This window comes from Scyliorhinus canicula, chromosome 5 (assembly GCF_902713615.1).
Source record: "Scyliorhinus canicula chromosome 5, sScyCan1.1, whole genome shotgun sequence".
Classification (NCBI taxonomy): Eukaryota; Metazoa; Chordata; class Chondrichthyes; order Carcharhiniformes; family Scyliorhinidae; genus Scyliorhinus; species Scyliorhinus canicula.
The window spans coordinates 9,843,590-10,420,305 of NC_052150.1; the positions used below are offsets into that span (position 1 = coordinate 9,843,590).

Genomic DNA, 576,716 nt, shown 5'->3' on the forward strand with positions numbered 1-576,716 from the left:
AGCAGGCAGGCATAACAGTTTTGTGGGGTAGGGAAAAAGTGGCAATCAATTCCAGGTTCCTGCTGATATTCAGTGAGCATTCCAAGACGCCCATTACTTTCTGGTCATTGGCAGCATGAGTGCTACAGCAAATGCCGATTCTTGCACAGCCTGGCTAGCTCATTTGATACTTAATGGGGCTCTTATTCTCAGTCATTGCCTGGAGCCCCACATTGCACAATTAATTTTTTTTAAATTACTTACAAACAAGGAGTAGGCCATTCAGCTCCTTGAGCCTGCTTCGCCATTTAATAAGGTCATGGCTAATTGGATAGTAACCTCAAATCTGCATCCCCCCCCAAACAATAACCTATTAGCCCCTTGCTCACCAAGAGTGTATTCACCTTTGCCTTCAAAAATGCAAAGACTCCTCTCTGTCAAAATCCCTCTTATACATTTCAATCAAGTTGCCTCTTACTCTTCGAAACCTCAACGGGTACAAGTTAGCCTGTCCAAACTTTCCTCATAAGACAACCTATCCCTTCCAGGTATTGTTTGGTAAACCTTCTCTGAACAGCTCCCAATGCATTTAAAGAAGGTGACCAATACTGTACACAGTACTCCAGATGTGGTCTCAGTTGTCCTGTGCAACACACGCTCCCCATTTTTGCATTCAATTCCCCTTGCAATAAATTATAGCATTCTATTATCTTTCTTCAATATTTGCTGTATCTGTGTACTAGTCTTTTGTGATTCATGCACTAGGACACCCAGATCCCTCTGCACTTACTTTTTAATTCAAAACACTGAACAATTGTGATGAATAAAGGCCCTTGTCACAGGTACAAGGTTTATAAAGTGAACAGGGGCCACACGGGAGTGCCCAGCCATCAAAGAATACATCCATTTGCAGAAAATAGAAGCGTTATGTTAAGAAAACAAAGGTAGTTTTAAGGGATTTATATCTGCATCATTAAACATTAGAAATAAGGTATAATTTTAAGTGGGTTTAATTTAATGTTTCTGTGCCTGGAATGGTAAAACCTATAGTTAGAATGTGTGGAAGTTAGACAAAGGAGAACAAATGGAGACAAATGGGTCTTTTTCAGGATGGCAGCCAGTGACTAGTGGTGTTCCGCAGGGGTCAGTGTTGGGACCACAACTATTCACGATATACATTAACGATCTGGAAGAAGGAATTGAGGGCATTGTTGCTAAGTTTGCAGATGATACAAAGATATGTAGAGGGACAGGTAGTGTTGAGGAAGCGGGGAAGCTGCAGTTGGACTTGGACCTGCTGGGAGAGTGGGCAAAGAAGTGACAGAATATGGAAAAGTGTGGCAATTACACAATGGAAGGAGGAATGGAGGCATAGACTATTTGCTAAATGGGGAACGATTTCGGAATTCTGAAGCACAAAGTTTAGGAGTCCCAGTTCTGGATTCTCTTAAGGTTAACGTGCAGGTTCAGTTGGCAGGTAGGAAGGCAAATGCAATGTCAGCATTCATTTTGAGAGGGCTAGAATACAAGACCAGGGATGTACTGCTGGGGCTGTATAAGGCTCTGGTCAGGCGCCATTTGGAATATTGCGAGCAGTTTTGGGCCTCATATCTGAGGAAGGATGTACTGGCCTTGGAGGGGATTAAGAATGATCCCGGGAATTAAGGGCTTGTCGTATGAAGAGCTATCGAGGACTCTGGGTCGGTACTCGATGGTGTTTAGGATGATTGGGGGGGGGGGGGGGGGGGGAGATAGATGACTGAAACTTACAGAATACGGAGAGGCCTAGATAGAGTGGACATGCAGATGTTTCCACTAGTAAGAGAGACTAGCACCTGACTGAAGGAACAATCATTTAAAACGGAAATGAGGAATTTCTTCAGCCAGAGGGTGGCAAAACTGTAGAACTCTTTGCCGCAGATGGCTGTGGAGGCGAACTCACTGAGATAGATAGGTTCTTAATTAATAAGGGGAGAGGGCAGGAGAATGGGGATGAAAAACATATCAGCCATGATTGAATGGCAGAGCAGACTTGATGGGGCGAATGGCCTTCTGCTCTTAAAAAAATAAATTTAGAGTACCTTTTCCCCCCCAATTAAGGGGTAATTTAGCATGTTCAATCCACCTACCCTGCACATTTTTTGAGTTGTGGGTGTGAGACCCATGCAGGCACGGGGAGAATGTACAAACTCCACACGGACAGTGACCCGGGATCCTTGGCGTCGAGAGGCAGCAGTGCTAACCGCTGCAATACCCTCTAATTCTGCTCCTATATCTTATGGTATGAGTGTTGGTTAAGTTGCAACTGTGCTTCTATTGTGTATTTTGTTTTAAATTTAAAGTAGCCAATTATTTTTCTTTTCCAATTAAGGGGCAATTTAGCATGGCCAATCCACCTAACTTGCCCATCTTTGGGTTGTGCGCGTGAATCCCACGCAGACACGACGAGAATGTGCAAACTCCACACGGACAGTAACGCAGGGCCGGGATTCGAACCCGGGTCCTCAGTGCCGCAGTCCCAGTGCTAACCACTGCGCCACATGCCACCCCCTTCTATTGTGCTTAAGGGGATACGATGTGAAGAATAAATAAAAGACTGCTGGTGTTGCTTAGCAACTGGGGCTTTGTACGGTAGAGAAGCTTTTAAGCTTTAGCTGAATTTCTGGGTAGTTGGGAGTACCTCGAGGCGTGAACACATCTCAACTCTGCCAGAATACTGGACAGGATGGGAGCTGCAACGGGTGAGGCTTCCTAAAGTACAAGTTAGAGTACAGATAACCAGGGAATAAGGACAGAAAGAGCATTTAAGACAATTGGAGTTCAGAGAATTGAGAGCAAGGTAATGTTCAGAAGAATTCAAGGACAAGAAAACAAAGTGTTCTTTGTTATAGACAATTGAAGTATCTAGATTTAAATGGGACAGCAGACTTTAGAGTGGATGAAACGTTTGATGTATGTTAACATAGAGAGTTAAAGCAGTTTGCACAGCAGTAAAGACAAAGAACCCCTCATGGGGTTGGTGTAAAATCTTGGACTGAATTTGTTATTTAAAGTAGATCAGAAAGAAGCTTTGGTTAAAAGTGTCTTTTAGAAAACCTGGTCTGGATCTTGGAATGCAAACCGCTAAGGGAAAGCATAATTATGAGAGAATATTTTAAAGTGTGTTTTGGGAGTGGAGTTTGGAAACTCATGTGATCATGACCTTGGGGGGGGGGGGGGGGGGGGGGGGGGGAAAGAGTGAAAGGTGTATTGTATCATAATCCAACTTCTTCATATATTAATAATGATAATCTTTATTAGTGTCACAAGTAGTCTTACATTAACACCGTAATGAAGTTACTGTGAAAATTCCCTAGTCACCACATTCTGGCACCTGTTCAGGTAGAGGGAGAATTCAGAATGTCCAAATTACTCAACAGCACGTCTTTCGGCACTTGTTGGGAGGAAACCGGAGCAAACCCACACAGACACGGGGAGAAAGTGCAGATTTCACAGACAGTGAACCAAGCCGAGAATCGAACCCGGGTCCCTGGCGCTGTGAAGCATTAGTGCTAACCTCTTGAGTTTATGTTTTTTTCTTGTTAAAACATTCCATGTTGTTTTAAAAAAAAATAAAAGTTACAGGACGGGAACCTCCGTCGGTGGGATCATCTGTTTCGCCGGCAGCGCGCTCGTGCCCGCGGATTTCCCGACAGTGTGGGCTTGGCCACAATGGGAAACCTCATTGGCTGGCTGCCGAGACAGAAGATCCCGCTGCTGGCAGTGGCGTGCCGCACCTGAAAACGGGTCTGGTGGGACAGAGAATCCCGCCCAAGGTCTTTTGAGCCAGGGTGCCATTCTGGGATCTTCCCATCTAGTTATAACATCGACTGGGATCGTAACAGTTAAGAGAGAATACAAGGCAGGGTTTGCCTCCCAAATGTGTTTTTGATAACTTTGGCAAAAAGTCCTAATTAAAAGAACAATACCCCGAGGCATTTCTGGTGAGAATTTTAATAATGACAGACAAATGAAGAGAATATTTTGGGGATCAGTTAATCCTAACATGATCCCGTTTTAATTTATTCCCTAATAACAGGTTTCAGTTTGCACCTCGGACTTAATTGAGACTGTCTGCTTGGTGATAAAAAGTGAGTTATGAGACACTAGCTGCACTTAAAAACATCTCTCATTTGCTGTGACTGGCATTCCCTCTGCACAAGTGCAGGAAGTGTTCCCCTCCGAGTTAGGGCACAAATAAAGCAGCCCAAGGAATGGCGAGGGGGGTGACCATTCTGAAGATACAATCCGCTCCACATCTGTCAATAATGTAACAAAACGGTGTCAATTGCACCGAAATGAACGTCATCTATTTCATCCAGGACAGTAGAGGAAAGAAAAGTGAAAAGAGGAAGTTAAAGGGGCGCAACGGTTTCAGATCACAAAATCAGTGGAGAAAAATTATAAAAGAAAACCAATATCATATATTGCAGCATCAATTACCAGTGCATAAGATGGATTTGGAATACCATGGGGATTAATTGCCCAACACTTGAGATATTTCAAAGAGCAGAAATGTCTGGAACTGAAGCTCTCGTCATCAGAGCCCAGCTTAGATGGAATGGACATGTATTACGGAAGATGGATTTGCATCCCGAAGGTGGTCACGTGTGCACAACTAAAATTTGACAGTGCCCATTAGCTAGACCATGGCTATGGTACATTGATTCCTTGAAGTTAAACCTACACAGAGGGTGGGAGAGGGCTGGGTATAGAGGGAATACAGCACAAGGAAGTGCTGAGGGTTTTGGCCAAGGTTGGTATCATGACCGGTACAGGCTTGGAGGGCCGAAGGGCCTGTTCCTGTGTTGTATTGTTCTTTCAAATACAGCATGTCTGCCATAAACATGCACAAGAAATACCTGGGAAGCCATCTCAACGCTGGCAGCATTTCCTTCAAACAACAAACAATACAGGCAGCTAGGGACATAAAAGTCAGCGAGAAAGACCAGGCAATCCCAACAGAAATTGATGATTCATCCCTACCCACACCGTGGAAAGTTTTCCAGATCTGCCATCAGGCTGCACAGTCATATTCAAACTCAAAACAGATGCCTCCATTCACACAAGACACAGCTACCTTTGCTAAGAAAGGAAAAATGACCAATGTACTAGTATTCTTCACCATTGAATGTCACTAATTTACAATGTACAAACACAGCAATGCTATTAAGCTAATGCTTCTTATAGTCACTATTTACCTGATTTGTGGATTATTTTATGCAGCTCTCCAGTTACAATGCAAAGCAGCAGAGCCTGAAGATGGTGCAATGTTATTTTGGGTTCAGCATGAGCTACCCAGGAGCAGGTTGCAGCAACTGTTAACTGCAGATGAGCTGGCAAGGCCTGCACGTCAGATTTTGCTCTCAGTGTGTCCACCAAAAAGTTGATTCTGCCCGACATAGAAATCTGTAAAAGATAACTTGCTGATCAGGATCTGTTGACAAACCAACCCACTTACACGGTTACAGCTCAATGGTGATTCTTAATTAACGGGACGGTTTACTGGAGTTTTAATGCAGAGGAAGATTCTTGACTAACAAGGGTAGAGGAATCAGGCAGGATAGGGGCATTGAGGCCACAATCCGATCAGCCATAATCTTACAGAGTAGTGGAGCAGGCTCAAGGGGCTGAATTCGTACGAGATACTCAGCAGGTCTGGCAGCATCGGAGTAGAGAGAAACAGAGCTCACATTTGACCATCTCTCTCTCAGATGCTATCAGATGTGCTGAGCGTTTCCAGCACGTTCTGTCTTTATTTCTTGATATATTGGAATTGGGAAAGCTTTTGATTAAAATGGAATTTGGCACATTTCCAATATTGGATAGAATTTTCCGGCCGTTCCCAGCGGTGGGATCTTCCAGTCCCGACGATGGAAAACCCTCGTCTCGGGGGTTCTATAAAACAGGACCAGCCCCCCCCCCCCCCCCCCCCAGCCAATGGAGGGCAACTTCCATCGCGAGGAAACGTAGCGGGAGGCGTGGTAAATCCTGCTCATTAAGTCTGAGAAACAATCGGTCAGGCCGTTAACTAAACACCGCAAAAGCTGAAAGTTTAAATGAGGAATTTTGAAAGTTATAAACTATATGAGGGCGGCAGAGCAGCGACGCTGATTGGCTGTTGCGGGGAGTGATTTGTCTCAGGTGCAGTTAGTGACTGGAAGGAGCCTTCAGTGAGGATAGTCTGCGGGAACAAGTTGAGGCAAGTATCCTGCAGAGGGCAGCAGAGTGGCGATGCCGATTGGCTGTTGCGGGGAGTGAATTGTGGAAAGCTGCTGTCGGGTGAGTTTCTAGAACTAATATATTTCAGGCAGTGGCTAAACCCGAGACACTACACAGGTAGTGTCTCCCATCCTCCTCCTCTAACCAAAAAAAAACTGTGTGGTGAGTTGGTGAGGTAAGCTTTTCTTTCCTTTTCTTCTCGCCACCCTCCACCACCTTTTAAAACTGCGGGGAGTGTGAAAATCAGGTAAGCTTTTTTTTTGCTCTCTGTAATTGTCAAGTGGATAAATGAAAGGGATGGCATAGAGGGCAGTGCAATGATCCTCCTGCAGGATGTTCAAGGTGAGGGACACCGTCAGTGGCCCTGCTAAATTCACCTGCGGGAATTGCACCCATCTCCAGCTCCTCAGGGAACTGCATGAACTGAGAATCATTCGGGAGGCAGAGTCGGTTATAGATAGAAGCTACAGGGATGTAGTCACTCCTAAGAATTAAGGTAGCTGGGTGACGTATAAAAGGAGGGGTAAGAAGCAGTTAGTGCAGGAATCCCCTGCGGTTGTTCCACTCAATAACAGTACACCGTTTTGGATACTGTTGGGGTGACCTACCAGAGGTAAGCCACGATGACCAGATCTGTGGCACTGAGTCTGTCCCTGTGGCTCCGAAGGGAAGGGGGGAGAGCATTAGTTATTGGAGACCCTATAGTTAGAGGTACAGATAGGCGGTTCTGTGGCAACGATAGAGGCTCACAGTTGGTGTGTTGCCTCCCGGGTGCCAAGTTCCGTGACGTCTCTGATCGTGGTTTTCGGGATCCTTAAGGGGGAGGGGGGGGGGGGGGGGGGGGCAACCACAAGTCATGGTCCACATCGGTACCAACGACATAGGTAGGAAAAGGGACGGGGATGTAAAACAGGAATTCAGGGAGCTAGGGTGGAAGCTGAGAGCCAGGACAGACCATGTTGTCAACTCTGGTTTGCTGCCAGTGCCACGTGCTAGCGAGGTGAGGAACAGGGAGAGTACAGTTAAACACGTGGCTACAGGGATGATGTAGGAGGGAGGGTTTCAGTTACTTGGATAATTGGAGCACATTTTGGGGAAGGTGGGACCTGTACAAACAGGACGGGTTACACCAGAACCGAAGGGGCACCAATATCCTGGGAGAGAGGGGGAAACTGATTTGTAGTCCAGGAGATAGCATTGCTGGAGTTCAGGAAGTTGAGGGTAGTGCAGTACTGAGGAAGGTACCAAGGTCACAAGAGGGATGAAGGTGGTTTGAAGTGTGTCTACTTCAATGCAAGGAGCATCAGGAATAAGGTTGGTGAGCTTGAAGCATGGATTGGTACCTGGGACTATGATGATATGGTCATTACGGAGACATGGTTAGAACAGGGACAGGAATGGTTGTTGGAGGTTTCGGGGTTTAGATGTTTCAGTAAGATTAGGGAAGGTGGTAAAAAATGTGGAGGAATGGCATTGTTAATCAAGGATAGTATAATGGCTACAGAAAGGCAGTTTGAGAAGGATCTGTCTACTGAGGTAGTGTGGGCCCCTGTCCGTGTGGAGTTTGCACATTCTCCCCATGTCTGCGTGGGTCTCACCCCCACAATCCAAAAAGATGTGCAGGGTAGGTGGATTGGCCACGCTAAATTTTCCCTTAATTGGAAAAGAAATTGGGTACTCTAAATTTAAAAAAAAGACTTGATCTGGGGAACCTGACACTGTGAACAGAGCCCGAATAAAAGAGATTTCATATGCGGCCTTGACACATTGTAATGTTACCAAAAAATAAGTTCAAGAAACATCTTTGTGATGATTAAGACAGGGGTGGTTATGACTTAGGTGAAGAGATCTCCCCGCGCATAGAAGTCATGTATGTGACACCATGTAATAGTTTCCTTAAGTTCTTATATCTCACTTTATATTACGTGTGCACACTCACTTCGGGTAGTCTTTGTAATGAATATATTTCATTTGAGTCAAATCCTTTCAGCACCACTCGAACACTGGTTTTTCTCAGCGTTTGGTCATATCTATCGAATTCCTCCACACAATGCACTTTGCTGTGTTCTTGCTCTGCCAACATGCTGTTCAATAAATTCGATGTCAAGTCAGGACCAGGCTCACTGGTGTGTCGTAGCAGTCCATACATAACCTGCCGAATATGCAGTGAGCACCTATTACTGCTGGCTCTGCCCACATTCTCCACCTGGGTTTGCAAAAACGTCCTCTTTAAGATCAAGCAGTCACTAAGAAATGGGGCCAACTCTCCTTTAATCAGAGCAAGGCACACCCATTCGGGTGCTTTGCTGGCCAAGGCAGTGGGTATGTGAGGTCTCACATCTTTACTCTGAAAGAACTTTGCAAGATCCACTTCTGACTCCGTATATTCATCCATAAGGGAGTAGAGAACTTTACGGACCTCTTGGTGTTCATTTTGTTTCAGGTACGTCAGAATATTTTCTACAGCCTCCTTTGGGTCGCTAAATCTGGACAGCCAGTTGAGGAGCCCTTGAATCCTCATGTTTTTCCTTCCTGTAGCGGTCTTTGCATGGAAATGAACTCGGGCAAAAAAGGTCTCCAAGGAAGAAAGATTCACATAATCGTTGCCATTCAACACCGCAAAGAGAGGGAGGAGAGCTTTGTTTCGGAGGCTGAAATGGTTACAGAAATTCTCAATGGAGAAACACTGGGTCGGAATGTACGATCCGGAGAGGTCTTTAGGAGTAATGACGTTTTGCCATTTGAGGTAATTGAGGGGACAATAACCAGCCTTCAAATCGAAAACACAGAAGTCACTGTCTAATGTTAGGACAGGACAGGCCCACCGATTAGCAAGAGTTACAATGTCACGGTCTGCTTCTGAATGGCACTGGACAAAAGGCACTTGCAAATGTGTTAAAACTTGTTTAAAAACCTCTGGACTGAGCAGCGGCAGCAACATCCCACCACCGCCTCTCGATATAACTCGTGCCTTTTGGATTTTCTCCCTGGCACGCTGTTTGATAGTTTCAAACTTTTTATCGGTACAGTCACATCCACCATCAAATACCACATATGGTGTAATATTACAGAGAGACAGGGCTTCAAAGAACTTGCAGATGACATCAGTAAACAAATCATATTCACCTCCGTGCTTAAGATCAAGGCCAGAGTCAAAGTAAAGTCTATGAAACAAGTTATTGCCATCGATTACAATTTTTGTATTTTGTAGCTTGACGTTATTAAAAAATGTATGATTTTCTCCAATGTAAGTCATCAATCCGTGGATACCCATGTTAATGAGCAATTGGCTTCACCCTAGGTGACAAATACAATGAGTTGGGCTGGTTAGGTCATACAGCAACATTGTATGGACAATATAAGCTCATTCAGCAACTGAAGTAAAGTCCAAATTCACTACATCAATATATATTTGCTCAGCTTTTTAACATAATCGAAGGTTCTACCACAACAGAAGTCAGGAGAACGTTACAATTTTCCTTCCACTTCTCCCATGAAAGCAGCTGTTCCAATCCACCTCTGTTCTGTCAGGTGATGTAATACATAAGGATGCAGATTGTCCGATCATAATGGCCGTGGTAGCTCATTCATTGCAAAGGGTTACAGCAGGCATGGAATCACAAATTTTAGGTTAATCTCCAACGAGCCTCAGTCAGGACTCCTGTGCACATTTGAATGACTACTTAAGCATATTGAAAACCTAAACGGATCAACATTTGGCCTAAACTGGGTTTGGATGCACTGTCCCCTATTAAAAAAAAAGTACTTTCAGTTGCACACTGATATGGTAGAAGTAATAAAGCTTCCATCTACCTTATGGTATTTTGGTTAGGATACATTGGGTGGGATTTACCAGCGTGTTTTTCGGCGGAGGTGGCCGGCCAGCGGGATCTACCGTTTTCCTGTTGACGGCAACCCTCGTCGCCGGGAAGCCCGTGCATCGGTGTGGGACTCGAATTTTCCACTGGCACAAACAGCCGGTAAATCCCACCCATTATCCCCTGAACCACATTTTTGTTTTTTAAAAGGGTAAGAAATACCAACATTTTGTATCCAACTAGCATCTGTTGCACAGAAAAACATTCCAAGGCATCCCCAAAGGCGCAACAAACAAATGGACATCAATCAAAAGAGTGGAAGTTCAGAGAGGATACACGACGTGCGATTATAGTTTAAAGTACTCAATTGGCTCTCAGCAAAGGAGATACCGAAGGGCAGCATCAGAATCAAATGAGATGGCGTGCGGAGGAGGTAAAGCCAGGTTAAATACCACTTATTTCCCAGGTTACATGATGATTGTATTGCACATGACAGGGCTAAAATATGTTTGTGATTTACACGTTTTAAGGGAAATGGAGCTGGTTGCACATCTGGAGCATCGCGTCCACTTCTGGATACTGCACCTGAGAAAGGATTTATCAGTCGTGAAGGTAGTGCATAGTCCCCAGAATGGAACCAGGGTTAAATTACAAGGAAAGGTTACATAAACCAGGGCTGTAATATTTAATATAGAAATTGGTGTGGGTTATTGGATTGAGGTTTTTACAATTCTGGCCTGACTGGTGATTAGATTAATGTTACACACAAGATAATATATTAAATGTCGGGTGGGGGAGGGGGGGTTGTCCGAATCGCCCATGGCGAGGTGGGGGTAAGGGGAGTTGTCCGAATCCCCCATGGCTGCATGGGGTGAGGTGCCTGAATCCCCTTGGATGGGGTGGGGATGAGGTGAGTTGTCTGAATCCCACTGGGCTGCATGGGGTGAGGTGTCCGAATCCCCCTGGGTGGGGGCGAGGTGTCTGAATGCCCCCTGGGCAGGGGGGGGGGGGGGGGGGAAGTGTCTGTCCCCCTGGGGTGAGGGCAAGTGTCTGTCCCCCTGGGGTGAGGGCAAGTGTCTGTCCCCCTGGGGTGAGGGCAAGTGTCTGTCCCCCTGGGGTGAGGGCAAGTGTCTGTCCCCCTGGGGTGAGGGCAAGTGTCTGTCCCCCTGGGGTGAGGGCAAGTGTCTGTCCCCCTGCGGTGAGGGCAAGTGTCTGTCCCCCTGGGGTGAGGGGGTGTCTGTCCCCCCTGGGGTGAGGGGGGGTCTGTCCCCCCTGGGGTGAGGGGGGGGGGTCTGTCCCCCTGGGGTGAGGGGGGGGGGGTCTGTCCCCCTGGGGTGAGGGCAAGTGTCTGTCCCCCTGGGGTGAGGGGACGTGTCTGTCCCCCCTGGGGTGAGGGGACGTGTCTGTCTCCCTGGGGTGAGGGGACGTGTCTGTCCCCCCTGGAGTGAGGGAAAGTGTCTGTCCGAACCCCCCCCCCCACCCCCCGGGCGGGAACCCCGCTCGCTCTCCCTCACCGTCAGCGGGGCAGTAGCCGTTCCTTCACCCGCTCTCTGAGGCTGCTCCAAAATCGCATCTGGCTGAGGAGCGGGCGGGTTTCCCGCGGGCGGCCCTGCTCGAACGCCTGGGCCACCAACTCGGTCAGCTCCCGGAGCCGGGCCTCCACCTCCTCGGCCACCAGCCCGATGTCCTCCGGGCCGCGGGCCTCCTCCAGCTGCTCGTTGAGGCGGAGGACGGCGGCCAGGAAGGCGGGGTCGCCGGCGGGAAGCTGGCTGCCCGCCTCCTCCTCCTCGGGCTGGGCCTCGGCCGGTAGTTCCAGCCGCAGCAGGTAGAGGCCCCGGGACAGCGGGCGGAGCAGGGTGCCGTAAGCCTCGTTCACCAGCGCCGACTGTTCCTCGGAGAAGCGGCGCTCGGCCTCGGCGCTGCGGCTGAAGTTGTCGGGGTGCAGGTCGCGCTGGAGGCGGCGCTGGCTGCGGGACAGCCGCTCGGCCGACAGGCGGAAGCGGCGCGGGAGGCCCAGCAGCTGGAAGTAGTCGCGGCGCCGGTCGGGCGGCTGCAGGGCCCGGCAGGAGGAGCAGAAAAATCCCGGGGGCTCCAGCGGCGCCGCCCCGCACCGCCAGCAGCCTCCGGCCCCGGTACACAGCCCGCGGAGCCCGGCCCAGCGCACACTCCCGCCGGGCGGGAACCTCGCCGGGCGCGGCTGGACCAGCGGGAACCCCGCCCCGGGCGGCTGGACCAGCGGGATTCCCGCCCCGGGCCGCCGACCCAGCGGGATTCCCGCCCCCAGTCGGGCGGCGGTTGGACCCGCGCACGACGCCAGCCCGCGGAGCATCATTCAAACCAGCCAATCAGCGGTGCTCAGAAACGTCACTGATAGCCGACGTCAGTTCCGGGCTATTCCCCACCCGTTCCTGTCTGAGTTACTTTGCAAGGGGTGTTGGTGCTGGTGCTGTTGTGATTTATCTGCAAAGGTTTCCCACTGTCCAGTCAACCCCAGGCACTTTTGTTGTCTGGCCTCAATCAACTTGAACCAGTTCTCCCTCTGCAATTGGCTTTGTTTAAGATTGTTGTTTTGGCTGAGGTACATCACCCTCAAATTTTAACATTAATACTCCTCCAGCTTGCTGTTCATCGGGAAAGGCGGCATGAAGCTGAATAGAGCTGAAAACAGGAAAATAAACAAATGAAACAACAAAGAGTGACTACTGCACAATGATGATTTTGCTGTTTCCGCTGAAAAATCAAAGAGTTAACTCTGATTTTCTCTGTACAAATGCTGCCAGCCTACTCAGCATTCCCTTCAATTTCTACGATGGTGTTACTTTAATGTGGGGAATGAAATCTGCACCTTTCAGTGTCCAGCCTGCAAGAAAAACCAAGTTACTTGTCAGCCAGCAAATTTGGCACATGTTTCATAGAATTTACAGTACAGAAGGAGGCCATTCGGCCCATCGAGTCTGCACCATGTTGCTCTGTTCATCTGGTTCTAAATATGGCGGTCAATATGGTCGCCTTCCTTAATCCTAATTATGCTTGCTCTAGAGTCGCCAGGTATCTTTCGATACCGCCACAAGGTTCAAACCCGAATACTGATCAAAGAACATTTCTTTTTATTGGAACAAACAAAACACATACAAAAATGGATGCACTTTAATTCACTTAAAGGGGTTGTGGGGTTTGTTGAAGTCCGAAAATAAGGGATCTAAATGTGTATATCGGAGTGTGGGAGGCTTTCCTCCGCTATTTCCTGAGTCTCAATACCACGTTATGAACTTGTCATACCAGGTCGGTGTACTGGTTACTGTCTCGGGGTACAGTGTATGGCAGGGGTGTGTAACATTCATGGCCTGCGTGGTAGGGGTCAGGGGGGTAGCGTCCATGTGCAACTGGAGGGATCCCGCTAAGATCCAACTGTAGAGCATGATGGTTGTCTTCATCTTTCCTTCATTCTGTCTTCTTTTCTTCTGAGGTTCCTGAGTTCTATGGACACAAGCATCTGTTATCTCGTATGTCTGTCCTTTATTGCCAATTCCCCATTATAATTGGTCACCGTCTGTGACTCCCTCATTTTGTTTTTGTTTAAATCAAATCTTTGGAACAAGACATCCGAGAAAAAACTGACACAGTACGAGCCGTCTCGCAGCCTGCGCGATCTACCATCCCAGTGTTTGAGGATGTAAATAGCATCGGGAAGCAACCCTAAGGGTCGCCATAAACAAACATTAGAATTTTGAACTAAAAGTGCCAAAATGGGGTGCGTATGGGCCCCGGCGGATAAAAATGGGTGGAATCCCCGGGTAGGACGGTGATCAGTGCCATATGTGCTCTACCCAAACATAGCTGACCAGGGGGTCCTCAGGCAGGGTGGGAACCAGTGCCGTTACTCCACTGCCTGAGTGACCGGACAAGAAAGGGTAAGAGTGTGGTTGTAGTTATGGCATCTCCTGCCTCGAAGCAGAAGAGCACTTATGAACTGTTATGAACTGTTGTCTACGGACAAAATTGTTCCTTTACCTGCCAGCGGGCGTCAAAGGAGTGGTGGTGTGGGGCCATGAAAACATTTAGCGAACAAACAACATTCAACATTGACAGTAACAAACAGTCAATCAACAAACTAACATAACAAAATCCATCATTTTTACCATCATGTGGACACCTCATTGCTCTATAGTGAACAGAGTCGCAAAGGGGTTTGTTTGGTGGGAGTCAGACTCTAAGTCATCATCTTCTCCCGGTTGCCATACTCTTTTTTTTAATAAATTTAGATTACCCAATTATTTTTTCCAATTAAGGGGCAATTTAACGTGGCCAATACACCTACTCTGCTCATTTTTGGGTTGTGGGTCGAAACCCACGCAGACACGGGGAGAATGTGCAAACTCCACACGGACAGTGACCCAGAGCCGGGATCGAACCTGGGACCTCAGCGCCGTGAGGTGGTTGTGCTGACCACTAGGCCACCGTGCTGCCCCTGGTTGCCATACTCTTGACTGGAGTAATCGTGCTAAAGCGGCTTGGGGCGAATTGGGGTCCATCTCATCATTCCAGATGAGCCTGAATGAATTGTCTCGGTGCCAGTATTTCGTATCGTGATTGGAGCTGCTAGGGGTCAATCCATAATCGCCGGGCGGTGGGTCTGAATCAGGGGCTTTAATGTACGTTATCTCGAAGGGGTCGCTGGAATCTTGTTCGGAGTCGCTGGGAGTGGGGCCTGGTGCAGGGGTGTAATCGTAGTGTGGCGTGCTGGGGCTGTTGCTGTCTCTACCACTATCGCTGTCGGTTGGGGGCGGGGAGAGGCGGAGTCGTGCCTCTGGGGGTAGAGTCGAAATTGTGTCTGAGGATGGGCTGGACAGGTTGGGGGAGGGTAGGAAAAGGTCGTTCGTGGGCGGGGCGTACTCATCTGCTGCTGCGAGCGAGATGTGTGGGTGGTTCTGCGAGCCATAAGCCTTAAGCTGGTTTATGTGGAACCACGCAGACTTGCCATTGGGATATGTGATCTTGTATACAGAGGAGCTGACTTTGTCAGAGATGGAGTACGGTCCGGCAAATTTGGGGGAAAGGAATGAACTGGGGTTGTACAGGGCCAGCATGACCTGCTGCCCTACTACAAACTCCGTGGCGTGCACCGTCCTATCAAAGCAAACTTTGCTTTGCTTCTTGCTGACAGCTGTTGCAAGCTGGGCTGCCTTTACATTTTCAATAATCTGCTGTACAGTTTTTTCATGGGTGAGGGCGGTGACTGCGGGGCTGGCCAAATCCAGTCCTAATAAATACTCTGTCCCTTTCATGGGGCGTCCGGTCATGAGGATGTGGGGGGTATATCCTGTGGACGTGGATACCTGTTTCGAATTAGTGCAAAGTGGAGAACTGTGTCCCAGGTGCAATTGTGCTGTTGCACCATTTTTCTGAGGGTCGCTTTCAAAGTTCTGTTCATCCTTTCTACAATGCCGCTTGACTGGGGGTGGTATGCGATATGGAACTTTTGTTTTATACCGATAATCGTAAGGACGTTTTTCATTACACGTCCTGTAAAATGAGAGCCCTGATCGGACTCTATACCGCGGGGGAGTCCGCATCTTGTAAAGATGAGCTGAGTGAGGATTTTAGCTATCGTTTTGGCCGTGTTCGTTCTGGATGGAAACGCTTTCACCCATTTTGTGAAGGTGTCGATGACCACCAACACATTTTTGAAACCATTCCTGCAGGGGGTAGGGGTCCTATATAATCAATTTGTAAATTCGTCCAGGGGCCATTAACCGGGTGGGTGTGACTTAGCTGGCCTTTTCTTGCATATCTGTCTGGATTGTTCTGGGCACAGATCAAGCAATTCTCTATGTAGTGAGTCACATCAGTCTTTAAATCAGGCCACCAGCAGAGCGGTCTGAGGTGGGCGAGGGTGGGTTCAATGCCCTGGTGTCCATGGTTGTCATTATTTGTCATGGACAAATAATCTGATTCCTGTCCTGGCTGGGGCCTACATAAATGCCATCTTTTAAAATCACACCGTCATGTTTTAGCTCACTGAGCTAAATCGCTGGCTTTTAAAGCAGACCAAGCAGGCCAGCCTCCCCGGACAGGTGCCGGAATGTGGCGACTAGGGGCTTTTCACAGTAACTTCATTGAAGCCTACTCGTGACAATAAGCGATTTTCATTTTCATTTCATGTGTGGTTAACGAGTGTTTAAATTTATCATAATTCGCTGGGAAGTTGCCTTTTAAAACTTCCCTGAGCTTCTCATCTTCCTTTTGGGCCTTCGCTGGATCCTGAATGTTTGTCTGTGAGACCTGAACCGCGTGTACTGGAGCGCCCTCGGGGGAGGGGGGGGGGGGGGTTCCTAAAGTGACCGTATCTGGAACCTGCCTTTGCTAGGGCGTCTGCCTTAACATTACCGGGGGGGGGGGGGGGGGGGAGAGAATGATGATGGCTGCGGACTTTAATTATGCCATTTTTTCTATCTTTAGCTGTCTCTAGGATATGCCGGAGTAATGGGGCTGAGGGTAGGGCTTTTCCATCTGCGGAAACTAATCCTCTAGTTTCCCACAGAGGTAGGAATTCGATTAAACTATTACAGACATATAAACTGTCAGGATATATGTCTGCTGGGGTCGGAAACGAGTCGGGGTGGTCTACAATGTACGATATGGCTGCCAGTTCTGCTGCCTGCGAGCCTAAGTGTCCTGGCAATTTTAACGAAATCTCTTCTAACGCGCGTCCCTGCGCGTCCTCTACACAGATACCGCAACCTGTAATCCTTTTGCCGTTTAAAACTGTGGAGGAGCCATCCACATAGATTCTAAGGGGTGCGCTTGTGTCTGCGGGCTGTGGTCTCTGGGGTGAAGTACCTAGTTTCGGGGGACCTGACTTAGGTATAAACGGTCCTGTATTGTGCTTAGTGGAGATGATTTCGCATTTGTGTGGTAATGTAAGTTATCAGCGAGGAACGTGTGGGTCTTTGTCCTCTCAACTGTTATGTCCCGTCCCTGTAAGAGAAGGGTCCAATGGGCTGCGCGGATTTGGCTAACTGTGCCATCCTTAAGTCTACCATCTAGTAGGAGTTGTGTTGGGGTGTGTTCAGTGAGAATGGTGATGGGGTTGAGTCCTGTAATGTAGGCAAAGTATTGTACTGCCCAAAAAACTGCGAGCAGGTGCCTCTCACAGGCAGAAAATCCTTGCTCGACAGGGTCTAACATGCGTGAGGCGTATGCCACAGGGCCTAAACGATCATGTCGTTCTTGGAGGAGCACGGCCGAAAGGGTGCGGTCGGTGTGTGCTACTTCGATAGCATACGGGGAAAGTGGATCTGGGACCTGTAGTGCGGGGGCTGTGCTGAGGGCTCTTTTTAATGCATCCACGGCATCCGTGTGCTGTGGAAGCCATTCCCAAGGTGCTTGCTTCTTGAGAAGGTCGGACAGGGGCGCTACCTTTGTGGTGAAACCGTCGATGTGGCTTCTACAGTAGCCAACCAGTCCTAGAAATGACCAGAGGGCTGTGACATTATGGGGGAGGGGCAATTTCATGATGGAGTCAATTCTCTTTTGCTCGATCTCGCGTTTGCCATGCGTGATTACTGTACCCAAGTAAATCACTTTTTCCTGTAAAATCTGGGCCTTCTTGGGATTCACCTTACATCCAATTTGTTGCAGGAGTCCTAATAGTTCTTCAAGAAGCAAAATGTGCTCTTTCTTTGTGTCCGTCTGCAGAAGCAAGTCATCTACATATTAGACCAGACAGTCGGGACGGGTAAATTTCGCGAAACCATTTGCCAGTTGTCGGTAGAAAATGGAGGGGGAGTTGTGGAAACCTTGTGGAAGGCACGTCCACGTATATTGCTGTCCCTGGAATGTGAAAGAAAATTTGTATTGGCACGCTTTATCCAATGGAGTGGACCAAAGGCCGTTGCTAATGTCCAGAACTGAAAAAAACTTTGACTGTAGTCCCTGTTTGAGCATTGTCTCGGGACTCATGGCTACGGTGGGGGCTGCTGCTGGGGTTACTTTGTTTAGTGCCCGATAATCAATGGTCAGTCGCCATGATCCATCGGGTTTCCTGACAGGCCAAATTGAGGCACTGTTCGTGGAGGCTACTGATCGGAGTACGCCTTGACCAAGCAGACTCTGTATCACTTTTGAGATTTCTCCCTCTGCTTCTTGGGGAAAACCGTACTGCTTTTGGGGTCTGGGGTCGGGACCTGTAATATTCACCAAGCCAGCGATCTTGCCACAGTCGTGCTTGTGCTGTGCAAATGCTGCTTTGTGTCGCTGCAGGACTTCCCTAACCTGTTTGTCCTGACTAATGGCTCGAGGGTCGAACCAGAAGTCTCCTACTGCGCTGATCCTATTTTCATAATCTCCAACTGTGAGTGTGGCCTTTGCCATCTTCCACACACATCTATTTACTGGGTCGAATGATAGATTGTGGGAGCTCATAAAGTCAATTCCTAAAATGTGTTCGGCTGTCTGGGGTAGGTCGACCAGAACTGTGGGGTGTTTCGTTTTAATGCTCTCTATCTGTATTGCTACAGGGGCTGTGATGTGTCCCTGTTGTAAGTGCCCTGGAAAACCGCTGAGAGTAATGGTGTCCGTGGTGGGCCATGTGTCTCGCTGAAACATTGTGGAGGAATTTATCGTGGTACGGGACCCTCCTGTGTCCCAAAGAAATTCCACGGGGTGTCCCCTGACTGTGCCTGCCACTACCGGTCTACCGGATTTGGCCCAAAGGGTGTCACAGACCCAAGTTGGGGAGTCTGAACATCGTCAGTCGGTGCCGTTCATATCTGGGGTATCAGAATGGGTGCTTACACTGTGAATTGGCTTTGCCCTATTCCTGTTTAGGGTGCCTGTCTGCTGGTTTCTCTGCTGTTTCTGGGGTGTATTGCACTCTTGTGCGAAGTGTCCTAATTGGCCGCAATTATAACATTTCTGGGATTTGGTCTGCTGTGGGCCGTTCCTGCCCTCATTTACCCATGCGGGGTTCTGGTGGGTCCTAACTGGATGCATGTCTGCCTGCTCTTCCTCTGCTCTACCATACGCTGATTTTCCCTGCATGGACCGTTCCCAAGCGCGGGACAATCTTTTCAAAACCCATTTCCCGTTGTGGGCCTCGTCTGAGGGGTCGTAATTTGCGCAAGCTCTCTGTCCTGCCTGTGTCGCATGTGAGACTCGGATGCCATATTATCTGGGGACAAATGGGTGCGTGCTAACTCTCCGAACACTGCAGTAAAATGTATCCACAAGCGTCCAGCAAACGCTGTGGGGTGCTTTGTCTTCTTATGCCTACACTTGTTTAGGCCTTCTACGGGGGTCTCCTTTGTTATAGCCGATCGCGTCTAGGATCGCTGTGTGCATTTCCTGGAGGGTGCCTCCTCCTACATTTTGTGGGTCGGGTAGGGCTGCCACGACTGAAGGGTCGAGGCTCAAAACTGTGAGCTTCACTTGCTCCTTTTCATCCAGGCCGTACATGTTCGCCTGCTGTTTTACTCTTCCAAAGAACTGGTGGGGGTCCGATGTGTGTAGGAACGGTGTAATCTTCTCACATGCGTCCCTTAACTGAGTGACGGTTAATGGGGTCGTGTACAGGAAATCTGGGTCTCCGTCTGTTGTGGCCCTGCGCTGTGTGGTTACAGGGTTCATAGGAGTGTGTTCTGCCTGTGCAGTTGGGGGTTGGGGCGCCTTTCGTTTCTGGGGTTTTTCCTGTGTACATGTGCCATGTACATATCTATGGGCAGTCTCACTTAATTCCTGCCAGTCGGGCCATTTTCTTGGTCTAATTGGGGTCCAAATGTGCCCTGGAACCCATTTTGAACAGAAAGCAGGGATTGCAGTTCTGTAATTTGCTTCCGGCACTTTGCGTGGTCTACCGAGCTCTGCCTTTGTTCCATCGTGGAAGTGTGGAGTGCTCGTAGGGCTGCTTTTAAGTCAACACACTGTTTCAACCTGTTGTTCGGACATTGGGTCTGAAAACTACTCAAATGGGCGAGACAAGATTGGTGTGCCCGCTTGGCATCAGCCACCCGCTTGGCATCAGCCACCTCTTTGTCCCTTGCCACTAACTGATCTCTCAGTTCCCTGTTCGCTCTCAAATTCGCTCACATCTCCTTCACTATTCCTGTCTCTTTCTTCAATTTCTCTACGGAGCGTCCTAACGACCTCCTCTGTGCCTCACAATTGTGCCAAGCAGGACACGATTGCCATCGGCTTGCGAGCTTTCCCTCAGCTCTTCTTGTGAATCTCTGACAGGTTCTCCCACCAAGTATGCCGTATACTTCCGGGACCTGTTTCATCATTCGCACAGAATTCGCTCAAAAGGGGACAACCTATCCCTTTGAGGTACTTTCTGATTTCCACTTCCCACACGGGACACTATCCTACTCTACTGGTCACTGCGACCTCGAACTCCTGGGGGTTCATAAGGTATTCCATTGCCTTCATTGCAATTTTTCGCTCTATCTCTGGGGTCTACTGAATTTGGAACAGGGGGTGATAAAGTGGTGATGTAAACATGGGTACGGCTTACGCTAATTTCAGGCCTACAAAACTCCCAACAGTTTTACGCAACAAAATCTCTCAGGTTTACCTTATATCCCTGTTAGTACGCATGCAAATAACACACTTCCGAATCTTGATGGTTTGATCAGTATTGGTCTTACGCTTGTGGTTTTCTGTTTCCAATTGGATATCTAATTCAAAGTTTGGGTTCTCTCAGAGTGACTCGGCCACTTCTAGGTCGAGTCCCATCAGAAGTCGCCAGTAAATGTTGCTCTGTTTATCTTGTTCTAAATATGGCGGTCAATATGGTCGCCTTCCTTAATCCTAATCATGCTTGCTTTAGAGTCGCCAGGTATCTTTCGATACCGCCACAAGGTTCAAACTCGAATACTGATCAAAGAGCCAATACACCAGTTAGTTAGTTCAAAGTCAATACTATTTATTTACACACAGTAATATCTACTCATGCACAAAATACTACAAACTAAACTATCTCTAACACTAACGCCTATACTTAACTTCGGGTGCCCACTCAGTCAGAGGTACAATGGCCTTTGTTCAGATCTGAGGCTGTTGGGTGCGAAGAGGTAACAGGAGAACAACTAAGGTCGTCCGTCTGATGGCGAGTATTGACCTTGGACTTACTTGCTTCTGGTGCACGGGTCTCTTCGCTTCAAGGTTGGCCTTGCTTTGTTTGTGTCTTTCTGATGCCGAGGTGTCTGCCTTAGTATCAGTTACTTGAATGTTATTCCTTTGTTCCCGGAGATGGGCCATCAATATGCTAATTGACCTACAGTTTCAGTCTCGTCTGGGAGTTGCCTTCTCAATACGTATCCAGGCACTGTGCCTGCCTGCTTTCTTAGCACTTTCTATGTTTCCCGATAGTCTTTGCAAACATCCATTTTGTGTTCTGGAAGTGGCCATCCCACATGGCTACAACCGGCCCTTGAAAAGACCACCCTTCTCAAACCCACACCTCCACCCTATCCCAGTAATCCCACCTAACCTCTTTTCTTGACACTAATGGCAATTTAACAATCCACCTAACCTGCACATCTTTGGACTGTGGGAGGAATAATAATAATAATCTTTATTGTCACAAGTAGGCTTACATTAACACTGCAATGAAGTTACTGTGAAAAGCCCCTAGTCGCCGCACTTTGGTACCTGTTCCGGTGCACAGAGGGAGAATTCAGAATGTCCAAATTACCTAACAGCACGTCTTTCATGACTTGTGGGAGGAAACCGGAGCACCCGGAGGAAACCCCCGCAGACACGGGGAGAATGTGCAGACTCCGCACAGGCAGTGACCCAAACCGGGAATTGAACTTGGGACCCTGGCGCTGTGAATAAACAGTGCTAACCACTGTGCTACTGTGCCGCTGTAGAATGTTCCAGTTGGACCAGCAATTAAAATAAAGGAGCTGGGGGTTCGCATTTATCAACTCAAAAAGTAAAGTTTTAAAAATGCGGTTTAAAGAAAAAAGGACCTGCAGAAAGCCCCATCAATCTCTGGAGTCGGTTAAAGATATTAAAAAACATATTGTGAAACAGTATTGAGGAGACCAGTGTACAGACAGATGTAAGGTGAAGATTGTGGTGATGAAAGGTCGAGTTTGATATAATGGCAATAACTAATCTAACCATATGATGTTAAATGCAAACTGTGTCAAAGTTGCATTACTGATCTCAACGAATCGAGGTTCTAAATTCTCTCCGTCTACAGCGATCAAGAGTTTTAAACAAAAAGCAACAAGTCTTACCAAGCACACAGCCTTTTACACAATGAAAACCTCCCCTTATCCTTGGCAGTATCAGGTCCAGAAAGGCAAATGCTCAAGACAACAGTTCTGACTAAGAACAGCCCAACACTTTTCTATAGATTCAAATGTGGAGATTTTGAACAAGTTATCATTCATGAATACAACGTACAAGAAATATATATATCGATAATGTACATGAAAAATTAAAGGTTCAATTAAAAAAAGTCACTATATATATATAAATATATATTTACGTGTACATATTCATTCACACATACATATGTACATATATACATCCATATATACACACACATATATACATTTTAATAGACAGCCTGGTCAGGTGGGCAGAACAATGGCAAATGGAATTTAACTGAAAAGTGTAAGGTGATGCATTTTAGGGGGACTAACAAGGCAAGGGAATATAGAATGAATGGGAGGACAGTAGGACGCACAAAGGAGCAGGGGGACCTTGGGCGCATGTCCAAAGATCCCTGAAGGCAGCAGTACAGGTAGATAAGGGATAAGAAGGCATATGGAATATAAGAGCAGGAAGGTTTTGATGGAGGTGTACAAAATGCTCATTAGGCACAGCTAGAACTGTGTGCAGTTCTGGTCGCCACACCATAGGAAGGATGTGACCGTACTAGAAAGGATACAACGGAGATTCACCAGAATGCTTCCAGGGCTGGAGCATTTCAGCTATGATGGGCTGTTTGTTGTCCTTAGAGCAGAGAAGACCGGTGAGGGGGAACCTGAATGAAGTGTACAAAATTATGAGGCACATAGAAAGGATAGGAAGTAAACATTCCCCTTAGTTCAGGGGTCAACAACCAGGAGGTACAGATTTAAGGTAAGCAGCAGGAGGTTTTAGAGGGGATCTGAGGAAAAACATCTTCACCCAGAGGATAGTTGGAATCTGGAATTCACTGACTGAAAGATAATAACAGCATTTAAGAAGCATTTAGATGAGCGCTTGAAATGCCATAGCATACACGGCTACGGACCAAGTGCCAAAAAATGGAATTAGAATAGATAGGTGTTTGATGACCGACACAGACACTGGGCCGAAGGGCCTCTTTCTATGCTGTTAATATTCTACATGGAAAATGGAGGTTTAGTTAATAGTGGCTTTTAATGTCTTTCCATATTTAGGGGGGAAATTGTAGAGTTAGAATGTCTGGGCATAAATATGTTTGTCAGTATCCAGGATTAATTTGATCAAGATGAAACATGCCATCAGTGGAATTTCAAAGAGAAATTGCCAATGTTGGACAGCCTCTATTGACGGAATCCAGGCAGTAAAGAACGATTTGAAGCGGGTTCCGGTTCACACCGGATGTGTGGTCGCCATTGCAGTGACGTCAGCGTAAAAGTGGTCTATCTGTTTATATTGGGGGATCCCAGCATGCAATGAGCCGTTGCCGAGCAACCAGGACGCTCGACCCGCCCCGGGGATCCGCTACCTGGTAAACAAGGTGCAGCGAATAAATAAGCACATTGCATTAAATCTACCGCATATAATTTATCGCATAATACGGTTCCATAAAATTCATTGCATAGATGTAAAGATAGATAGACAGTTAAATTATTTGATTGTAATTGTTAATCTGAAGAGTGAGCCCAGTTCCTCACTGTATCCCTTTACCTGTTACCTGGGCAGGTGAGTGTGGCACGTGTTGTCTGACTTTGTGGCACAACCTTTTGCAGACTTTGCATGACCTTATTGGCAACAGAGCAACTTTCATTTAACTTCTTTAACTTCTCAAGGGTTGGCTTTGGGACCCTGTGACCTTCTTCCCGCCCGCCTGCCTCAACTAAACTTATGAAACAAAATATCTTTGCATCATGTATGAAGTTGCTAGAGTTCGCAATGCAGCTTAATCCCTTATGTGCTTAGAAATCAGAAATGGGGAATCCTGTTTGCATGGGTCTCACCCCCACAACCCAAAAAGATGTGCAGCATAGGCGGATTGGCCACTCTAAACTGTCCCTTCATTGGAAAAAAAGAATTGGTCACTTTAAATTTCTAAAAGGAAATGGGGAGTCGTCTATCGACACAGCTACTTTGTCTCTTTGCCACTGTTGCAATTGTGCGATTTATAACCAGTCTGTTTCTATAAATGTATTTCCCCCACCTCCTGCATTAATTTGGAACTATCACACATCTGTCAGCTCAGCCAAAATGGGGTGTTTGGTTTTGCTACACACCATTGATGTGGTTTTAGATACGTGGGATCTTAAACGGGATTGCAAACCCTACCTGTCCCATTGAGTTTTCACTGAGTTTGAAGTACAGCACTGCAGTTTAACACGGCTGCCCAGCTGACACCCAGTATAAGAATATCTTCGCACACACACAAGTTTGCAGCATTTCCAGGGGAGGGAGGAGGGAGGTGGGGGTGGGGAGGGAGTGGGGGGGGGGGGGGGGGGGGGGGGGGGACTAGTTGTATTTGGCTGTTAATTAAATATTTCTTTTTTTTTTAAATTTTCTTTTTTTTTTATAAATTTAGATTACCCAATTATTTTTTCCAATTAAGGGGCAATTTAGCGTGGCCAATCCACCTACTCTGCACATTTTTAGTATGTGGGGGCGAAACCCACGCAGACATGGGGAGAATGTGCAAACTCCACACGGACAGTGACCCAGAGCCGGGATCGAACCTGGGACCTCAGCGCCGTGAGGCGGTTGTGCTAACCACTAGGCCACCGTGCTGCCTTAATTAAATATTTCTTAATGTTCAAGTTCGAAGCGAATTATTGGTAGGAGATCAATGACGCCAGACCCTGATCAGGATAGACCAGGGCAACTGATGGTCCGAAACAAGTTTAATTGTTCCATTTTTTTCTTTATCAAGGAGACAGACAACTTGATTTGGAAAGTAAGGAGCCCAGAGGGCCTGCAAATGTAAATTATGGCCTATTTACATTCCACCAGCCAATTAGCTATGATAATGAAAGGTGAATTAATATCAAAGGCCAGTTAAGATACACCTGAGGATTCTTAATTAACTAATGGAAGAAGTTGCAGGACACCTGCCATAAATCTTCTAAAACCATGGAACCATTACAATAAAAGCAGAAAATGCCAATAGCGCTCAGAAGGTCTGGCATCATCTGTAAAGAAATAAACCTGATATGAACTCTGTCTCTCCAGCATTTTCCCTTTTTATTTCAGATCTCCAGCATTCGCAATATTTTGTTTATTAAAGGGGTTGTCTGGGGTCTAGAGAAAGGCAAATATCATTACAATTAAAATAATAATTATTATCATTATGAATGCAGAAAAGATTCACGAAAATGGGCCTAGGGACGAGCAAATTCAGTTAAGTAGATAGACTGGAGAATTTGGGACTAATTTCCTTGGAGGAGTTGGGACTGTTTTGCTTGGAGAAGAGAAGGTTGAAAGGAGGTTTGATAGAGATAAGAACAAAGAACAATACAGCACAGGAACCGGCCCTTCGGCCCTCTAAGCCTGCGCCGACAATGGTACCTGCCTAAACTAAAACCGTCTGAACTTCCGGGGTCCCTATCCTTCAAAATCATGATGGGTCTGGACAGATTAAATAGGGTGAAGCTTGTGAAAGGATTGAGAACCAGAGAGCACAGATTTAAGATAATTGGCAAAAAAAAAAGCAATAGTGGGCTGCATGGCGGTGCAGTGGTTAGCACTTCTGCCTATGGCGCTGAGGACCCGGATTCGATCGTGGCCCCGGGTCACTGTGTGGAATTTGCAAATTCTCCCCGTGTCTGTGTACACCCCAAAGATGTGCACTATAGGTGGATGGGCCATGTTGGATTGCCCCTTAATTGGAAAAGAAAATTTGCTACGCTAAATTTACAGGAAAAAAAAAGCAATAGTGACCTGAGGAATACTGTTTGTGTGCGGTGAGGGGGTTAGGATCTGGAATGCACTGCCTGAATAGGTAGTGGAAGCAGCTTGAATCTTGGCATTCAAGATGGAAATTTATTTGACATCTGAATTGGATGCCTGTGCAGGACCAAGGGGAGAAGGCACTAGATGAATTGCTCCGATGGAGAGCTGGCACCGGTACAATGGGCTCAATAGCTTCCTTCTGTGCTGTAATAATGTTGTGATTCTGTGATCCAGGAAACTAGAGAGCAGTGATTTTGATATCCATTCTGAGTAAAGATATGAAGATCTGACTATGGAGCTTCTGGCTAGGAATTAGATCAAAACAGTGAGTCAATAAAGGTTCCTGGAGGAACGCTATTGAAATTCTTAATTACTCGATTTCCTTGACGTTGTGACAAAGGAGATGGATAAGATAAGGCAGTGGGTGTGGTATACTCAGATTTCAACAAGGTGCTTGATAACAGTTCCAATGGAAAGGCTGGTACTGAAAAGTATGTCAAAATAATTGGAAGTATTTTTCATTGGATACAATGGGTCGATAGAGAAAAATTATTCCCACTGGTTGGGAATTAGGACTGGGGGGGGGGGGGGGGGGGGGGGGTGCGTAGGCTTAAAATCAGAATCAGACCTTTCAGTAGTGAGAACAGGGAACATTTCTTCATGCAAAAGATAGTGGAAATTTGGAATTCCCTTTTTCAAACTGCAATTGATGCCAGATCAATAGATAATTTTAAATCTGAGATTTAGAGATTCTTGTTATCCAAAGATATTAAAGGGATAATGGGCAATGGTGGAAATATACAGTTAGTTCACGGATCAGCCATGAATGCATTGAAGGATGGGCCAGGCTTAAGGGGCTAATTGGCCTCCTCATGTTGCAATGATATATAATTGGTTGGCCTTTAGAACTTAGAGGTATCGTACAAGGACAGGGTTTGTTGTCAGCCTGCAAGAATGTTACCAGCGAGGTCCCGTAGGGGTCTGTTTTTTTTGTTTATTATCATCAAAAAAGATTTGAAGGAGTAACATAAATGGAAATCGAAAAGCAACACAGAAAATAATAGAAATACTCAGCAGGTCGGGCAACATTAGTGCAGTGAGAAATAGAGTTAATGTTCCAATTCAGTGACCCATCATCAGAAGCAGTTATTATAAAATTGTCCAGCACAAATCATCCTGACACATCATTTTTTTACATTTAAAGTACCCAATTAATTTTTTCCAATTAAGGGGCAATTTACCGTGTTCAATTCACTGTGTGTTGCACATCTTTGTGTTGTGGGGGCGAAACCCACGCAAATACGGGAAGAATGTGCAAACTCAACACGGACAATGACCCAGAGCCGGGATCGAACCTGGGACCTCGGTGCCGTGAGACTGCAGTGCTAACCACTGAGCCACCGTGCTACCACCCTGACACATCTTAATAACTTGCTGGTGCGCACGCTTGCACTGCCGTGTCTCCACGGTTGTTTCCAAGTTGTTTATACTGTCATACATGTAGTGCTTAACCATCAGAAACTTCTGAACTGCAAATCAGCTCAGGAGGGGGAGGGGACTCCGCACAGACAGTGACCCAAGCTGGGAGGCTTATGCTGGTAGATCCTATGTCTGAGTGGACTTCCTCCGGGTACTCTGGTTTCCTCCCAAAAGTCCCGAAAGATGTGCGTGTTAGGTGAATTGGACATTCTGAATTCTCCCTCAGTGTACCCGAACAGGCGCCGGAATGTGGCGACTAGGGAATTTGCACAGTGTTAATGTAAGCCTACTTGTGACATTAATAAAGGTTATTATTAGATTAGAATAATGCTTAATGGTAGTTGCATTGAGCCTATATTAATAAAGAATAGCAATGAGTGTTTAGGGAGTAAATTGATGAATAAATATGTCAGAAATCTACTTCTCGCTTCACAAAAAAATGGTTGTCATTTGAAATGTAACAGCAAGTTGATTTTTCTCCCCAAAAATAATGTAGAATCCCTACAATGCACAATGGCGCAGTGGTTAGCACTGCCGCCTCACGGCGCCGAGTACCCGGATTCAATTCCAGCCTCAGATCGCTTTCCGCGTGGAGTTCACACATTCTCCCCATGCCTGCGTGGGTCTCACCCCCACGACCCAAAAGGATGTGCAGGGTAGGTGGATTGGCCACGCTAAATTGACCCTTAATTGGAAAGAAGAAGTGCGTACTCTACATTTATTTTAAAAAGTGAATCCCTACAATGCAGAAGGAGGCCATTCGACCCATCGAGTCCGCACCAAACCTCTGAAACCTATCCAATCCACCACCCTATCCCCGCTACACCATAACCTGCACATCTTTGGACAGTAAGGGGCAATTTAGCATAGCCAATCCACCTAACTTGTACATCTTTGGAGTGTGGGAGGAGATCGTGCGAACTCCACACAGACAGTCACCTGAAGCTGGAATTGAACCCAGGTCCATGGCGCTGTGAGGCAGCAGAGCTAACCATTGTGCCACCATGCCACCCGTACAACTTAGACATCTTGTGATTGACGAGGATGCTGCATTGAAAGTTGTTGAATATAATTTTGGTTTGACTTGTGAAATACTCGTACTCATCACTCGTGAACTGTTTAATCTTATTTAGTGATGGAATCATTGGCACTTTCAATTACTATTTCCTAAACTTTTCTGTCCCTGATTCTTAACTAAAAATGATAATAATTTTCTAGCATTAGATTTTGTATTGTTGCTCTAATAATTTAGCATTTATGTTGATTTTCAAGTCTGTTTGAAGAGTTCAATCCTTTTACTGTGCCAACTGAGTTTTCTTGGGATTTGTTTGTTCCGGCAGGTGTTTGGGTGGCTCTGTATGGGCGAACTGAAAAATAAAGCATAGTGGAAAAAAACTGGAAGATAGGCTCAGTGAGAGAGAGGGGGAACATGCCTAAATTCCAAGAAGCCAATAAAAATGTCACAAACACTTTAGCAGCGATCCGCACTGAGTCACTGATCGCAGGAAGATACCATGTGGAAGAGAAACTCGGGAGAGGAAGTTTCGGGTTGGTTTATCTCGTGCTGGACAGGAAATCTCGAAAAGGAGAAGAGTGGTAAGTTGAAGTCTTATACTTTCAAGAAGTCGTATGGTCACAGTATATGATAATTGGTCATAACGATAACTAAAAAAATTTACTAAGCAGTTATGTGTGTTAGTGTTTGTTCTGTTGGAGACCTCCTAAAATATGTCTTTTATTGTTGAACAATCAAAATGAAGCACATCACTAAGGTTGAGTGTTTGGTTGTGTTTCCATATCTCCGATTTTCCTTTCCTGTCAACTTGAAGTACATTGATTCTCTATTACGACCAAATGCTGAGAGGTAGCTGTTATATTCCTTGTCTTTTCCTCCAAGATAGCCAAATATGTAGTGTTGACAAAGAGTATACAAGTAAGACATTTTAATAAAACTAATTTATTTTACACTACTAAACTAAATGAAGTTCGCACACTCTACTGAGTTACAGATAATAAACTAATGATACTGAATCTGTTGTACAGCATTCAGTATTCTATCTAACTATTAAACTAAACTATGACTTGACCTCGTGCTATGTCTCTGCATTCACTTTTCACTCTGTTCTCATCATGTTTTCTTCAGCTTTGCCCAGAATTCTTAGAGATGCTGTTTTATATACAGTAAATTAGGAACCCCCTCTAGTGTTTGATTCAGATTTACACATAGGTTCAGATGTTATCTCTTTACTATACTGTCATTATACATATTATTGCAGTAGCTTTTCCTGGCTGGAGAGTTATTGCTTCACATTCGGGGGTCGGCCGTTTTGGACCGCGTTGTGGAGACAATTGTTTGCTCCGAGTTGTAAATCTTTGGGATTCTCTAACCCGGAGAGCTGCGGGTGCTCAAATCGATGAGCATATTCAAGACTGAGATTGATAGCTTTCTGGACACAAAGGGATACGTGGATTTGGTGGGAAAGTGACATTCAGGTTCAGGGTCAGCATTGAACAGGCACCGGAGTGTGGCGACGAGGGGATTTTCACAGCAACTACATCCATGTAAGCCTCCTTGTGACACTAATAAAGATTATTATTCTTATCTTACGGATGTTGGAGCAGGCTCGAGGGACCACATAGCTTCATCCTGCTCTTCATTCTTACATTCTGAGACAGAAGTATCAAACAATTTCCCCGCCTTGTCGTAGGCTTTCCTGGTTATTTTTTAATGACCTGGCTGTGCATTTTCTCCTGTATGACATGGCTTAAGTCTGCGTGACAGAGCAATGCAGCACATTGGAGCATCACTCGGGTTTTGCCTGTGTCCCCAGTTTGTGCTCTTGCTTTGCTGACTTTCTATCTGAATCAGAGGATGGTGGGCAATAGAGTCTGGGGCGGGATTCTCCCATCCCGTGGCAGAGTGTCCACGCCATCGTAAATGCCGTCGCGAACGGGCCACTGCCAGGAGTAATGGGGGCCAGCATGTCGTTGGAGTGGTTCACGCCGTTCTAGCTGCCGATCCCGGCGCGAACTGGGTGCCGCGGGATCTGCGCATGCGCAGTGGCGCCGGCACCAACGCGTGCATGCGCGATGGCCTCCTCCAACGCGCCGGCCCCGACGCAACATGGCGCAGAGGTACAGGGGCTGGCGTGGAAGAAAAGAGGCCGGTGGACAGAGAGGCCGGCCCGCCGATCGGTGGGCCCCAATCGTGGGTCAAGCCGCAGATCAAAAGATCATAACTTCTACTTTTTAAAATAAAATGTGAAGGGACAGAGTCACAGGGTCGGCCGCTAATTGGTTTTAACAACAAGAAAAAAAACACTTGTTTAACATGAAAAAGATGGACTATTATACAATGCCCCTTTACTCCCCCCCAGCTAAACAAATACAAATAGATTTAAAGATTAACATGGATTACAAAGTACATCTCAAGTTACAATGGCCTCATTCAAAGTCCCTCCTAGCACCCAAGATGACTGTGGTCAAATAGGGCAGCACGGTAGCATTGTGGTTAGCACAATTGCTTCACAGCTCCAGGGTTCCCAGGTTCGATTCCCGGCTTGGGTCACTGCTTGTGCGGAGTCTGCACATTCTCCCCGTGTGTGCGTGGGTTTCCTCTGGGTGCTCCGGTTTCCTCCCATAGTCCAAAGATGTGCAGGTTAGGTGGATTGGCCATGCTAAATTGCCCTTAAATTTCCCTTTGTGTTGGGTGGGGTTAAGGGGATAGAGTGGAGGTGTGGACCTTGGGTAGGGTGCTCTTTCCAAGAGCCAGTGCGGACTCGATGGGCCGAATGGTCTCCTTCTGCACTGTAAATTCTATGAAATTCTATGAAATACACAAATCCTGCTCTGAACTCAAGTTAGTGTCTGTGGATTTTTCCTCAGAATTCCCTCCCAGATAATGATCATATGAGTGTTTCAAAACTACACCCCCAAAAACTTGCTGTAAAATCTTCTCATAATAATAATGTTTCCCCTTAGCAGGTTGCATTCCACAATCCATACCAGGTTTTCCAAATGACACTTTTAAACCAAGCTTCCGCTCCACTTTTAATAGCAAATCCAGTTCAGCATATTACACCAACCCATTTGGGATTTCTTTATCTTGACTGCTGTGCAAACTGTTCAGAATTACTTTAACTCTTGATTCCTAGACTGTATTAAAATGGCACCAGAAATTTCAACTACCTCTGAAGTCTGCCATCCTACTTTAAACCTAGTTACTGCAATGGTCTCTTTAACTCATAACATTTTTTTACTCTTCCTTGAATTCTTCCAAACAATACCTTGGTCTCTGTTCTCTTAACGACACCTGTTTAATCATTCTTACTGTCCCAATTCCCTGGTTATCTGGACTGTAACCTATACTTTGGGAAGCCTGCCGCTTTGCAGTTCCCGTCCAGTCCAGTCTTTCTCCTGGCAGAGTTGAGGGATGTTCACTTCCTGAGATCCTATCTCCAACTGCTCTGGCTTTCTGTTAAAACCACGAATAAAGGAAAGCTCTTCCTATGGAAAGTGGCATCTTGTTGCTAAGCAACGACTTACCACGTCTATTTATTCTTCACAATAGAAACACAGTTTGAACTTAATGAACCCCATATGTATAAACATCTTTGACCAGCATGAATCTAACTATAGGTTTTACCCTTCCAGGCACAGAAACATGAAATTAAATCCACTTGAAGCCACCTTTGTTTTCCTAACATATCCCCCCATGTAACGCATTCCACCCTCCCACCCACCAAATCCATCAGGGATGCACAGGACAGTACAGTCCCCAGCGGGGAGAGAGTATTGTGCGGGGCAGCCCCTTGGCACTAAAGGAAAGTTAATAATTTAGTTCACTTTCCATCATAGAATCATAGAATTTACAGTGCAGAAGGAGGCCATTAGGCCCATCAAGTCTGCACCATTGCTTGGAAAGAACACCCTACTTAAGGGTAAGTTAGTACTTAAGCCCATGCCTCCACCCTATCCCAATAACCCCACCTAACCTTTTTGGACACTAAGGGCAATTTAGCAAGGACAATCCACCTAACCTGCACATCTTTGGACTGTGGGAAGAAACTGGAGCATCCGGAGGAAACCCACGCAGTCATGGGGAGAACGTGCAGACTTCGCACAGACAGTGACCCAAGCGGGAATCAAACCTGGGACCCTGGAGCTGTGAAGCAACTGTGCTAACCACTGTGCTACCGTGCTGCCCGATCACTTGATGATTCAAGTTCTCTGGTAAAATATTAGGCTTTCAGGCATTTCAAACATAAGCAAATAAACCAGTTAGTGGGAATAAATAATGTAGCAATATCGTTTATATTTAAATCCAGTTGATGGTGAGATGGGACTAGTTTTGTGCTGGCTAAACGTTGAGATAAGACTGACATTTCTTTTAAAAGGCAAAAGAAATATCAACAGAACCTCTTTGAGGATTTCTTTTCGGAATTCTCCCTTGCCATGTAGTGAGGAAATAGCCGCTGGTTTGTGCCAATTATAACTGTGCTAAGACATGGGTTCAGTTCCATAATATTAGATGTGTAGTTAACAAGCTTAGCTGTGCTACCATGGAAACATATCAAAGGAAGGTCAGAGGGTGACCAATTAGGGCTTGGGAAGGCAAAATCCTCATTGAAATGTTTTGTTAGAATTAGATTTGAGCTGTATATTTGCTACTCGCCTGCTATGCTAGTGCATTTTATCGGTCTTTAGTGTCAGACCTTTCCCTGCTTGTGCAAAGACATCTAATCGAAAAAAAAATTAATTAATCTCCAAAGTTACTTACAGAGAATCAAATTACAGTAACCTCAAATCTTAATGAGAAAGTCATTCCTGGGTAAACATTTCTATTCTAAAGTCAGGTTATTTGCATTTAAAAACGAAGTACTTGTGAGTGACAAAATGATTGGCTCAAACCTGACCTGTGCAGAGGAATAGATTGCAATTAGCTGAAGGTTTTTTCAAAATCATTCCTTATTTTCCTGTGAAACGCTTTCTAAAGCCCCAGTGAGGTTCAATTCTTAATGGCACCATAGAACATACAGTGCAGAAGGAGGCCATTCGGCCCATTGAATCTGCACCGACCCACTTAAGCCATCACTTCCATCCTATTCCCGTAACCCAATAACCCCTCCTGACCTTTTTTGGACACTAAGGGCAATTTAGCATGGCCAATCCACCTAACCTGCACATCTTTGGACTGTGGGAGGAAACCGGAGCACCCGGAGGAAACCCACGCAGACACTGGGAGATCGTGCAGACTCCACACAGACAGTGACCCAGCGGGGAATCGAACCTGGGATCCTGGCTCTGTGAAGTCACAGTGCTAACCACTGTGCTACCGTGCTGCCCTCCCAGTGAGAGTAATCTGCAGCAAGACATGTTTCAGCCAAATATGGTTTGTCCTCTGCACTGCTCATGTGTGAGTGTAGAAAGGTTTGATCAAATGTCATTGCACTGGCAGGCCGTGTTTGTGTGGAGACTTCACCGTCGTAACTGCTCGTTCGCACAGACAGAAGCAAAATGCTGCAGACGCTGGAAATCTGAAATAAAAACGGAGAATGTTGGAAGTACTCAGCAGGTCAGGCAGTATCTGTGAAAAGAGGAATCAGAGGTAATGGGATACTGCACCTATGTGACCCCATTTTTAGATGTAAATAATCCAACATTAGAATTGGATCCTCTTCCTCCCCAGCCGCATGGACCTCGGCATTACGCTGTCGCCAGCAGCAGGATTCCCTGTCCCCGCCTTTGGCCAATGGGATTCCCCATTGTGAAGCCTTTGCACCTCAGCCAGGTCGCCGAGCCAAAGCTCCGGTAAAGAGAAACCTCGGCTCCTGTGGGTGGCGAAGACCTGTCGCGTCCGGCCACCTCCAGCCCTTCTCCATGGATATCGAAGGCAGCACAAATGTAAAGACCAGTGGACGGAGTCTTCGATGATCCCAGGCCTCAAAGAGCGGACACAATGTGCTCCATCGAACTCTAAATGCCCAACCTCCAAATCGAGATTGTGGAAGTGTGGCGGCCAGTTCTCAAATCTGGCCAGGAATTCATCCCCAGTTCCTTTCGGGAGCCTGGCTGGGCGAACTTTCCTTCTCCGGCGCCATCTACACCCACCCCCACCCCAACCACCGAATCAATTAGGGTGTTCGACGGCCATGCTGCAGGATTTCCCCACCAAGGAAACTGCCCTATAGGTGGGTGGCCTTGAGTGTATCCTTTATGTTTTTCCTTTGTCGATCCGTAGAGTGTTGGCCAGTGGGATAAATTCCAAATCCAGTAAAGGAGGACTAAATGGATAAAAGATATGGAGAAAAGAAACTACAAGGGCAAACTAGCAAGAAATATAAAACTGACAATAATATATAAAAAGGAAGAAAGAGGTCAAAGTGAACTTAGGCTCCTTAGAAAATGAATCTGGGGAGATAGTCATAGAATCATAGAATTTATAATGCAGAATGAGGCCATTCAGCCCATCGAGCTCCACCGGCCCTTTGAAAGAGCACCCTATTTAAGCTTCCACCCTATCTCAGTGTACCCACCTAACCTTTTTGGACACAACGGGCAAATTTAGCATGGCCAATCCAGCTAATCTGCACATTTTTGGACTATGGGAGGAAACAGGAGCACCTAGAGGAAACCCACGCAGACACTGGGAGGAAGTTCAAACTCCACACACGCCCAAGGCCAGAATTGAACCCGGGTCCCTCGAGCTGTTGAGGCAGCAGTGCCAACCACTGAACCACTGTGTCAGTCATGGGGAACAAAGAAGTGGCACGGGAATTAAACAGATATTTTGCACCAGTTTTTACGGTGGAAGATACTTCAAACATCCTATTCATTCTAAAGAATGTGGGTGAGGAATTAAATTCCATCACCATCACTAGAGAAGTGTTGGTTTGTGATGCAGTGTTATGGGCCAGGGTTTAGAGAACCCCAAAGTGTATCACGGAGTTCACCTGACCCACAACTTTTAATAGATTTTGGTTATGGGGAGCACAAGGGCCCATTTTACAGGTGTGATGCAACAGAGATCTAAAGTATTTTTAAAACAAAACAATGTTTATTCTATGAATTCAATTAACACTTTATAAACACACAGTAAACATCTTATCAACTACAAACACTGATACTTTCCCAAATACAATATTCTATACGTAACCCTTAATAACTTTCCTAGCAACATCCATAAGCCCAAAACATGTTTTAACAAAGACAGCAGGTTTAAATTCACTACAGATACAGGTATTACTTTGAAATCATTAATGAGCTGAAGACACTCTTTAGCTTATAGAGAGAAAGATGAATACACACATCTGCTTGGTTCACATGCAGCTCTCCAACTGAAAGTGAAACTAAACACAGAGCTAAAACCAGCTTTCAGCACAAAACGAATGTAAAAAGCAGAGCAGAGCCCAGCTTCACCCACACACTGACATAACTGCAACTATTTGATAAACACCCATTTCTTCACCTGACAGCCGAACAAGGCCAGCAGCGCGGGTTCAGTTCCCGTACCAGCTGAGAATTCTGAATTCTCTCTCTGTGTACCCGAACAGGCGCCGGAATGTGGCGACGAGAGGCTTTTCACAGTAACTTCATTGCAGTGTTAATGTAAGCCTACTTGTGACAATACAGATTATTTATTTATTAATGTCAGACAAAAAGAAGTAGCTTCAGAGATAGTGGATGCATTGGTTGTAATTTTCCAAACAATCCTTGGATTTTGAAGAAATACCGGAGGATTGGAAAATTGCCAATGTGACACCCCCTATTCAAAAAGGGAGGGAGGCAAAAAGTGGGTAACTATAGGCCAATTAGCCCAACATCTATTATTTGAAAAACATTGGAAGCAATTAGAAAGGAAGCAATAGCAGCACATTTGGAAAATCATAATCTAATCAAGCAGAGTCATCATGGTTTTATGAAAGGGTAATCATGTCCGACTAATTCATCAGAGATTTTTGAGGAAGTCTCAACCAGACAATGGGCAGGATTCTCCGACCCCCCGCCGGGTCGGAGAATCGCAGCGGGGTGGCGTGAATCCCGTCCCCGCCGGCCACCAAATTCTCCGGCACTGGAGATTTGGCGGGGCGGGAATCGCGCCGCGCAGGTCGGCGGCCACTCGCAGCGGCCCCACCCGCCGATTCTCCGGCCTGCAGTGGGCCGATGTCTCACTGATTCTAATGCCAGTCTCGCCAGCGTAAATTGGACTAGGTCCCTTACCGGCGGGGCCTGGAGGCGTGGGTGGGCTCCGGGGTCCTGGGGAGGGCGTGGGGCGATCTGACTTGCCCCGCGATTGGGCCCACCAATCCGCAAGCGGGCCTGTGCCGTGGGGGCACTCTTTTCCTACGCGCCGGCTATGTAAGCCTCCACCATTGCCGATGCGTAGGTGACCCCACCCTGCATATGTGCAGGCATGTACGGACCCGTGCCGGCTGGCAGAGTCCCTTTGGCCCTGGCTGGCATGGCGCCAAAGGCCTTCCATGCCTGCCGGCCCGCCGGGACCCCCCACCCCGCTGGGTACTGGAGAATCCCGCCCAATAGAGGGGAACCAGTAGATGTGTTGTATTTGGAGTTCCAAAAGGCATTTGACAAGGTACCTCACAAAAGGTTACGTCATAAGTTAAGCGCCTATGGTGTTGGAAGTTGCATATTGGCATGGATAGAGAATGGGCTAATGGTGGGAAACAGCTACTGGGGATAAGGGGTTCTCTTTCACGTTGATGACATGTAGCCAGTGGGGTTCCACAGGAATTCCCGTTGAAACTACCCCTTGCTGCCCGGAAACCCATGGGCGGGGGTGCACTGCCGGCGGGACCTGAGAATCCGTGAATGACCAGAGAATTCCGGCCAATATTTCTTAATGATTTGGAAGAAGGACGCAAATGTACTATAGCCAAATTTGCAGACGGCACAAAAATAGGTGTTAGACAAGTTGTGAGAGAGATACAAACAGTTTGCAAAGAGATGTTGATAGATTAAATAAGTGGGCAGAAAGTTTGCAAATGGAATATAATGTGGGAAAACATGAAGTTCATTTTGGATGGGAGAACAAAAGAACGAAGTATTATTTAAATGGAGAAAAACTGCAGAAAGCTGCAACACAAAGGGACTTGGAGGGACATGTGCACGAGACACAGAAAGCTGGCACACAGGGGCAGCAGGTAATCAGGAAGGTTAATGGAATGTTGGCTCTTATTTCAAGGGGTTTGGAGTATAAGGAAGTCTTTCTGGACAAGGTACTGGTGAGACACATCTGGAGCACTGTGGTCTTGCTATTTAAGGAAATATATTATTTCATTAGAGACGGTTCAGAGAAGGTTCACTAGGGTGATCCCCGGTGTTATAACCTGCCTGATTACTATTGGCTGGGGACTATTGCCTACCCCACAATCCTTAGAGAGTATGAGCTCCCGCAATGAGGAGGGCAGAGAAATCATTAGCAGAGTCACCTGCATAAAGAGAGCTGGCCAGTGTGGAACCAGCTCGAGAGGAGAGCGTACTGGTGGAGTGCTGCTGTTGTATATATGTAATTGCAAATAAAGTTATTTCTTTCGATTCTACAAACTCGTGCTGGATTCTTTGTGGCCCTCACAAAACCCGGTATGGAGGGATTGTCTTGTGAGCGAAGGTCGAACAGGTCGGGACTCCGCTCATTGGAATTTAGAAGAATGAGAGATGATCTCTTTGAAACATCGAGGATTCTAAAGGGCCATGACAGGGTAAATGCTGAGAGGATGTTTCCACTCATGGGAGAGTCTGGGACCAGAGGGCAGAGTCTCAGAATAAAGGAGGGGGGGGGCAATTGAAGACTGAGATGAGGAGGAATTTCTTCTCAGAGGGTTGTGAGTCTTTGGAACCCCTCGCCACAGAGAGCTGTGGGGGCTGAGTCCGTGTGTATATTTAGGGCTGAGATAGACAGATTCTTGATCAGTGAGGGAATCAAGGGTTACAGGAAAAGGGCAAGAAAGTGAGCGTGAGGAATGTTGGATCAGCCGCAATCCTATTGAATGGCAGCGCAGGGTGGAGGGGCCGAACAGCCTCCTCCTGTTCCTGTTTCTTATGGTCTTACAGGACTGGGAGAAGATAACCTAGAATGGAGCAGCGGAGTGGGATCGACTGCATTGCTCTACAGAGAGCTGGCATGGACTCGATGGGCTGAATGGCCTCCTGATGTGTCATAATGACTTTATGGCTCTCTGACCAGTTTTGATATCGAATACAAGAATATCTACTGCCTGGGTTTGAGAAGTGTAAATTTAATTTCGGAGCTTCTTTGCAGCTGGTATAAAATAGAGACTGGTCCAGGCCTGGCCTGGCCCCGTTCATCACTGGTACAGGCCTGGCCTGGCCCCGTTCATCACTGGTCCAGGCCTGGCCTGGCCCCGTTCATCACTGGTCCAGGCCTGGCCCCGTTCATCACTGGTACAGGCCTGGCCTGGCCCCGTTCATCACTGGTCCAGGCCTGGCCTGGCCCCGTTCATCACTGGTCCAGGCCTGGCCCCGTTCATCACTGGTACAGGCCTGGCCTGGCCCCGTTCATCACTGGTACAGGTCTGGCCTGGCCCCGTTCATCACTGGTACAGGCCTGGCCTGGCCCCGTTCATCACTGGTAAAGGCCTGTCCTGGCCCCATTCATTTTTGGGCCAAGAATGGTACATAGCACAAAGAGAGAAGGAAAAAAAGAAATTCAAATGGTGACTGACCCGGAATGAAATGAAATGAAAATGAAAATGGCTTATTGTCACGAGTAGGCTTCAATTAAGTTACTGTGAAAAGCCCCTAGTCGCCACATTCCGGCGCCTGTCCGGGGAGGCTGGCATGGGAATCGAACCGTGCTGCTGGCCTGCTTGGTCTGCTTTAAAAGCCAGCGATTTAGCCGAGTGAGCTAAACCAGCCCCTGGGCTTCCAAGTGCAGCGGTTTTCCCACTCATGAGGAGAACTAAAGGCGAGGGCAGATACCTGCCCTGGACAAAGACAAAACAAAATGGAGGGGTGGACAGGCCGGGAGAGCAGGTTGCTGCCTGACTTCCATCGCGTGGCTTTGGAGAGATGGACTGTGGACTAAGGTTGGTCGTCCCCTCGGAAATGAGTGTCCTGCAGGACCTGCAAAAGTTACGGGGAAGGAGGGTGAAAAACGGCCTTTTAAAAAAAAAAACTGCTCATGGAAGACTCTCACATTTGTGTAAAGAATATTTTATTGAAGCTTGATGTACTTCCCAGTAGTTGAGCAGATGTGATGAGTCGGAAGTTCCCAATTCTTTGGGGACGTGGTGTGTTAATTCCTTTGCTAAAGCTGTGGTGTGGTTTCCACAAACATTGGAGATCAAGCTTGGTTTTAAGTAGGTGCCATCTGCCAAACGTGGCAGTGTTCTTGAAGTTAAATTCCGTTCACACCACCAGGGGATGTGGACTAATTTTCAGAAGGGATTTAACGTGGTGAAACTTGGGAGCAGGTTGACCAGTATTCCAATTGCGTGGGTTGTTACTCCATCCTCTTTCATAATTAAACGCTGGCCTGGTATTTACTTTGCAAATCATTTGAATATGTCAAGTACCTAGAGGAGTCCATAACATTTTCCGAGCAACCTTCTGATTCGGGAACTCTGTCTAATTTTCGGTTCTCCCGGAACAGAAGAAAGATGGTTTGATATTTTGATAGTGAGGTTGAAAGAATGCTCAAGTACACTTTATTTGCTGGTTTGTGTGTCCCGGTGCTGTGTCAGGAGTGCTGACCCTTCTCTGTTGAATTTGTTTTGAAATAAAGTCAAGCACGTTTTTTGTTACCTAATATTAACTGATGTACATTTTTGACAAAACAGCCGTGGCACCAATCTGTCGATCTGTTGATGTGCCATTTGTCAGTGCACTCTGTCGATTATTCTTTTGTCTATATATGTACAGTGTATGTTCCCTTGGCCGCAGGAAAATACTTTTCACTGTACTTCAGTACCTGACAATAAATATCAATCAATCCAATCCTTGCATGAGTTCATCAGCACAGTATTATTCTTTTGTGAGAACGAGGAAGAATCCAGCACGGGTTTGGAGAGTCGAGCAGAAAGTAACTTTATTTACAACAATATGTAGACCGTGCCAGGAGTTCGCTCTCTAGCCGGTACCACACTTGTCAGCTCTTTACAACTGTGCTGCTAATAATTGCCCCACCCACCCCCCTCTCAATGGGGGAGCTCATATTCCTTCAGTAACATGGGTAACCAATTGCCCCCAGCCAATAGGATCCGGGCAGGTAAAACATGTTCCCTTTGATACTAAAAGTACCTTGAAAGAGGAGTGTAATTGTTTTCTATAAACATTATGGCAATCTTGCGGATTGGATACTTGTCTAACTTGGTAGCCTGAGTAACTATTAATCTGTAGTCGCCACAGATGTGGACGGTCTTATCAGACTTTATCACGGGGACTATGGGTGCTGCCTACTCCGCAAGTCTGCTCAGTTATCATTGACTTCATTAATGCAAATTCTGGCAATTTTGAGTGCACAGCCACACTCACCAAGGACACATGACCCTCCAGTGGACCAACAGAATCGATGTGTATTCTCTTCCGTAGCTGAGTCGGCCAGCTACATGGATGTAATGGTTGTAATGGTGGAATGTTCTTTAGTTTTGTTCAAGATCGACATTTCCCAACTTCCTCTTCAATTTGAGCATCTACTCCTGGCCACCAAAAATAACTGTGCCAATTTCTTCATCCGTACCACAGCAGGATGCCCCTCATACAGTTGGTCTAAGTCTCTACTTTGAAAGTATGAAGGAATAATCACATGGATTCCACACAATAGAACTCCATTCTGTACCGTCAACTAGGTTTTCCTGTGATGTATGGCTTGAGGTCCAAAAAGGAACGCTGTCAGGCGTTCACAAGAACAATGCAGACCAAGTCCATCACCTTCCCGTTCTCCCCGTGTCTGCGTGGATTTCCTCCGGGTGCTCCAGATTCCTCCCACAAGTCCCGAAAGACGTGCTGTTAGGTGAACTGGACATTCTGAATTTTCCCTCTGTGTACCCAAACAGGCGCCAGAATGTGACGACGAGGGGATTTTCACAGTAACTTCATTGCAGTGTTAATGTAAGTCTCTTTGTGACAATAAAGATTATTATTAAGTGAGAAATACAAACTTTGACAAAATGTTCTTTATTTGACTTGTGTTGGCAATTATGATAAATGCATCGCCATCTGCATTCTTCTCTGACTTGCAATCCTGGATATTATAAGTGTGTAGCGACAGTATCAATGACCATCTTTGCAATCTACGAGCTGCCAAAGAAGGTCCAAAGATTGTAGTCAAGGGTCGATCATAAAATCATAGAATTTACAGTGCAGAAGGAGGCCATTCGGCCCATCGAGTCTGCACCAGCCCTTGGAAACAGCACCCTACACAAGCCCACACCTCCACTCTATCCCCATAACCCAGTAACCCCACCTGACCTCTTTGGACACAAAGGGGCAATTTAATGTGACCAATCCACCTAACCTGCACATCTTTGGACTGTGGGAGGAAACTGGAGCACCCGGAGGAGACCCACGCTGATACGAGGAGAACGTGCAGACTCCGCACAGACAGTGACCCAAGCCGGGAATCAAAGCTGGGACCCTGGAGTTGTGAAGCAACTGTGCTAACCACTGTGTTGCCGTGTTGCCCATCCGTGTCGATGGTCTATCAAAAGAGTAAAATGCCCTTAAAGGTAATGGTGGAAACTTCCTGCACCCAAAGCGATGCTCAAAACCTGTTTTCCCTCACTGAGTGTAATTCATTATTCGCGAGTAAGAGTGAGTGAAGCAAATGCTATCAGTCGTTCCTTTCCTGAATGCAAAATGTGCGAGACGTCTGCACCAATAAGACGAGGCAACGCAAGCTAATTGCAGATTATTTTTTATATTATAATGAAACAACAACTCTGTAAAGCTGCTTTCACTCGATTGTTTGCATTCTCATATTCGTCTGACCAGTGCCTTGCCAGTTTGACACATAGCACGGTGTAAAGACTTCAATCATGTTGCTAAATTTGACACAAGTTTACCATAATAATTGATTAATTCTGAAAACTACCTTCACTATGTCACACTTTGAGGGCGTGATGCTTCTAAGATTGCTGACATTTTCTTCAGTTCTTTGTGTAAACAGTCTTTGTTCGTGACATGACCAAGACAGTTTATGGATGACTTGAAAAAGGTCACACTTTTCCTTTTTAACTCTTGGGTTGTGGCTCTGTAACTGCTTCAGGGTATCTTCCAAATTCTTCAAGTCTTCCTGTTCACTCAAAAAGGTAATGGGTATGGCATCTAAATAACATTGAATTCCATTCATTCCACTTAGAATCTAATCATAGAATCATAAAATTTACAGTGCAGAAGGAGGCCATTCGGCCCATCGAGTTTGCACCGGCCCTTACAAAGAGCACCCTACTCAAGCCCACGTATCTACTCTATCCCCGTAACCCAGTAACCCCCACTTAACCTTTTTGGACACTAAGGGAAATTTAGCATGGTCAATCCACCTAACCCGCACATCTTTGGACTGTGGGAGGAAACCGGAGCAGCCGGAGGAAACCCACACAGACATGGGGAGAACGTGCAGACTCTGCACAGACGGTGACCCAGCCGCGATCGAACCTGGAACCCTGGAGTTGTGAAGCAACTGTCCAAACCACTATGCTACCGTAATCCATGGATCTTTAATCCAGCCCACTTTAATACAGAACAATTGGTGACGCCCACTGACTCGTAGCAACAGGCTTGATGACTGCTCTCCTTACTAATCAGTCTAGTGCCTCTTAAACTTTAGGCTTGATGGTGTAAGGTACGATTCCAGCTTTGAGACATCTGGCTGTGCTGCCTGACTTGATTTTTAGGTGTACTTCAACTCCAGCCATAGAGCCTAATGAATCTTCGAACACCTCATCTTATTCAGAAGTTGTCACAAGTTACTCTTTGAATTCATTAATTGATTGACTGCTTCTCAGTTAAGCCTAACCTTGTCCAACCAGGCTCTGCCAAATAGTGCAGGAAAGTTTCCACGGACAATGTGAAGAGGCATCTTCGCTGTATGCCCATTTGCTTCTACTTTCACCATAATGTATCCTTTCAATGGGACAACCTCTTCTGAGTACGTCCTTAGGATCACATTTGATAGTTTTATAGTTGCCTGAGCTTTTGATGATAAATTGTCTCTGGTATTAGTGATATTGCTGTGCCCACATCCACTTCCACTTTAATTTCATGACTTTGAAGTTTTGCTATGCCCAAAAATGTTGTTGATCTCCCTCCATTGACAAAACACCTAGCTTTAGCTCTTGCTGCAACTCAGTTTTGTTGTCTTCTGAATGATCAGAACTAGATTGTTTACTTGCATTGTACTTCTTGCACTTTCTTGGTGTAGAAGAGGTCTTCTGAGCCCAACACACTTGGACAATGTGGCCCTCTTGCCACAGTTCCTACATGGAGTGTCCAACCTGTGTGAATGTGGCATGGTAGCACCTCTGCAGTTTTGATCCTTGAGCTACCCATTTTGTGGATTTTCGCTCCAGACCCCATCTGCGAAGCTTCTCTCGTTGCCAGCTCCATAGATATGGCAACTTCCGCAGCATCTTTCAGAGTTAAATCACTTACAGCAAGCAGCTTCCTCTGAATCACTTCACTGCATAACCCACAAACCAGCCTGTCTCAAAGAGTATCATCAAATATTATACCGAATTTACGATATCTAGCTAATCTTCTTAAAGACGCCATGAACTGCAAAATGGTTTTACCTTCTTCCTGACTATGGCAATAGAATCGGAACCTTTCTATAATCAATAATGGGTCAGGAGAGAAATGTTCCTCGAATTCAATGAAGGACTTGTCTCCTGTTTTTACTGCGCAAACAAGAATCTGTAACAACATTTTATGGCCAACTGAGCTGAGAAATCTTGTGACCTTTGGGTCCTCTGGTATCTGATTAGCTTTTAAAAACAATTTGAATCTTTATTCATATGTGTTCTGACCCCTTACAGAGATGGATATTGTATTGCATCCGATTCCCCTCCTACGCCTCAGAGTATGAACTTCCCAGGTGGCTAGTGGGTAGAGTTCCCTCCCAACTGGAGGAGCTCCCCACAGGATATAAACCCTGACCTGGAAGCAGTTCGGGAAAGGTGATTCTGCAGGGAGTGGAGAGAAGTGATTGTTGTGACGAGTGTGGAATGAAGACAGTTGTACCCTGTCAGCCTGGCCTCTTGTGGAGTCTTTGCCTCCATCTGAAACAATATGAATTCCATGTTTCATAATCGTCTTCAAACGTGTCCATGGCACCTTTTTTACCCGCCTCTTTTGGATCCTGGCTCCTAGGGTCTACACGTCCTCTATCCTACTGCGTTGGAAAGTCTGGCACGAGCAATACCCTGAACAAGCAACTAGGAAATCTTTCCCTTTCATGCCTGATTATTTTGACTTTTCGCCAGAGCAGTGGCTCGTGCAGAGTCGCCAGTCTTCGGAATCTCTATTCCCCACATTCCGTGTAGCTTTGCGACATGCGCAGTCTCTGTAGCCAAGCAAGTCTTCCCTGACTGTCAGTCTTCTTACTCACAGTTACTGTCAAAAACTCAGTGGTAGTGCTTCACTCGATGTGTGTGTGTGTGTGTGTGTGTGTGTGTGTGCAAGATCGGTCCCATGAATCCTCCCTTGCTCCTGATGCCATGCCCCAATTAGTCGACGAGAATATTCTTTTCAACGATTTTTTTTAAACCTCCATCCTCATCGCCAGTTTTTTCTTCAGTTGTATTTCTTTGTTGCCACAAGGAGGAAAGATATGGAGGTGTCCCCACTCTGGATTCTGGTAAAGGAGGAGATTATTAAGGGTCTTGCTCATACCATCAAGATGTCGATCTGCAAAAAGCCCTGCTGACGTCACTACACATCCCATGGCTCATAACCAACAGCAATGTATTCCCGGATACATGAGATAAGTGGATAAAGTCTAAGCTTCGATTCTAACCTTCTCCGTCTGGCTACCTAAGTTGTAACATCCAGTGCATTTTGGGAAAAGGGGGAGGGGCTGGGCTGACACAACTGATAATCTAAATTAGCTGTTGGTGTAACTCTTAGTCGAGCTTGCAATGTGACTCACTTAGGTTCGCTAAAATTCCCATATATTCATATGTAGGGACCTTGCCTCTGCAGACAACAGATTAACTTTCTCTGCTCTCACAACTGTGTCAAACCTGAACTTTGACTATCAATTCCACTCAATTGTTGACGGATGGTGGAGGCGTTGGGGGTGTAGTCTAGTGGTGGGTGTACGTGGTCAAGGGGTAGTCATGAAACTGGGGGTAGTCAAGCGGGGGGGGGGGGGATCAGTCAGGTCCATGAGCAGGTTATTCTGTAATTTGTGAACTCCACCACCTGGGGGCGATGGTGTTGCACCGTTTGCAATTTCTGCATTCTTACTGGTGGTGTTGAATTTTACAAATATCACCAAAACATATTCAGGGCAAAACCCCAGTGAAGTGATGTGGTTCTGCATTTAGTCGAGATATTTCAAATATTGCTATGTAAAGATCGTACTCCACTTCCAAATTAAAGTCATTTCACATTGTGAATTTGCAGTGGCTGGGAGTGCGGTTTAAGGAGGCAAATTCATTTCATTTGGAGTCAGCAGTGAAATCCTGTCCAGCTCGCTGAACTTGGCTGGATTTCAACCCAGCTTCTGAATGGGGAAGTGGTGCGAAAGCACTTGGGTCACAGGGATGTACCATGTCCTCCCTTTTGTTTGTGCTGGTGATAGAGTCCTTGGCCATTGCCTCAAGGAGCTGGGTTAAAGTGGAGGAGGATAGTGAGGGGTGGAGGGAGTGGAGCATAAGGTGTGCCTGGATGCCGACGGCCTTTTGCTCCAACGCGGTTTCCAAGGTGGGGGATGTAACGGGGCTGCTGAAGCAACTTGGGGCTTTTTCGGGATACAAATTGAATTTGGAAAAGAGCGAGTGTTTTGTGGGGTGGTGGCGGGTTTGGGGGGATTACTGTTTGGTGTGGCGACTACTGACTTTAGATACCTGGGGGTGCAGGTGGCCCGAGATTGGGCCTGTCTCCATAAATTTGAATTCTACGAGGCTGGTGTGCAGGGTCAAGGTGGATATGTTGAGGTGGGACAGCCACCCCCTATCGTTGGCAGGCTGGGTACAGGCCGTAAAGGTGAATGTTTTGCCGTGGTTTTTATTCCAGTGTTTACTGGTCTTCTTGCCGACAGCAATCTTTATAGGGTCGGAACAGTTGATTTTGTTGTTTGTCTGGGCAGGTACGGTCGCGCGGGTTAGGAAGTCGGAGCTTCAGAGAGGGAGGCAATCCGGGGGTTTGGCTCAGCCGAATCTGATGTAGAACATAGAACATACAGTGCAGAAGGAGGCCATTCGGCCCATCGAGTCTGCACCGACCCACTTAAGACCTCACATCCACCCTATCCCCGTAACCCAATAATCCCTCCTAACCTTTTTGGTTACTAAGGGCAATTTAGCCTGGCATCTTTGGACTGTGGGAGGAAACCGGAGCACCCGGAGGAAACCCACGCTGACACGGGGAGAACGTGCAAACTCCGCACAGACAGTGACCCAGCGGGGAATCGAACCCCTGGGACCCTGGTGCTGTGAAGCCACCGTGCTATCCACTTGTGCTACCGTGCTGCCCCATGAACAAATCATGATGTATTATTATTGGACGGCGAATGCCGAGAAGGTGTGAGTTTGGGCTACGGAGCCAGAGGCGATGTGGGTGAGGATGGAGGTAGCCTCTTGTAAGGTATTGGGGATGTGCGCCACTCCCATTTTCCCCAGGGAAACAGCCAGGCAGCCCGGTGGTGATGGCCACGCTGAAGATATGGAGGCAATCTTGGCAACATTTTAAGTTAGGAGCGGGGTTGAGGTTGGTGCCTATCCCAGAGAACCATGTGTTAGAGCCGGCGAGATTGGATGGGAGGAGAGGGGCCTGGTTGAAATTGGAAGGGATGTTGGTGGTGATGGGGTGGGGGGGAATCCATCTCTGCGATTTATGGGAGGATTCGGGAGGAGGATGTGGCGTTATTGGAGGGGGTTAAGGCCAAGTGGGAGGAGGAGCTGAGGGTGGCACTGGAGAAGGGGTTAGGTGTGAGGAGTTGGGGAGGGTGAACCCCTCAACGTCGCGTGCCAGACTGGCGTTAATGCAGTTAAAGCCGGTGCACGGGGCGCACCTGACGAGGCCAAGGGTGAGCCGGTTGTTCGAGGGGATAGACGATAATTTCAAGCGCTGTGGGAAGGGCCTGACCAACCATGTATAGATGTCCTGGTCCTGCTCGAAGTTAGAGAAGTTTTGGGGTCCTTTCTTCAGCACCATGTTGGCGATCCTGCATTTGAACCTGGAGCCCAGTTCCCTGGGGGCCATGTATGATAATCTTTATTGCCACAAGAAGGCTTACATTAACACTGCAATGAAATTACTGTGAAAATCCCCTAGTTGCCACATTCTGGTGCCTGTTCGGGTACACAGAGGGAGAATTCAGAATGTCCAATTCACCTAACAGCACGTCTTTCAGGACTTGTGGGAGGAAACCGGAGCACCCGGAGGAAACCCACGCAGACGCAGGAGAACATGCAGACTCCGTACAGACAGTGACCCAAGCCGCGATTCGATCCTGGGACCCTGGCGCTGTGAAGCAACAGTGCTGACCACTGTGCTACCGTGCCGCGTACTGGGGTGTCGGCCCTGCTGGAAACTGCAGATGGGGGCGGCGTGGATATTTTAGCCTTTGTTTCGCTAACTGCTCACAGGCGGGTCCAGCTTGGGTGGAGATCAGACTCCCCACCCTGTGTGACCTGGGTGTCCTGATGGAGTTCCTGCATCTCAAAAAGGTGAAGCTTACCTTGGGGGGGCGGGGCGGCGATTGAGGGGTTTTATAAGAGATGGGGTCTGTTTATTCTTCACTTTAAAGAGTTGGTCACCATCAGCTGCTAAGGGGGAGGAGCTTAGCATGGGCGGGGGGGGGAGGGGGGTCGTCTGTAATTCTTTTCATTTGTGTTGTTTTGTTTTATGTATAAAACGTTAAAATTTTAAAAAACAAATAAAAATATTTTTTTAAAAAGCACTTGGGTCAGACAGATTTCCCCGACAGTAGAGGTGTTTGTGAAACTGAGCATTTGTGCAGATTTTCCTTGTAGCTTGTGTTACTTTGCCTGCTCCATGGTTGGTGTTTTTCATTGCACACATTTCCCCACTCTCCAGCCCTGTGTGACCCTGCTCTGTAACCTTCTGTTCCTTTCTGCCTCATGTGTTGACCGATCCTCTCCTTAAATGTATCCAAACTATTCATCTCCTCCGTGGTAATGAGTTCCACATTCTAACTGCTCTCTGAGTAAAGAAGTATCTTCTGAATCCTCTTCTGAATTAATGAGTGACTATCTTATATTTATGCCCTCTAGTTTTCGTTCCCTCACCATGAGAAAAATAAAGACTTGCATTTTTATCGAGCTTTTCACAGTCACTGGAGTCTCAAAGTGCTTTACTGCCAGTACAGTACTTTTTGAAGTGTACTCACTGTTGTAATATAGGAACACTGCAGCCAATTCATGCACAGCAAGCTCCCACAGCCAGAAATATAATAGTGACCAGACAAACCGGACTAGTGACTCAGAGACTCAAAGTAATATGATGAATGTAGGAATTGTGTATGTATGTGTATATATATATATATATTTATTGGATTATATGTATCTGGTGCAGTAATGGCTTAAAAGCCAGGGTTAGGGTGTGTATGCATCTTCGGCAGTAATATTTTTAAAAATCCTGCTTTAAAAGGCAGGCCGACACTGTGGCTGCAGAAGGAGCAATTAAGATGTCATAAACGTAACATCATCGTTCATTACAACCATTGTTTTCCTAAGTAGGGCTAATGGAATTTTGTTTGTGGAAAAAAGGTTCCCTGTGGGTTAGTAAATTGAGGGGTCGTGATTAGGCTTAGTAAGATGGTAATAACCCCAATAGTGAGATAGAAGTGATGTAATCAATGGGAGGAGCCAGGCTTGTTCCAGGCCTCTAGCAGGGAAGCAAAGTTAGTTTAGGTTTGGCTGTGGACAGAACAGCAGCTTCTGCAGGTTAAGCAGTAGTCTGGCACAGACAAGAATCTGCAGGCTGTTTCCTGACTGAAGCATCTCTGTCTCACTCTCACAAATCAGTCTTTTAAAGCAAACTCTATTCAAGTGTACAGCAGGTAACCCTGTGCTTGATGACTGTATTTACAAATGGGTTTTGCCTTGTGATGAGAGCTTGATTGAAGATAAACAAAGAACAAAGAAAAGTACAGCACAGGAACAGGCCCATCGGCCCTCCAAGCCTGTGCCGACCATGCTGCCCATCTAAACTAAAATCTTCTACACTTCCGGGGTCCGAACAGGCGACAGAATGTGGCGATTAGGGGATTTTCACAGTAACTTTGTTGCAGTGTTAACGTAAGCCTACTTGTGACACTAGTAAAGATTATTATTGCGCCTTGTAGCGATAGGACAGGCTTTGGGAGTCAGAATATGAATTACTTGCCACAGAATTCCCAGCTTCTGACCTGATCATCTTGTAGCCACAGTAGAACAAAGAACATAGAAAAGGAACTGGCCCTTCGGCCCTCCAAGTCTGCTCCGACCATGCTGCCCATCTAAAGTAAACTCTTCTGCACTTCCTGGGTCCGTATCCCTCTATTCCCACCCTATTCATGTATTTGTCAAGATGCCCCTTAATGTCACTATCGTCCCTGCTTCCACCACCTCCTCCGGCAGCGAATTCCAGGCACCCACTACCCTCTGTGTAAAAAATCTTGCCTTGTACATCTCCTCTAAACCTTGCCCCTCGCACCTTAAACCTATGCCCCTTAGTAATTGACCCCTCTACCCTGGGGAAAAGCCTCTGACTATCCACTCTGTCTATGCCCCTCATAATTTTGTAGACCTCCATCAGGTTGCCCCTCAACCTCCTTCGTTCCAGTGAGAACAAACCAAGTTTAATCAACCTCTCGTCATAGCTAATACCCTCCATACCAGGCAACATCCTGGTTAAACTCTTCTGCACCCTCTCTAAAGCCTCCACATCCTTCTGGTAGTGTGGTGACCAGAATTGAACCCTATACTCCAAGTGTGGCCTAACTAAGGTTCTATACAGCAGCAACATGACTTGCCAATTTTTATACTCAATGCCCCAGCCAATGAAGGCAAGCATGCCGTATGCCTTCTTGACTACTTTCTCCACCTGTGTTGCGCCTTTCAGTGACTTGTGGGCCAGAATCATAAAGAAGATATCAGTTAGATGTTAAAGTGTTCCCTTTTACTGTTGAGCTTTGTTTGACTGGTAATTGTAAGCTATATTTTTGTGCTGTTAAAGGTAGTTTAATACTGTGTTGATAATAATGTCTATTTAAATACACTACATCCCTATTTGTGCATGGAGTCACTCCAGGAACAAACTGTCCTTTCTTCACAGTCTTACAAATTTTAAAAAAAGTATTGGGGTTTCTGTCCAGCATCTGGCAAACATTGGGATTAGGTCCTAGATCGTAACAGTAATATTCTGGGGTCTGGAGTTTCGAATCCCACCATTGCAGATGGTGAAATTTGACTTCCAGAAATATCTGGAATTAAAAGTCTAATGATGACCATGAAACCATTGTCAATTGTTGCAAAAATCCATCTAGTTCACTAATGTCCTTAGGGAAGGAAATCTGCCATCCTTACTCGGTCTGGCCTACATGTGACTCCAAACCCACAGCAATATGGTTGACTCTTAAATGCCCCTCTGAAATTGGAAAGCCAGACAGTTGAAGGGCAATTCGGGATGAGCAATAAACGCTGGCCCAGACATCGATGACCACATCCCATGAATGAATATAAAAAAATGTTTTTGCTTTGTGACGTTGATTGAAGGATGAAGATTGGCTCGGAGACCCAGGTTAACTCTCAGGCTCTTCAAAATGATACAATGGGACCTTTTGCATCCGCTCAAGTAGGCAGGTGGGGCCTCAGCTTAGCATCTGATCCTAAAGTCAGCACCTCTGACAGTGAAGCACTCCTTCCAGTACTGCACGGACATCAGGAAACAGATTTATTGCTCCCGTCTTATCTTCCATCCCCTCCCGCCACGAATCCCGCTGAAGGTGGGAGGGAAAGCATCCATCCTGATTTACTCCATCAGGTACTCAGACAGAATCGTTACCATTCTTGACTTCTTATCTCGGAGAATGCGACCAATTTCTTCTCCTGTCCAGAATCCGTTCTTCAGTCGCATAGGATTCAACTGCATAAATTAATGTTGTGGATCTTTGTCAAAGGTGTTTGAAAAATCCAATCTTCATCCAGGGGCGTACTTGCCACCTCAGTCTGATCGCTGGGACATGTGGTACAGAGTACCTTTAACAATCCTTTCCAATCAACAACAAAGTCAGGATAACCTGTTCAGAATTTTCAGGGTCCTGACCTGAGATGTTTCATTATTCATTCAATGTTAGCCTCACTGTAGCCAATCGAATAATCCATGACTTTGGAAAGTTGTGAAGTACATAAGCAAGGGGCTCACTTAGGAAAGACTGAGGTTAGTGGATTTGGGTTTGGATTTGAGTTTATTGTCATGTGTACCAACGTACAGTGAAAATGTTCAGTCCAGGTTCCATACATGAAAAAACATAGGATACACAATGTAACTACATAGACACAGACATCGGGTGAAGCATACTGAGTGTTGCACTACTCAGTAGAGAGGATGTGTGGAGAGATCAGTTCAGTCCATAAAAGGATTATTCAGACATCTGGTAACAGCAGGAAGAAGCTGTTTTTGAACCTGTTCGTGCGTACTCACAGACTTTTGTATCTCCTGCCCAACGGAAGAGGTTGGAAGAGCGAATAACCCGAATGGGAGGGATCTTTGATTATGCTGCCCGCTTTCCCAAGGCAGAGGAAAGTGGAAACAGAATCAGTGGATGGGAGATGGGATCGCCTGATAGACTGGGCTGTGTTCACGACTCTATAGTTTCTTACGGTCTTGGGCCGAGCAGTTGCCATACCAGGCTGTGATGCAGCCAGATAGGATGCTTTCTATGGTGCACCTGTACAAACTGGAAAGAGTCAATGTGGACATGTCAAATTTCATAAGTTTCCTGAGGAAGTATCATATGTTTTGTGGTGTTCTTCGGCCAGGCATCTCCCCCCAGAAGACATAGGAGCGAAAGTAGGCCATTCGGCCCATTGAGTCTGCTCCGTCATTCAATGAGATCGTGACTGATCTGATATGATAACCCTCAATTTCACGTTCCCACCTTATCCCCATAACCCTCCATTCCCTCACTGATTAAAAATCTGTCTCTCTCAGCCTTAAACATACTTAACGACCCAGCCTCCACAACTCTCAGTGGTAAAGAATTCCACAGATTCACTACCCTCTGAGAGAAGAAATTTCTCCTCATTTCTACTGAAATGGACGACCTCTCTGGTCCTAGACTCTCCCACAAGGGGAAACAGCCTCTCAGCATCTCTGTCAAACCCCCTGGGAATCCGATATGTCTCAATAAGGCCACCTCTCATTCTTCTAAACTCCAACGAGTACAGGCCCAACTGACTCAACCTCTCCTCAGAAGAAAATCTCTCCACACCCGGGATCAACCTAGTGAACCTTCTCTGTACTACCTCCAATGCCAGTATTGTTTTCCTTAGATAAAGAGACCAAAACTATTCACAGTATTCCAATTGTGGTCTAACTAATGCCTTGTATGGTTTTAGCAGGACTTCCCTATTTATATACTCCATTCCTTTTGAAATAATGGCTAACATTATGGGCGCAATTCTCCCAAAGAGAGACAAAGTCCCGACGCCGGAGTGTGTCACTCCGGCGTCGGAGCCCGCTCCCAGCCCCCTATTCTCCCGCCCCCGGGGGGCTAGGAGCGGGGTTGCGTATTTTACGTGCGCTGGGCCTTGGCGCCGCATGAAAAGCGGCGCCGCGTAAATGACGAGACCGGCGTCGCGTAAACGACGTCACCCGTGCATGCGTGATTGCCATCCTCCCCGAGGCCGCCCCGCAAGAAGATGGCGGATGGAGCCAGCGGGGCGGCGGAGGAAAGGAGGTCCTCCTTCAGAGAGGCCGGCCCGCCGATCGGTAGGCCCCGATCGCGGGCCAGACCCCATCGGAGGCCACCCCCATGAAGGAACCCCCCCACAGGCCACCCCCCCCCCCGCCCCCCGGCGTTCCCGCACAGTTCCCACCGGCAGCGACCAGGTGTGGAAGGCGCCGGTGGGAACCTGTCGTGTCGTAGCGGATGCTCGGCCCATCCAGGCCGGAGAATCGCTGCAAACATCGAGGGGCGGTTCTCCGAGTGGCCCGGTGCGATTCTCGTGGTTCTGGTTTCGGGGGGGGGGGGGAGAATTGTGTGTGGGTGTCAGGGCGGCGTGGCGGGACTTGTGCGGCGCCCTGGCGATTCTCCCACCCGGCATGGGGGGGAGAATACCGCCCTCCATCTGTCTTCTCTATTACCCACTGAACATGCATGCTAGCTTTTTGTGAATTATGCACGAGGATCCCTAAATCCCCCCACACTGCAGATTTCTGCAGTCTCTCTCCATTTGAATAATATTCAGCTTCTTTATTCTTCCTACCAAAGTGCATAAATTCACATTTTCCTACATTAAATTCCATCTGCCAAATTTTTTGCCCAAGTAAAGCTTAACCTGTCGATATCCCTCTGTGGACTGTGTGTCATCCTCATCACTTGCCTTCCCACCTATTTTTGTGCCATTCACAAACGTGGCGATAGTGTATTCAATTCCCTTGTCCAAGTCATTGATATATATTGTGAATAATTGTGGCCCCAGCACTGATCCCCGTGGCAATCCACTAGTTACAGGTTGCCATCCTGAAAATGCCCCTCTAATCCCAACTCTCTCTGTCTTCCATCAATTAGCCAATCCTCTATCCCTGCTAATATACTACCCCCAACACCACGGGCTCTTATCTTATTAAGTAGCCTTTTGTGTGGTACCTTACCAAATGCTTTTTCCCCCCCGAGGTCAGCCTGTGTTCCACTCATGTAAAATACTGGGCATGCTGCAAATCTGGGGCTGGATTGCCCGGTCCCCCAGCCCTGTGATTCTCGGCAGCGCACCGTTCCCTGGCAGCGAGATGCACTACTCCCTCTGCTTGTCAATGGGATTTCCCATTGAAGCCACCACCCTCCCTGCTCCCTGGAAACCAGTGGGCGGGGATGTACTGCCGGCGGGAACAGAGAATCGTAACGGTCGGAGAATTCTGTTCCTGAAATAAAAACAGAAAATGGTGGAAATACTCAGTGCTGAGTCTGACAGACTGTAACGTGCCTCGTTGAAAAATGAGGTGCTGTACCTCGAGCTGACATTGAGCTTCAGTGAAAGTGCTGGAGGTTGGGGATAGAGGGTCTGAGGGGAAATGAGATGGACAATTATGTTTCACCTGCCTGGTTTTCCTTATTGTCGTGCATATGAAACTATACCAAGACAAACCCACAAATTTGAAAAGCACCAGATAAATGTGTAGTGTGTCGTTAAATGAAAAGTGACATTTCATTGATTACTGTTTATATTATCTTTATTATCTTGGAGATTTTCACAGACTAGTTTAAAAGCAGTTTTCAGTTTCCTTGCCTCCTTGTATTGTCAAACTAGGATTCTAGAAGGAGCTATCGTGTGGGAATATAATTATGAATATAACATTCCATTACCAGTGCATCCAGAGACCAGAGTGTGGAATTGGAATTGCCTAATATATACATAATGTAAAGGTCAACTCTTGGAATAATTCCACACCTCGTATTTAGTCATGGAATTTCTTCAGAGGGAAATAGAATTTGTGGATCGGAAGCTCAGAATATGGAATTGTAAAACGTTTGAATTAGCCTTGGTCAAGAATTGGACATTCCAATTTGGGAGTTAGTTCAAAGGGGAGATAATCACAGTTGACATCAATCGTCTCAGACTGGACTGTTCCAAGAGTAAAGCGGGGATTGTTTTAAATCTCCACACAATGCCAGAGCGTCTGGAAGTGTTGTTCGGGAATAAAAGGAACATGAAGGACAAGTTGTTGAGTTCTGGAGTCCAAATTTTGGCATTTAATGTTTCCCATCACTTGCCATTGCACAGAAGCTAGTTCATAAGGCTGACATGTAAAGGCTAAATTTGAAAAGGAATGCAGCTGTACAAATGAGGAATATAGAACAGGAATGTTGCAGTTGCAGATCAGGATTTCAGTTGCAATGTCATTAAAATTGGCCTTGGGGAGAATGTTCCACTGAGATTCCTGTGACTAATTGTTTATTGATTGACCTTTCTCATTAACACCTGTCACAATCTCTATATTGTTGCCTCTGATTCTAACCCTCATAACTGACTGATTGACTTCGCCATCTGTATCATTGTCCATCCCCACTCCTTCCTTAGTCCACCTGCTGCAAAACTCTGTGTCATGTTTTTATCCCCTCTCGGCTTGACAATCCTAATGCTCTCCTGCCCCACCTCCCAGCCTCCATAAACCCCAACTCGGCCAAAACTCTGCTCCGTGAGCCATGCCCCACCCCAAGTTCCCATCACCCCTGTTAGTCTGACCTACACAGACACCCAGTGACTATGTGTGTTACTTTCACCAGTCCTCCCAGCTCCTGCTTTCCCCTAATTATGGGCTCCGGTCACAGCCTCCATTCCCTTTCCCCGGCCGTTGCTGGCCCTGACTCCAGACATCCATGGCCAGGAATTACCTTCTTTCAACCTTCCATCTCTGCTCCTCACACGCCTCCTTTGAGGAAGCTATCCCAAAGAGTTGACTTTAACATTATTTATATTAGGCAATTCAAAGTCCACGCTGTGGGCTCTGGACACACAGGTAATGGAATGTCATTATATTCCCCACTATATTCCTACGCGAGTGCCACTTCTAAAATCCCACCTCTATGGGCAAGCTTTCAGTTCACCTTCCTTTGACACAACATTGATTTTTTTTTGATTTTCCCGCTCTGAACAACCTTAGGATATTTTCTCCATTGAACCAAGTTTTTATAGCCGGCAGTCCAGATAAAGTGAGAGTCCCCCAAAGTATTATGGACGAGGTGACCTGTTCCTTTAGCATTGACTAAGGTTTTAAGTAAGTGAAGACCGCCATGGAAAGGATTTGCGCAGAATTATGTAGAACTAGGGCAATGTCATAGCAGATTACAATGCCTCGACAACATTGTGCTTGGAGCTGGAAAATAATATGTGATATTAAGATGTCTAATCGTTGACGGAATGAGAGAAATTGTCCTTTCCCACAAAATTACAGGCACCATTCTTGATACCCTGCAAAACTGCCGCGGAAATGGTTACAATTTACGAGCCATCTTACGCCTTCGCTAATTCAGAATTTCTACATGACCAACAAAAATGTCTTTCATTCGAAAACTTTCCATGGAAGATTTAACCTCCCGCTCAGATGTCGCCGTGTGTTGGAAGGTAATAACAGAGGACCTGTATCGAGCCACTTAGTCGCAGAGGAAAGCTCCTGTGAAGCTGTTCTTAGGTGAGGTTCCTCTAGTTCCGATGCGCTTAGTACTTTATCTCTCCAGTGAAATTTCTGTTGTCCCAATAGCATTCTGGTGCCCGGACTAATGTAAATCTGACTGCAGATTGATAATGCAGGAAGCCACATGATAGTAGGGGTTTATGCTGCTTGAATATGGAGTAGGTACTAATAACTCCCCATGGTCAAGGAAACATGCAGGGGATAAGATATACAGTGGGTGGTGCTGTGTGTGTGGCAATGGCAGGGAACAGTCGTCTGGTCCCATCTTCAATCGTCATAATATCAGTAAAACCTTTCCCTGTTGTGGCTTAACAGGAACCATTCACATTATTTGAATAATCTAGTTGATATTGTTAAAGATATTAATATTTCATTGTAGCGAGTTCAGCGATAAGGATGCCACAGGCTGTTTGATCCTATAAATTTAACATCTTTGAATATTCCTGCATTGCCACAAATTCCCATTGAAGTCTTCATTATGGCAGATGGTAACTGTACTTAGAAACCCATAAGCGTCGGAAGTTATCAGGCTGGATGCAATTTTCAAACAATTAAAAAAAAGACAATGATCTCTCACTATTAAGAATAAAGAGGAAAGACCCATGCACACAAGTGTGAGTCAACCTTTAGTGGCTTCTGTTATATAAAAGGTAATTGAAGGAGTCGCAAGTGCAATGATGATTACAGCTTTGCAAGTGGTATAATCAATCTGTTGTATTGGGAAAGAGCAGGAGAGTGGAACTAATTGGACAGCTCTTTCGAGGGGCCGACACATAAGGAGTAGTAACATAGAAGATAGGAGCAGGGGTGGGCCATTCATCCCATCGAGCCTCTTGCACCAATGAATGTGATTATGGCTAATCCTGTATCTCAACCCCATACTCCCACTCTACATACCCCACCGACACCTTTAGTATCTCGAATCCTTCGCTGCTGTTTAATTCTCTTGAATGGCCAACTGAAATTCAACTGTTCTCCATCCACTTGTGGGTAATTTATAATTGAAATGTTCTTGGTCAACTTTACAACCAATACTTACATTTTTAATTCCTATAGCTGCTGCTGCAAATGTGTAACAAAACACAAACAAAGAGAACATTTGTTGTCAGAGTGACGTATTTTGAGAAACTTAATTTTTTTAATTTAGTGTATCCAATTAATTTTTTTTCCAATTAAGGGGCAATTTAGCGTGGCCAATCCACCTAGCCTGCACGTTTTTTTTTTGGGTTGTGGGGGGAGAAACCCACGCAGACACAGGGAGAATGTGCAAACTCCACACGGACAGTGACCCAGAGCCGGGATCGAACCTGGGACCTCGGTGCCGTGAGGCAGCAGTGCTAACCACTGCGCCACCATGCTGCCCATCATAGGAGAAAGTTAATGTAAGAATGTAGGTAGTCATTGAATTTAATCTAGTTCAAAGTTACATTCCTCGCATTTCAATCCCTCCGTGGGCTCCCTCCATCCTTATCTCTGTGACCTCCTCCAGCCCCAAAGATTAATTCAGTCCAGCCAGAAGTGCCGAACGGATGATCCATCTCCTCCTCAGGCCCCATCACAGATGTCAGTCTTCAGTCAAAGTGATTCACTCCCACGTGATATCCAAGAAGGGGCACTGGATATTGCAAAGGCTGTGGGCCCTGACAATATTCTGGCAAGTACTGGCGACTCCTGCTCCAGAACTTTCCGTCTGCCCTTGCAAAGCTGTTCCAGTGCAGCTACAGACACTGTCATGTGCCGTGTGGGGTAGGGGTAAGGAGCCAGAGGCTTTGTGGGTGAAGATGGAGGCAGGCTCTTGTAAGAGGTCGGGGTTCCAGACGCTGGCATCGGCGCCGCTCCGTTTGCCCCAGGGAAATATTCGGGGAGTTCGGTGGTGGTGGCCATGTTGAAAATATGGAGGCAATTTCGGCAGCACTTAAGGTTAGGGGCGGGGCCGATGTTGATGCCGATCCGAGGGAATCATGGGTTTGAGCCCGCGAGGCTGGGTGCCAGGTTTCGGGAATGGGAGGAGATGGGGCTGATGGAGATGAAAGGCGGATATGTACCCGCCACCTCCATAGAGGCCGAAGCAGTCTCTCTTTATATGTGCTCTGAGTACTGTCCATCACCTGTGTATCTTAACAATAGAATTAGCCTATACCCTGCAATCTTCCCCCAAGAACTCGGTGTTTCTCCAACTCTGCCCAGTTGTGCATCCCCCTTTCCCCTCCACCTTCGATTCAACAATGACACCTTCAGCTTCCTATGCTCTGAAAATCCTTATGTATCAACCTCCACCTTTTAACACTCCTTAAAAGTCACATCTCTGACCAAGGTCTTTGGTCAGCCTTGCTTCCCCTTTGGCTCAGCGTTGATTTTTATTTGATCATGCCTCGATGATGTGCTTTGGGGACCTTATTCTACATCAAAGACACAGTACAAAACACTGTTGTGGTTGGTCAAATTTACAATCTTTGCTATCTTTTATTGTGCTTGATGCTTGCAGTGGATAATTAACTAATTTTGTTTAGGTTGTGCTCTGCTGTTGATTGGCACAAGACCTAACTACTAAATTACTCTGGCTTGTTATTTAAGATAAAGCTATGCAGGTTACATGTGTACGATAGAAATCTGACCTTGCCTGAGCACATATAGAAAAAGTTGGTCCCACATCTCTAACTTATTCATGGAATATCGACAATTCTAGAAGCATACCCTACTCACATAGGATATATTCTAATTCCTCCACTGGGTAGCATACTGCACTTCATTTTATAATAACGGTGCTTAAGCAAATGTTAGGAATAATATCCGGGCCAATATTTGACAGGGATTGAATAAGTGACGTTTCACTTTTATTAAAGAATAGGCTAAGATTTTTTAAAGGTGGTTTTCTGTGACTGTTTCACCTCAAAACTGGGCATTCTGTGAGTCAGCAGCAGTTGTATGTATGTGTGTGTGTGTGTGTATATATTTATATATGTAACATGCACATTTGTCAACTTAATTTCTAGAATAGTTATTATTTGAAAGTGGTGATATTCTGTAATCTGTCGGGCGTATCATTATTCTGTCAGTCATGGTGACATTCAGATATTGTACCCATTTAAGGCAAATGCTCTGTGTAAATTGTACTCGGATGAACAATTTGTCCTCCCGCTTTTCATGAAATAGTTTCGATGAAAAGCAAACAGATTTTTATTAAAGCCCAAGAGAAATACATGTCTAATCATTTGGCAGGTTTAAGGGCTACCGATGCAACCCAGTCAATTTGTGTCCACTGCATGTTCTTAGGCTGCAGGATCTGCCTTCAGCTGACAGAACGCTCTGAGTCAACGCCCAGTCTTAACCAATCAAGCACAGTAAGCATCGATCAGTTACCAGACTCTCATAATCAAATATAGAACAATTGAACCATTGAACACTACAGGTAAATTTAATTGCATAATCTATGGGTTTTTTTTGCTCAGCTTCATATTTTGGAGATTATAAATTTCAGTTACTGAAGAAAAATGGTGGGCACATTTTTTTCTGATCAACATTTTGATTCATTTACCAACTGTGGTGTGAAATGTTTACATATTTAGGTAAGGATTTGGTGTTATGTTTTCAGAAGGTATTCTAAATGTTTACCTATGGATTTTGTAATGCTATAACTATATGTTAATAAGTAACGTTTTGGGATGGGAGGTACATGTCACATGCCATGTATGTTAAGTATAAAAAGTTAGGCTAAGGTTGTACAGTCATAAATTTAAAGTGGGAAAGCAGACTATTCGGCCCACCGTGACTGCGCAAAGCAGCAAGCAGTCAGACAGAACAAACTGACGATGAAGTTGGTGTCGATAACTAACTGCTGAGCTAAAGGCCGTGGTTGCAGGCTTAACCTGCCTGAAGTGAGTCGTGAACTTGCAACTTAAGCGTTTCCCAAGTTTGTACTGCCATAGAAGTACCACATACAGACCGGGTGCATCGCTTGTGCGGTGGTTTTAATAATTGCTGTGTACGTTTCTTTTTTTTATAAATTTAAAGTACCCAATTCCTTTTCCTTTTCAATTAAGGGGCAATTTAGCCTGGCCAATCCACCTACCCTGATCATCTTTGGGTTGTGGGGGTGAGACCCACGCAGACACGGGGAGAATGTGCAAACTCCACACGGACAGTGACCCGGAGCCGGGATCGAATCCGGGGCCTCAGTGCTGTGAGGCAGCAGTGCTAACCACTGCACCACGTGCCTCCCCCACATTGCTGTGTATGTTTGGAGAAACATAAATTTAGGGTCATTTGAAACCTCGGAAAGTGGTCATCCCTGCCCTATTGCAAATCACCCCGGGTCCAGATAAGGGTCCTGTGTTCAGGGTTACGAGTCACGGTCAACAACAGCACTCACAGATTTCTGGTGGAGAAGACAGAAAAGCTAGAACCTGGAGGGAGGACAGATGCCTACAGGCGGCGGATCCTTCGAGAAGGGGACTTGCGTTTCCTTGAAGGAATCATGAGGAGCAACTGGGGGCCACCTCCTTATTCTTTTCCCCGGTGATATTGCTCATTGAGATTGAAAATGAACAATTGAAGAGGAAGCATGAGTCTGCGGACCAACGAACAGAGAACCTGCCTGATGCACGATCAATAAGCACAGAAACGAAGGAGTAGTCCGAATCGAAGGCTTTAATCTACAAGAAGTATGCCCAGCAGCTTGAGTACAGAAAGAACGATGGCTGCTGAGAAACACGGGTTCTTATACTCCGCCTCGTGGGCGGAGCTACCTTCATCTTGACCAATGGGAAGACAACACTTGGGCCAATGGGCAGCGAGCCTTCTCCACCAATAGCAGCTCACACCCCCAGGTACCGTAGTACCTCTAGTCATACTACCACACTGTCCTGGGCAGCTCACCGCTACATCTCGTTATTGAGGGGTGGGGTACCCAGATTGCAACCGGGGAACCTCCTAATCTGCCATCAAATGCCCGACCACTGAGCCGTTCGTGTCAAAGTTGTTTCTAATTGAAATTATGTACAAGAAAAAAATCTTAATTGCCCTGCTTGATTAGTCACTGAGGGTAGCGTCCTTTCAGCGAATTGGTCTAGCTGTAGTAAACATGCTATTTATGCAGTCATTGGTTTGTTGAACCGGACAAAAGCCAAATAGTTCATCGATGGCTTTTCTGGATCAGAAATTAATTATTTCAGTTACTGAATGTTCTACTTAATTATAGCTTTATGTTTGGTACTTCGGTGTGAGTCACCAGTGGTTATTACTCACTGATGGTGATTTGGAGTTACCAATTAGGGAATTTGAGACACAGTTGTTTAAACATACATGTGATGGTGAAGGCAGCTCAATGCTGGAGATCCAAGGTTTTTTTTTACACTCCAGTACGATCAGCAGGTCAAGCAGAACATGAAGCAGAATAAGGGACCATTCCCAGAATGCTGTTTTAGCTATCGCCTGGGATAGATCTGACTCATTGATATGCAAATTGGCACCGGTAATGACCCTCACGAGACCCCCCGTGGACGACCCAATTGATCTCCCCATGGGGATTGTGGGATACGAGCTTCCCACCCAGGGGCGGAGGCCTCGCAGTTGGAGCTCGCTAATCTAATGGTTAAAAGCCGGCCTGCATTGGGACCGGTATGATCGGTAGTCCAGGTTGGGATCTATGTGCTGTAGCCGCGTTGTGACCTTTACATTTGCCTTAAGAATAAACCTATGTTTATATCACCTTCTCGGGTCTCTTGAAGATTTTACAGCCCCTCAGCAAAACCCATCAAAAACATCACTATCCAGATCTAATCAGTCGGGCAAAACTACACTCAGCCCTACTGTCTGTTTTCTCCCTCCTCCCCAAATATTTTACCAGGTTTGTGGTCCTTTCCAACTCTAACTCCATGTCCTTTCATCAACTCGAACCTCTGTGTTCCGTGTCAACCTCAGTAAGGCCCATGTACACCACATCTACTGATTTCCCCTTTATCTACCATTTATTTATCAATTTGCCCGATACCTCCTCGGAGATCTCTGAGCTTTGTTGTGTGTGGACATTCCATTTGAATTTAACACTGATGAGTTATAACTATTTTCCTTTTATCTAAATAGGTAATTATTTCATCCTTAGAGATTTTAAGAATGTCGGGTGTTAGCCTGATTGGCACTGTCTACCTTTTCACAAATTGGCACAATGTTGGCCACTGTCCAGTCTCACGGAGCAACAAAATATAATTTTTAGGGCTTCAGATCCTCCATTCTTGGGGTTGTATGAGAGAAAGAAAGATGTGCATTTCTATAGCACTTTTCACAACCGTAGGACATCCCAAAGCACTTCAAAACCAGCAGTGTTCTTTTGAAGTGTAGTCACTGTTGTAATGCAGGAGACGTGGCAACCAATTTGCTCACAGCAAGCTCCCTCAAACAACAATGTGTTAATGACCAGATAATCTGTTTTAGTGGCATTGGTGGAGGGTTAAACATTGGGCGGGACATCGGGGAGAATTCCTCTGCCCTTCTTCACAATCGGATATTTCATGCTCGTGTGAGATAGCGATTGGGGCCTCGGTTGAATATCTTAGTGGAACTGCAGAGCTGCACCAGCGTGTCAACCTAGATCTTTGCCTCTGGAGACGGATTTTAATCAATCACTTTTTAATGCAGAGATGCAAGAGGTACAAACTGAGCCAGAGCTGACTCTGGAGTCCTTATTTTCTCCTTTAGCTTTTAAAGCATTATTTTTAGTCCTCAATTTGAACTGGGGTGATTGGGGGAAGTCATTTGAACCCCCTGCCCTGCTTATTTAAGTAAGTGTGTGAGCTCTGCACAAATGGATCACTGATGTTGTGACAGTGGATGTGTCAATACACAGGATTGTAGAAAAGTTCACAAACAAGAGGTCCTGGCGGAATTCTCCTGAAAGGAAGACCACGGGCGGGATTCTCCGGTCTTGTTGCGCTCTTGTTCGAGTGAAATGAGGCCAATGAATATCGGGAGAGGCCAAAAACTGGAACCGTGCCAGGCGCCAAACAGTTTGCGATGCAACCGGGCCGCTCCCATCGTCAAAATCGGGATGTCGCGTAGCGTGGCGAGAAACCAATTATGAAAATGAAAATGGCTTATTGTCACGAGTAGGCTTCAATGAAGTTACTGTGAAAAGCCCCTAGTCGCCACATTCCGGCGCCTGTCCGGGGAGGCTGGTACGGGAATCGAACCGTGCTGCTGGCCTGCTTGGTCTGCTTTAAAAGCCAGCGATTTAGCCGAGTGAGCTAAACCAGCCCCTTATCACCACTTAAGTCCTATTTCCATACAATTAATGGGAGCCGCCCCATATCCAATGGTCTCCCATCATTCAGTTACCTCCCCAGCAAGTGATCACGCTGGTGCCGATTACTACTCATTTTCAAAAACGTGAACCTGACAGAAGGGCTTCAGTGGGGAGCCAAGGAGGTGAGGAGCCCTCTTTGCTCACAGGCAAAGAGCCCGGGGCATCGGGATTGCCGCCTCTATGCTCTGCGGGGAGTGAGGAACCTGCAGTTGGGGTTGGGGAATCCTCCGTAAGGGTGGGCCGCCGTAGGAGGGTTGGGGGAAGGCACTGCAGGGGGCAACTGTGTGCAGCACCACCATGCCAACCCCTGGATCTTGTGTACCCATTCCTGGAGCAACCCTTGTCGGTGCCCGTCTGACATACCGACCACCCATAACCCCTGCCAACTGCCGAGGCCTCTGTCCATGCGGCTGAAGGCTATCGCGAATAAGCAAGTGGCAATCGTGGTTAATGAGCACTTCACACATTCCAAGTGGATTCCCGTGGGTAAGTGGGCCATGCAGCACGTGGGACTCATTGCCCAGCATTCCAATCACACCTTGATGCCCGTCACTGTGCTTGAACACTGCGGGAGGCAGCACCACACACGCAGCAGCCAACATCCGAGCACCCAGGGGATGGTCCACGGCAGGAGGGTGGGTGGGTGTCACAGGGAGGGGGAGATGCCTGGAGAGATGGGTCAAGGGTTTGGAAAGCGGCCCGCATTGTGGACGAAAGTGAAAGAAGCATCATAGTGGTTGTGCACAAAGGCGTATTCTGTGTAATACAAGTCCCCACCCTCCAGACAGTATCGCTCCCTCTGGGCCTCCTCCGAGCGGCTATGGATCTGCTGGAGTGATGCTGACATCCCTATCTGAACGCCCAGGTACGCCCCTATCCATCAGCTCCAGGTAACCCAGTTCCAGAGGCTCAGCATCAGGCTGGGACCCAGCTGGGTCCTGGGATCCAGCAGACCTCCGACTGCTGTCTGGCCTGGGGGGGTTCCTTCCTCCACCTGATGTACATCAGCAGCAGTGCGGTGCTCACCGGGTTGTGCCCCTGAAGCCTGTCCACTAACCTGTCCCACCGAGGTGTGGGCACCTGCACTGGCGGAGGGTGGGGATGACAGCCGTGCCGCAGCTATTATGGTGGCATCCTCGGCGCTCTCCTCTGAGGTGGTATCTTGGGAGGCTGGAGAGGGGGCCCACCCCGGGATGGGCTGGTGCCATTGGCTGGAGGACCTGCGGGAGAATGGACATGTGATCAGTGGGAGGGATCAGTCTGTATGGCAATAACAACTCATGTTTGACGGGTGGAGCCTGTTGGCTCCTCACCTCTGCACCGTCCGCCAGCCTCCACGTGGGTGGTCGATCAGTCCTGAGCCACCCCAGCCACCTCCCGGGCCACGCTCCTCGAAGGAGGTGACTGGGATGGCCGAGGACAGATCCGCCAGTCTGGGACCTCCTGCCGATCATGGGAGAGCTTTTCCTGAGGAAACACAGAGGGAGGATCGTTAGTCACACGTGTGGTTCACAGTGGTGGAAAGGCGGGGGGTAAGGAGGGAAGGTTGGGTGGGGATTAAAGGGGGAGGAGAGGAGGGAGGGTTGGGCGCCGCATGGGGAGTTGGGGAGGGTGGATGCTTCCTTTGGGGGTGTGTGGAGAGCATTGGTGTGAATTCACCCATGCTGCCCGGTGTAGATCGATGACCTTTTATCGGCACTGAGGTCAGTCCTCCTGGTCGCACTCGTCCTCGGCAGCACAGGCTGGCCTGTGGCTCACCCGCCTGGACCCTCGGGGGGGAACAGGACATCCCTCGCGGCCTCCACTGCGTCTACCAGCCTCCCCAGGTCAGCATCCCCAAATCTTGGGGCCAGTCTGTTGGGCGCCATGGCTGCGAGCTGGCTGAGGTTGGCTGAGTAAGTGCTGCTCAACCTTGTTAGCGGGGGGCTGGCGAGCGAGGTCTTCATTTGTGGCGAGAAGCCTGTGAGGCCTCAATACATCGACCAATTAACGTTGAATAGCATTGCCGTCCTCGCTGAGCCGAGCCCCGGGAAGCTCGAGGCAATTCCTGCTCGCTACCACACTTAAAAATCTTTCCGAAGAACTGCGCCCTCGGTGTCGTTTTGGGCGGAGACCCACCCCCCCCCCCCCCCCCCCCCCCCCCGCCCCGTCTGCTTACCGGCAGAGACCCATCCCCACTCACAGGCATCAAGCCCACCACATCAGATGCAGACACCATGGGTCGACTTGCTCTACAGGAATTTTAAGATTCTATCTTATATTTATGCCCCAGTGTTCTGCACAGTTTTCTTCTCAATGTAATAATATTCTATGGGCTGGGTTCTCCATTTCTGAGACTAAGTGTTGACGCCGGGGCAGGATTCGTGGATTTTCATGACAGCAAAACTGCTGGCCCCGAGCCTGGACCAATTCCGCTACTATTGAGGGGCTAGCACCGGCGGCACGTGGAACACAATCGATTCCAATGAGAAACGGTGCGGGATTTGCCAGGTCCGTGATTGACATTCAGGAGACTAACAAGCCGCACACACATTACACTCCCCACACACACACTCATCCCAACCAACAAGTTGGCACTGGTTGTGCTGGAGCGTGCCCATAGAGCTGATGGGTCACCTTGCGGGGTTCCCTGGGGGATGGGGGGGGGGGGGACACCCATACGACCCGTGGCCCTATGTTCACAGTGGGCCGTCAGCGGCGTGCGCAGTTGCATCACTGGCTTGCCGGCTGCGGCAATGGTGTTACCTGCCCAGCCATCCTTGCCCCACAGCCCGCCCCCTGGCCAGCCCCCACTACTCCCCCTAAAAGCACAAGTGAACCTCGCCGTCGGGAACTCAGCCCATCGGAGGCGGAGAATGGCGGAGGCCCCGGAGAATACCGATCGGGCCTGCTAATGATATGCAAACGGTGTTTACTGTAAGTGCATTCCAGACCACATTGACGCCGCTGTCGAGGTGACGGAGAATTGCGATTTGCCATCAAATCAGTGCCGGTTGTGATTTTGGCGTCGGAACCTATTCTCCGCCCAATCGTGTTTTCCCAATTTTGGCGTCAGCCAACGGAGAATCCCGGCCAATATTTTTAGTATGTTTCTAATTTTACTGCCAACAGCAAGAGTTCAGTTTAATAAGAAATCAAAGTCCCAGCTAAACAAAGAATTTGCGTGAATTCAATTAACTCAGCTTGTTTTTACTTAATTGATAACCCTAACCCTAACCCTAACCCTAACAGACCATTTCTGATTCCTGGCTTTTGAATTTCATGATTGTTTTTCATTCCTTTTTGTTAATCACTCCGAGATTGAGAAGTCTTTTCCTGTTCTGCTTTTTTGCTGAGTGAAATCTCAGCCAATCAAATGCAAGTTTCAAGTAAATCACCAAAAATAGCAACACTTGTTGGTGAGGTCAGAGAGAATGGAATCTTAGCACCATAGAATCATAGAATTTACAGTGCAGAAGGAGGCCACTCGGCCTATCAAGTCTACACCGGCCCCTGGAAAGAGCACCCCACCCAAGCCCACACCCCCACCCCATAACCCAGTAACACCATCCAACCCCTTTGGACACTAAGGGCAATTTATCACGGCCATTCCACCCAACCTGCACATCTTTGTGCTGTGGGCGGAAACCGGAACACCCGGAGGAAACCCATGCAGACACTGGGAGAAAGTGCAAACTCCACCCAGACAGTGACCCAAACTGGGAATTGAACCTGGGACCCTGGAGCTATGAAGCACCTATGCTAACCACTGTGCTAACGTGCTCCCCTGCTCAGAAGATGCTCAGCAAGAACCATATGCAGGTCCCCTAATGCTGATGGGGAGGGACTTCTTGGATTTTGACCCAGCAACAGTGAAGGAACGGCGGTATATTTCCAAATCAGGGTGGTGTGTGACTTGGAGGGGAGCTTGCAGGTGGTGGTGTCTCCATGTGTCTGCTGCCCTTGTTCTTCTGGGTGCTGGAGGTTGTGTGCTTGGAAGATACTGTCAAAGATGCCTTGGTGAGTGAGTGCAATACACCTTGTAGATGGTGTGCCGGTGGTGAAAGGAATGACTGTCTTGGGTGGTAGATGGGTAACTGGTCAAACGGGCTTGTTTGTCCTGGATGGTATTGAGCTTCTTGAATCTTGTTGCATTTGCACTCCTCCAGGAAAACGGAGAATATTCCATCACACTTCCGACTTGTGCCAGACTTTGGAGTCACTTGCTGCAGAATTCCCAAACTCTGATCTGATGTTGTAGCCACTGTCTGTCTCTCTCTCTCTCTCTCTTTCTCCTGCTACTTGCCTTCCGAAATAAAATTAAGGAATTTGGGATCCAATCAGCAGTGGATCTTCGAATAGTTACCCCCAAAAAATGAAAATTTGTTCTCTAACTTGGCAAGTCTTATCATGTCATTTCTCATCTGGGAAATTGCACAGGTAAATGCATCTTAAAGATGGATGTTGTAATTGCATTGTTTAACTTCAATTGGGAAAGGAGAGATGAGGTTGACAGCAATTTAGCTCACTGGAATCGATATCAACAGAGGAGATAAGGATGGGAAGTCCTTTTATCAACGTAACACTTCTTGTGGCAAACTGATCCTGTGAGCTGAACATTTAATCCGCTCCTGCTTCAGTAAGGTCTAATTAGTGCACTCGTTCTGATCTTCATATAAGGTCGCATTCTGATGGTTGATAAGATATCTGTGACAATTATGATGTGACTAATAGCACCATGTTAACATCCCTTACAGCATCACCACGGCACTGACTCGCATATAGTACCAAGACTTCCAGTAAAAGTACAGTAGGTGGTGCTGATAGGACACTGTTTGCACATTACTCTCTGGTCTTTGTGGAATATGATGCTGCTTTTGTCTCCGAAATCACTGATATTCAGCAAAAATATTTGAGGGGTTGGAGGTGGGGTTGCGGTGGGGGGTGGGGGGGGGGGGGAAGAGTTAGAAATCCTTTTTCAGGAATCTTAAAAAACATCTGACCTTCTCCATTTTTAGTAACCATCATGTTTCAAAGCTAACATTCTCTTAATGTTGCTGGTCGCATGTTAATTACTGAGGATATTGGGCAAGCTTCAGTTTTCCTTAACAGGAATTTCACACCTGCCTGAAGCGTGTAATACATTCTTACAGGCTATTTTTACACTTTAGCATCATTACCTAGACGAGGAATGCTACTGATTTGTGGTTTGCGTCAGAAACCCACTCTCACTTCTTGCCCATCGAGCCTTGCTTTGAAGTGCCGCCCATGGCTCAGTGTGTCGTAACCTTGCTTCTTGAGTTTGAAGGTGATGGGTTCGAAAGCGAGGTAACGGTCCCACTCCAGAGATTCAAGCGCCGAAATCCAGCCAGTCGCCCCAGTGCAGGACTGAGGGAGTTCTGCACTGTAGGCAGTGCAATGATTTGAATGAGACATTAAACTGAGGCTCTGCTTGCCCCCCCCCCCCCCCCCCCCCCCCCCCAAGAGGCAGTGGAAGGTCTTGTTGCACCATTTTGAGGAAGACCAGAGGAATATTCCCCAGTGTCCCCGTCAATATATATCCACCAATCAACATCACCAAAGAACAGGTTACCTGGCCACGAACACATTCCTGTGTGCGGGAGGTTGCTGTGCGCAAATTGGCTGCTACTCTCCTTACATTGAAACAGTAGCTATACAGTCGTGAAACTTCAAAAGTACTTCATACTTTGTTATTGTCACAAGTAGGAGTACATTAACGCTACAATGAAGTTACTGTGACAATCCCCTCGTCGCCACATTCCGGCGCCTGTTCGGGTACACAGAGGGAGAATTCAGAAGGTCCAATTCACCTAACAGCACGTCTTTCGGGACTTGTGGGAGGAAACCGGAGCGCCCGGAGGAGACCCACCCAGACACGGGGAGAACGTGCAGTCTCCGCACCGACAGTGACCCAAGCCGGGAATCGGACCCGGGCCCCTGGCGCTGTGAAGCAACAGTGCTAACCACTGTGCTACCGTGCCGCCCACTTTTTTTTGCTCACAGTGTCCACCTGCCCACCACGACACCAGCTGCTCGAAGCAAGACAATAACAAGGCTGCCTTCGTTCCTATAGTTTGGCTACACTACTTTGAGTGTGTTTAAAAGTGGTAACACTTCTCAGCTACAAAAATAAAACTGGGAGAAACATCTCGAGCCAAGCTCTCAGAAAATTAATTAATCAATAATTAAATAGCAAGGCATCGTTAATCCGTTTATTCTGCCCATTCAGGCAGTCAATTAACTACGTTTCCTTCAAAGCAGAATATTAACAGCAAAGTGAAGTCAGCAAAACTGTGTAATCGGAATATGCTTTTTGGTTGCTTAGCTTTTTTAACACATGATGGATCCTGGATCACTGACAGTATAATCTAGTGATTTAATCCACTTGAGACTTAATTGCTCCATAACTGTGGAAGAGGGAACTAGTTTTAAATGGGTTCTAGTAGGCACAGCTGGGAGTAACAACAACATCCTGCATTTATATAGCTCCTTTAACGCAGTGAAATGTTCCCAGGTACTTTTACATGAGTGTTAACAAACCGAATTTGATACCCGATTACTTAAAGGGATAGATGCCCAAAATCTCGGACCAAAAAACGGAACTCGATACCGACATGCAGGGAAAAATCTGCAGAACTGCAGGGAAAGGGTGGGTCGGTGGGATTAAGCGGTTTGCTCTTACAGATAACAGGCAGGGTCTTAATGGGCCAAATGGCCTCCTCTGTGCTCTCACTGTTTTATGCTTCTCTGATTATTGGTCGGTGTTAACGAGTGATTTCAAGAAAGAACAACAGGTAGAGCAGAGGAGAATTTTCGGAAAGGAATTCCATAGTTTAGTTGAAGACACAGAGGCAGAATGATTAAGATCAGGGGTACACAGTGTGCAGATATCTCACAGGGTTGTAGGGCTGGACAAGGTTACAGTGAGAGGGCAAGTCCAGGCCATGTAGGGATTTGAAAACAAGAATGTTTTACAATTTACATCAATAATCTGGATGAAGGGACCAAAGGTATGGTTGCTAAATTTACCGATACCACAAAGACGGGCAGGAAAGTAAGTTGTGAAGAGGACATGGGGAGGCTGCAAAGTAACATCGATAGGTTCAGAGAGTGGGCACAGATCTGGCAAATGGAGTATAATGTGAGCAAATGTGAATTCATTTTCATTCATTTTTCATTTCATTTCATTTTCAAATTGTCCATTTTGGCAGGAAGAATGAACGGAGCAGATTATCTAAATGTTGAGAAATTGCAGAACTCTGTACTTCAGAGTGATCTGGGCGTCCTAGTGCATGAATCACAAAAGGCGAGTGCACAGGTACAGCAAATTATTAAGAAAGCTGATGGAATATTATTTTTTATTGTGAGGGAACTTATACTTCAGTTGTATAGGGCTCCTTATTTAAGGAAATATGTGAATGTGTTAGAAGCAGTTCGGATAAGGTTTATAGACAAATCCCTGGAATGGGCATGTTGTCTTATGAGGAAAGTTTGGAGAGGTTAGGCTTGTTACCACTGTAGTTCAGAAGAGTAAGGAGCGTCTTAATTGAAACCAGACTCCGAGGTTGGATGTGGAAAGGATTTTTCCTCTTGTGGGAGAATCTAGAAATAGCTGTCACAGATTAAAAGTAATGGAATCACTTATTTAAGACCGAGATGAGCAGAATTTATTTTCTCAGAAGCTTGTGAATCTCGGGAACTCTCTTCCTCAGAGGCAGTGGAAGCAGAGTCTTTGAATGTTTTTAAGGCAGAGCTGGATAGATTCTTGACAAACACGAAGGTGGCTGGAATGTGATCGTGAAGTTACAATCATATTAGCAATGATCTTATTGAATGGCAGAGCAGGCTCAAGGGGCAAAGTCGTCTACTCCTGCTCCTCATTTGTATGTTCATTTATATGAGAATTTTATAATGAAGCATCCTTTAACAAGAGCCAGTGAAGGATGGGGAGCACAGGAATGATGGATGAATAGGTCTTGGTGCTATTTAGGACACATGCAGCAGAGTTTTGGATGATAATATTTCTTGTGTCCATTTTAATGCTCAACATCTTATCTATCCCATGGGCATAGTGCCAGCAGTCAATCGTCATTGAATAAGCGTTTGCATTCTGCTGCATTTACGTTCCGGACTAGGAAGATCCTATTGTTTTTTTTTCCCAATTGAGGGGCAATTTAGCATGGAAAATCCACGTAACCTGCACATCTTTGGGTTGTGGGGGTGAAACCCTCGCAGACATGAGGAGAATGTGCAAACTCCATACGGACAGTGACCCAGAGCTGGGATTCGAACCCGGGTCCTCAGCGCCGCAGTCCCAGTGCAATCCACTGCGCCACACGCCAGCCTTAAGGTCCCATTGTTACTGTGCTTTCTGATCTCTACCTGCCCAGCTGATTGTCCACACTTGCAGCTCCTCAACATCAACACACACTTTCACTTACATTGTGCTGTGAGATAGATCCACAGACAATGCAGGAGGCACGGATGTGAGACAGCAAATTGTTGGCATAAAGTCGGAAGAGCGGTGAATCATTTGGGAGATCTGATGGTGTGATATTTTATACGGCCAAAGCTCAGTTGACTTTTGGCTGCTCTCAGGTTTTATCGCCTTACCTGTGAGGATGACTGCCGCTGAGGGGCTGGTAAATCCCAACCTGTCCTCTTTGTAAATTTCCAAGCTCCTCTCAGCTTCACCAGGATCCCTTTGTCCTGTCCCCACCAGGTGAATTTCCCAGTATCCCTTCACTCACTCTTCTGAGTATGGACTCCCAGAATCCAGGTGTCCTCTGCTGACTGTTTGCTCTTTAACATCTCCACAATTGCAGAATTGTTACAGCGCTGTAGGAGGCCATTCAGCCCATCATGTCTGCGTGGATTTCCAAATGGAGCAGCTCACTTAGTTCCACTCTCCCGCCTCCTCCCCAAAACCCTATACTTTTTTCCTTTTCAGATAACATGCCGTGTCTCTTCAACAATGAATCCGTCTGGACGCGGAGAAGGCCTTCGATAGGGTGGAGTGGGGATATCTTTGGGAGGTTCTGAAAAGGTTTGGGTTTGGAGAGGGATTTATTAGGTGGGTGAGGCTGCTGTATGAGGACCCAGTGGCGAGTGTGGTTACGAATGGGAGGAGGTCGGAGAATTTACAACTATACCAGGGGACGAGGCAGGGGTGTCCCCTGTCTCCCCTGCTGTTTGCACTGGCGATCAAACCCCTGGCCATGGCGCTGAGGGAGTCAAGGAACTGGAGGGGGATAGTGCAGGGTGGCCGGGGGGGGGGGGGGGGGGGGGGGGGGGAGCATCAATTGTCATTATATGCGGCTGATTTATTGTTGTGCGTGGCAGACCTGGTGAGGGGGATGCCGGAAGTGATGAAGATTCTTGGGGAGTTCGGGGACTTCTCCAGGTATAAGCTCAACATGGGGAAGAGTGAGCTGCTCGTGATGCATCCTGGGGACCAGGAGAGAGGGATTGGGAACTCCTGCTGAAACGGGCGGAGAGGAGTTTCAGATACCTGGGGGTCCAGATAGCTAGGAGCTGGGGGGGGGGGGGGCCTGCACAGGCTCAACTTTACGAAGCTGGTGGAGCAGATGGAGGAGGAGTTTAGGAGGTGGGATGTGTTGCCACTCTCCCTAGCGGGCAGGGTCCAGTCAGTCAAAATGACAGTGCTCCTGAGGTTTCTGTTCCTCTTCCAGTGCCTCCCTATTATGATTCCGAAGGCTTTTTTCAGGACGGTCAAGAGGAGTAGTATGGGATTTGTGTGGGCGCAGAAGGCCCCGAGGGTAGGGAGGGTATTCCTTGGGCGGGGTAGGGTTGTGGGGGGGTTGGCGTTGCCCAACCTATGTGGGTATTACTGGGCCACAAACGTGGCGATGATGCATAGGTGGGTGATGGAGGGGGAGGGAGCTGCCTGGAAGAGGATGGAGGCGGCGTCCTGTGTGGGCACGAGCCTAGAGGCGCTGGTGACGGCACCGTTGCCGCTCCCCCCAACAAGATATACTACGAGTCTGGTGGTGGCGGCCACCCACAAAATTTGGGGGCAGCGGAGGCGGCATGGGGGGGGAGGTGAAGGCTTCAATTTGGTCCCCGATACAGGGGAACAACCGGTTTATACCAGGGAGGACGGATGGAGGGTTTTTGAGCTGGCACAGGGCGGGTATCAGGCGGATGGGGGACCTCTTTCTTGACGGGAAGTTTGCGACCTTAGAGGAGTTGGAGGGAAGGTTGGGCCTCCCCCCAGGGAACACCTTTAGATACATGCAGATTAGGGCATTTGTTAGGCGGCAGGTGGCGGAGTTTCCACTGTTGCCGCCAAGGGGCGTTCAGGACAGCGTGCTCTCGGGGACGTGGGTCGGTGAGGGGAGGACCTCGGCAATCTACCAATTGATGCAGGAGGGGGAGGAGGCCTCGGTGGAGGAGCTGAAGGATAAGTGGGAGGAGGAGCTGGGAGAGGAGATTGATGAGGGGAACGTGGGCAGATGCCCTGGAGAGGGTGAATTCCTCCTCCTCCTGCGCGAGGCTTAGTTTGATTCAACTAAAGGTGCTGCATAGAGCGCACATGACTGGGACAAGGTTGAGCCGGTTCTTTGGGGGAGAAGACAGGTGTGTCAGGTGTTCGAGGAGCCCGGCAAACCACACCCACATGTTTTGGGTGGGCCCTGCACTGGAGGGCTTTTGGAGGGGCATCACGGAGACGTTGTCAAGGGTGGTTGGCTCCAGGGTTGAGCCGGGCTGGGGGCTCGCAGTATTTGGGGTTGCGGAGGAGCCGGGAGTGCAGGAGGCGAAAGAGGCCGGTATTCTGGCCTTTGCGTCCCTGGTAGCCCGCCGCAGGATTCTTTTACAGTGGAAGGATGCGAGGCCCCCGGGCGTGGAATACTGGATCAGCGCTATGGCTGGGTTCATCAAATTGGAGAGGGTCAAGTTTGCCCTAAGGGGGTCTGTGCAAGGGTTCTTCCGGCGGTGGCAGCCGTTTCTAGACTTCCTGGCGGAGCACGAGGGGGTGGTCAACTTCAGCAGCAACCCCGGGGGGGGGATGGGGGATGGGCGGGGGTGTTCTTTACTGGGTATGGGTATTTGTTTTCATGTTAATTACTTCTTTTTGTTAAGTTATTGCTTCTGTATTTGTGGCGGGGGGGGGGGGGGATTATTATTTTTTCTCTTTTCTTCCGTTTGTTGGTAAAAATTTGTTGAAAATTTGAATTAAAATTATTTTTAAAAAAAAAACAATGAATCAGTCATCACCAGCTTGGTGGTTAACGCAAATAATCTTTCCGATCTGCCTGGCACGGCATCATCTGTTTTCGGTCTTCTTTTCCGAATTGCTTTGTCTGACTGACTTTCAGTCGAGGTCTATGCGCATCATGAGGGAAACTGCCCCCTCCTTTATGTCCCGTGTTAAAACTTGCACCTTGCACTCAATAGAATTTGACCTGGGCCCCTCTCCCCATGACAGCTAAGTCACATGGCCTTGTTTCTTGGCAGATTTCACATGTGGACACACACATCTCTGGAAGCGACTCCATTTTACCTTGAATTAAAGGAGACACTTTAAAACATAACCATCTTATAAAGTCTAGCGATCATAACAGTTACCATTGACATAGGCTTGGGAATGTGTAATCGCCCCCTCCTCTTCTCATCACCAGGGGTTAGGCATTGGTGAGGCCATACTTGGATTACTTTGTGCAGTTCCAGTTTCCTTACCGAGGAAAACATACTTGCCCTAGAGGGAGTGCAATGAATATTGCTTTCTGGGATAAGGAAAACGTCCTCTGAGGCAACATTGAGAAGATTAGGTCATATTCCCTGGAGTTAAGAAGAATAATAAGTGATCTAATTGAAATGGAGAGAATTCTAAAGGGGCTTGAGAGGGTAGGTGTGGTTGCTGGATAAATGATTCCCCTGGTCAGGAACCTAGAACATGGTGTCACTGTCTCAGAATAGGGAGTTGGCCATTTAGGATTGAGGTGAGAAAACCTTTCTTCACTCCAAGGGTTTTGAATCTTTGGAATTCTCTACCCCAGAGACCTGTGGATGCCTAGACATTGGGTATATTCAACACAGAGGTTGATAGACTAGGCAATAAGGGAATTAAAGGATGTGCATAATGTGCAGGCTGGTGGAGTTGAGGTAGAAGATCAACTATGATCTTGATGGATAGCAGAACCAATTTGAAAAGCAAATGGCCGGCTCCATCTTCTATTTCTTAAAAGTGTTTTATGTATGGATACTGAATCTGGGATCGATGGGAATTCTTGAAGGTTCCAACAATGTGTCTTCATGGTGAGATAATTGATTAAAAGTAATATCAATCAACAGAGAGGATCATAGTAATTTTAATATGTCATGCATGACACTGTGTTACGGCTGATTAAAGAAAATTCTATCATTTAGTAATTGAAACCTACTGTTCACAATTTTTATTTTATAGTATAAAAGATTAATTAAGCAGTATAAATTGACTTGCGCTGTTGTGGGGAATTGACGTGTCATCGGCTTTTAATGATGTTTGCTCTATCCCTGAAATTTAACACGTTGGCCCAGATTTTTCTGCATTAATAACATGAGGCTGTCCACTGTTGCCTTTATTATTGGGTAGAATTGACCAAAACTTCTACCTTTTGCACATATAAGGTTGAATATAGAAATATGTAAGTTGTTGTCAGTGATACCATGAGACATACTGTTGCAGCCTTCAATGGTATCTTCACAAAGATCAAATTCATTTTATGAACATGGGCGAATTATCTACTATTCTTGAACTAAAGACAGAAGAAAAACCTAAATCTTGTTCATTCAGGAATAACTGGGTGTTGTCAGGTAGTAGGTCATAGTTGCTGCTGTACAACCTCTCTGGCCCGGAAAACCTAATTTGAATGCGAACAAAGCTGGGCAATTAGCTGCTCCCTGCTGTATTCTCCATGGCAACGCCTCCACCAATCAGAGTCCATGTGCCAACCAATCAGCATTCTCTTCTTATGCAGCATAAATTGATGTTCCCCGGTTACATTTGGAATATTCCTGCTCATTAGCCTGATAAGTGCAAGATGAAAAGCTTTGATAGAATGTGTCTTTTTTCATCAGTTTCAAAGGCACAATGTCTCACTCCCTCTTATGTCACAGACTGTAAAAATTATTTTAATTTTTATATTTTCTGTGTTTTGCATATTTATATCCACAGCACAGTCTTTTATTTGCATTGCACAATGATTTAAATGTACCCTATTTCCTGTTTTTACATCCTGCTTCATATCTGTGAAGAATCTTCAGTTTGATCGGTTCAAGGTGAGAGGAGTGGGTCTAGCCGAGTTGCTCTTGCAGAGAGTTGGCATAGACACGATAGGCCGAATGGTCACATTCTGTCCTTTAACCAATCTCTAATTCCAAAGCAGCTTCTTCTTTTGAATTTCTTGACCGGCTCACAGATGTCACAGATCCCCTGTGGCTGCTGATTAACCAAAACAGACAGTGAGAGACTGGGAACCTGTGCTCACAAGCCAGTGTTATGGGTCAGGGTTTAGAGAACCCCAAAGTGTATCATGAAGTTCACCTGACCCACAACTTTTAATAGATTGTGGTACGGGGAGCACACGGACCACTCTACAAGTGTGGTTCAGCAGAAATGGAAAAGTATTTTTTAAAGCAAAACAATGTTTATTCTATGAATTCAAGTTAACCTTTTTAAAACATACAGTGAACATCTTAACAACCATTAATTCAAATACAACCCCCAAAGAATACAACACTAATAATGCTTATGCTGCCCTTTTAACATCCAGAAAACTTACAAAAAACATAACCTTTAACAGAAGCACATCAGGTTAAAGTCACTACTGAGAACATTTATAATTCTGAATTCACCAAATGATCAAGAGATAGTATTTTCATGGCAGAGAGAACAGCAGTACACCTGCTCTGTCTGACTTCAGCTCCAACACTGAAAACGAAACCAAAAAGACACAGACACACCCAAGCTTTTCTCAACGTGAAACTAAAAAGCAGAGCCAGAGCTCAGCTCCACACTCTGACATCACTGCAGTAACTTGAACATTGAAACATTTCTTAAAGTTTGTCATGACAACAGCTAAAAGCCAGCTGGACAGGAGACTGGTGAAGGACATTATTTCACTGCGTACAACTGGACCTGGTACATAACTGGCCAACCCCTTCTTTGACAGCACCTCCCAAACCTGCAACCTCCACAGTCTTGAACAAGGGCAGCAGATGTGTCGGAACATCGCCACCTGCAAGTTTCACATCATCATTTTGATTTAGATATATCACCGTTCCTTAACTGTGGCTGGCATTAAATCTTGGAAATCACTGCCTAACAGCACAGTGGGTGTACCTACACTACATGGATTGCAATTGGAATGGGCAATAAATGCCAGTGACAGCACTTTGCAGGAAAGACTTAAAAAGCAGTGAAGAAAATCAAAAGTATAGGGCATGTCATAACGTGCATAGACTATTTTAACTAGATATGCTGCTGCTAGGGTGTCACCAATATCAGCCAATTCCCATGTTCCAAACAGGAATGAAAATGCAAATTGATTTTAATTAGGCAGAAGGGTTTGTGGGTTGGTATATTGCTGTACTGGAGGGAAAGGACAGGGATTTTCCACCTGTTTATGATCTCATCGGACCAAAGTCAGCTTTGAGTGGCAGCGCAGACTCAAAACAAATCCTCCAACCTCTCACTCCAGTGATCCAGATCATGGGCTGGATTCTCCGTCGCTCGTAGCGGAATTCCCGATGAGTTGGAGAATCCGGCATCGCGGGAGAAAACGCTGTTTCCCATGATCTGGGTCCCCGGCTGGCGGTGGCATCGAGGTTCGCGCCCGTCGCCAGTGGGAGGAATGACTCATCCCATTAACAGGCTGGACACCAGTTTCTTCACACCTCGGAGATTCTCAGTCCGGGACTTGCAAGGGTGTGGATTGGGCGGAGTATTTGCGAGCGTGGTTCTGGTGTGTTGGACCTTGTGGGCCAAGGGGTAAGGATTTAAGGGAGGTGCCCCCAAAGTCCATCGGAGGGCCCTATCATGATGCAAATCAAACCCACCATACCTCTTCACCCCACCAGAGGACCCCCCCCATAACCGAGGAGCCCACCCCCCTCCCCCCGACCCCCCATCCCTCGCTCCTCCTAATCACCGGTCTTAAGTGCTTTCAGTCGCTTTGTTTTCAGCAGAAAACCTTCTTTGGATATGGTCATGAGCTGTCAATCATAGCTAGATATCTGTAAACATTGCGGTCAGTTTCGTAGCAGGATACTTAGATCCATTGACAGCTGCTTCCACTGCCTCCCAGGCGGTATTGGTGACCCTGCTGCTGGCCCTCCGACCCCCACGGGGAAAGGGATGCCCACTCTCTCATCCACAGTGTCGGGAAGCCTGGCCAGCCGGCATCGGCAAAGCGAGGAGCAGGTCTGCGCGCTGCCGTGCTTGTGTGTTGACCGGGAGTGAGTGCAGAGGGGGTGTTTAAAAGCAGCTCTCCTTTGCTGGGGTTTCAAGTCTGGTGAATCAGACAGCGAGACGGCCAGTAATGGCGAAATAATTAGGACGAGACCTACAAAGATAATTCAGAAGATTTTTGAAAATAAATGTTTACCAAGGAAATCCAAACTGAAATGCAGTTTGAGAACTGGAGCCATTGATTGAAGAGATAATCATTCAAAGGTGAAAAAACATAATTATAACAAAATTGTGATTGTCAATGAAATAATCCCAGTTCTAAGACTTTTCGGCTGGGATTTATGGTATTAAAGACAGTATCAAAATACAAGAGCATGTATCCCAACATTGCAGAAGGAGGCCAATCAGCCCATTGGGTCTGCACCGACCCTCTGAAAGAGCACTCTTCCTAGGCCCACTCTCCCCTCCCTATCCCCGTAACCCCACCTAACCTGCACATCTTTGGGCTGTGGGAAGAAACCAGAGCATCGGGAGGAAACCCATGCAGACACGGGGAAAATGTGCAAACCCTGGGATCGAACCTGGGTCCCTGGTGCTGTGAGGCAGCAGCCTTAACCACTGTGCCACCGTGCCGCCCCTGGCTGCTAATGCTATCTGAAGGCAATAGTTGGACATGTAAATAGTATAGGACAAAAGTCTGATACCACTGGATTTAGTCTCATAAATTTCAGTCGCTGGTCATAAATATTTGAAGCTAGATTATTCTCTATCTACTTGGTGCAGTGTTTAATGTCATTGCTGTCATATCTGAATGCCCTTCTCTGAATTTCCATTATGGCACCAGAAAAATTCCACGGGCGGGATACTCTGTAGCCCAATGCCGAAATTGGGATCGATGATCGGGCGGGGAATGTCTTCCCATGCCGGATTCGGGGCAGGCTCTGGTTTGACGCCAATTCACAATGCTCCGCCACCTCCATATCGGCATCATCGGAACGTGAGCAGTCACAAGGCTGTTGGCGCATCATCGAGCGGCCCACCCGCGAAGCTCCGCCCCAGATGGGCCGAGTTCCTGACGGCGCGGGCCACGTGTGGTCCCAGCGGTCGAGAAACTGGTGTGCCGGCTGCGGACAGTGCCCAGCGCCGCCAGACTTGTCTAGGATCCGTGCCGTTGGCCGGGGGGCGCGGCCGGGGGGCTTATGCTAGGGCTGGGGGGAGTGGTGGTGTGGGGTGTCCAGAGGGTGGGCTGTGGGGTCGGAGTGGGTGGGTTAGGATTCCAGCACGGCAGGCGCCATGTTTTCCGGTGCAGCTTGTCAGCCCTGCGCATGCGCGGCCCGGGACCCGGCGATTCTCCGTCCGTTTCCCGCGCGATCCACGGGTGTTCCAAGCGGCGCCAGTGGTAGCCCCTCACCGGTACCCGAATCTGTGAGGGGTTTGCGTCGATTTTCCCATCATGAATCACCCGTGGATTCTCCGTTGGTACCGGCACTTAGCTTCAGGAATGGAGAATTCCGCCCGATATGTTGGTTGGGATTGATCATCTGTTTTAACTAGGACTGCACTCGCGATGCATTCCTTTATAATCCAGCCGTGGTTTTAAAACTTTAAGTGAAGTCATCAGTGACTTTGTCCAAATGACTGTTGCATCTCTACAAATGGGCATTCCGCAATGGAACCCAGTCATTCTGTATGTTCTTCACGCTTTACCTACCTTCCATTCTGCTTCATTCATGCCGAGGACATACATTCAGGATCCTTGGAAATGAGCCTGTGGGTATTATGTCTACTGCACTCAAAACCACGGGGTAGTTACCGTGCATAAGGAGGCCATTTGGTCCCTGTGCAATTCCTCCACCTTCTCCTCCGTAACCCTGCACAGTCTTCCTTCTCAGATCACCGTTTAATTTCCTTTTGAATGCTTCAATTGAAGCTGCCACCATCACGCACTCAGGCTGAACCTTCCAAACTCTGAACGCTCGCTGTGGAAAAAGGAGTCTCTCTTTATCACATTTGCTTCTTTTGCTAATTATGTTCAATGCCGTCCCAACCTCGATCCTGTCGGGAGTGGGGACAGTTTGTCTCCTCTCTGTCCAGACCCCTCATGGGTTTTGAACACTTCCATCAAGTCTCCTCTCAGTCTCCTCCTCCTCAAAGGAAAACAATGCTAACTCCTCCAATCTGTCTTCATAAAGTTCCTCATCCTGGGAACTATTCTCTTGAACATTTTCTACGCGCTCTCTTAATATCCTTCCTCTAGTGTGGCACCTCGAACTGGACGCGATTCTCCAGCCGAGGCCAACTAGTGAATGATACAAATTCAACATAACTTCCCTGCTCTTGTATTCTATGCCCCTCTTAATAAAGCCCAGGATGTTTTATTAACAGCTCTCTCAACCTGTCATCGTCAATGACTTATACACACAGGTCCCTCTGCTCCTGCACCCCCTTTAGAGTTGTGCCCTATATTTTACGTTGTCCCTCCATGGGTTCCTCCTACTAAAATTAATCATCTCACATTTCTCTGTATTGAACTTCATCTGCCACCTGTCTGCCCACTCCACAAACTTACCTCTGTCCCTTTGAAGCTCTGCACTATCATTCCCACGGTTCACAATTGTTCCAAGTTTTGCATCATCGGCAAAGTATGAAATTGTGCCCAGTATACCAAGGTCTAGATCATTAATATACATCAGGAAGAGCAAGGGCCCTAACACTGATCCACTATGTCATATGAGAGTACCTTTAAGAAATGGATGTTTAAGCAATGTACCTTTAAGAAATGGAACAGCTCATATTATTGAAGTGATGCCAGAGGGTGGGGGGAGCTGAGCTCACTTCCGCTTTTAGTTTCAGTTTGAGAGAGAGCAGCTGAAAAGTGCCTGGCTGGTTTGCTGTGAGCTGTTTGAATGGAGAAAGCTGAGTTTTGAGAAAAAGAGCTTGGGTGTGTCTGTGTTTGCAGTCAGCTGGATCTGCTGTGATCTCTGCCATGAAAGACTATCTCTGAATCATTTGGGTGATTTAAACTCATAATAGTAATGTCTTTAACCTGATGTGTTTCTGTTGTTAAAGGTGAAGTCTTTTGGAGGAACTTTTTGAGGGATTATTTAGTATTGTATTATTTTCGGGGTTATCTTTGAAGTAAGGGGTGTTAAGTGATCCAATGTTTATTTAAAAGGTTAAGTTGAATTCATGTAATAAACATTGTTTTGTGTTTAAAAACCCATGTGCCCATAATTGTAATACCACACCTGGAGACCAAGCCGTGTGCTTCAAAAGCAACGATCCATTAAAGGGAGAGGTTGGTTGAACTCCATGATACATTTTGGGGTTCTGAAAACACCTCCCCCATAACAACTACAAATCTTCCTCCAGCAAGAAAAACAGCCATTAATCGCTCCCCTCTATCTCCTATTGTTTAGCCAATTTCATATCTATATTGGTACTGTCCTTTTTACTCCATGGTCTATAACTTTGCTCACAAGTCTGTTATGCGGTAATATATCAAACACCTTTTGGAAGTTTATGTACACCGCATCAACAGCACTGCCCTCGTCAAAGTTCATCAAAGTTGCCCTCATGAAAGTTAGTTCATCGGATATTTTTGTGGAGTTCTGTAAACTGATTAATAACCTTTGCAGTTGTCAGCTTGTGACGACAAAGTTTGTTATGCAGCAAATTTAGATTTGGCCTTTTCATGGTCCAAAGTTGAGGTAGATCTTTGTAATGTCTGAGACTCGGCTGGTGGATATCACGATGAGATAACTCGAGGTCCTGACCTACTCTGATTAAGCATGGATTAAATACTCACAGATTACTAGGTGCTGGATGTCACTTTCCAATTATTACAGCAATGAGTATTTCAGGGTCAAGATAAGTGTGGCCAAGAGGAAGAATAGTGCTCCCGCTACTCTTCCCCAATAGCGTTTATTTACCTTGACGTCTAAGGGAACTAAATTGGACAGCTCTTCCAAAGAGCTGGCACTGGTTCAATGGGCCAAATGGCTCCCATCTGTACTGCTAGATTCTATCTCAACCTCGTGGCGTACATTTTTTCAGTATTGGAATTCCTAATTCCCACACAAGCTGCCGTAGTAGCCTCTCTGATTTGTTGTTTGTCTATTTTTGTTACTATATTATTGCCACGCTTCCAAGTTTTGAACTTGATAGTTTAATCAATATGATTTTGAAAAATGTAATTCACACCGAGATATAATCTTTGTCCTGCGAATGTGCTTCTTGAACAAAATACCATGATTATTATTAATACCACTAATTTAATGTTTAATTATGGCTTGCTTTGTGCTGTGGGTGGGGTACACATGGTCTGAAATGGCCTTTACACCAATTAAGCTGGACTCTGGCAGCCGTCATAGCGAGAGGATAGCGGACTTGATGGAAACTCATGTCCCAGAGACAGAGAGGCCCTGCCGTCCGCACCCAATCGGCTGGCGGTTAATTAATTAGTTTACTTAATTTCAATTCTTCTGTGCTGTGGAATAACAAAGTTGCATGAAAAGGAACATATTTATTACTTCTCAAGAATGGCGATGAAGAACAATTGACCAACGGAGGGCATGGACCTTTCCTGCGAGGCCTCCCAGGAAACAGTCAGTTGCCCGCTAAAAAGGAGGCAAGCAGCCAATGTGAATGCTTAACCTCCCGATCAGGGGTGATTTTTCAATACCTGCAGGGATCCCATGGCCCAAGTGAGGGCTGCGAGCAGGAAAGGTTGTCCCAAGGGGTCCAATGCTGCCTATGGAGGGGTCTTTGCTCTGATCTGATGGTTCTTCATGTTCCGCCTCTCTGAAACCTTAATTCAAAATTTCACCTCTGAGCGTGTTTCCAATTCGAGGTGCCCTTCCGATTCCCAATCTGGGGCAGCAGCGCCTGCCTCTCCCAGGAGGCCCGCCGAGGCTCCAGAACTGCTGGTCCTCCGATTGGGCTGGCAGCCTCGGAGCTTCCTCCGTCAAGATTGCAGGGTTGGTCTCCTTCCTGGCAAGCACGGAGCTGGGACCTCCACTCGCTCCTGACATTGGGGTCCCAAAGCACGGGGGGAAATTCAGTCCAAAGCATCACAGAGAGGCAGAGGGATATTTTTATTCTGTCTGTTGTGCATTATTTACATTCTATTTTATTGAAGAGCCGGTTACAACCGCAACAGGTGTTATTTGCTGAGCAAACCAGATCCCTGAGGGAAACCTATCTCACTGATCATAAACCTTCTTTTGGGATTTTGAAATCCAGTGGGAAGAACAACTGACCCCAAAAGCATAGAATTCCAGTAACACCTTTAGGATTTTAAAAACTAAAAGATTTATTCACAAGAGAAGAATACTTAAACACATTAGATTAAAGTTACACAGTTAAAACAGTCTGACTGAACAACCCCGGAAAAGACCCACTTGGTCAAAACACACAAGTAAACAACCTTCCTGGCAACAGCTCACTCATAGATTGGCTATAAAAATGCAGTGATTTTACCCAAAGCAAAGGAGTGTTGTTACTTTAAGAAATATATACCACATAACTCCTCAAACACTTCCACTCAGATGTGGGAATTCAAAAGAAGATTCTGAAACAAACTGCTTTCGGAAAATCAAAGATTTTTGTGACTGGAAACTTGATGGTTGGTTACAATTCACAACATTCACACCTCCTCGGCACAAAAAACCTGGGCTGGATTCTCTGTTTGGGAGACCGAGGCTGCACTGAGTCCCATTTCCTGCACTGATTGGCTCCTCTCGCCAGTGCAGGCAGAGATCAAAATAGACCACGATCTCTGAACCCCCCCCCCCTCACTCCCCCCCCCCCCCCCCGACCACAGCCTCTGAACCCCCCATCTTTCAAATGAGGGGTCCTTGACCCCCATCCCTCACCCCACAAGGGCAGGGCACCCCCAGGCCTGATCCCTGGTGTGGGCAAGGTGCCACCTGGGCACTACCGGTCTGGCACCATGGCAGTGCCCAAGCCAGCCTAACAGAGCCACCTGGGCACCCTGGCAGTGCCATGGTTGTACCCGGGTTCCACTGCCAGGCTGGCAGTGGCATGGTGCCCGAGTGGCATCGGAGGTTTCCTTCATCACTCAAAGCCAACAGGTTACATGGTGACCCTGAGTTGTACTGCTGTGCCCCCTCAACCCGTGACTCCCATCTCTACCCCTCACCCGGCCCCTTCCCGTTGATATGGTGTCACCCTGCACTCCCTCACTGGGTGGGTCATGTGTATTACCACCCGCAGGGTGGCAACTGGTTGTGTGGTGGAGAGGGTCAATGTGCGCTGCCAATCGCCTCCATGCTTTTGTGTGTGGGCAGGTCCTACAGATGGGGGTGAGCGAGGGAAGTGTGCGTCTGCTGGGACCTTAGCTGCAGTGTGGTGTGGGCCTGGGTGTGATTCACAAGTTGTGACAGGTCGCTGGTCAGGCTTCCTGGCAGAGGGCAGGATGGATGGGATCAGGGACCAGGTGAACATGCAGCGTTGGAGACATCTCGTGATCCTGAGGGGTGGGCTCGCTGATAGTGAGACTTCAACTCTGAGAGGGGCTGTGTCCCAAGTGCCTTTGTCCATGTGAGCTCTTCTATTCCCCTGCTTCCTGTACTCTGGGGCTGCGTTTCTAAGGAGTGCACTGAGGTGTGTAAACACCTGGTGGGCCGGTGATTGGGCTTGGGAGGTTTTTGAGAGATTTCCTATCTTCTTACCCGCCCCACAACAGCCATGACGACCAGGTCCCGCTTGTAAATACCAATTCACGATCGCCTGAGAGGGGAGGAGCGTCAGGGAGTGGTGGAGCATGTGGTGTCCAATCCGCTAATGACATTCAAATCCATGCAAATGATAGTTTTGCATGGGCCCGCTGATGGGGGGCTGGAACCTCACTAATGCTACCAGAGGGGGGCCGGAGCATTGCAATAGAATTTCCGTGGGAGCAAATTCTGAATTTTGCTACATCTGATATTGTCCGCCCTATCGTGATTCTCGCGGCTGATGACAGGAGGAGGACAATCCAGCCCAAGGTGGCCGACATGACATTTCACCAGCTCAGCTGAAGATCTTTCCTTAAATATCTTTTTTCCCTCTCATCAACAATCTTTCATGATTTCCTATTTTGTCCCTATTTTTAGGTCAATTAAATTTAAAATGCCTTCTCCTGTTCACTTATAAATGTTCCATATGTTAAAAAGTTCTTTGTCACTTCTAAACTCCCCTTTGAAATTGAACAGTTGAAAAGCCAAGCCCATACTTAGCTTCAAATGCAGTTTTTAATCCCACCTGTTCACTTGTAAACCCAACCGCATTATAACCTCTCATTCCAAATGCATGAACCTAACACCTTTAAATAATAATAATAATCTTTATTGTCACAATAGTCTTACATTAACACTGCAATGAAGTTACTGTGAAAAGCCCCTAGTCGCCACATTCCGGTGCCTGTTCGGGTACACAGAGGAAGAATTCAGATTTCTCAACTGGTACGGGAATTGAACCCGCGCTGCTGGCCTTGTTCTGCATCACAAACCAGTTGTCTAGCCCACTGAGCTAAACCAGCCTTATCTTTCAGTTCTCACAGACAAGCTGTCTCTAGTAACCGCCCCCAGTTTACATAATCATACATACACACACACACACACATAACTTCCTTTACAAAATACCACCATAATCCCCCAAATTATTTTTTAAAATACCATCCAGCATCACAGGACAAGACGGAGCAATGGTTGGGGAGGGAGAACTAAGTCAAGGTCCCTATTTCTAATTGGCATCTAATTTTTAGTACTTTCAGAAACATTTTTGTGTGTCAATAATCTTGAATTCTCCTTGAGTGACAGGCTGATGACTTGTTGATTACAAACCCATTGAGTGGCCAAAATTCATGTCCACAGGCACACACAAAGCGGTGACAATTGTCTGTCTATTTACTGTTCAAAGCTCCTGTAGGGAAGAACTGAGATCCTGCTACTATATTTTATCTGAAAAACCATGTTGTGTAAATAAATATTCCACACACAATAAATCTTCACAACGCTAGTGATGCTTATTGTATCACTTTAATTGGACTCATTCCCTCCAAACTGGTCAAAGACCAATAATTATCCAGAACAATGGGCACTTGAGGAACACCAACAGTCGCTGCTGGAAAGCTCATGATTCTGGGACTACACTGTAAATATCAGGTTAGGGGACCACACAGTGTGCCTTCTCCCAGTGCAACCCATTGACTTGAACGACAGAATGGTGTGCTTTTTTCCTGTTTCTTTTAAAGTTGACTTATCTGAAACAAATCTTCTTTCACAAAAATAGGGGTACGGTAGTATATTGGTTAAGTTGCTAGATTAGCACTCCAGAGAGCTGGACTAATGGACTAGCTACATGAGTTCAAATCCCACCCTGGCAACTGAGCAATTTACATGCAGTCCACAAATTCAGGGGTTTTCAAACTCGGGGTCACGACCCGCGGGTCGACTGCGGGCAAGTTTCAGGAGGGTCGCGGCACGATCGGTCGCGGAATTCCCGATCACGGGAGGAACGCCCAACTACCACGACCGGCTTTTATCAATGCCAGCCCGCGTCGGACGCTTGAGATTGCCGGCCATCCCACGCCTGCGTGCCGGATCAAGCAGTGCGCAGGTCTGGAGCCCAGTGGGGTGGATCGCCTCCTCCTTACATCAGCGCATTGTCCAGGGCCAGTTTATTTCAGCAAATGACGGAGTCCTCCCACCAGAGGCGACGGCAGAGAACAAATCACGCGCCCTGTACATGTTGTAGGCACGAGAGAGATTCCTCCATCTTGTAGCAGCCAGCAGTGCTGGTGTGAACTCCAGGGCCTCTGGTGAACCCATGAAGAAGAAGCTGAGAACAGGAACAAAGCAACGTAAACATGATTACTTGAGGTGTGGGTTTATTAATTGTGCCACTGCACATCAGGTTTCAAAGTTCATGTGTGTTATATGCAGGGGCACACTGACAAATAAAAGTTTCAAACCCGCAAAAGTTCAAAGACATCTGAAGACTAAACATGGCGAGTTCGAGGACAGCTTCTTTATTTTTTCCAATGAATGCAGGGAGATCTTAAATCATCAGCCGGAATGTATCAGAAATGTCACATTAATGGTAAGCACAAATGGTGGGTTGCAAAGGTCGGCTGCGTGGGTCACAAAGGTCGGCCAGTGTGGGTCGCAAAGGCCGGCCGGCATGGGTCGCAAAGGTCAGCCGGTGTGGGTCTCAAAGGTCAGCCGGTGTGGGTCGCAAAGGTCATCCGGCGTGGGTCGCAAAATCAACCGGCGTGGGTCGCAAAGGTCGGCTGGCTTGGGTCGCAAAGGTCGGCTGGCGTGGGTCGCAAAGGTGGGCGGGCGTGGGTCGCAAAGGTCGGCCGGCATGGGTCGCAAAGGTCGGCCGGCGTGGGTCCCAAAGGATCCTGGGTAAAAAAGTTTGAAAACACTGCACTAAATAAATCTGGAATTTTTATTTTTAAAAAGCTAGCATCATTTAATGGTTATCATCTAACTATTAGTTGTCATAAAAACCTATTTTGATCTAAAGGTAATCAGTAATGTAGTTGACTCTTAACCACCCTTTGAAATATAGTCGACAATTAGGGTTGGGCCAGTAATGCCCAAATCACCTTGATTCAAAGGAAAAACATATTTTTTTGAATAACTGCAAGGCATATTTTTATTGACTTTTTTTTTATGCATCCACTATATAGATGGCAACTGTACAATTTTACTCAATCTGTATTGGAGATGAAGATTTTCTGTTCTGGATACTTGGGGAGTCACTAACCACCATTGCTCAGTGTAGTTCTCTCAAATCTGTTGTGGGTACACGGTTATGTTACATGTTCCTGGTTTCAGCGAGTCAAGGATAGAACTAACCAGGTTTCTGGTCAGTGCTAGAGCTTTAAAGCCATTGACAGTGGGGAACTCACCGGCGCTGATGCCATTAGAGATCGGGATGAGGTGATACCGGGTGGCATGGTAGCACAGTGGTTCGCATAGTCGCTTCACAGCTCCAGCGTCTCAGGTTCAATTCCGGCTTGGGCCACTGTCTGTGCGGAGTCTGCACGTTCTCCCCGTGTCTGCGTGCGTTTCCTCCGACAGTCCAAAGGTGTGCCGGTTAGGTGGATTGGCCATGCTAAATTGGCCTTAGGTTAGGTGGGGTTTCTGGGTCACGGGGATGGGGTGGAGGTGTGGGCTTAAGTGGGGGTTCTTTCCAAGAGCCGGTGCAGACTCGATGGGCTGAATGGCCTCCTTCTGCACTATAAATTCTATGATTTTAATTTCTCTAGTTGGAGGTGGTTATTATGAGGCATGATTGTTACCTTCCTTTTATTAGCTCAAGAGCTGTCGGCCATTGTGGGATGTTTCACTATCCAGAGGAGTTGGAACGAAGCTGGACACAGTAAACCTGTGGCTGAATGATGATCATTGATTACCATACAACAGCTGGAGACGGCTGAGCCCAGAAGAATTTCCCTGGATTCCAGCAACGCTCCTGGGCTGCACTGGTTGTCTTTGAAAAATCAAAACTGCTTTCCTACGTGACGGTTACGATTACTTTCACGGGAGGGTTTTCCTCTGACCCATGTTGACTTTTGCTTTGTGAGACCTTGATGCTATTCTGATTGCCTCCTGGCTCGATGTGAGGGGCAGTGCAGTTTCAGCATCAAGGCAACATGAGGTGTGCAACGCAGTGCTTCCTCTTTTCTATTCCAATTCATTCAAGGTATATGGGCATCATTGGCAAGGCTAGTATCTATTGCCCGTTCTTCCATTGTCCTTGAGAAATAAATGAGCTATCTTCCTGACTACTGCAGTCTGCATGGTGCTTGTCACAATGTGGCATAGTGGTTTGGTCCAACTGAGTGGCTGCTATAAGTCATTTCAGAGGGAAAAAACACAACGCTGTAGGTCTGGGATCGCATGTAGGCCAGGCAGAGTAAGGACAGCAGATTTCCTGCCCTAGTTGGCACCAGTGCACCCAGATGGATTTCTATAACAATCTGCCAGTTTCCTGGCTATCTTGACCGAAGCTAGCTTTTTATTCTCGATATTTATTTAACAAAGAGAATTTAAATCCTCCCCAGCTGCCATTGTGGGATTCGGACACATTTAATTGAATCATTAGCCTTTTGGATTCCTAGCCCAGTAATTTAACCACAATGTTCCCATACCCCTGCAACATTGAACAAATCATTGGTGAGCAGATTATTGTTCAGTGCCTGTTATCCGATGGCTCCGTTTGCTGATGAGTTTGGGAAGGCTGATAGGCTGGTAATTGGCTGGATTGGACAGATGACATTTCCTCCTGGACAGCATATATCGAGGCAGTCTTCTGTGTTGTCCAGCAGATGGAAGTATTAGCTGCACCGAAACCTCTTGGCTGGGAGAATTGGAGAGGGGTGGCAGTTGGTGTCGAACTAGTTCTAATACACAAATTGTCAGTATTGCAGCCAGGATGTTTCTCTTTTGTTTACTGCAATGGGACTGAAGGAATATTGGGTATACCTACAGCTTAATGCCCCTTGGCCAGTTGGGTTGTCCTGTAGGTTAATGTCCCTTGGACAGTTAGGTATATCTATAGTTTAATGTCCCTTGGACAGTTGGGTATTCCTATAGTTTAATGACCCTTGGACAGTTGGGTATTCCTATAGTTTAATGTCCCTTGGACAGTTGTGTATACCTGTAGTTTGTCCCTTCGCCAGTTGGGTATAACCTGTAGTTTAATGTCCCTTGGACAGTTGGGTATACCTGTAGTTTAATGTCCCTTGGCCAGTTGGGTATAACCTGTAGTTTAATGTCCCTTGGCCAGTTGGGTATAACCTGTAGTTTAATGTCCCTTGGCCAGTTGGGTATACCTGTAGTTTGTCCCTTGGCCAGTTGGGTATATCTGTAGTTTAATGTCCCTTGGACATCAGTTGTGTAATTACTCATTTTCACATGTTAGCGGCTTATATTCAGAGACATGTGTTTGGAGCTGTGCTGTTTTTTATGAATGGCTAAAAGGGCATCTTTTGTTAACCTTCTAGATTTTTTAAAGGCACAAGAGTTAGATTAGGCCATTCTGTCCCTTGAGTCTGTTCCGTCATTCAACAAAATCCTGGCTGATCTCCTATCTCAAAGCCCTGCACAATCCCCATATCCCTTAACTTCCTTCGTGTTCAAGGCTCTGTCTCGAATATACTCAAGGACTGAGCATCCACAAATCTGTGGGGTGGGGAATTTCAAAGCTTCACAACCCTCCAAGTGAAGAATTGTTTCCTCATCTCAGTCCTCAATGGGTGACCCTTATACTTAGACATTCTATCCTAGGTCAGTTTGCGCACCATGAAACTAGACACTAATACTGATCTTAATAATAAGTTTAGATAGACCACAATCAATATAAGAACATAAGAACATAAGAACTAGGAGCAGGAGTAGGCCATCTGGCCCCTCGAGCCTGCTCCGCCATTCAATTAGATCATGGCTGATCTTTTGTGGACTCAGCTCCACTTTCCGGCCCGAACACCATAACCCTTAATCCCTTTATTCTTCAAAAAACTATCTATCTTTACCTTAAAAACATGTAATGAAGGAGCCTCAACTGCTTCACTGGGCAAGGAATTCCATAGATTCACAACCCTTTGGGTGAAGAAGTTCCTCCTAAACTCAGTCCTAAATCTACTTCCCCTTATTTTGAGTCTATGTCCCCTAGTTCTGCTGTCACCCGCCAGTGGAAACAACCTGCCCGCATCTATCCTATCTATTCCCTTCATAATTTTAAATGTTTCTATAAGATCCCCCCTCATTCTTCTAAATTCCAATGAGTACAGTCCCAGTCTACTCAACCTCTCCCCATAATCCAACCCCTTCAGCTCTGGGATTAACCTAGTGAATCTCCTCTGCACACCCTCCAGCGCCAGTACGTCCTTTCTCAAGTAAGGAGACCAAAACTGAACACAATACTCCAGGTGTGGCTGCACTAACACCTTATACAATTGCAACATAACCTCCCTAGTCTTAAACTCCATCCCTCTAGCAATGAAGGACAAAATTCCATTTGCCTTCTTAATCACCTGTTGCACTTGTAAACCAACCTTCTGTGACTCATGCACTAGCACACCCAAGTCTCTCTGAACAGCGGCATGCTTTAATATTTTATCGTTTAAATAATAATCCCGTTTGCTGTTATTCCTACCAAAATGGATAACCTCACATTTGTCAACATTGTATTCCATCTGCCAGACCCTAGCCCATTCACTTAACCTATCCAAATCCCTCTGCAGACTTCCAGTATCCTCTGCACTTTTTGCTTTACCACTCATCTTAGTGTCATCCGCAAACTTGGACACCTTGCCCTTGGTCCCCAACTCCAAATCATCTATGTAAATTGTGAACAATTGTGGGCCCAACACGGATCCCTGAGGGACACCACTAGCTACTGATTGCCAACCAGAGAAACACCCATTTATCCCAACTCTTTGCTTTCTATTAATTAACCAATCCTCTATCCATGCTACTACTTTACCCTTAATGCCATGCATCTTTATCTTATGCAGCAACCTTTTGTGTGGCACCTTGTCAAAGGCTTTCTGGAAATCCAGATATACCACATCCATCGGCTCCCCGTTATCTACTGCACTGGTAATGTACTCAAAAAATTCCACTAAATTAGTTAGGCATGACCTGCCCTTTACGAACCCATGCTGCGTCTGCCCAATGGGACAATTTCTATCCAGATGCCTCGCAATTTCTTCCTTGATGATAGATTCCAGCATCTTCCCTACTACCGAAGTTAAGCTCACTGGCCTATAATTTCCTGCTTTCTGCCTACCTCCTGTTTTAAACAGTGGCGTCACGTTTGCTAATTTCCAATCCACCGGGACCACCCCAGAGTCTAGTGAATTTCGGTAAATTATCACTAGTGCATCTGCAATTTCCCTAGCCATCTCTTTTAGCACTCTGGGATGCATTCCATCAGGGCCAGGAGACTTGTCTACCTTTAGCCCCATTAGCTTGCCCATCACTCCCCCCTTAGTGATAACAATCCTCTCAAGGTCCTCACCTGTCATAGCCTCATTTCTATCAGTCGCTGGCATGTTATTTGTGTCTTCCACTGTGAAGACCGACCCAAAAAACCTGTTCAGTTCCTCAGCCATTTCCTCATTTCCCATTATTAAAACTCCCTTCTCATCCTCTAAAGGACCAATATTTACCTTAGCCATTCTTTTTTGTCTTATATATTTGTAAAAACTTTTACTGTCTGTTTTTATATTCTGAGTAAGTTTACTCTCATACTCTATCTTACTCTTCTTTATAGCTTTTTTAGTAGCTTTCTGTTGCCCCCTAAAGATTTCCCAGTCCTCTAATCTCCCAGAAATCTTTGCCACTTTATATGCTTTTTCCTTCAATTTGATACTCTCCCTTATTTCCTTAGATATCCACGGTCGATTTTCCCTCTTTCTTCCGGCCTTCCTTTTTGTTGGTATAAGCCTTTTCTGAGCACTGTGAAAAATCGCTTGGAAGGTTCTCCACTGTTCCTCAACTGTTCCACCATAAAGTCTTAGCTCCCAGTCTACCTTAGCTAGTTCTTCTCTCATCCCCTTGTAATCTCCTTTGTTTAAACACAAAACACTAGTATTTGATTTTACTTTCTCACCCTCCATCTGTATTTTAAATTCCACCATATTGTGATCGCTCCTTCCAAGAGGATCCCTAACTATGAGATCATGAATCAATCCTGTCTCATTACACAGGACAAGATCTAGGACCGCTTGTTCCCTCGTAGGTTCCATTACATACTGTTCTAGGAAACTATCGCGGATACATTCTATAAACTCCTCCTCAAGGTTGCCTTGACCGACCTGGTTAAACCAATCGACATGTAGATTAAAATTCCCCATGATAACTGCTGTACCATTTCTACATGCATCAGTTATTTCTTTGTTTATTGCCTGCCCCACCATATCGTTACTATTTGGTGGCCGATAGACTACTCCTATCAGTGACTTTTTCGCCTTACTATTCCTGATTTCCACCCAAATGGATTCAACCTTATCCTCCATAGCACCAATGTCATCCCTTACTATTGCCCGGATGTCATCCTTAAACACCACCTCCCTTACCATCCACTCTGTCCTTCCGAATAGTTTGATACCCTCGGATATTTAACTCCCAGTCGTGACCATCCTTTAACCATGTTGGATAAACAACAACAACCCTTCCATGATAGTCCTCAATACCGGGACCCTGCAAAGCTGCATAGTTACCACCCTACTATACTCCCTATAAACACGTGACTGTGTGGCAAAATGTGGCTCCAACTCCATCGACAAATTTGCTAATGACAGGACTGTAGTGGATCGGTTCTGGAACAACGATGAGTCAGAATACAGGAGGGAGATAGAGAAGTCAGTGGCATGGAGTAACAGCAACAATCTCTCCCTCAATGTCAGCAAAACTAAGGAGCTGGTCATTGACTTCAGGAGGCGAAGTATCATGCAAAACCTGTCTGCATCAATTGGGGCCGAGGTGGAGATGATTGATAGCTTCAAATTCCTAGGTGTGCACATCACCAACAATTTATCCTGGTCCACATTGACTCTTACAAATTTTTACAGATGCACCATAGAAAGCGTCCTATCTGGCTGCATAACAGCCTGGTATGGCAACTGCTCGGCCCAAGACAGTAAGAAACTTCAGAGAGTCGTGAACACAGCCCAGTCCATCACACGGACCCGCCTCCCATCCATTGACTTTGTCTACACCTCCCGCTGCCTTGGGAATGGGGGCAGCATAATCAAAGACCCCTCCCACCCAGGTTATTCTCTCTTCCAACCTCTTCCATCGGGCAGGAGATACAAAAGTCTGAGAACACACACTAACAGATTCAAAAACAGCTTCTGCCCCATATTACCAGATGCCTGAATGACCCTCTTATGGACTGAACTGATCTCTTATGGTTTAGCACAAGGCTAAAGAGCTGGCTTTTAAAGTAGACCAAGGCAGGCCAACAGCATGGTTCAATTCCCTTACCAGCCTCCCCGAACAGGCGCCGGAATGTGGCGACTAGGGGCTTTTCACAGTAACTTCATTTGAAGCCTACTTGTGACAGTAAGCGATTTTCATTTCATTGTTTCATTTCTCTATTGAGTAGCACTACACACTGTACACTTCACCCGATGCCTGTGTCTATGTATTTACATTGTGTATTTATGTATGTTCTATGTTTTCTCATGTATGGAACTGTCTGTCCGTACTGTAAGCAGAACAATACTTTTCATTCTACCTTGGTACATGTGACAAAAAAACCCAAATCCAAATCAGATTTACAGAAAGTAACATTACAAATGTTTGCTTCCTACCTACTACCCCAGTGAACCAGCAGTCTCTCTTTATAAATGTTCTAGATGCTTAATTAAATAATATCCTTCACCCATGTATTTTGGCAATATAATTAACGCACAATGACCAATTTCTCAGCAAGCAGCTTAAGAATGTTTCACTTAGATTACGCCTTTGGTTTGTAGGCATCCGCTCTTTCGCAACCTGAAACCACTGCTCGTCTTGCAATATAAATGCGAAAACTCTTCCGATACCTGCCTGCCTTATCCAAAAGCAAATGAGCGGCGGGGACATTAAGTTCTGACAATGTGCACATCGGTGTGACAGTTTGACAGGAGTACCACATGTTGAATAGGGGCGGAAAAAAACCTGAGGAGTTTGTCTGTGCTTCACAGCGTTTTGACTGAAAAATCAGCCTCAGCATCGCTGATTAAAATTTGTAGCTGAAGTCTGTTTGGGCGAAGTCAGTCACACAGCTGAAAAATTAGTCAGGTGGCAACCCAACGTTGTTCAATCCCTGAGGAACGTGGCGTACATCGCTTGGCTTGACAGAGCTGTGCTATCATGATGCATTGAGAATGTATGGAGCTGATTGCCACCATTTCTATAATTGCATTTTCGCATTGCCTGTCTAACCACCTGGGACTTGCTTGACCCAGATTCTGAACTGTCGTCCTTAGAACTAATCGTGGAAACCGACAGCACAGAAGGAGGCCATTCAGCCATCATTGAAAGAGCTGCCCAAACCCACACCCTCTTTCCCCTTATCCCTGCAAATAAATCCTCATTGATATATGTCCACTTGCCTTTTATTTGTTTTAATGGAATCTGCTTCATTGTTTTTTCAGATACCGAGCCTGACAAAATAATTCCCCTCATTTCACCTCCAGCTATTTTGCTAACTAATTCACAAAGGTTTTAAATTTATCTGATCATTGTCCCCAGATTGCTGATCTGATTGCTGGGGATGTTCATTTCGTAAACTAATCTAATCATCGCCCCTTGACATTCAATGGCATTACCATCGCCAAATCCCCCATTATCAACATCCTGGGGTTTGTCATTGACCAGAAACTTTACTGGACAAGCCATATAAATACTGTGGCTACAAGAGTAAGTCAGAGTCTAGGAATCCTGCAGAGAGTAACTTGCCTCCTAACTTCCCAAAGCCGGTCCATCAACTCCACTTGCCTGGATGAATCCAGCTCCAACAACGCTCAAGCTCAACCCCATCCAGGACAAAGCAGCCCCGCTTGACTGGCACCCCATCCACAAACATTCGCTCGCTCCACCACCGAGGAAAGGTAACAGCAGTGTGCACCATCTCAAAGATGAACTGCAGGATGTCCTTCTGTGCTGTCGGTTTCCACGATTAGTTCTAAGGACGACAGCTCAGAATCTGGGTCAAGCAAGTCCCAGGTGGTTAGACAGGCAATGCGAAAATGCATTTATAGAAATGGTGGCAATCAGCTCCATACATTCTCAATGCATCATGATAGCACAGCTCTGTCAAGCCAAGCGGTGTACGCCACGTTCCTCAGAGATTGAACAACGTTGGGTTGCCACCTGACTAACCTTTCAGCTGTGTGACTGACTTTCCCCAAACAGACTTCAGCTACAAATTTTAATCAACGATGCTGGGGCTGATTTTTCACTTAAACGCTGTGGAGCAGAGACAAACTCCTCAGGTTTTACTCGCCCTGATTAAACATGCTGCTACTCCTGTCAAACTGTTACACCGATGTGCTTAGGCAGCACCTTCCAGTAAGTAAAATTGCCATAGTCCCTGATGACCATAGGCTGCTTTCCCCTTTGAGTAGGAGATTTAACCTGAGGTTGAGAAGGCGGGGCCTTCATGAATAACCTCAGCCGGGAATCGAACCCACGCTGTTAGCCTCACACCGCATCACGACCCAGCCGTCCAGCCAACAGAGCTAAACCGGAAACACCTCACAAACCCACAACCTACTATCTAGGACAAAGGCAGAAGAGACATGGGAACATCGCCACCTGGAAGTTCCCCTCCACCTCACTCACCATCCTGTCCTGGCCGTTCCTTCAGCGTCGGTGGGTCAAAATCTTAGAACTCCCTCTCTAACAGCACAGCCGGTGTACCTACACCACATGACCTGCAGCGGTTCATGAAGGCAGCTCACCACCACCTCAAGGGCAATTAGGGATGGGCAATAAACGCTGACGTAGCCAATGAAGCCCACATCCCATAAGTGAATTTAAAAATGAAAATCGATTGGAATTGTGATTTATATGTTTATTTGAGGTATGATCACAGAATTACTGTTAATGATGACAGTGATTTCTGATACTTTCCCCCCTGGAATGTCCACTGTGTTTCTTACTCTGACTGCGAGTAAACGGCTGTTGTTAGTCATGTGATTCATATGCTATTTCCTTTAGAGCACTGCAGCAGGATTCTCTGACCCCCCCCGCCGACTCGGAGAATCCCTGGGGGGGGCGGTGCAAATCCCGCCTCGCCACCCCGACACCGGCTGCCGTATTCTCCAGTGCCGGTTTTGGGGTGGGGGTGGGGTTCACGCCACGCCGGTCGGGGCCGTTGGCAGGGCCCCCCCCCCCGGCAATTCTCCGGGAGCCCAATGGGCCGAGCGGACGTCCGATTTTAGCCAGTCACAGCGGCGTGGGTTGGACATGGTCCCGCACACAGGGACCTGGCAGGCAACTTGGTTGGGGCAGTCGTCCGGGGGGGGGGGGGGGAACGCGGGGGGATCCAACCCCGGGGGGCCCCGCGGTGGCCTGGCCCGCGATCGGGGCCCACCGATCTGCGGGCGGGTCTGTGCCGTGGGGGCACTCCTTCCTTCCGCCCCGGCCCCTGTAGGGCTCCGCTATGGCCAGCACGGAGAAGAAACCCCCTGCGCATGCGCCAGAATACGCCGGCCGACCTGCGCATGCGCGGACCAACACCGGCGGTTCCGCGCATGCGCGAAATCATGCCAGCCCTTCACCGCATGCGCAAACTCACACAGTCCCTTCGGCGCCGGCTGGCACGGCACCAACCCGTCCGCCTAGCCCCCGGAAGTGCGGAGAATTTTGCACTTTCGGGGGCTGTTGACGCCGGAGTGATTTGCGCCGGTTTTCCCGCTGGTGTGGGGACCTAGTCCCCAGAAAGGAGAATCCCGCCCCTGATTCTCATTGTAAAAGTTATGTTGAAGTCAGCCCCATGACACAAACAAACTATTATCAGTGTGGTCAGGGGCAGCAAAGTCCTCAAAGGGAAGAGGTTTGTTTGGAGTTGCTGAGCATTGAGTTATCTGGAATGGAATTTGAATTTTGGTCTCTTTGCATCACTGGAGGCCTGGCCATGGACTCTCAAATAAAATGCAAAAGCTGTACTTATACAATGGTTAAATACCCTCCTAAATATTTAGCGATGGGCAGCACGGTGGCACAGTGGTTAGCACAGTTGCTTTAGAGCTCCAGGGTCCCAGGTTCGATTCCCGGCTGGATCTGTCTGTGCGGAGTCTGCACGTTCTCCCCGTGTCTGTATGGGTTTCCTCCGGGTGCTCTGGTTTCCTCCCACAGTCCAAAGATGTGCAGGTCAGATGGATTGACCATTCTAAATTGCTATTAGAGTCCAAAAAAAAGGTTAGGTGGGGTTACAGGATTACGGGGATAGGGTGGAGGTGTGGGTTGTAGTAATCCACGGGAGGCAGGAGTTCCGTCACCACACCAATATTTATTTACAATAACGATATTACAGGAGCAGCTCCAAACAGTGCTGCTAGCAGTCCAGTCAACTTAAGACTGGCTCACAAAGCCTACACAGGTGATTATATGGGCCCCCTCAATGAGCTATCATTGAGGGAGGTCATACTCCAATTGGCCAACCAATAAAGCCAATTGGAGTTCATTACACCCCTCCCCCCCCCAAGGTCCGAGGAATTCCTGCCAGCTGGCATTCCTCTGTGCTTCTTCCTGCTCCTCATGTCTGGGTCTGTCACCTCTGTGTCGTCCGCCAGGTCGTTCTCCGAAGTGGGCGGGGTGTACCTTACAGGTGCCCGTCTTTTCCTTGACGACCTCCTTGGAAGTTGTTCTTCCTCCTCCTCGGGGAGAGGTGTCGCGGCGGCCTCGTCGAGCGTGTCCATCTCCGACTCTGACGACTGGATGACGGGGTCTGGAGAAATTGCTCGTGGCTGGGATGTGGGTATCCTTTCTGTCTGGGCTATCCCAGCTTGAGACGGTCCTGCTTCGCCTGCCTCCAGGTGTGGTTCCGCTGCCCTTATTTGGACTAGGTGTTTCTTCAGCACCTTACCTCCTATCGAAACTTCATAGGATATGGGCCCTGTTTGGGACTCTGCAGTGGCTTTGACCCACGTTGGTCCAATCCCATCCTCGTCGCCACTGTAGTAATCCACGGGAGGCAAGAGTTCCGTCACCACACCAATATTTATTTACAATAACGATATTACAGGAGCAGCTACAAACAGTGCTGCTAGCAGTCCAGTCAACTTAAGGCTGGCTCACAAAGCCTACACAGGTGATTATATGGGCCCCCTCAATGAGCTATCATTGAGGGAGCTCATACTCCAATTGGCCAACCAATAAAGCCAATTGGAGTTCATTACAGGGTGCTGTTAAGTAGTGTACTCTTTCCAAGGGCCAGTGCAGACTTGATTGGGCCAAATGGCCTCCTTCTGCACTGAAATTCTATGATTCAATTAGAAAATAATGCAATCTCTCTCTCTTTTTTACCTCTCTTTCCTGTTAAGTTCCTCCTTCAACACTACCTCTTTGACCAAGCTTTAGCTTGCTCTTCCTTGGTGCCCCTTCTTTGGCTCAGTGTTAATGTTTGACCTATTGCCCATTCCTAATTGCCCTTGTTGAGTGACTGGTTAGGCCACTTCAGAGACTTGGTCAAGCACATGGCCAAGGATCTGGAGTCAGGTGCAGGTCAGACCCGGTAAGGACAGATTTCCTTCCCCAGAGGACATTAGTGAAAAAGATGTTTTTTGTTACAAGACAAGTAGATCATGATCACCATTACTGACTAGCTTTTTGTTCCAGTTTTGTTAATTAATTGAATTTAAATTCTCCCAGCTTTTAGGGCGGGATTTAAACCAATGGGCTGAATTTTACAGGCTGCCCGAGCAGGAAAGAAGGCAGGTGGAGGCCCCTTGTCCCAGTATGACCCCGGACGATCCAGCATGTCCGTGTCCATGGCTGAATTCTGCCTCCTTGCCCTATCTGCAGTACCGTCCTTGGCCACCGCCCAGGCTGGCGCTCCCGGTCTGCTCCTGGAGACAGATGGAAGTCCCACCTCATACTAATTAAAGGGTCGCCACTCGGAAATGTAAAGTGGATAGAGAAGGCTAAGTGGAGGTGAGCTGCTCTCTAACTCTTCTGCCCACATTTACTTTTGGTTGCAGGAAACACGATCCCAGGGTATAATCCAGCCCATGATTCCAGGCCTCTGGATTGTTAGCCCAATAACATCACAATGCTTTCACCCCCCTAGTAATATCAGCGGTAATGGTAACTAAAATAGAAGTTGGGCAGCATACTGGTGGATGGGTTTGGCAGGGAATTAGATACGACCCCGAGATTTCTTCTTTGATTTATTTATCACATTTTGCCTTCGACAGAGAACAGGGACATGGACATTTGGATGGGGTATCCAGTTTGCCCAGGATTCCTACCACGATTTCAAAGGAGTGTTGGGGGCGGCGGGGAGGTTGGGGGAGGGGAGTTGAGTTCTCGCTGGTTGCCTTGGCCAACATTATCAGCTGGTCATTATCCCGTAGCCTTGTGTGTGAGACCTTGCTGCGTGTCCATTGACTTTACACTGCAACTTCACTTCAACAGTACTTCACCGGCCGTGAATTGTTTTGAGACGCCCTGTGGCGGAGAAAGGCACTATATAAACGCAAGTCATTCTTTCCAAGGTCTTCAGCAGACGGAAAGAAATATTGGGCGAGATCTTCTAACTCGTTCGTGCCGGTGGCATCTTCCGCTCCCGCCAACAACGCACCCTCGCCGCTGGTTTCCCGGCAGCGAATGGGTGCATTCAACGGGAGACCCTGTTGACAATGCCGGGACCAGGAGATCCCGCTGCCAGCCAACGACAGGTCACCTGTTTCGTGATGGGTTCCTTGCTAAATCCCGCCCATGATGTTCAGGAAGAGAGGGGTTGCGGGGGGAGGGGGAGGGAGGGGGGGGAGGGGGTGGCAGTGTGCACTCAACCCATCATCTCATGGCCAGTGGGCAGCCCAGCACAGCCTAGATTCCTGGGATCTTCCCCGTTGCCGTGACTCTTGTATTCCTTCGATGAATAAACGGGTGGTGTGAAAGGGGAAGAGATAAAACATTGCCTCTCCTCAGTAACAAATTAGTAAACCGGCTTGCTGCTAGGCCACTCCGACTGGCAGATGGTGCATTTACATCGCTGTCGAACTTCATGATTTGTTGCACAGTAATTGACAGACCAAACATTTTATTTTTAAATATCACCAAACTAAACGCTTCTGGCACAGGGGAACTTGCTGTGTTTGACAGCAGAACATTTTAATGTTGCAGTTACGTCATGTTCTCATTTGATAACTCATTTTTGCTTTCAGTGCCCCAGTTAGATCATCTTTGCGCTGTTTGTACAACAGCGGGATGAAGGCTCGTGTCCTTCTCCTGCTTCAGATCCCCATCTGAGCCCCAATAAGTGGAAAGGAGGGCGAACATCCCTGAGTGTGTGTGTGTGTGTGTGTGGGGGGGGGGGGGGGGGGGGGGGGGGGGGGGTTAGTCAAGTATTTAAGGGGGAAGAACAATTACGCTTTCGGCAATCAAATGTCCGCATGGGCCAATATCATTAAACATTGGGTACAAAACTAAACCTGACCTCTGAACTACGGGTTGGAGGCTAATCTGATGAATACAAAGCGAAAGAGGTATTTCCCTGTAAAAGTTACGTCCTTCTTTTAAGTGATCAAAGTAGCTTATTGGGAAAATAGCATTAGCACAGCTAATCAGTGTTCAGACTTCTGCCTATTTGACTGGATGAATTCTGAGCACAACAAAAACATTTTGAATGCTAATAGGTGTGAAGCTCATGATGTGCGATGAACACCGATTGGTGTCTGTGTCTCTCCAAACGTGTCTCAGAGAGTTGGATGGTAACAACTACTTGCGCTTACATAGCACCTTTTTACACAAACCTCCCCCAGGTGCATCGCAGGAATTAGAAAACAAACTTTGGCGCTATGTTCTGGGGATCATTAAGTTGTATAAATGTAAGTTTGAAGCTACAAAGAGGCAGAGACAGATCGAGTGGGCAGATCAATGGCAAATGCAGTTCAATATGGGGAAATGAGAGGTAACCCATTCTGGATCCATTTTCTTAATGGGGAGAAACTAGGAACTGCGGGGAGCAAATGAATTTGAGTGTCCAGGTGCACAACTCACTAAATGTCCGGACATAAAATCTGCAATAATCAAAAAGGCTATTCGGACTTTGGTCTGTACTTCAAGGGGATTGGAATACTAGCCCAACGCCGGGCCGGAGAATCCCTGCAACCACGCCATGCAGTCCCGACATCGGCACGCGATTCTCTGCGCAGTGGAGAATCAGCGCCATTGGCGCCGGCACGTTTGGCGTGGCAGCGGTCGTGGGACGCTCTACGCGGCCCGGCTGATGATTCTCCAGCCCGGATGGGCCGAGCGGCCGTTCTAAAAAGGCAGAGTCCACACCTGGTCGCAGCCGGCGGGAAGTCTGCGTGTAGGGCCAGGGGGCGGCATTTGGGGGGGGCGGGGAGGGGGGCTCCGACTCCAGGGGGGCCTGGGGCCTCCGATGGGGCCCAGCCCATGATCAGGGCCCACCGATCGGCAGGCCGGCCTCTTGCTCCCCGGGCCTATTTTCTTACGCACCGGCCCCTGAACTCCCGCGCCATGTTGCATCGGGGCCGGCACGTTGAGGGAGGCCACTGCGCATGTCCTCGTTGATGCCGATGCCACTGCGCATGCGCAGATCCCGCGGCGCACAATTAGCGCCGGGATGGGAGGCTGGAACAGCGTGAACCGCTCCAGCGCCGTGCTGGCCCCCTGTAGGGGCCAGAATCGGTATTCCCGGTGGCCCGTTCACTTCACGACAGCGTTTCCGACGGCGTCGACACTGCCGCCGAATGAGAGAATCCCACCCTAAGACTGCGTTTTCTACCAAAGTAGTCCATGCGCAGTTGTACCGTTTTATTCCGTGATGTCGTTGCAAGCAATGGAGATCAGAGCACCGCTCATTCCCCAACCTCCATGTATCACAGCAAAACGTGTGTGAAAGTCTGTGATGGAATCACAGCTTTGCTCCAGAACAGCAAGGCTGCTCCTCGCACTTATCGTCATGGAACAGAAAAGCGGGCACACTGAGACCCCTAGCTAATTTCCCGATCCGTGCGGCCATGGTACACGAGACTGTGCACCATAAGCAGAGCCTTATAATCGGGGGGGAATCTTGATTACATCGCTTGCACAGATGGGTATCAGTGACTATCTGGCACCTATATCTTGCGTTGGCAGGAGACACAGTGGAATACTAAGGGGTTGAAGTTATGCTTTAGCGGTACAAAGAATCTAGAACAAGGGTCACAATCTTAAAATTAGAGTGAGGCCACTTGGACCAGACTTTCACACAAAGGATAGTACAAATGTTCTCTCTGCAAAACGCCGTGGACACTGGCCCAGAACAACCAGACTGTTGTTCGGGAAGGGTTTTGGAATATGGATTCAAATGCTATTATGATGGAGTTCAGGTACAGACTAACCACAACCTCCCATAACAACAGGATTCCTGCTCCAACTCCTCTCTCTGCCACAGTCCCACTCTCCAAGGTGCCCCCCAACTTAGTGCCACATTACCAGTGTCCAGAAGCTGTAGGATTCTCCTTTTCCAAGAGCTTTGAGACTGTAATAAGCCCCCAACCTATCCTATACTGCAAATCCCATCCCATTGTGGGCCCAAATTTACTCAGAGCGGAAAACGCGCAGTTCAGAGGTCAGGTTTCGTTTTTTCCCAATGTTCACCAATGTTGGCCCATGTGGATGACTGAAAGAGCGATTGTCCTTCCCCCTCAAATACTTGGCTAACCCCCCTCTCCCTCCCCCTCCCCCCACGACGCACACACTTCCTATCGACTTACCTTGGCTGGAATTCCAAAGCCCCTGTCTCGCCTGACCTTCCTCACTCAGGCGGGGTGAGACAGGAACAGCTCGAGCAGGTGAATGGAGTGCGGAGAGGGGGGGGCGTCACTCTTTTTAACTGGATACTGATATGACGGTTATTAATGATGATATTAGGCTGGCACGGTGGCACAGTGGTTAGCACTGCTGCATACAGCGCTGAGGACCCGGGTTCGAATCCCGGCCCAGGGTCACTGTCCGTCTGGGGTTTGCATGTTCTCCCCATGTCTGCGTGGGTTTCACCCCCACAACCCAAAGATGGGCAGGAGAGGTGGATTGGCCACACTAAATTGTCCCTTAATTTGAAAAGATTATTGGGTACTCAAAATTTTTTTTTTTTTAATTTATGACGATATTGCTTTTCAGAGGTACCAGGTATCAGATGATACCAGCACAAGGTCTTACCGGATATTGATCAAAGACCAAACAACCAGTTAGTTAGTTCAAGTTCAATGATAGTTTATTTACACACAAGAATTACTTCGACATGCAACATAAAACACTACAAGCTAAATTACACCTAACACTACACCAACCTGTACTTAACTTCAGGCACCCGGCTTTATGCAGAGGAACAAGGCCTTTGTTCGGATCTTGCGTGGCTGGGTCTGGAGAAGTGACTTTGTTTCTGCTGGGCTCATCTGTCTGGTAGAGATCGTTGGTCTTGAACTTGTCTTCTGGTCGTGATGCTGTACATGGTTTTAGGCGTAGGTCCCGGGGCCAAGAGAGACCGAGCCCCGGGGCCAAGTGAGACTGAACACATGGCAGTGTCTCTCTTTATCCTTTGGGGTTTCGCGCTCTTTTGGGCGGTCCTTAGCTTTGGACCCAATAATTCGGCAGGCCTCGATTACTGCCTTCGATTTTGGCCAATAAAGGGGCGGGTGCCTTGATGGCGGGGCGTGTCCTGTGCGGTCATTGGCCTTGGCTTCCTGAGCAAAGGGAGTGGCGTCGATGAGTCTGTTTCTGTATCTGTTACCCGAGTATGGGTCTTTTGTTCTGGGGAAATGGGCCATTAGGATGCAAAGTAGCTGGGGGTTTCAATAGCGTCTAGTTATCTGAGTTGCCAATATACATAAGCTCTGAGCGTCTGAGTAAGGATTGACCACATTTCCCATGGTCCTTTGCAGGTGGCCAGATTTCCTGGGATCCTTTATAAGTGGCCATCACAGTTGGCTACAGCATTCACTGCCGTAAAGCAGGTTCAGGCCAAGCCAGCAGGGGTTTGTCTGGGGGGGCCATGTGGGGTTTGGGGGTGTGTGGCCAGCGGGGGGGGGGGGGGGGGGGGGGGGGGGGGAGGGAGGGGGGGGGCGGGTGGCGGGTGTGATTGGAGATAGAGGAGGTGTATGGATTCCCTGGGGGGGGGGGGGTAGGAGGGTTGCTGGTTTGGAGGTTTCCCTGAGGATTTGGGATAGTGGGGGGTGCCAGTGGCTATGAGAGTAGGCCAAAGGTTGTGAATTCAGCAGTGAGTAACACACCTCCTGACTCCACAAAGTCTGTCCACCATCTCCAAGGCACAAACCATGAGTATGATGGAATACTTTTCCCTTGCAGCTCCACCAACACTCAACAACTCGACACCATCCAAAACAAAGCAGCTCCGCTTGTCTGGAATCCCACCCACCACCTTCAATACTCGCTCCCTCCACCAACGACACACAATGGGCAGCCATGTGCACCCTCTACACGATGCACTGCAGAAACTCACTCCTTCGGCAGCACCTTCCAAACCTATGGCCACTACCCTCCAGAAGGGCAAGGGCAGTAGATGCATCAGAACACTACCACCTCCAATTTCCCCTCCAGGTCACACACCATCCTGAATTGGAAACATGTCACCATACCCTTACTGTCCTGGAATTCCCTCCCTGACGGTACATGGAATGCAGCGGGTTCAAGGTGGCAGCTCATCATCACCTTGTCAGGGACAATGTCGAGATTGGCAATAACACTTTTGTGAAAGAGTTTTTAAAAAATCCATCACTGGGTAAGTCCCTTCACAGTGGAAAATAACCAGACTTGGGTAATATAGCCTTTCCAGGATGGGGTCGCAACCTGTATGTTTGATCGGATTGGTGGTAATGATAAAGTACTTGGGTCATTGCCCATTGATTTAACTCCGCAAGTGTGATCTATAATTTTGAGGAAAGTGAACTGATTACGTGCTGTGCTGGAACGGGTTCAAATCATTCAGTGCAAGAACTGCTGGACAGCAATAGAAATTAGACCGTTCAAAATTCTTTATCCACCTTCCAATTTAGAGCTTCACTTGTGGGTTGAAGGTCTAGAGGAACAATTCACGGCATAGATAGGTTTGATGAGAAAGAGACGACGTGAATGGATTGGAGCTGCTACTTCTGAAGTTGAATATGAAACAATCTTTAACCCTGCGAGTGCAAGGGCCGGAATCATCTGCCCCCCCCCCCCCCCCCCCCCCCCCCCCCCCATAGCGGGTCTGATGAGCGTTTAATCAGGCAGGTTCTGGGCCCCGTGACTTTCAAACCTCCACCCCAATAAAGTCTCTGGCGAGGAGGCCCATGAAGGATCAGTCTGCTGCCATGATGTTAACTGTGATGTGGAGATGCCGGCGGTGGACTGGGGTGGGCACAGTAAGAAGTCTTACAACACCAGGTTAAAGTCCAACAGGTTTATGTGGGATCACTAGCTTTCAGAGCACAGCTCCTTCATCAGGCCTTCCCTGAAAGAGATGGCGCAGAGACCTCAGCATCTCTGCAGACAAGATCCCCCTAGTCTCCATAGGGTTTGTTTTCTGCTTTGTAACTTGTTGGGATCTGCAATTTGCAAGAACACTCCATGAGCAAGGCAATGTTTGTAAGTTGCAAATTACCATCCAGCTCAGCAAGCCTGCCCTGACTAATGTCGACATAAATTGTCAACTTTGGTAATGGAGAAATAAAGTAACTCAACGCTGACGACAGAGTAACTTGATTGTGTTTCCCCGTTTTATATTTCTAAACTGCCATTATTCTCTTCCCTCTCTCCTTACCATGGACGATCAGGTTTCTTCCAGTCAAACCCCTGAAGAAACTAGTTTCCCATTCAAAGTTTGTCTTCTCGCGATTGACTACTTTGCAGTTGATCACATGTGTCTGAGCCCACTGATTCACATTCAAAGAGTCAAATGTATTTTTAGATTAAATGGGTGTTGTTGACAGTGAAAATCATTCGGCTGTTTTTGAGGGGTTCAAATGAAATCTTGTTGGCCGACGCAGCTGCATACTGCTGAGTGTGCATTTTCACTCCACTCGGGGAGTGCTGCACTGTCAGAGGGGCTGGCTTGCGGATGAGGTGTTAAACTGTTAAACGTCTGGGTGGAATTAACGCGATCCCCATGTTTGGATGAAGAACAGGTGCGTTCTCCACGGTGCCACGGTGACTTGCAAATGTGTGTGACTGATTCCGCCCACGAAAATCAACATTAAAGGCTTCTGCGGTGAGAACAGGGGCATTTCTCTGTTTCATTTCGAGCTGTTTTGAAGTGGCTTGTTTTAAAATGGGAGCGACCTTGCCTGACTTCAACCTCAGGATGGTTCTGAGGCAAATTGCCTTCAACAGGCCAGGTTGGTTGGTCAACCGATCCATAGGGGTTTTCCGTATGGAAATTAAATTATATATGGCCCTTTTTTAGTGAAAGGAAGACCACTTAAAATTGCCACTCTTCGGGTCCATTTAGATAGGTGCAGAAGGTATAAAGCTTTCTGTTGCTAAGTAGATAATTATGGCCCATTAATTGATAGCTGTAACTGTACAGTAAAGGGTTAACATAGAAGCCCACATGGTGATGATGTAACAATGATGTCAGATCACATGACCGAGAAATAAGATTGAGCTGGAAGGGGGAGAATCTCCAACCTCATGCAGAGGTTCAAATGTGTAAATACAAGCTGCAAACGTGATGAATGTAGGAATTTCAGATATATTGTAGTTTATGTATTTGGTGCTGTGAGGGGTTAAAGACCTGGGTTAATGTGTGACTGCCGCAGTCATGTTTTTAAAATTCTTGGTTTGAAAGGCAGCAGACACTTTGGAGACGGAGGTGCAATTAAAGCATCATAAAAGTAAGATCACAATTCATTCCATCCAGAGATAGGGGGTGCGATTTAAGGGGAAGAAATCCAGAGTGGGGTTGTCATCAGCGTCCACAGCACTAAAAATGACCCCGCTATCAAACAGGATTTTTTCTTTTTTGCCTCAGTCTGAAATGCCCAGCTGAGGCCGCATTTATCACACTTTATGCACTGAAGAGCCTGGGTGTTCGGGTGGCAGTGCCAAGGTGCCAGGTGTCCAGATGCCAGCAGGAGTCCCAGCCTCGAGCCCGACTACCAGGGGACCTCTGATGGCCTGGGAGAACCCCCCAGGTGACGCGACGCCTAAATGTGGACCAGTACTAAAAGGTGCCATGGAGAGCTATCCCAGGCATGGGGTTCGATCCCGGGTGTTGGCAGAATCGGGCACAGATATAGTTAAATGAGCCTAATGGTAAATATGTTACTCTGGATCTCACCCAGTGAGCGTTGCAAATCCTGCGAGGCCTCTTGCGAGATTTAATGGGCTTGTCACGTCTCCGGGTCGGACATGATTCCGTGGCCCACAGGGGGCCAGCACAGCGGCAAAGTAGTCTGTGCTACTCCAGCCGCCGTATGCAGCCCTGGACTGCTGGCCATGGGTCCACGCATGCGTACGGCGGCCGCTTCCGCGCCGGCCCCATGTGAATGGCTGACCCACAAAGCAGGCTGGTGTGGAAGAAGGTAGGACCCCCAGATCGCGCGTGTCCACCGATCGGTGGCCCCTGATCGCGGGCCTGGCTGCCATGGAGGCCCCCCCCGGAGACTGACCCCCCCCCCCACCCCGCCGAGTTCCCGCCAGGTTGAACCATACGTGCGCTACTGCCGCCGATTCTCCAGCCGCTGGAGGTTTGCATCCCGGCGTTGGACCCGATTGCGGGACCAACTCACGGAGCGCGATTTCGGCTCGGAGAATCCCGGCCATTGTGTTTCGTTTGAGATTGCAAAGTGACAAGACCAGCAGCTTTTCTCAAAGCAGCTTAGGTGAGCAGATTTTGCCTTGGAATAGATCAGCAGTTTCTGGAACGGCTGGCAGTTTAAACAGGAGTTTGAGACAGGCAGGATTCTGCAAGCTGGGTCCTGAAGGACTTTCCAAGCCATCTCTATTAAAGAAGTATGCCTGAGTCTGCTAACTGTATTTGAAAGTGGATTTGGACCTGAGATGGGTGTTGTTTGAGTGGAAGTAAAGATAGCAGTTAAGGGTTATTGTTTCATTGTATTGATTAGCATTGTTTAACTGGTAATTGAAAGCTATTTTCTTGTATGTTGTTAAAGTTATTTAAATCCTGTGTTGGTAATAAAGTTTGTTTTAATATACCATATGCCTATTTGTGCATGAAATCACCCCTGGAGCGAAGTATTGAGTGAGTGGGCAAATTAATGGCAGCTGCAACATAATTTGGATAAATGCAAGGTGATCCACTTTGGTGTAAAAGCGAGAAGGCAGATTATTATCTGAATGGCCATAAATTAGGAGAGGGGAATATGCTACGAGACCTGGGTGTCCTCGGACACCATTCGCTGAAGGTAAGCATGCAGGTACAGCAGGAGGTAAAGGAGGCTCATGGTATGCTGGCCTTCATTGAGAGAGGATTCAAACAAAGGAGCAGGGATGTTTGCTGCAATTATACAGGGCCTTGGCGAGGCCACACCTGGAGTTTTGTGCGCAGTTTTGGTCTCCTTACCTGAGGAAAGATGTTCTTGATCTAGAGGGAGTGCAGCGAAGGTTTACCAGACTGATTCCAGGAATAGCAGGTCTGAGGAGAGATTGAATCGGTTAGGATTGTATTCGCTGGAGTTCAGAAAACTGAGGAGGGATCTCATAGAAACCTGTACTTTGCGGAATTCATATCATAGTGGTAATACTGAAAGTCATGTTTATATTTGATCATTTTGTTTTATATGAAAGATATTTAATTCAAATTCTGCCAATTAGAGGACAAACAAACCAAGATAAAATTCCCAGTGGCTCAGATTGCAACATAGGTCAAAAGTTTAACTTCAGAAAAGGTTTATTTCATTTGTTGTGAGATGTGGGCGACATTAACAAGGCATTTGTTAATGTCCACCCCTAATTGACGCTGAGAAGTGTTGGTGAGCCCCCTTCCTGTACCTCTGCAGTCGGTGTGGGGTAGGTACCCACACCGTGATGTTTAGGGAGGAGTTCTGGAAGTTTGACCCACCGACAGTGAAGCATCGGCGATATATTTCCCAAGTCAGGATGATGGGCGGGACAATGACTGACTTGTCAGGTGGCGAGGTTGCCATGTGTCTGCTGCACTTGTCCTTCTGGAAGGTAGAGGTTGTGGGTTTGGATGGTGCTATCGCCGGGGCCTTGACGGTATGAATTGTGGTGCAGTAAAGCCTAAAGGACATTGTTTCTCCTGTATTATTAATGAAAACACCCTTTTTGGTCATGAATAGTGCATTAATATTGATTTAACTGTAACCACAATCAAGTATAGGAAACTGCCTCAGAGCTGAAGGTGTATATTATTGATTACATAGAGTTTATTCAAGTGACTGCGCAGTAAAAAGCCTATTTAACATTGAAGTGCAGAGAATAGACAAGGAAACTGGCTGTCTGACTCAGCCAAACTGTGTTAATATTAATTCTTCAGAGAATCAGTAGATATTTCTGTTCGCCTATCCCCCTGACCCCTTTCCTTCATCCATTTATCTAACATATTCTCAGAATGTTGATACGGTTTTGGCTTCAGTCGCTAACTCTGATAATCAATTCCACAGCCTCACAACTGCCTCTCCCTTATATACAAAGTCCTGGTCTCTGTCCTTTATTTAACTTTAAAGTACCCAATTCTTTTTCTTTCCTAATTAAGGGCAATTTAGGGTGACCAATCCACCTACCCTGCACATCTCTTTGGGTTGTGGGGGTGAGAAACATGCAGACACGGAGAGAGTGTGCAAACTCCACACAGACAGTGACCCAGGGCCGGGATCGAACCCGGGACCTCGGCGCTGTGAGACAGCAGTGCTAACCACTGCATCACCGTGCCGCCCCTGATTTCTGTCCTGGACGTCATGGCGGGATTCTCCGTTTCTGAGACTAAAGTGTTGATGCCAATGCAGAATCCGTGGACTTTTACGACAGAAAAATTGGCGCCGACCCTGGACCGATTTCTGCTACCATTGAGGGGTTAGCACCAGTGCACATGGAACACAATTAATTCCAATTAAAAACGGTGCGGGATTCACTGGGTCTGTGACTGACACTCGGGAGGTTGACAAGCTGCAGCCGCACGCACACATTACACTCCCCAAACACACTCATCACAGCCAACAAGGTGGCACTGGTTGTGCTGGAGTGCGGCCACACTGCTGATGGGTTGTCTGGAGCCAGAGGGCACCCAGGGGATGCGCTGGGGAACACCTATGCAACCCGTGGCACTAGCAGTGTGCGTAGCTGCATGGCTGCCTTGCCGGTTGTGGAAATGGTGTTCCATGCCCGTCCACCCCAACCCCACAGCCCACCTCCTGGCCAGCAGCACAACTGTAGGCAAACTAAGGCGGTGTTGGACACCTTCCACACCCCCTCGCTCTCCCACAGCCGCCACGCGGTTTCACGATTTTTAAAAGCATAAGTGAACCGCGCCATCGAGAATTCGGCCCATCGAAGGCAGAGATTCGCGGAGACCCCAGAGAATCCCGGGTCAGGCTCGCTAATGATTTAAAACAGTGTCTACTGTACGTGTGTTCCGGAATGCATTGACACCGTGATCAAGGAATTGCGATTTGGCGTCAAATCGACGCCTACCACGATTTCGGCGTCTGAACCGATTCTCCACCCAATCGCATTTCCCGATTTCGGCGTCGGCTAACAGGGAATCCCGCCCCTTGTGTTTAACCCTGTATCAGCATCTCCTTGTTCCAGATCCCTGCATTGCTGCCATCAACTTTGTCTTATACTCACTTAATTTAACAAAAAACCCTACCCTGTTAAATCACCCCATAGTCTTCTCTGTTTTGATGAAAACAGTCCCAGATTTTTAAGTAATAAAAGCAGGAAATGCTGAGAAGGGCTCAGCAAGTCAGGCAGCATCGCAGGACAGAGAAACGGAGTTAATCTTTCAAGTCCGTATGACTCCTCTTCAGGCAGTGTTGTGGTGGGAGAAAAATAGAGAAAGCTGGAAATACTTGGCAGATCGAGAAACATCCGTGGGGAGAGAGAAACAAGGTTAGCAAATCCCGGTCGACTATCGAATTTTTCCAACAATTGGTTTCTTGTTTCAGATTTCCAGCATGTGCAGTATTTTGCCTTAATATTGTCGTCAATCCTCTCTCCTGCCTGAATATCCTTCCAATAATTGGAGCTCAAAAATTCACAGCATTCTGTGGTCTGACATTTTAATAAATGTTAATTATGGAAGCTTAGAAAATAGGAGCAGAAGTCGGCCATTTGGCCCTTCAAGCCTGCTCCGCAATTTGTGACTGATCCGCTATCTCTATGCCGTTCCCTCACACTCTCCCAGGCCCCTTGACATCTTTTAGAGTCAACAAAATCTATTTCCTTCTTCACTATATTCAGGGACTCGGCCTCCACAGCCTCCTGTGGTAGAGAATGCCTCCGGTTCACCGCCCTCTGAGTGAAGGCATTTCTCACCTCAGTCCTATCCTGTCCTGTATCCTGAGACTGAGACTGCCACCCTCGTGTTCTAGAACCCCCTCCCCCACCTTGCCAGAGGAAACAACCTCCAGCCTGTCCGACCCTGTCAGCATTTGAAAAGGTTCAGTTAGATCCCCTCTCGTTCTTCTAATTTCCAGTGAATACAGGCCCAGTCGACCCCATCTCTCCCCATACGGCAATCCTGCCATCACAGAATTCAGTCTGATGGACCTTCACTGCACTCCCCCAATGGCAAATGTGTCCTTCCTTGGATAAAGAGACCAAATCTGCACACAATACTCTGGGTGTTGTGTCACCAAGGCCCTGCACAGCTGCAGTAAGACATCTTTGTTCCTGTATGTAAATCCTCTTACATATTGACCGTTACATTCTCTGCCATTTTCCATGCAAACTAGCATTCCGTTAGCGTCATTCATGGATTTATCCACTTGAGGTGCTTCTTTTAATGCCTTGTGCACCCAAATGCCCATTTGCTCCTTCCTATCTCCAGCTATCTCCCATTACAAAAAAAATTTTAAAATATCAATGTTACTCGACGTTGCAACAAGGGCCAGGCTTAAAAATGCACTGAGCTAATTCAACACTTTGACTGCACCGGGAAATCCCACAAGTCGGGAGGTGAGTGTAAAATCCCACCTATGGTTACTTTAAAAAAATATATATACTCCTTCACATTTAGTGGCATGGAATTTAATCTGCCAATAGATTGCCCATCCCACTACTATTTCACCAATACAGCTGCAAAGATTTATTTTGTCCTCCGCGTCATTTATTCTTCCTCCTTCTCCCATTTCACTTTGGGTCGTCACAATGCTGATTGGCCACCTTTCTCCGCCTCCTCCTGTCACTCATTCCTCTTCCAATCCCGCTGACGTTAAGTCTCTCGCACCACAGTCTTTCCATCTGATCGCCTTCCTCTTCCCCTCCTTCCTGACAGCCCCACCTCCATCGCTCGCCTCACCACGCTTCCTCCCCCTCTGCAACAGGTGAACAAACCATTTCAGTCTCTTCCTGGCTACTTTCTTTGATGCTCTCACAGTCGTCGCTGATCCCCTGATGGGCTAGTTCCTGATTTTGTCTTTTCTCACTTTGTCACACGTCCATCTCACCAGCCCACATCTCATTGGACCATAAAACCATAAGAAGTAGCCACTTGGCCCATTGGGTCTGCACCGCTATTCAATGACATCATGACTGATCGGATGATGATCCTCAACTCCACTTTCCCCCTTATCCCCGTAACCCTTGATTTGCCGGTTGATTAAACATCTGTTAGTATTTTTTAAAATTCGTTCAATGGAAGTGGTGTTCGCAGGCTGTGTCGGTATTTATTACCTACCCCTTAAGAGAGAGGTAAGAGTCAACGACATTGCTGTGGGTTTGGAGTCACATGTAGGCCAGACCGGGTAAGGACGGCAGATTTCCTTCCCTAAAGGACATTTATGAAAAATAATGGGTTTTTACGATAATCAACCATGGTTTTATGGTCACTATTAGATTTTTAATTCCAGACTTTTCTTGAATTCAAATTTCACCAGATTCGGTGGTGTGATTTGAACCCAGGTCCCCAGAACATTACCGTGGGTTTCTGGTTGACTAGTCCAGTGATAAAGCCACTAGGCCATCGCCTCCTCACCTCCCCGTATCCAGCCGTTGTTCCTTAAAATTATTTATTGTGCCTATTTTGACATTGACTGCAGGTTTGCATACCTCTCCCTCAAGCCCAACATCCAAACCACTGAAGTAAACAATAAACCGACCCAAACCCACTTTTTAAAAATAAATTTAGAGTACCCAATTCATTTTATCCAATTTGGGGGCAATTTAGCGCGGCCAATCCACCTACCCTGCACATCTTTAGGTTGTGGGGGCGAAACCCGTGCAGACACGGGGAGAATATGAAAACTCCACACGGACAGTGACCCAGAGCTGGGATCAAACCTGGGGCCTCAGCGCTGTGAGGCAGCAGTGCTAACCACTGCGCCACCGTGCTGCCCTCAAAACCCACTTTTAAACATTCTGCGAAACTCCCCTTAACTCCTGCTGTCTGATTCTCTCCTCATAACTAGTTCTTTAAATACAATTCGCTGACTTGCCCCTAATTCCAAATCTGTTAATCTTCCCCAATAGTCTTCTGGTTAGCAAATTGTCAAGGGTTTTATGAAAGTCCATATAGATTACATTCATAGCCTTTCCCCAGCCCTCCAACATGGCCTCCTCGGAGAACTCCACTATGATTTGCAGCATAACCTTCTTTTCTGAAAAGTTTTACCTTGCGTTAGATTTTGTTTCCCCCCCCCCCCCCCCCCCCCCCCCCCCCCCCCACCCCCGCCCTTTTATCAAATCCACCGGTTCTAAACTTCCTTCAATCTGCAGGCTGACCACAATCCATAGCAACAGCCTTTAAAAGTAGAACACTTTTTAACTTCCACAAGTGAGTCATGGATAGATCTTTCTCACTGAGGTTTTGCTTTTTAATGGAGCACGTTTTCTTTGAACATCTCAAAAGGTTACCCTCTGTTTATTTACTCCTGTACTTTTAGTCCAACTTAGGAAATATAACTGCTCGCAAGCCCCTGCTCTGAATACAATATGACCGATCCACTTGAATCAGAATCATTTTGGAACATTAAACCGCAACATCTTTGGATACAAAATGAATTGGAGACTTAAGAAATTGGTAGTAAGCATAATACAAGCAATTAAGTTAATAAGTGTGTCACAAGCTTTATAAATTTTTCAGCCCAGTGCGTACTGTTCATGTTAATTGGAGTGGCTTTATAAAAAACATTATATAAATTTGCAAATGAATAATGTGTAGTGCTCAGTGCATATGTTGGGATATTCCAGCATGCATTTGAACAACTGCATTGTAGCTGGCTTCTCAGATGCAGCATAAATGCACCCAGGTTCAGGTAGTGACTGACCTAGCATCAGAAGCAAGCAGAGTGAACCAGAGTGATTTAGCGTGGCCAATCCACCTACCTGCATATCTTTGGGTAGTGGGGATGAGATCCACGCAGACACAGGGAGAACATGCAAACTCCACTTAGACGGTGACTCAGGACCAGAATCGAACGAGTGCTGGGAGCCATGAGGCAACAGTGCTAACCACTGCGCCATCGTGCCGCCTACTCACTTCCTCTTTTTCTCCGCAGAACACACTTTACACTTTTGATGTGGTCAAGAACTGTCAATCATAGCTAGATGTTTATAAACATTGCAGTTAGTTACAGAGCAGGGTACTTGAGATTCATTCAAGCGTGAAGGGAAATGAAATTAAACAATTCTGACAGCTGGCTCAGTGGAAGCTGTCAATCACAGCCTAGCGCATGCAATTTCCAATTGACCTGAATGAAGCCCTGCAGATCAAAGATCTGACTGGGTTTAAATCCTAGAAATGTCAATTTTGCTTTCTGGGAAGGTACAGCTGTTGCTTCTCTCTGCCTCAGGCAGCAGGTGTAGGATACAGGTGAGTTTGAAAGCAGGGATATTTTCACTGTCTCTGTCTGGACTGCCCTCTGACTTCTAACAGGAGTGTTTTGTTATGCGGGGGGGGGGGGTCTCTGATGGGCAGTTCTGTTATGAGGGGGCTGTGGGGGGCTCTGTTATGGGGGGTCTCTTGTGGAGAGGCTTTGTTGGTGGTCTGGTGGAGCTGGTGTGGGCATGATTTGCATTGTGGGGGGAGAGGGGCCTCAATGGACTTTGGGGGCACCCACATTGAAGACTTACATTTAGTACACTTGACAAAATGTATTGCTGAAAGAAGGGACATGTCGAAGCTTTTCATCTTTCCCTTAGCAGGGCACCTCTCGAAAATGCCAGCGTTAGGAAAAACAATAATTTATACCATTTGAGAAGAGAACGTTGATTAAGGCAAGTGGACTCATTCGTAGAGGTATTGTCATTTGGAATCCAACAGTTGATGCTGACTGACAGATAACTGCCAAGCATTGTTTGAAATTTAAAGCAGGCAACCTGACCCTGATTGAGGAATGAATCAGTGAATGGCTGTAATTTATTGTGTTTAGTTGAAATAGGTGCAATGTGTGTATTTATTATTTTTGTCTGCATTAATATGTGTAGCTTTCAGTACATGCAATTGTGCCACCCTGCCGGCCTGACTGGCCATCTTAAATTGGTTGTCAGTGTAATTCGTAGCGCTCTGAGGATTGATTATTTAGCAAATATTGACCAATCACAGCCTCATATCAAAAATTAGAAACTGTGTTTTGAGTTTTGCAAGTATGGGCAGGTTGGCTAAGATCTTGTCCATTGTGAACAGGGGCTGAGATGTGCTGTTCGATGCAATCCGTCAGTCTTTGGAATGTACGGCCTACATACTGAGCATCACACTGGCACTGAAATTCATACACATTACTCAATTTGTGTGATAGGCAGAACATCGTTATGGATTGACGGCAGCATTCTTTTAGAGGAGAATACCATGCGTGTTGCTACTGCATAGTATCATAGAATCCCTACAGCGCAGAATAAATCCATTCGGCCCATTGGGCTTGCATGAAAGAGCAGCTTCCCTAGGCCCAATCCCCCGCCCTATCCTGATAAGCCCACCTAGGGACAATCTATCATGGTTAATTCCCCGAACGTGCACATCTTTGGAATGTGGGAGGAAACCGGAGCACCTGGAGGAAGCCCACGCAGACGGGGAGAATGTGCAGACTCCGCACAGCCAGTGACCCAGCCGGGAATCAAACCTGGGACTCTGGAGCTGTGAGGCAGCAATGCTAACTACATAGCAGCATGAAACAGCTACCTTCACCTGTTTCTCAAAGTTTTGAGACACCGTAACCTTCCAGGGTAATCTGAGGTAGATTGGAAACTTTTCAGGGCTGAGAATGATGGCCTTAGGCCTGTTGATGTGTTTGCGCAGAATGATCTGATCAGAGATGCCATTGTCCCGCAGGATGTCTTTGTTTCCATTTTCAGTATCAAGCTTGCACGGAGAGTTAATGGCACAGGCCTTATTTACAAGGTTGCCGATTAGATTAATCTTATAGCGTGTGGAACTGGAAGAATTGCAATGTGTATATTGAGCAGTGACGGTAGGGTCCGGTAGACCATGTTGGAGAACCCCCGGCAGATTATCAACTAGTGCATCGAAGAAGGAGAGTTCATTCGACTGGTTCATTTCAAAGGTGAATTTGAGCGCAGGGTGGAGTTTAGATTTCAAACAATGCTTGGTAGTTACCTGGTCACTCACCATCAACTGGTGCATTCTCCATGGCAATGCCTCTACCAATCAGAATCCACTTGCCAACCAATCAGCATTCACTTCTCATACAGTATAAATTGTTGTTTTCCCCTTATATTGGTATTTTTGCAAAGTGCCCTGATAAGTGTCAGATGAAAAGCTTCGACATCTAGAAGGACAAGAGCAGCAGATAGCTGGGAACCCCACTACCTGGAGGTTCCCCTCCAAGTCACTCATCACCAGAACTTGGAAATCTATCGGCTGTTCCTTCACTGTCGCTGCGGCAAAATCCTGCCACTCCCTCCCTAACAGCACTGTGGCTGTACCTACACCACAGGGACTGCAGCGGTTCAAGAAGGAAACTCAACCACACCTTCTGAAGGGCAACTGCGAATGGGCAATAAATGCTGGCCTAGCTAGCGACGCCCACATCCCGTAAATGAATTTTTAAAAAATCTTTCTTTTTCAGCAAGACTGAAATTCCTTACTACCAAATGACGTGATGTAAACGCCTGGCTGCCTCTGAATGATTTACCCACATTCACTTTCTATCAGTGCATTCCTTGGCAAAAATAATAATTCATATTATTTTGTTTTATTCCTGGTTTGTAGGAAAGTGTTAAAGGAGATATCTGTTGGAGACCTGGGACCCAGTGATACTGTCGAAGCCAATCTGGAGGCACAGCTATTGTCAAAGCTTGACCACCCAGCAATTGTCAAATTCTCAAACAGCTTTGTGGAGCAATGTAGTTTCTGCATCATTACCGAGTACTGTGAGGTGAGTAATTAATGAAACTGCAGAGTGAAATAAATTCTAATCTGGCCAATTATTTGCAGCTGACTTGATTTAGAAAAACAAATTTGTTGGCGCATTTGAAGTGGCCTATTCCATGTGCTCCCTTGTCTAGTTACCCATTGCAATCTTCAAATTAATATGCAATCTCGGCAACAAACTCCATTTCCTGACCATCATTTCCATCTCTGATCTTATGTGGACTGTGTATCGTTGCTGTGTATACTTTACATACATGATGTGGAGATGCCAGCGTTGGACTGGGGTGAGCACAGTAAGAAGTCACCTGAGGATTCACCTGAGGATTCACCTGAGGAAGGAGCTGCGCTCCGAAAGCTAGTGTTTGAAACAAACCTGTTGGACTTTAACCTGGTGTTGTAAGACTTCTTACTGTACTTTACATACATATAGAGTTACGGAAAGTGATGATAGAGGCTCCAATCTGTTCCTCAACATAGCTGACCAGGAATCTCTCCCACTTTTACCCCCAGGCATTGGAAAGATTTACGATTTGATTCCTGTTTGACCACGTTATGAATGCCCCTGCCTTGGCTATCATGTTCTAGAGAGGGACTTGAACCTTGAGTTTCTGACTCAGGCACACTGCGCCACAAGACCATTTTGTATCCTCCACCATTGGCGGCTCCACTTGCAGTTACCTTGACTCTAAGCTCTGGAATTCCCTCCCGAAACCTCTTCACTTTTCCTTTCTCTTTTAAGATCCTCCAATAAACTCACCTCTCCCATCAAGATTTTAGTCACTCAAAAAAGTTTCAAATTGCTTTGATTGGTTTTCTTATTGCTTTATTGTGTTAAAAATGTGCCATATAAATGTAAGCTGTTGTTAAAAGTTACAGACTTTGACCTGATCTTCAGATTCCTTCGAATGAGCACACCACATCTTTATCTAAGTCACCTTAGTGTACTAAATTAATTTTGGGCCATGACTTCCGCAGTGTCAATTCACAGCTGATTTCCAGACCGTACCCACTTACCTGCGCTAAAATGTCCAGGTGGCCCTGTACATAACTGCCTGTTAAAGGGCCGACCTATCATGTGCCTCGGCCACCACCCGCACAGAGTTTCCCAGGCTTTGGACATCTTGATCCATGGTCGATACCATCACCCCAAGGGCCTCCACCGCGGACGCCACCCGTTCAGTGTTGGCCTGGGTGGCACACATGGTCGGCACCACCTCTTGTGGTGGTTGGATTCCTCCAACTGCACCTGCAGGCGCCGGATGGTTGCTGTCACCATCTCATGTAGTCCCTGGCTCTGTGTCTGCATCTCCCGTATCGATGAGTCCGCCCTTTCCAGGACCTGAGACCCGTCTGGATGGTAGCTAGTCGCTGGGGTCGCCCTCTGGCCGTCCGCCACCTCGGAAGTTCCTACCTTCACCTGATGTACCACTGCACGTGTGTGGGTGCACCACAGCTCAGCAGGGGCTCACTCGGTTCCCCAATGTTGACCTCCGCCTTGGCGACTACCCGCTCTCCAGGCCAATGCCCACCACATCCCCGGAGGGGAGAGGCCTTGGATTGGTTAATTATTAGAAAGCAAAGAGTGGGGATTAATGGGTGTTTCTCTGGTTGGCAATCAGTAGCTAGTGGTGTCCCTCAGGGATCCGTGTTGGGCCCACAATTGTTCACAATTTACATAGATGATTTGGAGTTGGGGACCAAGGGCAATGCGTCCAAGTTTGCAGACGACACTAAGATGAGTGGCAAAGCGAAAAGTGCAGAGGATACTGGAAGTCTGCAGAGGGATTTGGATAGGTTAAGTGAATGGGCTAGGGTCTGGCAGATGGAATACAATGTTGACAAATGTGAGGTTATCCATTTTGATAGGAATAACAGCAAAAGGGATTATTATTTAAATGATAAAATATTAAAGCATGCTGCTGTGCAGAGAGACCTGGGTGTGCTAGTGCATGAGTCGCAAAAAGTTGGTTTACAGGCGCAACAGGTGATTAAGAAGGCAAATGGAATTTTGTCCTTCATTGCTAGAGGGGGAGTTTAAGACGAGGGAGGTTATGCTGCAATTGTATAAGGTGTTAGTGAGGCCACACCTGGAGTATTGTGTTCAGTTTTGGTCTCCTTACCTGAGAAAGGACGTACTGGCACTGGAGGGTGTGCAGAGGAGATTCACTAGGAGCTGAAGGGGTTGGATTACGAGGAGAGGTTGAGTAGACTGGGACTGTACTCGTTGGAATTTAGAAGGATGAGGGGGGATCTTATAGAAACATATAAAATTATGAAGGGAATAGATAGAATAGATGTGGGCAGGTTGTTTCCACTGGTGGGTGAAAGCAGAACTAGGGGCATAGTCTCAAAATAAGGGGAAGTAGATTTAGGACTGAGTTTAGGAGGAACTTCTTCACCCAAAGGGTTGTGAATCTATGGAATTCCTTGCCCAGTGAAGCAGTTGAGGCTCCTTCATTAAATGTTTTTAAGATACAGATAGATAGTTTTTTGAAGAATAAGGGGATTAAAGATTAAGTTCAGCCATGATCTCATTGAATGGCGGAGCAGGCTCGAGGGGCCAGATGGCCTACTCCTGCTCCTAGTTCTTATGTTCTTATGTCCAGCGGGCCCCCTGCAGGCTGCTCCCTTTCCCTCTGGTCGTGCGCCCCCTTCTCCTGGTGGAGGGGACAGAAATGTATGGTGTGAGAGGGTTGGACGTGGGCAGCACAGGGAATGGGCAGCTCAAGGCCTATGTGTGCAGGGCACCAGGCCATGCCAGGTGGTATGGGTGTTGGCATGTGGGGCAGGGTGGGGTGTGAGTAGACTACCGGCGGGTGGGCTTTGGTCACCCTCTGGGTGGGGGGGGGGGGGTGGTACAGGTGTGTGGAACGGGGGCTGATCTCCTCCTGGCCTCAACTCCACCATCCTGCCCGTTCTCCATAATCCTTCAACCCATTGTCAATTAAAAACCTGTTTTAACTCCTCAAATTTACTCACCGCTCCATCATCGACTGCACTGTGGGGTGGCGAATTCCACAGGTGCGCAAGCCTTTGGGAGAAGTAGTTTCTCCTCAACTTCGTTTTAAATTTACTACCTCTTATCCTAAGACTATGGCCTCTCGTTCTAGATGCCCCACAAGAGGAAGCACCCGCTCCACGTCTGCTTTATCCGTACCTTTTAGCACCTTGTATACCTCAATTTGATCCCCCCTCATTCTTCTAAACTCTAAAGTATAGGCCTAAACTGTTCAATCTCTCTTCACATGGCACACCCCTCATATCTGTGGAATCAATCTGGTGAACCTCCTCTGAACTGCCTCCAATGTCACCACAGCCTTCCTCAAATAAGGAGACCAAAAGTGGACACAATACTCCACGAGTGGTCTCACCAATGCCTTGTACAGTTGCAACAACACTTCCTGATCTTTATACTCTATTCCGTTGGCCAACATTCCGTTCGCTTTCTTTATTATCGGCTGTACCTGCGTGCTAGTTTTTCGCGATTCAGTCCCGGCGTCAGCACTTAGTCTCTGAAACGGAGAATCCGGTCATTTGTTTTCAAACCACCAAGCGTGTCCTGGTGGATTTGAGCGATCCCTCACCTCTAGTTGTACACGATTATAGCCAATAGGATCAACAGATGTTTGGACACTGAGTGAATCAAGAAACGTGGAGCAAAATGGAGTTGGTGGGGATGATCTTGTTGAATGCTGGAGCACGCTCGAGCAGCTGTATGGCCCAGCCCCTGTTCCCATTTCTTGTGATGTGGAGATGCCGGCGTTGGACTGGGGTGAGCACAGTTCTTGTGTGATATATTCTCAGATTAAATTTCATATTCACACAAGCGAATAATCATTTGCGCTCGGCGCCCAATAAAATCTATTACACACTGTCCTCCCACAGCTCAAAATTCAATTACCTTTATATCCTAATGAATGATTGTATTTCTGCACAGTGGGGAGATTTTTCATTCCATTGTTTTGCCTTTCACGCTGACCGCGTCGTTTTCAGTTACTGTATAAAGATAGGCAATTTTTACAGCAAATAAATGGAAAGATTGTAAATGGAGCCAGATCTGCCTTTTACCAGTGAGAATGATGCAAAGAGTCAGGTGAAGCTATTTCTCCACCCCCCCCCCCCCCAAAATAAACCCAGCATGGTTGATTTGTCAGGATTCATTTGCGACAAGGAAGTCTGCTGTGCCACTGTGGAATGGCCATGATAAAAACGTTCTGACTATGGCCTTATTTGTAGCATGTGTGTAGCGCTGATCAGAAACCGCAAGGTTTATTATCAATAAACTTCACTGAGTTGGCCATAATGAGGATCTGTGAAGTTTGAATTGGATGAGCTGAAACAGTTGTAGATTATTCCCTGTTGAGACAGAAATACATTTCCATCTTTCCTAGCGCTCAGGCAGATGCCATTTACACCTACGTTCTCAGTTATTAACCAGAGAGTCACAAAGGTTGATTTAATTCCTGCACAAGGACCTGAGTCACTCCCAGTTCATCGGCTGTTTTGGAAGTGGGCATTGTATCTTTTGTTCAGTAACCGTCCAACCCTGTAACTCCTGGGGCCAGCTGTTCCGGTTAAATACCCGTTGCAGTTTTCCGTCTCGTATGAAGATGGTTTGCGCCATGGTGGTCAACTGCGTTCAGGATCGCTTGCGGTGGCTCAGGTTCCGCACTCTGGCACGGTGGTATGTGCCCCAGTCGCTGTAGGGAAAGGCAGCGGGCTGGGAAGGTACACGTTTCGATGGCCTCTCTCTTCACTGAACCCTCTTCTCGGCCAGCTAAGCTTCTCATTTCTGCTCGCCTCTTCCAATGTGCTTCCAAATAGCCAGCCTTCAGAGGTCACGGCTGCCAGCGACTTTCCCCCAGTTGCCGGTGTCAATGTCCTCCACCTTCATATCTCGCTTGTCGCAGAGGTATGTATACCCAGAAGGGCACTACCCAAAGGCCAGTTCACTGTGCAGAAAGCAGTTTGATACATGGTCCTTATCCACCCAATGGACATGGCCGAGCCAGGGCAGATGTCCTTGGCCTAGCAATGAGTGTAAGCTAATGGTATTAGCATGCCCAAGGACATCTGACTTGGTGACATTCTCCTGCCAAGATATTAGGATTACCCACTCTCCCGCAGTGACTGGGGGACTATTGGACTTTCTGCCAATGTCTCGGAATGATTGGGAGTCTACCGGATTCGCCGTCAATCTCCCGCCGGTTATTAAAAGTAGTCCGGGAGATTTTGAAACGACGTTGCGAACAAACGATGCTCGGGAATGGTGCGAAGGCTCTGGGCCAGTCAACGTTCATTGAAAAGCGTCTCCCGATTACGTTCTCAGTGTGACGAGATAAAACGCAAAGTGACTCACTCACACGCGCCCGGCGCTCACACACGTTGCTGCGCTGCTCGTTTTCCCGCTGGCCCAGAGCCTCCACCTCAAGGAGAGGAGGTAAAACGAGGAGCTGGTGACACTACAAGGGCAACTGAACTTTCAGCAGTTTGGAAAATTCACCTGAGCCAGTGGAGAAAGCTTTGTACACACTGGGAGCCCCGAGACTCAAGGTAAGGGAACGTTGCTGCTGGGCTGGGAAAATTCCATTAACCCTCCAAAATCCTGGAAAATTAAAAAGCTTTCTTCCAGCTGAGGTAATTTGGTAAAAGGAATCCTGCTGCTTATATTCTAGCGTGAGGAAAGCAAGCCTAATAGCATTTTGGTAAATGTCTGGCTGATTTCTCTATCGGGTGTCCTGAAACGTTAAACTGGATTCACCGACTGGGAAACTTTGCAGCATTTGGCACGAGTTTCTGTTTTTGTTTTTAATTCGGAGGTGAAGGCTCCTCAGTCTCTGACCCCTGCGAACCCCACAGAGCAGAGCTGGGCGCTGAGCCATGGACGGTCCTGGAGAATCGCTGTGGGTTCTGGAACATTCCCCCCCCCCCCGCCTCCTGCTCACAACTCACAGCAAATCAGCCTCTTGGGGGTGGGGGGCTCGGACGTATTGCCAGTGATCCCAGGATGGAGTTGGGATGCAAATCAGTCCTATTGGGATTTTACTGGGTTGGGATGGAAGAGGGTCTGATTTTAGTGAGTGGGAGTTTGAGGAGGGGGGAAAACCCACTCTGCTGGTGCTGCAGGTTTATATCGATTCCCCAGGGACAGGGCATCTTCAGTGGTTTCAATGTGTGTCAATCCCCAGGGAATTGACGTCAATCTGCAGCATCGGCACAACAAACGTCTTCCTCTTGATCTGTTTGGGTGGAAATTGATCCTGATGGGATTTTATTTTCTGGGGGAGGAAAATATCGATCTTCACGGGATTTTAACCCAGGTGGAACTGGAAGCAATAACGTAAATACTGCAAATGCTGGAAATCCAAACTAAAAGCAGAAAAATCCTGGAAATGCTCAGCCGGTCAGGAAGCATCTGTGGAGGAAGAAAGAGTTAATGGGCGCGATTATCCGCTCCCCACACCGGGTGGGAGAATCGCAGAGGGCCGGGTGACTCACGACACGCCCCCCTGGCGCCCCCCGCGATTCTCCCACCCCACCGTTCGGAAGAATCGTCGGTCGCCGTTTTTCACGGCGACCGTCGATTCTCCGACCCGGATGGGCCGAGCGGCCTGCCGTTCGCAACCGGTTCACAACGGCGGCAACCACACCTGGTCGCTGCCGTCGTGAACCTGGCGGCAAAAGCTGGTTTGAAGCTTGTGGGGGGCGGAGAGGGGACTGAGCACAACGGCCGTGCTCGGGAGGGGACTGGCCCGCGATCGGTGCCCACCGATCGTCGGGCCGGCGTCTTAAAGGGACGCACTCTTTCCCCTCCGCCGCCCCGCAAGATCAAGCCGCCACGTCTTGCAGGGCAGCGGAGGGGAAGACGGCAACCGCGCATGCGCGGGTTTGAGCCGTCAGCCGTCGTGACGTCAGCCGCGCATGCGCGGTTTGGAGCCGGCCAACCTGCGCATGCGTGGCTGACATCACCTATGCGCGCCGGCCGCGTCATTCTCGGCGTGCCGAGAGTTACGGAATGCCGCTCCTAGCCCCGCGGGTGGGGGGTGAATAAGGTGAGAGGAGCGGCCTCCGAGGCCGTCGTGAAACTCGGCCGAGTTCCACGACGGCCTTCCCGATTTTTCGTGGGAGCGGAGAATTAGAATTAGGGAGAATTTAGGGCCTCACGGTAGCATGGTGGTTAGCATCAATGCTTCACAGCTCCAGGGTCCCAGGTTCGATTCCCGGCTGGGTCACTGTCTGTGTGGAGTCTGCACGTTCTCCCCGTGTGTGCGTGGGTTTCCTCCGGGTGCTCCGGTTTCCTCCCACAGTCCAAAGATGTGCGGGTTAGGTGGATTGGCCATGCTAAATTGCCCGTAGTGTAAGGTTAATGGGGGGATTGTTGGGTTACGGGTATACGGGTTACGTGGGTTTAAGTAGGGTGATCATTGCTCGGCACAACATCGAGGGCCGAAGGGCCTGTTCTGTGCTGTACTCTTCTATGTTCTATGTTCTATGTTAACTCCGCCCAATGTTTTGAGTCTGTGTGATTCCTCCGCAGAGCTTTCAGAATTGGAAGTATTTTACTTTAGTGAAGTTTCCACTTGAGGACAAGATGAACTTCAGGGCCGTACATTGAAATCGTGCATTATTGCTCATTCACACAAAACTGCAGTGAATGTGCAAAGCTGGATTCTCAAGGCTGCTCTGTATAAAAGGGATTGTGTTCCCACTCTGTACAAACAGGGATGTTCACAACAGGAAACTTTCTCCAGGGATTTGTTTTCTTCTCTCGCACCTCCTTAGAACCTGCTCGAGCCACACCGCCAGCTTTGACATTAGTTCTGTCGACATTTTGTTATATTGGGAACCCTGTAAAAAAAAATGCTGAAGGTATGTGAAGATGGAAACTGTTAATCCTCCCCCCCTATGTAGCATATGTTATCCAGGTCTCACCACTGCAGAGGACTGCACTGAGCACACAGTCTTGGTACACTTACAGTTCGGTATTCTCAGTCAGGATGCTGTTGTTCCACGCTCGCTGTTGTTCCACATTCTCTTACTCAGCTTGCACACAATGACTGCAGCTTTTGTGATGTGTGCGTTGATTTCAGCATCAGGTGACAGATTGCTGGTGATTGTGGAGACCAGATATGTGAAGCGATCAGCAACCTCCAGTGTCACATTGTCACTGCTGATCGATGGTGGTATGGCTGGACCATGTCTTCCTGATGCTGATGGTCACCCAAAGTCTTTACAGGTGTGAGGGAGTCTGTCCCTTTGGTTCTGAAGGTGTTCCTCAATGGAATGCTGGTGTGGCATCATCAACTTGGATCAGCTCTCTGAGAGTTGGCACATCTCTGTCTTGGATCCAGATAAGCAAGGGTTCCGTCAGTTCTGATATATAAGTAGACACCCTCTGGAGATGACCTGATGGCAATTGACAGCAGCAAAGAATACATCCCTGTTTGAGCCCAGACTAAATGGCCCTCTGAATAACGTACTTTCCCCATTTCTCATGGCTCTAGATTTATATTGTAAAACTTTCCACCTCTGGGACTCTGTTTATGGTTTATTTCAACACAGCTAATTGGAGGACATCCAGATTTCATGGAGAGAAACCATCTCCTTCCATGAATGAAACGGTATCTTGTATGTGAGAATGAATGCTTTGATAGTGCGGGAGAAAGGCTGTGATGTTCATGTGCAACTTACTGTGAAGAATTGTCTATTATTTGTCATTTTGTGGTGATATTTCAGTGAAGGAGAAATGGTGAAATGAAAGGATTTAGTAGCAACTTTATCAGCACTATTCTGTTTGATGTGTTGGAACCAATCCTCTTCCTGACCCCAGTGCAGAATGGAAGCAAATGATTAATTCAAACTTCTATAATTCACAAGAGAAGACGCAACTCTGGGGGGAAAAAATGAAATGTTTCTACTTTCGTTGTGTTTGAATGTTGAATTAAAAAAAACATATATTTTAAGGGCGCAGTCTTACTCCAGTGTGATTCCAATTAAGTCATAGCTACACTAACCTAGGAATTGTACATATAACCCCATCGCCTAACCCTCCCGTTCTCCACACACACAAATATAAATTAAGATAAGACTGTTTCTAGTCTGGTAATGCCGTCAAAATAGAATTGGGAGAAATACGTGAAGTGGGGTCAGTGGAGGTGACTGTAATATTTTGACGTGCGGTTTCCTATTTAATCCAGTAATATCTAAAGCTGCCCGAGTGAAACAAGTTCTGAATGTCACAAAAGGATTCCAGTCAGTAAAGTAGCTGATGGGGAAGCGCATTTTTGTGAGGGTTGAAGAAAAAATGTACAAAGGACTCTCAGCATCTGAACATAGGTTCTGGAGGAGGCCATTCGGCCCCTCGACCTCATTCTATCATTCAATGAGATCATGGCTGACTCCATGCAGCCCCCCCCCCTTTTTCCCATATCGCTTGATACCCTTGCTTAACAAAAATCTTATCAATTTCTGTTTTAAAATTAATAATCGATCCTGCGTCAATTGTTGTTCGAGGGTGAGCGTTCCAAACTTTTACCACCCTTTGTGCGGTGAAGAGTTTCCTAATTTCACTCCTGGGCTCTAACCTTTGGACAGCGTCTGTCAGTCCCAGTCTCCCCAGCCAGCAGAAATTGTTTCTTTTCATTGCCTCTCCTCTCTCTGTTCCACTTACTACCCCTCAACCTTCCGAATTGCAGGATCTACAATCTGAGTAACCTGTCCTTGTGACTTAGTGGGGAATTTGAAAGGGGGGGGGGGGGGGGGGTGAAGGTCGGGGGGGGGGGGGGGCGGGGAGGAGGAGGTTAATGATTTGATAGCTCAGCCATTCTGACAAAGGTTGGCACCTGAAGCGTTAACTTTCTCTCTCAGATGCTGTTGAATCTCTTTAGCGTTATCAATTTTTGTTTTTTCTTGACAGGACGAGAAGTGGGGTGGGTGTGGGGTGTGTGTGGGGGGTGGGGGGGGGGGGGTGAAGAGAGAAACATAAAGTGTGTGTTTTATTCCAATAGCTCCTTGATCAACCTGTTATAGTGACTCCTCCACTTGAGCATGTGGACTTGCAGTACGTTGATCGTTGGCTATCTCTGTCGTGTTAATAGCTGATCGTGGGAATGGACTCCAGTATTAGATATTATATGATATACACTCTACCATATATGGGGGTCACCTGACCTGGGGGTTAAAGGTCTGATAGAGCATGTTAGAGGCGGTTGGGATAAGGCTTCAGATGCATTGCAGACGTGTGTTCCTGTCAGGAAAAAGGTGTTATCAATCAAGTTAGTTCAACAGCGATGGTGTTGGTTGGAGTGCATCATAAGAACAAGAGAATCTCTCATACCACGGGCTGGGTTCTCCATCAGCGGTATCCCCCGTTTCACCGGCAGCGCAGTCACACCCATGGATTTCCTGTCGGCGTGGGGGTACCCACAATGGGAAACCCCTTGGGCCGGCTGCCAGGACGGAGGACCTCCCCTGCTGGCGGGGGCGCGCCGCACCGGAAAACGTTAAAATATTGAAAACTCCCTCCCACACCAACTCTTTAACGCCATTGTGAATTGGTGACATTCACTTACAGTTTTCAAATCTCTCATGTGATTATTTAAATGTTGATCAAGGCAAACATTTACTGCCCATCCTGGACTGCCCTTGAGAAGGTGGTGGTGGGTCGCTTTCTTGAAGCGCTGCAGTCCAGGCGGTGCAGGTACACCCACTGTGCTGTTAGAACATAGAACGATACAGCGCAGTACAGGCCCTTCGGCCCTCGATGTTGCACCGACATGGAAAAAATCTAAAGGCCATCTAACCTACACTATGCCCTTATCATCCATATGCTTATCCAATAAACTTTTAAATGCCCTCAATGTTGGCGTGTTCACTACTGTTGCAGGTAGGGCATTCCACGGCCTCACCACTCTTTGCGTAAAAAACCCACCTCTGACCTCTGTCCTATATCTATTACCCCTCAATTTAAGGCTATGTCCCCTCGTGCTAGCCACCTCCATCCGCGGGAGAAGGCTCTCGCTGTCCACCCTATCTAACCCTCTGATCATTTTGTATGCCTCTATTAAGTCACCTCTTAACCTTCTTCTCTCTAACGAAAACAACCTCAAGTCCATCAGCCTTTCCTCATAAGATTTTCCCTCCATACCAGGCAACATCCTGGTAAATCTCCTCTGCACCCGTTCCAAAGCTTCCACGTCCTTCCTATAATGAGGCGACCAGAACTGTACGCAATACTCCAAATGCGGCCGTACTAGAGTTTTGTACAACTGCAACATGACCTCATGGCTCCGGAACTCAATCCCTCTACCAATAAAGGCCAACACACCATAGGCCTTCTTCACAACCCTATCAACCTGGGTGGCAACTTTCAGGGATCTATGTACATGGACACCGAGATCCCTCTGCTCATCCACACTACCAAGAATTTTACCGTTAGCCAAATATTCCGCATTTCTGTTATTCTTTCCAAAGTGAATCACCTCACACTTCTCCACATTAAACTCCATTTGCCACCTCTCAGCCCAGCTCTGCAGCTTATCTATGTCCCTCTGTAACCTGCAACATCCTTCCGCACTGTCTACAACTCCACCGACTTTAGTGTCGTCTGCAAATTTACTCCCCCATCCTTCTGCGCCCTCCTCTATGTCATTTATAAAAATGACAAACAGCAACGGCCCCAGAACAGATCCTTGTGGTACGCCACTCGTAACTGAACTCCATTCTGAACATTTCCCATCAACTACCACTCTCTGTCTTCTTTCAACTAGCCAATTTCTGATCCACATCTCTAAATCACCCTCAATCCCCAGCCTCCGTATTTTCTGCAATAGACGACCGTGGGGAACCTTATCAAACGCTTTACTGAAATCCATATACACCACATCAACTGCTCTACCCTCGTCTACCTGTTCAGTCACCTTCTCAAAGAACTCGATAAGGTTTGTGAGGCATGACCTACCCTTCACAAAACCATGCTGACTGTCCCTAATCATATTATTCTTATCTAGATGATTATAAATCGTATCTTTTATAATCCTCTCCAAGACTTTACCCACCACAGACGTTAGGCTCACCAGCCTATAGTTACCGGGGTTATCTCTACTCCCCTTCTTGAACAAAGGGACCACATTTGCTATCCTCCAGTCCTCTGGCACTATTCCTGTAGCCAATGATGACCTAAAAATCAAAGCCAAAGGCTCAGCAATCTCTTCCCTGGCTTCCCAGAAAATCCTAGGATAAATCCCATCCGGCCCCGGGGACTTATCTATTTTCACCTTGTCCAGAATTGCCAACACTTCTTCCCTACGCACCTCAATGCCATCTATTCTAATAGCCTGGGTCTCAGCATACTCCTCCACAATATTATCTTTTTCTTGAGTGAATACTGACAAAAAGTATTCATTTAGTATCTCGCTTATCTCCTCAGCCTCCACACACAACTTCCCACCACTGTCCTTGACTGGCCCTACTCTTACCCTAGTCATTCTTTTATTCCTGACATACCTATAGAAAGCTTTTGGGTTTTCCTTGATCCTACCTGCCAAAGACTTCTCATGTCCCCTCCTTGCTCGTCTCAGCTCTCTCTTTAGATCCTTCCTCGCTTCCTTGTAAATATCAAGCGTCCCAACTGAAACTTCACGCCTCATCTTCACATAGGCCTCCTTCTTCCTCTTAACAAGAGATTCCACTTCTTTGGTAAACCACGGTTCCCTCGCTCGACCCCTTCCTCCCTGCCTGACTGGTACGTACTTATCAAGAACATGCAATAGCTGTTCCTTGAACAAGCTCCACATATCCAGTGTGCCCAACCCTTGCAGCCTACTTCTCCAACCAACACATCCTAAGTCATGCCTAATGGCATCATAATTGCCCTTCCCCCAGCTATAACTCTTGCCCTGCGGGGTATACTTATCCCTTTCCATCACTAAAGTAAAGGTCACCGAATTGTGGTCACTGTTTCCAAAGTGCTCACCTACCTCCAGATCTAACACCTGGCCTGGTTCATTACCCAAAACCAAATCCAATGTGGCCTCGCCTCTTGTTGGCCTGTCAACATATTGTGTCAGGAAACCCTCCTGCACACATTGTACAAAGAATGACCCATCTAATGTCCTCGAACTATATCTTTTCCAGTCAATATTTGGAAAGTTAAAGTCTCCCATAACAACTACCCTGTTACTTTCGCTCTTTTCCAGAATCATCTTTGCCATCCTTTCCTCTACATCCCTAGAACTATTAGGTGGCCTATAGAAAACTCCCAACAGGGTGACCTCTCCTTTCCTGTTTCTAACCTCAGCCCATACTACCTCAGAAGAAGAGTCCCCATCTAGCACCCTTTCCGCCACCGTAATACTGTCCTTGACTAGCAGCGCCACACCTCCCCCTCTTTTGCCCCCTTCTCTGAGCTTACTAAAACACCTAAACCCCGGAACCTGCAACAACCATTCCTGTCCCTGCTCTATCCATGTCTCTGAAATGGCCACAACATCGAAGTCCCATCGAAGTGTTAGGGAGGGAGCTCCAGGATTTTGACCCAGCGAAAGTGAAGGGACGGTTGATTTATTTCCAGGTGGAACGTGCAGAGTCAGGAATGCCCTGTTTGCTCTCTATCATTTTGAGGTTCCTCTCATAGAATAAGATCCCCTTATTTGGCCATTTTGGTGCAAATACTGCTCAATTGGGAAATGCCTCATTCCGGCAAGTGAAACACTAATAAGGAATACAGATTGCTGGCATTTGAACTGTTCAGCATCTGCTGCGACTCTTTGGCATAATATTGTCAATCATACAGCACTTTGAAATATATTTCTGCTGTGAATACGCTGGGTGGTTGCTATTTGTAACCCTTAGTCATGAAGACATGTGACAGTCCTTGCTATCGGTGCGCAGCGTGAATCTACAACTTGGAGGTCTAAAAATAGCCGTTCTATAATGAAGGTAATGTAATAGTTGTCCTTCTGTCTTGAACAATCCAAAGTAACGGCGAGTATCCGTGAGACTTAAGTCTGTGATATTGGATTTAATAATAGTAACCTTTATTGTCACAAGTAGGCAATGAAGTTACTGTGAAAAGCCCCTAGTCACCATTCTGGCACCTGTTTGGGTACACGGAGGGAGAATTCACAATGTCCAATTCACCCAACAAGCATGTCTTTTGGGACTTGTGGAAGGAAACTGGAGCACCCGGAGGAAACCCACGCAGACACGGGGAGAACGTTCAGACTCCGCACAGACAGTGACCCAAGCCGAGAATCGAACCTGGGACCCTGGCGCTGTGAAGCAACAGTGCTGACCACTGTGCTACCGTGCCAATTTGAAATCCTGGATGCGTAAGAATAAATCATCTGTGCTTAATGCGCTCGAGCGAAAGGGTTATTTTTTTAAAATTGTAATTACGTGAATCTTTGCAATTCCACCAGCAGAGCTAAATTGCCTTCTAATGTAATATTAATGAACAATATTCTGTGGCTACAAGGGGTAAAGTAATGTCTCCTATTTTTACATAATATTATATGCCTCTTCAGACTACAGGCCTTAAATTGGGCAGCGACTTACTTTAAGCAGAGAATACTCCAGAAACAAGTTTCTCCATCACAACACAAGAACACGCCTTCTGTTCCCGAGGATTGGTTACCATTCTAAGATTTAATGATGAGAAGGATGAATTAAGGGAATTAGCTAATAAATGGCAAATTGCGTTCAATCTGGATAAAGGCAAAAAATAAGAAATATTGGAGTAGATAATACAGCGGCAGATAGGGGGCTACACTGAAAGGCCTTCAAAAATGGACGCAGCAGCATGGTTAACTTAGTTGACAGGGCACTTACTCCCAGTTATTGGGTGGAATTCTGGGATAAATCCCATGGTACGGGGAAGGGGAGGGTGATGGGAAGGGTTTCTGCTGCAAAGCCTGATGGGAAATCACACAATATCTTCCAACTCCGCCCTCATTCATTATGCACCGGGGGTTTAGCACTACATTCCATGGCGGGGCAAGATGATGAAGCCAGTGCCACCATCATACCTGGGTGCCGTATTTAAAAGGCTCCCAACATCACTGAACCCTCTGCTGAAAAAAGAAGATGGAGCCCCTGAAAACGAAGATGGATCTCCAGGAACACTCTTGAGGCTGAAGGATGGACCTTCGCAAAGACACTAAAACTGGGAGCTCCACCTGAAAGATGGAACACTACTGCTGTAGTGTTCCAGGGCTGCTGACAGACACAGGCATATTTCAGGAAAGTCTCAATTTCTGCAAACCATGTTGTTCCAGACAAGATATGGCCGGTGTATTTTCCCACTGGTGTTGTGGAGAATTGGATGTAGGGGGAAGATTCCGGTCAGGTCTTCATCTGCATCGCATCAGCAGGATGCAAATTAGTTTCACACCGGCCTCCGGTGGGTTTCCCCCTCCGCCATGGCGGGATCCCGTGGGAAATTCAAGACCCGTAATACAGGTGCTTAATAGCACTGTTGATGACCCCTTCCATCACTTTACTGGTGAACAAGAGTAGACTGATGCGTCTGTAATTGCTGAGGGTGGATCTGCCCTGCTTTTTGTGCACAGGACGCACCCGAGCAATTTTCCACATGACCAGGTAGATGCCAGTTTTGTAGCTGTCCTGGAATAGCTTGGCTAGGGGCACGGCAGGTTCTGGGGTGCAAGTCTTCACAAGTCAGTACTATTGCTGGGATATTATCAGGGCCATAGCCTTTGCAGTACCCAATGCCTTCAGCCCTTGATGTCACGTGGAGTGAATTGTATTGGCTGAAGACTGACATCTGTGATGCTGGGGACCTCTGGAGGAGACCGAGATGGATCATTCATTCGGCACTTCTGGCTGAAGATTGTTGGTTGCGAATGCCTCAGCCTTGTCTTTTGGACAGATGTGCTGGGCTCCTCCACAGTTGAGGATGGGCAAATTGGTGGAGCCTCCTCCTCCCCTCCAGTGAGTTGTTTAATTGTCCACCGCCATTCATTACTGAATGTAGAAGACTATAGAGCTTAGATCTGGTTGTGACATTGCTTATCTGTCTATTACTTGCTGCTTATGCTATTAAGCACACAAGTAGTCCTGTGTTGTAGCTTCACCAGGTTGACATCTCATTTTTATGTATGCCTGGCGTTGCTCTTGGCTTGCTCTCGTGCCTTTTTCATTGAACCAGGGTTGATCCCCTTGTTTCTTGTAATGGTCGAGTTGGGGATATGTTGGGCCAGATTGCGGTTGAGTACAATTCTGCTGCTGTTGATGGCCCACAGCGCCTCATGGATGCCCAATCTTGAGCTCGAACATCTGTTCAAAGCCATTTAGCACAATGATGGTGCCACACAACATTATGGAGGATATCCTCAATGAGAAGACGGGACTTGTGGTGATATGAGTGAGAGCACTGCCATTGGTGCAGAGCATTGGTTTCCCATTGGCTCTGGCTGGTCATGTGCCTCACGTATGATTGGCTGGGACTAGTCATGTGACTGCTCACCAATTGGTCGAGAGGCTAGTAGACCCCTCCTCCGAGGCGGGGTATAAGTACCCAGGTTTCCCGGCGGTCGGCTTTTCTCTGTAGTCGACCACCGGGCTAACAACTAGCTGATTAAAGCCACAGTTTGGATCTTCATCGTGTCTCGCATCCAATTGATGGTACATCAGGACTTTGGCTCAACAAGGACTGTGCGGTGGATAACTCCTACTGATACTGTCATGGACAGGTGTATCTGCATATTAAATATATTCTTCCTTGTTAGACATGAAGGGCCAAATGGCCATCCTGTGCTGTACTGAGTCTATGACTGAGATGTAATTATTTTTGGTCTGGTACATTGTCCACATTGTCATTGGACTTGTTGTGATGAAGAATTTTATTTTAAAGAAGATCGTTATTTTTTCACCTTGACAATGATGAAGAACTGATAAGTTCCATTTTGTTTGAACTATCGTGCAACAAAGCTGCAGTGAAATTCTGTGTGGAAATTTGGAATATTCATTCTAGTTTAACATTTATATCTGGAATAGCGGCCAAGTCATTTATCATCCGGCAAATATGCCTCCAGCACCAAAATTGACATTACTATAGAAATATATTTAACAATATTCATGAATCTATCATCTTCAGTGTTTGAACTAAAAGTACCTAAGATCCAAAGTTGGGGATTTGTGCCCTGCGAGGTGATATATTAATGGAATATTATACCGCATTTTATAAAAAAAACAACTCTAAATCATATTTTGCAAGAAACCTTGAGTTGCTTTTTGGTAGAAGCTAACTTTGTTGTGAATCTGGTGTGATAACATTTAATTGCATCTCATGTGCCTTGGGCATAATATCAGAAGCAGAGTTACAACATGCGGAGTTCAATGAGAAAATAAGATTGAAAGTTAGCTTGGTTCCTCTTAATAATCCCGTCTACCAACAGAAGAAATGAGAGCGGGAACAGGCCAGGCAGTCCAAGTCGTGATATAAATACAGGTTTTTTAAAAATTAGTTTATTTTATTTGTTTATGAATGCGCAAACATTAAAATAAAGAAACAAGACTTGCATTTCTGTATCACCTCGGTGACTTCTCAAAGTGTTTTACAAGCTTTCTCTTTTATTCTTTCATGGGATGAGGATCCCTAATTGCCCTTGAACTGAATGGCTTACTCGGCCCTTTCGGAGGGTAATTGAGAATCACCCACGTTGCTGTGGATCTGGGGCCATACGTAGGCCAGACTGGGGAAGGATGGCTGATGTCTCCCTCCCCCCCCCCCGAAGGACGATGGTGAACCAGATGGGTTTTTACCATTACTGAGAGTTGGCTTTATATTCCGGATATATTCACTGAATTCAAATTCCACCAGTTGCCGTGACATTGCCACGATGTCACCATACAGTATAGTAACATACTGTCCAATAACTAGGTCATTATGAACGAGCTTTATGTAAGCCACACTCCGAGAAAAATACTCAAGCGGTTAGAAAATCCCCATTTGGAGTTTTCCGCTTCTGAGCAAATTTTAATTATACACCAGCTATCCCGTTCCGGGGGCAACCCTAGCCCGCCTGCCCCACCGACCACCCGTAACTCTCACTGACCGCGGAGGCCTCTGGCCGTGCGGCTGAAGGCTATTGCTCATTGGGAATTGTCAATTGCAGTTAAGTGAGCACCTCGCACAACCCAAGTGGATTCCCGTGGGTGGGCGGGCCATGTCGCATGTGGGAGTCATTGCCTAGCTTCCCAATCACACCTTGATGCCTGGACACTGCGGGGGGGGCAACACCACACCTGCAGCAGCCAACATCCGAACACCCAGGGGCTGGGACCCAGCACCGGGGTCATTTCAGCGACCGGAGGGTGGGGATGTGCCCTGCCGAGGCGACCAACCCCCACTCCAGCTAACATTACAGGTGGGTGTCTGGGGTACAGGGTGTGGGTTCCAAACGGCAGGAAACCCTGCGGCATCCTGGGGGGTGTGGTCAGGGCATGTCGACTGGCAGGGATGTGGTGGGGGGCAATGGGGGAATGGAAGGTCTCGGGTGGAAGACACCGCTGGTTGTCAGTGTCACACCCTCTCCCAATTCTTTACAGATATTACACGCAGTCGCCTGTTTTACGGTGTTCTGCTGTGTCCTCCACAACCTGGCACAGCAGCGGGGCGATGTGCTGGAGATGGAGGAGGAGGATGAGGAGGCACCGGACCAGGAGGGGCTGGAGAACGAGCCGGGGAGGACTCGCAGGACCAGCCGGTGGATGGAGGCGATTGACCAGCAAGCCCGGAGGGCCAGAGAGGCCCTCATCCTCACCCGTTTCACATATGACGTGGCCTCAACCGTCATCCCCTTCTCTCCCCCCCCCCCCCCCCCCCCCCACCCCTCTCCCCCAACCAGGGTCCACCTGGTACTGGGTCACCTCCCCCAGCAACTGGGACATGCTATTGAGATGTTCAGCCATGGCTGTCCCTGACTGAGCCGCACCTTGGACACCTCCCATCATGCTGCTGACATCATAGAATTTACAGTGCAGAAGGAGGCCATTCAGCCCATCGAGTCTGCACCGGCCCTTGCAAAGAGCACCCGACTTAAGCCCATGCCTCGACCCTATCCCCTTAACCCAGTAACCCCACCTAACCTTTTTGGACACTAAGGGCAATGTTTCATGGCCAAACCACCTAACCTGCACATCTTTGGACTGTGGGAGGAAACCGGAGCACCCGGAGGAAACCCACACAGACACGGGGGAGAACGTACAGACGCCGCACAGACAGTGACCCTGGAGCTGTGAAGCAACTGTGCTAACCACTGTGCTCCCCTACTGCCCAGAGGCTCTAATCTGCTCAAATAATCATCAAATTCCCTCTTGACCTCCTCGCTTGAACCTGACTCCGCCACACTCCCAGACAGTGCATTCCACACCCCAATCACTCGCTGTGTGAAAATTGTTTTCTCACATCACATTTCCTTCTTTTGCAAATCGTTTTAAACCTGTGCCCCCTCGTTCTTGACCTTCATTTACAATGACAACAGTTTTTCCCTATCTACTCTGTCCAGCCCCCCTCGTGATTTTGAACTTCTCTTTCAAATCTCTCCTCTTAGACTTCTTCTCTCCAAGGAGAACAGTCCCAACCTCTCCGATCTAGCCTCATAACTGAAGTTTCTCAGCCCAGGAATCATTCTTGTAAACCTCTTCTGCACTCCCTCCCGATCGTGGTACCCAGAACTGTACCCAATACTCCAGCTGAGATCTAACTAGTGTTTTGCTTCTGAGGTACATGATCAGCCTTCGTCCACATTGAACAGAACATAACCCAAATACCGTCCATGGGCGGCTTTCCCCGTGGGTGTTTATTTCCGCGTTTGGTTTCTCCCTCTACGTCACCGTTTGGTCACTGGACACTTAACTTTGTGTCTCTTTTCAAAGTTCAGCCGGGTAGGGGAGAATCCAGCCTCCGGTTGGTAAATTTAGGATTAGTGGGTATGTAGTCAAAACAATTAGGGCCCTTCAACCCCCACATATCTATTTTCCAATCCCCAATCACTAAATGCTCCCCATGACCATTCTGTAGCTGCCATTTTAAAAAAAACATTCCACTGAATTTACTTCTGACTTATCAGTGTCCAGAATGATGGCAACCTGAGATCTGAAAATGTGCTTAGTTCCCCCAATGTTTTGAAACTGGTGTGTTCACTGATTTTCTGCCTATCTTAAATGATTTATTTAAGACCAATGTAGTGGTGTCACTATTTCTAAGTCTACAACAGGTTTATTTACAGTGCTGTAAAATATCTCTTTGCTTATAAGATTTCTGCATACCGGCTCTCAGCCTATGAAATCCTCTGTCTGTTGTCAGTTACTTAGCTCTCTGGTGGCACGATACCCAGTGGGTTAGCACTGTTGCTTCATAGCTCCAGGGTTCCCAGGTTCGATTCCCGGCTTGGGTCACTGTCCGTGCGGAGTCTGCACTTTCTCCCCCGTGTCTGCGTGGGTTTCCTCCGGGTGCTCCGGTTTCCTTTCACACGTCCCAAGAGACGTGCAGGTTAGGTGAATTGGACATTCTGAATTCTCCCCCCCATGTACCCGAACAGGCACCGGAGTGTGGCGACGAGGGCGTTTTCACAGTAACTTCTTCACAGTGATAATGTAAGTCTACTTGTGACACTAATAAAAGATTATTATTAGCTTTGCCTGCAGGCTCAAGCAAGTAAGCACAAATGAAGTTAGGTCAGAGAACAAACTGACATAATCAAACACAGATCAATTAAACATTGAACACTATAGAAACCGGGGGGGGGGGGCTGAAAATTTGAAAATGACGCCAAGTAGCCAGTAGTTTTGGTGCTGGTTGCTAATGTCAGCAAGGTGTAAGTAAGTAACAAACCAGCTTGATAGGGCACTGTTATTTGTTTCAGATGAACATGGAGCTTGTAATCTAAAGAAATCTCCAAACAAATCACTTGACAAGGCAAATAGCCTTCAAAGCAATTGGATGGAATAAGCAGCAAAGATAATGCTGTAAATTGTGCCCCTTGACATTTGCAACAGTCATTAAGCAGAGAAAACATAATGCCAGCCAAAAACAAATCACTGAGACAGATGCTGCTCGACAGACTAGTCAGATGCATCTTAAAGCAACTCTAACCCACTCACCATCCCCACCCACGTTGGTAAGCTTGCCAGGCGAGAGTCTGGAATGAAAGTTACTGGTGCCAGATCACAAAATGAGCTGAAGGTCCCGAAGAACTGGCATTGTGATTTTCGTCTGTACTGAGCCGTTTACCAGGTTGCAGTCACAACCAAGGAACATACCACTTGTGGATTGCTGTAACTAAAACAGGTTAGATTATTATTATCCATCTGGTACACCATTATTCTCCACTTCAGGTGAAGAGGGTCCGCCCCTCGGAGGCGTACGGATAGTCTCTTCCGCAGGGTGGATCCTCAGTGGCTACGGTGGCTCGCTCCGGGGTCGATGTGCTGACTACAGGTAGTAAGGTCGAGGCCTCTTCTTGAGGCCCTGCGGTGATGGGTGGTTCCGACACTTTGTGGGGGGGGGGGGTGGGCTTCTAACAGCTGGTCAACCGGTTGTCGCCACATGATCTCCATCCCTAGTCTGGACTGTGTAGGATATGGGACATGTCTGGGCTAGTACCTTGGGCGGGTACCCACTTCACCACCGTGGCTCCGGGCCAGGACGTTCTCACCTTCTCAGAACGTGTGCCTTGAGGAGTTTGTTTCTCTTCTACACATCTGGGCTAAAACTCGTGAGTTTCCTCAGGTAGTAAGAGTCAAATGTGGTTCGTAGCTTTTTTAGCAGGATGTACACCGGTGAGTTCTGGGCAGCGACATGATGTGTTTTGGTACATGAGCAGGAAGCTATTGAAGTGTCAAAAGAGTGATCTCTCCCCCTGTGAAACCTTCAATAAGTGCTTCAATGTTTGCTCAAATCTTTGCGCAAGACCATTGGCCGAGGGACAATAAGGCGGCGACATAATGTGCCCAATGCCATTCTGTTCCATGTAGTCTGTGAATTCCTGCGCGAAGAACTGAGAGCCATTTTCGCTAACAATCGGTTCACGGCTTCCGAACCTCGCGACCATTTAATCTAGTTTCTCGATAGTCCAGTCAGCTGACGTGGACTTCATTACCGCCACCTCCAGCCACTTGGAATGGGCATCAACCACCACCAGCAGCATTTGAACCTCGAGGGGGCGGGCAAACTCAATGTGGACACGTTGCCACCATTCCCAGGGGTGTAACGACGACAGTGGCGGAGCGGTCCTGATTTTGACGCCTGCTTGGCACAAACTGGTTTTTTTCCTCAATCTTAGCTTCCAAACTCGCCACCAAATACAGCTCCCGATGAGCTTCTTCATCCTCAACACCCCTGGATGGGCCTAGTGCGATTGCTTCAGCACCTTGTATCTTAAGTTCAGAGGAATGAGCACCTGCATCGCACACAGTAAGCAGCCATTCTGAGTGAGAACTCCCACCGCCGTGACATATATATGGCTTCAATTGCGGATGGTCCCTATTGGTCCTGCTTTCCAGGACCAGGTCCATCACCTGGCTCGGAATGGGGTCATTTCAGGTATCAATCTTCAATTGTACTGTCATTACCGTCACACTTTCAGATTGGGAGAAGTAGAGAATCTTCGGCCCATGACTGAATTGCGCTTCACTTTATAATAATTTTATATAATCTTTATCAGTGTCACAAGTTGAGGGCAGGGACAGCCTGGGGAATGCATCTGCCTTTGCGTATCGCTCCGACTGCCTGTACCTGATATCGTTCGAGTGTGCAGAGAGGAGTAGGGCCCACCTCTGAAGCCTACTGTCCACCATGGAGGGCACTCCGGAGTATGGGCCAAAGATGGGTGTGAGTGGACGATGATCATTCAGCAGCGCGAAGTGGAGGCCATACAAGTCGTGATAACATTTCCCTCACACTGAAAATGACGTTGAGGGCCTCCTTCTCTAGTTGTGTGCATCTCGTGTCTGCACTGGTTAGAGAGCCTCTCCTCTCCATTGGCTAGGGTGTGCGACAGCACTGCATCAATTCCATGGGATGAGGCATCACTCACCAGTTGCAGGGGCAACTTGGGGGTCGAAGACATCCGACCTCTGAAGTGCCTGTTTGACTGAGCTGTGCTCGATCGCAGTCTGAGTCCCATTTCCAAGATTGACCTTTACAGAGAAGTTTGTGTAATGGCTTTAAAACGGTCGCCAAACTTGCAATAAGTTTGTCCTAATAATTCACGAGACCCAGGAAAGACTTTAATTGGGACAAATTAGTAGGCCGAAGCCTCCATGGTTGCCTCCATTTTCTATCGAGTTCTGGAAGAGGTTACACTTTTCCTTTTTTATTTGTAAGCTAGTGCTTGAAGACCTTTTAAGGTCCCCTCAAGGTTCTTCAGATGCTTTTCCTCAGTGGAGCCGGTGATCAAGATATCATCGAGGTAGCATTGTACCCCTTTGTGTTCACTTAGGATTTGGTCCATTGACCTCTGAAGTAATGCAGGAGATGACGCGAACCCAAAGGGGAGCCTTTCATAGTGAAACAAACCCCGATGAGTCATTATGGTCAGAAGGTGTTGGGATTCAGCAGCCGCTCCCATCTGCAGATAGGCCTGCGACAGATCCACCTTTTGGATTTTTTTGCCCACCGGCCAGGCCACTGAATAGATCTTCGGTCAAGGCCAATGGGTATTTATCTGCACATAGAACTGGATTAAAAGCAACTTTGGAAGTCACCGCAGATTTGGGTTGATCCGTCATGTTTTAAAACAGGCACAAAGAACAAAGAAAATTACAGCACAGGAACAGGCCCTTTGGCCCTCCCAGCCTGTGCCGATCCAGATACTCATCGAAACCTGTCCCCTATTTTCCAAGGTCTACTTCCCTCTATTCCCTGCCCATTCATATATCTGTCTAGATGCATCTTAAATGATGCTATCGTGCCCGCCTCTACCACCTCCGCTAACAAAGCGTTCCAGGCACCCACCACCCTCTGCGTAAAAAACTTTCCACGCACATCTCCCTTAAACTTTGCCCCTCTCACCTTGAAATCGTGACCCCTTGTAATTGACACCCCCAATCTTGGAAAAAGCTTGTTGCTATCCACCCTGTCCATACCTCTCATAATTTTGTAGACCTCAATCAGGTCCCCCCTCAATCTCCGTGTTTCCAACAAAAACAATCCTAATCTACTCAACCTTTCTTCATAGCTCGCACCCTTCATACCAGGCAACATCCTGGTGAACCTCATCTGCACCCTCTCCAAGGCATCCACATCCTTCTGGTAATGTGGCGACCAGAACTGCACGCAGTATTCCAAATGTGGCCTAACCAAAGTCCTATACAACTATAACATGACCAGCCGACTCTTGTACTCAATACCTCGTCCGATGAAGGCAAGCATGCTGTATGCCTTCTTGACCACTCTATCAACCTGCGTTGCCACCTTCAGGGTACAATGGACCTGAACTCCCAGATCTCTCTGTACATCAATTTTCCCCAGGACCCTTCCATTGACCATATAGTCCGCTCTTGAATTAGATCTTCCAAAATGCATCACCTCGCATTTGCCGGGATTGAACTCCATCTGCCATTTCTCTGCCCAACTCTCCAATCTATCTATATTTTGCTGTATTCTCTGACAGTCCTCCTCGCTCTCTGCAACTCCACCAACCTTAGTATCATCTGCAAACTTGCTAATCAGACCACCTATACCTTCCTCCAGGTCATTTATGTATATCACAAATAACAGTGCTCCGAGCACGGATCCCTGTGGAACACCACTAGTCACCCTTCTCCATTTTGAGATACTCCCTTCCACCACTACTCTCTGTCTCCTGTTGCCCAGCCAGTTCTTTATCCATCTAGCTAGTACACCCTGAGCCCCATACGACTTCACTTTTTCCATCAACCTGCCATGGGAAACTTTATCAAATGCTTTACTGAAGTCCATGTATATGACACCTACAGCCCTTCCCTCATCAATTAACTTTGTCACTTTCTCAAAGAATTCTATTAGGTTTGTAAGACATGACCTCTCCTGCACAAAACCATGCTGCCTGTCACTGATAAGTCTATTTCCTTCCAAATGTGAATAGATCCTGTCCCTCAGTATCTTCTCCAACAGTTTGCCTACCACTTACATCAAGCTCACAGGTCTATAATTCCCTGGATTATCCCTGCTATCCTTCTTAAACAAAGGAACAACATTAGCAATTCTCCAGTGCTCCGGGACCTCACCCATGCTCAAGGATGCTGCAAAGATATCTGTTAAGGCCCCAGCTATTTCTTCCCTCGCTTTCCTCAATAACCTGGGATAGATCCCATCCTGTCCTGGGGACTTGTCCACCTTAATGCCTTATACGACATCTACAGCCCTTCCCTCATCAATTAACTTTGTCACTTCCTCAAAGAATTCTATTAGGTTTGTAAGACATGAACTTCCCTGCACAAAACCATGTTGCCTATCACTGATAAGTCTGTTGCCCAATCACTTATCAGTGGTTCGTGCAGGCCAGTGTCTAACAGCCCCATCGGTTTCTACTCTTGGATGGAAAAGCACGCACCCTCAGACTTTTGGGTTGTCCGTCTGGTTTCAATTTGAGTTTAACCTGGACTCCTTTAATTTATCCAAGGTTGTCTTGGAAAACACTGTGGTACTTTGGTTGCCTTGCAGATTAATTTCAGAGTCGACCAATTTGTTCACAGCGGTTTCCAGTTCAATTTTAGTGCTGCTAGCCATGAACGTCCAGATAGGTAATTTCCTTTGACAATGTGGAGGGGCAGCTCCGTGGCCTGGTCCCGCAATTGTATTTTCACCATTACAAATCCCTTTAATAAGGGCACCGGCTGGTCTGTGTGTGTCCTGAGGGTGACGTTGGAGTGTCTGAGTGACAGATATCTCAGACTCTGGTCGTAAATTGTTTCAGGAATAAGTGAAACCGTTGCCCCATTTAAAAAAAATATGTATTTTTATTGAAATTTTTTTATCAAAACAATGCAAAATAATCAAACAGATATGCACAATAGAAGAGAAAAAGAATAAAAGAGAAAAAAAACATACACAAAATCTAATTAACTTTCGCACAAAAACTAACCTAAACCCCGTAACAGCTGACAATGACCACTTCCTTACAAAGGGAAAGAAATGGTAGCCCTATTAGGCAGAACATCTCCACCAATCCCCTGGCGGTGAACTTGACCTTCTTCAAAAGCAGAAATAACATGAGGTCACTCAGCCAATACCGAGGCACTGGGCGGAGTGGGAGATCTCCACCCAAACAAAATTTGTCTTTAGTTAAACCACACCCTCTCATAATTCTTAACCCCAGTGAATACAGACCCAACCTGACCAACCTTTCCTCATAGGACAACCCCTTCACCCCAGGAATCAGTTGAGTCGCACTTCAGATGTGGCCTCACCAATACCCTGTACAACTGCAGCTAGACATCCCAACATCTGTGTTCCATTCCCCTTGTAATAAACACCAACATTCCATCTGCCTTCCTGTCCCTGAACATTTAACATTTTATCATTAAAATGTTGCTCCTTCTATTCCGATCTTCATATCATCACCATGTTGTCTCTTTAACTGGAAGAATAAAATGCCTCCATTTTCATAACCTGGGGACCATAGACAGTGGAAAGTGGGGGAAGGAAGGGCAATGATTGACAGTGGATGGCCATGCCTTTGATCTAGCGCAAAAGAACTCCAGTGGAGAGCTGCTAGACCATCTTGTCTCAGGTAGACCCTTTTTGACATCGCCCTCGTGAAGCACCTGGGCATGTTTTACTTGGGTAATGGTGTAAGTTTGTGTTGTATTTCTTAATGCACTTTTGTCTCCAGGGTTGGGCAAAACTAGTCACAATTAGAGTTGCAAACATTCTAACTATTGGGGTAACCACAATCACCCCACGTTTCGTGATATTCTGTCTGTCTAAAAAGGCACACCTATTGTCAGAGAGCAACGAGACTGGATTTTACAGGCGTCCCCTTTCCCCATCCCCCCTTGGTTCTCAAATCAGGAGTCATTCATCGATCTTGATGGCTGTCCTTCAGCAATTTAATGTTGGAGGCAGCGTTAATTGCTGTAAGTTGAGACTTTGCCCCGCTGTCAGTTGGAAGTCCCACCTTAGAGACCCAGCAGAATTGTCATCCCAGCAGATGGACGATGTTGTGTTCTCTAACTTGGATGGCTTGGATGCGTAATTTTGAATGAAGAACACAAAGCTTTGTTAACAAACAAAACTTTAAATTTATTACACTACTAACTAAGATTCGCTCACATTCCTAAAGTGGCTTTCTCTATTAAACTATGCCATCATAGGGCAGCACGGTAGCACAAGTGGATAGCACAGTGGCTTCACAGCGCCAGGGTCCCAGTTTCGATTCCCCGCTGGGTCACTGCCTGTGCGGAATCTGCACGTCCTCCCCGTGTCTGCGCGGGTTTCCTCCGGGTGCTCCGGTTACCTCCCACAGTCCAAAGACGTGCAGGTTAGGTGGATTGGCCATGATAAATTGCCCTTAGTGTCCAAAAAGATTAGGAGGAGTTATTAGGTTACGGGGATAGGGTGGAAGTGAGGGCTTAAGTGGGTCAGTGCAGACTCGATGGGCCGAATGGCCTCCTTCTGCACTGTATGTTCTATGTTCTATCTCGAACTAGCAGACTTTCTCAAGTACAACTGCTCTCTCTCTCTCATACTCACTATCTTATCCAGCTCTCTCCTAACTTGTGACTCCCAGAATCTCCCAAGTCACATGATATATATGACTGTTCTGTGGTTCCCTCTAGTGGTAAGAAGCATTATCATTAACTTGGTAACTCTTTACATCCCAGTCAATGTACATACCATTACAGTCGACAGGCAGTCCCACAATGCTGAGGAGTCCAGGGATGTCTGGGGTGGGATCTCGGAGCGGCGGAGGTGAGGCGGGGGGGGGGGGGGGGGGGGGGGCGGGGGGGGGTGGAAGGTGCGGGTTCAGAAGGCTGGGCAGGGGGGGGTTCGTAAGGGGCAATGACCTTTTTGGGGGCATGCCTCAGATGTTAAATGTCAACTCTGTCTCTCTCACTACAAGTGCTGCCATATCTGTTGAGTAGTTCCTGCTTTTTCTCTTTTTTTATTTCAGCTTTCCAGTGTTCACAGTATTTTGGGTTTGGCTTTCTCAACCTGTTACTGCTAGGTTCACCAACCACAAATCTGATCAAAATAATGTCACCCAATATGTTTTTTGGCTGTGGGGTCCACAGAATAGCCAAACCCAACTTTTCTCATCCTGCACAGGACAACCTTTCCTGAGGCTGACCCCCAAGTTTTTTCATTCTGTTTTTATGGGCCAGGGCTTAGAAGCTCCAAAGTATACTATGGAGTCCACCTGACCTACAACCTTTATGTTGAATTTGGCTAGGATGAGCACAAGAACCTTCACTTCAGGTGTGATCCAACAGACTTCCTAGACACTTTATTCAAAACAAGCTTTATTCTAAGAACTTTGATTTATATATATATATATATATATATCAATTACAAACATAAAGATGCCCCACAGCTACAGTAATCTATGTATAACACTTAATGAATTCCCCCTTAACTGTTCTAATTCAAAAACAAAATCCCATTAACCAAAACCCCTTTTCAAGGGCGTGGCCCAGCACTCTGCATTCTCACTTGAATAAGACTGGCTTTCCCTAAGATTCTGACCCCATCTCACCAGCAGGTTTTAACCCTTCCGGAAAGCAAACGATATCTACAGCCACTATCAAGGTGATTTTTACTGGAACAAATATTTAAAATGAAAATAGAGAGAGACAGGCCAAAAGACTTCTTTTCTCTGTCTGAGTCCACAGCAGCCAAAACTGAAAGCGAAAGTAAAACAAACCTCACAGCCCAGAGCTCAGCTCCACCCACAAGATGACATCACTGAAGCCATGTGATAAGACAATGTTTTCCTGTATCCGATCACCGGCCCCAGGGGGTTCCCAGCTATCACTCCAATCACTCACTGTTTGCCTTGATGGTGATTGAGCATACGTTTGATGAAATGGTCACCGAGCCCAGTGCCGTTACGTTCTCTCGAGGAACTGGATGAAATAATGCTATCTTGTAAATCTTCTACACTAAGCTTGCAATGTTTCCTTGAGATAATCAAGACATACTCTTCCTTTCAGTGTCTTTGACTTGACTCGAGATTCCCATACACCTCTGACCAGTTCATAACCATGTTGATTGATGGCTCCTAAGAGGAATGATATTCCCTCTAATGAAGGTACAAAGTTTTGGATTGTGGAAGTCATAAAAGCACTGTAACACTTTTAACTCCATCATCCAAACTGGCATCCTCTAGTGACTTAAATGTCAATGTTGGGTTTCGATGTGAAATTTCCATTTTAACTGTGAATCCACTTACTATATTTAGCTGTCAGCTTTCCACGTTGACCTTTTACTCTGACGGGTATTAGTTGTCTCTGATATTACTTGAGAATATCTTAGAAATTTAGTAGGAGCCTACGCTTGCATGGGAACGAGAGTTTTGAACTTGGCTCACGATACCCCACAGCAACCTCACTACCCCTCAGCAGAACAGGTCCAGTCAGACGCATGGCGCCACAGGGAGGGAGCATCGGTTTCACTCTTGGGAAGTGCCAAAACGGTTTTTAGGCTGTCGGGGTTTTAACGCTCAATTGTCGTGTGTCCCCCCCCCCACCCCCCCCCCCCCCCCCCGCCAGTGACATAACGGGGTTCAAAACCATGCAATGACCAGAACACCGTCTGAATACATTTTAATATAATTAGTGGACCTCCCCGCTGTAACATCCCTCCGTGTAGGCAAGTCATTTCCTCCCCCCACCCCCCACCCCAACAGCGGCGTTACCAGGAGGTACTGCCAAGGGGTAGTGCCGGTGGTGGTTCATGAGGGATCTGCTGAGTATTCTGGATCCATGGGGGGAGGGGGGGGGAGGGATTCCGTGGTGGTAGTGGTGGGGGCAATTCCATGGGGGGGTTCTGTGGTGGTGGTGGGGTTCCTCCTTTCTATTGTTATCATCTTCACATTGGTGGGCCCTTTAAAAACGCCCCCCCCCCCCCACGATCTCTCAGGAGCTGAGGTTGCCAAATGAGCTCGCCACACCAGTGTGACGCGGTGCGATCCGTATCTTCCACTTTTTCTTGTCCGAGTGTTGACAGCTATGGCAGGAAAAGCTGGCGGGGCAGTGGGCGGGCCACACTCCGCTTTTCCCACCCGAGTCCACACTTAGACAAAGAAAATGAGAAAATACCACCCCATGAAATGACCATTTTCTGATGTTGAAAACCCAACTGGTTCGCTAATGTCCTTTAGAATAGGAAATCGGCCATCCTTACCTGGTCTGATCTACATCTGACTCCAGATAATTGCCCTCTGAAATGGCCGTGTATGCCACTCAGCCCAATGGCAGTTAAGGACGGGCAACAAATGCCCATTGATGCCCATGTGCTCACGAAAGAAGCATGCTGTTTAGGGAAGGAAATCTGCCATCCTTACCTGCTCCGGCCTACATCTGACTTCGATCCACATTAACGTGGTTGACTCTTTACTGCCCTCTCAAATGGCCAAATGAGTCACTCCGTTCAAAGGCAATTAGGGATGGGCAATGACTGCTGGCCTTCCGGCGAAACCCATACCCATGAAAGAATAAATTAGAAATAAATGTCTCTGCCACGTGCTTCAGAGATGGTCTCTTATAGTCGTGGCCTCCTGTGCCCACAGTTCCACCATCCAGCAAAGATTGCAGCTCAGAAGGAAGGTGGGTTAGAGGGCCGGTGGGGTGGTGGGGGGGAGGAAGACAAATTAGCACCAAGGGAAACCCTCATTGCCAAACATCTCTGAAATAAGAGATGGTGGCACGGTAGCACAGTGGTTAGCACGGTTGCTTCACAGATCCAGGGTCTCAGGTTCGATTCCCGGCTTGGGTCGCTGTCTGTGCGGAGTCTGCACGTTCTCCCCGTGTCTGCGTGGGTTTCCTCCGGGGGGCTCCGGTTTCCCCTCGCAGTCCAAAGGCGAGCCGGTTAGGTGGATCGGCCATGTTAAATTGCCCTTTGGTTAGGTGGGTTTACGGGGATGGGGTGGAGGTGTGGGTTTAAATAGGATGCTCTTTCCAAGAGCCAGTGCAGACTCAGTGGGCCGAATGGCCGCTTTCTGCACTCTAAATTCTATGACCTATGATCTATAAAAATATAGCAAAATAAGGGCCAAACACGTTACTTTGTGATTATTATTTTGAAATGTTTTTCACATAATGAATCCAACGTTTTCTCAAAAATTCACAGTGTAACGATAATGGATGGGATTCTCCCCCCTCATTTTCCGACGCAGCGAGCCCCTGCTGACAGCGGGACTCCTGGGTTCCCACAGCCGGCCAATGGAGTTTCACATTCTGGTCATCCCAAGTTGCCAGTGAAGTGGAGGATCTCGCCCACAGAAGATCCCGCAGAGTAGCTCTAATGACTCATGCCGATGAGCAATTCTCATTTAAAACCCACTTGGGTGTTTACAAGTTAAACATGCTCTAAATATTAAAATAGCAACGAAAAGCCACCTTGACATAATACGGCTAAAGATGGCACTCTTTCGACCTTCTGTTAAGTATTGTAAAATCATCCAATTGAAAAGCACCATCAAAGGACCTTTCATTCTGACCTCAAATGTTAGCCGGAATTCTCCACCCGTTGGGATTCATCAATCCCGCCAGCAGAACACCCCACCCGGGTTTCCCGGCGGCTTGGAGTGTCTTCAATGGGAAATCCCGTTGCCAAGCGGCGGGGAAGAGAGAACCCCTCTGCCGGCGAACAGCGCGCCGTCAATAAAGGCGTGGCTGGGGGGGGCGGGAATCCTGCCCATAATCTCCGTCTCTCTCTCTCTCTCTCTCTCTCTCTCTCCACAGACGCTGCCTAACCCGCTGAGTATTTCCAGCATTTTCTGTTTCTATTGCAGAGTTCCAGCAGTGTTTTCCTCTAGGCGAAGTATTCAGTCGATGTGCAAGCTTAACTTGAGGTTCTGCTTTTCTTTTTAACTGTTCTCAGGGTGGAGATTTGCAATGTAGAATTGAAGAGTATCGAAGAGCTGATTGGACGTTTGCGGAAGGCCAGGTCATTGAATGGTTTATTCAGTTACTGCTGGGAGCCCAGTACATGCACGAGAGGTATACATCCTACTGGCCTTCCTTCTGAAGCAACTTTGCAGTAATTAATACATCACGATGTTAATCACAAATAATAAATTTTTGTTTTGTGCAATGTTGTAGTGACAGCGTTATAACAAAGTGTACTTCATAACTATGTGCGCAGGATTAAGAACTGTTAATAGGTTCAATCTGCCTAAATTACCATTTCATATATCTTTTTATACTTATGGAAAATATCCAAGGCCTCCTGAAATCATGCTGGGGATTCTGAACACTTTATGCCTTTGCCTCTAGAGTTTTTAGCTGAAGCATGTGACTTATTTATGTTAAACAAATTAACTAAGGCACCACTAAAATAGCTGAGCAAAATCTCAGATAAATGTGTTATCTGCTCAAGTACTGGGGCCAAAGAGCGACATTATTCGGTATTCAGACCTCCTTCAATGCTGTGTTTGCTCTTCTACATATTCATAGAATTTATAGAATCCCTACAGTGCAGAAGGAGGCCATTTGGCCCATCGAGTCTGCACTGACCCTCCGAAAGAGCACCCTGCCTAGGCCCACTCCCCCACCCTATCCCTGTAACCCCATGCATTGAGCATGGCCAATCCACTTAATCTGCACATCTTTGGACTGTGGGAAGAATCTCAGAAGCCCGATGGTGGGGGGTGTCCAGAACCTGGGGTCACAGTTTGAGGATACGGGGTAAACCATTCCGGACAGAGATGGGGAGAAATTTCTTCAGTCAGAGAGTGGTTGGCTGTGGAATTCATTACCACAGGATGTAGTTGAGGCTGAAACATTGTATGTTTTCAAGAAGCAGTTAGATATAGCACGGGGCGGGGGGGGGGGGGGGGGGGGGGGGGGGGGGATCAAAGGATATGGGGGGAAAGCGGGATTAGGCTATTGAGTTGGATGATCAGACATGATCATAATGAATGGCGGAGCAGGATCGAAGGGCCGAATGGCCTCCTCCTATTTTCTATGAAAATAACGCAGACACGGGGAGAACGTGCAAACTCCACACAGACAGTCACCCAAGGCCGGAATCGAACTCGGGTCTCTGGTGTTGTGAGGCAGCAGTGCTAACCACTGTGCCACTGTGCCATCCTGGTCAAACCCTTACTCAGCCTTTAATCATATTGAGGTGAATGGAAAAGAATATAGCACCTTTCATGAACTTAGTTGCCCCAAAGCACTTTGTGACCAATTTTGTACCTTTGAAGTATAGTCATGGCTGTAATATAGGAAACATGGAAAGCAATTTGCGCACAGCAAAATGCCCACAGTAATGTGATAATGACCAGGTAATCTGTCCTGTTACTGATGATGGCTGAGGGATAAATATGGCCAGGCCCCAGGATATAAGCATTGCTGTCTTCAAAATAGTGGCACACGGTTGGTTCTCCCACCTGAGTAAATGGGGCCTCGGTTTCATATCTCATCTGAGAGGCAACACCTTCAAATGTGTGGCACACGCGTGGAGCAGCTCTCAACTGGGAGCAATACTCTCCTGGGAGTAACACACTCCTGGGAGCCGCACTCTCCTAGATGCAGCACTCTCCTGGGAGCAGCTCTGTCCTGGGAGCAGCTCTCTCCTGGGAGCAGCTCTCTCCTGGGAGCAGCACTGTCCTCGGAGCAGCTCTCTCCTGGGAGCAGCACTCTCCTGGGAGCAGCTCTCTCCTGGGAGCAGCACTGTCCTGGGAGCAGCTCTCTCCTGGGAGCAGCACTGTCCTGGGAGCAGCTCTCAACTGGGAGCAATGCTCTCCTGGGAGTAACAAACTCCTGGGACCAGCACTCTCCTGGGAGCAGCTCTCTCCTGGGAGCAGCTCTCTCCTGGGAGCAGCTCTCTCCTGGGAGCAGCTCTCTCCTGGGAGCAGCTCTCTTCTGGGAGCAGCTCTCTCCTGGGAGCAGCTCTCTCCTGGGAGCAGCTCTCTCCTGGGAGCAGCACTGTACTGGGAGCAGCTCTCTCCTGGGAGCAGCTCTCTCCTGGGAGCAGCACTGTCCTGGGAGCAGCTCTCTCCTGGGAGCAGCTCTCTCCTGGGAGCAGCTCTCTCCTGGGAGCAGCACTGTCCTGGGAGCAGCTCTCTCCTGGGAGCAGCTCTCTCCTGGGAGCAGCTCTCTCCTGGGAGCAGCTCTCAACTGGGAGCAATGATCTCCTGGGAGTAACAAACTCCTGGGAGCCGCACTCACCTAGATGCAGTACTCTCCTGGGAGCAGCTCTCTTCTGGGAGCAGCTCTCTCCTGGGAGCAGCTCTCTCCTGGGAGCAGCTCTCTCCTGGGAGAAGCTCTCTCCTGGGAACAGCACTGTCCTGGGAGCAGCTCTCTCCTGGGAGCAGCATGTCCTGGGAGCAGCTCTCTCCTGGGAGCAGCTCTCTCCTGGGAGCAGCACTGTCCTGGGAGCAGCTCTCTCCTGGGAGCAGCTCTCTCCTGGGAGCAGCTCTCTCCTGGGAGCAGCACTGTCCTGGGAGCAGCTCTCTCCTGGGAACAGCTCTCTCCTAGTTGCAGCACTCTCCCAGTTGCAGCACTCTCCCAGTTGCAGCACTCTCCCAGTTGCAGCACCCTCCTGGGAGCAGCTCTTCCTGGGAGCAGCAGTTTCCTGGGAGCAGCTCCCTGCTGGGAGCAGCATTTTCCTGGGAGTAGCTCTCTGCTGGGAGCAGCTCTCTGCTAGGAGCATCCCTCTCCTGGGAGCAGCTCTCTCCTGGGAGTAGCTCACTCCTGGGAGCAGCTCTGTCCTGGGAGCATCCCTCTCCTGGGAGCAGCACTGTACTGGGAGCAGCACTCTCCTCGGAGCAGCTCTCTCCTGGGAGCAGCTCTCTCCTGGGAGCAGCACTCTCCTGGGAGCAGCTCTCTCCTGGGAGCAGCTCTCTCCTGGGAGCAGCACTGTCCTGGGAGCAGCCCTCTCCTGGGAGCAGCTCTCTCCGGGAGCAGCTCTCTCCTGGGAGCAGCTCTCTCCTGGGAGCAGCACTCTCCTGGGAGTAGCTCACTCCTGGGAGCAGCCCTGTCCTGGGAGCAGCTCTCTCCTGGGAGCAGCTCTCTCCCGGGAGCAGCTCTCTCCTGGGAGCAGCCCTCTCCTGGGAGCAGCTCTCTCCTGGGAGCAGCTCTCTCCTGGGAGCAGCCCTCTCCTGGGAGCGGCTCTCTCCCGGGAGCAGCCCTCTCCTGGGAGCAGCACTCTCCCGGGAGCAGCTCTCTCCCGGGAGCCGCACTGTCCTGGGAGCAGCTCTCTCCTGGGAGCAGCTCTCTCCTGGGAGCCACACTGTCCTGGGAGCAGCTCTCTCCTGGGAACAGCACTCTCCTGGGAGCAGCTCTCTCCTGGGAACAGCACTCTCCTGGGAGCAGCTCTCTCCTGGGAACAGCACCCTCCTGGGAACAGCACCCTCCCGGGAGCAGCTCTCTCCCGGGAGCAGCTCTCTCCTGGGAGCAGCTCTCCCCTGGGAGCAGCTCTCTCCTGGTAGCAGCTCTCTCCTGGTAGCAGCACCTTCCTGGGAGCAGCTCTCTCCTGGGAGCAGCTCTCTCCTGGGAGCAGCTCTCTCCTGGGAGCAGCACTGTCCTGGGAGCAGCTCTCTCCTGGGAGCAGCATGTCCTGGGAGCAGCTCTCTCCTGGGAGCAGCTCTCTCCTGGTAGCAGCACTGTCCTGGGAGCAGCACTCTCCTGGGAGCAGCACTCTCCTGGTATCAGCTCTCTCCTGGGAGCAGCATGTCCTGGGAGCAGCTCTCTCCTGGGAGCAGCTCTCTCCTGGTAGCAGCACTGTCCTGGGAGCAGCTCTCTCCTGGGAGCAGCACTCTCCTGGTATCAGCTCTCTCCTGGGAGCAGCTCTCTCCTGGGAACAGCTCCCTCCTGGGAGCAGCTCTCTCCTGGGAGCAGCTCTCTCCTGGGAGCAGCACTCTCCTGGGAGCAGCTCTCTCCTGGGAGCCGCACTCTCCTGGGAGCAGCTCTCTCCTGGGAGCAGCTCTCTCCTGGGAGCCGAACTCTCCTTGGAACAACACTCTCCTGGTAGCAGCTCTCTCCTGGGAGCCGCACTCTCCTGGGACCAGCACTCTCCTGGTAGCAGCTCTCTCCTGGGAGCAGTGCACTCTTGGTAGTACCCTGAAGTGTCAGCCTTGACATTTGACGAAGTCTCTGGAGCAGGTCCTGAACCCACAACGCCCTGACTTGGCAGAAAGTGTGCCAATCATTGAACCATGTTTGACTCTGCTATCTACCTATCTGCCCATCTACCTACTACTTGTGTAGTTATCTGATTGCTTCTTACTGGTCTGAGGAGGAAAAGAGCAGGAGAAGGCCATTCAGCCTCTCTCGCCAATTCAAACATTGAATTGGGTCTAAAGAAAGAATTATGGGGTTAGGTAGAACACTTGAGTTTCTATTGACCCACTCAAGTTTCTACCTTTAAAAAGGTGTCTACGAAGGGAGAATGTCAGGGATGAGGAAGTGACTCGAAAATATTACAGGGTATATTGAAAAAAAAAGAACTTTTAACTCGTGTGTACTTAGTGCTTCTGAGAATCAAAATGCCAGAGCATTGAAGGAATGACACGTAGACAGTGTACATCTTGTAAGCATGAGTGGGGAGCGGAGACGAGAAGTATTTTATTTTTTGGGTTGCTGTCAAAATGTCTTTCTTTTTCGTTAAAGAAAGCTCTTAGCAATGACAGCTGAATTTGGCTCTGATTTAGGCAATTATTGAATCACATCCACTGGAGAGGTGGCGGACTGCTGTTCCAAACAAGCAGATGAAGACATTTAATTGGAAAAAAAAAAGCATTTGTTCATTACAGTTTATACAGTCATTGTTATAATCGTCAAATAATCTTGCCACACGCTTCAGCGGAAACATTTATTTATAGTTATTTTATTATTTGAACACATTTTTTTTAGTCCTTTTCAGCTACAGGGACCTGTTTTCTTTTATAAACCCGTGACACAACTGATGGTGTGATTTTCTTTACAGAAGAATACTTCACAGAGACCTGAAAAGCAGCAACATCTTCTTGAAAAATAACCTGGTAAAAATAGGTAAGAATTGCCCCCGAACTGCCCCCGTGTTGAGTGCGCCTTCCTCTTTCCTCGATATTATTGGGCGTACTACCCCGTCACTTGAGATATGACCGTGGCACATCTGCATTTCTGTAGCAGATATATTCACCTGACAGGCCAACCCAATAAGCACGAGTTAATTATCTGCCAAAATTATTGTGCCTCCTACTTGCTTTATCACAACTTGTTCCTCTTTAGGCTCCCAGCATTTTGCCACAGGACTATGCCTGGAGCCAAAAGTAGAACCTGCATTTTCTGCTCGGGAACGGCCACTCAATCTTCACAACTGAAGACGTGTTACTCCACGTTATCACATCTTGCATTGCGAATCTTTACCACTTATGTGACATGCATTACGGGGGCGATTCTCCGCTCCGTGGACCAAGTGCCCATGCCACTCCAGCGCCCCTACCGCATGCGCAGTTGGGGCAGCTCAATCCTGCGCATGCGCAGTTGGGGCAGCTCAATCCTGCGCATGCGCAGTTGGGGCAGCTCAACCCTGCGCATGCGCAGTTGGGGCAGCTCAATCCTGCGCATGCGCAGTTGGGGCAGCTCAACCCTGCGCATGCGCAGTTGGGGCAGCTCAATCCTGCGCATGCGCAGTTGGGTCGCGCCATCCTGCGCATGCACGGGGAACTTCTTACGTGCGCCAGCCCCAACGCAATTTGGCGTGGGTGTTCAGGGGCCGGCCCCGGTGTAATGTAGGCCCGGTGGTCGGTGGGCCCCGATCGCAGGCCTGACCCCTTCGAAAGCCCTCCCCGGTGAAGGAGCCCCCGCCCCCCACAGGCCGCCCCCTGTGACCTTCACTAACTTGACTCCCTTATTGATTGAAAATCTCATCTCATCTTCCGATTAGGCATGTTACAGCCTTCCGGACTGAACATTGAGCTCAACGACTTCTGACTGTGAACGCTCCCCTCCACCTTCAATCCCATTTTTATTTCTATCAACTTACTTTCATTTCTTCCATCGATCTGTTTTTCCCCTCACTCGCCTCTCCCCCCCCCCCCCCCCCCCCCCCCCCGCCCCACTCCACTTGCACCATCTGTTCGCTGTTCCAGGTCGTCCTTTTGCCACACTGCTTACCTCTGTTCCGCCATTAACACATTCTGATCTCCTAATGTACCACTATCCGCACCCTCCTTATCCACCATCACAGCCACCTACTCGCCTGTTGTCCTTTTGTCCACGACACCTGTGCCAATCTCTCCCTAGCCGCCACCAATTGCTGGCCCTCTATCTAGCCCTCTATCTAGCCCTCTATCTAGCCCTCTATCTAGCCCTCTATCTAGCCCTCTATCTAGCCCTCTATCTAGCCCTCTATCGAGCCCTCTATCCAGCCCTCTATCTAGCCCTCTATCTAGCCCTCTATCTAGCCCTCTATCTAGCCCTCTATCTAGCCCTCTATCTAGCCCTCTATCTAGCCCTCTATCTAGCCCTCTATCCAGCCCTCTATCTAGCCCTCTATCTAGCCCTCTATCTAGCCCTCTATCTAGCCCTCTATCTAGCCCTCTATCTAGCCCTCTATCTAGCCCTCTATCCAGCCCTCTATCTAGCCCTCTATCTAGCCCTCTATCTAGCCCTCTATCCAGCCCTCTATCCAGCCCTCTATCTAGCCCTCTATCTAGCCCTCTATCTAGCCCTCTATCTAGCCCTCTATCTAGCCCTCTATCTAGCCCTCTATCTAGCCCTCTATCTAGCCCTCTATCTAGCCCTCTATCTAGCCCTCTATCCAGCCCTCTATCTAGCCCTCTATCTAGCCCTCTATCTAGCCCTCTATCTAGCCCTCTATCTAGCCCTCTATCTAGCCCTCTATCTAGCCCTCTATCCAGCCCTCTATCTAGCCCTCTATCTAGCCCTCTATCCAGCCCTCAGCTGAGGAAGGAGCTGCGCTCTGAAAGCTAGTGATGCCTAATAAACCTGTTGGACTTTAACCTGGTGGTGTAAGACTGCTTACTGTGCCCACCCCAGTCCAACGCCGACATCTCTACATCATAGCCCTTACTGGTCCACACCCCCCTCCCCTGCCCACAGCAGTATAAATCGCATCCTAATTCCACTTCTCACCAGCTATGATCAAGAGTCATTCAGACTCCAAGATTTGCGATTTTTCACACAAGGCTTTCCCCTCCTTTCCCACGTGGGGCGCAATTCTCCCATCGGGAGACTAAGTCCCGACGCCGTAGTGAAAACCGGAGTGTTTCACTCCGGCGTCGGAGACTGCTCCCTGCCCCCTATTCCCCCACCCCCGGGGGGGGCCTTGGCGCCACGTAAAAGCGGCGCCGCGTAAATTACGCGGCCGGTGCTGCGTAAATGACGTCACCCGTGAATGCGCGGTCGCCTTCCTCCCCGCGGGCGCCCCGCAAGAAATGTCAGATTGATCTTGCGGGGCGGCGGAGGAAAGGAGGTCCTCCTCCAGACAGGCCGGCCCGCCGATCGGTGGGGACCGATCGCGAGCCAGACCCCTTTTCAGGCCTCCCCCCGGTGCAGAATCCCCCCCTCACCCCCACAGGCCGCCCCCCCCCCCCCCCCCCCCCCCCAGCGTTCCCACGCTGTTCCCGCCAGCAGCGACCAGGTGTGGACGGCGCGGCCGGGAACCTGTCGTGTTGGGCAGGCCGCTCGGCCCATCCGGGCCGCTCGGCCCATCCGGGCCGGAGAATCGCCGTTCGCCCGTTACAAACGGTGAGCGGCGATTCTCCCAGCGGCCAGCCATGAATCTTGCGGTGCCGGTTTGGGGGGGTGGGAGAATTGCGTGCGGGTGCCGGGGCGGCGTGGCGGGACTCACGCGGCGCCCCGGCGATTCTCCCACTCGGCGTGAGGGGGGGGGGGGGAGAATTCCGCCCACGGTGTTGGATTTGAGCTATATTGACGATAATTGAAGCACAGTTTCCCTGAGTGTTCTCGATGCCAGTGGAGCTCTACTCAAGTCTGAATATTAAATTTCTCCCTCCGCCTAACTAGCTCGGGTGTTGGCGTTCGTAGGCACAAACACGACAAGAGACCCGACCGGTTGGACGGTCTGTAAATAGGCCAGGAAATGGATGCTGCGCCTCGTCGGTTCTCCTTTAATTACAGCCATCCCAGAATTTATCCACCTGTTTCTCACCCAGATTTCGATTTGCTCAACAAATAACAATTTTTCTTTTTTTTTTGCAAATACAGGAGACTTTGGAGTCTCTCGTCTCCTGATGGGCTCGTGTGACCTAGCAACGACTTTCACTGGAACGCCTTACTATATGAGCCCAGAGGTCCTCAGTCACCAGGGTTACGATTCCAAGTCCGACATATGGTGAGTGGGTAGTTGGTACTTTCTGATGAAATTATTTCCGAGACTGGCAGGAGATGACAAAGTCACGTCTGCATCTCCTTTAATCTACTTTCATCCAGCTAATCATTTTGCCGAGGATTAATTTTGTCGGTGGAAGGATCACTCGTTTTGTTAACCTGTTCAAAGACTGCTCCTTGCTCAGAGTGACTCCAGCTGCAGTGTGGATGGGCAGCTGGTTTATTTTGTGGGATTGGGTGTAGGGATTGTGTAAGAACGCCGCGTCTCCTGACAACGCAAGATGGCTGCCAATGTGGCTATACAGAGCAGGAGCAGGCCATTCTGCCCCTCAAACCCTGCTCCCCCAGTTAACAAGACAATGGCTGATCTGGTAGCGACCTCAAATCTGCATCATGCCTACCCGCCCACGCGCAGAAAACCAACAATATCACTCCACAGCGCCCAACCAGCCAGGACCCCACATTGCACGCGCAGTGATGTCAGTGGACCCTCTTGGGGTCCTCCTCACAGACACAACGGGGGTGATCTTCAGCCCCCGTTCGCCATAGCGAAAATCCGGTGCGAATCGGAAGACGGGATCGTCTCCGGAGAGATTGCATTTCCCGTTTTCCCCCGCCCCTCGCCGGCGGCAACACAAAGTTCACGCCCTTTTTGCCGAGAAACCCATCGTGATGCATTTGAATAAATTTAAATATCATTACCCACCCCGCCCGCCACATGACCCTCCATCCTCACTGAATATTCAAACCCCGCCAATGCGACGTCATGGCGGCGAGGTTTACAACAGCTTTGTAAAAGCGAGTTTCAGTCGAGGGGATCCCTCTGGGGGTGCAGAGGTTACTATAGCCCGCGGGGGAAAGGGTCACAGTGTCAACCTGTGACAAGGGGCAGTGCCAGGGGCAACGCCAGGGGTGGGCCCTTCGTGGGAGCCACATTTAGGGGAGGGGGGGGTGGCTCCAGTTATGTATTGTTGGAAAGGGGGGGGGGTGATCGGGCAGTGAGGGGAGAACTTGCTGAGAGGATCTGGCCTGAAATAGTTCCCCCATCAGACATGGCCAAAGACATAATCCTCTTCAACAGGGAAGAGGGTGGTGCAATGGGAAAGGAGGGCAAAGCCTTGAGCGAAAGATCGCAAATCTGAAAGTACCTGAAAAGACTGGAACCAGGCCGTTGGAATTTCTCCATCAACTTCTTGAAACTGGCAAACCTCCCCTCCAGAAACAGAATTCCAAACCTCTCCAAACCCTTCCCCTCTCGTGACTTAAGTGTCGAGCTCAAACCCACTGGCAGTAAAGGGCGGGAATCAGTGAACCGTGGATAGTATAATTGATATGGATCTGATGCAGAAATTGTAGAAAAATTAAAGAACAAAATAAATTGGCTTTTACAATAAGATGGCCGTAAATATATTTCGACGATGGCCAAGAGAACATGGGTTTGTTGTATAAGTGTGATATCAAAGTTACAGTGTCTAAAAAGCACACATGTTATGCTAAACGTGTACTGAACCAAGTTGGAACAACATTTAAAGGACAGGCAGTCCTCGGACATATGACACAGTTGGTTCCTGAAAACTACATCTTAAGTAGAAACATCATAAGTTGGAACTGATTTTCCCATAGGAACAATGTTAGAAGCGGAGGATTGGTTGGTGAACAAAGGTCCGCTACTCGTTACTCATTTCTCCTTCCCCACTTGGTCTCAGGAGGTTATTGTTCGATATTTTGGTTGTGATAATTTCACACTCTCTAACCCGCCTTGCCGATGGGATTTGTACAGGGTGATAAGGGGCCTTTTTGGGCCTAGTCTCCGAATGGAGGGTGCCAGGGTGGTTGGCGCAGAGTTTCGGAACTTTCCCAGGATCGAACAAAGCCATCCTCAACCTGAATTGGAGACGTGATCCCAGAGCAACAGGGGACAGATCGCAGGCACCAGAATCCCCGTGCAATCAATGGGAAAACCATCAACGGGGCAAGGTCACATTATTACTGACAAATTGCAACCTCATTTCCCACAGGTTTTAGACGTCAAGCCTGATGAATTCCGACCTCTGCTGGAAGCCAACTTGGCTTTGTGGTGGTTTGATGCCGGCCAAGCCCCAGTTAGCTCCCTCCGGTGAAGTGAAGCGTTCGGGCGCGGGATGCCGAAATTATTTGCCGAAAACCGTTTCCTGGTGTTTAGTCTTTTGTTCTGTCGGACAGCACCCTGAAGACTGAAGGGTCCTGGGTGCCAAATGTTCAGAGGGAGGTTCCTTCACCTCCCTGGGCTAGTTTAGGGTTAACGAACCGAATATAAAAGATAGACATCGTAAAGTCGAAACCGACATTGTCAAGTTGAAACAGGATGTCAAGGTGGTAAGTGCCGTTTATTGTGACTTGAATGTCATAAAGCCGAGGACTGCCTGTATTGTTTAAAGACATGTTCTGGTTTCCGTAGTAGATTACACCAAGGATATTGATGCACTGAAGGTACAAAGGGGAGTGGACCTTGGTGACTTAACAGAATTTTAGATTATGGAAGAGTTTCATAGGTTAGTGACGATGTCTGAAATTTTACCGTCCTGCCTGCCACAGGACCAGAAATTTCCATCCGAAGTCAACAGACGTTTTGCCGGTTCCTATGAAAGGGGAGGCGGTGGGGTAGTGGTATTGTCACTGGACTAGTTAACCAGAGACCCAGAGTAATGATCTGCGGATCCAGGTTCAAATCCCGCCACTGCAGATGGTGAAATTTGAATTGAATAAAATTTGGAAATAAAAGTGTAATGATGATTGTGAAATGATTGTCGTAAAAATACATCTTGTTCACTAATGTCCTTTAGGGAAGGAAATCTGCCGTCCTTATTGCTGGGTCTGGTTTGGCACACGTGACTCCAGACCCACAGCAATGTCTTAACTGCCCCCTCAAGGGCAATTCGGGATGGGCAATAAATGCTGGCACAGCCTGCGACGCCCACATCCCATGAATGAATTTAAAGAAAATGCTGTCTCTACCAATTAGTAGCCCATTAAACCCCTTAAAGAGCTCGTCAAAGGGCCTGTGTATTCTGGATTAAAATTTTCACAATTTTCCCGATCAATCTTGCGCATGCTATTAACTTTCACAAAATCTATGGAGCCAACCTTTGTTGCCAGGTTTGCTGCCCCCAACCTTTTCTTCCATTGTCCAGGTTCACTTAGTTCCACCTCTATTTTCACTGGAGGAGCTGCCGGCTCTCAGGCAGTGGCAGACCCCAAAATGGAAGACCCCCCCCCACTTCCTTTAATTCCTATCCAGACCATCTCCAGGCTAATTAACAATTTGAAACTGGTCATGAAGACGTGGGGGAATGTAGAATCAGCCAACGCAGTTTAAAGATAAGGGGTCTTCCATTTTAGACAGAGATGAGGAGTAATTTCTTCTCTCAGAGCGTGGTTGGTATTTGGAATCTTTTCCCCTAGAGAACAAAGGAAGCGGGGCCATTGGCTGAGTTCGCCAGATTTGTGATCTGCGAGGGAGGTGAGGGTTATGTGGAGTTGAGTGCTCAGTCAGATCGGCAGAATTGTGGAGCGGGCTCGAGGGGCTGAATGGCCTACTCCTGCTCCTGTTTCTTATGTACTTAGACAATGAGGGACCAGAATTCATCTGGGTGTCAGTTTCCTGACTTTATTTGGAGAATCCTGCTCCGTGTTTCTGGAGTCCAGTCCTCTGGCTGAACAGTCCAGTAATATTACCACTGTCCCGACCAGCGCCCTACTTAAGCCCACAGCTCCACCCTATCCCGTAACTCAGTAATCCCACCTAACCATTTGGATACTAACGAGCAATTTATCGTGGCCAATCCACCAACCTGCATATCTTTGGATTGTGGGAGGAAACCGGAGCACCTGGAGGAAACCCACGCAGACACGGGGAGGAAGCGCAAACTCCACACAGGCAGTTACCCGAGGCCGGAATCGAACCCGGGTCCCTGGAGCTGTGAGGCAGCAGTGCTAACCACGCCGCCATCGTGCCGCACGTCTTATGACCTGTACAGAGGGAACACTCCACTATCAGTAACGCTGTCTTTCAGATGCTTGTTTGAGCTGTTCTCTCTTTCACACCTGCTTCAACATTTTCCTTTACTTAATATTAAAAGTCGTAAACAAAATAGTCAATATAGGACCCACACCAACTATCAACAACCCAGGAGAAAACTCATGCCCAGTTTTAAAAAACATTTCTGTTTATTTATTCTAAAAATATTAGAGGGGCAGCACGTTGGCACAGTGGTTAGCCCTGTTGCCTCATGGCACCGAGGACCCAGGTTCGAATCCCGGCCCTGGGTCATTGTCCATGTGGAGTTTGCACATTCTCCCCATGTCTGCGTGGGTCTCACCCCCACAACCCAAAGATGTGCAGGGTAGGTAGATTGGCCACGCTAAATTGCCCCTTAATCGTAAAAATTAAAATAAACAAATAAAAATATTAGGAGATGGAAAATAAAAGGACATGTTTGTTAATCCCTTCACTTACACAGAATGCTGTTGCAATAAATTAATAGAATGCTCACAGGATTCAGAATAATGCACTTACATTTAAATGTGATTTACATAATGGAGTAGAACATGTAGCTGTTGTAATGATAGTTCCTCAGGAATGTTAATCGACTGGTGAATGGGTTAAGAAAGCCAGAACCAATCGCTCTCATTACACAAATATTACTGATTGTTTAATTTGCCACTGAGCCCCATACAGCAGTTACTGTTGTCATTTATAGGAACCAATAAGTGGGAAAAATACACTTAACTTCATCCTCGCCAACCTGCCTGTCACAGATGCATCTGTCCATGACAGTATCTGTAGAAGTGACCACCGCACGGTCCTTGTGGAGGTACATTGAGGATACTCTCCATCGTGTTGTGTGGCGCTACCACCTTGCTAAATGGGATAGACTTCTAACAGATCTAGCAACTCAATGCTGGGCATCCATGAGGCGCTGTGGGACATCAACAGCGGCAGAATTGTATTCAACCACAATATGTAACCCCATGGCCTGGCATATTCCCCACTCTACCACTATGATCATGCTTGAGGATCAACCCTGGTTCAATGAAGCGTGTAGGATGGCATGCCAGCAGCACGTGAAGCTACAATACAGGGTTACTTGAGTGTCAAACAGCATAAGCAGCAAGTGATAGACAGAGCTAAGTGATCCCACAACCAACAAATCGGGTCTAAGCTCTGCAGCCCTGCCACATCCAGCCGTGAATGGTGGTGGACAATTAAACTCACTGGAGGTGGAGGCTCCACAAATATCCCCATCCGCAATAATGGAGGAGCCCAGCACATCTGTGCAAAAGACAAGACTGAGGCATTCACAACAATCTTCAGACAGAAGTGCCGAATGGATGATTCATCTCAGTCTCCTCAAGAAGTCCCCAACATCACAGATGTCAGTCTTCAGCCAATTTGCCTCACTCCACGTGATACCAAGAAATGGCAGAAGGCAGTGGATACTGCAATATTCTGGCAATAGTACTGAAGACACGAACAGCTCTATCAAGCAGCTCTTACTCAGCAATAATCTGCTCAGTTTGAGTTCCACCAGGGTCACTCAGCTCCTGACCTCATTACAGCCTTGGTCCAAACACGGACAAAAGAGCTGAATGTCAGAGGTGAGGAGAGAGTGACTGCCCTTGACATCAAGACACCATGGGCGAAATTCTCCCCTACCCGGCGGGGCGGGGGGTCCCGGCGTAGCGGAGTGGCGCCAACCACTCTGGCATCGGGCCTTCCCAAAGGTGCGGAATTCTCCGCACCTTTAGGGGCTATGCCCGTGCCGGAGTGGCTCCTGCTCCGCCGACTGGCGCCAACGGCCTTTGGCGCCACGCTGGCCGGCGTCAGGGCTGGCCGAAAGGCCTTCGCCGGTCGGCGTGAGTCCGCGCATGCGCTGGAGCGCTAGCAGCAGCTGACGTCACCACCGGCGCATGCACGGTGGAGGGGGTCTCTTCCGCCTCCACCATGGTGGAGGCCGTGGCGGCGGCAGAAGTAAAAGAGTGCGCTCACGGCACAGGCCCACCCGCCGATCGGTGGGCCCCGATCGCGGGCCAGGCCACCGTGGGGGCACACCCCGGGGCCCGATCGCCCTATGCCCCCTCAGGACCCTGGGGCCCACTCACGCAGCCTGCTCCCGCCGGCAAAGAGGTGGTTTAAACCACGTCGGCGGGAGAGGCTTGACAGCAGCGGGACTTCGGCCCATCGCGGGCCGGAGAATCGCCGCGGGGGGCCCGCCGATCGGCGCGGGGGGCCCGCCGATCGGCGCGGGGGGCCCGCCAACCGGCAGGGCGCGATTCCCGTTCCCACCGATTCCCAGGTGGCGGAGAATTCCGGCCACGGCGGGGGCAGGATTTACGCCGGCCTCCGGTGATTCCCTGAACCTGCGGGGGGGTCAGAGAATTCCGCCCCATTTGACCGATTAGCTAAACTGGAGCCAATGGGAATCGGGAGGAAATCTCTCCACTGGTTGGAGTCATACCTGGCACAAAGGAAGATGGCTGTGGTGGTTGGAGGTCAATCATCTCAGCTCCTGGACACCACTTCAGGAGTTCCTCAGGGTAGTGTCCTCAGCCCAATCATCTTCAGCTGCTTCATCAATTTCATCATAAGTGGAGATGTTCACTGATGACCGCACAATGTTCTGCATCATTTGCGACTCCTCAGAGTCCATGTCCAAATGCAGCAAGACCTGGACAATATCCAGATAAGTGGCAAGTAACATTTGAACCATATAAGGGCCAGGCCAGTAACCATCTCAAATAAGAGTGAATCAAACCATCACCCCTTGACATTCAAGGGCAATACCATCACTGAATCTCCTACAATCAACATCCTGGAGGGTTACCATTGATCAGAACCTGAACAGGATCAGTCATGTTAACACTGTGGTTACCAAAGCAGGTCAATAAAAATAATACCTCTCAAGTATTATTTCATGCTTTAATGAATCAGCAAATCGAGCATCCTGGCTCCCCTGCTGAGTTGTGAGGAGGATACAAAGAGTCCACAAAGGATTATAGACAGGCTAAGTGAATGCAAAAAACATTGGGCAAATGGAAGAATAGAAAAGCATAATATTATTTAAATGGAGAGACTGCAGAACACTGCGGTACAGAGGGACCTGGGTGTCCTTGCCCATGAATCACAAAATGTCAGCAATTAAGTATAAAGGAAAGTGAAATGTTGGCTGTTATTGCTAGGAAAGTGAAGGATAAATATAGGGAAGGTGTGTTACAACTGTACAGGGTGTTAGTCCGACCACCCTGGAGTGCTGTGCACAGTTTTGATCGCCATACTTGCTTGACAAGAGAGTCCAGGGTTATGGAGAATGGCAGGAAAATGGAGTCAAGACCACAGTCAGATGAGCCATGATCTTATTGAACGGTGGAGCAGGTTTGAGCAACCGAACGGCCTCCTCCTGCTTCTAATGTCACATAAAAACTGGAAGAGTTGTGTCCCAACTTTGTTCACTCAAAACAGGAATTGCTTCCAGCCTAAAAATCCAAGTAATATTTGCTGTCAGTGCCACATCGTATACAGCCAGAAACCGAGCAAGTGTTTACTTTGTGACCTGTGTGAATGCTTTTAAATTGTTCTGTTCAAATCAAATTGGTAAAAGATTTCAATATCTCTGGTTGATTTTTAATCGCTTTATCTGATATTTCTTTCTGAGTCAGGGAAAGCCAAATGTAATCAAGTCTCACCCCCCCCTGCCCCGCCACCCTGTTTTATTTATTTTTGAAATGCAGAATCTGCAACATTTACTGTTTGCTGCTCAGATTGTATGTATAGAACGGTGGATATATTTTCACGCGAGCCTCGTTTTTAAAAAAAAATGTGATTAAACTGCCACAGTGAATTTTCCAATATCCAAACAGCACTTTTTTTAAAAAACTGTGAAATATTGGATAATAATCTGAATGGATTGGGCAGCAGTACAGCTTCATAGAGCTGACTCTTCAAAAAGGAAAAACAAGCGTACAGCGCCTTTCACTGGACACTCCAAACTCCACAGCCAATGAAGTACTTTCAAAGTTTAGTTCTGTTGTAATGTTGGAAACACAGCAGCTAATTTGTGCACAGCAAGCTCCCACACAGCGATAATGACCAGTTAATCTGTTTTTGCAATATTGACTGAGGAATAGATATTGGCCAGGACTCTTCTGCCAACTAGTGCCTCGGAATATTTTATGGCCAACTGAGAGAGTCGGCTTGCTTTAACATCTCATCTGAGCGACATAAATCTGACCGTCCAGCTCTCCCTCAGTCCTGCATTGGGGTGGAGTGTCAGCCTGGATATTTGTGCTTAAATCCTGGGGCGAAACTTGATCTCACAACAATGGGCAAGATTCTCTGTTTGGGAGACTGACGACTGGATTCTCATCCCGGGAGGTCCGGAACGTATTCCCCGATAGGATGCAGAATCAGGCATTGGGCGCAATTGGGATCGGCGCCGAATGCCTTGCACCAACCCCATTGCTGGTGGTGTGAACAGGTTCCACCCCGCACTCCAGCAGGAGCATGGAAATAAATGAGAATGGGTCATAATAGACCCCTTTAATAGGGGGACTTCCTCTCAGGAATCCTCTGCCAAAAGGAATGCCTCCATAGACCCTCCCCCACACAGACCACCCCCAGAAAACGGACCCCTGTCTGTAAGTAGAGAACAGCCCAGACAGGAGCAGTGGGAAGCATTATAGCTGTAATACTTACCTTGCAGCTCCACGTATCTGTTCCTCAAAGACAGTAGCTGTGCCTGAATCTGATTACCAAAGATCCACCACCTACAGGTCATTCATGGCTTTCGAGTAGTGGTCTGTGACTGACGGCTTGTAAAAACTATTTGCAGCTTTGATCAATTCATATCCTTTCACGCCTCAGTGGCCTAAGTGGTGAAACTCCAATGTTTGTAAATATTGGCCACATCAAAGAGCTGTAAGTGCACTAAGTGCATTCCAGTCACTCAAGCCTATGATTTCACTGCACCTACTGAATTGTGTGTGGTTTGCATTCTCGTTAGGGGCGCTGTACGGAAAGCAAGTCAGGACATGCAAATGAGCTGAAGATAGTCTGACGCTGGGATCGGACCTGGAGGTGGTCTGACGTTGGGGCGAGAGATGGTCTGGGATCGGGGCTGAAGATCATAGAATTTAGAATTTACAGTTCAGAAGGAGGGCATTCGGCCCATCGAGTCTGCACCGGCCCTTGGAAAGAGCACCTCACTTAAGCCCACACTTCCAACCTATCCCCGTAACCCAGTAACCACACCTAACTTTTTTGGGCACTAAGGGCAATTTAGCATGTTCAATCCACCCAACCTGCACATCTTTGGACTGTGGGAGGAAACCGGAGCATCCGGAGGAAACCCACGCAGACACGGGGAGAACGTGCAGACTCCGCACAGACAGTGACCTAAGCCGGGAATCGAACCTGGGACCCTGCAGCTGTGAAGCAACAGTGCTAACCACTGTGCTGCCGTGCTGTCCTGACCTGGAGATTCTCTGACGTTAGGGCTGGAGATGGCCTGGTGCTGGGGCTGGAGATGGTCTGGTGCTGGGGCTGCATTTGGTTTTCTGGCTCTGATTCTGATTCTAGCGACTGGACCATTTTTGGTTTTGATTTTGTGACGGGATTTCCTTCTGGTTCCAGTCCTGTCTCTGGGCCCAGTTCTGTGTGTGGCTGCGCTCCTGCTTCTCGTTCTGAACTCAGTTGTAACTCTGGTTCCGAGCTGGGTCCTCACACACCTGCAGGGTCGGCAACTTCAAATGAGGCAGTTAGTGTTGCTACTGCTGTCTTTCCACCTATAACAGGACAGGTCACTCGGGTGCGGTCAATGTGTTATTGAAGTTCATTACGTTGCACATTCAGACGATGAAATTGCAAACTAGGTGGGAATTTGTGACAAGTTTTGTCCACCTGTGCACTTTTTGTGAGCTGTCAGCTTTTTCGAGGGCACATTGTAGGATTTGTTAAGCAGTGAGCGAGCAGATTTTGACAGATATCTAGGTGGCCTTGGATGAATCATGTTTTGCAAGGTATCTGCTTTCAGTATTGTTGGCAAACTTTCATTTCGGAAAGATCTAATATGGTTTCCCACTTGCTGCTAATAAAGATACCTTTGGGAAATCGAATGCAGCGTGAGTGAGCATTACACATCAGCTGATCGCAAAGCTGTCCGTTATCACATTGTGGGCTGATTCTAATTTAATTCTGCTTCACCTTGTGCAATGCAAGAACAGCACATTTCTCCTATATTTGCAGAAGCTCTATTCATCACTTGGTGCTGCCAGCAGAGAAACCGGCCATTCTGCCCAACAGCTCTGTGCTGGTGCTTATCCTCCACACAAATCTTTTCACCCCTTCTTCATCCAACCCCCTTTGACATATCCTTCTACTTTTTCCTTCCTCATGTTGTTATCCTGCTTTCCCTTAAATCTCTCTCTCTCTCTCTCTTCAGGTGCCACAGGCCTGAAGATGGTGTGGGCTACCATGGACCCCCATGTTAATCTTGCTCCAGAGGCGTGGGTTATCATTGTTGCTGGTGCGTTGATACATTTTGCGAGACTCTTGCGAAAGATGGCTCCTTGTCTACCTCGGTCTCTTTTACCATCGATCGTTCCCAACAGCATCGGACTTTCTAAATCACGATTGCCCAAAAGATTCCAATTTTCTCTTCCTGCTCTGAGTCAGTGGAGTTATTTTGGTGTCCGATTTTACCAACACCTGACGGACCTCCCCCGAAGCTCCGCCCCCGATGGGCCGAGTTCCCGATCGCGCGGTTGACGTGTGGTCTCAGGGGTCGGGAACCCGGCGTGGCGGCCGCAGACTGTGTCCAGCGCTGTCACAATCGGGTGGGAGCCGTGCTGCTGGCCAGAGGGCTTCGGCGAGGACTGGGGGGGAATGTGGGGGGGTGGCCCGGGGGCGTGCAGGGGGGGCACGATCTGACAAGTCAGGTCCGCGCACGGCCGGCGCCATGTTGTACGGTGGGACCGCTGCAGATCGCCGCCGTGCGCGTGCACGCGTGGCCACGTAGCCGACAATTCCCCGGCCGTTTTTGCCGTGGAGGCCGGGAGTTTTATGTGGGGCGGCTGCTAGCCCCTCGCTGGTCGGAGGGTCGGTGCTGGGGCGCTGCCGATTATTTTGGCGTAAGAGAACACGGATCCTCCGGACATAGCCTGGAAATCAGAGAATCCAGCCACGCATCTCTATAACCTCCAATCCTCTCTGCGTTCCTCACTGATCATCCAACAGACTCTTCCGTATGTCAGGTTTGGTGAGATGCAGCATTCTGGGATTCTCAGCTTTATTTTCATGGCTAACTTTGAGTTGATCAGAATCTCTTTCTTTTTCTGCAAATACGCTGTTGGCCATCCCAATCCTTCATCTCATTTCTCAGTTGCACCTTCCGCTGGATGTTAACATATTTCCGAGGTGACAAATTCCGCTGAAAATAAGGTCCTGTCGGTGTTTGAAATGGAAGGTCAAAGACCTGAGCCATTAACTCTGGGCGCGATTCTCCCAAACCGGGAGAAATTGTAAGGCTGGCGTCAAACCCGGGCGGGTTTGACCCCAGCCCCCCCCTTCCCGACCGGGAACCGATTCTGGTCCACGGTCGGGGCTAGCAGCCCGGCGCCGTAAGCTCCGGCATCACGGGCTTAACGAATTTCGTTAAGCCCGCTTGCCCGAGTTAGCGCCGGCTGACGCGTCATATGACGTCAGCCGCGCATGCGCGGATTGGAAGACTCCAACCCGCGCATGCGCGGATGACGTCATCGCGTAGTTGCGTGAAACCCGCGCATGCGCGGGCCGGGATGCCCCTCAGCCGTCCCGCGAATGGATACTGCAGGGCGGCGGAAGGAGAAATAGTGCGCGGGCATCGGGCAGACGAATGGCCAGACCAGGTGTGTTTGCCGTTCGTAAAAACAGCCGTAAAGGGCTGGGAACTCGGCCCATCGGCCAGCTGAGAATCGCTGCCGGCCGTAAAAAAACGGCGGCAGCAATTCGTGTCGGGAGTTGGGCGTGGGGGGGGGGGGGGGGGGGGGAGATTAGCGGGAGGGCGTCGGAACAGCGTGGCCGTAAAATTTTACGAGCCACGCTATTCTCCGCACCGTCGGGAGTGCGGAGAATCTCGCCCTTGGTTTCTCCTCCGGGTGCAGCCAGATCTTAAGTACATCGCTATTATTTGCCACAGTCACTCTGTGTGCTAACATTTTTCTCTTTCTAGCCCCAGGTAAATTTGGTGAAACTAATGTGTATTTCCAGGACATTATACTCCTGGAAAAACATTTTAAAAAGCAAATAAAGAATTGCATTTAAATAGCGCTTTTCACAACAACTAGAGGTCTCAAAGTGCTTTACAGCCAATAACGAATTTTTGGAAATGTTGCCACCGTCATAGCATAGTAAATCTGATAGTGTCGGGGTGTCTTACTGTCATAAGAGATCTGTCTGGAGGCAAAGGTCTTTCCTTCAAAATACTTTGAAGCACATAGCACAAATGGTTAGCACTGTTCCTTCACAGTGCCAGGGTCCCAGATTCGATTCCCTGCTGGGTCACTGTCTGTGCGGAGCCTGCACGTTCTCCCCGTGCCTGCATAGGTTTCCTCCGGGTGCTCCGGTTTCCTCCCGCAGTCCAAAGAACTGCAGGTCAGGTGGATTGGCCATGATAAATTGCCCTTAGTGACCAAAAAGCGGTTGGGAGCGGTTATTGGGTTACGGGGATAGGGTGGAAGTGAGGGCTTAAGTTGGTCGGTGCAGACTCGCTGGGCCGAATGGCCTCCTTCTGGACTGTATGTTCTACGATTGTCTATGATTGTCTACTTCCATCGACAAAACTGGTGACAAGGTTATAGAGCACCAGGACATAGCTGCAGCTCCATCCTCAGGTCTTTTTCACTCAACTCTCTGTGTGTGTTAGATCGTTATGACATAGCTCCTTATGCACACGCTCAATAACTATCATTGGAGTAGTTTTCGAGTTAACCTTTACTGTCGCCGCAGGCTTGGAGGGCCAAAGGACCTGCCCTTCTGCTGTACTTTTCTTTGTTCTTTGTGAAATGTGGCAGCTAATTTGCACGCAGCAAACTCCCACAGACAGCAAAGTGATAATGACCAGTCAATCTGGTTTTTTTTTGTGATGTTGCATCTGCCCAAATGGGGACTCAGGTTTAGCATTCTGTCTGGCGCACAGCGCCTCCAACAGTGCGGAGCTCCCTCAGTACGGGAGTCTTACTTTTGGCCGCGCTGCGTTTGCATCATAAAAAGATAAAAACAGATCTTGATGGATTCGCCTCTTTGGTTTTGCAAAACTCCTGTGTTCTATCCAGGATGTATAATTCAAGAATTTGTTGACAGTCTGCATCCTCTGACAGTTCTGAAGTGAATCGGTGGCAGCAAGGTAATGTGATCATTGCACAGGGAGGTGGTGACAGAGTGATAGGCAATGCGCTGGGGGCCGGGGTTCGAACCAACATCCCATGAATGAATAAACAAAAGCACAGAATAGGATTGAGGTAGGGAGCAGGTGAACAATTATTCATTGGGAAAACTCCCAAATTCCGTTTAAAATCCCTTATACTCAGTCCAAATGCAAATAGGCAGCATTTATTCAATATTTTAATTTTGGACTGTAATTACTCCCTTCTTGTTCAGATGTATCTGTACATTATGACAGATGTCTCTTATCTCTCCCAGGTCTTTGGCCTGCATTTTATATGAAATGTGCTGCTTGGATCATGCATTCACTGGACATAATTTCATGTCAGTGGTTCTGAAGATTGTGGATGGTGAGACTCCGTCATTGGCAGACAGGTATTCCAGCGAGCTTAATGCAGTCATGGCAAGGTAGGTGTGCTTTCAACTGTAAATAAGGCCCTGTCGGCTTGTCTCCGTGACTGCACGTTTCCATGATCTGACTCTTCGATGTGTTCCACTGTCTGCCTCACAGCATGTTGCAAAAGGACCCATCTCATCGCCCGACAGCTGCGGAAATACTCAAACTTCCATACGTTGATCAGCAGCTCCAGGTAAGCGTGCAAACATTCGCTCCGTTCTTTGAACTGCCTAATGCTTAACTTTTCAGCTTTCAAACATTTGTCCCACACGGAGCATTGGAGGCCGACAGTCCAGATGTGATTTCAGGGAAAGCTCGACTAACACATCAGGGGGAAGAGATTGAAGGACTCTGATGGTAGAGTTAGGTCAGGAAAGACTTTGAGGAGGTGCGAGGTGAATGTAACACTGGTGAGGCCTGGTTTTTCCAAATGGCCTGTTTCTGTACTGTACGTCCTTTGTGTTTTTATGAATACTTAACTGGTCCAGCCACATAGAACATAGAACATCGAACAGTACAGCACAGAACAGGCCCTTCGGCCCTCAATGTTGTGCCGAGCCATGATCACCCTACTCAAACCCACGTATCCACCTGTAACCCAACAACCCCCCCTTAACCTTACTTTTATTAGGTGGATACAATTATTAGAAGAGCAGTTCAGAGATTATGGATTCTGTGGTGAGTATCTCACCTCCTGACTTTTCCACCAACTACAAGTCAGGAGTGTGATGGAATACTCTCCATTTGCCTGGATGAGTGCAGCTCCAACAACACCCAGGAAGCTCCACACCTTCCCCGTTTGGCTGCTACCGTACCTGGCTCCTTAAACATTTCCACCACCCGTGCACAGTGGCTGTCGTGTTCGTCATCTACAAGAGGCAATGCAGCAACTCGCCAAGGCTCCTTCGACAGCATCTTCCACATTCGCCACCTCTACCACCTAGAAGGACAAAGGTGGTAGATACACGGGAACACCAACCACCTGGACGTTCCCCTCTCAGTCACCCGACATCCTGACTTGGAATTATTAACATTCCCTCGCTGTCGCTGGGTCAAAATCCTGGAATTCCCTCCCTAACAGCACTGCAGGTGGACCGACACCACATGGCTGCAGCGGTTCAAGGCAGCTCACCACCACCTTGGGAATGGGCAACAAATGCTGGCCGAGCCAGGGATGCCCATATCCTGTGAGAGGATAAAAATATGGGCACCCAGAATGAGACACCATCGCAATGTTAAATTGCATTATTTTAAAATGGACACATTACCAATTTGAACCCTGACATCACAAGACTGTGACCAGCTTTTCACTCTGCACTCCTCATGAGCTCCCCTCCAGCCCGCCTGCTCACAACAGTATTTGTTCCCCTAAGTGGCTCGTAGCTAGAACTCAGCCAGCAACCGGGTCTGACAGAACTGGTACCTTCCCCTTCCCCATTTCCGGGGAAGTAAACTCCGCACATCTGACATGTAGTCTATTTGAGGTGTTTTCTTTACTGTGCTGTGTTTCCTCTCTCTCTCTCTCTCTCTCTCTCTGCCTTCCTGCGCCAAAGCGGAATGCGAAATATTTTTTTCAAAAAACAGCGTTTTGGCAGGTTCCGCAGGCCGCTCGCTCATTAGAGAGAGCAGGGTAATTAACAGCCGCAGAAGTAAGTGATGAAAAACAGCTCTGGGCCTTTTTCGTATTGAGGCAGCGTTCCAGCTGGAGAGCCTTACGAGACTCTCTTTCATTTGCCGGCAGATAAAGGGGTCGGTAAGCCACAAGGATGAAACCAGAGTGGTTTCATCCGCACCTTCAAACAAATCTTTGAAATGCATTCAGGTTTTCATTGCTGACATGAGCTGGCATTGTCAGCCGGTGATACAAGGGTAATCAGAACTCGGGACTTAGTGACAGGAGGCAGGGAACAGAGAGATGAGCCTTCACAACCTGTGATTTGAATAGTAGAGATCCTGCTTTCCTTGCATTGTACGTGAGATAACGCACTCAGTGTAAACGAATGCCCATTGTCACAGGATTGGCACAATATATATAATGCAGTAAAAATAGCTTTCATCTTGAACATTCCATTACTTTGATAGCTACACCTTGTTGTCAGTAGTTTTTCTTTGGACAGTCCATCAGGGGCAATCAGAGATCCTGGTTATTTGCACAAGAGTTCTTCCAGCTGTATTTCCTAATGTTCCATCTTCAGTGTTCTCTAAGTTTCAGGCACACGCTCCTTGTCACTGTGCGAACGTGCAGAGCGCCAACACCGACATCTTTTATCACCGTGTTTCTCCTTGAATATTAATTACAGAACATCAAGTGCAAGTTCTCAAAGGTTTCCGTGCAGGACAGGTCAATAACCTCCCAGACAGAAGCTCTTCAAATCAGGAATGCTTTGTAAGTAAGACCTCGCTCTTCAAGCCTCATGGCTGTTCTTGATTCAGGGGCTAATCTTAATTGTTGTACACATACTAGGCTATATTACCTCAAGGGTCAATAACCTACACTTCCAGGTACTGACTGGACTACGGTGCATTTCGAGCATTATGCTTTCCTGTTTTAAATTAAATGTTGAGTCTGCTGTTTGTTGGTTGGACTTGTGGTAAAACAATCTTTTTTTTACTCGTCGCTGGCTGGGCCAGCGTTTATTGCCCAGTTACCCTTGAACTGAGTGGCTTTGCTAGACCATTTCAGAGTTATCCACATTTCTGTGGGCCTGGAGTCACATGTAGGCCAGACCGGGTAAGGACGGCAGATTTCCTTCCCTAAAGGACATGAGTGGGTTTTTACGACAATCGACACGGTCGCCATTAGACTTCTAATTCCAGATGTTTTATTTTATTGTGTTTAAATTCCACCATCTGGCATGGTGAGGTTTGAACCTGGGTCCCCATTAGCCTGGGCCTTTGGATTACTAGACCAGTGACAATGCTATGGCCCCACTGCCTCCCCATTCCCCTGGATTTCAGAGCCAGTTATCCGCCAGCACTTTTGTCTCGATGGAATGTGGTATAAGGGAACCTGAGACCAGGAGGAGGCCATTCAGCCCCTTTGCATCACTTGGTGAAATCATCTGCATCCTAACTCCCATCTGCCCCTGTGTATTCCTCAATACAGCAAAACAAAAACCAATCAACCTCAGATTAATTAAATTATTAACTGAGCTGCCACCTCCTGCTTTTTGTGTGAGTGAGTTGTACACTTCCTCCTTCATTTGTGAGAAGGAATGTTTCCTAACATCGCTCTTGGGGATCAGTTGGGGCTTAATAAAACGGAGGCACGCTACCTCAAAATAATATTTAATTGATCAACCCTCCTCCTGTGGGTGGATTGGTTGCCCCATTTCCCCCCCTCCTTTAAGTGGGCGGCATTTGGATTTTTATTTTGGCGGGGGTGGGGGTTTAAATTCCCACTTTTATCTCAATGATAAGACAGTGATTGAAGTAACTGGCTGAGATGGGTAAAATGAAGGGTTACCGAGAATTTGGCCAGAAATATGATTGAGAGGTTGCTAATGTATGCAACTTGACAATAGCTTCGTTGAGAGATTTAGCTGGTTTACTTCATGACAATGGTCATCTAAATGTAAATACAGAGAGGGTTCAAATAGTCACTCTAGGGGGGGTACATTCCTGCCAGGAATCTAATCAAAGTTCAAATCAACTGCACCTCACCGCAGTTTAGGAATCAGTCAAGATCCTGAACTGATCCTTGTTTGTGTGTATCGGAGACACAGGGCGCGATTCTCCATTCCCCACGCCGGGTGTGAGAATCGCGGGAGGGCCAGGCGAATCACGACATGCCGCCCTGGCACCCCCCGCGATTCTCCCACGCCCCTCCCCCCCGAAAGTGGCGTGTCGCGGAATCGCCACTCGCCGTTTTTCACGGCGACCAGCAATTCTCCGGCCCGGATGGGCCGAGCGGCCTGACGAACCCGACTGGTTCACGCCGGCGTCAACCACACCTGGTTGCTGCCGGCGTGAACATCGCGCGACAGGTAAGTGTGGGGCTTGGGGGGGCAGAGGGAGGATCGAGCACCACGGGCGTGCTCAGGAGGTGACTGGCCCTCGATCAGTGCCCACTGATCATCGGGCCGGCGTCTCTAAGAGACGCACTCTTTCCCCTCCGCCGCCCCGCAAGATCAAGCCGCCTTGCCTTGCGGGGCCAGTGGAGGGGAAGACGGCAACCGCGCATGCGCGGGTTGGAGCTGGCCCACCTGCGCATGCGCGGCTGACGTCACTTAGGCGCCGCCGTCGCGTCATTCTCGGCGCGACGCCTTGACGCAAGCGTCAAGGCCCGGCGGCCGAGTTTCTCACAACGCCGCTCCTAGCCCCCTGGGGGGGGGGGAGAATAGGGTGCAGGGAGTGGCCTCCGACACGCGGCATCGGAGAATCGCGCCCAGAACCTGTGAAATATAGAATAAAGATGCAGGAGGAGGCCATTCGGCCATTCGATCCTGCTCCGCCATTAATTATGATCATGGCTGATCATCAAGTTCAATACCCTGATCCTGCCTTCCATTTTAAACTCATGTCCTTAAATCTTGTGATTTACAGAAATGCCTACTCCCTGTTATAAGCAGCATTCTATATGACAATACAAGCTCTTTGTTCAATGCCGATGACTGTGATGGCAACACTCGGGCGAGTTGTTCTGAGCAAGGGGTTTAGACCCTGACCCTGATGATGGGGGTGGAGGGGGTACTGAAGGAAAGTGGGTTACAGGGCGACAGCGAGAAGCTCAATTAGCAGGTGGTCGGATTACTCCGTCCTATCACCAGCCACACAGGGAGGTGTGCTGACAGCTTCTGTTTCAGAATGGGACTCCGTTGTCAGGAGACTGCGTACGTGAGACTCAGACTATCGTGCCTCCTGCATGCCCAGGATTTTGAAGATGATGGGGTTTCCCTTCCCACCGGCAGAGGGGTCGGCGGCAAACACATCGGAGCAAACATCGGCCGCTCAACGTTCCAGCGAGCGATAATTGACGGGAAATGGGACTCGAGCCCCTCAGTCAGGTAGAAACCCTGCCTCGGAGAGCTGCGATCTGGTTCTTTTGCTCCATATCTGGAAGGCTGTAATTAATTCGATATCGCCTTTGTACTCGTTATCGAGGGTTTCCACTTTGTTTTTGAACATCTGCCTCAATATTTCTGACTTTGGGCATAAATCACATATGGTTTCTTTTGGTGCATTTTCTACATGATCGACACTAAGAGGCCATCATGGCCAGTCCACCTAACCTGCACATGTTTGGACTGTGGGAGGAAACCGGAGCACCCGGAGGAAACCCACGCAGACACGGGGAGAACGTGCAGACTCCACACAGACAATGACCCAAGGTCGGAATTGAACCGGTTCCCTGGCGGAAATGCGAACCACTGTGCCACCGTGTGTGGTGAATGAGTAATTCACACTAGTTACCAATACTATTGTAAGCACAGTAGCGTTATCCGACCACTAGGGGGAGTAGCTCTGGGAATGCTCAGGAGTTTGTACAGGGCTCCACCCTTGGCTCCGCCCAGGACTCCTCCCCCTAGACTGCTGTATAAATAACCGTGTCCAGAGCCAGCCTGAGTTCATCGAGAGTTCAACGGGTAACAGGCTGGCTCTGAAGTAAGTACATTAAATTGATGGAACCATCAATTTACGTCTATAATTACGATATTGAGTATCGACCCGAGAAGCTCAACGAGCCTCTAGATGCCCTATCCCGCGGGACATGCATCAGTGCGCAGATTGACCGACTGAAAGTCATCCACAATGACCTCTGCCACCCGGGGGTCACCCGGCTCGCCCACTACATCAGAGCCCGAAATCTGCCTTTCTCCAACGAGGAGGTAAAAGCGGTCACCAGGGACTGCCCAATCTGTGCGGAGTGCAAACCGCACTTCTATAGACCAGACAGGGCCCACCTGGTCAAGGCTTCTAGGCCCTTTGAACGCCTCGCGATTGATTTCAAAGGGCCACTCCCCTCAACTAACAAGAACGTTTACTTTCTAAACGTCGTAGATGAGTTCTCCCGTTTCCCATTTGCTATCCCGTGCCCCGACATGACCTCCCACACAGTCATTAGGGCCCTGCATAGTATCTTCACCCTGTTAGGTTTCCCCAGCTATGTGCACAGCGACCGGGGTTCGTCCTTCATGAGCGACGAGCTGCGTCAGTACCTGCTCGACAAGGGCATTGCCACGAGCAGGACTACCAGCTACAACCCCAGGGGGAACGGGCAGGTGGAGAGGGAGAACATGACGGTCTGGAAGACCGTCCTACTGACCCTCCGGTCTAGAAAGCTCCAAGTCTCCCAGTGGCAGGAAGTCCGGATCCAGTGCCCCCTCTACCCCCACAGAAGGACCCCTCACCCTACACCCCATGCTGCCGCCCCCTCGCGCTCCCGAGCCCACGAGGTCGCTCCACCAGTTTCGTGCACCCGCGCCGGCCAGCCCCCACGCCCCCAGTCCCCGGTCGAACCAGGAGAGTATGAAGCTCGGACACAACCCTCCCTGGAGTCCGCCATTGTACCCCAGCACACAACACCCATCCAGCCACCGCAAGAGGCTGCAACCCCGGTGCTCCGCAGATCACAGCGGACAGTTCGACCACCGGACAGACTTACGTTGTAGGCCACCACCCCCGCCGGACTTGATTTTTTTGCAGGGGGTGAATGTGGTGAATGAGTAATTCACACTGTAGTTACCAATACTATTGTAAGTGCAGTGGCGTTATCTGACCACTAGGGGGAGTAGCTCTGGGAATGCTCAGGAGTTTGTACAGGGCTCCACCCTTGGCTCCGCCCAGGACTCCTCCCCCTAGACTGCTGTATAAATAACCGTGTCCAGATCTAGCCTGAGGTCATCGAGAGTTCAACGGGTAACAGGCTGGCTCTGAAGTAAGTAGATTAAAACCACTGTTCATATCTGAAAGCACGTGTCTCGTGAATTGATGGTTCCATCACCGTGCCACCCATGGGGGGCTGTGTGGTTGGAGGAGATTACAGAGATAGGAAGTGGGGGAGGGATTTGAAAACAAAGATGACAATTTGTTTGATATTATTTGACTAGAACAATATTATTTAAAATTAAGTTGCACAGATTTATGTTTTATATTGCAGTTTGATAAAAAGTAGTATTTCTGTTTGTCTTTTAGATTCAAATAAATAATCCTATGGCAAGGGACACTGAGAGAGAATGCTGGGAATACTGAACTCAGCATTGTTGCAATTTAGGGATTGGAAGGACAGAAATGAGAGGGGGGCAGCGAGGTCATCTTGATGATTGTGAGTGAGGACATAGTGCATCGGTGAGAGGGCAATGGAAGAGGCAGTCGCTCAGGAGGGGGACGCACCAGGCCCAGTTCTGGTGGACAGAAAAGATGGGAGAATAGTTACAGCACAGATGGAGGCCATTTGGCCGGGCATGACAATGCTAACTCTCTGCGAGAGCAACTTAACTAGTCCTGCTTCCCTGTCCCTAAACAGAGATAGAAAAAGAGAGAAACCTTGAAGTGGGGGTGGGGGAAGAGGGAACGTCCTGTTGATGGATAAGAAGAGTGAGACAGTTCGAATAGGAGATAAAGGAGAGATTGAGAGAGAGAGAGGTGTAGGAGAGAGAGAGAGCGAGAAAGAGAGAGAGAGAGAGAGAATCCTGCCCTTATTGTGTGGATGGAGTAAGGGCAAAAGGAGAGATTTGGAATTGGGAGGATGTTGGGGGCCTGGGTGTGGGGGGAATTATCAGACTCATGTTTGAACAAGAAATGGACCCTTAAACTCCCATTTGTACACCCTGATCCTGAAAGGTCACATGTGTCAGCACTAACACTCTTCCCCTGTAGTCAGAAGGTCCTGGGTTCAGGTTCCACTGTGGGACTTCCTAAAGCCTGCCTGCCATCTACAAGGCACAAGTCAGCTGTGTGATGGAAGATTCTCCACTTGCCTGAATGAGTGCAGCTCCAACAACACTCTCAAGGTTCAACACCATCCAGGACAAAGCAGCTCCGCTGGATTGGCACCCCATCCACCACCTGCTCCACCACCGATGGTCAGTTACTGCAATGTGTGCAAATACAAGATGTGCTGCAGCCACGCGCCCAGCCTTCTTCAACAACACCTTCCAAACTTGGGGGGGTGTTCTCCCTCACTGAGAATAAGTGTTGTCGCCGAAGCAGAATTCGTGAACTTCAACAGCAAAACCGATGCTGCACCTGGATTGATTCAGCGACTATTGAGGGGCTAGCACCGGCGCCATGTGGAACAATCGATTCCAATGAGAAACGGTGCAGGATTCGCCGGGTCCCTCAGGAGGTTGATAAGCTGCAGCCGCACATACACATTACACTCCCCACACACACTCATCCCAGACAACAAGGTGGCACTGGCTGTGCTGGAGCGCGCCCATACGAATGGTGGGTCAGCTGGGGCTAGAGGGCACCTAGTGGGGTGGTCTGGGGGGACACCTATAAGACCCATGGCACTAAGTTCACAGTGGGCTGTTCGCGGTGTGCACAGCTGCCTTGCTGGCTGAAGCAAATGCCCGTCCACCACGCCCCCACAGCCCATCTCTTGGCCAATCCCCCACTACTCCCCCTGGTCTTGCCAGAAGCCCCCTGGCCAGCAGCACAACTGTCAGCAAACTATGGTGATGTTGGACACTGTCCGTACCCCCTCTCCCTCCCTCAGCAGCCACGCCAGTTTCACGATTTTTAAAAGCACAAGTGAACCGTGCCGTTGGGAACTCGGCCCATTGGAGGCGGAGAATCGTGGAGGCCCCGGAGAATACCGGGTCAGGCCCGCCAATGACATGCAAACCGTGTTTACTGTACGTGCGTTCCGGAACACATAGATGGCGCTGTTGAGGTGCTGGAGCAATGCGATTTGGCGTCAAATCGGCGCCTGATGCGATTTTGGTGTCGGCTAAAAGGGAATTCTGCCCATGACCTGCACCGTCCAGAAGGACAAGAGAGCAGGTGCATGGGATAGCACCACCTAGAAGGTGCCTTCTGGCCAATGTAAACACGATGGGCCAAAGGGTGTCTAACTGTACTGTAAGACTCTATAATTCGAAGTTCCATTCAAGCCACTCACCATGGAAATATGTTGCTGCATCAACTCCCTCCCTAACAGCACTGTGGATGTACCTACACTGCAGGGACTGCAGCCGTTCAAGAAGGCAGCTCACGCCACCTTCTCAAGGAGAATGGGTGATGGGCAATGGATGCTGGCCCAGCCAGCGACACAATCACTGAACAAATATAAAGTAACTTGTTGTATTGCATAATAAAAAATTCAACATAAGCTAAACCCAGGAGTAGGTGCAGGACACAAAAATACTTTGATAAGAACTTGCTTGTGCACAGAATATGGTCAAGACTGACACCCACATGGTCAGCTAACCTGTCAACAATCAGTGTCTGGCCTCGCAATGGGAGATAAAAAGATTACTAGAAGTAACAAAGAGAAATGTTGAACAAGGCTCGGTCTCTTTTCTCTGGAAAAGAAAGAGTAAGAGATGAATTACCGGCGACATTTAAAATTACGAACGTCGGTCAACAACAACTTATATTTATATAGCACTTATAAGCTAATGAGATGTCCCAAGGCGTTTCATGGGAGCATTGTGAAACAAAGTATAACACTGAGCCACATAGGGAGATATTAGGTCAGCTGACCAAAAACATGGTCAAAGTGGAAGGTTTTAAGGGGAAAGCACAATGGCGAGGGAGAGAGTGGCAGGGCGGGAATCCCGGAGTGTAGGGCCTCGGTGACTGAAGGCACAGGCTCCAGTGGTGGAGCGGTTAAAATTGGGATGCTAGAGAAGCCAGAATTAGAAGTGCACCGAGACCTTGGAGGGTAGTGGGTTGGAGGCGATTACAGGGTTGGGGAGGGTTTTGAGGTGGTGTTGGTGTGAGCGAGGGCATGGAGGGATTTGAAAGCAAGAATGACAACTTTAAAATTTGTGGGGGACCAGACCAATATTAGATAATAAATAAAGAAAATAGGTCGTAGAGCAGCGACTCCTTACCACAGGGAATGGTTAAAAATGTGGAACTCGCTGACACATGAAGTGACTGAGGAGAATAGCGTGCATGCATTTAAGCGTTCTATCATGGAGCTGGCAAAGCCAACATTATGTTGCCCATCCCTAATTGCCCTTGAACGGAGATGCTTGCTCGGCTATTTCAGAGGGCGGTGGAGTTAATATTGCTGTGGATCTGGAGTCGTGTGGACGCCAGACCAGGTCAGGACGTCAGATTTCTTGATTAGTGAACCAATTTACAAACAATCGATATTCACGGTCACTATGACGGAGACCAGTTTTCGATTCCAGACTTTTTGTTGTTGTTCATTGAATTCCACCAACTGCGGTGTAGGGATTTGAAACCCTATATCCAAGGAATAAGCTGGGGCCTGTGGATTACTAGCCCAGTGACATTACCACTGCACCACCATCTCCTCCCATTTAAGGGCTACATGAGGGAGAAAGGAACAAAAGGTCTTGCTGATGATGGGGTGGATGAGGAGGTTTGGGTGAAGGTTTAATAATAATAATCTTTATTGGCACAAGCAGGCTGACATTAACACTGCAATGAAGTTATTGTGAAAAGCCCCTAGTCGCCACATTCCTGGCACCTGTTCGGGTTGACAGAGGGAGAATTCAGAATGTCCAATTCACCTGCCACTCACGTCTTTCGGGGCTTGTGGGAGGAACCCGGAGCACCCGGAGAAAACCCACGCAGACACGGGGAGAACGTGCAGACTCCGCACAGACAGCGACCCAAGCCGGGAAACGAACTTGGGACCCTGATGCCGTGAAGCCACAGTGCTAGCCACTGTGCTCCCGTGCCCCCAGGCTTGTGTGGAGCATAACGAACTGGTGCGGACAAGATGCTCCCAATGATTTTAGATCAAGCACCATTGCCAGTTAATGCAGGTATCTCATGACGCTCGAGTAAGCATTCATATTAACCAATTATTAGGGAGCCTCACAAACGAATTGAGCATTTATCGGTACCCTGGAAGTTAAAGAGAGTCAAATGCGAGATGGAATTCTTGTTCTGTCAGCTTCGTCCTGCAAAAGCTATATACCCACAATCTCAAAATATAAATCATCACAAAATAATTTAAAACAATTGTGGTGAGAAGACGACTTGTCGACATTTAGGGAGTACAGATAATTATAAACTCGAATATGATTTATGTAAAAATTAACAATCTTGAAGGATTTAGAAGCAACCGTGGGTGTGAATTGGCTTGGCAATTAGAAGCAAAATTGACAACATGTTAATTGGAGGGAATGCATATTATAATCACAAGCTGTTGAATTGAATTTGCATAAATAATTACCACATAAATCACACAGTTGACTACAAATGGTTTGAAGTCATATTCCAAAAACATATACGTTGATGAACTGAGATTACCCGAGCATAAATTAATTTGTGTTTGTTCCTGCTTCCTTGCTCCAATTATTTCACTATTATCAGTCTGTGATTTATTTTGTTTTGACACTTCCCACGGTTTATGGGTGAAAACCTTTTGATTTATTTCTCTCAAGCACACACATGGCCCTAATGAAATACTGTTTATAGAGTCATAACGGCACAGAAGTACGCCATTTGACCCATTGAATGCATGCTGGTGCCCTGCAGAGTGATCTAACTTGTCCATTTGTCTGTAGGTCTGTAACGTCATTTCCCTCAAATACCCATCCACTTGCCTTTTGAAATCGCTCACTGTCTCTGCTTTCGCCACCCCCATGGGCAGCGGTTCCCAGGTCATTACCGCTCGCTGTAACAAAATGTTCTGCCTCACGTTCCCCCCTGGACCTCTTACTCAGAACATTAAATAGGTGCCTCTGTGTCTATGGGACTCTGGGTCTGTACTCGGAGTTTGGAAGGATGGGGGGTGATCTTATTGAAACGTACAGGATACCGGATAGAATGGACGCGGAGAGGATGTTCCCACTAGTGGGAAAAACCAGAACCAGAGGACACAACCTCAGACTGAAGGGTCGATCCTACAAAACAGAGATGAGGAGGAATTTCTTCAGCCAGAGGGTGGTGAATCTGTGGAACTCTTTGCCGCAGAAGGCTGTCAAGGCCAAATCGCTGAGTGTCTTTAAAACAGAGATAGATAGGTTCTTGATTAATAAGGGGATCAGGGGTTATGGGGAGAAGGCAGGAGAATGGGGATGAGAAAAATATCAGCCATGATTGAATGACTTAAGGCCTTATGGCACCCCATCAGGTAACATCTTTTCTTTGTTGACCTTGTCTAAACCTGTAATAATCTTGTGCACCTCTATACATACTTTTGATTTAATAGAATCATAGAATTTACAGTGCAGAAGGAGGCCATTCGGCCCATCGAGTCTGAACCAGCCCTTGGAAATAGCCCACACCTGTAACCCAGTAACCCCACCTATCCTTATTTGGTTTCATCACAATCAGAAATGTGTATCCTCATCCCTCCTCTCCAAGCTCTGGGCATTTATGGATATTTGGAAATTCACAGCCTCAGCATCAATCCTAACCAATCCCAACAATATCTGGGAACTTCTAATCAATTTCAAATAGATCATAAAATAGTTGTGAGCAATTCCATTGGGTGGCTCTCAAAGATTGTATAAACCAGGAGGACAAGGCTTTAGAGATTTCTCATTAATTCATTTTACCATCCGGTATCACAGAAAAACAATTAGGAATGGGACCATTCCCAGCTGGATAGCAGGGATTCTAAAGCCAACCTTACTAATGCACCGTTGGCCCGTTAAGATCATCTGTGTCCAGAGAGGCGAGAAATTGAACTTATAACAGTATTGAGTGTTGACATTGGATGAGGATTGTGGTAGAGCAGTCTCTTTAAAGGGGTGGGCTCCACGGGTCACGTGGCCTGCTTTGGAACACGCAAGCTCCGGCCAATAGGGAGTTTGCGCTGGGGCCTGGGAGCAGGACCCCGGGCAGTGTGGACCAGGGAGCTGAAGTGTTAGGCCTGCTGGATAGGGTTCTGTATCTAACTGCCTTTGGTTTTCATGGCTTTGTTAACTACTGGAAGTGTCCTGAATATGTCTTGAGCCACAACGTTGGCGACGGGGTAAAAGTTTTGACAGACATTGTGAATTGTTGGGGGGAAGGAAGGAACAACTGAGAAAATGGAGAAACTCCAGCAAGAGCCGGGAATCATTAAACCGTGAGTGAAAATTCTTATCATCGGTAGACTAGACCCATTTGACCAAGGGACTGAGGATTGGAGTCAGTACATCACACAGCTCCGATATGCTTTTACCAGGAACGAGATCAGAGGCGAGGACGAGCAGAAGGTGATACTTCTGACAGTTTGCGGGCCTCAAATATATCATTTGATTGGAAACCTCACATCCCCGAAGGCACCAAACTCGAAGACCTTTCACCGGATGGTGAAATTTATCAAAGAACATTTCAACCCAAGGCCCTCGATTATCCTCCAATGTTATAAGTTTAACTCTGCAGTGAGGGACCGTGAAGAGTTGGTTTCAACTTTCATAGGCAGGCTGCTCCAGCTCACTGAGCACTGTGAGTACGGGATCGCACTTTAGTGATGTGTTGTCCCACCAGCTGGTTTGTGGCATCCATAACTTTTTAATATCCAGATGAAGATCTTGGCTGAAACGACAATAATGTTGGAAAAAGCGATCGAGATAGCCCAGGTGACGGAGTGCGCCAAGAAAGGTGCCACTGAACTCCAAAATGTGGCTGAAGGGGAGTTTAAGCAAGTCTGGGGAGGTACAGCCGCAAGGTGCGCGGCAGGATCAACAGGCACAGCAGAGAACCAAACATGGTCCTTGGGACCGGACCAGAGTCAAAGGACCAGGAAAAAGATCAAGTGAACCCAAGTCAAGAGGGGACTGCTATCGTTGTGGGGGAGACCATCTCCAGGAGACCTGTTATGTTCCGGAGCTTTGTGTTTCCGATGGACCCTAAGAAACCCCATACTCTGAATGGTGAAAAGAATAATAGACTGAGTGGAGCTACGAGAAATCTGAGCAACTCAGAGGACCAGGGGTCGCCGGACCAATTGACTTTTTGATGGACTCTCTTTCCCCTGTTGTCTTTTACAACATTTGCAACTTCAGTAAATAATTTTTTGGGGGTAGTTGCAGTAAGGGACTTAACAGGGGAGGGATGTGGTAGCATGACCTCTTTACGTGTGCGGGCTCCATGGTCCATGTGACAGGCTTGGAGCCAGTCGCGTGGGAGCGGACAAACCCCGGCCAGTAGGGAGTTTGCGCAGGGCCCTGTGAGCAGGACCCCCGGCGGTGTGGACCCTGGAGCTGACGTGTTAAGACCTGTTCTGCACCTGTTACTTAACTACATTTGTCTTTGGGCAATAAACCCCTTTGTTAACTACTGGAAGCCTCTAGTGTCTGTCTAAAACCACCACATGGACAAAGATGAACTTGGCTGGATAGTTGTCAAGACTGATGACCTATCATATTTCACACATGAAGGATGTTCCCCCCACCCCCCCACCTCCCGCAACGAACAGCTCCTCAAACACGGTCACAAACATCCCACACCTTTCGGATCAAATTTTCTGCCTCCCTCCTAAACCAGATGAACTGCCAACTATAATAATTGTGAGAAAAGTGTCTCTCTGGTCGCAAGAATCAAGGTCAAGAGAAGAAACAATGTAAATGTTACGTTGGGCAAATAATGAAAACATCCATTCTAAACTGGACATGTACAACCTGGTAATTAATGTTGCACAAGGCCTTATAGATTCTGGTTGGCTGTTACAGTTCGCACAGGGAGTCCGCGTTTCTGTGGTGACATACATGTTTCCACACATGTTGTAGCCTGGAGCTATGGATAGTGATGGTCGAGGCTCCAATACTTTCCATCACTTAGCTGACCAGGAATCTCTCCCACCATAGGAGTGTAAAGGAAGGATTTACAAGTTGATACTCAAGTTTGTTTGGCCACAAAGACCTTCCTTGACCATCAAGTTTGTCAAGATTGGTGTTATGACGAGAGTTTGAGCAGTTTAGGCTGACTCCAATCCTCTCTCGAGTTTAGAAGAATGAGAGGAGATATTATTGAGGTATATAAGATGATAAAAGGTGTTGACAAAGTAGACGTGGAGCGGGTGCTTCCTCTTGTGGGGCAATCTAGAACGAGAGGTCATAGCCTCAGGGTAAGGGGTGGCAGATTTAAAACTGAAGTGGAGAAATTACTGCTCTCAAAGAGTGGTGAATCTGAGGGATTCCCGACCCCAGAGTGCAGAGGATGCTGGGACATTGAGTAAATTTAAGGAGGCGATGGACAGATTTTTAATTAGTAATGGGGTTGAAAGGTTTTGGATAAGGGACAGGAAGGCGGAGTTGAGGCCGCGATGAGATCAGTAATGATTGTATGGGATGGCGGAGGGGGCCCGGGGGGGCTGAATTGCTGACTCATGCTCCTAGTTCTTGTGTTCTAAATCCTGGGGTGGGATCAAACACAGAGCGCCTGGCTCAGAGATACCACCCACCGCACCACAAGACCTCCTTATATGGCAGTGATGGGCAACCTAGGCTAGTGAGTGGGCCACATGAGTGGCTGTCCCTCTTGTCAGTGGGCCGCAAGGTCCAAATTGGTAATGTGTGCTCACCACTATGCAATGAATAAGATTAAATACATTTAACACACCCCAAATATTTCATCATGAGTTAGATAAAATGCTACATCATTAATATATTAATGGAACTGTCATCAAATGGGAGAAATACGCCCACTGTACGTATATTACAATTTGCTGTGCTTATCAAAGTTAGTCCCAGCTACAACTAATTCCTCATTTCACAGGTATGTGCTTTAGGTATTTATTCATATTCATTTAGCTTTATTTTTTATTGATAATAAAAATAATAAGTAGCCTTAACTACTGTTGCTATAAAAACCAATAAGGTATTTCAAGATAAATGAGGAGAACAAATAAAACACTGACCTTAAATTGCTCCACTCTCAGCCTTGATCTTTCGCCCCCTTCATTTATCTCCAGGCTCCGCTCTCGTCTCGCTCTTTCCCGCATTCTTTTGTCCCCCTGGTTCTGCTCTCATTCTGGCTCTTCCTCGGGCCCTTTTACCCTCCCTACTCCGCTCTCACTCTCGCAAATTCTGCCCTCACTCTCTCAACAAAATGTCTCGTGGGCCACAGTCAGGACACTGATACACTGCATTCAGCCCACGGGCTGTAGGTTGTCCCCCCCACCCCGTTGTTGTACATGGGTAAGTGAGCTCAAAATGATGCTTTAACTCGGCTGTGCATACGCATTAACCGCTCCCAATCTGTCCTTTATCCCAGCAAAAACAAGAAGAAGGTGAGCTTAGAGATTTAGGGAAGACTCTTCTCCTCGGCCCTAAGTTCAGGATCAGAAAGTTGGAATGATCACCGTCGCAGTGTGGGGTGTGCTTTAATGCGTAATTGTTGTCATAATATACACATCAGTGCATCATGGTGCAGACACACACACACTGATTGGCACACAGCAAGACCAATCAACACACACAACACCGCAGCCAATCGCCAGTTAGAGCACACTCACTATAAAGACAGAGGGCATCAGTTTTCCTGCTCATTCGGGATGCAGCCTCTCAGAAGGACAGAGCTCACAGCTTACAGCACAGATCCTCACCATGTGCTGAGGAATAGACTGGTTAGGATCGGCATAGGTCTTTAGTTTAATCTAACATAGTGTCGAACCACAGTGAAAGTATGTTCAACAGTTTCTAGCTTAATAAAACAGTGTTGTACTATTTCAAGTGTTGGTAGCCTGTATGTGTTACTGCTGAGGTAAACGCAGTCTCCACAGATCCAGAGTATCCAACGCATCAATTGTCTGCTCTCCCCCTCATGCTTGTGGTTGGCATTGAATCTCGTGGCAGGGCAGGAAGACAGGAAGGCATCCCACCCATTGGCTAGCTGTCATATTTAAATGGTGCCAGGACTCTGGAAGAATGATGAACAGGCGGAGACAACAAGATCCAGCTTCCGGCCTCAGGTGGCACATCCCTGGAGAATCCCCTCGGGTCGGCACAGGAAAGGCCAGACTGCCCCTTCCCCGCGGATGGCCACAGGAGACCCGCTCAACTTCCCCGGTGACCTGGGAGGAGGTCGCCGGGGTGGTCACCATGCACGGTGATAGAGGAGGACTGCCCTGCCGCTGGGGCAAGTGCAGCTTCGGCTCTCCCAACTCACATCACCGCTCATTTTGTGTTTCTCTCATGGAACCTGGGCTTCACTGGCAAGGCCTACATTTCTCTTGCCCATCACGAAATGACCTTGCCAAGTTGGTAGCCTGCTGCCTTATTGAACCGCTGCCGTGTGGAGTTACTGAGGCAACTGCAGGGTTTTCACTCGGCTCCAGTGAAGGTGCAACCATGGGGTGGAGTGCAGGGCAACGTACAGGAGACGCTGCTGCCCTGTGACTGCTGCTCTTGCCGTCTCTGCTGGAGCTCACGGGGCTGACGGATGCTGTCTCAGGAGCCTTGGTGAGTTCCTGCATCTTGCAGATGGCACACATTGCTGCCGCTGTGCATGAGTGCCGAGGGAGTCAATGTTGACGGTGCTGGACGGGGTGTCAAACAAGCGCGGCTGCTTTGTTCTGACTGTTGTTGGCGACCCACTTGTCCAGGCAAGTGGAGAGTATTCCAGCACACTCCTCACCTGTGCCATGCACATTGTGGCCGCGTTTTCCGCAGTTACGAGGTCAGTTATTAGCCACAGAATTAGCAGCCTACGACCTGCTCTTCCACCATACCTGCTCACAATCCATCTGCCGGACTCTTTATCGGAGAAGGCGGCCCAATCGGAGAGCGAGAGGAACAGGACAGGAGGGGGCTGCCTGTTCTCAGACCCCTCGCACAATTCGGGCAACAGGCTGCTGAGCTGGGAGGGGCGACCGTGACCCTGCCTGTGCTGACGGTGAGGTCAGGGCCTCTCCACCAGTTAATGAGGACGCACCGTAATCCCGAGAACTTCAGAAATTCAAAGTGCTCGATGAGAGTAAAGTTTAAGCCAACCTGGGCAGTCACTCATTCTCTCCCCTCTCCATTCTAGGAGTCAACAGCAAGAGGGTGAGGCCATTCGGCCCACACTGTAAGTAAGCCCCAGCCTGCAGGACACCTCTCGACGAGGATGATGCCCAGAGTCACACACCTTGGTGGGGCATATGTCTAGTTTAAGCTCGGTCTCGCACTCTGGTGCTCACCACACAGATACATGTCCACAGCAGGAGGACACGGTGACAGCCAAGGACTCTGGCACTTGGGGGAATGTTGGAGAAGAGGCTCCTGCTGAGTCAGAGTCAGATAATGAGTCTCTGGAAGCAGCCATGGAAAAGATGGAGTATCACAGAGATGCATGGGATGCATCAAGTAGAGGTGCCAGAGACCCTCAACAGAGAGGCAAGAGAGGTGGAGGAGTGTGTCTGCGTGCTCTCTGATGTTGTGGCTCCCACATACAAGCATATCGAAGTCTCAAGATGGAGCCTGGCGGATTCCTGGGAGTCTTTGGGCCAGCAGAACACCCAGTTATCTGCCGGAGATGGATTCGGACCTGCACTCCATCGTTCCAGCCATGGGTAAGCTTTTGAAGCAGCTTTAAGAGAGGGGGGCTGGGCACCTCGACCTCCCTTCAGCTCCCCCTTCTCCTCAAGGAATCAAGGAAGGGCTCCTGGGCACGAAAAAGGAGGAGAAGCATCAGGCGGACACTCCGGGAGAATCCACCCATGACACGCCAAGAGTGCCCAGATGTTCCAATCCCCTCTGCCGGTTACTCCAGCAGCTCCAGCTGTTCAGCCTGACCCTGAGCAGGAAACCCAGGGGCTGCATCACAGACAAAAAGGGCATAATAATAATAATCTTTATTAGTGTCACAAGTAGGCTTACATTAACACTGCAATGAAGTTACTGTAAAAAACCCCGAGTCCGCCACACTGTTTAGTGAGAATTCAGAGAATTCACACTGAGGGAGAATTCAGAATGTCCAATTCACTTAACAAGCGCGTCTTTCGGGACTTGTGGGAGGAAACCGGAGCACCCGGAGGAAACCCACGCAGTCATGGGGAGAACGTGCAGACTCTGCACAGACAGTGACCCAAGCGGGAGTCCAAGTTTTGATTCCCGCTCGGGTTACTGTGCGGAATCTGCATGTTCTCTCCGTGCCTGTGTGGGTTAATAGTCGGCAGGCTGCCTCCAGCTCTTCTGCTTACATTGATACGTAGATACATAGAAGATAGGAGCAGGAGGAGGCCTTTTGACCCTTCGAGCCTCCTCCACTATTCATCACAATCATGGCTGATCATCCAACTCAATAGCCTAATCCTGCTTTATCCCCATAGCCTTTGAACCCATTCTCCCCAAGTGCTATATTCAGCCATCTCTTGAGTATATTCAAAGTTTTAGCATCAACTACTTCCTGTGGTAATGAATTCCACTGGCTCACCACTCTTTGTGTGAAGAAATGTCTCCTTATCTCTGTCCGAAATGGTTTACCCAGAATCCTCAGGCTGTGACCCCTGGATCTGGACACACCCATCATTGGTAACATCTTCCCTGCATCGACCCTGTCCAGCCCTGTTAGAATTTTATAAGTCTCTGTGAGATCTCCCTTCATTGTTCTGAACTCCAGCGAGAACAATCCCAACCTAGTCAATCTCTCCTCATATGACAGTCCTGCCATCCCTGGAATCAGTCTGGTAAGCCTTCGCTGCACTCCCTCGAGAGCAAGAACATCCTTCCTCAGAGAAGGAGACCAAAACTGCACACAATACTCCAGGTGTGGCCTCACCAAGGCACTGTACAATTGCAGCAACACATCCCTGCTTCTATACTTGAAACCTCTCGCAATGAAAGCCAACATACCATTCGTCTTCTTTACTGCCTGCTGCACCTGCATGCTTACCTTCAGCGAATGGTGCACATGGACACCAGGGTCCCGCTGCACACTCCCCTCTCCCAATTTACAACCATTCAGGTAGTAATCTGCCTCCCTGTTTTTGCTTCAAAAATGAATAACCTCACACTTATCCAAATTATACTGTATCTGCCATTGGTTTGCCCACTTGCCCAACCTGTTCAGATCTTGCTGTAGGATCCCTGCACCCTCGTCGCAATTCACCCTCCCACCTAATTTGGTATCATCTGCAAACTTTGAGATGTTACATTTTGTTCCCTCATCCAAATCATTAATATATATTGTGAATAGCTGGGGTCCCAGTACCGATCCTATGGTACCCCACTGGTTACTGCCTGCCAATTTGAAAAGGACCCATTAATCCCTACTCTTTGTTTCCTCTCTGCCAACCAGTTTTCTATCCACCTTAATACATTTCCCCCCAATCCCATGCGCTTTAATTTTGCATAATAATCTCTTATGCGGGACTTTGTCAAACGCCTTCTGAAAGTCCAAATATACCACATCGACTGGCTCCCCCTTGTCGACTGTACTGGTTGCCTCTTCAAAGAATTCCAACAGATTTGTCAAGCATGATTTTCCCTTCATAAATCCATGCTGACTCTGACTGATCCCGCCACTGCTTTCTAAATGTTCCACTATAAAGTCCTTGATAATGGATTCAAGCATTTTTCCCACTACCGATATTAGTCTTACTGGTCTATAATTCCCTGCTTTCTCTCTACCTCCCTTTTTGAATATTGGAGTGATGTGAGCTACCCTCCAATCTGCAGGGACAGTTCCGAAGTCTATGGAATCCTGGAAGATGACCACCAATGCATCCACTATTTCCAGAGCCACCTCCTTAAGCACTCTGGGATGCAGATTCTCAGACCCTGGGGAATTTATCCACCTTCAATCCCATCAGTTTTCCCAGCACCATTTCTCTACTAATGTTGATCTCCCTCAGTTCTTCCCTCTCACTAAACCTTTCATTCTCCAACATTTCTGGGATCTAATCTGTGTCCTCATTTGTGAAGACAGAACCAAAGTATGTATATAAATTGCTCAGCCGTTTCTTTGTCCCTAATTATGCATTTCCCTGTTTCTGTCTGTAGGGGGCCTACATTTCTCTTTACCAATCTCTTTCTCTTCACCTATCTGCAGAAACTCTTAGTGTCAGCCTTTATGTTCCCTGCAAGCTTCCTTCCGTACTGGACTTTCCCCTTCTTAATCAATCCCTTCGTCCTTCGTTGCTGAATTCTAAACTGCCCCCAATTCAGACCTATTATTTTTCTTGGCTAATCTGTATGCTTCTTCCTTCGATCGGATACTATTTCTAATTTATTTTGTAAGCCATGGATTGGCCCTCTTAGCCCCTTTGCTTTTGCGCTTTAGTTGTCCAGTTGTGCTGACCTTCAGCTCCACTCACTCCACAATTCTCCTACTTGGATTCGACTCTCCTGTTAATCCTGCTATAGCTACTCAGACTGACGAACCAGTCTGCTACAATCCAGGTGGTGGGTGTGATGTGTTTCAAATCAACCCTGTGTACTCACTGAGTGTCTCCACTGGAAAGAGGAAGATCATGTGTGCTGTGTCCTTTTATATGGGTTGGTGTAATGCCCTCCTGTGGTAGTGTCACCTCTGTGTGTGTCGTGAATGCCCATTGGTCGTGTCCTATCTTACTGGCCTATTGGTTGAATGTCTGTGTGTCCTGTCTCTGGTGCTCCCTCTAGTGTCTATCTAGTCTATGTGTATTTACATTGACCCTTTGTGTATTTACAGTGATGCATATCACCACATTGGCCATTCTAAATTGCTCCTTAATTGGAAAAAAAAGAAGGTTTTCACTCAGCCTGTGGTCTCCTATTGGGATGTTGGGTCAATGTAAATGATAAACTAATATTAACTGTCAACTTAAATGTGAGATAAGTTTAGGTGCCATTTTCTCTGAGGCATAGACTGAGTGTTAAACCTCAGGCAGTTCCTTGAAGAAGGAATTAATCCAACATGAAAAGTTGGATTGGCACACAATATCCCCACTTCGCTGAAAAATTACGCACAGATTTTAAGATTAACATGGATTACAAAATAGATCTTAAAATACAATGTTAACCTTTTCTGTTGTATAAATAGAGCCGGCCAGGGAAAAGATCAGTAGCGAAGAACTGGTGCTGTGTAAATATTAGTGTAAATAACGTTAAGTTTCGTTTGACTCCCAAACTCGTGTTGGACTCTTTGTGGCCCTCACAAAAGATCTGTAAAATGTCGTGGACGGATACATTATCACGGTCGGGACTGGAAAATCCCACTGTTAGTACCCCTATGATCCAGAGCCTACATCCTGTATGAGCAATGGGTTAATGTTATCAGGATCATGGGGCGACGTGGTGGCACAGCGGTTAGCACTGCTACCTCATGGCGCTGACGACCCGGGTTTGATCCCGATCCCAGGTCACTGTCCGTGTGGAGTTTGCACATTCTCCCTGTGTTTGTGTGGGTCTCACCCACCCCCACACCCCAAAGATGTGCAGGGTAAGTGGATTGGCCGCGCTAAATTGGCCCTTAATTGAAAAAAAAATGATTGGGTGCTCTAAATTTATTTTTAAAATGTTATCCGGATTATAGGAACAGGAGGAGCCCTTTCAGCCCGTTGAGCATGTTCTGCCATTCAATGAGATCCTGGCTGATTTGTGACCCAATTCCATATCCCTGCCCATGACCCATATTCCTTAATACGCCTGGTTTGATTGATTTGTTTGATTTGATTTATTGTCACATGTATCGAAGTACAGTGAAAAATATTTTTCTGCAGCCGGGGGGACGTACACAGTACGTACATAGTAGACAAAAAGAATAATCAACAGAGAACATTGACAAATGGCACATCAACAAACTGTGATTGGTTACAGTGCGGAACAAGGGGCCAAAGAAAGCAAATACATGAGCAAGAGCAGCATAGGGCATCGTGAATAGTGTTCTTACAGGAAACAGATCAGTCCGAGGGGGAGTCGTTGAGGAGTCTAGTAGCTGTGGGGAAGAAGCTGTTCCTATGTCTGGATGTGCGGGTCTTCAGACTTCTGTTGAACAGATATTCATCAGTCTCAGGTTGAAAATTAACATTTGACCTCTGCTGAAGAGTTCCAAATGTCGACAGCCGTCTGCTCATAGGTGTGTTTTCTAACTTTGCTCCTGACAAGTCTGGCCGGGCAAGATAGAACCAGTTAACATTTAAGATCAATAACCTTTCATCAGAACTGGAAAATGTTAGAAAGGTAACAGGTTTGAAGCAAGTGCAGGGGCAGGGGAAAGGGGCAGAGGAGGAAGGAACAAAAGGGAAGGTCCGTGACAGGGAGGAAGAGAGCAGAGATTAATGACAAACGGGCGATGTGCAAGGCAAAAGAAAACGGTGATGGAAATGGAAAGATACAAAGGATGAGTCTGGAGGAGGTGTAAATGGCAAACACAGAATCAATACCAACAATCTGAAAAAATGAGGCAGTGGTCATGATTTGACATTGTTTACCTGATGATAGGTCTGGAAGGCTGTAAAGTGCCTAACTGAAAGAAAATGTGTTGTCCTTTGAGCTTACATTGAGCTTCCTTGGTAAAGTGTAGGAGGCCATGAATGGACAGAGGGGTCAGAATGGGAGTGGGGCAGAGAATTAAAATGACAGGTGACCGCATGTTCAGTGTCGTGGAATAGATGGAGATGTTTCACAAAGTGAGCATCCGATCTGTGCTTGATTCCCCTAGTATAGAGGAGACGGCACTGTGAGCAGCGAATATATAGACAAGTGCAAGAAAACCCGCTGTTTCACTTGGTAAGGAGTGTTTAGGTCCTGGAGTGGTGGAATGGGAAGAGGTAAAAGGGCTGATGTTGCACCTCCTGCACTGGTGCAGGAAGGAGCCATGGGGAGAGGAGGGAGAGAGTGAGGGGTTGAAGCAGGTGTTGGTGAGGGAATGCGGTAAGGGGAAGGGAGGGGAGGATGTGTTTGGTGGGGGTATCATGTGGATTATAGATTTGTGATTGGGGGGATGGTGGGAAATGGAAGGGACACAGTTGAGGGCCCTCAATCGCCGTGAAGGGGATTCCAGAATTCAGGGGAAAAGGAAGACATGTCAGAAGAACTGGTACTTTTCCCAAGCGGCAGAAATAGTTTCACTCCATCTACCTTATCTGTCCTCTTAATAGCTTAAAAATTTTGACTGAATCACACTTAATCTTTCAATTCCTGACACTACAACCTTTGTTAATCCTAGCTCTCCTTGTACTTTAACCCTTGGAATCCAGCTGTAATTCTGCTAAATCTGTGGGAAATGCAAGTTGCAGTTCCCAGAACTAAACACAGTGGCGGGGATTCTCCTGCAATCGGCGGGGGCGGCCCGTACCAGCGGCAAGAACGGCGTGTACCACTCCGGCGTCGGGCCACCCGGAAGTTGTGGAATCCTCCGCACTTCCGGGGGGCTAGGCCGGCGCTGGAGGGGTTGGCGCCGCACCAACCGCCGCTGCGGGCCGGCGCAGGTTGGCGCATGCGCAGAACCGCCGGCCAGTTTACTGAGCCTGCGCAGGGTGTTTCTTCTCGGCGCATTCCATCACGGGGACTTACAGAGGCCGACGCGGAGGGAAAGAGTGCCCCCATGACACAGGCCCGCCTACAGATCGGTAGGGCTGATCATGGGCCAGGCCACCGTGGGGGCACCCCCCCCCCCCCCCCCCCCGGGGCCGGATCCCCCCGAGGACCCCGCTAGACGGCCAACAAACCAGATCCCGCCCGGATGGACCATGCCCATTTCATGCCGGCGGGACTGGCCAGAAACTCGCGGCCGCTCAGCCCATCGCGTCCCGGAGAATTGCCGGGGGGCGGGGGCGGGGCGCTACCGACGGACCCCAACCAGCGCGACGTGATACCCGCCCGAAAACTGGCGCTGGAGAATTCGGCAGCTGGCGTCAGAGTGGCGGGGTGGGATTCACGCCACCCACCGGCAATTCTCTGACCCGGCGGAGGGTCGGAGAATCCACCCAGTACTCCGGTGTGGTCTAACCAGGCATTTGTATAGTTGTAACATGACTTCTAGCCCCTCTAGTCTTTCAGATAGAAGGACTGGTATCCCATTAGCCTTTCTGACTATCATTTTATTTGTTTATGACATTTTGTTGATCTTTGTGCATGAATCCCAAAATCTCTTGAGACCCCCCCCCCCCCCCCCCCCCCCCCCCACCCCCCCCAATGTTTCCAGCATGACATCATTCAGAATGTGGCCTGTTCTACCCTTTCGGAGCCAAATTGGATGACCTCACATTTGCCCACGTTGAACCCTATTTGCCAGGGTTCTGCCCATTCATTTACTCTGTCCAAATCTCTTGGTAATTGTAAGTGCCAGTCAGAGTACCTGGCAATTATCCCTTCTCTCCGCCTCCTGCCGCTCGGCCAATTTTCTAACCATGTCAACCATTTGCCTCCAATCTCGTGAGCTCCAACTTTAGCCAGCGGTCTCGAATGGGAGACGTTATTGAATAACATTTGCCAACACTCTCCTGACCGCTATTTTTTTAAGTACCCAACTCATTTTTTCCGATTAAGGGGCAATTTAGCGTGGCCAATCCACCTAGCCTGCACGTCTTTGGGTTGTGGGGGTGAAACCCACGCAGACACGGGGAGGATGTGCAAACTCCACACAGACAGTGACCCAGAGCCAGGATCGAACCTGGGACCTTGGCGCCGTGAGGCTGCAGGGCTAACCTACTAGGCCACCGAGCTGTCCTCCCGACCACTATTTTAGTCACTTCAAAAAATTCAATTAGATTTGTCAGACATGACCTACCCTTTGCAAATCTCTGATCAGCTGGAAGGGTTTCAAGGTGTTTAGTCACCCAACACGTAATGATAGATTCTAGCAATTTCCTGACGGGATGTTCGGCTATGTGGTCTATAATTCCCTGGTTGGCCTCCCTCACCTTCCTTTAATAGATGACCTTTAATTACAAATTAAATTCACTGGAGATGGTACGAGATGGCTACATCCCTTTGCTGCCTCGATCACTGAAAAAATACCTTGCGGTCTGACCAAATGCCACGCTGGAAAAGGTAGATAAATTTATCTATTTGGGACAGATGACAAGAGAAGATGGTCGATGCGATGCTGAAATGAGAAGATGGATAAAGTCAGCCAAAAGTAACTTTTGGATAGATGAAGGACGTAGTAACAAAAAAACTCAAGATCGCAACAATGGAAAAAACATGCTTAAAATTCTACATTGTAACCGCTTTCCTGAATGCCTCAGAAACCTTGAGAATAAATACAGATCTGTGGAAGGAGATAGAGCCCTCTGAAAATGTGCATGCTCAGATGAATGTAGATCATAGAATTTACAGTACAGAAGGAGGCCATTTGGCCCATCGAGTCTGCACCGGCCCATGGAAAGGGCACCCTACCTAAGCCCACACCTCCACCCTATCCCCGTAACCCAGTAACCCCACCTAATCTTTTTGAACACGAAGGGCTATTTAGCATGGCCAATCCACCTAACCTGCACATCTTTGGACTGTGGGAGGAAACCGGAGCACCCGGAGGAAACCCACACAGACACAGGGAGAACGTGCAGACTCCATACAGACAGCGACCCAAGCCGGGAATCGAACCTGGGACCCTAGCGCTGTGAGCCAACGGTGCTAACCACTGTGCGAGCGTGCCGCCCATGCTAATGTGTGCTAAAAATGTCATATACCGGACCATAAGACAAATGAAGAGGTGCTTGAAATTGTAACAGCAAAACAGACTCTTAAAAAGTGACATTCAGAAAAGAGAGAGTGTCAGTATTTCGTCCATTTGATCAGAGCTCAGAAGCTGCAGAGATCTCTCTTAGAGGGCAAAGTGGAGGGCAGTAGAAAGAGGGGTCGACCGAGGTGTTGGCACATGATCCAAGTCACAAAGCGGTGGCAGATGAGCTACAGCCGATGTGTGAGGATGGAGCAGAGACAGACGAGCGTAACATCCCGTGAGCAGCAACAGGACAAAAACACATGGGCTAAAACTACTAGATGGATTTATTTACAGAAGCCAAGCGGTACAACAATTTATTCAGTAATAATGAAACTGAAAGTAATGCATGCGGTTGGTGATGAAGGTCTTCCAAAGCCTGACAATTGCTGAAGTTTTTCAATGGCACGGTCAAGTTTATGTTTTGATTATCTTGTGGGATGTAAAATTGCACAAAGACGGTGTGGATTTTAACAAATTCGTAGAGTTTAAAAGCTCTGACAAAACGAAGAAGTATTAGAGAATTTCCCACCATTATTCTGTTTAAGCCAGAGTTACCAGTGATCCACGATGCAAGGTACAATCATAGGAATGAGTGCCTCAATTGCTAAGGAATGTATTGGTCCGTAGCCTCCAAGCTTCTGAGTGCCATGACTGGGGTGGGGGGGGGGGGGGGGGGGGCGGAAGGGCAGCACGGTGGCGCAGTGGCTGGCACTGCAGTCTCATGGCGCCGAGATCCCAGGTTCAATCCCGGCTCTGGGTCACTGTCCGTGTGGAGTTTGCACATTCTCCCCGTGTTTGCGTGGGTTTCGCCCCCACAGCCCAAAGATGTGCAGGCGAGGTGGATTGAATACGCTAAATTGATTTACAGAAGCCAAGTGGTACAACAATTTATTCAGTAATAATGAAACTTAATTGGAAAAATGAATTGTGTACTCTAAATTTATTCAAATAAAACTGGGGAGGGGAGGGAGGGGAGGATCCCAAAGACATCGCAAGTTGGCAGAATTAAAAGCACTTCTAACTGCTAGGAAACTATAATATTGACTTGACATGAACCCCTCATGACTTGCTCAAGGGGCCCCTGACTACCGACTCCCATCTGATTTGAAAGGATGTTACCAGGACTTGATGGTCTGAGTTATAAGGAGAAGCTGGATGGGCTTGGACTTTTTCCCTAGAGCGCAGGAGGCTTAGGGGTGAACTTATAGAGGTCTATAAAATAATGAGGAGCATCGATAATGCAGAGAGCCCACTGCTTTTTCCAAAGGTAGAGGGGTCCAGAACTAGAGGGCATAGGTTTAAGGTGAGAGCGGAGAGATACAGAAGAGACCAGAGGGGGAATTCCTTCACACAGAGGGTGGTGAGCATCTGGAACAGGCTGCCAGAGGCAGTGGTAGAGGCGGGTACAATGTTGTCTTTTAAAAAGCAGTTAGATAGTTACATGGGAAGGGTGGGTACAGAGGGATATGGGCCAAATGCTGGCAAGTGGGACTAGCTTAGTGATAGAAACTGGACAGCATGGACCAGCTGGGTCGAAGGGCCTGTTTCCATGCTGTAAACATCTATGATTCTATCCCCCCACTGACCACCTGATCCCCCTATGTGCCCCCCCCCCCCCCGACCAGGTCCCAATTGACCTTTCAACTCCACCCCAATTGAACACCCAATCCCGCGAAAGCCCGCCCATGCCGGCCGACCCTCCGACCAGCCTGCTCCTATCCCCACCCACTGACCACCCAACACCCCCACCGACCAAAAGACCTCCTCTGATCAAGCCTCTCCCACTGACCACGCAACCCCCACCACTGACCATCTGACTGACCAACACCCCCCCCCACACCAATCCACTGACCCGACACTGACACCTTCATCTTGACCGACAGCACCTCTCTGACCAACCGACCCCGATTGTCACTCTGTGAAAGTTCAGCCCGTTGTGCAGGTTCAAAGCCTTTGCCCAGATGCAATTTCATTTTCATTGAGGCCAATTATCTTGACTAATGTTTAGATGCACCAACCTTCCCAGGTTCTCGAAACAAGGGAAAATCGAACCCTAGCTCTTCAGGTGGGAAATCCACGGGATGGGGTGAAATGCAGATTTTACGTCTGTTCCATTTATGCATTGACTTCTATTACGATCCTGGAGCAGGACCCAAACTTTACCGGGATACTGACTGAAACTCCAATACTTATTAATTTGTAAGACTGTGAGGATGCTTCGCTCCAGGAGTAACTCCACGTGCAAATAGGAATATGGGGCGGGATTTTCCCGTACCCGGTGGGGCGGGGCGTCCCGGCGGGATGGAGTTGCGTGAACCACTCCGTCTTCAGGCCGCCCCAAAGGTGCGGAATCTTCCGCACCTTCTGGGGCTAGGCCGGCGCCGGAGTGGTTTGCCGGTGGAAGGCCTTTGGTGCCGAGCCAGCCGGGGCCGAAGGGATTCTGCGGCCGGCGCGGGTCCGCGCATGTGCGGGAGCGTCAGCGGCTGCTGACGTCATCCCCGCGCATGCCCGCCCACGGATCGGTGGGCCCTGATCGTGGGCCAGGCCACCATGGGGTCACCCCCCGGGGCCATATCGCACTGTGCCGCCCCCCCCCCCCCCAGGACCTCGGAGCCCGCCCGTGCTGCCGTGTCCCGCCGGTAAGGGACGTAGTCCAATTTACACCGGCGGGACCTGCATGGAGCGAGCGGGACTTCGGCCCATCGCGGGTCGGAGAATCGCCGGAGGGGCTTCTACCAGCGGCCGCTGACCCGGTGCAGCACGATTCCCGCCCCCGCCAAATCTCCGGCGGGGGATCGGAGAATCCCGCCCATTGTATATTAAAATAAACTTTATTACTAACCCACTATTAAACTAAATTTAACATTGGAAAATAAATAGCGTACAATTACCAATTAAACAATGCTGGACAATAAACACTTTAACTCCTCGCTGATATCTTCTTTATCTCCAATCAAGCAAAACCCATCTAGAGTCAAACCCCACTTTTAAATATAGTTAGCAAACAGGGGCATGTTTGCCAGCTTCTGAATAAAGAATTCCTTTCAAAAGACTGCCTGGAGAGAGAGAGAGAGATCCTTCAGGAAACAACCTACAGATCCTTGCCTGTGTCAAACCATAGCATTTACCAGAAGCTGGTGTTCTGTTCACAGCCAATCTGAACCGGCTGACTCAAAACCTGACTGCCTCAGGGCCTGGCTCCTCCCATTAACCCACTAGTTACATTCTTATCCCATTCAAATCCCATAATCTGATTTGGCAAATCTGCATATTAAGGTGAGGAGCTGCTAGTCTCACTTTAATATCCACTCGCTGATCCGCCAGGGCATTGGGATAAAATCCATTCATCTTGGAGACCCCAAGCGAGCGCCGGTTAGTAATGGTCTCCACAAACAGGGACCAGGTGTACTGCCAGTCAGGGTGGGGGGGGGGGGGGGGCTCCCAAGGAGCCCTGGGTGGCTGGGCTCTGGGTAGGGTGGCACCCTAGTACTCCGATGCCACCCAGACACCCTGGAACTGCCAGCCTGGCACCCTGGCAGTGCCACCCAGGTACTGCCAAGGTTCCCATGTGTGCTGCCAGAGGCATTACCAGGATGGCAGTGCCAATGCGCCTGGGTGGCATTTTGCCACCTGCAGATTGGGCCTGGGGCGCCCTGCCCATATTAGGAGAGGGGCTGTGGGCTCGATGACCCCCTTATAGATGAGTTGGGGCATTGGAGGGGTCCGAGGGTTGTGTTAGGGAGTCGTGAGAGCTGGGTTCCATTTTTAAATGATGAGCAGGAAATGAGACTCGTCCCCACTGAGTCCTGTTAGATAGCGGGTTCTGTCTAGCTGCTGCCAGCCCCGGGAGTCACCCAGCGAAACGCATTCGACGCATGAATCTGGGAGCAATTTAACGGAAATAAAACAGAGTCTCTAATTATCTACTCTCCAGAAATCATCACAAAAATCCAGTCTTGTCCTTTTGCACATAAGCATGGCTTGAAATTAGGATGATCTCATTTTTATGATGCCGTCTCTAGCCACAGTGTTGGCCTGTCTTTTAAACCAGGATTTAAAAAGATTTACTGCAGATATATATAATACAATATACACCTGAAATTCTAATGTTTATCACTCTTCGTGCGAGTGTAAATTGGGAAGGTGTAAAGATCAGTGTTCTGGGTGGCTCGGTGGCACAGTGGTTAGCACTAATGCCTACAGCACTAAGGACCCGGGGTCAATCCCGGCCCCGGGTCACTGTCCGTGTGGAGTTTGCACTCGATGGAGAACCTCCTGCCTTCCTACCTTCGCCCTGAATAAATGCGGGCAGTAAGGCTAGTAACGTCCTTCCCTCCCCACTGTCTGTGTGGGGTTTGCACTTTCTACTCGTATCTGCGTGGGTCTCACCCCCACAACCCACAGACGTGCAAGGTAGGTAGATTGGCCGCGTTAAATTGCCCCAGTCCCATGGATTTTGCACACAGTGAGTGGAATTAAATGTCCTCTTTCGAATTTTCAGCTTGGGACGGGAGGTGGGGGGGACGGGAGGTTGGGGGGGGGGGGGGGGTTGACGGTTGTGTGGGGGCCTTTTAATTGGGTGGGAGGGTGGTCGATGGAAAACCTCCAGCCCTCCTGCCTTTGCCCTGAATAAATGCGGGCAGTAAGGCTAGTAACGTCCTTCCCTCCCCACTGCCAATTCAGGCGTGTAATTGGGCAATTAACATTGCCTTAAGAACCTCGTCCTTCAGAGTTGTGACGTGCGAGATTCCAGAAAAGCCAACCCTGATTTGGTTGCTTGAGGATTTCTGTGGTGGCGGAGCACATTGGTCAAAGGCACACAGTACCTGATATCGGAAAGGGGCGGACCGTTGAGAAGCCCCCCCCCATACCCGTGCTGTCAACCCCCCTTCCCCCTTCCCCCACAGCCCTCTGCTCCATGACCTCCATCCATTTCTCATTCACCTGTGGCCTGGCCCCCTTCTGGTGGGCGAATTACTGGCAGATACCACCTCCCACCCCCAGGTGGCACTGCCAAGCCATGCACAACTGCTGACCCCAATTGGCTGGCAGCTCCGGTGGGGGGGGGGGAATATAGGGGTGGGATTTCCACCCATGGTGCCCCTGATGCCAGGGAATGCCCTCTATCTTCCTCTCCAATGCCTCATTGGCACTTAATACTGAGGTCTTTCCCGAAGGAGGCAACGCGGGCCCCTGGGCAGCTTTCCAGCTGGCAGGCGAGACCCCTTCACCAGGATTAAAATCCGCCCTCTGTGTTTGGGCATCCCGCCCATTTTATTTCTCATCCTTTATTTGCAAACAGAAGACAGCTTCCACATAACTCCGACTATTTAAAAACGAATAAAATAGGACATACATGAAAATTGCTTATTGTCACGAGTAGGCTTCAATGAAGTTACTGTGAAAAGCCCCTAGTCGCCACATTCCGGCACCTGTTCGGGGAGGCTGGTACGGGACTTGTACTTTGTTAGCGGGAGCACACACAGCTGTAACCTTGCTTACAAGACCTGTACAGGGAACATAAAAGCAAAAGATAGTTTGCGAGTGATGTATTTTTTATTAGCAGTGTGAGTGAGAGAATTGCACAATGAACATATCCTCTGTCAATAACACCAGTTATAATAATAAAAAGAATAATCTTTATTAGTGTCACAAGTAGACTGACATTAACTCGATAATGAAGTTACTGTGAAAAGCCCCGAGTCGCCACACTCCGGCGCCTGTTCGGGTACACAGAGGGAGAATTCAGAATGTCCAATTCACCTAACAAGCACGTCTTTCAGGACTTGTGGGAGGGAACCGGAGCACCCGGAGGAAACCCACGCAGACACGGGGAGAAAGTGCAGACTCCGCACAGACAGTGACCCAAGCCGGGAATTGAAACTTGGACTCTGGCGCTGTGAAGCTACAGTGCTAACCACTGTGCTGCCGTGCTGGCACGCAACAACGTCATTACCACCGAATGGAACAAATACTCTTTCGTTGGCAGTTGTCATTAAGAGGGACCGGGAAAGTGCCGTTAGCTCCGTCAGATCGGAGTGCACGTCCTTTCCTCCCTAACTGAACGCTGAATTAAACTTTATTTTCATTTACATTCCCGGAACTGAAAGCTCCTCTGTGGGATCCTCCGCCACGCCGGCAGCCCACGGATTTCCCCCATGACGTGGCGGTGGCCACAATGGGAAAACCCATTGGCCGGCTGGGGGAATGGAGAATCCCAGGCCGGAAAACGGGACTGGCGGGAGAGAGAATCCCGCTTCCATCTCATCTGGGCCTGTGTTTCCCGACTAAAGAACCAACACTAATATGGAAATGCCCAAAGAGAAAGAATTAGCAGCTTGTTCATGCCTGACACGCACAAACACATGAATAATGAAATGCAGCAATATCTTTGTACATTGCAATCTATATTTCAGTACAACAGCTGTTCTGAGCTCTTGCCTTTCCTGAGTTCTTCTGAACCGATTTATTTTTTATTCCTCTTTGAAAATCTGTGAAATAATAACGAGTGTTCAAGATCCTTTCTGGAACAATAGAAGAGGACTAAATACCGTTGGCTGAGCTCTGCAGGTTTTGAACCATCCAGCAATCACTGTTACCTCAGGATTCCGGGCCCCTTATTTTGCCTGTCCCGACTCTTGGTGATACATTTTTGATTGTAAGTCAAGATTTGGCCCATCTGTTGCTGCAGTTTTCTTTAATGCCACCTCAGTTGAAGGCAAATGGTTTTGCAAGCCTTCGGAAAGCAGTGCGATTTGGCTCAACGTTGTTCTATCATCGGGGTGCCTACTATGGCTCATTGGGTTGCACCCTCACCTCTAATCCTGAGGATGTGGGTTCAAGCCCCAATCCAGAGTGTTGAACACAAAGTGCAGAGTGACACCCCGGCGCAGCGCTGGGAGGGCGTTGCACGGTCGAAGGTGCCACCTCTCGATCAGATGCTGAAACCTATTTTTTTTGGCGCTAAGTGGATCAGGGGGGTGGGGAGCGGGCGAGAAAGCAGATTTGAGAAGATGAGCTGTGATATTATTGAGGCTCGAAGGGCGTGTGATATGTTTCTAGTTTTATTTCTTGTTTTATTAAACCGAGGCCCAGTCTGCCATTTCAGGTGGATATAGAATAACCTTTATCGCACTAATTTGAAGCAGCCAGGGGAATTATTCCTGGTCCCCTGACCAATATTTATCCTTCAACTAGCATCACTAAAAACTGTTTATTTGGTTGCTATGACGTTGCTGTTTGTGGGAGCTTGCTGTGCACATATTAGGTATGCACTACAAGGTGACTATATTTCAAAATGTGCTCTATTGGCTGTAAAGTGCTTTGAGAAAACGTAAGCAACGAGGGATGCTGTCTAAATGCAACTCTTTCTTTCTATGTTTGCACTGGAATGGAGTCAGATTTGCTCTCCACCCACAGACACAAGGGGTGGGATTCTCCGACCTCCCCGCTGGGCCGGAGAATCACCGGGGCACGGCGTGAATTCTGCCCCCGCCGGCTGCCGAATTCTCCGGCGCCGGGGTTTTGGCGGGGGCGGGAATTGCGCCGCGCCGGTCGGCGGCTGCTGGCAGCGGCCCCTCCCGGCGATTCTCTGGCCCGCGATGGGCCGAGCGGCCGCCCGTTTTAGGCCGGTCCCGCCGGTGTAAGTTAGACCAGGTACTTACCGGCGGAACCTGGCTCTTTGGGCGGCTTCCGGGGTCCCCGCAGGGATCTGGCCCCGGTTGGTGCCCCCCACGGTGGCCTGCCCCGCGATCGGGGCCCACCGGTCCGCGAGCGGGCCTGTGCCGTGGGGGTACTCTTTCCCTCCGCACCGGCTGCTGTGGACCTCCACCATGGCCGGTGCGGAGACGAACCCCCCTTCGGCGCCGGTTGGCGCGGCTCCAAGCCCTTTGACGGCAGCTGGCGTGGCGCCAACCCCACCGGTGCCGGCCCAGCCCCCCTGATGGTGCAGAGGATTCCGCAGCTTCCGGGCGGGCCGACGCCGGAGTGGTTCCCGCCACTCCTCGGTGCCCCGCCGGGTAGGGGAGAATCCCGCCCGAGCTCTCACTGAGAATCACAACAGAACAATCACAAGTTGAGAATTGTGACTGATTCTGCCGACTTTCCTGGGCTCAGTTGCAATCCTCTGGCTCTTTGCCGGTCTGACATTACCCAGGCGGCAGAACAGTTGGGTTTGTCCACGCTTCACATCGAGAAATGGCGGGAGGGCTGCAAGAAGATTAATTTCACCATTCTGCGCTTTCTTATCAAAGGCAGAAGAAAATTCACCTGCAGACACTTCGCGAGCAGTCTGAGGTACAGAAAATGACGCCACGAGAGAGGATGAGGCTGCGGAAATTGCAGAGCGCCGACGAGAAAGCCAAGAAGCTAAAGTATGTGCGTGATTCTTCTGTCAGAACCGGGTCAAGTGGTTAAATGGCCTCCTCCTCTTCCTACGTCCATTTACTATTGTAGAGTACAGACATTTCAGTACTTTGCAATTTTAATTGATCCATTTTATGTCTGGGCCAATCTGACTTGTTAACACCAATTTGTATTTACATAGTGCCTTCCAAATTATAAAGCACTATTCTGAGGAGCTCCACAAGAGGGTTGTTAGGAAGTAAAATTGGACACTTTTTGTGTCAACCTTTTTCCATTACTTGTTGTGACCATAACAGAAAACAGCTAATTTGTCACAGTAATAACTCACTGTGCGCTGCTTGAAATTGTTTTCCTTCTAAATTGCTCAGAGTGCTTTCTGAAAAAAAATTATTTGGGGTGGAATTTCGAGTCCCCTTTCACTGATCCCCCTCCCCCCCCCCCCCCCCCCCCCCAGCGCAACAAAGAGTATGAGAATGGCACGGTAGCACAATCGGTTCGCACTGTTGCTTCACAGCGCCAGTGTCCCAGGTTCGATTCCCGGCTTGGGTCGCTGTCTGTGCGGAGTCTACACATTCTCCCCGTGTCTGTGGGTTTCCTCCGGGTGCTCCGGTTTCCTCCCACAGTCCAAAGATGTGCAGATTAGGTGGATTGACCATGCTAAATTGCCTTGAGTGTCCGAAAAAGGTTAGGTGGTGTTTACTGGGTTACGGAGCTAGGGGGAGGTGCGGGCTTAGGTGGGACACTCTTTCCAAGGGCCAGTGCAGACTCGATGGGCTGAATGGCCTCCTTCTGCACAGTAAATTCTATGATTCTATTAAATAAAATTAACAAAGTACAGTGGAGACCGGAGATGCCCTTACAGGAATTTGTTAGTTGGAATCAGTTCCTGGTTATATTAAACAAAGTGCTTCAGAAGGAGCAGGTTAAATATGCAGTTTGCAAAGAGGATCAGGGTTGTTCAGATTGAGCGAGCGAAGACAGAGTGCTATACTAGAGTTTTAGCGTTGGGCAGAGATAATTATACAGGCCTGAGGAAAGAGTTGGCCCAAGTAGACTGGACACAAATAATTTTTATTGTTAAAATTTTTTTTTAGAGTACCCAATTACTTTTTTTTTCCAATTAAGGGGTAATTTCGAGTGGCCAATCCACCTAGCCTGCACACCTTTGGGTTGTGGGGGGTGAAACCCACGCAGACACGGGGAGAATGTGCAAACTCCACACGGACAGTGACCCAGAGCCGGGCTTCAAACCCGGATCCTCAGCGCTGCAGTCCCAGTGCTAACCACTGCGCCGCGTGCCGCCCTGACTGGACACAAATAATTGAGGGTAGGACAATTGAGGAACAATGGCGGATGTTCAGGGAGATATTAAACACCTCTCAATTAAAGTATATTCCTGAAAGGTAGAGGGTTTGGAAAAGGGAGAAAAAGGTTCCATGGCTAAACAAGGAAGTCAAGGAGGACATAAAGGCAAAAACTAGGGCATACCATACTGCAAAAGCTAGTGGTAAGGTGGAGGATTGGGAGAACTTTAGGTGTCAGCAGAAAGCTACTAAAAGTAGAACCAAAAAAGCTAAGATGAACTACGAAAGGAATCTAACAGAAAACATAAACACTGACATCAAGAGCTTCTATAAATATCTAAAGAGGAAGAAAATAGCTACAGTAAATGTTGGTCCTTTAGAGGACGATACTGGTGAGGTAATAATGGGGAGCACAGAGATAGTGGAGACACTGAACCAATATTTGGCCTCTGTCTTCACGGTAGAGGATAATAAAATTTTTCTAAGAACTGCAGTTGATGCAGAGGAGTTTAGTGCAATAACCATCACTCGGGAGAAGGTATTGAATAAACTGATGGGATTAAAGGCAGATAAGTCTCTGGGACCTGATGGCCTGCACCCTAAGGTATTAAAGGAGTTGGCAGCAGTGACAGTAGATGCATTGGTTACGATATTTCAAAATTCCCTGGATTCTGGAAAGGTCCCGGTGGATTGGAAACACACTAATGTAACTCCACTATTCAAAAAGGGAGAGAGGTAAAAAGTAGGGAACAGACCGGTTAGCTTGGCCTCTGTGGTGGGGAAGTTGCTGGACTCAATCATTAAGGAGGAGATGACAGAACATTTGGAAAGACAAAGTTCAATCCACTATTGTCAGCGTGGTTTCCTGAAGGATAAGTCATGCTTGACAAACTTGCTTGCGTTCTTTGAGGTAAGATCGCAGGGGTTTGGGGGTAGAGTACCAAATTGGATTGAGGATTGGCTGACTGACAGAAAGCAGAAGGTTGGGAGAAATGGGTCCTTCTCCCAGGGGTCAGTCCTCGGACCTCACCTGTTTACAGTCTATATAATTGATCTGCAAACAGGGAGAGGGTGTAACATTGCAAAGTTTGCGGATTATACTAAAATAGATGGGAAAGCAGGTGGTGAAGAGGAGATATTGTACAGATGAATATAGATAGGCTAGGAAATTGGGGCAAAATTTGGCAGATGGAGTTTAATGTGGATCAGTGTGAGGTTATACATGTTGGCTGAAAAAATAGTCAAGCAAATGATTATGTAAATGGAAGCCAGATTCAAAATGCATCTGGGCAGAGGGATCTGGGTGTCTTCGTTCATGAACAGCAGAAAGTCTGTATGCAGGTACAAAATGTAATAAGAAATGGATTTGGATTGGATTGGATTTGTTTATTGTCACGTGTACCGAGGTACAGTCAAAAGTATTTTTCTGCGAGCAGCTCAACCAATCATTAAGTATATGGGAAGAAAGGGAAATAAAAGAAAATACAGGAAAAGAAAATGCAAATGGAATGTTAGCAGTTATTGCAAAGGACTGGAGTATAAAAGTAGAGAAGTGTTGTTGCAATCGTATAGGGTGTTGGTGAGCCCACATCTGGAGTATTGTGTCCACTTTTGGTCTCCTTATTTGAAGAAGGGTGTGGTGACATTGGAGGCAGTTCAGAGGAGGTTCACCAGATTGATTCCAGGGATGAAAGGGAGATTAAACAGTTTGGGCTTGTACTTGCTGGAGTATGGAAGGGCGAGAGGGGATCTAATTGAGGTACATAAAATACTAAAAGGTATTGATAAAGTGAACAGGCAGCAGAATTTTGAATTTTGATAATTACACAGAGAGTATTCTTTTCCACCAATTACATTGCGAAATGTCACGCACTGACTTTGTCTACCTCTTACCAACAGGCAACTTGCTGAGGAGAAGTATCAGGAGAATCATCATCGCATGGAAAAACGGAGGTTTCGGCATTTTCAGCAAGTTAATGTCGATGTCCTGCACGTGAGTGCGTGTGAGATTCTAAATGATTGTAGATATGTTGTACTGGCAGAGGAACCTAGGACCTTTCCGAGGCAGTGTTACCTCACACAGCACTTACCCAATTCCTTACAGTGGTCAGGATTGCCCATTTTGGAGGGGGCAATCAAATGCCCAAAATGCGGGTCCCAACCCAAGATCTGGTCAGGAGCAGTAAGCACCAATAATATTTTTGATAGGCCAATTAGTGGGCAGAGGACAGGCTCGCTGTCCAATTAAGGACAGTGTGCAGGTTCTCAAGGATAGAGGACTAATCGGAGGCTATCCAACACTGAAGGAGCTGCAGCTTTGCATTTCAGGTAAGGGAGAGAGAGAGAAGGGGGGCCTCTATCTTGAGGTGCTCCCTCAGCAAACTTTTACACAAAATGAAAATGGCCACAGTTGCCGGGCCAGTATTGTGGAGGCAAAACCCCAGCCTGTGTCAGGTACAGAGGGTGACCTCCCAACGTCATCCTCAACATTGGCTGGTACCAGCCCCGCTCTGTTCCTTCCCCATATCTGAGCCAAAACCCAGGTTTTTAAGTACCGTGGCGACCAACAATATGCAATTAAATTCAGTGATCATCAAAATTCAGTGCAAGAAGCAGGTCACTGTGACTGTAGCAGTTTAAATGAACTAATCACATTTGTTTTTTTTGTCCCTTTACACTGTTTAATACCTTTTCTTCCTGTGTTTAAATTAATTTCCTCTTAAATATAATTGCTTCAGTGTCAATAGCGTTTTGCAGTAATGGGGGTCATGTTCTGATAACGGTGTCAAGCTGTTGCTTGACTAGTCTGTGGGACAGCTCTCTCAATGTTGACGCAAGGCCCCAGATGATAGGAAGGAGGACTTTGCAGAGTCGGCAGGATTGTGTGTGGCATTGTCGTTTCCGGTGCTCAGGTGGAAGCTTGATGCTCCGCCTGGTCTCAGATCTCTTTTCCTTACCTGTAGCAGTTTGATACTGAGTTGCTTGCTCAGTCCTTGCATAGGACATTTAAGAGTCAAGCATATTGCTGTGGGCATGGGGGCTGGTTTAGCTCAGTGGGCAGGACAGCTGGTTTGTGATGCAGAGCAAGACCAGCAGCACGGGTTCAATTCCCCTCGCCTGAGGTGTGGCAATCCTCCGGTTAAATCACCACCAATCAGCTCCCCCCTCCCCCAATGGGGCAAAGCAGCCTGTGATCATCTGGGTCCATGGTGACTTTACTTACTTTATTGCTGTGGGTCTGGAGTCACAAGTAGGCCAGACCAAGTAAGGACGGCAGATTTCCTTCCCTAAAGGGTGAACCAGATGGGTTTTTACAACAATCAATGATATTATTATGGCCATCATTACTGAGAGTAGCTTTCAATTCCATATTTATTAATTGCATTTAAGTACCAGCAGCTGCTGTGGAGAGATTTATAATAATAATCTTTATTAGTGTCACAAGTAGGCTGACATTAACACTGCAATGAAGTTACTGTGAAAAGCCCCTAGTCTCCACACTCCGGCGCCTGTTCGGGTTCACGGAGGGAGAATTCAGAGTGTACAATTCACCTAACAAGCACGTCTTTCGGGACTTGTGGGAGGAAACCGGAGCACCCGGAGGAAACCCACGCAGACACGGGGAGAACGTGCAGACCCCGCACAGACAGTGACCCAAGCCGGGAATTGAACCCGGTTCCCTGGCGCTGTGAAGCAACAGTGCTAACCACTGTGCTAGCATGCCACTTGGGCTCCTGCCCCACAGTTGAGCCCGTGCATTGCTAGTCCAGTAACATTGCCACTACGTCACCTTGTATTGACTAATCTGGATTGGAAATTCTGCATCATTACATCAATGTAATTATGTTTCCTGCAAAGTGATTTCCATTAACTACTTTCTGAATAACTCAATAAAACCTATTGTTGTATAACTGTGATGATCAGAGTGAATCTATCTGCTTTTACTTGTTAGGATTCTTTTGACCTCTTTCACAAAAGTGAGATTGCTGTGATCCCAACGTTTGAATGTGGTTTGTTGTGCAGACCAGAAAGAGACGATGTTCCCATCAGGTTACACTTTCTCGGACAAATTGGGTGATAAATATGTTCGACTACATTCTGTGAGGCACACTGGATCAGTTGTAAAAAAAAAGAAAGAGAGGGAGGAAGGAAGAATTTTCACAACGTCAGGACATCGCAAAGCACTTTGCAGACAATGAAGTACTTTTGAAGCATAATGTTGATTGTAATGTGAACCCGGCAGCCAGTTTGTGCACAGCAAGCTCCCACAGACAGCTTGACCTGTTGCACAATTCTTCTCCAGTCACACCAGAATTGGCTGTCAGGCAGAAACCACGCACAAAGAGAATTGACAGCGATGCAAGTGTGAAATCGTTTTTGCAACAGTGTATTTTTTGCAATTTATATTTGCCCTGGATGAGATTAGCTCCACGCATTCCAGAATATTCTGTTTGTTTATCTGGGCAGTACCACATGTCAATATTGTTGACTCCCCCTCTCTCTCTCTTACCTGAGCTGCAGGCTATTACTCTTTCTGGGCCACTAGCTTCAAGAGACTCCCCCCCCCCCCCCCCCCCCCCCCCGGCCACCACCTGTATTTGAGCTGGCAACGTGCCCTCTGGTCACTTACTGGACAATTTGGGGGAAATCACAATCAGGTGACTATTTTCCCCCTATGTGCAGGGTTCAGATCCCTGTTTGAGTATGGAAGAGGCCGGTACATGCTCACTGTCCCACATGCATTTCTAAAATGCATTTCTAAAATGCATGCACTAAAATGCATGCACGGTAGCACAAGTGGATATCACTGTGTGTCATAATATACACCAATACATCATGGTGCAGACACACACTGATGGACACACACAGGGACCAATCAACAGGCACAAACACCGCAGCCAATCACCAGTTAGAATGCACACACTATAAAGGCAGAGGGCACCACGGTTCCCGCTCATTCTGGGTGCTGCCTCTCAGTGTAACAGGAACTCATCCAGCCCAGCACAGACTCACACCACGTGCTGAGAGAATCAACTGGTTCGGACAAGGCTTAGGTCTCTAGTTTAAGTTAGCATCATTTAGACCCACAGTCATCGTGTGTTAGGTAGTTAGATATAGTGAATAAAATTGAGTTGAACCTTCATCAGTGTTGGAAGTGTCTGTTCATCTCTCAAGTCTACATGAGTCAACACTTCACGGTGGCTTCACAACGCCAGGGTCCCAGGTTCGATTCCCCGCTGGGTCACTGTCTGTGCGGAGTTTGCACGTCCTCCCCGTGTCTGCGTGGGTTTCCTCCGGGTGCTCCGGTTTCCTCCCACAGTCGTGCAGGTTAGAGCAGGATTGGCCATGCTAAATTGCCCTGAGTGTCCAAAAAGGTTGGGAGGGGTTGTTGGGCTCCAGGGATAGGGTGGACGTGAGAGCTTAACGTGGGTAGGTACAGACTCGATGGGCCGAATGGCCTCCTTCTGCACTGTATGTTCTATGTAATTCTATGTAAAACGCGTATCTCCATCAAAGGCCTGGGGTTTGACGGATTACTGAATTAATTGCTGCTGTTTGTACTATTCATGCTTGGACCACTATGCCTGGCCCATGTGATATGTGGAGAAATCTGGTAATATGTACAACTAAATGATGCAGATAATGGTGCCGACGACAAGGATTGGGCCAAGGCACACTCAGTGGACATGTGAAAGAACCATGGTTGACAAGGGCCCAAAACTGGCTAGACTTCCTTTCCTTAATGTCCTGTGGTGCCTCTGGGATGTGGAGATGCAATGAGTTCCTTGGGATTGACGGACAACGTTTAGCTGCCAATATCTACCTGCACCTCTCTGTGAAACTGATGGACAGCGTTTTGGAATTATCAAATAGAATCCCCTTCGGCCCATCGTGCCCATGTTAGTCCAGTTTGATTACTCGCACACCCTCTATCTGCTTGACCAGGATCTCACATCCAATCTGGGTTCCCGCACCTGTTAAGCGGCAATCTATAAAACTGGCAACATAATCAGCATTGAGAACACGGGGAAAACAGAGGAGCGCAAATCGCTTTGCTAATCACTTCCCCTGGAGTCTTGCTGCCTTAAAATGCCATTTGTCTTAATATCCCCAAACCTCCTTCAGCGTCCCTGCTACTTACAAGATCACTGTACAGTTTTAGCATGACTGCTTCATCATAATTTGCTATTGATTTGGAAATATAGCGAAGCACTTTTGTTTAAAAATTACTGCTGCACACATGACAGGCATGTTGAGTGCTGAGGCAACGTACAGCTGTAGATCTCTCCCAAACTATTCTTTAGTTATTCCCACACCATCCCATGAATACACAGACCTTCCATTTGGGGTAGTAATGTACAGGAGGGTACCGACCCTGCCATAGCGACTGTCAATTTTATTTAAATGGTATGCCATTGGCTGTGTTCATCAATTTTATCTTCAGCCACGTTATTATCTTTCGCAAGCCTGATCACATGTGTAGCCGTCAGTACAAGGACTAGGGGCACACAGATTTACTGTTTGGGCCAGAGAAAGAAGGGGCGGGGGCAATGTGAGGGAGAGGTTACCTGGAGCTCGCTGCCCACCAGGGGAGGTGGGTGGAAACAGAGGTGATCGAAAGTTTCCACAATAAATTGAATGGGCATTTGAGGGAAATAAACTTCCGGACTACAGGGATGGAACAGGGAAATGGGATTGACTAGATTGCTCTGTAGAGGACTCGTTGAGCTGAATGGTCTCTTTCTGTGCTGTAAAGACTATAATGGCTTTACGTTCAGTCCAAATCCGACGCAAATTGAGACAAGTGTCCCAGCACTGATTGATGAGGTAATCCATTTAGCACTTCCATCAATCTTGCTCTGACATTGTTGTCGAGTACCTGCTGAGGAACGTTGGAGCAGAGGGAGGCTATTTAACCCCTTGAACCTGTTCCACCATGTCGGCCCTCTGCCCCTCGATCTGAGGATGACGTCTACTCAGGGCTGTGAGATTCGGCCATGGATCTTCACATGCCTGAGCAGGGTCGTTGTCGAGCCCCAGATCTTGGGGCACGACGTTCCTCAAGGTAGTGACACCCAGAATGCAGGATTTGCTTCCTTGTCTTTCCTTCTCCGTCGCTGCTCTGCCTCGTTATTAAGACGTTGTGACTCAAAGCGCGAGGCGGCATCTTGGACAAGCTGTCGCCGTTTTGAGCGATTGGCAACAAACTCCTCCCAGTCACTAATGTCAGCGCTGCCACGCTTCACGGAGAACTTTGCTTTGTGCATTGCCAAGTCTCTTGAATAACCTTGTACAGGGATGGACTCTCTCTGTTCAATCATTCTGTCAACGTCCCCCTCCTCTGTAGTTTCCAGTGGTTGACTATCCCATTCTGGCTGCAGCTCCGAATACTGGAGGCTGTGTCCCTTTAACCCCAATTTCCGACTCCATTCCAGCCTTTCGAGGCCTCCATCCAGACTTTCTCAAAACAAGAGCCGAGGAACCATGAGTCCGGATCAAATTCCCCCCAGAGGCACCTTGAGGCTGCCAGCCGGTTTGTGTATCTTTTTGATGGTGTCCCCCACCTACCATCAATCAGGTTGTACTGTCCATCAATCAAAATCCATCTCTTGATTCCAGACCACAGTTGACCAAACCATGTGCAGGGTCATCTTGGCGTGTAGGTCAAGGGACATCAAATGCAGTAAGAATTGATTCGGTTTAATAAAAGAAACAACGTTGATTTTAGCAGATCGAGCATGAAAAGGAAATACAGTAGTTTGTGATTTAGGGGTGGTGTTGGGGTGAGGGTAGGGTGGAGGGTGGTGTTGGGGGGAGTTGACACACATGTCATGGTGGCCAGTATGGGTACCAGCACGTGGTACAGAATGGGTTTGCCCACCCTCCGAGTGGGGGTGGGGTGTTGGGTTACGGGTGTGTGGGACAGATGTTGGTGCCAGGGGCCACGGTGCTGCCTACTCACCCCGGCCGCCCTGAGTTCAGTTTTTTGCATCACTGCTGGCCGGGCCGGACAATGTTGCCCACGGCGCTGACCGCTTCTGCCACCTGCGCCCAGGCACAGCGAACGGTGGCAGCTGGCAGCCTCATTCCCGGGTCAGGGTACAGAGTCACCCTTCTCTTCTCCACGGCGTCCAGGAAAGTCTCCAGCTCTGCGTTTGTGGCTGCTCTCCTCGCTGCAATCTTGTTGACTGGGATGGTGTGTGTGGGGAGTGAAGTGTGTCTATGCGGCTTGTCAGCCTCCTGAGCGTCAATTGCGAAACTGGCGAATCCAGCACCGTTTCTCATTGGAATCGATTGTGTTCCACGTGGTGCCGGTGCTAGCCCCTCCACAGTAGCAGAATCAGTCCAGGTGCGGCGTCGGTTTTACTGTCGTAAAAGTCCACGAATTCTGCCCGTTTTCTCTCAGTTAAAGGTTGCAGACAGAAGTTAGCAGATCTGACAGTACGGCGTTCCCTCAGCACTGCACTGGAGTATCAGCCTAGATTGTGGACTCAAATCCATTGACTTGAATCCACAACCTTCTTATTCAGAGAGCACTGAGCCAGGCTGATGAATAAAGCCAATTGGGCTGCGGTTTCCACAGATGGAATTGGCTGATATTACCATCAAACCACTGGACAAAAATCGCCAAGTCCCTCGCAATAATAGGATTGAAGCTTATTCAGTCTTTGCAAAGTGGTTGCTGCAATTCCGGGTGTGCAGTGTGTGCTTGCACTTGAATGAGGTGAAATTAAATGCTTATCTCGGCACTAATTTGTCTACTCTTTTCACAGTTGGTGTTCTTTTATCCTTAATAGTTTCTCAGGGGTTGGATGGAATAAGATAATCAGTTTATGTTAATGTATTGTGAAGTAATGATCGCCTCATTCTATTATGTAAGCAGTTTATTCCGTCCTTGGCTTTAAAGCTGAAAAAGGTTGTCTTCCCGTTGTTCTTTGTGGGAATATTAAAAAGCAGTTAGGAATATTCTGATTCCCTCCTTTGCCGGCTTCAATTAACCTGACTTCTACCGTTCTATTGAAGTTTCTTCTCCTTCTCAGGCAGTCCCTGGGGATTGAGGATGACTTATTTCCTCTCGCGTCCGATGGGCTCTGTGATGGCTGCTGAGTCGTCCGATGTATCATCTGCAGACTCGGAGATTAGTGGTCCCCACTCACAAACACATCCCCTGATGTGTTTGGTGCCTCCCCGGACGAATCTTCTCCATTTTGGTTGGCCGGGGACTCCCATGAGTTGGTGGAATGTTTGACCTCTTCAGGGATGTTTTGAGGACACCCTGAAGCATTTGAGGGGGTGAGGGATGGATGGTTTCCTTTGCCTTTTCACCTACTACAAAATGGTAACCACGCCACATTAGAACAGATTGCTGATTGCTCTGACACGCATCCCTGGGAACTCCGCCTGATGGAGGAAGTTGTGGTAGCGTGGCTCCTTTAAGGGGGAGGCGAGCTGCACTGACCATGTGACCGGCTCAGGGCCAATGGCACGGGAGCATGTGAACCCGAGCCAATGGTGAGTTTGCGTGGGGCTCTGGAAGCAGGAACCGTGCACTGTGTATCTGGGAGCTGGAGAGTAATGACCTTGGGCGGGATTCTCTGTTGCCCGACGCCATTATCATCATCAGCGATTGGGCGGAAAATCCCTTCCAACGCCCAGATCGGGGGCGGCGCCGGTTTGACGCTGGTTTTCGAGTCTCCATCCCCTCCAAAATGGCAGCATCTTGTCACACGCCATTGAAACGCCATTGGCGCATCATCAGAAAGCCTTTCCCCCATACTCCACCCCAGATGGGCCGAGTTCCTGACCGCGCGGTTGGCGTGTGGTCTGAGCGGTCGGGAACCCAGCATGGCGGCCGCGGACTGTGTCCAGCCCCGCTACACTTGGCTGGGAGCCGTGCCCATGGCCGGGGTGGGGGGGGGGCTTCAGTGAGGACTGGGGAGGCTGGTGGGGGTGTGTGGTGGCCAGGAGGTGGCCTGTGTGGGGTCGTATTTGGTGGGTCAGGTCCGTGCGCGGCCGGGGCCATGTTGTACGGCGAGACTGCTGCAGGTTGTCGCCGTGCGCATGCGCGGCCATGGACCCACCCATTCTTCGCCCATTTTCCACGCGGGAGCCGGGAGTTTTACCCGGTGCCGCTGCTAGCGTCTCACCGGTCCCGGATTCGGTGAGGGTTTGGCACCAATTTTGGTGCCATAAAACCCCTGGGAATTCTCTATTTCAGCTGGCACTCAGCAGCTGAATCCATCCAGCCCCTTGTTCTGTGCCTGTTATCTCACTGCGTTTTCCTTTCATCAATAAACCCCTTTGGATTATTACTGGCAGCCTCCAGTGTATGTTTCAAGTATCACAGAAGCCTTGCATTTCTATAGCACCTTTCAGGACCTCAGAATGTTCCAAAATGATTTACAGCCAACATCTGCTTTTGAAGTGTTGCAATGTAGGAAACTTGACAGTCAATTTGTGCTCAGTAAGCTGTCACAGAGAACAATGTGGTAATGACCCGGTTATCTATTTGTGGTGATGTTGGTTGAAGCAGTAGATTCGGGAGTCTGGGGTCAGGTACCCCTGCCGCCGGAGCTGGTTTTGAGTAATCAGCATCTCGATGCTGGGCATGTTGGTTTAGGAGAGGATGTTGCTGCGGGATCACCTTTCCTGCCACTGCATTTGGGGGATCTTGCAAAGGCACTGTTGGTGCCTTCAGTTGTTGACGTCTGCCTGGTTGACAGTAGGCTCCCAAGGTGTGCAATGTAGTCCATATTGTCCAAGGCCTCATCATGGACTTTGATAGCTGGAAGGGCAGCATTGTGTGGCGGGGTAGGTTGGTGGAGGACATTTGCCTAACGGATGCTTACTGTAAGGCCCATGCTCTCGTTTGCCTCGATGAAGGTGTTGGCAATAGTTTGGAACTTGGCCTCTGAGTGTGTGCAGACATAAGCATCCTCTGCATCCTGTAGTTCAATAATAAGTCTGACAACAACAGGTTAAAGTCCAACAGGTTTGTTTGGAATCACTAGCTTTCGGAGCACAGCTCCTTCATCAGGTGAGGTGGGGAAAAAATGAAATACAGAGTATTTTCTTAAATGACAAGAGGTTGTGAAGTATTGATGACTTGGCAGGACTAGAGTATTGTGTACAGTTTTGGTCCCCCAGATACAAGGCCCGTGTGATTCACATTGCCATGGGGTAGGATATAGGGAAAACCATTGTAAATATCAAGTTATAGATTTTGGTTAGAGGGAGAGGCTTAGAAAAGAAAACCACATAGCGAAGGACAGTTCTCACATTGCAAGTTACCTGACTGAGAACAAAAAAGAACAGGGAATCCTCGGGAGATAAGAATCATTTCGGATTGATTTTTGGAATATTGAATGTCTACATAAAGGATAGAATAAAGTTTAACGTGTAAATTTCATAAGAATAAGAAGAGGGGGGGAACAGTATACCGTTCTATGATTTAAAGTATGTTTCCTGTAAAGATAGTGTTTTGTCAGTAATGTTTTTAGTCATTTGTTACAGGAAACGTCTTAAAATGGGAAATCTTGACTTGGCATTCTTTCAGCTATTAACTGGTATTTATTTGTAAAGGCTATTGGGACAAATTGGGGTCTGTGGGAATTGTAACAAAAGAAATGAGTAGAGATCTCAAGAAAGAATGATCAAAACCGTGATTTTGTGTGTCTTGTTGTACGGGCCTGAAAGATGGATCTTGAGAAAAGCGGACGTACAAATTTGTGAAACGTGGTTCTGGAGAAGGAGGGAGTGGGTCAGTTGGAAAGAACAGTACAGAAGTGAAGAAAATCTCAGGGTGATGGGGGAGGAAAGTCCTTAGTGACCAAGAAAAGACAGAAAGGTTGGGATAGTCGTTTTCGAAGGTATGAGAACTTGCTGAATGAAGTACTTGAAGGGAAATGAGAGGGATGTAGAGCAAGAGGGAGAAAAATAATGATGATCTTAGACAACTAGAAATTGAAAATGGGAGACTCATGGCAGCACGGTAGCACAGTGGTTAGCACAGTTGCTTCACAGCTCCAGGGTCCCAGCTTCAATTCCAGGCTTGGGTCACTGTGCGGAGTCTGCACATTCTCCCGTGTGTGCGTGGGTTTCCTCCGGGTGCTCCGGTTTCCTCCTATAGTCCAAAGATGTGCAGGTTAGGTGGATTGGCCATGCTAAATTGCCCTTAGTGTCCAAAAAATGATAAGTAGGGCTTACTGGGTTATGGTGATAGGGTAGATGCGTGGGCTTCAGTAGGGTGCTCTTTGTAAGGGCCGGTGCAGACTCGATGGGCCGAATGGCCTCCTTCTGCACTGTAAATTCTATGACTCCTATAAACAATGGAAGAGGAAAACGCAAGAACACGTGATGTGGAAAAATGAGCAGCGAGCCTGCCTTGGACAAACGTGTGGTATTGAGCAGCACTGAATAGGGGGTGAGGTTTTGCTGTGGTGGAGATGGTTCTGGGCATTGACAGCACTGGGGACTTGATTTACCTTTTGACGAAGCACAGTTTAGTGGTTTCGCAGTCGAGAGAGAGAGCCTATGGTTTGACACAACTGAAGGTGGAATATGGAAATTATTGAGCCAAGGAATATAAATTTCTCAGGATAAATCTTTCAAAATGTCTTAACTTCCCCAGAAAGTATTTTGAAAAGTGATAAAATGGATTGTATTAATCCATCTTGTTTCAATGTGACTGATGTTTCTTGAGAAATTGTGTTTATATCTGATTTCAACCAGCAGACTCGTTCTTCTTGCGCTTAGGGATGAATGAGGCACATTTCCTAGTTTATTTTCCCCTGGAACAGGTCACTAGCCTGGAACAAACTTGAGGGGCAGCACATCCCATCCTGCAGGGCTGACCAGGCGACCCTCCAACCCTTACTCCCAAAGCTGTATTGGAAAGATTTGCACATTGGCAATGAATCTATTTGGCCGCATTATGAATGAACCTTCCTCGCCCCAAAAGTCCTGGAGCGGGACTTGAACCCAGAGCTTCTGGCTCCGAGGCAGGGAAACTACCCACTGCAGCACAAGACACTCCTGCAGCAGTACCCAGTACACTGGGCAAATCCAGATCAAATCTGAGCCTGGGCAATTGGGAGAGGTGGATGCTGTTAAATGGAAACCTGGATGAACAAATGGAAAGACCGTAGAATTGTAGAGCAGAGATCATTTTCTCCATTAAGGCAGCTCTTGTCAGCTCTTTCAAAGTCCAATATAATTGCTTATTCCTTCTTTCCCCATGTCTATGCACTTTTTCTCTTTCAAGGATTTATCGAATTCTTTGTTGAAGTTCCCGTTAAATCTACTCCAATCACCCTCTTAGACAGTGCACTTCACACTCCAAAAACACATCAGGGGAGGGATTCTCCGACCCCCCGCCGGGTCAGGGAATCGCCGGGGGCCGACGTGAATCCCGCCCCGCTGTCTCCCGAAGTCTCCAGCACCAGAGATTCGGCGGGGGCGGGAATCGCGCCGCGCCTATCAGCGGCCCCCCCCCCCCCCCCCAGCGATTCTCCGTCCTGCGATGGGCCAAAGACCGGCCGCTGTCATGCCGGTCCTGCCGGCAGGAATCAAACCACCTACCTTACCGGCGGGACCAGGCGGCGCGGACGGGCCCCGGGGTCCTGGGGGGGGCGCGGGGCGATCTGGCCCCGGGGGGTGCCCCCACGGTGGCCTGGCCTGCGATCGGGGCCCACCAATCGGCAGGCGGGCCTGTGCCGTGGGGACACTCTTGACCTTCCGCGTTCGCCATAGTCTTCACGATGGCGGACGCGGAAGTGACCCCCTGCTCATGCGCGGGTTGACGTCAGCAGCCGCTGATGCTCCGGCTCATGCGTGGACTTCCGCTGACTGGCGCTTCAGCCCCGGCTGGCATGGCGCCAAAGGCCTTTCCCGCCGGCCGGCGGGGCGCCAACCACTCCGGCGCGGGCCTAGCCCCTCAAGGTTAGGGCTTGGCCCCTAAAGGTGCAGAGAAATCCGCACCTTTAGGCCACTCCATCCCGCCGGGACCCTCCGCCCCGCCGGGTAGGGGAGAATCCCGGCCCAGATTTGTGTAACTAATCATGTTTTGTGAAATATATTCATTGCAATGTTATAATTTGTTTAAGAGATTATTTTTGATATTAAGGGCAGAATCCTATTCCCTTTGAGGACATTATCCCACCAGGAACAAATGTAGGTCCCGAACCCAATGGTCTGAGAGATGCCCGCCTCCACGAGGTTTTCCCAGGGACCACCAGGTTGCTTTTGGGAACCCGGTCCAATTAAGGAAGGCAGGGGTGTGGTTGGGGAAAGTGGTTCCAGAGGCTGCAGGCCCAATCAGAGGAACCACAGCTCTGGAAGTCCATCACCCCCCACACTGGGCAGGTACTGCTCAGGCAGCAAGGAGAGCACGGCCCTCACAGGCGTGCGTCAAATTTAAAAATGTTGAGCTGCAAAGCCGATAGGCCCAAGGAGTGAAGATAAAACCCCTCCAGTGAACTCATTTGGGCCGTGGGGCTGGTCCTTCCTGCCTCCGAGCCTGCCTTTGGTGGCATAACGCCTCTGGCTGTGATAATCACCAAGCCTATCGCCATGACGCTGACTCTGCTGAGCTGCTGGCTTTGACACTCACTGGGCTCGAATGATGGGAGTGTCCCCATGGGGCCTCCCTCAGCCCCTTCATTAGCCTCATAATTGTTGGCTACCCACCGTTGCCAATAGGACCTATTCTCCGGCAAGACTGCCCAGGGGTGGGAAAATATCAGACCACCGACCCAATGTGGAGCTTTACAATTTCCCTCCCAGCCCCACCTAAACCCGGCCCTACAAATCTCATCTGTAAAACCATAAGACGTAGAAGCGGAAGTAGGCCATTTGGCCCATCAAGTCTGCTCCGCCACTCAATGAGATCATGACTGATCTGGAATTAAAATGCTCAACTCCACGTTCCCACCTTATCCCCATAACCCTCCATTCCCTCACTGATTAAAAATCTGTCTCTCTCAGCCTTGAACATACTTAACAACCTCCACAGCTCTCAGCGGTAAAGAATTCCACAGATTCACTCCCCTCTGAGTGAAGAAATCCCTCCTCATCTCTCTAAAATGAGGACCCCTTACGCTGAGATTCTGCCCTCTGGTCCTAGACTCTCCCACAAGAGGAAACAACTTCTTGTTGATAGTGCAAATGTGGAAAAAAAGGTATGATCTACAAGATCTCCAAATTAACAAGTATGATTTAAGCTTAATGACAGCTGGAAGTTCATGCCACATCCAATGTTTCCAATAAGATGGAAAGATATATTCAATGTCAATGGCGAGAATACATCTGGAATTTATTCTGTGATCAGTTCTGAGTATACTCGTACCTAAAGTTAAAGGATCTTTGCTTTTCAAAAGTAGCATTTATCTGAAAATGCATTTGTGTCCACCTTAAATCAGGAACGCGGCGAACAGAATCCATCACGTCTGAACCAGACGCAGCCAGCAAGTGCTCAAGATTTCCAATCACTGGACCAGGCAGATTCCAAAGGAAGGCTGATGCCGGACAGGTTGTGTATGTCTGAGCCAGCAGACCACGGTGAGTAAATTCAGCTTTTTGACAACTGCGAGCATTTCTGTCACAATTAAAATGTACGCTGGGGTCTCACAGCCCCGTCACAGGGTGGCGGGGAATAAATATACACTGAGGCCGAGGTGGGAAGATGAAAACTAGACAAAGAGGTGGGTCTCAGGGAGAGCTCTGAAGGCAAAGCAAGCAGGTGACAATGCGAAGATGCTGAGGGAAGTAAGTTACTGAATAGGATGTGGGCGTTAATAGAAAAGTGTTTGAATAACCTTCTCCCAGTGATAGAGTGGAGGGACGATGGAATTAAAACAGGCCTATTGTCTGAGGACCTGAGGTTCAGCATAGGGAAGCCTCATTGGGGACAATCACGGAGGCAGGATGGGAAAAGGCTATTGGTGGACTTGAAGATTTCAGACGATGAAGTAAAGCAATCTCCAGCTTTCAGAAAGCAGGGGTTGAGTGTCAGCAAGGAGACTTCGGAAGGATAGATCAGTGTTTCCGAAAGGAAGTGGGTGAAGAACAATTCTGTGGTAAAAGAAAGCGATCTTGGTCATGAATCGTACTTAGGACTTCTGGGCTCGGCTCACAATAGCAGCCGGTAGGCAGGTTCAGTCAAGGTTGCAAGTATGCTGTGGCTTCACATTACCTTCCTGACAACCCCCACTCCCCAAACCACCACAACCTCCTGTGACATTATCATAAATGTCAGAACTGCAAGGGTTAATGAAATATCTAAATCGACCACTAGAGGGAGCTAGCTGTACAAGTATATAAGACATTGATGCTAAGCCTCAGGGAAGAGAAGTTAAGGAGATAACTAGAGTACAGACTGAAGGAAAGATAGTGTGAGTGAGAGCAGATCATAGTTCATGTAACAGTGTAGAGATTAGTAGTAGATGAGTGCAAATTATATGTTTATTAGCAACTGTATTATATAGGAGTGAGTGTTGAATCCAAATAAGTAGTGTTGATAAATTTATAGCTTTGTTCAATTTAAAGCTATTTGTGATCTTTGTGAATATTACCTCAACCATCCTGAAGTTAGCAACACAAAGAACAGCACACCTCCCATGCCAAACCTCTCCAGATACAGAGATCAGGGAAACTCAACCAATGTTTCCACTTGTTTGAGGAAGTTAGTTGGTTGGCGGTGAGAATGTGGCGAGAGTGGGAGGTGCAATAAATATGAGGTAGTCCCTAAACCAGGGATGGGCAACCTGTGTTCCAAGGACCACAATGTGGCCCGCCTGGATTCTGAGTGCGGCCCACGAGACATTTTATTGACCGTTGCTCACGCTCAGGGGTGCCACATTCCGCTGGTTTCCGTCCATGTCGTTTTTTTTCCAATCGGCTTGACTGAAGTGATTCGCACGTAAAGGGAGGGTGAGTGAAGTGGGGTGCATGCTGATCGCTCACAACATTGACTGTGAGAGCGTGCATTCAAAGTGAAATATTTCCTTTGTTTTCACCATGTGAATTTGATGACCGTTCTATTAATATATAAATAAATGTGCATTTTCTAAAACCCGTTATGAAATTTTGAGCGTGTAGTAAATGTATTTAACCTTATTCATAGGGTCAAGGTGAGTGAACGAGCCCGATTTTGATCTTGCGGCCCATTAAGATGAAGGAGAGCCGCTCATGTGGCCCACTCACTGGCCTAGGCTGCCCATCACTGCAATAAACTCAACTCTTTGCTCTGAGTCATAAGGTTCTGTGTTTACGTCCAATCCAGAGCTTGCGCTCAAAACTCTTGATTGACCCTCCATTGTATGACTGAGGGAGTGCTGCACTGCTGATGGTGCCATCTTTCGGATGAGCTGTTAAACCGAGGTCCAGTCTGCCTGCTTATAAAAGATCCCATGGCGTTATTTTGAAGACGATTAGGGGAGTTAAGTATTCCGGCCAATTTCTATCACTCAATCAATAAAAACCAATCAACTGATCATTATCATCGCTATTTGTGGGAGCTTGCTGTGCACACACTGGCTGCAATATTTCCAACTTAACAACAGTGACTGCACTTCAAAAGGTACCTTCATTGGCTGTGAAGCACTTTGAGACATCTGGGTTGGGATTCTCTGACCCCGACGGGTCGGAGAATCCCCGGGGAGCAGCACAAATCCTGCCCCACCGCCCAGATGCCAGCTTCCCTATTCTCCGGCGGCGTCTTTCGGGCGGCGGCGGGATTCCCGCCACACCAGTCAGGAGTCACTGACAGCGGCCTCCTCCCCCCACCCCCTGGCGATTCTCTGGGCCCCAATGGGCCGAGCGGTCGTCCAGTTTTGGACAGACCCACCAGCGTGAATTACTCACCTCACGCACAGTGGGACCTGGCAGGTAAGTGTGCGGGGACGGTCCTCGGGGGGGGATCCGACCCTGGGGGAGCCCCCACGGTGGCTTGGAACGCAATTAGGGCCTACCGATCTGTGGGCGAGCTTGTTCCATGGGGGGGGAACTTCTTTCCTCTGCGCTGGGCCCCTGTGGAGCTCCGCCATATTGCCTGGGAGCCGGCACGGAGAAGAGAACCCACCGCGCATGCGCGGAAATAAGCCTGCCGGTCTGCGCATGCTCGGAAATATGCCGGCTGGTCCGCGCATGTGCGAGATCACGCCGGCCATTCCGCGCATACGCAAACTCGCACTGGCCCTTTGGCGCCGGCTGGAGCGGCGCCAACCCCTCCGCCGTTCACCTAGCCCCCGAAAGTTCAGAGAGTTCCTCACGTTTGGGGGATGTTGACGCCGGAGTGGTTGGCGCTGGTTTTCCCGCCGGTGCGGGGACTTAGTCCCCAGAAGGGAGAATCCCGGCCCTGGTGGTTGTAAAAAGCACCATATAAATGGGAGCTTTTGTTATTTCTTGTACCGCCCTCCCCAAACAGGTGCCAGAATGTGGCGACTAGGGGCTTTTTACAGTAACTTCAATGAAGCCTACTTGTGACAGCAAGCGATTATTGTTATTTTCCAATAAATCCAATAAATAAGAGAAACTACTCAAAACGACCTCTTTGTAGACCAAGTGGTCAGATGGTGACGTGTCTACTAAAGGGTCACGTGACAGGAGCGCAGGAGGTCTCCCTGCAGCGCGGGTAAAGTACAAGCATGGAGTAACTGCTCAGCTAGTGAATAAAGTATTGTTTGTTACAAGTCCTTGGTCATCAGTGTTTGGAAACCTAGCACTCCTATACTGTCTTCTAATCGGAATCTAGATAAGTAAGAATTAGAAGGATATTTGGTTAGAGATATGTGAAGTAGCATCATAAATACCAGCACAGACGGGTTGGTCCAAATGGCCTGCTTCTCTCCCGTCAGTTCCACGCAGGAGCAATTTGTAATTGTTTTTTAAAATTCTATAACCATCGAAGGTAAACCGGAATCCTGCGCTTTTGGAATATTCTTGCCAATACTTGCTCAAGAGAAATGGATGAGGGAATATGGATTTGAGGCGAAAGGGTGGATGCATTTAGAAAGGATTGGCTTTCCTCCAAATGTGATGGATCTCGAAGGGGAAATATGTTTCCAATCTGTGGGGAAGGAACCAAATGATTGTGCTCCCAGTGCAGACTAGGGTTAAATGTCTCTCAGTGGGATTGACCATGCTCCCAATCAAAGTGGGATTCGGCCAAGCAATCAATTCCTTCCTGGATTGGAGTCCAATCTCCCCAGACTAGTCTATTTCTGCAACGTATCGTCCCCTTTTCTGCTGAAATCATACCCCTTTTTGAATATGGCCATGTAGTTCTGTCTCCAGACTGATGAACAGACCTTGATTTCACAATCCTTTCCATCGAGACAGGAATTCATTATTAAAGCTAGTCTGCTCTTGAACGGGTGCACAATCAGTCCCTTTAACTTGAACTTGCTCTGCTCTGGCAAAGAATGGTTGGTGATTGAATGCGATATGGTGTCATCAATAACATACCATGACTTTACTGCAGAGGGCAGCAGAGCAGAGCTACTGATCAGCTGTTCTGGGGAAATTTGCATACGTGCAGTGCGGTCAGCCTAAGTTGAAGGTGAACCTGCGAAGAAGACCCAAGGAGTTTGAGTAAAGGCAAGCAACCAGCAGAGGGCAGCAGAGCAGAGCTACTGATCAGCTGTTCTGGGGAAATTTGCATACGTGCAGTGCGGTCAGCCTAAGTTGAAGGTGGTTTGTGGAGGGGCTGTTGGCAAGTGACAGTTAAACCCGAAACACTTTGTGAGTGTTTCCCACCCTACCTCCTCCTCTAACCAACCCCCCCACCCCACGGTGGTTGGGAAGCGGGAGCAGGGGCCTGTCGTGAAGGTGAGTGAGTGCCTTTAAATTTGCTTACCTTTCAGCGGGATCAGGGTTTGAGGTAATATCAGGTAAGCTCTTCCTTTCTTTTTCTTTTTCTTGTTTTTTTTTTTTAATCTAGAGGGGATGTCAGGGAAGGCAGTACAATGCTCCTCCTGCAGAATGTTTGAGGTGAGGGAAGCCGTCAGTGTCCCTGCTGATTTCATCTGTGGGAAGTGCACCCAACTCCAGCTCCTCAAAAACCGTGTTAGGGACCTGGAGCTTGAGCTGGATGAACTTCGGATCATTCGGGAGGCAGAGGGGGTCATAGATAGGAGCTTCAGGGAAGTAGTTACACCAAAGACTGGAGATAGATGGGTAACTGTAAGAGGGACTGGGAAGAAGCAGTCAGTGCAGGGACCCCCTGCGGTCGTTCCCCTGAGTAACAAGTATACCGTTTTGGATACTTGTGGGGGGGGGGACTTACCAGGGGTAAGCCATGGGGTACGGGCCTCTGGCACGGAGTCTGTCCCTGTTGCTCAGAAGGGAAGGGGGGAAAGGAGTAGAACATTAGTAATTGGGGACTCAATAGTCAGGGGCACAGATAGGAGATTTTGTGGGAGCGAGAGAGACTCACGTTTGGTATGTTGCCTCCCAGGTGCAAGGGTACGTGATGTCTCGGATCGTGTTTTCCGGGTCCTTAAGGGGGAGGGGGAGCAGCCCCAAGTCGTAGTCCACATTGGCACTAACGACATAGGTAGGAAAGGGGACAATGATGTCAGGCAGGCCTTTAGGGAGCTAGGATGGAAGCTCAGAGCGAGAACAAACAGAGTTGTTATCTCTGGGTTGTTGCCCGTGCCACGTGATAGTGAGATGAGGAATAGGGAGAGAGAGCAATTAAACACGTGGCTACAGGGATGGTGCAGGCGGGAGGGATTCAGATTTCTGGATAACTGGGGCTCTTTCTGGGGAAGGTGGGACCTCTATAGACAGGATGGTCTACATCTGAACCTGAGGGGCACCAATATCCTGGGGGGGAGATTTGTTAGTACTCTTTGGGGGGGTTTAAACTAATTCAGCAGGGGCATGGGAACCTGGATTGTAGTTTTGGGGTGCGAGAGATTGAGAGTAGAGAGGTCAGGAGCACAGTTTTGACTTCGCAGGAGGGCGGCAGTGTTCAGGTCTGTGGTTTGAAGTGTGTCTATTTCAATGCCAGGAGTATACGAAATAAGGTAGGGGAACTGGCAGCATGGGTTGGTACCTGGGACTTCGATGTTGTGGCCATTTCAGAGACATGGATAGAGCAGGGACAGGAATGGTTGTTGCAGGTTCCGGGGTTTAGGTGCTTTAGTAAGGTCAGAGAAGGGGGCAAAAGAGGGGGAGGTGTGGCGCTGCTAGTCAAGGACAGTATTACGGTGGTAGAAAGGATGCAAGATGGGGACTCTTCTTCCGAGGTAGTATGGGCTGAGGTTAGAAACAGGAAAGGAGAGGTCACCCTGTTGGGAGTTTTCTATAGGCCACCTAATAGTTCTAGAGATGTAGAGGAAAGGATGGCGAAGATGATTCTGGAAAAGAGCGAAAGTAACAGGGTAGTTGTTATGGGAGACTTTAACTTTCCTAATATTGACTGGAAAAGATATAGTTCGAGTACATTGGATGGGTCGTTCTTTGTACAATGTGTGCAGGAGGGTTTTCTGACACAATATGTTGACAGGCCAACAAGAGGTGAGGCCACTTTGGATTTGGTTTTGGGTAATGAACCAGGCCAGGTGTTAGATCTGGAGGTAGGTGAACACTTTGGAGACAGTGACCACAATTCGGTGACCTTTACGTTAGTGATGGAAAGGGATAAGTATACCCCGCAGAGCAAGAGTTATAGCTGGGGGAAGGGCAATTATGATGCCATTAGACATGACTTAGGATGTGTTGGTTGGAGAAGTAGGCTGCAAGGGTTGGGCACACTGGATATGTGGAGCTTGTTCAAGGAACAGCTATTGCATGTTCTTGATAAGTACGTACCAGTCAGGCAGGGAGGAAGGGGTCGAGCGAGGGAACCGTGGTTTACCAAAGAAGTGGAATCTCTTGTTAAGAGGAAGAAGGAGGCCTATGTGAAGATGAGGCGTGAAGTTTCAGTTGGGGCGCTTGATAGTTACAAGGAAGCGAGGAAGGATCTAAAGAGAGAGCTGAGACGAGCAAGGAGGGGACATGAGAAGTCTTTGGCAGGTAGGATCAAGGAAAACCCAAAAGCTTTCTATAGGTATGTCAGGAATAAAAGAATGACTAGGGTAAGAGTAGGGCCAGTCAAGGACAGTGGTGGGAAGTTGTGTGTGGAGGCTGAGGAGATAAGCGAGATACTAAATGAATACTTTTCGTCAGTATTCACTCAAGAAAAAGATAATATTGTGGAGCAGAATGCTGAGACCCAGGCTATTAGAATAGATGGCATTGAGGTGCGTAGGGAAGAAGTGTTGGCAATTCTGGACAAGGTGAAAATAGATAAGTCCCCGGGGCCGGATGGGATTTATCCTAGGATTCTCTGGGAAGCCAGGGAAGAGATTGCTGAGCCTTTGGCTTTGATTTTTAGGTCATCATTGGCTACAGGAATAGTGCCAGAGGACTGGAGGATAGCAAATGTGGTCCCTTTGTTCAAGAAGGGGAGTAGAGATAACCCCGGTAACTATAGGCCGGTGAGCCTAACGTCTGTGGTGGGTAAAGTCTTGGAGAGGATTATAAAAGATACGATTTATAATCATCTAGATAGGAATAATATGATTAGGGATAGTCAGCATGGTTTTGTGAAGGGTAGGTCATGCCTCACAAACCTTATCGAGTTCTTTGAGAAGGTGACTGAACAGGTAGACGAGGGTAGAGCAGTTGATGTGGTGTATATGGATTTCAGTAAAGCGTTTGATAAGGTTCCCCACGGTCGGCTATTGCAGAAAATACGGAGGCTGGGGATTGAGGGTGATTTAGAGATGTGGATCAGAAATTGGCTAGTTGAAAGAAGACAGAGAGTGGTAGTTGATGGGAAATGTTCAGAATGGAGTTCAGTTACGAGTGGCGTACCACAAGGATCTGTTCTGGGGCCGTTGCTGTTTGTCATTTTTATAAATGACCTAGAGGAGGGCGCAGAAGGATGGGTGAGTAAATTTGCAGACGACACTAAAGTCGGTGGAGTTGTAGACAGTGCGGAAGGATGTTGCAGGTTACAGAGGGACATAGATAAGCTGCAGAGCTGGGCTGAGAGGTGGCAAATGGAGTTTAATGTGGAGAAGTGTGAGGTGATTCACTTTGGAAAGAATAACAGGAATGCGGAATATTTGGCTAATGGTAAAATTCTTGGTAGTGTGGATGAGCAGAGGGATCTCGGTGTCCATGTACATAGATCCCTGAAAGTTGCCACCCAGGTTGATAGGGTTGTGAAGAAGGCCTATGGTGTGTTGGCCTTTATTGGTAGAGGGATTGAGTTCCGGAGCCATGAGGTCATGATGCAGCTGTACCAAACTCTGGTACGGCCGCATTTGGAGTATTGCGTACAGTTCTGGTCGCCTCATTATAGGAAGGACGTGGAAGCTTTGGAACGGGTGCAGAGGAGATTTACCAGGATGTTGCCTGGTATGGAGGGAAAATCTTATGAGGAAAGGCTGATGGACTTGAGGTTGTTTTCGTTAGAGAGAAGAAGGTTAAGAGGTGACTTAATAGAGGCATACAAAATGATCAGAGGGTTAGATAGGGTGGACAGCGAGAGCCTTCTCCCGCGGATGGAGGTGGCTAGCACGAGGGGACATAGCCTTAAATTGAGGGGTAATAGATATAGGACAGAGGTCAGAGGTGGGTTTTTTACGCAAAGAGTGGTGAGGCCGTGGAATGCCCTACCTGCAACAGTAGTGAACTCGCCAACATTGAGGGCATTTAAAAATTTATTGGATAAGCATATGGATGATAAGGGCATAGTGTAGTTAGATGGCCTTTAGTTTTTTTTTTCCATGTCGGTGCAACATCGAGGGCCGAAGGGCCTGTACTGCGCTGTATCGTTCTATGTTTTACTCTTTCCACTCTGGGCACCCTTTGCATTTCAAGCCACGGTTTCACTTTCATCCATTTAAAGCTGCTCTAACAATTTCTGCAACGACTGGGATTGTCAAAAAATGTCATCTTCTACTTCAGTCTTGAAGAAATTAATTCACAAGCAGAGGCGCTGATTTCCCTCTTGTGTATTGAGCTAGTTTCTGAATGTGCCCCAGCAAAGTGGTTGTGCAGACCACCCTGACTCAGAATGGAAGATGGAAATCTGGGGCTGGATTCTCCGCCCTCCAGTTCTTGACTCTTCTACCTTTGGGAAAAGATCTACCTTATCTATGCCCCTCATTATTTTATAGACTTCCATAAGATCACCCCTAAGCCTCCTATGCTCCAGGGAAAAAAGTCCCAGCCTATCCAGCCTCTCCTTATAACTCAGACCATCAAGTCCTGGTCGCATCCTCGTAAATCTCTTCTGCACTCTTTCTAGTTTAACAATATCCTTCCTATAATAGGGTGACCAGAACTGAACACAGTATTCCATGTGTGGTCTTACCAATGTCTTGTATAACTTTAACAAGATATCCCAATTGCTGTATTCAATATTTTGACCAATAAAACCCAGCATGCTGAATGCCTTCTTCACCACCCTGTCCACCTGCAACTCCACCTTCAAGGAGCTATGAACCTGTACCCCTAGATCTCTTTGTTCTGTAACTATCCCCAGCTCCCTACCATTAACTGAGTAGGTCCTATTCAGGTTGATTTGATCTTCCTCCTGTTGATTATTCCTCCAGTTATGCATCGAGCTGATATTTACCAGCTCAGAAAACTGAGGGGTGATTTCATTGAAACACAGGAGATTCCGATGGGGTTGATAGTGATGGGGTCTTTCCCTTGGCTGGAGAATCGAGAACAAGGGGACACAGGTTCTGGTTAACAGACTGTTTATTTTGGACTGAGATAAGGAGAAATGTCTTCACTTAAAGGTTTGTGAATCTTGAAATTCTCTGCCCCAGTTGGTTGTGTATGCTTCAAAGTTCAGTATATTTGAGGCCGGGGGGGGGCAGGTTTTGGGTCCCTCAGGGTACCAAAGGATAAGTGAATTGGTAGGAAAATGAAATTAAGGCCAATGGTCAGCCATAATGGTATCAGATGGCTGAGCAGGCTCGAGGACACATATGATCCACTGCTCCTATTTCTTATTGTCCTATTTTTTTGTGTATCCTGTCATGCTCAAAGATTGAAGGAAGAGGAATCGATTGCAATGGTGCGAGTGCAGTGCCTTTTTTTTCACCTTGAGGAAGTTTATGAAATTAATCCATCCACTCCGAATGTCAGGCCGTACTTCAAACTAGAGCAATTTGTCATCGTAACGATGAGTTATTTAACATTGAGAAATCCATATCCAAAAATCTTCTCCAAACCAACTGAACATTTTGCAAAATCAAGATGGATTTTTGTAAAATTAGTGTTGTAAATTGTCAAAATGTTACCAGGCACATTCTACAAGGCGTAGAATTAATTTTCTGCGTGGGATGTAGTAACAAGCGTTGAAAATGTGGGCCAGTGGCCCTTGCAAGATTGCGCCATTTATCCAAGCAGTCAAATTAATGCCAAGAATCAGAAATTTAAGCGTCAATTGAGTTTCTTCAATCAGATAAAAACGCACAGGAAAAGCAGCCCACCCTAATACTCACCATTGCCCCAGATCCCACTTTGAGCTTCCACAAATGGCATCCCTTTTTTGGGATTTCAAGGAGGTTTGATGAATTAAACTTCTTTTCACACAAGGCACTATCATGAATTGTGTTACGAGCCCAGCTCGGTAGATTGTTACTTTTATTTTTTGTTCAGATACGTGGATGAGTCACAGGACTGGCAATTAACTTTTAGCAGAAGAATGAAACATTGATTATGCAAGAAAAGATTAACTATCGTACTTCAACCCAGCTACAACTTTACAGATATGCACAGATTTTTAAGGACAACACAAGTTGCAAACTTTATCCTGTACTCGAATGTTCTTGGTAAGTAAACAGTCCATGTAAACCAATAGGCAAAATATGATCAGATACTCCACACTTTGAAAGCGACTGACAGATGCTCCCCAATGCACCTTCTCTGGATTTCTCATCAAATCCCCCCATATTCTTGTCACGCTGTGTGAGCCAGTTTTTCTCACTGGAACTCTGACTTCCACACAAAGTCTCCAAAGTTCGCTCTTGAAAAACACAATTCAAATCATTTTCCAAACAGTACTTTCTCTTGGATGCCTTCACCAAGGATCCAAATCCAGGATTTCAACCTTTCCTTTCAGTATCCTTCTGCCCTGAAACATCCAGTGCATTTGAGTTTCCACAAAATCTCTCAGATATCAGCCACACCAACAGAATACTACTGCTTCACAGGCTGCATTAAGGTATCACCAACCTTTTCCATTTCGGATGTCTGGCTTCTCACCAGCCGACTTCTCCAGGTCCGCATCTTGCAGCTTTATCTTTAACTGGGAACTTCTCTCTCTGCCCCTCTCTTTAACTTCAGTGAACGGTAGTACCACGTTCAGATTCTGCTTCTTTGTCCCTTTGGCTTCAGTCTTTCCGGGACTCCTCTTTTCATTCATTGGTTTCAGGAGCTTTCTGTTCTTTAGCTTCTGGAACTTGCTTTTAATCCATCTATATTATCCTGCCTGTACTGTCAGTTTCTGTGAGCACTGCATTCTTCTGGGTTATCTGATTCAAAACTGAACTCTATCTGCTTTGGCTTTTCAGTGTGTGCCCCTTGTTGCTAAGCAACAGATTTTAAAAAAAAGTCTGTAATTGCTTTACATCGTAAACACTTACTTACAGTGTAGGCAAAGTTTAAAGTGAAATTAAACTATAGACTTGAAGGCATGTCTGTCTAATTTGAGGCCATAGGGAAACACAAATTTAGCTTAAATTTAAACCTTATTCCCAACACACACAGTACAAATATAAATTACTTAAGCTGTCTCTATTTCATAACAATTTTAAAAGGTAAGTACTCAAGTCCTTTTACATTGTACCACACAAAACTGACCACTCTAACGTAAATTAAAAGAAGGTTCCTTCATTATCAGGTATTTAAAATCGGTTACCCACAGATGGTGGATTAAAGATACTTCATTTTAATGTTGGTTTTCAGCTATACTAATAAAATAGCACCAGTTTACCAAATATATCAAGGAGTACTTTAAAAGAAAAATTGTACTTTTAAAACCAAAGATTATGTTTGAATGTGCAGCCTGACAGCACTAGCTTGAATCTTAACCCACTGAAGTGCAAATAAGTGAGTAAGAAATTTAAGAAAAGTACTTCTCAATAGCTGCAATTTTCACCTGGGGTGCAGATTGCACCCAGACAGCACGGGGGAGATGTTTCTGCTCTACGTAAAAGTCACTTCAAAGTATTAGACCTCCAGGGCTAAAATGGCTCTGGTATAATATAAAACGTATGTCCAGTTTACTGCTTTGTGAATGAATTCTCCACTGAGGATATTCACCCACAGCACAACTTAGTAACAAAGATTGCATTCCAAAGAAGACTCATATTAGACTTGAAACATGAGCCAAATATTTCCAGCTCTTCCCGGAGGCGGGGTCCTCTAGTCCCACCGATTGAGATTTTATTCCCCAGCGTTTACTGTTTCTATTCCAGTAACGGAGATAGTCTGCCACCTTGCGAATCACCTACTACAGCGTTCATTTACGAACAGAAAAGCAAAATACCGTGGTCGCTAAAGATCTGAAGTAAAAATACACGAGAGCTAGAGAAACTCAGGGGGTCCGGCAGCATCTGTGGATCGAGGGAGAAACAGAGTGAATGTTTCGAATCTGATACGATTCCTCTTCAGAACCGGTTCATTTACTCAATCCTGCCAACCCCCCCATACAGCTCAGACTACTGATATATTCCATTCTTAAATGTTGTGTGCACCGGTGGGAGATTTTCCCCACAAGGCTAATCACTAAAAACGCCTGCATATCTGATTTCTGCCGATGTGGTATTAGCTCCATTAATTAGTCCCTTGGTTCAAACTTTCTCAGTGTGCTGGCTCCTTGCTTTTTCGTCTTTGCAGGCGGCTCAACTCCCAGGCGCACAAAAATCTCTCCCTTTGCTTGACTGTCATCCACTGCCCTTGATGTTCTTTGAGTTTGATTTTGTGCCAGATAAATAGTCTCTTAGTCCCAGCATGGATCCTTCTAGCAAATTAATCTGACAGTCTGCAATGTTGTGAGCCAGCATATTTGGAAGTGCGTTTGATTACAGACGCCTGATTTCAGGGGCTCTCGTCTTTCAGGGAGAAGTGTGTTCCATACATTCAGGGACTCAGGATTTCAAAGTGTAGTCTTGTTACAGGGAATCCCCACAGGGCATCGCGGCTGCATGTTGCACTGGTGTTGCACTGTTTTAACTTATTATTTGTTTTGTTTTTCTCTGCACACTCAGAATTTTCTGTCCCCTGCATTTAAACTCGGGGAACGAGTTAATAGAATGAAAAATGAAAATGAAAATCGCTTATTGTCACGAGTAGGCTTCAAATGAAGTTACTGTGAAAAGCCCCTAGTCGCCACATTCCGGCGCCTGTTCGGGGGGGGGGGGCTGGTTACGGGAATTGAACCGTGCTGCTGGCCTGCCTTGGTCTGCTTTCAAAGCCAACGATTTAGCCCAGTGTGCTAAGCCAGCCCTAAACCAGAAATTAACTTTCTGGATATGACATTTGGGTGCTTGGTTGGGGGTGGGGAGGTGCAGGGGGTTGGGGTGGAATGGGGGCTGGGGTGGGAGCGGGGCTGGGGTGGGAGGGGGGCTGGGGAACACTGGGTTTTCTGAAAGGTCTTGCTGAATTAGTTGGTTTATTGGATCGTTTCCTGGTAGTCCAAGTAGCCAAATTGAGCGGCCGGGGAGTGGAGGGAGAGATTTCAGGTTGCTGAGAGGGTTGCTGGATTGATAGATGATATGAGGGTGGCAGTGGGGTGGTGGGGGCGGAGGGGGGGGGGGGGGGGGGGAACGGTGATAAAAGGACTCCTGCTCCTCTTGGCCCACAAGCAGTGCTGGAAAGATGCTACGTGCTCCAGCCATTCTTGCTTCGCATTAGCTGCCAGTGGAAAAATCTGAAAATATTTTAATTATGGGCCTACCTTTGGAGAGCGGTTCATAGTTCACCCTTTGACCTGTCTCTATCAAAAACGTAAGAGGCGGTGGATTAGGATCAAGCCTCTTGTTTCGACTTCACATCCACCTTACTTGCCTGGGGGTGGGGGGGGGGGGGGGGGGGGGGGGGGAGCGCGTTGAGAATTGAAATGATCCCTCAGTCTCCAGATTCAACAATAGTGTCAGGTACACCTTTCTTTACTGTGAACAAATGTGTTTTAACCCACATGAGTATGACACCAGGTGCGATCTTTTTCTCCTCATTTCATGCACGAGAAATCCTTGGTCCTTCAAGGAGATTGCCAATTTAAACGGAATAGAGAGTAATTTTGTGCAGCAACTCAGTTCCCAGTAGATGCAGGATTGAGTCTTTCAGTTTGAACACTAACCAGCAGTAAGTGGAGGTCCTCATCCCACAGGGCTGGGCTAGATGAGTCAGTATTCAGGAGGAGTGTGCCAATCCACTCTGCCACGTTATTTGTCATCTTTTAAAAGTATATATTTCTAATGCAATCGAGGCTTTATCGATACATAATGTTCTCTAACCTGTGACCCCTGGTTCCCAGCCACAGAAAACCCCATAAACAATCTCTTTAGACTATGGTCCTCAGTACACTTGGTATGGTTCTCCAGCCTAGTTGGAAGCACTTACTCACCGCTGACTGTGCTGCCTTCTGATAATGGGCTCCGGTCAGACCTCATCTTGGGTATTGTCCCCAGTTCTGGTGCGCAGAACACAAAGCAAACGCACAAACCCCTGGAGACTGTGCAGGACCGACACTCAGAACCGACCTCCAGGGTTGGAGGTCAGAGTTCAAAGGGGACATACGTGTGATTTTGAGCCTTGATGGAGTTTGGTGGGGGGAGGTGGCCTGAGATAATTGTACTGGAGGCGTACAAAGTATCAAACCTGGAGAATAATTTCAAATTAAATCAAGAGAATAGAACCAGGAGACCCAGATTCGAATAGTAAAAGTGGAAATTAGGAATTGTATCAGGAAGTTATTTGCGTGAAGCACGTAACTCTTAAAATGGATTTTGAGAATTAAAAGTTGCGAACCCAGGAATCATTTAGGAAACAATTGAATGTTGCAGTGGGGCGAGGAACCTTAGGTTTATTGAGCAGATGAGGCTGGTTGGATGGAACGACATTCCTCACCTGTAATTAAGAGGTTTTCCACTCCCCAGAACTGACATCTTTCATATAAACATAGGAAAGTAGGCCATTCAACTCCATGAACCTCTCTTGCCGTTTAATTAAATCATGAACTCCAAATATCCGCTTTGCTCCATATGTGTAACAAAAGTCTATCGATCAGATTTGAATTGGCACAACTCCAACTCATAGTCGTGCGAGGATCAGGACCCAGTCCCAGGAGAGGGTCTGGCTTTGGAAGATCCGACTGGACTGGCTGGAAATTTTTTAATTAGAGGTCGGTGGATTTTACGAGTATTGACAAATACCCCGAGACATTCCAGCAGGGCTTCAGTAAAATAAAAGGAGTGAGGGCCAAGATCTATGTGGATCCTGAGGCCTGACCAAAATATTTCAGGGCTTGGCCTGTCCCATACACTTTGCTTGCAAAGGTAGGGACGGAAATCGAGCAGCTGGAAGGCCACAACAGTTCGTGGAGTGGGCTGCACCAGTCGTCCCTGTCCTCAAGCCCAACAAATCAGTCCGCCTTTGCGGAGCTTACAAACATACAGTCAACAAAGCCTCACGACTGGATCGGCACCCCAAGCCATGTATAGAGGATTTGTATGGCAAATTGGCAGGCGGTCAAACCTTCACGAAACTGGATACGGGTCATGCCTACCTCCAGCTCGAGCTAGATGAAACACCCAGAAAGTAAATCACAATTGACAACAATAAGATGTGTACGATAGACATACCTACCCTTCGGAGACTCGTCGGCATGTGCCACCTTTCAGCGGGTCATGGAAAATATTCTAATGTGGCAGCATTTTGCGCCGCGTTATTAACCATCGGGGCCACTGAACGAGAGCACCTAACGAACTTGGAGGAGGTCTTGAGGTGATTTTCCAATACAGGCGTACTTCACAAGAGAGTATTCCAGGAAGGCGACGTGATCTACCTGGGATAGCAGGTAGATAGGAAAGGCCGACATGCCGAGGAAGATAAATTCAAGGCCATCAAGGAGGCGCCAATCCCACGAAACACAACACATCAACCAATTCCTGTGGTAATGAATTCCACAGGCTCACCACTCTTTGGGTGAAGAAATGTCTCCTCATCTCTGTCCGAAATGGTTTACCCTGAATCCTCAGGCTGTGACCCCTGGATCTGGACACACCCATCATTGGTAACATCTTCCCTGCATCTACCCTGTCTAGTCCTGTTAAAATTTTATAAGTTTCTATGAGATTCCCCCCTCATTCTTCTGAACTCCAGCGAGAACAATCCCAACCTAGTCAATCTCTCCTTATATGACAGTCCCGCCATCCCTGGAATCAGTCTGGCAAACCTTCGCTGCACTCCCTCGAGAGCAAGAACATCCTTCCTCAGAGAAGGAGACCAAAACTGCACACAATACTCCAGGTGTGGTCTCACCAAGGCACTGTACAATTGCAGCAACACATCCCTGCTTCTGTACTCGAAACCTCTCGCAATGAAAGTCAACATACCATTAGCCTTCTTTACTGCCTGCTGCACCTGCATGCTTACCTTCAGCGACTGGTGCACAAGGACACCCAGGTCCCGCTGCACACTCCCCTCTCCCAATTTACAACCATTCAGGCATCTTCACAAGCGAGTATTCCAGGAAGGCGACGTGATCTACCTGGGATAGCAATCTGCTTTCCTGTTTTTGTTTCCAAAGTGAATAACCTCACACGTATCCAAATTATACTGTATCTGCCATTGGTTTGCCCACTCACCCAACCTGTCCACATCATGCTGAAGGATCTCTGCATCCTCGTCACAGTTCATCCTCCCACCCAACTTGGTATCATCTGCAAACTTTACGATGGGAAATTCATCCCAAATTTGGCCACTTTTTTGTCACCCGTGCACACGTTACTGGAAAACCATCAAAGGTGGTCTCGGCCGGCACCGCAGGATGAAACCTTTGTGAACGTGAAACAGCAACTCTGTCCTCGAATTTACTGGCTCCATATATCCCCAGAAGAAAACTAATGCCTCCCCATACGGAGTGGATGCAGTCCTCTCACATCAATGGGACGATGGCACTGAGAACCCATTGTGCATGCATCCATGATCCTGCCGGATGCTGAGCGGTGCTATTCACAGATTGAAAAGGAAGGGTTGGCTGTTCTTTTTGGTGTGAAAAGGTTCCACCAGTACATCTACAGCCGAGATTTTACAATCAAGCCTTTTCAAAGAGGCCTCAGCCCGGATCCAATGTTGGGCCTCGATACTGACGGCCTGTGTATACTCCCTCGAGCACTGCCCCGGAACGTGTATTGACACCGAACGCTCTGCGTCGCCTCCCACTGCCCATGCCCTTAGCCCCTTTGCTGGTGCTGGAAGAAGTCGTGATGACTTTAAAATTTCAGATACCTTTCCAACATCTGCAAAAGCAGATCAGAAGTTGGACTCAGAACAAACCCACATTGTCCAGGTTACACCATATGCTCCCCAAAGTCCATCTGAGGCCCCCTCGCACAATGTGCAAGCTTCCCCCCACTCCCCTACCAGACCCCCACCCTCCACCCGAAAGACCCCCTAAAATGGGAGACACCACGGGGACCCCCAAACTAGGGCACTCCTTCCCCAGGAACCCCTTAACTAAAGGAACACCCACAGAGATCCCCTGACTAGGGGGACCCCCCACAGAGATCCCCTGACTAGGGGGACATCCCACAAAGATCCCCTGATGAGAGGAACTCTCCCAGAGAACCCTAAGAATGGTGGCCCCTCCCACAGGGACCCCTCAAAAAAGGAACCTTCCCAAACGAAACCGGAATTAGAGATCGCGCCCCCCACTCACCCCCCCCCCCCCCCCCCCCCCCCCCCCCCCCCCGACAGAAAAGTCACCCCTGCTTAGAAACTAGAGAGGTCCAGACAGGGGCAGTGAAAAAAATTACAGTTGTTACATTTACCTGGTGACATCACATGTCCATTCCCGTAAAGAAAACAGCTGTGCCCTGTGTTAAACCCCTCAGATCCACTAGCTGCAGGTCATTTATTCATTTCTGGTAGTGGGCTGTGATTGACAGATTCCACAAAACAGCCGCGAGCCTTTCTTCATTCATCTTCTTCATGGATGAGGAAGTCTAAGTGTTGAAACCCCAACCACATCAAAGAGAGTTAGGTGCATTCCAATCACGCCACTTTGCGCTTGAACGATCCTGAAGTGCTGCGCTGGAAACTGACAACACAACACTGACAACAATCTCTTTGATGTGGTTGATGGTTGTATAGATTGTAGTTTCAGCACGTAGACTTACCGTGAAGAAGATGAATGAAGCAAGGTTCACAGTTGAAAAAGCGGAGGTGCCCAATCCACTTTAAGCCCCCCCCCAATCCGGCTCCACCTACCACAGACTCTTGAGTCTGTTAGGCCTGGTGCCAAAAGGCGGAAGAGGTCCCATCGCCGTGGGGGTGAAAGGGATGAAATGGACCTGAGGGGGGAGGGATGTTATAACCCTCGTGGAGGCCACAGAGGATTGTTGATTGATCTTTCCGTGGGCTCCGTAGAATATGCATTCCTGTGTTGAGCGGGCGGAGGCCCACACAATCGGGTCCCACCAGAGGGACCTTTAATATCGACCCATAGACTCAGACCCGTAGTTGCCAATAGTCCCGGGCTGGGACATTTGTTTGTACACCATGGCTGGAGAATAAACCTGCTTTTCCTTTTAGCCATCGCCTCCTGAATTATTACGACAACCTTTTCAGAAAGCAGGCTCCAGAGGCAAGCTACCCTTTCCTCTCCAGAAAAGGCGAGCTCTAATCTTGTTCTGCCCATTTTCTTTTAAGTAAAGACATTGTGGGGAGGTGGTGATGCAGTGGTACAGTATTATCACTGGGCCACTAATCCAAAGACCCATTCTGGGTCCTGGGTCCGAATCCCACCACAGCAGTTGGTGGAAATAGAATTACATTTTTAAAAAGTCTTGGATCACGATGACCATGAAAGCCATTCTCGATTGTCACATACACTTGTGGGCAGCATGGTAGTATAGTGGCTAGCACTATGGCTCCATACCGCCAGAGTCCCAGGTTCGATTCCCGGCTAGGGTCATTGTCTGTGCGGACTCTGCACGTTCTCCCCGTGTCTGTGTGGGTTTCCTCCGGGTGCTCCGGTTTCCTCCCAGAAGTCCCGAAAGACGTGCTGTTAGGTGAATTGGACATTCTGAATTCTCCCTCTGTGTACCCGAACAGTCGCCGGAATGTGTCGACTAGAGGCTTTTCACAGTAACTTCATTGTGGGCAGTACGGTAGCACAGTGGTTAGCATTGTCGCTTCACAGCTCCAGGGTCCCAGGTTCGATTCCCGGTTGAGTCACTGTCTGTGCGGAGTCTGCACGTTCTCCCCGGGTCTGCGTGGGTTCCCTCCGGGTGCTCTGGTTTCCTCCCACAGTCCAAAGATGTGCAGGTTAGGTGGATTCGCCATGATAAATTGCCCTTAGTGTCCAAAGGGTTTGGGTGGGGTTGCTGGGTTACGGTTACGGGTATGGGGCGGAGTTCTGGGCTTAAATGAGGTGCTCTTTCCAAGAGCCGGTGCAGGCTCGATGGGCCAAATGGCCTCCTTCTGCACTGTAAATTCTATGCTCTATGTACACCTATCTGGTTCACTGATGTCCTTTGGGGAGGAAATCTGCCATCCTTAACCCAGTCTGGCCTACATGTGACTCCAGACCTGCTCCACAGCAACATTAACTCTTAAACACCCTCTGATCTAGCAAGCCACTCAGCTCGGGATGGGCAATAAATGCACGACCATATAATACCTAACTGATTCAGTAAGGGGCATTTTCCCTTTCAAACTAAACCCTGAATTTCTTGTTAACGAGCTGTGAGAATACACCAACTTTGTCTTTCAATCTCACCTGCCTCTCTTGAATATTCCATCTGTCTGCCCTTTCGGTGTGCGCTTTCACAAATCGCACGCGCGCCTGTTTTAATTAACCTGCTGTTTAGGGGTTTTCTGCAGTGAGGAAAAATAAAATAATAATTTCCAGCCGTTGTCACATTCAAGACTTCAGTGGTGAATTAATACAGACCTTGGTAACCACAGGATACTTCAACAAAGGCAGGATGCCCCAGATACCCTCGGTGCAGAATCGGGGTTGTTGTACCTGCTCTTTGGGTGCTGTCAGTGTGTTTATACCTCCAGAAATGGCATCTGGGCTGTGCCCACCTTGGGATGGGTCATGTCAGTTGCCATATTGGGGAGGGCATTGTCCTGTGTGTAACGAGCGCCAGATGTGTACAGATCGTCAAGCCAATCAACGTGCAATGTTAATTCAATGTGCGTGGTACCATTTTGGAGCTCAGTGTTCAGCTGACTCTCTCGTCACCTCAGCCCACTGAAGATGCATTTGGCAGCAGGAAAGATTCCCACCAGCGCTCTTTAAATGGATCATCCGCTGCTAGCAGGTTAGAGGCCGGTTGAATTTTTTTTCTCTTGCTGCTGCTTTGATTCTAGAAGTGTTTGCTGCTTTCTGTAGTTTGACGTCGGAACAGCCTGCAGGGAGAAGGTGGGAGAACGGGGCCACGTGCGTTGCTCGTTCGGAGAGTCAGGCGCAATGGGCCGAATGGCCTCCTGGGTTGCTGTAACAACTCTATTATTCTGTCAATCCGTGGGTGGTTTGGGGCAGCTGCTGAAAGTCTGCCTCCTGGCTTCAGGGCTTCTGAACAAACCAGTTCCTCCCCGTCCTGGGCATTCCCCTTGCCCCACTGTGTGACTTTGGAGAATGAAGAGGCCACACGAAGCAGGACAAGCTGCTGGAAGGAGGAGGTGGGAGTGTGCGCAGTGCCTGCGCTTCTGCAAGGATGTCCTCACTGACATTGGTCACCTGTCACAGCCACAACTTTATCCTCCACGCTGGGGGAGGACGCATTGCCAAAACGTAACCGTGACAGTGAACCCGGAACCCCAGCTACTTTGGAACACCTCGGTTTGCCATTACTTGCTCTGTTCTTCGACAGCTAAGTGCGTCCCATTCCCTGGTCACAGACAAGTCTGTTTGCCAGGATTTCCTATCAGCCGAGCGCTCTGCTCTGCCCTCATACTGGAACCACAATGGGATTCATTCCATGCCCTCAACATCCAATCGGGCGTGTGGCCTTGTCGACTGACAATCATCCAGATCTCTGCCTGGTATCCTGACAGAAGTCACGATGCCTTCACTGTGGCAATCTGCTCTGCCAGCTGCACTTAAATCTCAGCAGACCAAAGGGAGACATCTGCTGGCATGGTTGGTGATTCCAGTGCACAATGTGTGCAGTATTAAAAATAGAAACCGCTGCAAGACCTGGGCTGGTCTGGTAGCTTCTGCAGAGGGAGATACCGAGTGAACGCTTTGACTCCAATATGACTCTTCTTTGGAATGTTCAAAGATGACATTCCAATTCCAAAGAAGAGGCGTATTGTACTTGAATCATTGATTTTGTTTCTCTCTCCACAGATGCTGCCAGACCTGCTGAGATTTTCCAGCACGCTGTTTTTATTTCATATTTCCCGCACCTGCAGCGTTTTGCTGTTAGCCGCACGATACGCTGTCTCCATGAAGTGAAACAGAGTGGATCATCAGCCTGCTGAAACAACACTTCCACTGCCTACTCTGCGTTGCAGGAGGTCTGCTGTATTGGGCAGGGCGGCTATCACAGTCAATTATGGTTTGCTGCAGGCTGCACCACCTCACCATCAAGCAGCGCTGCAAACCCCCACCAGTCATGCAGAAAAGTCATTTTAAACAGAGCATGGAATGAAGTTGGTATTCACTCTGCATTACTTCAAACGAACGGGCGTTATGCGTGGGTTTCCTCCGGGTGCTCCAGTTTCCTCCCACAATCTAAAGATGAAATGAAATGAAATGAAAATCGCTTATTGTCACGAGTAGGCTTCAAATGAAGTTACTGTGAAAAGTCCCTAGTCGCCACATTCCGGCGCCTGTTCGGGAAGGCTGTTACGGGAATTGAACCGTGCTGCTGGCCTGCCTTGGTCTGCTTTCAAAGCCAGCGATTTAGCCCAGTGTGCTAAACAGCCCCTGTGCGGGTTAGGTGGATTGGCCATGCTAAATTGTCCTAAAAGGTTAAGTGGGGGTTACTGGATTACGGGGATAGGGTAGATACGTGGGCTTGAGTAGCGTGCTCTTTGTATGGGCCGGCGCAGACTCAATGGGCCGAATGGCCTCCTTCTGCACTGTAAATTCTATGACCTGTAAATTCTATGATCTATAATCTTTGTACATTTTTCACAGGTTATCGAATGTAGTGTTTCTTGATCAATAAGGGGCTCAGGGACTATGGGGAGAAGGCAGGAGAATGGGAATGAGACACATATCAGCCATGATTGAATGGTGGAGCAGACTGGATGGGCCGAATGGCCTAACTCTGCTCCTATGTCTGATGGTCTTGCAGTAGTGCCTACGATGTCTGATTAACACAAATACCCTCACCTCAAAACAGAATAATTACGGATCGTTAGCTCAAAGAAAGATGATGCTGTGCACAGCTTATACGCACATAAGATACTGAAGGTGAAGGCAACCTTTAATAATAATCTTTATTAGTGTCACAAGTAGGCTTACATTAACACTGCAGGAAAGGTACTGTGAAAAGCCCCTAGTCACCACATTCCGGCGCCTGTTCGGGTACACAGAGGGAGAATTCAGAATGTCCAATTCACCAAACAAGCACGTCTTTTGGGACTTCTGGGAGGAAACCGGAGCACCCGGAGGAAACCCCACACAGACACGGGGAGAACGTGCAGACTCCGCATAGACAGTAACCCCAAGCTGGGAATCGGACCTGGGCCCCTGCCGCTGTGAAGCAACAGTGCTAACCACTGTGCTACCGTATCTCAGGCACCAGAGCTGGCATCTTGTAAAAAGTGAAGGTTTTAATCCTGGAACAGCAAATCCAATGGAAGTTAGAGTAATACACGACTGTCAGATTACTGTGATGTTTCACTTGCTGCTAAATAGAAATAGAAACTGCTTCATTGTCTACTACTGGCATTTATCACTATATAATGAACATGGGTAGTGGCTCAGTAGGTACTGCTTTGCCTCTGATTTGGAAAGTTGTGGGTTAAAGCCCTGCTATCGTCTGGAGTTAGGGTTCGAATGATCTAGGCTGACACTCCAATGCAGTACTGAGGGAGTGCCGCACTGTCAGAGGGTCAGTACTGAGGGAGTGCTGCACTGGAAGAGGATTATCTCCCGGATGAGGCACTAAAAGGAGTCCTTAAGTCCTTATCTCCCCTTTCAAGTGGATCTTGATATGTTCTGGTGCTTGCCTGGACGGAATGAGTGCACTAGAGAACATCTAGCTCATGACTAGCTGAATGTTTATTGATTAATAATAACGTGGTTCAGGTAACAATATGAAAACTACTAAAATCTACAACTATTGACTTACTATTATAAAATTATCAAAGAGCTACTACAAATGTGGACTATCCACTATGGCGCCTATCTCCAGACTCCCCGAGGTAACAGGGTCACGTGGTTGTTCTCTACTGCCAACTGCTGGTTGGAGGTCACATCTATTAATATTTACATAATTGCTTATGCATATCATCACAGATCTACAGGCTCCAAGTGACACTTTAACAAAACAGTGGCGTTCTCTTCGTCCGCAGTTGGCATTTATTCCTTGACCAAGAACCCGGAAACCCCACTCGATCATTTATTTCTCTACTGCTCGTGGGATTTTGCTCTGCAAACAATCGGCCTCAGTTTTTTTCCAATATTATGATACACCTCTGAAATTTGCAATTCTTAAATCATGGGATGTTGTCAGCCCTTAACTTTTGTGATATTTTGAGTAAGCAATTTCTAAACATGTGATTTACATACTCTTAGAAGTATTAAGCTCACTTCTTTTAGCGTACTGTTTGGCGAGGATCTTAAGTATTTTTAGCCTTTATTGTGAAGTGTAATAGGAAGGATGTGGAAGCATTGGAAAAGGTGTAAAGGAGATTTACCAGGATGCTGCCTGGTTTGGAGAATAGGTCTTATGAGGAAAGGTTGAAGGAGCTAGGGCTTTTCTCTTTGGAGCAGAGGAGGATGAGAGGCGACTTAATAGAGGTTTATAAGATGATGAGGGCGATGGATAGAGTGGACATTCAGAGATTATTTCCTCTGGTGGATGTAGCTGTTACAAGGGGGCATAACTATAAGGTTCGGGGTGGGAGATGTAGGAGGGATGTCTGAGGTAGGTTCTTTACTCAGAGAGTGGTTAGGGTGTGGAATGGACTGCCTGCTGTGATAGTGGAGTCGGACACTTTAGGAACTTTCAAGAGGTTATTGGATAGGCACATGGAGCACACCAGAATGACAGGGAGTGGGATAGCTTGACCTTGGTTTCGGACAAGGCTCGGCACAACATCGAGGGCCGAAGGGCCTGTTCTGTGCTGTACTGTTCTATGTTCTATGTTAGGACATACTGAGGATATGGAAGGTGCTATAAATGCTTCTCAACCGATGAATCAAAAAATAGCACTTAGGCTTCAGCGGGTAATTCAGGGGCATTACTGTGTTTCCCAGTATGGGCTCGGAATGAAGGCTGGGTTGTAGATTTTAAAAACAATGTTTGCACCAATTTGCAGCTAGTAACTCCCGTCATGCGGATTACATTTTTGGGACCAGGAGAGTTCTCTGCATTTGTAATTAAATAGTGTTACTCCCAGCAGGTACATTTGGAGTGGTTTGAAATTGAAAATAGCATCTCATCAGCATTCTCAAAACACTTGTCTGCATCTTATTAAAATTCTGACTTAGCTTGCAACCTGCTACAGAAACATTGCCAGGGAATTCTAACGTTAAAATATACTTTTACATTCTGTGATGCCTTATTGGGATTTCCAACAGTGACTGAACGTTTCAATGACCACCCCCTCCAAACCCCATCCTTCTCCACAGTCATAAAAACTTGAGGGATAAATTGTTTATTTTTCTGTAAAGAAACTTCCCATGTATAAAATATGGCTTTCAACTAAAATTACATACTTCCAGATGGCGTGAATAAATATACGTGTTCAATTGCCCTTTGCTTCGTTTAATGTTTTCATTAAAGGTATTTCCATAGAGTCTATAGAATCCCTACAGTGCAGAAGGAGGCCATTTGGCCCATCGAGTCTACACCGACCCTCCGAAAGGGCTCCCTACCTAGGCCTACTCCCTCGGCCTATCCCTGTAACCCCACCTAACCTGCACATCTTTGGACTGTGGGAGGAAACCAGAGCGCCCAGAGGAAACCCACGCAGACACGGGGAGAACATGCAGACTCCGCACAGTCGCCCAAGGCCGGAATTGAACCAGGATCCCTGACGCTGTGAGGCAGCAGCGCTAACCACCATGCCTTTCTCCAGAACTTCAGTTTAGCTGTAATTGTTTTGTCCGGAATTGTGACTTTGTTTCTCGATGGAGGGGGTGATGAAGGGGTTCATAGAAGGACTATTGATTGCCTACTTGTTTGCTATGAATTTCAGAAACTGTATTAAACTGTGAGAGAAGGAGATAGAAACATAATTTTAAGGATAGCGAATGACTGACGTGGGCCATCCTGAGTTGGCGCGTAATGCGCTACTGGCGACTCTCGGAAGCCCACTGCCATTTAATGCTCACTTGAGCATTAATTAGCAATGGGCAGGACTTTCCACCCGAGATGGAGAAAAGTTTATTTGTCTGTTTCCCACCCTTCCTGCTCCCACCAGCCTGAAAATTGAAGCTGGGTGAGAAAACGCCATTACGTGGCCACTCAAGGGCCTTAATGGGTGAAAGTGCGTGTGGTATTTTTAAAGGATAGGCTTGCAGACCACAAAGGTACAAACAAACAAGAGCTTTATTGGATAGGTCTCTTCACACAGGCTGCTAGACTACACTGACTTAGCCCACCCAAACTGCTGATGATGTCACCAGTACGTCACCTGATCAAACTCCTTAAAGTGACCTTGTTCCAACAAGGAATAAACATGAATACACAGCAGCGTGGGATTCCTGCTCAAGGCCCTGTCCTCTAATGTGACATTGCATCTGAGTTTGGGCAGGTGGATTCCTGGGGGGGGGGGGGGGGGGGGGGGGTTTACCCCATCCACCTGTCCATTCAATTTTATGTTTCCCACCTCCCATTGCAGAATCCACCTTGGGGGAGAAGGGGGGGGGGGGGGGGATAGAAAATTCTGCCCAAAGGCTATTTTATCCTGTTGGGATAGAAAGGAAAAGGTTAGTTGGACCTTCAATTTAGAAAATCTTATTATAAACTTGATTGCATTTGTTAAGTTTGCAAATGTAACTACTGAGAGGCAAGCAGTCAGAAAGTTTCTTTGCTCATGCAATTTCTTTAAATTTCAAAACTAAAATAGTTGACTCTTTGTAGTAACGACAAGGGCCATCCGGCAGGGAGATGTTTATTCAACTTTACAGTGGCACGTTCATAGATCCCGGTTACACATTACCAGGTCCTTTCTCCTTTCTCCACAGAGGTCGACTATTAAACAAATGCTGGTTAAATCCCCGGTCCAATCAGGACAAGGGAACAATCATCTCCATCTGGATGAACCTCATGCATGTCACATGCAGGTTATTACACTCTTGCCAGAAGACAGAAAGCTTCTCATAATCTTTGACACAACAGTAATTCGTACAGTTTCTAATTGGCATTGGAGCCAAAATGCCACTTCCATTTCAACCAAATGTTTTCTCCCCAAAATTGAAAGCACACAACTTGAACTTTGAAAACAATCGTCAGAAATCTAGCAAGAAGTCTCACAACACCAGGTTAAAGTCCAACGCTTCCACCTGGTGTTGTCAGACCTCTTACTCTACTCATCCCAGTCCAACGCCGGCATCTTCACATCACGTCAGAAATATAACGTCAGATGTGTTTTTGCAGATGATTAGTAAATGCTGAGGCTATATTTTCTTCCAGTTTCGAGGCAAATGGAGGGAGGTAGAGGCAGAGACGGAACGGGAAGCCAGGCACTGCACGTGGAGCAAAGACTTTAACCCACTGGCTTACCAACCCAATACAACCAACTGTGATCGACCAAGGAAACACAATGTCAATGATCAAAGTTAAGCCCTTGTCATCATCGGGATAAGCCCTTGAGAATTTCTATCCAGGACAAAGTTGGTTGGAATGAATCCAGGGCTGGAGAAACAATGACTCAGTTGGTTGAGTCTAATCCCGGATAACAAGTGGGAGCATTCTGTCGGAAAGGAGTTTGGCTCTTGGTTCCTCACTCCTGCCCAGCTTGGCTGAATTTTAAGCTCAGAATGTACAAGCATTTCAGGACTCCAATATCAATTTTAACCAGTGCAGATTAAGGGGAACAGATAGAGTAAATGGAGAGAAATGATTTCTGCTGGCTGGACAGTCACGGAAGAAGAAACAGTCTAAAAGTTAGAGCCAGGCCTTTTCCCGAGTGAAGGAAATACTTCAGTACACAAAAGTGTGCAGAAGGTGTAGTCGATGCTACGGCAATTGTTAGCTTAAATCTGAAATAGATATATTTTTGTTGTCCACAAGTAATAAGGAATGTGGGGCAAAGGCAAGCGAATGTGATTGTAGGAAAAAATCCTTTCAACAACGAGTGGTTGGGGTCTGGAGTGAGCTGCTTGGAAGTGTGGTGGAGGCAGGTTCAATCGAGGGAGTCGAGGGCATTAGATGATTTCTTGAATCGAAACAATGCGCAGGGGCTACAGGGGGAAAAGGCAGGGGAACGGCACTGAGGCATGATGCTTGTTTGGAGAGCTAGCACAGACATGATGGACCAAATGGCCTCTCTCTGCGCCGGAACAGTTCTGTGATTCTGGCTTGCACACAATCTTACTCTGCATTCTCAGCTTTACAAATGGTTGGGAATTAATCATCGAATTTACAGCGCAGAAGGAGGCCATTCGGCCCATCGAGTCTGCACCGACCCTTTGAAAGAGTACCCTACTTAAACCCACAACACCACCCTATCCCCGTAACCCAGTAACCCCACCTATCCTTTTGGACACTCAGGGGCAATTTAGCATGGCCACACCTAACCTGCGCATCTTTGGACTTGTGGGAGGAAACCGGAGCACCCGGAGGAAACCCACGCAGACGTGGGGAGGAAGTGCAAACTCCACACAGACAGTCACTAGAGGCCGGAATTGAACCTGACACTCTGGCGTTGTGAGTCAGCAGTGCTAACCACTGTGGCTAACCACATAGGTAAAATAACATATAAAGTGAAGGTCTTTCATTTACAATTTGCATAGGACAACAAAAGCCAATGCCGCAATGCACTAGTACAAATCTCTGAACCCCCTGTCATCAAAGACAAAACTTGACTTCTTCAATCACCCTGGATCAAATGGCACATTATGTATTAAATGACATAACAACCATATCATTATAAACCAGCATGCTCTCTGTCTCATCATACTACAGGAGATCTGTAAGCATTTATTAAAACAAGGCAGCTGGTTGATAATGTGCCTATTCAGCGCTTGCACATGGAGAAATAATTTTATTTAAACTATTGACTTTCAGAATTTAAATCCCGAAGCACTAGTGAAAACCTCAGAAGTCAGTCACTGCACATCTGTGGCCATGGTGTTATGTGCAATGAGACATGAATATGCTTTGTGTTATAAAATGGCATAGTCCCTGCCCTGCCTTTCTTCCATTGTTTTTCAAAATGATTTGACGGGTTGGAGGTGCTCTACACTTGGAGAGCCCCATATTCGGGTTTAAAATAAGGTTCAGACTAAGGTCTGTGGACGCAGACATGTCAGGTTTGAAGAAACTCCTTCTGTTCTGCAACGGTTCCGTGATGTAGCGTAAGAGGTATCTGGTCGGGTTACAGTTCATGGCTTACTGCATCATTCTCCTTCAAAACGTTATTCCTGTGAAGTTAAAAGGATTATAATTCTCCTCCCCATGTCCCCATCCCTGCTCTTTGTGATCTGAATAAAGACTTGAACCTTAGTCACCACCTATTTGAGCAAAACCTTTTCATGAACTCGAGCATTCTTTCATTCAACACTGGAGATCAAAATACGTCAGCCCAACTGTATTGTGATTGCGATTGCACCTTTCTGAAGTGGATGGAGGTGTTTTATTCTTTGTAAATGACAGTGTATAAATGGCCAGTGAACAGGGAAGAACTGCGGAGGTGTATGTAAGGTCAAGGGATCAAGTCAATGGTAATTGCTTGAGAGGCTTTGTTGCTGAATGAATTAAGACTGAGAGTTAACTCCATCAAACTTTGATGATGAATGGGCTTTTATTTTAGCCTTTCCATCCCCTGATGGGCCTCCAATCTGAATATAAGCTAAATTGCTTGTATTTTGGGGATAAATATATGGGTTCTTCGCTTGTATCTCCTGACCCTCTTTTCAATTGTAACTGACTTTTGAAATTGCTGTTGGTCCTGGCAGGAGGTCAGTTTCAGATCATTTGCTCCTTTTGAGCAACAGAATTTATTAACCTGGCATCTTTTACAGCTTCGACTTTTAAAATTGCAAATTTCAAAATATCTTGAGAAATGTTCTACAAACTTGGGGGGAAAAAACACACATACACGCACACACACACACACACACGAGGCATTTCTGCCTGTTTCATCATGACCTGATATATCTTGAAACAAGAGACGGTTGTGGAACAGTCAGGGTTCGTCGTGTACTGTGGTGGCTTCATATTTTCTCAACTCCTCAGGCAATGCTTTAAAATTATGGAGAGTGAGACATTTGAAGATTAGGGGGGTGATTCTCTGAGACCCGTGCCGGGCCGGAGAATCGGCGCAACCACGCCCCGACACCGGCACGCGATTCTCCGAGGTGCGACGAATCGGCGCCATTTGCGCCGGAGCATTTGGCGCGCCGCTGGCCACTGGAATCGGCAGAGCCGCTGATTCTCCGGCCCGGATGGGCCGAGCGGCCGCGCCGATACGGCAGACTCCCGCCAGCGCCGTTCATCTCTGGTCGCTGACAGCGGGAACTCTGCAGGAACGGTCTGGGGGCGGCCTGTTGGGGGGGGGGGCTCCTTCACCGGGCCGGGGGGGGGGTCTCCGATGGGGTCTGGCCCGTGCTCAGGGCCCACCAATCGGTGGGCCGGCCTCTTCCCCCCCCCCCCCCCCCCCCCCCCCCCCCCGGGCCTACTTTATGGCGAGGCCGACCCCTGAACACCGACGCCATATTAGTCAGGGCCGGTGCACTAAAGAAGTTCCCCGCGCATGAGCAGGTTGGCGCGGCTCAACTGCGCATGTGCGGGTTGGTGCAGCACCCATTTGCTGCCGCGTAAGGAGGCTGGAGCAGTGTGAACCGCTCCAGCGCCGTGCTGGCCCTCTGTGGGGGCCAGAATCGCTCATGCCCGTGCCCATTTCGCGCTGTCGCGAAACGCAACGGCGTTCACGTGGGCGTGAACACTTGGGCCCAATATTGGAGAATCGCCCCCAAGAACTTTCATCAGGCTTGAGACTTAACGACTGGAAGGCCCTGGGTCTGATCTCAACTCGGCTGTGATCAGGCTGGAATAATTGGATTCAAGGCTCCGTGGCCGAGGAGGAGAACATCAGCACAGGTGGAATGTGTGCATGTGTGGACGATTGCCCGATATTAGGCCATCAAGATTACATCCCGCAGTGCGAGCTCTTATTGCCTCAGTTCGCTCATGAATAGACCGTGCTTCATTTTGAACAAGGCCAAGGAAGCTGTAATAACTCTCAAGAGGCCCAGGGAGATACCCTAATCGATCTCGCCGTGTGATCCGTGGAATATGGGCCTCCCCACTAATAGGCGGAGGCCCGCCCAGCTGGGGCTCGTTATTGGACTATATAAAAGCCAGCCCTGTCAGGGATTGGCATTCTGGTAATCCCAATGGGAACGTGTTGTGTGTGTGTGTGCCGCCGTAGTGGTTATTTCCTTTGAACTACTGTTTATTTACTTGGGCCTCCCGGATCTTCATAGAAACCTGAAATTACTGTCTATTGGCTGCTTTACTCAGCTGATCAGTCTGTACTCCTCCATGTTGAACGTCACTTGGAGAAAGTACAGAAGTACTGGTGGTGAGAATTCAGTGTCAAATCTTGAAAAACAGGTGGGCATGCATCAAATGGTGAGGTAGTCAAGATGAGAGAGTAACTTACTTGACCTCACCAAGTTACCTGCCACAGACCGATGCGACCAATAAATTGTGGATTCCTCTCACAATGCAAATTTTAGATCCGACCTATTGACTTGTAACTCAAACTAACCTAACCTGTCAAAACAAAGAATTCAACCTTTAACCTTTCACATCTTAACCCTCACAGACAACCTATCTCCAGTAACCTTCCCCCTGCTTAATGAACACCCTCACGTGCACATACATGCGCACACACATTCTCACACACTCTCCCGCAGACATACACACACACTCTCACACTCATACATACTCACTCACACATGCCTCACACACACTTACGCACACTGGCCCACATGCATACTCACACAAACACTCACACACACACTCTCACACACTCACACACACTCTCCCACATGCACTCTCACACACACTCTCTCCCTCACACACACACTCCCCCTTCCACACACTCAAAAACACTCTCACACTCACACACACTCTCCCACATGTATATTCTCACACATACTCTCTCCCACATACACACTCTCACACACACTCTCACACTCATACTCACACACACACACACTCTCTCCCACATACCACACATGCACACTCACACACACATTCACACATACATACTCTCTCACACACACACTCTCTCACACACACACTCTCACAAATAGACTCTCTCCCACATTCACACTCACACAAACACTCACACACACTCTCACACACAAATACACACTTTCTCTCACACTCACACACGCTCTCTCACATACACACTCAAATACACACACACTCTCTCACACACTCACACTCTCATATACACACAAACATACACTCTCTCTCACACACTTACATACATGCTCAACACAGCCCCAATAACATTTGAAAATACATATCACCGAATCTTGTGAGATTATAGGTCTGATCTGGAGCCTTCCCCAATAGGAGCACAGATTGGAAAGTCAAGCGTATGGGACAGAGTACCCGATTTACCAAATTATCGACATCCTGCCCTGAAAATAAACAACAGGAACATTGGGATCAGTGTGAATACTGTTGCTCGTATCTTCATCCTGCGCTCCTAGCAAGTGAGTTTCTAACCCGCAGAGTCCTGCCTCGCCTCGATTAACTTCATCCCTCTGACAGTCGTTCAGCAAACAAAATGTTAAAAATCCTCACACTGGGCATTAAATAGTTGCCATATGGTTGTTTTTTTTTAATGCTAACCCCAATGGCATTTTCCAGCAGTGTCAGCTTGATGGCTCTAATCCTTCCCGTGTCTTCCCTTTGTTTGGATCGAGTGGCTGGCTGATGAGCTTGGCTCCATTACAAAGTTCAGTCATTTATAGAAAGTAGCACATTTCCTGGCAGAGTGGTTCCACAGTGCTCAAAACTCAACTCTACAATCGTTGTCAAAGTGATTGTGGGGTGACTATGGTTGTTATCGCACTCCCTGGAGTCCTTGAAGCCAAATTAATTTGTCGAGAGCAAATGTTCCTCTTTCTTTTTAATTGGATCCACCATCAGCAGTGGTGCCACTGAAGTGTCTGTCAAGTGCTTATCTGAAAATACAGTTCAGACGTATTGTGGAAGACAAAGTGAAGAGATCTTCATTCTGTATTTGACAAGGTCTGAGCCTACCCTTGGGGTGCTTGATGCCAACAAGAGGACCATAGAAACAGGCATAGATCATTCAATCCTCAAGCCTATTCTGTCATTCAGATGGATCATGAGTGATCCAGATCTCATCTCGATTTGTGTCCTTTTGATCAAAATCGCTTAATAATAACAATCATAATAATATAATAATAATATAATTATCATCTTTATTGTCCCAAGTAGGCTTACAGTAACACTGCAATGAAGTTATTGTGAAAAGCCCCTAGTCGCCACATTCCGGCGCCTGTTCGGGTACACAGAGGGAGAATTCAGAATGTCCAATTCACCTAACAGCACGTCTTTCGGGACTTGTGGGAGGAAACTGGAGCACCCGGAGGAAACCCACGCAGACACGGGGAGAACATGCAGACTCCGCACAGATAGTGACCCAAGCCGGGAATCGAACCTGGGACCTTGGCGTTGTGAGGTGACTGTTAACCACCGTGCTACTGTGGCCCACCCTTACCTATTAAAACTCTGGTCTTGAAAATTTCATTTGACCCAACAGCCTTTTCGTTTGGGAGGAAATGGTCCTATTTCATCTTGAACTAAGCCTCCCGCCCCTCATTCTCTCCATAACCAAGGGCTGTCTTCTTCCACCTCCATAACATGGCCGGTCAGCTTATCCACTGCTAGACCCCTCAGCCATGACTTTGTTGCCTCCAGACGCAGCTACTGAAATGATCTCATGACAGCCTCCCGCCCCGACTCTCATAAACCGCAGCTCTCCTAAAGCTCTGCTGCTCGCCGTCTAACTCACACTGAGTTTCATTCGCCCATCGCCCCTGGTGCTCAATGGCCCACTTTGCCTCAACTTCAACATTCTCGTCCTTGTTTTCAAACCCTTGCGTGGCCTCAGCCCTTCCCCCTCTCTCTAACCTCCTCCCGTCCGACAGCACTCGGAGAATTCCACGTTTTCCAAATTCAGCATGGTATAGATGGTCAGCATGGTATAGATGGCCAGCATGGTATAGATGGCCAGCATGGTATAGATGGCCAGCATGGTATAGATGGTCAGCATGGTATAGATGGTCAGCATGGTATAGATGGCCAGCATGGTATAGATGGCCAGCATGGTATAGATGGTCAGCATGGTATAGATGGTCAGCATGGTATAGATGGCCAGCATGGTATGGATGGTCAGCATGGTATAGATGGTCAGCATGGTATAGATGGTCAGCATGGTATAGATGGCCAGCATGGTATAGATGGCTAGCATGGTATAGATGGTCAGCATGGTATAGATGGTCAGCATGGTATAGATGGCCAGCATGGTATAGATGGCCAGCATGGTATAGATGGCTAGCATGGTATAGATGGTCAGCATGGTATAGATGGCCAGCATAGTATAGATGGCCAGCATGGTATAGATGGCCAGCATGGTATAGATGGCCAGCATGGTATAGATGGCCAGCATGGTATAGATGGCCAGCATGGTATAGATGGCCAGCATGGTATAGATGGTCAGCATGGTATAGATGGCTAGCATGGTATAGGTGGCTAGCATGGTATAGATGGCCAGCATGGTATAGATGGTTAGCATGGTATAGGTGGTCAGCATGGTATAGATGGCCAGCATGGTATAGATGGCCAGCATGGTATAGATGGCCAGCATGGTATAGATGGCCAGCATGGTATAGATGGCCAGCATGGTATAGATGGCCAGCATGGTATAGATGGCTAGCATGGTATAGATGGCTAGCATGTGGATCAGAATGATCTGGGTTCAATTTCCACTCAAGATGATGATGGACCTGCCTCCTCACACTCGCCCCATGTTTGATGCAGGGATGGTGTCGCTCAAGCTACGTAACCAGCTGTATCTTTCTCTAATGAGGAGAGAGACACCTCTTGCCCGTTGTTCACAATGGCTAATTAACCACCTACCTGTATGAAAGTTCCGGATTTCCATCACCCACTGTCTGGGAAAAGGTGCACCTTGATTATACACCCAAATGGCCAAACTCTGATTGTAAGATCACGTTCCATTGTTCTGGATTCCCCCCAACAGAGTAAATCGTTTCCCCACCAGTTCTAAAACAGTAAAAGATTCCAATCCCCCGCCTCTGCAAATCATAGAATCATGGAACTTACATCAAGTCTGCACCGGCTCTTGGAGAGAGCACCCAACCCAAGGCCACACCTCCACCCTATCCCCGTAACCCAGCAACCCCACCTTACCTAAGGGCAATTTATCATGGCCAATCCACCTAATCTGCACGTCTTTGGACTGTGGGAGGAAACCGGAGCACCCGGAGGAAACCCACGCAGACACGAGGAGAACGTGCAGACTCCGCACAGACAATGACCGAGCGGGGAATCGAACCTGGGACCCTGGAGCCGTGACGCATCAGTGCTAACACACAAATCTCACCTCGTTGGAGGCAAACACATTTATTTCCTCCTCTTAGTCAACCAGGTATTTTTCTGCAATGTTTCCTCCCGAGTAAGGAATAGATTGTTTCTTTTCTGTCTATTATTTTTGACACTGCAGAAAGTATGTCTTATTTTGATGGATTGAAAGGAAAGAGTCCCCGATGCACTCATTACAGCGTAGCTTGAGTTATCCATGATTAATCTGACAAATTTTGATATTTGAAGTAAATCACTGTGGGTCTGACCTCATTTCCCCCCACACTCTCATTTAACTTTGCTTTTTATGGTGCTCTGATTGTATAGGTCCCTCACTCTCTAATCCGCTGATATGGATGTACTGACTCTGCTCCCAGCTTGAAAGTGCCGGAGTTTCTTCATGTCAGGGATTGGCGTCTTCATCAACGTGAAACCATGATGCACCTCACTTTGGTGTTGGACGAAGGGATCAGATTCAGTCTTGACTGCCCGCAAATCAAAATTACCTGACCATTCACTGAGACCGGCATTGGGTGCCCCCTGCTCACCCTGGCCATGGGACGTGCATTCCTCATTCAGTTTGGAGTCCATGTCGAGAGGGCTAGAATACAAGACCAGGGATGTACTCCTGAGGCTGTATAAGGCTCTGGTCAGACCCCATTTGGAGTGTTGTGAGCAGTTTTGGGCCCCGTATCTAAGGAAGGACGTGCTGGCCTTGGAAAGGGTCCAGAGGAGGTTCACACGAATGATCCCCAGAATGAAGAGCTTGTCGTATGAGGAACGGTTGAGGACTCTGGGTCTGTACTCGGAGTTAAGAAGGATGAGGGGGGACCTTATTGAAACTTACAAGATACTGCGAGGCCTGGATAGAGTGAACGTGGAGAGGATGTTTCCACTTGTCGGAAAAAACTAGAAGCAGAGGACACAATCTCAGACTAAAGGGACGATTCTTTAAAACAGAGATGAGGAGGAATTTCTTCAGCCAGAGGGTGGTGAATCTGTGAAACTCTTTGCCGCAGAAGGCTGTTGTAGCCAAATCACTGAGTGTCTTTAAGACAGAGATGGATAGGTTCTTGATTAATAAAGGGATCAGGGGTTATGGGGAAAAGGCAGGAGAACGGGGATGAGAAAATATCAGCCATGATTGAATGGCGGAGCAGCCTCGATGGGCCGAATGGCCTAATTCTGCTCCTATGTCTTATGGTCTTATGGAGTGTAGCGGTGGTGCGTTATACTTCACCCTGGTGGTCTGGGTTGCTGTGGCGACATACACTTTTACATGTTGCAGCCTGGAGTCATGGCGAGTGATGATGGAGACTCCATCACATGTCTGACCAGGAATCCTTCCTGCTCTTACTGCCTGCCATTGGTGTGTGTTGGAAGGATTAGGTTTTTAAAATTCATTCACGGGATGTGGACTTTGTTGGCTAGGCCAGCATTCATTGCCCATCCTGAATTGCCCTTGAGAAGGTGATGGTGAGCTGCCTTCTTGAACCGCTGTAGTCCATGTGGTGTAGGTACATCCACAGTGCTGTTCGGGTGGGAGTTCCAGGATTTTAAACCAGTGCGACAGTGAAGAAACGGCCGATATATTTCCAAGTCCGGATGGTGAATGATTTGGAGGGAAATTTCCTGTTGGTGGTGTTCACATGTCTCTGCTGTCCTTGTCCTTCTAGATGGTAGTGGTCGTGGGTTTGGAAGGTGCTGTCTAAGGAGCTTTGGTGAGTTCCTGCAGTGCATCTTGTAGATGGGACACCCAGCTGTTACTGTGTGTCAGTGTTGGAGGGAGTGAATATCTGTAGACTGGATGCCGATCAAATAGACTGCTTTGTCCTGGACATCCACAGTGCTATCAAGCGGCACTTGCTTAGCAATAACCTGCCCACCGATGCTCAGTTTGCGTTCCGCCATGGTCACTCAGCTTCTTGAGTGTTGTTCGAGTGGGAGTGTAGTTTTTGGGTAGTTAAGAAGGCGTGTGGGACACTAGCCTTTATTAGTCGTGGCATGGATTATAAGAGCAGAGTGGTTATGTTGGAGCTGTACAGGACTTGACTTTGGTTAGGCCACAGCTGGAGAACTGTGTTCAGTTCTGGTCCCCGCATGATATTGAAGGATGTGATTGCACTAAAGGGGGTTCAGAGGAGATTCACCAAGATGTTACCTGGGATGGAGCATTTTAGTTATGAAGAGAGGCTGGATAAGCTTGGGTTGTTTTTGCTGGAGTAGAGAAGGCGAGGAGGGGACCTGATTGAGATGTATAAGATTATGAGGAGCGTGGACAGGGACCTGATTGAGATGTATAAGATTATGAGGAACGTGGACAGGGACCTGATTGAGATGTATAAGATTATGAGGACCGTGGACAGGGACCTGATTGAGATGTATAAGATTATGAGGAGCGTGGACAGGGTGGATAGAAAGCAGCTGATCCTTTTAGTTGAAGGGTCAATACCAAGGGGGCATCATTTTATGGTGAAAGGCAGGAGATTTGAGGGAAAAAGAATTACCCCGAGGACGGTGGGAATCTGGAATGACCTGCTGGAGAGGGTGGTTGAGGCAGGAAACCTCACAATCTTTGAAAAGTGGATGAGCACTTGAAATGTCAACATTCAAGGCTGTGGGCCAAGTGCTGGGAAATGGGATTAGTGTAAATTAGATTAGTTTTGTTTTTGTCAGTGCAGGCTTGCTGGGCCAAAGGGCCTCTTCTGTACGGTATGATTCTATCGTTGCTCCTGGCAATGCAGCTTGACAACATTTCGTTCAAGAAGCACAGCATTGTCAAGCACACATCCTCGTGTGTGCCCTGCTGGCTCCCGTGGTCGACATAAAGGCACGCCGTCCTTTCAGACTGCAGCCCAAGGCCTACAAAAGGCCTCATCGAACTCTTTCACCATTGCCCTCTGCCTTCTTCTCCCTCGTGTGCCTATTGAGCTTCTCCTTAAATTAATCCATACTACTCACCTCAGCCGCTCTCTGTGGCAGCCAATTCCAGTTTCTTACCGCCCCCCCCGGGAGTAGCGGCTTTTCCTGAATTCCCAGTTTGAATTCCCGGTGACGATCCGATATCGATGTCTTCCAGTTTTGAATTAATGCTGTCTCTCTCGCCGCTCTTCGGCATCTCTGTGGAAATGTGAGAGTGTGCACCAGTCACATCTTGAATGGCCTCTCGGCCATTGGTGTATGTTTTATTCATGCACCTCAAGGTGAGAGATGTCAGTGGTGGAGGAACTAGCACAGCATCTGCTTTTATCATGCAGTGTCAGTCTTTGAACACTCCCAGATTTGAGTACAGCAAGATTCAAACAGCAATCTGTGCGTCTCCGATTCCTCCTTCCTGGCGTGTAGAGATTTAAAGCGAGCGTGTGTAAGGCCTGAAGTGGCAGCCCCTTTACTGGTCCTTCATTCAGACAATACTGGCTGGTGACTCCTTAAGGCCCCCTTTTCAAAGCAAAGTTCTTCTTTGCATTTGAAAAGTGAGAACTCTTGGAAGTGGTGAGCCATTAACATCAGATTTAAGTGGTTAGTCTCCAGGTTGACTTCCTCATCCGACTGGGAAGATGAGGAACCAATGCCCTGATGGCTCTTTCTTTCATTCTTTTTCTCCCTGCCTTTTTTCCCCCTTTCCTCTCCCCCTTCCTTGCTTCCACAACAATCAAACAGATGATAAAACCTTTTGATTTGTTCAAAAGATGAAAGCGATAGAAAAATTATTAGCAATTTGTGACATGTTTGAAATTAGTCGGCCTGAAAAAGTGGAACCTTAGTGCAGTTTGGTGAACAGTCTGCACTCAAGCCACCAGCTTCAGACAGGTAGAAAGTGCCACCATCTACCTCACTCGTGTAAGTGTCACTTGCTGGAACGCAAAGTAGCGACACAAGAGGATGATGTCTCTCTCTCTAAACTCAAGCACACTTGAGCCAAATAGTTTTTCGACCGGTAGGTTTCCGCTGTGTCGATAATAGAATAACAAGGAATTAAGAACGGTATTCTCCCCACCCCCACCGCCGGGTGGGAGAATTTCTGGGGCGCCGCGCAAATCGCGTCATGCCACCCTGACCCCCGCCCGCGATTCTCCCACCCCCCCAAAACCACGTCGAGCGAATCGCGCCGGGCCACTCGGAGAATCGCCGCAAACGGCGAGCAGCGATTCTCCAGCCCGGATGGGCCGAGCAGCCGCTCCGGCACGACAGGGTCCCGCCAACGCCATCCACCCCTGGTCGCTGCCGGCGGTAACTCTGCGGGAACGCATGGGGAGCAGCCTGTGGGGGGGGGGGCTCCTTCACCAGGGGGGTGGGCCTCCAAAGGCGTCTGGCCCGTGATCGGGACCGATCGGCGGGCTGGCCTTTCCCCTCCGGGTCTACATTCCACCGTGGCTGGCGCCTGAACACCCACGCCATATTGCGACGGGGCCGGTGCGCGTAAGAAATTCCCCGCGCATGCGCAGAATGGCGCGGCCCAGCTGCGCATGCGCAGGATTGAGCTGCCATTTGGCGCCGCCTAGGGACGCTGGAGTGGTGTGAACCGCTCCAGCGCCGTGCTGTCCCCCTGTAGGTCGGGCCCGGGCCCTGTTCGCGCTGTCGTGAAACGTGACGGCGTTCACAATGGCACGGGCTCTTGGTCTGCGAAGCGGAGAATCGCCCCCTAAGAATCCCACACATGTTATCAGGAGATGACAGCAGAAGTCAAGTTAAGATTTCTTCAGGCAAAGCCATTGAAATATTCCATTCAGTGTCTATAGATCCACTAGTCCCCCAGTCTGTCATCATATTCTGGATTTATCAAGAGAGATATGGACGGAATTCTGCGGCCTCCCTACCACGTATTTCACGGTGGCGGGAGGTGACGCTTTTGGCCCATCGCGTCTGCGACGTGTCTGAATTGAATGATGGCACAGGATCGAGGGGCCGAATGGCCTACTCTTGTTTCTATTGCATATTGTCTAACTACGTAGGAAGCTGAAGTTTATTTACTGCTGGAAAATTAAATATGTTTTTCCTCTTGGTCTCAAGTGTGCACAGATCCACATTAGCATGAGCCATACCCCGAGCGAAATTCTCTTATTATAGAAGCACACGGACAATTTTAAGGACATCGTGCCCTGCACCAGGCTGTCGTTTATATTTCCCACAACACCCCAACTCTATGACCTTTCAGAATCAGAAGTATGGAACAAATTATTGGATAGTGTGCCTTGTAACTAATCATTACATCAATCTTGGCAAGACTTCAGATGTGAAAGGACCGTCTCCATTGAGGTTTCCCAAATCTCTCTTGAAGAATATTTTTTAAAAGTATATTGATTGAGGATGCACCTCTCTGTATCTAAGGTAAGGTCTTCTCTTCACCCTTCCGGACATTCCAATCTCACACATCACTGTGGCCAAGAGAATGGATTGGTGGCTTATATCCAATCATCTGCCAGTGCTTCTCCAAAGCTCCTCTCGCTCCTGCTTTACATCTTACCACCCAGAATATAGTTATGGCCAATAACAAATTCAGCAAAGTATTGTTGATGTAAACCTCTCCTTCAACAAAGAGAATCTAACCATCTTACCTTGACATTTAATGACATCATTACCATTGCTGAATCCGCCTCTTATCATAGAATCATACAATTCCTACATTGCACAAGGAGACCATTCAGCCCATCGAGTCTGCACCGACCCTCTGAAAGTACACCCTAACTAGGTGCACTGCCCCGCCCTATCCCCATGACCTCACTTAACCTGCACATCACTGGATACTAAGGATCAATTTAGCCAATCCACCCAACTTGCATATCTTTGGACTGTGGGAGCAATTGCAGGAACCCACACAAGCTCCTCACAGTCGCCCAAGGCTGGAATTGAACCTGGGCACCTGGCGCTGTGAAGCAGCAGTGCTAACCACTGTGCCACCGTGCCGCCCCAAAACCCCGGGGCGGTTACCATTGACCAGAAACTGTGCAGAACCAGCCAGAAACAGACAATGGCTACGAGAGCATTTCTGAGGCTGGTAATTCTGCACTGTGTACCCGACTCTCCAAAGCTTGTCCACCATCAACAAAGCACAAGTCAGGAGTGTGATGGAATACTCCCCACTTGCCTGGATGAGTTCAGCTCCAACAACACTCAGGAAGCCCAACATCATCCAGGAAAAAGCAGCCCCGCTTGATTGGCAACCCTTCCACAAACATTCACTCCCCCCCCCCCCCCCCCCCCACCACTGACACACATTAGTGGCTGTGTGTGCCATCTGGAAGGTGCAGTGCAGCAACTCACCGAGGCTCCTTAGAGAGCCGTGGGGAGTGCAGATGAAGCAGATTGTGCTGTATTCCGTCGCTTACCTTTTCTTCTTCGGGAATACAAGTTGTGGTGCTGCCTATCTCCAGGAGGCAAAATCATAACTTTGTGACCTGATCACATCGTTACCAAGTGTTATGGGCCAGGGTTTAGAGAACCCCAAAGTGTAACATGGAGTTCACCTGACCCACAACTTTTTTTTTACTTTTTAATTTTTTAATTAATTTTTTATTTTTATAAATTTAGAGTACCCAATTATTTTTTTCCAATTAAGGGGCAATTTAGCGTGGCCAATCCACCTACCCTGCACATTTGTGGGTTGTGGGGGCGAAACCCACGCAAACACGGGGAGAATTTGCAAACTCCACACGGACAGTGACCCAGAGCCGGGATCGAACCTGGGACCTCGGCGCCGTGAGCAGAGGGCTAACCCACTGTGCCACCGTTCTGTCCACTGACCCACAACCTTTAATAGATTGTGGTGTGGGGAGCACACGACCCACTCTATAGGTGTGGTACAGCAGAAATGGAAAAGTATTTTTTAAAAGCAAAACAATGTTTATTCTATGAACTCAAGTTAACCTTTTTAAAACATACAATGAACATCTTAGCAACCATCAGTTCAAATATAATCCCTGAAGGATACAACACTAAGTAATCCTTAAGCTGTCCTTTTAACATCCATAAGACTTAAAAAAAAGAACTTTTAACAGAAGCACATCAGGTTAAAGTCACTACTGAGAGCAGTTAATAGTTTTAAATCATCAAAGGATCGATTTACAGTCTTTAGATTTCAGAGAGAGAGACTCATACACCTTCTGGCTGTGACTGCAGCTATCCAGCTCTGAAAACGAAACTCAAACACACCCTGCAGTAAACATCCTAAAACGAAAGTAAAAAGCTGACAGACAACCCAGCTCCACCCACACTCTGACATCACTGATAAACATCCATTTCTTAAAGGTACATTTCTTAAACACCCATTTCTTAAAGGTACTCTCACATGACACCAAGCTTGCAGGGTGTTGACACTTGGTAAGAAATGCAAATCTAGCCAGCTAAAACAAATTGCATGAGAAAGTGCGGCTTCCCTTTGAAATGTTGGAGATTATTAGCAAATGCTGAATATCAGCAAATGCTGAATGGAAAACACAGTGAATAGCAGAGTCCATGTAATATATTTAAAGGACAGGACAACAGCAAACAGGGATAAAATGATTTGAAAAATTCAAATTCCTTGCTGCCCGAGGCAGTGGGAGGAATGATTATCTACTTGCTCTGGAATACCCTTCTCCCTGTGTTTGATTCCCAGCCAATATTAACATTTTTCCAACGTGTGGGAGTTTTGGGAACAGTAGCCAGGGAAATGTGCTGATTTCAGTCACTGCCGCCCCCATGGTAATTGAGAACTTACCCACTTAAAAACCTGCACGTTTAACTTCCAACAACACTCAGGAATTTCAACACCATCCAGGATAAAACAACCCATTTGATTGGCACCCCATCCATCACCTGCATCCTTCACTTACTTCAGCACCGACACACAGCAGCAGCCGTGTGAACCGTCTACAACAGGGGTGGGCAAACTTTTCCGTGCAAGGGCCACATTCAGAAATTCAAAATTTTAAAGGGCCGCATAGTATATTAAGTAAAATAATTACTTCACCCGGTTATGATTCTGGGCGCCTCATATAGAACATAGAACAGTACAGCACAGAACAGGCCCTTCGGCCCTCAACGTTGTGCTGAGCAATGATCACCCTGCTCAAGTCAACATATCCACCCTATACCAGTAAGTAACCCAACAGCCCTCGCCATTAACCTTAAAAAAAAATTAAAATTAAAAAAAAATTTAAAATTTTTTTTTTTTTTTGAATGACTTGGTGGGCCGCATAAAGACCTTTGGCGGGCCGCATGCGGCCCGCGGGCCATTGTTTGCCCACCCCTGGTCTACAAGATTCGCTGCATCAACTCACCAAGGCTCCATCGACAGCACCTTCTGAGCCCATGACATCCGCCACCTAGAGCGATAAGGGCAACGGCCACATGCAGGAACACTACACACCATCTTGACTTGAGATACATCGCCGTTCCTTCACTGTCGCTGGGTCAAAATCCTGGAGCTTTCTCCATAACAACACTGTGGATGTACCTACACCTCAGTGACTGCAGTGGTTCAAGAAGGCAGCTCACCACCACCTTCTCGAGGGCAATTAAGAATGGGCAACTAATGCTGAACTCTCCAGCGACCCCCAGAATAAATCCATCGACAGAGCAGCAATTAAAGCAATTCTGCTTTCCAACTTTAAAACAAATGTGGGATATCTCCGGGCCCTTGAGGAATATTGCAAATAAATCATGTATTTCCCTGTTTCTCTGTGGGGTAAATGGGAACATTTTTCCATTCAAAGCACATTCCTTCCTCTGTTTTGAAAATCTTTTGCCAGGTCAGCTATTTTAAGCTTCCTTTATTTCTAGAATATTTTTCAAAGCACGCTGACTCATGGAAATGAAAAGATTTATGTTTATGCTGCAGCATATTTCAATGGTTTAAAAAAAAATGTAAAGTCTCAGTTATAAACTGGTCTTTATGTGGGGACACGTTCCAGGTGTCTCACAATTCTTTATCCTTTCATGAGATGTGGGTGTTACCAACATCGCCGTTCCCCGTTCCTAATTGCCCCGTGAACTGGGTGGCGGCTGTCTAGGCTTTTTTTGAGGGGCAGTTAAGCATCAAGCACATTGCTGTGGGTCTGGAGTCACATGTAAGTCAGACTGGTTGATATTAGTGACCCAGGTGGGTTTTTAGGAGGGTGGATGGTAGCTTCACATTCGAGACAAGCTTTATATTCCAGGTTTATTCATTGGATTCAAATTCCGTTATAACCCACAAGTATCTCACGGGATGGGAACAATTAACTTCTTCGCGAACCTTACAGAATATGAGCTCCCCCGTTAGGGGGGGGGGGGGGAACCTCGAAACAATATCTAGCTGTATGATATATAAAGCCAGCTAGTTAGACACAGGCAAGGCAGATCCAGTTGGGACCTAACGTGTGATGAGTATAATAGTCATTGTAAATAAACTAAGTTTCTTTGGATCACTCGGTGTGGACTCCTTCATCGCCTTAGAAATAATTCCATCAGCTGCCTTGGTGGAACGCAAACCCATAGCCCCAGAGCGCTTGCCTGGGTCATGTTACTGGTTTAGTGACATGATAACCACTAGACCACCGTCTCCTCATAAGTTACAATACATTGGGGCTGTGTCAAAGGAAGAGAAGGAGCGACTAAAAACGTAGTCAAAGAAAGGACATTTTAGTGAAGGCCTTGAATGAGGAGAGGTCAAGGTCAGCAGAACAGACCGTTCTGGAAGGTTCTATTGGCCTGGAGTTATAGTGAATTCAGAAGGGCGAGGCCATGAAGAATTTAAACACGGAGATGAAAATTTTTAAGTCAGAGATTTTGGAACTAATTTAGCTTAGAGTGGGCAGGAATGATGAATGAGCCAGGTCTGGTGTGGAAAAGGGTATGCACTGGAGAGCTTTGAGTGAAGTGAAGTGAAGTTTATAGAGGGTGACGATGGATAGTGGGCTGATGAAGGGAGTATTGGAAAAGTTGTGTCTGGAGGTGGCACAGGTGTGATTGAGGATCTCAAAGCTGACGGGCTGAAGCAGGGCTGTTAGAGAACAATCTTACGAAGGCGAAAGTAGGTAATCTTTGTGATGTAACTGGTGTATGATTGGAAGCTCAGCTCTGGATGGAACAGGATGTTAAGGTCCCAAACAGTCTAGTTTTACCCAAGGCAGTGTTCGAGAAGGAAGATGCAATCAGTGCAGGGTTTGTGGTAAATGCCAAAGCTGATGGTTTCAGTTTTCTCAATTCTTAACTGCGATAAATTCTTGCTTATATGCAGATTAGCCTACTTGTGTATATCTCTCTCTCTATATATTTATCTACAGTTCACAGTATACCGAAAAGTTAACAAGGTGCTGGTTGAACCTCAACTGAAGTTATGCATCCAGTTTGGGCAGCACCCATTAGGAAAGATGAGAAGGCATTAGAGAGAGAAAAGAGTCACGGGCAGCACGAAGTTGAGGACCCGGGTTCGAATCCTGGCCCTGGGTCACTGTCCGTGTGGAGTTTGCATATTCTCTTCGTGTCTGCGTGGGTCTCACCCCCACAACCCAAAGATGTACATTTTAGCTGGATTGGCCACACTAATTGCCCCTTAATTGGGAAAATTAAAAAATAAATAAAAGAAGAAAAAGAAAAGAGCCATGAGGACGGCTCTGGGATGAGGAACTTCAATGGATTGGAGAATTTGGGACTACTTTCCTTGAAGAAGAAAAGGTTGAGAGGAGAGTTTATTCATTTATGCGATATGGGTATCACTAGCTAAACCAGCATTTGTTGCCACCCCTATTTGCCCTTGAGAAGGTGCTGGTGAGCTTCCTTCTTGAATCACTGCAATTCCTGAGGCGTAGGTACATGCACAATGCTGTTAGGGAGAGGGTTCCAAGGTTTTGACCCAGCGACAGTGAAGGAACGGCAATATATTACCAAGTCAAGCTTGTAAGTAACTTGGAATGGAACCTCCAGGTGGTGGGGTTCCCAGGTATCTGCTGCCCTTGTGTTTCTGGATGTTAGTGCTTGTGGGTTTGGAAGGTGCCATCTAAGAAACATTGGTGAGTTCCTGCAGTTCATCTTGTAGATATTACACACAGCCCCCACCATGCGTCTGCGTAGAGGGAGTGAATGTTTGTGGATGGGGTACCAATCAAGCTGACGACATTGTCCTGGATGGTGTTGAGCTTCTTGGGTGTTGTTGGAGCCGCACTCATCCAGGCAAGTGGGGAGTATTCCATCACAGTCCTGACTTGTGTCTTGTAGATGGTGGACAGGCTTTGGGGAGTCAGGAAGTGAGTTATTCGCCGTAGGTTTGCTAGCCTTTGACTTGCGCTGGCGGCCACAATATTAATGTGGCTAGTCCAGTTCAGGTTCTGATCAATGGTAACCCCCAGGATGTTGTTAGCAGGGGATCCAGTGATGGTTATGCCATTGAATGTCAAGGTGCAGTGGTTAGAACCTCTCCTGTTGGAGATGGTCACCGCTTGGCACTTGTTTGGCGTGAATGTTATTTGCCTGCATTTGGCCATGGGCTGCTTCAGTATCTGAGGAGTCACAAATGGTGCTGAACATTGTGCAGTCATCCGCAAACAACCCCACTTCTGACCTTATGATGGAGGGAAGGTCATTATTGAAGCAGCTTAAGATGGTTGGGCCTCGGACACCTGAAGTGATGACCTGGAGCTGAGATGATTGGCTGATGATTGATGTAGGTATATCAAAATAATGAGGGGTCTAAACAAAGTAAATAGGGAGAAACTGTCCCCCTGGTGGAAGTGTGGAGAACGAGAGGCCATCGAGGTAATGTATCTCGCAAAATAAACAGTGGCAACATGAGGAGAAATATCTTCACACAAGTGGTTGGAGCCTGGAATGTTCTGCCTGACAGTGTGGTGGAGGCAGGTTCATTGGAGGCATTCAAGAGGAAATTATGTTATTATCTGCAAAGGAAGAATGTTCGGAGTTATGGCGAGACGGCAGGAGAATGGTATGAGGTACATTGCCCATTCACAGAGCTAGTGCAAACACGAAGGGCTGAATAGCCTCCTACTGCACTGTAACAATTCTGTGACACTGCAAGTAAAATAATCAAACCTGTGCTAATAATGAAGACAAAATAGGAAGCAGAAACTCTAAGAGTAAGCAATAGAGTGTCTTTGACCACTGGCATTTTGAATGACAACAAAATAATCTTGAAGTTCCACAGGTTTGAAATGTTCTTTCTCTTGATGGAGAAGGAGAACTGTTAAAGACGGCAGATTTGGCTGAGCTCCCCTTTAAAAAACCATCGACAGGTTGTCTTATTCGACCACAATTTTGTATTTCTATTATTTTTTTAGTATCACTTTACAGTTCATTCTCTATTATCCCAGCAGTCACAGTCACTGGAGCACGACAAGATTTAAGTGAATCTGTAGTCTGTTATATTCACCACGCTCATTTTCATTTCCATTGACTTAGAAAATATTGCCTTGATTTTTCATTTCAAACTAATGAAAGTGAGAGCGAAACCAGGAGATGAGTCTCCAATGAGAGTTTGAACTATTGTTCTATTGAAACTTCAATGAAAGAGACTGGTTGCAGCGACAGATCAGCTCCCGAATCGATGGAAGCCCGTTTTGTGCTGCTGGCAACTTTAAAATCACACGCTAAGCCCCCCCAATCCCAAACTCCGTCAGGATAATGGCGTCAAAACGGAGGGTGGATCAAAGAAAGCGGCATTGTAGTCACTATTTCCAGCTCTCACTTCCAGCTTACCTGCCTGTTAATGGCATCCAAATCGCTCTTCCGTGCAGGTAACAGACCAACTCCTGCTTAGGTCAGACAAGACACTTCGATTCCTTTCTGTCAGCAATCAACCCATTGGATTACCAATTGATACTTGAATTTGACAAAGAGTCCCCCAACCTCGAAACGTTACCTTCTCTCTCCACAGAGGCTGTCAGACTCGCTGAGATTGTCCGATATTTTCTGCCGTTGGATTACCCATCATGTGGTGATTTGCCATTGGCTGGCACCTCGGTTACTACGTACTAATAAATACTACCTCATATTACTCACATTCCTCATGATTACCACGGAAAGGGGCTGGTTTAGCACATTGGGCTAAATAGCTGGCCTTTAAAGCAGACCCAGGCAGGCCAGTAGCGTGGGTTCAATTCCCAAACCAGCCTCCCCGAACAGGCGCCGGAATGTGGCGACTAGGGGGTTTTCACAGTAACTTCATTTGAAGCCTACTCGTGACAATAAGCGATTTTCGTTTCATTTCAACTGATCACACAAAAGAGGTGTTATAACCTTACGGGAGTCCCAAGGATCTGCAACATCAGATTCCCTGTGGCCTCACCTGAATACGTCTACCCAGGTGAGTGGGGGAGGCTACCCGCGCCCCCCCATCTCCCCAGCCCACCTTATCCTAGGACTGCTGGGATATAAATACCCCAGCCCGGGTGTGGGCCAGGCAGGGGAGACCCTTTGGGAGTCTCCCCCGCCTGGAGTAGTGTGTCGTCAGGAGAATAAAGCCAAACGTTTCTACAGACATCGCTTCCGAGTGGCCGCTTGCCTGACACCAGGCATCTCTACACCGACACAAGTCTGTCCAAGGTGGGACTTAGGAGGCTGCACACTAAATATTCAATTCCTATCGCAATTGATAATGCACCCGGTCTATACCTTTCAGCTCACTGGCTTTGAATTCTTCAATAACTTACCATTTCTTATTCCCAGTCACACAATGAAATTCTCCCCGATGAAAATGTTTACAATTTGAAGAGAGCATTTCATGAAAAAAGTAATAAAAGTGGGCCCTTCGAGCAGAGAACAGGGAACCAGAAAGTGTCCCAAGGGTGTTCAGATTTTAAAATGAATTCACAGGATATGGGCTTCACTGGCAATGCCAAGGTTTGTTGCCCATCCCTAATCGGTACAACTGAGTGGGATGTTAGGCCTTGTCACAGGGCAGTTACAAGGCAATTGCATTGCCGTGGGCCTGGAGTCACATATCCACTGGACCAGGTCAGGGCAGCAGATTTCTTCTCCCTAAAGGACATTACTGAACCAGATGGACGGTTTTTTGAGCAGCAATCCAGTATGTCACAGGTCACCATTGCGAACGCTAGCTTTATCAAATCCAGTTTATTTCATTGAGCTTAAATGCCACAGGGGCTAAGGTGGGATTTCAACTCTTGGCCGCCAATTTCTGGCCTCGTTTGCAGCGGGCACAAATCCAGTTATGGTTGCTAACTCTCGCGAGAGGGCCGTGATGTGATCAGTTTGAGACCTTGACCATCCTCTGCTGGTGATGTAATCAGGGGCGTCAACCTGATCACCATGAAATTGACTAAATTAAAAAATTCTTCAATTGCTTAACGATGTTGCTTCCGGAGTTGCCGGACTGCCGGTGGGAACCAATCCTGATTTCCAAAAACGGAAACCGGACGTGGTGACCACACTGGGGGTTCGGAGGTGAGTATAGCCCCTGGGCGGTGAGGGACATGGCCTGTTAGTGCCCTGGCGCAGAACCCTGGCACTGCCAACTCTCGATGTCCATGGTGGTGGTGGGGGGGGGGGGGGGGGGGGGGGGCCTTTACTTTGACTTTGAGTTGGCGCCCAGGTCTCTGTGGAGGCAGGTTTGCCGACTCTAGCAGGTCCCACCCACCTTGCCAGAATGACAGCGCAACACACACCCCCTGCTTTTATCTTTTGAAAAGTGTTTCTGAAGTGAATACCTGGCTGTGTTTCTGGGGAGAAATAATCTTAGAGTTTTGCAGCAGAGAAAGATGCCCTTCGGCCCATCGTGTCTGTGCCGACCTGAAACTTTGCTGTATTTTAGGAAAATTCCGCCCCATGTCTCCAGATCATTATTTTATTATTTTCCACAACCCCCCCCCCAATTCAGACCTTCTTTCATTGACAAGGCTGGCCCTCTGCATATTCTCCGTACAACTAACATCCCATAACTCAACGTTTGGAAGACTGAAGCCTCGTCCTTGGTTCCCACCGGGAACTCTGCTCCCGTGCCAATGAGCCCATTCCCTCTCCCTGGCCACTGTCTAAGTTTGAACCAGATTAGTTATTTGGCCATCAGCCCTGATGATGGTCTTGCGTGGCACGGTGGTTAGCACTGCTGCCTCATGATGCCAGGGACCCGGGTTCAATTCCGGCCCTGGGTGACTGTCTGTGTGGAGTTTGCTCCATCTCCCCTTGTCTGCGTGGGTTTCCTCCCGGTGCTCTGGTTTCCTCCCATGGTCCAAAGATGTACAGGTTAGGTGGATTGGCCACAATTTAATAAATAATTGCCCCCTAGTGTCCAGGGATATGCAGGTTAGGTGGGGCTACGGGGATAGGGTAGAGGAGTAGGGTTAGTTAGGGGCAGACTCGATGGGACAAATGGATTCCTTCTGCACTGTAGGGATTCTATGATTCAGCATTTCTGATTTTATTGAATTAATTTAAATTCCACCAGCTGACCTCTGGAATGCTAGTCTAGTGAGAGCTCCATCATTCCCCCACCATCATTAGCCTAGCAACATAATCCCTGTGTTACCACGCCAATCACATTGGATGATTGTTGCTGTGCAGATGTGCAGATGACATTTGAACAGTGCGGTCTGCACCTGTTGTACATGCACAGTGTAATCTTGCTACCATACTCTTCCAATTATCTGTAATGTTATATTCCTCTACAATGTGACCAATTAGTGAATGGACAGTCTATGAAGGCTGTGGTTTAAGTTCTGGTTGTTCAGATTCCAGATGGACTTGCTTTACAATAAAACTAAACCCCAGCTACTCGAGCAGAGACAAGTGTGTTATAAATGGCTACCCAAGGGCAGCACGGCGGCCTAGTGGTTAGCACAACCGCCTCACGGCGCTGAGGTCCCAGGTTCGATCCCGGCTCTGGGTCACTGTCTGTGTGGAGTGGATTGGCTATGCTAAATTGCCCCTTAATTGGAAAAAATAATTGGGTAATCTAAAATTTAAAATAAAAAAAATAAAAAAATAGCTACCCTGACGTTGGATTTCCATTATGGAGGGTGTAGGGTGGGGGGGTCTAGATTAGAGGTTGGGGCGGGTTACCCCAGAAGCACTGAGGAGGGTGGACTGGGTGGGTAAGGCGCACATTGAGGTTCTGGCACTGTGTTAAAAAAATTAACAAAACCATCATAAAACATCCCTCCAGCCCTTATCCCTCATACCTCCTCACCTCCCGTGCACACTCCAGTGTTCCATACATGCCACCTCATGTCCTGTACTCCATCCCATGGTCCTTTATACCCCCATGCCAACCTGTACCCCTCTAATAACTCCCATGGCATCCTGATACTCTCCATGCCAACCGGCGCACCTCTACCCATCCCGTACATGAACCCAATGCCAATTCATGCCAACCCATGCACTGCATCTACCATCCTTTTGCCTTACATCTACCATGCCAACTCACACATTTTCCATCAGCGGCAGACCTCAGGAGCCATGAAGAGGTGAGATAAAATAAAGTTCCATAAAATCATTTTCTAACTGTATATTGCAGACCTCACTATATTGAAAATAGAACTCACCCATTCATAAAAACCTATCTACTACATTTATATTCCGCCAACTACATAAAGCCTGAGGACAATAAACATTTCATTCAAATGCCCAATCCTTTATAATTAAAGTATGGGAATTCATAGTCCCACTTCAAAGAGTCTACAATCACTTTGAGCTGTTAAACTATGAAATGGCGGGCACCCAACTCTGATAATGGATGGTTATGAAATCAGTCACCCAGCACAAATCCAGTAATGGAAACCCCCAGGATTATGTCAGCAGACAAAGTGAAATGCCAAGCGATGATTCTTTATAAAATACTGGTGGCATTTTGTTTCTTAGATTTAAAGGGCAGGATCTTTGAATGCCTTGACAACTTGACAGCTCCTGGTGACAGGTCCTTTTGACAGATGTTTGGGAATTTTAACAGTAGATTCTGAAAGGTCTGCTGAAAGTTCCAACGAACTTGAGAGCTAATAAGTGTCTGCACTTTATCAGCACATTAATGCCTATTTTTAACACTTCCAAAATGCATCTAACCTCCCCTAAAGGTGTCCCAGGAGCAAACCCAAAGTGGTGCCATACCTCTCCAAAGTATACTCCAGCTATCCAAACAAATCCACAAGGTTCAAACTTTTTCTTACCAGGTCCATCCTGCACACTTTGGGTCTCACACTCCTGGGCCACCAAAATCCTACTTTAGTTGAAGCAGCTGGTGATTTAAGCGGCCAGTTGGATCTGCAAACTGCACAGGTGTGAAACAGGAACATCCCACATTCCCATCCGGTGAAAATGGGAAGTACCGTATTGAGTTGGGGGGGGGGGGGGGGGAGGGCGGGGGGAACCTCCAATGTTTGAGAAGTTCTGTCATGACAAAGAGGCTCTCTATTCTGGCAGAATTCTAGGCCAAGTTTTCCACGCGTCAGATTTAATTAGCAAAGCATACTTTTCGATTTTGAAACAAAACAAGGAGAGCACGTTGGAGGAAAGAGATCCGTACTGCATGCCTGGAGCTATTTTTGAAGTTTTCGCATTGCTGACCAAACTGCTCCGATCAGATGTAATCGGAACAGTATGTGAGAAAATGCTGCATTGTTATTACAGACTGCCTTATTATATATTGTATTATGCTCAGTTGTCAAATTATTCCTGTAAGTTGACAATTTTACATGCAAAAGATAGTAATGGAAGCAAATTAATACCTTTGGTTACTGCTGAGTGACGGTTTGTTTAAAATGGGTAAAACCTGTCAGTCACAAATGGGGGATATCAATTGGTAATGAGCAAATTAAATCATGAGGATGCAACTAATCCAGATGCTGCTTGGATTTTAGAAGGAAATACATTGCTGCAACCAATCTTCTCTCCATAAAGTGTGTCAGTTTCCTTGTTGCTAACCTGTCATTCGTTTTTAATTTGAGCGGAGAGGGCGATCTGGGATTTCTGTTTAAATCTACTCTCATTGCTAAGCCGTTCCCTCTGAATCAGGAAACAGTCCGTAAAGCTGGAGTTACAATTTATGAATTGCTTATAAACAAGTAAGAAACTACAGAGAGTTGTGAACACCGCCCAGTCCATCACGCGAACCCGCCTCCCAACCATTGACTCTGTCTATACCTCCCGCTGCCTGGGGAAAGCGGGCAGCATCATTAAAGACCCCTCCCATCCGGAGTATTCTCCCTTCCAACTTCTTCCATCGGGCAGAAGATACAAAAGTCTGAGAATGCGCACTAACAGATCCAAAAATAGCTTCTTCCCCGATTTTACCAGACTCCTGAATGACCTCTTATGGACTGATCTGACCTCTTCAAACATCTCCTCCACTGACTAGTGCTATACTCCTGTACGCTTCACCCGATGCCTGTGTCTCTGTATTTACATTGTGTATTTATGTATGTCCTATGTATTTTGTCATGTATGGAACAATCTGTCTGAACTGTACGCAGAACAATATCTTTTACTCGGAACACGTGACAATAAAACAAATCCAATCCAATCCAATCCGTTAAGGGTAGAAAGAGGAATAGTGGCTTATGTATGATTTCCATAAGATTTATGGAACAGAAACAGACCATTCAGCCTGACCACTCCAGGCTGGTGTTGATACATCGCATGAACTTCCTCTCATTTTTCCTCATTGAAATCTACCCCATCGCCCTCTGTTCCCTTCTCCCTCGTGTGCTTGGCCTGGTTCCCCTTAAATCTCTCTATCTTTGGGTACCACAGGCCTGAAGCAGGGATTGGCCACCATGGGCCTCCATGTTACTCCTGCTCCAGAGGTGTGGGCCATCATTGTTGACGGTGCGTTCATCAAGTTTGCCAGGCCCTTGAGAAAGACGGCTCTTTGTCTACCTTGGTCTCTTTTACCATCGTTCTTTCCCAACAGCATCGGACATTCTAAGTCACGATTTCTTCTTACTCGCCCCAAAAATTCAAATGTTATCTTCTTGCTCTGGGTGAGCGGAGTTGATTTGGCCTCAGATTTTACCAGCACCTCGTCATTGGTATTGTGACTTGTCCAAGATATCTACATTGTTCACCTCAGAAATCACGGACGGAATTCTCCATCTGTTCCCGCTGGTGAGATTCTCCGGTCCAGCCGGCCTATTTTCCTTTCCTTTTGCAGTCAGGTGAATTCAAATCCGAAAACTGGCCTTCGCTGTGATAGTTACACTGGAGATTCCATCCCTTTGCACTACAGCCCAAACTAGGTGGATCTTCCAGCCCCCTCTAAATCCTCTCAAATCTTGTCCTCTTCAATCCGAGTACAAGTTCCTACCTGCATTGGGTGAGGTGTATAATAAATTCAGCATTGTTTCTGCTTCAGATTCAGGACAGGCTATCTCTATCTCTTGCTCTTTGCCTCTCAGATGGAAGCAGACTGGCTTATGCCTGTGATTTTTAGGATATCTTAGGAAATCAGCAACTTGGCTGGCTACATTGGCTTCCAATTGACTTTTCCCCTCGCAAAGTCCATCTCCATGGCCATATGAATCACATGTATCCAGCTAGATTTGCCATTTATCTATCCTCTACACTGCCAAATCCATTCTATCTTGGAATTAAACAGCCAGTTTCGAGTATAACCGTTTATAAAACCTGACATTCCTAGCACCTCCCTATGAGATGTGGAGATTAACAGTCTCTTAACTGTTCTTATCATTGTCTAAAGGTGTGAACATTTTGCACCTTCTTCCCAGTACGGCTACCTGGGCCCCAGTTGCAAACTTTTGTATTCATAACACAATTAATAATGAATGTGCAGAGCATTAACATGCAGCCTCCTGATAATTCAAATTCATTCTTTACTTGAAAAAATAAAATTACTATTGATTCCAACTTGAAGCCTCGCATTGCGGCGTCTCACATACACTACTTTCCTTGTCAGATGGATATATAATATGAGTGTTGAGTTGAGTTCAAATTTATCTCAGCGCTTTTAATCAAACACGGGCAGAAAGTAAATTTTGAGACAATCATGCAGCAATCAGATGCAAGATCTGATCAGTAATTAGAAATGAATCAATTACAGTTCCACAAACTGTATAGAACATGCCATTAAATAACAGAAAACAAATTTTTTACTGACCTGCATAAATATTTTTATTACAAGCAATTGATGAGGAAAAATAATATGTATTGTTGATTAGTGGTTTATAAGGATTATAAGGATTCACCTGAGGAAGGAGCTGCGCTCCGAAAGCTCGTGTTTGAATCAAACCTGTTGGACTTTAACCTGGTGTTGTAAGACTTCTTACTATAAGGATTAAGACATGAATGTACTGGCATATATACTAATATTATAGTATATTATGGTATAGGGTGGCATGGAGGCACAGTGGTTAGCACTGTTGTCTCACAGCATCAGGTCCCCAGGTTCAATTCCGGCCTCGGATGACTGTGGAGTTTGCACGTTCTCCCTGTATCTGCGTGGGTTTCCTCCGGATCTCTCGTTTCCTCCCACAGTCCAAAAATGTGCAGGTTAGGTGGATTGGCCATGCAGAATTGCCTCTTAGTGTCCACGGATGCGCAGGGTAGGTGGGGTTATGGGGTTAGGACGGGGTCGGGTGCTCTTTCAGAGAGTCAGTGCAGACTTGATGGGCTGAATAGAACTGGAGGGATTCTATGTTGAATATAGATTAATGAGCATTAAACATAGTCAATATGACGGGGATGGGCAAAGGTTATTATTGAAGATTAGTTATATGGTATATCAAGGTATGTAGGCTATAGTACAGGCACTACAACTTGTCATAAATGGAAGGTGACCCAAATGCACCCTTAAAATGAAGTTTCATTGGGATCATTTGCAATAAATTTAAGGATGGAATTAAGATCAACCAGCAGAGCAAATTGCAAAAAGATATTGGAGCGTCTGGGAACAGATTGAGACGTACACTGCATTAAGTTTATTGCTGTCAGTTTGTGCTCTCTGCAAAATCTCTCTTTAATACAAGCGGTGAACTGACCTCTGCCCTCCTCCCAATAGAAGAAAGACAGCGGTGTAGTGGCAATGTCAATGGGCCAGTAAAACCAGAGACCCAGGATTAGGGACTGGTTTAGCTCACTTAGCTAGACAGCTGGTTCAAAGCAGAGCGAGGCCAGCAATGTGGGTTCAATTCCCGTACTGGCTGAGGTTATTCATGAAGGCCCCGCTTTCTCAACCTTGTCCCTTGCCCGAGGTGTGGTGACCCTCAGGTTAAATCACCGCCAGTCAGCTCTCCCCCCTCAAAGGGGAAAGCAACCTCTGGTCACCTGGGACTATGGTGCCTTTACCTTTACCAAACCAGAGACCCAGGCTAATGTTCTGGGGACTAGGGTTCAAATCCACTGCAGCTGGTGGAGTTTGAATTAAATTAAGAAATCTGGAATACAAAGCTAGCCTCAGTAATGGTGACCATGCCAACTACCATTGATTGTCAAAAAAACCATCTGCTTCACTAATGTCCTTTAAGGAAGGAAATCTGCCGTCTGGTCTGGCCGACATGGGTCTCCAGAGCCACACCAATGTGGTTGACTCTTAACTGCCCTGTGAAATGGCCTTGCAAACCACTCCGTTATAGGGCAATTAGGGATGGAGAACAATTTTAACCTAACTCTCCAATTGGGAACAGGGATTGAGTGGCTCATTAACATTACTGGAAATGTCATACAGTCACACTCAGAGTCACCTTCTCTGCAAAACGAAGGACCTTGCACCTTTTTGTAAATTACCTGGCAGCTTGGGGAGCTTACTGTCTGAAGCTCCTGTTGCTTTCTCCATAGCAACATCTGAGCCAATCAGAGTCGACTTGCTAACATGTCACCACCCTTTTCTCCTCTCGTGTTTGCCCTGATGAGTGCAAAGCGAAAAGCTTCACCAGCAATGCCTGTCTTTCAAGCGATATTCCAAGAATGTTGACGTTACACCCCTATCCAATATTACTCCTTAATCTCAACGGGGAGTAAAAATCCAATATTTCCCCCAATTCCATCAGTTTGGCGATTGGCGGGATGGGTTAAAACTGCTCCCCGTTTTTCATTTAAAATGTCAATGAATTTATCAAAATAAACCTGACAAAAAATCTCCCAAGCCATTGGAGGCCCCTGGGTGGACAGGGAGAGGTCTGGCTGCCCCTCTGGCCCTCCCCTTTGAACGCAGGCACCTTGGCAATGCCGGGCAGGCACCTTCGTACTGCCAAGGTATCCAGGTGGCACTGAAAAGTTGGGTGATACAATGGTACGGCCAATAGTCAGAGGCCTGAGGGGAGTCATGCCTCAGAAATGAGGTAGGGGGTTATGAAGGGTTGGAGGGTGCAGGGCGGGTATGATGGTGTCTCCAGAAGGTTACCGTGGGTGAAGGTGAGGGTCCCAGAAGGACAGAGGGTCCAAAAGGTGGCGCAGGAAGGCCTGAAAAAGGGGGGGGGCCTCAGTGACCCCACAGTGGAGTGTCATCACTTGGGGGGGGGGGGGAGGGTGTTGGGGTAGTGCCCAAGTGTGTGTGGGGGGGGGGGGGCAGTATTACCTGTGGGTGTGGGAGTGTGAGGGACTCTCAAGCCCACTTAAAGATCGGGGCAGCCTTTCAAAATGGTGGCCTGATCTCGGAGGAGCTGGTCTGGCCAGTGATGAAAATAATTCTATGTCTGGGCTTGAAACTCCCCAGGGCCCGAAAAAGTGACCGACTGTGTTTAGATAACGGTGGGAAACACGCCGACAGGGCTGGTGGGAAACACGCAGCAAAACCCGCCACAAATGACACTTCGAAACATTTCCATTAGATTGCGCCCATCATCAATATCAGTTCCAATTATATCACATTAAAGTCAATCAGGGATGTATCTCCTGCCAAGTTATGTCGCTGTGCTCATGAAATAATCTGTGAAGATATTGCCTCTTTAATATGTCTCAGAAACGATCTAAAATACAGTCAAACCTTTTGTCCATTGTAACATCATTTTGTTTTTTTTTTCATTTAATTTCATCTGACTTATTTTGATGTTGACACCTGGTACAGTAGATTTGACAGGTGAACCTCAAGACCTAACCTGTGGGCGAAGGAATCAGAAAGTGGAACAGTGAACCTTTGTAAAGCAGGGACCAGCTTGAACAGACAAGTGGTGTTGCATTCAAACGTCAGAGAATTTAGAAACTTTCTAGTTTGTGTCATCGCGGGGTCTGTTTCTCGGTGTCGTGCACTGGTCCTAATTCAACGTTGCTTAATTATTTGATTACTTTTTACAAGCGCCACATTGCCGCATTGCTGCGTAACATGCAAATCATCTGATGACTCAATCAGTGTTTGAATGTGAAGAACAGATTTGAATTACTGCTAGACTGTATACTAATGCTCTGCATGATCATTATCACACATGAAGATGGTGATTTTATACAAGGGAATGAAGTTTCTTTACAAAGAGAGCTTTGTCAGAGAGTCTACCCAGTCTCGAAATGTTAGCTCCCTTCTCTCTCCATAGATGCCATCAGACCCGCTGGGATTGTCCAGTATTTTCTGTTGCAGTTTCTTTACTCTGCTTCACCGGTGCTGCCAAGTCACTAATGTTCAGGAGAGTGAAACCTTTTTCCAAATTTGAATCCAAAATTAGCTGCAAGTGTGAAATACTGATTTTGGCCATCTCTACTTTTTTCTGACTGACGTTAAGGTAAAAATTGCTCTCTGTTTTTCCGTTGATGCATTTTATGAAATTGTAATCGATTTATAAGAGGCTTTAAGATTGATTACATGCATATATATATATATATATACATACATATATACAATTAAATTTTTCAGCTTTCCTTATTTTTCTTTTTGTGGGTCTGTGATGAAAGAATGTCTTTTAGCAGAAACCATCCCCCCTGGGGGTGATTTGATGGAAACATTTCTGAGTGACATTTTGGGTGTCATTGTCGAAGTGTTTCTCGACGGTCACATTGGCGAGACCGCAGCCCGTATTTAACGGCACTCAGTGCCGGAAATGAGCCCCCTCGAGCCTCTCGCTATTACTGGCTGTCTCGCCGTCTGATTCGCTAGACTCTGCGCCACAGTGCCCCGCCGCTAACAAGGGGGCGCTGGTTTTAAACGCTTCCTCACCACTCACTCACAGTCAACACACAAGGATGGAAGCGCGCAGACCTGCTCCTTGCTTTGGGGATGCTGACCCAGCCTTCGATGCAAGGTGGGACATCCTGTTCCCCCGAGGGGGCCGGAGGGCCAGCAGTGACAGCGGCTGTCAGTGCGGGCAGGAGGACCAGCGTCCAATGTCGGAAGAACCCCCCCGAGTTGGAAATGCGGGATGTTGACTCACCTGACCCAGAAACGGACGTGGAGGCTTCACCAAAATCAGCCGAAACGGATCTGGTGACGGCCTCCGGGCCACGCACGGTGGAACCACCCAGACGTTCGGCCCGCAAACATTGCTCCCTGGTTCATTACGACCCTACGGGCAACACGGTAGCACAAGTGGACAGCACTGTGTCTTCACAGCAGCAGGGTCCCAGGTTCGATTCCCCGCTGGGTCACTGTGCGGAGTCTGCACATTCTCCCCGTGTGTGTGTGGGTTTCCTCCGGGTTCTCCGATTTCCTCCTACAGACCAAAGATGTGCAGGTTAGGTGGATTGGCCATGCTAAATTACCCTTAGTGACCAAAAAGGTTAGGAGGGGTTATTGGGTTATGGGGATAGGGTGGAAATGAGGGCTTAAGTGGGTCGGTGCAGATTCGATGGGCCGAATGGCCTCCTTCTGCACTGTATGTTCAATCATGAGAGAAAATGAAAATTGTTATTTCCAAAGGTATGAAATTTTGCAGTTTTTCTGTAAATTGATCAGGTTACAGTTAGTATTTCTTCCCAAAGTGTTTGAGATTTTAGCTGAATAAAAAATGTTGAGGTTTTTACTGTTCATTTTTCTGCTGCTTACATTTTCCTCATCAATGCTCCTTGAATCAAACTGATTTTTAAGTGTTTAATCACACAGATTTTTGGTTACGATTAAACACAATGGGCAGGATTCTCCCGTACCCGGCAGGGAGGGGGGGTCCCGGCGGGATGGAGTGGCGTGTACCACCCTGGTGTCAGCCCGCCCCAAAGGTGTGGTATCCTCCGCACCTTCAGGGGCTAGGCCAGCGGCGGAATGGTTTGCGCCCCGCCGGCCGGCGTGGAAGGCCTTTGGCGCTGCGCGTCATCCCCGTGTATGCGCAGGGGGGGATGTTCACTTGTGCGCGGCCATCGCGCAGGATGACACGGCCGGCACGTAGGAAAAGAGTGCCCCCATGGCACAGGTCCGTCCACGGATCGGTGGACCATCACGGGCCGTAGAATCGCGGGGGGGGGGGGGGGGCGCTGCGGGCAGCCGCCGACCGGCGCGGCTCGAGTCCCATCCCGCCGAATCTCTGGTGCCGGAGAATTCGGCGGCTGGCAGGTTGGGATTCACGCCCCCCCCCCCCCCCCCCGGTGATTCTCCGACCCGGCGGTGGGGGGGGGTGGGGGGATGGGTCGGAGAATCCCTCCCTATATCCCTCATTGCACCCAGTGAATGTGGGGAGGAAGCTGAAGAGCTTTCATTACCTCAAGACTTGACCAACACACTCCTGGCCGGCCTCCGTCCCCATAAACTTGAACTGCTGCTGTCTGTGTTCTAACTCTCACATTCACATATCAATCCCTGTTCACTGGCTCCCATTCCCAGCAACACCCTGATGTTGATTGTTTCGCCCTTGTACTCAAATCCCTCCCCATGCCTCATCACCAGCGCCGGCCCTAGGGTTGCTGGCGCCCCCGGCAAGCTGAACTTCAGCGCCCTTCGGGGGGGCGGGGCCGAGGCGGTGGGGGGGCGGGGCCGAGCCGGTGGGGGGGGGCCGAGGCGGTGGGGGGGGGCCGAAGCGGGGGGGCGGGGCCGAGGCGGGGGGGGGGCGAGACGGGGGGGGGCCGAGGCGGGGGGGGGCGTGGGGCGGCCGGAGGGGGGGGGGCCCAGAGGGCGGTGGGGCGGCCGGAGGGGGAGGGGCGGGGGAGGGGGGGTGGCGGAGGGGCGGCCGGATGGGGGGGGCGGAGGGGCGGACGGAGGGGGCCGCCCTGGGGAGGGTGGGCACCGCGCATGCGCTGGTTGGCACCGGCCCAACTGCGCATGCGCGGGACCCGAGTCTCTGGCGCCCCCTAACACATGGCGCCCCGGGCGACTGCCCGAGTTGCCGGTACCTTGGGCCGGCCCTGCTCACCCCCCCCCCCCCCCCCCCCCGCTACCCCACCTCTGTGATCCCCTCCGGCCCCACAATGCTCCGAAATATCTGTGCTCCCCCAATTCTGACCTTGAGCATGCCCGATTGCAATCAATCCATAATCGGTGGTCACCCCTGTGACCGGCTAGCTCTGGAATTCCCTCCCTAAATCTCTCCAACCTCTCTACCAACCCTCTTGCCTCCTTTAAGTTGCTCTTTAAACCGTACCTCTCAGACCAATGTCTGAATGATAAAGCTGCTGTGAAGTGCCCGGGACCAATTGCAATGTTAATGGAGTTGGGTAAATCCCTGTTGTTGTTGTGTGACACTGGAGTGGAACATATTTGGATGGATGGGCTAAAGTGCAAGCCTTTTCATTCGACAGACATAGAAATCCCAATAGGAGCAGCACGGTAGCACAGTGGTTAGCACAGTTGCTTCACAGCTCCAGAGTCCCAGGTTCGATTCCCAGCTTGGGTCACTGTCTGTGCGGAGTCTGCACATCCTCCCTGTGTCTGCGTGGGTTTCCTCCGGGTGCTCCGGTTTCCTCCCACAGTCCAAAGATGTGCAGGTTAGGTGGATTGGCCATGCTAAATTGCCCTTAGTGTCCAAAAAAGGTTAGATGGTGTTACGGGGATAGCATGGAGGCGTGGGGTTAGGGTGGAGGTGTGGGCTTATGTAGGGTGCTTTTTCCAAGGGCTGGTGCAGACTCGATGGGCCGAATGGCCTCCTTCTGCACTGTAAATTCTATAATTCTATGAATAAGAGGACACAATAAAAGCTTAGAAACGGTGGCGAGTGATGGCAGCGTTTGAAAATTTGCCCCAAAACTGTTGCCGCACAAGAGGACACTGTGCAATTCTGCTCTCGGTAAATTAAGTTGGATTGCTGCATTGCTCCACATGACACTGTTCAAAAGAAGCACTGCTTTGGGAGATTAGTTTGCTTTTTAAGCAGGAGGTAATTTTTCTCAATCCTTTTGACTTCTTTCTGAAGAACTTTGCAGCTGCTTAATTAATTCCCAACTGGTTTCCCAGGCAGACATTTATAATGAAGATAAGTTTAGCTCAAAATCAGCTGTCAAGAGAATAATGTGAAAAAAAAATCACCATCCATCGAGTATTCTTCACGTTACTTTAACCATAAAGTTCTTCATAAATGTTAAGCAAGATCTCGAATGTGTGAGATTGGGATAGGGATTCCTATCACCTCATTTTAGCTTAATCTTGGTTCCTTAATAATCGTTTCAGCACCCAACCACGCTCTTTATCCTCTCTGTTAATTGTGATTCATTCAGACCCTTGAGCTTTGTTCTGCTATGAAGTGCGATCGTGGTTGACTACATCTCAAGACCATCTAGAAATCCTGGTTCTGTAACTGCGATGGGCAGAATGGTCTCCTTCTGTCCCGTAATGATTCTCCGGCCTCAATGTCCTGCAGGTATGGTGGCCGTGATTCTCCGTTGAGACCGGAGAATTCCGCCGCCGTGAATGGACAGAGGGCGTGATCGAACGGAAAGGTTTCTCAGTGTCATTTGTGATGGGTTTTACTGGGAGTGTCCTACCAGCTCTGCCACCGCTATAGAATCACACTGAGTCACTTTTTCAGGCACTGGGGAGTTTCTCCCCCATTTAGCCCACACCTGGGCCCGATCTAACCAAATGGGAACAGAGTCCCATAGCGAGCATGTTATTCCCCAATGTTCCCCAACGCTCGCAGCGCCGAGAGACACAACTCTAACGTGACTCCGGTTAGATATGGGGCCTCAGTGGGGAATGCGGGGCCGCACTTAGTCCAGTTCCCTGCACTCAGGAGCCCTCAGTGCAGGGAGATAGCTCTCAAGCCCCCAACGCGACCCCCGAACCTCCGTCAAAGCCCCAACTCACCTATAAGGGGGTTCTCGGTCCACCCACATCCCACCTCACGTGCACGTGGCACTCCTGGGCCAAATCCCCATCAGTAAATAAACGTCAGCTTGGCACTGCCAGCCTGCCACCCAGAAGTTAGATCTCGGGAGGCACAGCGAGCCGGGCAGATCCCAGGAGCGGAGTCTCCCAGCAGCTACTGGCCACGTTACGCAGCAGCGCGCTGACTTTCAGGCACAACATAGCAGGTAGACCTGCTCATCAGAGATCGGGCTGCCATTTTGAAAGGGTGCCCGATCTCTAGATGAGCCTGAGGGTCATCCACACCCCCACCCAAGGGCAATGTCATCCCCCACACACGAGGATTACCCCACGCCCCCAAGTGCAGCAGCCTGCTATGGAGTCCCTGAGGGACCCCCTCTTCAGACCCCCACCCTTCACCCCCAACAACTTCTCAGAGACTGTTACATAACTGCTGAGCACCCCCCCCCCCCTCCCCCACCCTTCATAACCACCCTCAACCCTCCTTACATGGGCATGGCCCCCATCAGGCCCTGACCCGTGGCAATGTCACCCTGGCACCTGGGCACCCTGGGAGTGCTCCTGTTGGCTTTGTAGTGGCACCCTGGTACATTGGCAGTCCTAGGGTGGCAGTGCCAACCAGGCAGTGCCAAGGTGCCCGCGTTCCAGGGGAGACCCGTGGGGGGGGGCATCCTTCCCTATTCGTGACCACCCAGAGGCCATCGATGGCCTGGGAGACCCCGTGGGTGCCATTCTAACTGGTCCATGTTTGTGTGGACCAGTACTGAATGGCATCCGACTGAGGGCTCCCTGGGGAGGTCGGTAGATCGCGGGTAAGTACTATTAGACATAGAACAGTACAGCACAGAACAGGCCCTTCGGCCCTCAATGTTGTGCCGAGCCATGATCACCCTACTCAAACCCACGTATCCACCCTATACCCGTAACCCAACAACCCCCCCCTTAACCTTACTTTTTGTAGGACACTATGGGCAATTTAGCATGGCCAATCCACCTAACCCGCACATCTTTGGACTGTGGGAGGAAACCGGAGCATCCGGAGGAAACCCACGCACACAGGGGGAGGACGTGCAGACTCCACACAGACAGTGACCCAGCCGGGAATCGAACCTGGGACCCTGGAGCTGTGAAGCATTTATGCTAACCACCATGCTACCCTGCTGCCCCCTAAGCCTAATTAAGTAGGCTTAAAACCCACTGAAGCGTGCGCTGCCTGGTCCCACCCGTTGTGGGCAAGATTCTGATCGCGCCGCCTCATGGGACTTGGGTAGATTCCTTGGCAGTCGGGAAGCCTGTGGGAGGCGTCAAGCAGCATCTACTGACCACGTCATGCTCTCTGTCGGCGCGACGTGGCCAGTAAATCACACCCAGAGATTCCTATCCTTTGTGAAACTCTTGTTTTAGGGCTGCGACTATAATTCCCATGATAACAAACCACAGCACATTATCAATGCAGTGTGAAATGTAATTAGCAGGAACCATTATCCATTATTCCTGGACATCCTTTAATCAACTCCACAAAGCATTATGCACACGGGAGGATTTGGTACGAATTAAAGGAGTTGTAATTATCGGAACAGCTCCATTGCAAAGATGTTCACATTGCACATCACAACCATTTGATGGAAAAGTTTTTGATCAAACACAGGAGCCGCAGGCATTCCATTCCACCAGAGACAGACATTTTGGCTACTTGTAGCCTGAGGGACATCATTCAGGAAGCTTGGAGCAAGGTGAAGAGGCAGGGCCACCTACAATGACCATAGCCAGTACAGGGATTCAACCTGCGCTGTTTTTGTCATTCTGCAACACCGCAGGGGGGGGGGGGGGGGCTTTGGCCAGGGGGTCAGGGACTGGAAACTCCGCACCGGCTGTCGAGCCTATTAAGCTGAGAGGCCCCCCTGGACTGCCCCTACAGGCACAGAGGAACAGCCGTGTGTCCTTCAGTCCCTCGAGCATATCCACCATTCCATGAAGCTCACACCGATCAGCATGTTAACTCGGTAGCCTTTTGAAACCTTGTCCAGTAAAGCCGGTTTCAGATTTATGGCTGCACTCATTGAAGACTGGACCAACTGTGTAGCTGAGATGTTAATCCAGTTCTCCAATTTCTGCTGGACCCTGCCTGTTTTTCCTTAAGGATTTCCTTTATTAATGACCTATCATTCAGTTTATCTTTCCTTCTAATATTTAGCATTTGTTGAGCTACATCGAATACAGACGGAGTCCCTCAATCCATCCATCTGAAAGCAGCTGGTGTTGGAAAACGGGACATTTTTGAAATGGCATGCTGCTTTGGCGTTTGTTTTAGACTCAGAGTCTGTCTGCTCAGCATTTTCCCGGTCCCCTTCCTTCACCCCTGCTGTGGAGCAGAATCGTTGACCCCAGTCTTCCCGGGGGGGAAGCCTTTTCCTCAGCCTTTCCTCGGCCCCGGCGCATCTCCACCAGGCGCCAATCAAACGTGGGTGAGTGGATGGCGAACGGGCGACAGAAGCGGGTGGCCACTGGAGAACGCAATGTGGCTCCGCCAGTTTCAGCGTCACTCCCGCCATCTACTGGGGATGGTGACTGATCCCTTGCTTGTAGTTTGGCGCTTCTGGGGCCCTGGGGCATTTGACGCAAGCGTGCGATTTCAGGCTAACCTGGATCCTGGTCTCTTTATTAAATTTTTAAAATAAATTTAGAGTACCCAATTCATCTTTTTCCAATTAAGGGGCAATTTAGCCTGGCCAATCCACCTGCACATCTTTGGGTTGTGGGGACAAACACGGGGAGAATGTGCAAACTCCACACGGACAGTGACCCAGAGCCGGGATCGAACCTGGGACCTCGGCGCCGTGAGGCAGCAGGGCTAACCCGCTACGCCACCCTGCTGCCCGTCTCTTTATTATTTACTTCAGGGTTTTTATTACAGTCAAGCGGTGGAATTTTTAATGTTTTTTGCACAGAGTGCCCCCTGAGGTGGGAAAACCGGTGTGAAGCTCACTTGCGCCTGTCTTGATTTTTTTTAATACTCTAATCCTGCAGTGGGATTTGAACCCGGAACTTTGGGATTTTGAGGCAAGAGTGCTGAGCCACAGCAATTTTGAATCTTGCCATCGTCATTATTTAAATCTAGGAGGTGGGTGGGGTGGGCAATGCCAGCATTGTGGGTGGAGCCAGATAAATGGCCGGGTCCAGCTTCACTACGGGCGATTTTTAAACACGTGTTAAAGCCGGTGGAAACCCAATCTCCCACTCGCACTCCCACGAAGGTCATTGTGACATTATACAAATGTACAGCATGTGAAGAGTTAATGTTATGTTAAGCCTAGCCACTAGAGGGAGCCATGGGACAGTACTATAAATTGCACTGGCTCTTAAGTTAAGGGGAGGAGATTAGACTGGAGCTGACGAAGATAAGATTCATAGTGTATGACAAAGTTAGTTAAGATATAATAGTTAGAATTAGTAGATAGAGATAGTGTTAGTGAGTGTAGTTTAATTCTTACATGTATGTTTGCTATTCAGAATAAGTGTCGAACTCAAATGTAATAGTGTTAATAAAATGAGTTTAGTTCTTCAAAAGAGCTTTGTGTATCTGTGATCACTACGCCGTCCATCCTGAAAACCCTTCACAAAGAGCACCACACCATGACACTCAATCCTTTTAGTCTTTTGTCTGAAGAATTTTTGAGCTGCTTAATTATTTCCCAGCTGGTTTCCTGGTCAGATGTCGCTAATGAAGATGGGTGTAGCTCACGAAAACAGCTGTCATGAAAAGGAAGTAAAAAATAAAAATTACCATCCTTCGAGTATTCTTCAGGTTAATTTGAGCATAAGATTCTTCAGAACCTGAGTATGTAAAGAGGGGAGGTAGGGAGGAGCGGGATGAGCGCTGTTGGCAGCTCACTTCAGCTGACTGCCCTTTGATTTAGCTTTGCATAATAAGTCTGAGTTTATTAATATGTCTTTTCAGGCTACAGCGCACAAGACATTTCGCCATTAATCACAGAGATAGAGGAACCAGTGCTCACCATTTCTTGCAGCCCGTGCTGCACTTATATGCTCAATTTGATTGAATTCAGCAAAACAGTCGCAAATGATCGTGGAAGCACTATTTACACTTAACCTAAGCTTGAGTTTCTGCCATCTTTTGCATCGGTGCAGCAAATTCCGACCAATGGATAATAATAGCACAAAATCACGGGAACTCTCGCCCGGAGTATTCTCACTATTAACGTCAACAGGGATGAGGTACCAAATGCATGTTAACCTCCTTTCAAGTTGACCCAGCCGAAGAAACTAAGGTCACATTTTGTTTTGACCCCAGTCAACGTGTGTGCTTGTATGTCTTACAAATAAATTAAAGGGTTTAATAAAAATGCGAAGGTGATGGAGTGTTTGCACAACAAGACAGGACCATTGCATGCAGGCTCTGAATTTTAAATAACGGCCATTCAATAATGTTGACAAGAAAGGCATGTTGTCGAAGCTTTTCATCTGGCACTCATCAGGACAAACACAAGAATGCCAAATTTCAAACGCTCACAACAGTTCTCTGCAAACAAAAGGAATATGTCCAAAACCTTTGCCTTTTAAAAAATTACCTAGGAGCTCGGAAAAGCCCTGTTGCTTTGGCCATGGCAAAGCCTCAGCCAATCATAGTCAACTTGCCAATCAATCAGCACCCGTTTCCCCTGGAATGCAAATTGTTGCAATCGTTTGAATTTCACCAGTCTTGACTTTCTCCGGATGAGTGACCGATGAAAAGCTTCAGCAACATGTCTTTGTGGCAAGATTCAAATTCTCTACCACCAAGTAACAGTTTAATAGCCATACAAACACAATTCATTCACGTGTTTTGTGCTTCTGATCGAAGGCTAAGAAAGCCATTTTAAACTAAGGCAAGTCTAATGAAGGAAAATAGTTACAATAAAGCTCATATCAGAAAAGAACCGAGCATACGAAGCGTAGATATAAACTGGCTTGGCTTAAATCCGTAGCAAATCAAAAACCTCTTATAATTAGAAGATTTGGGAATTCAGTCTACACCTCAGGACCTGACTCTTGCTAGTATATAGCTGAAAGAGTACTGCCTGAGGTGGAGTCTTTTGAGAGCGATGTTGAACAGAGGCCCTGTCTACTTGTTCAGGTAGATGCAGAAGACCCTGTGGCAATTTTAGAATAAGAGAATAGGTATTCTGGTGCCTTGACCATTTAACCCTCAGCCAACTCTATCAACACCAGTTTAACTGGTCATCCACCACATTTGCACGGTGGCAGAGTGGTTAGCACTGCTGCCTCACAAAGCCAGGGGCCCGAGTTCAATTTGGACCTCGGGTGACTGTCTGTGTGGAGTTTGCACTTTCTCCCCGTGCCTGCGTGGGTTTCCTCTGGGGGCTCCGGTTTCCTCCCACAGTCCAAAGATGTGCAGGTTAGGTGGACTGGCCATGCTAAATTGGCCCTCGGTGGAGTTATGGGGATAGTGTGGGGTTTGGTCCTAGGTAGGGTCCTCTTTCAGAGGGTTGGTGTAAACTCGATGGGCCGAATGGCCTCCTTCCTCACCATAGCGATTCTATGATTTACTGCCGTGGGATCTTGCTGTGCACAAATTGGCTGCACCTCAAAAGTAATTAAGTATTGATTATTAGACACTATTTAACTGCAAGTTCTGCATTCACTCCCATAAACAACTTTTTAATATTATGAGAACATCACCACATCAAATTAATATAACCTAAGGTAAAATTAAACCTCCTCAGAGTACAATTCCCAGAATCTTGGGATCCAAACATTCTGTAGCGGTGAAGCTGCCTGTTGGAATCATATTCCAGCTTTAACAAGATCAGCTTTTAATGAACCTCCAGATCTTAGCAAGCTCAACAATTTTTTTAAAATTCTAAGACAACGTGGAAATAAGCATAAGTGTGGCGGCTAAACAAATTTACATGCTGGCATTTTGTCGATAGATGGAATGTTACTCCCATTGGATTCTGTGGACTGACCAAAACTGAGAAAAGTTCCTGGACATTTATCTCAAAGCCTTTTGATCAAACTGTTATGGTTAAAAACAACCACTCGGAACCGTGAGTTCTTGAGTAAGCAAGGACTTTGGAGTGGATTCTCCGTTGCGAGCCTGTCCTCGCTACCACTGCTAGTGAGGGCGGAGAATTGAGGCTCCGTCAAATCTCCCATTCAATGCCAGAGATCCTGCCGCCATGAAGAGATGGAGAATCCAACCCTTTATTTCATAACCAGATGCTGAAGAGAGAGGACCACAGTTTTCGATGGTGCCTCTCCCAGGGATACAGGGTTTGTCACACAAGGGCTGGATTCTCCACCGGCGGGATGCTCCATTTAGCCGGCAGCCCGGGGGTCTCCCGACAGTGTGGGGCTGCCCCACAATGGGAAACCCCATTGACCAGCCGGTGTAACGGAGCACCCCGCCGGCAGGGTGAAACAGAAATGTGGCGCGGCGGGACGGAGAATCCAGCCCCCAGATCGTCTTACTTTTCATTCTGATGTTTCTCATTAATTTCTTACCTAACCCACACCTCTATAAGCAGATGTTCCCATGATCTCTCTCACCTCTCGACTTTGGGCATGGCCTTCAGTTCCTGCTCATCTCCTTCGTGTCCTGTTCAGCAATGCATGTGGGAAAGCTGGAATTGTTATAGTTGCTGGGCTCGTCTCCTCCGGAACTGTCCTTGGCTAAAATTCCCATCATGCCTATAGTATTGGCAAAAATTCCCATCATGCCTATAGTATTGGCTAAAATTCCCATCATGACTATAGTATTGGCTAAAATTCCCATCATGCCTATAGTATTGGCAAAAATTCCCATCATGCCTATAGTATTGGCAAAAATTCCCATCATGCCTAGAGTATTGGCTAAAATTCCCATCATGACTATAGTATTGGCTAAAATTCCCATCATGACTATAGTATTGGCAAAAATTCCCATCATGCCTAGAGTATTGGCTAAAATTCCCATCATGACTATAGTATTGGCAAAAATTCCCATCATGCCTAGAGTATTGGCTAAAATTCCCATCATGACTATAGTATTGGCTAAAATTCCCATCATGCCTAGTAAGACATCTCTTCACTACATTTGTCAGTCTAAAGCTGTTGATGCCTATTATAAATACAAACTTCGCGATATCATTTCATGTAGCCAACTTCAAGATCCTGGATGTAATTCCAATGGAATGGAATTAAAGTAGGTGCTGGTGGAGGTCAACCATGAACGGATAATTGAAAGCTCATGAGTTGTTTCCATCTTTTGTTTCAGAAATTCCTGAGGATCCGGAAACAGCTGAAGAATTTTATCACAAAGATGCTTTCGAATCGTGCTCCGATGAAAATCTTGAGATGAGGGATTCCGAGGAGGAAACAGATTTTGCCGCTTTTCCAGCTTATGAGCAGGTGAGTAGTGTTCCATTTGGCGTCTGAATATCACGCGAGGCAACATTTCACAAATATCTGGGTACAGTCTCCAAGCAACCAAACTCTCATTGAATGCTGGGACAGGCTCAAGGGGCTGAACTCCTAAGTTGTTGGAGAGAGATGAATGGGGAGAGAAATAGGGTCAGAAAGGAAGAGCAGTGTGTGTCACCATGGAAGTAGGAAGAGGGGGGTTGGAGTATAAGATTAAGGGTTGGATTTTACACCACCCACTGCCGGTAGCTGGGTTCCCGTTCCTGCGGAGAATCCGGCTAAAATTGGAATTGGTGCCTTGTTTCTTGCTGTGAAAAGGAGGATGTCAGAGCACTTAGCTGCGTTTGTTGTGGTGAGGGGCTGTCAATCGCAGCAAGAGTGTTCATAAACAATGTGGTGTGCATCAAAGCAGGGTAACCGAGATGCATTCAAGTGTGAAGGGAAAGATCAATAAACAATCCACCAAGCTGCTGGAGTAATGAAACTGTCAATCACCGGCTAATGCAAGGTGTGGCTGTGTTGAATTGAATGGAAGATCTGCATTTCAAAGGTTGCCCAGGGATTTCAAGCCCTTTGAGGTGGACTGGGTTTTCGAGGAAGCCTCTGGATAACAGCTGCTGCTTTGGACACTTCTGTCTGAGGCAGCAGATGTTAGGAAAGGGTAAGTGAAAATGCAGCGATTTTTCAACCTACTGCCTAGATTGTTGTTCAGTTTCAGGCAGGGGTCTCTGATGGGGGGACCTGTTGTGAGGTTGGGGAGGGTCTGATGGGAGATAGCCTGTTTGGGGGGAGGGTGGTTTCTGTTGGGGGGTCTGATAGAGGATTTGATGGGGGTCTCTGATTAGGGGGCGGTGTTGGGGGGTCTGCTGGGGGTTTGATGGGATGGGTCTGTTGCGGGGTTTAATGGGGGGAGGCTGAGACAGGCTGATGGGGAAGCCGAGGGGGGGGGGGTTGGGTCACCCTCATACGTGTGTGCTGTGGGGGGTGACCCGTAATTCTCATGGTGGTGGGGTAGGATTCCCCTACTTAACAGTAGGGGTGGGGGGGGGGGAGGAGGCAGGATTTGCGTTGCGGGGAGGGGGGGGGGTGCAGGGGGGCAGATGCTGGATCTCGGTATGGGCCGCCTGCTCAGAATAATGACCCAACACCAGGTTTCCGACAGAACCCTGTGAGCCCCCCTCCATGCACATATTTGCATGGAAAAGGGGAGTGAATCGCTCCTGGGGACGGCTCCTGGACCCAATGGGGAGCAGGACCGATTCTAAGTCAGCGGGAGAACTTCTCCAGAATGGAGAATCCAGCCCTAAGAAATAAGGAAGTCTTGCTGCAATTGTACATGACTTTCCTGAAGGCCCCGCCTTCTCAACCTTGCCCCTCGCCCGAGGTGTGGTGACCCTTAGGTTAAATCACCACCAGTCAGCTCTCCCCTCTCAAAGGGGAAAGCAGCCGATGGTCATCTGGGACCGAGACGACTTTACTTCATTACATGAAGAGCTTTGGTGTGACCATACCTGGGATACAAACAAAGAGCAGGAGGAGGCCATTCAGCCCCTCGAGCCTGCTTATCATTTAATTATATCACGGCTGAATTTATCGGAACCTCAAACCTGCCTCCAGTAATCTATCACCCTTTGCTTATTCAGAATCGATCCAGCTCGACCCTAAACACTCTGCTACCCCTGCCCTTTCAGAAAGAGGGTTCCAAAGACTCATAAGCCTCTGAGTGAAAATCTTTGCCTCGTCTCCGTTTTAACTGGGCAACCCCATAGAACAGTGACCCCCTAATTCTGTATTCTCCCGCAAGAGTAACCGTTCTTTCCAAATCCACTCTGTCACGATCCCTCAGGATCTATTGTGCCCAGATTTGGTCTCCATTTTTCGGGAAGGATGTGGCTGCATTGGAGGCTGTGCAGCGAAGATCCACTCGATTGGTCCCTGGATTAAAAGAGTTGTCCCGTGATGAGTGACTGAGTAAATTGGGCCTATATTTGAATTTGAGGTGATCTGACAGAAACAAAGACGATTCTGAAGCAGATTGACAGGGTGGCACTGAGAGATTGCTTCTGCTGGCTGGTGAACCTGCAACACGGAGCACAGTCTCAGGGTAAAAGGGTCAATCGTTTAGGATGTAGTTGAGGAGAAATTTCTTGATTCAGGGGGTTACGAATCTTTGAAACTCCCTTCCCCGGGGAGTGGATGCTGCATGGCTGGCTATACTGTCGGTGGGAGGGATTGAACGACTGGTAAATCTGGGCCTTTGTCTCTCAGGGGATCAGGAGGGAATTGGATTGAAGGGCAGAGATCAGCTGTGATCTAACTGGATGGAAGGGCGGGGCCTTTCTGGCCAATTCTTGCTCCTATTCCTTCTGTTGTATATCAAATGGTTGTTTTAAACTGATGGGAGAAGCAATTGTGAATTAAGAGTAAAAAAGGGAATGTTTCATGCTTTTCTCTCCCCTGAAGGTCTCAAAGCACTTTACAACCAATGAGGTAATTTTGAAGTGTTATAATGTAGGAAATGCAGCAGCCGAAATGCACACAGTCGGATCCAACAAACAACAAGGAGGCAATGATCAGATTTTTTTTTTTTACTCGTGATGTTGACTGAGGGATAAATTTTCCCAGGACACTGGGGATAACTATTCTTCAACATTTAGACCCGCAGGGAGAGATATGGGCCCCGATTTATTGTCACTTCGTAACAACGGCTCTCGTGGCAGTGCAGCGCTCCATCTGTAGCGCGCTGGAGTGTCAGCCCTGATTTTCGTACCCAAGGCCTGGTGTGGGTCTTGAACCCAGCGCGCTGTGGCTCAGAGGCGCGAGAGAGAGAGAGAGCCACGGGTGACACTCAAAGAGAGGGAGGTTCTGAGCACAGTAAAGCCGGAGAAGATTTCGAGTGAATTGACCTACCTGTGAATCACAGTCCCTTTAGAACGTCACTGATCCATCCAAAAGTTTTTTTTTAAATTATCTATTCTATTCTATTTCTTTCCTTAGATGCAATTATATTCCTGGTTAACTGCCAATCAGTGCTGAATTCCGTGTGGCTTTTGTTAATTAAAACTTACGAATTCTCAGTGTAAATGGGTGTATGCGTAGGTTCAACATTTCATCCTTATTTGAAGCTTGGTTGACTAAAACCTAGAGAGTAATATTCCTCCTCCGGGAAGGTATTTTGCTTGTTAATGTGTTTCTACAATGAGCAGCCAGATAGAAAATATACTCAGCGTTCTTAATCAAATAGTTCAGTCATTGAAGATGAGGCTGAAAATTAGGTGTCAATTTTCTACAACTTGGTGATGAGATGAAATTTCTTCAGCTAATTGCCATTTTTCGAAGAAGTTGATGACTACAAGGCTAACAAGTAACAATGAGCGTGGAACATATGACTGTAATAATGTTGTCCAAACTGCCCACGGTTTGCAATACTTCAGAGGTTAACTGACGTCTGCAAGTAATGAATTCTGCAAACCGATGTTGTTAAGTAGACTGGACAAAAAGCATTGTGCACGGCACGGTAGCACAGTGGTTAGCACTGTTGTTTCACAGCTCCAGGGTCCCAGGTTCGATGCCCGGCTTGGGTCACAGTCTGTGCGGAGTCTGCACGTTCTCCCCATGTCTGCGTGGGTTTCCTCCGGGTGCTCCGGTTTCCTCCCACAAGTCCTGAAAGACGTGCAGGTCAGGTGAATTGGACATTCTGAATTCTCCCTCCGTGAACCCGAACAGGCGCCGGAATGTGGCGACTAGGGGATTTTCACAGTAACTTCATTAGAATGTTAATGTAAGCCTATTTGGGACACTAATAAACATTATTATTATAATCAACAGTATATCTGGCATATGACAGCTGTCTGTCTGTCCAACCGTCTGTCTACCTGTGTATGTCTGTGTCTGTATGTGACTGCGATACTGGGTGACTGTCGATCTGTGTCTGTCTGTCTGTCTGTGTCTGTCTGTCTGTCTGTGTCTGTCTGTCTGTCTGTGTCTGTCTGTCTGTGTGGTGTTGAGCATGGATCACCCTCGCTAAGTTCTTCTTCTTCCAGGACACGGATGTTGCGGCTCTGGTCAGATACATGGAGGATGTCCTGGATGGCAGAACATTAGGTCAGTCTTTACCTCACTTGCATTGCTCTTAACTAACAAGACTAATAGATTTATAATTTATTTGGAATCAGACAGAGTAGGAACAAAGCAGCCATTTTCCATTGCAATCATTTCTTTCTTGACAACAATTCACACTATTGGGACCCAACTGATCATTTACTAGCCATTTTCAAAATATTCGCACCACACAAGTGCCGGGTAATGACCATCTCCAACATGATGTGGAGATGCCGGAGTTGGACTGGGGTGAGCACAGTAAGAAGTCTTACAACACCAGGTTAAAGTCCAACAGGTTTGTTTCAAACACGAGCTTTCAGGTGAATTCACCTGAGGAAGGAGCAGTGCTCCAAAAGCTCGTGTTTGAAACAAACCTGTTGGACTTTAATCTGGTGTTGTAAGGCTTCTTACTGTGCTCATCTCCAACATGAGAGAATCTGACAAATGCCCCTTGACATTCAATGGCATTACCACCACTGAATCTCCCTCTATCAACACCCTGGGGAGTTACCATTGCCCAGAAACTGAACTGGACCAGCCTTATAAATACGGTGGCTACAAGAGAAGGTCAGAGACTGGAAATCCAGCCATGAGTGACTCACCTCCTGACTCCCCAAAACCTGTCCACTACCTACAAGGTACAAGTCACGGGTGTGACGGAATACCCTACATTTGCCGAGAGGAGTGCGGCTCCAACAACACGAAGCTGAACGCAATTCAGAACATCCAGCTTGCTTGGCACCCCACCCACCACCTTAAACATTCAGTTCTTCTATTATAGGTACACTGTGACTGCAGTGTATACTCTCTGTGTATACCTGGAGTGAGCGGGTTGTCTGATGAGGGAAGGTTAGACAGAATGGGCTCCAATCTATTCAAGTTCAGAAGAATGAGGGGTGACTCGATTGAAGAATGTAAGATCTTGAATGGCAATGACATTGGCATCGACTCCACTCCCAAGTGAGTACACTGCACTATGAGGTCGCTGAGGGCCCCGTACCTTTAAGGCAACCTTCAGTCCCCCGCCCCCCTTTAGGACCCCCCCCTCCCCGCTTATTTCACCACCCTTCACGCCCTGACCCTTCTTGCACCCCTTCAAGCCTCTCCCCTTCAGACCCCCCTTTATGTACCCACTTAACCCCTCTTTCATGGACATGGCCCCCCTCAGGCCCTACCCCTTGGCACCAAGGCACTGCCAACCCAGCGCGTCGCCCGCAGGTATGTGTCATGGAGGGGGTGTGCATGCGGGTGGTTTGGTGGTGTGGGCGGTGAGGGGGTGTGTGTCTGGGATGGTTGTGGCCGTGCCCCTGTCCAGCAACCCCCCTCTTCCGCTAGTCGGTGAAACATGAGGCGACGTGGGCTTCCCGTGCACACTGGTCCTAGCGATGGCGCTGTGCGGCCTCCCGTGCCTGCCCAGGCCCCATGTCCCACTCATTGCCCCCTTCCCCTCATCCTCCTCATCTGATGAGGTCTGCGCTCTCTCCTCATCCTCCTCTGGCATATCGCCCCTCTGCTGGGCTATATTGTTCAGGATGCAGGAGGCCACCACGATGCGGATGACCCTCCTAGCCTCGTAATGGAGGGCCCCTCCAGAGCGATCCAGGCACCTGAAGCACATTTTCGGGACTCAGAAGCACGGCTCGACCACATGCCAGGTCGCTGTATGGGTGTCGTTGTTGTGGGTCTGCGCGTCGGTCAATGGTTTCAAGATAGGCCTCATAGCCACGACTGCAACGGTAACCCCTGTCGCCCAGCCCGCCCCACAGTGTGGGGAGAGGGTGCTCCTCGATCATGTCAGGGATCACTGAGTGTGCCAGTATTAATGCGTTGTGCACACTGCCAGGGTATTGGGCACAGACGTGTGTGATGCGCATCTGTTGATCGCACACCAGCTGTATGTTCATGGAATGATAGCCCTTCCTGTTTGTGTCGAGTGGCCTGTTACCCGCAGTGGCCATAGGGCGACATGAATGCCATTGGTCACCCCCTGGACCTGGGGCATCCAGGCGATGGCAGCGAACCCCACTGCCCAGGCATCCTGGTGGGCACGGTCCACATGGTACTGCCTGGGCATATTGGGCCTCCGTGACGGCACAGATGCACCTGTGCGCCGATGTCTGCGAAATCCCGGATGGGTCCCCACTTCCGATTGGAACAACCCCTTGACGGTCACCGGGAACGGGTGTCCTCCCCCACAATCCCGCGGTGCCAGGTCTGCCATCATCTGGCAGATGTGTCGCTGAATCCCTCTGCTCATCCGCAGTCTCCATACCTGGTCCGGAAAGCCCTCAAACGGTACACGCGGGGCCTCATGCGGTGCCTCCATGGCACCTCCTCCTCCTCCTTTTGCCTGTTGGGCGGCCTTCCCTCCAGCCTGTGTGGCCGCCCAAGGTGAATGGGTGTCTTTGCTGTCTAATCTATCCAGGCCCCTATTCTAATAAACTTCATTTCGGTCTTTTCCCGAGCCTCCTTGGTTCCAAAGAAATCAACCCTCGTGTATCCGACCGTCCCACATAATGAATATTCTCCAGTTCAGGCAACATCCTGGTAAATCTCCTGCCCCCTCTGTGATTCAATCACATCTGTTCGATAGTACGGTGACCCAAACTGCACGGAGTACTCCCGCTGAGCACTAAATACTGTTTGATACAGTTTCAGCATAACCACCCTGCTCTTATACCTTGGCTAATAAAGGAAAATATCTCATAGGGAATCTTGAGAGATAAATAATTCAATAAAATGCAGAGGGAAATATAATTTAGCAACACTCTATCTCTCCTCAGATTGACAATCTTCAATTCACTATTTGTTGTAACTGGAAATATTGGCTTGCACCCACATAGTTTGGATGGAAGCAGCAGATCCCCCAACTCATCTTTAATGAATCCACAGAATCTCTGCAGTGCTGAAGGAGGCCATTCAGCCTATCGAGCCTGCCTCGACCCTCCGAAAGAGCACTCTACCTAGGCCAACTCCCCCACCCTCTCCCCTACAACCCTGTAATTGAACATGGCCAATCCACCGAACTCCCACGTCTTTGGACTTGTGGGAGGAAACCGGAGCGCCCGGAGGAAACCCACGCAGACACCGGGAGAACGTGCAGTCACCCGAGTCCAGAATCATTGCCAATGCTGGCAATAATAACCTTGTGGTAAAAGCGAAGTGTCTGCTCCTCACAAAATGTTGTTCGTGCCTTCGACGGGATTGTGATATGAGAAGGATGAGCCATCATGGTGTTTCCCTGCATTGGTTACAGACAGCGGCACCGTGATTCCAGCATTGACCCAGGGACACACAGCTATGAACTGCACCATGGCGGAAACCAAGATGAACCGCATGAGGGAGTAAGTGCCGTGTTTTTCTCTGTGATCAGATCACCAGGGTAACTGTTACATGTGGTCCAAACTCTATGAGTACTGAATAGATGTCATTTGTCGCTAAGTGTAAACATATAGTGTAGATGTTCCTATAATGAAGCATTTTGAACTAGGATTCTTTTTAAAAAAAATATTTTTATTTGTTTTTTAAAACATTTTATACATAAAACAAAAAACACAGCGTACAAAAGATAACAAAATAACCCCCTCCCCCACACACTACCAACTAATACACATATGACTTAAAAAGTAGCCTTCCCCCTTTAGTGGCTGACAGTGATCAACTCTTCAAAGTGAAGAATAAACAGACTCCATCTCTTATAAATCCCCTCAATCACCCCCCTCAAAGTAAGCTTAAATTCTCAACATACAGGAACTCCATCAGGTTCTCCCACCCCACACTGAGGCACAGGGTGGAGAGGCTGATCTCCATCCCAAGAGGACCTGTCGGCGAGCAAACGGCGAGGAGAAGACTAAAACATCCATCCCTGCCCCCGTCTGCAACTCTGGCAGGTCCGATACCCCAAATATGGCCCCAGGGCAGTGCCTTCCAAGACCAAGTGCGAGATCGCCGACATGGTGCTGAATAAAGAACATCAAAACTTCTCCAACTTCAGACAGGACCACAACATACGTACATGGTTGGCCAGGCCCCTCCCATACCGCTCGGAAGTGTCTCCACCCCCTTAAGCAGCTGGCTCAACCTCGACCTCGTCAAGTGCTCCCTGCGCACCACCTTTAATTGTATTAACCCTTGTCTCGCCCACGAGGTTGTCGCGTTCACCCTCCGCCCACTCCACACCACAACCCTCCTCTGTGCAACTCCCAGCTCCTCTTTCCACTTGACCTTAACATCCTCCAACAATGCTGTAACCTCCATCAGATCCTCCCAAGATCACCGACATGACTCCAGCCCGCCCCTCGCCTCCAACCCCATCATCAACAATATCTTCTCCAACAACGGGGAGCGCGGTGTCACTGGAAACGTCGAGAAAACCTCCTTGTAAAATCTCGCACCTACATCTACCTAAAGCCTCCCCCCCCCCCCCCCCCCCCCGCTCCCCCCCCCCCCCCCCCCCCCCACCTGCTGGAAATCCCAAAGTTCTCCGCCAACTCCTCCAAGCTCATGAACCATCCTTCCAGAAATAAGTCCTTAATTTCTACCACTCCCCGCTCCTCCCGAGCCCCGAAACTTAGCTGTAATGGGTCAGGGTTTAGAGAACCCCAAAGTGTATCATGGAGTTCACCTAACCCACAGCTTTTAATAGATTGTGGTATGGGGAGCACACGGCCCACTCTATAGGGATGGGACAGCAGAAATGGACCAGTATTTTTCAAAACAAAACAATGTTTATTCTATGAACTCAAGTTAACCTTTTTAAAACAGTGACTATCTTTGCAACCATTAATTCAAAGATAACCCCCAAAGAATGCGACGCTAAGTAATCCTTTAAGCTGTCCTTTTAACATCCAAAAGATTTAACAAACCTTTAAACAGGAGCACATTAGGTTCACATTGAATATTGAGAACATTTATAATTCTGAATTCACCAAATGATCCAGAGATAGTCTTTGAATGGCAGAGATCAACATTACGTCTCTTTGTTTAACTTCAGCTGCAGCTCACTGGAAAACCCAGACAAACCCAAGCTTGTTCTCGAAGTGAAACTAAAAAGCAAAACCAGAGCTCAGCTCCACCCACACTCTGACATCACTGCAGTAACATGAGCAGCTAACCATTTCTTAAAGCGACATTCTCATGACATAGCATCCAATCTTATCGGCTCAACAAATGATTCCCTGGGATCGGCATCAACTTCTACCCCGCCCCTAACTTAAAATGCAGCCGAAATTGCCTCAATGTCTTCAAATGTGGTCACCACCACCGGGCGACCTGAATATTTCCCTGGGGCAAACAGGAGCGGTGTCATTGCCAGTGCCCACAACCCTGACCCCTACAAGAGCCTGCCTCCATCCTCACCCACATCACCTCTAACTCCAATTTCGAGCCACCTGCACCCCCAGATACCTAAAGTGAGTAGTCGCCGCACAAAACGACAATCCTCCCAACCTTGCTCCCACCCCTGGTGGGGAGACCAGAAAACGCTCGCTCTTTTCCATTTTCAGTTTGTATCACGAAGAAGCCCCAAGTCGCTTAAGCAGCCCCATTATATCCCCCACCCTGGGAACCCGGTTGGAAATATGCAACAAAAGGTTGTCGCCATCCAGGCACACCTTATGCTCCAGCCCCCCCACCACTCACTATTCCACCCCCCCCCCCCCCACATTTGTCCAAGCTCCTCAACTCAATGGGCAAGGACTCTGTCGCCAACACATCGGACACCCCTGTCTCATTCCCTGAAAATATCCCAAGTTCACCCCACACTCCACTGGGTCCTTATTTTTTTTTAACAAAAGCAAAATAGATGCCTTCCCCATTGTCTCTGGAATCGCCGACCTCTAGCTGTTACCTTCTGGTGCTTGGCCGGTCGTCATAAGTGCACGAGAGAACATCTAGTTTGTGGCTAGTTAAATGTTAAACAATAACATGGGTTAGATAACCATAAGAAAATGATCAAAATTTAGGATTATAAATGATCTAAGAGCTATTATAAATGTGGACTATCCACTGCAACGACTCTCTTCAGACTCCCTGAGGTAACAGTGTCACGTGGTTGTTCTCTACTGCCACCTGCTGGTTGGAGATCATATCTTTCAGTATTTACACAATTGTTTATGCATATCATCACATCCCCTTTCTTTTCGAAATGCATAATATTTACAAACAATATTTGTATTTAATATACAATATATATGATATGCATAATGCGTCCATTATTTACATGTTTACAGTCCATCACAAATTCAATCTGTCTGGCGTTCTTCTGTGTCTAAGCATTGGTTGAACTTGTGAGTTTTCTTGATTTCCCACTGGTGTTGAAGCTGGTTCTTGCTGTGTTTCTGTGTTTTGTACATTTTCAGCTTGTTCTGTTTCTGTGTGCTGAGGTAGCGTTTGTTCAGTTGTCCTGAGATTGTTTGCAACATGGTCCTGTGGTTCTGGAACAAGGGGTTGCTGAACCTTCAGCAAGACTGTCCTGATTCTTGGTAGAACTTGTCCCTGATCCATGACGATGATGTATGACTGAGGACCTGATGGTTGTATTACCTTTGCACACCTCAACCATCCATTTCCATCAGGATCTTTTACCCTGACTGTGTCCTTCTTTGCTACTGGTTGCAGACATCTTGTGGATTTTTCATAATACCTCTTCTGCCACCTTCTTTGAAATGTGAGCTTCTTGACAAGTTTTTGATTCATTGGTTCCTGTGGAATGTACGGTAAGGTTGTTCTGAACTGTCGGTTCATCAGCAATTGTGACGGTGATAATCCATTAATCAATGGTGCAGCACTATAGCTAAGTAACGCCAGATATGGATCTTCCCGGCTGTCCATAGCTTTTTTGAGTAGCTGCTTCACAACGTGAACACCTTTTTCAGCCTTTTCATTGCGGACAAAGAGGACGAGAAATAATATGTTGAAAATCTGTGCAAACTCTGTCCATTCATTTTTTTTCCCCGTCTTTAAAAATAAATTTAGAGTACCCAATTATTTCTTTTTCCAATGAAGGGACAATTTAGCGTGGCCAATCCACCTAGCCTACACATCTTTGGGTTGTGGGGGCGAAACCCACGCAGACATGAGAGGAATGTGCAAACTCCACACGGTCAGAGACCCAGGGTCAGGTTTCGAACCCGGGTCCTCAGCGCCACAGTCCCAGTGCTAACCACTGCGCCACATGCCGCCCAACTCTGTCCACTCATGACTGCTAAAACACAGGCCATTGTCACTCATGACAATTTGAGGTATTCTGTGACGAGCAAAAATGCCTTTGGTGTGCTTGATGGCACACCTAGCTGATGAGTTAGCTAGTTGTACCACTTCGGGAAAGTTAGAGAAATAGTCGATCACTAACAGGTATTCTTTTCCAATTAGGTAGAACTGATCCATTCCCACTTTCTGCCGAGGAGTTGTACAATAATAATAATATAATAATAATCGCATATTGCCACAAGTTGGCTTCAATGAAGTTACTGTGAAAAGCCCCTGGTCGCCACATTCCGGCGCCTGTTCAGAGAGGCCGGTATGGGAATTGAACCCGTGTTGCTGGCATTGTTCTGCATTGTAAGCCAACTATTTAGCCCACTGTGCTAAACTAGCCCCTTATAAAAGTACGGTTTGAGTATAAAAATCGGCAAGTCATGTTGCAGCTGTACAGAACCTTAGTTAGGTCACACTTGGGGTATAGTGTTCAATTCTGGTCACCACATTACCAGAAGGATGTAGAGGCTTTAGAGAGGGTGCAGAAGAGATTTACCAGGATGTTGCCTGGTATGGAGGGCATTAGCTATGAGGAGAGGTTGAATAAACTCGGTCTGTTCTCACTGGAACGACGGAGGTTGAGGGGCGACTTGATAGGTTATCAAAATGTTGAGGGGCATAGACAGAGTGGATAGTCTGAGGTTTCTTCCCAGGGCAGAGGGGTCAATTACTAGGGGGCATAGCTTTAAGGTGCGAGGGGCAAGGTTCAGGGGAGATGTACGAGGCAAGTTTTTTTACACAGAGAGTTGTGGGTGCCTGGAACTCGCTGCCGGAGGGGGTGGTGGAAGCAGGGACGATAGTGACATTTAAGGGGCATCTTGACAAATACATGAAAAGGATGGGAATAGAGGGATACGGACCCCGGAAGTGTAGAAGATTTTAGTTTAGACGGGCAGCAGGGTCGGCACAGGCTTGGAGGGCCGAAGGGCCTGTTCCTGTGCTGTACTTTTCTTTGTTCTTTGTTCTTTGTAATTATTTTGCCCATTTGCATTGCTTCTTTTCGTTGTAACAACTTGGATGATAAATGCTGGTGTTATAACCTGCTTAAATCCTATTGGCTGGGGCTTATTGGCTATCCCACAGGGGTGGCACAGTAGCACAGTGGTTAGCACTGTGGCTTCACCACACCAGAGTCCCGGTTCAATTCCCGGCTTGGGTCACTGTCTGTGCAGAGTCTGCACGTTCTCCCCGTGTCTGCATGGGTTTCTTCCGGGTGCTCCGGTTTCCTCCAGCAGTCCAAAGATGTGCAGGTTAGGTGAATTGGCCATGCTAAATTGCCCTTAGATTAGGTGGGGTTACTGGTTTACGGGGATAGGGTGGAGGTGTGGGCTTAAGTGGGGTGCTCTTGCGCTGAGGACCCGGGTTCGAATCCCGGCCCTGGGTCACTGTCCATGTGGAGTTTGCACATTCTCCCCGTGTTTGCGTGGGTTTCACCCCCACATCCCAAAGATGTGCAGATTAGGTGGATTGGCCACGCTAAATTGCCCCTTAATTGGAAAAATAAATAATAATTGGGTACTCTAAATTTTAAAGAAAAGAAAGAAAAAGTGGGGTGCTCTTACCAAAGGGCAGGTACAGACTCAATGGGCCGAATGGCCTCCTTCTGCGCTGCTGTTTAGCACATTGGGCTAAATCGCTGGCTTTGAAAGTAGACCAAGCAGGCCAGCAGCACGGTTCGATTCCCGTAACAGCCTCCCCGAACAGGCGCCGGAATGTGGCGACTAGGGGCTTTTCACAGTAACTTCATTGAAGCCTACTCGTGACAATAAGCGATTTTCATTCATTCATAATTCTTGGGGAGTATGAGCTCCCCCAATGAAGGGTGGTGGGGAAATCCATTAGCAAGTACGCCTGTATAAATAGAGCTGGCCAGTAAGGTACCGGCTAGAGTAGGAATCAGTGGTGTACAACTGCTGCTGTGTATATCGAATTGTAAATGAAGTTACTTTCTGTTTGAACCTACAAACTCGAGCTGGATTCTTCGTGGCCCTCCCAAAAGCTGATGACATCCAGCCCCTGAGAATTAAGTCCCGATAAAGGTTTTCATATCTGACCCGATTCCAATTTATATTTCCAGCAAATGGCAATCATACCATATGAGATCTGGGATAAATTTATCTCCTTCCATATTTCCTCATTTATTTAATTTATTCCATGGCAATGAGTGGGGCTGCAATCCTCAATACAATCTCGACGCCTGTGACTCACAGCTTGGAAATAATTATATTTTAAGAGCTTGCAATAAGGTTAATTTAAATTGCTTCATAAAATTTAACTGTGTATTGAAATCTCTTGGCACGTGACCATTCTGATTAGTTGCTCTTGTGAAATCCTCCGCTCCTCGCCTTGGTGGAATGTACTTCATCGGCAACGTTTAAATGCTGAAATTCTCCATCATATTAGAATGGTGGCAGAAAGGTGGCTGCGTGGGCGGAATTTTATCTGCTAAGGGGAGGTGGATTCGGATGCGTGCCGGCAATGAGATGCCCGAAAAGTGGCATCCGGGCCCCCCCAGGCAAGTGTGGGAAACCCTCTCGGAACTCTCGGTTAAGCCATTGCCATGGGCCCCTTGATCATGCACTGCTGTTTCTGCCAACCATTCTGGCTTCATCAGCCAGCGTTCCCATTTCTCCGACCGCTAGCAGCTCAGCCAGGCAAGGGGAGAGCAGCGTGTGCTTCCTCAGCGAAACTGGCAGTCCAGGTAGCCTTTCATCAGTGAAATGGAAGTGCCGCAGCCATGGCCAGGTGAGAGGCTGCTGCTCATAGCAGTCCCCTTCAGGGAGAGGGGTTTCGGTGCTTGATGGGTGGTTGCCAACTTCTTGGAAGGCAGTTTGCCTGTCTTGCATTTCCTTCTCCTTTTGATATTACATAGAATTTATTACATAGAATTTACAGTGCAGAAGGAGGCCATTCGGCCCATCGAGTCTGCACCGGCTCCTGGAAAGAACACCCTACCCAAGGTTAACACCTCCACCCTATCCCCATAACCCAGTCACCCCACCCAACACTAAGGGCAATTTTGGACACTATGGGCAATTTAGCATGGCCAATCCACCTAACCTGCACATCTTTGGACTGTGGGAGGAAACCGGAGCACCCGGAGGAAACCCACGCACACACGGGGAGGATGTGCAGACTCCGCACAGACAGTGAACCAAGCTGGAATTGAACCTGGGACCCTGGAGCTGTGAAGCAATTGTGCTATCCACAATGCTACTGTGCTGCCTTGATTTCCTCTTCCCCGAAACCTGCCCACAACTGGGTCTACAGGCACACGATCGACTCTCTCAACGTGTCTGAACGGCAGTACCTCAGAAGGCTCGGAGTCCTACGGCGCGTTGCTGCTGACAACTACAGCCTCCTGGAACAAGACCTCCTTCACAGGTGGGGCTGCATTGCCAATGCCTGCCGTTCACGGGAGGGACTAAGTTTCAAAAATTCCATTCAGCTTATCTAATGTGAGACGACGATAAGTAAAATCGCAAATGATGTTTCTAAATTTGTCAGGTGGTGAGAAGGTATTGTGGACAGGATTCCCCTCCCCCTCCCATGGCGCGGTTTCCTGTGGGCGGAGGTGGCTCGCCATCGGCTACCAGTGGGATCTTCCCATTCCGCCCAAGTCCACAGCGTTTTGCATGGCTCGCCTGCCCCCCAGGGAACCCACTACAGGGTAGGGGCCAGCTTTGGTGGGACCACCTATTCCCACCAGTGTGAAGGGCTGGAAAATGCTGCCATCTGTTGGTGAAAGCTGCAATGTGAAGGTAGAAATGTAAAAGTACGTATTGGCCCTTTTTCCCAGCCATATTACCGAGTGTAGAGCAGGGGCCCGCAACGTGAGCCAGCTTCAAACAGACACCCATGGAATTAAGGAGAATGCAGCACTGCAGAGCTGGAATTGGCTCAGGAATAGGAAGCGGAGGGTGACAGTGGATGAATGTTTTTCAGGCTCGGAGATGTTTGCTGTGCCGTTCCCCAAGGGTCAGCTTTGGGGCCCATCACGCTGTCGAATGGTGACGTCTTGTGGCGCAATGGGTAGCATCCCTGCCCCTGAGCTAGGAGCTCCAGGTTCGAGTCCCACACTCGGACTTGATGGCCAAGGAAGGTGCGCTTGCGTGTAAAAGTGCGCGTTGCCACAGTAACGCGGATGCCCTGAGTGTACTGTAACACACACGCTCTTTCTTAGGGTCAGGTATGTACAGAAAGTTTTCAGATGATACGAAACTTGGCAACATGATAGACTGTGATGACAGCTGGAGGCTTCAGAATGAGAATAGGCGGCACGGTAGCACAGTGGTTAGCACAGTTGCTTCACGGCTCCAGAGTCCCACGTCCGATTCCCGCTTGGGTCACTGTCTGTGCGGAGTCTGCACGTCCTCCCCGTGTCTGCGTGGGTTTCCTCCGAGTGCTCCAGTTTCCTCCCACAGTCCAAAGATATGCAGGTTAGGTGGATTGGCCATTGCTAAATCGGCCTTAGGTTAGATGGTGTTGCTGGGTTACGAGGATAGGGTGGAGGTGGGGGCTTAAGTAGGATGCCGATGGCCTCCTTGTGCACTGTAAATTCTATGTTTCTATGAGAGAGTCAGGGTGGGGAAATAGGCAGAAGCATGGCAGATGGAGTTCAATGAGGAAAAGTGTGAAGTCATGCACGTTGGGATGACTAATAATAAAGGAGAGCATTCTATAAATAACACAAGTGTGAGATGAGCACACTTTGTGACGGTACGCTCAAATCCTGAAAAGTGGCAGGACAAGTTGGCCGGGTGTTTAAAAAAGCATATGGGTTGTTTGTGTTTATAAATAGCAGAGTAGAATAGAAAGTAAAAAGATCAGGTTAGAACGCAAGGTGGTGACTTTCAATCAGGAACTGGATAAGCGCCCTGAAGACACAGAAATAGCAGGACTGCGGCGACAGAGTGGTGGAATGGGTCACGGTGGGCTGAATGGCCTCTGTCGGTGCTGCAGCCATCTTGTGATTCCCTGAGCAAAAACACAGAGAGCGTTACTTGATTTAGTTTTGGGAAATGAATGTGGGGAAAACACCAGACACGAAAGTGGAAGCACTAATGTGAAGGAATGAAAGCAAATGAGTTAAATGTCCGAATGGAAATGGACAATAAGTCAAAGACGAGGGTGTCCGACTGGAAGATGGGCAAAGTTCACTGAGGTAAGAGGAGAATTCTCTCTCATCGACAGGCCAGGGATGTTCGCAAATGAAGAAATTGTGCAACACGGGTTGCAGAGGGTGCAAAATAACTATATTCATTTGAAATAAAAAGGAGTAATCAAAAAATTCAAAACAGTCGAGAGAAATTAAAACTAAACTGTAATGCAACAGGAAACTGGTGCCAAACAAATTGGCGTTGACCAAACAGAACCTTTGTGCCTGCTTTTGGGACACGTGTCCTTATGATCTCCCGTTCCCGTTGAGGTAGGAAGCGTGCAAACCTCATGGGGTTAAAGCTCAACAACACACAGGGAAGCCAAGACTTTGGGATTCCCCAGCGCCATTCCGAAGGAGTGTCAAATTCGACTGGAAACGTTGACTCTGTTTATCTCTCCACAGATGCTGCCAGTCCTACTGAGTTTTTCACGCACACTTTCTGTCTTAAAGTCGAATGATCTTTTTCTGTGCTCTAAACGTGTAAGAATGTTCCCCACTTGTGCTCGTTAACAAGAGTCAACTCACCCGATTCAAAGTTTCTTTCTTCCAGCAGCAAGAAGTGTGCTATTTTTGGCTGGTACAGTGGAGTGTGCAAGTGAATTTCTCTTTGTAAAAATGTGATCAATAATCCACCCTTTAAAAAGCTTACTGATAACACCTGCTCCTCCTTCAACTAATCCTTCTGCAATACTCCTAACCTTGATGCCCTGCTGAATGAGATTGCCCAATTACTGGTGAACACATCTTTAGATCTTAGCCACTGATTGATTCCAGAATGATCTATATTATTTTCCACACTGTAGGCGAGATGATTGATCTTCAGTAAAAAAGTTTTAAAAATACCACTGCACAGCTGCTGGTTAAAGTGGCCTCACAGTTACAGTTTCATCGTTAGTAACTATGCTTCCAGCAGTGTGTATCTGTGGTAAACCACTGTATTGCATTGTGTTGTGTTGTATATGCCAGGGCTTATCCCAGCTGGCTCCGCCTGTGGCTACTCCCCTCGGGCTCATGTATAAAGGTGGCTAGTCTCCGCCTCCAACCCAATTTGGGACCAGAGGCCAGGAGGCTTGCTGTTTAGTGTATTAAAGTCTCAGTTACGTTCATCACTCGTCGTGTGTTTAGAATTTAGAATTTACAGTGCAGAAGGAGACCATTCGGCCCATCGGGTCTGCGCAGACCCTGTGAAAGAGCACCCTGCATAGGCCCACTCCCCCACCCCATCCCTGTAACCCCACCTGACCTGCACATCTTTGGTCGCTAAGGGGCAATTTAGCATGGCCAATCCACTTAACCTGCACATCTTTGGACTGTGGGAGGAAACCGGAGCACCCGGAGGAAACCCACGCAGACACGGGGAGAACGTGCAAACTCCGCACAGACAGTGACCCAAGCCGGAGTTGAACCCGGGTCCCTGGCGCTGTGATGCAGCAACGCGAACCACTGTGCAACTGTGTCGCATTATCGATGTAATGTTTTTGTGAATGATGCACAAAAAACCCTCTGTTATTTATTTTCTCTTATTTTCTTTTCTTTTCATGATCTGTGGAGCTGCTCGCAGAAAAATGCTTTTCACTGTACCTCACTGCACGTGACAATAAACAAATCCAATCCAACATGTGCAGAAACCCATTGCTAGCCCCCTATAACCCTGAAGAAGAAAGTATTAGCTAACTAGTATTAAATGTTTAAATGTGATGAGCTCCAATAGCGTGTGAGTGATACATTTTTAACTTGCTGAATGAACGTGACAAAAGTGTGATACCGGTCACGTGTATTATGCTTAGTTCTGAATAATTCTCATGAAGAACAGGAATCTAGCAGATGATCTCTGGTGGCTACTTTAAGTTTGCGTGGGAACACTACCTGAAATGAAAATGAAAACCGCTTAGTGTAGGCTTCAATGAAGTTACTGTGAAAAGCCCCTAGTCACCACATTCCGGCGCCTGTTCGGGGAGGCTGGTATGGGAATTGAACCGTGCTGCTAGCCTGCCTTGGTCTGCTTTAAAAGCCAGTGATTTAGCCCAGTGTGCTAAACCAGCCCCTGCAAGTGCCCTTCCAACCCCACACCACCCTGACTTGGAAATATATCGGCCGTTCCTTCACTGTCGCTGGGTCAAAATCCTTGAACGCCCTCCCTAACGGTGGTTGTACCTACACCACAGGGACCGCAGCGGTTCGAGGAGGCAGCTCACTACTATGTTCACAAGGGAAAATAGGGATGGGCACTGAATGCTGATTTAACCAGCGACGCCAACATCTCATAAAAGAATATTTCACAAATTGTGTTTGGTACCTGAAACCCACACAGACACGGGGAGAACGTGCAGACTCTGCACAGACAGTGACCCAAGCCAGGAATCAAACCTGGGACCCTGACGCTGTGAGGCAACAGTGCTAGCCACTGTGCTACCGGGACTTGGGGTGACAGTGATCAGGAATGCGGGAGCGGTTGGGGGTTGGGAAGGGAGGATACATGCAACAACAACTGCAACTTGTGCAACTGCAACTGCGCCTTTTAAATTCACACACCGTCCCAAGGCATTTCACAGGTGCGTGATGGGGGAAGTGCAGGAAGGCAACTTTTGGGGATTGGGTTCAGATTGGGGGAGGGGAAGGGAGAAATCAGGGGGCCTGGAGGTCAGGGTGGCAGGGGAGGGAGACCAGAGGTGCAACGATCGGGAACCAGAATGTGACACATACTTGGCATTTTCTGAATGTGACGTTTAGGATTGGTTTTCCTTGCCCCACTTCTGGCTTAGGGACAACCAGTGTTACAGTGACCCTTTGAACAGGAATCAGGACCCTTAATTGCAGATGCATAGGAGCCAGATATGGGTGTAGGGAATCTCATTTGTCCCAGCCGAATAGGCACACAATTTCCGTGCCATTTAAAAAAAGGGAGTGGGCATCACTGGTTAGGCCAGCATTCATTGTCATTTCCCAATTGCCCTTCAGAAGGTGGTGGTGAGCTGCCTTCTTGAAATTCTGCAGTCCATGTGGTGTAGGTACATCCACTGTGCTGATACAGAAGGAGTTCCAGGATTTTTACCCAGCGACAGTGAAGGAACAGCGATATATTTCCACGTCGAGATGGCAAATGATTTGGAGGGGAACTTCCAGGTGGTGGGGTTCCCAGGTATCTGCAGCCCTTGGGCGGAATTCTCCGCTCCCGGGAAAAATCAGGAGGGCCGTCGTGAACACGGCCGAGTTTCACAACGGCCTCGGAGGCCGCTCCTCGCCCCCTATTCTACCTTCCCGGCAGGGCTAGGAGCGGCGCTCCGTAACTCTCGGCCGCCGGGCGGCGCGCCGAGAGTGACGCGACGGCGGCGCCTATGTGACGTCAGCCGCGCATGCGCAGGTTGGCCGGCTCCAACCCGCGCATGCGTGGCTGACGTCACGACGGCTGACAGCTCGAACCCGCGCATGCGCGGTGGCCGTCTTTCCCCTCAGCCGCCCCGCAAGACGTGGCAGCTTGATCTTGCGGGGCGGTGGAGGGGAAATAGTGCGTCCGATTGAGACACCGGCCCGACGATCGGTGGGCACCGATCGCGGGCCTGTCCCCTCCCGAGCACAGTCGCGATGCTCATTCCCCACCAGGCCCCCTACAAGCCTCAAAACGGGCATCTCACGGCGATTTCACGACGGCAGCGACCAGGTGTGGTTGCCGCCGTCGTGAAACGGTCGTCAACGGCAGGCCACTCGGCCCATCCGGGTCGGAGAATCGCCGTTCGCCATGAAAAACCGCGAGCGGCAATTCTTCCGGATGGGGGGGGGGGGGGGGGGAATTGCGGGGGGGCGCCAGGGGTCGTGAAATTAGTCGGGGGGCCCTCCCGCGATTCTCCCACCCGGTGTGGGGAGCGGAGAATCGCGCCCCCTGTCTTTCAAGATGGTAGCGGTTATGTGTTTGGAAAGTGCTGCCTAAGCAGCCTTGGCGAGTTGCTGCAGTGCGTGTTGTAGACGGTACACACGGTGGCTACTGTGCATCGGTGCTGGAGGGAGTGAATGTTTGTGGAAGGGATGCCATTCAAACAGGGCTCGGCCATCAATGTTGGAAATCTGTAAATCAGGTTTCCTCTAGACGTCAGAATTGGAGGAACACAGAGATCTCGGAGTGCGGTAGAACTTGTGGAAGTGATGGGAAGAGACTTTCTGAGTCAGCTCCCAAGCATCTGTTATCATTGTTGTGGGCCTTAGGTTGTCCTTGGTCAGGACGGACAGAGAGTACCGAGGAAAAGCGACTGGTAAACCTTAACTGGAAGTTCCCACCGGCAGCACTTTCTGGAAAATCAGTATTTTAGCAAGTAATGCGCCCTAAATATATATTAACATATCTGTATTTCTATAGCTTCATCTTAATGGAATCATATCAGCTAGTTAATGGGAAATAAAATGATTTTCTCTTACAATTTATTCACCCACTCATTTCCTATTCCAGGGAAAGGACCATCTACTTATGTAACATTTGATAATATTCTCAGGATGTTCAAAGCAGTCAGTCGCCGGCCTTTAATAAAGAGCAAAAAAAAAAATCATGCTGTTTTAAAAACTAAATTCCATTAGTGGCAGAGAGGGGTTCAAACTTATGGGTGCCAAAAGCCAGGAATTGAATCTCCTCGGCATTAAAGAATTTAAGAGAGGATAGAAAATCCTATTTGTTTTTAACTCCGAAGATGTATCTCAGCAGTAATAGAATATCGACTGACGCCTACAGAAATGCTTCCAATTTCACGAAACGCACAACAAAGGCTGGGTCAGTATGGTCTGGAGAGATCCCAACCACGCCACCTTCTATTCACAATTCCTGTGATTGCCATAGACATCAACTGGCTTGACTTTCGCTTTGTGGAGCAATAAATCTTTTCGGAATGCAGTCATGTCGGGTAAATCCCAATGTTGTGTTTGTTTAGGCTGAAAAAGCTTTAAAATCTGTCCAGTGCTTTGGAAGTGTAGTCACTGTTGGAAAATAGTAGTTGCAGTGACTGATTGGTCCGCAGCAAGATCCCATAAAGAGCAATGAGGTGAGGGGCCCCATTTTATCTCTCTTCAGTTCTGTCAGATTGGACTCAGCATTAACTCTATTTTCTCTCTCCAAAAACGGGGGTCTCTCCAGACCTACTGGGTTTTTCCAATGGTTTTTTTCTATTTCACATCTCCTGCATCTGCGCCATTTTGCTTTTATTCACAAAGTGTCCAGATAATGTTTTTTTTGTGATGGATATAGAACATAGAACAGTACAGCACAGAACAGGCCCTTCGGCCCTCGATGTTGTGTCGAGCCATAATCACCCTACTCAAACCCACGTATCCACCATGCTACCGTGTTGCCCTAGTATTTTGCCCTAGGATGTTGGGGATTATTGTTGGCCAGGGCACCGGGGAGAAGTTTCTAGCTCTTCGTCAATACAACACAGAAGGATATTTTATATCCACCTGTCGACATGACCTTTCTTTAATGTTTTATCCGATAGGTCACACCTCTGACAGTGCAGCACTCCCTCAGTACTGACCCTCTGACAGTGCAGCACTCCCTCAGTACTGACCCTCTGACAGTGCAGCACTCCCTCAGTACTGACCCTCTGACAGTGCAGCACTCCCTCAGTACTGACCCTCTGACAGTGCAGCACTCCCTCAGTACTGACCCTCTGACAGTGCGGCACTCCCTCAGTACCGACCCTCTGACAGTGCGGCACTCCCTCAGTACTGACCCTCTGACAGTGCGGCTCCCTCAGTACTGACCCTCTGACAGTGCGGCACTCCCTCAGTACTGAGCCGCTGACAGTACAGCACTCCCTCAGTACTGACCCTCTGACAGTGCAGCACTCCCTCAGTACTGACCCTCTGACAGTGCAGCACTCCCTCAGTACTGACCCTCTGACAGTGCAGCACTCCCTCAGTACTGACCCTCTGACAGTGCAGCACTCCCTCAGTACTGACCCTCTGACAATGCAGCACGCCCTCAGTACTGACCCTCTGACAGTGCGGCACTCCCTCAGTATTGACACTCTGACAGTGCGGCACTCCCTCAGTACTGACCCTCTGACAGTGCAGCACTCCCTCAGTACTGACCCTCTGACAGTGCAGCACTCCCTCAGTACTGACCCTCTGACAGTGCAGCACTCCCTCAGTACTGACCCTCTGACAGTGCAGCACTCCCTCAGTACTGACCCTCTGACAGTGCAGCACTCCCTCAGTACTGACCCTCTGACAGTGTAGCATTCCCTCAGTACTGACCCTCTGACAGTGCGGCACTCCCTCAGTACTGACCCTCTGACAGTGTGGCACTCCCTCAGTACTGACCCTCTGACTGTACAGCACTCCCTCAGTACTGACCCTCTGACAGTGCAGCACTCCCTCAGTACTGACCCTCTGACAGTGCGGCACTCCCTCAGTACTGACCCTCTGACAGTGCGGCACTCCCTCAGTACTGACCCTCTGACAGTGCAGCACTCCCTCAGTACTGACCCTCTGACAGTGCGGCACTCCCTCAGTACTGACCCTCTGACAGTGCGGCACTCCCTCAGTACTGACCCTCTGACAGTGCGGCACTCCCTCAGTACTGACCCTCTGACAGTGCGGCACTCCCTCAGTACTGACCCTCTGACAGTGCGGCACACCCTCAGTACTGACCCTCTGACAGTGCGGCACTCCCTCAGTACTGACCCTCTGACAGTGCAGCACTCCCTCAGTACTGACCCTCTGACAGTGCGGCACTCCCTCAGTACTGACCCTCTGACAGTGCGGCACTCCCTCAGTACTGACCCTCTGACAGTGCAGCACTCCCTCAGTACTGACCCTCTGACAGTGCGGCACTCCCTCAGTACTGACCCTCTGACAGTGCAGCACTCCCTCAGTACTGACCCTCTGACAGTGCGGCGCTCCCTCAGTACTGACCCTCTGACAGTGCGGCACACCCTCAGTACTGACCCTCTGACAGTGCAGCACTCCCTCAGTACTGACCCTCTGACAGTGCGGCACTCCCTCAGTACTGACCCTCTGACAGTGCAGCACTCCTTCAGTACTGACCCTCTGACAGTGCGGCACTCCCTCAGTACTGACCCTCTGACAGTGCGGCACTCCCTCAGTACTGACCCTCTGACAGTGCGGCACTCCCTCAGTACTGACCCTCTGACAGTGCAGCGCTCCCTCAGTACTGACCCTCTGACAGTGCAGCGCTCCCTCAGTACTGACCCTCTGACAGTGCGGCACTCCCTCAGTACTGACCCTCTGACAGTGCAGCACTCCCTCAGTACTGACCCTCTGACAGTGCAGCACTCCCTCAGTACTGACCCTCTGACAGTGCAGCACTCCCTCAGTACTGACCCTCTGACAGTGCGGCGCTCCCTCAGTACTGACCCTCTGACAGTGCGGCACTCCCTCAGTACTGACCCTCTGACAGTGCAGCGCTCCCTCAGTACTGACCCTCTGACAGTGCAGCGCTCCCTCAGTACTGACCCTCTGACAGTGCGGCACTCCCTCAGTACTGACCCTCTGACAGTGCAGCACTCCCTCAGTACTGACCCTCTGACAGTGCAGCACTCCCTCAGTACTGACCCTCTGACAGTGCGGCACTCCCTCAGTACTGACCCTCTGACAGTGCAGCACTCCCTCAGTACTGACCCTCTGACAGTGCGGCACTCCCTCAGTACTGACCCTCTGACAGTGCAGCGCTCCCTCAGTACTGACCCTCTGACAGTGCAGCACTCCCTCAGTACTTACCCTCTGACAGTGCGGCACTCCCTCAGTACTGACCCTCTGACAGTGCAGCACTCCCTCAGTACTGACCATCTGACAGTGCGGCACTCCCTCAGTACTGACCCTCTGACAGTGCGGCACTCCCTCAGTACTGACCCTCTGACATTGGCACTCCCTCAGTACTGACCCTCTGACAGTGCGGCACTCCCTCAGTACTGAACCTCTGTCAGTGCAGCACTCCCTCAGTACTGACCCTCTGACAGTGCGGCACTCCCTCAGTACTGACCCTCTGACAGTGTAGCATTCCCTCAGTACTGACCCTCTGACAGTGCAGCACTCCCTCAGTACTGACCCTCTGACAGTGCGGCACTCCCTCAGCACTGACCCTCTGACAGTGCGGCGCTCCCTCAGTACTGACCCTCTGACAGTGCAGCACTCTCTCAGTACTGACCCTCTGACAGTGCGGCGCTCCCTCAGTACTGACCCTCTGACAGTACAGCACTCCCTCAGCACTGACCCTCTGACAGTGCAGCACTCCCTCAGTACTGACCCTCTGACAGTGCAGCACTCCCTCAGTACTGACCCTCTGACAGTGCGGCACTCCCTCAGTATTGACCCTCTGACAGTGCAGCATTCCCTCAGTACTGACCCTCTGACAGTGCGGCACTCCCTCAGTACTGACCCTCTGACAGTGCGGCACTCCCTCAGTACTGACCCTCTGACAGTGCGGCCCTCCCTCAGTACTGACCCTCTGACAGTGCAGCGCTCCCTCAGTACTGACCCTCTGACAGTGCGGCACTCCCTCAGTATTGACCCTCTGACAGTGCAGCATTCCCTCAGTACTGACCCTCTGACAGTGCAGCACTCCCTCAGTACCATCCCTCTGACAGTGCAGCACTCCCTCAGTACTGACCCTCTGACAGTGCAGCACTCCCTCAGTACTGACCCTCTGTCAGTGCGGCACTCCCTCAGTACTGACCCTCTGACAGTGCAGCACTCCCTCAGCACTGACCCTCTGACAGTGCAGCACTCCCTCAGTACTGACCCTCTGACAGTGCGGCACTCCCTCAGTACTGACCCTCTGACAGTGCGGCACTCCCTCAGTACTGACCCTCTGACAGTGCGGCACTCCCTCAGCACTGACCCTCTGACAGTGCAGCACTCCCTCAGTACTGACCCTCTGACAGTGCAGCACTCCCTCAGTACTGACCCTCTGACAGTGCAGCACTCCCTCAGTACTGACCCTCTGACAGTGCAGCGCTCCCTCAGTACTGACCCTCTGACAGTGCGGCACTCCCTCAGTACTGACCCTCTGTCAGTGCGGCGCTCCCTCAGTACTGACCCTCTGACAGTGCGGCACTCCCTCAGTACTGACCCTCTGACAGTGCAGCACTCCCTCAGTACTGACCCTCTGACAGTGCGGCACTCCCTCAGTACTGACCCTCTGACAGTGCAGCACTCCCTCAGTACTGACCCTCTGACAGTGCAGCACTCCCTCAGTACTGACCCTCTGACAGTGCAGCACTCCCTCAGTACTGACCCTCTGACCGTGCGGCACTCCCTCAGTACTGACCCTCTGACAGTGCAGCACTCCCTCAGTACTGACCCTCTGACAGTGCAGCACTCCCTCAGTACTGACCCTCTGACAGTGCGGCACTCCCTCAGTACTGACCCTCTGACAGTACGGCACTCCCTCAGTACTGACCCTCTGACAGTGCGGCACTCCCTCAGTACTGACCCTCTGACAGTGCGGCACTCCCTCAGTACTGACCCTCTGACAGTGCGGCACTCCCTCAGTACTGACCCTCTGACAGTGTGGCACTCCCTCAGTACTGACCCTCTGACAGTGCGGCCCTCCCTTAGTGCTGACCCTCTGACAGTGCAGCACTCCCTCAGTATTGACCCTCTGACAGTGCAGCACTCCCTCAGTACTGACCCTCTGACAGTGCAGCACTCCCTCAGTACTGACCCTCTGACAGTGCAGCACTCCCTCAGTACTGACCCTCTGACAGTGCAGCATTCCCTCAGTACTGACCCTCTGACAGTGCGGAGCTCCCTCAGTACTGACCCTCTGACAGTACAGCACTCAGCACTGACCCTCTGACAGTGCAGCACTCCCTCAGTACTGGCCCTCTGACAGTGCAGCACTCCCTCAGTACTGGCCCTCTGACAGTGCGACCCTCCCTTAGTACTGACCCTCTGACAGTGCAGCACTCCCTCAGTACTGACCCTCTGACAGTGCGGCCCTCCCTTAGTACTGACCCTCTGACAGTGCAGCGCTCCCTCAGTACTGACCCTCTGACAGTGCGGCCCTCCCTCAGTACTGACCCTCTTACAGTGCGGCACTCCCTCAGTATTGACCCTCTGACAGTGCAGCGCCCCCTCAGTACTGACCCTCTGACAGTGCAGCATTCCCTCAGTACTGACCCTCTGACAGTGCGGAGCTCCCTCAGTACTGACCCTCTGACAGTACAGCACTCAGCACTGACCCTCTGACAGTGCAGCACTCCCTCAGTACTGGCCCTCTGACAGTGCAGCACTCCCTCAGTACTGGCCCTCTGACAGTGCGACCCTCCCTTAGTACTGACCCTCTGACAGTGCAGCACTCCCTTAGTACTGACCCTCTGACAGTGCAGCGCTCCCTCAGTACTGACCCTCTGACAGTGCGGCCCTCCCTCAGTACTGACCCTCTTACAGTGCGACACTCCCTCAGTATTGACCCTCTGACAGTGCAGCGCTCCCTCAGTACTGACCCTCTGACAGTGCAGCATTCCCTCAGTACTGACCCTCTGACAGTGCGGAGCTCCCTCAGTACTGACCCTCTGACAGTACAGCACTCCCTCAGCACTGACCCTCTGACAGTGCGGCACTCCCTCAGTACTGACCCGCTGACAGTGCAGCACTCCCTCTGTACTGACCCTCTGACAGTGCGGCACTCCCTCAGTACTGACCCCCTGACAGTGGCATGGCGTAACATACGTCATGAGAGTTAACGTCCTTGTCACGTCCTGTGTCAGGCACGATGAGGCCGGTGGATTGGACCCAGAAATTCTTTCACCACTGGGGAGCTGACTCGCTGGCCAGACCGGCTCCTCAGAGAACGGGCCGCCATTTTGAAAGGGTGCCTTGATCTTTAAGTGAGCTTAAGAGTCTCCCACACCCCCTACACATGGGCAATGTTACCCTCCACACGCATGGGAATTACCCTCTCCCTTCCAAATGAGGGCACCCTTCTATAAGCAGATTGTCCCACCTTCTCAATGCAATCCTCCAAGCCTGGGATAGAATAAGAGTAATTTTCAGCCAGACATGGACAGAACATTGGAAACATCTGATGGAGTTATTCAATCGACTTCAGGAGGCGGGTTTGGTGATAAACCTGGCCAAAAGTGAATTTTGAAAAGCCCAAGTCACTTTCCTTAGCCATACAAATGGACAGGGTCGAATGGTCACACGGGATGTGAAGACAACAGTTATTGGGGAGTTTCCAATACCCCCCAGACGACGGGAAATAAAGCAATTTCATCACATGAGTGGATTTGATCGAACATTTGGGAAAATGTTTTGTAGCGTGATTGCCCCACTGATGGACTTGCTGAAGAAGCGTCGAAAATTTCAATGGACAGCGGAGTTTCAGCAGGCATTTGACGGTCTGAAAGCTGTGATAATCAATGCTCCTGTGTTGGAGAATTACAAGGGACTCTGTGATCAGATTGAACTAAAGTATCTGACTTTAAAGAGACATGACGAGGCATAGAGAAATGGATGGATCGTGCAGAGACCTTGTTCAAAGAGACTGTCAATCGAGAAGCATTTCAGTTGGAGGAAGAAGAACGAAAAAAAATCAGACTATATTATTGTACCTGTTTGCGTGTGTTGTTTTTTGAAACAAAAAGTATACTTACTGTGTGCATTTCTTAAAGAATGGTGAAAAGGTGAAAAATGAAACCATCTTGAAGTTGATGGCATATTTTTTTTCTTGGGGGGAGGTGTCATGTGAGAGCATCTTTAAGAAATAGTGTTTATCAGTGATGTCAGAATGTGGGTGGAGCAGGGCTGTCTGTCAGCTTTTTACTTTCGTTTCAGGCTGTTTGCTGCAGATTGTGTGTTTGTTTCGTTTTCAGTGTTGGAGCTGAAGCCAGACAGAGCAGGTGTACTGTTGATCTCTCTGCCATGAAAATACTATCTCTTGATCATTTGGTGAATTCATAATTATAAATGTTTTCAGTAGTGAATGTAAACCTGATGTGCTTCTGTTAAAAGGTGTTTCTTCTGTCTTCTGGATGTTGTTTGGGAAGGTATTAAGGATTACTTAGTGTTGTATTCTTTGGGGGTTGTATTTGAATTAATGGTTGCTAAGATGTTCACTGTATGTTTTAAAAAGGTTAACTTGAGTTCATAGACTAAACATTGGTTTGCTTTAAAAAATACTTTTCCATTTCTGCTGCCCCATCCCTGTAGAGTGGGCCATGTGCTCCCCATACCACAATCTAGTAAAAGTTGTGGGTCAGGTGAACTCCATGAAACACTTTGGGGTTCTCTAAACCCTGGCCCATAACACAATCAAGAGGCTCACAAGAGCCAATGGGGTTTGAAATTCAATGTAAGCAACCAATTACAAAGGGACAAAAGAAAGCATACTGCAACATGGAAACCACAGAGCCTATTGAAACTTCAAGGAAAGTGAAATGCTTCTCCAAGAAACAAGCTGCAGAATGGCTCTATCCTGTGAGGGGATTTTAGGCTCCATTTGTGCTTTGCTCTCTATGCCGTGCTTCACAGACCCAAGCGACCCCCAACCTGTGAGAGACCCCCGATCTGGCCTGCTATATCCCAGCCCAAGCTCCTCAGCCTCCGGCTCCCTTGAGGAAACCCCAACGGCATCTAGTCAGCGGCTGCTGTACCTTGTGCTCCCTGCTGGTAAGTGGAACAGGATTCTCACCTCCTTGCTCCTCCTCAGAGTCCATGGTGCCAGTGCCCGCCAGCAGCGATTTGCGCCCGGGTGACTTCCGGCTGGGGGGGATACCGGGAGAATACCAGGAGGCGACCGGGAGGCTACCAGGAGGCCGCTACATTCAACCTTAATCTCAATAATGAAATCAAAGTGAATTCAAATTAGCTGAGACCCTGAGCACACCTGCTGGAGTGGGCCCGGAGAATCGGAAACTGCGGGGTCTCCTGCAATTTTCCCAACGTGACGGGAATTGCGCTGGTTGTGATGCGGCCGGCGAATTGCCCCACATTGTAAAAAAATGAGGAAAGGTATCAGGCAAAAATAAAATGAATATGCTTAAACCTGCTAATAAAGTGGCTGAACGATTGTTATTAATAGTTTGAGGGGGAGACCTTAGGAGAAGGTGGAGACCAGTGTTACGAGGGTGTGGGGGGGGGGGAGTTAATCTGCGAAACCGATCACGCCCCCCAAATTAAACCAATTACTCCCAAAATCACACAGAGGAGCTAATTGGCTGTGGGACTAGAAAGAAGAATTTTATTTAAAAAGGAAAAATTGACAGACATTTTTGTTACCCTCTTGAAAAGAGAGGAGCGGAGGGGACCATTACAAGCATCTTGCTGAGCTGCTTTCGCTGTACTTTTCCCTTAAGAAATAATAATTAAATTGCCACTGGAATAAAATGGTGAGTGATTTCAGTTGCAGCCAGTGTCTTTTAATAAGGCACGTTTGCACAGTCAGTGTACAAATCTATGTTTACAGAGATGGATAGGTGGCACATGTCTACTGCGTTTATGAGGCAATACATTTATTTTTTGCTTGACATTTATAAAATTAACACATTTCAAATATGCTCGGTCCTGATTAATTACAGAATATAAATCAAGCTTCTGGCAACCTTCAACTTGAAGTTAATTGTGTTACGAGCGAGATTTTCAGCAACGTGTTCAAATGGTCACAGTGGCAGATCCTCCTGTAATTAAGACTGATCTTCACTGACGGTAGCACCACATTCCCAGATAGCAGGTGTCACGCGTTTAATTTTACCAATTTTCAATCCCCTTCCTTTCCAGAACACTCACTGATTCTTACATCGAGTTACATCAGGTCTAATATACAGGAATAGACCATTCAACCCAACTGGCTCGTGTTGATGTTTATGATCCTCATGCCTTTCTCCGACACATCCTTCTCTTTCTGTTACCTTCACCCTTTTGTACTTGTTTAGCTTCTCCTTAAGTGCACCACCTTCTAATCACTCTGTGTAATCACCAAAGTAACAAATTATGAAACAGATTATCCGGTCATGGGCGGCACGGTAACACAGTGGTTAGCACTGTTGCACGTCAGGGTTCCAGGTTCAAATCGCGGATTTGGTCACTGTCTGTGCGGAGTCTGCACGTTCTCCCCGTGTCTGCGTGTGTTTCCTCCGGGTGCTCCGGTTTCCTCCCACAAGTCCCGAAAGATTATTATTATTATCACATTGCTGTGTGTGTGTGGGAGCTTGCTGTGCACAAATTGCCTGCTGTGTTTCATAGAATTTACAGTGCAGAAGGAGGCCATTCGGCCCATCGAGTCTGCACTGGCTCTTTGAAAGAGCACCCTACCCAAGCCCACACCTCCACCCTATCCCCTTAACCCAGTAACCACACCCAATACTGAGGGCAATTTTGGACACTAAGGGCAATTTAGCATGGCCAATCCACCTAACCTGCACATCTTTGGACTGTGGGAGGAAACCGGAGCACCCGGAGGAAACCCACGCACACACGGGGAGGATGTGCAGACTCCGCACAGACAGTGACCCAAGCCGGGAATCGAACCTGGGACCCTGGAGCTGTGAAGCAATTGTGCTAGCCACCATGCTACCGTGCTGCCCTAACATTAGTTCCCTACATTACGAGTCACTACACTTCAAAGGTAGTTCATTGGCTGGAAAGCACGTTGAAATGCCTGGTGGTTGTGAATAGTGCGATATAAATGCAAGCCTTTTTTATTCCCTGTTAAAGAGGTTTATCTTGCGCAGCCTATTGAATGTTCGAATGACTGTCTTGTATTTCTGGTCCCTCCTTTACCAGTGGAAAAAAATCATCTTATGTCTCCCCTCTCGAACTCCTTATGAATTTTAAAAGCTCTTGCAGAGAAATGGTTCCATGGGTGCCCTGCCCAATCATCCTGTGTGGGTCCAATTGGGGAGCACTGCCAGGCTGTGCCAGCGGTAAAGTAACACCTTTAATCCTGCTTCCCTTCTTGCTGAATGCCAAAAGGTACAACTTTCAGCTGGCGAGTGACTGGGAACAGGAATTCTGGCTGGTAGCGTATGCCCCCAGCCTCCTTCCCTCTCCGCACAGCCAAGCAGTGCTGAACAGTGCCCCATCTTGGCACGCCAGCTCTCACTCAAACAGGTCAATTAATTCGGCGCGAATTGGAAATCGAAGCCCGGGTCGAAATCCCGTTGGCAGAGATTGGCATCACAATGGGTACTGAATTATACCCAGCCATAGGGGGAAAGCTAGACTCTCGAATTTCTGACTCAGGGGGGACTCTCAGGGACCCAAAGCAGCACCTGTTAGAGACGAGACAGCACTTACACCAAGTTTGGCAGAATTCACATAGAAATCCAGCCTCCCACAGTTCTAACATTGTAGAGAACCCAGGTGGTGTTAGCTCTAACACATCTCCATGCACCACCACAGAAGCACATTTAAGCAGGCAGTCTGTCAGTTGATATTAAACTTGGCATCTCCGAAGCATTGATTTCAACAGTGTACACAGAATCATTGGCTTGTGCCTCCTCACATTCACCTGTACAGCTGGATAGACATTCTCCACATTACAGGAGTGTTTATTATCAGCTGCCTTGGGTTTAGTTCCTGGAGTGGGTACAGATACGCGAAGCGCCTTGGACAGCAGCTTAAAAGATGTTCCTGCAGATCAAACAAACAGACCTCTGGGAGGGGACAGTTGCGTCTTACAGCAATGAGGCTGTCTGTCATTTTTGTACAGACTTAACTGAACGGACACGAATGGAATCTGACACGGTCTGTCAGGCAGATGTGAAGTCAGTATGGTGGCAGTGGTTTCTGTAAGTGCTGTTGGATGTGGCCCTTATCACATCAGCATCTCCACAAACCACAGGCCCACGCATGGGTAGCGGGGAAAGTGTGGACATGGAGGGGGTGGGGATCAGTGGGTAGGGCGCTGGGCGGACTGAGGGCAGGCCTGGAAAGTTAGACTCCATAAGGAAAAGGTTAGGGAAGACAAGAGGCCCCCATATGCCAAAGTTTACACCAGAGCTCAGGCCTATGTGGGAAAGAGTTTGCAGAGTGGCAATGAGTGTATTTATTGCGTTTGTCTGGGAATGCGTACACCTTTTTCATCTCCTGTATGTGCGCATCCAGTACCCAAGTTGACAGAGGACCTCAGTGCTGGAGAAGAGGTCAGCTGATTTTGTTTTCTTGGCCAATAGATGTGTGTATATTTGTGCATGTATCTTGTGTGTGTACACGTGTCGTGTGTGTTATGTTTGTGTGAGTGAGTGGTGTGTGTGTGTGGATGTGTCAGTGCGTGTTTGTGGGTCTCAGTGTGTGTTTGTCTGTGTGTCATGGCCGTGTGTGTGTGGGGCAGTGTGTGTATGTATGTGTGGTGTGAGTGTACCCATGTGTATGTGTGTGTCATGTATGTGTGCATCTGTCTTTTTCATATGCTGTGCCTGTGTGGGTCTATTTCCATGTGTTGAGTCTGTGTGTGATGTCTATGTGTGTCATGTTGAGGTGTGTGTGCATGTGTGTTTGTGTGCCATGTCGGTGTGTGTGTACACCCATATGTGGTGTCTCTGTGAATGTGTGTCTGTGTATGTGTCATGTTGGTGTGTGTGCCTGAGGGTGTACGTGATGCATTTTGTGTCAGTGCGTGTGTGTGTGTATGTGTGGTGCGAGTGTGTGTGCATGCGTCATGTCAACATGTGTGCGTTTCATCTGTGACTGTGTTGTGGCTGTGTGCGTGTGTGTGTGTTGTCTGTGTGTGTGAGTGTCATGTTGGGGCGTGTGCACCCATATGTGTTGTGTCTGTGTGCGTGCATCTATGTGATGCTTGTGTGTGTCATGTTGATGTGTGTGTGTCATGTCTGTGTATACCTGTCTGTCCGTGTGTTGTGCCTGATGCATGTGTCTGTTTCTGTGTGTTGTGTCTGTTGCGTGTGCGTGTGTGTTGTGTTTAGGTGTGTGTGTGTGTGTCATGTCAGTGTGTGTGTGCCTGTGTGTGTGTGTGTGTGTCATGTCAGTGTGTGTGTGCCTGTGTGTGTGAGCACCTGTTTGTGTTGTGTCCATGTGCATGTGTGTCATGTTGGGGTGTGTGTGTCATGTCGCTGTGTGTGTGTCATGTTGGTGTGTGTGCACCTGTGTGTGTTGTGTCTGTGTGCATGTGTGTCATGTCGGTGTGTGTGTGTCATGTTGGTGTGTGTGCACCTGTGTGTGTTGTGTCTGTGTGCATGTGTGTCATGTCGGTGTGTGTGTGTCATGTTGGTGTGTGTGCACCTGTGTGTGTTGTGTCTGTGTGCATGTGTGTCATGTCGGTGTGTGTGTGTCATGTTGGTGTGTGTGCACCTGTGTGTGTTGTGTCTGTGCATGTGTGTCATGTCGGTGTGTGTGTGTTTGTCTCCGACAGTGCAGCACAATCTCAGCACAGTACAGGGGTGGCAGCCTAGACTTTGTGCCCACGTTCCAGAGTGGGAACTGAACTAACAACTCTGAGGTGAGACCACTAGCAGCTGAGCCACCTCTTGTTGTCTCATTTTATCCAGGACCGTGACCAGTTGCAGAACATGTTTTATCTCAAACATAATTGCTTGCCGCTTATTAGAAAGATGGAACAGGAAGCTGAGCTGTGTATAACATGCTGGACACCCAGTCTTACAGGCAATTTACAAAACAAACTAACATAACTTAATCTCTGAAAATCAGCTTGTCTCACCTCGTAATAAAAGACAGGTGGTTATTTTGAAAAGTTTATGGAATATAGTTGGGTTGTTTTTCAGTAGCAGCCGTGAGTATAATGACCATGTTCCCTTTTGAAAGCCTATTTAACTGGGCAAGCTGTGGGATGGAATGAGAGAACAGGGGTGTCACTGCTTGTCCTGCTGTGGTAGTATGACTAGGGGTATTACGATACCTTGGAAGTGAGCTGCTATTGGTGCAGAGGACTCGCTGCCCATTGGCCCATGTAAGTCATATGCCTCTCAGCTGATTGGCTGAGAGGTAGGTAGCTCCGCCTACAAGGCGGGATATAAGAACCCGTGCTTCCCGGCAGTCGGCCTTCTGTACGTCCGCTGCCGGGCACACTTCTTGGGCATTAAAGCCTATCGTTTGGATCTCATCTACGTTTCGTGTCCATTGATTGTGCATCACTTGCTATCAGTTCATTTTCATAAACATCAGTAAGTGAAAGTGTTTTGCCCGGTAAAGGCAATTTGGGAACTTCCCGCACCGTGTGAAGCAGGCAGATGCGAGCGAGTTGCTAAACTGGGAACGTTCAGGCGACCCCAGTTCATCTTAGTGAAAGAAAATTTCAAAGGGAGCAACAATTTAGGGCGGCACGGTGGCACAGTGGTTAGCACTGCTGCCTCGCAGCGCCGGGGACCCGGGTTCAATTCCGGCCTCGGGTGACTGCCTGTGTGGAGTTTGTACGTTCTCCCCGTGTCTGCGTGGGTTTCCTCCGGTTTCCTCCCACAGTCCGGAGATGTGCGGGCTGGGTGGATTGGCCACGCTAAATTAGCCCTTAGCGCCCAAAAAGATTAGGTGGGCTTACAGGGTTATGGCGCTAGGGCGGGAGAGTGGACCTAGGCAGGGGTGCACTTTTGGCGGGTCAGTGCAGACCCGATGTGCCGAATGGCCTCCTTCTGCACGGGAAAAGGGTCCTGCTCGGCTGGCATCAGCTTGGATTGGTTGAGATGTTGCAAAGTGTAATTTCTCCGTCCACAGAAGACCATTCCAAATTAACTTCCCAATTGTACTCCCGAAGCCCCGTCCCATTGAATAGGGGCGCAGATTGAGGATGGATGCTGAGAGGCGGGGTGTGAAATTTTGACTCACTCCACCCTCTTGCACAGAATTAAACTTTGGCCCCTATCGCTGTCCTCCCCCACAGCAGTGGAGAAAACTGACAGACAAACCTGGCGATGTGCTGGTGTGTTTAGAGCATGCAAACCATGGAATACTGTGAACTGTTCTGGGCACTACACCTGAGGAAGAATATATTTGCCTTAGAGAATATATTAGCATACATTTACCAGAATGATACTGTGGTGAATGAGATTCACACGGTATTATAATCTGTATATATGTATCAATATTGTAAGTGCAGTTGCACTACCTGACCACCAGGGGGAGTAGCTCTGGGAGTACTCGAGAGTTTGTACTGGGCTCCTCCCTTGGCTCCGCCCAGGACTCCTCCCCCTGGAGCTGCTGTATAAAGATCCGTGCCACAGGGTCAGCCAGCCAGTTCACCGAAAGTTCAATGGCTAACAGGCTGGCTCTGTTGTAAGTATATTAAAACCGCTATTCTAATCCTACAAGCACGTGTCCGTAGAATTGATGGTTCCATCAGATACCTCAACCCCAAGCGTTAAATTACAAGGAGAGATTCCACATACGAGGCCTTCATTCCCTGCAGTTCAGAAGGTTAATGGATGATTTGATTGAAGTATTCAAGATATCAAGGGAACACCGAGTGTAGGCAGAGAGAAACTGTCACCACTGGTTTCGCAGTTTCGGGACAGTATTTCGCGGAGATGACAGGGGTCTCACCCGCTGGCTTGGGAACTGGCAAGAATGCTGTGTCCCCTCTTTTAGAGAAGCTTCACCAAATTAAGTGCCACTCAGGCACCTAACTGGACAGCCGTGGATGAAGGACCCAGGGATGGAATCCTGCCCGCTGAGAGCTGCCGCTGTGGTGGTGATATGCCTGTGAACAATGCTGTATACACCTAGCTGTGCGACCTCCGACCAGCAGATGGCGTCAGCCATTGGTCATGTGACACCCGGCTATCAGGAGAAGGTTGTGAGGCACGCACTCAGACTGTTGCACATAAGGGTAGTGCCAGGAGAGTCTATGTAACTCAATCTGAAACTTAGTCTGTATAGCATTCTGATTGTTCCTTACCACGAGTACATCAATAAATTATCATTCTAGTTAAGTTACCAGCAGTTCTGTATGAATCATTGCAAAGTAAAGGCTACAGAACACAACAGTCAGCTCTGTTGAATGGCAGCGCAAATGGGGAGGTGGTGGGTGATGTTGCTACGACACCCACCCGAGGCTTTGGACTGCTGATGGAAGCCAGGCCACAGGTTTTTCTTTTATTCTTTTCACGGAACCCTGGCTTCACTGGCTAGGCCAGCACTTTCATTGCCCATCCCTAATCACCCTTGCGAGGATGGTGGGGAGGAGGATCCAGGATTTTTGACCCAGTGACAGTGAAGGAACGGCTGATACATTTCAAAGTCAGGGTGGTGTGTGCCTTGGAGGAGAGGTTGCAGGTTTGCTGCAACCATGTGTCTGCTGCCCTTGTCGTTCTAGAGGTTGCAGGTTTGGAAGGTGCTGTCAAAGGAGACTTGGTGAGTTACTGCAGTGCATCTTGTAGATGGTACGCACAGCTGCCACTGTGCGTCGGTGGTGGAGGCAGTGGCTATCAAAGGTGGTGGATGGGGTGCCAAACAAGTGGGGCTGCTTTGTCCTGGATGGTGTTGAGCTTCTTGAGTGTTGTTGGAGCTGCACTCATCCAGGCAAGTGGGGAGTATTCCATCACACTCCTGACTTGTGCCTTGCAGATGTTGGACAGGCTTTGGGGAGTCAAGAGATGAGATACACGTCACAGAATTCACAGCCTCTGACCTGCTCATGTAGCCACAGCAGTTATATAGTTAGTCTAGTTCACATTCTGAGCAATAGGATGTTGATAGTGGGGGATTCAGTCATCGTAATACCATTGAATGTCACAGGGAGGTGGTTAGATTCTCTCTTCATTGATGATGGAGGGGGATTCGCAGAGTGGGCATTGTGGTGAATGGGTGAGCTTAGCAGCAAAGGAAGTGGGTTACTCTCAGTGGGCTCCCCCATTCCCTATGCCATGTTCTTCATTCAGACCCTGAGTGCCTTTGAACAAAGCTCTTCCTCTCCACCACCCAGGTGTCTATATGTTACCCCACTATGGTTGATAACAGTGGCAGCAGAATGAGGCCGTTACTTGAGCAATAACTGCCCACTCAAGGGCTTCAATTCATGGTGGCATGAAAAGGCCATTCACTAGCCGTCCTGCCATGGAGTCCATCTTGACAGATGTGGGAATGTGGTGGTGTCACCATATGCTACCCGCCCCTTGATTAAATAACCCCTGCCATCATGCACGCCAAGGGCATTAAATTTTGGCTGAAATTTAAAACTCTCTTTCACGAAGAGCAATTGACACGCGATCAATTGTTAATCTTAACACTGAGTTTGTTGGATTTTTACCCAAAGGTATTAGTGGAAATGGGGCAAAGGGGGGTACATAGAGTTTGACCCCAGAGCAGTCGTTGAATAGCAGGGAGGCTGAATAGCCTCCTCTTGATCCTGCGATCCTAGCATTGACAGAAACTGCAAATAAACAGGGCAAAAACATACAGAACATAAAAGTGGGTTAATACTCAGGCGGGGAGCGCTGCTGGCAGGATGTACAGGTCAGGACATTGCAGGCTCTGTACCCAGTCCCTCGATATTCCATCCACTATCAGGAGGAAAATTGACAATGTCCTGCTAATTGTCCCCTGAACAAATTTCATTACCAGGATCCCAAATGACAATCAGGGACCAGCAGCAGAGACCTCATTGGAAATCACTGTTAAGATGGTTTGTTTCCTGAATACATTTTTCACGTTCAGATTGCCATTTCCTGAGGCTCGCGCCTCAATTGGCGTCTGAATTAACCTCAGTGGCCACGGATGGTTGGCAGGCTGTGTCCTCAAAAGTTTTAATTGTTGGAAAGTTCATTGCTGACAAAAATAATCAATGTGCCACCCATCAGACTCGGCAGCCTGGTCTTTTTGTTTATTAAGTGTAACCACGGCGACCCTGCTCTCTTCTCATCCAGGTCCAGATTCCTGGGTGTGATTTCCTGAGTTTTCTATGAGTCGTGTCAAACGGCCGTAAAATATTACTTCAAGGTCAGTGCCAGTAAATCTAATAAGAATTCTGACAGAGGTTCTGCAGCCATAGGTTTGGTTGCTGTCAGAGAATACTTTAGGCAATAGTAGTAACTATACCATCCAGCTACGTTCAAGGCAGCTAAATTCCAGACGGTTAGATTTCAGACTGTAAGAGCTGGATTTTGCCAGTTTGCTGTACATTTTATACATCTCGGAGCAATGCAGAGATGACCCTGCAACACGTTTATTTACATTACTTTAAAATATCTTTGCAGGCACAAACATTTCTGCAACCATGCTTATTCCAGCTCTAGCTTCTAAGCCTGTCTGCGGTGACCGATTACTTTAGCTCTGAGTCAACACCCAGGCTTAACCAGTCAAGAACAGTGAGCGTCAGCCACCAACAGACTTACATAATCAAACACAGAACAATTGAAGCAATGAACATTACAGTAAGTTCTTACTGCAGAAAGCCCAAATCGATTACATGTACAACTAGCACACAACACCGATGCCATAACAACCACACCAACTTAATCATAATAATAAACTCTTATTGTCACAAGTATGAAGTTACTGTGAAAAGCCTCTAGTTGCCACATTCCGCCGCCTGTTCCCGGAAGCTGGTACGGGAATTGAGCCCGCGCTGCTGGAGTTGTTCTGCATCACAAACCAGCTATCTAGCCCACTGAGCTAAACCAGTCCTTTTTGCAAAGTAATCACTTGCCTGGAAGTTGGTAACGCCATAGAGCAGGGGTGGGCAAACTTTTCCGTGCAAGGGCCACATTCAGAAATTCACAATTCACAAAGGGCCGCATAGTATATTAAGTAAAATAATTACTTCACCCGGTTATGATTCTGGGCGCCTCATATAGAACATAGAACAGTACAGCACAGAACAGGCCCTTCGGCCCTCGACGTTGTGCCGAGCAATGATCACCCTACTCAAGTCAACGTATCCACCCTATACCAGTAAGTAACCCAACAGCACCCCCCCATTAACCTTAAAAAAAAATTTAAAAAAAAAAAAAAAAATTTAAAAAAAAAATTTTTTTTTTTTTTTTTTTTAATGACTTGGTGGGCCGCAGAAATACCTTTGGCGGGCCGCATGCGGCCCGCGGGCCGTAGTTTGCCCACCCCTGCCATTGAGGCTTAATCGAACAAAACAATAGGATGTTGAGTTGAAGAACGCAACATTGGGTGGGGTTGGGGAGGGGGGGTAAGGGATGACCAAAAACTTGTTCAAAGAGGTGGGCTTTGAGGAGGATGGTGGGAGGATTTGGGGGTGGGGGGGGGGGGGGCGGTGGGGGGGAGAATTCCAGAATTTGGGACTGGGATATTTGAAGATTTCTTTAAGGGAGGAAATTGGATTTGAGGCAAGATGTTTTGACAGGGCAGAGAGGAGCCGAGAGAGATACTGCTGGGCTAATGACTCATGTCCCAGCCTCTCTCCTCGATGTATAGCTGAAATGTTAACATTTGGTTAAAATGTGGGGAGGCGGTGGCGCATTGTCACTCCACTAGTCAACCAGAGACCCAGAGTATTGGTTCAAATCTGACGTCCTTACCTGGTCTGGCCTACATGTGACTCCAGACCCACAGCGATGTGGTTGACTCTTAACTGCCCCTTGAAGGGCAATTAGGGATCGCCAATAAATGCTGGCACAACCTGTGACGCCCACGTACCATGGACGAATAAGAAAAAATTAACATCTTGAATGTCTAGATCAACCTAATATACCGAAGGGTTACTTCACATGGGAGATCATAGTGTAGCTGAATCTAGAGAGGTTGATGGGGAAAGATGACAAAGCAAAGAAACCTCCTCTCCCCAAAGTGTGGCGAGAATGTGGAACTTGCTGGCTGAGGGAGTGGTTTAAGTAAACAGTATCGATGCAGTTAAGGAAAACTGGACACAGATGTATGGAATTCAATCCTGATAAGTGTGAGGTGATGAACTTGGGCAGGACAAACAAGGCAAATGGCAGGACGCTGGGAAGCACCGAAGATCAGAGGGACCTTGGTGTGCATGTACACTGGTCCCTGAAGGTAGCAGAGCAGATGGGTACAGTAAACCCACAGAGGGAGTTGAAGGACATAAGCTGGTGAATTTCCCAGCACTGTAAGGAATGCAAGTAGAGACTGGACTAAGGTTCCAGGACTGTCTGCTATGGGTTTGGATGTACTGCTGGAAGAGGCTAGGCTGGGACAAAGCATCGGAGAGTTTGAAAATGGGAGCAAGACATTTTCAATTGAACGAATGTTGAGAAAGGGAGTCAGAAGATGTAAATGAATAGAGAGACACTGGGAAAGTAGGGCAAGGGCGATGTTAAGAGTGCATTGAGTCAGAAACAGGTCATTTGGCCTAGTTGGACTATGGCGGCATTTATGTTCCATTGGGATGGGGCTCGATGTCATTGAAATACACTGCGCTGCGACGCGGGCCTCGGCCAATGGGGGAACCCCATAGAAAGAGGTGACTGTTGTCGTGGGAACACCCTGGGACACCAATCAGAGCCTTGGTAGCTCTAAATTTGCTGATAGGCTCTTTTGAATTTTTTGAACCCATCAACAGGCAACACAGAACAGCACCGGGCTCCAATTCGTGGGCTCCCCTTTTTAGAGGGAAAACAGTTGCCAGGCGTTAAGAGGAGATGGAGACTTAGAGCAGTTCAGACACGGATCTCCTACATTGATGTGAAGTTTCTGAACTGTCATTGAGTAAAGGTGTAAAACAGCAGCCGGGTTTCTGGCAATCAGCTTGGCCGGGAGCCTGATAGAAAAGTCAGGTCGCTGATCTAGCATCAGGGTGTGAACCTGCAAAGCCATCAGCGAGACATAGAACATAGAGTGCAGAAGGAGGCCATTTGGCCCATTGAGTATGCACCGACCCACTTAAGCCCTCACTTCCACCCCATCCCAGTGATCCATTAATCCCCTTCCTAACCTTTTTTGGTCACTAAGGGCAATTTATCATGGCCAATCCACTTAACTGCACGTCTTTGGACTGTGGGAGGAAACCGGAGCACCCGGAGGAAACCCACGCAGAGACGGGGAGAATGTGCAGACTCCGCACAGACAGTGACCCAAGCCGGGAATCGAACCTGGGACCTTGGAGCTGAGAAGCAACAGTGCTAACCACTTGTGCTAACGTGCTGGGGAGATGGACATGGGGAAGATGCTGGTCAATGGCCGTGAGGGGAGCAGCGGGATGACTCACGATCTCCATGCCAGGGCTGAGGAGGGTGGGCAGGCAACCGACCAAAACGAACAGAAACCACCAGGCCCGATAAGAGAGCAGCAGCCAGGCAGGGGCACATGTGGCCGTCGAGGCGCAGGGCCCGAACATCTGAGTGAGAGCCGAGAGGTGAGCAGAGCAGCAGTCGGGCGGTGCAAAGAAAGCCAGACAAGCGCTGGTGTCATGTCTCGGGAAATCGGCAGGCCAGAGAGGGGCGACTCAGTTGGAGGCCAGACAGGCAGCAGGGCTGATAGCGAGAGGAGAGTTAAAGAGCACTACAGCAGTCTGTCAAACAGTGATTTGGGGTTTCTGTGCCTTGCATTGTGTGAGGTGAGGGTGCTGGGGACAGGCGGGCATTGACGTCATTTGGGGTGGAGCTCAACGTCATTGTGGGCGGGGCTTGACTTAATTGTGGGTGGGGCTTGGTATAATTGTGGGCGGAGCTCAACATCATTGTGGGCGGGGCTCAACATGAAAATGAAATAAAAAATGAAAATTGCTTATTGACACAAGTAGGCTTCAAATGAAGTTACTGTGAAAAGCCCCTAGTCGCCACATTCCGGCGCCTGTTCGGGGAGGCTGATACGGGAATTGAACCATGCTGCCGGCCTGATTGTGGGTGGGGTTTGACATCATTGGGATGGGACTGGATGTCATTGGGATGGGACTCAATGTCATTGGGATGGGCTGGATATCATTGGGATGGGACTGGATGTCATTGGGATGGGACTGGATGTCATTGGGATGGGACCGGATGTCATTGGGATGGGACTGGATGTCATTGGGATGGGACCGGATGACATTGGGATGGGACTGGATGTCATTGGGATGGGGCTCGATGTCATTGGGATGGGACTGGATGTCATTGGGATGGGACTGGATGTGATTGGGATGGGACTGGATGTCATTGGGATGGGACTGGATGTCATTGGGATGGGACCGGATGTCATTGGGATGGGGCTCGATGTCATTGGGATGGGACCGGATGTCATTAGGATGGGGCTGGATGTCATTGAGATGGGGCTGGATGTCATTGAGATGGGACTGGATGTCATTGGGATGGGACTGGATGTCATTGGGACAGGACTCAACGTACTTGGGATGGGACTGGATGTCATTGGGATGGGACCGGATGTCATTGGGATGGGACTGGATGTCATTAGGATGGGACTGGATGTCATTGGGATGGGACTGGATGTCATTGGGATGGGACTGGATGTCATTGGGATGGGACTCAACGTACTTGGGATGGGACTGGATGTGATTGGGATGGGACTGGATGTCATTGGGATGGGACCGGATGTCATTGGGATGGGGCTGGATGTCATTGGGATGGGACTGGATGTCATTGGGATGGGGCTCGATGTCATTGGGATGGGACCGGATGTCATTAGGATGGGACTGGATGTCATTGGGATGGGACTGGATGTCATTGGGATGGGACTGGATGTCATTGGGACGAGGCTGGATGTCATTGGGATGGGGCTGGATGTCATTGGGATGGGACTGGATGTCATTGGGACGGGGCTGGGTGTCATTGGGATGGGAGTGGATGTCATTGTGATGGGACCGGATGTCATTGGGATGGGACTGGATGTCATTGGGTTGGGAGTGGATGTCATTGGGATGGCGCTCGATGTCATTGGGATGGGGCTGGATGTCATTGGGATGGGGCTGGGTGTCATTGGGATGGGACTGGATGTCATTAGGATGAGGCTGGATGTCATTGGGTTGGGACTGGATGTCATTGGGATGGGACCGGATGTCATTAGGATGGGACTGGATGTCATTGGGATGGGACTGGATGTCATTGGGACGGGACTCAACGTACTTGGGATGGGACTGGATGTGATTGGGATGGGACTGGATGTCATTGGGATGGGACTGGATGTCATTGGGATGGGACCGGATGTCATTGGGGTGGGGCTCGATGTTTGGGATGGGACTGGATGTCATTGGGATGGGGCTGGATGTCATTGGGATGGGACCGGATGTCATTAGGATGGGACTGGATGTCATTGGGATGGGACTGGATGTCATTGGGACGGGACTGGATGTCATTGGGACGGGACTGGATGTCATTGGGATGGGACTGGATGTCATTGGGATGGGACTGGATGTCATTGGGATGGGACTGGATGTCATTGGGACGGGACTGGATGTCATTGGGATGGGACTGGATGTCATTGGGACGGGACTGGATGTCATTAGGATGAGGCTGGATGTCATTGGGATGGGGCTGGATGTCATTGGGTTGGGGCTGGATGTCATTGGGTTGGGAGTGGATGTCATTGGGATGGGACTGGATGTCATTGGGATGGGGCTGGATGTCATTGGGTTGGGGCTGGATGTCATTGGGTTGGGGCTCAATGTCATTGGGATGAGGCTGGATGTCATTGGGATGAGGCTCGATGTCATTGGGATGGGGCTGGATGTCATTGGGATGGGGCTGGATGTCATTGGGATGGGGCTGGATGTCATTGGGTTGGGGCTCAATGTCATTGGGATGAGGCTGGATGTCATTGGGATGGGGCTCGATGTCATTGGGATGGGGCTGGATGTCATTGGGATGGGGCTGGATGTCATTGGGATGGGGCTGGATGTCATTGGGTTGGGAGTGGATGTCATTGGGTTGGGAGTGGATGTCATTGGGTTGGGAGTGGATGTCATTGGGACGGGACTGGATGTCATTGGGATGGGGCTCGATGTCATTGGGACGGGGCTGGATGTCATTGGGATGGGCTGGATGTCATTGGGATGGGGCTGCATGTCATTGGGATGGGCTGGATGTCATTGGGATGGGGCTGGATGTCATTGGGACGGGGCTGGATGTCATTGGGATGGGGCTGGATGTCATTGGGATGGGGCTGGATGTCATTGGGTTGGGAGTGGATGTCATTGGGATGAGGCTGGATGCCATTGGCGGTGCCCGTCACATCACCAGGGGGTCTGGCATGACGTGGGCCCCCAAAAATGTCAGTCCGCCTCTGCTTTCTCCACAACCTTCTTATTCTTTAACAGGAGATGATAAAAGACAAAAAAAATTGGCTCGGTGATGGTATGACACACAAGCCCAGAATGAATATGAGCAAGAAATAATAAACAGCAAGTACAAAATACAATCTGCTCAGTGCTACACCGCACTTGAAGAAGAGTGCCCACACAAATCCAAGAGCTGCTCATTCACTCGTGCATTTAGTTTCAAATTACAATACATATTGTTTCAAATTCAGCATGTCTCTACAATTCCGTTATATCCATAATACCGCATATTTCCACAACTCAAACATCCAATTACAAAGTCTGGTTTGCTTTTGATGTGACGGTTGGTCAATTCTATGTATAAATTAATGAGCCATCAATTGAACGTGAGACGAGTTGCTGTACAAAAGTTAGGCTTTAATAAGCTAGAACTTAGCCCTACGGTCGACTACAATAAATGGACGACCGCCGGGCGTTCTGACTATTTATACCTTGGTATGGAGGCGTGGTTAACTCAGCCTCTCGACCAATTGGAGAGCCGTCACATGACTGGTCTCAACCAATCGGTCGAGAGGCACATGACCGACCAGGGCCAATGGTAAGCCGGTGTTCTGCACCAATGGCAAGCCGGTGTTCTGCACCAATGGCAGACAGCTCTGCAAATCATACCACCACATTCACCCCTTGCGGAGAAAGAAGCCAGGGGGTGGGGGTGGGATCAACGATAGCCGGGGGGGGGGGGGGGGGGGGGGGGGGGTGAGAGAACTGGTGGTATGAGTAGCAGCCGGGAGAACAAAAATTTTCTCTTCTTTTATTACATTTTTCGCTTCCCACTGGCCCAGACAATTAGCAATAGTACACAAAGTCCCAACAAAGTCCATGGAGCTGTTGTAATTTAAATCGATTTGATCAGTCTTTTCGTGGCCCGTGACGTTCTGGCAGACCGCCGCAGTGGAGGAGGTGACATCGGTTCAGCCGATGGTGGTGGTTCCGCTGACGTCCTGGAGTCCGGGAGCGATGGTCCTTGAACAGTCTCCGTCACCCGAGCTGGCTGTGGAGACGCCATTGATGGGGAAGGGGTGGCCTGGGTGGGGCGCTGGGGGGAAAAAACAGGGGAGGGGTCTGTGGTGAAGGGGGGGAAGGCCGCACGCCGGCGGGTGCCAGGTCCCGGAGGGAGACCGTGTCCTGCCGACCGTCGGGGTACTCCACATACGCATACTGCGGGTTAGCGTGGAGTAATTGGACTGGTTCCACCAACGGGTCGGACTTGTGCACCCGCACATGCTTCCGGAGCAAGATGGGTCCGGGAGCGGCCAGCCACGTCGGGAGAGGGGATCCGGAGGACGACTTCCTGGGGAAGACAAGAAGACGTTCATGATGTGTCTGATTAGTTGCGGTACAGAGGAGTGAGCGGATAGAATGTAGGGCATCGGGGATAACCTCTTGCATCGGGAAATAGGGAGATCTCTGGACCGGAGGGCCAGTAGTATGGCCTTCCAGATGGTACCATTCTCCCGCTCGACCTGTCCGTTACCCCGAGGGTTATAGCTGGTCGTCCTGCTAGAGGCAATGCCCCTGTTGAGCAGGAATTGACGCAGCTCGTCGCTCATAAAGGAGGACCCCCGATTGCTGTGTATGTACACGGGGTAGCCGAACAGGGAGAAGATGGAGAGGAGGGCCTTAATGACGGTCGATGTGGTCATGTCGGGGCAGGGAATGGCGAAAGGGAAGCGGGAGTATTCGTCGATTACCGCCAGGAAGTAAATGTTGCAGTTGTTAGAGGGAAGGGGCCCCTTGAAGTCAATGCTGAGACGATCGAAGGGGCGGGATGCTTTGATCAGATGTGCGCGCTCGGGGCGGTAGAAGTGCGGTTTGCACTCGGCGCAGATGTGGCAGTCACGGGTTACTGTCCTGACTTCCGCGATGGAGAAAGGCAGGTTGCGGGCCTTAATGAAATGGTAGAGACGGGTCACCCCTGGATGGCAGAGGTCCGCGTGGAGGGAGCAGAGGCGGTCTATCTGCGCGCTGGCGCAGGTACCGCGGGACAGGGCATCAGGAGACTCATTGAGCTTCCCAGGACGATACAAGATCTCATAGTTGTACGTGGACAACTCGATCCGCCACCGTAAGATCTTGTCATTCTTAATCTTGCCCTTTGTGCATTATCAAACATGAAGGCTACGGTCTGTGAGGAGGGTAAACCTCCTGCCGGCCAAATAGTGCCTCCAATGTCGCACGGCTTCGACTATGGCCTGGGCTTCCTTTTCCACAGAGGGGTGGCGGAGTTCGGAAGCTTGGAGAGTTCTGGAGAAGAAGGCCACGGGTCTGCCCGCTTGGTTCAGAGTGGCCACGAGAGCTACTTCTGATGCGTCGCTCTCAACCTGGAAGGGGAGGGACTCGTCGATGGCGCGCATCGTGGCCTTTGCGATGTCCGCTTTGATGCGGCTAAAGGCCTGGCAGGCCTCTGTCGACAGCGGGAAGGTCGTGGTTTGAATGAGGGGACGGGCCTTGTCAGCGTAATTGGGAACCCATTGGGCGTAGTAAGCGAAGAAACCCAGGCAGCGTTTGAGGGATTTGAGGGTATTGGGGAGAGGGAGTTCCATCAGGAGGCGCATGCGTTCAGGGTCGGGGCCTATCACTCCGTTACGCACTACGTAGCCGAGGATGGCTAGACGGTCGGTGCTAAACACGCACTTATCCTTATTGTATGTGAGGTTAAGGAGTTTTGCGGTTTGGAGGAATTTCTGGAGGTTGGCGTCATGGTCCTGCTGGTCGTGGCTGCAGATGGTGACATTATCAAGATACGGGAAGGTAGCCCGTAATCCGTACTTGTCGACCATTCGGTCCATCTCCCGTTGGAAGACCGAGACCCCATTTGTGACACCAAATGGAACCCTAAGGAAGTGGTAGAGGCGCCCATCTGCCTCAAAAGCGGTGTATTTGCGGTCACTCGCACGGAGGGGGAGCTGGTGGCAAGCGGACTTAAGGTCCACAGTGGAGAAGACTTTGTATTTCGCGATATCGTTTACCATGGCGGAAATACGGGGGAGAGGATATGCGTCCAGTTGCGTAAACTGGTTGATGGTCTGGCTATAGTCGATGACCATCCGGTTTTTCTCCCCAGTCCGGACCACCAGCACTTGGGCTCGCCAGGGACTGTTGCTGCCCTCGATGACCCCTTCCTTCAGCAACCTCTGGACCTCGGACCTGATGAAGGATCGGTCCTGGGCGCTGTACCGTCTGCTGCGTGTCACGACATGTTTGCAATCGGGGGTGAGATTAGCAAACAAGGAGGGGGGGTCCACTTTGAGGGACGCGAGGCTGCAGACAATGAGGGGGGTATAGGGCCGCCGAATTGGAAGGTCAAGCTCTGCAGGTTGCACTGGAAGTCCAGTCCTAGGAGTGCCGGTGCGCAAAGGTCAGGGAGGACAAGGAGTTTATAATTTTTAAAAACCTTCCCTTGGACCGTGAGGTCCGCGATGCAGCACCCGGTGATGCGGACGGAGTGCGAACCTGAGGCTAACCCGATTTTGTGTTTTACAGGATGGACAGGGAGCGCGCAGCGTCTTACCGTGGCAGGGTGAACAAAGCTTTCCGTGCTCCCGGAGTCCAGCAGGCAGCCCGTCTCGTGGCCGTTGAGGTAGATCAGCGTTGTCGTTTTGGCGAGTGTGCGTGGACGTGACTGGTCGAGCTGAGCCGTGGAGAAAATCCATATTCGTCATCGGCGTCCGAGTAGATGCTGGAAGAACCTTGCGTGCCAGTCCCGGAAGGTGGTGCCCAGGATCCGCACGTGGAGTCGGGATCCCAAGATTGCGGTGCCCAGGACCCGCACGTGGAGTCGGGGCCCCAGGATGGCGGCGCCCAGGACCCGCACGTGGGGTCGGCGCCCCAAGATGGCAGCGCCCAGGACCCGCACGTGGAGTCGGGGCCCCAAGATGGCAGCGCCCAGGACCCGCACGTGGAGTCGGCGCCCCAAGATGGCGGCGCCCGTGGGGCCCTCGTGGTTGAGGGGGGCGGCGTTAGCGGTCCCGGCGAACCTACCGGAGCGGCTGGGAGCGGGGGCGGAGAGGCGCGCAGGCCGGGCGCAGGGGCCCGGGGGCGGGGGGGAGAGATCGGTGCGGTGTACTGGAGGGGCCAGCAAGGGCCCGGAGGGGGGGATCCCTGGTCGCTGCGCGGAACAGCAGCGACCGTTTTGGCCTGGCAGACGGAGGAGAAGTGGCCCTTCTTCCCGCAGCTCTTACAGAGGGCGGAGCGGGCTGGGCAGCACGGGCGAGGGTGTATCGTGAACCCACATAAATAGCAGCGGGGCCCCGTGGACTTGTCAGGGCATCCCATGGCGCAGGCCTGAGGGAGGTCGGGAGCGGCGGATGGCGGTGGGGAAGCGTGCCAGGAGGCCCAGGGTGGTGCAGCGCGGCTGGGGACATAGGCGCGGGCGTTTAAATCGGCGACCTCCAGGGAGGTGAAGAGAGTCCGTGCCTCAGTTAAGCCGAGGTCGTCTTTCTCCAGCATCCGCTGGCGGATAGCGGGGGACTGCATCCCAGCCACATAAGCATCTCTGATCAGCAGTTCCATGTGCTCCATAGCTGAAACTGGGAGGCAGGAGCAATTCCTCCCCAGGATGGCGAGGGCCTGGTAAAATTGGTCTAATGACTCACCGGGGAGCTGTTGTCTGGTGGCCAGCAGATGTCGGGCGAATACTCTGTTCACTGGTTTAAGAAATTGTCCATTCAGCTTAAGCATGGCAGCATCGTAATCTTTCTCTTCCTTGATCATCGCGTAGGCTGCTATGCCCATGCTGGAGTGGAGGATGTGAAGCTTCTGTGCCATGGTGGGGGGGCTGTTTGCAGACGCCAGGTATCCCTCGAGACATGCCAGCCAATGTTGAAAAATCTCTGCAGCGTTCTGAGTTTGCGGGCTGATGCGGAGGCATTCGGGCTTGATCCGGAACTCCATCTTCAAAAATCTAGCTTATTAAATTGATGTCCATCAATTGAACGCGAGACGAGTTGCTGTACAAAAGTTAGGCTTTAATAAGCTAGAACTTAGCCCTGCGGTCGACACAATAAATGGACGACCGCCGGGCGTTCTGACTATTTATACCTCGGTATGGAGGCGTGGTTAACTCAGCCTCTCGACCAATCGGAGAGCCGTCACATGACTGGTCTCAACCAATAGGTCGAGAGGCACATGACCGACCAGGGCCAATGGTAAGCCAGTGTTCTGCACCAATGGCAGACAGCTATGCAAATCATACCACCACATAATTCTGCTATGATGTGGAGATGCCGGCGTTGGACTGGGGTGAGCACAGTAAGAAGTCTTACAACACCAGGTTAAAGTCCAACATGTTTGTTTCAAACACGAGCTTTCGGAGCACGGAGCATTCACCTGAAGAAGGAGCCGTGCTCCGAAAGCTCGTGTTTGAAACAAACATGTTGGACTTTAACCTGGTGTTGTAAGACTTCTTACTATAATTCTGCTAGGCATTCTATGTATCTGACTCTTGACGCCAGGCTCCTGACCAAGAGAGCCGCAATAGGTTTCCACAGGAAATTCCTGATTGGTTCCACTACCAAGAGAGGGTTTTTGGATTAGCTGTCAGCCCACTGACAGCCTGTTGAAACTGAGAAAGCAACAAGTCAGTTGCACTAATCAGTTAGCCCTTGATGTTGTCAAAGATGCTCGGGTCCGTGAGCAGAGGAGCTGTCTCTTGCTTTTTGCTTCTGTTTGCGAGTGTCAGAAGATGTGAATCTTGTCTCTCCTCTCTGCTCCCTGTTACCGTTGACTCCCCAGCAGTTCGCGCATCTGTCCAACTCATCCCTGAACGTAACCCAGCCTCCAAATCACCCTGTGATAGAGAGTTTCAAAGATTAACACAACCCACTGTGAGAATAAATTCCCCCTCGTCTCCATTTTAACTGGGGGAAACCCTTGTTCTGCAACTGCGCACCCTCGTTCTCAACTCCCCCACGAGTGGAAACATCATCCCAGCAGCTACCCTGTCGAAGCATTAGCCCAAAATTGAGAAATACTCGTGAATCGCAGACAATTTCCTGCACTTGAATTGGAATCAACCATTTTTAATAAAATGCGCAATTAAAAAAGAAATGATTCTGTGCATGCCTTTCAGATTACACTCATTATGGCTAGAGGTCGTCACTGCCTTCCATTGTAAGTGAGATGTATTTTTCTGCTCATTACAGGCTCCATAATGGAAAATTAGCAATCAGGTTTCTACAGTGAGGGGCTAATGGCTTCATTATAATGCGACTGCCATTCTCTGCAGCTCTGCAGTCAATGAATGGGGATGTTTTCTAGCTGAATTCCAGTTCATCTGAATTGGGGTTCCATCATTTAACCAAAATCACGCAACCCATTCCCTCCCTCAGCTCTGTGATATGTTTTGTTGGTCCCGCTTCATTCACCTGTTACAATGGGCATCTATGCCATGCTCCCCCCCCCAACACCCGTTCCTCCCTGTTAAGAACATAAGAACTCAGAATGGGATTAGGCAATTCAGCCCCTCGAAACCGCTTAGTCATTCAATACGATCATGGCTGATCTCCGCTCGGCCTCAACTCCACTTTCCTGCCCGTTCTCCATCACCCTTCAACCCATTAGGGCAGCACGGTAGCAGGGCAGCACGGTAGAATAGTGGTTAGCACAATTGCTTCACAGCTCCAGGGTCCCAGGTTCGATTCCCGGCTTGGGTCACTGTCTGTGCGGAGTCTGCACATTCTCCCCGTGTGTGCGTGGGTTTCCTCCGGGTGCTCCGGTTTCCTCTCACAGTCCAAAGATGTGCAGGTTAGGTGGATTGGGCATGCTAAATTGCCCTTAGTGTCCAAAATTGCCCTTAGTGTTAGGTGGGGTCACTGGGTTATGGGTGGAGGTGTGGGCTTGGGTAGGGTGCTCTTTCCAAGAGCCGGTGCAGACTCGATGGGCCGAATGGCCTCCTTCAGCACTGTAATTTCTATGATTCTATTACTGACGCTAATCCATTTGTAGGCTGGACACCTGAGTTGTACCAACCTTTTGTTTGTACCTTCATGGCATGTAAGCATTACTGGCAAAGCCAACACTTGTTTCCCGTCCCTAAACCCCAAAAAAGGTTGATCTGGGTGGCTTGCTAGGCCGTTTCACAGGGCGGTTAAGTGGGTCTGGAGTCACACGCAGGCCAGACCGAGGAGGGATGGCAGATTTCCTTCCCTAAAGGGCTAGGTGGAGTGGGGAATTAACAGCAATTGATGATGGTTTCACACTCATCACTGAGATCACCGTTATAATGTTCTAAATTTATGAGTTGCTTTTAAATTCCACCAGCTGCCGTGGTGGGATTTTAATCCACGCTCCTCCCCTGAGCATTTGCTGGGTCTCTGGATTACTGGTCTAGTTACATTACCAACCAAGCCACAGTCTCCCCATTACAGGTTACCCCCCATAGTTAGCTGGATTTTCCATCGCAACACCACTTGAAACCAGCTGGGATTCCAGCAGTCATGTGAAGTCAACTCTACCAATGCCTCACTGAACTGATTTGATTCCCCTTCCCCACACTACATGTCTGCTCAATTGATTTGATTTGATTTGATTTATTGTCACATGTACCGAAGTACAGTGAAAAGTACTTTTCTGTGGCCAAGGGAACGTACACAGTACGCACATAGTAGACAAAAAAGAATAATCGACAGAAAACATTGACAAAAGGTACATCAACAAACAGTGATTGGTTACAGTGCAGAACAAGGGGCCAAACAAAGCAAATACATGGGCAAGAGCAGCATAGGGCGTCGTGAATAGTGTTCTTACAGGGAACAGATCAGTCCGAGGGGGAGTCGTTGAGGTGTCTTGTAGCTGTGGGGAAGAAGCTGTTCCTATTTCTAGGATCAACTCTGATCCTCCTTTCCCTAATGCGATGTAAGTGCACAACCCTTTGCTCTTGCGTTGCTCCCTGGAACCTCCCTTCCTGGTGGACAGTAGGAGCAAGATTAGACATCGGAAGGCCCCAAATTCTTCGAAAGGAGCCTTCCAATGGTGGGCTCTGGTTTTAGCAGTTGGCAACTTTTCTGGGCGCAGCCGGGATTAGGATTGGGATTGGGTCAGTGTACTCTTTATAAACACTTTTCAGGAAAATAAAATTTGTGATACAGAAAGAGGAGTTTTTGTATACATTGCTTTTTAGTTGTGTCATTTTGCACAATCACCAGCCTGAGGTGGGGAAACCTTTCTAACTATATTTAAATACTTCATCAATAACCCAAATCACTGTTATTTAATAAGGTGGCTAGTTACAAATCACTACTGGTCGATTGGGTTAGGTGAGGTTTGACCTTGGCTGACCTGGGAGAAGAAAAGGACCCTCATTCCCCCCCCCCCCCCCCACCCCAGGCAGTAATGAGCTGAATCTCACATTGAGCTAACATTCTCGCTGTTGTTAATACTTTACAGATAACTCTTAATTTCCAATCCAACAAAAATTCACTGATCTGGGGCGAAATTCTCCGACCCCGATCAGGGTCGGAGAATCACCTGGGGCCGCCAAAAATCCGGCCCCCGCCGTGGCAGTGATTCTCCGCCACCTGGGAGGCGGCGACGGCGGGAATCACGCCACTCCGATCGGCGAGGCCCCTGCGGCGATTCTCCGGCCCGCGATGGGCCGAAGTCCCGCCGCTGGGAGGCCTCTCCCGCCGCCGAGGTTTGAACCACCTCTGGTGGCGGCGGGATCAGCGCCGCGACCGGGCCCCCGGGGTCCTGGGGGGGTGATCGGACCCCGGGGATGCCCCGACGGTGGCCAGGCCCGTGATCGGGGCCCCTCGCTCAGACTCCGGGCCAGTGCCCTGGGGGCACTCTTTCTCCTTCCGCGGCTGCCACGGCCTCCGCCATGGCGGAAGTGGAAGAGAAACCCACATCGCGCATGCGCCGGTGGTGACGTCATTGCCGGCACATGCGCCGACTGGCAAAAGCCTTTCGGCCAGCCCCGCTGCCGGGGACGCCGGTTTTTTGCGGCAGTCTTCTGGTGCTAACCGCTCCGGCACGGGGCTGGCCCCCAAAGGTGGGGAGAATTCCCCACCTTTGGGGAGGCCCGACCCCCGGAGTGGTTGGCGCCACTCCCCAACGCCAGGACCCTCCGTCACGCCGGGTAGGGGAGAATCCCGCCCCTGAGCTGTAATTGTTCTTGTGAGAAATCGCCTTTTCCCACTGACTCACCTTCCTCAGGGCAGCTCTTTTCGTGGCTTCATTCCAAGCGCAAACATTTTGATCCGTTTTGTGCGCAATGTGTGGTTTGAGCGGGATGCTCCGGTTTCCCCAGCCGCGCGTTCCCCGGCGGTGCGCTGTCCGCTGGCTGCGGGATCCTCTCTTCCCGCCGCTTGTCAATGGCATTCCTCATTGAGGCCACCCCTCATTGCCGGGAAACCCACGGGATGGAGGGTGCCAGCGGGAAAGAACAATCCGGGGATTACCGACCACAGTCATGTACCTTGAGGACCCTGTGTGACATCTTCGTGCCTTTGGAATTGTGTTTTGCTGCCAGGAATCTGAGTGGATTGCTATTAAGAGAAATGCTGTTCAGTGGAATTTTTGCTTTGCACTGTTAGCGTATCTATCAGTTCTGATTGCAGGAACTAAGTATGTTCATATTATCATCAATTCACATCTTAATCTTAGAAACTGAACTCCATAATAGCAGGGCTACACTATTGGCCTTTATCTTATTTACAGAGTAATCTGAATAATTTTAAATATCTCTTGTCTGTTGCAACCTGTCTATTAGCATCTCATTTCGTATAAATTTGAAAGCGAAAAAGGAGGTGAAGGTGGGAAATTGCTTCTCATAAAAGGATTTGATTGTAATTACAAAATATAATTTAACATCTGACGAGGGTGGATGACTGACTGAAGCAGCACGGAAATCTGTGGAGGCCGGACAAGTTAATCTTTGGCATGATTCCCTGAGCTAAAGTGAAGAATTTTAAAAATGCATTTGTTGACAAGTTGTGGACACCCCTCACAAGGTCAGCATTCATTGGCCATCCCTAATTGCCCTCGGGAAGGTGGTGGTGAGTGTACTGATCTTTGTGTTGCTTATTTCAGGATGGTTGGCGTAGTGTTCACAAAGACCACAAAATAGCTTTAACTTGAACAAAGCTATAAATTTATTAACAGTACTTAATTGGATTTGACACTTACTCATAGACAATACATAGTTGATAATTGACATATAATTTACATTCATCCATTACTAATCTCTGCACTGTTACATTAACTATGACCTGCTCTCACTCACACTATCTTTGCTTTAGTCTGTACTCTAGCTTTATCCTCAACCTCTCATCCCCAAGTCTTAGTATCAATGCCTTATATAGTTGTCCATCTAGCTCAGGGGTGGGCAAACTACGGCCCGCGGGCCGCATGCGGCCCGCCAAAGGTCTTTGTGTGGCCCACCAAGTCATTAAAAAAAAAAAAAAAAAAAAAATTTTAATTTTTTTTTTTATTTTTAATTTTTTTTAAGGTTAATGGGGGGGGGCTGTTGGGTTACTTACTGGTATAGGGTGGATACGTTGACTTGAGTAGGGTGATCATTGCTCGGCACAACGTCGAGGGCCGAAGGGCCTGTTCTGTGCTGTACTGTTCTATGTTCTATATGAGGCGCCCAGAATCATAACCGGGTGAAGTAATTATTTTACTTAATATACTATGCGGCCCTTTAAAATTGTGAATTTCTGAATGTGGCCCTTGCACGGAAAAGTTTGCCCACCCCTGATTTAGACATAGAACAGTACAGCACAGAACAGGCCCTTCGGCCCTCGATGTTGTGCCGAGCAATGATCACCCTACTCAAGTCAACGTATCCACCCTATACCAGTAACCCAACAACCTCCCCCCATTAACCTTATTTTTTAGGACACTAAGGGCAATTTAGCATAGCCAATCCACCTAACCCGCACATCTTTGGACTGTGGGAGGAAACCGGAGCACCCGGAGGAAACCCACGCAAACACGGGGAGGACGTGCAGACTCCGCACAGACAGTGACCCAGCCGGGAATCGAACCTGGGACCCTGGAGCTGTGAAGCATTTATGCTAACCACCATGCTACCGTGCTGCCCACCATTTAAAATGTTTTTAGAGGCAGCACGGTGGTGCAGTGGCTAGCACTGCTGCCTCACGGCGCCAAGGTCCCAGGTTCGATCCCGGCCCCGGTCACTATCCGTATGGAGTTTGCACATTCTCCCCGTGTCTGCGTGGGTTTCACCCCCACAGCCCAAAGATGTGCAGGTTAGGTGGATTGGCCACGCTAAATTGCCCCTTAATTGGAAAAAATGAATTGGTACTCTAAATTAAAAAAATAGAACCAGACTTTTCATCAGTAAAATAATAAAACATGTCTTCACACAAAAGGTGCAGAAGTTTGGAACTCTCTTCAGAAAAATGGCAATTGATGTCGAATCACTTGTTATTTTTAAGTTTGAGTTTGACAGATTTTGGTTAACCAAAGGTATTAAGAGATATGGGGGTGAAGGGTATATGAAATTAAGTCACAAATCAGTCATGATCTCATTGAATGGGCGGAATGGTGGCACATGATTAGCACTGCTGTCTCACAGCACCAGGGTCCCAGGTTCAATTCCAACCTTGGGTCACTGTCTGTGTGGAGTCTGCACGTTCTCCCCGTGTCTGCATGGGTTTCCTCCGGGTGCTCCGGTTTCCTCCTCCAGCCCAAAGATGTGCAGGTTAGGTGGATTGGCGATGATAAAATTGTCCTATAGTGTCAAAAGATGTATGGGTTAAGTGGATTGCCCGTGATCATGTGTCCCTTACTTGCTTCACACAGCGCCAGGGGCCTTCCTGGTCGCTGTAAACTCTCAATTCTGATGCTAGCCATGTAAACCTTCTCTGTACTTTCTTCAGTGCTTCTGCCTCCTTTTGTTGTGGGGTGATGATAATTGTGCACGATACTCTATACATAGCATGACTAGTACCCTGGGCAACATTGGTCCATATCGTCTAGGTTCCCAACATCGCATTTAGGGGGTATCCCTATGATCCGCTGGGAATCCCTCTCGGAAGTTCCCATGTAAGGGTTACCCGGCAATTGCCCTGAAGTGATAACTCCCTCTGCACAATTGCGCTGGCCTGGGAACCATCTGAGAGAAGCGATTTAAATTGTTAACTTTGGACGGTTCTGTCAGCTTTACCCTGATAGTTACTCTGAAAGAAAAAACTTCTAACTCCAGAGTAAATATTTTTTTTTTTTATAAATTTAGATTACCCAATTATTTTTTCTAATTAAGGGGCAATTTAGCATGGCCAATCCACCTACCCTGCACATTTTTGGGTTGTGGGGGCGAAACCCACGCAGTCACGGGGAGAATGTGCAAACTCCACACTGACCGTGACCCAGAGCCAGGATCGAACCTGGGACCTCAGCGCCGTGAGGCGGTTGTGTTAACCACTAGGCCACCGTGCTGCCCCCAGAGTAAATATTTAAACACCCAGACACAGCCTGGCATGGGACACCCCGCACCAACATGACCCTCCAGGAGACCCACCGCACCACCCCCACACCTGCCCCTCCCCCATCCACCCATATCCCCCCGACCAAATCCAACAACCTTCAAAGACCAGGGAACGGCACTAAGTGGATTGTTCGTTCAGAGAGTAGGTGCTGAGACACAATGGCCTCCTTAGTGCGCTGTATAAATTCTGCAATATCTTTATTACTTTTGCATTCAGATTTATAGAATGAATTTTCCGAGGAAGACTCAGCACTCGAAGGGGCTCAGTGGGGCTAATGACCTTTTATTAGGCTGTCATTTCTCTGTTATATTGTCACTCAGTGTCAGGCCTGTGGGGCACCAGATAAACCCAGGCTGTGCAACTCTCACAGTCACGTTGTTCATTCAAAGTAACGTCAGGAGGAACCTCTTCAAAATGGAATTCCTATTTTGTGATGGATGAGTTTAAACGCTTCAAGCTGAACGTGAGTGACTTTATTGGAACAGAAGAGGGTAACACTCGCAAGCCATATCAGTTGGCCAGGTCAATAAACCAGGAGCCAGGTTAGAACCATGAAATCATGCAACTCAGAATGAGGCCATTGGGCCCGTCGTGTTTGTGCCGGCACTTTGAAAGAGCCACGCGAATACTCCTATTCGAGCATTTACCCAATCCCTTTTGGAAGTTGCTGTTGAACCTGTTTCCACTCCCTCTTTCAGGGTGTCAAGGTGGCGCAGTGGTTATCACTGCTGCCTCACAGCGCTGAGGACCCAGGTTCAATCCCAGCCCCGGGTCACTGTCTGTCTGGAGTTTGCATATTCACCCAGTGTTTGCGTGGGTCTCACCCCCACAACCCAAAGATGCGCCGGATAGGTGAATTGGCCACGATAAATTGCCCCTTAATTGGAAAAAGAAAAGAATTGGGTATTCTAAAAGTATAAAAATATTTTTTTTAAATTAAGTTCTCCTCATCTGCTGTACCCAGCACCAGGACTTATTGACCTTAAAGCCTGAAAGGATTTCATTTTGAACGAGCTAGGGCCATAGGGGCAGGTGTCGGCCATTTGGCCCATTGAACCCTCTGAATCATTCAAACAGACCACAATTGATCATCTGCTCAACAATATTTCCCCTCACCCCCCCCCCCACCCACCCACCCACTATCTCCATATCGCTTGGTCACATTAGTATCTGAAAATCTATTGATTTCTGCCTTGAACATGCTCAATGATTGAGCTTCCGCAACCCTCATGGGTAGACAATTCACAACATTCACCACCCCCATCTCAGTCTTCAATGGCCTGCGTGCGCCCTTATTGGGCCTATCGAGCTTTGCAGGGATAGTGCAGTGCCAGTTCCACAGTTGAAACATTGTTCAGGACATAAGCAAAAACCAAGATGACAAGTTGATGCAATGTCAAAGTCTCAAAGACTATTTTACCAACCTATTGAAAGTGAAACAAAGTGTCATTTACTGTACAAGACTTATAAGCTGCGTAGAGAACTGAGTCTGCCTGTCTATATCCCCTTGTTTCAGCAGCAGCCCAGTGGGTTGCACTCCTGACTTTTAAGTCCTAAGGTTGTGGGTTCAAGTCCCACTCTGGGACAAAAATCCAGGCTGGCTCTCCAGTGCAGTACGAACTGAGTACTGAGTCTGAGGTACGTCTTTCAAACGAGACACTAAACTGAGGCCCAATCTGCCTTCTCTGGTGGATGTAAAGGTCCCATGACACGATTTTGAAGAAAAGTAGGGGATTTATCCCGGGGTCCAGGCGAATATTCATCCGTCAATCAACGTCACTGAAACAGATTACCTGGTCATTGTCACATTGCTGTTGGTGGGAGCTTCCTGTGCACAAATTGACCGCTGGGTTTCCGACATTACAACAGTGACTAGACTTCAAATGTCCAGTAAAGCTTTGCAGTATCTGGTAATCATGAAAGGAGCTATATAAATACAAAGCATTCTTATGTCTGACATTGCAGAAGATCTCATAGTCTCTATTGTTGATTAGGAGTCTGTTAAAGCTCTGTGTTTACAGGCATGTTGGGCTGCTTTATTTATTTTTGTCTACTGCCTTTCCCAATCTGATCATGTTCACACTGTTTATTTCAAACTGCACCTCATTCACAAGTATGTACATATCCGTGATAATTGAATAAGCAAACCGCCAAGCTCTTTGTGAAATAGGCACGGTAAGAGCAAAGACCAAGGGCAGCACGGTAGCATGGTGGTTAGCATAAATGCTTCACAGCTCCAGGGTCCCAGGTTCGATTCCCGGCTGGGTCACTGTCTGTGTGGAGTCTGCACGTCCTCCCCGTGTGTGCGTGGGTTTCCTCCGGGTGCTCCGGTTTCCTCCCACAGTCCAAAGATGTGCGGGTTAGGTGGATTGGCCATGCTAAATTGCCCGTAGTGTCCTAAAAAGTAAGGTTAAGGGGGGGGGTTGTTGGGTTACGGGTATAGGGTGGATACGTGAGTTTGAGTAGGGTGATCATTGCTCGGCACAACATCGAGAGCCGAATGGCCTATTCTGTGCTGTACTGTTCTATGTCCTGTTCTAAGTACAGCACAGGAACAGGCCCTTCGGCCCTCCAATCCTGCGCCGATCAGGCTGCCCGTCTAACCTCGAAAAAACAGAAATGCGTCTGGCTTATTATCATCGTGGGGACAATTCCCCATTTGGATCAAATGTTCGGGCGGCACGGTAGCACAGTGGTTAGCATTGTTGCTTCACCGCACTAGAGTCCTAGGTTCGAGTCACTGTCTGTGCGGAGTCTGCACGTTCTCCCCGTGTCTGCGTGGGTTTCCTCCGGGTGCTCCGGTTTCCTCCCACAAGTCCCGAAAGACGTGCTGTTAGGTAATTTGGACATTCTGAATTCTCCCTCTGCGTACCCAAACAGGCGCTGGAATGTGGCGACTAGGGGCTTTTCACAGTGACTTCATTGCAGTATTGATGTAAACCTACTTGTGACAATAAAGATTGTTATTATTAGATTTTGGGGAAGTTTAGCTCAGTTGTCAGACGGCTAACGTGTGGATCAGATTAATGCCAACAGCATTAGGTCCTGTCCTCATTCTGGCTGGAGTAGTCACAGGGCCATCCTCCTTGTCCTACCCCATTGTGAAAAGATAGTGACACTTTGTTGTGACTTGATGAATAATTGTAAAAGACCTGCCTTCGTTCAGAGAACAGATTTTTGTTTTAAAAATTCAATCGATCACCAATTGAAATTGTTCAACGTTTCCAATCTGCCTATTTCTTATGAACCCGTCCAAATCAAATTTCAGTGTAGATCAGAGACTGGCAAGGACACAACGGGCTTCCTCCCATGTTGAAACTTTTCCATGATGCTCTCTGATGGAGCACGTGCCCTTGGTAACCTTGGTCTGGTGGTATCTTTGTGCTTTTTAAAAAAACCTCTTTCCCAAGAGATTTAAAGCAGTCATTGTGATGATAGCACTCAGGGTGCTTACCGGTAGTGTGTGATAAATGTTTGACGCTTCTCCTTCTGGTGAGAATTAATAACCAATTTCTTGCATCTGTTCGCCTGCCTGCTCTTTGAGCACGTGTTTTGCATTGACTCCTGCAATTTAATAATTGCTGTTTGTTTTGTGCGCCTGTGTTTGTGCTACAGGGCAGCCATTCAGAAACTGGAAGAAGATGTATTTCAGAGGGTTTATGATTACCTGAAGGTGGCGAAGAGGCAGAATGTCAAGGAGGCAGAGGTCAAGGGGCACTTGGAGAAGTTGGGTGCCAAGCCAAGCGACTGTTTTGAAGTTGACCAACTCCTCTACTTTGAGGAGCAACTGCAAGCCTCCGCAGCAGAAGCGAAGCATTGATGATCCCGGTCAATTATGAATCGAGTGAAGGATATGCGATCGTTCTACAATTGTCAGCCTCACTTTATATCACAGTGTCATGTTAAGGAAGGCAAGCTAATTAGACCCGAAATTCTGTGGCTCTGATTTTCTAAAGGAACCGAATATTATTAAAATCCCCTTAATTTCATTTCTATTTTCCAAAACTTCAAGCCCATTTCACAAATAAATCTTTGAAAAGCCCATCTTTTTTTCCTGGTAGTTGAACGAAAGAGGAAAATAATTGAGAAAGTTCTCTGAAGTTTATGAGTTGTGTTTTTTTAACTTTACTTGCCAATTACTTATGTTCAGAATTATTTTGGAAAAATAAAAGAGAAGAAATTTCAGATAATTGCTATTTCATAATATGACTGGCTGAAAAATGCCCAGCTGGTTCATTATTGTTGAAAGGTCGCTGTTAAATGCTATAATCCTCCAAGTTGTTACCTGGTTTCTCCATGTTCCAGGTACGCTGGCCTTAAACCTCTTCAGTAACATCATCGTCTGAACAAGCTCAATTACCTTGAATGGGGATCCTTTCATCCACCAACTCCTCATTCTACATCCTCAGAGCACTCTCTGGAGACAGTTAGAATCATAGAATGATGTAGCACAGAAGGAGCCTGGGCCTGGGCTATGATATTCAATTAGTCCTTCTTTTCCTTCTCTGCAATTTTCTTTTCTTCTAGGATTATAATATGGACTGGACAACCTGCATTTACAATGCAACTGATTGATTTTTGTCTGCACATTATGACGACAGTTATGTTGCGAGAATGTACGCAAGGCACTCGGGATTAAGTCAACTTGACCATTTCTGAATTTGTTAGCCGGATCTTTGTGGGAACACAGGGGTTAAGGGGATGGGTTTTTTCCCCCCGCTCCCTCTGTATTCTTTGAACCATTTTTCCCGACTTCAAAGGACAAGAAAATGTAAATGTGATCGGCCTGAAATGTAACAATCTTGGAGAGTGTGTGCAATAGTTTGCTCGGGGGGTCCACGTTCCTATGGCAACATGCATATTCCCAGTTATGGGAATATTTATATTACTTGCCCATTACTTGTGCTCAGAATTATTTTGGAAAAATAAAAGAGGAGAAACTCCAGATAATTGCTATTTAATGATCTGACTGACTGAAATGCCCAGCTGGTTCATTATTGTTGAAAGGGGCTGGTTTAGTACACTGGGTTAAATAGCTGGCTTGTAATGCAGAACAAGGCAGCTGCGCGGGTTCAATTCCCGTACCGGACTCCCCAAACAGGCGCCAGAATGTGGCGACTAGGGGCTTTTCACAGTAACTTCATTGAAGCCTACTTGTGACAATAAGTGATTATTATTATTCACATGTATCTTGTGGTCTTGAGCTATGAATGATGATGGCAGAGGCTCCAACTTTCCATCCATCATATAGCCGACCAGGAATCACTTCCACCCTTACCGCCAGCCATTGGCGTGCTGGAAGGATTTTGAAGATTGACACACTCAACCTGCTTGGCCATAAACCCCTGGGGTGGGACTCAAACCCCGAGCTTCCAGCTCAGAGCCGGGGATGCTAACCCACTGCATCACAAGACCTCCACTTTTTAATTATGCAGAGCTGGAGTGTGGGGCATTAATCAGCCATACCAGAATGACACCCTTTTTAAGATTCTAGTGAAGGTTCTGGAGGAGCAGGGCAGCACTGACAGCATTATCTTCATTTCCATGTTTAACTGCTTATGTCCAGTCATTGTACATTGCTGTCCGCTTTAGCTCTTAATAATGACTTGTGCTGATCACACTCCAGTGAGGAGGTACCATTATTCCACAACAAAGGGAGAGCTGGTTCAGTTGCAAAGAGGTTTACATTCCAGTAGACTTTTCAACATTTGCTAAAAGTCCTTCCCTCGAAATTCAGAAACCTCGCTCTAAATTCACTGTTACTTTAACCTAACAGAAATACAGGAGAGGAGGGATAAAAGTGCACTACTTTGAACAAAATGCACATCAATGGTCAGAGGCTGGGAATTTTTGTGGCGAATTACTAACCTTCTGACTCGCCAAAGTCTGCCCACCATCTACAAGGCACAGGTCAGGAATGTTACAGAATACTCTCCACTTGCCTGGATGAATGCAGCTTCAACAACACTCGAGAAGCTTCACACAATCCAGGAGAAAGCAGCCCTACGTCACTGTGCTGCATCCATCACCTTAGACATTCACTCTCTCCACCACTGACGCACAGAGGCAGCCGTGTGTTTCATCTACAAGATGCACTGCAGCAACTCAAGCCTCATTTGTCACTACATTCCAAATCCAAGATCTCTACCATCTTGGAGGCTAAAGCACTAGATGCATCGGACCATCACTACCTACAAGCCACACACCTGACTTGGAAATATATTGCCGTTCCTTCACCGTGTTTACCATCATTCTCACTATGAAACTGACAGCAAACTCTGGAGCCCGTGCATGTACGGTTAAACACATATCTTCCCAGCCTGCTCTGCTGAGACCCCACCCCCCATCCCTCACTGAAATCAATTGTAAACCTTGTGAATTTCCAGACTTACACTTTTAGCCTTTGAAACAGATTCCAACTTGTTCAATAAGATGTGAGTGAGCTTTTCAACAGCGTACAAAATTATTAATAAACATCTTAACCTGCCCTGAAAGAGTAACTTCCTATTAGTTGAATATTAAATGTCTCCATTATGATACATTCCATGTAATTGTCATGTTTTGACAGAGTACGATATTTTATCTTCTACCTAAATCTCATATGTATGCCCCAATCATTCATTTTGCACTCTGTAAAAATTTAAAATTAAAAATGGAGCGTGGTTTGTGCTTATTGGTTTGCTGTCTGTGAGAATACATCAGCGCAATTGGTGCTTGCCCTGTTTGATGACATCACAGTTGGCAGACACCTGGAGACGCCCGTTACTTGGTGGCAGGTTCAGACTGAGGCCAGGAAAGGGGGATCCGCGCCATCGAGGCAGTGAGATGGTTTTGAGACGAGCATCAATTTCCCCGGCACATTTACCAGCGAAATCTGGGCCATTGAAAATCCTGGTGAGTCTGAGGAATGCTTTGCTTATTTTAGTGCTGTACAACATTCATCACTCGAAGAAAGTGGGACAGTGACTAACTCTATAATTTAATGCCTGAAGGAGCTAATGTAACACAATACAATGCTAAGGAGAAGAGAGCGACGGGGTCAACATCAGAGAGCGGCTTGTAATTGTGTGTATCGATTTCCTTTTCAAGGAACTGTTCCCAAGTCCTGAAGTGGAGAACATATTTCACAGCTGACAGTAGGCTTCACGCCAGACTGTTGGGAATAATTGTCCAAGGTGCTCCTTCTGTATTTCACGTGTGCCTGACGGATGGTAATTTATCTTGCTGACAGCAGTCGATGCACTTTTGACGGGGAATATTCCTGGGGGGGGGGGGGGGGGTGGGTGGAGAGAGAGAGAGGGGTTCTCCAGAACAGCCCCGGGAGGGACAAGGAAACATCGGCGCTGGATTTTGTGGTTACAATGATAGAGCAACTGTCAGCATTCACCGTCAGTACACCTGACAGACTGACAGCGACTTCTGTGCAATGAAACGCGGAAATCCAGCCGTCGGTGTCAGCGATTACCTGCTTCTCCGCAGGCTGTGCTACTGAAGTCCCACCAACGGGAAATCTTTTGCCATTAGTTGAATGGATGCGAACTTCCACTTTATAGGCTTCAATCTCACTGGAAAAACCTGGAAAAAAAATGCCCCGTTGAATGAGGTTTAACTGGCATTCTAACAATGAACTAAGTCATAATTACTTATGGACAACCTCTTTGGCACCTGAAAAATTAATTTAATAGTTTGGGAATCAAGTTTCTCTTATGACAAATAAATGACACAGATTTTTTTTTACATAACCTTTTATAAAAGTTACTTTATGACCTTAATCCTAGTTGTGTGTCCCAATCTTTATTTTGTGCTTAGAGCCATAGAGGTCTGCAGCACAGACAAGTCCCATCAGCCCATCGCGTCTGAGCCAGTCAAAAACAACCACCTAACCATTCTAATCCCATTATCCAGCACTTGGCTCATAGCCTCGTATGCCTTGGCATCCCAAGTGCACATCTAAATACTTAACAATGACAAATGCTTCTGAAACGATTAAACAGTGAAGGACAATAGGTGGCTTTTACTTCCTGGTTTGCTGCAGGGGAGAATTCTTCGATGCGATTGGCTGCTTAGCCTGCCTGATGACATCACAGCAGAGAACCAAATTAAATGAACAAGGGGTAAGATGAAATCCAAGCCACAGAAATTGCTAGATCAATGTGGATAACTTCCTTCGAGGTCAGTGGCAGGCACAGGCACGTCACCATTGACCCTGAGATTCGGGCATTGTTTTTGCCAATCCTCTGTTGAAGTTGCAACAGCCAATCAGGAGGAGCCCCAAGGAAAATGCTGGTGCTTTTTAATTTCTCTGAATAATGTGTGGCAGATGAGGTTTAAAAACCTTGAATGAGAAATGAATTGCCACGAATTTGATGATAGAGGCAATACCCTGGTTCCCAGTTTACTTGTGTTTAGAATGCGCTGCTTATTTTCATCTTATATTTCTATCCTGCCTCTTGCACTTATTTCTCTGCTTAACCTGCCGCGCATCAGCATAATCTTTGTGCTATGCTGACACATTGAGTACAGACACAGGCCATTCGGCCCAGCTGCTCTATGCTGGTCTTCATGCTCCACTTTTGCCTCCTCCTTCATCCAACCTTATCAACATTGCAGCAACCTCACCACGGGCAAAGCAACACATCGATACAGGTTGTAATGTGGACATTAGTGTGTTTGACAGAAACAGGGTAAAAAAGCAGATTTATATTTTATTTTAATTAAGCCAGTGGCCCTTTTAAATGGAATGTGGGTGTTTATTTTTTTTTCTGTTAGCGTTTGCTGGATATTTGGAGTTACTGGTATAAAAGATGCTCCTAAGAGAAATGTACTATCGTCGCAGACACTTCTGATTTTGATTTTCTACCTGTTTTACATATTCGAATCATAGAATGACACAACACAGGAGGCGGCCATTCAGCCTGTCATAATATACATCCATGTATATGAAGAAGTGCAGACAGGCATTGATTGACACACAGGATGACCAGTGAGCGCACAGAACACAGCAGCTAATCGCCAGACAGGACACCACCACTATAAAGCCAGAGGGCACCAGTTTTCCCGCTCTCTCGGGATCGAGCCTCTGAGACAGTCAGAGCTCGTGAGCAGCAGCCAGTGCAAACACCATGTGGTAGTCAGTTAGTCTGGTCAGGCTAGCCTCAGGTCTCCAGTCAAGTCAGCATAGTGTCAACCCACAGCTAAGCATGTAATATAGTTAGATGTTAAATAAAATCGTGTTGCATCTCATCAAGTGTTGGAAGCCTGTCTCTCTCTACACTGCATCAAACGCAGTCCACACAGACCCAGCCTGGCCAACACATCACAGCCCACTCTGGCTGTTTGGCAGAACTACAAAACAATTCGTCCCACTCCTATTTTCTTTCCCCACACCCATGCAAATTGCTATTGAATCTGTTCAAACCATCCTTTCGGGAAGCGCAGTATTTATGAAGGGTATTGGTCTCCACATCTCAACAACCCCTTGGTGTGAAGAAATGTCCCCTCCAGTTCACTTGCCAATTATTTTACCTCTGAGGTCTTTGGCCGCTGATACATTTTCCAGAAGAAAGCACCGCCTCCTTCCTACCTGATCAATCAAAACTCCATCCCAATTTTGAATATCGCGATTAAGTCTCTCTTTAACCTGTGTGCTGAATGATGGGCTTCCTGTGATACAGGTTTGTCGTCAATAACATCAGCATTGATGGGATTCCAACTTATTCCGTCTCAACTCATTTCACTTTGTCGCCTTCCCAGCTGACAAATGTTGGAGAGTTTCATCTCAACCCAGTGTGTGGGCGATCCATGCCTCGCTGTCGATAGGGTGTTTTGCAATCTCAATATAGTTTACTCTGGTTTTCTGAGACTAATTAAGTTTGGCCTTGAATCTTTCTAAAAAGAGAGACATCCTGCTGAAGCTTTTCATCTCGCACTCATCAGGTCAAATGCAAGAACGCCAAATTTCAAACAATCGCAGCAATTTAGACTATGGGAGAAAAGGATGCTGATTGACTTTCAAATTGACTCTGACTGCCCGAGGCATTGATTTAAGATAAACAGTCGAATTAGCAACATGGCTCATTTATGCTTGCCCGAAGCGACACACATTCATACACACAGACCCATTCTCGGCAAACTAAAGAAATATGGTCGAGCTTTGCGCCTTTTTTAAATAACCTGGGAGCTTGGGGTGCCCAAGGTTCCCTGCTAGTTTCTCCACGGCAACGCCTTGGACAGAGTCGATTTGCTAACCAATGCGCACTCTAATAATACTAATAATCTTTTATTGTCACAAGTATGAAGTTACTGTGTGATGGAACCATCAATTCACCAGACACGTGCTTTCCAATATGAACAGTGGTTTTATTCTACTTACTACAGAGCCAGCCTGTTACCCGTTGATGAACTCTCGGTGAACTGCAGGCTGACTCTGGACAAGGGTATTTATACAGCAGCACAAGGGGGAGGAGTCGTGGGCGGAGCCAAGGGTGGAGCCCCGTACAAACTCCTGAGCATTCCCAGAGCTACTCCCCTTAGTGGTCGGACAACACTACTGCGCTTACAAAGATACAGTGTAAATTACCAAGTTGCATTCACCACACTGTGAAAAGCCCCAAGTCGCCACATTCCGGTGCCTGTTCGGGGAGGTTGGTACGGGAATTCAACCCGCGCTGCTGGCCTTGTTCTGCATCACAAACCAGCTGTCTAGCCTACTGAGTTAAACCAGCCCTCTTCTCCTATAGTTTAAATTGTTGTGATTGTTTGAAGTTTGGCATTCTTGCATTTGTCCAGATGCAAGACGTAAAGCTCCAGACACATAGTTTGTTCTATTTCTTCACCTCCCTCCACAATATCCCGGGAATGATCCCTGGAATGAGGAGCTTGTCATCTGAGGAGCGGTTGAGGACTCTGGGTCTGAACTCATTGTAGTTTAGAAGGATGAGGAGGGATCTAATTGAAACGTACAGGATATTGAGAGACCTGGATAGAGTGGATGTGGAGAGGATGTTTCCACTTGCAACAGAGACTTGAACCCAAGGCCACAGCATCAGACTGAAGGGACAATCCTTTAAAATTGAGATGCGGAGGAATTTCTTCAGCCAGAGGGTGGTGAATCTGTGGAACTCTTTGGATTTGTTTATTGTCACGTGTACTGAGGCACAGTGAAAAGTATTGTTCTGCATGCAGCTCAAACAGATCATTCTGTACATGAAAAAAAAACCATAATAGTACAAACATAAAACACACAATGTAAATACACAGACACAGGCATCAGGTGAAGCATACAGGAGTGCAACACTACTCAGCAGAGAAGATGCGTGAAGAGAACAGTTCAGTACATAAGTCCATCAGTCCATAAGAGGGGTGTTTAGCAGTCTGGTAACATTCTGGTAACCGTCTTTGCCGCAGGAGGCTGTGGAGGCCAAATCACTGAGTGCCTTTAAGACAGAGATAGGTAGGTTCTTGATTAATAAGGGGATCAGGGGTTAGGGGGGAAGGCAGGAGAATGGGAATGAAAAAAATTTCAGCCATGATTGAAAGACAGAGCAAATGTGATGGGCCGAATGGTCTATTTCTGCTCCTATGTCTAATGGTCTTAATAAGCACTGGGTCCCATGTGAGCTGCGTCATTATCCATTTGATCGGGAAAAGGTGGCTCAGACGCATCATCAACTTCCAATTTCGCTGACCAACGTGCATTTGGCGAACTCTCTACTTTCCATCAGGGCACTGCCCCTCGTGGCAAACTGGAGCTGAGAAGGTGGCACCCATGGCAAATGATGGAGCTACCCAATTGGTGCACTGAAGCTAGAATTTAAAAAGAGGTCTTGCCCTTTCAGGAACCTGGCTTCCTTCTACTCTCGCACAATTTCACCGTTTTCAGTGGGTGTTTAGAAGGTTTGATTGAGGTTTTCATGATATTTAGGGGAACGGATAGAGAGAAACCGCTTTTGCCGGTGCCCTTGCTGTTGCTTGTCAGCCAGCCAACCCAGACGGCTGATGCCCATGCCAAGATAGTGCAGTCTGAAGCCTGGCCTTCAAGGCCCCGGGTGGCAGAGCCACCTGCAGCCTCCCCCATTGACGGTCAGCACCCAGCCGTGCTCCATTCACTGGGCTAGCACTGCATACGAGCATTAGGACGGGCAAGTGGTCTTCACACAAGAGGCACAGAGTTAATGCACGTGGCTGAATCTTGCTTTTATAATTGGATGTGTTGTTGGATAAAACTGTACGGCAAGGTTTACACCTGCATCCTTTATTTCAAGATATTGGCCGAGAGGATGCTGTGAATATTGGAGGTGCAATGGAAAGGTGGGATATAGTGGATGGGATCTTCCCTTGTGCTGTGTTTTCCAGTGGTCTCCTTTTCTTTGTGTTCCTCCTCCCTCCACACAGGGTTTCTCCGTCCCACAGTCTCTCTGTCGTGTTACAGGGCCCGAGGCAGTGCAGCTGATGCCTGCATATCTGCAGCAGCCTTGGCGTGGACAGGTTACCAAGTCCTCTGCCCAGCCTGAGAGCATCCAGCAACTCTCCCTTCCAAATCCAGGAAACACAACACAACCAAAAACACCCCGGTTGCTTACAGAAGCTTCACAGGGGCTGTTTAGCTCACAGGGCTAATCGCTGGCTTTGAAAGCAGACCAAGGCAAGCCAGCAGCACGGTTCGATTCCCGTAACAGCCTCCCCGAACAGGCGCCGGAATGTGGCAACTAGGGGCTTTTCACAGTAACTTCATTTGAAGCCTACTCGTGACAATAAGCGATTTTCATTTCATTTCAATGGCAGCACTTCAGTGTGGCTGGTGGCTGAGTTGATAGCGCTCTCGAACTCCGAGTCACGTGGCTCTGGGTTTCAGTCCAGCTCCAGGGATTGAGCTCAGTACAGAGTGAAAGACCAAACTGGTTTGCTTTAAACTGAAAATAAAGCAGCCATCACGACACACAAAACAAACGTCCCAGCTCAGGACTATCGGGAATTGCCGGCCTGGGCCTGGGAGCTGCATTTAAAGGTCCTCCTAAATAATCCTAGCTGGGAGGGCCTCTGCCTGCTCACCACGGTAACTCGGATTCTACAAACCCCACGGGGAGATCAACGGCAATCCCTTGTGGTCCTTGTGAGGGTATTGTAGTGATCTTTGTATGTGCATGTACATAAGGGGTTAATGGGTAATCGGAAGCTCACTAGAGGGCAGCACTGGTGGGTATAAAAGCCAGACACAGTCATTTCCTCCCTCCCTTAGTGACTAAACTGGGACGAGGGCAGGAGCATAGACTAAGCTCAGAGAGATTAGTGCGGTGAGACATAGCTACTGTATATAGACTTTGTAACCTTTCTACTGGTATTGATCTTAAAGTAAAGCAGTTGTTAACTTAGTTACTCAATAAACCTTTCAATACCTCTGGGCGACTTCGAGTCTTTGTTCATCAAGATACAAAAAGCAACTGGATTGAGCAACGCATGTTACGCTCAGTAGTGCAAACAAACACACTAAAGTAAAGTAACAAAAGAGGTATCACACTGTTTTTCAAAAGAGATGTTAAAAGGAGGTCCCATCGGCCAGTTTGGGTGGAAATGAAAGATCCCATCGCATTATTTTGAAGACGAGTAAGGGAGTTCTCTCTGCCATCCCTCAATCAACACCACACAAACCAATGGACTGGTCATTACCACACTGCTGTGTGTGAGAGTTTGCTGTGTGTAAATGCTGTGTTTCCTACTCACACAGTGGTTAGCACTGTTGCTTCACAGCTCCAGGGTCCCAGATGTTATATTACAATTTTGTAATATATATATTACTCTTTTTGTCTCGCTGAGTTGTTGAAATATAGACGTAGTCTTCCAGTTGATGACAAAATAATTTAATGAGCAATATGAAATAAACTAGCGAGTTCTTTTTACTCCAATACTGAACTAGTAAACAAACAAATAACTACAGATTAAACTATCAAATAAGATAATGCTATATATTAAGATCGGTTAACGTCTTCTCTCTAGCTGTTTCCCTCCTGTACTCTCCACACTCTTAACACACTCTCCTAGGAAAGAGCGGGAAATCCTTTTTATAGGTCTTGGTAGTGTGGCCATCTCGTGATCATTTAGAACATAGAACATAGAACAGTACAGCACAGAACAGGCCCTTCGGCCTTCAATGTTGTGCCGAGCCATGATCACCCTACTCAAACCCACATATCCACCCTATACTCGTAACCAAACAACCCCCCCCCTTAACCTTACTTTTATTAGGACATTACGGGCAATTTATCATGGCCAATCCACCTAACCCGCACATCTTTGGACTGTGGGAGGAAACCGGAGCACCCGGAGGAAACCCACGCACACAGGGGGAGGACGTGCAGACTCCACACAGACAGTGACCCATCCGGGAATCGAACCTGGGACACTGGAGCTGTGAAGCATTTATGCTAACCACCATGCTACCCTGCTGCCCAATTTGCCTGTACTTGCTTAACATTACTTGGTCATGTATTACTACACACAGAGATCACTGCAGGAAGTTCGATTCCCAGCTTGGGGCACAGTCTGTGAGGAGTCTGCACGTTCTCTCCGTGTCTGCGTGGGTTTCCTCCGGGTGCTCCGGTTTCCTCCCACAATTCCTGAAAGATGTGCTGTTAGGTGAATTAGACATTCTGAATTCTCCCTCCGTGTACCCAAACAGGTGCCGGAATGTGGCGACTGGGGGCTTTTCGCAGTAACTTCATTGCAGTGTTAATGTAAGTCAATTGTGCCAATAATAAAGATTATTATTATTACAACAGGGACGACACTTCAAAAGATACTTCATTGGTTGTAAAGCACTTTGAGATTCGGAATGTTTAAAAAATGCCATAAAAATACTGGCCTTTCTTTTAAATCACCTTACCTGCAGGTTGGTGGATTTTGCTCCTTTAATTAGTGGGGTGGGGGAATCTTGCCAATGAACACATTCTTTAGTGAGTGAATAACACAGGCTTTCTGTGGACCTGCAGAGGCCATGTTTCGTCTGGAACTTGTTGTTTGTTGGAACACTCTGGCCCGTTGTAAAGCTGCCAGTGGACGTATAGCAGGCCGGCGCATCAGGCGATGCACGGGCAGCATCTGGAAGTGCTCCACCCACCACTCCGAGAGCCCCCCCCCCTTTTGTCGAGTTGTGGTGTGACGTACACGTTCCATCAAGCTGTTGATTCTTAAACCTCTATCAGCGTCCACCACGAGACTGGACGCGATGCACAATCCCCATGAGCCTGCAGACAGAAGCTGTCCTACCGGTCAGATGTGTCTACATTGTCCTCAGCATCATTGGCATCGAGCCTTCTCTTCAAATAAGGGACCCAGGTTATTGTCTCACCAACGACCCCCGTTGTGTGATTGGTGAGTTTGTGATAAACAGGAGAAAGCAGCATATGGCACCAGCTCCCTTGCAGCCATGGGGCTGAATTTCTCAACCCCTTAGAAAGGTCCTCCAATTGGAACTGGATTTAAAACCTGGGCCCATTTTGTTGCTGCTGTTGTTAAAAGCACAACAATTGAAATAAAAGTCAAAGGGCCACAGATGAGGTTCTGCTGAAATGAGCCATCACAGTGGATAAATCATGAGAGGGTAACTTGCATAATAAACTGCAACAGAAAGCAGATCAGACAGTGTCGCAGATAAAACAGAAACATGGCTGCAACGGAAAGAAGGAATTAGTGATTGTCACTTCAACCTTTCACCCAAAGCGAACTGCAGGTGAGAACAACTCCCGTGGAAAACCCTATTTTTTTGCCACAATGGGAATGAAATTAGAGCAAGAGCTCATTACTGTGTTTTATTGCTTTGCTCCCTCTCTTCAATGTTCTCCACCACTCCTCTGTAACTATCGTTACAGAAAGGCACGCCTATCACAGAATAGTTTCAGCACCAAGAGAGGCCATTCAGCCCAGTGTATCCCTGCAAGAACAAGCAGCCAGTGTCACTCCCATGTTCTTTCCCAGCCACCGTGCATCCTGTGGTGATAAGCATGTACACAGCAATGCATATAGTTATCTATCAATATATATAGTTCGCGATACAACCTCCGACCAGCAGGTGGCGATAGAGATCCACCATGTGACTCGAGATATCCGGCAGTTGGTAATAGGTTGTACTGGAGGATAGTTGCACTAGAAGTAGCTCCAGGCGAATTCACTGAATTCATTTAGTCGTTACCGTTTGTATCATAGTTTTTTAGTTATCCTTCCATGTGTTCATTTTGTTAAAAGAACTAGATGTTCTGTGTGCATCTGTACTACAGACACCACACAGAACAGAATATATACTTTTTTTTGGGTGCCTTTGGAAAGCCCCCTGAGAAAGATGCCATTTGCTCCGCTTTTTTTGGGAGTATTTTTGAATTAGTCCCAGTCTTCTGTTATTTCCCCGTCGCATTGCAACATTCTTCCCCTTGAGTATTCATCCAATTCTCTTCTGGAACTTACTGTTGAAGTAAAGCCATTAGTCGGGGGGGCGGGGGGGGGGGGGGGAGGTGGAGCATCGGGTCTCGCTCTACGCGGATGATCTCCTCCTGTATATTTCGGACCCACTGGAGGGGGTGGGGGAGGTCATGCGGATCTTAAGGGAATTTGGCAATTTCTTGGGGTATAACTTGAACGTGGGGAAAAGCGAGTTGTTTGTGCTCCAGGCTAAAGGACAGGAGAAGAGACTGAGTGAGATGGAGGTGAGGAGGGTAGAGAAGAGCTTTCATTATCTGGGTAGACAGGTGGCACGGAAGTGGGATTTGGGGCATAAGCTTAATCTGACCCGGCTGGTGGAACAAATGGAAGGGGGCTTTAAAAGATGGGACATGCTCCCGCTGTCACTGGCGGGGAGGGTACAGACCGTGAAAATGACAGTCCTCCCCAGGTTTCTATTTGTATTCCAGTGCCTTCCCATCTTCATCCCCAAGGCCTTTTCAAGCGGGTTAATAAGATCATCTCGGAATTTGTGTGGGCGAATAAGACCCCGTGAGAGAAGAGAGTGCTGCTGGAACGCAGTCGGGGGGAGGGTGGGCTGGCGCTGCCGAACATTTGCAACTTCTACTGGGTGGCCAACATAGCCATGATCAGGAAGTGGGAATTAGGGAAGGGGTCGGCATGGGAGCAGTTGGAGGCGGCGTCATGCAAAGGCACCAGTTTAGGAGCACCGGTAACGGCACCTCTGCCGTTCTCGCCGGCCGGCTACTCCACAAGTCCGGTGGTGGTGGCGACACTGAAGATCTGGGGGCAGCGGAGGAGACACAAGAGGGTGGAAGGTGCGTCGGTCTGGACTCTGATATGTAATAACCACAGGTTCCTACCGGGCAGGATGGATGGCGGGTTCCAGAGCTGGCAGAGGGTGGGTATCAAAAGGATGGGTGACCTGTTTATAGATGGGAGCTTTCCCAGCCTGCAGGCGCTGGAGGACAAGTTTAAACTGCCGCCAGGGAACAGCTTTAGGTATCTACAAATGGGAACCTTCCTGAGAAAACAGGTGCCGGCCTTCCCGCTCCTGCCGTCACGGGGGATGCAAGATGGAGTAGTGTCCGGTACCTGGGTGGGGGAGGGGAAGGTGTTGGATATCTACCAGGAGCTGTTGGAGGTGGAGGAAACCCCGATGGAGGAACTTACGGGCAAATGGGAGGAGCTAGGAGGAGAGTTAGAGCTGGGTCTGTACGGAAGCCCGAAATAGGGTCAATTCCTCCTCATCGTGTGCCAGGCTCAGTTTAATCCAGTTTAAGGTGGCCCATCGGGCACACATGACGGCGGTGAGGATGAGCAAGTTTTTCGGGGTAGAAGACAGATGTGTGAGGTGTGCAGGAAGCCCAGCAAACCACGTCCATATGTTTTGGGCATGCCCGAAGCTTGGAGGGTTCTGGCAGGGGTTTGCCAAGGCAATGTCCAAGGTGCGAGGTGTGGTGATATGCATTAATGTAAATACACATAGACTAGCTAGACACTAGAGGGAGCACCAGAGAAATGACACACAGACATTCAACCAATTGGCCAGTAAGATAGGACACAACCAATGGGCATTCACGATACACACAGAGGTGACACTACCACAGGAGGGCATTACACCAACCCATATATAAGGACACAGCACACATGATCTTCCTCTTTCCAGTGGAGACACTCAGTGAGTACACAGGGTTGATTAAACATCACACCCACCACGTGGATTGTAGCAGACTGGTTAGATTGTCTGAGTAGCTATAGCAGAATTAACAGGAGAGTAGAGAGGAGAGTCGTTAAAAGTTTAATAAATGTGTTAAAGCTGTCTCCAAGTCTGAACCTTCCTTTGTCAGAGTGCACATCAAGGAAGCATCTTATGCTACGTCAAGAGCATAACAAAACACTAGGTACGCGGGTGGTGCAGCGTCCAGAGGTGGCGATCTTTGGGGTGTCAGAAGACCCGGGAGTTCAGGGAGTGAAAGAGGCCGACGTTGGTAGCCCGGAGATGGATCCTTTTAATGTGGAGGGACCCAAAGCCCCTGAGTGTGGAGACCTGGGTCAGCAACGTGGCTGGGTTTCTCAGTCTCGAGAAAATAAAGTTTGTCTTAAGAGAATCAGTGTTAGGTTCTCCTGGGGGTGGCAGTCGTTCGTCGATTTTCTTGTTAATGTTTGATGTTTGTTGTTCTTTTTTTATTTTTGTTCTAAAATTTTACAAATACTTCAATAAAAATATTTTTTTCAAAAGAGAAGTTAAGCCATTAGTAGAGATGGAAAATTTATTTTGCCCCAGTGACCTCCCCTTCGTACGTCGTATGTCTCTTCAATGTCCGAATCAAGTGCTGCTTCTAGACCGGTGCATCTTCCCATCTGACCCACAGATCAGGCACCTCCTGAATGCAGCCCATAGCCCACTTGCCAAGATTGCAGGTACAGCAATATAGGAAAGGATGGAAACACCCAGAAACAATGTCATCAGATTCAGAAGGACTTAGCCCTCCGCAGCTACTGACAGATCCTGCTCACAGTGGGTGAACGCAAACTAATTAGATCGAGAACAAAGAGCCAGATGAGGGAATAGATGTTAAATGAAAGAGCTATACATCGTACGGCAGAGATTTTAGATAAATCAATGAATTGACAGCAGAGTGCCTGCTTTCAATGAAATTGAGATACAGCGTTAGATTGCAACAGTAGAATGATGGATTACAGTTCAAAGCAATTGTAAAGCTTCCTACATTATCACAGTGACTGCACTTCAGCATTATTTCATTGGAACTCTTTGGAATACCCTGTGGTTGTGCCAGGTGTTATATAACTGCAAGACTTTCTTTCCTCGCTTCCTGATTCCAGCAGGTGACTGGGGTGCGGAGACCAGGGGCAGAGTATTCCTGGAAATCGGCAAAGGCCCATAGCGAGTGAGCTAGGCAGCATTTGCCGACTGCAAACGGTGGCTTTCTCTGTTGTGCAGTGCAGCACTTGGAGTAAAGCATTTAAAGGGGCAGGTCCCACGACGGAATGCTGACGGGGCAGCCTGCGATTTGTTTGCCCCGCCCACCACTTAGCCCTGGAAGATCGGGGCGCCATTTTTAAAGGCTGCCCCAGCGCTAAGGAATTCACCTTTATTGCAAGAGGATTTGAGTGCAGGAGTAGAGAGGTCTTGCTCCAGTTGTGTAGGAGCTTGGTTAGACTGTACCTGCAGTACTGTGTGCAGTTTTGGTCCCCTTACCTCAGAAAGCATTTTATTGCCAAATAGGGAGTGCAATGAAGGTTCACCAGACTTGTTCCGGGGATGGCGGGACTGAGCGATTGGAGAAATTGGGACTGTAGCGTTTCGAAGAATGAGAGGTGATCTCATTAAGACCATTAAAACCCTTCAGGGAATAGACAGGGCAGGTGGAGGTGAGATCCTTTCCTTGGTTGGGGAGTTGGGGGGGGGGGGGGGGCACAATTTCAAAATAAGGGAGAAGATGGTTAGGACCGAGATTAGGAGAAATTTCTTTCCACCGAGGGTTGTGAATCTTTGGAATTCTCCAGCCCAGAGACTGTGGAAGCTCAGTCACTGAGATAGTTTAACGCAGAGATTGATAGATTTCTGATTAACAAGAACGTAAAGGGTTATGGGGACAGTGGGTGTCAACGTTTCTGATCAGCAATGATTGTATTAAATGGCGGAGCAGGCTCAATGGACTAAATAGCCTTATGCTGTTCCTATGGAGCTTCCTGCTGTTCCAATGGAGCCTCCTCCTGTTCCTATGGAGCCTCCTGCTGTTCCTATGGAGCCTCCTGCTGTTCCTATGGAGCCTCCTGCTGTCCTTATGGAGCCTCCTGCTGTTCCTATGGAGCCTCCTCCTGTTCCTATGGAGCCTCCTGCTGTTCCTATGGAGCCTCCTCCTGTTCCTATGGAGCTTCCTACTGTTCCTATGGAGCCTCCTCCTGTTCCTATGGAGCCTCCTGCTGTTCCTATGGAGCCTCCTCCTGTTCCTATGGAGCCTCCTGCTGTTCCCATGGAGCCTCCTGCTGTTCCTATGGAGCCTCCTGCTGTTCCTATGGAGCCTCCTGCTGTTCCTATGGAGCCTCCTGCTGTTCCTATGGAGCCTCCTGCTGTTCCCATGGAGCCTCCTGCTGTTCCTATGGAGCCTCCTGCTGTTCCTATGGAGCTTCCTGCTGTTCCTATGGAGCCTCCTGCTATTCCAATGGAGCCTCCTGCTGTTCCTATGGAGCCTCCTCCTGTTCCTATGGAGCCTCCTCCTGTTCCTATGGAGCCTCCTGCTGTTCCCATGGAGCCTCCTGCTGTTCCTATGGAGCCACCTCCTGTTCCTATGGAGCCTCCTGCTGTTCCTATGGAGCTTCCTGCTGTTCCCATGGAGCCTCCTGCTGTTCCCATGGAGCCTCCTGCTGTTCCTATGGAGCCTCCTGCTGTTCCTATGGAGCTTCCTGCTGTTCCCATGGAGCCTCCTGCTGTTCCCATGGAGCCTCCTGCTGTTCCTATGGAGCCTCCTGCTGTTCCTATGGAGCCTCCTGTTCCTATGGAACCGTCTCCTGTTCCTATGGAGCCTCCTCCTGTTCCTATGGAGCCTCCTGCTGTTCCTATGGAGCCTCCTGCTGTTCCTATGGAGCTTCCTGCTGTTCCTATGGAGCCTCCTGCTGTCCTTATGGAGCCTCCTGCTGTTCCTATGGAGCTTCCTGCTGTTCCCATGGAGCCTCCTGCTGTTCCCATGGAGCCTCCTGCTGTTCCTATGGAGCCTCCTGCTGTTCCTATGGAGCTTCCTGCTGTTCCCATGGAGCCTCCTGCTGTTCCCATGGAGCCTCCTGCTGTTCCTATGGAGCCTCCTGCTGTTCCTATGGAGCCTCCTGTTCCTATGGAACCGCCTCCTGTTCCTATGGAGCCTCCTCCTGTTCCTATGGAGCCTCCTGCTGTTCCTATGGAGCCTCCTCCTGTTCCTATGGAGCTTCCTACTGTTCCTATGGAGCCTCCTCCTGTTCCTATGGAGCCTCCTGCTGTTCCTATGGAGCCTCCTGCTGTTCCTATGGAGCCTCCTGCTGTTCCCATGGAGCCTCCTGCTGTTCCTATGGAGCCTCCTGCTGTTCCTATGGAGCTTCCTGCTGTTCCTATGGAGCCTCCTGCTGTTCCTATGGAGCCTCCTGCTGTTCCTATGGAGCCTCCTGCTGTTCCCATGGAGCCTCCTGCTGTTCCTATGGAGCCTCCTGCTGTTCCTATGGAGCTTCCTGCTGTTCCTATGGAGCCTCCTGCTATTCCAATGGAGCCTCCTGCTGTTCCTATGGAGCATCCTGCTGTTCCTATGGAGCCTCCTGCTGTTCCTATGGAGCTTCCTGCTGTTCCTATGGAGCCTCCTGTTCCTATGGAGCCTCCTCCTGTTCCTATGGAGCCTCCTGCTGTTCCTATGGAGCCTCCTGCTGTTCCTATGGAGCTTCCTGCTGTTCCTATGGAGCCTCCTCCTGTTCCTATGGAGCCTCCTGCTGTTCCTATGGAGCCTCCTGCTGTTCCTATGGAGCTTCCTACTGTTCCTATGGAGCATCCTGCTGTTCCTATGGAGCATCCTGCTGTTCCTATTGAGCCTCCTCCTGTTCCTATGGAGCCTCCTCCTGTTCCTATGGAGCCTCCTGCTGTTCCCATGGAGCCTCCTGCTGTTCCTATGGAGCTTCCTGCTGTTCCCATGGAGCCTCCTGCTGTTCCTATGGAGCCTCCTCCTGTTCCTATGGAGCCTCCTGCTGTTCCTATGGAGCCTCCTCCTGTTCCTATGGAGCATCCTGCTGTTTCTATGGAGCCTCCTCCTGTTCCTATGGAGCCTCCTGCTGTTCCTATGGAGCCTCCTGCTGTTCCTATAGAGCCTCCTGCTGTTCCTATGGAGTCTCCTGCTGTTCCTATGGAGCCTCCTGCTGTTCCTGTGTTTCTATTCAGGGGTATGGTGACTGGGTAGCTGGAAAGTTTCATTTCACTCAAGAAAGGATTGGTTAATCGTGTTTTATGGTGCTTTTTGATCTTGGCCGGTAATTTCCATCTTCACCCCTTGGGCAGACAATTGGCAGCGTGGCCCATCCATCTATTGCAGGTCTTGGTTCTGTAACTGGTAGACAATTAGTTACATCAGTTAGGGGCTGGTTTAGCACAGGGCTAAATCGCTAAAGCAGACCAAGGCAGGCCAGCAGCGCGGTCCAATCCCCGTACCAGCCTCCCTGAACAGGCGCCGGAATGTGGCGACAGTAACTTCATTTGATGCCTACTTGTGACAATAAGCGATTTTCCTTTCATCTCATTTCAATCTGCTCTGACATTTCCCTCTATACCCATGGCTGGGTGTGGAAACACAAGAGATTTGAGTCCAGCCTTGGCCTGTGCATTTTCCATACGTTTCAATTATTGGACTATCAGTGTATCTCAGGGTTAGCTGTGTGGCCTCTTTTTTGATCTCATTATCCCACCTTCCACCACCACAGCTACAGAACATCTTTCTCAAAACAGTGAATCCAGTGAAGTTTGAACAGCAACTAAAAATAGGGTAGTGTCGAATTCAAGGCGTGGTGTACATCCTGGTTTGTTGTTTATTTTATCCATCTGACTTATCTCGGAGCAATGCACCGATGACATTTGTTCTAAGTCTACAACAGGTTCAGTTACAGTGCTTTCAAACATCACAACATGTCCCCCAAACATGTTCAGAACTCTGGCTTCTCAGGTCCTCTGGAAGCTTCTGGTTGTTAGAGCTCTGAGAGGCACCATTCAGGCATAATCAATCAAGCACCACGAGCATAGATCAGTAAACAGACTAATCGAATCAAACACAGACCAATTAAACCATTGAACATCACATTAAGTAATGCTTGGGGAATGCTTTCTCTCAGCTTTGAGCATACAACTGGCATTCAAACGTAACCAACCAGAGAAAGGGGAACATCTAAACATTGGACAGCATAATATTCCCCAAGTGAAATCCTTCTCCCTTCAATACAGTATACGAGTAAATGTATGTTAGTTTCAACGGTGGCGCACAATGGTACAGAAGTTTAATAAACCTCGATTTCTGTATGAAACTGATACCCATGTACCTCTATCCCCAAGTGATATCTTCCTCTGTCTTCATTCTATCGCCTGCCTTTATCTAGCTATTCCTCATTTCTTGCACAAATATAAAGGGAAAGTAAGCCAAAATTAAGTAATTGACTCAGCAAGCACGTCCGCTGCTCCAAGTCGGTGACTGATGCAGATTGGAGATTAAATCTCGATTTAGACTTGGATATGGAAGTGGGACAGAACATATGGAGCGGAGGATTAAACGTGCTTAAAGACTCTTCTGACAGTCTGAATTTAGATTCACAATTACCTCTCTGTGATCGGAAAGTTAACCGAGGTGGTCAATTGGAGATAAAACACAATCACCGAGTGATGGGGACAGATTGAGAAGATAGCAGGAGGTGGTGGTGGTGCTGGAGGGTGGGGGGGGGGGGGGGGGGGGGGGGGCGTGTTTAGGTCTTCAATATGACAATCAACAAAGCACAAGTAGTGGTGATTGACGAAGTAAGATCAAGATTAAGAGAGTGTATGCTGCAGACAGACTTTCCAAGGGGATTACATCGGATCTTACTGTTGATAGGGTGACATGGGCAACAAAGGACTCCTTAATAGATACAACAATGCCTGGCCTTACAAAAGGTGTTTGATAAAGTACCATGCATTCGGCGTTTCAGCAATATTGAAGCTCATGAGAGAGAAGAACTGTGGATACATAACTGGCTACGGAAATGGCTTTGGTTAAGGAACGCTACAGCATATTGTGAAATTCGGTGGAACCCTAACCCTCGCACCCTCCTACCCTCCCACTGAATATATATTACAAAACAAAACAGAAAACAAAGTAAAATGCTAATGAACAAATGAAGAAAAATGCAAACAATTTAATGACTATTTTTCATTAAATGTGAGAACACTTATCTCTTGAAGTATTGATAAATTTGGTCCCATTTTCAAATGAGGTGGAAATTGTGTACCACCCTTTCGAGATGCCCTTGGGTGGCCAGGGTTCCTGGGTGCGCTAGTTGCAAAACACTGGGTTCAGGGATTGAGAGCAGGGAATTGTGCTGAAGTGGTTGCTGTTGGGACTCGAAGAGGGTAGTCGAGTTCCACAAGGTTCAGTCCAAGGACCACTGCTGTTTCTGATAAGTATATTAATGGTGGAAAGGTAGCACAGTGGTTAGCACTGTTGCTTCACTGCGCCAGGGTCACAAGTTCGATTCCTGGTTGGGTCACTGTCTGTGCGGAGTCTGCACGCTCTCCCCATGTCTGCGTGAGTTTCCTCCGGGTGCTCCGGTTTCCTCCCACAACTCCCGAAAGACGAGCTTGTTAGGTGAATTGGACTTTCTGAATTCTCCCTCTGTGTACCCGAACAGGCGCCGGAGTGTGGCGACTAGGGGATTTTCACAGTAACTTCATTGCAATGTTAATGTAAGCCTACTTGTGACAATAATAGAGATTATTATTATTAATGACATGGACTTAGGGGTACAAAGTCGAAATTTGCAGATGTCACAAACTAGGAAGTGCAATAAACACCGAGGAAGTAGCAACAGATTTCAAGAAGACATTTGAGAGACTGGTGGAATGAACGGACACCTGGCTGATGAAATTTGATGTGGAATGGCGTGGAGTGATGTATTTTGACTGGAGGGAGGAGGAGAGACAACACCTGTTAAAATGGCACAATTTTAAATGGGGTACACGAGCAGAAAGTCCTGGGATTGTTTGAGTACAAATCTTTGATGGTGGCAGGACAGGTTAACAAAGCAGTTAACAAAGCATCTGGGACCCTTGGGCTTTGCAATTCGAGTACACGGACTAACCCAGAATAGCCGCAGCTCTGCAGTGTGTCCAATTCTGGGCATCATGTTTCAGGAAGCACGGGGAGACTTTGAAGAGCGGAGATTTACTAGAATGGTTCCAGGGGTGAGGAATTACAGTTACAGGTACAGACTGGAGAGGCTCGGGTTCTTCTTCTGAGAGCAGTGCACGTCACAAGGACATTTGATAGAGGTGTTTCGAATCATGAAGGGTTCAGATGGAGAAAATAAAGGTAAGCTGTCTCCAATGGCTGAAGGGTCAATAATCACTGGGCACAGATTTAAGGTGATTGGCAAAGAAGCCGAGGCAACATGAGGAAAAGGGATTGTGGGTTTGTAATGGGACTTCCTGAGAAGGTGGCGCAAAGAGATTAAATAGCCGCCTTCAAAAGGCAATTGGTGGTGGTGGCATGGCGGCACAGTGGGCAGCATGGGCTTCACAGTGCCAGGGACCCGAGTTCAATTCCTTCCTCGGGTGACTGTATGGAGTTTGCACACTCTCCCCGTGTCTGAGTGGGGTTTCCTCCGGGTGCTCCCGATTCCCCCCACAGCCCAAAGACGTGCAGGTTAGGTGGATTGGCCATGCTAAAAATTGGCCCTTCGAGTCCAAAGATGTGCAGGTTACAGAATTACAGGGATTGGGCGGGGGAGTGGGCCCAGGTAGAGTGTCGTTTCAGAGGGTCGATGCAGACTCGATGGGCCGAATGGCCTCCTTCTGCCCTGTCGGAATTTGATGGCTCTATGGATTAAATACTTGAGGGGGGGGGGTTGATTTTGAGGGAAGTGTGGGGTGAGCTGAATTGCTCTTTGAAAGATCTGACTGACTCGATGAGCGGAATGGCCTAATGCAGTTCTATTCCTGATTCTATGAAGCTATTTCAGTCAACGGGACTGTCATTACTCACCTTAATGGAACAGAAAACACTTAGGAACGGCTGCTTTTTGAGGCGGTATTTTCAGAGTTGAGAATATAAACCAAGATAATTATGCCAAGATCGAATCTGCCCCACCGGGGCAACGCTTTTTCAAAGTATCACCTCTTATTTAAAATGGACGGTCTGTACTACAATGGGACAAAACACGGTGACTAATGTGCAAATGAGTCTTTCTTTGTGAGATTGCTGCACAAAATGTAAAAAGACACGAACGAGCAAGATCCCTCCAGGCTTTGAAACTAGTAACACACAGATTGAGGCTATTTTCTGTAAAACAAAATCTGGAGTTAAGTATATAAGATTTACAGTTTTGTCAGAGCTGTCTGCTTTGAGCAAAACAATTGATTTCAAACATAAGGATTGCAGGGTTTGTGGAATGTGATGTCTTTTCTTTCTCGGAGATCTACAAAGGAGAAGAATTCACGTTCTTCCCCTCACAAAGATAAAGGAAGAAGCCAACTAATGAGGATTGTTGCATAACAACTGCAAACTGGAGAAATAGTGAACACACACACACTGGAGTATAGACGGTAATTCAATCTCGTCCATCGCTGCACATCACCAGCTTGACTCCTATAACCTGGAACATATAAAAGGAAGTAAGAAATAGGACACTCGGCCCTTCGATCCTGCCCCATCATCCCACACTATCCCCAGGTCCCTTAAGTCCCCCGGTGCCCAAAAGTCTTGACCCCTGCTTTGAGCATTCTCTGCGATTGACCATCCGCAGATCTCTGGGGTGGAGAATTTCAACCGTTCACAGTCTCCTGTGGCAGCAGGGTAGCATGGTGGTTAGCATAAATGCTTCACAGCTCCAGGGTCCCAGGTTCGATTCCCGGCTGGGTCACTGTCTGTGTGGAGTCTGCACGTCCTCCCCCTGTGTGCGTGGGTTTCCTCCGGGTGCTCCGGTTTCCTCCCACAGTCCAAAGATGTGCGGGTTAGGTGGATTGGCCATGCTAAATTTCCCGTAGTGTCCTAATAAATGTAAGGTTAAGGGGGGGGGTCGTTGGGTTACGGGTATAGGGTGGATATGTGGGTTTGAGTAGGGTGATCATGGCTCAGCACAACATTGAGGGCCGAAGGGCCTGTTCTGTGCTGTACTGTTCTATGTTCTATGTTCCTCTGAAGAAATTTGTCTTTATCACAGTGCTAAATGCCCAGTTAATCCTGAGTCTCTGACCCCGTGTTCCAGAGACCTGAGCCAGGGGAAACATTCCATCAGCATCTACCCTGTCAAGCCTCATCAGAATTTTAGATGATATCAGCCTATTCTACTCAATCTCACCTCATACAATCCCTCATCCAAAAACGCACATCAGTAAACTGCGTCTAAGACAGTATGCCCTTCCTGGGGTAAGGAGAGCAATGCTGCACACAGTGCTCCAGGTGAGGCCTCATCAACCAGGCTTAAGGTTAACATCACTGTGACGGAAACTGTTATTGAAGCCCATGGTCACTCTCGTTAATTACAAGAGAGATCCAAGGGGCCGGATTCTCCGTTTCAGCGACTAAGGGCTGGATTCTCCGATTTTGAGGCAATGTCCGGAGCATGTGTCTAGTCTTACGACCAAAAGGTCGACGCCACCCCTGCACCGATGCTTCGCCCGGTGGGGGGCTAGCAGCCGCGCTACGCCCGGCTTTACTTGCAGACGCGGACGGAGAATGCCGGGTCCGTGGCCGCGCATGCGGCGGCTGTGCCCACCTGTAACCCACCCCCCAACCCCTCGCCATCCCCAGACTATCCCCCACCTGTTCCCCCAGCCCACACCAAAGCCCCATTGGCCAGCGGAACAGCTTCCCCCCCCCACCCACGACTGTGCCGGCACTGGACACAGTCTGCAGCTTCTACGCGAGGTGCCCTAAAACTGAGAGCACACGCACCCCACGTCATCGGGAAGTCGGCCCATCGGGAGCAGAGCATTGCGGGAGGACCTTCAGGTGACGTCCTGAGGCTATCCCAATGGCGTGCGGCGCGTGCCGCGATGATGCCGTTTTGGCGGGGGCAGACCATGCGCAACCTGCATAAAATAGGCGCTGCCCCCGATTCGGTTAGAAAAATGGATTCTCCGCCCGTTCGCCGATTACCGAATTGGAGAATCCGGCCTAAGTGTCGATGCCGGGCAGAATTGCTGAACTTCTACGGCAGCAAAATTGACAGTGGTGCTGAAGCAATTCAGGAACCATTAATGGGCTAGCACCAGCGCCACATGGAACACCAGCAATTCCAATGAAAAACGGTGTCCGAGTTGCTGGGGTCGGGATTGGCACTCGAGAGGCTGACAAGCTGCAGCCGCGAATTAGCGCTCCACTCCCCACACACACACTCATCCCAGCCAACAAGGTAACATGGCTGTGCTGGAGCCCACCTATCCCGTCGATGTGTCGGCTGGGGCCAGATGGCACCTAGTGGGATGGCCTGGGGGACACACCCATATGACCCATGGCACTAAATTCATAGTGGGCAGTCAGTGGGGTGCGCAGCCACATGGCTACCGTGCTGGCTGCGGTGCTGGTATTCCATGCCCGTCCACCCAACACCATGGCCCACTGCCTGGCTGCCCCCTGCCACTCTCCCTGGCCCTGGCAGAAGCCCCCCAGCCAGCAGCACAACTGTCAGCAAACTATGGCGATGTTGGACACTTTCCGTACCCCCTCTCTCTCTCCCTCAGCAGCCACGGCGCAACATTCCCGATTTTTTGAAGCCATAAGTGAACCTTATCTTCGGTAATTCCTCCTAGCGGAGGCGGAGCATCGTGGGGGCCCCGGACAATACCAGGCCAGGCCCGCCAATGGCGTTTACTGCAGAGCAGAGTAGAACACATTGAGGCTGCTGTTGAGGCACCAGAGCATGACATTCTGGTGGGCGCCTGGCAACGCCACGAATTTTGCCTCACGACAGATTCTCCGCCCAAACACCTTTTCCCGATTTCGATGCCGGCCGAAGGAAAATCCTGCCTGAGATCTGCTCAAAGGGAAGTCCAGAGAATTCTTGGTGGTGCTACTACTAGTTACAATTTTGCCAGAATATACAAACATCCTTCAACTCAGGGAACGGTAGGGGCCTGTAAGAAGGGACCAAAACGGAAAAATGGTCCCTCGACAAGGAAAGTGGCTCCATTGAAATTCAGGGGCGGTCATCACCCAGCGCAATAGGCGGAGAGATGATCAACGCTACATTGTGTTGTACCCGAGGAAGAACAGCATCACTGAGGAAGCTCTGGACACATAGAAAACCTGGCTGTCACAGCACAGCTGGATATCAAACCCACAGTGGAAGAGCTTAGCAAAGATATGGACTGACTTGTGATGGCCAGAGGTCCTGGTGTGGATGCTCCATCCCCTGAGGGTATGCCTGCAACATCTGCATGAACTTCTCTGTCTCTGCTGGAGGGAGGGATAGTGCCCCAGGATATGAGGGATGCAAAGATTGCGACCCTGTAGAAAAACAAGTGATTGCAGCAACTGTCAAGGAAGCTTCATGATGAGCATTGTGAGAAAACCATTTGCCTGTTTTGCTCTTGTCCGACTGCAGATCCTGGGTTAAAACGCCAACCCCGAATCCCAGTGTGGTTCCAGAACGGAGAGATTGACAATTGACAAGATCGTCTGAATCCACCAGCAAGAGAAATGCCGTGAGGAAAGGAGATGACGATATATTGCCTCCATCGATCTCACCGCGTGAGCAGAGGTAGTCAATCAGCTGTGGAGAAAATTAGTTGCTCGCTGAAGCTGGTCAATGCGATCTCCTGTTTCCATGGCGACACAATGAGTGAGGTCAGCTATGACAGGGCAACATTGGAACTCTTTGAGATTTACAGTGGGGTTAAACAGGTTTGTGTTTTGACACGGAATGACTCCTTGGCATCTTCTTCTCTCTGCCGCTGTCATTTGTGTCCAGACCATCTGCAGAGGGTGTCTACATACCAGAACTGACAGAAAGCTGTTCAACTTTGCTCACCGAAGAGCAAGTCTTCTCAAGCTCTCTTCAGAGTTGCTCTCCATTATTTTTTTCATTCACGGGACGTTGGCGTCGCAGGCTGTGCCAACATTTTCTGCCCATCCCTAATTGCCCTTGAGGGGACAGTTAAGAGTCAACCACATTGCTGTGGGTCTGGAGTCACACGTAGGCCAGACCGGGTAAGGACGGCAGATTTCCTTGCTAAAAGATATTAGTGAACCAGATGGGTTTTTAACAGTAATCAGCATTGGTTTCATGGTCATCATTACACTTTTAATTCCATACTTTTAATGATGTTGCATTGACATTCCTTATCAAGGAGCATCTTAAATGGCAAATGGGCTGAAACGGTCTCGCCTATAAAATGTTTGTTTTGATCATCAGCTTCAGAAAGACAAATATTCCAGTCCAGGAATTTGTCAGACCGCTATCTATCAGCATTGACAGTGTGATGCTGGAGGTTGTTCATAGCTTCACATATCTGGTCTCCACAATCACCAGCAATCTGTCATTTGATGCTAAAATCAACACACACACATCACAAAAGCTGCAGTCATTGTGTGCAAGCTGAGTAAGAGAATGTGGAACAACAGCGAGTTTGGAACAACAGCATCCTGAATGAAAGTGAAAATCGCTTATTGTCACGAGTAGGCTTCAATGAAGTTACTGTGAAAAGCCCCTAGTCGCCACATTCCGGCGCCTGTCCGGGGAGGCTGGTACAGGAATCGAACCGTGCTGCTGGCCTGCTTGGTCTGCTTTAAAAGCCAGCGATTTAGCCTTGTGAGCTAAACCAGCCCCTCTCCTGACTGAGAATACCGAACTGTAAGTGTACCAAGACTGTGTGCTCAGCGCACTCCTCTGCAGTGGTGAGACCTGGATAACATATGATACACAGGGGGAAAGGATTAACCGTTTCCACCTTCACTGTCTCAGATATTTACTCGGAATTCCTTGGCATGGCAAGATCACCAACTCCGAGGTCCTGGAGTGTGCTAATTCCATCAGGGGTCACTCAATGTTAAGCCAATGACATGCACACTGGCTCTGCCATTGTCATTGGATGGATGATGACCGTGCACCCAAAGATCTCCTGTATGGTAAATTGTCCATTGGGTCATAACCTCTCCTCTCCTACAAGGACACCTGCAAGGAATATATGAAGATGGCGGACATCGACACTGAGAGCTGGCAGACAGTCGCTGATGGTCGTGACCCCTGGAGGCTGAGTGTTTGGAGGGGCATTGGGAGAGGTGAGCAGAAACGGATAGCTCAGCTGGCCGAGAAGAGATTCCAGAGGAACAGAGGCTTGTGAATCGAACATCGTCTCAGCCCACTGCCTCCCTCTGCAGCAACTGTGACAGAGTCTGCCTTGTTAGAGCGGGGCTCCTGGGCCAGACCAGGTGATGTTTAACCCAGAGTTGACCAGCACGGCGCAAACCTTATGAGACGGAAGGCTGCCACCAGACATATGAATGCGAGCCTCGCTATTTACATGACCTTTATGAATGAACCATTGAACCATAGAATGGTGCAGATAGAGGCCATTCAGCCCATCATGCCTGTGCCAGCCAAAAAGAGAAAAAAGAAACTAGCGGCTCATTTCAATCCCACTTTCCAGCACCTGGTCCACAGTCTTGCAAGTTCCAGCACTTCAGATGCAGATCCAGATCCCATTTAAATGAGATGAGCATCTCAGCCTCAACCACCAATTTAGGCCGTGAATTCCGGATACCCACCACACTCTGGGCGAAAAGGTTTCCCCTCATGTCCCCTCTAATCCTTCTACCAATCGCGTTCCATCTATGCCCCCAGTAATCGACCCCTCAGCTCAGGGAAACAAGTCTTTCCTGCTTACCCTGTCTAGCCCCCTCATAACTCTGTACACCTCAATTAGGTTACCCTTAGCCTCCTCAGCTCTAAGGAAAACAATCCTAGCCTATGCCATCTCTCCTCATAGCTTCCATTTGTAAGCCCTGGTAACCTTCTTGTAAATCTCATCTGCACCCTCTCCAGAGCAATGATGTCCTTCCTGTAATGTGGTGACCACAACTGTACGCAAAGTTCCAGCTCTGGCCTAACCAGCCGTTTATACACTGGATAAAAAGCGCATTACGGCAGATGCTGGAATCTGAAACAAAAGAGAAAATGCTGGAAAATGTCAGCAGGTCTGGCAGCATTTGTAAGGAGAGGAAAGAGCTAATGTTTCGAGTCCAGACGACCCTTTGTCAAAGCTAAAAGGCCGAGAAAGTGGGAGATATTTACACTGTAGGGTGAGGGAATGAAAGATGGGTCATAGCCACAGAAACCAAGGGGAGAGAGTGTTAATGGCAGTCCCCAGAGAGACTAAACGGTGTGAGAGGGCAACATCAGAAAAGCCAAGATCAGAGGGTAAACTGTGGCAGATGTAGACAAGATGGGGACAAGGGTGGGAGAGAGGAAAAATGGGAATGGGGGGAAGGGGGGAGCAAAGGGGAGGAAAGGTAAGGAAAGAGAGGATAAGATAGGGGTAAAGAGTGTGGGGGAATATATATAAAGAAAGACAAGAAAGAAATAAAAGGTAAAATACAGTTAAAATGAAATGAAAATCGCTCATTGTCACAAGTAGGCTTCAATGAAGTTACTGTGAAAAGGCCCCAGTCGCCACATTCCGGCGCTGTTCGGGGAGGCTGATACGGGAATTGAACCGTGCTGCTGGCCTGCTTGGTCTGCTTTAAAAGCCAGCTATTTAGCCCAGTGTGCTAGAATATAAAACATAGAATTTACAGTGCAGAAGGAGGTCATTTGGCCCATAGAGTCCGCACCGGCCCTTGGAAAGAGCACCCCACGTAATCCCCACACCTCCACCCTATCCCCGTAACCCTGGTAACCCCACTTAACCTTATTGGGCACTAAGGGAAATTTAGCATGGCCAATCCACTTAACCTGCACATCTTTGGACTGTGGGAGGAAACCGGAGCACCCGGAGGAAACCCACGCAGACACAGGGAGAACGTGCAGACTCCACACAGACAGTGACCCAAGCCGGGAATCGAACCTGGGACCCTGGCGCTGTGAAGCAACCGTGCTAACCACTGTGCTACCGTGCTGAAAACAAAGGGGTCGATGTAATCGTCAGAAGTTGTTGAATTCGATGTTGAGACCGGAAAGCTGTAGCGTGCTTTTGTTTCTTCATTACATCCCTGCTTTTGTATTCAATACCTCACCCAATAAAAGTAAATATTCCTTATGCTTTCTTGACCACCTTGTCTACCTGTCCTGCCACCTTCAGGGACTTGAGGACATGCACTCAAAGATCTCTCACTTCCTCAAGCCCTCTCAATGTGTTCCTGTTTATTGAGTATTCCCTTGCTCTGTTTGCCCTCCCCAGGTACATGACCTCGCACTTTTCCTGATTGAGTTCACATTTTGTGAGGCTCCACGTTCGGACAATTTTACCCATGGTGGGTTCAGCAAGCATTGACACGGGATCATAGTGAGGTGGCACTGCCGGTGGGAAACCCTGCCCCCATGAGCAGAGCCTGGCAGAAAATCCTCTGCTCAGTGACGTTAATGGAGGTTCGGAGAATTAGCCACATGACTGCCTCATCGGCCAAAGTGCTGTGCGGTCTTTTCACATGCTTTGCTGACTAGATTTTGCAAAACCGTTTTGATTTATTTTGCTGGTAAACTTGGAGCTGTTTGAGGATACGTTCCCATTGAAAGCGGGATCAATCCGGATTGAAAGGGTTTGGCAGAATCAAAGACGACACGAGGGAAAGCTTTTTCACGCAGGCTGTAGTTGGGATTTGGAAGGTACCGCACTTTAAGAAGGATGGGAAGGCTTTAGAGAGGGTGCAGCAAAGATTCACAAGAATGGTTGCAGGCAGTGATGAGAGGCTTTAGTTACAGAGATACATTGGCGAATCTGGAATTGTTCTCAGAGAATGAAAGGCCGAGATCGAGATTTGATGGAGCTGTTCAAAATCATGAATGGTGAATGGATTGAGAATTGAAGGGCCGTAGAATCCCTGCAGTGCAGAAGGAGGCCATTTGGCCCATCGAGTCTGCACTGACCTGGTGAAAGAGCACTCTACCTTGGCCCACTCCCCCGCCCTATTCCCGTAACGTGTCCTCACCTGCACATCTTTTGGACCTTAAAGGGCAATTGGAAAATGGCCAATTCACCTGACCCGCACATCTTTGGACTGTGGGAGGAAACCGGAGAAAACCCAGGCAGACCTGGACCGCACAGACAGTCACTCGAGGCCGGAATTGAATGCGGGCCCATGTGCTGTGGGGCAGCAGTGCTATCTACTGTGCCAGCGCGCTGTCGCACGTGCAGAGTTAAGATGAATGGCAAAAGAACCAAAAGAGACGCGGGAAAACATTTTCTTCTGCTTGCCGATGGTGGGATCTGTACCGCACTGCCTGAGAGTGAGGCGATGGTCGCGTTAACTGAGGCTTTGAAAAGAGAATCGGACAAAGGCCTGGAGAGAAATAATTTTCAGGGATAAAGGGGAATGGGTGAGGGAGTGGGACTGGCTGAGGTATTCATAGAATCATAGATCAGGGGGCTGGCTGGCTCCCCTCTGCAACTGTGACCATTTGATGTGATCATATATAAAGTTGGTCACTTGCAGAGTACAGCTGGGCCTAGGCATCAACACCGACCCCCAGGTGCCTGAGTTACTAAATAGTCTGTTCGAAAATTTACCTCTGAGATTAATGCAAAATCAAAAGACAGTGGTCAAAAGGCTCTTTCAGTGCCTCTTATAATGTGTTAGAATCTAAAATGACTAAGATTAAAATAATGAGACATTGCCATAAGTGACACTAGTTTATTATGCACAAAATGCGTATTAGTTGCTTGCCTTTTGTGATGAGCCCTCCATTTAGGGGATAATAATAATGATTACTGGAATCCCTACTGTGTCGTCATAGATTCCCCTCCAGTCATAATACTGAAGAATTAAAATGGATCCTCACCCGCTCCAACGACTAAAGTAAATATTCTGCTTGCTTTAACCACTTCAGCGAAGGTCAACATCTGTTGCAAATGACAGTCAAGCCCTCTAACCGCCACTATGGGGACTGCAGAGAGTACATTATGCTGATTGTAGAGAATCACGGAATTGTTATGGGACAGAAGGAGGCCATTTGGCCCATCATGCCTGCTGCAGCTGTCCAAACCAGCTTATTACCATTCCGCTGCCTTTTCCCCCGTAACCCCGCATGATGTTTCTATCGAAGTAATCATCTAATGCCCTCCTGGGGAGCGATTCAACGGAAACATTTCTAAGTCGTTTTGGGCACGTGTTTCTCGACGGCCGCTTTGGCGCGATCGCAGCCCATATTCAACGGCAAATGGGTCCCCACGAGATTCTCACCATTACTGGCTCCCTCGCTGTTTGATTCAGCCGACTCGCGCCTCAGATTCTCACCTCTAAGAGGGAGATGCTTTTAAACGCTCCCTCTCCACTCACTACCACTCAACGCACAAGCACGGCAGCGCGCAGACCTGCTCCTCGCTTTGGCGATGCCGGCCCGGCCAGGCTTCGCAACGCTGTGGTGAGAGAGGGGACACCCCGTTCCCCCGAGGGGGTCGGAGGGCCAGCAGCAGGGTCTGCAATGCCACCTGGGAGGAAGAGGCAGGGGCTGTCAGTACCATCAGCGTGACCAGGAGGACCGACGTCCAATGTAGGAAATCAACAACCTCCACTGAGCTGCAAGGGTGAGTCACCACATCCTTCCTGGCATCTGTTCAGTCTGCCACCCCTAAAATCCCCCCCCCCCACACAAATCACTGGCTGAGACCTCACACCCTCCCCACATCCGATCTTGGTGCTTGTTCCTCAGGACCCCCTGGCACCCACCAGCACAACCCCTTCATGTCTAGTTGTGGAGCCCATAGCTGTCACCTGTCATAGACCCACCTGACCCAACAAGCAGAGGTGGGAGAAATTGTGGTGAAGGAGGGAGATGGGGGATTGAGGTGGAAGGAGGTATTGAGGGGAAAATAGGGAAATGGGAGGGGAGGAAGGATTTTGGGAAAGAAGGAAATGGGAGAAGGGGGAGGGTGGAAAATGGGGGGGGGGGTATTTGAGCTGACAGATACAGCCTCGTACAAAATGATTCTGCAAACGATGAGGGCCTCCCGGGTCCTCCAGGTATGTTGGACTCTTGCCGTCCGTCGCCCCCTGTCCTCCATCCTCCAGCATCTCCTCTGGCTCGTCCTCCAACCCCTCCTGGTCCGCCTCCTCCTTAGTTCAGGCCACAGTTCCTTCCTCCTCCAGCATGTCGCCCTGTTGCTGTGCCAGGTTGCGGAGGGCACGGCAGATCACCACAAGGTGGGAGATCCTCTGGGGGTGTACTACAGGGCACCGCCAGAGTGGCCCAGGCATCGGAACTGCATTTGCAGCAGTCCAATGCACCGCTCAATGACAGCACGGGCAGCACCTTGGGCCTCGTTGTTTCGGGTCTCCAACTCGGTCTCAGGCCTCCGTACTGGCGTCAGCAGCCATGACCTCAGCCCATATTTCTTGTCCCCCACAAGCCAACCGGTCATCCTGGGGTGGTCCTCGAAGATGCCGGAGATCCCCGAGTGCCCCAGGATTTACCTGTCATGCACATGACCTCGGTAGCGGACACGCACATGCATGATACGGAGGCGGTGATCGCACATGATCTGAGCATTCAAGGGGTGTTAATAAAGGACACTTCCTGATTCCCCAGTGTGCAGAGGCATAAATGGGTACTATCGATTACCCCCAGGACCTGGGGCATCCTGGAGATAGCAGAAAATCCTGGAGCCCGGGCATCGTGATGGGCCTGGTCCAGCTCAAAGGTGATAAAGTCTGCTGCCTGGTCATATAGAGCATCCGTCACCTCCCGATGCACCTGTGGGCTGTAGATTGTGAAATGCCGCACGGGTTCCTGCTCAAGGCCTGGAACGAACCGGTGGCATAAACGTTGAGGGATGTGGTGATTTACACGGTAACCGGGAGCTGGTGTCCGAGAGGACGTGGCACAGATGCCTCACTGCCTCTCCCCTGAGGCGGTACATACTGTCTGTCATCTCGTCGAAACACCAACGAAGCCTGTAGATTTGGGGCGTAGCTGGGCTCCCCTTCTGGGTCCCTCATGGGTGGCCCGGTCTTCAGGGTGTGCGGCGGCCCCCTGTACATGGGGCATTGCCTCCAGCCTTTGTCGTTGCTGCTGCCTTCTCTGGTGTCTGCCCGCCTCGGTTGCCACCAGTAACACGAGGGCAGGCCGCTGCGAGATCAACACCAGCCACCATTTTAGTATCTGTAAGAAATTGGAGAAGGAGAGAGACCGACAATCAGTTCGGGTTTCTATCCCGGGACCCTCAAATACCCCAAGTCTTCCCCCCCTTTACACGTCCCACCTTCTCTCAGAGTGTCATCCAGTGAGCCAGTTGTGCTGGCAAACCTTGCTGTGCACCCTCACCCCCAGCCACATCAAGAGCCCCTAGACCCCAGACCTCTGCCGGGAACATTAAGGAGACTGTGTCAAGGTGCCCGACCCTGATCCACACATTATCCTTTGGTCCCATGAGGATCCCCAGTCCTGAAGCCACGTTCTTTAGTGTTTGATTGCTGGCAGCTGCCTCTATGATGGTGACGCTCCCAGAGCACAGTCACGCTGTTCAGGCATCAGAGTTTGCTGGACATGCTGTGCTCTAATTATCCTCTGAGACATGGCATGTGTGCCCTTGAGGAGGCACTCTGAGAGTTGAGCAGCGTGAAGTGCTATCATAACTAACCAGGCTAATTCCTCTAGCTGTGAAGCTAGAGGCTGCTCACGGTCAAAGGGAGTGAAATTGGCTTCCAGGAGAGAAGCAGCAGTGGGGCCCTGTCCTGGGGGAGTTTGGTAGGATGGGATAGACAGGCTGCAGCTGTAGCTGCCCCTGTTATGGGTCTCTACAATATTTAGAGATGGCTTGAAGGCCTCACAGGGCCTCAGTGCCCCGAGCTGCTTGCTGGAAAATGGAAATGGCTCCTCACCTGCTCACTTCCCCTCAGGAGCCATCGCACCAGCTTCCCGTTTTTTTTTTTTTTTTTAGAGAAATACAGCACAGAACAGGCCCTTCGGCCCACGATGTTGCGCCGAACTTTTGTCCTATGTTAATCATAGAATTTTGGACAATTTTTCATGGCCAATCCACCCAACCTGCACATCTTTGGACTGTGGGAGGAAACCGGAGTACCCGGAGGAAACCCACGCAGTCACGGGGAGGATGTGCAGACTCCACACAGACAGTGACCCAAGTCGAAATCGAACTTGGGACCCTGGAGCTGTGAAGCAATTGTGCTATCCACAATGCTACCGTGCTGCCCTTAAGAAGTTAACCTACACTCCATTATTCTACCCTAATCCATGTACCTATCCAATAGCCGCTTGAAGGTCCCTAACTTTTCCGACTCAACTACTACCACAGGCAGTGCATTCCATGCCCCCACTACTCTCTGGGTAAAGAACCTACCTCTGACATCCCCTCTATATCTTCCACCATTTATCTTAAATTTATGTCCCCTTGTAATGGTGTGTTCCACCTGGGGAAAAAGTCTCTGACTGTCTACTCTATCTATTCCCCTGACCATCTTATAAACCTCTATCAAGTCGCCCCTCATCCTTCTCCGTTCTAATGAGAAAAGGCCTAGCTCCCTCAACCTTTCCTCGTATGACCTACTCTCCATTCCAGGCAACATCCTGGTAAATCTCCTTTGCACCTTTTCCAAAGCTTCCACATCCTTCCTAAAATGAGGCAACCAGAACTGCACACAGTACTCCAAATGTGGCCTGACCAAGGTTTTGTACAGCTGCATCATCACCTCACGGCTTTTGAAAAGGAGTACTAACAAACACCCGTGTGGTTACTTGCTGGGGAGTGGGGATATTCCCGGGGGGAATTGAGAGATCGAAATGAATGCAAATGGAGGTTAACGATAATCTCGCCAATTCTGGGCGAGATCCGGAACTTGCCATTGGTTGCGGGCCGGGTGAATTCCAAACTGGTTCCCACCCGGCACAAATCTAGATTTTGGGCCTTCCCGCTATTTACCCGGTGCGCCCAGATCCATGCTGGACACAACGCAATGGTTAAATCGTGCCTTTGAACCTCCTTCCACCACACTTCCAGACCCAAACCATTCGCTGTGTGTAAAAGATTTTCCTCACACCACATTTGCTTCTTTTGCAAATCACTTTAAATGTGTGACTGCTCGTTCTTGATCCTTTTATGAGCGAGAACAGTTTCTCCCTATCGACTTTGTCTAGCCCCCTTATGATTTTGAATATCTCTATGAAATCTCCTGCTAAAAACCTTGGGCGCGATTCTCCGCTCCCATGCCGGGTGGGAGAATCACGGGAGGGCCACTCTGGCACCCCCCGCGATTCTCCGCTCCCATGCTGGGTGGGAGAATCACGGGAGGGCCGCTCTGGCACCCCCCGCGATTCTCCGACCCGGATGGGCCGAGCGGCCTGCCGTTCCCAACCGGTTCACGCCGGCGGCAACCACACCTGGTCGCTGCCGGCGTGAACATGGCGCCAAAAGCTGTTTTGTGGCTAGTGGGGGGTGGAGAGGGGAGGGAGCACCACCACCGTGCTCGGGAGGGGACTGGCCCGCGATCGGTGCCCACTGATCATCTGGCCGGCGTCTCAAAGGAACGCACTCTTACCCCTCCGCCGCCCTGCAAGATCAAGCCGCCACGTCTTGCGGGGCAGCGGAGGGGAAGATGGCAACCGCACATGCGCGGGTTTGAGCCGTCAGCCGTCGTGATGTCAGCCGCGCATGCGCGGGTTGGAGCCGGCCAACTTGCGCATGCGCAGCTGACATCATTAGGCGCGCCGGCCGCGTCATTCTCGGCGCGCCGGGCCTTGACGCCAGCGACAAGGCCCCATGGCCGAGATTTACAGCACGGCTCTCCTAGCCCCCTGGGGGGGGGGTAGAATAGGGGGCAAGGAGCGGCCTCCAACGCCATCGTGAACCTCTCCGGGTGTCACAATGGCGTCGGGCCTTGCGGAGAATTCCGCCCCTTCTCTCTGGGGAGAACAGTCTCAACCTCTCCAATCTATCCTCAATCACTGAAGTTTCTAATTTCCTGAACCATTCTTGTAAACCTCTTCTGCACTCTCTCCAATGTGTTCACATCCTTCCTATAATGTGGCATACAGAACTGTACACAATATTCCAGCTGAGGGCTAACTAGTGTCTTGTACAAGTTCAGCAAAGCCTCCTGGATCGTGTACGTGCTCCTATTAATAAAGCTAGGATTACCATGGGCATGGATTCTCTGTTTTGGAGACTGTCCCCATGCCAGCGTGAAAACGGTGGTCTTTTAGGCCACGGAAACTGCCGGAAAAGGCGACCGATTCCCCGTGCTCCATGGCGGACTCAGACCTCGGATCTGGACCGCCAAAGTAGTGCCCCCACTCCGACCGCTCGCACGCCCCAGACCGCCCACCCACATGGCCCCCAGCTCAGAATGAAGCAGACCTCTGCTCGCCGGTCGGCCCTCCCCCGACTGTCGCGGTGCCGGACGGTGTGAGCGTAAGCCACGCCTTCGGGAAGTCGGTCGGTCGGCAACGGAGCACGGCGGGGTGGGCCTTAGGCAATGGCCAGAGGTGGTGGATACTCGGTGCGGTGTACTCCTGGAATACATGTGGGTGAGCGGTCTGGGGCACGTGAGCGGTCAGAGTGGGGGCTTTTAAGGGGGCGGAGAATTCAAAAACCGGCACCGCTCCCGATTTTGCCGCCAAAACGGATTCTCCGCCTCGTTACCAAAAGCGATTTCGGCATCGGGGAACGGCGAATACAGCCTCATATGCTTTAATAGCTGACTCTCCGCCAGGGATATAAGATACTGGGGCTGTTTAGCACAGGGATAAATCGCTGGCTTTTAAAGCAGACCAAGCAGGCCAGCAGCACGGTTCGATTCCCGTAACAGCCTCCCCGAACAGGCGCCGGAATGTGGCGACTAGGGGCTTTTCACAGTAACTTCATTTGAAGTCTACTCGTGACAATAAGCGATTTTCATTTTTTTTTTCAAGTGTTTGGCCTACCTCCCTGCCTTGACACCTCAAAACCTACCTACTCGATCAAAGATTTAAAAATAACTTGCCTTTCCTGCTCACAGGTGTGCAGGAAAGTGCTTTCCAGCCAATGAAGCACTTTGTGAAGTGTAGTCACCATCAGAAACATGGCAGACATTCTGTGCATAGCAAACCCTCACAAACAGCAGTGTGTGAACAAGCAGACAATCTGTTTTAGTGATGTTGTTTGAGGGTTAAATGCTGACCAGGGCACCAGGGAGACACCCCCTTGCTTTTCAAAATAGTTTTTGGGGATCTTTTACATTCACCTGACAGAACAGAAGGTCCTTCACTTTAACATTTCGTCTGAAAAACAAGATCAGCAACAGTGCAGCACTCCCTCAGGCGAGTCTAGATTTTCGTCCTTGAGCCTCCAAAGTGGGTTTTAAAACCTTAAACTTCTGAGTCGGGGAGTTAGCAGACTACCAACGGGGCCATGATGGACACTTGAAGAATTTGACATGGTGATCATTCACACTTGTAAGGTGGAATTTCGATGTCTTTCAGAATGTCACACATATTTTCCTAATTCGCCAATATTTCTTCAACTCAAACGCTGTTGTGTTATTTGAGTCCCATATGAAATAAAATAAGCACTCAGTTCGAATCAGATGATGAACTGCTCCGTTATCAGGAACATTCGAGTATCATCCTTCACATCACAAAATGTGTAATAAGGTCAGTGACACGGCAAATGACGGACGCTGTGAGCCACATTCATTTCATGCTTTGAGGTTCTGAAGCGTTTGGAGATTTATAGGAGAACATACTCCAACAGCTGAATCTTAGACATTATTACCTGAAGGAATTGAAGGATATTCCTCGAGAATTTGATTTCAGCAGAGTTGAGATTTATACAAAACCATCTCCAGCTGTAATGCTGGTGAGAAAAGTAGCGGAGTAACACTGGACAATACGCTGCTGGATTCTGGACGTCTAGAAAACAGCCTTGAGCACATCTAAAATTCTGCTGCCCATTTCCCAACTTGCACCAAGCCCAGTCCACTCATCATCCCTGTTCTCACCAACCCACATTGGATCACAATCCAGCAACATCCCGTTTTAACATTATCCAGCGGGATTCTCCGTCGGCGGCAGGGCACCCACGTCCGCGGATTTCCCGACGGTGTGGGGTGGCCACAATGGGACTTCTCATTGGCCGGCTGACGGAACGGAGGATCGCCCTGCCGGCGAGGGCATGCCGCGCAGGAAAACGCGGCTGGCGGGACGAAGAATCCCACCTCTCATCCTTGTCATGGAATCACAGACTCGCCACAGTGCAGGAGGAGGTTATTCGTCTCATTGAGTCTGCACTGAACCTCTCTGAAAGAGCACTTTACCGAGGCCCATCCCACCACTGTATCCCGAGAATCCAACCTAATCTTTTTTTGGGCACTAAGGGGCAATTTATCTCGGCCAATCCACCTAACCTGCACATCTTTGGACTGTAGGAGGAAACCGGAGCACCCGGAGGAAATCCACGCACACACGGGGAGAACGTGCAAACTCCGCACATTCAGTGACCAGAGGCTGGAATTGAACCCGGGTCTTTGGCGCTGTGAGGCAGCAGTGCTAACCACTATGCCACTGCGCCGCTTTTGTTCAAATCCAATCCATCCGTGATCCCTGCACCCAACCCCCCAACTAAGCAGGGTCTCACTCCCTCACCCTCAGCCGACCTTCACCACCCAGAGGCTTCCTTTTCCTCTGGGCCGCCGACCACGTCCAGTGCCCTCTGCTCGGCTATGGTGAGGGGCCGCAGGTCTGCTGGTCCCCCTCCAGTCGTCTCCCGTTCCAGGCGGTTACGTGCGGCCTTCTCCTGGGGGGGGGGCAGTAAACACAAACAACGACACCGTTAGATGGTCTGACACAGGCACCCCAGGGGTTGGGTAGATGTTGGTGTCAATGGCCAGGTGGGGGGTGGGGGAGGCCTTACGGGCAGCCGGTGGAGAGATCGGGCCGGACGGATCTCGGGCACGCAGCCGATCGGGGGGCCTACATCTTCCAGATGTCTCCATGGTCCTAGTCCGCCATGGAGCTCAGCACGGCTGCTGGAGGCCGCATCCGCCATGGCGCTTGGCGCGGACTCAATACCAGACGTGCCGGGGCCCGTAACCGCAGCCAAAGCTGTGTGAAGATCCCCGGGTCCCTGCTAGCCCCCGAAGGTAAGTGAACCATTTGTATTTTTTCAGGAACCTCAGGAATACAACGCCTGCGTTTATACACCGGCTGGGGGACATAGCCCCATTTTGGGAGAACCCCACCCCATATCTTTAAACTGTGTCACCAGTCCTTTCAGCACCTCCCCTGTGAAGCCCCCTCGGAATCCTCTACGTTTCAGTCAGTCCGTCTAAACTTCAGTGAGTAAAGGCCCAACCTTTCCTCACAACACAAACCCCATAACCATCAAATCAGCCTCATGAACCTTCTCAGAACGACGTCTAATGCACAGACATCCCTCTCTTTAAGTAATCAGATCAGAAAACCATACCCAATACATCAGGTGGTGTCACACCAACACCCTGCACTGCATCCCCCTTTCAATAAAGGCCAACATTCAATTTGCCTTCCTAATTACTTGCAGTACCTGCAGATTAACTTTCTCAATAGGCCTTATGTAAACCGTATGAATTGCTCAATAAGGTTGTGTTCATTTACAAGCTGTTAATCACTCACTGTTCGCACATTATTCTACATATAAACCACCTGAGCCCTTTGCTGCTCTGTAATTATTTTCAGATATCCATCATTCAACTGCGCTAATGCATTCTTATCGGCAACATATCAGCAGGACGATAGAGAGAGAAGTGACCCTTGTGATAATAAACCACAAGTTAATGCCAGGGTTAAGTAAGTGTGCTCAGATATTGAAAAAATGTTGCTTTCTCGCTTCTCAATGTGTTTGACAGGGTTTAAGAGGATTTGCACCGCGGCGGCTCGAGACAAACACTGGAGGCTTCCAATAATAAACAAAAGGGTTTATTGATGAAAGGCAAACACAATTAGATGTCGGGGATAGAACACGATGCATTCGGATTTACCCTGCAGCTCCCTGGCCCACACTGCCCAGGGCCCACACTGCCCAGGGCCCACGCTGCCCAGGGCCCACACTGCCCAGGGCCCACGTTGCCCAGGGTCCACGCTGCCCAGGGCCCACGCTGCCCAGGGCCCACGCTGCCCAGGGCCCACGCTGCCCAGGGCCCACACTGCCCAGGGCCCACACTGCCCAGGGCCCACGTTGCCCAGGGTCCACGCTGCCCAGGGCCCACGCTGCCCAGCGCCCACACTGCCCAGGGCCCACACTGCCCATGAGCCCAAACTGCCCAGGGCCCACACTGCCCACACTGCCCAGGGCCCACACTGCCCACACTGCCCTGGGTCCTGCTCCCAGGGCCCACACTGCCCAGGGTCCACACTGCCCACACTGCCCAGGGCCCACACTGCCCAGGACCCACACTGCCCAGGGCCCGCACTGCCCAGGGCCCACACTGCCCAGGGATCACACTGCACAGGACCCACACTGCCCAGGGCCCACACTGCCCAGGGCCCACACTGCCCAGGGCCCACACTGCCCAGGGTCCTGCTCCCAGGGCCCACAATGCCCAGGGCCACACTGCCCAGGGCCCACACTGCCCAGGGCCCACACTGCCCACTGCCCACACTGCCCAGGGATCACACTGCACAGGACCCACACTGCCCCCCAGTCCCACACTGCGCCCAGTTCCCCACACTTCGGCCCCAGTCCCCACACTGCGCCCCAGTCCCACACTGCGCCCCAGTTCCCACACTGGTCGCCCAAGCCCCACACCTGCGCCCCCAGCCCCACACTGCCGTCCCCAGTCCACACACTGCTCCCGCAGTCCCACATCTGCGTCCCCTAGTCCCAACCACTGCGCCCCATTCCCACACTGCCCCCCATTCCCACACTGCGCCCCCAGTCCCCCCAATGCGCCCCCAGTCCCCACACTGCGCCCCGGTCCCACACTTGCCGCCCCAGTCCCCCACTGCCCCCCAGTGCCCCACACTGCGTCCACCAGACCCTACCACTGCGCCCACTAGTCCCACACTGCGTCCCCTAGTCCCCACACTGCGTCCCAGTCCCCCACACTGCGCCCCAGTCACCACACTGCGCCCCCAGTCCCACACTGCCCCCCAGAGTCCCACACTGCGCCCCAGCCTACCACTGCGCCCCAGTCCCAACACTGCCCCCCAGGTCCACACTGCGCCCCCAGCCCCACACTGCCCCCAGTCCCACACTGCCCAGGGTCCACACTGCCCAGGGCCCACACTGGCCACACTGCCCAGGGCCCACACTGCCCAGGGCCCACACTGCCCAGGGTCCTGCTCCCAGGGCCCACAATGCCCAGGGCCACACTGCCCAGGGCCACACTGCCCAGGGCCCACACTGCCCAGGGCCCACACTGCCCCGGGTCCTGCTCCCAGGGTCCACACTGCCCAGGGCCCACAATGCCCAGGGCCCACACTGCCCAGGGCCCACACTGCCCAGGGCCCACACTGCCCACACTGCCCAGGGCCCACACTGCCCAGGGCCCACACTGTCCAGGGTCCACACTGCCCAGGGCCCACACTGGCCAGGGTCCACACTGCCCAGGGCCCACACTGCCCAGGGTCCACACTGCCCAGGGCCCACACTGCCCAGGGCCCACACTGCCCAGGCCCCACACTGCCCAGGGCCCACGCTGCCCACACTGCCCAGGGCCCACACTGCCCAGGGTCCACACTGCCCAGGGCCCACACTGGCCACACTGCCCAGGGCCCACACTGCCCAGGGTCCACACTGCCCAGGGCCCACACTGGCCACACTGCCCAGGGCCCACACTGCCCAGGGCCCACACAGCCCAGGGCCCACACTGCCCAGGGCCCACACTGCCCAGGGCCCACACAGCCCAGGGCCCACACTGCCCAGGGCCCACACTGGCCACACTGCCCAGGGCCCACACAGCCCAGGGCCCACACTGCCCAGGGTCCACACTGCCCAGGGCCCACACTGGCCACACTGCCCAGGGCCCACACTGCCCAGGGCCCACACTGCCCAGGGTCCACACTGCCCAGGGCCCACACTGCCCAGGGTCCACACTGCCCAGGGTCCACACTGCCCAGGGCCCACACTGCCCAAGGCCCACGCTGCCCACACTGCCCAGGGCCCACACTGCCCAGGGCCCACACAGCCCAAGGCCCACACTGCCCAGGGTCCACACTGCCCAGGGCCCACACTGCCCAAGGCCCACACTGCCCAGGGCCCACACTGCCCAGGGCCCACACTGCCCAGGGCCCACACTGCCCAGGGTCCACACTGCCCAGGGTCCACACTGCCCAGGGCCCACACTGTGCCCAAGGCCCACACTGCCCAGGGTCCACACTGCCCAGGGCCCACGCTGCCCACACTGCCCAGGGCCCACACTGCCCAGGGCCCACACAGCCCAGGGCCCACACTGCCCAGGGTCCACACAGCCCAGGGCCCACACTGGCCAGGGCCCGCACTGTCCAGGGTCTACACTGCCCAGGGCCCACACTGCCCAGGGTCCCACACTGCCCAGGGCCCACACTGCCCGGGGCCCACACTGCCCAGGGCCCACACTGCCCAGGGCCCACACTGCCCCAGGGCCCACACTGCCCAGGGCCCACACTGCCCAGGGTCCACACTGCCCAGGGCCCACACTGCCCAGGGTCCACACTGCCCAGGGTCCACACTGCCCAGGGCCCACACTGCCCAAGGCCCACGCTGCCCACACTGCCCAGGGCCCACACTGCCCAGGGCCCACACAGCCCAAGGCCCACACTGCCCAGGGTCCACACTGCCCAGGGCCCACACTGCCCACACTGCCCAGGGCCCACACTGCCCAGGGCCCACACTGCCCAGGGCCCACACTGCCCAGGGCCCACACTGCCCAGGGCCCACACTGCCCAGGGTCCACACTGCCCAGGGTCCACACTGCCCAGGGCCCACACTGCCCAAGGCCCACACTGCCCAGGGTCCACACTGCCCAGGGCCCACGCTGCCCACACTGCCCAGGGCCCACACTGCCCAGGGCCCACACTGCCCAGGGTCCACACTGCCCAGGGCCCACACTGCCCAGGGCCCACACTGCCCACACTGCCCAGGGCCCACACTGCCCAGGGTCCACACTGCCCAGGGTCCACACTGCCCAGGGCCCACACTGCCCAAGGCCCACACTGCCCAGGGCCAACACTGCCCAGGGACCACACTGCCCAGGGCCCACGCTGCCCAGGGCCCACACTGCCCAGGGCCCACGCTGCCCACACTGCCCAGGGTCCACACTGCCCAGGGCCCACGCTGCCCACACTGCCCAGGGCCCACACTGCCCAGGGCCCACACTGCCCAGGGTCCACACAGCCCAGGGCCCACACTGGCCAGGGCCCGCACTGCCCAGGGCCCACACTGCCCAGGGCCCACACTGCCCACACTACCCAGGGCCCACACTGCCCAGGGCCCACACTGCCCCAGGGCCCACACTGCCCAGGGTCCACACTGCCCAGGGTCTACACTGCCCAGGGCCCACACAGCCCAGGGCCCACACTGCCCAGGGTCCACACTGCCCAGGGCCCACGCTGCCCAGGGTCCACACTGCCCAGGGCCCACACTGCCCACACACAGCCCAAGGCCCACACTGCCCAGGGCCCACACTGCCCAGGGCCCACACTGCCCAGGGCCCACACAGCCCAAGGCCCACACTGCCCAGGATCACACTGCCCAGGGCCCACACTGCCCAGGGACCACACTGCCCACACTGCCCAGGGCCCACACTGCCCAGGGCCCACACAGCCCAGGGCTCACACTGCCCAGGGCCCACACTGCCCAGGGTCCACACAGCCCAGGGCCCACACTGCCCAGGGCCCACACTGCCCAGGTCCACACTGCCCAGGGTCCACACTGCCCAGGGTCCACACTGCCCAGGATCACACTGCCCAGGGCCCACACTGCCCAGGGCCCACACTGCCCACACTGCCCAGGGCCCACACAGCCCAGGGCACACACAGCCCACACTGCCCACACTGCCCAGGGCCCACACTGCCCAGGGCCCACACAGCCCAGGGCACACACAGCCCACACTGCCCACACTGCCCAGGGCCCACACTGCCCACACTGCCCAGTGTCCACACAGCCCAGGGCCCACACTGCCCAGGGCCCACACTGCCCAGGGTCCACACTGCCCAGGGCCCACACTGCCCAGGGCCCACACTGCCCAGGGCCCACACTGCCCAGGGTCCACACTGCCCAGGGCCCACACTGCCCAGGGCCCACACTGCCCAGGGCCCACACTGCCCAGGGCCCACACTGCCCAGGGTCCACACTGCCCAGGGCCCACACTGCCCAGGGCCCACACTGCCCAGGGCCCACACAGCCCAAGGCCCACACTACCCAGGGCCCACACTGCCCAGGGCCCACACTGCCCAGGGCCCACACTGCCCAGGGTCCACACTGCCCAGGGCCCACACTGCCCAGGGGTCCACACTGCCCGGGCCCACACTGCCCAGGGCCCACACTGCCCAGGGTCCACACTGCCCAGGGCCCACACTGCCCAGGGCCCACACTGCCCAGGGCCCACACTGCCCAGGGTCCACACTGCCCAGGGCCCACACTGCCCAGGGCCCACACAGCCCTAGGCCCACACTACCCAGGGCCCACACTGCCCAGGGCCCACACTGCCCAGGGCCCACACTGCCCAGGGTCCACACTGCCCAGGGCCCACACTGCCCAGGGTCCACACTGCCCACACTGCCCAGGGCCCACACTGCCCAGGGCCCACACAGCCCAAGGCCCACACTACCCAGGGCCCACACTGCCCAGGGCCCACACTGCCCAGGGCCCACACTGCCCAGGGTCCACACTGCCCAGGGCCCACACTGCCCAGGGTCCACACTGCCCACACTGCCCAGGGTCCCCACTGCCCAGGGCCCACACTGCCCAGGGCCCACACTGCCCAGGGCCCACACTGCCCACTGCCCACTCTGCCCAGGGCCCACACTGCCCAGGGTCCACACTGCCCAGGGCCCACACTGCCCAGGGTCCACACTGCCCAGGGCCCACACTGCCCAGGGCCCACACTGCCCAGGGCCCACACTGCCCAGGGCCCACACTGCCCAGGGCCCACACTGCCCAGGGCCCACACTGCCCAGGGCCCACACTGCCCAGGGCCCACACTGCCCAGGGCCCACACTGCCCAGGGTCCACACTGCCCAGGGCCCACACTGCCCAGGGCCCACACTGCGCCCCAGTCCCACACTGCGCCCCAGTCCCACACTGCGCCCCAGTCCCACACTGCGCCCCAGTCCCACACTGCGCCCCAGTCCCACACTGCGCCCCAGTCCCACACTGCGCCCCCAGCCCACACTGCGCCCCAGTCCCACACTGCGCCCCAGTCCCACACTGCGCCCCAGTCCCACACTGCCCCCCAGTCCCACACTGCGCCCCAGTCCCACACTGCGCCCCAGTCCCACACTGCGCCCCAGTCCCACACTGCGCCCCAGTCCCACACTGCGTCCCAGTCCCACACTGCGTCCCCAGTCCCACACTGCGCCCCAGTCCCACACTGCGTCCCAGTCCCACACTGCGCCCCCCGTCCCCACACTGCCCCCCAGTCCCACACTGCCCCCCAGTCCCACACTGCGCCCCAGTCCCACACTGCGCCCCAGTCCCACACTGCGCCCAGTCCCACACTGCCCCCAGTCCCACACTGCGCCCCAGCCCCACACTGCGCCCCAGCCCCACACTGCGCCCCAGTCCACACTGCCCAGGGCCCACACTGCCCAGGGTCCACACTGCCCACACTGCCCAGGGTCCCCACTGCCCAGGGCCCACACTGCCCAGGGCCCACACTGCCCAGGGCCCACACTGCCCACTGCCCACTCTGCCCAGGGCCCACACTGCCCAGGGTCCACACTGCCCAGGGCCCACACTGCCCAGGGTCCACACTGCCCAGGGCCCACACTGCCCAGGGCCCACACTGCCCAGGGCCCACACTGCCCAGGGCCCACACTGCCCAGGGCCCACACTGTCCAGGATCCTGCTCCCAGGGTCACGCACGGTGGTAGTCCCCACTGATGTATATATTGTATATAGAGGATGTTGATGTAGGTGCTTTATGGTAAGGCCCTGCACTACAGGTACGGGGGGTAGTTCCCTGCCTGCTGGCTCCGCCCAGTAGGCAGAGTATAAATATGTGTGCTTCCCATACAGCAGCCATTTCGCCAGCTGCTGTAGGAGGCCACACATCTTAGTGTAATAAAGCCTCGAATGCATCCAATCCTCGTCTTTGTGTAATTGATCATGCATCAATTTATTACACTACGTTTTCAGAAGATGGACCTCCGATGGATCGCCTGCAGCGGCATCCTCACGCAGACAACACCAAAAAGGACTTTGAACATTGGCTAGCCTGATTCGAAGCGTACATCGGATCTGCGCCAGACCCAATCCCAGAAGTACAGAAGATCCTTTACACGCGGCTGAGCTCCAACGTCTTTCCACTTATCCAGGATGCGCCGACCTACGCAGAAGCCATGGCGCTACTGAAGGAAAACTACGCTCAGCGGCCTAGCACACTCTACGCGAGGCACCTCCTCTCCCACGCGTCCTCAACTTCCTGGTGAGTCAGTGGAAGGTTTCTGGCGTGGTCTGGTTCCCCTCGTTAGAGACTGTGACTGTCAGGCCGTTTCGCCCATGGAACACTCGAATTTGCTCACGAGAGACGCATTTGTTACGGGCATCGAGTCCGATTACATCCACCAGCACCTCTTAGAAGGGGCCACGCTCGACCTCGCCGAAACCAAAAGGTTAGCGCTCTCACAGCGCGGTCGCTTCATGCAACATCCAGGCCTGCGCCCCCAACCGTGCGGCCCACCCCCCCCACTGTGCATCGTGGACTCCGCAGACTGCCGCCCCATCGTGGACCCCATCAGCGACGGCCCTCAGCCTGTGCCGCACGGCAGCCAACCCTCTCCGTGGGACCCAAATGTTACTTCCGTGGGCAGTCCAAACACCCCCGGCAGCGCTGCCCGGCCCGGAGCGCCCTCTGCAAGGCCTGGGGCAAGAAGGGACACTTCGCTGCGGTGTGCCAGGCCCGCTCAGTCGCCGCTATTGTTCCGGCACCTCCCACGTGCGGCCAGTGGGCGTCGCCATCTTACCCGACCCAGGACCCATGCCCTCACCCGGCCGCTCGTCGCCTGCAACCGCCGATGACCAGCCGCGTCTCGCCTCGGTCACGATTGACCAGTTTCGTCCACACAACTTTGCAACTGCTTCAACCAAAGTGAAGGTCGATGGGCACGAAATCTCCTGCCTGCTGGACACCGGGAGCACCGAGAGCTTCATCCACCCCGATACAGTAAGGCACTGCTCCCTCGCGGTACACCCCGCTAACCAGAGAATCTCCCTGGCCTCTGGGTCCCACTCCGTGGCGATCCGGGGGTACTGCATCGCCACTCTCACTGTCCAAGGCGTGGAATTCAGCGGCTTCCACCTCTACATCCTTCCCAACCTCTGCGCTGCCCTGCTACTCGGCCTGGACTTCCAGTGCAACCTCCAGAGCCTAACACTGAAATTTGGCGGGCCCTTACTACCCCTTACTGTGTGCAGCCTCGCAACCCGAAAGGTCGACCCACCTTCCCTATTTGCAAACCTAACCCCGGATTGCAAACCCGTCGCCACAAGGAGCAGACGGTACAGCGCCCAGCACAGGACCTTCATCAGGTCTGAAGTCCAGCAACTGCTTCGGGAAGGCATCATCGAGGCCAGCAACAGCCCCTGGAGAGCCCAAGTGGTAGTGGTCAAAACTGGGGAGAAACACAGGATGGTCGTTGACGACAGTCAGACCATCAATCGGTACACGCAGCTCGACGCGTACCCCCTCCCTCGCATATCTGATATGGTCAATCAGATTGCACAGTATTGGGTCTTCTCAACGATCAACCTGAAATCCGCCTACCACCAGCTCCCCATCCGCAAGGCGGACCACCCATACACTGCCTTCGAGGCAGATGGCCACCACTTTCTTAGAGTTCCCTTTGGCGTCACCAACGGGGTCTCGGTCTTCCAACGGGAGATGGACCGAATGGTTGACTGGTACGGAGTGCGGGCCACTTACCCGTACCTGGCCACGATCAGCAGGACCATGACGCCAACCTTGCCAAATTTCTCCACACCGTCACTCTCCTCCACCTGACCTACAACAAGGAGAAGTGCGTGTTCAGCACGAACCGCTTAGCCATCCTCAGCTATGTAGTCCAGAACGGAGTTCTGGGGCCCGATCCCGACCGCATGCGCCCCCTCAGGGAACGCCCCCTCAAACGACGCCTGGGGTGCTTTTCTTATTACACCCAGTGGGTCCCAAACTACCCGGACAAGACCCGGCCACTCATTCAATCCACTGTTTTTCCCCTGACGGCCGAGGCTCACCAGGCCTTTAACCGTATCAAGGCCGACATCGCCAAGGCCGCGATGCACGTGGTCAACGAGATGCTCCCCTTCCAGGTTGAGAGCGATGCATCAGACGTCGCTCTGGCCGCCACACTCAACCAGGCAGGCAGGCCCGTGGCATTCTTTTCCCGCACCCTCCATGCCTCTGAAATTAGGCACTCCTCCGTCGAAAAAGAGGCCCAAGCCATCGTTGTAAATTGTGCGGCATTGGAGGCATTACCTGGCCAGCAGGAGATTCACTCTCCTCACTGACCAGCAGTCAGTTGCCTTCATGTTTAATAACAAACAGCGGGGCAAAATCACAAAATCTTGAGGTGGAGGATCGAGCTCTCCACCTACAACTACGAGATCTTGTATCGCCCCGGTAAGCTCAATGACCCCCCTGATGCCCTATTCCGAGGTACATGTGCCAGCGCACAGGTGGACCGACTCCGGACTCTGCACGACAACCTCTGCCACCCGGGGTCACACGTTTTTACAATTTCATCAAGGCCCGCAACCTGCCCTTCTCCGTCGAGGAAGTCATGGCTATCACCAGAGACTGCCAGGTCTGCGCGGAGTGTAAAACGCACTTCTACCGGCCAGACCGTGCGTGCCTGGTGAAGGCCTCCCGCCCCTTTGAATGCCTCAGCGTGGATTTCAAAGGGCCCCTCCCCTCCACCGACCGTAACACGTACTTTCTCAGTGTGGTCGACGAATATTCCAGATTCTCCTTCGCTGTCCCATGCTCCGATATGACGTCTGCCACCGTCATCAAAGCCCTCAACACCATCTTTGTTCTGTTCGGTTTCCCCGCTTACGTCCACAGCGACAGGCGATCCTCATTTATGAGCGACGAGCTGCGCCAGTTCCTGCTCAGCAGGGGCATTGCCTCGAGCAGGGTGACCAGCTACAACCCCCGGGGAAACGGGCAGGTGGAGCGGGAGAATGGGATGGTCTGGAAAGCCGTCCAAATGGCCCTACAGTCCAGAAATCTCCCGGCCTCCCGCTGGCAGGAGGTCCTCCCCGACGCACTTCACTCCATTCGGTCGCTCCTGTGTACTGCGACTAATGAAACTCCCCATGAACATCTCTTTGCCTTCCCTAGGAAGTCCACCTCCGGGGTTTCGCTCTCGAAATGTCTGGCAGCTCCAGGACCCATTCTCCTCCGTAGACACGTTCGACTCCACAAGGCGGACCCGTTGGTTGAGAGGGTACAGCTACTTCACGCCAACCCGCAGTACGCCTACGTAGCGTACCCCGACGGCCGCCAAGACACAGTCTCCCTCAGGGACCTGGCACCAGCTGGTTCCACATACACACACACTCTCGACCCAACACCACCCTCCCCTCCCCTCGATTTCAAGGTGAGAGGGGGAAAGTTTAAGGGAGATGTGTGTGGAAAGTTTTTTACGCAGAGGGTGGTGGGTGCCTGGAACGCTTTGCCAGTGGAGGTGGTAGAGGCGGGCACGATAGCATCATTTAAGATGCATCTGGACAGATATATGAACGGGCGGGGAACAGAGGGAAGTAGATCCTTGGAAACCAGGCAACAGGTTTAGATAAAGGATCTGGATCGGCGCAGGCTGGGAGGGCCGAAGGGCCTGTTCCTGTGCTGTAATTTTCTTTGTTTTTTGTTCAAACCGACGGCGGAGTCGCCACCAACACTGCGGCACTCTCAACGACAGATCAAGGCTCCGGACCGCCTGAATTTGTAATATTATCGGTACTTTCAAAACACATCTTTCTGTATATAGTTCTCCACCACCCCCGCCGGACTCAATTTTTTAACAGGGGGTGAATGTGGTAGTCCCCACTGATGTATTTATTGTATATAGATGTCGATGTAGGTACTTTATGGTAAGGCTCCTGTACTACAGGTACGGGGGCAGATCCCTGCCTGCTGGCTCCGCCCAGTAGGCGGAGTATAAATATGTGTACTCCCCATTTTGCCAGCTGCTGTAGGAGGCCATACATCTTAGTGTAATAAAACCTCGATTGCATCCAACTCTCGTCTTTGTGTAATTGATCGTGCATCACGCACAAAGTCCCCATTCGCTGTGTTTTGCGCTGTCCCCCGCAATTGGCCCCGGGCTGGTCACATGGTCTGTGGAACCCATCCCCTTAAAGGGGCCACGCTACCACATCTCTCCAAACCCCCGCCCCCCCCCCTTAAGTCCCTTTTTTTTTTAAAATAATTTTTATTGAAGAAATTTTTCAAAATACAAACATTTTAACCCCCCCTACATTTACATTTAAATTATAACAAAACAAAGTCAAACCCCCCTACTTAACAAGAAAAAGAAGAGAAAAAAAAAAAAAAAGTCCCCCCCCCCCTTACTCGCGCGTCCCCCCCCCCCCCCCCCCCCCCCACCCCCCCCCCCCCCCCCCCCCGCCGGCGAACCGACAGTCAGACCAACTTATCATTTCTAGCAGTGTCCTTGGGCAGGCCTTGCCCGTGCCACCACCGCTACCGTACTTCCTTCGTCTTTGTCTCCCCTCCCCCCCCCCCTCCTCCCCCCTCCCTCCCCTCCCCTCCCGGGTTGCTGCTGTCACGGCCTCAGTTTCTATCTCTGACCCAAGAGGTCTAGGAAGGGTTGCCATTGCCTGAAAAACCCCTGCACCGACCCTCTCAGGGCGAATTTGATCCTTTCCAATTGGATGAAGTTTGCCATGTCGTTTAACCAGGTGTTAACACTCGGAGGCCTTTCGTCCCTCCACTGAATCAGGATCCTCCTCCGAGCCACCAAGGACGCAAAGGCTAATATTCCAGCCTCCCTCGCCTCCTGTACCCCCGGTTCCACCCCAACCCCGAAGATCGCAAGTCCCCATCCTGGCTTGACCCTGGACCCCACCACTCTCGACACCGTCCCTGCCACCCCCTTCCAGAACTCCTCCAGTGCCGGACATGCCCAAAACATATGTGCATGATTCGCAGGGCTTCCCGAACATCTAATACACCTGTCTTCACCCCCGAAAAACCGACTCATCCTTGTCCCCGTCATGTGGGCTCTATGCAGTACCTTAAATTGAATGAGACTTAGTCTCGCACATGACGACGACGAGTTGACCCTCTCCAGGGCGTCTGCCCATGTCCCGTCCTCTATCTGTTCCCCCAGCTCTAACTCCCACTTATCTTTCAGCTCCTCTACTGGTACCTCCTCCACCTCCTGCATAATCTTATAGATGTCCGAGATCTTCCCCTCCCCGACCCAGACCCCTGATAGCACCCTATCACTCACCCCCCTGACGGGGAGCGCGGGGAACCCCGCTACCTGTCGTCTGGCAAATGCCTTCACTTGGAGGTACCTGAACGTGTTCCCCGGGGGGAGCCCAAATTTCTCCTCCAGCTCTCCCAGGCTCGCAAACCTCCCCTCTATAAACAAGTCCCTCAGTTGTCTAATACCCGCCCTCTGCCAGCTCTGGAATCCCCCTCCTGTGTTTCCCGGCGCAAATCTGTGGTTCCCTCTTAGTGGTGCCCCTATCAGACCTCCCACTTCCCCCCTGTGTCGCCTCCACTGCCCCCAGATCTTGAGGGTGGCCGCCACCACCGGGCTCGTGGTATACCTCGTGGGATGGAGCGGCCATGGTGCCGTTACCAGTGCCCCTAAGCTTATGTTGCCGCAGGACGCCCTCTCCATGCGCTTCCAGGCTGCCCCCTCCCCTTCCATCATCCACTTTCGTACCATCGATGTATTTGCCGCCCAGTAATATCCTGAAAGGTTGGGTAACGCCAGCCCTCCACTATCCCTACTCCGCTCCAAAAAGACCCTTCTAACTCTCGGGGTGCCATGTGCCCACACATACCCCATGATACTACTCGTTACCTTCTTGAAAAAGGCCCTGGGGAGGAAGATGGGCAGACACTGGAACAAAAACAAGAACCTCGGGAGGACCGTCATTTTAACTGACTGCACCCTCCCTGCCAGCGACAGCGGCACCATGTCCCACCTCTTAAACTCCTCCTCCATCTGTTCCACCAGTCTGGAAAAGTTCAACTTGTGGAGGGTCCCCCAGTTCTTTGCCACCTGCACCCCCAAATACCTAAAACTTTTAACTGCTCTTTTGAAGGGGAGCCTCCCAATTCCCTCCCCTTGGTCTCCCGGGTGTATTACAAAGACCTCACTTTTCCCCAGATTTAATTTATATCCCGAAAAGTCCCCGAACTCCGCTAGTATCCCCATTACCTCCGGCATTCCCCCCCTCCGGGTCTGCCACATACAACAACAAATCATCCGCATAGAGCGAGACCCGATGTTCCTCCCCTCCCCTTGTCAGTCCTCTCCACCCCCCTGAACCCCTCAGTGCCATCGCCAACGGCTCAATCGCTAATGCAAAGAGTAAGGGAGATAGGGGACATCCCTGCCTAGTACCTCGATGGAGCCCAAAATATTCTGACCTCCTCCCGTTTGTTACCACACTTGCCATCGGAGCTGAATAGAGCAGTTTTACCCACTTGATAAATCCCTCCCCAAACCCAAACCTTTCCAACGTCTCCCACAAGTATTCCCACTCCACCCTGTCAAATGCCTTCTCCGCGTCCAGCGCTACCACTATCTCCGCCTCCCCTTCCACTGCTGGCATCATAATCACATTTAACAATCTCCGGACATTTGTGTTAAGTTGGCGTCCCTTCACGAACCCCGTCTGGTCTTCATGGACTACCCCGGCACACAGTCCTCTATCCTGGTTGCCAGGACCTTTGCTAACAGCTTGGCGTCAACATTCAGGAGGGAGATGGGCCTGTAGGACCCGCACTGGACCGGGTCCTTGTCCCGCTTCAAAATCAAGGAGATCAGGGCCTGCGACATTGTTGGGGGCAGAACCACCCCCTCGCGCGCCTCATTAAAGGCTCGCACCAGCACTGGACCCACCAAGTCCACAAATTTCCTGTAAAACTCCACCGGGAACCCATCCGGCCCCGGCGCCTTCCCCGCCTGCATCTGGCCTATCCCTTTAATTAGCTCCTGCAGCTCTATCGGCGCCCCCAACCCTTCCACCAGCTCCTCCTGTACCTTTGGGAACCCCAATTTGTCGAGAAAGTTCTTCCTTCCCCCTCTCCTCTTCGGCGGTTCAGACCTATACAATTCCCTATAGAAGTCCCTAAAGACCCTATTCACCTCTTGCCCCTTCTGCACTACATCCCCACCCCTCTCTCTCACTCCCCCAATCTCTCTGGCTGCATCTCGCTTACGAAGCTGGTGTGCCAGCATCCTGCTCGCCTTTTCCCCGTACTCATATGCCGCACCCTGCGCCCTTCTCCACTGCATTTCCGCCTTCCTAGTGGTCAGTAGGTCGAACCTGGCCTGCAAGCTACGCCGCTCCCTTAATAGCCCCTCCTCTGGTGCCGCCGCATATTTCCTATCTACTTCTAGGAGCTCCCCCACCAGCCTCTCCCTTTCCTGCCTCTCCTTCCTCTCTCTGTGTGCCCTTATGGAGATCAGCTCTCCTCTGATCACTGCTTTCAAGGCCTCCCAGACCGTCCCCACCTGCACCTCACCTGTGTCATTCGTACCCAGATAGTTCTCAATGCCCGTTCTCACCCTTCTGCACACCTCTTCGTCCGCCAACAGCCCTCCCCCTTAAGTCCCTTAACACACTACCCCAATACTATGTACAACAGTTACAATGGTTAACAGGGACAAGCAAGGAAAGAGAGCCCATCAAAAAGTCAATCGACACTGGGACTGCGGCGCTGAGGACCTGGGTTCGAATCCCAGCTCTGGGTCACTGTCCGTGTGGAGTTTGCACATTCTCCCCGTGTTTGCGTGGGTTTCGCCCCCGCAACCCAAAGATGTGCAGGTTCGGTGGATTGGCCATTCTACATTGCCCCTTAATTGGAAAAGAAAAGTAATTGGTTAATATAAATTTATATTTAAAAAAAAAGCAAATAGTCCGCGACCTCCAGGCCCTCCCGGACCTCCGTAGCATCAGCCACAGGCTCGGCATTCTTTTGGGAAATCGAGTGGTCCACAGGTGATGCCACCACAGGAGGACCTACCTTGACGACAGGCTATCTAGCCGCACTGGCCTTGACTGACAGTAGAAGGTTGAACATAACATAAGCTCCTGGCTCCCCTTGGCTGGCCCGAGTTACAGGAGCAGTCACGATGCTGTGGTGGTGGGGGGCGGGGGGGGGGGGGGGGGGGGGGGGGGGGGAGAGATGGTGGTCGGGGGGGGGGGGCGGGGGGGATGGTGGTCGGGGGGGGGGGGGGTTGACACACATGCTATGGGGAACCTCACACAGCTGGGTCTCGCTTCCTTGCCCAATGCCAACCTCCGCCCCGGTGTTTGCCCTTTCTCCGTGCCCTCAGTTTTGCTGTGGTGACGGGCCGCAGGTCCAGCGGTTCCCCTTCTGTTTTCTCCCTCTCTCGGCGATTGTGTGCGGCCTTCTCCTGCGGCAGGGGGGGGGGGGGGGGGGGGGGACACAGAAAGCGCACAGTGTTAGACAGCCCGGCACATGCAGCCCAAGGGGGTAGGGAGCTGGTGGGCTTCAGAGACCAGGGCACCCGGCCATGGAGACAGGTATGGGTCCGGGCATGTGGTGCGGGGTGGGCTTTCGATCGTCCTCCGAGTTGGGGTGGGGGTGTGGTCACGGCTGTATGGGACCGGGGTTGGTGCGAGGGTCACAGTGCTGCCTACTCACCCTGGCCACCCCGAGGAGGCCGTGCAGATGTTTTCAGCGCTGCTGGCCTGTCCTCGTGGCTCGAGGACTGAATGAACCTCTCCTGTTCTTATTTTTATTATTATGGTAACCAGAGGCAACAATTTAGTTCCATGTTTCATCTGAATTATCTAGATAATAAAGGATTGTTATCTTTGTAAAAATCCTTTATTACCAAGCCGAATATAAGGGAGTTCATGAGAAGGGAATAACACAATCAAGAATTTGGATAGTTTATATGTAGAATAACATATTTGGAAATAATAATGAAACATTAATTTAATGAAGGGTTGATGCGATTATAGATAATGTGGTAACTTCACTGTCCCTGATACTGTGAAAATTGGGTTGAGACAATGCTAGTCTGCATATGCAATTCCATCCCTTGCACATATATTGAATCAAGAAAGCAGGTGCTTAGAGGCTGTGTAACTGGATGAGTAACTGCAGAGCCCTGGACCATGATCCTGAAACATAAGTGAAAATCTATCATTTATTTTCATCAATTTACAGGTTGTGGGCGTCGCTGACTAGGCCAGCATTTGTTGCCTATCCCTTAATTGCCCTTGAGAAGGTAGTGGTGAGCTGCCTTCTTGAAATTCTGCAGTCCATGTGGTGTAGGTAAAACCACAGTGCTGTTAGGGAGGGAGTTCCAGGATTTTGACCCATAATCAGTGAAGGAACGGCCGATATATTTCCAAGTCAGAGCGGTGAGTGACTGTCCGAACCTTGTAATCCATTGACGGGAATTGGTTGAAAGCCCTGTTTGCGTATTTGCCTCAAACTCATTGCAAAATTCTAAATAAATCATTCTCATTGAAAGCAGGAGCAATTGTTTTGTTTGTTAAACCTAAGTCTTCAGACATATAAAACAAGCTGAAGAAAAAACAAAGCGAGATCACCTAAGGCAGGTTTTCACGGCTGAAAGAACTCCAGCTGAACCGCCCACTACAGCCACAGACATCATTTATTACAGTGAGATCTATAAATAGGAGGCCAGAGCTTAGCCGCGTTTCCAGGTGCTGCCTAGCAACACTTGGTAAAAGAAGCAACAAACGAGGAGGCAGTGGATCTTCCCAAACCGCCGCTTGTCAGGCCCATGGATTCAAATTTTCTTGATTCAATCTTAGGATTAGGGTTAGGGTTAGGGTGATAATTGTTGACCATCCCCATTTTCCCAGAGAAGGTGCTGATGGGCTTTCCTCTTTAACCAGGTGTGTTGTACATGCGACTTCCCAGAACAACGTACATCAGGAAGGAAGGAGCAGGAAAAGGAAGGAAGACAACAAGGAAAAAAGCGTTTTACCAAAACCAAAATTGAAAACGAATGGATTTATGAGTAAGTGACTGAAAGCAGATACCAACATCAATCAGCAATCCGGCCTTTGTTAACTGATCTCAGTTGGACCCTCTATCATTGGCAACAGAACTTAAACCCAAAATGCTGTGGGTGCTGTGGGTGGGGAGGGCAAAGAGGGTGGGGGAAGGGGGAGGGGGGGTGACTGCATTGAAGCTTTTTAAACCGGGATTGGTGGACTTCTATCAAGTGAAGGCACCAAAGTATGAGGAGCAAAGGGAGGTAACTGGAGTCCAGGTGACGATCATTCATGGTTTAATTAAGTGGCCCACGGAGGAGAGTTGACATGGAAGAGTGCTGTGTCACGGAGATCACTAGTAGATGCACGTTTACCAAGGTTAATGGTGGGTAGCAGCCTTGACCAGTTTTTTATATTTGAGTAGGCACACCCATCGTTGAAGTCTTTTAGTGAATTCCTATTTTCTTAAAAGGTTCATGAAAACTTTTGTATATTGTTATGGATCCAGACCCGAACTCTAATTTTGGTTAAGATCCGGGACTAGAACTATTTGCATTTGCCAAAACAAAACGTCACTGCTCCACGGGAGCGATAACGTTGACCAGGGGATAGCTTCGATGTCAAAACAAACTTCAATTTGAACACATTTTCACAACATTCTGGGCCAACGCGCGGTGAATTCCAGCTCCACTTGACCCAGAGTCGCAACACAGGTGAAATTAGATTTTATTTAAAATACACGAGGGCCTTGGTTGATAATCCTACAGTCACCAGGTTTGTAACTTTAAAACACAAGTATCATTTTATTATGTACAGTATTATAATTAAATGGACAGAAAATGTAACTGACTATCTATTAAATTAAATAAATAATCTTTATTGTCACAAGTAGGCTTACATTAACACTGCAATGAAGTTACTGTGAAAAGCCCCTAGTTGCCACACTGTTCGGTTCACAGAGAGAGAATTCAGAATTCTCAGCTGGTACGGGAATTGAACCCACGTTGCTGGCCTTGTTCTGCATCACAAACCAGTTGTCTAGCCCACTGAGCTAAACCAGCCCTGCTAACTATTTACCTCTACTACCCATTTCCCAATCCCCCCTTTCTAACTCGCCTCACTCTCTTTACATACACGTACACGAACACGCACACTAACAGGCAAACAAGACAGACAGAAAATGGTAGTGGAAAGGTAATAAAATATTAATAAAATAAAAGCACAAGCATCTTTGGTGCACTGAGATGACTTCCAGTCAATGTCTTTCTGAAGTTCAGGCTTTTGTTTTGGTACTTCTTCCTTCTCGGTTTGAGATGGTTTTCTCTGGCACGTTTGCCCACGTTCTCTGCAGATTCAGCATCATTTCAGATTCACAACAAAGGGTGTGCCAGGAAAACTGACTGCGTTCAGAACAATAGAGCAGTTCTTTCACTCCAACAAGCAGGAGAGAGCGAGAGAGTTCCTTTCACTTCCAATGTCGAAGCACTTCTGCGAAATTCTGTCCAAAAAGCATCATGTTTGAGCCAATCACTGACCATTGTCAGGCAGTACACTGCCTCTGGCCAACCCACTGGTTTCCTGTTAACCAATCGATCTGACTTCCTCCAAAAACGATTCCTAAGATCCACTTGGTGCCGAGGAGTGTGGCTTCTCCTCTTCTAAACACAGTACCAGGAACACAGTGTCCTGAAAAGCAGGCTTTTTCAACTTTGAGTCTTCTGCTTAAAGGCACATTCGGATTATGGGTTCATGGACCAAAATAATAAATAACATAAAAGAAATGGGATCAAAGGAAATAAACAGGAAGGATTTACAACCAAATTAAGCACAGTAAGAAGTCTTACAACACCAGGTTAAAGTCCAACATGTTTGTTCCAAACACTAGCTTTCGGAGCACTGCTCCTTCCTCAGGTGAATCACAGGTGAAGCAGTGCTCCGAAAGCTAGTGTTTGAAACAAACATGTTGGACTTTAACCTGGTGTTGTAAGACTTCTTACTGTGCTCACCCCAGTCCAACGCCGGCATTTCCACATCAGATTAAGCATGTTAGCATCAAACAAATAGCTTTACAGTTAATGGTTACAGCATCTTAACTTGCTGCCTGAAACCTGTCACTACATTCCAATTAAGCAAACCAAATACCACTTATGTATAAAGTTAACAACCAGGTTTTACTTGCTTATCTTGGTGCAGAGTCCTTGGAGAGAAAACCTTGGCTGGGATTCTCTCCTACCTGGCGTGGCGGGGGGTCCCGGTGGGATGGAGTGGTGTGAACCACTCTTGCGTCAGGTGGCCCCAAAGGTGCGGATTTCTCCGCACCTTTAGGGGCCAAGCCTACCCTTGAGGGGCTAGGCCCGCGCCGGAGTGGTTGGTGCCCACCCGGCCGGCAGGAAAGGCCTTTGGTGCCTCGCCAGCCAGGGCTGAAGGTACTTCGCCGGCCAGTGGAAGTCCGCGCATTTGCCGGAGCGTCAGCAGCTGCTGACATCATCCCCACGCATGCGCAGGGAAGGGGGTCACTTCCGCGTCCGCCAGCGTGAAGACTATCGTGAACGCGGAAGGAACAGAGTGCACCCATGGCACAGGCCCGCCCGCCGATCAGTGGGCCCCGATCGCGGGCCAGGCCACCGTGTGGGCACCCCCCAGGGCCAGATCGCCCCGCGCCCCCCCCCCCCCCCAGGACCCTGGGGCCCGTCCGCGCCGCCTGGCCCCGCCGGTAAGGTAGGTGGTTTGATTCACGCCGGCGGGACCAGCAGGACAGCAGCGGGACTTCGGCCCATCGCGGGCCGGAGAATCGCCGGGGGGGGGGGGGGTCCGCCGACAGGTGCAGTGCAATCCCCCCCCCCCCCCCCCCCCCCCGCCGAATCTCTGGTGCCGGAAACTTCAGGAGACGGCGGGGGCGGGATTCACGCTGGCACCCGGCGATTCTCGGACCCAGCGGGGGGGGGGTTTAAGACCAAACTGTAAAATGAAAACCTTCTTTTCAGCTTAGAGTGCTGAAAGCAATTACCCCTGTATTTCATAGAGTTTACAGTGCAGAAGAAGGCCGTTTGGCCCATCGAGTCTGCACTGGCCCCTGGAAAGAGTACCCTACTTGAGCCCACATCTCCACTCTATTCCCGTAACACCTAACCTTTTATGGACACTAAGATGTGCCTTGCCTTGCTCAAACTGTTACAGCACTATATTAGCTAGCTCTTTGCAAACACATAAATTGACTTTTAATACCTATTAACAAAACACTTTCCCAGCAAAATTGCTGATTATCGCCCTTTTAATCATAGCCTCTGGCAGTTATGCTGTCTACATGCATTTTAATTCAGGTTTAATAACATTACTGAAAAAATACAAACTATAAATTATGACAATTTCCTGTATTCATCACAATTTTATATATATCAGTACAATGCAGAGGTGAGACTGGTTTTAACTTTGCCAGAAATATATTTTAAAATATCTCTGCATATTCAAAATGTCTGCATTATGCATGCAGCGCCCCTTCATGTAGCTTCTGTGGTGTCTGTTTACTTAGCTCAGAATTCACACCCAGCCTTAACTAGTCAAACACAGTGAGCATGGATCAGCTACCAGACTAGGATAGAAAAACGCAAAACAATCGAGCAAAAACATTCTTTGCATGTAACATTTTCAGATTATGAGTATTCTACAGTACTATAAAGGGGTCTATGATTATTACTTCACTTGAAAGGGGGAGCTTTTCAATCAAAGAAATGTAGAGGACTAGTGTTCTAACTGAGTGGCAGAGGAGGTTTATGGGGATTCAGTAGCGTAATCCCACTGCTGCTTGTTCATATGAATCACAGAAGTCTTTAAGCCCATTGCGTTGCACAGTAAATCAGCAGGGATTTTAGCAAGAAGTGATTCTCCTGTTTCCAAGTCCTGCCGGCATCATTTACATACGGTCCCACCCAGCGGGACCTCAGCGTTCTGGCTGCGGGGGCCGTCCTGGTGGGCTGGGCAGAGGGATCTGACTCCGGGGGGGGGCCTCCATGGTGGCCAGGCCCGCGATCGGGGGCTACCGATCGGCGGGCGCGCTCATTCCGGGGGTGGGGGGGGGGGTCTATGTTCCTCCGCGCTGGGCCCCTGTAGGGCTCCGCCATGTTGTGCGGGTGCTGGCGATGAGACGGCCGGCACACGCATGCACGGACCCGCGTCAGCCGTGCAGGGCCGGTTTTCAGCGCCGGAGCAGAGCACAGCACTCCGGTGCCATTCTAGCCCCTGAAGAACAGGGGAATTACTGGGCCCGGAGGCCTGTTGATGCCAACGTCAACACTTGGCCACAATATCGCAGAAACCCGGCCCATGGATCTTGGGAGTGGCAACAATCTGGTTGGTGATGCTCAGCATGCCCCCTCTTTGCAATGGATAGGGCTGGTTTCAGACTGGCTGACTCAGAGAAAACCAAGCAAAATTTGCAAATACTCCAATGCCTGTTTCAGGCGTGAGTGGAGGGCCCTCGTTTGCTTGTCCTTCCCCAATACGACGAATCAACATGGGGCTTGGTTCGAGCCCCAATTCCTGAGGGAATCAGAACAAACACATGGAGAAAACAATTGAACCAATGTTTTTACACATTGCACTGGAGATACGTGCTCGCTTCTGAGTTTGTCAAGTGTTTAATTACACTGGCAACGGTTAGAATTTACACCAACTGATGGGATTGGGTTATAATCATCTCCTGCAACATAGTAACTGTAGTGTGGTCACATGAGTCACAGAAGTCTATAATCATATTGTGTTGTGCAGTAAATTAGCAGGGATTTTACCAGGAAATATATGGATTTGAATATAATTACACCAAGCACAGCCAGTAATAACACAGGTGAGTACTAGGGAGGGAGCTGTAACAAATAGCTTGTTCCTTTGTTCCTGATTCCTTTAATTATACATCTGCTTCCTTCTCCGAATGATGGTGTTTAGCAACACGGCTGATACTTCAATGCACCACATTACAAACACTAGCAGCTCATTTTTGCACGATCATACCAATTATCCCTCTACTGATGTGAAATATACACAAAGCTTCATCAGCAAGGCTGCGGGGTAGAGAACCATGACAGAGCTTTCACAGTGTCGGTGCGGGGAACACTCTTAAGGCTCCACAACGTGCACTGATCTTTTGGATTAAAATAAATAATGCGCTTCAGCCCCAAATATAGCCACTTTTCCCCCAGTGTTCTATAGGTGATAAGAAGCAAACGGCCAGAAACTGACGATGCACAACACAGAATTCTGTAGCCAACGCAAAATACTGGAAATCTCGGATAAAAACAGAAAATATGCAAAATACTCACCGGATGTGGTAACTTGCATGGAGCTGCCAGCAGCAATCTTGGCCTGATGGTGGTGAGTTATGGTTCAGGGACTCTAAGTTGCTGTGGCAACATACACTTGCCCATGCATGTTATGGTCTGGAGCTCGGGCCAGTGATGTTAGAGGCTCCAACGTTCTTTCCATCACATGACTGACCAGGAATCTCTCCTGCTCTTACCACCTGCCTCTGCCGTGTGTTGGAAGGATTTGCAGGGGATTACTCAACCTTTTCGGGTCACGTCATGAAAACGCCTTCCTTGACCATCAGGTCCTGTGGCGAGTCTGAAACATCTGACCCTGAGGTAAGAAGGCCACCCACTGTACCACAAAGCCTCAGCTTTAGCCTGTCTGATCAAATTAAAACAGGAGCTGGGAGTTGTGGTACTATCATACATGAAGGTAATGTAAGGGTTAATGACATGTATACAGACAGACACTAGAGGGAGCTAATCCTAGAAGTATATAAGGGTTGATGCTGAGCCTTCAAATGAAATGAAATGAAAATGAAAATCACTTATTGTCACGAGTAGGCTTCAATGAAGTTACTGTGAAAAGCCCCTAGTCGCCACATTCCAGCGCCTATCCGGGGAGGCTGGTTGTGGGACAGAAGGTTGGAATAGCTGGTAGGAGCAGGAGATGGCTAGCAGGACTGAAGATAGCGAGAGAGCAAGCGCATGGTTTAATCAGTTAGTGAGTTAGCTGTAGATGAGCATAGTTTATATTCAGGGGCAGATGTTTATGTGTCAGATTATCTGCTTTCAGGGGCAGCACGGTAGCATGGTGGTTAGCATAATGCTTCACAGCTCCAGGGTCCCAGGTTCGATTCCCGGCTGGGTCACTGTCTGTGCGGAGTCTGCACGTCCTCCCTGTGTGTGCGTGGGTTTCCTCCGGGTGCTCCGGTTTCCTCCCACAGTCCAATGATGTGCGGGTTAGGTGGATTGGCCATGCTAAATTGCCCGTAGTATCCTAAAAAGTAAGGTATTGGTGGGTGGGGGGTGTGGGGTGGGGGGGCGGGGGCGTTGTTGGGTTACGGGTATCGGGTGGATACGTGCTCGGCACAACATCAAGGGCCTGTTCTATGTTCTATGTGTGATCAATCAATTGTTTGGTTCTTTGGGATAAGTGTTGAATCCAGTTAGTAGTGTTTCATAAAATTGTTTTGTTGGTTTACAAGACTCGTTGTTCTCTGATCAACACTACACATCAAAGCCACCCAGATAGAGCAAGGCAGAGACCAACACAGGAGTTGAAGCAATCCGTGTATCAGCTTATCTGCAATAAATAAGCTTCACAATCATCTGTTCTACCCATGCACCCACCCGAAACCCAGAGTTAAATTCAAGGCCTCATAATTGATATTATTGATTCGCATTATCTGATGTTTTGTTAAAAAGGTGCATAATATCAATGAATTACAATTAACGAGGCCACTTACCCACTCAGGATATTCAATGTTGGGCAAGCGCCAGTACTAGGGTGTATAAAATCGCTGAACCATGAAGGCTGTTTTACCAATGGTTATTGTTATTGGGCTATAACAGAGCAGATTAGGATGGTAGAACCTTGTAGCACAGAAGCAGCCCACTGTGTCTGTGTCCCACTCCTTAAGGGCGGCACGGTAGCACAGTGGTTAGCACTGTTACTTCACAGCTCCAGGGTCCCAGGTTCGATCCCCGGCTCAGGCCACTGTCTGTGCACGTTCTCCCCGTGTCTGCGTGGGTTTCCTCCGGATGCTCTGGTTTCCTCCCACAGTCCAAAGAGGTGCAGGTTTGATGGATTGGCCATGCCAAATTGCCCCTTCGTGGCCAAAAAGGGCAGGTGGGGCTTCTGGGTTACAGGGATAGGGTGGAGATGTGGGCTTAAGTGGGCTGCTCTTTCCAAGGGCCGGTACAGACTCGAAGGGCCGAATGGCCCCCTTCGGCACTGTAAATTCTATAATTTACCCGAGAGCTCTGCAACGTTCTCATTTTCGCCTATTCGGCCAATTTGAAAGTTGCCGTTGAACCAGAATCCAACACTCCTTCAGGCACTGCATTCCAGATCACGACAACTCGCTACATTACCTCTTTTCCTCATTTCCCAGCTGGGATTTTTTTTTTTTTTGTTGGCCAATTCTCTCAAATCTGCGACCCTCTGCCAACCCACCTCCTGCCAATGGGACCAGCGTCTCCCCGCCGACTCTACCAATGACGTCTCTCATTGCTGGTACTATTTGAGCCAACGTCCCTACACCCTTTCCAAGACCTTGGCATCCTTCTTGAAGTGTGGGGCTGGCCTTGGATGCAATGCTGCACTTTATTTGCACTCCTTTATTTGCACTCCTTTATTTGCACTCTATACCTCTATTTATAAATCCATGGACACCACCTGTTTCTAACAGAATGCTATGCATATGTTAAAATGAAAATCGTCGTTCAAAACTGCGGCATTATCAGTCTCTCCGGATTAAACGTATGTCTTTGCACCCTCAGCTATTTATTTCTGCAATAATTTGTTCATTAATTTCAGAACAGTAACTTGTTTATCACTACAAGAAAGATTGATCTGAGTTATGTTCGATGTGTTGAGTCTGTAATGGCTATTAAATGAGATTAACAATGCCTGGTTGAAGTTGTTCGGCACAGTGCAATTAAATTAAATCATGGGAGTTGCTTGCTGTGATCTATCATTTCAATGCTACTTTAATCTAATTTTATTCACCATTAAAATGCAGGTCCACTCTAATTAGTGGATGTATTTTGCAGATGAGATACAGAAGAGAGAGTTATCATGGGGCAGGATTCTCCCAGCCCTGGGCCGGGCCGGAGAATCCCCGAGAACGGGCCACACCACCCCGACACCGGCACGCTATTCAGAGCGGAGAACGGGAGCCATTGGCGCTGACGTGGTTGGCGCGGCGCTGGTCGTGGGCCGCTCTACGCGGCCGGCCCGCCGATTCTCCAGCCCGGATGGGCCGAGCGGCCGTAAGAAAAGAGCCGAGTCCCGCCGGCTCCGTTCTAACCTGCTCTGGGCCGGTGGGACCTCGGCGTGGAAGGGTCAGGTGGCAGCCTTTGTGGGAGGGGGTCCGACCCCAGGGGGGGTGTCTGACCCCAGGGGGGGGTCCGACCCCAGGGGGGGTGTCTGACCCCAGGGGGGGGGTCCGACCCCAGGGGGGGGGGGGTCCGACCCCAGGGGGGGTGTCTGACCCCAGGGGGGGGGGTCCGACCCCAGGGGGGGTGTCTGACCCCAGGGGGGAGGTCTGACCCCAGGGGGGGTCCGACCCCAGGGGGGAGGTCCTCCGATGTGGCCTGGCCCGCGATCGCGGCCCACCGATCGGTGGGCCGGCCTCTGTAGCTGGGGGCCTCCTTTCCTACGCGCCGGCCCCTGTCGTCCTGCACCATGTTGCGTCGGAGCCGGCGCGTTGAAGGAGGCCACTGCGCATGTCCTCATTGGCGCCAGCGTCACGGCGAGCGCCGCTTCTTCCGAGTTGGGGGGGGGGGGGGAGAATCGCGGGGGGCCCGAGGGGGGCGTGAAATTTGTCGGGGGGCCCTCCCGCGATTCTCCCACGCGGCGTGGGGAGCGGAGAATCGCGCCCAAAACTTTTCAGATGACCTGGATGTGTGTTAAGAGGGAACATCTGGGGAGATTTTCTTTGGTGCAAGAAACTTGAAAGTGTCTGCAAATTACAGCATTGTCACCATTGGTAAAGGTGGAAGGTCAGAGTTCGATTGCCCTCTGAATATTGTCACGTCAAGATGTGACTGACACCAACAAGGTGTCGAGGGCTGGGTTGCGTCTTAAAGTCCTTTTTATTGCTACGAGGTAATCCTAATCCTTTATAGCTCATTGGCGAGGCTATATCAGCAAAGGGCGGGCAGATTTGTACCAGCTATCTTCAAGAAACATCATTGAAGATACGACATAAAATAAAAGCGAGGATTCTAAAAAGGATTCTAAAGCAGAGGCACCTGGGCGTACATGTGCATAATGCATTGAAGGTGACAGGACAGGCTAACAGCAGGATTAATAAAACATACAGTGTGACCACCTAAAATGGCATCCTGCGAAGGACGCTGGGAAATGTGGTCAAGTTTGAGGACAAGCAGGCTGCAGCTCAAATAAGCACTAAAGCTGCAGCCCAGAATTTTGCAATACACAGCAAAAAGGCCATCTCCAGGCCAGCCCGTGGCAATAGGACTTGCATGTTAATTTCACTCGCTAACATACACAAGGCGCCTACCTTCCTTATTTGCAAGTGCTTACGTGCCCTGGGCACCTACAGACATGGCCGGTAAGGGCACGCCCCACCATCAAGGTGGCGGACCTTGATTGGATTTTATTGATCAGGGTGACCGAACCCTGATCGATTGATTGGAGGCCCACCTGGAACCGCTCAAAAGGGCGCAAAATCTACAGGGATAAAAGATGCTGCGCAACCCCACGATCGCTTTCTGTTCATCAGCAACCAAACAAGGGTGATCTTCACCAGCCAACCCGAGGTAGACCAGAGTCAGGAACAGACCAGACCGAGGACCAACCATCGAGGACTGCAAGATTCAGGATAACGGATAAAGGCCAACATCTGCCCGGTACTTGTCAGTCATTCTGTAATTAAGTTAAGGCCTTGTATCAACTTGCTCTGTAGTATATCTTATGTTGAGTGTGTGTGTGATTGTATAACCTTAACATCGAGTGCACGTGCACAAATATTGATTGTTTAATGAAACAGACCTGCAGCCATTTGTCCATCATATACGGGTTAAGGCACAATGTGGTTTAGCAACACCAGTATCCTGGGATTTATTAATAGGGGCAGAGAGTTAGAGCAAGTAAGTCATGTTGAATTTATATAAGTCACTAGTTTGGCTTCAGCTGGGGTACTGTGTCCAGTTGTGGTTTAAGAAGGATGTGAAAGCATTAGAGAGAGAGAAGAAGAGTTTCATGAGAATTGTTCCGGGCTTGAAAAAGTGAGAAATCGGGACTGTTTTCCTTGGAGAAAGAGAAGACTGAGAGAACATTTGATGGAGGTGTTCAAAATCATGAGGGGCCTGGACAGTGTAGATAGGAAGAAACTGTTCCCACTCCCCAGAGGATCGAGCACGATGGCATGGATTTAAGGTAATTTGCAAATGAAGGAACACTGGAATGAGGAGAAACCTTTTCATCCACGGAGTGGTTAGGACCAGGAACGCACCGCCTGAGAGTGTGGTGGAGGCAGGTTCAGAATGCACTGTCTGAGAGTGTGGTGGAGGCAGGATCAGAATGCACTGTCTGAGAGTGTGGTGGAGGCAGGATCAGAATGCACTGTCTGAGAGTGTGGTGGAGGCAGATTCAGAATGCACTGTCTGATAGTGTGGTGGAGGCAGGTTCAGAATGCACTGTCTGAGAGTGTGGTGGATGCAGATTCAGAATGCACTGTCTGATAGTGTGGTGGAGGCAGATTCAGAATGCACTGTCTGAGAGTGTGGTGGAGGCAGGTTCAGAATGCACTGTCTGAGAGTGTGGTGGATGCAGATTCAGAATGCACTGTCTGAGAGTGTGGTGGAGGCAGGTTCAGAATGCACTGTCTGAGAGTGTGGTGGAGGCAGGTTCAGAATGCACTGTCTGAGAGTGTGGTGGAGGCAGATTCAGAATGCACTGTCTGAGAGTGTGGTGGAGGCAGGTTCAGAATGCACTGTCTGAGAGTGTGGTGGATGCAGATTCAGAATGCACTGTCTGAGAGTGTGGTGGAGGCAGGTTCAGAATGCACTGTCTGAGAGTGTGGTGGAGACAGGTTCAGAATGCACTGTCTGAGAGTGTGGTGGAGACAGGTTCAGAATGCACTGTCTGATAGTGTGGTGGAGGCAGGTTCAGAATGCACTGTCTGAGAGTGCGGTGGAGGCAGATTCAGAATGCACTGTCTGAGAGTGTGGTGGAGGCAGTTTCAGAATACACTGTCTGAGAGTGTGGTGGAGGCAGGATCAGAATGCACTGTCTGAGAGTGTGGTGGAGGCAGGATCAGAATGCACTGTCCGAGAGTGTGATGGAGGCAGATTCAGAATGCACTGTCTGAGAGTGTGGTGGAGGCAGGTTCAGAATGCACTGTCTCATAGTGTGGTGGAGGCAGATTCAGAATGCACTGTCTGAGAGTATGGTGGAAGCAGTTTCAGAATGCACTGTCTGTGAGTGTGGTGGAGGCAGGTTCAATTGAAGCATTCAGAAGGAAATTAGACTATTATCCAAAAAGGAAAAACGTGCAGGGTTATGGGAAGAAGGCAGGGGAATGGCAGTGGGTGAGTTGATCATCGGGAGGGCCGGTGCAGTCACGATGGGCCGAATAACCTCCCTCTGTGTAGAACAATTCTGTGAAATGGCAGGACAGCTCAGGCGAGGGAAAATGTAAATTCCCTCGCTCCCACCAATGGCTACTCTCGCCTCCGATACGCATTCTCCTGCAAATCCATCGGGGTTATTGGCTGGGATAGCCCTGTGCACTCTGGTGGGGTTACCAACATTCATTGACTAATTGGGCACATGTGACATGGGATTTGTAAGATAGGTAATGTTTGAGTAATTAAATTTTATGAGCAATCAGAAATGCAACCGATAATGCATACGTGGGCGTTCCGAGGAGATCTGGTTTGGTGTCAGTGGAGGGGCTGGTGTCATGTGAAAGTACCTTTAAGAAATGGATGTTTAAGCAATGTACCTTTAAGAAAATAGTGATGTCAGAGTGTGGGTGGAGCTGACCTCAGTTCGGCCATTTTGAGGTTAGTTCTGAGTTTTAGTTTCAGTTTGAAGAAAGCTTGGGTGTGGCTGTGAGCTGCATTGCTGGTGATCTCTGCCATGAAGGACTATCTCTTAATCCTTTGGTGAAATTGGAATTGTAAAAAGGTCTCAGTGTTGAATATAAATCTAATGTGCTTCTGTTTGAAGGATTTGTTAAGTCTTTTGGATGTGTAAAGGAACAGTTTGCAGGATTAGGTAGTGTTGTATTATTTTCGGGGTTATCTTTGAAGTGAGGGCTGTTAAGCGATCCAATGTTTATTTAAAAGGTTAATTTGAGTTCATGGAATAAACATTGTTTTGTTTTAAAAACCACCTGCCCATAATTGTAATACTGCACCTGGGGAACAAGCCATGTGCTTTAAAAGCAACAATCCATTAAAGGTGGAGGTTGGTTGAACTCCATGATACATTTTGGGGTTCTGAAAACACCTCTCCCATAACACTGATTCTAAATAATTAAAACAGGTGGTCTGAGAGTCACACTGCTTCTCGGGTGAAGGTGTACGGATAAAGAGCAGGGGGAGAGTTCCATAGAATTCCATAAATCCCTACAGTGCAGAAGGAGGCCATTCAGCCCATTGAGCCTGCATCGGCCCTCCGAAAGAGCACCCCAATTAGGCCCACTCCCCCGCCCTATCCCCGTAACCCCACCCAACCTGAACACGTTTGGCCTGTGGGAGGAAACCGGAGCACCCGGAGGAAACCCACGCAGACATGGGGAGAACGTGCAGACTCCGCACAGACAGTCACCCAAGGCCGGAATCGAAGCCAGGCCCCTGGAGCTGTGAGGTAGCACTGTGCCGCTGGTAAGCTATTTTTTGGGGGGATTGACAGGTTGGCGGTACACCTGAGGGATCTGTATGGGACCCCTCCTCTTTTCCATTTGGATAAATAAATTGGACATCGGAAAAAAGCAATTATATTGAAGTTTCCTGATGATACCAATGGGGATGCAGAGGGAGGGTTTTAATGGCGGACCGTGAGGGAGAATGCGGAACGATAGAGATAGATTTAAGGGAAACAAATGCAGCTCGCGGCAGAGAAATGTGAAGTGATGAATTTTCAGAAAAAGCCATAAAAGGAAGTATAATTCTCAAATAAAGCCTGCAAATTCTGGAAAAACCCAGCAGCCCAACCAATATCGGTAGAGGGAGAAACAGAGGGGGGCATTTTAAGGAAGTGAGGGGAGGGTTTGCGCCGTTGGCTGGGGAGCAGGCCTTCGTTTGGGGAAGGCCCAATAATAGGCTTTCCATGAGATCAGGATCCGGGGGGGGGGGGGGGGGGGGGAGGCCGTCCCGCCTTCTCTCTGAGAGCTGCAGGCCAATCAGAGGCCAGCGGCCATTTTGCTCAGGGAGGTGTGGCCACGGAATGATACCCACCAAAGGATCAGGGGGTGCACCCGTGCCAGAGCAAACTGATGGTGGACGGGGCGAGGGTCGTGGGCGAGTGAGGCTCGAGGGTGGGTCGGCAGCGAGAGCAGGGGATTGGCTCTCAATGGGCCCCCTCCTTCCTAATGCTGCCCCTTTTGTTCAGACACCGAAGTGCCTTTGAATGAAGGATTATATCCAAGAGAACAGAAATAACCCACCTGAGTTTGCATCCCATGCTTCCCGCATGGGTACAAGCTCACTCGCTGCTGGACGTCTACCAGCGGTGATGCAAAGAGGCCCTTAAACGTGCATTAATTGTCCACCCAACGGCCTCAATTGGTGGCTGGGTGGGTAGGTTGCCCACTAGCCTTTCACCAAGTACTTAACTGGGGTAGAGTTAATGGAGTTAGAGACCCCACCTACCATCGCCCCCTCTCGATTAAATGCCCCTCTAACCTCCAAACCCGCCATAAAATACTACCCAGGGTTTATTTTACAGGGGAGTTGACTTTTGCTCAGAATTTCCTTTTTGTGAATGGCCTCAAGAGAGTGGAAGAATGAAGAAATGAAGGAGTGCAGATGGATAGATCTTTCAAGGAGAAAAGGCAATGAAATGTACTGGCCATGCGTCAGGGCTATTCGAGCTGACCAGATAGAATTCCACCTTTTGTCATGTGTATATTGTCCAAATATGACACCACTGCCTTCGACATGTTACTTACAATGAAGATTCCTTTTACCTGAAAGCTGTTGCGATTCCCTATTCCGGCATGAAGCTTTCTTGACATTTATGACTCCTGGATGATTAATGGATTTGGAGAGTTCACATTGGCTGGGTGTTCAGACTTCTGTAGGTTTTAGGATGTAGCTGGGGCTGTCTCACATGAGGATTTTAGTTGCTAGGAATGTATGTGATAAAACTGAATCACTGTAAAATATCTTTCAATGTCTACCGGCTTTTCAATAATTGTTTAGTTATAATTATCATTTGAAAGGGCATCATTTTACACAATACCTGCCAACAATTCTCTTCCTATTTTTGCATATTTGTGGAAAGGCTTGGGCATGGTTTGCGATCATTCTTTATTGCAAAATAATGGTTGACAAGTCTGACCACGAGATAAAATGTTTTTCTTTCCAGTTATATTTCCACTTGTTTGTTAATTGTTGCTGGAGGTTCGATAACATTAAATGTTGATTTGTTCAATGGCTTCTCTTTGAAATCAGGGTGCAACACTGCACCACACACCAAACTAAACCGACCTAGAAATGGGATAACTTCATGGCAGCATAAAATGTGCCAAGTCAACTCGATAAAACAGAGAGAGGTGTGCCTGGGTCATGGCGGATGCAGATCCCGCTGCCAACTACATTGGGAGATAGTGGTGTAGCGATAATGTCACTGGACTCGTAATCCAGACTCTCTCTTCTGGGGACAAGGGTGCAAATCGCACCACAGCAGCGGTTAGAATTTAACATCAACGAATAAATTTTGCAATTGAAAACTAGTCAACTATCTTCGCTTGTTGTGAAACCCTTATTATATTACTATTTCTGATCGTAAGGTTGTATTGCTTTGTGCAATATAAGTTACTCACTTGCGTCTTCCAGAATGATCCTTAACTCAATGTTGATTAACACTCGTGGTCTTCCAATTAGAGCAAGTACTTTATTGAGTAATGTGGATAAATTAACTGAGTTTGTTCTCTCTCCAATGCTTAAACTAGATGTTACATGAACATGACTGATTAAGAAATACTTATGATTATCTATATCTGTGCTGAGCTGTCCTTGTATGCTTGTGCTCACTAGCTACTGTTCCTGTGAAGAGACTGATCCTGGCTTCAGTCTGTCTATTTATACATCTCTAGTGCTGCCCTCTAGTGGTTACTTAGTTGTAGTGTCTTTACATTAACGCCTTGTGTATATACAGATATGCAGATCACTAAGAACCCATCTGATTTGCTAGTCTCCTTTAGGGAAGGAAATCTGCCATCCTTACCCGGTCTGGCCTACATGTGACTCTAGACCCACAGCAATGTGTTTGACACTTAGCTGCCCTCTGAACTGCACTAACAAACCATTTAATTAAGGGATGGGCAACAAATTCAGGTCAGTACAGACTCGATGGGCCAAATGGCCTCCTTCTGCACTGCAGGGATTCCATGATTCAATAGACTGCTGCCATTGTCAGTGATGCTGCGAAAGCGGGAAAAATAAACTGCACCCACCTTTCTAAAAGCAGTTTCAGACTTTAGTGGGTTAAAGTGGGTTGCACGACATGCCTTTGTCACATGCTGCGTGACGTCAGGATGCACCGCATTGGCAGCAGGAAGTATGAGTGCACATTTCCAACAAGAGGTGTGACCCTGCCATATCGGGTAGGGGCAAAAAAAGATGCGCCTTTTGCCCGCAATTGAAGCAGGCGTTAGGGCATTCACGTGTGCAAATACAAAGCATGGGCGGCATTCTCCCCTACCCGGCGTGACGGAGGGTCCCGGAGTAGGGGAGTGGCGCCAACCACTCAGGGGTCGCGCCTCCCCAAAGGTGGGGAATTCTCCCCACCTTTGGGGGCCAGCCCCGCGCCGGAGCGGTTAGCACCAGAAGACTGGCGCAAAAAACTGGCGCCCCCAGCAGCGGGGCTGGCCGAAAGGCTTTCGCCGGTCCGCGCATGCGCCGGCAGTGATGTCAGCGGCCAGCTGTCGCTGATGTCACCACCGGCGCATGCGCGATGTGGGGTTCTCTTCCGCTTCCGCCATGGCGGAGGCCGTGGCGGCGCAGAAGGAGAAAGAGTGCACCCAGGGCACTGGCCCGCAGTCTGAGCGGGGGGCCCTGATCGCGGGCCAGGCCACCGTGGGGGCACCCCCTGGGGTTCGATCACCCCCCCGCCCTCCCAGGACCCCGGGGGCCTGCTCGCGCCGCTGAGTCCGCCGTTCCAGAGGTGGTTTAAACCTCGGCGGCGGGAGAGGCCTCCCAGCGGTGGGACTTCGGCCCATCCGGGCCGGAGAATCACCGCAGGGGCCTCTCCGATCGGCGGGGCATGATGCCCGCACCCGCCACTTCCCGGGTGGTGGAGAATCTCCGACCCTGCGTGGGGTTGGAGAATTTTGCCCCATAACACCTCCTTCACTTCCCTGGCTGGAGTGCTCCAAGGATACGGTGTCAGCCTTGGCTGACCCTGAGTGAAAGAATGCCATGTATCGCATAAACAAAACAAAAAGTAACATAGAACATAGAACATAGAACGATACAGCGCAGTACAGGCCCTGCGGCCCACGATGTTGCATCGACATGGGAAGTCAAAAACTAAAGGCCATCTAACCTACACTATGCCATTATCATCCATATGCTTATCCAATAAACTTTTAAATGCCCTCAATGTTGGCGAGTTCACTACTGTTGCAGGTAGGGCATTCCACGGCCGCACCACTCTTTGCGTAAAAAACCCACCTCTGACCTCTGTCCTATATCTATTACCCCTCAATTTAAGGCTATGTCCCCTCGTGCTAGCCACCTCCATCTCACTGGCTCTCACTGTCCACCCTATCTAACCCTCTAATCATTTTGTATGCCTCTATTAAGTCACCTCTTAACCTTCTTCTCTCTAACGAAAACAACCTCAAGTCCATCAGCCTTTCCTCATAAGATTTTCCCTCCATACCAGGCAACATCCTGGTAAATCTCCTCTGCACCCGTTCCAAAGCTTCCACGTCCTTCCTATAATGAGGCGACCAGAACTGTACGCAATACTCCAAATGCGGCCGTACCAGAGTTTTGTACAGCTGCAACGTGACCTCATGGCTCCGGAACTCAATCCCTCTACCAATAAAGGCCAACACACCATAGGCCTTCTTCACAACCCTATCAACCTGGGTGGCAACTTTCAGGGATCTATGTACATGGACACCGAGATCCCTCTGCTCATCCACACTGCTAAGAATTTTACCATTATCCAAATATTCCGCATTCTTGTTATTCTTTCCAAAGTGAATCACCTCACACTTCTCTACATTAAACTCCATTTGCCACCTCTCAGCCCAGCTCTGCAGCTTATCTATGTCCCTCTGTTACCTGCAACATCCTTCCACACTGTCTACAACTCCACCGATTTTAGTGTCGTCTGCAAATTTACTCACCCAACCTTCTGTGCCCTCCTCTAGGTCATTTATAAAAATGACAAACAGCAACGGCCCCAGAACAGATCCTTGTGGTACGCCACTCGTAACTGAACTCCATTCTGAACATTTGCCATCAACCATCAGGGGCTGGTTTAGCTCACAAGGGGCTGGTTTAGCTCACAAGGCTAAATCGCTGGCTTATAAAGCAGACCAAGCAGGCCAGCAGCACAGTTCGATTCCCGTACCAGCCTCCCCGGACAGGCGCCGGAATGTGGCGACTAGGGGTTTTCACAGTAACTTCATTGAAGCCTACTCGTGACAATAAGCGATTTTCATTTCATTTCATTTCAACCACCACCCTCTGTCTTCTTTCAACTAGCCAATTTCTGATCCACATCTCTAAATCACCCTCAATCCCCAGCCTCCGTATTTTCTGAAATAGACGGCCGTGGGGAACCTTATCAAACGCTTTACTGAAATCCATATACACCACATCAACTGCTCTACCCTCGTCTACCTGTTCAGTCACCTTCTCAAAGAACTCGATAAGGTTTGTGAGGCATGACCTACCCTTCACAAAACCATGCTGACTATCCCTAATCATATTATTCCTATCTAGATGATTATAAATCGTATCTCTTATAATCCTCTCCAAGACTTTACCCACAACAGACGTGAGGCTCACCGGCCTATAGTTACCGGGGTTATCTCTACTCCCCTGCTTGAACAAAGGGACCACATTTGCTATCCTCCAGTCCTCTGGCACTATTCCTGTAGCCAATGATGACATAAAAATCAAAGCCAAAGGCTCAGCAATCTCTTCCCTGGCTTCCCAGAGAATCCTAGGATAAATCCCATCAGGCCCCGGGGACTTATCTATTTTCACCTTGTCCAGAATTGCCAACACTTCTTCTCTACGCACCTCAATGCCATCTATTCTAATAGCCTGGGTCTCAGCATTCTCCTCCACAACATTATCTTTTTCCTGAGTGAATACTGACGAAAAGTATTCATTTAGTATCTCGCTTATCTCCTCAGCCTCCACACACAACTTCCCACCACTGTCCTTGACTGGCCCTACTCTTACCCTAGTCATTCTTTTATTCCTGACATACCTATAGAAAGCTTTTGAGTTTTCCTTGATCCTACCTGCCAAAGACTTCTCATGTCCCCTCCTTGCTCGTCTTAGCTCTCTCTTTAGATCCTTCCTCGCTTCCTTGTAACTATCAAGCGCCCCAGCTGAAACTTCACGTCTCATCTTCACATAGGCCTCCTTCTTCCTCTTAACAAGAGATTCCACTTCTTTGGTAAACCACGGTTCCCTCGCTCGACCCCTTCCTCCCTGCCTGACTGGTACGTACTTATCAAGAACATGCAATAGCTGTTCCTTGAACAAGCTCCACATATCCAGTGTGCCCAACCCTTGTAGCCTACTTCTCCAACCTACACATCCTAAGTCATGTCTAATGGCATCATAATTGCCCTTCCCCCAGCTATAACTCTTGCCCTGCGGGGTATACTTATCCCTTTCCATCACTAACGTAAAGGTCACCGAATTGTGGTCACTGTTTCCAAAGTGCTCACCTACCTCCAGATCTAACACCTGGCCTGGTTCATTACCCAAAACCAAATCCAATGTGGCCTCGCCTCTTGTTGGCCTGTCAACATATTGTGTCAGGAAACCCTCCTAGTAACCGCTTATCAAAATCTGGGGCTCCTCAGTGCTTGTGGATGGGGTTTTAACATTGGTGATGCAGAATCATGGAACCCCCACAGTGCAGAAGGAGGTCATTCAGCCCATCGAGTCTGCACCAACCCTTAGAAAGAGCACCATCCCTAGGCCCACGCACAGACCCTATCCCCGTAACCCCACCTAACCATTTGGACACTGAGGGGCAATTTGGCCTGACCAATCCACCTAACCTGCACATCTTTGGACTGTGGGAGGAAACCGGAGCACCCGGAGGAAACCCACACAGACACGGGGAGAAAATGCAAACTCCTGTTGCTCTGTTTCAGTCTCAACAGCGTCGCCGATATTGTCGATACTCCTATTTATATTAGTGCACCACAAGCCTTCCCTTATATCGATTAGTTAGTTCAAAAGATGGTTTATTTACATACACAAGAGTTATCTCAACATGCAAACACAAAATCTACTACGAGTGAAACTACACCTATCAGCTACAATAACCTACACTTAACTTCAGGGTGACCGGCACTGTGCAAATGGATAAGGCCTTTATCTGGATTTCACTTGGCTGGTTCGAAGAAAGTGGCTCTGTCTCTGTTGGGCTCATCCGTCAGGTAGCGATCGTTGGTCTTGAACTTGGCTGGCTGTTCCTGCTGCAATTGGATTGGCACAGGCCGGATCCAAGAGAGACAGAACACATGGCTGTGCTCTCTTTTATCCCTCTGGGATTTTGCGCTCATTGGGGCGGTCCTTAACCTTGGACCCAATAGTTCAACAGGGCTCTGATCACTGTCTTCGATTTTGGCCAATAGAGGGGCAGGTGCCTTGGTGGCTGGGCGGGTCCTTAGGGGACATTGACCTTGGCAGTTGTGCTTTCCGAGCAAGGGGTGTGGTGCCGATCAGTCTGTGGCTGTACCGGTTGCTTGATTGGAGTTCTATTGTCCTGGGAAAACGGGCCATTAAAATGCAAACGAGCGGGGGGGGTTTTGATCAGGTCTGGTTAACTGTATTTTAGATACACAAAGGCTGCGTATCTATCTGAGTCCTCGGTTGACCATAATTCCCATGGTCCTTTGCAGTTGGCCATCTTAGATGGCTACACTCCGCCCAGACAGTCCCCTGAGGCCAGAATTTAACCCGGGTCCCAGGCGCCTCGAGGCAGCAGTGCTACCCACTGTGCCACCATGCTGTATGTGATATACATATACCTTTAAGGAGCAGTGTCTTAAACCGCTGTCCATCACTGCCCACTCGGAGACAGGATGTGATGTATAATCCCAGGAGTCAGCAGGCAGAACACAGTAGCAGATGTACAGTTCTGTCTACATCACCCACCAGCTCACATTGTCCGCATATAGTCTCATCTTCAAATAAAGAATCCACATTATTGTTTTACCAATCCTCGTTGTGCGATTGGTATGTTTGTGATAAACAGAAGAACAAACACTGAGATGGAAGCTGCTGAATTTAACACCCTTCAACGCTGCTTTCTCTGATGGACCACATCCTTCGAGAATTGGATGGTCTGTGGAGCTCCCAATGCGACCCACACAGAGCACGTGAAAATTCTTGGATTGCATGGACATACGCTAGCTCTTTAGAAAACATTTTCCCTTGTAGAGTGCAGGGTAATTTCCAGGTAAAGGAAGATGTCAGTAATAGACAGAAGACTGAAGACAGTGGAGTGTGCAGCATATGAATACTCCCCGACCCGAAGATCGAGGGCACCTGTCTTGTCGTGTTTGCTACGGTGCCTGGGTTTATTGCTTTTCTACAGAAATACATGAATCATCGCACTGACTCACCGAAGGATGCTGATGTGGGGAACAGCTTTTGCTCATGAAGTGACCACCCTCGTAGCCTCAGTGGATACTAAGGAGGCATCAATCGATTAGAAACAGGCTGATGAGGTGCCCATATTTACGTGTTACAAAGCCAAAACCGTCACTGACAGATCCATTAATGTTGTATTATTTGATTTAAAATAATAGAACTGAATATGCAGAGAAAACTTGAAGATCATCTGTACAAGAAGTTAAGGAAGACAGATTCGCATTTGCATAATGCCGTTCACATCCTGCTATTCCATAGCACTTCGGAGGAGGTGATGGTGTATTGGTAATGTCGTGGGGCTCGTTATCCAGTTGGCCAGGTTAATGGGCATTGGGTTCAAATCCCATCACGCCAGCTGGCGAAATTGAAATTCAATTAATAAATTTGGAACTGAAAGTTAGTCTCAGTTACGGTGACCATGAAGGCATTGCTTCTGGTCTGGCCTACATGTGGCTTCAGAAATTGACTCTGAAAATGCCCTCTCAAATGCCTTGGCTGGGCACTCTGTTCAAAAAGTGCTATGGAGTGTAAAAGGAATGCTTAACAGCAGTGTGTGGGCGTACCTACCCCACATGGGCAGCAGTGGGTCAAGAAGGCGGCTCACCACCACCTTCTCGAGGGTAATTAGGGGTGGGCACTAAATGCTGGCCTAGCCAGCAATGCCCACGTCCTGAGATCGAGTAAAAAAAAAACTTTGCAGCAAATGATGTACTTTTGAAATGTAGGCCAGGATATTTCAGATGGCAGGCTTTCCCATCTTGCCACCCGAAGAGTTGGCAGAGAACACCAGTGACTACAGACGGGACTTCTGCCCCTCACTCGGGAGGAAGTCCCGTCTTACAGCGCTGCCGGCCAATCAGACTGCCGACGGCTCTCTAGTCTCTGCAGCGCCAGAAGGCGCAGTGGACAGAAGTGGGACTTCCTGAAGCTGACAGGGCCAAAGCCCTGGGAGTGGACGGAAAGCTTAGCTTTTGGGATCTCAGGGGGGGGGGGGGGGGGGGGGGGGGGAATGTTACGAAAGCCTGCGGGGGTGGATATTGGGAGATGGGGTGTTGTGGAGAGATTGGGGTGGGTTGGGGAGGCGGGGGGGGGGGGGCACGAGGGAGCTCAGCGGCCATCAGAACATGAGAGACAGTGCGCTCGACACTAAAAAGGGGCCTAAACGTGATCATGTTGGGGATTCTCCCACGCCCGGGAAATATTCCCTCCAGCCTAAAAACTGAGGGTGGGTGGGGAATTATTCGTAAATGGTCAACCGTCGGTCACTTAAGGGCCTCTGGGGCAAGGGCGGACAGTATGAGGAGCTGGGGGCAGGTGAGAACCCTGCGTGAGGCCCATTCATCCTATTTCATACCACCCCACCCCCACCTAAAACGCCACTGGCCGGGGTGGGGGGAGGGGGGTGGGGGTTTGGGGTGGGGGCGTGAAATCCAGCCATAGTCACTTTTGTGAAGTAGGAAATGTAGCAGCCAATCTGCTCACAGCCAGCTTCCACAAACAGGAATGTCATAACGGCTGGACAAACATCACAACAATAACTCAGTTGTTTTGCAGTCAACACAGATTCGGAAGAGGAAGTCTCTGCCTGACTAACCTCCTCATATTCCTTGAGGTGGGATGAACCAAAGTGCACAGTGCTGTGTCTCAAATTTTTAAAAAGACATTCCGGAGAGCCCCACACAAGCGGTCATCAAGTACGCTTAATGGCAGCACAGTAGTACAGTGATTAGTACTGTTGCTTCACAGCGCCAGGGTCCCAATTTGATTCCCAGCTTGGGTCACTGTCTGTGCGGAGTCTGCATGTTCTCCACGTGTCTGCGTGGGTTTCCTCCGGGTGTTCCGGTTTCCTCCCACAAGTCCCGAAAGACGTGCTTGTTAGATGAATTGGACATTCTGAATTCTCCCTCAGTGTACCCGAACAGGTGCCGGAATGTGGCGACTAGGGGATTTTCACAGTAACTTCATTGCAGTGTTAATGTCAGTCTACTTGTGACAATAATAAAGATCATAAAATAATGGGAGGGATTTTTCACCTACGTTTGCAGCGAGCAGAAAGGGCGACGTGGTTGCAAAATCCCTTGAGAACTGGAAAACGAGAACCTCGCTGGCGAGATCTCACTTTCAGCACATCCCGCCAGTGAGGTGATGAGGGTCCTGCCCAGGAAGATCAGGAACGTCCTTTCAATACATTTAAACATAATTAGCAGGCTTCCCCGCTGTGTGAACCCCCACCCCCCCCTTCTCTCTCCCCCCCCCCCCCCTCCCCCCACCACCACATTAACAGTGCAGGGGAGCCCCTCTATGGAGCGCCATTGGGTGGGTTCCCCTTATCTGTGATGTGAGTGTTGGGGGGGGGGGGGGGGGTGATGTGCTAGGTAAGCTGGGTCTACGAGGACTGCGTTTACTGCAGCAGAGAGAGAGACAGGCTTCCAACACTTGAAGAAACGCAACTCGATTTTATTGAACACTTAACTATCGTACATGCTTTAACTGTGGGTTGACACTATGCTGACTTGACTGGAGACCTGAGGCTAACCTGACCAGACTAACTGACTACCACAAGGTGTTTGTTCCAGTTGCTGCTCACGAGCTCTGACTGTCTCAGAGGCTGCATCCCGAGAGAGCGGGAAAACTAGTGCCCTCTGGCTTTATAGTGGTCGTGTCCTGTCTGGTGATTGGCTGCTATGTTCTGTGTGTTAATTGGTCATCCTGTGTGTCAATCACTGCCTGTCTGCACTCTATCATATACCTGGATGTATATTATGACGGGGGGGGGGGGGGGTTCATTGTGTCTGAGGGAGGTGGTCTATGGAATTGGAAGGGGTGGGGGGATGGGAGATGGAGGGGTTGCCTGTGTGCATGTGAAGGGGTCTCTGTGTGCATGGGGGGAGGGTTCCTGTTTTTTAAAATCAGAGATCAGGGTTCCCTTTAACACAACACCTTCGGCCAGCACTGTGTAGAGAATGGAAAATCCCGCCCATTGCGTTTGATGTCAGATCATATCCTAGGAATGGCTACAATCCTGGGGTAGAAACACCGGCCTGGATTTTACTGGCCAATTGGAGGTGGGCTGGGAGGGGGAAGGGTTGGTGCACGGACGGCGGAAAGTGGAGCCTGACCTCTTCCTGCTGCCGCACCTCATCCCCAGAAGCTGACAAGGCGGCAGCTCGGCCTCCCGCCAACTGGAGGCAGGCAGCCAGTTCAACCAATCAATTGGCTATTTTGAGCCTCCTCCCCATTTCCCACCACCCCTCCGCCATTTTTCTGGCACTGGGGCAGTGGTGAATACCCTCCACGTCAACCTCTCCAACACCAGAGCAGCACTGAGCCAGGTCCCTGTGTTGGGACTCATCCCACACGGAGGGTGCTGTTTCCAAGATCAAACCCAATGTTGCCAGCGAGTGAAATCTCAATGGTGCTGCTGCAAAAGGGTTCGTCCAGACATTTGCAAGCGGCAGTAGCTGCTGTAGTGGCAGACATGTCGGTGTGGCAGAGGCCACTGCTAAGAAAGGGAACATAGGTTTGGAGCTGGATTGAAGGGTTTCCTCCACGAAGGGACCTCAGAATTGTCACCGCCACCTCCTGCGACCCTTGTCCAAGCAGCAGTGACGCGGGTGAGCAGGAGGGGTAGTCACTGGGGCCCCACTTTCCCATCGCCCTTTGCAGAGGTCAATCCACTGGCAGACCGGACAGGATGCAGAAGGGTGTGGGGGGGAGGAAAATTCAGGTCAGACTGTGGGGTGGTGACAGGAATACTCCATCATTCCTGACCTGCTATTCCACCCAGAACCAAAGAAAATACCATCCTTCTCTCCAGGGAACACCTGGTAGCAGTGAGCGTTCCGAAGCTCTTGCGTCGAAGTGCGCTTGAAATTATTTTATGAGTGTTCTTCATCTTGATTATGATCTTCTCTCTTCTAGATTGTGTTGTCAATAAGTCTAAACGGGGGCCAGTTGAATGCTTAACCCATTGTGAGACAAGATCGTCCCTTCAGCATCTTAGGTCATTTCAATCTTCTGGTAGCTGTACCAGATAAAAGAAATCGTGCTTTCTTACAGCTCAGGTTTAATTAGTTAGGGTCAGAGATGTTCAAATCTGTCAAGATAATGATTAATGATCCTTTGGCCAACAGTTCCACATTGGGTGCACAGAGCTAATAAAGCTATCAGCTGAAAAGTCAATTATCTGTAAAGTGCTCAGCATCGTTCTAATCTTGATTGATAGATTAAGAAGCAGCAACATGATCATAACGGTTTTCGAAACAACCGACACATAACACTTGTGTACACCCATTTGCCATGTTCAACTCAGGACATTCTCACAGCCGGATTCCGTTTCAGGGTAACGTTGATTGGGATTGCCAGGTTGAACTCTTATCCGTAATCATTCAGAACAAAACTGTCCGAAAATCTTCAGCTTGTCGACAGCATTCATAGTGGAAGAGCTGGTGTGATAGGAGATCTCGTGGTGCAGTAGCTTACATCCCCAGCTCCGAGCCAGAGGTCCTGGGGTGTGGGTGTGTGTGTGTGTCGTGGTGAAATAAGTTGGTGTAAATCCTGGAAATAGCCCCAAGGCTGGCGGTTCGAGAGGAAGAGTTTCTTGTTCAGCCAGAGCTGTGTGATATCTGAAGCACAATAGTGTTAAAAGACTCCACTCGCCAGCTCTTGCTCTCAAGCTGTACGAGCAAGTCTCATTCTTGTTTCAAAGGATTGAGGGCTTGGGGGGGGGGGGGGGGGGGGGGGGTCGCAGGGAGCATCAAGAGGCTGACAACATCCTGTTCTAGTGTGGAAGAGGCTTCCACAGGGACTGGTATTTATTTTGTAATTTCTAGAATCCTTTGTTCTTTCCTGCAATCTGGGTGTCATTGTTAAGAATCATAGAATTTACAATGCAGAAGGAGGCCATTCAGCCCATCGAGTTGCCCCGGCCCTTGGAAAAAGCACTCCACTTAAGCCCATGCCTCCACCCTATCCCCCTAACCCCGTAACTCAGTAAACCCACCCAACCTTTTTTTGGGAAACTACGGGCAGTTTATCATGGCCAGCCCACCTAACCTGCACATCTTGGGACTGTGGGAGGAAACCGGAGCACCCGGAGGAAACCCGCACAGACACGAGGAGAATGTGCAGACTCTGCGCGGACAATGACCCAAGCCGGGAATCGAACCTGGAGCTGTGAAGCAACTGTGCTAACCACTGTGCTACCGTGTCGCCCTTTTTTTAAAATAGAAGGATGCCTGTGATCTTGCTGAAATTCAGTTGCACACAACATGATGTATTTCACACAATCACACACACATACACAGGAACACACACACTTGCACTTAGATGTATGGACAGACATACACAAACACACACAACCTCTCTTAAGGCCAGCATTTGAACTAAGTAGCTGGCCAGAGCCATTTTGGAGGGCAGTTAAGAGTCACCCATATTGTTGTGTGTCTGGAGTGACATGTCGGCCAGATATGGTAAGGGCAGCAGATTTCCCTCCCTAAGGGACACGAGTGAACCAGATGAATTTTTATATCAACTGGTTGTATCATGGCCATTGTTATTCCAGATGTATTTAATTAACTAAATTTAAATCCCCCAGCTGCTCTGGTGAGATTTGAACTCATATCTCTGGGTCATCAGTCCAGGCCTCTGGATTATTGGTCCAGTAACGTAACAACTATGTAAAGTAATTATCTAGATTTGATGGGAAATGGAGGAGGAAACCAACTTGGCCTCCTGTTTTGTACAGTACCTGTATATAGTCCCCTGACATCAGCATGTGGTGACTAACTGAGTCTCGACTATAATTCTCCAGCAGATAATTAGTTTGTAATATGATGAATTCTCTGCAGCCAAACTGATATAGAGTTCCATCTGATATTGAGTCTTTTCCATCAGTTTCCATTGTTTTTTCCCCAATCCATTTTTGAAAATAGTGATTGTTTGCTGTATGTATTACTCCATGGGTATTGTACATTTTATAACTCAGATCTAAGCGAGGGGACACACCAGCTTCTATGCACACAGGAACTTTATTTACAGTGCTTCATGCAATGCTTTCAAATGTCTACTCCATGTTTCAGCTCTGGCTTCCAGCCCTTTCCATGATTTGTTTGCTTTGCTCTGAGTTCACACCCAGGCCTAACTAATCAAGCACAGTGAGCATCAATAACAAACAGAGAGGCATAATCAACCGCAGAACAATTGAAAACTACAATGAACGCTGGATCCCTTCTGATAATGTGCCCAAGTATCCATAAGTGCATAAGATATAGGAACAAAAGAAGGCCATTCAGCCCCACACACCAGCACCACCATTCCATAAGATCATGATGTGGAGATGCCGGCGTTGGACTGGGGTGAGCGCAGTGTGAAGTCTTACAACACCAGGTTACAGTCCAACAGGTTTGTTTCAAACACTAGCTTTCGGAGCACTGCTCCTTCCTCCTGAGGAAGTGACATACATTCATACATAGGGACCTATTATCTGCAAATAAAAGGAATATTTTCAAGTCTTGTGCCTTTTGTAATTACCCGGCAGCTTGGGGAGCCAATAGTTTGTTGTTGTTTTCTCCATGGCAATGCCTTGGAGCCAATCAGAGTTGAGTTGCCAATCAATCAGCTACTTCTCTCCTGCAGTATAAATTGTTGCGATTGTTTGAGATTTGGCATTGTTGCATTTGTCCTGATGAGTACAAGATGAAAAGCTTCGACAACATGTCTCTCTTTTTCAGCAATATTCAAGAAAAGGGAATAGTTCATCTCCCCTTGCCCTAGCAGACAATTACATGGTGGGTAGAGAGTTGCAGTCGCCTGTTCCATCAGTTGTGCAGTCATCTCTGACTATTTGACCTAATCCTTTAGCCAAACAAACAACATGAATTCATCCTTTGTGTAATTACTAATCTACTGGGTTCAGACATCCTTAAAAGGAGGAAAATAACCTTGTATTTATACATCATTCACCCATTGGATGTGATAATTAATGGCGTGCTTTTGAAGTGTAATCGCTGTTGTAGCAACCAATTTGCGCATAGTAAGCTCCCACAAATAGCAATTTGATATTGACCAGGTACGTTAAGTACATTGAGTTTTGTATTTTTGCATTAGGATTTTAAACTTCTCATTCTTATTTTCAAAACACTCTGTGGCCCCACCCCTCCCTAACTTCCTGCGCCCCTTTAACTCTCCAAGGTCTCAGTACTCCTACCGTTCTATCCCTTGCACATCCCTGATTTTAATCGCTCCGCCATTGAGGGTTGTGTTTTCATCGGCCCGGGTCCTGTGCTCCAGAATTCCCTCCCAAAACCCTTCCACCTCCTGAACTACCCTTACTCCTTCCACATACTTCTGAAATCCTACCTCATTGAACGAGTCGATGATCTTCAGACCCAGTATTTCCTGATGTGGCTGGTGTAATGATATGTATATTGACTGGGGTGTAAAGAGTTAACAAGTTAATGAGAATGCTTCTTACCACTAGAGGGAACCACAAAACAGTCATATATATATATAATGTGACTTGCGGGATTCTGGGAGTTAGAAGATGGTGAAGCAAGGAGCAGTTGTGCACTTGAGAGTTCTGTAGTTAGAGATAGCGCAGTTTAATATAGAAACCTTCTACTTGAGGAATGTGAATGAATCTTAGTAGTGTAATAAATTTTTAGTTTTGTTCGTTAACAAAGCTTTGTGTTCTTTATTCAACACTACGCATCCAAGCCACCCAAATAAACCAAAATAGAGAACACAACAGCTGGGTGGCTAATTTTGTCTGACCCCGCGAATGTGAAGTATTTTCGTTTTTCCTCTCATTAGGGTGCTATATAAATGCAAGCTATTGTTGTTAAAAGAGACCCGTGCCCCTCTGGCAATCGAAAAGGGCCTCCCCTGGAGCAGCACAAAGGAAAGACACCAGAGAAATCTGGAACAGACAGATTTTGAGACAGGCAAGTTCCTTTTCAAGGGTTCTGACTATCTCCAGCCCGCAGCTGAAATGCTCAGCAGTCAATTCGGAGAACTTGGAGAGGCCGATCAAAAATGTGCAACAATCTACGCTGGGCAGGTAAAACCTTAGTTCTGCATTCAGCGTTTTTTGGAGAATAAACTTTAACCGTGTGTCGCTACTGAAAGAGTCATTTTTGACAGCACCGCTCATTCCAATGACAGCGAGGATGACCATTGACTCTGCAATTCAAAGATCTGCTCTGCAGAAAGCTAATTGCTGTCAGGCTCCAAGGCACCTGAATGTGGAGCTCCAGATGACTGTCACTGTACGTCAATGCCTCGTTCTCTCCTGTCCTCACCATTTGGTATCATATTAAACTTCCCCACAGAGCAAAAAAAGACTTGTTTCATCATTATCAGCATAGAATCACTGGGCAGTCCAGGCTTTGTATATTACTCGAAAGAGAAGCGTGTTGCTGAAGCTTTTCATCTTACATTTATCAGGATAAATGGAAGAACATCGAATCTCAAACAATGATGCTGATCAGAGTCAACTTGCTGACCAATCAGCACCGTTTCCTCCTGCAGTACAAATTGTGGTGAGTATTTGAAATTTGGCATTCATGCATTTTTCCTGATGCGTGCAAGATTAAAATCTTTGGCAGGATGTCCAGCAATACTATTAACATATTTGAGGCAATATCTTAAAAGGGTCTGTGCAAAGGAGAAGAAAAGTATGAAGTTTATATGTTGTCGTTAATGGCCACCAGATGTCCTGAAGCATGTGACAGCCAATGAAGTGCTATTTGAGGGGCAGTCATTGATATAATGTAGGAAATATGGCAGCCAGGTTATCATAGAATTTACAGTGCAGAAGGAGGCCATTCGGCCCATCAAGTCTGCACCCGCCCTTACACAGAGCACCCTACTGAAGCTCACATATCTACCCTATCCCAGTAACCCCACTTAACAGTTTTTGGACACTAAGGACAATTTAGCATGGCCAATCCACCTAACCTGCACATCTTTGGACTGTGGGAGGAAACCGGAGCACCCGGAGGAAACCCACGCAGACATGGGGAGAACATGCAGACTCCGCACAGACAGTGACCCAAGCCGGGAATCGAACCTGGGACCCTGGAGCTGTGAAGCAGCTGTGCTAACCACTGTGGTACCGTGCTGCCCACTGTGCTAATGTGCTGCCCGATTATGCACAGCAAGCTCCCACAAGCAGCAATGCAAACAAGATTATATGTTTTCAGGATGGTGATTGAGGGATGGTTAATGATAACTTTCCGCTCTTCTTCAAAATAATAATCTTTATTATCTTTATTACTGTCACAAGTATGCTTACAGTAACGCTGCAATGAAATTACTGCAAAAAGCCCCTAGTCGCCACATTCCGGCGCCTGTTCGGGTACACTGAGGGAGAATTCAGAATGTCCAATTCACCTAACAGCACGTCTTTCGGGACTTGTGCAATGACTTCAACTTGGTGTACACACCTGGCAAGGAGGTCATCATCGCTGATGCATTGTCCCTCTCCGTCACCTCGCCCAGTGAGCCGCTGGAGATCATCCAGCACATCGAATGGCAGGTGCAGCTGTGTGCTAGCACTCTCCCGGCGACAGATCAGAAGGTAGTTCTCATCTGTGATGAGACAGCCAAAGACCCCCTCTTGCAGCATGTCATCCACAACCTCACCAATGGCTGGCAGAAAGGGCAGTGCCCACAATTTTACAATGTGAAGGATGACCTGACGGTGATTGATGGTATCCTCCTCAAGCTGGACAGGATGATGAGGGGGATAGATAGTGGATGTTCAGAGACTATTTCCTCGGGTGGATGTAGCTGTTACAAGGGGGCATAACTATAAGGTTCGGGGTGGGAGATGTAGGAGGGATATCCGAGGTAGGTTCTTTACTCAGAGAGTGGTTAGGGTGTGGAATGGACTGCCTGCTGTGATAGTGGAGTCGGACACTTTAGGAACTTTCAAGATGTTATTGGATAGGCACATGGAGCACACCAGAATGACAGGGAGTGGGATAGCTTGTTCTTGGTTTCGGACAAATTTCGGCACAACATCGAGGGCCGAAGGGCCTGTTCTGTGCTGTACTGTTCTATGTTCTACGTATGAGCGTCCAAAGGAAACCCACGCAGACACGGGGAGAACGTGCAGATTCCGCACAGACAGTGACCCAAACCGGGAATCGAACCTGGGGCCCTGGTGCTGTGAAGCAGCAGTGCTAACCACTGTGCTACCGTGCCACCCGTAGTGCCATAAGATCTTTTCCACCGTCTCAAGCAGGCAGACGGGTCCTCGAGTTAATATCTCATCTGAAAGTTGGCACCGCCAACAATGCAGCATTCCTTTAGTATTGCAATGGAGTATCAGCTTCAATCCTTTACCAGCTCACTTGGGATAGGCTGGGATGTGGGGGAGGCCCAAAGAATGGGGAGGGGATGGCCGCGATGCCCCAAAAGGCATTGCCCCCCCAGTTTTCCGGCCCGTCTTTGGAAACTCTCCTGCACTGAAAAAATTCAGCCCTCCGAGTTTTGAACCCACTATCTCGTGACTCCAATTCTACCAACTGGTGGCTGGCACGATGCCCCACACGGCTAGTGAAAAAAAGAGCCAAAACTATGAAAAATGCGAAGCGTTACTCTCTCCCCTCTTGGAGAAACTTTCAGTGATCCCAAAAACACCTGATTAATCAAACCCGGAGGAGTTATATTATTTTCATCCACACCTCAATATTTAATTTTCTGATGATTTTGTTTGATACTGCTGAAGAGACAGATGCTGTTGAAGCTTTTCATCCTCTACTCATCAGGACACGTTAGTTTTAATTTATTTATGGGATGTGGGCTTCGCTTGCTAGGCCAGCACTTATTGCCCATCTCTAATTGCCCTTTAGAGGGTGGTGGTGAGCTGCGTTCTTGAACCGCTGCAGTCCATGTGTTATCGGCACACCCGCAATGCTGCTGAGAAGGGAGTTCCAGGATTTTGACCCAGTAACAATGAAGGATATACTTCCGAGGCAGGATAGTGGGAGGCTTTGGGGAAATCTGTAGGTGGTGGTGTTCCCATGTGTGGTGAATGTAACTTAGTAATTCACACTGTATTTACCAATATCATTGTAAGCGCAGCAGCATTATCCGACCACTAGGGGGAGTAGCTCTGGGAATGCTGAGGAGTTTGCACAGGGCTCCACCCTTGGCTTCGCCCACGACTCCTCCCCCTAGACTGCTGTATAAATAACCGTGTCCAGAGCCAGCCTGCAGTTCATCGAGAGTTCAACGGGTAACAGGCTGGCTCTGTAGTAAGTAGATTAAAACCACTGTTCATATCTTAAAGCACGTGTCTCGTGAATTGATGGTTCCATCATCATGTATCTGTTGATCTTGTCCTTCTAGATGGTAGCGGTCATGGGTTTGGAGGTACTGTTGAAGCAGTTTTGTCAGTTGCTACAGTGCATCTTGTAGACGGTACCCACGGCTGCCACTAAACATCGGTTGCGGAGGGATTGAATGCTTGTGGGTGAGATCTCAATCAAGCGGGGCTGCTTTGTCCTGGATGGTGTTGAGCTTCTTGAGTGTTGTTGGAGCTGCGCTCATCCAGGCAAGTGGAGAGTATTCCATCACACTCCTGCCTTGTGCTTTGTAGATGCTGGACTCTCACCTCACTTCTGGAGTTCAACTCTTTTGCCCATGTTTGAACCCAGGCTGTAATGAGGTCAGGAACTGACTCTGGCGGAACCCAAACTGACCATTAGTGAGCAGGTTATTGCATTGTTGATGACCCATTCCATAACTTTACTGATGATTGAGAATGGTCTGATAGGGCTGGAATTGGTCAGGTTGGATTTGGCCTGCTTTTTGCATACAGGACACACCTGGGCAATTTTCTATATTGCTGGGTAGATGTCAGTAGCCGTACTGGAACAGCTTGGCTTGGTGCACACAAGTTCTAGAGCACAGGTTTTTAGGACTATTGCCGGAATATTGTCAGGGCCCATGGCCTTTGCACTACCTGGTGCCTTCAGCCATCTCTTGATATCACGCAGAGCGAATCGAATTGGCTGAAGACTGACATCTGTGATGCTGGGGACCTCCGGAGGAGACCGAGATGGATCATCCACTCTGCACTTCTGTCTGAAGATTGTTGCAAATGCTTCAGACTTACTTTTTGCACTGATGTGCTGGACTCCTCCATCATTGAGGATGGGGATACTTGTGGCACCTCCTCCTTCAATGAGTCGTTTAATTATCCTCCATCATTCAGAGCTGCATGTGGCAGGACAGCAGGACTTAAATCTGATCCATTGGTTGTGAAATTGCTAAGCTCTGTCCATTCCTTGCTGCTTATGGTGTTCAGCATTCAAATCGTCCTGTGTTGTCGCTTTTCCCGGGTGCGTCTCATTTTTCGGTATGAACCTGGCATACCCGCCTGCATTGAACCAGGGTGGTAATGGTAGAGTGGGGGATATGGCAGGCCTTGAGACTGTGGTTGAATCCAATTCTGCTGCTGCTCATGGTCCACAGCTTGTCAAGGATGCCCAGTATTGAGTTGCCAGATCTGTTCAAACTTTATCCCATTTAGCTTGGTGGTAGTGCCACACAACACAATGGATGTGAAGGACAGGACTTCTTCTTTGCAAGGACTGTGCGGTAGCCATTCCGACTGATACTGTCATGAATAGATGCACCTGCGGCAGGCAGGTTGCTGAAGATGAGGTCCAGTATGTATTCCCCTCTTGTGCCCCACCACCTGCCACGGACTCAATCTCGCAGCCATGTCCTTTGGAACTCAGCCAATTTGGTCAGTAGGGGTGCTACCGAGCCACTCTTGGTGACGGACATTGAAATCCCCCCACCCAGAGCCTGTTCTGTGCCTCCACAAGAATGCCAAATTTCAAACAATCACAATGATTTATACTACAGGAGAAAAAGGGGTTGATTGTTTGTTTCATGAAAATTGGGCAAACAGGCGCCATCAATTATATTTACAAATGCTACATTCTACTTAAATGTTTAACAAACTGTCTGCCTCATCAGTCGCACATTCTTTGGGAGGCCGCAAACTGACAAACTTTTAAAATCCACAATCCTTCTTCTGCGTGTTTCTTAAATCTGGAGGAAAAGTTGAAGTGCAAAACTGATTAATGATTTATAGGAACAGCGTGAGGAATGATTGACTCACTGTGTGCAGACTGCCAGATTCAGGAAACCATGGAGGTCTAAACGAGGGGTAAAGGTTGCAGTATTGAGTACAGGTCCCAGTAGAATGTGTGTCCACCAGCCTATTGTTCACTTAATTTAACTAAAGGGTAGCAAATGCCTAATCAGTTTTGAATAAGGTCACACTTCAAACGTCAAATTGCGCACTGCTCAATAAAATCAACAGGGACGAAAATGTTCGAAGAACACAATGCGTCTGGCAACAAAATGTCCAACCGGCAAAATTAATGATTTTCTTTTTTAAGAAGCTCTGCATCATTCGTGGAGGTGTTGTTTAGCATCACCGTGAGATTTCAATCCTCTGCATTGCACTGAAAGGTTACAGGTTCAATTAACACCGAGGTCCACATCTCCCATTCTTCAGAAGCTGCTGAAATGATTACTGCTAATGGGGGCTGATAGCAGGGGGCTCCATTTGTAAGCACAGGACAAAGTACTGTGGATGTTGCCAAAAGAGCACTTGTGGCTCAAGATCCCACGCAGGCGACTGCCGTTTATCTTTTGCTTTGATTTCCCTCCGCAGACAAAATGCTTCCTCTTTAGCTCATTGCCGAGATATGGGCATGATTGGCAGGATCAGCATTTAACCCTAATCGCTAGTGAGGAGGTGGTTGTGAGATGCCTTCTTGAATTCGACTGACAGACATGTTAACCCTATTTCTCTCTCCATTGATGCCGCCAGACCTACTTCGTGTTTCCAGCATTTTCTGTTTGTATTTCAGGGGCGGTATTCTCCCCTACCCGGCGGGGCGGAGTGGCGCCAACCACTCCGGCGTCGGGCCTCCCCGAAGGTGCGGAATTCTCCTTTAGGGGCGAGGCCCGCGCCGGAGTGGTTGGCGCCACGCCGACTGGCGCCAAAACCGGCGCCAACGGCCTTTGACGCCGCCGCCCGACGTCGGGGCTGGCCGAAAGGCTTTCGCCGGTTCGCGCATGCGCCGGTGCGTCAACGGCCGCTGACCTCACCGCCGGCGCATGCGCCGTAGGGGGGGGTTCTCTTCCGCCTCCGCCATGGTGGAGGCCGTGGCGGCGGCGGAAGAAAAAGAGTGCCTCCACGGCACTGGCCCGCCCGTCGATCGGTGGGCCCCGATCGCGGGCCAGGCCACCGTGGGGGCACCCCCCGGGGTCCGATCGCCCCGCGCGCCCCCACAGGACCCCGGGGGCCCGCTCGCGCCGCCAATCCCGCTGCCACCAGAGGTGGTTGAAACCACGTCGGCGGGATTGGCCAGTCAGTGGCGGGACTGCGGCCCATCGCGGGCCGGAGAATCGCCGCGGGGGGCACGCCGATCGGCGGGGCGCAATTCCCGGGGAAATCTGTGCAGGTGACAAAATATGCGAGGACTTTTGAGAGGAAAGAGAGGTTGGAGATGGGGCGATAGTTTGCGAGGACAGTGGGTCAAGGGTTGCTTTGAGAACGGGGGTGATGTGGATAACATCTGAAGAGAGAGAACCAATAACAATGTCAGACAACATGGGGGCCAGGAAGAGTAGTTCAGTGATCACTGTTTAGTTGGAGTAAGGGCAAGGGAGCAGGAGGTGGGTTTTGTGGATAAAGTACAAATGTCAGGCATACACCCTCATCATAATATTCTACCCCCCCCCCCCCTCTCATCCTGCCTCCATTAAACGCGGGACGTGGGTGAGTTTGAGGCGGTTTGGGAAAGGGCTTTGAGGTTTTCAACATTTTAATGTTTCACTTGACTCAAAGCCATTAGTTTTGGGGGGGGGGGGGTTAAATCTCCCCTCGGTGTTTCCAACAGCTTTCTGTGCTCTTCATTCTTGGTTAAAACTGGCCAGACTGTGCGGCAGTAATGTTTCTGAAGCTTTCCCCTTTGTAACATCATACCGTTATGATGCCGGTGGAACGTGGAGCACGGGACGGCACAAATCCTAACGTTGATGTTGTTTGCCGCTGAGCCAATTGGCTGTAGAATACGTGAAGTTTACAGAGATGTTTATAGCTTTGAAAATTCACTCCTCGCTGCTGTCAAATATTCTCCACGTTGAAATATGATTTATAAATTGGCATGGAAGAAGAAACTAGCAAAATCCCCCGGAGAACAGAATTCAGCTGTGGTGTTCAATCTGCTCATTCTGCTCATTCGTCAAAATCGAGCTCAGTACCTGGACAGTAATTATACATTTCAGATGGTCGGGTTTTGCAACGTTAATTCTTTAGTGTCATAGAATCATCGATTATTGTGGCACATAAGGCAGCCAACCACCCCCATTGAGTCGCTGCCGGCTCTTACAAACAATAATCCGGTTCATCCCGCTGCTCCCACTCTGTTCCCATATCCCTGCAAATAATGTTGTCCTTTGAGTATTTATCCAGGTGACGAATGATTCTGTGGCCAGGACTTTTGTAATCCTCCCAAGGCAGGGCTCCTGCGGTGGGTGCGGTGAGATGTTGCCTGCCGGGGGCTTTGACATGCCCCCCGAGGGGGGGAACCTACCAAGGGAGGTCAACTGGAATATCCCACAGGCGGGGGGGGGGGGGGGGGGGGGGGGGGGGGGTGGAAAATCCCATCTTGTATCCATGGTGCGATCAGACAGTGCACTCCAAACCCTAGATAAAAACAGAAAGTGCTGTCACACTCAGCAAGTCGGGCAGCCTCTGTTGAGAGAGAGAGAGTTAATTGACGGAATGCACAGGAACTCTTGTGGCGCAGTGCGTAGCGTTTGTACCTCTGGACCAGAAGCTTCAGGTTCCAGTCCAACAGCACGATTTGTTTGCCGCAAACAGAGCTGTGGTGAATGTATTCACCTAATGCATGTATGATACTGTAACCGACGACCTATGACCTGGAAGTGGTAATACGAGCTGCTTCCAGGTACTGTATTGTAACCCCGGTGGGCTCCGCCTCTGGCTCCGCCCTCACCGGGGCCATATACAGACCAGCCGCCTGTGGGCGGCATTCATCTGTACAACCGACTCTGGCTAGGCAAGTTCATGGCTAATAAAGCCTAATGTTCACTCGCTCTCTCTGCCTCTCGGTGAGTTGAAGGTATATCAGGAGCGTTTATGACACAGTTCAACAGGCTGATAATCAGTTCAGGAATTCTTCCCTCACTGTTCCTCAAAAGGTAAAAAAAAAAGTGTGCTGTGAAGATACGCTTAAAAACAAACAGGCGGAATTTTATGCCCTGCCTGTTGGTAGGTTTGGTGGGTGGTGCACATTTAGTCAGGCAGGAAGCTATCAGTGAGAGAGCCACACGCCTTCTCATCTCCACCCCGATTAAATCCGTGGTTAGTAGGATTATGGATGACCTTGCCATCCTGCTTGCAATGGCGGCCCTTGTGGGGGCAATTAATGCCCAGTAAGGGCCTCATCAGACCTCCACTGGTATCAACCCAGTGGTGGGTGAGGGTTTGCCAATGCTGGGAGCCTGCCAAGCAAGCCCATGCAGGATTGCTTGTGGGATCCAGAGGCATCACTCATTCAAGGGTGCTCTGTGCCTGATTGAGAAACCCAGCATTGAGAACGGTGAGGACCACTAATTGTCACCTCCCTGCCCTTACTCTCAGACCCCTCCCCCTCTTTACCACAAACCCCACCCCGAAATCACTTATCCGTGGTCTGGATTCCAACGATGACTCTAACTGGGTGTCATACCTGAAGCAACTACCGCCTTCCTTGTGACACTGCGATCCAATAGAGCTGCTGATCTCTGATTGGCTACCAGTCTTCAGTGAAATTTTGTCCCTTGGACCCTTGATCCTGGAGAAAGCTCAGGTAGGTGCCTGAACAACCCCCCCCCCCCACCCCACCTACCCCACCTACCCCCCCCCCCCACCCCACCTACCCCCCCCACCTACCCCCCCCACCCCACCTACCCCCCCCACCCCACCTACCACCTCCTCCTCCCCGTCACCGCCATTAAATACCGCCCAACATTTCAGCTTGTGATCTAATAATAATAATCTTTATTGTCACAAGTAGGCTTACATTAACACTGCAATGAAGTTACTGTGAAAAGCTTCTGGTCGCCACACTGTGTACCTGCTCAGGTACACAGAGGGAGAATTCAGAATGTCCAAATTACCTAACAGGACGTCTTTCGGGACTTGTGGGAGGAAACCGGAGCACCCGGAGGAAACCCACGCAGACACGGGGAGAACGTGCAGACTCCGCACAGGCAGTGACCCAAGCCGGGAATTGAACCTGGGACCCTGGCGCAGTGAAGCAACAGTTCTACCCACTGTGCCACCGTGCTGCGCTGCTAATCTTTCATCAAATCCAAACTACTCAATATTAAAAAACTTTTCCTCATGTCAGCCCTGATTCAATACAATCATTCTAAATCTGTGGCAATTGTTATCAACCTTACAGCCACTGGAAACAGTTTATTTTTATTTACTCTATCTGAACCTTTCAATATTTTAAACTCCTCAATCAACTCTGATCTTTTCTATTCAAAGGAGAGCAACCCTCTGAAGGTCTTGGGGCAGAAACACCAGGATTTAAATTACATGAGCAAAAAAATGCTTTGTTTATGATATCCTTCTTCTTGCAGACTCTCTCTGCCGGTACAAATCTATGTTAGGTTCAAGTGAACAGTATGTACATTGCAATTTTCAATACATCCCTCTCTTTCTTAGAAAATGCATATTTCAATGATTTGTCTTCAAGGTGTAAACTTAAGCTTAACTTGAACATTCGACGTATTAGCATTCTAACCTCTGTATTAATGTAACAATGTGCCCAGTTATATACAATGGGATGAAAGGTTTGTTCAGAAACTTAACATATTTCACTTGGTGTCGTAATGAAATGAAATGAAAATCGCTTATTGTCACGAGTAGGCTTCAATGAAGTTACTGTGAAAAGCCCCTAGTCGCCACATTCCGGCGCCTGTCCGGGGAGGCTGGTACGGGAATCGAACCGTGCTGCTGGCCTGCTTGGTCTGCTTTAAAAGCCAGCGATTTAGCTGAGTGAGCTAAACCAGCCCCTTAAGTGTGGTGGATGCTGTGCCTCACAGGTAGGTTATTGACCAACATCAGGTGTGCTGTCATTTGACTCACTTTCTTCATTTGAGACGTTGGTGTCAGAATTGGATTCAATGTTTATGAATCGCGGTTCTCATGCTTTGAAATGTGATGTGTTTTGTGTGATGATTTGTGAACCCTGCTTAGCAGTTGCTAGGGCTCCCATATGAATGTGGGAAATTGGGGCTAGTTTAGTGGTAAAAACCGAGCAGCATGGACAAGTTGGGCTGAAGGGCCTGTTTTCATGTTGCAACCCTCTATCTCTCTATGAGACTACCAACAATTTGCAATTTGTAACATGCATTTCTAGTCAAAGTAATCTTTAATTTGTACACAGCATCAATCGCATTAGCAACACAGTAATAGCTTTCCAATTAACAGTCAAATCAGTTCTTAAACAAAAGGAATAAAAAACTTTAACTCCCTAACTACATCTGCCACATATTCCAACGAAGCTACCAAATACAATTCAAATGCCACTTATAAATAGAGTTAACCATCAAGATACTTACTTCTCTCTGCAGGTGTTTGGAAAGAGACCCTTTTAGAAACAACCTGAAAAGCCTTCTGCCTTGTCAGACTCAAATGCTCTGGCAAACTGCTGTCCAACATAAAATCTTACAGCAGTCTGCAAAACTAGACAGACTAGGCTCCTCCTATTAATTACATCATCTGTAGCCCAAGCATAAGGCATTCTCCACATTCCTCCCATTAGGATATCCATGCTTAGCTAGGACTAAACGCTATCATAAATTATTTACACCACAGGAAACTTCCGAAACATTATCAATATTCCATTCGCCATCTAAATGGAAACAAGTAAATGGCTAAAATCAATGATTGTCTCACTTTTACGACTCCTTAATCACAGCTTTGGCAGACGTACTGCCTGTATGTATTCACCTGAAGAAGGAGCCGTGCTCCGAAAGCTCGTGTTTGAAACAAACCTGTTGGACTTTAACCTGGTGTTGTAAGACTTCTTACTGTATGTATTTGAACACTGGGTTTTAATACCATTACTCCAACAAAATATAACATTTAGCAATTTCTCACATTGACCGCACACTGATCATTGATCCTTTTGTGTTGGTCACAACACGTGATTGGACGTCATAAGGGGTTTCCCTGCCTTCCAATAGCAGCTACTTGTGGAAAATAATCACTGTAGACCCGCAGACTAAATTGGTCACTGACTAACTCATCAGTAAGGGTGTACATTGCTTGACTAAGATTTTCAAGATTGCTGTATAAGATTGTATTCATTCATCTGCCCTTCAGTTTGTTGAATTAAATGCGTGCCTGTCAAGTAATATATTTTTTACTGGGAGGCAAATGATTAAAGTTTTTAAGAATGATTTTGATGTCCTCTTTCTCCTTCTCCATTTGAAAAACAAATGGCATGAACTTCTTCACGGCCTCCAGGCCCGATAAGTTTAGTGTCAGCTCGTACCTTTTTTGACTTATCAGATAATGCAGCATCGCAGTAAATACGCCATTCCTTCTCAACAATTTTCCCAACTGCCTGCAGTGTGGGTCAATGCGGCAAAGTCCTTGTGCCATGCTGCCTACTCCTGACACCATGTCAAAGGTTCCCACACACAGACAACAAGGATTTGTGATAAACAATACTTTATTCACCAGCTGAGCATCTACTCCGGGCTTGTGCTCTGCCCGTTCTCTGGGGAGGATTCCCACCATCCCGACACTTGACCCTTTTTGTGGCCGCGTCATCATGCCATCACATGACCACTCAGTCTACAACTCCCTCACCGCTGAACACAGAATTTGATTCTGCTTTCATTGAACAAGCACTTGTTTGTGTTTACGATAAGGTTACTGATGTGTTGGGCAGGCTGGGTCTACGTGGACTGCGCTTGATGCAGTGTAGCGAGAGACAGACTTCCAACACTTGATGAGATGCAACACGATTTTATTTAACATCTAACTATTTTACCTGTTCAACTGTGGGTTGGCACTATGCTGACTTGACTGGAGACCTGAGGCTAGCCTGACTAGACTAACTGACTGCCACATGGTGTTTGCACTGGCTATGCTCACGAGCTCTGACTGTCTCAGAGGCTGGATCCCGAGAGAGCGGGAAAACTGGTGCCCTCTGGCTTTATAGTGGTGGTGTCCTGTCTGGTGATTGGCTGCTCTGTTCTGTGTGCTTACTGGTCATCCCGTGTGTCAATCACTGCCTTTCTGCACTCCATTATATACATGGATGTATGTCATGACAGTTCTCTAAATCATTGCAGGAGGGCCTCAAGTTTATTTTTAGTGTGAACATAGATGGGAATATCAACACTGATGTTCAGTGTGCCTTCAAGTCTGTGAAGTACAGGGTGACCCATGTGTTGAGACACTTCAGCTACTGGATTGGCTTCAGTGGAGAAGACGGTAAGGTATCTCAACTCTTCTGCAAGCTCGATTTGATGGTAGCTTGCGCTGAGGTAAAGTTAATCAAAGTGTTCAGCACCATTCACATCTGCTAAGATGTCATCAATAGCGTCAAGTGCCTTTCTGTACTGACTTGGAAATATATCGCCGCTCCTTCACTGTCGCTGGGTCAAAATCCTGGAATTCCCTGTCTAACAGCACTAAGCCTCATGGACTGCAGCGGTTCAAGAAGGCAGCTCACCATCATCTTCTGAAGGGCAACTAGGGATGGGCAATAAATTCTGGCCTTACCGGCGACACCCATATAGATTATTATTTTTTAAAATCTGTATCTCAGATCTATTTACTCAAGAAACGCAGATTGCTAGGACAATCAAGGAAGAAGGGGAATGGCGCGATTTGTCTTCCTGTGAGAAAATCAGGAAATATTCTGAGCTAAGGAGATTTTCATACACAAGGGCGATTTAAAAAAAAAATAAGCGACAAGTTTAGGGGATAGAAATTGATGCCTGTTACTGTTATGTGTGTAAGAGTTAAGAAAACCTAGCGCTTGAAATCTCATCTGGAAGAAAATAAAAAACTGTCCAAAGGAAGTAATTTGACCTTTATTACTACTTTGACGGCCAGAAGATTAAAGAACCACCTCTGTGGAGCCAAAGATGGGTTTTGTAAGAAATTTAATTTGTAAGCACTGCGGTGTGGGAGAACTCCATTAATGTATTCCCTGTGCCATGGACCACTGTGATTGCCAACTGGGTTGGGCTTCTGCCAATGCTGGGCTTAACTGAGCTGGTAAATTCGACAAAGCTGCGCTCAAAGCATTTCTGTCAGAAGGACGTGACCAGGAGTTTGGACACAGGCTGATACTTTATTCATCGACAGGATATAGCTACCATTGGCAAGACCAGCATTTGTTTCCCATCCCTAATTACAACTACAAATTATATTTATATAGCACCTTTAAAGTTATGTAATGTGCTTCACTTGAATTTTACAAACCAAAGTGTGGCACCAGGCCACATGAGGAGATATTAGGTCAGGTGACCAAAAGCTTGGTCAGAGAGGTAGGGGTCAAGGAGCATCTTAAAGGACGAAGGTGAGATAGAGAGGCAGAGAGGTGGGCAGAGGGAATTCCCGACACTGGAGCTGAGGCAGCTAGAGGCCTGGCCACCAATGGGGAAGCCATTAAAATTGGGGAAGCTCAAGAAGCCAGAGGAACAGAGAGATCACGGAGGGTTGTGGGGTCGGAGGCGATTACACAGATTGGCAGAAAGAAGCGAGGCCACGGAGGGGTTTGAAAACAAAGATGAGAATTTTAAAATCAAGACATTGCTTGGCCAGCAGCCAGTGTTAATCAGGGAGCACAGGGGTGATGGGAGAGCGGACTTGGTGTGAGTCAGGATAGGGACAGCAGAGTTTTGAGTGACCTCAACTTTACCGAGGTAATTGTGGGCAGCACGGTAGCACAAGTGGCTAGCACTGTGGCTTCACAGCACCAGGGTCCCAGGTTCGATTCCCCGCTGGGTCACTGTCTGCGCGGAGTCTGCACGTTCTCCCCGTGTCTGCGTGGGTTTCCTCCGGGTGCTCCGGTTACCTCCCACAGTTCAAAGACGTGCAAGTTAGGTGGATTGGCCATGATAAATTGTCCTTAGTTACCAAAAAAGGTTAGGAGGGGTTATTGCGTTACAGGGTTTGGGTGGACGTAAGGGCTTAAGTGGGTTGGTGCAGACTCGATGGGCCGAATGGCCTCCTTCTGCACTGTATGTTCTATGATCCCTGCTCTATGTTCTTAACGGGTGTATTGGAATAACCATCGAGAAAGTGATGCTGAGGGACCTCCTTACTGAGCCACTACCTAGGCCATGTTATAGGGCAATCCAGAGACCACCACATTGCTGTGATATAGAGTCCCAGTAGGGTAAGGACAACCAATTTCCTTCACCATAGGGACGCTGGTGAATTAAATGGGGTTTCGCAACAATCCCACAAATCCATCTTCAACATTACTGATCCTACAGCCGAAATCTTCCGGCCATTCCCGCTGGCAGGATCTTCCTGTCCCACTGACACCCCCTCCCCCCCCCCCCCCCCCCCCCCCCCACGCCGCAGGGTGACTAATGACACCAGTGCGGAGGCCACAAACACCCAATCAGACTCGATACAGCAGTGCGAGCAACGGGAAAACCAAATAGACAACGGCGGGACCGGAAGGTCCAGCAGGCGGACAATGACGGACGGCCTCCGCAACCACAAAACACGCTGCATGGAATGGGGGGGTGGGGGGTGGGGTGGGGGGGGGGGGGGGGGTGGACAATATGTGTTTTGTAAGGATATTGAAGGGTTAACAATTTACTGGGACTACATCCAACCACTAGATGGCGGTCAAGTGCATACACATGGATCACGTGATACTCTTGATTCGGGGAGTTGGTTGTGAGGAGAAATAGAGAATAGTCGTGTCATCAGGAGCTCTGTAGTTAGTAGAATTATAGTCTTAGTCAATCTGTCGTCTTCCAGATCTTAGCAAAACAGTCAAATCTATTTATTTTGTTGTGTTAATAAATTAGCTTTGTTCACTACATGGCTTGATGTTCTTTGTGAGACACTACACATGAAAACCATCCTCAGTAAGAAATCAAAGGACATCACGGGGGCATGGAAAATCCAGCCTGAGCTCTTTATGCGAAACTTAACCTATTTTGAATTCCCCAGCTGCTGTGGTGAGGATTTGATAATAATAATTATCTTTATTGTCACAAGTAGGCTCACATTAAGACTGCAATGAAGTTACTGTGAAAATCCCCAGTCGCCACACTCCGGCGCCTGTTCGGGTACACTGAGGGAGAATTCAGAATGTCCAATTTACCTAACAAACGTGCCCTTCAGGATTTATGGGAGGAAACCGGAGCACCAGGAGGAAACCCACGCAGACACGGGGAGAACGTGCAGACTCCGCACAGACAGTGACCCAAGCTGGGAATCGAACCTGGAACCCTGAAGCTGTGAAGCAACAGTGCTAACCACTGTGCTACCGTTCTGAATCCATGCCTCTTAATGAATACTCCAGTAACATTCCCACTTTGCCTCCCAATATGGTACAACCTCCCATTCAATGAGATGCCTGAATGGCGATTTCTGCAGTTCACTCACCGCCCATGCTGAATTCCTGATCTGTGCTCCAGTGACCAAATCTTCAAAAGAGAAAACAAGAAAGAATTTGCATTTCTACAGCAACTTGATGGCTTCAAGACATCTTAAAGCGCTTCGCTACCAGTGAACTCGCTCAAAGTGTAGTCAGCGTAACCTTAAACTGTTTCACCGCTGTCACGGTGGTTGAAACGGTTGAAAGAAGTCACGGAGGAGCTGAACGGAAGTATCTGCATGCGTGGGTAATAGAGAAAAATGCATCACCCTGGGCTTGAGGTTATGACACCATCACGTATATGCCTCATGGTTGCACAGAGATAGAGAGGTCATTGGTGTCAAGATATGCAAACACACACATAATGATACACAAACAAACAGCTAATGGACACAGAGAACAGGACATGACCAATGAGTAGGCAGGACTTTCAGGGGTGGGATCTGACTATAAAAGACACAAGGCACTCACACTCCGCCTCTGTCCACTGATCAACATCTAGAGAGTCAGTCAAGGGTGTTGTTACAATCTCACACGTCCACCACGTGGCTAAGAGCGAGTCGGGTTCAGTCAGACAGAGTAACCACACTTAAGCTAGCAGAGAGTCGAACTCACAGAGAACTGTGCTAACTGTGCTATTAGTTCAATAAACCTGATTGAACTAACTTCAAGGTCTGGAGTATCTTTCTGATATAAGCTACATCCAGTTGCAGCCAGTGTTAGACCAGTGTACCTGACACGACAATTGGGAGATCTGACAACGAGGATGAGATGTTTTAAATCGAGACACTGATGAGCTGGCAGGCTGGCAGTGTGGAGCAGAGCACCTCGAGATGGCAGGTTGCCTACCCATGTTGACTAGTGAACAAGCTGGCCTTTTACAACAATCCAAGACTTCCACGTTCAAAAACGAGATACTGCAAATGCTGGGAAATCTGAAATAAAGAACAAAAAACGCCGGGAATCCTCAGCAAGTCTGGCTGTGTCTGTAGAGAGAGAAATGGAGGTAATGCTTCATCAGAAAGGTCACCACCCTAAATTGTTAGCTCAGCTTTTCTCTGAAATGTTAGCTCTGCTTTTCTCTCCCTATAGAAAGCTCCGGAACCTTCATGGTTTCTCTATTTCACCACTGGGCTACAATTCACCAGAGTGGGAGATCAGCAGAAGGTATTTTAGTGAAGTTATTAACCCACTTAAAGAGGACAGTGAAATTTCATATGAATAAATTAGGACATTCGCTTGGAATACAGCAATGCAGTTGTGAACAATATATCACTAAATCTGGCTGTACAGATGGAGTTCATTTGTGTGTGCTGACAGTCTGAGATTTAACTCCCGGTTAACAGTACAGCTGATTCACTGTGGAAATAATGAGGAATCAGTGAATGATCATATCGAGAAAGCATATTTTTGCAGCTATGCAATTGTTTATCAATAGGGCTCTTAAGCAGGATCCTTAAAAATCAAATTTGAATTAGCCACGTACACAGAGCAGGCACGTTCAAAATACTTAACTTTGATGTTGGTGTATAAGCCCATCTCTGAAACCTCAATTCCATTTAAACCAATGTTTGTTGGTGTGGATCCCACAGGGCCTGGCCTGGCGTTGCTGGTGGCAACTGAGACAGATGGAAGCCGGAGAGGGTGGCAGCAGTGATGAGGCAGGTTGGAGGTGGCACCCCAAGTGCAGGTGCCATGAAGACCCGGCTGCCCATCAGGCCGAGGAGGAACCCAGAGGGGGAGGCTAGCGATGACCCAAGGTGTACAGGGTGTGGTGAGATAACCACTGTAGTTAGGTGAGTCATGTGTACTGCAGTAGGGGGATGTATGCCTGTACCTGTAATACAGGTTCCTCCGGTCAGCCCCTGCCGGCTAGCTCCGCCCACAGGGAGTTGTGTATAAATATGTATGAGAGCTGCTCAGTCCCTCAGTCTACAGTTTGCGGATGGAGGGACAACATCGTACAGCAATAAAGCCTCTATTGTACCAGTCTCTCGGCTTTATGTATAATTGTTAGCGCCACAATTTATTGCTGTACGATTTCCCAGTCACCATGGACATCAGAGTCAAGCCTGACCGTCTGCAGCTGGATCCACATTCGCCTCACGCCAGAAAAGACTTTGATCACTGGCTCGCAGTCTTCGAGGCCTACATCTCTTCAGCACACCCTCCCCCGACGGAGGGTCAGAAAAAGCAACTCCTGTACTCCAGACTTAGCTCCAGCGTCTTTCCGCTCATTCGAGATGCGACCGACTACACCGCAGCTATAGAACTGCTCAAGGAGAATTATGCACCATCGACGAACACTCTCTTTGCGAGGCATCAACTTTCCACTCGCATCCAGCAGCCGGGTGAGTCGATTGAGGACTTCTGGAGGGCCCTTATACCTCTGGTACGAGACTGTGACTGCCGGGCCCTCACAGCCACGGAGCACTCTAATTTAATCATGCGCGATGCCTTTGTTACAGGCATTGCATCGGACCCCATCCGGCAACGACTGCTGGAAGGGGTCGCTCCCGACCTCGCGGCCGTAAAGGCCCTGGCACTCTCCATGACGGCCGCCTCCCGTAGTGCACAAACCTACTCCGCCAGCCACTCGGCCCACCCATCCTACCCCTCGTGGACCCCACAAACGGCCCCCCCAGGCCCATCCGTCCTACCCCGCGTGGAACCCGCAAACGGACCCCCCAGCAGCCGCCCCCGCGCACTATGCCTGTGCTGCCCGCCGCACCGCACCCCCTGGGGGTCCCCGATGTTACTTCTGCGGCCAGCAGAAGCACCCTCGCCAAAGCTGCCCGGCCCGCACAGCGACCTGCAAAGCTTGTGGCAAGAAAGGCCACTTTGCAGCGGTGTGTCAGTCCCGGACGGTCGCCGCTATCGCGCCGCCGGTCCCCACGCCTCAGCCGCTCCCTCAATGGGCCCCGCCGTCCGCTTCTCCCGACCCCACGTGCGATCAGTGGCCGCCGCCATCTTTTGCCGCCCCCGCCACGTGCGCCCCATGGGCGCCGCCATCTTCGTCCACCACTGCCATGTGCGTTCCATGGGCGCCGCCATTTTGTTCCGACCCCATGACGGGCGCTCCATGGACGCCGCCATTTTACCCACAGGTGCTGGGGATGCCGACATCTAGACTCCAGGGGCCGCCATCACGGGACACGGGTCGCTACCGCTCCGCGTCGGACTCATCGGACTCAACCGCCGACCAACCACTGCTCGCCTCCGTTACGCTCGACCAGTCCCGCCCTCGCAGCCTGGCACCCTCTTCCACATCGGTGCTGGTCAACGGCCATGTGACCTCCTGCCTCATCGACTCCGGGAGCACCGAGAGCTTCGTCCACCCAGACACGGTAAGGCGCTATTCCCTTGCGATCCATCCCGCTGACCGGCAGATCTCCCTTGCCTCCGGTTCCCACTCTGTCCCTATCCGGGGTTTCTGCCTGGTTAAACTTACTGTACAGGGCGTAGATTTCGACCGTTTCCGTCTGTACATTCTCCCCGACCTCTGCACTTCCCTCTTACTAGGCCTGGATTTCCAGTGCAATCTCCAGAGCCTCACCCTCAAATTCGGCGGACCCCTACCTCCCCTCACCGTTTGCGGCCTCGCGACCCTCAAGGTCGAGCCTCCCTCCCTCTTTGCCAATCTGACTGAGGATTGCAAGCCCGTCGCCACCAGGAGCAGACGGTACAGCACCCAGGACAAGGCCTTCATCAGGTCCGAAGTCCAGCGGCTGCTTCGGGAGGGTATCATCGAGGCCAGCAACAGCCCTTGGAGAGCCCAGGTGGTAGTGGTTAAGACTGGGGAGAAGCACAGGATGGTCGTGGACTACAGCCAGACCATCAACCGGTACACGCAGCTCGACGCGTACCCCCCTCCCTCGCATTTCTGAGATGGTCAATCAGATTGCACAGTACCGGGTCTTCTCTACTATTGACCTGAAATCCGCCTACCACCAGCTCCCCATCCGTAAATCGGACCGTCCCTACACTGCCTTCGAGGCAGACGGTCGTCTGTACCAATTTCTGAGGGTTCCCTTCGGCGTCACGAATGGGGTGTCGGTCTTTCAGCGGGAAATGGACCGAATGGTTGACCGGTACGGGCTGCAGGCCACCTTCCCGTACCTCGATAATGTCACCATCTGCGGCCATGACCAGCAGGACCATGATGCCAACCTTCATAAATTCCTCCACACCGCGTCTCTCCTTAATCTCACGTACAACAAGGAGAAATGCGTGTTCCGCACAGACCGCTTAGCTATCCTTGGCTACGTAGTCCAAAACGGACTACTGGGGCCCGATCCCAACCGCATGCGCCCCCTCATGGAGCTTCCGCTCCCCCACTGCCCCAAGGCCCTCAAACGCTGCCATGGGTTTTTCTCTTATTACGCCCAGTGGGTCCCGCAATACGCAGACAAGGCCCGGCCACTTATCCAGTCCACACATTTTCCCCTCTCGGCCGAGGCACAACAGGCCTTCGCCTGCATTCGATCTGACATAGCCAGGGCGGGGATGCACGCCGTAGACGAGACTCTGCCTTTCCAAGTAGAGAGCGACGCTTCAGATGTCGCTCTTGCCGCCACACTAAATCAGGCCGGCAGACCCATGGCATTCTTTTCACGCACCCTCCACGCCTCTGAAATTCGGCATTCCTCTGTCGAAAAGGAGGCCCAGGCAATCGTTGAAGCGGTGCGGCACTGGAGGCATTACCTGGCTGGCAGGAGATTCACTCTCCTCACTGACCAACGGTCGGTAGCCTTCATGTTCAACAACACGCAGCGGGGCAAGATCAAGAACGACAAAATCTTGCGGTGGAGAATCGAGCTCTCCACCTTTAACTACGAGATCTTGTATCGCCCCGGCAAGCTCAACGAGCCCCCAGACGCCCTCTCCCGAGGTACATGTGCCAGCGCACAAGTGAACCAGCTCCGTGCCCTGCACGAGAGCCTTTGCCACCCGGGGGTCACTCGCTTGTACCATCTGATCAAAGCCCGCAATCTGCCCTACTCCGTCGAGGAAGTACGGACAGTCACCAGAGACTGCCAGGTCTGTGCGGAGTGCAAGCCGCACTTCTACCGGCCAGATCGCGCGCGCCTGGTGAAAGCATCCCGCCCCTTTGAACGCCTCAGCGTGGATTTCAAAGGGCCCCTTCCCTCCACCGACCGCAACACCTACATCCTTAGTGTGGTCGACGAGTTTTCTAGGTTCCCCTTCGCCATCCCATGCCCGGATATGACGTCTGCCACCGTCATCAAAGCCCTGGATTCCATTTTTGCCCTGTTCGGTTTCCCCGACTATATCCACAGTGACCGGGGATCCTCGTTCATGAGCGATGAGCTGCGTCAGTTCCTGCTCAGCAGGGGTATCGCCTCCAGCAGGACGACCAGCTACAACCCCCGGGGAAACGGGCAGGTAGAGAGGGAGAACGGGACGGTATGGAGGGCCGTCCAGCTGGCCCTACGGTCCAGGAACCTCCCAGCCGCTCGCTGGCAGCAGGTCCTCCCTGATGCGCTCCATTCCATTCGGTCGCTACTGTGCACCGCAACTAACAGTACACCCCATGAACGTGTTTTTGCCTTCCCCAGGAAGTCCACATCCGGAGTGTCGCTCCCGACCTGGCTCACGACTCCGGGCCCAGTCCTTCTCCGTAGGCATGTCCGGCACCACAAGGCGGAACCCCTGGTGGACAAGGTACGCCTTCTCCACGCCAACCCTCAGTATGCCTACGTGGAGTTCCCCGACGGCCGCCAGGACACAGTCTCGCTCCGGGACCTGGCCCCCTCAGGTGCCGATCCCATGCCCACACACCTTCCTGCGCCAACCCCAGCGCCCCCCTTTTCGTCCCCATCAGGTCCATCCCTCATCCCCCTGCCCGCCCTGGAGGACATGGAAGATTTCGGCTTGCTCTCGGAGTCATCCCGCCAGCAGCCAGCACCAACACCGCCAGCACCTGCACCATCGGGGCCATCACCGCCGGTGCCGACATCACCACCACAGCTACGCCGATCACAGCGGAACGTCCGACCACCGATTCGGCTCAACCTGTAACCTACTAACCGGATGGACTCTTGATTTTCCTTGTTGGACCCTCTTGTAAATAGTTTCTTTTATATTACAGTTACATGTCACCCCCGCCGGACTCATTTTTTACAGGGGGTGAATGTGGTGAGATAACCACTGTAGTTATGTGTACTGCAGTAGGGGGATGTATGCCTGTACCTGTAATACAGGTTCCTCCGGTCAGCCCCTGCCGGCTAGCTCCGCCCACAGGGAGTTGTGTATAAATATGTATGAGAGCTGCTCAGTCCCTCAGTCTACAGTTTGCGGATGGAGGGACAACATCGTACAGCAATAAAGCCTCTATTGTACCAGTCTCTAGGCTTTATGTATAATTGTTAGCGCCACACAGGGGTCGCTGGTCTTTCGATGAGATGATGCATAGCATGTGCCGCGGAATACTCTGTCTCAAAAAAGAGACAGTGCGGCACCGATGCCACATCTCGTATACATGGCACCCGGTGGAGGCGAAGCTTATCCGCTCCCGGTGGCCGTGAAGGTCATCACAACTGGCTCATTCCAGGGCTCGAGCGGGGACCTGTGTAGCATTTCTCAAGCTACAACCCACAGGTGCATCAGGCCAGTCACGGATACCCTGTATGCCCGGGCATCCAACTACATCACATTCAACCTGGGCAGCACAGTGGTTAGCACAGTTGCTTCACAGCTCCAGGGTCCCAGGTTCGATTCCCGGCTTGGGTCACTGTCTGTGCGGAGTCTGCACGTTCTCCCCGTGTCTGCGTGGGTTTCCTCCGGGTGCTCCGGTTTCCTCCCACAGTCCAAAGATGTGCAGGTTCGGTGGATTGGCCATGATAAATTGCCCTCAGTGTTCAGAAAGGTTGGGTTGGGTTATGAGGATAGGGTGGGCTTGGGTAGGGTGGCCTTTCCAAGGGCCAGTGCAGACTCGATGGGCCTAATGGCCTCCTTCTGCACTGTAAATTCTATGAAATTCTGGACCATCAAGGTGCCCAGGCAGTAGGATGCTCCACCATCGGCGGGGTGCCAGAGGTCCGGGGCAATAGATGGCTCACACGTAACTTTGCCCCAGGGCGATGGGCCTGTGTCGGCACTGTCAGCGGGTCAGTGTACAAGCCAGGAGAGTGATGATCACTCGCTGTGAGGTTAGCTCTGGTGCTCCTCAGTTTATGCTGAAGTCTGATCCTGTCTTTCTGCTGACAGCACTCCCATCCATCCTCTGAACGGGGTCTGGATCGGGGCGTTTGATCTTGCCGCAATGTGCCGGGGCGGGGTGGGGGGGGGGGGGGGTTGTTGGTAGATAGGAATGTAGACATGAATACAATGTTAACATATGAATTATGAGCAGGAGTAGGACATTTGGCCCTTGAGCCTTCTCCGCCATCAGACTAGATCATGACTGATCTGACTGCGGCTTCAAGTCTATTTTCCTGTCTACCTTGTACAATATGAACATATGAAGTTGGAGTAGACCGGAAGGGAGTTGGTATCTACCTTTGCAGGAATACTGGTGACCCCCCCGATTGTCTGAACCATGATGTTGACGCCTTCAGCGATGTTCCTCTGTGACTGGACCACGCGCTGGAATGTCTTGGCAATGTCCACCTGCATCTGGGACATGTCCCACAGCAACTGGGACATGATGTTGAGGCCCTCAGCCATGGGCGTCACAGACTGAGCCACGCCTTGGACACCACCACTCAAGATGTGAATGCTGCGCTCTTGGCGTTCACCGCCCTAGCTGTGTTGGCCTCAGCATTGTAACACCATCTCCTGCACCCAAAGCCTTTGGGACTCCTACAATCGGCTATGCACTCACTGGAATGTACGGGCACCCCCTCCTCAATGCCATGGCTCTGGCTTATCATCTTCACCAGTTCTGGGAGAGCCTTGTCCAGAGGCTCGGTATCTGACCGGGACCCAGATCCAGAAGACCTCCAACAGTTCTCTGGCTTGGATGCTCCTGCCTCCAGCTGATGTGCATCAGCAACTGTGTGGTGCTCACCGGATTGTGCCCCCTGTAGCCTGTCCATTAATGTCACTCACCGAGGAGGGTGTCTCTGGCCTGGTGCAAGTGGGATGATAGCTGTGAGGCCTCAATGGTCGTCCCCTAGGAGCTCTACTCCATGGTGTTCCCTATGGTGGTGGTGGTGGTGGTGGTGGTGGGGGGGGGGGGGGGGGGGGGGGGGGGTGGAGATCCTGCAAGATAAATGTGGTCAGTGAGAGGAAGGATCATTTTGTCCGACATGAACAACTCACTTGAGGCAGGTTATCTGGATGGATGGGCAGTGGATCCTCACCTCTCTGGTGCAGGCCGACATCGCTGTCGGTCACTGCTTTCTCCTCGGGCAACCCCACGATCTCCGGGGCGAACCCTCACAGGGGGTGAGGACTAGGATCTCTGGGACTCCAGCCTCCTATCTTGGCCATTTCCCGTTTATAATGGGCTATCTTCTCCCGCGGGGACAAGGAAGGGACATTGTGAGCTGCAGGCTTGATGGGGCATGGGGGGGGGGGGGGGCAATATCAGGGGGCATGTGTGGGCACCGCAGCTGGACGTGAATGTGGGTGCCAGGGGGTGCTGAGGGGCAAGCACCAAGATTGGTGTGTGTAGGTGCGAGATGTCAGCCAGTGATCAGTGGGGGTTTGAGGGTTGGCAGGCAGAACTGATGCCAGGAGAGACGGGGTAATTTACCTGTACCAGTGGAGGCCATTGGTCTTCTACCCATATTGAGCGACGGTCCACCTGGTTACGCTGCCCGCACTGACAGCCGCTGCCACTGCCCCCCAGGTGCCATGGGCGGGCGTGCGTTGCTCGCGAAGCGGAGGATCCTGCCGACGGGGAGTCCTGCAGATGATTCATGGGACCGGCGGAATGAGGTTGTCCTATTTGCCGGGTCAACTTACACACTGAGATAAACTATATTAAATTCAGGATTTGACTTGGCTTTCTGCTTCTATATGCAAGAATATTAAAATAAAGATGCATTGTTTTAACGAGGGAAATGGTCAGTCGACTGTGTTTAATAATGTTGATTCCTGCTTTAGTTCTTTAACTGAGTGTTGCCGGGGCGGCACGTGGCGCAGTGGTTAGCACTGGGACTTCGCCGCCGAGGTCCCAGGTTCGAATCCCAGCCCTGGGTCACTGTCCGTGTGGAGTTTGCACATTTTCCCAGTGTCTGCGTGGGTTTCACCCCCACAATGCAAAGATGTGCAGGGTAGGTGGATTTGGCCATCCTAAATTGCCTCTCAATTGGAAAAAAAAAATAATAATTGGGTACTCTAAATTTATTTTTAAAAAACTGAGTGTTGCCAGGACGTTGCCAGCGGACGTTGACAGAAATCAATTTTTTATAAACATTCCTTTCCAAAGAGTCCAAAGATAATCTTGTCATTATCTTTTCTTTCTGTTTCTATCATCAGGGACTTATTTTCTTTCTGATATGCAGTACGGTCATACCAGATCTTAATTTCATGACCAAAATGATTTGTTGATGGAATAAAGATGAAAGGTTTGGAGAGAGATCTCGGTGCCCTGTTTTCTCATTACTGTCAGCGAGCGCACAGCTGGGGCTGGGTGTTGTGAAATCACCTTACGAAATAACAGAGATTTATATAAAACTCATATCAGGACCAAATATATGTGGAACAATGACTCGGGATTCGACCGACAGTCATTCCTCCTTCTGGTTTCCGTGGTAACCTCTATGTGCTTTGATCCATGGTCAACGATGATTTTCCACAAGTATTTATCATTATCAAGCTTTTTGTGGGGGCTTGCTGTGCACAAATCGGGTGCCTCATTCCCTACATTGCAGCAGTGACTCCACTTCAAAATTACAGAACACGGCTGAGCCACACAAGGAGGCCATTCGGCCTGCTGTACCCCTGCCGGTTCTTTAAACAAGCTACCCAATCAGTGTTGGGCTTGCCTCAGTTGGTGGTGCTCTTGTCTCGAACTCAGAATGTTCTCGGTTTGAGTCCCACTCCGGGACTCCAGACTGCATATAATGGTTGACGCCCTGGTTCAGTGCCGAGGGTGTGCAGCACTGCCAGAGGTGCTCTGTCCTTTCGGATGAGCCGTGGCACGGGTCTGCCCGCTCGTGTGTGGATGTAAAAGATCCCATGGTCGACATTTTGAAGAATGTCTCATCCTGGCGTCCTGGACAATCTTCGTCCCTCAATAAACGCGGCTAAGTGCCGGCTCGAACGGAGAATCCGTGGGAGTTTTATGGCAAAAAAAGCCGCGTGAACCCCTCACCAATTCTGGCACCAATGAGGGGCAAGCACCGGCGCCGACTGGAACTCCTACTTCCCACGCCGAAGACTGCCGGAGAATGGCCGGGTCCTGGGCCGCGCATGTGCACGGCTGACAACCTGCAGCGGTCGTGCGTAAAACACGGTGCCGGCCGTACGCAAACCCAACCCACCATCTGTGACCCCACAGCCCACCTCCTGGTCACCCCCTGGCTACCCCTCACCAGTCCCCTCAGCCCTCACAGAAGCCCTCCCGCCCAATGACACGGATCCCGGCCGGGTGGACACAGCCTGTGGCCACCATGCAGGGTTCACAGTTTGTGTGACCACACGTGATCTGTGCCGTCGGGAACTCGGCCCATCAGGGGTGGAGTATCGCGAGTGGGCCGGCTGATGAAGTGCCAACGGCATTGCGACTGTGCGCGGTGCGCGGCACGATGATGCCATTTCGGAGGGGGTGGAACGTGGCTGACTGGCGTCAAACTGCCGCTGGCCCCAATTTTGGCGTCGGAGCCCATTCTCCGCCCGATCGCTGAACACAATTTCGGAGTCGGGCAACAGAGAATTCCGCCCAGGTTTCTGTGGTATTATTCTAACTAGGCAAGGTTAATGTAGTGTCGAGAGTAGCCACTAGAGGGAGCTATGTTACAACTATATAAGGCAGTGTTGCTAAGCCTTAGGGGAGGAGTGTATGCAAGAGATAGCTGGTGAAGGTTAGAAGAGTAGATAGTGTAAGTGAGAGCAGATCATAGTTTAAACCAGTAGTGAAATTAGCTGTAAATGAGTGTAGTTAGATGGTATTAATCAACTTTGTATTCTTAAGGAGTGGATGTCAAATCCAAGTTCGTAGTGTTAATAAATTTATAGCTTTGTTAAAGTTAAAGCTATTTTGTGGTCTTTGTGAACACTACGCCAACCATCCTGAAATAAGCAACATAAAGAACACCACAGTTTCTGACTGCTTATTTTGAACATAGCTGTCACATTCTCTATTGAGATACATTTTTGTTATTATATGAACCAAATGACCAATCATGGCATCGATTTCTGTTTCCTCCACGGTTAGTTTGATTCATTTAGTAAAATGAATATCACGGACGGATTTTCATGTCGGCTTGGGAATTTCCCTTCTCCACTCATTCCGTCTGTCGGCTGATAATCTTAAAAACCTGAACAAGATACAGCCAAGACTTGAAGATCAATCACGAGTGAAGCTCAGCTTCCGCCAGCACTGCCTGCAATTTTATATTTTTAGAAATCAACTGCAGGAGACCATTGATCAATCTGTGAGCAGATGCAGAGACAAGAGGCGTGATTGGGACTTCACACAGCAGGTTAACTGAACTCGTAACAGCAACATTCCAAAAGCTCACCTTCGACCAGACCAAAGGTTAGCACATGTGGGTGGTCCATTCACCTTGTTAAAGCCACGTCAGCTCCGGCTACTTGAAAGAGGACAGATAGGATTTTACAGTCCAATTCACCAACCAAGCACGTCTTTCAGGACTTGTGGGAGGAAACCGGAGCACCCGGAGGAAACCCACGCAGGCACGGGGAGAATGTGCAGACTCCGCACAGACTGTGGCCCAAGCTGGGAATCGAGCCTGGGATCCCTGGAGCTGTGAACCAGCAGTGCTAACCACTGTGCCGCCCCACTTTCCAGCTTTGTGACACTGCCCATTGTCCTTAGTTGGATGGTGAGCGTGTCCCCTGGCTATAAATTGGCTGCTCCAGGGAAAATCCCGTGAGTGACTGCTCCTCACGCAGGACAGGACTTTTACCCACATTTCAGCTTGCTGGCAAATGATTGGAAGATGCTGCGTAACCTTTCAGATTGATGCATGTTACTGATTCTCTTTTTTTTCATTTAAACCTCTTGCAGATACTTGGCAATTCAGAACTTGAATATAGTTGCAAAGAAAGACATGTTGCTGAAGCTTTTCAAACCGGCAGGTTCCTTCAGTTTTTGGTAAAGGCAGAGTATGGACTGAATGCAACAAGCCTGCACTTTAAACAGAGCACCTACAGTTAGATGTGATTCTGCAATTGGGCGGCACTTGCTGAACAATCCTGAGTGTGCTAATAGTGAAACTAACAACCATAGCGACCTGTTCTCTGCAAAACAAAAGGAATAGGTTCAAGCCTTGCAACTTTTTTGAATTACCCTGAAGCTTGGGGAGCCTATGGTTTCAAATTGCTTTCTTCATAGCAACACCTTGGACAATCAGAGTCGACCAATCAGCACCCCTTTCTCCCATAATATAAGTCGTTGTGCATTGGCTCTGATGAGTGCAAGATGAAAAGATTCAGCGCATGTCTCCGTTTTCAGACATATTAATATTGCCCGATTGTGTCATTGAATTTGCTGCATTGGGGGTTCTGGATGAACAGAGCCATGTTTACTGTGGCTGCTTACAGGCTGGCTAGAACTCCAATCATTCTACCAACACCAGAGCCGAATGGATAATCGGATACGGCTGAGTTAGACGGGAAGGTGGCCGTGATTTCCATCCATCCCACTCGCGGAAGAACTGCTTGCCTCACCTGGAACTGCTACAATCTGCGGCAACGAGCAATAGCGACACCCAAATCAAACCAGACCCATGTGCAGCTGCACTGCATTCCCCTGCGCAGTTTGCATTTCAATGTATCCAGCGTGCTGTGAGTGTTACAGGTTAGAAATTTAAAAGCAGGCAAGGGAAAGAGACACGTCATACTTTCAAATGTTGGAAAACAGCCCAACACCAGTAAAAATCTAAATTATTTTCCAGGAGGGATTCATCCCGTAAAAATACTTTCCCAGCTGGGTGGGCGGCAGAGTGGCACAGTGCTCCAGGGTCCCGGGTTCAATTCCGGCCTCGGGTGACGGTCAGTGTGGAGTGTACACGTTCTCTCCGTGTGTGCGTGGGTTTCTCCGGATGCTCCGGTTTCCTCCCATACTCCAAAGATGTGCAGGTCAGGTGGATTGGCCGTGCTAAATTGCCCCTTAGGTGGGGTTAGGAGATAGGATGAGGCGTGGGCTGAAGTAGGGTGCTCTTTCCAAGAGACTTGATGGGCCGAATGGCCTCCTTCTGCACTGTAGGGTTTCTATGATTCAAAGCTCATTTTCACCTTCACAATTTGCCATTGTGACAGTGGGACTTATTTTTTTTTAACACTTTCAATCTTTCTCCAGCCTTGACAATAGCAGAGTGTCGCATGCAGCTGCAGCTTACGTTGTGACAAAGTAATTTCTCACTGCACTCTGCAACTAATACTCTTCATATATTGGGTACCAGAGCATTGGATTTTAAATTCTACGGTCAAATGAACTGAATTGCAAAGCCCAAAATGCCAATAAAGAATCCTGCAATCCAATTTAATATGGGACAATGTAACTTATTCCCGGTTTTTATGGCCTGACATGTCCCCAGGGGATTGTTCCCAGTTTACTATGGGGAGAACAGTCTCAGGTCTAAGATATGAGGAGCTGTGTGTCTGCTCTGATCAGGATCGTGCGCGGATTGTGACTCTTTCTCCCAGCTGGTAGGCTGTTTCTGATTTTCTTCACTATAAATCCTGTTGCAAATCTCGCAACATAAAGCTTAAATCCAATAATGTCAATCCTGCGGGATGATTTTGAACCAGAACTGTGGCCGGGAATGGAGATGGAGAGGCTCCCATTCTATCCTGCCCCAGGTCTTCTTCCCGGAGTTGTGATGGGGATAACCGATTAGACTAATTAACTACTTTTTAAGGCCATTGCAGGAGGCTGATTGGGATTTTACAGTCACCCTCCAGGTTCCCAGTGATGGCGGGGGCAGCTTACCTGCCTCAAGACGACTATCATTTTGATTTACCCTCTCTCTGTGTTACCTTTTATTGCATCCTGCTGCTGCTTTCAAATTGGGAACTCTCTGTTTGACCAGCTAGCAAAGATACCTCAAATCAGACCTATGTGGGAAAAAGCCATGACCAGCCCATTTTATCTGTAACAGCGCCCTCTTGCGGACATTTCTGAATGTATGTATATGAACAAAGAGGAATAAACCAGTTTCAGTTGGGCATCTGACTTCCAAGTGGCACATGGTTTCCTTTATTCCCCAGCTCTGAGAGCCCACCCTACATACTTAACTGGGGGGGGGGGGGGGGGGGGGGGGGCAAGCCCAACCTCGTCTGGGTACGAATTGGCCTCCCTGGGGAAAACCACATTAAATGAGTGGAATACATTGTGGAATTCTGCCCTCCCTATATGAACCTGAGGGTGGGTTGCTGAAGCCCACCGAGAACGCCCAGCCCTTTGCGTCTGCTAGTAATCGGCCACCACGTTAAGATTAATTCTGTACCCAGTAGCGACGGCAGGTATTTATTAACACTAGTAAATCTTTGTGTATAATTGATGCTCTATCAAACCTACAGCCACAGAGCTGTCAATATTGGAAAAATGTTAGCAGGGAGGTTTATGGACAAGCGAAACAATTGCAAAACAATTTAGTGAAGCAGAGCTGTGTTTACCTTCCCACAGTGCAAATAGATCATCATTTTAAACCAAGGTAAATCTGTCCTCAAACGCACGGGACTTGACAGGTTTGCAATTAGTACTGTTACAGTTGCGATATCTGAAGGAATATATTTGCATGTGGACACATCAAATGTATCAGCGAAATGGGTTTCCATCGGCTTTAGATATGATAGGACGATGCACTAATTCACTGACCCCCCCAGCCCCGTATGACGCATGTCCTTTGCCAGCTGGAGCAGTTAAAAGGCCATTACTGTTACATTGCATGTTATCATAGTCTTTGCGTGACTTGTCTAAAAATCCAGAGTCGTGGTTGATTAAGCCAGAGACTGGGACAAACCCCATCATTGCAGCTTGAGAACTTTGAGTTCAGTTTCAAAGAATATCTGGTCATAAAAAGCTGGCATCAATAAAAGTAATCAGCACGCACAGCAATACACATCAGATCTGACATGGCCACGCGATCCAGTAAGAAAAAGGCACAGCTAGCCCTGTCAATCTGTAACGGTTGTGCCTTGCGGTCATTTGATTATGTATGTATATAAACAAGCTGGAATAAACCAGTTTCATTGGGGTTATTTTTCTTCCATGTGACATGGAAACTTTTTTGTCCTGTGAAGATAGCACAGTCTGGCAATGAGGTGGGATTGTGTTTCTCCCCCCGAGCCAAACCTTTTTGGTTTGGGTAAGCTTCCAACAAGCCAGCAAAGGAACTGTGCTGAGAACTAGGCTTAACAATCCAATCTTAGAGAGGAGGACCTGGCCCTGGAAAGTGGGAATTAAAATGAGCAGCTGGTTTCTTTTTCTCTTTTTGGTCGGTGCGGACAAGATGGGCTGAATGGCCTCTTTCTGCATGGGTCATTTTTGCACGTTACTCAGGCTGGTTCGGCATGTGGGTGGACTGATCGTCGAGGATAGCTGCAGCAATAGGTATTTTTGGATTGGGAGATTACAGCCGTGACCAAGAGTCTTTCGATGCACGTGTGGACAAGGTGTTTTCCAGCGGGAAATGGCATTCTCAAAAATATCCGGATGATTGTTAATCAGGCAATGGGGGGAGGGGGAGGGAAACGAGTGGTCTTCTCGCCGGAACTCGTTTAGTGCTCAACAATGTACTCGCGCTCCAGCTAAACCAAAAGACATGTCGTTGTCGGACATTTCGTGTCAGCTCGAGCAGCATTACAATCCCAAGCCATTCGAGATTGCAGGAAGCTACTAGTTTGGAAACAGGAATCAAACACCCAGTGAGGACATTGGAGAGTTTATCTCAGCTTTGAAAAAGGTGTCTGCTCATTTAACTTTCGAGGATTTCAAGAAAGAGTTGCCGACGTCACCAAATGTAACTTTTAACATGGCTCCCCAAAGAGCATTCGCCGTGGACGCGATGGAACGTGGCTCGAGAGAAGTCGTAGTTATTAGCCGCCAGTCGCCTGCTGCAGTAGAGCAGGCCCAAAGCCTCAGTGACGGCACTGGATGGCAAACCCCTGTTACCGGCGCTTAGTCCAGAACTAGGCCGTGGAATGGTCATTTGGTGAAGGTATAGCATTATAGCTGCAAGAAGAAGGGTCATCTTCAGACATGTCAAAAGGGCGTAAACGGAGAAAATGATGGCTGGGGGAAGCAACAGCCATTAAGTGGGGATGTTGAATGGCACCTGGTGGATAAGGAGTGGGTTGACATTCATACAATCCAAAGTACAAGGATGTCCAGTGGAAACTCACAGGGCATCGTAGTCCAAGTATCATTGGATGGAGAGCCAATAAACATGGCAGTCAATATGGGGGCATCAGTCAGCGAGACCCCTGAAACACGATAACCGTCAATATTTGGAGTAACCAGCACCAGTTGGAGAAATCAGGCATAGAATCACAAACCAGTGTTTCCAGTCACATTCAAGGGGCATTGTGAAAAATGCCCATTGTTATGGGCCAGGGTTTAGAGAACACCAAAGTATATCCTGGAGTTTACCTGACCCACAACTTTTAATAGATTTTGGTTATGAGGAGCACAAGGGCCCACTTTCCAGGTGTTATGCAACAGAGACCTTTAGTATTTTTAAACAAAACAATGTTTATTCTATGAATTCAGTTAACATTTTATAAACACACAGTAAACATTTGATCAACTACCAACCCAACTGCCCCCCACAGATTCAGTACTCTATATGTAACCCCTAATAACTTTCCTAACAACGTCCATAAGCCAAACACCTTGTTTAACAAAGCAGTAGGTATAAATTCTTTACACAAGACAGTTATCACTTTAATATACAGAGAGAGAGAGACAAAATTAACCTTCCTTGTCTGAATTCAGCTTTCAACTGCCTACAACGAAAGTAAAACACAAAGCCACAAACAGCTTCCAGCTCAAAACGAAAAAGCCAGAGACACAACCCAGCTCCACCCACACAATGACATCACTGCAGCTACTTGATAAACACCCATTTCTTAAAGGTACACTCCCATGACACCATCATTCCAGTGATGGGTGAAAGACCAGCCGTGTTCAGGAGGAACTGATTAACAGCACTTCAGTGAATCCGGAATGAGCTTTTTCACAAAGAAGTATTGTCATAACCTGGGGTTAAGTAGGTCATGGGAAATGAATGAAACCTTAAACAGATCATGGGACACTGACGAGACTGGGGGATTGATATTCCCAAAGGACTACGGGAATACTCACTCCCCCCCCCCCCACCCCCCGAGGTGCAGGGCGCCGCCTTCTACATCCTGTATAAAACCGGAGGGCCATGAACTGTGAGCCAGCCCCTGTAGTAGAGTAACTGCTCTGTACTCTTGTTCTGTTGCATTAAACCTTTTTCTTTGACTCAACCTGTTCAGCTCAGTGTGGACTCCTTTTAGCACTGTGGCTTCACAGCTCCAGGGTCCCAGGTTCGATCCTCAGCTTGGGTCATTGTCTGTGCGGAGTCTGCACGTTCTCCCTGTGCCGAGTGGGGTTCCTCTGGGTGCTCCGGTTTCCTCCCACAGTGCAAAAATGTGCAAATTAGGTGGATTTGCCTTGCTTAATTGCCCTCAGTGTCCAAAAAAGGTTAGGTGGGGTTATGGTGGAGGTGTGGGCTTAAGTTGGGTGCTCTTTCCAAGGGCCAGTGCAGATTCGATGGGCCAAATAGCCTCCTTCTGCACTGTAAATTCTATGATTTCTTGGATTTCTTTCCAGACCTTATAATAAGTATAATTCACAACACAACGTGATCGACAAGTACCCTCAGGTGTTTAGTGAAACAGGCAAACCAATCCGGGTATATGAGGCCAAAGTGTGAGTTCAGAGGCACACAAGGCCTGTTCAATAATATACTTACTTCAGCTCCAAACAGGAAAAATGACTGAAAAATGTGCCCCAATACTTGGAAAAACATGGAGCTTGGGCGAAGACACACAAATGTGAAATTTCCCAAACTCTGTAGATTATTTGGGTCACAGGGTATTTAAAGATGGATGTGGTGAATGTACATTGCTTAATTCACACTATTGTATTGTGTCCCTCTGGGCTCTGTCTGTGAGCCGTTGCGCGGCTCTGCCCACAGGGGGAGATGAGGAGCTTGTACAGGGCTCCACCCTTGGCTCCGCCCATGGCTCTGTCCATGGCCCCTCCCACTACCGGAAGTATAAAGTGCTGCAGCCTTGTGAGTCTGCCCTCAGTTCTTCTCGTCGCAGGCAGGCCCAGTTGTAAGTCTATTAAAGCCACAGTTTACTTCCTCTCGTGTCTCGAGTGAATTGATGGTCACATCAATGGAGTTACACCCCGCCAGGAGTAAGGTTCAAGCAATGAGAAATGTGCCACACCCTCAGAATATCTCGGAGCTCATTTTGGGCTTTGTGAATTATCATGGTAAATTCATCCCAAATTTCGCAACGATATTAACTCCATTGAATTAACTCTTGAGAAAGGATGGTCTGTGGAATTGGACAGGGGAGTGTGACAAAACATTGCAGTTGTGCAGAAGTCAGTTGGAAGATGATGCAATGCATTCACATTCCCATGTGTCCAGGAAGATTATGCTAAGATGTAATGCCTCTCCATATGGAGTAGATGCTGTGATCTCTCACATGTTGGATAATGATGAGAAGAGACCAATTGAACTTGCCTCAGGCAGGCTCAAGGCCAATGAGTGAAATTATGCTCAGATAAAATATGAAGCATCTATCGCTTAGAGGACTTCATAAATACTTGGTTTGGTTGTAGTACCATAATCACGACTGATCATAGGCCGCCGAGGGCTACTTTGAATCCAAATTCTCCAACTGTAGCTGTAGCCTGAATACAGAGATGGGCTTTGATTTGTCTGCTTATCAGTACGACATTAACTACAGGGCAGCACGGTTGCACAGTGGTTAGCACTGTGGCTTCACAGCGCCAGGGTCCCAGGTTCGATTCCCCGCCTGTGCGGGGTCTGCACCTTCTCCCCGTGTCTGCATGGGTTTCCTCCGGTTGCTCCGATTTACTCCCACAGTCCAAAGACGTGCAGGTCAGGTGGATTGGCCGTGATAAATTGCCCTTAGTGACCAAAAAAAAGGTTAGGAGGGGTTATTGGGTTACGGGGATAAGGTGGAAGTGAGGGCTTAAGTGGCTCGGTGCAGACCTGATGGGCTGAATGGCCTCCTTCTGCACTGTATGTTCCATGTTACCCACTCTAGCTGAAGCTCGAATTAAGTACTGACAATCAAAAGATCATGTTGATGTGATGTCTCGATTACCATCCCCATCAGAGGCAGAGCCCAACAAAGAAGATGTTTTACTTTTCGCACGTGGATGTGTTTCCAGTCACAGCAGATGACATTTGGTAGAACAGTTCATGGGGGTCCTGTAGTGGCTAAGGGTATATAACTATGTCACAAATGGGTGGCCAACACAGAAAAATCTCTCCACCATTGGTGGTGGTGCCTTCTGTCGTCACAGCCCCCCAAACTCTGGAATTCCCTCCTTATATTTCTCTGTCACTCTACCTCCATTTACACGCCTATCTTTGACAAGGTTTTTAATCGGCCCTAACACCTCTTTAGGTGGCTCAGTGTCAGATTCTGTTGAAAAGTGCTCCTACGGAATGTCTTGAGACAAGTAGCAACACTAAGGGCACTATATAAATCTAAGTTGTTGTTGTTGAACACCATCACAGCCTTAGCCTAGAAATGGGCATGGCTTGAATTCGGAGTTGAGATGCGAGCAAGTGCCTTTGGAATCATGGCAACTTTTCCCCAATTGTGGTACCAGGACTCTCCTCAAAAGGACTCAGGATCTTCAGCTCAGGCATCCCATTGTCAGACGTCGATGATACCTGGCATGATCGGAATCCCAATCGGAAACCCCGGCTCAACCAAAGGGTCCACTCCCTGATGAAGTCCCGAATGGAGGCGTTCAAGTCTGACGACCCTGACTTATACAGGAAATCCAGGTACAATGTACGGAAAGCCAACAGGGATGCAAAAAGACAATACCAGATCAAACTAGAGTCCCAGGCCAACTACACTAACCCACGGCGTCTATGGTAGGGCTTACACGAGATCACAGGCTACAATGTAAGGCCAGGCAGAATATCTAGGGCTAGGGCATCCTTACCCGATGAACTGAACAAGTTCTATGCCTGCATAGTCAGCCTATACATCAGTGCCACCCGCCCCAACAGCCCTCACACCCATACCCACTATTACAGCCTCAGAGGTAAGAGCTGCCTTCTTGAAAGTAAACCTGGCAAAAGCGACAGGCCCCGATAGAGTCCCTGGGCAAGCGCTCAGAGCCTGCGCTCACCAGCTGGTGAGTGTATTCGCAGACATCTTCAACATCTCACTCCTCTGCTCCAAGGTCCCCACCTGCTTGAAGAAGACCACCATAATACCAGTACTAAAGAAGAACAAGGTAGTCTGCCTCAAAGACTACCGAGCGGTGGCCCTGACGTCTGTTACCATGAAATGCTTCAAGCGGCGAGTCATGAGACGGATCACTGCCAGCTTCCCAGACGGCCTCGATCCACTGCAGTTCGCCTACCGCAGCAACCGGTCCACAGCAGATGCTATCTCTGGCACAACAATCAACTTTTGAAAATCTCAACAACAAAAGACACCTACGTCAGACTACAGCTCTGCGTTCAACACCATTATCCCAACAAGACTAATAACCAAACTCTGTAACCTTGGGCTTGACCCCTCCCTGTGCAGCTGGACCCTTGCCTTCCTCACCAGCAGACCGCAATCTGTCAGGATCGGCAACAGCACCTCCTCCACAATAGTCCTCAACACCGGGGCCCCGCAAGGATGTGTGCTCAGTCCCCTACTGTACTCCCTATACACACACGACTGTGTGGCAAGATTCAATTCCAATTCAATCTATAAGTTTGCGGATGATATGACTGTGGTGGGCCGTATTTCAAACAACGACGAATCAGACTACTATCCCCCCCCCCCCGGTCTACATCAATGGCTCCGAAGTGGAGATGGTCGATAGCTTTAAGTTCCTGGGAGTCACCATCACCAACAGTCTGTCCTGGTCCACTCACCTTGATGCAAAAGTCAAGAAAGCCCAACAACGTCTCTACTTCCTACCGAAGCTTAAAAAATTCAACATGTCTGCATCAACTCTCACAAACTTCTACAGATGTGCCATAGAGAGCATCCTATCCAGCTGCATCACAGCCTGGTATGGCAACTACTCGGCCCAAGATCGCAAGAAACTGCAGAATGTGGTGAACTCAGCCCAACGCATCACACAAACTTGACACCCCCACATTGATTCTGTCTACACCTCCCGCTGCCTCAGGAAGGCAGACAGCATCATCAGAGACCCCTCCCACCCAGGCATTGCCTTCTTCCAGACCCTTCCATCAGGCAGAAGGTACAGAAGTCTGAAGACCCGCACATCCAGACATAGGAACAGCTTCTTCACCACAGCTACTAGACTTCTCAACAACTCCCCCTCTGACTGATCTGTTCCCTGTAAGAAAACTATTCACAACGCCCTGTGCTGATCATGTTTGACCATCGCTCTGTACTGTAACCAATCACTATTTGTTGATGTACCATTTGTCAATGTTCTCTGTCGATTATTCTTTTGTCTACTATGTATGTACTGTGTACGTTCCCGTGGCCGCAGAAAAATACTTTTCACTGTACTTCGGTACATGTGACAATAAATATCAATCAATGTATGGGCACTGCGTGTAGGTTGGGAGGAGTCTGAAGAGGAGTGCTGGGGGGTGTGAGGAGGCTAGTGGGAGGTCAGTCACTGGGGCCCTGTGAGGTGGCAGCATGTGGGACCGAGGTAAGATTCCGAGGGGTGATAGTGAGCTGGAGTGTAGGGAGGATACAGTGAGCCCTTACCCTGGCACAACGGTGTAGGTCGTTCATTTACTTGCGCCATTATACCTCTGAACTCTCGTGCAGGCTGCTGGCTACGGCTGTCACCCAGGGGGAATTTGTTATCTTGTTGGAGGGTCTCCTATAGCTCCAGGGTATATCGCTACGTGTCTGTCCTCCGCGGCATCCAGCATAGGGGTGAGGGCCCCCACCGTGAATCGAGGAGCTGGCTTCCTCGTTGCCATCCTCCCGGCTTGAATAAGAGCAAGTGTTGTGGAGCCTTTTGAATGTAGGCCCCCTTAATTAAAATGCTCAGATGACCCCCAGGGCTGGCGAATCAGACACTTGCAGTCTGAGGCCAGTGGGAATCGTGCCGGCTTCCATGCCGAGATTGACACTTTGCCATTTTTGGGGAAAACTTTGACCCAGTAATGCAGCAAGGGCCGGGGGACATTCCGGTTTGGGCTGGTGAATGGCATCAAATGGACTCCTGGATTCTCTAATACAACCTCCCAGCTGCTGTAATCAAATAGTCCATCCAAACTCATTTGGAAGCCATTAGTAATGAGCTGAGGGACCGAGAACTATTATTGTCCACACCCAGGGGGACTCACTGACCTCAAGCGATGAGTGTAAAGAATCAAAAGAACTTGGGAAGGGAAAACGCATCCGAGTGTTAACTTGGAAATGTAATCTAAAGCTCTTTCCAGAATGCAATGTTTTAAACCTCCCCGCTCTCCCCTCTCTGTGAATCACATGCACGATTCATTAATATAATTCACAGTCTAAAGGGACAAGTGAGTATGAATTATTCCACAGTTACAATCTGACCTTCTCTGGATGTTGAATGCTGAAAATCTATCTCCACAGCCTACCCGTTTTCAGCCTCTCAACCAGAGCCCAGTAGCACGGAGCAATGAAGTGAAGCAGAGACGGCTGCAAGGACCTTGTCAGATTTTTCAAACCGAAGATTGTAACATACTCTCCAATCTGTCGAGTACCTGCAATTCAACTCCTCCATGTCAAAGGTTTACTCAATTATTCACCACATGGACAGATACATCACTCGTATTGCTGTTCAGCAGAAACTCCAGCAATTAAGAGGGATAAGGGTCATTTTCATTTTAGACAACAGTATAAAACATCTGATATCAGCTCGGTCACTGTGAAACACTTCATCCTGCTACATTCCCTTTAAAAATTAGCATCGCAGCCGAGGAGATTGTTTTTTGAAAAGAGGTTAACTCTGATTTTGTTTCTCTTTTCAATAAACACATAAAAATATGCTGAAATTTTCACGGGTTATATAAACATCTAAAAAGCCTCACAGATTTAACTCATTCCCAAGGTCAACAGATCCTGAGTGACTAACAAATAACAAGCAATCTAATTCTCAGCTGAGAGTGGAAGGCCTTTGTTCTGTTGGAATGTAATTTAATTTTGAGCCAAGGCTTAAGGTTAGATTTGTGTGTCATAACTAAAACCCACAGCCCTGTATTCTCATGAAACAGTTGTCTCTTCCTTTGAAAGCCACGGGATAATGTACAGGGCAAAGTAAGTGAAGTTGCCACAGTCCCTGATGATAATGGGCTGCTTTCCCCTTTGAGGGGGAGAGCTGACTGGTGGTGATTTAACCTGAGGATGACCACACTTCAGGCAAGGGGCAAGTTGGAGAAGGCAGGGCCTTCGTGAATAACCTCAGCCAGTACGGGGATTGAACCCTCGCTGCTGGCCTCGCTCTACATCACGAGCCAGCTGTCCAGCCAACTGAGCTAAACCGAACCCCAACACATGGCAACGTATGACCTGCTTACTCGGTCAAAGTAGCTATAATCCTAACCAAAGCGATTACTGGTGAAGATTTCATTTACTGAAATAAGCAGCTATGGAGTACGTGAGAGTTTATAATTAAGGACAGTTACAGAGCTCTTAGAGAAAGTTAAACTGATTAAAAAGAATCAACGTGGATTTATCCAGGGGAGGTCATGCCCGTCAAACCTAACTGAATGTTTTGCCTCAGCAGCTGAATCATTAGATTGGGTGACATCAATGGATCTCACTCCTTCAGGTACGTTGGCCTAGGAAGGCATTGCCAACATGGACTTCCATTGAATTGATTCATGAATGTTCTTGGCAAAGCAATCCAGTGGTCTGCTGTTGCCTTCTGCAGTCTGTTCAAGCAGGAAACTCTCCTTCTCTTTGCCGCCTGCCATATTGGAAGGGTCTGCAGGCAGCTAATCAACCTATTTGGCTATGAAATGGACACACCTCCCTGGATATCAACTCCTGAAGTGGGACTTGACCCTAGAACGTCTGGCCCGGAGGGAGGGAATGCACTCACTGAAACACAAGACACCATCTATCAATGGATGTAATTCTCCGTTTGAGAAATAAAAGCTTAGTTTATGTAATTTCCAGAACTTCCAGAAGGCATTCAATAAAGTTCCAAATGAGAGACTGTCAGTTAGAATTAAAACTCATAGAATTGAAGGCAACGATTGGCCTGGTTAAGAGATTACTCAGGCTAGAGTAGGCAGAAAGGGGACAATAGACATGCACTTTAATTGGAAGGAAGTGGTGACTGGTGTCCCACTAGGATCTATGTTGGGGCCTTACTACAGTAATGCACTATATTTATTCATGGCTTAGATAACACAATAGACATCTATATATTCAAGTTCGCCAATGACACAGCATTTAGTGGTGTGGTAGACAGCAACATGAAATTACAAAGGGACATTAATACATTCAGTGAGCAGGCAAAACTGTGGCCGGTGAATTTCAACACAGGTGAGTGTGAGGTTATGCATTTTGTACCAAAACTGGGTAGGTTTGAGTATTTTCTCAGAGATGATACATTAGGAGCAGTCAAGGTCTACAGAGATGGTGACGTCCATGTGCACATATCATTAAAATGTAGTGGTCAGGCACAAACGGTAATCAAAAAGGCTTATGGAAATATGAGTCTAGATGTCTAGAATATCATGATGTGGAGATGCCGGAGTTGGACTGGGTTGAGCACAGTAAGAAGTCTTACAACACCAGGTTAAAGTCCAACAGGTTTGTTTCAAACAAGAGCTTTCGGAGCGCTGCTCCTTCCTCAGGAGAATGGAGAGGTATATCAATCATAGAATTTGCAGTGCAGAAAGAGGCCATTCGGCCCATCGAGCCTGCACCGGCTCTTGGAAAAAGCGCCCTACCCAAGATCAACACCTCCACCCTATCCCCATAACCCAGTAACCCCACCCAACACTAAGGGCAATTTATCATGGCCAATCCACCTAACCTGCACATCTTTGGACTGTGGGAGGAAACCGGAGCACCCGGAGGAAACCCACGCACACACGGGGAGGATGTGCAGACTCCGCACAGACAGTGACCCAAGCCGGAATCGAACCTGGGACCCTGGAGCTGTGAAGCAATTGTGCTATTCACAATGTTACCGTGCTGCCCTATGGGAAGAGGTTTTGCATTAGTTATACCAAACCCTGCTTTGACCACCTCTGGAGTATTGTGTACAGTTCTAGGGACCACAGTGCGGCGCAGGTCCATTGGAATGCTCTCAGAGTTCCAAGCATTTGATTATGAGCGGAGATTACACCAACTAGGTTTGTATTCCCTGCAATATAGAAGGTTAAGGGGTGATTTATTTCTGGTTTTAAGGATTTTGAAACTTTAGTAACACTAGCGGTAAGAGAACAGAGGGATATTCAACTATATACAATATTCTGCTCAAGACAGGCAGCACGGTGGCACAATGGGTAGCACTGGTGCCTCAAGGTGTCGAGGACCCGGGTTCGATCCCAGCCCCGGGTCACTGTCCGTGTGGAGTTTGCACAATCTTCCCATGTCTGCGTGGGTCTCACCCCCACAACACAAAGATGTGCAGGGTAGGTGGATTGGCCACACTAAATTGCCCCTGAGTTGGAAAAAAGGAATTTGACAATTTAAATTATTGAATATATATATATATTCTGCTCGGGGCAGTAACTTGATCCCAGTACAGTCCTCACTAGGGGAACTAACCATGCCCGGCCCTGCTTTGGGCCGGCTTTTGTGGTCATTTGTAATGAGCACCAGCTGGCTGGCCTCAGCCCCTTATCTGGGAAGCTCGTACACCACGACCCCTATGGGGAGATCAATGATGGTCTCCACATGGTCCACGTGGGGGTTGTACCAAAACAAGTTGATAAGACAGAGAGTGAAGCATCTTTACCCACTTGCCTGGGACAAAGGGTCCCAACCTAGGGAGGTAAAAGACTCAAACTCTCCCCTCAAAAAGCGATTTGGGTTAGGGTTAACTGTGATTGATTTTTTTGCAAGCCTGTGATATAAAAAGGATATGGAGCCAAGGTGGAGTGTGTTAAGATACAGATCAAGCATAATCCAATTAAATAGTGGACCAGGTTCGATGTACTGAATTACATTCTCCTGTCCCCACACTATTTGTTATCTCTGCTCAAGGCAGTAGATAAAGATCAACACGATTTATACTCCAAATTTATCATCTACCATTTACAAATGGTTGACTATTTCCAAGAATAAAAAGAGGCTTGCTTGGAAAATAACATTGAAACGTAAAGGGAGTTCAGACCTATGGTTCAATCTAGAATTCTACTAATGCTTACCAGCAACTTCCTAACAACGCCTTGTGCGGTATCTATTAGTCTACCAGAGGTGAGGACCTGGTCACAGAAAACAAGGGGTGTCGTTCTCTGTTCCAATTCCAATCTAGAGAGAGGCAGCAGGTATTTTGGCAGCAGGGATCCAGCAGATGGATTCAAGATCTGTCATTTGTATTTTAATTGGTATTTTCTCAGTCAGACTTTACCTGAATAAAGTACAAAGGAATAGGAATTAAAGTGATGAAAACCTACCCACTCCCCCGAGTGCTTTATCTCAGCTGACACCACTTTAACTGTAATTCTCTGGCGCTGTAATTGCAAATGTTGTACATTGCTGACAAAACAGACATGACAATGAGCCAAACGCGTTTTTCACCTGTGGCTTGAAGGAGGCACCCAATTTATGCTTCGGAACTATGTTTACACCATTCAGGGTGGGTGCGAACAGCGGCAAGAGGTTCAGAGAGGTGGGGGCGGGTGATAGGTGGGGGGGGGGGGTGATAGGTGGGGGGGGGAGAGGTGGGGGGGCTGAGAGGTAAGGGGGGGGGGTGAGAGGTGGGGGGGTGAGAGGTGGGGGGGGTGAGAGGTGGGGGGGCTGATAGGTAAGGGGGGGTGAGAGGTAGGGGGTGAGAGGTGGGGGGGTGAGAGGTAGGGGGGTGAGAGGTGGGGGGGTGAGAGGTAGGGGGGTGAGAGGTGGGGGGGTGAGAGGTAGGGGGGTGAGAGGTGGGGGCGAGAGGTGGGGGGGTGAGAGGTGGGGGGGTGAGAGGTGGGGGGGTGAGAGGTGGGGGGGTGAGAGGTGGGGGGTGAGAGGTGGGGGGGTGAGAGGTGGGGGGTGAGAGGTGGGGGGGTGAGAGGTGGGGGGTGAGAGGTGGGGGGTGAGAGGTGGGGGGGGTGAGAGGTGGGGGGTGAGAGGTGGGGGGGGTGAGAGTTGGGGGGTGAGAGGTGGGGGGTGAGAGGTGGGGGGGTGAGAGGTGGGGGGGTGAGAGGTGGGGGGGGTGAGAGGTGGGGGGTGAGAGGCAGGGGGTGAGAGTTGGGGGGTGAGAGGTGGGGGGTGAGAGGTGGGGGGTGAGAGGTGGGGGGGTGAGAGGTGGGGGGGGTGAGAGGCGGGGGGTGAGAGGCAGGGGGTGAGAGGTGGAGGGGTAAGAGGTGGGGGGTGATTGGTAGGTGGGGTGAGAGGTGGGGGGTGATTGGTAGGTGGGGTGAGAGGTGGGGGGTGATAGGTGGGGGGGGTGAGAGGTGGGGGGGTGAGAGGTGGGGGGGTGAGAGGTAGGGGGGTGAGAGGTGGGGGGGTGAGTGGTGGGGGGGCGGAGAGGGAGGGGGTGAGAGGTGGGGGGGTGATAGGTGGGGGGGTGAGAGGTGGGGGGGTGAGAGGTGGGGGGGTGAGAGGTGGGGGGGTGAGAGGTGGGGGGGTGAGAGGTGGGGGGGGTGAGAGGTGGGGGGGTGATAGGTGGGGGGGTGAGAGGTGGGGGGTGAGAGGTGGGGGGGTGAGAGGTGGGGGGTGAGAGGTGGGGGGTGGGGGGGTGAGAGGTGGGGGGGTGGGGGGGGGGGGGGGGGGTAGAGAGAGAGTCCAGAGACCTCGCAGCAGAGGGGAAAAAACAGATTAAGTTAAAAGCAGAATTTACCCGCAACAAAGGAGGTGATTCACGTAAAATGGCGCCCAAGTGGAAAAACAAGTTCAACATTTTCAGATGTCCAGTAAATAAAACCCGTAATACAGGAGCTCCAAGGTGTGCAAAACCAGTTGGAAACTGTTTTACCGCTGTTTTATTTCCAGGGTTACTGGTTTTCCAGGGGGTGGGTAGACCAGGGGGTGGGTAGACCAGGGGGTGGGTAGACCAGGTGGTGGGTAGACCAGGGGGTGGGTTTTCCAGGGGGTGGGTAGACCAGGGGGTGGGTTTTCCAGGGGGTGGGTAGACCAGGGGGTGGGTAGACCAGGGGGTGGGTAGACCAGGGGGTGGGTTTTCCAGGGGGTGGGTAGACCAGGGGGTGGGTAGACCAGGGGGTGGGTAGACCAGGGGGTGGGTTTTCCAGGGGGTGGGTTTTCCAGGGGGTGGGTAGACCAGGGGGTGGGTAGACCAGGGGGTGGGTAGACCAGTGGGTGGGTTTTCCAGGGGGTGGGTAGACCAGGGGGTGGGTAGACCAGGGGGTGGGTAGACCAGGGGGTGGGTAGACCAGGGGGTGGGTAGACCAGGGGGTGGGTAGACCAGGGGGTGGGTAGACCAGGGGGTGGGTAGGGGGCTGAAGAATCAGGGTAATCGAAAGTAAAGCCAATGAATCGGAAATGGATACCTCGGCGTGGCTTTTAATAATAACTAAAAATAGTAAGTCGATATTAATAAAAGGTTATGCAGAACAGTTCTTGCGTTGCGAGGAGTAGATGATGCGTTGCGGCTGTTGCGATTGTTCTCAGTATCGTTGGCTTCGGCTGGCGAACGGTTCAGGTGTCCTGTAGTTTGGTGGTTTGGTAGAGATTTCAGTTCTTTTCCAGCTGTGATCCTACTGCTGGCTTATCAAGTTTCACAGTCAGGGAGAGAAGTTTAGATGTTCCTGCAAAAGCCGGCTATTTTTGCAGTGGTCCTGCCGCACGGTGGCACAGTGGTTAGCACTGTTGCCTCCCAGCGCCAGGGAGCCGGGTTCAATTCCCGGCTTGGGTCACTGTCTGTGTGGAGTCTGCACGTTCTCCCCGTGTCTGCGTGGGTTTCCTCCGGTTGCTCCGGTTTCCTCCCACAAGTCCCGAAAGCCGTACTTGTTAGGTGAATCGGACATTCTGAATTCTCCCTCTGTGTACCCGAACAGGCGCCGGAGTGTGGCGACGAGGGGATTTTCACAGTAACTTTATTGCAGTGTTAATGTAAGCCTCCTTGTGACAATAATAAAGATTATTATTATTATTTACTGTCTTCCTTTCAGTGTGGCAAACTTTCAGCTGCTTTTCTCACATCACATACACAGACACACACACAGACGGACAGACAGTACAGGCTGGTAGCCAGCAGGCTTTTAACCCCCAGATATATGTATTCCAACAGGACCAGAATGCACTAGACTGTCTAGATCTAGACCATTAAATTATTATTATGTCCCTTTGTCTTTACTGGTGTTGTGGATTCTTATGAGCTCACCACAGTCGATTCAGGAACAGGTTATGTCATAATATTCGCACAGGTATATGATGGTGCACAGACAGATATTGATTGACACACAGGATGACCAATGAACACACAGAACACAGCAGCCAATCACCAGACAGGACACGGCCACTATAAAGCCAGAGGGCACCAGTTTTCCCGCTCTCTCGGGATGCAGCCTCTGGGACAGTCCGAGCCCGTGAGCAACAACTAGAACATCCACCATGTGGTAGTAAGATAGTCTGGTCAGGTTAGCCTCAGGTCTCCAGTCAACTCAGCATAGTGTCACTCCACAGTTAAAGTATGTTTAATAGTTAAGAGTTCAATAAAATAGAGTTGCATTTCTCCAAGTGTTGGAAGCCTGTCTCTCTCACTGCTATAGTAAACACAGTCCTTGCAGACCCAGAATACCCAACACATCAGGTTGCAATCGTTTATTCAAGATTCAACAACGGAGAGCACTGTGCTGGAATTACTACACAGACCGTTGTTTAATTTCCAATCTTGTCCACATATTGGTTTATTATTAAATCTTTCAGCCGGGTCTCACCACCTCCTTCCAGCTAGAGACTTAGGATGCGATCTAGCACATGAGGGTGAGTTCCAGCTCGCGACGCCTCTCGAGGTCCCATTAGTGGGGCCAGCTACCTCACCCTGCGGGAGGTCCTGGGATGTGTCACCCATCTTCCATCCTGCGGACGTGCCCGGTCCACTAAAGCCGTCCATGTTTGATTGTTGCCAACACATTTGGGAAATTTGCCTTTGGAAGGATGGGCAAATTGGTAATATTGTCCAGCCGGGATATACCCAGAATGCATTGCCGACAGCAGAGATGGACATTGTTGAGCTTTTCCTGGTTGCTGTAGGTCGCCCCTATTTTACTGTCGACTGTTATGTAATTTGGAATTAGGTCATGTGGGACCACTCCAAAGCACGTGGCACTTTGGATCACTTGCAGGAACCAGGAGTGCCACAGTAACTGAGAGAATATACAAGGCAACATTCCTCACAGCACCTTTCTATTCTTTTCTCCACTTGTGTTCGACCTTCCTCTGCAGAAGCATCATCATTTTTGACATGTTTCTTGTTTTTTAATTTTAATTAATCAATAACAAATGGATTTGAATGAGTGATGGAGTTTCCTGCGCAGTCAATTCTTCAAAAATTACTATTTTAAATGCTGTACATCAGATTCAGGAAATGACATTACGAGAAAATGAGCATTTAATGTAATTTGTTTAACAGGAGACGGGACACTTGAAGCAGCGTACCTAATAACTAATCCACTAACAGAATGACCTACAGGATGGTAATTAAATTGGCCCCACAACCCATTTGTAAACTGATTTTGCTGGTCATTAGAAATAAGCAATTTAAATGTGGAATGGCATAATAAAGTGAAGACACATCATGGATTATTCCGCTGTTCAAATCTCATTGTGAGGATGGTCTGTTCCCCCACCTTAACTCTTACATTTTTAGTCACTTCCCAAGTTATTGTAAATGGACTTTTAGGGGTCACCTTAACTCAGTCATTACCAAATCTCCAGCTATTAAAATCCAGGGATTGATCATTTACCAGGAACTGAACTGGACCTGCCATATAAGTATGGGCGGCACGGTAGCACAATAGTTAGCACTGTTGCTTCACAGCGCCAGGGTCCCAGGTTCGATTCCCGGATTGGGTCACTGTCTGTGCAGAGTCTGCACGTTCTCCCCGTGTCTGGATGGGTTTCCTCCGGGTTCTCCGGTTTCCTCCCACAAGTCCCGAAAGACGTGCTGTTAGGGGAATTGGACATTCTGAATTCTCCCTCTGTGAACCCAAACAGGCACCGGAATATGGTGACTAGGGGCCTTTCACAGTAACTTCATTGCAGCAGGGTAGCATGGTGGTTAGCATAAATGCTTCACAGCTCCAGGGTCCCAGGTTCGATTCCCGGCTGGGTCACTGTCTGTGTGGAGTCTGCACGTCCTCCCCCTGTGTGTGTGTGGGTTTCCTCCGGGTGCTCCGGTTTCCTCCCACAGTCCAAAGATGTGCGGGTTAGGTGGATTGGCCATGCTAAATTGCCCGTAGTGTCCTAATAAAAGTAAGGTTAAGGGGGGGTTGTTGGGTTACGGGTATAGGGTGGATACGTGGGTTTGAGTAGGGTGATCATGGCTCGGCACAACATTGAGGGCCGAAGGGCCTGTTCTGTGCTGTACTGTTCTATGTTCTATGCGTTAATGTACTGCTTGTGACAATAAAGATTATTAAAGTTCTGTGTCTTAACAAGCGCAGGTCAGAGGCTGGATATTCTGCTGCGAGTAACTCATCTCCTGACTCCCCTATGTCTGTCCACAAATCACAGTAAGAAGGCTTACAACACCAGGTTAAAGTCCAACAGGTTTGTTTCAAACACTAGCTTTCGGAGCACTGCTCCTTCCTCAGGTGAATGCTCCGAAAGCTCGTGTTTGAAACAAACCTGTTGGACTTTAACCTGGTGTTGTAAGACTTCTTACTGTGCTCACCCCAGTCCAGCGCCGGCATCTCCACATCATGGCTACAAGTCACAAGTCAGAGTGTGGCTGAATACTCCCCACATGCCTGGATGGGTGCAGCTCCAACAACACTTCAGAATCTCGAAACCATCCAGGACTAAGCAGCCCATTTGATCAGCACTCCATCCACCAGGTTAACCATCTACTCCCTCCACCACCAACGCACAGTAGCAGCAGTGTGTACCTTCTATAAGATGCACTGCAGCAACTCATTATGACTCCTTTGACAGCATCTTCCAAACCCATAATGTCTGCCACCTAAAAGGACAAGCGCAGAAGCTATATGGGAACATCACTGCCTGGAGGTTCCCCTCCAAGCCAACACCCGTCCTGAACTTGGAAATATATCGGCCGTTCCTTCACTGTCGCTGGGCCAAATCCTGGAACTCCCTCCCTAACAGCACTGTGGGTGTACCCACACCACAGGCACTGCCGGTGTTCAAGAAGGCAGCTCACCACCACCACCTTCTCATGGGCAATTATCGGGATGGGAAACGAATTCTACCCAGTGATGCTCACATCTCATGGACCCCTCCCTATATTTCTACTGCACACCTCAGGCAGAATGAGAATCTTCTGATAGACAAATGGTGGCTCCTTCCCTTTGAAAGCCCCATCCTGCTATGTGCCTGGATAAATGTTTTCAGTGCTGCCCAGTTAAAACAGTCACAATATAGGTCACTTTAGATTGTATCACTGATCATTGTATCATTGATATGCAACACAATACGTTGCTGGTGACTTTTAACAACTGCAACAGTGGGTGGGAATGTTCAGCCCCCCCCCCACCATTGGGTCATCCGGTCCCGCCAGAGGTCAATGGGCTTCTGGCTGGGCCGGCGAATCTCCTGCGGTGGATCCCACCATGGCGGGGGATCAGGAAATCCTGCTCAGTGGCAGGATCTTCCAGTCACGCCGATGTCTACGGACCTTCCGTTGCCGAGGAATGCGGGGAGGGGGGGGGGGGGCGATCAGCATCCGTGGGTCCATTAGAACCACCCGGTGGGAAACGGCAGGAAAATCCCGGCCAATAAATCTGACTCCCGTCACCGTACGGTGTAACTTTGCTCTCAAAGCACAATTTGTGTGACGAAACCGACGGGGGGGCAACCGCAGCCTTTAAATTCATCTTTTTTTAAAAATCTAACGTCTGCAGAAGTGGATCCAAACTTCAGCCGTACACTGAGTTAGTGCAATCCGTCTGAGCCCCAAGAGTAAAGAGAAACACCAGCTTGTGGTGAGGATCTTGTGTTATCCAGTTTTGTGCGGTGTGCTACCATACAATATTGATGGTATAGAGCCTAGTTAAAATACTAATTTTTCTTGTGCTGTCACGCGAAAGATTGTCATGATTAATATGCAACTGTGGGGAAATAAGATAGCACGAGTCACTGGTCTGGTGAGACGTACAATAAATTGGGATATATTTTCTTATTAGAGCTCCTGGTGACAGCGAACCTGTTATGATCTGATCACAGAATGTCCTTATTAAGGAGGTACATGACAATAGGATGATCTATGTATACAGAGGCACTGAGTGACAGTAATAGTTCAGCTGTAGACATCTAAATATTTTTGGACGCATCCTGTGTCTGTTCACTTGTCCCATTACCATCCATCCCCCTTTAGCCTTACAGCATCAACCCTACTATAATCCGATCTCTCCTTCCATCCATCCCAACACAGACCTTCCGTATTATTCTGTCCGCCCCCCCCCCCCTCTCCCTGCCCAAGTACTTGCTTAAAACCCCCATTGATGGAGCACCGAGTCTCTGACTCTGATGGGTGTGATGCTCTCTGTTTGTTCAAATTAATATTACTAAAGTTGTGGTGTTGCTACAAAGAGCATGCAGGTTTTGTACTAGATCAATTTATTTACACTACACTATGAATTGTGAATTCTTCACTATGCCAAAAAAAATCTCAATTTTAGATCAAATAACTTCAATACACATTACTACCGATAAAACACGACTGTCTCCAATCCCTTCCACTACCTCGCTCCAATATCGCGTGTGGGTTGTGAGATGTGCTCTTACACCATCCAGTGGCTGGATGCTGTCATTACACACTATTCAACATGATCATTCATATATACAAAGAAGATATACTAAATATCATCACGATGGGCACCAGACATGCCACAAGAAAACCATCTTCGTGGAGATACTTGGCATTGTTCTACCGGTGGCACAATAATATGAAAAATGAGATGAAAATCGCTTATTGTCACAAGTAGGCTTCAATGAAGTTACTGTGAAAAGCCCCTAGTCGCCACATTACGGCACCTGTCCGGGGAGGCTGGTACGGGAATCGAACCATGCTGCTGGCCTGCCTTGGTCTGCTTTAAAAGTCAGCGATTTAGCCGAGTGAGCTAAACCAGCCCCGAATCCTGTCCTTAAAATCAGAACTCAGGTATATGGGCTGCCTGGCTCCTTGGGACAGGCAATCCAGGTCCATCAATAACTGTCCATGGGCTTTTGACCTCCATCAAAGTGTTAATATGAGCCTACTCGTGACAATAAAGCTCAGTCCCTTAACCCAGTTGTTGAGTGAACTACATCTGTTCACATCAGACACAAACAGGCTCGCTACTGAACTGGAGCAACTCTCCTTTGGGCCCCATGCTGCTGTGTGAAATATCTACCACTCCAGTCAAAACTCTCCACTTGCCCCTGTCCCCAAAACATTAATATCTGCTCTGTCAAACCTATGCACTAAGAAAACGACTTGACTAGAATTCTGACTGGGCTTTTGGTGAATCACCAGCACATTGATTTGATTTGAAGTTTCCTCAGTTCTCCTCCTCCTTCAGGTACCCTGCACCAGGAGGGCATTGACGACCATGGACCTCCAATGGATTGATCCATGTTTAAACTTGGCACAATGCTGCCTTGGTTTGCCATTGCTTTCTGCAGTATGGCTAACCAGGAACTTTTCCTGCTCTTACCTCCTGCCATTAGGCATATTGGAAGGCTTTATCAATAAAGTTGATAGACTAATTATTTTAATGTTTGAAGGTAAAATATCCTGCATGCTTTTAGGAAATTGTGGGGATATATTGGGTGGGATTTTCCGTCGGCCAATGTCAGAATCGGGAAACACGATTGGGCAGAGAGTTGGTTTTTGCCGCCGAAATCATGGCGGCCGCCGGTTTCACGCCAAATCGCAATTCCCGGTGCCTCAACAGCAGCGTCAATGCGTACCAGAACACACGTACAGTAAATGCCGTTGGCATCTCATCAGCGGTTCTGACCCAGTATTCTCCGGGACCTCCGCGATTCTCCGCCTCCACCAGGGCGAATTCCCGACGGCGAGGTTCACTTGTGCTTTTAAATATCGTGAAACAGGTGCCGTGGCTGCTGCGGGAGAGAGAGGGGGATACGGACAGTGTCCAACATCACCTTAGTTTGCTGACAATCATCTCGCCGGCTGGGGGACTTCTGCCAGGGGCGGAGGCAGCAGCAGGGGGGTGGCCAGGAGGTGGGCTGTGGGGTCGGAGTGGAGGGGCACGGAGCACCATTGCAGTGGCCTGCAAGGCAGCCATGCAGCTGCGCACGCCGCTGACTGCCCACTGTGAACTTAGGGCCACAGGTCATATGGGTCTCCCCCCCAGTGTAATGTGTGTGTGCGGCTGGGATGAGTGTGTGTGGGGAGTGTAATGTGTGTGTGTGGCTGGGATGAGTGTGTGTGGGGAGTGTAATGTGTGTGTGCGGCTGGGATGAGTGTGTGTGGGGAGTGTAATGTGTATGTGCGGCTGGGATGAGTGTGTGTGGGGAGTGTAATGTGTGTGTGCAGCTGGGATGAGTGTGTGTGGGGAGTGTAATGTGTGTGTGCGGCTGGGATGAGTGTGTGTGGGGAGTGTAATGTGTGTGTGCGGCTGGGATGAGTGTGTGTGGGGAGTGTAATGTGTATGTGCGGCTGGGATGAGTGTGTGTGGGGAGTGTAATGTGTGTGTGCAGCTGGGATGAGTGTGTGTGGGGAGTGTAATGTGTGTGTGCGGCTGGGATGAGTGTGTGTGGGGAGTGTAATGTGTGTGTGTGGCTGGGATGAGTGTGTGTGGGGAGTGTAATGTGTGTGTGCGGCTGGGATGAGTGTGTGTGGGGAGTGTAATGTGTATGTGCGGCTGGGATGAGTGTGTGTGGGGAGTGTAATGTGTATGTGCGGCTGGGATGAGTGTGTGTGGGGAGTGTAATGTGTATGTGCGGCTGGGATGAGTGTGTGTGGGGAGTGTAATGTGTGTGCGGCTGGGATGAGTGTGTGTGGGGAGTGTAATGTGTGTGTGCGGCTGGGATGAGTGTGTGTGGGGAGTGTAATGTGTGTGTGCGGCTGGGATGAGTGTGTGTGGGGAGTGTAATGTGTATGTGCGGCTGGGATGAGTGTGTGTGGGGAGTGTAATGTGTATGTGCGGCTGGGATGAGTGTGTGTGGGGAGTGTAATGTGTATGTGCGGCTGGGATGAGTGTGTGTGGGGAGTGTAATGTGTATGTGCGGCTGGGATGAGTGTGTGTGGGCAGTGTAATGTGTGTGTGCGGCTGGGATGAGTGTGTGTGGGGAGTGTAATGTGTATGTGTGGCTGGGATGAGTGTGTGTGGGGAGTGTAATGTGTATGTGCGGCTGGGATGAGTGTGTGTGGGGAGTGTAATGTGTGTGTGTGGCTGGGATCAGTGTGTGTGGGGAGTGTAATGTGTATGTGCGGCTGGGATGAGTGTGTGTGGGGAGTGTAATGTGTGTGTGGGGCTGGGATGAGTGTGTGTGGGGAGTGTAATGTGTGTGTGCGGCTGGGATGAGTGTGTGTGGGGAGTGTAATGTGTGTGTGCGGCTGGGATGAGTGTGTGTGGGGAGTGTGATGTGTGTGTGCGGCTGGGATGAGTGTGTGTGGGGAGTGTAATGTGTGTGTGCGGCTGGGACGAGTGTGTGTGGGGAGTGTAATGTGTGTGTGTGGCTGGGATGAGTGTGTGTGGGGAGTGTAATGTGTATGTGCGGCTGGGATGAGTGTGTGTGGGGAGTGTAATGTGTGTGTGTGGCTGGGATGAGTGTGTGTGGGGAGTGTAATGCGTATGTGCGGCTGGGATGAGTGTGTGTGGGGAGTGTAATGTGTGTGAGGCTGGGATGAGTGTGTGTGGGGAGTGTAATGTGTGTGTGCGGAATAGGATGAGTGTGTGGGGAGTGTAATGTGTGTGTGCGGCTGGGATGAGTGTGTGTGGGGAGTGTAATGTGTGTGTGCGGCTGGGATGAGTGTGTGTGGGCAGTGTAATGTGTGTGTGCGGCTGGGATGAGTGTGTGTGGGGAGTGTAATGTGTATGTGCGGCTGGGATGAGTGTGTGTGGGGAGTGTAATGTGTGTGTGCGGCTGGGATGAGTGTGTGTGGGGAGTGTAATGTGTGTGTGGGGCTGGGATGAGTGTGTGTGGGGAGTGTAATGTGTGTGTGCGGTTGGGATGAGTGTGTGTGGGGAGTGTAATGTGTGTGTGCGGCTGGGATGAGTGTGTGTGGGGAGTGTAATGTGTGTGTGCGGCTGGGATGAGTGTGTGTGGGGAGTGTAATGTGTGTGTGCGGCTGGGATGAGTGTGTGTGGGGAGTGTAATGTGTGTGTGCGGCTGGGATGAGTGTGTGTGGGGAGTGTAATGTGTGTGTGGGGCTGGGATGAGTGTGTGTGGGGAGTGTAATGTGTATGTGCGGCTGGGATGAGTGTGTGTGGGGAGTGTAATGTGTGTGTGGGGCTGGGATGAGTGTGTGTGGGGAGTGTAATGTGTATGTGCGGCTGGGATGAGTGTGTGTGGGGAGTGTAATGTGTATGTGCGGCTGGGATGAGTGTGTGTGGGGAGTGTAATGTGTGTGTGCGGCTGGGATGAGTGTGTGTGGGGAGTGTAATGTGTGTGTGCGGCTGGGATGAGTGTGTGTGGGGAGTGTAATGTGTGTGTGCGGCTGGGATGAGTGTGTGTGGGGAGTGTAATGTGTGTGTGCGGCTGGGATGAGTGTGTGTGGGGAGTGTAATGTGTGTGTGCGGCTGGGATGAGCGTGTGTGGGGAGTGTAATGTGTGTGTGCGGTTGGGATGAGTGTGTGTGGGGAGTGTAATGTGTGTGTGCGGCTGGGATGAGTGTGTGTGGGGAGTGTAATGTGTGTGTGGCTGGGATGAGTGTGTGTGGGGAGTGTAATGTGTGTGTGCGGCTGGGATGAGTGTGTGGGCAGTGTAATGTGTATGTGCGGCTGGGATGAGTGTGTGTGGGGAGTGTAATGTGTGTGTGCGGCTGGGATGAGTGTGTGTGGGGAGTGTAATGTGTGTGTGCGGCTGGGGTGAGTGTGTGTGGGGAGTGTAATGTGTGTGTGCGGCTGGGATGAGTGTGTGTGGGGAGTGTAATGTGTGTGTGCGGCTGGGATGAGTGTGTGTGGGGAGTGTAATGTGTGTGTGAGGCTGGGATGAATGTGTGTGGGGAGTGTAATGTGTGTGTGTGCGGCTGGGATGAGTGTGTGTGGGGAGTGTAATTTAGCAAGGCATTAATGGTGTTGGTGGTGTGTTACATTTCACTCTGGGAGTCTGGGTTGCTGTGGCAACATGCACTTTCACGTGTATGCTCCAGTCTGGGGCTATCAATAGTGATGGTAGAGGTTAGACTATAAGACATAGGAACAGAATTAGGCCACTCGGCCCATCGAGTCTGCTCCACCAGTCAATCATGGCTGATATTTTTCTCATCCCCATTCTCCTGCCTTCTCCCCATAACCCCTGATCCCCTTATTAATCAAGAACCTATCTACCTCTGTCTTAAAGACACTCAGTGATTTGGCCTCCACAGTCTCCGACGGCAAAGAGTTCCACAGATTCACCACCCTCTGGCTGAAGAAATTCCTCCTCATCTCTGTTTTAAAGGATCGTCCCTTTAGTCTGAGATGGTGTCCTCTGGTTCTACACTTTCCTACAAGTGGAAACATCCTCTCCACGTTCATGCTAGCCAGGCCTTGTTGTATCCTGTAAGTTTCAATAAGATCCCCCTCATCTTTCTAAACTCCGAGTACAGACCCAGAGTCCTCAACCGTTCCTCATACGACAAGCTCTTCATTCCAGGGATCATTCTTGTGAACCTCCTCTGGAAAGAACGTTCCAACCTTCTTCCCATCACCGACCAGGAATCTCTCCCAGTCTTACCCTCTGCTGTTGTAGGATTGATACTCCACCTGTTAGGCCTCATTGCGAACACACCTGCATTGACCATCAAGTCAAAACTTGACCCAATACCTCCGAAAGCAAGAACAGCAAGAGAAAGCCAATAAAACCCAGTGACTTGCTGGTGGGCCTCATTTAACCAAAGTTGACAGTGCCCTGTATTTATTTTAGCTTCGTAAACTGCAATCCATGCTGAATAATAATGATGAGCTAATCCCCTCTGATTTAACAGTAATTCTTATTAATTTTCTTACCTAAAAATGAAACTGCCATGAGTCATAGAACTGTAAGGTGTTTATTATCCTTCACTAGAATTAGTACCTAATATACTCTGATTAATGTTTGATCTTTCCAGAATTACAACTCTGTTTACTTTATTGACCATTACAATTTTAACATCAATTGAAATGGATGTGAACATAAAACTACATAAATCACTAACATCTGCGGCAGGTGTCAATAAAACTGGAACAAAAAGAGACCAAGAATTATGGTTTATTTTCAGAGGAACAGAATTGAAAAGGAGAGACATTTCGGTAACCCGTGGCGATGTTACTTTCGAGAATATTCTAGAATTCTTACAGCACGGTAGCCTTGTAGATAGCACAATTGCTTCACAGCTCCAGGGTCCCAGGTTTGATTCCTGCTTGGGTCACTGTCTGTGCGGAGTCTGCACATTCTCCCCGTGTGTGCGTGGGTTTCCTCCGGGTGCTCCGGTTTCCTCCCACAGTCCAAAGATGTGCAGGTTAGGTGGATTGGCCATGATAAATTGCCCTTAGTGTCCAAAACTGCCCTTAGTGTTGGGTGGGGTTACTGGGTTATGGGGATAAGGTGGAGGTAGGGTGCTCTTTCCAAGAGCCGGTGCAGACTCGATGGGCCGAATGGCCTCCTTCTGCACTGTAAATTCTATGTTATCTATGATATCTATGAATTGGCAGACATGTATGAGGCACCCACCAAGCGGAAAAGTTGTTTCACTCCCCTCTCTCGGAAGGTGACCCTAGTCGAGGCAAGGAGATTATGGTCACAAAGGTAGTGTTTTCAGGCAGTCTTGTGGTGCCTTGTGTACCCTCGCAGCTGTGTGAGTGTCAGACAGGGGTTAAAGAAATGGCTCCCAGCGTGAGATAGGCTACGAGATGACCGAAGTCAAAGTGATGGGCGGAGGGGAGGTGGCATGCTGGGTACCTGTCTCATGGTCATTGGCCAGAGGCTGTTGGGAAGGAGTGATCGAGATAGGGTGAACAACTGGCCTATCAAAATAACATATATGAATGGGTGCTCGGGGGGTACAGCAACAATTAGGTCGCTGTCTTCTTCAGATGAAGGGTAATCAGAGGAAGTGCATTCTCGCACCGTGGCTAGTTTGAAGAGAGGCTGAGAGGACAACAGAACAGAGAAGACACTACCACAGCCACAGAAATTGGTTTCATCTGTCCACTGGGGCCAGTAATAAAAGCGAATTACTGCGGACGCTGGAATGTGAAACCAAAGAGAAAATGCTGGAAAATCTCAGCAGGTCTGGCAGCATCTGTAGGGAGAGAAAAGAGCGAACATTTCGAGTCCAGATGACCCTTTGTCAATGCTTTGGCTGATCTCATGGCTGATATGTTTCTCATCCCCATTCTCCTGCCTTGTCCCCTTAATCCCTGATCCCCAAATGGGTCCTTAATGGCCAACCTCGAATGAACATGGTCTGAATCACTGACAAGTTAGTATGAGCAAGAGGGTCACAGTTGGGAATTTCATCTCACCTTTATCCATAACATTTATAAAGTATTTGGATGTGAACTTACGATGCCAAGGCAGACAAGACTGTGGACTAAGTGTTGGAAAATAGGATTCGAATAGTTAGGTGGTTATAGAATCCTTACAGTGCAGAAGGAGGCTAATTGGCCCATCAAGTCTGCATCGACCCTCTCAAAGGTCACTCCACCCAGGCTCACTCCCCCGTCCAATCCCCACAACCTCACCCAACCTGCACATCTTGAAAATGAAATGAAAAATGAAAATCGCTTATTGTTACAAGTAGTCTTCAATGAAGTTACTGTGAAAAGCCCCTAGTCGCCACATTCCGGCGCCTGTCCGGGGAGGCTGGTACGGGAATCGAACCGTGCTGCTGGCCTGCTTGAAAAGCCAGCGATTTAACCCAGTGAGCTAAACCAGCCCCGGGTTCTTTGGACACTAAGGGACAATTTATCATGGCCAATCCACCTAACCTACACAATGTTGGACTGTGGGAGGAAACCGGAGCACCCGGAAGAAACCCACGCAGACACGGGGAGAACGTGCAAACTCCACACAGTCACCCGAGGCTGGAATTGAACCCGGGTCCCTGGCGCTGTGAGACAGCAATGTTAACTACTGTACCATCGACATGATGGACCGAAGGGCCTTTTCTGTGCTGCATACTTCTATAACTCTTTAATTTTCATGAACGTTTCAGAGTGACAGAGAGAAAGGTTTCCACTATCTTTGTTGTGGTATTTGTACAATTTCCAGATATCATTCTATTAGAAAAAAGATAACAGTACCACTGTTATATGCAAGTCAGGGGTGATTTCTAGTCTATTTTCATTACAGGTGTGCTTTTTAAAAAGGACAAGATATAAGCAGCTTGTCCTCAATCAATGGCAGAATTATATGACTATTGGGGTAAGGTAAAGTCGCCAGATGACCATTGGCTGCTTTCCCCTTTGATGGGGGAGAGCTGATTGGTGGGGATTTAACCTGAGGATTGCCACACCTCAGATGAGGGGCAAGGTTGAAAAGGTGGGGCCATCGTGCCTGAGTGTCGACCAGGCAGGTTAATCACTCACTGAACAGTGATGGAATTTGTATCGGAAGCAAAATGTCGGCAGGCCATAAGCTGCACATGTTCAAAATGACAAATTACCAATTATTGACTGCAGGTGAAGGATTGATGATTAAAAACTATATTGAGTATATGGTATTGAAACAGGCCATTTGGCCTAAATTGTCTGTGCTGCCATTTCTGCTGCTGGGAGGTCTCCTCAATGTAAGGGGTCATTAAAACACAAATAGCATTAGAATAGTTAGGTGGTTATAGAATCCTTACAGTGCAGAAGGAGGCTAATTGGCCCATCAAGTCTGCATCGACCCTCTCAAGAAAATGAGACCCCATGAAGAGTGACTTGCTTTCGTTTTGAATTTTGTTTGCAATCTGTGTATGTTCAATAATTTCCCATCCTTCCCTGGGCGTTTTTTTTTGGGGGGGGGGGGGGGGCAAAGAACAATCAGGCAGGATTGCTGATATAAAGACATTTTGTCAAAGTTTCTCGCCTCACACACATCAGGACAATAACAAAAACACCGATGAAATGAAATTAAATGAAAAGAAAATTGCTTATTGTCACAAGTAGGCTTCAAATGAAGCCCTTAGTTGCCACATTCCAGCGCCTGTTCGGAGAGGCTGGTACGGGAATTGAACCCGTGCAGCGGGCCTGCCTTGGTCTGCTTTAAAAGCCAGCGATTTAGCCCAGTGTGCTAAACCAGCCCCAGATGTTGGGCGGAACAACAACTTTATACTGTATTAGCATGCAGATTGGTTGACAAATGGACACTGATTGGTGGATACTCAAGTTCTGTACTACCAAAGGTCAGACAGTGTGGGTGCAGCTCAAATCCTTGTTTGATTGTGTTGTTGGGAAAAATATCAGGAACCATTCCTGTGGTTCCCACTCTTGCAGACAGTGGTTGAATCCCGTTCATTAACCTGCCAGTTCAGGTGAATTTGCTCAGGAACAACCATTATCTGACAATCCCTGCCTTGCCTCCAGCATCAAACCTTTGCCTGAATGAGAAACTTGAACAACTTCTTGTTTATACCATCACACGTTTTTCTCTTTGCCCCAACTCAACATCCTTTTCCGTTATATCCCAAACACATAGAATGGAAAACAAGACATCTCCATAGCTCGGGTGCTTAAATGTGGACATAAGATATTATTATCGTTGAATTCTGTTTGAATTACTTATTGCATCTCTTGTACGCGATCCAATGTCCCCTATCTTGTTCATCTCAAATTGTGTCTTTGTTCTGATCAAGAAAAGTGGGTGCACGGTTGAATGCCTCGAGTACATAAAGTGTGGCCCTTATCTTAGCATCAGTAGTGTTATTGTGTTGCATATTGTATCAGAAGGCAGAATATAATGGATACGTTGGTTCCTCAAAACCATTTGAAGTTCTGGCTTATAGCATGGGCAGGATTTCACGATCATTCCCTGGGAGGGTAGATGGAATGCTCTTTGTCGAAAACGCGACCAACCAACCCACCCCCCACCCCCCACCCCCCACCCCTCCACCGCCGTTCCTCCCCACAGCCATGCTAGCTGCAGCTCAGTGGGTAACACTCTGAGTTCGAAGGGTGGGGGTAAAAGGCAGACACTTGAGCAAGGCACTTTAAAAACAGGCAATGCTGCACTGTCAGAGACACCAGCCTTTGGGTGGACGTCAACGATCCTGTGGCATCAATCAGGAAAGAGATGGGGAGTCCCCCCCTCCCAGTGCGCTGGGCTAATACTCACCCCTCAGCCAACATCGTAACTAAAACAGGTGATCTCCATGATATACTTTAGAGTTCTCTAAACCCTGGCCAATAACACACCCCTCCGGTGAAAATTCACCCACCCATTTTTATCCGCAATCAGCCCACAATAGCGGAGATCTGGAATCATAGGTCTCTGCCACCTTCCTCTCTTCCTTTGCACCGAGGACCGGTAAATGAAGGGTTGGTGGTGGGGGGGGGCGCTCGGAGACAATAGACATCCTAGAACCGGATTTAAATGTTTCCTTATTGGATGTGGCTGTTGCTGGCTTGGTCAGCATTTGTGGGCCATCCCTAATTGCCCTTGAACTGACCACCTTGCTCGGCCATTTCAGGGGGCAGTTAAGAGCCGGACACATTGCTGTGGGCCTGGAGTCCCATGTAGGCCACACCAGGTAAGGATGGCAGACTCCCTTCCCTAAAAGGCCACTGGTAACACAGATCGATTCTTACAACATTCGATGACAGTTTTTCTGGACACCGTTACCGAGACTAGCTTTACATTCTGGAGCTGCTGATAGAATTTAAATTCCACCACCTGGATTTGAACCCATTGACCCCCAGAGTATTAGCTTGGGATTCTGAATCGTCAGCCCAGAGACATTACGACTCCACCACTGTTTCCCACTTAAACCTGGCATGCAGAGACTGAATTACAGTGTTCACATTATGCTCTGAGAATCCTGCCATTGTCTCTCAGTGATAAAAGATTTCAGCTCGGCAGAGGCGAAAGATTCAAGTGCCGTTGTTTAGAAATGAAGGGTGATATGGCATCAGTAATAACATCAGCCGTCGTGAGCTCTCTGAGCTCAATTCTTCCAAGTATAGAGGAGAAGAGATAATTATAATACCGGGTTTGCTTAACTGTTGTTAATAAATCCTGGTACACGTTACAAGCTGCTGAATAGAGAGTATTGTTCCCCATTAGCTTATAATCACTCATTTACTACTAAATCTAAGCAAGTGTTTTAGAAAATTGTCAATCGTGGTATCTGTTATAATAAACTGTAATCAGACAGAACACCCTCATCCAATATTGATGCCATCATTTATTCAGTACGCCAAGATAAAGGTCACACTTTGTGCTCAGACTCTCATATTTATGATTTTCACCCACTCCATTACCTCTTGATCTCAAACACAAGTAAATCTTAAGCGCTCCTTAAATGAACAGGATGCCAGGGGACACTGATTTGTTTACAATAGCTGTAATAAATAATCCAGATATACAACAGATTCTTCCGAAGGCAATGCTGGACTGCCGCTCTTTAGGTCTCCTCTTTATTGGAGTCGGTTGGATGGCTGCCTGGCCTTCCTTCCCATCCAGCCATCCACTGAGATGCCCAGGAGGGTGCAACATCACACTGTTTAAACATCCTATCTATTTCCCTTCTTCCTGTTATTAACCGCTGTTAAAAAACCCATCCACCATCTGACCCTCAAGCACTCATTAAAATCCACTTCCTTCTGTGAACATTCAGAGAAACAAACTAATCCTTTTAATAATTCAAATTGGGTTTATTCAAATTGGTGGTACCGGTATTTCGCAAATGTGGCAATTATCATCGTTAGTTTTTAATCAACTGTGTTTTTAAAGCAGTGATTAATTACATATTTTTTAAAAACTTACACTTCGTGTTGAGTCAGTTCCAGGCAAAGGCAATAGCGAGATTCATCATGTCAGATTATAATAATGGGGCTGGTTTAGCACAGGGCTATATCGCTGGCTTTGAAAGCAGACCAAGGCAGGCCAGCAGCACGGTTCAATTCCCGTACCAGCCTCCCCGAACAGGCGCTGGAATGAAAATGAATGAAATGAAATGAAAATCGCTTATTGTCACAAGTAGGCTTCAAATGAAGTTACTGTGAAAATCCCCTAGTCGCCACATTCCGGCGCCTGTTCGGGTACGCAGAGGGAGAATTCAGAATGTCAAAATTACCTAACAAGCATGTATTTCAGGACTGGTGGGAGGAAACCGGAGCACCCGGAGGAAACCCACGTAGACACGGGGGAATGTGCAGACTCCGCACAGATAGTGACCCAAGTGGGGAATCGAACCTGGGACCCTGGTGCTGTGAAGTCATAGTGCTAACCACTGTGATACCGTGCTGCCCTGAGCTTTAGACTAATAGAGCTACAAGTTTTTAACACCCTTTCCTACAAACTGCTCTGTATAACATACCCCACCTTACACTTCCCTTATTCCAAACACCACTGTTTTTTCTTTATTCTTTCGCAGAATGTGGGCGTCGCTGGTTAGTCCAGCAGCTATTGCCCATCCCGAATTGCCCTTGAGAAGGTGGTGCTGAACCACCTTCCTGAACCACTACTGTCCATGTGGTGTAGGTACACCCACAGTGCTCTTAGGGAGGGGGTTCCGCGATGTGACCCAGCGACAGCGAGGGATTGGCAACAAAGTTCCAAATCGGGGTGGAGGGTCCTGGCTGGCGTTCCCATGTATCATACTGTCCTCGTCCATCTAGATTATGGCAGCCGTGGGTTTGGAAGGTGCTGTCGAAGGAGTGATATGAAAAATGTAGTGGAGAGGGATATCAGGGAGAAGGCAACAAATGCTGGCCTTACCAGCGATGCACACACTCCGAGAAAAAAAGAAATTGCCTCTGATTTAAGACATCCCTCATATCAACTGTTAGGAAACACTTTAGTGTTCAACAATTGCCTGTATGAATCATAACTGGAAGCAATTTAACCCAATAATAATGCAGTAGCATTATGTGAAAGGAAAGACAGTTTTTTTTAAATTCGTTCCACTTGTCGGAAAAACTAGAAGCAGAGGACACAATCTCAGACTAAACGGACAATCCTTCAAAACAGAGATGAGGAGGAATTTCTTCAGCCAGAGGGTGGTGAATCTGTGGAATTCTTTGCCGCAGAAGGCTGTGGAGGCCAAATCACTGAGTGTCTTTAAGGCAGAGATAGATAGGTTCTTGGTTAATAAGGGGATCAGGGGTTATGGGGAGAAGGCAGAAGAATGGGCAGCACGGTAGCATTGTGGATAGCACAATCGCTTCACAGCTCCAGGGTCCCAGGTTCGATTCCGGCTTGGGTCAATGTCTGTGTGGAGTCTGCACATGCTCCCCATGTGTGCGTGGGTTTCCTCCGGGTGCTCCGGTTTCCTCCCACTGTCCAAAGATGTGCAGGTTAGGTGGATTGGCCATGATAAATTGCCCTTAGTGTCCAAAATTGCCCTTAGTGTTAGGTGGGGTTACTGGGTTATGGGGATAGGGTGGAGGTGTTGAGCTCGGGTAGGGTGCTCTTTCCAAGAGCCAGTGCAGACTCGATGGGCCGAGTGGCCTCCTTCTGCACTGTAAATTCTAGGAATGGGGATGAGAAACATATCAGCCATGATTGAATGGCGGAGCAGACTCAATGGGCCGAGTGGCCTAATTCTGCTCCTATCTCTTATGGTCTTATGGGATGTGGGGGTCACTGGCAAGGCCCAGCATTTGTTGCCCTTGTACTGAACGGCTCACACGGCCATTTCAGAGGGCAGTTAAGAGCTGATAGCGTTGCTGTGGATCCAAAGTCACATGTAGGCCAGACCAGGTAAGGACAGCAGATTTCCTTCCCTAAAGGACAGTAAGTTTTAATGACGAGCCGGTAGTTGAATCATCACCATTGTTGAGATTTTATTCCGGATCTATTCCAGATTTAGAGGGCATTAAACTTTGGCCCTGTCATTTGCAAATGTTTAAAATTAATTTGCGGGATGTGGGCGTCGCATTTTTGTGCTCTTGCCTTGTTCCCGTTCAGGGGGTGGTGGTGAGCTGCCTTCTTGAACCGCTGCAGTCCCTGTGGTGAATGGGAAGGAATTCCAGGAGTTTGACCCAGCGAAAGTGAAGAATGGCCGATATATTTCCAAATCAGGATGGTGAGTGGCCTGGAGGGGAAGTTCCGGTTGGTGATGTTCGCACGCATCAACAACCTATTGAAGAAAAGAATTCCGCAGTCAGCCGTACTCATCATTCTTATTTCATTTTCCCCAATCTTTAGTGCAACCTTTTATTGGCAACACTTCGGCTTATGGAGAATGTAAACATTCATTGGTGCATGTGCATATTAAGCGGACTGTGGAGGCAGAATTCTCATCTTTCACAATGAGGACTGTTCCTTGGTACTGTAATCAAATAAGCTTGGAGCCGAATGAGCCTAATCCATCTGTATTATGGATGAGAAATTGGGAGCAATCTTTTCTTCCACACCAATGAAAAAAATAATAAAAGAAAGTCATTCTGGGAAGGTGAGATGAATGAAAACATATTGAGTTATTGACTTGTTCCCTCCATCTTACACTCTGAGAAGCAGAAATATGTATTTAATACAATCCAAATGCCGTAAGCTAACCATTACTAATGTGGTATGGGGTACATTTATTCTGTAAAAGGTCATCAGTTACCTGCTAACCGGTGCCATCTCTTCACATCAGCAGCTTCTGACAGAGTCTCTGTGGTAAGTCCCACCCTCAGGCAGTCGTATTAAAGGGGAGATTGAAAATTGACCACCCACTTCATCAAGAGAAATAAAAAATGAGACATAAGCGAGGATGCTGATTCACTATCACATCGGAACATATCAAATTCTCAAAGGCTCGTCAGGGTTGATGCAGCGAGGATATTTCCCCTACCTGGGAGTCTCTAACCGGGGGGGGGGCTTATCTCAGAATAAGGGACCAGCTGTTTATGACTGAGATGAGAAGAAATATTTTCTCTCCGAGGGTTGTGAATCTTTGCAATTCTTTACCTCAGGGGGCTGTGGATTCTCTTGAGTCTTTGAGTATATTGAGTTTTGAACTTTGGGAATCGAGGGACAGCACAGGAAGTTGTGGCTGTGGTAAATCAGTCATGGTTTTATTGAATGGTGGTGGAGCAGGTTTGAGGGGCTGAATGGCCTATTCTTGCTCCTATTTCTTGTGGCCTAATGCAAGAGAAGGTTCGTCAACGGTCGACACCAGCCTAAGTTCAAAATGGACCCAATAAAAAGGCTTACAACACCAGGTTAAAGTCCAACAGGCTTGTTTCAAACACGAGCTTTCGGAGCACTGCTCCTTCCTCAGGTGAATGGAGAGGTATGTTCCAGAAACACTTATATAGACAAAGTCAGAGATGCTGGGCAATGCTTGGAATGCGAGCATTTGCAGGTAATCAAATCATTACAGATCCAGGGAGAGGGATAATCACAGGTTAAAGAGGTCTTTAACCTGGTGTTGTAAGACTTCTTACTGTGCTCACCCCAGTCCAATGCCGGTATCTCCACATCACCAATAAAAAGGCTCACAGAATGAATTACTATAGCGCCTTTCACAACCACAGGATGTGCCAAAACAAGTTACAGACAATTAAGTACTTTCAAAGTGTAGGCACTGTTATAATATGGGAAACACAGCAGCCAATTTGTGCACAGCAAGCTCCCACAATCAACATTGGTAAAGTGACCTGATAATCGTGGCTTTTTTTTGTGATGTTGTTTGAGGGATAAAAATTGGCCCGAGATAACTCTCCTGATCTTCTATGAAATGGTGCCATGAGATCTTTCACACCTACCTGAGGGGGCAGACAAGGCCTTGGTTTAAAATTTCATGTGCAAGTTGCCACTTCCAGAGTTCAGCACATCCTGCATTACTGCGTTACTGCACCGGAGCGTCAGCCTTGACTTTTGTGCTCAAATCCTGGAGTGGGGCTTGAACCAGCAGCTTCTGATGAAGAGACAAGTGCCCTACCCATTGGACCACCAATGACACCCTTGGGATCTCCAAAGGCCTAGATAACTCTGGGATCTAATGGAAAATAATGAAAAAAGGTTAACTAGCAACGGCTTAATTACGCACCTTGAGTAGGACACCATTTATTAGGGGATACCCAGCAATAATTGATTGTATTGCTGGAGATAATCATGGTGGCTATTCATTGGACACATAAAGACCAAAATCCTGCTGGTGGTGGGATTCTCTGGTTCCGGCAGCAGCGCACCCCTATCCACGGGTTTCCCGGCGGAGTGGGGTGGCTTTGACAGGAATGCCCATTTACAGCGATGGGAGCAAAGAAGCTGCACACCACCTGTCCTGGTCCACCCACGTCGACGCTACCATCAAGAAAGCACAACAGTGCCCATGCTTCCTCAGGAAACTAAGGAAATTCAGCATGTCCACATTAACTCTTCTGGTGATATGAGTGGGAGCACTGCCATTGGTGCAGAGCATTGGTTTCCCATTGGCTCTGGCTGGTCATGTGCCTCTCGTCTGATTGGCTGGGATTAGTTATGTGACTGCTCACCAATTGGTCGAGAGGCTAGTAGACCCCGCTCCGAGGCGGGGTATAAGTACCCAGGTTTCCCGACGGTCGGCCTTTCTCTGTAGTCGACCACCGGGCTAACAACTAGCTGATTAAAGCCATAGTTTGGATCTTCATCATGTCTCGCATCCAATTGATGGTACATCAATTCTTACCAACTTTTACAGATGCACCATAGAAAGCATCCTATCGGGCTGCATCACAGCCTGGTATGGCAACTGCTCGGCCCAAGACAGTAAGAAACTTCAGAGAGTCGTGAACACCGCCCAGTCCATCACACAAACCTGCCTCCCATCCATTGACTCCATCTACACCTCCCGCTGCCTGGGGAAAGCGGGCAGCATAATCAAAGACCCCTCCCACTCGGCTTCCTCACTCTTCCAACTTCTTCCATCAGGCAGGAGATACAAGAGTCTGAGAAAATGCACGAACAGACTCAAAGACAGCTTCTTCCCCACTGTCACCAGACTCCTAAATGACCCTCTTATGGACTGACCTCATTAACCTTCACCCTGTATGCTTCACCCGATGCCGGTGCTTATGTAGTGACATTGTGTACCTTGTGTTGCCCTATTATGTATTTTCTTTTATTTCCTTTTCTTTTCATGTACTTAATGATCTGTTGAGCTGCTCGCAGAAAAATACTGAGAATCTCACAAACAGTGTCGGGGAAAATGAAAATTTCAAGACTTTGCTTATTTCTTTGCGTATTACAAAATGTATAATTATTACATTTTTCATTACTTGCATTTGAATTTGAGGATGTGAAATATAACACGTGAAATTTAGTTTGCTCTTTGTTTAGTTTTCAACAATCTATTTATCTCTGCATTTCTCAATGCCTCCACACCTCTGATTCACTGAATACTTTACCTTTTCCCAACTTTCCCTGTGTGCTACACAACAGGTACCTTCAGTGAATCATACCTGCCACAAATACAGTCACTCACCTATATTGACAGGACTCAAGCAGGTTGATGAAGCCAAACACAGGGCATGGGATACTCCGCTCAGGTCCGGCCCAAGACCGTAAATTCCCGCCCAAGGTCAATGGACCTTTGAATGGTCCAGCAAATCTTTCGTCCCACATGTGCCGGGATTCCCCAGAACCTTTCTTTATTGAGAGAGTTTAAGGACGTGTTCAGTCTCAGAGGTCTCATTGCACTCAACCCAGAGCCCTAGCCATCCCCTGTTTACGGACGCTCAACGAAAACTTTATACCCATCATCAGTTTTTCTTCATCTTAACAGTGTGAATGGCATTGGATTAACAAAAATGGACAATATAAAAGACAAGACTTTATCAACAAATGCAACGAAACCTGGACAATTTCTAGGCTTGGACTGACAAGCAGCAAGTAATGTTCGTGCCACTCCCGTGCCAGGCAATGACCATCTCCAACAAGAGAGAATCTAACCACCGCCCCTTGACATTCAGTGGCATCACCATCGCTGAATCCCCCCCAACATTCTGGGCATTACCATTGCCTAAAAAATGAACTGGACCAGCCATATAAATACTGTGGCTACAAGAGGTCGAAGGCCTGGAATCCTGTGGCAGTAACTTACTTTCTGACTTGCCAAAAGTCTGTCCAGAATTCAATAGGCATATTTTAGAAGTGTAATGGAGTACTCTCCACTTGCCTGGTTGAGCACAGCTCCAACAACACTCAAGAAAGTCGACGCCACCCAGCACAAAGCAGCCCGCATGATTGACACCTCGTCCACAAATATTCAAACCCTCCAGCATCAGCACACATTGGTAGCAGGGCATGCCATCCATAAGATGCATTGCAGGAACTCACCAATGCTCCTTTGACAGCACCTTCCAAGCACACAACCACCAACTCTTTGGTTCTAGAAGGGGAAGAGCAGCAGGTGCATGGGAACCCCACCACCTGCATGTTCCACTCACCATGCCGACTTGGAATTATATTGCCATTCCTTCACTGTCGCTGGGTCAAAATCCTAACAGCACTGTGGATGTACCTACACCACATGGACGGCAGCGGTTCAAGAAGGCGGCTCACCACCACCTTCTCAAGGGGCAATTAGGGATGGGCAATAAATGCTGGGCTAGCCAGCGACGCCCACATTCCATGATTGAATAAAAAATAATCTAATATGTGTTTGTCCTATCTACAGACTCCAACATTTTTTCTCAACTTGCAGTATCTCCCAATGTAATATACATCCATTTTGATACTATTCTCTCTATGTTCATGTCCAAATCATTTGCACATGCATCGATATGTACATCTCAACACCATCTTGTTTTATAAAACAATCTGGAATACATTGCCATTTTTCTATTTCTTTTGTATGCATCGCAGTCATTCCTTTCATCTTCATTAAACGGTTTCATTCTCTGACTTGAATCATGCTGTCACTTTCCTCCTGAAAGCCTTCAGATAAGGGCCAGAGAGCACAGGGGAGCTCGACACATGCTCACCACACGCTTCCACTGCCACACAAACAAATCGGAGGCTATTTCCACGAGAAGCGGGATGAGCTGGCTTGGTTGGGTTGTGGAGAATATATTCCAATGCCTCACTTAGTCCATTCTCTCACCCACAGATTACAAAACAACCTGAAATGTTGGTGTTCAGGGCTTCCACTGGGCTTGATGAACCTCACTCATTTCCATTATTGCAGAAATGTCCTTTTACTAAGAAATCAATTTCTATCAGAGTACGCAGCACCTGAGGAAGCTCGGTGGATTTAATAAGGTGGGTTAGTTCACTATTTGTAATAGATGTGTGATTTGTAAAAGTGTCGCTTTGATAAATGGCTAAACAGACCGGTGATATGCTCTCTAGAAGTGTCCATTAATAACACACCCTCAGTTAAGTTATAAATAACTTCCAACATTTTAAAAGACTTATCCTACCAACTGCCTTTCTCAATTACACAACATGGTGTTAGCTCACGTTAACTTAAATAGCTCAAATTATTACCGATGTCAGAACAAGTGGTGAACTCTGGCAGCTTTTCACAAATCATTGGACAGGAATAATAACGCAGTGGTCACAGAAAGATCAGACTCAACTTTGCCGAGAAACAGAAATAATTAAAACCCGAGACTAATGCGATCATTCTTTCCCAAACAATATGCAGATCTTAAATAGCATTAACATGGTGTGTTGTGATTGGTCTGTAACGTTCTTGTCGGATGGCCTGATTTATATTACGAGAACGCTTGTAGCTAAAGCTATAAACGATTTATTAACATTCACTGTGGGTAAACTATATACAAAACAACAGGTGACTAACAGTATGATCATGCACAAGCAACCTCTCTCCCAGCTCTCCAGCCAATCTGAGGTCACCTGACTCTAACATTCACTGATATACTAATGAGACTCCTAATGGCCAGTCAGTGAATTACAACGCAACCATGATACCACCACATCCCCTTTTGTTTGAAGGAATTAATTAATACATTATCATCAATATATTTACATGTGATATCATTAGCCTGTGAGTCTAACAGTAATAGTTTTATCTTTAAAATGTTTAAAACTGGTTTAAGGGCAGCACGGTAGCATTGTGGATAGCATAATTGCTTCACAGCTCCATAATTGCTTCACAGCTCCAGGTTCGATTCCAGCTTGGGTCACTGTCTGTGCGGAGTCTGCACATCCTCCCCGTGTGTGCGTGGGTTTCCTCCGGGTGCTTCGGTTTCCTCCCACAGTCCAAAGATGTGCAGGTTAAGTAGATTGGCCATGATAAATTGCCCTTAGTGTCCAAAATTGCCCTTAGTGTTGGGTGGGTTACTGAGTTATGGGGATAGGGTGGAGGTGTTGACCTTGGGTAGGGTGCTCTTTCCAAGAGCCAGTGCAGACTCGATGGGCCGAATGACCTCCTTCTGCACTATAAATTCTATGAATTAACAAATATATATGTATACAGCAAGCATAGTATGTTCAAATAGTGCAAATCTACAAATTGAGTCAACCAGACTCTGGTTGACCGTCTCAAAGTTTGACCTTGCTGCTCAGAACTTGTAGATTCAATGTTCTCCATGACATTCTCATGCTCAGGAACTGCTGAACTATCTGACACTGCAGCTGATGTTGATTCTGACACCGATTCGTCGCCCAGCATGTTGTCGTGCAAGTCTTCTCTGGTTTTCAAGAGTACGTGATGTTTTCTTCTTAAAACCAACCCTTCCGACATTGTAGGAAAGAGGTGCAATTTCTTCAAGCACGATGGCTTTTCTCGACCAATTGCCTGAATCTTCTACTCTCACAATGTCATCACTACTCAGAAGTGGCAAAGTTCCAGACACTCTATCATAGAACCGCTTTTGCTTAGCTTTAATGTTTTGCATTTCCTGCAGTACCGCTGCATTCTCCTCCTTCTTTTCCAAGTATGGGTGTGGTACGCAACCTTGTATTTCATGAGTAACTCGGCTGGCGATCTACCATGTGACAATGGTAATGCTTTGTAACATCATCCTGCGAGATACGGATCAGATTGTTGTCCATTGATTTCTGTAACGATTGTTTTACAATATGTACACTTTTTTCGTTAAGATCTTTGGGATCCATGCCTTTGCAAATATCCCAATTCTTTTTCTATCTGTCCATCTCCTTTTTGAGGTGATTCCGGAGAGGTGCAGGTACTCTTCTTGGTGCCTGTATCACAGGTTTTGCATCCCCTTTGAGTTGCATCTTGTAGGCGAATGGTAGTGTACCAAAATCTGTGAACACATTGCTGAATTTGCTGATAACGTTCTCAGAATCGTTGGAGTGCTGATCCAATCTGTTGTGGATGCTACATACTAACTACATTCGACCTAATCCTTCACAGGACTGATCACCCAACAATGAATCCAAGCCCTCAGATACAATATAGAATCGGACGGAATAAACTGTGTTCTTCACCACCACGCTCAGGTCACAAGCACCATAACATTTAATGCTTGAACCGTTATTATTTCTCAGAGATATTTTGTGATTTCTTCTAATCGGCTGAAATTTTAGATTTTTTAAATCAGTCATGCTGATTAAATTGGCTTTGGCACCAGTGTCTAACTTCAGTTGGACCACTGAACCGTTCACTTCACGTGGTAGCAGCCATTTGTCCTCATCAACTGTATTTATTTTAAATGCAGTTTCTGTTTACATTTTTTCTAAGGGCTGGAGAAATTTTTGATGTCTCCAAAATATTCTGCTTCTCTGTTATTACTCCAACAAGCAATGATGTTTCATCACTGGAGACGGTATCTTTCACTGTGCTGACCGATCTGGGGTTGAGCTTAGAGTAATAATTCTAAGCAAAGTGATTTTGTTCCATTGCATCTGGAACAAAACTTGCCAAACGCTAGACACTGCTTTAATTTGTGGCTTTGACCGCATCTTTTGCACAGAAATATTTTGTCCTGATCGTTCACCTGTTTGTTGGTGTCTGAGGAGCTGCAGGAACTATCCCGCCTTTTTTCAGAAGTTTCCTGCCTTTTTGGAAAAAGGGCGGCAACCGGGTGTTTTCCTCGTGAGCCTGACAAATCTTAACTGTTTGTTACAAAGACAGCTCCGATTCCTTCAGCTTATTTTCATTCACACCAAACACAACCTGATCCGAAATCATGGAAGGTTCCACCACAGAAAAAATTACAGGTTTTAGCGTTTAACTTTAAATCAGTGATTAAATGATCTATATACTCTCCTGTCTTCTGTAAACGTGATCTAAACACATAGTTCATAAATGTCTTTCTTTCTGGCGGTGCAATGTGCTTCAAATCTTCGAATTACTTTGTTAAAATTTTTACTATCTTCACCATTTGCAAATTAAAAGTATCAAACACAGCAATTGCTTTGGGCCCTGCCGCTGTTCGGAGCATCTCTAGCTTACGCAAATCTGATTGATCTTCTAAATTTACTGCAGTAAGAAACAGACGCCAGTTGCTGTCCATGTCATCATGAAATCTGAGACTCTTTGGTGGAATCACCATGTGATTCATTCTTGCAGTCTGCAAAATCTTTAAAACTTTTTGGACCTCGCGGCAGGCTGATAGGTTTTTTTTTCTCAGTGTTTAATACCATCCAGCCTTGGTACTATGTAATGTTCTTGTTGGATGGCCTGATTTATATTACAGGAACACTTGCAGCTAAAGCTATAAATGATTTCTTAACATTAACTGTGGGTAAACTATATGCAAAGCAACAGACGAGTAACAGTAAGATCAAGCAGAAGCAACCTCTCTGCAGCTTCCTCCAGCCAGTCTGAGTTCACCTGACTCCAATATTCACTTATGTGCTAATGAGACTCCTAGCGGTCAGTCAGTGATTACAACACAACCATGATGTCACCATATGGTCTAAACCGGTGAAGATAATGGAACTGACTAACTAACTTGTCCCTTTGAAGTAAGAGTGAAGCAATCTAAACCCAGCTCCATTCGTGGGAGAGCACTGCCGGGCTCCGCCACACGATCCAATCAAATTACTCACCTGTGTAAAATCAGAAAATGCTGGATAAACTCAGCAGGTCTGGCAGCATCGGTGGAGAGAAAAACAGAGTTAACGTTTCAGATCTGAATGATCCGCCGACAGGACTCTCTGCGGAAAGATCATTCAGATCAGTTCTGTGGAAGGATCATTTTGATCCACAATGTTAGCTCCCAGACCTGCTGAGTTGATTCAGGATTTCCTGTTTTTACTTCAGGTTTCCAGCATCCGCTGTACTGCGCATTTAAATTACCCATTTTGTTTTCTTTTTACATTCAGCGCTCTAAAACCAACTACTCCTACAACATGCACAGATCAACTCGCTGGAATGTGTCCTACCTCCCAATTCAATTGTGTTACATTCTTTATTAATATCAGTTCTGCAGGTTAGAAATAAGAGTCAAAGCAGACATCAAGGGAGTGGAAATGATCTGCACCAACAGAGCGTTTCGGAGTGAATCAGCAGCCTGTTATATTCATGGTGCCAGCTTTTATCTTCCATTCATTTGCCCACGGTTTTTAATTTCAAACAGAGTAAAAAGTGACAGCGAGACAAGTCCCCAAGATGAGATTGAACTACCATTCTGCGAACTTCAATGGAAGGCGACTGTGTGGGATGAGAGCTGTTGATTCGCTACCAGCCCGTTTGTGGCTCAATCCCCCACACACGGCACCCCCGACCCCCTCATCCCCCACCCCACCCCGTCACCCCAAATTAGATATCTCTGAAATGAGCAGAAGAGGGGGAAGCAAGGTTACAGCTGGGAGGCAGATACGACTATAGCCACACCCAGCTGGAGAAGGCAGATTGACTCCTGGGAAACAAGTCGGTGCTGAAAGCTGCTGGATTCAAAACTCTGAAAAGGAAGAAACGTTGAGCTGAAGGAAGGTTTTCCTAAACTGGACGATAGTTTACAGGTGGTAACTATATGCTGGATTTAGCTCATAGAGTTATTTAATATTGGATGTTGGTTGGGAAAGGGGCGTTTCTCAGAGTTCAGGAAGGTAGATAGCTGGGAACAGGGGTTAACTACATGAGATACCGTATGTGTAGCCTGTATCGTAATTATGTGTATTGTTGCAATGCATTGTAGTATTCCTTGTGTGTTCACATAACTTCATAAATATTCTTTATTAATTGATGACAAGACTTGACTGTTCCTCACTGGTTTGCGTCTCTTTTCTCACATTATACCAAATTGAAAATATACTCCACCATGAACCAGTGATCCAAGTTATCTTTTGGGATACCCTCACATTCAACATCAGTGGGTCCTTAACAATTACCCCAAGTGGATCAAAACCATGTCACATGACAGACAAGAAGAAAAAAGGACTTACATTTATACAGTGCGTTCCACAATCACCAGATAGCCCAAACCATTTTACAGCCGGTGATGTGATTTCTGAAGCATGGCGGCTGTTGTGATGGTGGGAATGCAGCTGCTGATTTGTGCACAGCAAGCCCCCATGATCAGCAATGTGATGCCCAGATTTGCTGTTTTCATTAACAGAACTGACAACGAGTCAAAGGACGGCACTGTAGCACAATGGTTAGCACAGTTGATTCACAGCTCCAGGGTCCCAGGTTCGATTCCCGGCTTGGGCCACTGTCTGTGTGGAGTCTGCGTGTTCTCCCTGTGTCTGCGTGGGTTTCCTCCGGGTGCTCCGGTTTCCTCCCACAGTCCAAAGATGGGCAGGTTAGGTGGATTGGCCATGCTAAATTACCCTTATATTCGGTAGGGTTACTGGTTTACGGGGATAGGGTGGAGGTGTGGGCTTCAGTGAGGGGCTCTTTCCAGGAAAGGTTGCAGACTCGATGGGCTGAATGGCCTCCTACTGCACTGTAAATGCCATGCTATGACTTGAAACGTTTAACTCTGCTTCTCTCCTGCTAGATGTTGACAGACTTGCTCAGTTTTCCCATCCTCTGTTCATGTTTCAGATTCCAGCATCCACGGCAATTTGGCTTATTTTTAAAATCTGTGTTCATGTTGTTGTTTGAGGGGTAAATATCAGGCAGGACCAGCAGCGAGAACTGCCCTGTTCTCTTGACGTAAGGGCAGACAAGGTCGCAGTTCAAAGGCGGCATATCCATCACTGCTGAACTCTCTCGGTCTGCCCTGGAGTGCCAGGTTTAATCTTTACTCAGATCCCTGGAGCTGTAACCTGCAAACCCCTGTCTCAGAGGCTAGGGGAGGGGGCAGGCAGGTAAAACATACAAACTCTGAGAACAGCACAGGAACGGAACTCACTGGATTGCTCCCCGGTGGGCCGGCGTGGACTCGAGGGACCAAATGGCCTCCTTTTGTAATGGCTCCATGTAGTTGGTAAAAGAGTTGGAAGAGTTTGTTTCTTTAAAAAGAAAACGCGACTGAAATCTACAAATAAATATTTGAACTAATTCTTGTTAATCTGTTGAATGAAAGACTCAGGCCAGAGGAGGACATCCGTCAGGTCCTTTGATGTCTCCCTGATGCACTCCAGTTGACAGTGAATGAGAATCTGTTCACGGTTTTGCTAATCAGAGAACACTTTCCTCGGTGGGACGTGCGTCCGATGATATCTTCAGCAAGAACTGAAAACCAGACACAGGCCATTAGGCCCCTTGAGTCTGTCCCATTAGTTAGATCATGGCTGATCCCTTCACTCATATCCCCTTAATACCTTTGCCCAATAGAAATCTATCGAGCCCAATTTAAAAAAAAAATCAATAACAGAGGACAAAATGTTTTCTGTCTGAAAAAGAAGACTTGTGGCTGTATGAACCTCTCTATCCCAGCCTGACCAATTTGCAGCCATCTTGTTTCAAGCCTTGGCTTACAAAACGGCAGAGAGATGACAGAATGCTGGATTGCGGAGGGACCTGAGTGTCCATATGCATGGATCACAAAAAGTTAAAATGCGGGCACAGCAATTAATTACGAAGGCAAATGGAATAATTGACTTTTATTGCAAAGAGGATACAGTATAAAAGTAGAAAATTATTTGTTATCGTTGTACAGGATAGTGGTGAGACCACACCCAGAGTATTGGGTACAGCCTTTAGGAGGGATGTACTGTCCTTGTAGACACTTCACAGACGGGTCACTAGGTTGATCTCTAACATGAAGAGCTTGACTTATGAGGAAATGTTGACCAGGTCGGGTCCACACTCACTGGAGTTCAGAAGAATAAGAAGCGGTCTTATTGAAATACAGAAGATTGTGAGGAGCTGCACGGGATAGCTGCTGAGGACGTTTCCTCTTTCTTGTGGGGGAATCTACAACCAGAGAGCAGTTTCAAAGTAAGGGCTCTCCCGTTTAATGTGGAGTCTGGATCACTGAACATATTCAAGGCTGAGTTGGACAGATTTTTGATTGGCAGGGCAGTCATTTCTGAATTTGCCAACGTGCTCAGCACTGTGCAGATTTATTCAACCTTGCTGCGGCTTGCCACTCACCGCTGTATTGATTGATTAGGATGGCTGCTGCTCTGTTGATGTGTTAGTTCAGTGGCGCCCTGTCCAGCAGCGCTTCACTAACATGTTGCGCTCATCTTTTGCTGAACCCCCTCGTCCGTGCTGTTGCCACTATTCCAATGCCAGTCTCCCTCTTTCCACCGTCCATAAACTCCGCTTCCCGTGCCCTAAATCGAGCCAAGTCCCATTCACCCATCACACCCTGTGCTCACTGACCCACCTGACTCCCTGTCTGCCAATTTTTTAATTATCTTTTGTTTTCAAATCCCTCCAGGACCATACCCCTTCCTATCTCTGTAATCTCCTCCAACCTCACAGTGTGGTAGTCACCACTAGTATGGTAAAACTCATACATTGAGGTACATGGGAACGTGAGGTACGTGCTGGCTCTGCCCAGTAGGCGGTGTATAAATGTGTGTGCTTGCCGGTGCTGCAGCCATTCTGGTTCCAGCTACAGGAGGCACCACATCTTCGCTCAATAAAGCCTCGATTATTCCACTACTCTCATATTTGTAGTAATTGATAGTGCATTGCACAGAACACTTCAAGTCACCGAACTAGTAATCCAGAGACCCGGGTAAAGATCTGGGGACCCGGGTTCGAATCCCACCACGGCAGATGGTGAAATTTGAATTCAATAACAATCTGGAATTAAAAGTCTAATAATGACCATGAAATCATTGTCAATTGTCGTAAAGGCCCATCTGGTTCACTAATATCCGTTAGGAAAGGAAATCTGCAGTCCTTACCTGGTCTGGCCTACATGTGACTCAAGACCTACAGCAACATGCTCGACTCTGAAATGCCCTTTGAAATGGCCGAGCAAACCACTCAATGGCAATTAGGGATGTGCAATAATGCTGGCCCAGCCTTCAACTCCCACATCCCCTGAATGAATAAAGATCGCTGCGCTTCTCTATTTTAACCATTTGAAACTCTGCTTTTGGCTGCCCTAAGCTCTGGTATTTCCTCTCTAAACCTCTCTTCTCTTCCTTAACTCGCTCTTTAAAACCTACCTCTTTGATAAAGCTTTTGGTCATCAGTCCTAATATCTTATTATCATTGTCGAACTTTTCTTCATCAAACTCCTGTGCAACACCTTGGGGAAGTTCATTATGTTCCAGATGATATATAAAAGTAAGTTGTTGTTATATAGCACGGCAGCGCAGTGGTTAGCACTGTTGCTTCACGGCCCCAGGGTCCCAGGTTCGATTCCCCGCTTGGGTCACTGTCTGTGCGGAATCTGCACGTTCTCCCCGTATCTGCGTGGGTTTCCTCTGGGTGCTCCGGTCTCCTCCCACAAGTCCCGAAAGATGTGCAGGTTCGGTGAATTGGACTTTCTGAATTCTCCCTCCGTGTACCCGAACAGGCGCCGGAATGTGGTGACAAGGGGGTTTTCACAGTAACTTCATTGCGGTGTTAATGTAAGCCAACTTGTGGCAATAAAGATTATTATGAATGGTGAAATACCTTGTTGCCGCTGCTTTCCGTGAGTCTATATTTCATGTTGAAATTATACTGTTGTATCTTAAGATTTATTGTTCATTTCTGTTAAGCTTTCATCCCCGTATTATTATATTAGCAGGTTCTGTTGGCCATCGCTTTACAGTATCACACTCTTTGGGAACATCAAAATGACATTTCTCCATAGCGGTCTCAATTTCTCTTGTCAAATTCCACGCGAGATTGACTAAATGCGCAATGACTATGATTGTCCATTTCTGTGATTGGCATCCTGCGACTTCACTTAAATGGATGATAAACCTCGGGCTGGTGAAACCCAGCAGCAGAAAAATACCTGGATAAAAACTCATGTGTCTCTTTAATATTTACCGCAAGTGCAACAATTACTTTTGCTGCCATAGCTACTTCCATCACCATGTTATTTTCTTCCAAGCCTGGCTGTAATACTGAAAAGGAATCTATTTTTCAATGCCATCTCTTCTATTTATCCCTAATTGGCTAAGTGTACTAGGATCAATCCCAGCTTTTTTCCACACCGATCTTAGCTTCACTGAGGAGGCAAGTCGTTTCCTACAGGTGAGTTTTCACGTATCTGCTTCTGTCTCCCAGTTCAGTTGCTCAGCCCCATTATCTGCACTTTGACTTCTGTTTGCCTATTGCTTGCCTCTTTCCTCTCTGTTCCTTTTCCCCCCATGGGAAAGCCAAACTTCCCTCATACTAGCAAGAGATCCCTTAATGTGGCCGCGTGGTGCTCAGGCTGGTAAATCCGAAGCGATTTAAAAACCGTTTTGAAAAGGGACAGGTTTCCTGTTGGCAAGCTGTCTGGTAAGGTGCCAGAAGGAGTCCCCTTTAACCAAATAATCGCCTGGCAGGGGTTCTGTTTTACTCCGATGCACCATCTCTCCCTCCACCAGAAAGAAAGGGCTGAGTGAACATTTTCCTTTGCAGCTACATCTAGAACATAGAACATAGAACAGTACAGCACAGAACAGGCCCTTCGGCCCTCGATGTTGTGCCGAGCAATGATCACCCCACTTAAACAAACGTAACCCATATACCCGTAACCCAACAATCCCCCCATTAACCTTACACTACGGGCAATTTAGCATGGCCAATCCACCTAACCCGCACATCTTTGGACTGTGGGAGGAAACCGGAGCACCCGGAGGAAACCCACGCAGACACGGGGAGGACGTGCAGACTCCACACAGACAGTGACCCAGCCGGGAATCGAACCTGGGACCCTGGAGCTGTGAAGCATTGATGCTAACCACCATGCTACCGTGAGGCCCCTAAAGTCTAAAGTTTGTAAAAAATAACAGTAAGCCTTCCTCCTGCCCGACAACGGAAATCTCTCAAATACAGTTTGTGGTGTTCAATTGTTTCACTATTCTGTCTCTGATTGTGCGAGTCTGGTAACTGATCTATGCAGGTTGTGTTTGATTGCTTCAGCCTGGGCGTTGACTCAGAGCCAAAGTAAACAGGCACACCGAAAGGCCGAGATGCTGAGCTGGGATAAACATGAGTGGAGACGTTTTGTGATTGTCGAGATATTTTTAAACATAGAAGAGAATAGAACAGTACAGCACAGAACAGGCCCTTCGGCCCTCGATGTTGTGCCGAGCAATGATCACCCTACTTAAACCCACGTAACCCGTATACCCGTAACCCAACAATCCCCCCATTAACCTTACACTACGGGCAATTTAGCATGGCCAATCCACCCAACCCGCACATCTTTGGACTGTGGGAGGAAACCGGAGCACCCGGAGGAAACCCACGCACACAGGGGGAGGACGTGCAGACTCCACACAGACAGTGACCCAGCCGGGAATCGAACCTGGGACCCTGGAGCTGTGAAGCATTGATGCTAACCACCATGCTACCGTGAGGCCAAACCTGTTGTAAATAAACCTGTTGTAGAATTGGAAACCAGTGTTATCTCTGCGTAGCTCCGAGACATATAAAATATTCAACAAGCCATCGCGCACTCACTAACTACAGCTCAGCTGCACCGTGACCAGCAGATTCAGACCAAGTCAGCTTCTGCCCCCCCCTCCCAAATGCATCACAACATTCAAGTTACTTAAGTCAGATGTTCTAAACAGATGTCAATGTAAAGACCCCCTCGCTTTTCAGAAGCTGACGGCTCACCGTCGCATTTTTAATTGGAGATTTGAGCCTGATATTTTAGAGAAAGATTTGTATAACAAAGCACTTTTTACAAAATGTCGCACTTGACGGCCAATGAAGTGCTTTGGATGTGTATTCAGTGAGGTAAAGTAGGAAATTCAGCAGCTGATCTGTGCACAGCAAGATTCCACAAACTGATAATGGCCAGGACATCTGTTTTTCATGATGTTCTTTCAAGAATAAAGTTACCCAGGAACACCTCGCCTGTTCCTCTTCGAAATACTGCCACGGGATCTTTTATATTCACCGAGCGGGCAGACGAGGTCTCCATTTGATGTCGCGTTGGAAAGGCAGCATCGCCAACAGTGGAGCACTTCCTCAGTACCGCGCTGGAGAGTCAGCCTTGATTTCTGCGCCCGAGGCCTGGAGTGGGTCTTGAACCCAGAACCTCGTGGCTCAGAGGCGAGCGTGCTACCAACCAAGTCACAGCTGACCTCTTTCTCACATGTCTCACTAACTGTCTGGATTCTCTGCTTTCCCACCCAGATACCGTACATTTTCAACAGTTACTTTCACTGCTTTATAGTGAGAAATGTAAGGCAAACTCCATTTTTGACACAAGGGGATGACAAGATTTTTAGAGACATTATTCCAACACCTAATTGTTCAGTGAAAGCCATAAATTAGTGGATGTGTGATTGTAGCTGCACAGTGCCATTCCCCTGCCCCCGCACACTTCACCCTAGTTACATATGAGCGGGTGGAAAATTAGAGAAAAATACTTGCTGGGCCCGTCAAGCCTGCTCCAATCACATTGATTGCTGCCATGGAAACCCCCCCACCACCAGTCATGGGACGTCAGCGTCACTGGCTAGGCCGGTATTTGATGCCCATCCCTAACTGCCCTTGAACTGAGTGGCTCGCTCGATCATTTCTGAGGGCGGTTCAGAAGGCAGCCACCTCACTGTGGAGTCTGGAGTCACGTGTAGGCCAGACCGGGTAAAGATGGCAGATTCCCCTCCCCCGCTGAAGGACATTCGTGAGCCAGATGTTTTTTTTTTACGACAATTAACAATAGCTGGCATGGTCACCATGACTGAGATGGGCTTTCAATTCCAGATGTTATGAACTGAAATCAAATTCCACCAGCTGCCATGTTCCAGAGCTGGATTACCAGTCCTCGTGTTGCTGGATTACCAGTCCATTGACATTAACGCTAAGTCACCACCTTCCCAATGGCAGCACAGTAGCACAGTGGTTAGCACAATTGCTTCATAGCTCCAGGGTCCCAGGTTCGATTCCCGGCTTGGGTCACTGTCTGTGCGGAGTCTGCACATCCTCCCCGTGTGCGCGTGGGTTTCCTCCGGGTGCTCCGGTTTCCTCCCACAGTCCAAAGGTGTGCAGGTTAGGTGGATTGGCCGTGATAAATTGCCCTTCGTGTCCACCTTAGTGCTGGGTGGGATTATTGGGTTATGGGGATAGGGTGGAGGTGGTGACCTTGGGTAGGGTGCTCTTTCCAGGAGCCGGTGCAGACTCGATGGGCCGAATGGCCTCCTTCTGCACTGTAAATTCTATGATAATCTATGAATATCAACCTGTAGTCACGTCAAAGGCATATTTGTCATGGGGAGTCTAATGGCAGGCCCATGTTGGAGCTGGTCGAGTTCTGTTCAACTAAACTAACTCCACCTAGTTACAGCTGGTGCTGGGACCTTTTTGCTTCTTCCCCCTCTTGAGGTTCCCTTGTGATCCCAGAAAGTAGAGGCCGGGGCCCTCATGAGAGCAAGGTAGTGGCGGACACAGCACACCACCAAAGAGATCGGCCCCACCCACAACTTCTCCCCCACCCCATTCCCTGAGCATTCTCGGCAGCAGAGTCTCAGCTTGGGCTGCTTCATTGTGTTGCATGTGGGGTCACATCTCTCAATGAAGGCCCTCTGACCCCACCAGATGGATAAGGGGGAGGGCCATGTGCCAAGGCTGGAGGCAGCATCCCCTTGGTTCTGAGGAGCTATCCTGTTGTCTGTCCTGGAGGCTTGAAGACTGTGGGTAATCCAAACGGTCAGTGGCATTGTGGGTTCTGAAAGGATAGCAAGCATTCACCCTAAAGATTTCTTGGTCTGGTCACACACGAACTGCACATTAGTTGAGTGTTAGCTCTTGCGATTGTGGTGTACGCCACATTGACACGTGGTCCTGCAGATCCACACCTGCGCAGTCCGTGAGAAGCCGGCTATCCTAGCAAACCCACGTGTCCCTTCAGCCTGGTCTTTGCTTCTCCGGGACAAAAGGATGAAGTCACCCGTTCCTCCTGTAGGACATCTCTCTCATCCTCTGGATGCTTCTGTGGATGGCAAACTGCGACATGCTGCTAATATTGCCTCCTAACACCCCAGACTGAAGTAGATGTGAAGGAACAGCCTCTGGTAATCTACACTGGCACAAGGAGAGCTGTCTTCCCCCTGCCATGAGGCCCCAGGTATTTGTGGAAAAGGTGACACAACTCCATCCTTAGTAAAGCGAGAGCCCCTGAGGCATGGCTCCTGGTTTTTCCCAATATAGGACTGGTGCTCCCAGTAGACCCTCACAGGGTGAGGTCTGCCAAGGAAAGTCCTCCTTCTCCTCCCTCCTCACAGAAATCCCCCTCCCTGTCCTGCTTATACTGCAGAACAATTATCACTGCAATTAACCTCCCCGTACGTATCAAAAGTGATCTGATCCGTTCAGCTTTTCTGTGGTTTGCAGAATCCTTTAAAGTCCTCCAGCAACTCACCGCAGTGCTTCCAAAAGCCTGAGCATGAGCAAGTCAAAGAGAGCTCCTCAGGTGCAACATGTTGAGTGGCCTTTGATAGAACGCCAGTACGGGGTCCTCCTTGCTTGCTGGCATGTGTTTTAGGAATGAACAAGGAAGATGACACTGTACAGTTGTTGGTCAGTTTGACTAATTGTGCTTTGCCATCATCTCACCCTTTTAATATCTTGTAACAGAGGGCGGCACGGTGGCGCAGTGGTTAGCACTGCTGCCTCACGGTGCCGAGGCCCCAGGTTCGATCCCGGCCCCAGCTCACTGTCCGTGTGGCGTTTGCATATTCTTCCCGTGTCTGCGTGGGTGTCACCCTCCCAACCCAAAAGGATGTGCATGGTAGGTGGATTGGCCCCGCTAAATTGCCCCTTAATTGGAAAAATAAGAATTTGGTGCTCTAAATTTATTAATAATATATATATACCTTCGAACAGGAGATTCAGCCCCCCTGTGCACCCACTCCCATTGCCTGATGCTGTGTGGGATGCTGCCAATACCCAACCCTGTACAACTATCCTGGAGTTGGTCTACCACAGTGCTTGCTGCATGATTGAATTTCACACCCAAGGTCTCCAACTCAAATCTCAAGCCACTTGCCCTCTCCCCGGGCACTACAGACCCTCTCCTCTGAAGTTGCTGATTCAATCTTACACGGACATTTTGATTTGCATTCCTTTTGTTTTTGTGTGTGTGGTCACATTAAAGTCAAACTAAAAAGAAACAATGTGTTTTAATTGAGGGACTAAATATTAATCTCACCGTGGAATTGAGCAGGCAGCTTTTAATTTATCCTGCCACTGATTTCCAACAATAAAATTCATTAAACAGCCACTCCCTCGAGGCTCTGATAGGCTAAATTTCAAAATATTACTAAGTGCTCTTGGCAGGGAAAGCAGTCAACTGCTCAGCTATAAGTTTGGCAAGTTCAATGTTGACCCCCCACCCCCTCACCACAGGGTGTGAAGTGTAGCATCAGTTCTTGATGAAATTTCAGCAATACTTTAATAACTCTGTGTTAATGAAGTGCCTTCAGCAAATCTTTTCTTCTGCACGGAGAAGCAGGACTAGACATTATTTATTTTGAGTTGCCATGAAATCAAATGCAAGCATCTCAATGATGCGTTGCAATCTAAAACAAAAAATATTTGATTTGCCCCTCGATTTGCCTTGCCAGATGATCTCCCCTGTGAAGTATGTTGCTCTATTTGTTTTAGGCTGTGCCATTTGTTTTAGGGGCAGCAGGGTAGCATGGTGGTTAGCATAAATGCTTCACAGCTCCAGGGTCCCAGGTTCGATTCCCGGCTGGGTCACTGTCTGTTTGGAGTCTGCACGTCCTCCCCCTGTGTGCGTGGGTTTCCTCCGGGTGCTCCGGTTTCCTCCCAGTCCAAAGATGTGCGGGTTAGGTGGATTGGCCATGCTAAATTGCCCGTAGTGTCCTAATAAAAGTAAGGTTAAGGGGGGGGGGGTTGTTGGGTTACGGGTATAGGGTGGATACGTGGGTTTGAGTAGGGTGATCATGGCTCGGCACAACATTGAGGGCCGAAGGGCCTGTTCTGTGCTGTACTGTTCTATGTTCTATTTGAAAGTGCTGTAAAACAAAATGTAACTTAATTGACTTTAAAATGTCATTTCTACAATGCCATTTTTTTTTTCAAATTACATTCTCATCTTTGCCCAAGTAATTCTGGTCTTTAATGAGAAATTAAAGACATTTAGGATTCATTTTTGTGCAATCCTCTTCCTCGTCCAAACTACCTCCTCCTCCTCATCCTCAAATTGATCTGCATTTTATTTTTCCTGTCTAATCCCACTTGTCTCCTGTTCAATCTGGCCCCATTGTTCTGACAGCTTTTACAAACTAAGCTCGCTCCTTCTGTCATGGTGAGTGCCAGGAAATACTAGCGTGCGCCCAAGGATATCCCATTGCTCTTAACAATAAATAACTCATCTAGTCCCCACGCTGGGAATGAGGCAAATGGCAGGTGTTCAGACTCTTAATGTCCCCCAACATCATGTTGAATGAGGACATACAGTTACCTCATAATGCAGTGTAAAATCTTCCCATAATTGTGCAGGTCAGTAGTTACAGCTGTACAATGCCAAAAGGTTCCTGCCCTTGAATGGTTTCAAAATGTAATTCTTCACGCATGGCCGCATCTGTGCAAACCAACATTGAGAAAGGCTTGATCAAACTTAACGCTTTCAGTGTAGATCCAGGAGCAAAGGAAAACTGCATCCCTGGGAAAGTGTGTATAATGCTCTGCTGCATATCACTTTGCTCACTACATCAACAAAAGGAAAATGTGATTCAATGCATGTGTAACAGTCTGTGTAACAATCAAGTAGAAACAGCTTTGAAACAGGAGCAATATGTGGTAGTTTTAATTAAGCATGCCGTGAATTTGGAATCGTCCCCGAGTTTTGCACTTTTGAGAACATTAGAACTGAATTTAAAGCTCCTTCTTTCGAAGTACTCTGTGTAGAAAAAAAGATGCCATGGTAAATGGCTGAGTTTTGTCCTTCAACACTAAGAGTTAGATTACACCTCAATACGCCATTAACATTTTAGCAATTGTTATTTTGAATCGTTGGCTGTGAAAGTAATCTCCCATTCAAATCACAAAACAGCCAAGCTTGCCTAATTGTTTGCAGCATGCAAACTACATTCGAGGAATATGCCGACTGTCCTTTGCCAGGAGAAAAACGTTTTCAGTCCAATTACAACTGGAACTTGGTTATAGTTCAAAGATCTGCAGGTTAGGTTTATTGGCCAGCTAGATTGCCACTTAAGAGTCCAGGGATGGGCAGCACAGTTGCTTCACAGCGCCAGGGTCCCAGGCTCGATTCCCGCTTGGGTCACTGTCTGTGCAAAGTCTGCACGTTCTCCCCGTATCCGCGTGAGTTTCCTCCGGGTGCTCCGGTTTCCTCTCACAAGTCCCGAAAGACAGTGACCCAAGACAGGAATCGAACCTGGGACCCTGGAGCTGTGAAGCAACTGTGCTAGCCACTGTGCTACCGTGCTGCCTATACCGACTTGTGACAATAATAAAGATGACTACTGTATTATTATGTGCAAGTTAGGTTTTTAATAATTTTTTTAAAATAATCTTTATTGTCACAAGTAGGCTGATATTAAAACTGCAATGAAGTTACTGTGAAAATCCCCTAGTCACCACATTCCGGCGCCTGTTCGGGTACACAGAGGGAGAATTCAGAATGTCCAAATTACCTAAGAGCACGTCTTTCGGGACTTGTGGAAGGAAACTGGAGCACCCGGAGGAAACCCACAGACACGGGGAGAACGTGCAGACTTCGCACAGACAGTGACCCAAGCCTGGAATCAAACCTGGGACCCTAGTGCTGTGAAGCCACAGTGCTAACCATTGTGTTACTGTGCCACCCTGGAGATAGGACTGGTTATTAAGACTAGGTGGGGTGCTCTTTCAGAGGGTCGGTGCAGAATCGATGGGCCGATTAGCCTCCATCTGCACTGTAGCGATTCTAGGAAATATATCAATCTCCACATTTGGGTAACTCAAGGTTGAATGTAAACAAGGGGACGAAGGACAATCATTTGAGTTTTATAATTTGAATATAAATTTTGGTGATAAAGCAGGTTTAGGTAAGAGTTTTTTTGAAGCTGGAAAGCAGATGTGGTAGGAACCAATTTTCAGTAAATGATATGAGAGCTTGTGGTTTCTTTTTTAATGAAGTTTCACTGAAAAACAATCAACAAGGTATTGAAAGATAATTTTTGAAACAGCTGCCTGGGTAAAATGTAATAAATTAAAAACCTTTTAATCATCGTTTTGGGAGGATGTTCTGTGGTATTTTCAGTTTACAGGTTTCATTCCATAATCCTTGTGGTCTTTGGAAGGCAGGAGAATAACACAATACTAGATATTGGCTTAGTTATCACTCGCCAAACACCTTTATTCAAACAGACCGCTAGCAGATACTGAAGGACAACAGATTTTGTTTACCGATTCCTTTCTCAAGATAATTAATATAAAACAGAAGATGCAGTGAATACTCAGCAGGGCAGCCAAGGGGAATTAATATTCAACCTAAAACATGGGATAGAAATGTAGAAGCTGCCAGACCTGCTAAGTATTTCCAACATTTTCTGTTTGCGTTTCCAGGATCCACAGGACTTTGTCTTTTGTGATAGAAAATACTTCTTTGATTGCTATGCTAAGTTATAATGAAAGCAATATTCTTTATTCGTCTCAGCGAGCATAGCCCAATGTTTTTCCGAGGCTGCGGGCAGATTTGAAAGAGACAGGTTGAAAATTAGCTTTTTAAGTGAGTTAGAGCAAGCTGGTGCCCCCCCCCCCCCCCCCCCCCCCCAAGTGATTTAGAGCAAGCTGGTGTCCCCCCCCCCCCCCCCCCCCCGAATTGACTAAATACATGTTTGATAAAATTCCAAGAGTTGCTTGTATTTGAATGGAATGGTTTTGGTCCCCATTTCCGCACACGATTGGAAGTTAAGCTGGAACATGGGCTCCAAGTGAAATTAGTTCTTAGTGACCCTGACAGAGTCACAAAATTCTACAACACTGAAGGAGACCATTCAGTCCATTGTGCCACCTTTGAAAGAACAATTCAATTAACCACAGTGTGGCGCTAACAATTATACTCAAAGACAAGGGACAAGTACAATCGAGGCTTTATTGCTGTGTGATGCTATTCCTCCGGCTGCAACTGAAGACTAGAGTCTGAGTGACTCACACACATATTTATACACAAGCTCCCTGTGGGTGGAGCTAGCCGGCAGGGGCTTACCAGAGGAACCTGTATTACAGGTACAGCCATACATCCCCCCACTGCAAGTATGCATATCTACAGTGGTTATCACCACACACAGTCCCCACGCTCTTTCCCCATAGCCCTGCCATTTTCCCTTTCAGGTCTTTGTCAAGTTCCTGCTTAAAAGTTACTCTGAGAATTCTGAATTGTCTCTCTGTGTACCCGAACAGGCGCCTTAATGTGGCGACTAGGGGCTTTTCACAGCAACTTCATTTCAGTTTCAATGTAAGCCTACTAGTGACAATGAAGATTATTTATTTATTGTGGTGAGTGCTATCACGGTACCCTGCTTCTTGCAGACCAGTTATAGGGGAGGGTCCACAACCTAATTAATGAAGGCAACACCATGCTAAATCAGACTTCGATTGTCATACCCTTCTTTTCCTGTAGCCTTAGTTGTTTCAAAACTTTATAAATTCCAAAACTTTGCATGAACAATTTGGACATTGTGTTAATACTTTGTTTTCATTCTGGAGTTGTGCCAAGGCTGTATTTGTTGTTCACTCCCACTTACCTGAGGGGCAAGGTCAGCCTTCCCCTTTAATCGCTGCAGTCCATGCAATCTCAGAACTTCCACAATAATGTTAAGAAGGGAATTTGAGGATTATGACTCAATGATGAAGATATCCAGGTTAAATGGTGTGATCTGGGAGAGAGACGTTTCTGCTCCGATCCCTACCCAGTGATAGGATTACAGGATAGGGAAATGTTGCTGCAAGGCACCCTTAAGATCATAGATACCACAAAGTGTGGCAGTGGCCGATGGTGCTATTGAAGGTCCGAGAAGATGATTGCAACTTGTCTTGTTGGAGATAATCAATTACACAGCAGTTGGCTACAACGATACTCAAGAGGAGAATAATGAGTCTACTACATTGCGATGATCTGGGATGACAAATGGAGGCAGATCAGGTATAGGCAGCGGGTTTGCAAACACTGCGGTGACTTGGGGGCAATAGTTAGTGTGGGTCAGAAAATAGGCAGCAGAGTTTTGGATGAGCTCCAAATTGACGGAGGGCGAAAAGGTGGCACGGTAGCAGTTTCTTCACAGCTCCTGGGTCCCATGTTCAATTCTCGGCTTGGGTCACTGTCTGTGCAGAGTCTGCACGAATTTCCTCCGGTTTCCTCCCAGTCCAAAGATGTGCAAGTTAGGTGGATTGGCCGTGCAAAAATTGCCCTTAGGTTAGGTAGGGTTGCTGGGTTACAGGGAAAGGGTGGAAATGTGGGCTCAAGCAGGGTGCTCTTTCCAAGAGACTCGATGGGCCAAATGGCCTCCTTCTGCACTGGAAACTCTATGAAAGGGGGTCGGCCAGGAGGATATTGAAATAGACACATCTGGAGGTAATAAAGTGTGTGAACTATTTCTGGGCACTGAGGTTTATTGTATCGATGTGAATTTACAATAGCCCAGATTTTGAGGTCAGTAGAGGAACAAGGACATTCACTGCCCAAATTTGAACAATCCTGATGTGGTTTAACCTTTCTCAACAATAGTTTGAATCTAGTGCCAAGACAAGGGGCTGTCCAAGCTTCCATCAACAGTGATGTCATGAAGTAAGGTAAACAACATTGAAGAAATTCTCAAGTCAGCAAACCAGGAAATCCATCACACTAGAATTAAATAAAGATTGGGACATGCACCTTAGAAACTGAAACGTCAAATACATTTAAAAAATAACAGGAATTATTAGAATGGAATTTGATTGCACAAATATAAAATTAGCTTTTCTGGGCCAGCGGGGCTGTTCAGCAGTAGTTGACTTAGTGTACCATTAGCAATCCAATCATACCTCATGAACGAGGCACATTTAAAAAAAAAGTGATATTGCAGCGATAAAAGAGGAAGATCTCATCAGTTCAATGATTTCTAATTGGTTTGCATCCGTGGGGACTTCAATCATGCACGCTATGGAAAAGCGCAGAATCAATGACAGCAACTTCTGAATCTATGTTTAACTGCGCACGTGCGTACACAAAACGTTGTCAGTTTTAGAAGAGTAACGGCGGCGAACGGCAAATTTCACTGCGGTTACTATTGCAAAATCCGGGCTATTACATTCAACTAACCTTCAAGTAATCTGAAGCATAATCAAAATACATAAGGACCACAGTTGCTGCAAGTGCTGTACTGGACTACGAAAAACAGTCCACGGACGATGCAGCATTGAAGCATATACCTTCAAGTCCGCTTGTACAAAGCTTAAAATTATTCAGAACTTTTACAAGACAGCTAATTAAAATTCTACCATCACATGAAAGGACAGCCGGTGTATATATATTTTCACACTTTAATCGGGTCTCTGATTGTCAAATTGTTCTATTGTCAGGATACTCCTGTTAGTCCCCCTCCGTCACCCGTTTTTCTATTTACATTTTTGTACCTGAACAATTAATGGGAGTTATGCCTTTGAGATGGACTTCACCTTTAATTTAAAATAAGGGAAACTCCAGAAGAATGTGGTATTTGGTCTGACATTAGTGATGACTCATCTTGATGGACTTGGCAGGCGACCAATGAGCTGTTTCAGATCGCTGGGGATTAGCTGATAATCTATGCCGATTGGCGCTGACCATTCTGGAATGTTCCTCCCACTGTGAGACTGTGTTTCCAGTTTTTAGTTCTGTTTTGAACTCAAGAGCTGAGTTTCTCTCTCTCTGAAAGTGTAAACCTCTCTCTGACACCTGGTTGGAGACACTGTTTTCTCCTCCATAAAGCTGGAGGACATTCTAGTGAGACTAGAAACCAAGTAAGATTAAAACGGAGAACTGGGTTTGAGAGGAAACAAAGAAAGTCTTAAGGAAATCCAGGCAAGCCACCAGCTAAAAGCAAGGGTCAGTTGTTTCAAAACCCTTTTAAACTCGTCTGGGGGACTCTGTTCTTATCTCAGAAAGACTATTGGTCATTCTGATGGAGTTGGAAACAAATTGGAATTACACAGGCTTGAGGCTGTTCTTTCGGAGTGAAGGCCCAGGTTAATAAAAGTTAAGTGACTCCCCCAGAGCAAACTCTGCAGCATGGGGGTTCTGACTGAGTGCTCCTGCCAGATAATCCTTGTTGGCAATCCAACTGGTGGTTTGAATCACTCCGCATCCTGGGAGGACAGCCTGCTGCTTCAACATCCGAAGCAAGGACACTCTCCTTCCACTTCACTTTAATCCTCTCATTATTTTTACCCCACACCCCTCCCTCTCCATGTGTCTGTCTTGTGTGTATTTGGGTAGAGGGTGGGCCGGTAAAAGTGTGTGTGTGTGTGTGTGTGTGGGGGGGGGGGGGGGGGGGGGGGGGGAAAGAGTAGTAGACTAAGAGTTGTGTTTCACTCACAAATCTGGGGCCTGTAAGTCACTGGAACAGTTAAGGGCCAGACTTCCAGGCACCAGAACCTTTACACAATTAATGGTTAATTAACCTGTGTTGGGACTCCGGGGCCTGTTGGGCTGGAGTTGACCGCACACTCGCCCAGGGGGCCGTAACACTATACAGGCTGAATTAAGTGCACGTGGGCATGGACAAACCACTTGCGACAATATATATTCTAAAATGGTTGCAAAAGTTAAACCCAAAGTTTAAGGCTCAAAGCATTTGGCATTGCTGAAGCAGTATAAAATTCAGGAACAGTAGCTCCCAACTTTTCCCCGACATGTTCCCATTCAAAGCACACTGCGGTTAACCTTCTTTACACTGTACTGCTGCAATGAAAACAAGTCATCTGGTGTTTACCACTGAATTCCATCATGTTGTAACATGCATAGATGGTGATACCCTTGTACATGAACTGCTAGCAGCAATCAAAGGTGTTCAGTGTTTTCACAGAATTAATATGCTGTCTAATGATACAGAGCTTGATGGTATGTTGCGATGCATGACATAGCTGAAGGGTGGCTTTGAATGCAGATGAAGCCAATTGCAATTTCAACCATTTTGCCCTCAAGCGATTAGTGAGCATACAAAAAAGGTGTTGAGCCAGAGTTCTCCCTTGATGTCTGAGATTACAGAACAGTGCGTAGCAAATCCCCAGCGTACTGCAATAGTTTTCAAATATTTTAAACTACTTAGACCAAAAACACGAGAAGATTATTTTCTATAAATATTTTAATTTATGTACATTTTCTGCCAGAGGCTTCCCCGCTCTGATACCTGCACTTTAAAAGAACGCCCTTCCACCGTATGTAATCGAACTGGATAAAGTGGCAAATTCTGCAGTCCATAACTGGATTACAAAGAATAATATCGTCACAGCTTTGCAGCACGAGCCTTTTTCTTCTTTCAGACCGTCATCCAGCAACTTCCGACAAGCCCTGGGTCATCAAGTTAACCCGGTCCATCCTCAAAGCCTGGGCTACAAAAAACACAAAGTATTCTTTATTTTAACCACTGTTGCATTTTCAATTCATGGTTAACTCTTCGCTCCGTAAACTGATTTTTTTTTTTCCTTCCTCAAATCTCACGCAGTAGACCAGCCAATACATGGAAATAAAAGTCTCTGGCCGAAATGGACTGGATACGGGGACGTGGGAGACATGAGCAGCCGACAGGAAGACATTTTCGAAAGTGTCAAACATTAGGGGTCAACGATAGAGGGTGCAGTGAATTGGAACACTGCATCGTCAAACAGGTCGTCCGGCAGCTCGTCATCTCCATCAGCAAAGTAAGTTGGGAACGGTGGATTCTTATTGTCTTCTTGATGGGTAGGCAGTGCGGTGTCATTGACCTGGCACAAAATAGAAAAACAAATAAGGCACGGTTTAAAAGAAAAAACACGCACCTTTAAATCAGTCAGTATAATTTAATGTGTTAAACCACCGCTGACACAGAATACACATCATTCCAAGCCAATAATAAAACCAATTGGAAAATATCTGATTTGGTGAAGTCCGTTCTATATTTTCATTTGCAGAATAATTTGATCCCTCATCTTTAGAGACAGATGCACAGCAAGTATGCTATCCCTCGCAAACCCTGTAATGAACTGACCACAACAGTTAATAACATGGAATATAACCCTGGGTCCTGACAAAAGGTCACTGACCGAAAATGCTAACCATATCTATCATTCTCTTCCCACAGATGGCAACTGAACAGCTGAGTGCTTCCAGCATTTTTGTGTTTCTATTTATTAAGCATCTGCAGCAATTTGCTGTATTGTGTGGACAGCTGTTACAAATGCCAAGAAACTGCTCCAAACCCGTTGCAAATACTGACATAATCCTGGGTATCCGAAAAATGGATTGACATTGTTATATATCAACTTTTCATGGCCTCAGGGAGTTCCAAAGCACTTTACAGCCACTGACGTTTAAGTGTAATCACTGTTGTAATGTGGGAAACACAGCAGCCAATTTGTGCAAAGTGAAGCGATAATTAATCAAATCAAATTTAAAAAAAAAAGTTTCTAAAATTTAGAGTACCTAATTCTACTTTTTCCCAATTAAGGGGCAATTTAGCATGGCTACTTCACCTATCCTGCACATCTTTGGGTTATGGGGTTGGGGGGGGGGGGCACGCTGACACAGGGAGAATGTGCAAACTCCACACAGACAGTGACCCGGGATCGGGATCAAACCCAGGTTTCTCGGCGGCGCGAGGCAGCAGTGCTAACCACTGCGCCACCGACCTCCCCCGAGCAAAGCGATGACAGATAGCCTGTTTTGCGATGTCGATTGAGGGATTATCATTGGTCAGGATACCAGAGATAACTCCCTTGCTTTTCTTTGAGCTCAGACTCAATTTATAGTTAACCATGTAAACTACGGGCGATCTAAATGTTACTGCATATTCAAACATACAAACAAAAGTCTCAACATTCCAGAAAATAGATTTCATTAAATCACCTCCACCTTCGATGCCTTCCTGGCCAGCAAAATATTTCCTCGCTCATATCCTGGTTGTCATTCCTCATTTAGCCCATAACTTTGCTCCTTCAAGTCTAAAGGGCCTAAACTTTGGTACATCTGGTACACTAGTGACTTAGCTACCCATCACCGGATCTGACTGGCCTATATCAAGCTCTATATTGGACCCTCCGCCATGCCAAAATCACTCATTACTCCTCCTTTAAAATCTACCTCTACGACAAAGTTTTTACTCATTACTCAGTCTCCTCCTTTGGCAAGGTGTTTTAATGTTTTGGCTACAGATATAAAGATCCCAAATCCAGTAAACTAGATTTTGAAAAGCTAGAAGCCACTGTGTAGTAATTTTAAAATGTGACTCCGTGCCTCAATCCAATCACGGCGTTGAAGTCTTAGGTTAGTTGCAACAGGACAATTCCATGGGATTTGTGCAAATACCTGCGTGTGTTCACCCTTCCACCCACTGGCCTCTTCCATTTCAGTTTCTTATTGGAAAAAACTGCAAAGCCATAATCAAGCATTTTTCAGGAATATGTACACAAGTCTAGTTTTAAATACAATACCCCTTTCTCCAAGATGTTTCTCTCATTGCTACCTTTTCTCGCCATTGATTGTTTGCGCTGGTCTAACTGCGGCGCAAGTACAGTCGTTGCGGAAGGGGGCAAAAAAATAAAGGGTAATTCATCCAATGGAAAATGCTGATACTATTTGGAAACTAGCACCTCGGAGGCTTGACAATAGTGCAAAAAGGCTCTCTCCCTCCCTCCCGGCTTTGTTAACTTGGAAAGCATCCAGGTTCAGTGGTGTTCTAGTATGGCACATCACTCCTACATTCTTGTTAGGTGGAAGAGTAGATTGCCAAGAAGAATGAGCTGCAGAGAACGAGGTGGGCGAGTTAAGCTGTTGGTTTTTCTTGCCAGATAGTACCAGGAGGGGTTAGGTACTTTTTGGCGCAGCCATTTGGGCGCGGCCGTTTTGGCGCCAACCCGTTTTGGCGCCGGCTGTTTTGGCGCCAAAATAACATTTCTTTATTATTAGCCTCAGGTGAGTTGGCTGGTGCGTGTGCGTTGAGTTGGGTGCTGGTGCGTTCTATCACCGTCTGTTTATATATTGGCGTTATATATTGGCATTATTGACGTTTTGGCACCAAAATAACATTTCTTTATTTGTGAATTAGCCTCAGTTGAGTTGGGTGCTGGTGCGTTCTATCACCATCTTTTTATATATTTTGTAACTAAACCAATTCGCATACCCATATGATGGCTGAGGCAGTATCAACGAAACGTGGTAAAGAAAAATTTGTTCATAACGGATTCCTTTACGTCTTTGACAAAACAAGCAAAGGTGACAGCGAAGTGAAATTTTGGCGTTGTGAGCAAAAAAACCGGTGCAAAGCACGGCTCCATACTAAAGCTGCAAACGTGGTGAGGCAGCTGAACAGCCATTCGCATGATGCTTCTGCTGCACAAGTAGAGGTTGCACTCGTGAAAACTAAAATAAAAAAGAGAGCACAGGAAACCCTTGAGGCACCGACTGTAGTTGTTAATGAATGTTTGACAGACATATCCCAAGCGAGTCTACCAGCCATTCCTAATATATCTGCTTTGAGGAGAATGATAAGCAGAAAGCGTAATTATGTATTGAACGCCCCCACCAATCCAAGTGATTTACAACAATTGATTGTGCCAGAATGCTACAGGATATATGTCCCTCAACCAGGAGTGGAAGAAAATTTTTTACTTTGTGATAGCGGACCAAGTCACGACCGGATATTAATCTTCGGAAGACAGAGCTGGCTACAGCACTTATTGACATCTGATATGTGGTTTGCAGATGGCACATTCAGTATTGCTCCCAGCCTCTTTTCTCAGATATATGTAATTATGGTAAAAAAAACACGGAGGAGTTACTCCTACGGTTTATGCTCTTTTGCCCAACAAGCAACGCACCACATATACGAGAATGTTCGCATTATTGAAAGAAATCGAACCCAACTTGAAACCCAGTTCAATCGTCTGTGATTATGAACAAGCTGCGCACAGTGCTATGAAAGACATATTCCCTGATGTTCAAATAAAAGGATGTTTTTTTCATTTAGCTCAAAATATGCAAAAACATCTAGCTAGTATGGGGTTCCGTAGTTTGTATAACACTGATCCAGATTTCGCGTTAAAAGCCAAAATGATTATTGCCATTGCCTTCGCCCCTTTGAACAAAATCGATGAATATCTGGATGCTTTAGCGACCCAACTGCCGCAAGAACTTCAAGATTTACTGAACTGGTTTGAAGATACATATGTTGGTCGTCTGAACAGACGAGGAAATGGTAGGCGAACACCTTTATTTCGCCCTGAGATTTGGAACCTTTATCAGAGAACATTAAACGGGGAAGACCGCACAAACAATAATGCGGAGGCAGCCCACCGTCGATTGAAATATGAACTTGGCATGCATCATCCCACCATATGGAAACTAATTGATGGCCTGCGTAAAGTACAGAAAGGTAGAGATGCATATTATGAAAGGTTACTAACCGGCCATGAACCGCCACAAAAACTAAAAAAGTATAGAGATGCAGATAAAAGAATACATGAAACTGTTCTTAAATTTGAAAACATGGATGCTATCGAGTACTTGAGGAGCCTTGCTCATAATTACCAAATGAACTAAACTAAAGGTTTTTTAACTTTAGTTTTTAACTAAATGAACTAATTTAAGGTTTTTAACTAAATGAACTAATTTAAGGTTTTTAATTTACAATAAAGATAAAAGAATACATGAAAGTGTTCTTATATTTGAAAATTTGAGTACTTGAGGAGCCTTGCTCATAATCACCAAATGAACTAAACTAAATGAACTAATTTAAGGTTTTCTGTCGTCTGCGCCCAAACGGCCGCGCCAAATTGGCTGCGCCCAATTGTCCCATGGCGCCCAAACGGCTGCGTCCAAACGGCCGCGCCCAATTGTCCTATCCCCTACCAGGAGCGGGTCATAAGTTAACTCTGGGATGGGATCTACCGACTATATACAGATCAATTTATAGCGGCAAAACAAAGCATAGATGGGATGATTTGACCTCTCGCCTCAGAGTGGGCAACCCATCTGTTGCTTAAGACCATGGTGCAAGGGCAATTAATGGGTTAAATCCTTGTCACATTGGACTGGTCACGACAGACACAAGGGTCTAAGATTTAGATCATCGGGGTCTGTGGGCATGTTTGTGGAAATTATTTGTTTTGCTGAGAGCAGAGACTCGAGAACCAACTTTCATAATATCGCACCCACTTCCTTTGATCATTGATCAATAAAACCATTGTGGGAAGTTGGAAATACAGAACACGGAATATCTGATAAATAAGCACAAGAGCAACTCTGCAGACAGACTCAACAGACTAAAAGTCAATGCCCAATTTTCCATGTTAAATAAGTGCAAGCTGTTCATTATCTGGAAAAATAAACATTCCAAATAAAAACAAGATGACGTTAATTTTAAATTCAATAGGTAAAACGCACGGGTTAATCAATCTAAATATAACAGGATATCATTGTAATCAAAGAATAGCACATTTCCAAATCTGTTAGTATTGGGATGACATACATAACGGGCACTTGGAAACTACTTCCATCACTTGCCTTCCCATTTTGTAACTAATTTTATTTGCTTAAAAAAAAACAGCTGGCTAAAATTTCATTTTTTGTACCGTAGTGAAAGATATTTCAGCGGCTCGATGAATAAATGATTCACATTCCGCATTTTTGATCTAACAGGCAAGACTTTGTGCAGCAATCTGTCATAACAAATACGTTCACCCCAAGATTTCAGCTATCAATTCAGCCGATAAAGCAGAACAACTGAACCTTCCAAGTGGACAGCACTTTTATTTGGACCCATGGTGCTAGACAGATATCGACCCCTCAGATTTGTGGATTACCGGCTGTGCTTCTAGGTCACAAATTTCCATTTTTGGAATCTAGGATGCAAATTGTTCCAATTTTGCCGGTGTTCAGGTTTGCACATTCTGTGTGGAGTCTGCACGTTCTCCCCGTGTCTGCGTGCGTTTCCTCCAGCTGCTCCGGTTTCCTCCCACAGTGAAAAGATGTAGGTGGGCTGGGGTTCAGGGATAGGGCAGGGGAATGGGCTAAGATGGGGGCTCTTTCAGAGGGTCGTGCATACCTGATGGGCTGAATGGCCTCCTTCTGCACTGTAGGGATTCTATAAGGTGGACGACAATCCGCTTCAAAGCCACTAACAATTAAACTGGCCACTCAACTGGAATCGGGCAAGAATCTTTTCTCCCAGTCTCAGATGTTACCAACACTTAGAGCAACAATTCAAACCTTTGTCATCAACTTTTAACTTTCCAACGATTATGAAAAATGTATTTTACATTCAGTTCATTGCATCACATTCTCTTGGGCACACATCACAATTATTTAGAACTACGGTGCACCTGAATACACGGTCTTCTTTTACCAACAGTACTGGTCTTATATTAATCAGAAAGGGCCAAATGGCCTCTTTCTGCACTGTAAATTCTATATGATTAAGTAAATGTCAGTCTTGGAACACAATTTCAGGCTGATGGTGACTTGAGATTTCACTTTCAGATGAAGAATGAGTTTTGCTCCGGAAAAATGTCAGCACCTAGGGTAACTGCTCCACAGTTTGGTGCGAATCCAGTTGCAATGTTAGTTGTTTAGTAGTACAGAACTTGACTACTGCTGAACAAAAAAAGAGATGTCAAAGTTTTCTGTCTTGCACTCATCAGAACACTTTGCAAGTAGACCAATATAAGAGGAAAACAACAAGTTATACTGTACGAGAGGAGAGTGCTGCTTGACTGACAGGTAAATTGGTTGGTGGAGGCATTGCCTTGGAAATTGCACCAGTTGATGGTGGCTGACAGTTAACCTCCAAGCAACGGTCAGTCACCATCAACTGGATAATTCCCCATGGCAGTGCCTCAACTAGAGTCCCAAGTCCAGAAAGCTCTCAGGCCACAGCAAAGTGGTCAATATGTCGAGTGCAGCTTTCGCATGCATCAAATCTTTAAATGTTTTAATCTAATTACTACCTGAGGGAGTGCTGGAGATGGACAGCATCTCTCAAGCAGAGGAAGATACAGGGCAATGTGGAAAGAATGGGGCAATGTAATTCGCATCAGCGCAAAATGTCAAAAAACAAGTCTAGTTTTAAAGAATTCCTAAAAGACACATTTTGTCACTATCACCTATTCACAGTAAGTGTTCAGTTTTAGCATAGAAGACGGATAGGTGATACCACCATACATTTATCAGGGCTGTAGACTTGTTTTTGTTGTTGTGATCAGTCGTCACCAGTTTTGTAGTTTCCCAGATTTCATGAAAGCAATTCCAACAAAATCATTAATTCTTAATTCACTCAATGACTTGCTTTTCCTGCATTTTATTTCTTTGTCACTTTGCCACCTCCTGATATCCAAGCCTTTTATCTCTCTTCACAGCCCTGCCCTTCATTCATCTGTTTCCATGCTGTGTGTCTATATCCTGATTTAACATGAAGGTAAAAGCAACTTACTGCGGATGCTGGAATCAGAAACGAAAAGAGAAAATATTGGACCATCTCAGCAGGTCTGACAGCATCTGTGGAGAGAGAAGGGAGCTAATGGTTCAAGTCCGGATGTCTCTTTGTCGAAGGTAATGTCATAGAGTCATCCAGACTCGAAAGTTTGTTCCCTTCTCTCTCCACAGATGCTGTCAGACCCTGCTGAGATGGTCCAGTATTTTCTGTTTTTGTCCCTGATTTAACATGTTGTCAAGAAAACAAAGGCAGTTTTAAGGAATTTATATTTGTATTGATAAATATTAGAAAATGTAGTTTTAAGTGGGTTTAATTTAGCATTTCTGTGTAAGGAAGGGTAAACCTATAATTAGATTTGTTGGACAAAGGTGTTTGTATGTGTGGACGGCTTTGGTTTCAGTTCAAACAGTGCTACTACTGTGCTTAGAGAGGTTACGGCGTGAACAGTAAAGAAAAGCTTGGAGAAGTAACAGTTGATGCTTAATAAGAAGTAGTCACATTCCAGAGGGAAGAGATTTCCTTTGTTCTGCGTGGAAACTGGGGCAGATGGAGATGGGATACCGAGGAGGGATCGTCTCAACTATGAGAAAAACTGGACAGCAGAAGAGGACTGCAAAAGGCAGACTTTCAAAAGAACCAGATAAAGTCCAGACAACCAGGGAATTGGGGCAAGAAAGAATATCTTAGGAAGACCGAACTTGAGAACAGAGACCAAGAAGCTGAACAAGGTATTGTTGAGGAGAATATCAAAGGAAAAACAGATTAAGTGTTCTGTATTGAAGAGATATCTGCAGTAACCAGATTTAAAATGGAATAGTAGAGTTAAGAGGTATATCAAAAGTTTGGTGCCATCATAGGGCAGCACGGTAGCAGTGGGTAGCACTGTTGTGTCACAGTGCCAGGGTCCCAGCTTGGGTCACTGCCTGTGCAGGATTCTCCCCGTGTCTGCGTGGGTTTCCTCCGGGTGCTCCGGTTTCCTCCCACAAGTCCCGAAAGACGTGCTGTTAGGTGAATTGAACATTCTGAATTCTCCCTCGGTGTACCCGAACAGGCGCCGGAGTGTGGCGACTAGGAGATTCTCGCAATAACATCATTGCAGTGTTAAGCCTACTTGTGACAACAGATATTATTAATAGACTCTGAGAACTGATAGTCAAAGCAATTATGCAGGATTAGTACCACAGTCAAGACAAAGAAATCCTGAAGTGCTAGTTGTAAAACCTGGATGCTGGATTCCTTGTTAAAAGTGGAGAGAAGCTTTGTTTTAAAGAGTAGTGTGGAAAACCTGGGGTAGATTTTTCAATACAAACAAGCGAGAGAAAGCAGAGTTTAAGAGAAGATTTGAAAATGTGCATTTTTGAAAACAAAATTTGAAATCACACGTGAGGAAGCCAGAGGTCAATGGGACAAAATGGCTCACTGTATCCGAATCATCGGGGGGGGGGGGGGGGGGGGCTCACTGTATCAGAATCATTGGGGGGGGTCACTGTTTCAGAATCATTGGGGGGCGCTCACTGTTTCAGAATCATTGGGGGGGGGGGCTCACTGTATCAGAATCATTGGGGGTGTTTGGAGGAGAAATCCACAGAACTTCACTCGGGTTCAGGTGGAGTGAGTGCCTAATCACAGCCAGTTTGTATGTTTAAAGGGACTGTGTATTGCGGAGACCATTATAGCCTGAGATACACTTTGTAAATTATGGTAACCTTAAAATCGGTATATATTTGTGAAGCTAAGTGGGGTGAGGGGGGGGGGAGGGGGGGGGGGGGGGGAAGTAAAGGAGTCTTATATCATAATTAACCTTGTGTTTAATAAATGTTTTTTTTTCTTGTTAAAACAAATTGGCTGTCATATGACTCTGTTCCTCCATGTTTTCTAATAAAAATATTAAAGTTACGATCTTTAGAGCCAGGGATCTTTCCGGCCAGTTGCTGCATCAACTGGGGTCGAAACAGTGTTATTTACATCAATATGCACCATATATTAAATTAGTAGACCTATACCATCCAAATTTAGAGCTCACTTTCTCTTATTAATGAACATTTAGGTTTGATAGCACAAGTGGGCAAGAATCAGCAGTGGGAAAAAAATCGAGCTATCAAATTAAAAGTTGTTAATTGCGGGGGGGGGGGGGGGGGGGGGGGGCTGGGGTGGTTGATTAACATTAACCTGACAACAGGGACTGACTGGCTTTTAAAATAACCTCTAAATGGTTTGAACTGTCCTCATTTTCAATGCCTTCTTAGTAATTTAGATAATGTCCAATGATCAGTTAGCAAGATAAACATGGAATGTTCATCTCACTCAGCAGAAGCTATTGATTCAAATTATTTCTCTGCGCGTGAAAGAAAATATAATAGGAACTCATTACAGGCACTGAACAGTTCATAATAGTAATGTCCAACAGAATGTGTGGAACAAAGGCAATGTAGTGGGGCGGTGGGATTGAGCACATCAGCCTCAGTAAGAATGGTAATAATCACCACCGCATTTTCAATCGATGGACAGCTAATTTTCCTCTGCCTTTGTGCTATTCACCCAGAAGCCTACAAGTAATGACTTCTGCTAATGCAGATGGCATCTCTGAAAAGCATCTGAGGAGGAGACTGGCGCTACAAATTAATTACTGACTCAGAAAAATGTAATTAATGAAGCAAAAGGAACTTTCTGGACCAATGACAAGAGTACAGGAAAGTGCAATATTTTACAATTCCTTGCAAGACTGAAGATTGCACGGGTTCATAAACAGAAACATACATCAGAGAGTGGTTACAGCATGGGAGGAGGCCATTCTGCCTGCCACATGCTGGCTGTCTGCAAAGACATTCCCCAAGTGCCATTCTCCTGCCTTTCCCCCTTTCACATGCCTTTTGATTGACCCTGCCTCTGCCAGATGCTCAGGCAGGACACATTCCAGGTCCTAACCACTCGCTGCGTGAAAACATTTCCCTGATGTTGCCACTGTTTCTTTTGAGAATTGCCTTAAACCTGTGCCCTCAGGCTCTTGGCCTCGCATCAACAAGGACAGTTTCTCCCCCGTCTACTCCGTCCAGGATTCCTCTACCAAATCCCTCAATGTAAAAATCATTTAAATTGTACCTGGCTCATAGGTGGCCAACGGTGCAATCCAAATACATGCCTTGGACACCTGCAACTAGCATTTCATGTCCCAATGTTTTATCTTCATCAGAACTGTGGCAGGTATAGATCACGTTCACAACCCAAGTTACAAAGTGCGATATCTGACACTTGCTGATGTATAGTTATAAAGTCTCAGATATCTGTTGATCTTTACTTTATAATTAAAAAAAAAATTAAATATGGTTATTTCTAGATCTGTACAGCTAACTGAAAACACACAGGACCCCCATCAGTATTATACATCTTACATAATTACTAATGGCCACTCGTCATTACCTTTAGTAAATGCACAAGCCGAAAATAAGATTGCAATTCCACCATGACAGCTGTATTCCTAACCGGTCTGTTAACCAGAGAGATTTATACACAACCTGCCTGAAACATAGCCCTGGGTTTCAATCTCATTACCAAAAAGAAAATGTTGGAAAACCTCAGCAGGTCTGGCAGCATCTGTAGGGAGAGAAAAGAGCTAACCAATCAATGTCCTTTAGGGAAGGAAATCTGCCGCCCTGTTACTGCACACCCACACTAATGTGGTGGACTCTGAAATGGCCTAGCAATTGTTCAAGGGCAATTAGGAATGGGTAACAAACCCACATTCCATCAAACTAATTTTAAAAACTACCATCGGGTGGGTACACGTCGGCTGTTGAATGAGCGCACGTGGGTTTGGGTAGGGTGCTCTGTCTCAGGGCCGGTGCAGACTCGATGGGCCAAATGGCCTCCTTCTGCACTGTAAATTCTAAGATTCTATGATCCACACTCCTGCCTCACGGTGGCTTATTTGAAAGTTCCAGTTCTTTAAGAGTCCAAATCTCCACACATTTGAGTTATTGACCTCAGCTGTTCCATAGTTAAATCAGAAATCCAGTCGCACTGGCCCATTTCCCACTGCTTCCCAATCAATGTTTTCCACGTAGCATTAGCGCCTGTTCGTGTTCTCAGATTGGAAATGGGGATTGGAAGACAGGAAGATCAGAAAGAGAAAATACTCAAGTTTAATGAACTGAATTCACAGAGCAACTCATATTGACCCGATATTGATATTCTAGAATTCCCTGATGAGATATATAGGTGAATAGCATCATTAACATTCAATTATGATTTGGGCTACTGAATCACCCACTGCCTTGTCCTTCTGGTCATTTTCACCTCTTGGACAATCGCACAACAGTTAAAATTAAGCACAGTGAAAATCAAATCTCTGTCCCACTGATTGTTCCCATCTTCAGTTTTCCAGCACCATTCTTAAACATTCAGTTTGTGGGCTGTAACTTTTGCGCAGCTAATTTAATCTCCCAACAGTTTTTTTTTCTAGTAGGCTGCCACAGGAGGAACAAAATGCTCCAACTTGGCTTTTCACAGCTTGTTACAGAGCAGCCTTTAGCATCTAATGGGTGGTCCAACGCACAAACACAGCACTGTCAGGACCTCTGTATTAAATAACGTTAAGCATTATGCTTAGTAATTTAATCATCTGTATAAATTTGCTTTTTAATGAGTTACATGATGTGTTTGAACACACGGTAGGCACAGCTGCAAGAACCTCATACATCAGCAGATTTTTATGATTTTCTATTCCCTTTGAACAGGGCACGCTTTTAAAACAGGTGATCTTTGGCAACCAGCCTTTATTCCCTAAAAGCAGCAGCTGTCACGATCAAGCAGATTCCACATCAATTCCCATTTATGACTCAAGTTCTTCAATCGGTCTTGGGACTAGGAAGTGAGAAAACAAAGACAGTCGCAAAGTCACTGAAGCTAGTCAGTAACAATTGCACGGTAAGAGAGAACACCAAGCTAGCTTCAGCTAAATAATTAGGAACATATCCGTCAGAGCAACTAGCTGGAGTATCTGGGTTGAAACAAGGCAGTGTTTGACATAATTCCAGGGCGGATACCTCAATGATCAAAGCAATGCTCACTATACTTGACTTGTTATATGAGCTTATGTGCAGACGTTTAGGTACAAGCACATTTAATGTTTGACTGATGGATCGGATTTGTTTATCGTCACATGTAGCGAGATACCGTGAAAAGTATTGTTCTGCGTGCAGCTCAGACAGATCATTCCGTACATGAAAAGAAAATACATGATAGGGTAAACATAAAATACACAATGTAAAATACAATGTAAAATACAGGCGTACTACTCGGCAGAGATGTGTGAAGACATCGGATCAGTCCATAAGAGGGTTGTTTAGGAGTCTGGTAACAGTGGGGAAGAAGCTGTTTTTGAGTCTGTTTGTGCGTGTTCTCAGACTTTTGTATCTCCTGCCCGATGGAAGAAGTTGGAAGAGTGTGTAAGCTGGGTGGGAGGGGTCTTTGATTATGCTGCCTGCTTTCCCCAGGCAGCGGGAGGTGTAGATGGAGTCAATGAATGGGAGGCAGGTTCGCATGATGGACTGGGCGGTGTTCACGAGACTCTTGTGAAGTTTCTTATGGTCTTGGGCCGAGCAGTTGCCATATCTGGCTGATGCAGCCAGATAGGATGCATTCTTTGGTGCACCTGTAAAAGTTGGTAAGAGTCAATGTGGACATACCGAACTTCCTTAGTTTCCTGAGGAAGTATAGGAGGTGTTGTGCTTTCTTGGTCACAGCGTTGATGTGGATCAGGACAGATCGTTGGTGATGTGCACACCTAGGAATTTGAAGCTGTTAACCATCGCCACCTCGGCCCCATTGATGCAGACATGGGTGTGTTCAATACTTTTGCTTCCTGAAGTCAATGGCCAACTCATTAGTTTTGCGAACATTGAGGGCAATGTGTTGCATTTCTTATATTTCCAAAATCAATAATATTTCCAAAATCAATTAACCACACGGGCCACTGTAAGCAAAGCAAGCACTGGATATGGTGAGGATGCTCCACATTTTTTTATTAAGTTTTTCAACTTCTGACTCACAAAGCTGTACAAACATAGAACATAGAACAGTACAGCACAGAACAGGCCCTTCGGCCCTCGATGTTGTGCCGAGCAATGATCACCCTACTTAAACTCACGTAACCCGTATACCCGTAACCCAACAATCCCCCCATTAACCTTACACTACGGGCAATTTAGCATGGCCAATCCACCTCCTCTCCTATTTTTAAACGGGCAGGTAGAAGCAGATTTGAAGATGCAGATTTAGACACCAGATTGATATTATGGCGTTTTTTATTAAATGGTGTAGTATATTAACCTGATCAGCAACACCGCTTAAAAAGTAAACTTTCAGATTTTATTAAAGTAAGTGGATGTGATGGGTGATGAAGTAGTAAAGGACCATATGTTTTTGATTTCAGTATTCTGAAGTGGCACTATCGAGAGGAGCGCCAGCTTGGCAAACACATCCACTGGAATTAAATCCACTTTTTATTTTGATTGTTTTGATAACCAAACATTAAAAGATATTTTTCTCTAATTTGTGAAATCACAGCAAAGGTGATGGTTTATAGTTCCAGGTATGAAGGCTGAAGAGAGGAAAAGTACATGAGGAAACGGTGAAGTCAGGTTTGAGGTTCAAACGCCTGCAGCTCATTAGTGGAAAGATTGACGGAAGGTATCGGAATGTGCAACAAATTAAAAGTTCTGCGAATACACAAGTTACAGCAGAAAAACATTCAAAAAAATTTGATTTCAACACCCTGATGTTAGCAAAGTAAAATTACAGGGAATGGAGGATGATGCAAAGTCTATTTGAAGGTTAGCAAGCGGAAAGGAAATTTTAGAAATATTGTCATGGAATTCAGATTCACTGCAGAGCTGTATGCTACGTCGCGATAGGTTAGTAAAGAGGAAAATGTCCTCCCACAAATGGGCTTGACATGGGTAAAGACAATGAACAATCAACACCAAACAAAATTCAGCCACATTTTGCTACAGGAAACCGCCACCCAGTCCATTGACAGCTCTCCGTAGAGCAGTCGAGTCGGTCCCATTCCCCCCAGTCCCTCCCTGTCACCCCTCAAGTTTATTTCCCTCAAGCACCCAACCTTTTCAAATTTCCTTTTGAAATCATCGATAGTCTCTGCTTCCTTGCAGACTTCTAGGTCATTACCGCTCGCTGCACTAAAATAGTTTCCCTCACATCTCCCTCTGCCCAGAATCCTTAAATCTGTGTCCCCTGGGCCTTGTATTATCAACTAATGGGAACTGCTATTCTTTGTCTGTCTTATCTAAACCTGTCAACCTCAAATGCAACGATCAGCTCTTTCTTTAGTCAGTTCAGATTGAACGGTTGCAAACATTACAGCTACCTGCTGATAATGACTTTGCTAATTTCCAAAAATACAACTGAACTGGTTTCTTGTACAATTTATTCACGACCAAACAAAGTGAAGCACTTTGAACGGAGATTTTTTAAAACAAAAATCACAATGTACAAATGCCTCTCTTTCTCCCCCCCCCCCCCCCCCCCCCCCCCCCCCCCCCTCTTCTTCTTCTCTGGATCTGTTCCTCACAGAGGAGAAGTGCCAATCACTGTTACCATGGGACAGCAACCACATCAGTGCTACAGAATTGGAGGAGATGGTGGTGCATTGGCAATGTCACAGAGGCCCAGGCTAATGCTCTGGGACATGGGTTCAAGTCCCATCCCGGTAGCTGGTGGAATTTTAATTCAGTTCATAAAATGACAACGAACACAGATCAGTGTAAAAACCCATCTGGCTTCCATTTGGGGAAGGAAATCTGCCGTCCTTACCTGGTCATGTGACTCCAGACCCACAGCAGCATTGGCCCGTGACTGCCCTCTGAAATGGCAGAACAAGCCATTCCGATAAAGGGTAATTCAGGGTGGGTGATAAATGCTGGCCTTGGACATAAATGCCACACCAACCACATCCCATGAAATAAAGCAACAAAAAAGCACTATTTATATCCAGATCCTGTTTAGGATTTAGTGGAATTGTATCACTTTAAATGTTGCAAAGTACATATTTTCTCACACAGTAGAACTCCAACACTACTTCACATAGCTTTGTAGCAGCTTAGAGGAAGGTAGAGTCTTTGAATCCTTATCGAGCAGACACTAATTCCTTTGCCATCACGTGGAGGCGGGTTAAAGACGCAACTTATTAAAAAAACAATGGCAAAATCTTTTGTGAATCGAGACGAGATTAACATATGATTAATGCATTTCTGCATCTTAAAGTCAGTACTTTTTAAATCTCTTCTGTGAGATTGTCATGAAAAAAAGTCATAAGTTTCCAAAATAATTAAAGTTCCACTTTCAAAGCAAACAGTTCAAATAAAGCAGGCTCCATTTTGCTACTTTATCCTTCTTTTCTGATGAATAGGATTACCTAAAGTGCAAAGAAATGCACTAAAACTTCTTAGTAAGAATTACTCTATTCACTCTCCCACAAAAAACCTACCCACCGGTAAAACCATTACCACAACTTGCATATCTCTCGTGCTGTGGACTTGAGAAAATATCCTCAAGAATTTCATAGTTAAATGGAAAACAGACAGTGAACAGGGGAGATATTTGGAAATGACAAAGGGTTTGCTCAAAGAGATGGGCTGTAAGGAGGTTCTTAAAAGGTGGTGAGGACATTGGTGGTGGTTCAGGAAGTGAGAGCTTTCTTTTCATTCACAGGACGTTGGTGTTGCTGGCTGGGCCACCATTTATTGCCCTTCTCTAATTGCCCTAGAAATAAATGGCTGACAATGGGTGCAGGAGCCTTTTTCACTCAGTAAAGACAGATCAGATGGTGAGGTAGGGTGGTGCATCTTAGGAGAGAACTGGAGGAGCTGACACTTAAGAGGACGAACTTGGGGAGCATTGGAGGTGAAAAACCATGCATCAGGGTTTCACTGGTACACAAAGTAAAGGACAAGAGGGGCAGCACAGTGACACCGTGGCTAGCACTGCTGCCTCAGTGCTAGAGACCCAAATTCAATTGCGGGCTTGGGTGGCTGTGTGGAGTTTGCACATTCTCTCAGTTTCTGCGTGGGTTTCCTCCCAAAACTGTTGTTAGGTGGATTGGCCATGATTGATGCACGGAGTTACAGGGATGGGGCGGGGGAGTGGGCCTAGGTAGAGTGCTCTTTTGGAGAGTCAGTGCAGACGTCATGGGTCGAATGGTCTCCTTCTGCACTGTAGGGATTCGAAGAGGCTGCAGTGTTAAAAGGTGGAAGGAGGTGAAGAATATAACAGAGCTGGAATCCCAGCTCTGGCCTGAACTGGATGCCATTCGTGCAAAGTATTCTGAGTTAGTGACCAGAAAGTGGCACGGAGCTTGTGAGATTGAGCTGGAGTTTCCCCAATATTTATCTGGAGATTATGGTTTATCCAAGACTGGATGTGAGGCACGAAGTTAGAAAGAACAGAGGTGGTGGATGAGGGCTAGAAGTGATGGTAAAGAGATGGAGTTAGGCGTTATCAGCATTACTATGTAATGATGATCTTATGTTCATGGATGGTGATGCTGCCAAGGAGCAGCGTCAGATCAAGAGGAAGTGATGACCAAAGATGGATTTGTGAAAGACTTTCGAAAGTGAGCACGAGGAATGGAAGAGAAGCTCGAACTGCTTTGACTATAATCAGAAAGACAAGAGTGGAGTTAACAAGAACAGTCTCACATTAATGTCACTTAAAGCTGGAACTAAAGCAACAGTAGGATTCGATGCTTCCTTGGTGTTCCCCATTTTCTGCCTTTTGACAGTCATATTTATAATGCAGCGAGGAGGGTACAAAGCTTTCCAGAAAATGTGGGCGAGACAGATAGAGAAACGGAGAGGTTCAGTGAGAAAATCGCAGACGACAGGCTTATTAAAAAGTCTTAAAATATAATTTCCACCTGCAAGGTAGGGAATAGCTGCTTCATTAGTTTGAGAGATAAGTTATTCCACTCCCCTAACAACACTACAGCACCATTGTTAGAAATTCTTATTGAAATATATTGTAGTTTCTAATCTTCTTACCTTCACAAAGCAGTTTTTGTGACCTGGGACAGATCCGTGAACATAAAGGATGTTCTCTTTTGTATTCACTCTCCAAACCTATGAATGCATAAATACTTTGCCAATAAATGAATTTGCAGTGGAACTGGGGAAAAGTAAGGAGACGTTGCAGACAGCATACATGTGCAAAACATATTTCATCAAGACGTGCAATGGATAATTCTGCCCGACCACAAAGGCGACAGGAACCCACACCTTTCAGCTTACAGATCAAAAAAATTTAAGGTGCACGCCCATGGCTTTTCCTATAGTATTTGCCTAGCTACCACCCACGTTACCCTACTTTAGGCATTTAAAAAAAATTCCAATCCAGAAACTTAAATTAGAAATTGCAACGTACACTGCCCTTTACTCAATTAACATCAAAACTGAGCTCATTAAAATGCCTTGGCTATCCTTCCCTAGCAAGGAAATTCAGACATTAATTGGGACTCATTATGTACAAAGAAAGAATTAGCATTTACATAGCACCTATCACAACCTGGTGATGCCCCCAAAGTGCTCCACAGCTGATAGAACTGATTTGCAGTGTAGTCAATGTTGGAACGTATGAAAACACAGCAGCCAATTTGCAAATAGCCATCCAAACACTGCAAGCAAAACTATAATTATAGTTGAGTAAGCCAAGTACTACTGTTCGTCGGAATACATAGACATTGTCTAAACGTACAGCACTGAGACAAACAACCTGTCCTGCAATATGCTTCCACAAGATGTAAGGCAAGTATGGAGCTTGCAATAGAATGCATGTGGCTAAAGCAAGAAGCAGTCAAGTGTATTGCCTAAAATTTAAGCAAATGTTATTCTTTATCGAGTGCTGCTGTGGAATTCAAGTCTCATGAATGAAGAGTTAAAGGTCCGGCAAAGCTCTTAAAATCACCTCAGTATCAACTTCTCTGCACCATATAATTCAATGCTACAAAATGACTCCCAACAGTTTGTAGTGGTTTCAATTGTGTAAAAAATAGCTCTGAAAATATGTTCAAAGTATGACCATTATCTTGATTCAGTCACAAAAAGTAGGTGTACGAGCCCCCCCCGGATTTGACAAAAAGGATGATGGCATTTCAATCGAAACGAAAGTTGTACAACAATCCTCCTCCCTCTGCACCAGGTTTAGTCACAACTGGGCACATTTGCTAAATCTAACCTTTAGTCCATATGATGTTCTGTAGATGTTCCCCATTTTTCCAGGCATTTTCTTCCCAGGAAAAACACGAGCAGGGTCCTGCAATCAAGATGACAAGAAATGCCTCATGACACAACGGATGAGATACAAACTCAAGGCAACATATTGCTTTGCATATTGTGACTTGGATTTAGTACATTTTCAGTATTAAAGCTTATAATTATCTTGCTGATCAAAATGTTTCTGTTATTGGGCTATGTTTGCATAAATATATTACCTGTAAAATTCTAATATTTCATAAGCAATTTGGAGAGGAAAACAAATTCAATGGGCGCGATCTACTGGCCACGCTGCGCCCGAAGGTCAGCATGCAGTGGCGCATCGTGGCCAGGCAATGCCAGGAGACCCCACTCGGGATCTACCCAGCACGCCACACGAGATCTGACGCGATCTTGCAAAATGTTTAAATGTGAAACCCGCCCACTGTGGGCTGGATCACTTTTTGGCAAATCTACACATTAGAGCGAGACAGCTAGTCTCACTTTAATATGCAGTTCCCTGAGATAACCAAAGGCGTTGGGATCTATCCTCTTCACCTTGGAGACCTCGGGCGAGTGCTGTTCAGTACTGGTCGTCATAACTCATGGGGCTCTCCCAGGGGATCAGGGCCCCCAGGTGCTTGCCCTCTGGGCAGGATGGCACCCTGACACTGCTTCGGCCAGCCTGGCACCCTTGGCAGTGCCACCTGGGTGTCACCCCTTATAGGTGAGTTGGGACTTATGGGGGTTTCAGGGGTCGTGTCCGGGAAGGGGGAGGTCAAGAGACCAGGACGCCATTTTGAAATGGCATCCCGATCTCTCCGTGCACCGAGGAGTTTTGGCAAGCAGGTCCCTCAGTGTAGGAAATGGGACTAAGTGCGGCCTCGGTCACGCGTTCCCCGCTGAGACCCCGTATCTAACCGGAGTCGCGTTAGATAGCAGTGTGTTTCTCAGTGTTGCGAGCACCAGGAAACATGCAGCTAAATGCTCTTGCTACGGGACGCAGTTGCTATTTGGTTCGGCCGCGCCCAATGCCTTAATTGTTTATTGTAATTCACACGTAGTTTAAGACACAGATTAAAATTGAGGCACAGAAGTGCAAAATGTGAGGGAGATGTCAGAACTCAAAATAATAAACATATCACACCCCTTATTTGATTAATTTGTCGTACAAAGCAATCACCCAGAAGCTCTGAAACTATTATTTAAGTTGATGTGGTGTGATGAGTTGCAATTTCTGAAATTGTGTGTTTTCAAAAGGAAATTATAACATCGGAATCATTGTGAATGCCACTTCAGCTATTGCTGGCTGGAAGAACTGCAATGATTCTAGAGCCTCAACCACCCACCCGAGTGATCTGACACAATAGCAAACTGTGCTGCGGCAGAACGGATCAACTCAGAGTCTTGAACATTCTATGGTGCACAGTGGAACAGGAAGAGCTACTTTCATAAAGAACAGAATGAGCACTTACACCCCCAGGGCCTGATGCTCCTGGCCTCCTATGGGTTTTGGTCTGTCCGTGAGTTGCAGGTTGGCCTTTAAATCCCCACCTCTTCATAACTCCCTGAAAACCTTTGCCAATTCTGCAAGAGATTCGCAGGATTAGAAATATATTTTCAATTTGCAATGACAAGTTTCAAAGTTGCAGATCATAATTCATATGCATTCCCCCAGGGGGGCTGTTCAACAGACTGAAAGACAAAAGTAATCAAAACTTTGAACGTGTGCCGTGGGTGATATGTAGATTCACTTTGAGGGAAAATCATAAATCATTCCTGAAAGGGTGGCGGAGGCAGATTTAATCGAGGTATTCAAGAGGGAATTGGGCTGTTGTCTGAAAAGGAAGGATGTGCCGGGTTACGGGGAGAAGACGGGGAGTTGCACTCGGTGAATTATTCAATTGGAGAGCTAGTGCAGATACGAGCAGCCAAATCACTGCTGCCTGTGCTGTAACCATTCTGTGGCTGTAGAGAGCATTCTAACACAATCACAACTGTATACTAATGAAAATGAAATGAAAATCACTTAATGTCACAAGTAGGCTTCAAATGAAGTTACTGTGAAAAGCCCCTAGTCACTACATTCCAGCGCCTGTTCGGGGAGGCTGGTACGGGAATTGAATTGTGCCGCTGGCCTGCTTTCAAAGCCAGCGATTTAGCCCTGTGCTAAACCAGCCCCGACCAGTGACCAAGCATTACCACCTGCAATGTCTGCATTTTATCTGCACGTTATTTTCTTCTCATTTGAGTTTTCACCGGGTTTCAAACAAAACTTACTTCTCCGTGCATCGGAGATTGTTAATTCGGCAAAGCGCTGCGGTGGAGGTTTGGGGAAAGTTTAAGTGACCTAATCCGCCGATTGAAAATTCCGTGTAACGTTTGATCCACTAGTGGCCCAGTTCTTCAGGTAACTTTACCATGGAAACCTTCATGTTCTGGGCTGCTGAAATTTTGCTTCCATCGCTGCGTCTTAGCACATTTACATGTATGAGAAAAGCAGGATGAGGTTAGGTAGTTCCCTGCAATACTACATAGAACAGTACAGCACAGAACAGGCCCTTCGGCCCTCGATGTTGTGCCGAACAATGATCACCCTACTCAAACCCACGTATCCACCCTATACCCGTAACCCAACAACCCCCCCTTAACCTTACTTTTTTTTTTAGGACACTACGGGCAATTTAGCATGGCCAATCCACCTAACCCGCACATCTTTGGACTGTGGGAGGAAACCGGAGCACCCGGAGGAAACCCACGCACACACGGGGAGGACGTGCAGACTCCGCACAGACAGTGACCCAGCCGGGAATCGAACCTGGGACCCTGGAGCTGTGAAGCATTTATGCTAACCACCATGCTGCCCTACAGGCTGTCACGCGCACTCACTTAAAAGGCCCAGAGGCCAAGCAATCAGCAGTTAATGCAGTCACAGCAGCTTCGTACCAGGTGGAAAGTACTAAATCCTTGGGCCCAGACACAAAGGAGAAGAGGTGTAGCTTGGGAAACCACCACCGTTCAAAGGTAAAACAACATGCATAGGTTTGAGGAAATTAGAAGAGATTTCTTTGATCCATAACAACATATAGTATCTAACATGTGTAAAGCTACGTTTATTTTGTGAATTCAAACTTGTTTGAAGACTATTTTTGCTGTGGGCCATCATCACTCGTGGCAGCTTGAACCAGCTTTTGAAAGACACCAAGTCTTTCACTAATTAGCTGAGTAAATCATGAGAATACGATGAATGGACAATTGAATTATTTCAAGGTTTCAATACTTTGCTCACACTGCAGCGTTCTTTCCGAGATACTCCGTCGAATGCAGTGCAAGAACGTGATTACTGGAACTGTGTTACGGCCCTGGTTCCCCCAATTATTAGGCAGTAACAAAAGTAGAAAATGCTGGAGAAACGCAGCAGGTCTGGCGGCACCTGTGTAAAGAAATTAGAGGTAAAGTTTTGAGTCCGCCCAGCTCTGAAGAGTCACATGGACTCAAAATGTTAGCTCCGTTTCTCTCTCTACAGATGTTGCCAGACTTGCTGGGTCTTTCCGGCATTTGTTGTTTCTGCTTCGGATTCCCGCACCCGCAGTATTTTGCTTTTATGTAATAGGTAAACTACTTAATAGAGGAAGACTCCATTCCTGACAATATATAATTAAGCGGAGGTGAGATCTGTTCTATAATTTATTCTGTGCAGTAAATTGCAACGTTTCAGACACTTCACAAGAATCCGTCCATTTTATTAAATGGGACACCTTCCACGCATGATGAAATATTCTAAGCTAAAAATATTTTCAAATTTAACATACTGCCTTTGTCTTGACCCCCCCCCCCCCCTCATATTTCCCGATGAAAATTATTTCAAATCTTTGGGGAGGGGGGTTAATTGTCTCTGACATCTTTCATGTTAAAGGTTTTTTTCCCCTCAAGTCTGTCTGGTTTCCCTCAGTGACAAGCACAGGCTCACCGTAGTTAGTGATTTCAAACTGAAACATACAAGACGTTTGAATTTTGAATACTCGAAAATCAGGCAGTTTTTCCGTCACTGATTTTGATAAGGCAAGGTGCGAGGCAAAACTGTGCGCTGCTTTTCATACATGCTCGGTTCTGTTCCTGAACAGCACAAAAGCTGTTCTGTCACCTCTGCAGGTTACTTATCCTTTTGGTTCTACGGTGAACTCTTCTCTGCGCTCCCCTCCAACAACCGAGGCAAACTGGGGTGGCACGGTAGCACAGTGGTTAGCACTGTTGCTTCACAGCACCAGGGTCCTGGGTTCGATTCGCGCTTGTGTCACTGTGCGGACTCTGCACGTTCTCGCCGTGTCTGCGTGGGTTTCCTCCCACAAGTCCCAAAAGATGTGCTTGTTAGGTAATTTTGACATTCTGAAATCTCCCTCTGTGTACCTGAACAGGCGCCGGCATGTGGCGACTAGGGGATTTTCACAGTAACTTCACTGCAGTTTAATGTAAGCCTACTTGTGACAATAAAGATTATTATTAAAAAGAGCTGGGAAAGCACATCAGCAAGAATCTCAACGGTAGGAAACAAAATCTCATAAAACAGAAATCGCACTCCTATTTTTCTGGGGGAAAAAAGGTATCAATCGTTTCTTTCCCCGCTTAAATCAATCAGATGCAGTTTTGTTACTAAGTCTTTACATATGATACTTGGGAAACCCAGACTCTTTGATACTGGCATGGATCCTGTAGCTTTATATAACCGTCATGGAATTCTACCTCCGCTTTACCCATAAATAAATGTCTATTTGAATTTAGGTTTTCAAAGCATTTTTAAAAACGGTTTAGGCAAAGATTATGAAGCAAGGTTGCTCAACTAAAATGGTGATCCGATCGAGATTAAAAGATAATGAAAATGGTTAAATAGAAAATGCAGACTGTTTAAAAATAACACATAATTACACAAATGACGTTTCTTTACTAAATTTAAACACTGTAGGCATATATTCTTATTTTAACGGGGACAGGATCTAGTCTGATGCTGGCCATAGGTATGGCTATGGTGACACCGTTGTAGTCGCGTACACTAGCTTTAATACAAAACACTGTACATGCACTTGCACACTGCAGGTAAATGTAGCTTTCATTGCGTAACCAAAGGAATAACACAGTCACGGCAATCAAAACAGTTGCACGCTCGGTCAGCATCTTACCATTTTACCAACAAATGCACGGAAATGTTGCAATACACATGCACGCATCATGTAATTGGCTATTACGATCAAGTGTTCAGCAAAAAGTGCCTTTTACTCACATCATAATTTACTAATCCCAAACAATGAGTCCCAATTAGTCAGTGTGACTAGCGATCTCTCTATTGGACTACATAAAAGGTAGAAAAGGAAAACCTGACCGCCTGGGTGGGGAATCACTATTTGCAATCACACTTGTTTTAAAGCTAATTGCACGTTAAACAGAAATGACGACTGGAATAGGTCCCGATACTCCTAATTTCTATTATGGTGATCCATTGTCACAGACATTACCATGCTGGAGGTTTTGCACCGAATCAAATTGCAATATATTTAATACAGTAATTAAACAAAGCCAAATATGCCTGTGACTCACTTGGGAGCATGCGTCCCTGGTCAGAAGGTTGTGGGTTCAAGTCTCACTCCCGGGTCTGTGTAGTCACAAATTTACTGTTGGAATGTCTGTGTTTCAGATGAAATATTAAATCTTGGGTCGGATCAAAAGATTCCTTCACACTATTCCATAGCAGGAGCAAGGGGAGTTATTCTAAGTGAAATGGCCAATATTTATCCCTCAATCAACATCACAATCTGGTCATTATCACAGTACTGTTTGTAGGAGTTTGCTGTGTGCCTATTGGCTGCTATATTACACAGTGATTACATTTCAGAAGTTCTTTATGAGCAGTGAAATACTTTGGTTCATGAAATGTGGGATACAAATGCCTGAAATTACTTTCTTTTATATTGGGGCAGCACGGTGGAACAGTGCTTAGCACTGCTGCCTCACAGCGCCAGGGACCCAGGTTCAATTCCAACATCAGGTGACTGTGTGTGTGGAGTCTGCACTTTCTCCCCGTGCGGGCGCTCCGGGTTCCTCCCACAGTCCACAGATTAGGTGGATTGGCCATGCTAAATTGCCCCTTAGTGTCCAAATAGTTGAGTGGGTTACTGGGTGGGAGCATGGGCCTAGGTAGGGTGCTCTTTCCCAGGGTCGGTGCAGATCCGTTGGGGCAAAAAGCCTCTTTCTGCACTGCAGGGAATCTATGATTTTATCCTACGATTGTATCTCAGACAGTGGCCAGAACTAACTGGTGGGTCAACTATTCCAGAGTTACCACACAAGTCTACTCAGGAAATATGAATAATGTCCCAAAGGTTATCAGCATGCTCACAAAGACAACTAACTTCTGGTAAAGCTCACCTTTTCTAGAGATTTAACCTATCATCCTAGAAATACGTAGCAACTCAAACCTCAGTGGGATATACGCTGCTAAATACAAGAGAAGGAAATTCAGACATGTTTGTGTGGTTTTTGTTTTGTAGTTTATTTAAATGTAATGTTTTATTGCCCAACAATCATAGAATGGTTACATTATAGGAGGCCATTTGACCCATCATATCCCTGCCAGCTTTCTCTAAAAGCTATTCACCTAGTCCTATCCCCCTTCCCCTGTAGTCCTACGAGTTTTTGCTCTTTTGAGTAATTGTCCAATTCTCTTTTGAAAGCCATGATTGAGTTTGCTTTCATCACATTCTCAGGCAGTATGTTCCAGGTCCCAACCATCCGTTATGTGAAAAGGGTTTTCCTCCTGTTGCCTTTGCTTCTGTTGTCAATCACATTAAATTGCTCCCCTCTCATTCTTGATCCTTCTGCCAACAGCAATGGTTTCTCCCCCATCTACTCTGGCCAGACACCTCATGATTTTACATAGTACAGTGCAGAAGGAGGCCATTCGGCCCATCAAGTATGCACCGACCCACTTAAGCCCTCACTTCCACGCTATCCCCGTAACCCTTCTCAACCTTTTTGGTCACTAAGGGCAATTTATCATGGCCAATCCACCCAACCCGCACATCTTTGGACTGTGGGAGGAAACTGGTGCACTTGGAGGAAACCCACGCAGACACGGGGAGAACGTGCAGACTCTGCACAGACAGTGACCCAGCAGGGAATTGAACCTGGGACCCTGGCGCTGTGAAGCCACAGTGCTAATCACTTGTGCTACCGTGCTGCCCATTTTGAACAACTATCAAATCTCCCCTCAATTCTGTCTTCTCCAAAGACAACAGTTCCAACCTCTCATCCCTGGAATCGTTCTCACAAATCTTTTCTGCTCCCTAACTAATGCTTCACCTGAACTGGGCACAATACTCCAGTTGAAGCCGAGCAGGTGTTTTATACTTAACCTGCTACTTTTTGGACTCTACGTCCCAATTTATAATAAATGTCGTCCAGTTCACACATTTTTTGGCTTATTAACACCCTCGATCCCCTGAATTACATAGGTTATATGGCACAGAAACAGGCCATTCAGCCCAACGAGTCCGTGCCATGCTACAAATCAAGCTTGCTCCAGTCTTTTCTCAGTGAAATGTACAAACATAACCATCAACTCCTCGCTCCCGGAAATGTTTGCTTAGCTTCTTGTGAAACATCTGTACAATTTGCTTTAACCACTCCCTGTGATAGTCGGAGTTCCACCCCATGTGAGCCTCTCCCACATTCTATAAAAACAGGGGGCATGATTCACCGTCCAGCCAGCCCCGTTTTCCGGCGCAGCGCACGCTCACCAGCAGCGGGATTCGCCGTTCCCACAGGCGGGCTGTGGCCACCCCCACGCCACCGGGAAAGCCACGGGCCTGGGGGCGCTGCGGGCAAAGCGGAGCATCCCGTCGACGGAGAGTCCTGCAGTTTTGTAGGTTAAGTGTAGATATAACTGGCAACGCAGAAATACTTCAGCAAATGTTGTGACTCTAACTGCATTGTATCTGCTGCCTGGGGTTTAACGGGAAGTTCAATCGTGTCACTCGAGCTTGCTGGCTGGGAATTCCTGGGATTTTCTCCCCGTTCTCGCCGGCAGCACTGCGGCAGAATCGGGGCACAAACCACATCTGCACGAGTTTGCCCTGCAATTCAGGTGAAATATGAAGAACGCAGTACGAGCTAATACATAGAATTTCCAGGTTGTTATGACGGTGCAAGCAACTAAAGGGCAAGGAAAGTTCGAGCCTCCTGCCACACGAGGTTGGGAATGTGACTGGACACACAACGGACAACCCGTTGGTTGAGCAGTGTGAGTCAGCGTTTGACAGTTTGGAGTCAGGGAAAGGGAGTAATAAATTGTTAGTTGCTCTGGAGGTGGCAACATACAAGTTTAATTATTTTCTGCAAACGCCGAGGGCCCGTGGGTGCGGTTGCCGTTGCCAATTTATTTCTTCATTTATGATCAGCAGCAACAATAAATCTAAGCAAGAGACAAAAGAAACTTTGCAAAAAGTTGCTGGATCAGCCACAGGATTTTACATAGAATCATAGAATTTACAGTGCACAGTGCAGAAGGAGGCCATGCGGCACATCGAGTCTGCACCGGCTCCTGGAACGAGCACCCTACCCAAGGTTAACACCTCCACCCTACCCAACACTAAGGGCAATTTTGGACACTAAGGGCAATTTATCATGGCCAATCCACCTAACCTGCTCATCTTTGGACTGTGGGAGGAAACCGGAGCACCCGGAGGAAACCCACGCACACACAGGGGAGGATGTGCAGACTCCGCACAGACAGTGACCCAAGCCATAATCGAACCTGGGACCCTGGAGCTGTGAAGCGATTGTGCTATCCACAAAGCTACCGTGCTGCCCTGACATGGAGGCCATTTATCTACCGCCCCTGAATATCATGGGGAACCAAGGACTTTGATATAGGGACCACTGGCTCCCCATGAGAAAAGCAAGTGCTCCACAGAACTCTGGGCAAAGGGCATCTCAGTATATTCTTGAAGTAGAATTGAGAGCACAGACTTGTGCTGTTGATGTATGTGTGCTGGCCCCCTGTAGGGGCCAGAATTGCTGACCCTGAGGCAGTGTTGACGCGACGGCATTTCCGACGGCGTCAACACTTCGCCTCAGGATCACAGAATCCCGCCCTTGATACTTATTAGGAACTGGCTTGATGGGCCATAATCATTTAAAGAATATAGCACGTGGGAGAACCCAGAGTAAAGAAATAAGCAGCAGTACTCCTAGATTAAATTGAAACATCCAAAGAATCTTTACTTGAAGAAAACAAATACAAGCAATAACGACTAAATAGATACATTGAGCAAATAAGATAATGATTCTAAACAATATGGGCTTCCACCTTAAACTCAATCCAACGGACGTCACCCAGCTTAACCTTTTTACTGTGGCTTTCATACTGATAGGCTTTTAAACGTACTCATACTCTGGGTCTGGCTACACAGGTCACAGTTCAGGTCTATGGTGTATTCCTACCAATATGACCTCCTGGTCCAAGTATAGGCATCGCTGATGGTCGCCCACCCTGACCCACAAAACATTTCCTGGGCGTCTGTTTCACAGTTGAACATCTCTCAATTCTCAGCCCACTGAATTTAGCCAAATTCAATTGGTTGGATGTTTGCAGCCTCCAGGTCAGCTCCTCTTACACTTACATTTTTTGGGAAAAAAATAAAACCACTAGTTTCCCTTTTAGAGCACAGCTCCACTCAACAATGCTCTCCATAGTAAAAACAATGCTCTCCACAGTAACCCCAGGGCTTTCTTGCTTCTAAAAGCCTTGCAGCTGGATGTAAAGTTCAAGCATGCTTTGTAAACACACAGGCCTACAAAATCAAAGCAAAAGTAAACACCCCCAATTTGTAAACTGGATCCAAAACGCTACATTCTTAACCCTTAATGTAAACCACAATAGAGACAGTTATCACACCGTGCAAATCTTAAATTAGATTCCACAACAACTACCCAATCTTCAAGATTCATACAAAACCACTGATGTTTCAATATCAATTTTACAAGTCCTGTAATACCACTGAGAACAGGACACACTTAAAATACTCTCAGAGATTGTGTTTGGCCCAAAGATTCATCTGGTAGTTTTCATGAACTCAAGAATAAATAAATGGAGCTTCAAGACGACCACTATGTTTAATAATTTTGCAGTTGACAGATTCATGACAATTTTATTTCAAGGAGCATTTTTTTGCAGACATTGAAGAGTTTGTAAATGGAACGCAGTTCTGGCAATATCCAATTATTGGAGTATCTGTTGCAACAGCGATTCGAGCACATGCATCCACCTTGCAAAAATTAAATCAGTACCACCTCAGTAAATAATCAAGCAGCAAAACAATACCAGAGTTGGCAGGTTCTCCAGTCATTATTCAACCAATACAACTTGTCTTCAGATTTTATTCTAATCACTTTAGGTTTGGCACTTGGCGATCCATCATGCACGGTGACAATGTCAAGCACCACAGGCTCACTGTTTTGTCTTCAATTAATTTGCAGGGCAAGTCCTCAACTTAAGTGGTTAAAAAAGTATTCTCGGAAGTCAGTGTTCATTTAACAATTAAAATAATTTATAAGGCAGTCACAGCACCGAGGTATAGGAGTTAATAGGCCAAAGGTGCCGAGTAATTCTTGAATCAATTTACTTGTGACTATTAATCAGGTGTCTGTTTTAAGCATTACTGCCAATATTTTAGCAACCGAACGACCAACCCCCCCCCCCCCCCCCCCCACCCCCATCTCACTTTTAAACAATCTCACAGTAGCCACCCGAACTAGCAGACAATAAATCTTAGAACAACGACAAAAGTGACTTTATTCAACAGTTTCAATCGATTCTTTTTCAGATTACAAAACCAAAGCCTTCAAATATGCGGTACCAGGAACACAAGTGGAATGTAAATTGGGAGAAAAAGACTCACTCTCTATTGACCATAAATATCTAGCAAGGAGTCAGTGGGCAATGAACAGGAAATGTGAAATACTTGCACAAATACACATCAAGAAGAAAATTGGCAAATGGCAGCAGACGCTGAGAAGCAACTTATTAAAAATGAACATTTTCAAGTCAGATATCAGTGTACATTTATCGCATCTCCGCCTCATTCATAATTACGGATCAACAAACACCATCAGTGAAATATTCAGGCAGTCCCGAGAACTTTAAAACACCAATATAGCATGGCAGGTAAGAATGCCACCACCCACGTGTCGGGGGCTCTCACAGATTATGTCCCTTTAATGTGGGGCTGGAAGGACCATTCCGCCTCCTGCCGGCTCCACGTTCAGCTAAACTACTCTTCTTTGTTGGGCCGTGTAGACCGGCCCTTGGCCTTGCTGCGTGACACAGCCGGCACCAGTTATAATAATAATAATCTTTATTGTTACAAGTGGGCTTACAGTAACGCTGCAATGAAGTTACTGCAAAAAGCCCCCAGTCGCCACATTCCGGCGCCTGTTCGGGTACACTGAGGGAGAATGCAGAATGTCCAATTCACCTAACAGCACGTCTTTCAGGACTTGTGGGAGGAAACTCACGCAGACACGGGGAGGATGTGAAGCTCCGCAGACAGTGACCCACGCCGGGAATCAAACCTGGGACCCTGGCGCTGTGAAGCAACAGTGCTAACCACTGTGCTACCGTGCCGCCCATCTTAAGGCCAAACAAATGTCAAAATGTGGGGAGGGGAGAGGCCCTCATCTGCAAAGGGCTTATCGCCTGCTTCAGGAGTGAACAAAGGGTGGTTTCTTTTATGCCTTCACCTATTACGCTGGGCAGCAGGCACACGTACAGCTGGAAAGATGCACCAGTTTGCTAATTCCATTGATTTGGGCCAAATAGCAGCTGAAATGCGGACCTGGTGCCTCGGTAGTTAGGAAGTGAGTTGCTAACAGTGATGCTGGTGCCTCATAGTTGATCAACAATTTGTTAGCCCACCTCAGCAATGAAAAAACACAACACAACCATTGTGTCGATAAAATCTTTCATTCTTTTGTTTTGGCTGAGAGTAGAGGCTGGCAGAGAGGCCTTTTGGTTGTGTCTCTCAGCAGAGCACTGAAAAGAAAATCTGCTCAAAATAGTCTCGACACAATATTCACAAGAAGTGCTGATATCTATATTCTGAAGCCTCCTGCAATAGCAATGATATTTTATTACTTTCCAAAAGATGTTTACAGGTAATTCCTAAACCATCATTAATAATATAGATGGCATCTTTCACAGGGTTTTATTAAGAGTGGAATTTGCTTTACCCAGCTGACAACATATGTTATTATGCTACGATTAATTTTAAATGAACATTTGAGTGATTTTATGCCTGATAAATAGGGTTATGAAATCCAGAGAACAGCAAAGTCTGAAAGCGAGTAATTAAACCACATTTCATGGTTTGGCCCCTAACCACCTCTCCTGCCAGTCCAGTTCTTTAATATCACTGTTCTCTTGCTCATTAAACTGCAATTAAACATAATTTCACAACTGAATTTTCAAAAGACAGCAACAACAACACAGTTCAGCATCCGGCAACACTTAGCTCCAGATGGATAATGAAGTACCCATAAAAAGAGTTACCATTAATTTTCTGCAGGATATGGTGCATAGTTATTAAACAGTTTAAGACCATAATAAGTTTTGTGCATCTTTTCAAATTGTTCCTAGTACACCACATTCAGAACAAATACAACGTGTATGAATCAAGAGGAATCCTCCATGTGTATATAATGTTGGTGACACAGTTGGCAATTGGAAACTTGCGTGAAGGATTTTTACTCTGCAGGGTAGCATGGTGGTTAGCATAAATGCTTCACAGCTCCAGGGTCCCAGGTTCGATTCCTGGCTGGGTCACTGTCTGTGTGGAGTCTGCACGTCCTCCCCCTGTGTGCGTGGGTTTCCTCCGGGTGCTCCGGTTTCCTCCCACAGTCCAAAGATGTGCGGGTTAGGTGGATTGGCCATGCTAAATTGCCCGTAGTGTCCTAATAAAAGTAAGGTTAAGGGGGGGGTTGTTGGCTTACGGGTATAGTGTGGATACGTGCGTTTGAGTGGGGTGATCATGGCTCGGCACAACATTGAGGGCCGAAGGGCCTGTTCTGTGCTGTACTGTTCTATCTATCTATCTAATCTGTGCACAATTGTATACTGTGCACAAAGGTTCACTTTGCTGCCAACTTGTACTAATAGAGCACTTTTAATGTAATAAAATGCATTGAGACTAAATTTGACACAAGTGACATAAGGAGATATTAGGGTGAATAATCAAAAGCTTGGTTAAAGAGGAAGATATTAAAGAACGTCTTAAAGGAGACAAGCAAAGTAGGAAGGCGGAGAGGTTTAGGGAGGGAATTCCAGAACTTCGAGCCCAGGCAGCTGAAGGTACAGCTACCAGCGATTGAGTGATTAAAGTGAGACTGCCAGAATTAAAGGCGGCAGATATCTCGCAGGGTTGCGGGGCTGGAAGGGATTACAGAGACAGGAAGGGGATGAGGTCATGGAAGGATTTGAAAATAAGTAGGAGAATTTTAAAAATAAATTTTAAATTTTGCTTAACTAGGAGCCAATGCAGGCCAGCGAGCAACGGGCTGAATGGGACTTGGTACAAGTTAGGATGTGGGCAGCCGATTTTTGGACGACCTCAAGCTCGAAGATGGTCAAGTAGGAGACTGGCCAGGAGTGTTAGGTAAGTCTACTTCAGAGGTAACAAAGGCATGGCTGAGGGTTTCAGCAGCCAACAGCTGGGATAAAGGTGGACAACTTTATTGAGGTGGAAATAGGTGGCCTTAATGATGGTGTTGGAAGTTGATCTTAGGGTCTGATACTACTTCAAAGTAGAACAGTACAGTGCAGGGAGAGAGATGCAGTCAGTAGCTGGGGAGCAGAGTTTGGAGCAGGAACTGAAAAGAATGGCTTCAGTCTTCCCAATATGGGAGGATATTTTGGCTCACATAGTACTGACTGTGTGGAGTCTGCATTTTCTTCTCATGTCTGGGTTGGTTTCCTCCGGGTGCTGGGTTTCCTCCCACAGTCCAAAGTGTGCAGGTTACATGGATTGGCCAAAACATTTGGTGGGGTTACTGGGATAGGGTGGGGGCATGGGCCTAGGTATGGTGCTCTTTTGGAGGGTCGGTGCAGACACAATGGGCGCGATTCTCCGCTCCCCACGCCGGGTGGGAGAATCGCAGGAAGGTCGGGCAACTCATTTCACGCCCCCCTGGCGTCCCCCGCGATTCTCCCACCCCCAGTTCGGAAGAATCGCCGCTTTTCCCGGCGACCGGCGATTCTCCAACCCGGATGGGCCGAGCGGCCTGCCGTTCGCGACCATTTCACGACGGCGGCAACCACATCTGGTCGCTGCCGTCGTGAGCATGGGCGCCAAAGGCCCGTTTGAAGCTTGTGGTGGGCGGAGAGGGGAGTGAGCACCACGGCCGTGCTCGGGAGGGGATCGGTACCCACCGATCATCGGGCCAGCGTCTCAAAGCGACGCACTCTTTCCCCTCCGCCGCCCCGCAAGATCAAGCCGCCACGTCTTGCGGGGCAGCGGAGGGGAAGACGGCCAGCGCGCATGCGCGGGTTTGAGCCGTCGTGACGTCAGCTGCGCATGCGCGGGTTGGAGCCGGCTTACCTGCGCATGCGCGGCTGACGTCACATAGGCGACGCCATCGCATCATTCTCGTCAAGCGTCAAGGCCCGGCCGCCGAGAATAACGGAGCGCCGCTCCTAGCCCCCCGGGTGGGGGTGAATACGGTGAGAGGAGCGGCCTCCGGGGCCGTCGTGAAACTTGGTCGAGTTCACGACGGCCTTCCCGATTTTTCCCGGGAGCGGAGAATTCCGCCCAATGGGCTGAATGGTCTCCTTCTACACCAAAGGGATTCTATGATTCTACTGTGTTTTGGAGAGTGTGTAAAGTTAGAAATAGTGGAGGGGTCAAGAAAGGTGATGGCAAAATAGAACTGGGTGTCACAACGTACATATGGAAAATAACAAGTGCGTCAGTTTATTAAAGTTCTGTTTTATATATTTCTGAAGAGACAGGCATGTCCAGATAAATGCAAGAATACCAAATTTCAAACAATCGCAACAGTTTATTCAACAGGAGAAAGGGTGCTGATTGGTTGGCAACTCTATGCTGACTGGTCGAAGTGTTGTCATGGAAAAACCAATAGGGAAGCTATAGGCTTAGGTTAAGTCACGGGAATAGAGTTTGAAACTGTGACCTGACACAAAACAAAAGATTGCCACTGTGGGGCCACAGTTAACACCTTGAGCATAAAGACAGACACGCAGTCACAAGGTGGTTCCAAAATAGTGACTCACAATTAAGCCTTTCCAAATGAGGAGCATAGCATGACCATTTAGCAAGTAGATTGCCCGGTTCAAATGCAGTCATCAGCCTAAGGAGGTTCACAGCACTTAATGAGCTTCTGTTGGAAAGCTTAAAAGAAGTCAGTACTCGTTAATTTGAGTGCCTGTAATCCTCACCATGCGGCAGGCATCGAAGATTCATTTTTATTCAGATCTGGTCTTTTTAATGCATTAACTCTGAAGCACAGAGATTTAATAAGTACTGCACAAAATATACAATGGAATAAGAGCTTCCAGCTTTACCATCTGAGGCAATTCATTACTAAAGTGTATGGAAATGCTGTTAAAGAGGGAATACAAACAGCAAATGTGTTCTGCAAATGGATCTCCATAACGCACTGTTACAATGCAGGTTTGCAGTAACAGACCTAGCAAGCAAAGGAAGTGTCAGTCAACGCTCAGCCGCAGCACAAAATGCTGCCGTATTGCGAGATGCTCCTTTTGATGAATGATTATGGGTTGTACCTCTTGCTCCAAATTCAAGCAGTTGTTCCAAGATATGGGACTTACGTTTTTGCTGTGACATCCACGTACTGTCCCGGCCGAAAATGAGCAGCATACAATGGAGTACCTTGAATGAATTCAAATTCAAATTAAAGCCAGCCAACTCTTGCAAATTATTCAAACATCAACGTTTGGATGATTTAAAGGGATGAATCACAAAGGCTGGGGGGATTTTCAAAATATATGCCATTTAGATTCAAACATTTCCTGGTTTCGGTCCCTAATTTTCACAATCCAATTCCTTAGTCAGCTAGCCTTAGCTGATGAAATCAGAGACATGGAGGTCAACTGTAGACACTGAGCATTAGCTCTCCAGACTGCAATCAAAGCCGACAGCTAAATGGCTAATATTCCCGTGCCCTGCAGCACAATGCCAGTGTATAAGGTGTTAAGCAGCAGAAAATTAACTCTGACGTATTTTATCTCCAGCAGGGGAGCTAGTACTTTGTTGTTCGAGCTCCATTTAAAACAAAAAGGCAGATAAGCTCACTAGGCTTACAAGCGGGCCATGGTAAAAGTGCCATACACAACACGAGGCTGCAGCGTTGCGGGCTGCACCTCTTGATAAATGATTACGAGTTCTGACTTTTGTACCAATTTCAAGCAGATGCTGCAAGATATTGTCAGCTGTTAATGCAGCACGTAGCTGAGCAATTGAGACTTGGAAGGCCCCATGTTCGATTGCAGTATGTGCTGAGTTAATCAAAATAGGCAGAAGCATGCATGTTATGTACAAACAATGACTCCGTTCCCTTTGTTTTCCACCTGGTGGCCATTCAAAGAGTATCCATGGAAACTTTAAGTAAAAATTCCAGCCAACAGCGTCACATTGGAGGCTTCTAAAGAAAAGATGTGAGGACATTCAAGTTGAGCATAAACTCCAGCATGGACGAGCTGGGCTGAGTGACCTGTTTCTGTGCTATACTCCTATGAAGTCCTATGGGCTGATGGGAAAGAAGGAATGTATTTAACCACAATATCCCAGAGAGTGGTTCTGTGCCGAACTCACCTATTAAGTGCACCACAACTGCACAGAGAGAGGGAGGAAGGGGAAACCTTTTGGTATTTCCCTCTCCCAACCTACTAACTCCTGCTGAAACCATGTGCACAAACTGAGTAGGGACAGCATGGACCAGGTTTGAAATCAGGCCAGTTTCAGAATGGATTTTTAAAGAGAATTAGGTTTACATTTCCTACATCCTTAGTTACCATTGCAAGCAGAAATGATTTAACAAATAGCTAGAAATGAACTCCCTGTGCCCAAAACGGCAATCTTAGCAGCTGAAAGTACCAATCAAAACCTCAATGACTCAAATTTGGCATTATTTACATAGACGGTGCAAGTGTTGCAATTTAGCTATTTTCAATGGGTGATGAGCTATGCTATACAAAAATCTAATCAGTAATTGTAAGAGAAAATGCTGGAAAATCTCAGCAGGTCTGGCAGCATCTGTAGGGAGAGAAAAGAGCTAACGTTGCGGCAGCACGGTAGCATTGTGGATAGCACAATTGCTTCACAGCTCCAGGGTCCCAGGTTCGATTCCGGCTTGGGTCACTGTCTGTGTGGAGTCTGCACATCCTCCCAGTGTGCGCGTGGGTTTCCTCCGGGTGCTCCGGTTTCCTCCCACGGTCCAAAGATGTGCAGGTTAGGTGGATTGGCCGTGATAAATTGCCCTTAGTGTCCAAAATTGCCCTTAGTGTTGGGTGGGGTTATGGGGATAGGGTGGAGGTGTTAACCTTGGGTAGGGTGCTCTTTCCAGGAGCCGGTGCAGACTCGATGGACCGAATGGCCTCCTTCTGCACTGTAAATTCTATGTTCTATGTTTCGAGTCCGATGACTCTCAGACTCGAAAAGTTAGCTCTTTTCTCTCCCTACGGATGCTGCCAGACTTGCTGAGATTTGCCAGCATTTTCTCTTTCGTTGTGGCCCTATATCTTCGCCATTACAATAAGCACTTCCACCTCTAATGTTTTTTGTCCTCATCCCAATCTCAGCCCATGTTCTATGAAAGTAATTTTATCCATCTCTAGATTTAATTATTCCACTGCTCTCAAAACTGTTGACAATATCTGAACTCTCACCAAGTTCTGTTCACCCATCCAAAGCTTTGACAGTCATCGGACTTGAAACGTTAGCTCTTTTCTCTCCCTACAGATGCTGCCAGACCTGCTGAGATTTGCCAGCATTTTCTCCTTTGATTTCAGATTCCAGCATCCGCAGTAATTTTCTTTTAATCAGTAATTATGTTGATTCTACTAACACGGCTGGAATGTTTACATTCTGCTTATTCCAGAGAGGCAGTGAATGCTTTAATGCAAATGCCACCTGATGAGAATAAATAATAGACTTAGAAAATCTTTAGACCAGCGTACTGTTTAGCGTTACTAAAAAGGGAGAATGCAGTATGTGCTTTCCAAAATCCTTATCGGCAATCTCCTGCAACCCTGAAACTCCCTTTATAACAGCATTGTGGGTGTATCGACACCAAATGGACTGCAGCGGTTCAAGAAGGCTGCTCACCACCACTTTCTCAGGGGAAATTAGGAGTGGGCAATAAATGCTGGCCCAGCCAGTGACACCCCAGATCCTGTGAAAGAACTAAAGAAAAACCTCTATTGAATGCAGATAGGTTCGCATACGTTTGTCAGTTTTTTTTTCACATCTCAAAACAAATGCACACGAACAGTTCTGTTTAAAGCATTACCTGGTTTAATAATGGCGTTTTCAGACACCCTGAAAACTGTTATTTTCTGTTTTGGGGGTATCCCCGCAAGCCTGTACTTTTCCATAAGAGACTCTGGTTTCTGAAAAATAAATCAATCCACAATTCAGCAACCGCCTGTTGTTTACATCGCGGCTTTGAAGAATACAATATGCACCAGAGGAATGTCAAACAAAATCTGATAGTGCATCACTGGAAACAGATGACCAAATGCTTGCTCACAGACCTTACAGAGTGTGTTAAAGAAGGAAAGCAAGGAATAGAGTCGGAGGTGTTGAAGGAGGGAATTCTAATTCAAGGTCATCGAAGGCATGGCCTCCAATGGAGCAATTAAAACCAGTAACGTGCAAGAGGCCAGAAATAGGGGCGTGCAGAGAACTCAACAAGGTTGTGGGGTTGGAGGAGAGCACAGAGATAGTAGGGAGGGGTGAGGCCGTGGAGGAAACGAAAACGAGCTTAAGGCACTGCTTAACAGAAAAAATCAGTGAACACAAGGTGATGATGGGCCCCAGAGGGCTGGGTGCGGGTTAGGATGTGGGCTACAGAATCTTGGACGCGTTAACGGTTTACAGAGGGTGGAAGGTCAGTCAGAAACATGTTGCAATAATCACGTCTGGAGATAAAAAGACCCATGAGGATGATTGGGGGTGGAGGAATCGGGCAATGTTATGGAGTGGACTTATGGAGGTTGTCTTAGCAACAAATTTCTGGTCAGAAGCTCAACTTGAGTTCAAATGTGACACGACATGAAGCAAATGATGGATTGCACATCGAGTATTTCCCGTTTGCACTTACTAGTTCACTGGCTGACTCTAAGTTCACAAAGTTTTGGGTATTATGAAACTGTTATTCAGTATTGCGCTGCTCATTAATATACCTGCTATGATTTACATGGAATTGCATCATTCCTGATAACCCTATTCACAGAAAGAAGACGGGTACAGCAGAAAATTAGGTCAATTCAATCAGAATACCAAAAGCATCATGTTCAAATCAGGCTATAGCCCCGAAATGGAAAACAAGCACCAACTCAGTCGTCAAGACAAAAAGGTTTACTGGGACTAGATTATATTAAATACAGAGATGGAATTTACTGGTACTAGATTATATTAAATACAGAGATGGAATTTACTGGGACTAGATTGCATTAAATACAGAGATGGAATAAAAATGACAATGTTCCCTTATTTCAGGCTTTCAGCATCTGCAGTACTGCTTAGTGTTACAGTATTCCCTCTTGTACTTAAAGAACGCACTCATGAATAATGATTGCTTAGGTGAGAGACTGGAGGACTGCTAGCAACCATAAAACTATATCAAGCTGTGATGAAAGCACATTGCATCCTGTGTTAAATAGGCATATTTTCTAGAATGCAAATGGAGGCTGCCTTCCCTTACAAAGCCTCAAAATAGCAAAAGGGATTGAACTGACTGATTTACTAATTACTCTGTTAAGGAAGCTTTGTTGAGAAGTTCAAAACGTGCATTGTTTAAGGGTTTGACACGTGACAGACCCAGATGGTGCCTGTCATGTTCCTCATTAGTTTGCCATACACTAATGGTGATATCACATCTCTGATTTTGAATGAATGTTGAAAATCATAGAATTCCATAAGCTCAAAGTTCTGCTGCCCATATCCTATCTTGCAGCCAATCCTGTAGACATATTGTTTGTAATCTTTAGTTTAATATAAATACAATTGAGCCTTGTGTGCTAAGTAGCCTTTTCCACATACAGCTTTGCATCCGCAAGTAACTATTTTAGCCACAAAATCTTTCGGGTTTTTGGGCTGAGAAGGGAGCTTTTAATACCTTGAAATTTGACTCCAAATTGATTTAATTCTGGTTTTAAATCATAATTTTCTGTGCCTTACTGCTGCAATGCATGAACTTAACTATGCAAAATACCGTAAGTAAATGAATCTGCATTAATCCAAATGTAAAAACTCACAGTGTGGTATTTATCATCTCTCAGAGCAGACACCAGAATGTGGCGAGCACTGCTCATAATCTCCCTCTTGAAATACACCAGTTAAGGTGCATTTATTAGTCTCATGGCATTGAGGGCACAGTAAGAAGTCTTACACCAGGTTAAAGCCCAACAGGTTTATCTGGAATCGCTAGCTTTCAGAGCGTAGCTCCTTCATCACGGAGCTACACTCCAAAAGCTAGTGATTCCAAATAAACCGATTGGGCTTTAACCTGGTGTTGTAAGATTTCTCACTGTGACCACCCCAGTCCAACGCCGGCATCGCCACATCATTAAACTATCCTTTTGATACGAGAACAAAATAAAAAATTGAAAGAAATCACCAGCAAGAACCTCCACTTTTAAAAGCGTAAGGGAGAAGTGAGAAAGAAAAATAAGCACAATTGATTAGCTGCGCTCCTCCATGCATTCCTAACTTGTTCATCGAAAAACTGACAGTTTCACTGAAGCAGGAAAGATGAGAATCTCCATGATAACTGCCATATCTCCAGCTGTATAATGAGCAGCGCTGTTGAAAACATCACCCTCGTCAGCTTTGTAGTTTGGAAGAATTTCTTTGCACTTCAAACTTAAAAATAGCGCCTTTCACAACTTCAAGCTGCCACAAGGCACCTTACAACTTATGAAGTGCTTTTGAAGTGCAGGTTGTAATGTAGGGCATGCAGCAGCAGGCTCCCACTAACAGCAATGTGCTAATGACCGGGTAATCTGCTTCGGGGCAGCACGGTAGCATTGTGGTTAGCACAATTGCTTCACAGCTCCAGGGTCCCAGGTTCGATTCCCGGCTTGGGTCACTGTCTGTGCGGAGTCTGCACGTTCTCCCCGTGTCTGCGTGGGTTTCCTCCGGGTGCTCCGGTTTCCTCCCATAATCCAAAGATGCGCAGGTTAGGTGGATTGGCCATGATAAATTGCCCTTAGTGTCCAAAATTGCCCTTAGTGTTGGGTGGGGTTAATTTGGTTATGGGGATAGGGTGGAGGTGTGGGCTTGGATAGGGTGCTCTTTCCAAGAGCCGGTGCAGACTCGATGGGCCGAATGGCCTCCTTCTGCACTGTAAATTCTATGACTCTATGGATGTTGATTGAGGAACAAATATTGACCAGGACAGTGGGGATAACTTCTTCTTCAAATAGCACTGTGGATTTTTTTTTTTGCTAACGGCAAGGACAGCTTGTATGATAACCTGCGGCAGTGCAGCACACCCTCAGTACTGCACCTGAATGTTAGTCAAGATTTTTGTGCTGAGGTTCCTGGAGTAGGACTCAAACCCACAGCTTTGAGTCAGGGGCAAGGCAAGTTACATACAACATACTTTTTTAAATTTCTCCACCAATTGTAAAATCTAACGAGTCTCAAAAGCAGTCAAGAATTGCCTGCCGATTCTGCATTTGTTTGTGAAGAAATAAAATGCTGCATAACGCAAGACTAATGAATATCTCCCTTGAATGACCTTAAGGACTCATGTGGAGCATAACTTGAGGCATTCAAAAAAGCACAAGAATTTATATGGAAGGCAACATGTGATAAATGAAGCTTCTATATTGTTCACTGCTGTTTTGAAAAACAATGCAGAATAAAGCATTAAAAACCTGCAACGGATTTCAATCTGGAACTGTCCAGAAAGAGCATGGGGAAAACAAATTCAAGAAAAATGCTTGTCGAGGCCAAAACATGCTGCTGGAGAACTGGGACTCCTTAAGGGCCGATCATTTCTTCTGAAAACGAGTTTGACCATAATGATTTTCTCCACTTAGTACCAGCCAGATGTGAAGGAGATGGGCCGAATAAGGTTGACAAGAAGAAAATTCGGATGAACAGTCAGTTGGCAGTACAGAACTTGAATATTGCCGAGAAGAGACAAATTGCTGAAGCTTTTCATCTTAAACTCATTGGGACAAACACAAGAAAGCAAAATTTCAAACAAACAATCACAACAATTTATACTACATGAATAAAAGGTGCTAACTGGATGGCAAATCAACTGACTGGCCAGAGGAGAAAGCATAGCAAAAATAGCTTCTCTGACAACCAATTTCAGGTCATCACACAAGCTCATAACAGGACTCATTTACACTTGCTAGAAGTGGCATACATTCACACACTGGGACCAGCTCTCTGCAAACAAAAGGAATACGTTCAAGCTTGTTGATTGATTTCTATTGTCACATGTACCGAAATACAGTGAAAAGTATTTTTCCACAGCCAAGGGAATGTACACAGTACGTACATAGTAGACAAAAGAATAATTGACAGAGTACATGAAAAATGAAAATCGCTTATTATCACGAGTAGGCTTCAATGAAGTTACTGTGAAAAGCCCCTAGTCGCCACATTCCGGCGCCTGTCCGGGGAGGCTGGTACGGGAATCGAACCGTGCTGATGGCCTGCTTTAAAAGCCAGCGATTTAGCCCAGTGAGCTAAACCAGCCCCTAATGGACAATGGTACATCAACAAATAGAGATTGGTTACAGTTAGGAACAAGGGCCAAACATGAGCAGCACAGGGCATTGTGAATAATGTTCTTACAGGGAACAGATCAGTCCAAGGGGGAATCGCTAAGACTTGTGCCTTTTCAAAAGATTACCCGGGAGTTTGGGGAGCTTATAGTGCCCTGCTATATTCTCCATGGCAACCAGCTGGACCAATCAGTTGACTTGCAAACCAAACAGCACCCTTTTCTCCTGCAGTATGACTTACTGCGATCGTTCGAAATTTGGCATTCTTGAGTTTATCCTGATGAGTGCAAGATGAAAAGTTTCAGCAATCTGTCTCTCTTTTTTTATCAATATCCAAACCATAGATAC

The 576,716-nt window shown here is 48.3% G+C and overlaps 4 protein-coding genes and 1 long non-coding RNA gene across 7 annotated transcripts in view; 2 read left to right on the forward strand and 3 right to left on the reverse strand.

Annotated features, from left to right (window-relative positions):
- The window catches only part of aste1b (asteroid homolog 1b), a 14,976-nt gene extending 3,460 nt beyond the window's left edge, over positions 1-11,516 (reverse strand). Inside the window, exons 1-2 of the mRNA XM_038796559.1 lie at positions 8,180-11,516; positions 5,220-5,427 (exon numbers count right to left, since the gene is read on the reverse strand). Coding sequence (XP_038652487.1) covers positions 5,220-5,427; positions 8,180-9,514 — 1,543 coding nt within the window. The 5' untranslated portion in view covers positions 9,515-11,516. The remainder of the gene's footprint in view (positions 1-5,219; positions 5,428-8,179) is intronic.
- A 56-nt stretch (positions 11,517-11,572) lies between these two features.
- On the reverse strand, positions 11,573-12,403 carry hscb (HscB mitochondrial iron-sulfur cluster cochaperone). The gene has a single exon (XM_038796560.1). The coding sequence runs from the start codon at positions 12,388-12,390 to the stop codon at positions 11,575-11,577; it is 816 nt and encodes a 271-aa protein (XP_038652488.1). The 5' UTR covers positions 12,391-12,403; the 3' UTR covers positions 11,573-11,574.
- Positions 12,404-23,723: 11,320 nt separating this feature from the next.
- Positions 23,724-360,229, forward strand: nek11 (NIMA-related kinase 11). 3 transcript variants are annotated; one of them, XM_038796561.1, is made up of 16 exons: positions 23,724-23,781; positions 29,000-29,255; positions 119,990-120,155; positions 152,202-152,320; positions 157,254-157,318; positions 160,502-160,628; positions 174,336-174,485; positions 174,589-174,667; positions 176,775-176,860; positions 209,388-209,507; positions 212,703-212,796; positions 226,223-226,361; positions 296,383-296,516; positions 300,572-300,632; positions 303,886-303,973; positions 357,226-360,229. In XM_038796561.1, the coding sequence occupies exons 2-16, from the start codon at positions 29,089-29,091 to the stop codon at positions 357,428-357,430; spliced, it is 1,800 nt and encodes a 599-aa protein (XP_038652489.1). In that variant the 5' UTR covers positions 23,724-23,781; positions 29,000-29,088; the 3' UTR covers positions 357,431-360,229. The 3 variants fall into 3 exon arrangements, with proteins under 3 accessions (XP_038652489.1, XP_038652491.1, XP_038652492.1); XM_038796563.1 differs by lacking the exon at positions 209,388-209,507; XM_038796564.1 differs by lacking the exons at positions 23,724-23,781; positions 29,000-29,255 and adding an exon at positions 109,280-109,354.
- A 174,487-nt stretch (positions 360,230-534,716) lies between these two features.
- mrpl3 (mitochondrial ribosomal protein L3) overlaps positions 534,717-576,716 on the reverse strand; it is a 53,924-nt gene continuing 11,924 nt past the window's right edge. Inside the window, exons 4-9 of the mRNA XM_038796565.1 lie at positions 571,907-572,006; positions 569,208-569,268; positions 554,791-554,902; positions 553,299-553,376; positions 552,110-552,187; positions 534,717-535,353 (exon numbers count right to left, since the gene is read on the reverse strand). Coding sequence (XP_038652493.1) covers positions 535,204-535,353; positions 552,110-552,187; positions 553,299-553,376; positions 554,791-554,902; positions 569,208-569,268; positions 571,907-572,006 — 579 coding nt within the window. The 3' untranslated portion in view covers positions 534,717-535,203. The remainder of the gene's footprint in view (positions 535,354-552,109; positions 552,188-553,298; positions 553,377-554,790; positions 554,903-569,207; positions 569,269-571,906; positions 572,007-576,716) is intronic.
- LOC119965762 overlaps positions 566,756-576,716 on the forward strand; it is an 11,260-nt gene continuing 1,299 nt past the window's right edge. Inside the window, exon 1 of the long non-coding RNA XR_005460604.1 lies at positions 566,756-567,015. This is a non-coding gene — a long non-coding RNA (uncharacterized LOC119965762). The remainder of the gene's footprint in view (positions 567,016-576,716) is intronic.

What these genes read in the sequence shown, in the direction of transcription:
- hscb (XM_038796560.1), bottom strand. Translation starts at nt 12,390, where the DNA reads ATGATGCTCCGCGGGCTGGCGTCGTGCGCGGGTCCAACCGCCGCCCGA.
- nek11 (XM_038796561.1), top strand. Translation starts at nt 29,089, where the DNA reads ATGCCTAAATTCCAAGAAGCCAATAAAAATGTCACAAACACTTTAGCA. An exon ending in CCTGGATGGCAGAACATTAG is followed by an intron (nt 300,633 to 303,885) that starts GTCAGTCTTTAC and finishes CATTGGTTACAG; the next exon opens with ACAGCGGCACCGTGATTCCA. An exon ending in AAGATGAACCGCATGAGGGA is followed by an intron (nt 303,974 to 357,225) that starts GTAAGTGCCGTG and finishes TTTGTGCTACAG; the next exon opens with GGCAGCCATTCAGAAACTGG.